Source organism: Thunnus thynnus, chromosome 10 (genome assembly GCF_963924715.1).
Source record: "Thunnus thynnus chromosome 10, fThuThy2.1, whole genome shotgun sequence".
Lineage (NCBI taxonomy): Eukaryota > Metazoa > Chordata > Actinopteri > Scombriformes > Scombridae > Thunnus > Thunnus thynnus.
Window position 1 is genome coordinate 17,896,658 of NC_089526.1, and position 571,476 is coordinate 18,468,133.

Below are 571,476 nucleotides of genomic sequence, written 5' to 3' on the forward strand. Positions count from 1 at the left end.
GTGCACCTGCTGAACCACGAAACAGAGAGGTAGGAAATACACGGTGTCTAACAGCAAGTGCAACATCATAAAGTGTTGAAAAGTTACCTAAACTTTCTCTCCTTTGCTGTCCTTTTGTGGTTTCAACATTCAACAGTGTAAATGTTCCTTCTTTTTGCATTCCTCAGCACTAATTCTCATTTCTGAGTAGTTTTTCTCCCAATATGCAACAGTTTTCTTCGACCCACACTTTTTTTCACCCTCTGTGCGGCTTATTTAGTGCAGCTAAGCCTGTCTCAGGAAAACGTGATTATCCTCAGACCATCGATACGCTAGCTTTCATTCAAGACATGCATGAGAAAGGCTTTGCAACATAATAGATCAGTGGGAGCCTGTCTGCTTGTATAGGAGTGGGGCAAACGGAGGGGAATCTCACTTGCATGTTGATGTTGGGTGTCCATGTGAGGGAACCAGACAGCATGTTGGAGAAATATTAAATCCCAAATGTGAGACCGGCTCTCAGGTGTTTGCATGTTATTCCATTTAAATGTGGAGCAGGAAACATTTATGTAAATATAGCAGCACTGACTTTGCATCATCTCTGCAGCCTGCAGATTTTGCCAGCGGTGAGCAAAAAAAATCGTAATCGAGTGAAATGCTACTGTAAAATCCCAAGCATATCCCCCCAGAGAAACATCAAAGCGGACTCAACATGAGGCCTTTATCTGAACAATTGCTCCATTCTACCCTGCACCCCAACCCCGGCCACCCCCACTACCCCCTATTCCCAATTTCCACTTGATTAAGCCCTAAGCTGAGCAGAGTTGAATCTGGAGGGAAAATGGTTCACTAATTCTGACTCTCAAGTCTGACACAAAAGAGGAAGACTGTTCTCTCTGCTCTAATTCGAGTCAGGTTCAATACGTTGACAAAGGTTTTCTCTGCTGGGCTGAAAACCATATTGTTGGGAAAACACAGGCAGGTCCAACTTGGAGAATGTGAGCGAGGGAGAGTGACATAAGACAGAGAGCAAACTTCAGTTTTTCTGTATTTGCTGCTTATTTGTGACATGACTACATCAGTTGTGCAACAATATCAATGTACCTGATTACAAAATGTTAACGACTGAGTAACGGTGGTGTCAAAATGTGAGCATAATACTTCTTTTCTCAGAGTGTCACTGACCAAATCAGATGTTTATTATAAAGCAAACATTTTCATGCATGTGTAACAATCAATACAAATACATTGGCAGTAGTTAAAAAGGTTGTTTACTTAGAGGTGGACACTAGTTTTCAGGGATTGGTGTGAAAGCAACCAAAGCTGTTCATGACAACACTTTGCAATTCAAGAAAAAAAGCTTTTATTGCTATTAGAAACTTCCTTCTGCTACTGATATATATATATATATATTTTTTTGCAAATGCAAACAGTCCCGTTTGTGGTGTTGAAATCCATTTCTCACAATAGGTTTTCAGTATTTGTAAGCAATTATCTCAATTGGTAAGAGTAAGCAAGGGGCAGCCTCCAGACCACTGTACACATTCTCTGTCTGGTGGTGAGGTTGCCAGGCAATGAGAGCTGCTGGATGAAGGCTGCTCAGATGGCTCTTTTCCCCCCTTCAGGCTTCTGTCGCCGTCTCTTTCTGTCTTGCAACCCCCCACCTCTCCTCCCAGCTTGTCTCTCCTCTTCTGCATACTAATAGCTGGACCAAAGGCTGATGACCAACTAGGGATGTCAGACAGATTATTAATATTCTTCACTTTGGCTGTGTGTTTACAGGGGCAGAAAGTTTATGGGAGCTCACTCTTTTGTTGCATGTAAAATGTATAGTTTTACTTTTTCACACAGTAGAAAGAAAGCGTTTACAGTCATTGTTGGATGCATGATTTAATTCTGCTGTATTCTTCAGGAAAATTTTTTATATCTTTCTTTGTGTTATCCACCAGAGGAGGGCAGTGTGCTCGTTCTGTTGTAGCAGACTAGTAACTTTTAACATTTGCTTTTTCTGTTGTGTGCTCAAATAAAATGTTAGTGTTGTGTCTTTAGTGGCTACACAAGCTTTGCCCCAGATTCAGCATCATTCAAGAACCATGTAATTTCAGGGATTTACTGTATCTCTCCTATATCTTTAAACAGGAAGGAATCATTACTCTGACGGCAACTCACAAACAGATGGAGTGAGAGTTTAGTTTATATAAAAACAGGCGCTCTCAATTGCAAAAGGAGCCAAATATACGAACAGTTGGCATCACTGTGATGAGCATGGAATTGTGTTTGTTTGTACTCTTTTCTTTTCTTATTATTTTGTCAAATTGAGGATTAAAACAGTTTGTTAGTGACCCACAGAACTGGTGAAACAGTCTTTCTGAATCGCCTCCTTGTATGTATATTATTATGCATACATTCCTCATATGAATTTGCATTGGAAAGTTTTAAAAAGTAAAATTGCAATATTCTCTTGCACACATCTATGTCACCCTTCATGCATGTAGAGCTCAGTATGGATTTCGCTCATATGTAGATTCTTGATTTTGCTGTGAAGTCTTTTGTGTAGTAACTTATATGAAACATATAGGAAAGTAGAGAACTCAGCATTTTGTCATTGAGGACTTCCTCAATGACAAAATTCCTCTTACTGATGGGCCCTATCCCTGTGAGAGCGGTATAATTAGAGCAATGGAAACAGGAAACACCTCGCCCTCCCTATCGTTCTCTCCCCCATTCTGTCTCTCTCTCTCTCTCTCTCTCTCTCTCCCCCTCCTCCTTCTGTGTCTCTTTTCAGATGTGCATTTATTTGTACACATTATCAGGTGAACAGACACAGACTATGCTCTATAATGAGTCCTGTGATGGTTATCACTGTGTCTTACATCCTTAGGTTTACTGGAAATGAGGATGTGGCTGTTGACTTCGTTTTTTCTGCCAGAAAACAATTAACAAGCTGCACATTCACTGTGGACAGTTTTGCAAAACATGACCTTGTTGGTCTTCATCCATTTGTCTGTTTGTAACCTAGATACAGTTCTATTCATTGTATATTTAGTTGTAGATTTTATTTTTAAAAATATCTTACGCTCTGTATTTTGCTGAAATATTTCCATGACTAAATTGGTACTAAAACTGCTCACTTATTTTGATCAAATGAAAACCCAAACATAGAGTGACATGAAGCAAAGAAAAGCAACCAAATCTCAGATTTCAGAAGCTTTTACGACCACATTTTTGGTATTATGAGCTGATAAAAAGCTTTGAAATGCTGATCAGCTAGTTTAGCATTAGTTTTCATGCTTGAGACAATTATAACAAATGTGAAAGTAAGCAGACACGTTTATCTGTATTTATTCTCTTAGTCTTCATGATGTCTGACAGGCACAAATATTTCATTTCACACTATCTAAACCTTAATCCTCCCAAACCCTTGACTTGCATGACAATACCTCATCTTGTAAATGTCAGTGATTCATTTGTGGTGAATGTTTACACACCCTCTGTAGTTCAGTCCAATGTGAGGGATGTGGGAGAGGGGCCTCTAATTTCTGCTCCTTCCTCTAAAAGATTAAAGACCCTGTGAAGACCAGGTGTACTGTGCAAACCAAAGATTAGCCACCCATCGCAATTCCCTTCATTTTAGGCCACATAAATGAGTCACTCGTGCACCGTACTCCGCCTCTGTGAAGGTGCACAGATTTACAGGTTTCGTGACTCTTCGTGAAACGGGGTGCAACGGCACTTAACCCAATTCCACCAGTCTTTCTGTCTGCTCAGGCATGCAGAGTTCAAGAGAGAGAGAAAAGTCAGTGTTTTTTATTGATTCAGAGGAGCGGCTCCCACCTTTCCCCTTCCTGGTGTGGAATGCACACCTGGAGGTGTTTGCTGAGTGGCTCGAGTAATCCATATAACAATGCAGGCTGACATCTGGTGCCATCAGAAGTACTCGAGGCAGTTTGCACTGTGACAGGCTCTGCATTGTCTCTATAGATCATGCCATTGATCACTTTATTGAGACGTTTGTCTTTAATCCTTTAGTCTTAAGGATTAAAGACAAAATAGACAAAAAAAAGACAAAAAGTGTTCACAGGGTTTTAATATGATGATTAGGCTTAAATTAGCTCAACATGACAACAAATTATGGAGCTGATTTGTGAAAATTTAATACAAACCTCAATCAAAAATTTGCTTTGATAAAAGACACAATAAATATGACCTTAGGGAACAGAAAGCACAGGTAAAGGGCAGTTGTCTAGACTTTGTTGACATGGCAGGCCAGTTGAGCTGCGCTGCTCTCGGTTCCTCTCACAGTGTACACACGGGAGGAGATGGGTGCAGATAAAACGGCTGGGTCACGCCCCGCCGAGGAATTGGGATGCCTGGGGGGGGGCTGGGAAACTTTCTGCCTGGTTAGCCTTAATATTGTGATTCTTCTCAGTCAACAAAGCAGTGCGTTTGATGGAACATGTCAGGTTCCTCCAGGACTTGGGGGCTGGTTCTCTTCTCTGGTTAGACAGCTGTCAGCACTACAGAGCTCAGAGAGCCACCGACTCTTCCATGTGTTGTTGGAGACTTCAAAGCGGGAGAGGAGCAGAGTGAGGTGAGTGCTGATTTTCAGAACAATTGAAGAGCTTTAGCCGGATTAATTTGGATTCAGTATTGGGAGGTTGCCCTCATGAGTCTTTGGGATTCATGCGCTGTTGTCAGATCTGCGAGGCATTGTTCTCTCTTAGGAGAGATGTTATTTGTTCTCAGAGTTAAACCAGCATGTGCTTTCTTTAAGGGTGAAATTGAACAGAAGCCATTGTTAATTGCAGCAAAGCAAAGGTTAGCATCATTGTTGCAATACAGTATTTCATGTAGAGGATGGCAGTTTATACTTTTGAAATTGTTGATATTTTGAAGTGGATTTTAATTCTGGTAAACAGGAGATGTAAGTTATGGTCAACCACTGAAGAGCAGAGTATCAGTGATCCTTACTATTTATCTCAGTTTGATAACATGTCTATGACTAACAAAGATTTAATAATGCAAAATCTAGTGAAGTGTTTGTGCAAAACTGTTTGTATTGTCCAGTAGAAACTGTGCCAGCCAGTATGATATACATGATATACATCCAAGAATATGTATCCATAGTCCACAGCGGACTCATGCTTTAAATGACAGTAATAACTCAGTCTACTAGTCTACTAATTCTTGTTGAAACAGATTTATTGATGCATTGGTACCCCGACAAGTCTGTGCAAATTAAAATCTAACATTGTGTGTTTAATAGAGGAAATATTTCTTACACTGCCCTACAGCAGAGATTAGATAAGATTAGATGTAAAAGGAAGGGAAATCTTTCTCACAAGTTTGAATACTGTAGTCTTAGAATAGGGATTACTTCTTAAAACATGACTACAATATGCTGTATTCTCTATATGTATGTTAGATTCTAGTAAGTCACTCTTCACTGTATAAACAATACAAGTCTGCAGTACATGCTGTGGTACATGTATACTTGGTCAGACTGAGCATGTCCTCTCCTTGACACCTTGATTTGAACTGTGGGAGTTGCTGCTGTAACTCGACCTTGTCTCCTCCAGCCACCTGTGCTCGCGTGCTCAGAGAAAACACTGGCTTTTGTGTTGGAGTGAGACGTCCACACAGCAGGAGGCCAAGGTACATTAGGGGGCTATGACAGGTGGCATACTCCTCCTGTGCTTCCCCGCAGTAAAGCATACGGATACGGTTGGGGTTGTTTGTGGGACAGCTGCACCACACTGCCATGGAGGTGGGAGTTAAAACCCAAAACAAAGACGTCCAAAAAAACGAAGACAACTGCACCCCGGATTTGATTTAAGATGTATTTCGTTTTAGATCCGTTAATGCAGCTAACGCATTCCCGTGTGTGTCTGAATGTGAGGTCGCTCTTGCATTTCAGTGGGAGGCTGGGAGTCGGGGTGCTATGTGGGTGTCTGTGTTTGTGTAGCTGTGTGCATTTGTGTAACGAGGTAATCAATCTGGATCCTGGAGCCTGAAATGTGCAGCTGAAACACTGAGTCTGAGAGGAAGGACAGTTCAGCTCCCCAAGTAACTGTTTTTACCCGCCAGCTGCTGCTGGTTGGGGAAGGGGCAGAGGGGGCGGTAGCTGGAGCCTGGATAGTGATGTGATGTGAGTTCTCATGGCTGTGTGAGGCGGACGGGGGCGAGAGTGATGACTTGTTCGCTCTGTCGTCTGTATTAATGCAGCTTCTCTGTCATAGAGCTACTTGTAAGTACCACATTTCTTACACTGATTAATGCAGTTCCTTTCAGTTTGGTTTGTGCGTGTGTCAGTGTTTTCTAGGTTAAACAGTGATCTTGTCGTTTGCTTTTAGGAGAGTGAAATATGGGAATCGTTGACTTAAATTGCTACATGTGCTAAGAGTTGTTCGACAGACCGTTGTGAGCAGGAACATTATCTCAAGCTGTATCTTAAATATCAAGACGGAGTAATGGTGTGGATTTCCTCAGCTGCTGCAAAGTGGATATAACAGACAATATGTCATTGTGAAGATGCATGTAACTTGATATGACTCTAAGATGTTGCGATTATTGACATTACTGACATTAGGATAGAGTTTGAAGTGAACTATAGTTGGAGTTTAAGCTGCACTGAGCCCAGCTCAGAGCTCAGTTCAGGCTCCTGGGAAGAAGAAATGGGGTGAAGTTTAAAGTTTTCATAACAACTGTTGTTGGGTGGCCTGTGTGGCACTATGAGGTTGGTACGAAGTGAGGTAGGACTATGGTGTCACATTCCACAGTTTGGTGTGTGTGTGTGTGTGTGTGTGTGTGTGTGTGTGTGTGTGTGTGTGTGTCAGTTAACGGCCACCCATCTATTTACACCAGAACAATTTTCTTGATCTAGATTCGCTAAAATTTGCTAAAGTAATACTTGTTGAAGCATTGTATTGATGATATTAGGTCACTAATTTGTAATAACCTGCTCAGGGACTACAGATAACATTGATGTGGAAACTGAAATGTTGATTAATGTGCGCTGTCCCTGTTCCTTTGCTTGAACATGTGCATTGATGTGTGTATGTGTTGATGTGCATCTGAAACAAACAGCACAAATCTATCAATCTTATTACAAACAACTACTGCATACATCCTCCCCCCTAAATCTGTCTTATTTATATTTTTATCTGTAGAGTTACGGTAAGATATGACGATGAAAAATGATGAAGCTGCAGCTCTCATGTCATCTGACTAATTTGTTCCCTTGGTAGTTTTTATCAGATGGTGTGCCACCCGTGGGACTGCCTTATCTGCTTTTTCAAATCACATAAATACTGTATTGTTTACCAGATGTCTACGTAAATGAGGTTATTTTAAACCTTATGGTTCTTCATGGAAAAACAACAGGAAAAGTTTAATTTTTGTAGTTGTACAAACATATAAGAACTGATGTTCTACTGTCCAGTAGCCTTGATTTGAATCAAAACCTACTGTAGATAAGGCCATGTGCCTACAGATTGGTTTATTTTTTTTGTCTTTAGTACAGGAACATCAGCACTGAGGAATAAATCACCCTGAATTTAAACTTAACTCTTGGCTCCAGGAGGGATTTGTTTACTGTTTATCCCAGAGCAGCGGGGCTTGCTCCTACATAAATCAAAAAAAGCCTCCTCTAGTGGCCACAGAGGAGCCATGTATGTTCACATTCCCAAAGGGGACATATGTGGACGGGAAAAATGTGATGGAAGGAAGGAGTTTTCTATATGACCAGAAATCCTCTCTGAGGGAAATCAGATTTTAAAGTCTCCCAAATGTAATTTTAATTGCCTGACAACCACATTTTGTATTTGTACCGGGGGTTATGAAGATGAAGATTTTTTCACATGTACTTCATGTCCTTTAATTGATTTAATCAATTTAATCCCTCTATATACCACACAGTGTTGCATTATATATTGTGCGATCAAGTTGTTATTGGGGGAATTAGTAGAGGCTTTAACAGGTTAAAATAAGCGATAATAGAAGGGAGGGATGAATTTACAATATGTGAGGTAGAAAATAGCAGACATAACATATTGAATCAGACGCTACACTGAATAGTAATTCTTTGGCAACTGGGAAACAAAAGAAACACTACTTAGACATGTCAACAGTCAGAACCTCAACCACAAAGTGCAGCTATAGTCAAGTCAAATTTATTTATACAGCCCAGTATAACAAATCAGAACTTTGCCTCAGGGGGCTTTACAATCTGTACAACATATGACAGTGTCTATTCTTAGACCTTAGATTCAGATCAGGAAGAACTCCCTAAAACAGAGAAAAAATGGAAGAAACTTCAGGAAAAGAGGAGGGATCCCTCTTCTGGATGGACAAACATGCAGTAGATGACAAAATGGCCAAAATGACAATGGAAAATAAGGATGATAATATTATAGATAGATTGTAAACATGAATAAAATGTCTTTTTTTGGGAGAGTATAATCACTCTCACATATTTAGTTGGTAATTTCATAAACATCTGAATGTTTTGTTTTCAGCCTTTTCTACTGTTTTTGTATATGGCTACTCTCTAAATATAGCTCCTTCACAATCATGAACAGCTGATTTGATCATGTTCTTTTTTCTTGCCAGAAATTAAATTATACAGTAAATCCATTATGTCAGTATTGAAAAAAAAACTGCATTTTCAAGAGTAACTGATTTTGTACTGAAAGTGATTAAGTAACCACTCTTATGATACGATAAAAATAAGATACTTTGCTTCAAAAATGAAAAGATTGTTTGCTAATGTAATCTCTAAAAACCACACACAGTTAATACAGCTTTAATTATAAGATTTAGGATCACATTTACTTCTAACTCTTAAAAACATAACTACTCCCCATGTGGCCAATGACAGGCAGGGCTTCAGCCTCACTTCCTCAGCCAAAATTACACATGACAGACTAAAATCTACTTGTGCATCTTGGATTTGGGCCTGACCCAGGACCTTTGTTGACTTCAGCTTGAACCATTTTTGTTGCTCACGTGCAGTCATTTCGACCTAATTAGATAAGTAAGAATTAAAAAGAAGGAAAAAGAGAAAAAAATGGAGGAGACATGAAAGAAAAAAACTGCCCTCACTGACAGTGAAGCCAGCTCTGTGGAATAAAAGGCAGCAGAAATTACAGGGTCAGTCATGGCACAAACAGTGTGTGAGTTGGAGAAGGAGGAGTGTATATTTGCATAGTGCGTATGCGAGGTATGTCTGCTTCTGTTTATATAGCAGATTATACAGTAGATATATACATAAGACTAAATGTAGATCTACTGTATATAAAACAAAACAATTCTGCTAGTAATTTATATTGTCACTACTCGGTTTATATTGATTCTTCTGTCATGCCGAGCGCTTCCCAAAAGGGCACTACATCCAAATCTAAATTTCTGTGGTTACTTAAGTCAACACGACAGTAACGACAGTGTGTTTGTGTGATCCCACATGTGCTGTGTGTGTGACTGCAGCCAGTGATAGTGTGTCTTCTCGTCTCTGTCGGGCCATTGTGATGTCTGGCTCTAATGACGTCCAGTGAGAATCTAGTGCCTCTCTCTAAATATAAACCAACCTAATTACCTATCCTCACTACCTTCTCTGTTTACACAGCCCGGCTTAATATGATCTTCACATTTTCACACAAAGTGCGCATTCTCACGGATCATGTTTTCCCGAACAAGGATTTCCTGTGTTTAGGTTCGGGATTAATTTGAAGAGATGGGAAGGAGCTACTGTTGACCGCTAACGAACTGTCACTTCGCTGCATTCCAGAGGTCAAAAACATGCTCACCTTTTAGTGATGCCTGTCAAGTTTCCAGATGTCATTGTCGAGGAATGTTAACTAAATAGTTTATTTTTTAATGTCTTTTAACTCATAGCTCATAGATTTTTTTTTGAGAGTCAATCTGTTTTAAAGATGTCATATCTATCTTCTGTAACAGGAGGATGTCCCGCATATGTCAGTGGTTTGTAAGGGCCAGTTAAAGGATTGGGTGTTCCCCTGACAATATTTAAGGGGAGCACCATTGTAGTGAGTGACCTGAACCACCAATCCTATGCTGATGTCTTCCTTTCTTTTTCCTTTTGAAAAGCAGCAGAATAAGCTGAAACCCTAGTCCATTTGTATTGTCAGGACAAAGAGAGACCATTGTGGCAGGAGCGGTGGAGGGAGGGGAGCTGCCGGTGGAGGTAGGGGTGCAAGGGGTCAGAGTGGGGGGTGCAGAGAGGAGTTAGTCAGAGTCCCGACCCCTGCTGGGTGGAGTGTTGAGGCTCTGAGGTGGTGGGGGGGGGGGTGTGCAGTTCAGGTAGTGTGTTGTTTTGTTTTGTTTTTTTTCTAAATGATGAGCCTGAAGTTGCAGCAGTATGCATTTATCCAGCTGGAAGAGGCTTCAGTAGCAGAGCAGCAGGGCGGGGGAGGTTAATGTTGGAGGGAGCGGCGGGTGAAGGGAGGTAGGGAGGGAGGGTGAGTGAGTGACGGGGAAGCCAGTGCACTGCCTCTCTCACGCTCTAGCAGGAGATCAGTCTGCTCCAGCTGCCTGTACCACAGCACACAGAGAGCTGGAGAGTTGGAGAGAAATGGCACTGGACCTGTTGATATCACAGCGATGACTTACAGCACTTACAGAGTGGATTGTACTCTGGATTCCAGCACTTGGAGTTGATGACACATTTATTTATTGAAGATCGTGGATTTTGTCTGGTGCCTAAATGCTGTCACTGGGCAAAATGCACTCCAGAGCCAAGTCCCGGAGTTGTGACAACTACCTGAGTATTAAGGTACAAGCTTGAAATATGCTTTGAATTTCCCTCCATTATAGTTTTAATGTGACTTTTTGAGAGGTACTGTCTTATGTTTCTTTCAAATGTGATTTAGCTTTGTGTGTTTGTGTGTGTTTTAACTGAAGACATGTTTCCGTTTTCTTCTGTATTGGGTATAAACCCAGTTTCTGAGGAACTTTCAGCATTTTTAGGAGTTGTAACGGTATTATGCACATTCACAAGGGATGTATATCTTCAATGTCACCACTTTAAGACAGCTGATATTTTGACTTCTTGCTCTGTAGCCAAAACATAGCTGGTAGCTTTCTGTACCTGCAAAAAAAAATGAGGGAGTTCAATGTGTCTGCTGATTATTGCTTGGCATATATTTCTTAATTTTAATTCAGTTTAAACCTTTTAATGCCTTTACTTTCTCTTTTTATTCATTGGGAAAACAGAATATGTCATAGTTCGTAAATATTTTCAGCAAAGTTTTTGTCTGTTGCTATCAGATACTGGCCTGTTTGTAGTACTCTGTGTTCAATTTGAAGGGCACTGATTCTTCATGGATTGCCCCTCAACATGTTCTCCATCTGTTGAATGCACAATTACAACTGAATGTAGTGAAGCTCCACAACAATCGGAAGACAAATAAAGTGTGTAGTCTTGATACGTAAGCTAACTGAATTTGGAGAGTGTTTAGTTACAAGCCTATTTCAGCTCATCAGTGATGGTGGGCCCGTATCTACCCAAACAATAAAAACAAGATATGAAGCGCACACTCTTTATCATTTCTGGGGTCAGTGAAGTACACAACTTTGTATCCTTTCTGATAAGTGAGGCTCCTTTATCAACCCTCCACTTGTTTTGGTATGCAGCCATTATGCACCCATTCTATATTTACCCTGCAGAGGTATCAACAGACTTTTGTTAGTCTCCTTTGTCTCTGCTGTCACCGCTCATCACTGCTCTGATTGGTTGAAGGACCTCCATTCACTTTTTGCTTTCTTCTTGTTGAGCTAATATGCAAAGGCATAATCAAATACAATCGAGTGTGTGTGTGTGTGTGTGTTTGTGTGTGTTACTGTGTGTTGAATACAGTACAACACCAATCCATAGGGTCAACAAAGTTTGTCAGGGCTGTTCAGGAACAGTATCCTGTCAATGTTGTTTACATCCTGTAGGACAAAGTCATTAGTTGCCTACTGGCGACATGAATCAAGTCTTTCTGATAACCAGTGTGGGAATCTGTAAAAAAAAATCCACTCCAATCCATTACTATATTAGGGTACAGTAGTCTTATTGGAAAATAAACTTTACAGCTTTACAGCTTAGCTTGCATCCTTTGTTTTGTTATTCATGACCCTTGTACAAACATATATATTGAAAAAATGTGTTGCACATGAACTGAACAACATATACTGTAGCCTGATGATTAGCAGAGATGTTTATTTTAGTTATCACATTACTTGTCAAGTCATAGGAATGTAAATGCAAATAAAAGAAACAAGAGGTTGGCCATTATTGTTGATCTTGGTGTGTGTGTCGCACAGTCAGTGTGGCCTCTAAGGTTAAATGTTATCTGCTGAGATAACCTTTACTAGAGTGTCTTTTTGCAGTGCAAATACAATATTGTGTTGTAGACACTGAGGAGTGTGCTCTGTAGTGAGATGGAGTTTGTATTTGATATATAATGTTGTGTGCGTTTTGAAGTACAGTTTAATTCAAGTTACAACGTTACATAGGATGCAGTGATTTTGAATAGACAAAGGTGTTACATGTTCACTTAATTGAGACTTTTTTAAGTGCATGTAACGTCATATTCCTTTTTAGCCATAAAGCAAAAGTTTGACTGAGGCATATTCTCCCAGCCCCTCTCCTCTCCTCGCCTCTTCTCCTCTCATGAGATAGGATTTCTAATAGTTGAGATCAAAAGCTGAATCAAACTGCCGGTTCAATGGTGAGGTCTCACTAGGCTCTTTTGTTGGCATCCTGGCACCTGGCAGTGGGGCAGGTCTGAGCAACCTGTGGCCTTTGTCAGCCTGCTGCCTTTAAGGCTGTTAGCAGGTTGGTTAGTGAGCAGCCTGTATGGGGGCTCCAGGGCTCTCCTGTTACACTCCCCTGGTGGCTTCATGCTCCACTGGAGGCCTGGTAGGCAGCGCCTTTTGTGTCCCTGACCCACTAAATGTGTCAGTGACCACCTCTCGTTCACTCTCTCTGTCTCTGTGTGTCTTTCTTTCTCTGTGATGCACCACTTTTTTCCACTTGTCTTTCTATTCCTTTTTTTGTTTTCCTTTTTCCACTTTGCTTTCTGACACATGTTTTAAAAACTGCTGCATGTTTGGAATTACCAGCTAATAAAATGTTTGCTCATGGTATATTTGATGTCTCTTATAGTTTATTTGTAAAATATTATACTCAACTCAAACTCGGTCATACCTGAATATGAAAGAGAATCTTAGTTTTTTTGTTTCATAAAGAGACAAAAAATCTTGTCTTTTATCCCACTCACTCGCTGTGTGCACCTCTTGAACAGCTGGTTTACTGACGGCACTGACAAAAGTGTCCCACCTGGAGCTTGAAGCCATTAATTACCACAACAGTCCTCCATCACACAGGCAGTCAGCTTACAAAGACCTGGCATCAGAAAGGGTGGGACTTCCCAATCTGCTCCTGTCCTGGCTGAGGGTCTGAGGCTAGACATACACAACACATACACACTGCATTCCTCTGTGCCTCAGAGCGGATGGGAAGCTCAGCTCTGGTGGCTAAGCTTAGTCGTTCTGCTGAGACATGCAGATATGTCTCCCACAAGCCAGGTGACACTTTTTGAAACGCTTCAAATGCTTCCTGACAATGTAAGATAATTAGCTACAGGGTGATGCATGTATGGCAACTATTCTAAATGTAAACATTGTGTCATGCAGCCATTGTGTTCATATTGTCGGATCGCCTGTGCAGCCGGTTGAATAGCATTTGATTCGTCATTCAGCTCAAGTCTCTACTACACTGTGTAATTGTTCCTAAAAACCACTCCTCATGTCACTACCACTGTTTTTTTTCTGCCTTGGGAACCTGAAGAGAAACTTGCTGGTGTGTCCTAACTATGTAGTGAGGGCTTTCCTCCCATTGTTAGCTTTCCTCCAATAAAACACCATGTTATTCTTCTCCTCCCGGGAGCAACAGTGACTAATGCCCAGAGACATTTTTGTTTCACTAAAAGCAGGCTGACTGCTAATGGAGGTGGGCGTTTTGTTTCAGGGCACCAACAGTGTACAGCACATACCACTTAGAGAGGCGGAGTTCACAATGAGCGCCTTGTAGTAGAGTCGTGGCATGTGTACCAATGCACTGAACTGTACTCACTCTCCTCTAATTGATGGTGCTGAGCTGCTTAGATCAACAGGACAGATCCTACAAAGGGTGAAACATGGGCTGTCTGACAGGCAAAATTCACCGGAGCACAGGCAATGCCTTGATTTCCAGCCGTCCTTTTTTTACACACTTATATTGTAATGTAAATGCAGCACGGACACTCAAGTGAAAGTAATGAAGTAGTTGTGAGGAACTGGATCCTTAACCCCCTGCATTCTTCAACATAGTACACAGTTGTAATAGTTTGGGACTTTCCCTGGCATCGTTATCTATCTGTATGGTTATCACTGGAGGCAGATGTCTCTATTCCACTGTTGTGTTCCACGCGGTAACAACAGATAGCAGAGGGATGTTTGGCCTTGGCTCCGACCGCTGAGAGGAAGGTCATAGCCTGAGTTGTGAACATGACAATCACTCCAGGTCAACCTCATCCAGGACTGCTGTAGTCCCAAATGTCCTGTCTCGTTCCTGTTGTAATTAACGTGTCGAACATGTCAGCTGTTCAACTTGGGGACAAGTGTGGCGGTCTAGGTCACGTAGGGGTCAGATAATAGTCAGTGATGACGAAGTTGTTATTAGAGGGTAGCGTTCCACAACTGGAGTCCAGTCTGGACTTTCCAGTTCTGCTGTTTGTGTCCGCTCACAATGACGTCACTCCCTCCAGGTGTTTCCCCTCGCTCTGATGGAAAGACCATCATGGCTGACATTTCCTGTCATGTTCAAACTTCCTGACTGTCTGACTAAGTGGGATCATGCTCAGTAAATAAGTGTTTCTCTATAGTTAGGCAACATTTATCTGATATTTCGGAAATTTAACTTGTTTGCATTTCAAAATATCTAGAGGTTACAAGCCGAATAAGGTTGGAACTACGGGTCTAGACTTGCATGTCCATGTAGTATCATGTTTTGCTATATCTTGGGGAAAATATAGCAATAAATGTACCATACATAGCACAGGCATAAAAAAAATTAAAGATGTCAAACCTAATTCAACTCTCTTTCCCTCAGGACGCCGAGTCTTTGGACAACTGCATCCAGAGCACCTTGTCGGCCCTGTACCGCCCCTTCAGTGCCACCGCTGCCACCGTCCTGTGGCAGCTTTTCAGTGTGGTGGAGAGGCAGTACCGCGGAGACGGCCTTCGCTGCCTCATTGACTTCCTCCTTCCTGCCAAGAGGATTCTGCAGATCATCCAACAAGAAACCTGCGTGAGTGGCTGACAGACGTATCACCTGAGGTTAAAATCAAGAAATCCAAGAATGCCTTCTGTGATTTATTACAGAATTCCTTTCAAGAGATTTATAACCTTAGTGATTTCCTGCAAGACTGTTGGCGATGCTTGACTCACATCTCTTTTTTGGCTTCTATCTGTTAAGAAAAGGGGCAGTGAGGACACAACAAGGGGAAAAAAAATGCTTCCTCATTTGTTTTTCTAAATGTGTCAAACACAGAATAATACATATCTTGAAAGATAAGCGACTGAAGTGATAAGACAAAATGTTTGTGACAAAAGAATGTGAGAACTGTGCTGCTGAGTGTGAATATCTTTGCTGAGTGGGAAGGGAGAGCATCAGACTGATACAGAGTTGATTATTGTTCAGAAAACAAGCTGAAAACCAGCCATCCTCTGAATAGGGAAACTGTGGTGTACTTCAGAGGCTGCCATGGACACTTGGGTCCAAAGTGAAACTCAATATTCTCTCTCACAAGCTTTGATTGCTGTTGGTTAGGGCTCTATGACCAAAGCACTGAAACGTTATTCCTCTGTATTCATCTCTCTGGTGATTACACTGTGACGATAGCCATAGAGCAATAGTTTCACCTAAGCCTAGCCCCTGAGAACAGCCCAATGTGAGAGTCTTTGTATTGCAGGTAATATGAGGGGCTTCAGAGGAAGATCACATCCTCAGTCTTTGCTTTCACATTCAAAAAAGATGAAAAAAGCCAACCCTCGAGCACTATGTGACTTTGCTGCTAGGATCTATTTTTTTTTATTCTGCTGCAGCAAAGATTTGTGTTGCGGTTGCTGTGAAACCAGGCCTGATCAGACAGGTTTTCCTCTTCAGTCAAATGATCGCTGACAGTGATTCATCCAGTGCGTCCCATGAAAACATGTTGCTTCTCCATTAAAGTTAAACATGTGTTTGAACACAGTCTTGCAGATGTCAGTTGAAATGATGCAAGTCGTACCACAGCTGAACCACGACATACACATGATAATCATGTTTCATGGCAGTGGGTATTGACTGACTTCTCTGTTTTCTCTCAGGTAAGGTTCAGAGGATTGCTGCTCTATCATGAAGGGTGGCCTCTCTGCATCCACGAGAAAGTTGTCCTGCAGCTTGCCCCTTTGCACAAAGTGCGACTAAAGCAAGGAGACTTCTACTTGCAAGTAGTTCCTTTAGGCCGCAAGACTGCCAAGCTTGTGATAAAATGCCTGTCGGCCAGCGGGCAGGCCATTGCAGAAATCCCCATCGCAGAGAGCATGTATGGCAGCGTCTTCACAGCTGAGTTCTTGCAGAATGTAACACGCGACAGAAACCTGCACCCACTACAGAACTGTCTGCTCACGACTGGTACGGCTGTGTACAGGACGCCGTGGAAGAACGTGGTCAACCCTCTGTTTGTCAGCAGCACGGCGGACGCCATCATGCAAGCACGCTGCAGCAGAGGTGGCTTCCGCGGCCATCTCAGTACCTGCAGCACCAGTGGATCCACTGGCACCCTGGACAGCCACCGCAGCTCCAGAGAGTCCCTGCACTCTCAGGGAGCTGACTCTATCTTCTCGGAGCCCACCTCGCCAAACAGAAACCACAGGGACCCCCGAAGTGACAGCCATAAAATCAGTACAGCAGACACTACTACACCCATCATTAAAATTGAAAGACCCACTGAAGAATGTGGGGTAGGACAGGGAGGTGAGGGCAGTGGTGGGAGAGAAAGAGGACCAGCATCCAAGATGCCCTCTTTTAGTACAGACCTCAGTAACCCAAGCCCTCGCCGACGTCTCCCAAGGGACTCTGTGGCCTTTGAGAGCAGGAGATTTTTCAGGAAATCCTACATGGAGGCCTTGCAGAACCCCATGAGCCTTGGGTCCAGCTCTGAGTCCATCCTGGAGGAAAGTCCGGAGCACAATGCTGGCTTAAGAGAGAGTACAGTGACACCAGGCAGCAGCCCAGACACCCGGACCTCCTCCAGAGAACAATTAGCTCGCAGGTTTGGTAGCCGGGGCTGGCTCAGCGGTGATGACTCTAGGCCCAGCACACCTTTGCTCTACCTACAGAGAGGGTTGCGGAGTGCAGAGAGACGGGCAGAACGACGTTCCAAGTCACTGGAGAGGACTAACAAGGCAGGCCAGGTTAAAGGCCACCGGGAACGGTCCTCTTCTGGAGGTTCAGCTAGCATCTCCCCCAAAAAGCTGATGAATGGCTACTCACTTCGCTTTGGAAAGCTGGATGTGGAGGCAGCTTTTCCTGGTTCAGAAAGGAGAAGCAGCAAAGAGGAGCCAGGTATGTGATGTTGTTACTGCTGTTCAACCTCATGCAGTCACAGTAAACAAACTTACGTAAATCACTGTCAGTCATATTACAGGCTTTACCAGTAGACAAAGGTAGAGATACAGGTTTACAGGTAGAAAAAGTACTGATGTACAGTTTTGAAGTACATGTACTTCTACTCCACTACATTTCATAGGTAAAAAAAACAAACTTTTTTATCCAGTACATATATTTTATACACTTAAGATTAAGAATCTACATACAAAACCTGACTTTTTACTACCCAATAGTATATTGTATACAAAATAAAGCAAATAAAATCAGCTCCACCTCAACTGCTAAATATTACAATACTGCTCACATTTCAGTGCATCCTTCATAATGATCCATAATAAAATATGTATATAATTTAATACAGTATTAAGACCACCTGAAATAGGTTGTTCTGCTTAATGGTTGTAAGTACATTTTGCTAATAATACTGTAGTTTTACTAAAGTGAAATTCTGAATGCTAGACTATTGAAAGTTTCACAATGACTGGCAATATTCAAAAGATTTGTATTGTACAGAAAACCAGATGAAAACGCTAAATCCAAAAATTAATTGGTCCTACGAACAAGTGTGGTCTGTGTATTGTCAGTATTATGACAAGTATGTCTTTCTCATGAATCATAATGACGGTCCATGGCTCATCATTTCTAACTTATTAAAAAAAAAATACAACCTGGGGTTGTGAAAACCAAATTTCACTCTGGATAATGGTGGTTCCTCAGCAGGGTGTGTAATCATACCCTGCAGCAAGACTAGCTACAACACCTCATCAGGTGGCTGCAAATGGAGTCTGAGTTGAGACAGCTCATACCTGTGATGCATTAATGCTGTCATTGGTGACAGATTGCCTTTCAATGCCAACACTTGTGTTCTTTGGCACATTCAGGGGACAGGTACTACCCTACCCTGGAAACAGAACTATGTTTTCTTTACCACTGTCAGTCTGTTTTGCTTTGTGTTGGTTCATACAGAGTAGCTCAGGAAAGCAACAATGTGAGAGTAACATCTAGGGAATCACGCTGTTTTTAGAAAATACAGCTTCTTCCGTGAATTGAAATGTGAGGTGAAAACTAACTGAGTTTATTTAAATCTTTGCACTGCAGCCTTGCACTATGCCAGACCCTAGCCAAGGTTTTGTGCGCTGATTTTTAAATAAAGACGGTCATATATGTGTTCATTTTAATGTATTAAAAGGTTACTCCACCATCCACTCAGCAAAACTACACTAGTTAAATCACATCACTGTTGCGTTCCTGAGATTACCTCAGAGGGGATTGTATTTCAGCTGTTGCAAAGCAGGTTTCCCACAACGACGTTTCAAAGGCAACAAAAGATCCTGTAAACCCTGTAAACCAACCAGAGGGACCCCAGCATCCCACAATGAGATGGTCCTACACTGTCATTGGGGCTGGGGGGCTGCACTGATCCCAGATGGGTTGCCTCATTTACAAAAGTGTCCTTTGTGAACCAATCAGCCACTGGGGATTCACAAGAGAAAAAAAAGCCTTTCAAACTGTGCCTGTGTCTTTGGAGAGTCCTTTCACTCCAGAAACACGAGACCCAACTTGCACTGACTCACACTGCTCTGAAAAACTACTCCAGAAGGATTGTAATTACTTCTTATACGAGCCAGCAAACTGTGCAATATCAGAACACATTCTCTGTGACTATCAGTAAGTCAAAGCCCCAGCAACCAGTGCAGGTTTAGCCTCTTTGATGGCTTATGTGTTCAGCACACACAAAAAAACAGACTTTCACACAGGAGGCTTTACCCCACGTTTGTCACTTCCTCTGAAAACAAAGCAATTTAGGAAACATGCAGCAAACACAAGCCTGGCCACACAGTCGCACAGGAAATGCACTGACTGTTTGAAGACAATAGAGGCTGAGCTGGGAGGGTTTACTGTCACAGAACACAGCAGGACAATACAAGAGGCCTCAAACTGTTTAAAAACACAACACACAACAGGTGTCCATCAGACACAGATCCACAATCATGGATCTATCAGCAGAGTTGGTTGAACATGGTGATCTCGGTTTTATGTTCATTTTTAAGCTTATTAAGTCTTGAATGTTTTTAAAAATGAAAGGACCTGGTTTGCAATAGTGCCGTCCTCTCTTTTTATAGCCATGCTAGTGAGGAGCTCTAGGGATGTCAGTCACTGTTGGTCCACCACGGACTGAACTATCTCAACAACTATTGGATGGATTGCAATGACATTTTGTACAGATATTCATGATCCCCAGAGGATGAGTCATACTGACATTGGTGATCCTATGACTTTTCCTCTGGCACCAGCCCAGTGTAGTCCCTTGGGCTTCCCCTTCTGTTGAATCCCAGACCTTCAGGCCATGTTGCGTTTTGGTCGTACTTGTGGAAAAAAGATAGAGGAAAAGACGTGTATGTCTCTTTACTGTCAAGAAGGTTAAGTCTGTGATATCGCTTGCGTAGGGGAGCTTTGCTACATGAGTGTTGTCTTGACAAAATAAACCCAACAAAAAGCCCCAACTCAGAGGTGTGTGGATAGAGATCTCACTTGACGAACTGCTGTACTTTTGGCCTTATATCTAGGGGGGACACCAAGCTCATGTATGTCTAATACCTGGAGCTGCATATTTTGCTGTCCATACTACCTGGGCCATGGCACACTGAAGTTTCCAGTCAAGTATTCAGTGGGGCATACAGAGATACTGCACTCAGTATAAAGAATTTGCATGCAGTTTCACTGCCTCAGGAACTGGATCAAGTCTGTAAACCGTGGTACCACTTGGGAATGTCAGGCGCAGCATTCCTATAAACAGAGCCTTGAGGGCTAGAGTACTGAAGAAGTGGAGGAGGCAAAGATATGAGAGTCTGATAACGGCAGAGTTACCCATGACTCAGTCTGACTAAACACCTGGTCTACATGATGAGCCAGTGTGAACTCACTACTACAGCGCACCACTAATTAACACTTGTTCCATGAGGTATTATGATCAGATGTTAAGTACTGAGGTGAAAGGAAGCTTCTATTTTTGATGGATTGTGCTTTATTCTTGTATAATAGTTGCTCTGTAAATATAACTTAGCCACTAAGTCGGATTTGTGCTCACTCTTTATTATCATCTCTACAGGACAGCATGATGACAACATCAGCAGTGAGAGCAGGCGGCACAGATACGGGGGAGAAGAGTCACACAGTCCTAAAGCTGCCAACGGGACAGCCATCAGGCTGGCCTCAACATCAAGCTCTTCCCATTACAGCAACTCATCTCTCCCCAAACTGGTGTCAGAGGTCAATCAAGAGCTGCTCACATCGGGTGCTGTGATCTTGCCAGGTAGCGATGAGTGATTCGGACATATTTTTCATTTGCTGCTTTCATTTTCACCCCAGAGCTTTTCTTGTAGGTATCTTACTCATATTAGAACTGCCAAAGTCATTCAGTAGTCTTGTATGTCTGTTGCATTACAGACAATTGTAACAAAATCTTATTTCACTCAATTCTTGTGCTTAATGCTCACATGGAAAATAGAAATGAGCTTTCATTTGTGAGTTTTCAAATAGATTCCTAATTTTTAATACTTTTTCTCCCACACAACTCCCACACAGAAATAGCAACAGACCTTAAAAGAAGAAACAATCTCATTATCCTCAAGTCAGATCTTGTTCTTCCTTGTGATTGTCGAGTTTTTACAACATTAGCTTTTTATTTCTTGTTAATACTTGTGTTTGGTCTGTGGAAAATGCAAAACGGGGTATTACTTTATCAGGTGATAGTTTTTTGCCCCCTTGTTCTAAAACGAATCGGCATTAAAAAAAAAACTTCTTGGTCTATGCTCCCAGTCGTTCTTTATTCCACTTAGAGGGTAACATTCACATGATATCACTGTAAAGTTTAACAGTCTCATTCTTGGTGGAGAAAGTGATAGTACACCTGTATGTGAGAGTGGTAAGCGTTGACCCCCTGCTGGCCCTCTCTCTTCCAGGAAACAGAGATCGCAGTGGGAGGGCGGTGTTACAGGTGTGCACGAGAGCTCAGGTGTGGGCAGGTGAGAGTTGCACGGTGGATGACCTCACCTGTTTACTGGGCTACTACCACTCTACACTGCGGTAAGTTACACTCAGGGTTTATTTTTCTGTGTTACGTAAAACCAACAGTAATTTTCATACCCTCCCTTATCCCTAAGGTGAACTTCAGTCTGTTCAAAGTGTATTAATACATTTTACATTTTGCCAATATTCATTAACTATGCATTTATAGTGTATTATGTGTATTTACTAAGGTTTTATGTTTTATATCAATGTCTTTCACATGTAATTGGAGTTTTCCTCATTAATCAGACAGTACCAGTCTCTTTGCTTTCAAAATGCTATTACATGTAACCAACTGTCTGTCATAGAAAGTACACTGACTGTAATACTTTGGTTTTAGGAAAGAAAGGCATGATCAAGGTCTAACTGTTGTAGTAGACAGCAGGAGGCAGCAGCCTGTTCCAGCTCTGTTGTCATCTCTGTCTGAATTGCAGGTGAGCCACAGTGGAAAATATGTAATTACCTTCCGACACGCCCAAAGGGTTTTTTAAGGCCTTGCTGAGTCTCTGTTCTCTGTGCTGTAATGCTATGTCTCTCTCTAAAGTTATTACACTATGTGGTATTCCTTACACATTTCCTATTGTTCTACCTCTCAGTCTCAGACTTTGTTTGGTGTTTTAAAGAGGTGCACCTTAAATTTGTAGTGACTGCACTTCTAAGACATTTTTCTGAGTGAGGCTTGCCTCAGGACTCTTGTGGAGAAGCCTGTGCTTACTTGTCTGTTTTTAACCACATGCTGGGAGCTTGTTGGCTGCAGCTGACTTGCAAGAGCCATATCATCATGTTATGATGATGAGTTACTTACTGATGTAAGGATGATAATTCTGTAAACCACAACACATACATTATAAGTCACTTTAAATACCTGTTTTCACATTGTTCAGCTGTTCATGTCAAATATACAGTATGCATGTGTTGTAATTTCTTCATTTTAACTTAAGATAAAAATTACTGGATGTGTGTGTTTTCAGGCATTAGTACCAAATGCACTTTACTCAGTTCTCTTTCTGGTGGACAAAGAGGCAGCAGCCAAGCCTGAGAGAGACATCAATGTACAGGTAAGTTAAGACTCTTATTATCAGGTGGATATGCGCTATTTCAAATGCAAAGTGATGATTCAATGCTTTTGAATGCTTGAGTATGTTTGATAAGGGATTGTCATGCATTCATGTCCGATAAGCACATTTGTTACTAGATTGAGATTTGATACATTTCCCTTTAAACCCATCGCTACAGGCTTTGATGATGACAGAGATTGGAGGTGAGCAGGAATTGGCCTGTGGGTAGTTAATGTCACCGTAGCTTTGAAGTGAGACAGGAGGCACACTCTGACTGAGGCCTGATTATGTGTGTTTATTTACTTTTTTCGTTGTTTTTCCTGCCACAGACTGAGATGCTGTCATCTCTGAAGGCCCTGCTGAAGCACATCGACCAAACCCAGCTCACACGAGACCTGGAGGGCACCTTCCATTACGACCACAACCACTGGATCCACTTCAGACAGGTGGGTGTGACAGAGATGCTGGACTGCGGCCAGCGTTATAACATATTTGTGAAGTTGCATAAGAACAAGGGTGGTGGTACATTTCAAAATAGATAATGATTTTTATTTTGAGTTCATGCTCTTTATTCATAATAAAAGAAAGAAAATTATACTAATTGCTGTGTTGCCAAAGTTGCATGTAGTTACAAGAAATGGCTCCTCTGATTTCAGAGCATGATTAGTTATGGAAATGTGACCTTTCTTGAATCTAATCTTTACATCTGAGACACTTTTTCCTGCAGACATTGAGAATGGCAAGGCCTTTAGCAAATATAATGACCCTTTAATATACAACCTTCTTTGTTGAATAATGCTGTTTCCCTATGTTCTTGGAAAATATTTGTTTGTCTTCAGTATACTGGTGATGTTTTGACACTAATCGTCTCCCTTCTCTTCCTTTGTCTTTTTTTTCTTCGTCTCTCACAGAAAATCGAACCTTTTGCCAGCAGTTGTAGCGCCGCCATCTCCTCCCTTCAGGAGTCTATCAGCACACTGAGCAACAGCGGCAACCTGAAGACCTCTAAGGTCAGACCCACCCCCCGGCAGGCAGTCTGGCCTTCTGATTTATGTGTCTCCACTGACACACAATGCCTCTCTGTTGGCCTCTTTCCTATAAACCGGTGTAAAAAGTTGAGGAGTTTGTTTTACAATTAACTTCCATGATCCTTGTGCTTCGGGGTCAATGTCCTCACCCAGGTTTTTTTTTTGTTTCGGGCTGAAAAGAAAGACTGCACTTAATCGTTAAGTTCACTTTTAAAATGTATTGTCTTTATTTTAATGCCGCTGTCCATGTTTATTTCAGGAGGTTTCTGAGATGATGGAGCAACAGAAGCATCTCATGAAGTGTATACTAGATGACACCCGTCTGAACAGGCTGCGTCTAGAGGGAGGCACCGTCCTCGCTCGCATCAGGAAGGAAGAGGCCTGTGAGAATGAGAACTACAGGTACAGCTGGAGGAGTGGGCTGTCAGGATGAGGGATACATACAGAGATGAAAAATCTGTTTCTAATAACTTGTTTTGCTCATTCAGGGATGCTGTAGACATGTTGAATGCACTGTATAACCAAGTAGATGAAGAGGTCCATAAGCTCGTGATCCTATCCAACAAGTCTCAGAAACAGTTAGAGAGTCTTCTGGAGGTACACAAGTTTGAGGAGCAAACACAACAAGTGAGTTCAAATTATTGTTGCAGATCTACCCCACCCTCTCTACATAATACAGTCCTCAGTCCATTAATAATATTTTCTTTTTTCAGATCAAACTGTGGTTCAGTGTTGAGGGAGAGAAGCATCTCACACCTTTGGAATCACTAACTTTGTCTGCAGCCAAAATAAAGGAGATGAGAAAGAGTTTGGACCAGTTCCTGGAGGAGTCAGTGGTAAATGCTTTGACAATAACTGAGAACATAAAACACTTAATCATCCCTATATCAGCTTTTTCAGAAGGCGCTAAATTGATCAGTCTTGCCCTTGTTTTGACAGCACCAGCAAAGGCATGGCCTGCAGCTAGTGAAAGAGTCTCCGGAGTCTCTTCCAGGATCTGTTTTCATTGACTTTAAGCAGCATCTGGGCTCCACTTTGAGCAGAGTGGAGCGGAGGAAGACCCAGCTAGACATCCTAACCAACCTGTATGAGTTCTATGACTCTGTAAGTATTGAAGTCTGTATTCTGTCAAAAGTGATGTTACGTTTTACTTGAGCATTTTAGGATTAAGCATATACTTTAATCCAGATTGCTTTACAATGAGTTTCAAAGAAGACAAATTCAAAACCTTTATGAATGTTGGAAAATGTAGGAGGAATATACTAAAAGATGGATTCTGATGCTAAAGTACCTCAACACTCTTTCAACATCTATAGGCAAATCAGTGGATGGAGCACTGCCAGGACTACTTCTGTCAGCTGAGCCTGGACAGTTCAGGTGTTGGACTTTCACCTGCCGTAGTGCAGATCCTGCAGGATTACTGCTCCGAGGCATCCAAGTTCTCCATGGACAACTTCAGCACACTGAATGACATGGTGCTCTCCCTGGAGAGTCCTCAGCAGCTGCAGCAGTGGAACACTGTGTGGCATAAATGTCAGCAGACGAAGCAGCAGCTGGAAGAGACTTTGGCCACAGCCATGGCAGCAACCTCGAACTCCACAGATGTTGATACGGCGGCTTGTTTAAAAACTGTGGAAAGCCAGATTGCTACACCAGAACAGGCTGAAGCTAACGGGTGTGTGCTCTTACCTGAAGTGCCCGCTTTCTCCAGCAGGGTAGTTACACCACTGACTTTTGAGGACGCTAAGCCTCATTCTGCTGGACCTTTCTCCAAGAGCCCCTCCAGTTCAATCTCTTCCTCCTCACACTTTACTTTTCCCCCTGATAGCAAACTGAGGCAGAGTCCATCCATGTTTGACGACACGGACAGCGACTGCACCATAGACTCGACCGTCTCCTGCCACTCTGAGCCCACCTACTCCGGGGCGGCCCGCCTCCGTAAACAGCCGATGAAGAAGATCATGAAGAAGACCATGAGCTATGAGTTGACCCAAAGGGACAGTGGCCACTCAGATGCCAGCCACATTCATGGCTATACGGGTGTGTACATCAAGGGTCTGGAGGTGGCCAATAATGTGTCTGCGGAGAAGAAGCTGCAGAGACCTGATGTGATGAGCCCTGCGTTAGGGCGCAGCCGCAGCATGTCAACGCCCTCCAGGATCCATAACAGACATAGTGAAGGAGACGGCAAGAAACGGAGCAGGTGAGGAAGTTAATTGTTGATTCTAAGTATTAATTATAATATTATGGTATGTATAGGGCATCAACAAAATAATACCACAAAAAAACACTCTATACCATGATTTTAATGACCAACTAAGGAGTACGATCCTTCTCTACAGAATCATCTTATGGTGTTTCTGTTATTTTGTCTACCCTGCAGTCTAATATGTCATAGTTATAGTTACATTAGTCATGGACATAATTATACTGTATTAATATAGTGATAATATGGTCTTAATACTAATTAGAGCTACAATTAAAAATATTTCGATCATTGATTAATCTGCTCATTATATATTATATAATATATAATTTATCTATTAAACATTTAAACTATAAAATGTGAAAATTGTGAAAAATGGCCATCACAGTTTCACATAGCCCGAGATGACATCTTCAAATTGATAACTCTGTATAACAAAGCCTTAAACCATGAAATCTTGAATTTCTATTCATAATAAACAAATAAAATACTTATTTATAAAGAGTGTTTGGCATTTTTTTGCTTGATAAATTATTTTAACAATTCATTAATCATAAAATTTGTGTTTTTTTATTTTTTTTGTTAGTTACCTAAAGTCGTCTGGTATCATATTAACCATTATCACCGTATATATGTGTACTGTTTATAATAATGTATTGTAAAATCTCATCATGTATACCTTATCATGTCTTTCTGTTCTCCAGTAAAGTGCAGCACATCATGGATGAGATGATTTCGACAGAGAGGGAATACGTTCGCTCTCTGAGCTACATCATTGAGCACTATTTCCCCGAGATGGAGCGCCTAGACTTGCCGCAGGATCTGCGGGGGAAGCGCAGCATCATTTTCGGGAATGTGGAGAAACTGTGGGACTTCCACAGCCAGTACTTCCTGAAAGACCTGGAGTCGTGCGCCCACTCCCCTTTATCCATCAGTAGCTGTTTTCTCAGACACGTGAGTTCAGACACACACAGTCAGCATGACCTGAGGCTGCACGCTGACAACTTAAAAACAGTCTCCCGTCTATAGTGACTGTAATGATGTGTTGACCTCACTTTTCTCAGAACAACTTTGTGCAATATTTCCAGTGCAGTGTCATGGTTTCACTATCTCACTGTTTCATTACAGTTTGCATGCCTACTTAATGTCAGTGTCAAAATGAATATAATGGATCGCAGAATCCATACAAATACATTTACAGTCTCTTGTAAGCTGAATCATTCACAGTGTTTTGTAGCGCACGCTTTTTACTGTAGTCGGTGTTGTAACTTGCTAATCTTGTGTGCAGGAGGATCAGTTTGGAATGTATGCTCTGTACAGCAAGAATAAGCCCCAGTCCGACGCTCTGCTCAGCAGCCATGGGAACGAATTCTTTAAGGTGCGTCTGGAAACTCTGGCTCTGGTTACATTCATCACAGAGTGACAGGTCCCAGGGTCAACACTGAACCACCTTACTGCGTCCAAAAAACAAGGAAGGGTGCAACTTTGATTGCTAAAACAAATGGTTCACAAACAATACATACACACTGGAGCCAGAACAACACATCAACTTGGTCGATATTATCACGAAAATGTGATATTATAAGGCTTGTATGACAAAATAAAGTATTACAGTACAGAAACACCAGAAATGTTTTTGAAATATATAGAAACTGTGTTGCCATTACATAATTTGTCCACCAGAGAGCACTGAGAAGTTAAAAATGTACCACAATTTATGAGATTCTTAAAAAAAACTTTTGTTTATTAAAAAACAAATAATGGCTGATATATCATTTTTCATAAATATCAATATTTTCCTCAAAAACCCTGGTCAGGCTCTAACACACACTTCAAACACTCAACACAGATGCACAGGTTCAACATTAATTAACCAATAACCTCCAAGGCTCAACATTAACCAGCTTATCACTCAGTTGTAAACAATATATAAGTAAACAGAAGTACCTACAGTATGATTGTTCAGTATTAATCCTGTCAGTGTCTGTGTCCAGAATAAGCAGATGGAGCTCGGGGACAAGATGGACCTGGCGTCTTACTTGCTGAAGCCGATCCAGAGGATGAGTAAATATGCCCTGCTGCTGAAAGACTTGATCAAGGAGTGCAGCCATTCCCAGGAGCAGGAGCTGAGTGACCTGCGGACCGCTGAGGAAATGGTCAAATTTCAGCTTCGCCATGGCAACGACCTGCTGGCTATGGATGCCATTCGGGGCTGTGATGTAAGTACACAGGCACAGAGCCATGTGCTCCCATGATTATTATTTTGATGTCAGTGACAAGGACAAATACCACATATGGTTATTATAAGACAACGTGACAAGACAGAAGTCATTAAAACCATTAACTATTTTTGAACTGGAGGTCATTTTGTCATGTATGCAGAAGAGTGAGGTCAGTGTCCCACCAGGATTTGTATTGTTCTCTGTGACGCACGTGAACGCCCGTGTTTCCTCTCCAGGTGAACCTAAAAGAGCAGAGTCAACTCCGCTGCCAGGATGAGTTCATAGTCTGGTGTGGACGGAGGAAATACCTCCGCCACGTCTTCTTGTTTGAAGACCTCATCCTCTTCAGCAAGACCAAAAAGATCGAAGGAGGATATGACATTTACATCTATAAACAATCCTTCAAAGTAAGAATCTGTTGTTTGAGGATTGGCAGAATTTTTGCGGGCAGTTTATAGACTGCTTGTATAAATACAATAAATGTTATGGTTTGGTTTTTGTTCTTTTCTATTTAGACAGCAGAGATAGGTATGACTGAAAACGTCGGAGACAGCGGGCTGCGCTTTGAGATCTGGTTCCGTCGGAGGAAGTCGCAGGACACATTTATACTCCAAGCCAGCTCCGTGGAGGTCAAGGCTGTGTGGACCGCCATCATAGGCAAGATCCTGTGGAGGCAGGCGCTCAGAAACAGAGGTGTGTTTCTTTGTCAGATTTTATAGTTTTACACAAATGATTCCTTTTACCATTTAATATGAATATTGATCTGAATTTCAAAGTGATGTTCATATCCTTTGTTGTCCTTTATTTATCATAAAAGATGTCCATATTTTTGGATTGCAGAGTTGCGTATGCAGGAGATGGTTTCCATGGGGATTGGAAGTAAACCTTTCATGGACATTAAGCCCAGTGACGCAGCCATCAGTGACAGAGCCATTGACTATATAATGAAGGGGTCAGGTGAGCTGCTCTTGTGCGCTTTTATTTCAGCCTGAAAATGTGTTTATTCTTGTATATTTATTTATTTATTTACCTCATATTCTTTGCTGAATCAACAAAAACTTGCTTACAGATGTTCTGTTGCAAAAAGTATTTTAAGGGTTTGTTAAGTAAATACCCCACATGTAATCTAAGTGTCATTACAACTGCAGTAAACTATTTTGCATAAATTCTCTTTCATGGTTTCATGGTACCTAAGATGCTGCAAAACAAAAAGATTTATGTCTTGCCATTAACAACCACAGGACTTTTCATACAACCCAGTTAGTTTCCTTTTCATCCCTCTCATACTCTTTTTGTCTCTACTAACAGAGTCTAGGACGAGAGCATCCATCGCAGTGTCCTCATTTGAGCACGCCACCTCATTCAAGAGACCCCACTCCACCATCTCCAACAGCAGCACCTCCTCCTCCAGCAGCCAGTCATCCTCCTCTCTGCTGGGATCACTCAATCTCCACCTGTACTCCTCACCCTCTCACCCACTCACACATCCGTACCCAATGGCCAGTGTTCCCTCCTTTGGCCAGTGGCCCTACGACTGCATAGAAGAAGATGAGCTGGAGCAGGACACTGGCAGCCAGCCCTCTATGTGTAAGCCTCTATTTTTCTTACTGTAGTAAAAAAGTTACAAAAAAAGTCAGGGAATGTACATGTGTTTATCCTGAATTTTATGATGCATCTGATACAGGAAAATTCTATGAAAATAAGATTTTATAATTACCTTTTTTAGTGTAAGCACACTGTAGTTTAACTGTTTATTGTCACTTCTTTACTTTTTCTTACTGAATGTATTTTCTCAAGAGTCAGTGTTATACAAGACCCTAATTTGATTTAAACTGCTCTAATCAGTGTCCTCATGTAACAGGAAAAAACAATAATCTAACGCGATCTGCTCCTTTTAAGAAATCTTCATATTTTTCTGTGAAAATCTGTTAAAACAATGAGTCACACAGTCCTTGTCTGTATCATTTCTATGAGAATTGATTGCTTTGCATTGAATCTGCCACAGTGTTGTTTTTGCTTGTTGTTGCCACTAGGAGTCGCCAAAGTCTGAAATTTTCTATTTTCATACATAAAGCCCTTGACAGACTTGGCAACCGCCCAAGCACTGAGTAAACTTCTTTGAACACTTGCCTTAATAGGGAATAAATGGATTTCTATGTTGCATGTGGTGTTAACTGATGTCTCACAGTATCCAGCATTAAAGAACTGTACTTTTGTCTATATATTCTGTGACAGTAACTGAGAGCTCAGAGACATCCTCCCAGTGCACCTCCAGTGACAGTGTAACAGGGCTAAGTACCCTCACCATACCAGGGCACCCCGCCATTGTCATGGACTCCTACAACAACAATGAGCCCTCCTCCTTCCTGTGCTCCTCCACACCTCCCTCCTCCATGGCATCTCCTTCGATATTCCAGAAAGATGAAGACCTCGAACCCCAAGGCACCAAGTTCATCACAGCAGTGAGTGTTTGATCCTTATCTTCCTCTTATACTTTAAATGATATGATGTTGTTTCATGAGAGAGTATTTTAAGAATTATCAGAGGAAGTTTAGCTGCAGTGACACACATTTATATTTTGTGGCTTTATACCACACAGAAGCAAGAACATTTGACCTTAGAACATGCTGTGTTCAAAGGTTAACCATGTGTTTCTCTTTCTAACCCAGATGTTATTAAGAGTCATGGGTAATTAACCACATGATGCACTACAACTGTTTTTTCTTTTAACACTATTAATATCTGTTGTCCTTTTACCCTCTTTTTATTATTTCTCTGATTTTTTTGGTGTAATTGTTGAACTGAATAACATCACCTCTTCATTGCTCTTGTAAACATTTTTATAGTTAGGTTTTTATGAAAAGGTTGAAATTTACCCAATAATGCACTGAATGTTTTCCTATTGATTTTACATGTCTCTTTAAGCCTGATTTACTTCTAGTAGTGTGGTAAATTAACCCCAGAGTGTACCATATACTCACTGGTAATATATGGCAGTAATGTAATAATACATACATTTTTCATATGTTTATTCATTTTGCTTGTTTATTCTGTTTGGATAATTTTGTTCTTGAGGATAATAGAAAGATAATTATACTCCTTTAAGTTCTGAAGAGAAGATAAGTGGTTGTCAAAACATCAACTTAGAGAGTAACATCGGTGCCGCATATCATCATATCGCTCATAAGTGCTCCTGCTTTTTTAATGTGGTTTTTGCATTTGCAGTCATACACAAACAAAGACAATAGAGGTTAAAGGACAGTGATTAGAAAAATTTTAACACTTTCAAAAACATTAGTGATTATATATCTAAAGAAGCCTGACGCCAGGAGCATGTTATGTAATTTTAAAGCATAATTATAACCACAATTTGGCTATGATGATTGATTTTTAAAATTGTGTTTGAGTCTTCACTGTCTGTGTGAAGAAGTTCACTGTGGACAGCAAATGTAATCTGTCATAGAAAGAGATTTAAGATTTGTATTTCTAATCTGTTGATTAAGCCAAAGACTAGTCAAAGCTGTCATAGTCACTGTTCATTGAACATGAACCCATGCTTCAGGAAGACAAGACAGTCATCTGCAAAAGTCTTTAGACACCTAATTTTTCTTTTCATTCACACATTGATTTAAATGTGGCGCTTTCATTCTCAACAGCATACAGAAAACTACACAAGCTGATTAGACTGACTGGCAAATTGTGACCAGCGTAGAAGAACTAATTATTGATACCATCTGGTATGTTATAAGTTGGATTAAGCCTGCGGACTCTGAGGCCTCGAAGGCAAGTGGAAGAGAACAGTTGCAACTTCAGTTTCACTCACTACCTTTCTGCTGTTCTGTTTTTGCCAGAGCAAGACCTCTCATATAGCAGTAGGCCTCTCTACAGTGGTCTGACTCAAAGCTGAGGGGTTTTTAGCTCAGTAAGTAATCGGTGTCACCAGAGTGGACATCTTTGTTGTTCCCTTCACAGCCTCATTAACAACTGTGAGGAACTACCCGTGGCCTGAATACTAATCTGTGTGGACATGTGATTTGGTGCCTGTGTTGTGTTCTGCATGGCAGTGTGTCCTGATGGGTGTAGAGGTTTTCTCCTCCTGATGGGTGGCTTGTTTTGTAAACTTCTGACTGTTCTCCTTTGTGTTTCCCTCTTGGTTCTCTTCTTGTCTCATTTTCCTCTGTGCATCCGTTTGACATAAGGGTGAAATTTCTGAAAACACCACACAAGCTCTATGTGTTAACACATGCATGCTGTTACAGCTTTTGTTTTTGGTGTTTTGGAATGCATTTAGGGTTAAAACAATTTTCTGTAGATGCCTGTGTTCTTTGTTTGTTCATATTCACCCAATAGGGAACAATTATCTGTATTTCAGAAAGATAACACTGCATAACAAAATTATACTAAAATATTAAATGCACAAACTAATAAAGTGCATACAGCAGTATTAAATTGGATGACCTGGAGAACTTAAGTGTTGTACTTTATTGTAAAAGCCTAAACAGCAATAAAAAACTTAAGATTGCTCTGTTTTTGTATTTCCCACCTGTAGATACATAAACCAATAATTAACCGGTAGGACCAACAGGAGGAAAAAAATACAAAATATTGTTGAATACAAAAAAATTTGTCAGTTGAAGTACTATTCAAAGAGAGTAAAGAAATACATAAAAACTTAAACCTCACTGTGTGTTCAAAGACTCCTACAAGAGTAAAGAAATATGCATGTGTTTTACTCCTTTTGGCAGATAGATAAAAAGTATTTCCTCTTTTTTTGCATTTTTAACTACTAAAAACAGTTTCTCAGTAAAACAGCTTCCCCCAAACCTCAACTGCTGCCTGCTTGTGTTACTTTAAGTAAAAACGACATTCTTTATTTATTCTTCAAGCTCCAGTCAGTGATAAAAGTAAAGTTCAGTGTCTTGTCATTTGTAAATACCACAGTGATACAGTTATTTAGTATAAAGTTATAGAAGTCTTACGGACTTAAACTTTTAAATATATTTCAAGGATTCTGTACGTGCACCTGCTTTGACAAAAGTAGCACATCGGTAAAATACATTACGTGCTCCACTGCCAGAGTAGAGCATCTAGAATAACCCCACCCGAAAATAGAGTCAATCTGATACTTTCTATGTCCTCCATACAACATTTTAGCTCAGAAAGACAGCTGGAGCCACATTTTATTCACTTTGTTGATGTTGTATTCAACATTGGTGCCTGGTCATTACTGAAATGTAACCCTAACCATGGAATTTACTGATGTGACAGAACCTTTAATCATTAAAATTTTCAGTTGTTTAATGCCGTTTTACATCCTAAAAAGGTGTTTAATTGGCCCCTTTAATTTAATGACATTCTTAATATTGAATGCTGTCTCAAGTAACATATTTTGAGTGCATAATGTGTAGAAAAGTTTTATTTTTTCTAAAACCCTTTGTTTTCCTTTTTTCTTTCTTTCATCATAGCTGTGAAGTCCTCAACCTGAATGCTACTTGATGCCACAGCAGTAAAGAGATGAGAACGAGAGTCCAGCTTCCGAGCACTAAGATTTTAATGGATGAAGCTCAAGCATGACATGACATTTCATTATGATCCTGTAAATTGGAAATTGACATATAATACACACTGTCACGATGGTACGCCTCTGGTCTGTAAAGTTTGTTTTAATGAATAGGTATGAATCAGTGTTTATATTGTAGATGAGTTTTTTTTATTATGTATTTTACAAAACAAAAACAATAGCAGGCACATCGATCCAGACAATGTTGTGCTGTCACATTTCTTTTGTCTCCAGTCTGTGTTATGACACATTTGTACAGATGATTAAAATGTTTCAAAGATGTTGTTGCATTCTTTTATTCGCCACAGTTTACTTGAAATAAAGTATTTCCACCAGTGGCCAGCGTTCTGTATGTGAAACCGGCTGAAGATTTGAATGCAGCTGAAAAAAAAAAAATTTTTTTTCACAAAAATTTCCACTGATAAAAAAGCACTCATGTGAAGCCACTCTCACAAACCTTTGCAAATAGAGAGACTGAGCAGCACTGACACCCGCTACTATCATTACACAAAGAGATGTAGAGGGTAAAGAGGATAAAGAATGTTTTTTTTTCTTCACATTAGAGAAGCTGACATGTTTACCACAAGTCTCACATGTTCTCATTGTCAGTCAAACAACAGACCACAGCCCAGGCTTTTCAGCAGGCGTTATAACTGCAATATAGACTGACAACGAACAGAAAGTCACACTTGATGTACAAAAAAACTTGTGCTAATACAGTATCTTAACTTATATACAGCCCTTTGTTCACTCTAAATGCAAACACTTTATTTAAAGAATAAATTCTCAAACCGCTGTGCAAATGAAACAAGTCATTTTTAACCGATCATGGTGATTCGGCATGTTTCTCTTTAGAGAACCAGAAGCAGAGGATTGCAGAGAGTACGACTTCCAGTAACAACACACAAAGTTCCATCACCTCCATCTGGTAGAAACACAAAAATAACCAAGAATACATTATATTAGCGAATTTATGTAAATACAGTTTTCTAAATAATCACCCAAAAGTAGTAGTGTATCATGTTTATATGCTTGACATGGTCTTACCTTCAAATGATGTTCATTGTCTGGATTCCAATCAGCCAGGTCAACAGTGATCATATAAGCTGCAATTGCAGCTACAATAATGCAGCCATAGTTAATGTTGAGGGACAACTGGAACAAGAGTCACACATTAATTTTGAAATAATGAATCTAATTAATTGATTACACTAAAAATCATCTTCACTAGCTGTAATGTATTATTCGTCAGGTGTCTATCGAGTTTTACTTACACGTAGTAATCCTGGATATTTGAACAACAGGTTGGACACAACTCCAGCGATGATGAACTGAGGAGGAAGAGAACACAGCTTAGAGTCGGCTGTACACACTGACTAAAAGTATCAGCACATTGTCACACTTTGTTAAGAGTTCTTTTATAGTTTCATCTGCTTTACTTGGTGCATGATTTTTGCAATTTAGTTCTTGTTTGAGCAAAGACTTACAAAGTATTCCGGTGAGGTGGGAAACTCTGACTAGAGTGAAAAGAGACTGTTGATCTCCTGCAAAAGAAATTCCCACTCCAACACTGAAAACACCGCTCATCATCTGCAGGGACTGACAGGGGCACAGAGACTAATAAATGATACACTCACATGTCAGTAAAATTTGATGATTCTATTATTTACATAAGACTGTACAGTTCGCCATGTAAACTTAATATATGCAGTAAACATAAGATTCACCTATAACCTCAGCTGCAGAGTATACAAAAAGGGTGCACGTACTGACATGTATTAATGCATAAATTACTTCATGCGGTATAAATGCAGGAGAGTTCAAAATGTACATGAAGAAGTATCTTCATCTTGTACATACCTAAATGCAACAACAATAGTTCATTATGAGTATTATTTTCATGCATGAATTCATGACAATGTGCATGTTGGTATCGGAAGGGCAAAACCACATAAACACATTAAGATAAAATCAGTAACACAAAGAAATAAAATAAACTTAAACTATCAGTATAAAATGTGAATACATGATGTATAAAACACTAAATGAACAAATGTATATTGTGCACATGTTGTACATGTGAAACTTCAGCTTTTATGACTTTTTAAGAAGTAGAATCATGTTACCACAAAAACCCCTTGACCAAGCATTTTCTGTTGTTACTGCCCATACTATCAGCACGGTTATTTTGAATACCCTTCTTTACTTCACCTCTAGTCTCTCTGTGACATCTTGCATGCACTGTATTGTAAATATATTTTTTAGACATTCAATCACAAAGTCATACAAAAGAATGAGTAAAATATTGTGTATCAGTAATGCCTTGATTTAAGTCTTTGCAAGGTTGCACAGCTAAGGCAGATATTTTCTTGACCATTGTCGAAAAGCAAGAGGTAATTCTAAAATTATCTGGAACCAGTAAAAAAAACTAACAGGACATCACAATAAAGAAAGGAAACTGCTTGAAGTTAAAGTAAATTGAAAGCTTACACAATCCAGGGGAAGTAGTGGAAGTTCTTAACCACTACTTTATTGATTCTGTAGCTACCCTTGCACAATGTTTTTCATCTGAGTACACAAATGCTTGTCCAGTTAATACAATGGAACCAGCTTTCAGCATAAGGAATGTCACTGAATCAGAGGTTACCAGAATGATTAGATCTCTTAAGCTAACTAATCCTATTGTAAGGTTTAAAAGTGAAGTTAATTTATACATTCAAGTTAATTCACAAAATATATATTTACAATGTTTACACAGTTAATTATTTATATATCTGTGCTGTATTATTTACACATTTACAGGTTCAAATATTTACATCAGCATCCTGTGAAGGTTGAAACAGTATTGAATCTGCTTCTGTGGTTTTACCTCATTACAGTTGGATCTGCCTCAGTCTAGCCTATGATTGGTTGGTTTAGTCACATGTGCCTTAGAGATGAGGAAGTGTTGTTGTTATGACTCTGATGCCGGGAGCTAGAGTAAAAGTGCTGCTTAAGAAGTCACCTGTCTCCATCCTGCTATTTTCTCTTATGAAGAGTGTCAGATTACCACCTATCGAATCCTCATGTTACACTATTACCAAAATTATTAACCTCTTAATTTCTCAGGGAATGTTTCCAAGTGTGTGGAAGTCCACTGTTGTTGTTCCAATATTCAAAAGTGGAGATCCCCTTTCTACCTGCAATTACAGGCCTATCAGCATCCTACCTACAGTATCAAAGATTGCAGAGAAAGTACTACCTGAACAAACCATTTGCCATCTGAACACTAGCCCTTTCGCCCTGCACCTAATGCAATTTGGCTTCAGAGCCAATTATTCAACTGAGACAACCAACTTTTTTTTCACAGAAAAATCAAATCTCTAGTGGATAAAGGTGGCATTATCAGATCTGTGTTTCTTGACCTCAAGAAGGCATTTGATACTATTAATCATAGAATTCACATGTCTAAGTTATCTAGTTTCATTTATTCTTCAGATACACTTAAATGGAAAGAATCATATTTGTTAAATTGATCTCAGTATGTCCGAGTACAGAATCATCAATCAGCTGCCCTTTGTCTGTCCACAGGTGTCCCACAAGGATAAATCCTAGGCCCACTGCTATTTACATTATATATCAATGACTTCCCATCTGTATGTCCTGACACCAATATCCAAATGTATGCGGATGACACTGTAATTTATGTATATGGTGGCAGCATGACACAAGTTGCGAATGAACTCACAAACTCCATGGCTCATTTAACAGCATGATTAAAGCAATGCTGTTTGCAACTAAATGTGTCTAAAACAGTATGCATGTTTTTCACCAGAGACAAACAGTTCTAGTGTAAAGCCAGATATCTTTGTGTCAGGGGAGAGGCTGCAGGTCGTATCTGAATACAATTACCTTGGAGTTCTGATTGATTCCAAACTTTCTTTCAAGGCTCAGGTGAAAAAGGTCTGTAACCGGGTCAAATTCAATCTTTCAAATTTCAGGTTCATTCGCAATTACATGTCAACCGAAGCAGCTAAGATTTACATGCATTCCATGGTCATTTCCCATATAATTTACTGTTTAACAACCTGGTCACAGGCTAGCAACACTACTCTAAAACCAATGGAGTCTTTGTATAATTGAACACTTAAAATCCTATGATTTCTGTAGCTTGGTAATTTTGTATCGGTGGCAGCGTTCTCTCACCTGGACTGAGTGGCTCATTGTAATCTCCTTGGATATCCATGTCAACATCGGCACAAGCCATGGTGCTTCTCTGATCTGGAAGGATGATGGTGTTCCTCACGACTTATAATCACAACTCATCAAGTTTTACTGCAAATAATTTCTCCTTTAGCCTTGCACACTGCAGTAGCCTTAAAGGATCGGTTCACAATTTTTGAAGTCTGTCTTAAATCAGTAGCCAGGTGCCAATATACAATGAAACAGGTTTTGCTCGCTGTAATCATTCCTCCTGTTCATAGTGACCATTAGAAGATCCCCTCCAAATGCGCTTACTATGTAAGTGGCGGGGGACAAAATCCACAGTCCTTGTTTTGAGTGAAAATGTATTTAAAAGTTTATCTAAAGATTATACGAGGCTTCAACCATCTGAGTTAGTCAAATAAAGTGAATATCTTCCACAGTTACAGTCTTCTTATTAAAAAATTCCCTCTTTATGTGTCGATGGACAGTGTTTTGCTGTTCAGCGGCAGTGGAAGGACTGTAACAAAAGAAGGAATTTGCTACTAAAAATAGTAACTTTGAAAGATATTGAATTGACTAATTGAACTAATTTGGACGGCTGAAGCCACATAGTTTGCACAGAAGTAGGGCTGTGAATTTTGTCCCCAATCATTTACATTAAAAGTGCATTATGAAGGGATCCTTTAATGGTCAGTGTGAACAGGAGGAATGATTACGGCAAGAAAAACATGTGTATGTGTTCATTTGGACACCTGACTATTGTTTTAGGACAGACTTTAAAAATTTTGGGCCTATTTAAAATGATTTATTTACCATTTAAAATGTTTAACTTCATGATAATGTTTGAGGCTGTAGTTGTAGTGTCATTGTATGGGGTTGAATTTTATTGCGAGGTGTAATATTTTTCTACCCCATATATGTAATTAAGGTGCACAAGATATTAGAAATACATTTCAATATAATATAAAGCAAGGTCACTGTTGGCCTGAAAGATTTTTCACTGTGTTGTCAAATGAGAGATTTAAATATTTGTAGGTGTTCACAGATCAAAACATTTACAGTTCAGTATAAGATCATATTTCCTGAATCCACTGATGCAATTGTGCATCAGTGGAGTCAGAAATTATGATCTTATACTGTGAAGCCAGTTTCATGATGGCTAAATATACGAAACAAGTTTAGTCTTCATCGGACAAACTGGATCATCATTAATGATATTTAAACTTCACATTTTAATCTACAAATCAAATGAGTACACTATAATTCTACATGAGTTTTTCAAACACAAAAAGTTGCCTTGAATCTTGGTAACTTATAAATATTTTAGTGATTCTTAGATGACACATTTAACATACATGCAGAGAAACACACAGACACTGTATGCAAACTTTGAGATGCTTGCAAATGTATAGTCCCTATTGCAAATATGCAAATATAACATTTATTAAAGGTCTTAGATTGGGATTCTTACCATGTTCAACTTGATCCAATTCTATTTCTTACTCTGCATCTGTCTCAAACAAGTGCCTCGCTCTTTAGGCATGATTTTCGCTTCCCTGCGAACACTTTGAAAGATGACGTCACTTTATGCCTTGACTTCCTCAACCTGCCCAGGGTATCTACAATATCATTATGTTCAACCCTCTGTGCCTTATTGTCAGAGGTTGTGGGTTTTATTATTTATGATTTAACCAAAAAACACTTTTATTAACATTTATGAGCATTAAGAAGACTAAGTATTTGGTCTTATGTGTCCTTACAAGAGAAAGAGTTAGAGACATAGCAGAGAATTGGTGTGCCAGGTTATTTCCTTTTATTTGACCATTCACCACAGTTTGTCTGAACTTGGTTTGTGCTGTAAGAAAAGAAATTAGAGAACTTTAATGTTTCTTGCCCAGGAGAATGAAGAACACATTTGCATGTGATGATTCAATGATCATCACCATACCACTTGGGAGTCTTAGGGACGCTCAAGATGGTCAACTGATGCCGGAGAAATTTCACTGTGTGTTCAAAGACTCCTACAAGGTTTTTGTTATAAGGGGAAAACCTAAGCCTTTTGGGGTAAGTTGAATTGTTCTCATGCAGGTAGAGCTATGACTAAAGGCTGATGCTTATATATTCTGACTTCATTTTGACTGCATTGTAATCCAGTATTCTTCTCTTTTTTTATAAGGCAGCCCAGGCCATCGCTGGTGTGTTTGTTATCACACTCGGTCTGATTTTTACCCAGGCAGATGACCCCATTAAGGTCTACACTTTACCCAGCCTCCTGGTAAATACAGTTTCAAAGCTAAAAACTGAATTCACTCTTGAATTCTGGATGATTCTGTGAAAAACTCTTATGATTAATGAAAAACATAAGTACAAATCAATTGTTTTTATATCTCTATTGGTCTTTAATTTTATTGCATAATATCTTTATTTCACCATGCTATGCTCTTGTACTTCCTTTTGCTTCTGTGAATGAATAAAGCTTATCTTAACTTGCTTCCCTCAATATGTGTGCTAAGTCTTATATTTCTGTGTAAAATCATTTATATGTTTTTATCAATATGTTAGTTTGTGCTCTCTGGTTTCCTGACCTATGCTGCTGGACAATCTCCAAACATGCACGTGGTAAGTAAACTGAAAATTAACATTTTGTTTGCAACTGAAAAGTTCACAAAGTGGCAAAAGTTGAACAGACTCCTTCTTAAGGAAAAAAAGTTAATTATTTAACTACAATAGATGAATTAACCCCTTAATTTGAGAATGATTGCTTGTGCTGACTAGAGTATTATTCTGCGTACAGTAATTTAATGTTTCTAATCAGATTTTCTTTAGGATGTTTCTGACAGGATTTTTTTTTCTAAATTTCTTTAAAACAACTCTTTCATTTCATTTAGATTAAGATTTACATATCCGAACCCATTTTTCTGTATCTTTTATCTTCCTCATGCAAAATATGGTGTTAATGGGTTTGCAAAATAAGTAAAACATAGCGACACAGTCATATTATAGTATAGTATTTAAAGTTTATGTATTATTTGTTGTGAGCAGTAGAAGTACATATTAAAGAGCGATTAAAAGAACTTCCAGACATAAATCAAGTTTTAATTACATTTGCCATTAAATTAGAGTTTGAATTGTGTCTAAATGATTTCTCGTGGTAAACTTGTATCGATAAATGAAGGATTGTAACCAACAAACATATTTTTAGGTTATTTTCAAACAGATGATGTAGGAGAGATGTGTCAAAAAAAAAAAAAAACTGCACATCTGGATTTGCATGTGAATCCTTTTATTTGATCATTTAATCACAGTTTGTGTGAACTTGGTTTGTAATGTAGTAAAAGAAATTAGAGAATGTTTATATATATATATATATATATATATATATATTTATTTATTTATTTATTTTTTTTAATTTGCGTCCTCATGACTTTTCAGTGACATCTGCATCATTACTGTTTCCCTTCCAGACAAAACTGTCATTTTCTCACATTTCACACATTGATTTAAATGTAGGGCTTTCATTCTCAACAGCATACTTATAATGCAGAAAACTACACAAGCTGATTAGACTGACTGGCAATTTGTGACCAGCGTAGAAGAACTAATTAATGATACCATCTGGTATGTTATAAATTGGATTAAGCCTGTGGACACTGAGGCCTCGAAGGCAAGTGGAAGAGAACAGTTGCAACTTCAGTTTCACTCACTACCTTTCTGCTGTTCTGTTTTTACCAGAGCAAGACCTCTCATATAGCAGTAGGCCTCTCTACAGTGGTCTGACTCAAAGCTGAGGGGTTTTTAGCTCAGTAAGTAATCGGTGTCACCAGAGTGGACATCTTTGTCGTTCCCTTCACAGCCTCGTTAATAACTGTGAGGAACTACACGTGGCAACATGTGATTGTGAACTGGTGGCTGTGTTGTGTTCTGCATGGCAGTGTGTCCTGATGGGTGTAGAGGTTTTCTCCTCCTGGGTGGCTTGTTTTGTAAACTTCTGACTGTTCTCCTTTGTGTTTCCCTCTGGGATCTCTTCTTGTCTCATTTTCCTCTGTGCATCCGTTTGACATAAGGGTGAAATTTCTGAAAACACCACACAAGCTCTATGTGTGAACACATGCATGCTGTGTTACAGCTTTTGTTTTTGGTGTTTTGGAATGCATTTAGGGTTAAAACAATTTTCTGTAGATGCCTGTGTTCTTTGTTTGTTCATATTCACCCAATAGGGAACAATTATCTGTATTTCAGAAAGATAACACTGCATAACAAAATTAAACCAAAAGATTAAATGCACAAACTAATAAAGTGCATACAGCAATATTAAATTGGATGACCTGGAGAACTTAAGTGTTGTACTTTATTGTAAAAGCCTAAACGGCAATAAAAAACTTAAAATCGCTCTGTTTTCATATTTCCCACCTACCAATAATTAACCGGTAGGACCAACAGAAGGAAAAAATACAAAATATTGTTGAATACAAAAAAATCTGTCAGTTGAAGTACTATTCAAAGAGTGTAAAGAAATACATAAAAACTTAAACCTCACTGTGTGTTCAAAGACTCCTACAAGAGTTAAGAAATATGCATGTGTTTTACTCCTTTTGGCAGATAGATAAAAAGTATTTCCTCTTTTTTTGCATTTTTAACTACTAAAAACAGTTTCTCATTAAACAGCTTCCCCCAAACCTCAACTGCTGCCTGCTTGTGTTACTTTAAGTAAAAACGACATTCTTTATTTATTCTTCAAGCTCCAGTCAGTGATAAAAGTAAAGTTCAGTGTCTTGTCATTTGTAAATACCACAGTGATACAGTTATTTAGTATAAAGTTATAGAAGTCTTACAGACTTAAACTTTTAAATATATTTCAAGGATTCTGTACGTGCACCTGCTTTGACAAAAGTAGCGTATCGGTAAAATACATTACGTGCTCCACTGCCAGAGTAGAGCATCTAGAATAACCCCACCCGAAAATAGAGTCAATCTGATACTTTCTATGTCCTCCATACAACATTTTAGCTCAGAAAGACAGTTGGAGCCACATTTTACTCACTTTGTTGATGTTGTATTCAACATTGGTGCCTGGTCATTACTGAAATATAACCCTAACCATGGAATTTACTGATGTGACAGAACCTTTAATCATTAAAATTTTCAGTTGTTTAATGCCGTTTTACATCCTAAAAAGGTGTTTAATTGGCCCCTTTAATTTAATGACATTCTTAATATTGAATGCTGTCTCAAGTAAAATATTTTGAGTGCATAATGTGTAGAAAAGTTTTATTTTTTCTAAAACCCTTTATTTCCTTTTTTCTTTCTTTCATCATAGCTGTGAAGTCCTCAACCTGAATGCTACTTGATGCCACAGCAGTAAAGAGATGAGAACGAGAGTCCAGCTTCCGAGCACTAAGATTTTAATGGATGAAGCTCAAGCATGACATGATATTTCATTATGATCCTGTAAATTGGAAATTGACATATAATACACACTGTCACGATGGTACGCCTCTGGTCTGTAAAGTTTGTTTTAATGAATAGGTATGAATCAGTGTTTATATTGTAGATGAGTTTTTTTTATTATGTATTTTACAAAACAAAAACAATAGCAGGCACATCGATCCAGACAATGTTGTGCTGTCACATTTCTTTTGTCTCCAGTCTGTGTTATGACACATTTGTACAGATGATTAAAATGTTTCAAAGATGTTGTTGCATTCTTTTATTCGCCACAGTTTACTTTGAGATGAAATGAAGTATTTCCACCAGTGGCCAGTGTTCTGTATGTGAAACCAGCTGAAGGTGTGAATGCAGCTGAAAAAAAAGTTGCAGATATTTCCACTGATAAAAAAGCACATATGTGAAACCACACACACAAACCTTTGCAAATGGAGAGACTGAGCAGCTCACACCCACCACTACCGTTAAAAAAAGAGATGTAGAGGGTGAAGAGGATAAAGAATGTTTTTTTTCTTCACATTAGAGAAGCTGACATGTTTACCACAAGTCTCATGTTCTCATTGTCAGTCAAACAACAGACCACAGCCCAGGCTTTTCAGCAGGCGTTATAACTGCAATATAGACTGACAACGAACAGAAAGTCACACTTGATGTACAAAAAAACTTGTGCTAATACAGTATCTTAACTTATATACAGCCCATTGTTCACTCTAAATGCAAACACTTTATTTAAAGAATAAATTCTCAAACCGCTGTGCAAATGAAACAAGTCATTTTTAACCGATCATGGTGATTTGGCACGTTTCTCTTTAGAGAACCAGAAGCAGAGGATTGCAGAGAGTACGACTTCCAGTAACAACACACAAAGTTCCATCACCTCCATCTGGTAGAAACACAAAAATCACCAAGAATACATTATATTAATAAATATATGTAAATATAGTTTGCTAAATAATGGCCTTAAAGTAGTAGTGTATCATATTTATATGCTTGACATGGTCTTACCTTCAAATGATGGTGATGTTCTGATTTCCAACGAACCAGGTCAACAGTGATCAGACAAGCTGCAATTGTAGCTACAATAATGCAGCCACAGTTAATGTTGAGGGACAACTGAAACAAGAGTCACACATTAATTTTGAAATAATGAATCTAATTAATTGATTACACTAAAAATCATCTTCACTAGCTGTAATGTATTATTCGTCAGGTGTCTATTGAGTTTTACTTACACGTAGTAATCCTGGATATTTGAACAACAGGTTGGACACAACTCCAGCGACGATGAACTGAGGAGGAAGAGAACACAGCTTAGAGTCGGCTGTACACACTGACTAAAAGTATCAGCACATTGTCACACTTTGTTAAGAGTTCTTTTATAAATTCATCTGCTTTACTCAGTGCATGAGTTTTACAATTTAGTTCTTGTTTGAGCAAAGACTTACAAGTATTCCAGTCAGGTGGGAAACTCTGAATAGAGTGAAAAGAGATTGGTCCATCCCCTGCGTTGCAGCAAAAAGAATTCCCACTCCAACACTGAAAACACCGCTCATCATCTGCAGGGACTGACAGGGGCACAGAGACTAATAAATGATACACTCACATGTCAGTAAAAGTAGTATGATTTGATTATGTACATAAGATTATACAGTCCACTCTGTAAACAAAAAGGGTGCACGCACTGACATGTATTAATGCATGAATTACTTCATGCAGTATAAATACAGGAGAGTTTAAAATGTACATGAAGAAGTATCTTCATCTTGTACATACCTAAATGCAACAACAATAGTTCATTATGAGTATTATTTTCATGCATGAATTCATGACAATGTGTGTGTCCGTACTGGAAGGGCAAAACCACATAAACACATTAAGATAAAATCAGTAACACAAAAAAATAAAATATACTTAAACTATCGGTATAAAATGTGAATACATGATGTAATCAATTTGTGATTATTGTTGGATTCAGAAAATGAGATATATTTTCATCCAAATCATACTAATAAACACTGTCTAAATGAACAAACACCACCCAGTGATTTTACCTTTGTGTATACTGTGCACACGCTGTAACTTGCACACGTTGTAACTGTGAAACTTCAGCTTTTACGACCTTTTAAGAAGTAGAATCATGTTACCACAGAAACCCCTCGACCAAGCATTTCCTGTTGTTACTGCCCATACTATCTGCACGGTTATTTTGAATACCCTTCTTTACTTCATTTCTAGTCTTTCTGTGACATCTTCCATGAACTGTATTGTAAATATATTTTTTAGACATTCAATCACAAAGTCACACAAAGGAATGAGTCAAATATTAGGTATCAGTATGCTTGGACTTAAGTCTTTGCAAGGTAAACCATGTATGATACTGAGTAGCAATGTATGTGAGGGGGAAAGAAAACCTTACTTCCCTTTTCCTTTGACTAACTGTAAGTTACAAACTAATTTGTAAGTTGCATGTTACTCTCACATCTACTACAATCAAATTAATACTCATAAAATATCATATGATATAATGCAAGATCCCTGAAATTAATCCTTACATGATAATATTCAATATTTGTTCTGGGGTGAGAAACCTTTTGAGACAGTAGTTTGTAGTGTTGTATTTTAAAACAGAGCAGTAGCTCAGGTAGAGTATGTTGTCCAGTAATTGCAGGGTCGGTGGTTCGATAGCTCTTCCTCACTACATGCTGAAGTGTCCTTGAGCAACCTCCCCCTGATGAGAAGTGTACACCATCAGGTTGTGTGTGTGTAAGAGGGTAAATGTGAGCTTTTGTAAAGTGTTAAGCATTGCTCTTGTGCTATGTACTGCAAATCCATATACAGATCAGATTTGTAAGACTTTGTGGGACCCTTTTGGAGCTCACTCTGTCCAAATAAATTTGTGAGACTGTCAAAAGCCTTCATAACCACTTTGACACCATATTTCATGGCTGCTGCATGGCATTGCATCACAAGTGTTGATGTTGTATTTGTCGTTCTTACCCCCAACACAGCAGGTTGTTTCTGCAGCAGGTTATGCAGCGGTCCCTGCTTATCTGGTATGATTTCTGTAGCTTGGTAATATTGTATCAGCGACATTGCCTCGCCTGGCTCATCGTAATCTCCTTGGATGTCCATGTCAACATCGGCACAAGCCATGGTGCTTCTCTGATCTGGAAGGATGATGGTGTTCCTCATGACTTATAATCACAACTCATCAAGTTTTACTGCAATCAATTTCTCCTTTAGCCTTGTACGCTGCCGTAGTCTTTAAAGGATCGGTTCACAATTTTTGAAGTCTGTCTTAAAACAGTGACCAGGTGTCAATATACAATGAAACATGTTTTGCTCGCTGTAATCATTCCTCCTGTTCATAGTGACCATTAGAAGATCCCCTCCAAATGCGCTTACTATGTAAGTGGCAGGGGACAAAATCCACAGTCCTTGTTTTGAGTGAAAATGTATTTAAAAGTTTATTTTAGATTATACGAGGCTTCAACCATCTGAGTTAGTCAAATAAAGTGAATATCTTCCACAGGTACAGTATTCTTATTAAAAAATTCCCTCTTTATGTGTCGACGGACAGTGTTTTGCTGTTCAGCGGCAGTGGAAGGATTGTAACAAAATTAAGGAATTTGGCACTAAAAAAAGGAACTTATTGGAAGGAAAGATATTGAATTGACTAATTGGACTAATTTGGACGGCTGAAGCTTCATATTAGTTTGCAAGGAAGTAGGGCTGTGAATTTTGTCCCCAATCATTTACATTAAAAGTGTATTATGAAGGGATCCTTCAATGGTCAGTGTGAAGAGGAGGAATGATTACGGCAAGAAAAACATGTGTCAGTGTTCATTTGGACACCTGACTATTGTTTTAGGACAGACTTGAAAAATTTTGGGCCTATTTAAAATTATTTATTTACCATTTAAAATGTTTAACTTCATGATAATGTTTGAGGCTGCAGTTGTAGTGTCATTGTATTGGGTTGAATTTTACTGCGAGGTGTAATATTTTTCTACCCCATATATGTAATTAAGGTGCACAAGATATTAGAAATACATTTTGATATAATGCGATCCAATACATCATCACCACAAAGTAACACTTCAAAAGGGATCATAGAACTGAGTAAATGCCTAAACAATTAAAGGAGCAATGTCAATAATAACTAACCATTTTAAGTGAGGTAGCATTGCAGGGCTATTGTATTACTTTGCAGTAACCAGTAACACACTGTACAAGTCTTTCTATGTTTTTGTCCATATATGGTTGACAACCCTGTATGATATGGTTTTATTCTAGTCGTTCCTGAGCACAGTCTGTTTCTGCAGCTGGAAAAATTGGAAAGAAATAATACAGTAAATAAAAAAATAGTGAAGATTAAATTGAAGTTAAAGCAAGGTCGCTATTGGCCTGAAAGACTTTTCACTGTGTTGTCAAATGAGAGATTTAAATATTTGTAGGTGTTCACAGATCAAAACATTTACAGTTGCAATTGTGCATCAGTGGATTCAGGAATTATGATCTTATACTGTGAAGCCAGTTTCATGATGGCTAAATATACGAAACAAGTTTAGTCTTCATCAGACAAACTGGATCATCATTAATGATATTTAAACTTCACATTTTAATCTACAAATCAAATGAGTACACTATAATTCTACATGAGTTTCACAGTCCCTTAACAGCTTGCAAGAGAACCACAAACACAAAAAAGTTGCCTTGACTCTTAGTTACTTATAAGACTTCTATGACACATTTAACATACATGCAAACACATACAGTTCTTTATAAAAACACATGAACACTATTCAAACTTTGAGATGCTTGCAAATTCATGGTTTGTATTGCAAATATGCAAAGGTCTTAGATTGAGGTTCTTACCACGTTCGGCTTGATCCAATTCTATTTCTTACTCTGTATCTGTCTCGACCAAGTGCCTCGCTCTTTAGACATCATTTTCACTTCCCTGATAATACTTTGAAAGATGAGGTCACCTCACGCCTTAACTTCCTCAACCTGCCCAGGGTGTCTACAATATCATCATGTTCAACCCTCTGTGCCTCATTGTCAGAGGTTGCATGTTTTAGTATTTAGAATTGAACAAAAAAACACTTTTATTAACATCTATAAGCATTAATAAGTCAAAGAATTTGGTTTTATGTGTCTTTGCAACAATTTTTAAGTCTTGCTGAATTAGGCCGCATGCATACATTTTGTGGGTTTGTGTGTACTTGTGTGTAGGTGTGTGTGTGAGAGAGGGGAAGGGGGGGGGGGGGGGGTTAGCGACAGAGCAGAGAATTGGTGTGAGTGTGGTGTGTCAGGTCATTTCCTTGTCGAACCTATTTGACAAAGCACACAATTTGAAGTCCGAATCAAGAGAATAAAAAACAAAAGGTATGTCTCAAAAAGTCTCCACAACAGAGCGTCGGTGAGTTGAATGGCTTTAACATTATCTTTAATGTTTCTTGCCCAGGAGAATGAAGAACACATTTGCATGTGATGATTCAATGATCATCACCATACCACTTGGGAGTCTCAGAGACGCTCGAGATGGTCAACTGATGCCGGAGAAATTTCACTGTGTGTTCAAAGACTCCTACAAGGTTTTTGTTATAAGGGGAAAACCTAAGCCTTTTGGGGTAAGTTGAATTGTTCTCATGCAGGTAGAGCTATGACTAAAGGCTGATGCTTATATATTCTGGCTTCATTTTGGCTGCATTGTAATCCAGTATTCTTCTCTTTTTTTATAAGGCAGCCCAGGCCATCGCTGGTGTGTTTGTTATCACACTCGGTCTGATTTTTACCCAAACAGATGGCTTCATTAAGTACTACACTTTACCCAGCCTCCTGGTAAATACAGTTTCAAAGCTAAAAACTGAATTCACTCTTGAATTCTGGATGATTCTGTGAAAAACTCTTATGATTAATGAAAAACATAAGTACAAATCAATTGTTTTTATATTTCTATTGGTCTTTAATTTTATTGCATAATATCTTTTCTTCACCATGCTATGCTCTTGTACTTCCTTTTGCTTCTGTGAATTAATAAAGCTTATCTTAACTTACTTCCCTCAATATGTGTGCTAAGTATTATATTTCTGTGTAAAATCATTTATATGTTTTTATCAATATGTTAGTATGTGGTCTCTGGTTTCCTGACCTATGCTGCTGGACAATCTCCAAACATGCACGTGGTAAGTAAACTGAAAATTAACATTTTGTTTGCAACTGAAAAGTTCACAAAGTGGCAAAAGTTGAACAGACTCCTTCTCAAGGAAAAAAAGTTAATTATTTAACTACAATAGATGAGTATTATTCTGCGTACAGTAATTTAATGTTTCTAATCAGATTTTCTGTAGGATGTTTCTGACAGGATTTTTTTTCTAAATTTCTTTAAAACAACTCTTTCATTTCATTTAGATTAAGATTTACATATCCGAACCCATTTTTCTGTATCTTTTATCTTCCTCATGCAAAATATGGTGTTAATGGGTTTGCAAAATAAGTAAAACATAACGACACAGTCATATTATAGTATAGTATTTAAAGTTGATGTATTATTTGTTGTGAGCAGTAGAAGTACATATTAAAGAGCGATTAAAAGAACTTCCAGACATAAATCAAGTTTTAATTACATTTGCCATGAAATTAGGCTTTGAATTGTGTCTAAATGATTTCTCTTTGTAAACTTGCATTGATAAGCGAAGGATTGTAACCAACAAACATATTTTTAGGTTATTTTCAAACAGAAGACGAAGGAGATGTGTTAAAAAAACTGCACATCTGGATTTGCATGTGAATCCTTTTATTTGATCATTTAATCACAGTTTGTGTGAACTTGGTTTGTAATGTAGTAAAAGAAATTACAGAATGTTTTTGTAATTTTTAAGTAAAATGTTGGTTCCTTGTGACTTTTCAGTGACACCCGCATTATTACCGTTCTCTTCCCCTTCCAGACAAAACTGTCATTCTCTCTGAACATCATCAGCTTCTTCTGGTCAATTGCAGCTGTTTTTCTCTGCGCGCTCTGGTTCAACCAACCACAGGATGCCAAGGTAAAGTAAAATATCATTTACAGTTGACTGAGTGATTGAGTGCAGCTCTCTGAAACAGAAAATAAATGTGTATTCACTTCCACCATTCTCTCAGCTTCCTTCACAGGTTCATGACGCTCCTCATGGAGGAGTCAAGGGGCTGATTATGACTCTTCTGCTTGTTGAAAAGATAATAGCCTTATTCTTGATCTACTGGCTGAGTAAAGCTATTTGCAGACAACATTTCAACACTTTGGTATGCAACTTCCTTTATACTGCAGCTACATATATCACAAGAGGAATAAAGTATTTTGTGACTAATGGTGGCCGTTCTTCTTCTGCAGCCCATTATTCTGCTGAAACAAGGAGACTGAATATACTGAACTGATGGAGGTCAACAAACGAAAGACCAAACAACGATATTTGTGGTACTTTTGACTTCCTGAATGTATCTAAGTGTATAACAGTCTGTCAGTGTCACATATTCCTCAACATACTGCACAACAAAGAATGAACGTGAAAGTTATTTTTTTTGTTTCAGAAAAAGTGGAAAAAAACAACAGATTGCATGTGAATATAGTGCACCACTTCTTAGATGTAAATTACCTATTATTTTTGTTTTTGTACAGCTCATCTACCTACTTATATTGTGTTGTTTCATAATTTTACAACAGTATGTCGTATCAAATCAGAAATAGAAGCGTTGCTGCCGCTGCACTTCACATACGCTTTGTTTTCTAAAGTGCTGTATCGTCTCAACTCCTGGATGTTTAGATCATACTTGAAAACTTTTTGTATCTTTCTCAACCAGGACAACATCATTCAAAGTGTAATTTTTAAGGTTGTAAAGGATGATGTCGGTAAATGTCGATGCAGGTGAGGGTTCGTGCTGCTTACAGAGCTGTATTTTGTAACTGTAGCCAACGATATGTTGACTCTGAATTTCATGAATCTTTTTGGATTGATTATTACTTGTTGTGATATCCAGCTGCTTAACAGATATCAAACTATCATGAGTCCTTTGTGACCCGAGGATTCATTTTGAGAGAAAAAATAAATCTTGATGTGTCATTATTTTACTAATCTCGGAATCATTGCAAACATTTTTATTTGTCTTAAAATTTCAATTAAATTCAAATTTCATTAAATCTCTCTTTGACTACTGCAGTGAGCGACTTCTTGTCTGCGTGAATTTTCTGATTTCCATTGTGATTTCGCTGTCTAAACTTGAACTTAACTGAACTGTACTCACGCTGACAGTCATATACATTCTTATTGTAAGACTTAATCCATTTTAAATGTTTATCAATGAGGCCTTTTGCTTTTCTATACTTATGTTTATATTTTGTATAATTGGTTGTTTTACTCTCTTGTTCGTTCATCACTTTGGAACTTTGTTTTGGACGTATAAATAAAGATCAATACTTTGTCTGTTTATGATTGTCTTCTTATGGACCTACAACACATTTTTCTACTGTGGATAATGCCAGATAACAGATAATTAATAGCAATGAAACGTGTTTGTAGCAAATATAATTATTTAGGTGGAAAAAATAATCCGAGCATACAAAAGAAAAAAATCACCTTTTGCATTTGTGTTACTACCAAAAAATAAATCATTGTCAAGCTAATTTAAAGCTTAAATCCAAACACATGCGTAATTTACTGAACCCTTACATACTGTTTATATTCTGATCCTTAACAATATCCCGTCATAATTAGTCTAATAACACACCATAATAGTCTCAATACCAAACCTCGTAACCACAAATCTATTTTTCATTCATTAATACCTTATCAGTCATTAATAAATGTGTGATTTATCCTTAATTAAACTTTCAGGGAGCAGAGAGAGTATATTCTTCAGGTTTTACACTAATTGTTTATGGAGAAAAACATTCATAATCTCACTATATTATGGTCTTATGTTATCTGAAACAGGAGAACATAACATCCATCATGATTTCAATGAAATTTATTGAATGTGAAGAATGTAACTAAATTTTTGAATGTACAAAAATGTGTATCAGCTGCACAAAAACCTTTTTAAAAGTTGAAATATTTCCATTTTTGTATATTCTGGGTCACTTTGGGGAATGTCATACAATTTGAGACTAAAACAATAGTGTTCAGGGTGTTTTTACTGCTCTCTCTTCTTCTGATCTCTCTGCTCTTGTTCCCCAACTACTAGAAATAAAATAAACAATACATCTTGATAAAATTGGTGTCTAGGGCCCCCTGCTGTGAATTGTTGATGTGTTTTTGCTTTTAGTGTCATGTGAAGCCATGAGCAGCCACAAGAGGGAGATAAACACACACAAGATGACAAGTAAATTTACCTTTCTGTGAAGGATGGATTCTTGGAAACATTCATTTGACTTTCAAATGACTGTTGTATAAATGTTGTAGTTCCCAAAGCTCACACATTTACTGTCATTTTAATATTAGGTCACAGCTGTAGATAGTTCAGATAATTAATTAGGTGGATTCAGAAGTCAGGCTGTGTTTATTTGTCATGGTTTTAAAATCCTTGCATGGAGGTCACGCTATAAACAATCATAGCAGCACATGATGAAGGATCCATGTGAAGGAAGGGGAGAGAGAGAGCACATGGACTCTTCCGCCTTGGGAAACCAATCAAAATCAATAGTGAACAACTTCTCTTTAAACTGTCTTCTTCCCCTCTTGTTTAGCACTCTCCCTCTCTCTCTGCTCGGGTGTCACCTTTCAATCGTGTACGCCTGCTCGCCCGCTATGTAACTCACACATTTATCACAACTATTTCCGTTGCGTTTTAGGAGTTTGTGTTGGCTGCTGTGGGGGTGGAGGAGCACTTTCCCCCGGCTGCCGCCTGCTGCCTGCCGCCTGCTCCTGCTGCTCCTCCTGCTCCTCCTGCTCCTGCTGCTGTTGCTGCTGCTGCTGCGGCTCTCCTCGGCTGCGTCCCGGCTATGGCGTCCGTGTATAGCGGGTCCCATACCTTGAGTAAGGATGATGTGAATTACAGGATGCATTTCCGAATGATAAACGAGCAGCAGGTTGAAGATATCACCATAGAGTTTTTCTACAGGCCACACACGATAACGCTGCTGACATGCACGGTGCTCAGCTTGATGTATTTCGCGTTCACAAGGTAAGTCGGACATCGCTAACGTTAGCTCGGAGGAGTTAGCTTAGCTAGCAGTGATGCTCTTGACAGCGTCAGGTACAACAGGGGAGGTTAGCTAGCTTGTAGCTACTCTTCAATGGATTTGATAGCTGACAGTAATTTAACGCCCGCATGAAGGCAATGTGATAACTTCCTCGGTGATGACTACCTGCTCTTTACTGTCATTAAACATTAACTAAAGCTAATAAAAGGAAGTGTTGTGTTATGTAACGGTTGTCCAGTGATGAACAACTGTTTGGTCCTGTGTTGACATTAGCTACAACAGTGTAACTAGCATGGAAAACGGTCATAACGATCAAATTAAAGTGCGTATCTCCTTTTAAAAGCCCCTACACATCTAATATAATGTAATGTTTATCAGTTGCTGTGTGAAACTTGAACATATGTGAGCTTCATTCACATCAATACAGCTGTGGAGGGGGTAGAAAGGACTGAATGGTTATAAATGTGGATGTTTGGGACAAACCACAACATCACTGATGATATTAACTGTTGGTTGCAAAAAAATTTCTGTTCGCTGTGTCTGCAGAGATGATGGAAATCCTGACAGCAATCTCTGGGTGGGGCTCATCCTGGTCATCTCCTTCTTCCTTGTCATCAGTGTTTTGGCATTTCCCAATGGTGAGCAAAAATGCACACTGAAGCAATTCTTTTGTTTAATCAAGAGTATTTGTACTGCTTTTAAGAACTGTGAGTCTGAGGGTGGTTATGTTTTAGCACAGTAAGTAATGCTCAACATTAGACCTTCAGGACAAGAACGATCCTCAATAAGTACCACAATATCAGAATATCAAGCTAAATGTATCTAACTATGTGAATGAAGAAGCTAATTTGGATTGTGGGGTCAATAATCCCATCCAGCATGGCGTCATCTGTCATTTTTGGACACTATTGTTAGGACCGGCGATCTCACCAGAAGCATGTCAACCCCTCTCAAAAGCAATAAATCACATTTGCCAGCAGGCATGAAAAAGGGGAAGTGCCACTCTGGCACTTGTTGTAGTCTGTATAATTCACATACTATTGTAATGTCATTTTAGGTCCATTCACCAGACCACATCCAGCAATATGGCGAATAGTTTTTGGTGAGTATTGGAAAAGGGTGGCGGGGGAGGGGCCGACTGTTTATGTTTGGATCTTCCCTTCTTAATGTCCTGTCCTCTTGCTGTTAAGGTCTGAGTGTCCTCTACTTCCTCTTCCTGGTCTTCATCATCTTCCTGAACTGGCAGCAGGTAAAGCAGCTAATGTATTGGTTGGACTCGAATCTGCGCTACGCCAAGAGAGAGGCAGACATAATGGTGAGTGATGTAGGCTTACACCAAAATATATATATATATGTTCAGATTGATGTAAGCCGGGCTCAGAATAAAGGAATTTTTGGCCGTTGTATTCCCGATTCACCCTGCCCGACAATCAGTGGAGAAATCTGGTCTAGGACCTTGGTTGGTACTGATGTTTGGCCCAGATTTTCTGGTAATGTGAGGGGTTTACAGATCCAATCTTAAACCTCCAGAACTGCTCGCAGACTCATCAGGGCTGCCCTCATCATTTCAAAGATGTTTGATAATTAAAATCTGGATGATTACATCACTACTTTCCAAGCGGGACCACAATAGCCAATGAGAGAGACAAGTCTCAGCAGCAGACGGTGTTGCAAAGCAAACATTCTAGCCCTTGAGGCTAACGTTAACAAGCATACTACTGTTGACAGATATTAAAACTGACAGTTAAAATCTCACCTCCAGTTCTCCCTTTAGAACAGGCAACTTGTGCTGACTGTGTCTCCTCAACCATTTTTTCATCCAGCCTCATTTAGACTTCCACTTCTGTTTTTTTTTCTCACTGCAAAGCATTTCTAAAGCAAGTTGTTGCACCATGTCACTCTCCATTTTATTTACACCTGCTTTCCCATGAGATCACTTAGATGGTGCAACGCTCCCTCTGGCACGATAAACTTTATAATATCCTGTAGTGTGTGATGTGCCATTATTTTCAAATCTTGTAGCGTATGCATGTTTGAGATAGAGAGAAGAACATCTGTGAAGTTTCTCCTTATGTGCATGATGCAACCTGATTTCAAAATTGATGAGGATTTTAAAACTCCTGTAGTCTGAGCCCAGCTTTACATGCACCAGTTGTGTTCACTATCAGGGGATTATCAATCATTGTAATGAGGGCATCTGTGCTGCTCTATGCAGGATTATGCTGTGAACTGCCATGTCATCACCTGGGAGAGAATCCTGAGCCATTTCGACATTTTCGCATTCAGCCATTTTTGGGGCTGGGGTATGAAAGCCCTGCTCATTCGAAGCTACGGCCTCTGCTGGACCATCAGTATTACCTGGGAGCTGACAGAGGTACAGCAGTACACACCAGACAGCAGATAACAGCATCCAGTGACCTGTCACTTTCCGTCTGTCTGCCTGCCTGCATATCCCTCTGTCTCTTTCTCTTTATAATGGATATGGGTTTCTTCCATCCTCAAGAATATAAGATGATATATTAACTGTATTGACATATTAACTGTATTAACACATTAACTAGACTAGGCTGAAAAGTTCACAGTTTTCCAGGTATGGGTCAATTCTCAAAGCCTCTTTGTATCCTCCTCCCACAGCTATTCTTCATGCATCTGCTGCCTAACTTTGCTGAGTGCTGGTGGGACCAGGTGATCCTGGACATTCTGCTGTGTAATGGAGGGGGCATCTGGCTTGGCATGACTGTCTGCCGCTTTTTGGAGATGAGGACTTACCACTGGGCCAGTATTAAGTATGACCTTGTACTTTGGAAATTACAGATGATGGTGTTCACATTTTATCCGGTTTTGTGTTGATCTTTAGGCTGTGTGAACATTACCAACAGAGACATACCTAGCTTTTTCAAGTTATTTAGTGTGTGAAAATGGAAGTAGGGTTTACATTGTGGATCAGCCCTGATTTAGTTATATTACACCTAGTATGTAGACAGTAATGTATTGTCAGCCCATATAAGTTGCCTTAATTTAAATCCACTCATAAAAACTAGTTTTTGAGGATGATATCACATCTTCAAGATTTTTTTTGTATAGCTCTTTATTTAAGTAATGAGAATTTGGGCCTTTGGTAGAAGTGAGAACTTTATACTTTATTATGTTATTTCAACCTTTTTATTATTTGTGGCTATATTCATCTTTGTTAGTGTTTTTTAACATTTCGTCGATAACTTCCATGTCCTTCCATCCATGTTATAAGTGTCTAACTTGTTTGTAATATTTAAGGAAATCACAAGATGTAGTTTCAGTCCAAATAAGTAAGACAGCATTCAGTTGACTAAGCAATATCTAATATATTTAATTTGTTTTACTGTTTTGTTGCATCAACTTAATAAATTGTACTCAAGGGATTTCCAATAGAGGCATAGATTGTTTTGAAATCTAATCTACATGCTCATCAGTGGGGAGTGGACTTGAATGATTAATGTGATAGCATTACTTTCATCTGACTTTGCCCACTGCACTAACATAATACTTATTGTAAATCTATCTGCAAGTCTTTGTAATCCTTCTCCTGTGCTTCCCATCCAGGGACATCCACACCACCACAGGGAAGATCAAAAGAGCTGCGTTACAGTTCACCCCAGCTAGTTGGACATATGTACGCTGGCTTGACCCCAAGTCTTCCCTTCAGCGAGTGACGGGCGTCTATCTGTTCATGATCATCTGGCAGGTGGGTCGGTGAGAAATCCTCTCTCGCCATCTCATGGTGACTAAGCACTTACTAGTCGGGGATCATCTGGTGTGTTGTGCGTGCTTAGTCCAGGCTAATCTAATTGCCTCCTCTGTTGTTGAAATCTAAAACCTAGTCTCATGTGGATCCATATAATGAACTAGTGTCCTGCTGTCTACACATTAACAGCTAATCCCATAAGAGTGAAAGACAGGCTGGATTGCTTGGGAGCAATTAATGGTAATGAGAAAACCATGGATGGAGAACTTGAGTAAGCGCCATTGCTCTGTGATGGAGAGTCAACTATGGCTGCCAAAGTTTTAGCCTTTGGCTGCCATGGCGATGAAATCTGCCATTTCCCTCATTTTTGTGTGGTGATGAAACAAAATTACCATCCTCTCGCCCTCACTCAGGCAGTTCCCAACTCTCTTGAGGCTTTAATAGTAATTACTAGTCTTTGAGAATTAGTTGAAGAGACGGGGGACGGCTCCGCTCTGCTCAGTGTGGTGACAGTTGAGCTGCTTTCCACCGGGTTCAACCACGCAGGCTCCAGGCCAAATGAATGAATAACACTGCAGCAGGCCTCCCTCTCATTATCTTTCAGTGCAGATGAGAGGGACTTGAACAAAGTGTCCCTCAAAATGCACTGTTATTATTGCTGCCAGTGTGTTAATCCAAGTGCGACTTGCTTTGTAAAGGGAGTCTATTTGTCAGTGTCCTAATTTCCATTATTTTCAATAAGAGTTAAAGCTTTGTGAAAGGGGACATAACATGCTTTTTGTGATTATTTTTTTATACTGTTATAATGTCAGATGTCTCATGTTAAACATGGTCAAAATTCCCAAACTTGAAATGAACATATGTAAAAATGCTACCTTGAAGTCAATAGCCCAGGCTTCAGCATACTCCTATTGAATCTACTACTCTATACTGAATGCTCCGTTGGCAATGTTGTCTCTACTTCCTAATCAAACTGATGTTACATTGTTTGCGCACGCCCACAAACGGCCGTCCGTTCTGTAGCCTTTGCTGCTAAAGTTGCTCCATGGGTTGTTGGCATTGTCCACTCACATATTTATCTCTTACTTATGCCTGGTGGAGATCATGTGTCTGTGTGCGTGTGTGTATCTGTCCGCAGCTAATCTCGCATACAACTGGACCTATTAGCCTAATATTTTTTGTGCACATTTATGACTGTATGTACAAGGACCTCGCTTGATTGCAGTGACTCAAAATTGTTGAAAAACCTATTTTATAACGTGTTTTATACTGCCACTGACTGCTGACTTCTCACCCCTGCTAACCGGCCAGTAGGGGCTACAATCGGCTCGGCTAAAAACAAGTGACATGTTTAAATTGAGAAGTTTTGACTTATCATCCCATTTATTGTTACCTTATTAAGTTTATACAGTAAGGCGAACCCAGGGCCTTAAAGAGACAGGAGCTAAAACAGCCTGTTTCAGACAGAGGCTGAACTGAAGGGCTGCATAAAGAGCCAGAATAAGATAAATAAAGAGGTGTTTGAACTGTAAATCGTGCAAAGATATTCCAGCAAAGCCCCAGAATATAAAAATAGACCTGGAAATGTGCATGTTATGTCCCCTTTAAATAATGAATATACATTGCCAATGAAAATGTTTTGAACATCCTTCAAGCAATTCACACATTATAAACACCCTAAAATTAAAAAAATATATATTGTATTGTTATTCTATTGGAAATTATCTACATATAGAGAAAGGCTCAAACTCTTATTACTTAAAACGGGAAGTTGCAGCAGACAACATATTGTATATTTCTTTTACAAATGTTAGCATTGCCTACATGTTTTAACTATGGGCTGAACTGGTTGCCCTTTCCAGTGCATCTGCCTGTAATAAAGCACTAATTCAGTGAGTCTCATTTCCAGCAAACCTTACTTACAGGAAACAGTTTGAATTGTTGAACACAGATGTAACTAATAACATTAATAATGGCTGCTTTCCTTTTAGGTAGGCCAGTTCCAGGACCCAGCTTTTGTGCACACAGTCTCACTGACGTGGCTTGCCGGCACATGTTAATTGAACAGAGCTGTCATTAAATGCTATTTGTTGCACCTGTTCTTTTCCTGCCACGACACTAACATGTCTTGGCGGCCCCTAAAAACAAATATTGGTGCATAGTGGAACACTCTAAGCAGTCTGCAGTCATCATGGGAGACAAAAGTCAGCTCATGATAGAAAAAAGTACCAAAATATCATAGCAGTATGAGAAATGAAAGATTGTTTTGCTGAGAAATTGGCAGAAAAGTTGTTTGGCCCTAATTAGATTAGGGCTTATCAACATCAAGGTAAATTCCACTAACATAAAGTCACAAACATTTTTCCATTCACATATTATTGTACTATTCCTCACACATATTTCCACTGTTATGTTATTTCAATGATCTTATTGTGTGAGAATTAAACGGATAAAATGAAGGCTGTTCACATTAGACTGTGAGTTGACTGTATTTTGCTTTAATCTACAAACACCCTTTACTGTTCCCCCTTAAAATAATATTTAATCCTCATGGAAAATACAGTACCAAGCACCAATTGAGAGTAGTACAGTGTTCATAAGTAGTAGGACTGTGACACATTATTCATTGTTTTGGCTCAGTACTCCAGCACATTGAATTTGTATAGAAACAATTATGAAATTAAAGTGTTGACTAATAGCTTTGAGGGTGTTTTAGCATGTTCCCACTTTTAGTGGGTGAACAGTGTTGAAATTGTAGTGATTTTTAAACACAGTCTCCCAGGTTTAGGATGATGCAGCAGGACAATGTTCATAAATGTACAGTTAAAATGATCAAGGTTTCGAGGGCCAAACAGTGGAACTTTCTTGATTGGCCAAGTCAGTCACCTGATTTCAATCCAACTGAGAATGTGTTACACTGCTGGACCAGACTAAAAGCAAACAAGGTGCTTATGGGTTTATATAAGGATTTACAATCAAATCTGAAGTATGTATGTTAATTTACTTTCAAGTATAAGTGTTATATAGCTTACAACACTTGAAAATCTTTGTCTTCTGTCTGTCTCGCTCTTTGTTTACAGCTAACAGAGTTGAACACTTTCTTCCTCAAACACATTTTCATCTTTCCCGCAAGCCACGCTCTTAGCTGGTGTCGGATCCTGTTCATTGGTATCATCACAGCTCCAACAGTGAGGTAAAAACACTATTTTACCAACAGGAAAATGATTCTTAGAAACTTCCAATGCCAGATGTTAATTTCTTTCTATGTTCATTGTTACATGCTTACATCCAGGTCCTTGTTTTGACATTTTGACAAACAGATCAGAACTGCAAGTGAAATGTGCATTATGTTTGTTTTTGCTTTAGGCAGTATTATGCGTACTTAACAGACACGCAGTGCAAGAGAGTCGGGACCCAGTGCTGGGTGTTTGGGTAAGTGAAGCCTAAATTGTCGCCCTGATTAATGTGGATTGTTGGCTGGATTGGCCATGGACCAGCCCTATAACCGTGGTTGTCCATGAGTGAGTGATGAAGTTATACCATTGGTCGGCCGGCCCAGTGTTGGGAGTTTCCTCATTGGCCGTTGCGCTTTCAAAATGAATCGGCGTGAGATGATGGAAGTGGAGGACAGCAGCATGACACAGAGCGACTGTGTTTCCTGCTTTGAGCTCTGATGCTCTCAGCTTTGGTGTTAAATACAGTGAAGTCGGCTAAACTTCTACTTAAACAGACGCATACCAGCGTCTCTACTGTCTCCTCCTCTACCGTCTGGTGTGATTTACTCTCCGGCTGACAGTGCTGTCAGCAGCTGGCAGGAGAGACGCTCCGCAGTGCATTCGGATTTTATAACTGAACTAATACCAGAACACAAGCAGTTTTTTTAGGGCCTGAGCTCAAACTCCAAACTCAATTATTCGTCTCATCAAGACCTACAAATCATACACTGACACCCCTGACCTAAATCCAACAGGAAGTCCGCAATATGCCCATCAAAGTACGACTTTGCGCCAATTTTGGACCCCCAAGAAACGCTATCTCCTCCTAGGGTGTTAATGGTATCGGCTTCAAACTTGAATACATGACTTATGACACTGTGCTGAACAAAAGTTGTTAAAAACTCGAATAATAACTCGAATGGTTTAGATATTGTAAGCCCTGAAAGTTGTAGTGCCACATCGCACCTTACAATGTAAACCAATGGGGAGGCAATCTCTAGGCATGGACTTTGTGCCAAACAAATGGTTCTGATTTCTAAACTATAAGTTTGAATAGAGCTCATTGAGTGAGGGTGACAGTTTACTGATAAAGTGCTGCAGAAAAATAAAATCAAAACTAAAATTTGTAGCTCTGTACTGCAGTTTTTCCTTTATTAGGGCCCAAGCACCTAGCGGTTTGCCCGTTCAACGCTGCTTGCAGCTTTAATTTTCTCTGATGTTTTCACAGCATTAAAACATGAGTCTCGCAGGTAAAACATGCGACTCATATGGGCTGTTTTATCAGTTTAGTGTGAGGCGGCTACTCTGCAGGTGCGCTTGATTTGACTGTAAATGCGGTAAGTGGGTGGAGATAAGCTTCCCGAATTTGCACCCAAAATGCTGTCAAAATTTTGATTTACATTTTCCACCACAGCCTCCATGATCATCGACTGAGAAAGAGGCAGAAAAAAGGAGCATAGAAGCATGAGGGAGAGTGCACAGTTAAAACACCCCAAATAACAACCACTCTGATAAAAGACTCAATACAGAGTGAAAAACAAGAGACATCTGAAGAGTGAAACAGATGAAAGAGTAGGCAGAGTTAAGAGATGGAATAATTATAATTAGAATTAAAATAAGTTCTCTTTCAAATCAAATATCCCAAGATATGAGTGGAAAGTATTGTTCTTGCATTTATTACCTTTTTGGGGGGGGTTGACTCAATCCTAGCTTAACCATATCATGTGATATGCTACTTCATTACACTTTACCAGCAAATATTACTGAGACCACTACAGAAAATTGCAGATGAACATTTAATATCCAGGAATTCACATTATAGACACAACGACTGTATCAAATTGGCCACAATTTCACACATTAACCATACACAGTCCAGCTATATACTAGGGTTTGACCTAGTCTTGTCTAAAAGTAAATTGCACTACACCACATATTTATTTACAGACTGTTGGATACCTGTGGTGTGCATATCAGTCAGCGAGGGCAGCAAGGGCAGATAAAGGATGATGATAAAATACGACAAATGCCTAACATGTGGTGTAATAGTGATATTTGTCCCTGTCTCACTCCAGGCCCAACATGTCAGGCAGTTTACCTACACCAGGAATGTTATTATCCACAAACCTTATAAATCTCACTAAGTAAATGTTCAGGTCAATGAGCATAGGGGAAAAGACACATATGGGCATACTTGTTTTGAGTTTGTTTTTCTTTTTCTTACTTAAATTTAGAATGTATCGCAGGTGGGTCAGAGGTTTCACTTGTTTGTTTTTTCTCCCCATTCACAGAGCAATAGCCTTTCTGGAGGCCTTGGCATGTATTAAGTTTGGACAGGACTTGTTCTCAAAAACACAGATCCTTTATGTGATCCTCTGGTTGGTGTGTTTGGTAAGTTTTATTACTATTCTGTGTCAAAATGAATTACTATGGTCCTCTGCACTTAGTAAAAGGCTAAATCATGCATTCAAATATGCCTTAACATTGCCGCCATAACACCATAGACATACATTTTCACACTTAGCTTTCTATTTTAACATCAAACACATTTTAACTCTAAAAAATGTTCTATGCTTTAAGTTATTGATTATGGATTATCCATGAATCATTTAACTGTTTCTGTTGCATTGGTCTATTTTTAGGCTTTCATCACATTCCTGTGCTTATATGGAATGGTTTGGTATGCCGAAAATTATGGTCCAAGAGAAAAGGTATGTTTTGTCTTGGTAAAGTCTGTCTCATTGTTCATAATAAAATGCAACTCGCTTTGAACTCAGATTAACTTCCTTTAACCTTGTTAGGGAGGCTTTATTTCCTGGAAACTCTGTTCGCTGCAGGCATTTGTCAGTATATGTTTGTACAAACCTTCAGGCAGTGTTGGTTTACACACCCGCTCAAGTGTTAGAACAGAAGCCCATTTCGGACCACTTAGGTAAATGTGATAATAAGTTTCAAGTTTATTTTATTTATATAGCACTTTAAAAGCACACAGGTTTTGCACCAAAGTGCTTCACAAAGACAGGAATATGTATACACATACAAGCATAAAGACATATGTGCATAACAGATAATTGTGAAAAATAGAACAAGAGTAAAATAGAAACATTTTTAAACACAAATTAAAACCCAAGAAATCAGATAGAAATAAAAACAGATCAAACACAATTACAAGCCAGAGAATAAAAGTGAGTCTTCAGGTGCATCTTAAAAGCATCTGCTATATGTAAAAGTCTCAACAGCAGTCTTATTGGCTCAGACCTAGTTATATTTCCTTAACACTTGTTAAAAAGAAACCTTCATACAACAGCAAATAAGACTCAGACCTGCACTCATTTTTTATATTTTCAATTTTCTTTCTGGCCAACTCCAAGATTTGTATAATGAATATCAGGTAAAACACTTTCCATACAGCAATATAAGCAAATGAAAAATTCATGTGAGTCCTAATTTATCGTCACTGCACTGTTGGACAATAGAAAGTAAGCAGCAGAAATTCCCTTTCTAATAAGTTATGAGATTGGTGAGAAAACGTATGTAGGTCATTAATCAAGGCTTCAATGACCAAATATTTTTTTAAAAACACATCACTGTTGCAACCTGTTAGACGATATCATTATTTTTCAAGTCAGTGCCACTGCTCCTACATTATGTGAGCATAGCAGCTCTTATGTCTGAAGGAGAAAAATCCATTACTGCAACAGATAATATAGGTGAATCCAGCGATGTCATGTGCTCCATGTCTGAAAAGGGCTGAAGAATCAGGTGACCCTCAGTGAATATTAACTTTGTTTTCCCTTCTAGCTGCTATATGTTCTCTTTCCAGTTAATAGTCTGTGTGTCATGTGCCTGAACGTCTTCTCCTCTCACAGAGCCTTTCAGAATGTGAGGACAGTAATTACACAGACTCTGCTGACCAAGTGTCAGAGGGATTTAAAGGTACAGTGACTTTGCTGTAATTCAACAACCTCATAAAAATGTCTCATAAAAGTATTCATTAGCCTTCAGCTGTTATACTGTAAAGGGCTGACCTCTAGTGTTTGAAATGGTGTCTTACTCATATTGTAAATGTGCAGTTCAGGTCCATTTTCTTTATGATCTCATTTGGAGGTGTTTTATCCTCATGTTTCAGGAGAGACAGAGGTGGACGGTGACAGCCCTACAACCAGACGGAGAGGAAAGGGCTCTGGAAAGACCCAATCCATCAATGGCCTAGACAGCCAGTAGGAAATGGAGCCAGAGGCTGGTGAGCGACTCCTGAACTCACTCAGAGGAGCCGGGTGTGAAGGATCACAGGTTGGGAAAAAAAGGGGGTTAAAGAAATGACAGTTCCCTGGTGTAATTGTGAAGTCTAGAAAGCCCCCCACCTACAGTAGAGGGAGTGGAGACAGGAGAAGTGGATGAACAGGTCCATGCAGTGTTATTAGCAGGGCACAGAAGGCTTGGACTATAGAGATGCACACTAAAATGTGTGGTGTAGTCATAAAAGCTCCTAAACCACTGATCGCAGGTTTGTGTGTGTGTGTGAAAGCGAGAGAGAGGAAGAGTGGTATTTTGCGTGCGTGTGTGTAAGAAAAGAAATGGCAATAAAGAACTGCCAACTCTAGATTTGACTGCATGATCATTGTAGCTGATAAACTATAATTTACAAACATTTATCCTATGATACACTATATCATTGATGGTTAATGTGCATTTGACTGGTTTATACCAGCCTTAACTCTATTACGTTGGTTCAAGACATTTCAATATAGAAAGCCATTATGTAGAATTTATCACATTACTTTGAGCCTCTACGTTTATAGCACAGAATGCTTTTTTAATTAAGTATCTGTCATCTATTGTCTGTTTACATCAAAGATAGACATTCACGCTGTTTCGTGAATGTTAGCAGGATATCAATGCAAGGCGGCTTTAGCTTGGTAGGGTAATTGACTGAGGTTTGTGTTTGACCTGGAACAAAGCGAAGCACACCATTAAAGCACTTTTCAGAATGTTTTTTTGGAAATACTGTACATTTGTAATGTTTTGAGTATTTTGTGAATCATTGTGACCTTGAGTGATTTTACTCTCCCTGTCCATCTGTGGCTGCTATCTTTTTTTTTTTTTTTTTTTTTAAACTGTACTGATAATGGAGGGCAATTATTCAGATTCCTGCATGTGTTGTAAGGCTCTACCTGTCTGTGTGCAGGTGGCTTTGTTTTACCGTCTTACCTTCTTGTTATTGCATATATTGCATCTGCATGACTGTGTCAAAATCAAGTGTTTTAGTAAGAAAATGTAGTCTAAGGATCGTTGTATTACACCACACACCAGGGCGATAGTATTGTTATTTTTGTCTTTCACTGTCATTGTAACATTTTAATTCACCCTTGTGCCTGTATGCATGTTCTTTTTTTTATTACTAACTTCTCTGTTTGTATTAAGACAAAATTTGAGCTTTTGTGTGTAATTCTTCTGCTCTGGAGTGCTTTATTAAAGGTTTATTTTCATTTGCTCTGTCAGTATCATCTCAGTACAGATATATCCCTTATAATCCTTGACAATCCAGACGTTGACCTCTGTGGAATGGACCAGGCTCCCATGATAGACACTATAAATGGTACATTGTCTCTGGATTTAAATGTCATTTGCCAAAACAATTCTGCTGAACATTTCTTGTGCTGTTCTTTTTCACTGTGAAATAATGAAACATATTAAAATGTTTTACATTTCCTCTTAAACTCTTTGTGATGTTATCATTGAAATGAACTGCTACTGCTTTCATTTACAACACAGGTGTACCAGCATTTTCACTTCAATGTTACTAGGTCTTGAGGTTGGAGATTGGTGTTACAGATTTCCCTGAATACTGATCCCTTCTTCTATTCACACATGAGCCTATGCAGGAAATGTTCCTGAACTTTTCAGGGATAGACTGCACATGTGAAAGGGGCTTTAGAGTGGCAGCAACACCAAAACATCCCACTTTCAGCAATAAACAAATATGTCTTTATTATTCATTAAATAAATCCCTGTTATACTGTTACTTTATGTAAGTAGGAGGCTATTCGTGTACTTAAAAATAGGAAATCATGAATGACCTTGCCTGACCCCTGAAGAGTTCCCCTCTGCAGCAAAGAAGCGCCGGATTGGCTGACTCGAGCACTGCCCGTCTCAGATCAGATTTCACTCAGTCTGCACACCGTGAAACTCCCAGACTGAAATAGCTGCCTTGTGCCGACCTATAACAAGAATGTATCTGAAGGAACAGTTGATGTTCCCTCGGAGAAGAACAGCAATACATGTCATATAGTCTTAAACATTAAGAGTATTAGCAGGGGTGTATGTAGGAATTCTGAGACTGCTGAAAGAAAAAAAACCATTGAGTTATCAACACCTTTCACCCCACTTGTGACGGCAGTGAGTATTTGGGCACCCTGTAATACCTCCTGGAGACCCCCAGGCTTTGAATATCTTTCTCTTTTAGTGCTTTATATGCATATGAAATAAGGAATTAAGCTTTTTTTCTGCTGCTGCCTTCTACTGTTTCTGCCTTCTACTGCAGAAATCTGCATCGTTCAAAATCTAACAGTTACCACTTCTAACCTCTCCAGCTTGTGTGTAACTTAATTTCCCAAAGAGGGCAGCAGAGAGCCTCAGTGTCATGCAAAATGTCACGTGATCTTCTGGGCCTACAGCACAGGACAGCAGTGTGTTGACAAAAATGTTACAGTGCTCTCTCTCTTTTCACCATTCCTTGACCTATCTTTCTTTCTTTTTTTTGGTTTCCTGAACCTCCCGTAGTCGGCATTTAGGTGACTGAACAGGTTTTGAGAACATACGATATTTCAGTCATGTCCAAAAGCCTTGGCTCCCCAAGTCGTGGCAGCCTGAGTCTTGAGGGGATTGTGAGAGAGATCCAGATCAACTTGCTGGAGTGTAAAGTCTGCTTCGAGAAGTTCAACACTCAGCAGAGGGATCGCAGACCACAGAACCTTTCCTGTGGCCATGTACTCTGTCTGGAATGCATCACGGCTCTGACCCACCCTCTCCTGAGGAAGCTGGAGTGCCCGTTCTGTCGACAGCTGTGCAGTGTTGACAGCACCTCCCACTGTCAGGTTCTTAGTGACCTGCAGGAGCTGCTATTGTTGCGGAGTCCCACATTGTCTCCTCCTCCTCACAGGCCAAAAGGAGGCCTTGGTTTGGCCACAGGTTTGGGATCAACAGCTCTGCACCTCTCCACAGCTTTTGGCGGATGGGGGACTCTTATCAACCCTACTGGAATAGCTGTTTTGGGGTCTTCTGGGACAATAGTGGTGGTGCATGATGCTGAGAAGAGGGTGGCAGTGTTCAGCCCACAGGGTAAGAAGCTACACAGTTTTGGGCGAAGAGGACAAGGCAATGGGGATATCTGTTACCCAGTGGATGTGGCGGTGATTCCTTGTGGTTACGTGGTGGTGACTGATGCCGGGGACAGAGCTGTGAAGGTTTTCACCTCCAGGGGGAACCATGTGTTGACGGTCAAGGATTGCTTCCAGCTGCCCTGGGGTGTGGACACAAACAGCAGCGGGCACATCCTGGTCTCTGATGTCCAAGCTGGCACACTGTCCCTAATAAAAGTGGACTACACTCATGGTGCCACTCAGCAGCACCAAACAGCCGTTTCAGACCTTCAGCATCCCAAAGCGGTGGCCTGCTGCCGGGGGACCGGGAACACAGCGGTGACGGAGCATCTAATCGATGACACAGATCCACCAGGGAAACACCAACCCACGAGGCTGAGAGTGTTTACCAAAGACTTCCACATCCTTTATCAGACAGACAGTTTCAGTTTGACCCTGAAGTCCACAGTGTGGCTCAACATGTCAGGAGTGGCGTTTGACAGAGATGGAGATCTGCTGGTGATTGACTCTAATCAGGGGATGATTTGGAGTTTGGGGAAGCTCCAGAACGAGCCAGTCTTAACTCCTCTTGTGGGAGACCCCCTTATCCGCCCAGGTGGGCTTGTGTCACTGAACAATATGCTCGTCATTCTGGACAGTGGAGACCACACAGTGAAGATTTATACTACTAAATCTAAAAGTGGACCCAAGAAATAACTAATGTAAGAACAGGGCTACAGTAGTGTACCTTATTATGAACTGATGAAGTAACATTTTAAATTGTACAAGCTACCTGGAAATAAAACTATTTATAAATTCAAAATAATTACATACATTGAAGATGATAAATGTAAATGTAATAAATTGTTACTGAATGCTTTGTTGTGCACATAATAAAATCAAAGTATAAGTAAAGATGTTTGTCTTTTTAAGAGTTTTTGTCATGCAATCATGTTGTCAAACTAATGATTTTCTTAAATTGTCATCCCAGCTTTACTGAAAAACGTTTTTTTTTTTTAAAATAAAAAAATAAAAATAAAAAAACATTTACTATACATACTATACTATACAGTGGTTTCCAATCTGGGGGTCAGGGCCTCCCATGGGGTCCAAAGAATAATCTGAGAGGTATTTTATATTTTATACAAAGTATTTTTAAAAACCTGCCCTGCAGCTAGAGTATATAATACAAGTGTTTATTGTTGTTTTGTAATATTATTATTACCCTTAAAATTATTTTTGGCTGATGATTTTTTTTTCAAATTCAGTCTCAGTACAACTGATTAACATATATATAAATAATATAATAACATGATAAATGTAAGATTAAAAAAGAAAAATGGAAATGACAAATTTCACTTTTTTTAAGTGAAGAAAAAATATTCTATTTTTGCTCTACAACTTGTTATAACTTGTGTAGTTATTTTTTTTAAATTTTATTTACCATTATTAATCTCAAACTGTTTTTTGTGTATGATTATTCTATAGATAAAACAACTCAATAAGTGTGTATGTGTGTATATGTGTGTCTGACAGGGAAAAATAGCTGATATTTGACTGCATTGACACATTTAACCTTTTCCAATCTTACCTCTAAACCGTCTCCAAATTCTGTTTATAATAAATCAACTTATCAAACCGCCTCACAGTTCCTCTCCTCTGGCTTCTCCCTCCGCCACCAATGAGCGGCGTGGTGCGTAAATCCTTTCCCCCTCTTTGGCACAGCCGTCTCCAGTCTGCCAGAGGATAGCAGTCGTGCTCCCAGTGGAAGATGGCGGTGGGGATGCTGTCTGGGGCTGGAGCAGAATGCTGGATTTGCACAAGAAGCGAACCCGGATGGATATAAAGGAAAAAAATGAACACATTCCTATCTCTTCTCCTCGAGGTCTGGACTCTTTTGGGTTCGTTTAAGTAGAGTCTGCTGCCTTTTTTTGTCGGGCAGAAATCCGGGCTTCTCGTCTAGGGGGGACTGTACATTGATAGCTCGGCGCATTAGACAGGGTGGGAGTGAAAAAGTGGACGAAAATGTCGGATACAAAGGTAAAAGTTGCAGTGAGAGTTCGGCCCATGAACCGCAGGGGTGAGTGTGACAACGATGATTTCTCTTTCCTTTAACTCGCATTTCTATCTCCTCGGATTCATGCTACATTATCACCAACTTTTTTTTTTTTTTTTTATTTCATCGCCATTGCTGCTTTCAGCCTGAATTATGAGCCTCAAGTTAAGACTTGAGTAAAGTTTTAACGCAGTCATAGCAAGGATTTTACCATTTTACACCCACGCAAAGTGCTTTACTTTCCCCAACAAACTTATTCTCTCTGCAGAAATTGAACTGAATACAAAATGTGTCGTGGATATGGAGGACAACCAGACAGTTCTACACCCACCACCCTCAAATGCAAAAGGAGAGAACAGGTAAACAAAGCTGAAACACTGCCAAATGTTAGTGTTTGCAAATAGATCTTGTCAGTATACACCCATACACCCATAGCAAGCAAAATAGTGCAGTGATCTTATTGTATCTGAGACATCTCTCCCCCTGTCTGTGGTTAGTTTGAGTGCTGCTGGAGAGTTAAAAAAAAAAAAAAAAAAAGTCTTTGCAGTGCACTCATCATGGGAGCTCTGGATGTTTTGGAAATGTCTGTTAAGGTTGTTGAGCTCAGGGAAAGAGCAGAAAAATGTAATAACTTTGTCCCACCCAGGCTGTAATACAGTAACAATAACATTCAGCTCTAATGTCTGAAAACACAGTAGAAAGCCCGCACGTATCTTACTTTTACCCTCAATTCAAACCAATTTCGTTACATAAATGCTAGTCGATAAATGCAGTGGTGTAACGGGAACACTGCACTGCTGCTGCTGAGGACACGTCTGTCACCCACCTGCTTGCAACATGATATTATGTTATGTAATTCGTGTGAACTTTCCAAAACTAATCACCTCAGCATAATAATAATAACACCCTCATAGTTTGCATATCTAACGTCGAAACTCAACAGAAAGGGAGAGGCGGTTGAGCGTGTTTGACACATGAAGACCCAACAGATTAATGTCATGGTATCACTATAAATCTCCTGAGTCAGAACTAAATTAAGTTATGTTGTGTTCAAAGTGGTGTTAGACCACACCGTTGGCTTTTTTTTTTTAATGGATAAAAAGTGCAGAAAAGTAGACGGGGCACTGCGACAAAAGGAGAGCTAAGCATCCTCTAATGTTTCACACTCTGCTGACAATACTGAAGATCAGCAAAAAAAGCTGCAGTTTCTGCTGCCTCCTGATGTGACATGCATTCACATTGTATTGAGGAGTCAACATGCAGGCTAATAATGGTTGTGAAGTCATTGAAATGTCATTCCTGTAAGCAATGCTCTATAGACGTTACAGTATATTGCACACAAGACTATTTTCTACAATTTTGCGCTCGGTTTGCTGCTGTTGGTGTCACACATGATTAGACAGCTGACCCGATTATCCACAGGCGCAAATAAATCTAAAAGGATGCTTATTTAGAAAAAAAAAACCCTTTGATTTATCACTTAAATAATGTCTACAAGTCAGATACATGCCACGGTCAAAGCGTTTATCATGGCCCACATCCAGTCTTGTTAAAGTGTAACACTTTCTTTGCTGTTCCATGTAGCCAACAGTCAGCGTTATAAATGGTAATGAGCTTGCTCCCCCAGCAGCTCGGGTCCACACATTAACCTGTATTTAAGGCAATTATCAGAACAGAAATTGCCACACAATGGCTGCGTTCCAGACAATTAAACTCAAAGCTAACATATGTGGGACAGGATACATAACAGAACAAAACGTTGTTGTGGGTGAGAGGTCAGAGGGGCAACAATAACGCCACAGAGATGCAGAATGATCACATCTGCAATATTTTATCAGCTAAGTGATTAGCAGTTGGATCTGACGCTCGATCTTTCCGCTGCTACTAGTTGCCATCTTGTTGAGACACAAACAAATTTCGCTTTTTCAGCCAGTGGAAGTTTCCATATCTGATTTAGATGTTGTATCAGCCTCACAGAGATTCCTTTCATTGGCTCAGACATTGATATAAAATGTTTTCAACTGCTGCTGCATTTACTTTCGCTCTAACTGGGTTTATCCAAGGTCATCCTTACTCTCACAAACCTATTTTCATGATTTGAACAATTTGCAGTTCTTAAGCTAATATTTTCTGTACAGTGGTCATGACCTTGGAGCATTTGGTTGTATTATGTCACTTTTCTATTCTATAGTGTAGCCCAGGGACATAATTACTTGTTAGCATTTCAGTGCTAGTGCTGTTGGTGTTTTGGGTCTCTGTGTTTAGGCTGCCAGGGTTTTCTTAAACCATATAATTTGCCTCTCTGCTGCTTGTGGAGCCGCAGAAGGGGATACCCTATTCGCTAAGACTTTGCCTTGTTTTGAAGACACCTGCTCCTGTGTGTTGGAAATGTGTCAGATTTGGTGGGTATTAGTCTGCCAAATATGGCTGCAGGGGCCGAGATCATGGGAACTTTTTCTCTCTCGTGGGAATGCTCAGCCAGTAATAGATATTTTTATGTAGACAGACACGTCTGAAGGAGATGGGCTCTTGCTTAAAATCGCAGGCTTTAGATTTTGAAATACAGGATTTGACTTTTTTTTTTTTTTTTTTTGGATTGGACTCAAGTAAATTTGCTCAATACCTAAAAATACTGCACTTGTTGGGTGAACTTTGCAGCACCAGATGTTGCATTGTTTCCATTTATATTCCATTTAGGACTATTAATTAGACACTGAAAACTATCCAGATTGTTTCTGTATCTTAAGCAGAGACCACACAGCATCAACAAAACATCTAAGTCACGTAAAGAATTTGAAGAAGTATAAGAGATTTGCTTTGATGGCTGAGCCTCATTCTTTGCACTTCAATGCATTATAGCAACACTCGTGATCTCCACCTCCCTCTCCGATTTCCTTGAGAAATAATCTCAGTGGTGGGCGAATGAAACACGGGTTGTGACTTCAGGGCGACAGGTTAAGTTTCCTTAATGTTCATAATCATATTTCTCCGTCTCGTCTTTCATCCACCCGTTAAACTGGCACGAATGGCATATTTGAAATGGGAATCTGGGAAAGAAGTTTTGCTTTCACGCGCCAGTCTGCTCTCCTTTGGGGTTTAGACACAATGAAGGTGGGGGTGGAGAGGCAGAGAAATACCTGAGGCTGCTGTCTACACAGGGGATGAGTGGTGGAGCATCATGACAGGAAAATACCCTTCGTCTAACACAATGGGGCCATATTACATCTGTCATGCCCCAGCATGTCCCTCCATGTACAACAATTGAATACAGGGCCATCAAGTCTCGGAAAATCTTTTCTGTATATTTTTGTCTAAATACACAAGCTTGTTGAAAAAGCCAAAAGCTAACCACAACTGACTTTTTAGAGAGGACAACTGTAGTCTGTCTTATGTTAGAGAAAGGTGCTGTCTTTTGTCTTTCGCTGTAGCTAACTAAAAACATGTAGCCTTAAAAAAAACTTATTTAACTAAGGATGTGTCTTTGTAGGGGTAAAATAAGATTTTTTTTTTCTCATCCCCTATGCTGCTGCACCTCTGCAGTCCAGCATTTCAAGATGATCAGTGGAAAACAGCATGTCTCTATCTGATAATGTCTGCAACTAAACTTGTAATTTCTACTCTGATCTCTTTTTTATCAGTAATGGTTACAACAGCTCAGTTGGGTTTATCACCACTTAGCTCTGTTATCTAGCTTACTTGGTTATCTGAACGCTGTGAACAGGAACTTCAATTAAAAAGTCATCCACCAGGAGGGTGCTACTTGTACTGTGCTTCAGTATCTTTGAATTATCTTAAACAAATATATATTTATAAAATATGTTCAGAGGTAGCTGAGTGGCTAGGTCCTTTCGCACAAGTTAAAAGGCAAAGAAAGTTACTTAAAAAGTTATTAAGCGCTGCTGTTTAAAGAAATAGTTTGATATTTTGGAAACTTTAAACGCATATTCACTTTCTGGCAGAGAAGATATATGAGAAGATTGATAGCACTCTTGTGTGTACGTTAAAAATGAAGCTACCGCTAGCAGCTGTTTAGCATAGCTTAGCCTGAGACATTCAGAAAGGAGACAGCACACTTAGAGTCATTTCCTGTATCGTATAACCAAATAATGCAATTTAAATAAAGATTAAACTCACCAAGGTTGATTATGTTGTGAATTTGCACCTTGTCTTAAATAACTAACCTCCACCACAGGCTTTGGTTGTAGTCTGGGTGCTGGCAGGTTGAGTTTACGAGGCTGAAAATGCAAGGCTAGCTGGGTTGTGTCTAGATGGGACCGGGGGTGGGGGTGTGGGGGCCACGTCCAGGAGACAGGAAGTATATACCATTTCATACTGTTGGCGCAGCCTGTAATGTGTCATCTTTTGTCATAGAGCATCTTTGGCTTAACCCAAAGACAAGAAACCGAGGGACATAGCTAGCTTTGCTCTGTTCAAATGTAACAAAATTCACCTACTACAACCTCTAAAGGTCACTACATCTATTTTGTTTAACAAAACCCGATGTGTAACAACAAAAATTTGCCATTTTACTGTTTCTTGGCTGGGAGAGATAAAATGAGCTTTAGAGGTGCTGGTAGGCTAATTTTGTTACCTCTGTTTCTTGTCTTTGTGCTATTCTATGCTAAGCTAACCAGCTTCTGGCTGTAGATTCATATACATTTTTAATACATTATAGATAAAATATAATAATGTCATGACATTATTATGTTTTACAGACATGAGAGCTGCATCATAGTTGTCATGTAACTCTGCCAGAAAGTAAATAAGCATATTTCCCAAAATGTTGAGCAATCAGCCACACATTTCTCTGTTCTCTGTGTAGTGTCTGCAGGTTAGGCTAACCCATTGTTGCTAACTTTGAAGCTAACCCCCTTCACTTTTCCAGCAGTTGGGGAAACAACAGATGAGACTTTTCTTGGTCTTGACAAGCTGCAGCATTTATTAACTGACACACTGTAGCCTGTACTGTAAATTTACTGCCAGACTGACAACTTACTGCTAACCTTTTCCCCTGCTCCGCTCGCATTCACCGCCACTTTTCTTGTTTTCATCCACGCACTCACCGCAGTTACACACACATATAGCGTACTGCTGTATTCCTTAAAAAGAGCTACGCTATCAAGAGTTTCCTAAGCAACGACACAGAGGTTAACTCATGTTTTGAAACAGTGCTGCACAGAGGCTCCCAAACGTTATTGATTTCTGAATGCATGGATATTTGGCGTTATTTTTGGCATTAAAACATTTTTTTTGGTCTGGCGGGGGTTCTCATTGGCCTGGTGGCCTTCCAGGCCTCTAGAATTACGGAGGAAACACTGGCTGTGTTAAATTTGGTTGCATCCCCCACTACAGTCTGACCTCTGTGACCACCTGAGGCCACCCCAATGTGGTCAACATGTGTCTTGTTAAAGCCTTTACAGATAGCCTCTAATGCTCTCTGTTTGTTTGTTAACCCTTACGATACACAGATGTAAAAGACACTAAGTTTCCCTCTGTTAAATAAAGGTGTTGACTAGAGATGACTCTGGTTTTGTTTAAGTTTTGGAGGTTGGTCACATTTTCTCTCAAGTCACACATGACCAAGTGTCATCATGCTTTCCAAAACAAGCCTTTACTAAATGACAATGCTGCCTTGTCCAATGGCTGCCCTCAGGAATGTTCCCTTTGTCTTTCCATTTTGCTCGCTATGTGCAATCATCAACCTTTCCATTCAGTAAGACATTCTCAGAGTTAGTCGGCCTAAAATACAAACTATGAGCCCAACTCTTTTCTTTGAGACTCCATTGAGGCATGCTATTAGGGGAAAGTGTTGTGTTTGCTGCTGATAAAACGACTGTAATCCCTCGAGGTCTGTTCCCTGTTTGTTTAGAGGGTGGGACATTGTTTACATCTTCATGCGGAATTGAGAAAAGATGGCGTCCTCCCTCTTTGTCAAGCCTGTGCCTCATTAATCTCAGATGTGGCTTCTTATTCTCTGAAGGACGTGTACATAAAATTTATTTTTTTTTAAAAATCCACTCTCAGTATGTTTGTGACTGACATTTCTTCCATAACAATTCTGGTTTTCCTTCTCATGTGATTCTCTCAGAAGAAGCCTTTTGAAGTTATGAAGCTGAATTGTATTTACATGAATTTAATGTCATGGTGGGGTAGGTTTATTGCGGACTCACTTTCAGTCTCATTTAGGGGAAGTGGAGCCTTGCAACCAAATCAATTCCTTTCATAATCTTCAAACATGTGATTGCTGTAAAAATACATTAGGTATATTTATCTCAGCAATCAATAACTTTTTTGATATATTTTGAACTTTGGGAGCATGCTTGCTCTGGCTTTTGGTGTCTATTGTCCTTAGCAACCACACAGCAGATCTATTCAGATAAATGACATCGAGCAAGCAGACAGGGTCAAAGGAGGTGTGTCCTGGTAGTAAATGTGTCACTTCGTTTCCCTTGGGGAGGAATCCTTACCATATTGAACAAATTGATGAACTTCACTTTCTTTTTGGCTTGTTTGTTGTCTTTGAGGCAAACCAGATTTAAGGCTTGAGAGCAGATGTGGTCAGTATCCCTCGCTGCGTTGTAACATTCACACAACTTGGCCCACAGCCTGCTGACCCAGCTTGTCACAGTTGTGTCAGAAATGCCGGAGAGGATCAAATTAGACCCTGCCTGCATCATATGTTGTGTTAACATTTGTTATGGAAACTTCCAAGTCCCACACAGAAGTCGTTGTGAGCATCATGTGCGCTGCTGATGGCGGTGCTGTTCATTAAGGCCTGTTTTTAAGATTCTGTGCTTGGCTTTCATATTGGAACTTTGACTCATGAGGCTGGTAGGTTGTCTTGCCTCCATGTTTACCACGGTTGCTTAACGACAGTAGTTGCCAAGACACAGAAATGTTCTGGAGTTATGTTGATGACCTAATGAGTGATATCCCCCAGCCACCCCAAATATTTTCGTAAGAAGCTAATTTTAGTGTGTAGAACAAAAGCTTAAAGTCCCTCTTCAGTCAAAAATGTGTTTTTCTTCTTGTTACTTCAGTTGGATGTTTGAGTTTCCCTGTGCAGAATGACGTAGGTGCAGAGTTTGACACTTGAAAGCTGTTTTCACAATCATCTGCTGAAAGTGGAGAATTTCTCTGCACTCATTGAAAATCTAAGTTTAAGGCATGTGCTTACAAGCAAGATTTGTGACATCACAACAATTTTTAAGCCAATCCTGGTCCGGTATGCAAATTAAACAAACGTGATGTGGAAACTTGAAACCTCTAGTGCACATACACTGAGAATGGACTTTACAGTGAAGTAGGAGACATCTTATAATCAACAGTTATACAAATTAGCAGATTCATAGATTCTGGGGAAGGACTAGATGTCATTTTAGGAATTTTTAAAAAGTAATTACATTTTTTTTGTGGAAAGAACATATCACACATAAATCAATAGTCAAAGGAGAGAATTTTTCTATGTTTTCAAACATGTCTGGAGGGGGTCTTTATAAACATTAATACATTAGATATGTTATAAAGCTTAAAAAGTTCAAGGAGTTGTTTGTGTTGCAGGATTCAGAGCTAGCAACTTGTTTTACTGTTGTTTTTGAAATACTATCCCGTATATAAACCTCTGACTTCAACCAACTGTCATGTTTGCTTAGGAATCACTAACCCTAATAAAACAGACAGTCTGGTCAATCTTACATTAGACTTCCTTGGAATCATCTTGAGTGTAATTGGTCAGACAAGAAACCCACCCCCTCTCCTGTAACTCTGCTTGGCATTTTCCTGCTCTCTTGTCTTTCGTGCAGCAGAGTGACCTCTGCTTTGAGTGGGTGGGGACCAGCGTGTTCTGTTCTAAACATACAGGAAGACAATTTGAAATGTTAGCTCGCAGCCTGCGAGAGCACAGTGCTCTGTAACCCAACACTTACACACACACACACAAACACACACACACGCAGAGCTCTGAGCATTGTGTTTGGCTCCAGAGCTTGTTGAATTGTAATTGTCTGAAGCATGTTGACGGCCAAAGAGGGAAAAGAAAGTCAAAGGCGGTTAAATGGAGGTTTAAAGTGGTGGCGGAGGCATAGTTTCAGTGACAGATCAAAAAGAGGCAAAACTACAGTATGTTTATGAGAATGTGTGTGTGTATGTGTGTGCACAGGAAAGATGAATGCCGTAAATGTCATCTCAATGGGGGATGAACCTCATCTATGTGATTTACATATTCCATGTGAGCAGCAGGATTATGTCATCAGAAACTGTTGCAAAGCCTGCTAAATTGAGTGATGACGAATCGGACAGTATATCCTTCATGCCATGGCGAGTGAGGAGCTGTGCCTTTCTAGATTAGGATTTATTTCTGGTGGCTAATTTGAACCAGCCTGCTCATTTGAAGAGGTGTCAGATTAAGTTAAATGATACATAAAAATTTGAAGTACATGTATTTGCCAGCTGTGTCTGAGCATGGGCACACTGTAATATTTTTAATAGTGGATAGATGCTCCACTGGGTGGATGATACAGTAGATTAATCTGGTGTGTTGCCTACTGGGCTAGAAGAGTGCAGTTTTCGGTGGCATAATAACCCAGTGGCCTTAATCCAGCCGTATAACCACAGGGGGGATTCCACTGCTGCTCTCCCACTCTTCGTACCTTCCTTTCGGGCATCAGCTCACATGGATTTTGAACTAGAGGGCAAAGAAAGATGCTGTGTTTCGTAACAGCCATGTGTGAGCTGACTCTTATCTGACCCTCAACAATGGATTTAAACATAATCGCAGCCTCCCTCAGAGGAAGTATCCTCTACTAGAAGCGATAAGAAATAAGGATTTGGCAGATAAGATCAAAATGTGCTCCTCTAAGCTGTCTGCCAGGAGTAATACAGAGGATAGAGGGAGGATAGAGTCATAGTAGTATGAGAGGCCATTTTCACCCTCAGCCAAGTTGAAATCGTTCATGGATGCCTTGGCATCAGGTAGCTGGAGGCGTGGGAGCTCGAGCGAGCCCTTGATGACCCACTCATTCAGGCACACAGAACAAGCAACCCCCCAATAGGACTTGGGGCTGCAGTGCCCGCCTGCATCTGCCTCTGAGGGGGGCAGAATCTGATGCTATCTGGCACAGCTGTGCCATACATGTGTGTTACACACTTGTTCAACCACAACATAGCTTTTAATAAGCCCTCAATCCATGACTTGACATGCATGGTGAATAATAAGCAAATGGCCTGAGGGCTTCACGCTTGAGTCATTTGCACTGTACAACATTTGCGACCACACTGCCATTGGTAGCATTTCTTAACTGGAATGACATAAACAAATGTACTGTCATTGCAGTTTAATTATCATGTGGAGTGTCAAGTCAAATTAATATCAACAGAATATCGCTACATTTACATGCATTTAATATACATAGAACATCCGCTGCATTGAACATAGTCTTGGTATTGATAGAAGATGCAGAAAGTCCAGGAGTCACTTTAATAACATGATGTTTTCAGACCTCAGACCTTCATCAGACAAAATTCATACAAACTGTATTGGAGGTGCTCATCGACCTTAATTTATATGCATTATATGGATGATGCTGTTTGTTTGTGTGAATTTTGCCTGATCTTGGTCTGAGGACTGAAATGTCATGTTTTTCATAAAGTCACTTAGTTACATTGAATGATATACACAGGAGTTGTTAGTCACAGAATGGTACACTTTCATTCACATTCACTTTTATGATTCAGGTATGAATCCCATTCAGTCCAATACTGTTCTTCTTTCTGTAATGTTGAACTGAACGTCATACGTTCCATACATTCCATCCTTGCTACAATGAGAATTTTAGTAAATATTTGTCTCTGATATCCAGTTCCTTAGATATGTTTCCTAAGTAGAAAGAGAGAAAAGTGAACTCAAAATCAAATCCTTATATACTGTAAGTGGCGGCTTGAACATCAGCCCAGAAAGGCTGTAAGATGGGACAAAAACAAAAGATGTGAGTGTGATCTACTAATAAGTGCCCACATTGTCTCCAGCATTGGTTCTGAAGTCCAGTTTGTTTTGGGGTTATGAAAAACCTCACACAGTTCTTCCAGCAGAAGCCTCTACAAGTTTATGAGTTTGTAGTAGTCATCTGGGTGTGGATTATGAGCGTCCAGTTCTCTTTCCCACTTTTGCTTTATGTAGTCTGTTGAATTGTTCTTCATCAATGATAGACTTAGATAAAGGTCCCCAATTTTCTGCTTGGTGGGTTCCAAGTTGTATGCTTTAATAAACATCTGTGTAACATCAGGGGGTTCTTCCTTTCTCAGTCCCTTCACCTCTTTTACATAATAGCGCCGCATTTGCAAGTATCTGTAAAAATCTTGTCTCTCTAGACCATATTTTTCAGATATATACGGGAAGTCTACTGATTCCCGAAATGTCATGTTATTTAAGTGAGTTTAAGTGACGGACAGTTTGTGGGATTTTGTGTTTTTTTTCTTTTCACCATAACATATTGGAAAATACTGGAATTTTTACAATAACCAGTAATAATGTAAAATTTCAAACAATCATACATCCCGCTGTTAGATAGGAATCCCTGACAGAGAGACGTAGCTTCCATTGTTTCTACAAGCAAGATATAAAATTGCTAAGAAGGACACAGATCTGTGGGAAGATTAAAAAGATTATGTGGGAAGCAGGGTGGGAGAAGTAGAGTCTAATGTACTTAAACTTATTGAGGGGAGTTCATAACATTGTGGTAAGGGGAGGAGGTAAGTATGGACTGTGTAACAATGAGTACAAGTCTGAAATGAAGTTGGTGTTTAGAATTGAATACAATTCTAATGAGACTTTTATGAGGAAAGCTTGGCGCTATGAAATCCTAAATATAGCCAGTTAGATACAATTCCCTCCATTGTCTTGTTCTGCATTCCCAGCATACCAGATTTGGTTGTGTATACTGTACCACTGCGGTGACTCTGCTATACCGTCCAGGCTGCATGTCTCTTGTCTCCATATTACCATGTGTGTGTGTGTGTGTTTGTCTCTAGCTCTCGCTCTCTTTCCGCTCTTCTGACTGTCGTCCTTTTGTTCTCCACAGGGAACATCTGTACTCCGTCTTTATATTGGTTTCCCAATGTTAACAAGGCTGTAGTTGTTGTCTGTTCATTTGTTATCATAGCTCTCCCACGTGCATCTATCATCATTGACATTTCCAATGTGTCGCAACACTGACATTTTTTTTTTACCTTTCAAGTTAACATGCATGAGGTAGTCATTGGGATGTGGTCAGCAGTCCGGGATCGGAATTCTACTGTGCCACCAGGAAGTATTTTAGACCCATTCTCCCCTGCTTGTCTGCCTCTGATCCAAGGCTCATAGTTCCTCATGGACATCCCGTCTCTGCTCTGCAGTATGATGGGACAGACCAGAGGACAGGGCCCTGCAGTCTTTGTCTGCTCTGATTAAGACCGAGTCTCAGTGGTTGTCAGTGGCCCAGATTCAGATTCAGGGTATGAACCCAGTCGAGGCCCTCTTCCTTTTACTCCCCTTCCCCTCACTCTCTTTCTGTCCCTCATTATAATGAGCTTGAGCACATTTAATGGCCTGCATGTAGTCCTCAAAGAATATCTGTTCATAAATCCTACTTGCTTGACTTTTTTTTTTTTCATCACATAAAAACCTGACCAGCAGCACACATTTGAAATGAAAATCAAAGTGTAGAAGAGTATTTTCGTGGGTATTACAGCTCTCTACAGTAGGCGTGCTATTATCGGTGACTCAGCTCAGTTTGCGTGGCACACTCTGGTGCAGTGTTTCCGTCTCACTGAAGCAGCCTGCCTGCCCTCTATTAGTTACTGTGTGAAGGTGATGCCCACCTCTGTCGCTGTGCCAGCAGATGCCTGCAGGAGGGATGTGCTGACTGTTGAAGGACAGGACTGTGGCAGATGTAGAAGCACCAGGGTGGTGGTGTTGTTTCACAGCATCATACTGCAACATGTATGTGTATCACGGTATCACCCCAAAACACTCCTAATTTCTTAGCCACATATTGTAGTGGCTGTAATATTTTTGAGGAATTATAAAATTAATATTTAAGCTTTCTGCTTTGGGGAATTCCCTCTTCAGTTTAGAGAATAATCCTACATAATTTAGGGACATATATGCGACCCTTTTGTCGTTAGTTCCGGCAGCTGGTAATGCTGAGTGCAGCTTCCCCAACCTGGCCTCTCTGTTAAGTCCACAGGCATAAGAGCTATTTACTCAACAGAGTCAGTGGGACATTGAATCCTAAATCTCTTCCCTTCCATACGCTCCACTGGCCCAATTATGAACCCAATCACAGCAGCACCTAACACCAGGAAATGCCACTGCATGGAAGTGAATGAATGAATGAGTGAATGAATGAATGAATGAAGTGAATACTTGAGAGAAGGAGTGAATGAAGAAGTCACAAGAGGAATTTAGCAGTGTAGACAGTTAAAACAAAGTCTGAAGTTTGTTTTCAATGCACATACTTCAATTCAAAAAAGATGTTTGTGTCAACACAGACAATGGTAGGTTTCCTACTGTGAGGAGCGCAGCTGCATGTTCTGACTGCTAAATTGTATCAATGCTAACCCTGTTATTTTGTCTCTGTGTCTTTCTTTCTCTGGGCTCACCCGTGGATTTCTTCTGTTTATGATGGATTGTCCGTCTCAATCAACAGGAAACAACCTAAGGTATGTAAGTTTCATCTGTCTCTATTGCTACAAATAAAAACAAACTGGCCAGCATCATCAGAGCTGATGTGCAGTGTCAGCAGAAACAGTCATTAGTTATTTTCACTGCAAGTAGCTGTCTGTAGTGACGCCTCACTGACTGTCCCTGCATCATAGATACTAAAATAATCCAGTTGCAGGACACAGCACAAGCAGCACAGTTCCCCTGAGGGGCTGAGAAGCATCCTGCGCAGATCGATGTACTGTTGTGGCGTCGTTTCTAGGGACATGATTGAGAGTGTTTTAGTAGTTTGGTTGGTCAGCAGGAGCCGGATAGATGTCCGTGTGAATGTGTCAGCGCTCTAAGATCTCGTGAACACCCACAAAGGCTCTACAATGAGAGAGGGATGAGCGCGGACACTGGGGCAGTGTGTGTGCGCATTCAAAGCTGCATTGTTGGAGTGCACCCCCACCTCCCCCCTTGACAACACGCTGGTGACTAGCTCAGAGATGTTTCACACACCAGGGACGTCCTTTGTGCTCAGTGCACTCTGCCGCTGACGGGACCAGGGAGCGTTAGTGTGGGCCATGGGCGTGCGTGGTCTCTGGGGCCTGTGAACCTGAGTTACCCTGTAATACCCTTCAGCTAGACAAGCACGTGGCTGTCTGCTAAGTTATAGTGGCACTAGTCTCCCTGCATTCTAAAGGGGGAAACGGAGGCTGCAGTCCTATCACATTCAACCAGTTTTCATCCCAGAAATGACAAAAAGCACATTGTGCTTCTCAGCTTCATCATTATTTGTACTGCTGATTAATAGTAATTGTCCAATCAAGAACAATTTGTTGCGCAGTCACACCCTCTGGCTGCAAAGAGACAGACCAGAGGAGATTGAAGCCCTAGTTACCAAACCAGCCCTAATTGAGAATGATGGCACTTTTGTTCCTTTGAATGGCACCCACTCACTTGTCTGAAGTCACAAGAGGAGGTCTTGTTTTCAAAGCATTCAGTGATCTCAGTGCTTCCCATGCTGACTGTGCAACCAGTGGTTCCCTGGCCAATAGCCCTTATTATGATTAGAGAGGAGTTCAATTATTTTGGGGTATTTGTGTTGGGGAAAGTGATTTGGCAGAGCAGCGAGGGTGCACTGAAAGCCAGGAGTAGTAACATGTGCATCAGTGCTGAGCTTTCACTGCAGGATGACAGTGTTGCAGCAGTTCTCCCAGCAGCTTGAAGGAAGTCTTCAAAAGAGAAGTGGCTATAATCTATGATAGAATACTCATTTATTTTTTATTTAGCCTTTATTTAACCAGAAAAGCCCCAGGGAGATTAAAAATCTCTTTTACAAGAATGTCCTGGCCAAGATAGACAGCAGTAACAATGCGTTGCACAAAAAACAACACAACGATAACTATAAATATGCCACAAAATTAGAATTTAATAGAAATGCGATTATAAGACCTTGAATAAAATGTGTGATATAATCACGTAAAAGATTCCACCCTAGAAACAACCTAAATGGTAAATTAAAACAAGCAAAGAGTTGTCTAATACTCTAAACTAAAACCAATCCAAAAAAAAAACTTAATGAGGCTAAAACACATCAAGAAGAGAAAGCACACAGTTTCTGCACTGATAATTTAAAATCACAAAGAGAGACAATTTCTTTCAACTTAAAATCAGTTTAGATACATAAAAGCTCTTTTACCCATTTTAGTGCAGACATTGGGACATTATAAACAGCGTTGGGCAAGTTACTGAAAATTAGTAATTAGTTACAGTTACTAGTCACTGCTCTCAAAAAGTAATTGAATTACTTTACCAAGTACGACATAAAAAAGTAATTAGTTACTAAGGAAAGTAACTTTTGTATTACTTTTAACGCAAAAGTGTAACAAAATCTCAGAGTTCAATCCACCTGGTAAAGTATCCGTTTTGTTTTCCCCACAACCAAAAATCAGTCCAGTTCAATCCAGTTTCACAAACATAAAAGAATGACATCTAAAAAATCCACTCTAGGATTTACCACTGATCCACAACTCAAACTAGGAATAGCAGCGACAGTTCAGTAACAGCTATTATTTACAATATATAACGTTCTAACTCCAGAGACAAGGCTTATGTTTTACTACAAGTTGGCTACAATGACGCGACTTTATGACACAGCTCTGAGACATGGTAAGCTCAGCTGATGTTGTGTCTTTTGTGTGTGCATTTGTCTGCTATCCTCTGCAGTTGTCCACTATTTTCACAAAAGACAAAAGTAGCACATTTAAATTGTAATTGCATTGTTTAATTTGTAAAAGTAATTCGTTACATTGGGAGTTACCCTGATTGCAAATCTCCTATATCTGACAATAAGAAGTCTAAAGTGTTAAATATTATGTTCAAATCAACTAAAATTAATTATAAGTTCTTGTCAGGACCCTGATTTACAGAGGTATCCTGGATTTGAATGTTTAAATCAACATGAGCGTAATGAACCCTCAGTAAGTGTTTGGACAAGCAAATACAAGATATGCTGCATATGACAGTGAATGAGTGAATATGCAACATATTCACTAACAGTAGCTGTTCTGTCTGTGAGGAATAGGGGTGTTTGGTGTAAACGAGGCTCTTTCCCGATAAGCATCCTCTCTGTGTCATCCATCCAGAGCTCATGCAGGTGCCTCTGGGACACAAGGCAAGGAGTCTCTGCTTGCTTGAAGTCTGTGTTGTGAAACCCAGCGCTGAGGGCTTAGAGCCAGCCCGCACCACCGGCTACGGCCCTGTTTCCTTGGAGACGAGGGTCATTGGGTGCTGGAATTTTCTTGTGGGGAGCGCTGACCCTGATTTATGAATTCATTTAATTCCAGCCACTATCACAAAACACGGGGGCAGCTAACAGCAGATTTGTGCAGACAGTCACAGCGTGGCCTTAACGAGCATTACCTCGAACAATGCTCAGTTAGACTTCATCTCCCTCGCTCAGACAAGCTCAGTCCTGCTGATTTACTGCACAGCACAATAAGTCTGCTTTGTGCCTCACAAGAAGAAGAAGAAGAAGAAGAAGAAGCGAGATCACTAGTGAGCAGGATCAGGTTGTGTTGTACTGTACATGCTCAGACAGGTGTAGAAAGTATTTACAGAGCCTTTGCTGTCTCCTCCTCATGCAGGTGTTCGCCTTTGACCACTGTTTTTGGTCCATGGATGAGTCCAACGTTCCCAAATATGCCGGTGAGTCATAAGTGTTCATGCTGAAACTGATCCTTCGCTCATCACCCAAGAACTCAAATCACTGGCCATGAAAAGAAGCTGCTTGCTAAGCTTTGTGCAGTAATAGCGCAGGGAAACTCCCCGCTTGATGGAAAGCTGTTGTGTGCATGGTGTGTGTATATATGATCATTTGCATTTTGAGCGAATAAATTAAAATATATAAACAAGTTAGTTGTCTTTGTGTTGTCTGGAAACAATAAAATCGTTGTGCAAGTTTAGTTCAATGCATACGGCACTAAAATACACTTGAATTTGTATCGTATACAACAAATAACAATGCAGGTTGCTCTAATTTGCATTTCTTACCGGTGTTATACTTTTCATACGCCCACTCACATGTTAAATTCATTTTTTTTCCAGCTACCGTTCATTTTCTCTAATGAGTCCTGCACAGAAAAGGTTACAGCTACAGTTTTTGTAACATCCATAGAAAAGACGTTATTACCTCCAGTACGAGACAGATTTCCATAATCATTATAGATATTTTTCTTGTCGTATCACTCTCATTTTGTAATGGAAATGAAATGCTTACATCTGCTTTGTGCTGAAACGACAAGGCAATCTGTTCACTGAAGGGCTCCCTCAAGGGCCCGGGCCAATGCTTTATTTAGCTCATTAAACAGCTGTCCCATTCAACTGGAGCACGACAGTGAGCAACACAAGAGATTTCTCTACACGGCCCAGCATTTTCCACACGACCAGACAGGAATCTGTCACCCTTCACAAACCTTCTCCTTCATTGTTTTTTGTTTTAATAGCCCCCGTTGATACATTTCACTGATTTCACCAATATTACCACAAACCTGACAACTAAAAGTGCTTATATAACTGAATGGTTTATGTGTTTACCATAATCTCCATGGTGACTGATTCTTTGTCTAAAAGGCCAAGAGGTGGTGTTCAAGTGCCTTGGAGAGGGAATACTTGAAAATGCATTCCAGGGATATAACGCCTGCATATTTGCCTATGGACAAACAGGTAATTGAAAATCCAGATGAAATTTTCACTAAGTCACTCATTTTTTAAGTCTTTTGGTAAATCCATTAGACCATACAGTCTGAACTATTTATCTATAACAAATGGCCTGTGTTATACTCTGTGTTAAGTCCCCTAAGTATATTTGCGGGCCAAATCGTCGTGCAGATATCTCGGTATAAAGTTTAAAGAACAAGGAGACTTGTATTTCTGATCACACTGGAGGAACTCATATCCTTCCTGGATCAAATTAGTTCCTTTATCCCGCTTCCGCTCCTAGAGGGGAGCACGTAGTTAAGAGACACACCTATTCAACACTTTGAAAAGAAGAGCACAAATATTTTAGTGGCCTGCCACTCTCCTGATGTATGAGTAAATTAGTTTTTTTGTATGCAAGCATCACTTTAATCTTGATGGGAACTAAAGGGGCTGGTTTGACACCATTAAGAAATCAACTGAGAACCCTTTTTTAAAAAAATTTCTACATTATTGCTCAAAAACAACTGAGGATACTAAATCAGGGGGAAAAAAAGAAAAGTAGAAACTCAAAAGTTAAAACTCTTTTCTCTCCACCCAGGTTCAGGCAAATCATTTTCCATGATGGGGAACGGGGAACAGCCGGGTTTGATCCCTCGACTCTGCTGCTCGCTGTTTGAGAGGGTCCACAGGGAGGAGAACGAGGCCCATACTTTTAAAGTGGAAGTGTCCTACATGGAGATCTACAATGAGAAGGTCCGTGACCTACTGGATCCCAAAGGGTGAGTCCGATGTGCGAACTTGTACTTTTCCTTTAAAATAAGCAAACACGTGACCTGTATTCTCTTGCCGAATTTAATGAGCTAATGCTTCGGTAATGCTTTGGACCTGGGGTGACAGACGCAGCTGGTTACACAAACCATGGTGTAATTTTCCTCATAGGCTCGATTCACTCCAACTCCAGCACGACCAGTGACCTCTCAGGCGGCTCCTACTTTGCGTCTCTGTTTATAGCTCTGTTGTGTCTAGTTGCTTGAATGGAGAGGGGGGGGCGATGGCGACAGAATGATGCGAGTAGGAAGCTCAACCCAGTCATTTCCTGCAGAACAGCAGCCAGGATCATCTTCTGACACTGCTGCATTCTTCGCCTCAGTGGTCTGATGTGGGTTGGCAGACAGACTGCAGGGGAGGGCGAGCTGTGAAAGAGAGTGTTTCAGGGACATCTGTTAGTGAAGCTGAGAGCAGGAGAGTGGTCAGAGCAGCCTGTGAGCCGAGTACCACAGAGGGACTACAGTGGATCGCTCTGTGTGCTGCAGATGTCTGAAGATGCAGCCAGACCCATTTCGATGGCAACTTCCTCTCACTTATATAACAAGCCTCACACTCACTTGATCTCCCCCATCTATCTGCCTCTGTGATGTGTAGGATGAAACATCGACTGGGGTATAGATATGTGGTATAGAGTCAAGTGTAAATAGGATCTCTGTTCCTGTGTCAGGGTCCCTCTGTGAGTTGGTAGCTGACCATGGTCTTTCTAGCTGTTATATCCTCTTGTTTGCTGCAGTGGGTGGTAGATTACTCGAGTGGAAGCAGGGAACCTTGTTTCTGCCAACCTCAGTAGTTCTGTAGCCACAGGGAGAGGGATTCAGATTGATTAACTGATTGATCTATAGGATTTCTCCTCAACACCTGGCAGGCAGGTGAAGAGAGGCTTCAGTTCAACCACCTTCATCATCACCCTAGGTTGTGATAAAAACACACATGTATTTCTTATTAAAGGATAAGACTGGAAATATTCTATATTTTTGTAACTGTCAACGAATCCCATGAAAAGAGTAAAACCAACAATGTGTTAGTCCATCTTTCAATAGGTTTCGACCTCCCCAGCCTGCCTGTTGCACTCAGCCCCAAGCCAATTGGTCCCCATTCAAGACCTACATTTATAAAAATGGGTCACAAATCTATAATTTATTCCTTTATGATAGCTAACTAAAAAGCTTGGCACTGTACTTTTGGGTAAGTGTTACTCAAACAGGAGTAAATGCCTTTTTTGTGGATTTTTTTCAGCGTATGGCTCATTGATGTGTTTTCAAAAGTTTTTCGAAAAACTATGGCACAGGGGTTTAATCTATATCAGATTTCGGATACACAGACAGCACCTGATGTATGATCAGTTCATTGTTGGTTTTTGTCTTTTCATTGGATGATTGGATGATTTCATTGGATGAAGAAAACTATAGAATATCACCAGATTTATCCTTTAAGAAAAATGTTATTGCTCTTATTCCAGAGCAACGTCTTGAAAACAATTTACTGGGTTAGAATTTAGAAAAGAGTTTAGGAAAGTATCCTGACATAAATCATGCAGTTTCTTAAATGACAAGTCTATTTTTCTAATTGTCAACTAATCATATGAAAAAACTACCATGTACAGTACTGTCTGTGTAGCAAAGCCATGCTATAGCTTATCCCTCTGTGACATAGAGCTCCATTGTTGTCCAAAAACGATTAATGAGCCACACTGTTGAGATGGGTGACATGTCTCTTTACTATGATGAACATGGGTACTGTAGTCTATTTTGAGTCAGTCTGACATACAGTCTTGCTGCTGGAAATACACACTAGTGCACCAAATCCATAGCTGAAAACAGTCCCCTACCAATACACTGTTTACTCCTGTTTGAGCAACCTTTGCTTAAAACTACAGTGCCCAGTTGTTCCACAAAATATTATTAAAATAAAAATTAATCAAAATATTATATACTGTATTATCGTGACCTGTGTTTAGAGTGTTTAGAGACAGGCTAACACGTTACTGGTTTGAGTCTTTTCATGCATTTTGTTGATATTAATTAAAATATGATATAGCAAATAAAAAATTCAGAAACTTTTTACATGGATATTTTTTTCATGTAATAACTTGGCATCAAACTTCTGTTAAAATGATACTGCAATTTGAATGCCTGTTGATGGAGAGGTGATTCAGCAGTGCATGCAAGGCATGAAAGTAGTACGAGATAGTAAAACTATCCAATAGAGATGCCAGAGATATTTACACTATTTAACTTTTCATGAAATATCTTTGTTACCTAATACTAAAACTAATTTTTCAGAAAAAATTGAAAGCATTTTTGAAAGAATGCCAATGCTTAAATGCCAAAGCACTCATTAAAGTTTTCTTTCATTCTGACCAGACACTCATGGTCAGAAGAGATGCTTTCAGCTTCTCCTAAGAGAGTATTTGTTGAGCTGCCATAAGAGCCATTAAGTGTTACATGAAAAGGACTTCAGAGAGAGAGGAAATTAAATGCGCACTCATGTTCAAATTTTTTCTTGGTTCTTTCTTTTTGCATATTTGTCCTTGATTGGAAATAGTTAATATTCCTCCCTTTTTCCTCTCCTTCTTTTACTTGTACTCACATGTTGCCTATTTTTTCTTTTAAGGAGCCGACAGTCCCTGAAAGTTCGGGAACACAAAGTCCTGGGTCCGTACGTGGATGGTCTGTCTCAGCTGGCTGTGACCAGCTTTGAGGTGTGTCTTTGATCCTTCTGAATCCACCCTGTATCACTGACCAAAGAGCCTCATATTTCACATACGCATAGAAATGATTTGTAGCATCTAGCAGAAACGCATGTATAACATATCCGCAGTTGTCAAGCTGCTGATTTACATTCGGAAGAACCATTTAGTTGAAAATCCTCCCAAATGTAGACTCTAATGACACATGTTCCTGATGTGGGATGTAGTCATGGGGCTTTGTGTAGTTTATATGCCAAGCCTTGGCAGGGCCTTCCTTAATTAAGTTTAAACATCTCCACCCTGTTCCTCTTAGCTCTGGTCTGCCTGATATTAGTCCGGCAGTATTCGCAGAGCCTTGGCCCACTGCCTGCTGTGACCCAGCTAAATCACATGGCACGCAGCCATATGTGAATACTGCTTCCCTTTATTGTTATCATAATGATCCATTTGTAAATTTTGCCTAAATCCAGTTAGTTTTTTTTAGTCAAACTTTAAAACATATTTTACATTTCTTTCTCTCTTGAACACCCTCTCAAAATCTTTTTAGGACATCGAGGTGCTGATGTCAGAGGGGAACAAATCTCGCACAGTTGCAGCCACCAACATGAATGAGGAGAGCAGTCGATCACACGCCGTCTTCAGTATTATTGTCACACAAACACTCTATGATCTACAGTCTGGGGTCAGTCCTTTTTTTTTTTTACTTCATTCATGTTTATCCTATCCTATAAATGTTTGTCTTAACATGGGTCTGACTGTTTGTGTGTGGTCATGATGATGAACAGAATTCAGGGGAGAAGGTGAGCAAGTTGAGTCTGGTTGACCTGGCAGGAAGTGAGAGAGTGTCCAAGACTGGAGCTGCTGGGGAGAGACTCAAAGAAGGCAGCAATATCAACAAGTGGGTATATTTTTAAAATCCTTTAATGCATGAAAATGTATAATGCCCAAGTAATCATTCGAGAAGTTGGTATTCTTCAAATTGAGTTGTTTTTTTTGTGTGGTTTTAGGTCTCTTACCACCTTAGGCTGTGTGATTTCTGCCCTGGCCGACCAGTCTGCAGGAAAGGGGAAGGCCAAATTTGTGCCTTACAGAGACTCAGTCCTCACCTGGCTACTGAAGGTTTGACCCTCAAATTGCAAATATTTATAACTGTCTTTTGTTGTATTTATTATAATATCTTGTGATAACACTAGATGTAGCCTGAAATGTTGATTCCACTGAAAGCTGACCAAAATATTGGACATCTGTCCTTTATTGTTGCAGTGTTTGCACAATACACATAGAGAAAACAGAAAACTTAACCACCTGTGTTTGGTGTTACATAAGCTCCATCTTTGCCGGCACATAACTCTTCCTTGTGATGTTTTTTCGTCTTCAGGATAACCTTGGTGGAAACAGCAAGACAGCCATGATAGCCACAGTGAGTCCAGCTGCTGATAACTACGAGGAGACTCTGTCCACTCTACGCTACGCTGACAGGGCCAAGAGAATCGTCAACCATGCCGTGGTGAACGAAGACCCCAATGCTCGGATCATCAGAGAGCTCAGGGAAGAGGTGGAGAAGCTCAAAGTTCAACTCTCTCAGGCTGAGGTGAGGAGACTTCGAGTGGACCCTGAACGCTCACAAATATATTCATGGTCAATTTGCCATCACTGACACGATGATCCAGTTTCCACTCGTGCTCATTTGCTCTCTCTGTTCTTCCCATCAGTCCATGAAGGCTCCTGAGCTGAAGGAGAAACTGCATGAGTCTGAGAAACTCATTCAGGAGATGACTGTCACCTGGGAGGAGAAACTACGAAAGACAGAGGAGATTGCCACTGTACGCACATCTGTCTTAAAAAGACGCCATAACCTCTTTTAATTCAGCAAAATTATGCTTACAGTTAAACTGTTATTATCTGTGTTTACAGGAGCGTCAGAAGCAGCTGGAGAGCATGGGCATCTCTTTGGAAACATCTGGAATTAAAGTGGGTGAAGACAAGTGTTTCCTGGTCAATCTGAATGCAGATCCTGCCCTAAACGAGCTACTGGTCTACTACCTGAAGGTAATGTGATAATCAATGTGATGCTATGTAATGCTGTTCAAGATGACTGCTTCTGGTGCTGATAGAGGTTCACTGCATTGCTCAAGGACACTTAAGCAGGATAACTGGTTGCAGATACTAGGACGTGAATCATCCTTGCTATTACGTCACCCCGCTGGCTGCAGTTCCACATAACTATTGAGACGAATTTGTGTGTAATCTAATCTAAAGGTTGAAAAACTTGAAGTCCAGTTGACATGACTGAGAAGTCATCCGGCTCAGTGTGGATAATAAATATATTATCCACACTGCAGGGCAATGTCATACATTTATTCCTGTTCCAAGGATTCATTAAAAATCAATATCATGCTTATATTGCGTTAAATATTTATCCCAAAGATGACATTTTTTATGATGTCAACATTAAATAAAATGGAAATTTTGTAGAAATCACATACTTCAGTATAAAATTCATGATCTGTACAAAATTTAAAATAGACAACTGTTGGTCTAAATAGTACTTAATCACTCAGTATTATCACAGCTAAGTGGGTACTGGAGAAATAATTTGTTGTTAGGTCTAGTGGAATGAATTACCACTGAGCTCTGCAGATAAACCAGCTACTAACAGGCCACAGCGTATACTGAATGGCATTGTCTCCTGTAGTGTTGCTTCAGTTGAGCTGTGTCCCAAGTGGCTCACGTCTCAACGATGATTTCAGATCTTTGATGAGAAGATTGTCCAATTTTATGCCAAAAATTCTTGCCACTGTGCTGAGGGCAACGTTGCTGCAAATTGACATTTTACATTTTCACACTTCCGCAACCAAAGCTCTTCCTGAGGTTTCTTCTTTTTCATCGTGTTAAAATGTTTTTTGCCGAGTTTTCCTTACCAGGATTGAGGGTCTAATAAAGGTTGCCATTGTGCAGATTTGAAAGCTCTTTGGGGCAAATTTGTAAGTTGTAGTTTTGGGCAATTGAAATAAAATTGTCTTGACTACATAGATCGGTACAATTATAGATATATTGGTCTACCTCATTACTATATATTGTTGTTGTAAAACAATTGTATGGGTGAAGGCCATGACAGATAGGAGATCTTGGTGTCAGTAGCCAGTGCTGCTAGTATAATTTGCTAATGGCAAGTTTTTTTCCCAAAGCTGCTGCCAAAGTCATAAATCCAAACACCTCGTAACGGCTAAATCCAAGCATCTCGTAATGTTTAAAGTTTTCACAGAAGCCTAAAAAAGCTCTCTTTATAACCATCTTTTTCTGAGGATTGCTACAAAAAAGTTAGATGCTCATTCACCCACTGATATTACAGTTTATTGTTAACAACACACAACCACTACCTCAGCAGTGTGCATACCATAGCGTTAATATTTACCATTGACAGGGGCCCTGAAACATACTGCAGCACATATGTTGCAGTGATCCAGATGACACCATTAGAGCAGAGAGGAGTCCAGTAAGAGCAGGTCTGGACTCTGCAAAGCAGTGAAGTAGAACAACCAACCAGCTAGCTGGACCTGTAAGAGCAGAAGCATGTGAGAAAGCAGCCAGTGCAGCGCACAGAACAACACGCCTTTGTATGGGTTCTGCAGGCCAGGCTGGCATATCAGTGTGGAATGACTATGGTAATGTTAAGTGGGTTAGTTCACTGCAGGGTAGGACATCCTCTAGAAACTGGGATGTTTGTTTAACAACGCCCACTCCACAATGAGAGCAACAGAAGTTTTTTCACTTAGCTCTGGTTTCGCTTTGGTTTTATTCTTGCTTTTTTCCCCCAAATTGAAGCATTAAATTTCATTATTTTGCAATACTCTTGTGCAAATTAGTTGAATAAGTAACTATTTGCAGCTCTTAGGGTTATGACCAAAAAACTGGAAGGAGACCATGAATGTAATTATTTTCAGGGCTTTTATTATCATTTCCTTAATCTTTCCTCCACCTGTGTGTAGGAGCACACACGTGTGGGTGCTGACACGTCTCAGGACATCCAGCTCTTCGGGATCGGTATCCAGCCGAAGCATTGCGTACTGGAGCTCTGCCCAGATGGTGATGTCACCCTTATGCCCATAGGGAATGCCAGGTGAGTTACTATACAACATACTCTCTATCTACTGTATCTCCCTCTGTTGTCTGTCCTTCATGGATGACTGGACCTTCAGTGATTCACATGACCTCACTCAGCAGGAATCTATGATCTGAGCCTCTCGCTTTGATATCAGAACCATGTCTCCCTCCCACTACAAAGGAATTGCACGTTCTCAATTAGTTTTCCATGTACAAAGCTGGACATTATAATGTGGTCTCATTAATAGATTTTGATGTCTCCGATGTTTTCTACAGGACCTGTGTGAACGGAACAATGATTGATTCCTTGATGCATCTGTGGCACGGAGACCGTATCTTATGGGGCAACAACCACTTTTTCAGGTCAGGTTCAGGTCTTGTCATAAGTTTGGCCCCAAATGTGTGAGCAGTGTGAACACATGAAGTTATACTGTAAAATCACTGACTGAAAGCCATGCTGTGTTGTAGGATCAATCTGCCTAAACGAAAGCGGCGGGACCGTTTGAAGGAACTAGAGAGAGCTTCTCCCAGAGAGAGCTTCGTCGAGATAGATGTGGAGACCGCCAGCGAGGCCTCTTCTGAGCAGGACTACAGCTATGAGTTTGCTCAGATGGAGGTCATAATGAAGACTCTGGGGAACAATGGTATGATTAGGATAATCTGCCTTCTACAATCTACATGGTCCTTAAGCCTTTCAGGCGACAGCTTTATGCAGTATGTGCTGGTACATGAATACAATTCCACTTAGGTTTCTGAACCTCCAGCTTGTTCCAGCTACTCTGACCTAACATCTTTTAAAAATTACTGTAAAACAGTCTATCCTACATAGAAAAACCCAAATGTAGTGTCAATTCTGAAATATTCTGTCAGTGTTCTGTTGCCACAAAATTTTAATTTTGATTGTGAAATGGAGCCTGGGTGGAGCTGAGGTGGGACAAACGAACTACCAACTAACTAAGCAACTACCAACATCTAAGCAGCAAATTCTCACAATTGAAACACTTGAACCTGCGTTTTTTTGCTTGATAAATGACTAAAACAAGTAACTGATTATCAAAATAGAATTGATTAATTTTCTGTAAGCATTGCACCAAAATTTTCAAGTTGCAAACTAGAAAAACTTTACAGTAAGAAAAAAAATATGAACATAATGTGGAAGAAAGTTATTTACGTAGTCATTTATAATTCAACTTAATGACAGAAACAGCAATTTATGGTTAATTTAAGTTTTTAATAATTTTAAGAATAACTTTATTTGAATTGTATTGTAATTCAAATGCAGGCTTCAACACTTAGGTTGAAGTTCCTGTTTCTTTACTGATGAAACTCAGTCCATTGCTGCTCCTGTAAGTTATAATTAAGAATTGTGTATTAGATTGTAAAACATATTATTTTTCGTGTGTGTGTGTGTGTGTAGACCCCATGCAGAATGTAGTCCAGGTTCTGGAGAAGCAGTACCTAGAGGAAAAGCGGACAGCTCTTGAGGAGCAGAGAATGATGTATGAACGAGAGCTGGAGTCGCTACGGCAACAGCTCTCTCCAGAGAAAACACCGCAGCACCACCGCAGCAGCAGTGACCGCCTGACGTTCCCTACGCACACACCACATGGCAAGCTGCGACTGTGGACAGAGGAGCGGTTAGTGGAACACGGATACACAAACGTACACATACACAGATAAGCACATACCCAGATATGTATGTACTGTATGTGCACATGAGCAGGGCCTGAAAAAATGAGGCATGCTGTCATTTTCAAACTGGTGTCAGTTCATCATGTTATCTAATACACTTTTTCTGAGTACCCTGCTTTAAACAGAGATGCATGACATACACACAATATCCACCTTACTAGATGCACCTTGTGACATGTAGAAGCAAATATTCGTCACAGAATATCCAAACATTTTTTAAGCATGGATTAAACAAGGTGCTGGAAACATTTCACTGGGATGTTGTGTGTTGCAGCTCCTGCAGTTTTATCTATAAAGCATTATTAATCCTAAAGATGTCGTGTGGAACTGAGATACAGTATGACCAAAGCAGTGAGCGGGGCAGTGAAAAATCTAAAATTACTGTCGTCTTCATGAAATAATCCTGAGATGAGACACTTACTCTTTTCTAAAAATATCCATTTGAAGGCTACAGTGAATGGATGCCCTTGGTCAGAGTCACTGTTGTGGTGCACTGTGGCATTCAAACTATGCACAATTGTGTACCCACCTCCATCACTATCCTCAAACATATAAACCAGGCAGCATACTTTATCCTGGATTAAGCCTCAACGTCTTCTTCTCTTTTACTTTGCCATTCATATTAAATTAAAGCAATTGTAGTTTGTGGAAAATACCAGAAAGAGAATAACATCTGAGATGTTGGAATCGGTTCATCTGGCAAGATCAAACATACACATTTCAACTTACTTAAATGAACTTCAACTTACTTTTTCTTTTGTTTTGTTTTTTTCTTGTGTGTATGTGTGTCAGGGATGAGCTTTTTCGTCAGAGTCTTTCTCGACTCAGGGAGCAGGTCGTGAAAGCCAACACCTTGGTGAGAGAAGCCAACTTTTTGGCAGAGGAGATGAGCAAACAGACTGACTATCAGGTCACCCTTCAGATTCCTGCAGCCAACCTCAGCGCTAACCGCAAGGTCAGACCCCTGAAAACTCAGCAGTCACACGTAACAGAAATACTGTATGGTATCTCATTGTTACTGATTTTATTGTCATTTGTTTAGGCCTTTAGGCTGGACATTTCAAGGTGTCACTATCTACTCAAACATAATTAAAAGTTTATAGTTGTAAAGAAGTATCTAAACTATTCATCCGTTTTTATATAGCGTGGAGCGATAGTGAGCGAGCCAGCCATCCAGGTGCGCCGGAAAGGGAAGGGAACTCAGGTGTGGACCATTGAGAAGCTGGAGAACAAACTGGTGGACATGAGAGACCACTACAGGGACTGGAAGGAAGGCACAGAGGAGATAGTAAGAAACAGATGACCAGAAACAGGAAAAAGAAAAATGCTAAGTAGATTTTAAGATTTTGTTAACTGGATTATTGTATCTATTCATCTGTTTTTCCAGTATAACAAGGCAAACAGTAAGCACTGTGACCCATTTTATGAGGCGCAAGAGAACCATAACCTGATAGGAGTGGCCAACATCTTTCTGGAGTGCCTTTTTCATGATGTCAAACTGCAATATGCTGTCCCCATCATCAGCCAGCAGGGAGAGGTAAGGGTACACCATAAAGACATTAATACAGAGATGAATTATTCATGGTGCAGCTTTCCACTATTCCTATTACAGGAAGTCTGTATGAAAGTATTATAGACAATATATCAAATTAAAGAAAATGAATAATGTACTACTCGAAATTTATTACCACAAAGTCCAGATGTTTATTTTAAAGAATGAGCATATGCAAACTTTTGTTTCTGTTTCTGTTTGTATATCAAGGACATTTTGGACATTTTTTTAAATTGGGGAGATGATTTCTATCTCCCCCCTGTGTGGACAGGTAGCAGGCAGGTTGCATATTGAGCTTATGCGAGTCAGTGGAGCTGTACCTGAGCGTCTTTGCGGGGGAGACGACTCGTCAGAGAACTCCAGTGAGAGTAGCTGCTACGAAGTCATGGACACCAACGGGGAGATCGTCCACATGGCCAAGAGGCTCAGCTGCAGGGTATGAGCAACATGTCCGAGACATACTGATGACTTCCACAGTATATCAACACTCAGTAACTCAGCTTCATCTTGTCTACGTGTGTCTTCGCTGCAGGTGCGGATCAGGGAGGCGACGGGGCTGCCTCACAACCTGTCCAACTTTGTCTTCTGTCAGTACACCTTCTGGGAGCATGGCGAGCCCACTGTGGCTCCTCCAATGGTCAGCCCAGACAGACCTTCCCCTCGGAGCCCGGAGGCCCAGTTCACTGTCCAGTTTGATCACTGCAAGGTGAGAAAAAGGAGCTGCTGATTGTTTCAAACTGAAGTTAATGTTAATGCTTTCGTTAGTTACTTTTATATGAAAATTAACTCCACTACAACACCCTTGTCTGTGTGCAGGACTATGTTGTACATGTGACAGATGAGTTTTTGGAGTTTATATCAGACGGAGCGTTGGCAATAGAAGTGTGGGGTCACCGCTGTGCTGGGAACGGACGTTCACTCTGGGAGTTGGATGCATTAGAGGCCAAGACCCAGACGCTTCGAGACAGGTAAATGTGTCACATGTTGCGCTGACAGACAAACACAGACTTTTACACGTCACTAACTTTGGCTGCTGCACGTTCAAGGTGGAGTGAGGTGTCTCGCAGGATCGATCTGTGGGTCTCCATCCAGGAGCTGAACGAGCAGGGAGAGTATTCGTCTGTGGAGCTGCATCCTGGAAAAGACATCAGCACAGGAGGAGTCTTCCAACTCCGCCAGGTCAGAGACAAACTATGAAGACGTTTCCGTTTGGCTAGACTGGCTGCACTACATCAAAACACACAGTTCAGAGGATCATAACTAATTATGTAATTATGAACGGCCATGTTCATGTAGAAATGTGAGCGTGCGGTGCTGGAAGCAGCGCATTGATATTGAATTATGGGGATTTGTCCAAGCAGGGTCACTCCAGGAGACTGCAGGTGTGTGTGAAGCCGGTCCAAAATTCAGGCACTCTGCCTCTGCTGGTGGAGGCAGTGCTGTCTGTCTCTATTGGCTGCGTGTCAGCTCGCTCCACCAAACTACAGAGACCCCTTGACAGCTACCAGGTCAGTGAAACACAAAAACACATTTTTTTCATACACTCACATACACACATGCTTATTTAGACTTAGACTATGAACCTGTTGTGTTAACATAAAAAAGGATGATGTATGTAATTGTTTCTGCATTAAAACAGAACAGTGTTTTGGGAACAGGATGCTCATTTCAAGCCAGTGAAATACAATATTATGCTGATTCGACCAAAGTATGTTTGGTCTGTCTTGGGTTTCGTGCCATGGCTGGTTCGTTTGGGTAGCTGGCAGTGGTTATAAAGAAGGCCAAGGAATGTACAAACTCATTAGTGTCTTGTTAGTCCTGTTAACATGGGTTGGCATGCCTAGATGTTGACAGGAAGCAACAGCGTGATGAATTGTAAATAGTCACAGAATCTTTTTTTAAAAAGTCCACTTACAGGATAATTGAAATAATACATCTTGGGGCTGACTATTGTTCTTACAGGCATTATTACTCAAAAGCATATGCTTAGCTGAACAAGTTTTTAGTTGACGAAGACCTTGAAAATGTAAGCAGACACTTCCTAGAGATTCCTGAACAGTTACATCAATGGTTTTGCTCTGAGCTGTCATGTCAGGGCTTTTTGTGGTTCCCCACATTTGACTGAGTGTCTTCTCTCCTGCCAGAGAGAGGTGGAAGACGATATGGATAGTTATCAGGTACCATCTCAGTCTCCTCCTGCTGCTACTCCCCTTGTAGTTCACGCTGCAGCATGATGGAAACCAACTGATCGTGTGTTTTTGCGACTAGGCCTGTTGCTGAGGGCATGTGAGGAGGAAGGCAGAGGGCTGTGCCTCTCCCGACTAAAGGAGTGCTTTATTAAACACTAGCTGCACATGTGGATGAATTCTGATGCTGTAATTATCAATCACACCAACCATTCTTTGGCAGCCCTGTGTGCAAAATACAGTTCCACCCATGGCTGAGCTCCCAGCCAGCAGTCTGTCTGCCAGGGATCTTGTCCCACTCTCTCTCTCTTGCCTTTCTCTCAGGTTGTGCACACTAATGCTACTGTCTGCTTATCACTACTGAAAAGCCGCAGGAACAATAAGTGTTCTCCTAATCACGTGGGCATTGCATGGCTGCATGATTTACAGAACTTTGCATGGTGGGAGTGTGCTGATGTCAGAAGCATGATATGGTTGGCTTTGAGGTCTGTTGGTTATTCTGGAAGTTGCAGAGGGGAATCTGCTCTCTGAGTGATCTGCTGTGCATCCAGGTAGGACTCTGGGTGGCTGTGTCTGCATGTGAGGACATGCATGCAAGTGTGTATGTGTGAATGGATGTGTGTGAATTGCAAAGGGGTTAAAAGGGAGGTATTATACTGTATGCGGGTGTGTTTTCATAATCTGACCATAATCGTTTTCAGCCAAAAATACAGATCTGGAGGCTTTTTAACACCTTTGATGTGGGAACTCTTATCAGGATTAGCTTTCTCTTGGCTTTCCTAAAATATTAGCGGCAGATGTGGAACTCCCTCAGACAGGTCAGCCCTGTGCACCCTTGCCGTTCCCTGTGCACCCTTAGCTGTGCCTTGCAGCCAGTCCTCCGCCTCACTAAGCCAGTTGGCTTTGATTCTGGTCTCTGTCTGGTTCCAGGAGGAGGATCTCAACTGTGTTAGAGAGCGCTGGTCAGAGGCCCTGATCAAACGGCGAGAGTACCTTGATGAACAAATCAAGAAAATCATCAATAAGCATGGTGAGTACGGAGCCATATGTTACAGCTACCACTCTCTCACTGAAGGGCTTTTTGTGTTTTCTGCCACCAATTGCATTCTCTTTTTTTGTCTTTTCTTTCTCTGCTGTGATGACAACCTTCTCTTCCTCACTTTGTGTATCTAGAAAAGTCAGAAGAGGATATTGAGCGTGAAGCTCGGCTGGTGGAGCAGTGGGTTGGCTTGACTGAAGAGAGAAACACTGTGCTGGTACCTGCACCTGGTAGCGGCATCCCTGGAGCTCCTGCAGACTGGTAAAAAAAAAACAAAAAAAAAACACCACATTCCCAGACTCCCATACAAATGTCAGATTCACTTCATTTGCAGCTCTTTGCTTTTTTTCCCCACCATTAACCTTGTTTTCAACTGCTTGTAGGACTCCACCTGCAGGAATGGAAGCTCACATCCCTGTTCTCTTCCTGGATTTGAATGGTGAGGCAGCTTTTACATCAAATGATATTACACACACGCAGTTTCCTTCAAGCTTTACATGCGCTAAATATCTTTTGTCCCATCAGCGGATAATCTGACAGTAAATGAGCAGCTGACCGGCCCACATGCTGCAGGCGTTAACTCTATCCTGCCCAAGGAGCATGGAAGCCAGTTCTTCTATCTGCCCATCATCAGGCACAGTGATGAGGAGGTGAGAAATGGCTTTGAATGTACTGCCCTCCTGTGGCCGAAAAGGTAACGCCACACACGTTGAAATGGGGTTTTTTTGAACTCCTGCTTCAATAGGCATGGCAGAAGACTCTTAAGAAAGGCACATGGTTGGGTAACTGTGTAAGGAGTTGCTTTAAGACAGCGTGCTCCTTCAGCTGTAGATTCAGAGATGTATTCAAGTATTGGCTTTTACATAGCTTCTTCTTCTACTAGTTGTATAAAGTGTATTTTTGTAAAAAATCAATTGATGTTTTGTTGTCTGTAGTTTTAAAAAGGCCCCATACCTACTTCTGTTGATTTTACCACTTGAATTGTTGCTACAGTAGAAGTTATCTTCCACAGATAATCACAAACAGACAAAAGCACTCTAGGGCAACATCTTTTTTCCTACAATTATGTGCATAATTGAACAATTACATGTAATTTCATGGGCAGCAGTATTCATGTAAGCAAGCATTTAAACTTAAAGTCATCTTAATTCCTTTTTCTTTGATGTCGAGCAACAGTGGTAACCAAACACTAATCACTGCCCCATTTACTGCGCTAAAGTGTCATGAGATGGAGATTTTTCTGCTCATTAGCCAACTGCTACAAACCCAAAGTTACAGTGCACTGAAATGACTGTATTCCACGACTGCTTGTGCAGTTAAAGCCTCACGATTATGGAGCAACACCAATGAAACACAAGTCTTCTTATTCACCAGGTGTCTGCAGTGTGCTCCTGGGACTCATCCATCCATGATTCTGTGCACCTCAACCGGGTCACGTCCCCTAACGAGCGCATCTACCTGATCATCAAAGCCACGGTGCAGCTCAGCCACCCTGCCTCCATGGAGCTGGTGCTTCGCAAGAGGATCGCTGTCAATATCTACAACAAGCAGGTTAATACAAGAGGGATCAGATTTTATCAGGAGGAGGGTGGTCCACAGTGGAGATGAGGTTTACGGCAAGGTTAATATGATCAAAATGATTTTGATATTTTTTTCTACAGAGTTTCACACAGAGTCTCAAGAGAAGAATGTCCCTAAAGAACACGCTTTACTCCTGTGGTGTAACCTATGAGATTGTTTCCAACATACCAAAGGTACAAGGCTCTCTGCTAAAATTATTCATTCTATTGGTATATCTAACATAACCTGCTTTCCATATTTGGAGTATAATCTCATCAGATATCTCTGTTTGGTCACCCGCCTTGTCAGGCCTCAGAAGAGCCAGAGGAGAGGGAGACCTTGGCCCTCATGGCTGCTCGCGGGGACAGTGAGGAAACTCAGGATGGAGAAACCTACATAGAGAAATACACACGGGGAGTTCTGGAAGTAGAGAACATCCTCAGTCTAGAGAGGCTACGACAGGTATAATTGCTGAATTGTGAGGTGCTGATGTTTTAAAAAAAAAGTAGCTATGACTTGGTGCACAGTAAATAATTTATCCATATAAAGATGCACCTTGTGTTGTTTATTATCTACAGGCTGTGACAGTGAAGGAAGCACTCGCTGCCAAGGGGAGACACTTAAGAAGGAGTCTCAGCACACCAAATGTACAGCATGTAATGAACACATCACTCACTGCACTACTTCATGAACCACAGGGAAATCATTGTTTCACATTAAAATAATACAGCTTGTATCACTGATAACATGTTTTTTTTCTTGCTCTCCAGTCTTCATGTAGTAAAACAGATCTGATGGCTTGTGAGGATGAGGACTGTAAGGTATGCTTTTACAACATATGAATCACATTTTTTAAAAACTACAATGTAAAACTGTGGTTAACTTTTCTTGGAGAGAATAAATCAAGTTGCTTGTTTGAGTTGGCAAATTAATATAATATATTATTATGATATTTGTTGAAATGCATTGCTTCTTTGTTGGCCACAAGTGCTTCTTTGATAATAAAAATCACTTATTTTTTCTCCCATTTTACACGAGGGAGCCTCTTAGCTGCAACTTTACTTTAACATCATGACACTGGCCAATATAACCTGTATGTTACTGTCTAGGACCACTGCGATCATGTCGACAGCTCCAACCTCAATCCCCAGGACGGCTCCCTTTGCGGCACACCAATCAAAAGCAAGGAGAACCCAGGTAAACAACAACAGATGCACCACATGTGGAACAGCTGCATTGTGTTTATGTTGCTACGTTATAACTCTGAATGTTTCCATACAGGCTTAGTTCCAGAGAGTCCAACCTTTTTCAACTCAAGCCCCTTCAAGGTCCTCTCCCCTCAGCCGCCTAAGTTCCTCAAGTCTCTGCTGCCTGTTAAAGAGGAGAACAAGGCGAAGAAAGCCTTGGAGGCCCAGCCGCTGCTGGGACAAGAGGTAAGGAAGGAGTTTAACTCTCCCTCAAGAGGGAAGTATTTGCGTCTTTTATCATGTTCCCCATTCAACTTTTTCCTCAATCCCATGTATCATCTGTCAAACACCATTTTTACATTTTCCCATGTCACTCATCATATCAAATTACATTTCCACATGTTAACAATATTGACAGTGACAAAAAAAATACTAATTGTCTAAAGCTGTGGCTTTGCTGTTGTGTGACTGGTTGAAAAAAAAACTAAATGATGGCATCATCCACAGTGTCTATGTCACTGTATTGAAATGAAAGAGCATGACGTCAACTAGGGATAGCCACAACACTAAACAGGACAAAGCTGTGCTGTAAAGTCTTATGTCTAATTTTGTTTGTGATGATTAGATTTTCCAAATAGTTTGTGGCTGTTCCAACTATTTAAACTAACCTTGCATATTTGTTTTCATCTGTGCTTGAAGTGGACTAAGACAGGCGCTTTACAGATCAGATAAGTTCGTGGCAGGGAAGCTGTGGTTGGCAGGTGTGGTTAGCCTCCAGCTACCAGCAAAATGCTTCAGCAAGGTAGTGTGAAAGCAGCAGCAATGAAGTGAAAGTGAGGGGGGATGTTATGAGTCAGGACACTTCAAGCACTGTTTTTTTTTTAAATATTAAACTGCATGGCACTAACTGTGTAACTGGCCTGCCCAGCTCCATGCATGCTGTGTGTGTGTGTGTGTGTTTGAAGTGTGTGTTATTGTTCCAACCCATCCGCAGAGCATGCGCTCATGTGTGGACAGCCCTGCACTGCTCCCCCCTCCCTGCCCCTGGCGCAGACCCAGGGCAGGCAGCGAGGGCCACTGCAAGCCTTCCACCTCCACCTCCACCTCCACCTCCACCCCTACCTCCACTCCCACCAGCAGACAGCTCAGCCACACACTGCCACGCACTGCTGTAAGTGCTACACACACCAGCACACACTGCTCTTGAGGTTTACTGTAAGAGTTTTACACCTGTCACTCACTGACATGCTGCACGCTCACACTGCTGTACAGTAAGTATCACCCTTACACGTGTACACACTCCCACACTTTGCTTTAAGGATTCAGCTAGTCTGTGTGCTGGTGCCGGTGAGTTTCTCTATGCAGCATTGAGAGTCAAAAACTCTAGCAACGATGTGTCACACCAGCTATTGCGGTCATGTACTTGTGTAAGCAAACGAGCCAAATTTAGAATGGAAAACTTAAGATCATTGCTTGTTAATTGAACATTGCATGAAACTTTGAGGTTGGTGTCCTAGCACAGAATCCAGTAAGTCAAAATCTCTCTATATAAAGCAAGGAATCACTGTATGTATGTTTGTCCTTCGCATATCTCGAGAACCGTTCATCTGATCTACTTCATACCTGGCAGGTGTATTGCTGGGGAATAAAGGAAGTGCAATGGTAATGTGTGAAGTTGTTTGGATGAGTGGTTCTCGAGATATGCCAAGGACAGACATACATGCAGACAGAGATTCCTTGCTTTATATAGAGAGATTTTAACTATTTAAACTAACCTTGCATGTTTGTGCCATCCGATGCCGCTTTGTGATTGTAGTTTTTATAGTCTGTGCAGGTGTGAAACTTTTGTTCAGTTTATTGATAATAAGAACAAGGGATACAGTTACGGCAACCTATTTATATGTGTGTGTATATATATATATATATATATTGAGATTAAAATTGCATATGGTTATTGCAGAGTTTTAGTTTCTATTGCAATTGAAAACTCAAGATGAAGTGGACTGGACAGATAAAAATACATTCCTAACACTGGACAAAACATTAAAAATAATGTCTGATAGAAAATGAAGCACTTGAACTTTTTCCTTCATCAAAGAGGACATTGTCCAACATCTTATACATAATATTTAGATTTCAAAAAAGTTGCAGACAGGACTATTATTATTATTAAGATAATATTATATACTGAGACATTTATAGACATAATAGAAATGTTGGCACAAGTCTAATCTATTCTTTTATTTTAGAGCCCTTCTGTTTTTCACATTCCCCATGTTACGACGTTTTCCTCTCTCAAAGCCCAACATCACAAGTAGACCGATAGATTTATATTGCCAATTTTCCAAGCCAATGTTTTTCAGCAGTTTAAGTAGGAACTATTTCAAATTTGATGAAGTGGCTAACATTGTGGATATAGTGCTGTACAGCCTCACACTATTTCACTCTTATCTGTTAATTTGGCTCAACAATATTTAAGCGCATGTCTGTGACTACAATGGCACAGATGTAAACACCTTAAAGCAAATTGTGCCACATCATCAGTGAAAGCCAAAAAATCATACACTTTTTTAATGTTCCATTATCACATTCTACACCATTGTTCATTGTCTTCATTCTCTGTTAAAATTGTGTTTATATATAAGCTAAAGCTCCATACAGGCTACAGCTGACATTGTATCCGGTGGGATTTGTCTTTTGTCCTGCTGCTGTTGTTTTTATCAGCAGGACTCTGAAGATGAGGAGACGGTAGACATGAGTCTGAATATGGAACGGGGCCCTCAGGACCACAGCAGCTTCCAGCCGTACATCCCAGAGGACTTTGCAAACTTTGAGATCTACAACGCCACTCTGGAAAGCCAGGAGGGCTTTCTACCCTCCCGTTCTGATTTGAAGGGAAGCCGATGTGGAGTTGGAAGCGGAGAGAGAGAGGTGTCTCGAAGCCCTACCGCCAGCAGCTGCACTAGTGGTTACTTTTCACACAGTGCCTCCAACGCCACGCTGTCTGACATGCCTTTCAGTTCCAGCGAGAGCTCTGACCACCTCAGCTGCACCTCCAGAGATTCCCATGACCCCCTCGGCTGCCCTGCCGTAAGAGGCTGCACCCAAACCAAAAGTGTTTCTGCAGGGAGTGACGCCCAGCAACCTCCTCACTCAGCGGGTGGGGCTCAGGATCCGCTCGTCCGCTCCTCGCCTGTCAGTATTTCTAATTGCACAGACAAGCAGAAAACATTCCATCTGCCTCAAAACTGTGTTCTCAGTGCCAGCCAGGAGTTCACAGACTTTAAAGGGGCTGATGATACTGTAGGAGAGGGCGATTTGGCACATTTTACAGAGGAATGGGAGCAGGAGGGTTTGGAACTCTCTACAAACCAGATGAAGAAACCAGATAATACAGAAACGTGTGACACTGGTGATCAACATGCTTCTGATGTTTCTGGTATTAGCAACACGTCTAATCCTGAAAACGCTTCAACTGCTACATGCAAATGTCCTAATAGTAACGTCTCCGTTAGTGCAGCTGTGCCCTGCCCTAACACAACTGTTTGCACTTCAGTCAGAGACTCTGACAACATCCCAGCTGCATCGCCAACCCTAATAACTCCTGCATCAGTCCCACCTCCAGCATCACCATCGCCGGTCACAACTTTGCCCACAGCCCCATCATCTGCCCCAGCTCTGGGAGGAGGAGGAGAACCTCCGATCCGGGAACCAGCACAGGGGGATCTCCCCCACGGAAGTCCCTGTCCCAGTCCAAACCCCAGCAGTGCTGAGCCCTCGGGGGACTCCAGCGGGGATGAGAGCACCCCCGTGGCTCAGCTTCCTGACTGGATGGCCCCCGGGGAGCAGGTGTGGGTGGGGAAGAGGAGAGGAACAGTCCATTATGTTGGAGGGGTGGAGTTTGCCAAGGGGATCTGGGTGGGTGTGAAGCTGGACCTGGCAGTGGGTGAGTTATTAAAGGACCAATGCATCCACATGGCAGATATTTTCAAGTGATAAAGTAACAAGAAACTTACGTAGTTGGTCTACTAGAGAGCACTGACAAGTTTATTTTTCAACTGTTTCAACTCTCCCACACTGTCTCTTACTGATTATTTATTAGTTTACCTTCATCAGGTATAAACTTTGTAATGAGTATTTCTCATTTTTATTCAAGTTATGCTTTCATTCAACACACCCCGGGTCACATATTCAGGTGTGCAGAGACTTCTAAACTTTTAAATGTCCCACCCAGTACATATCATATATTGAATTCTGTAACAACAAAATTTAAGGGATCCTCATCAAAAATATCTATACAGCATTCACGACAGGTAATACAGTAGTATCCGCCTTAAAGCCCATTTCAGATGACATTGTGCTTTAGTGTTGACTATTTTCAAACAAGTAGATACAAGTTAATTTAGCACAGACACCAAAAGATGTAAAAGTTAATATAGGAGATTTATGCAAGAAAGAATCGTTTAACCATTATAGGTTTCTGGTTCGATAGTCATCAACAGACTGACTTGTGGTTGTTTTGTTAAGGTATTACACACAGATAGCAAGTGGCTTTTTCTTTTGTGTATAAATATGTGTGACATAGTATGAAGTTTCAGAAGTCAAACTCAAATCAATTATGCTTGACCCTCCCGCAGGTAAGCACAACGGGACTGTCCAGGGAAGAGTGTACTTCCGCTGTCCCCCAGGCCACGGCGTGTTCGTGAAACCATCTCGTCTCACCAGAGGACCGCCCTCCATGGACACAGAACCCCAGACTCTGATCAGATAGGACCCAAAGAAGGACCATCTTTCTGAGGTTCTCAGATCCAGTGCCTATGGGTTAACTGCAAGCTGACTTCATAACGCCTCCTCTTTTCCATCCCTGTTACCACCTCTCAAGCTCTGAGCTGACGTATTCTTTAGGCGTGTCTGCTTTCCCTAAAGCATATCTGACCTGTGCATTTAATGAAGGTATATCCTAATTACTGTTCACTGAAAATTCACTATGCACATATCTGAGTTTTCTATATGGTGATATTTTTGATAGAGAACCTAACTTTTAACTGGGAGTCCACATGGAAATATTACCCACATACATTTTCTTACATTGGTTTCTGAACATTATATATAATATTTTTATAAGACAATGCATCCTCCCCTGAGGCTCATAGTGGAATAATCTGGGATATGAAGATTAAGAATGTACTACTGTTAATAAACATTGATATTTACATCAATATGATATGTCAGGGGTAACCAAAGAACTACGGTTCCGTATCTGCTGTTATGAGTAATGTGTTATTTTTCTAATGTACGGTATGTGGAGGCATAAACTATATATCGATGTGCCCAAGTAAAGCTTAGTGCCATATCTCTAGGAGTGATGCCACGTACCCTGAACAGTGAACAAATCTGCAAAACCTGAAACGCTTTCAGTGTTTGACTGCAGTTATGTTAAATTATCCTGTTGAAGTACTGTAACACTGTGGATGAAATAATCCCCATTCAGCATGAGACTGTTGCTGTTTTGAACGCTTGCACTGGAAAGGATTCTTGGAGAGTTCACCGACTGTCTTCCATAACTGGACTGATGAAACGATCCCTGCGTGCTTCTAACCGAAGGGACTGAAGAACCGTGTATCATCACTTTAATATGCCGAACGAAGCAGCTAGGCTTTGTCCGAGGCTTGGATATACTGATGCCTTATTGCCCTGTTTCCATAAAGGCAGGCACATAAACCCCCAGACTACTCAATGAACAACTTGCCATAACAAGTTCACTGAGTTTAAAAAAAAGTAACAAACTGTATGGACCTGAAACCTGTGTATGTATATCATGAAGCCCATAGGCATTCAAAATGCCACCCAGCCTCACTGACTGACTGATTGAATACCTTTTGAATGGATTGTCCATCTGCATTTTATATGTTAACAGACTTGTGTATGTAACACCACATGTTTAAAAGGTACTTGATAATGCATTTTTTTTCACATGGAGGATTGGATGAATGGGTGAAGGACTGTATCAGGTTACAGAAGATGAAAGTAGTGTAGTTAACGGAGAAAAGTTGTCCTATGAACATATATTTTTATGGAAAGTGGTGAACTGTGGAACTGACTAGAAATAGTTGAATATTCAAGCTGTAATTTCACGTAAATGAAAGAAACCCAACCTTACTTTAAAGAAGAGATCAAAGCTGCTCTCCCTCATAAGGAGTTGTAAATAGAAATGTATTTGAAAATAGTATTTACACTATTATAATGTACAGAATTGTATTTATATTGTATCTCAAACTGTTTTAATTGGTACAAAATGTTCTAGAATAGAACATTTACAATCAACCTGTTGTGTCGCCTCTTCATTTGGCTCAAGCCGACCATGTTTGCAGTTAAATATCTTAGTATATTTTAGCAGTATATCACAATATATGATAATATTTTAGTATAGCAGACACTGGGTATTAATTATATTAACCCATTATTATTATGAACATTTTATTGTGCTTCAAAATGATTTGTGATGGAAACAATTTTTGCAAAGTGAAAACGAAATGGAAACTTTATTAGAAAGATGAACATGAGGATCTACTGTGCAACAAAAACATCACATTATACTGCTTGCTGGTAGAGTCTTATTTTTCATGTGTATGAAATTTGTCATTTTGAATGTAAAATATTTTCAACATGAGGCTAATGTTGCCTGTCCTGTTGGGAGATTATATTCCCAGGTTCCTTACATTAACATTTATTCATTTGGCAGATGATATTGTCCAAAGTGATGTACAGATGAGGTACAGTTCAAGCTGAACGCTAAATTGTAGAACTTCAAAGTTTGGAGTGACATTGCAGGAGCAGTGTAGCATTTGTCAGTTGTCAGTTGTTCAGTTTTATGTTGTCCCCTGTGATTTCTTATGGTTCAGGAGATGTCTCCAAAATCCCAAATCAGAAGGACACTGGGATAATAAGTTGATACCTTAAGTGTATAAAAAGAGTGAATAGATCTGCAAAATAGATTTTGCTGTGACTGGAATTTGATTATGTGCATATATTGTTGAAAAACAACTATTTTGCATATTTAGCCAAAGATAGCATAACTTAATTTGTTATAATAGATTGCATGTAACATGAACATGTGCAAGAGTCACATACGGTGTAATACTTTAGCTAAGTACTGTAGACATTACAAACATGCCTTCTGTAAGAGCAGTACTGTTTCCTTTACAATGTCTCCTGGGTGAGATTTCAGTGTACGACTAAAATGTTTCCTGTCACTGGCAGATTTATGGTCCCCTGGAACTTCACCCGTCTGTGGCTGATGTGAAGATAAACAACACAAACATACAAACATGTTGTCCCCGACAACTAATCCAGGCACCTGTAGGCCAGTCATTTGCCCTAGTGCCCCATGGCCTTATATTCTTTCAAATCTCGACCAATGATTGGTGGTAAACATTGTCAAAATGCATAATCCTACCAAGTTATCTCATAATTGGTGCCAGAGATGTAACATTTGAGTCAACTGATATTTATTATAGTGCCCCCACTGGATCAGTTTGTGTAATTTTCAAATGTTGTAGTAAATTACCAAATGTTTTTCTTTCTTTCTTTTTTTTTTGGTGCAATTGACAGACACAAATAGATCCATAGCAACAACTACAGATACTACTGTAGATTTACAATGCATTGATTAATTTGCAGGATTGGGAGTTTGTTAAAATATTTTTTTATTAGTCTTGTCAATTCATGCAGTTTTTAAGAAAAAAAGCAAATTAATTCATTAATCAGCAATGTCATACAGTATGCTGTTGGGCTAATAAGAGACCTGTGATCAAGGCCACTGAGGCCATGTCTTTGGTCATTTTTCTGGGAATTTGTGGGTTTAAGTAACCTCTTGAAAGTTTCACCTTTTCCACAACAGACAATTTAACTTGTGACAGAAGGAAAACACAGGTGTACCTAATAACATTAACGAGGGCTCAGTTCTATTTAAGTGTCACAGTAAGCTTAGACTCTATGACAGCAATCATTAATTTTGTTATTTACACCTGTGTTTTTCCTACTTTGACATTATGTCTTAAGTGAAAAAGACCTGTTGAAAAGCTATAACATGATGGGTGTTTTATTGATTTAAGTAGCATATATATATATATATATGTTTAAATTCAACTTAACCAACTTCAATTTAATTATTATTAAGGTTAAAGCTTTATAGCAAATAAAATATGACAAATCCAAATAATTATTACTGTATTTGTTCAGTACTTACTCAGTATATTTACATTTGACTACTATTAAGGATTTTTCCCCACCAACATTTGGTGGTATGTAGGCTTTAAAACAGCATTTAGAAGAAATGAATACTTAAGTGGAGAAACAAAATATGACAAATCCAAATAATTTAGAGACTGTATTTTTACCATCTGGTAGAGGGGATGGTGGTTTGCATCAGTACTTTAAAAATCCTAGATATGAGCCTGGTAGTGTTACTTGTCTTAACCCACGTGACATCTCCTCTTGTGTGACTGATATCAACTTTAATTTTTTTTTAATCCATGCCACTGTTTCGGCAGCTGTGTGACAGAGCTGAGACTGAACACAGTGAGTGTGGTGGTCTGGATCATAGGGTGGAGTTAAAGTATCTGTGTCTCACTCACACACACACTGGGAAACCTCCCACAACCAACTAACAGGTGTCCCCCTCCTCCTCCTCCTCCTCCTCCTCCTGCTGCTGCTCCTGCTTCAGAGCCACAGACACATTACAGAGGGGCTGCCTGTCCGCGTCACACACTCTCTCCTTAAACTCGCTTTTCTTGACTTTATCTGACCTTAAAACTTGCAGGAAATCACTTTTTTTTTTTAAAAAATTTATATATCCACACAAATTATGCACTCGGCACAGAAAGACACCACCTTCACCAAGATCTTTGTGGGAGGTCTTCCTTATCACACAACGGACTCGAGTCTCAGGAAATATTTCGAGGTATTTGGAGACATCGAGGAGGCTGTGGTCATCACTGATCGGCAGACGGGGAAATCCAGAGGTTATGGATTTGTAAGTAACAGCCTGTTACCGGTTTTGAGTTGTCATCTCAAAGTTGCACGCACACGTGCACAGTCGGCGATAAAGTCCATTGATCCTGTATCGGCACCTGTAGAAAACAGATGTGCGTTGTTTCCTGCTGTGTGTGACGGTCAGGTTAGAAATGGTTCATCTGTAGCTGTCAGAGTGGGAAAAGACTTATTGGTAACACTTGAGCAGGATAATGAAATGTGCTCAGACATTATCAAGTGTTGAAGTTTACCGCTCGTAAATAGTGTTTAAAAAGAAAAAAGAAAAAAAAAACATTTGTGGATGCCATCTGATCATTATTATGACCAAATACTGTAGTAAGGCATCTCCATGAGGTCAACGGAAAATGTTTTGCTTCTTCCAGGTGACCATGGCAGACCGGGCCTCTGCTGACCGAGCCTGCAAGGACCCCAACCCCATAATAGACGGCAGGAAAGCCAATGTGAACCTGGCCTACCTGGGGGCCAAGCCCAGGGTCATACAGCCAGGTGAGGGACTGGACCACAGTATTTTCTTGATTAATTGGTTTGTCTATTAACGATATCCAAAGAAATTTAGTTTACTATCCTGTACAACACAGAAAAGCTTCAAATTCAGACATTTGAGAAGCTAGAGCCAGCAAATGATTGGCAAGGACTAAAACTAAAAGTTGCTGATTCATTTTCTGTCGATTTACCAATCGATTTTAATCAACTAATCGTTGCACCTTTAGACTGCAGGTTTATTTCATGGCTTAGATAATCAAGATGGCATTCAGAAATAGGATCTAAATACCTTTTTATACACTAACATGCCGGGACTGACACTGTGACATTGAGTTAAGAAAGTATTTAGGTGAAAGATAAACAAGCAAATATTCTTCTTAATATTTGGAGGATAAAATATCAGACATAAAAATGCCACTGAGGACTGACCTGCCCTTGGTTGTAGTTTTTCAATTTTCTTGGAAAGGCCAGGCAATCTTGTGAAAGTCTGAAGTTTAACAATGATCTGTTTTCATTCTAGGGTTTGCATTCGGCGTGCCTCAGATCCACCCAGCATTCATCCAAAGACCTTACGGGTATGTTGCGCTGCAGAACTTATTTTCACAAAATCTGTCGGCACAAAATAAGACAAATTTTCCTTTATGATGTTATAATCAGTTTTTTTTTGTATTATTGTATATATGTTATTTATCATTGCCTCCACCTACTGTATTAAATCCTGAGGACATGTGAGTGTTGATGTGTGCTCCTCTGCTTGGCGTTGATTGTGAAGGAAAGTGAACATTTGTCCCCCAGCTATACTGCAGGATTGACTTCATGTTGTCTATCTCTTCTCTGATCTGACAGGATCGGTAACGGTTAAAATAGCTGATGAAGGGACATGATGGTTTGAGGAATAGCTGAGTCTGCATTGGGCAGAGCGCTAAAGTGTTACCTGTATACTCTGACATACACAAACGAACTGAAATGGTGACTAGATGCATGGAAGTCTTTTTTTTTTTATTTTCCAGTTTTCCATAGTACATAGATTGGTGTGTGCCTTGTTTTCAGTATGATGTGGTGTTCAGCTTAACTGTGTGCTTTATTTCTACTTGCAGTGGGGGAGGTGGTGGTGGGGGAGGGGGTGCAGGAGGTTTTTGTGCAGACTTTGTGAGTTTTGATAGGGAGTTGTAACTCTGCAATGGAGTGTTGATTCTTTTTTCCCATTTAATGATTGATTTGTGCTTTAGCCTGCCGTTTATTCTGTTTTGTTTTTTTTTATCCCCACCAGTTTTTAGTTAACATTAAGTCGATCGTGTTTTGTTGCAAAAAAAAGGGGGCTGATGATTACTCACTTGATTTTCAAAATCGATCCCCTGCAACAAAACAAACACTGGCTTGCATGTGGGAGTTTCTTTTCTGTTTCTTACCCATGATGCTGTGTTTTTTTTTTTTTTGTTTTCTTTTTTTGTATTAACCCATTGCTTTCACTTGTATCTTACATCTACAGGTACAAAATCCTGAGCACATTTCCTCTGATAAACCTAAAATATTCTCTATTTTGCATTTTTCTCATCGCTCCAGCTGCTGTCAGTTAACAATCACAGTTCAGGGATAATGAAAAGACACACAAACAGTGTTATCGCCACAGAAAAGAACTGGTGGTGTCAACTTACTATGGCGCTCACCATTTTTAAAACAATTTTTAGATGTTACATAACTAAAGGTGTGAGTATGGATTTTTATTTGTTATCCTTGCAGTAAAGTAAATCTTTTTTATATGTACGGTCAATATGTTTAGACTCAAATGTTCACTGCGATGTAGGTTGGAGACAGAGATCTTAGCCGGTCTCTCAGGCAGCAGCTGTCGGCTACAGTGATCTCCACGGCCTCTCAAATTCAGATGGAAAATAGGAGTCAGTCAGCAGTGCTGTTAATAATGTATGGCACAGACAGGGCCGCTCGGCTGTGGACAACAGGTGGGCCGAGCCATGTGCCCATGAAGCCTTTTGGTTACGTGCTGCAGATTACCCATGTGTCCTGGTGATTTACAAAGCACCTTTATTTAGCTCTCGGCTCGCAGGACCACAAAATGTTCACCCCCATCTCTTTCAATAGAGACGGCTTAAGTCAGCTGCTCCCTTTTAACGCTTGAACTGTTAATATTCAAAATAAGCTCATGTCACAAATAAATAATACCAGCGAGATGGTTCCTGTCTCGTCAAGTTTGAAAATTATACATCTAATTAGATGTGCTGTAACTTTTCTGTGATCTAGCATCCAGCTTTGCGACAAGAGCACCACTTTTTAATCAGCCATGACACCTCCGGACTGATGATAAAGACAAGGGAGATAAATTCAAGGGAGGTCATCGAGACAGTAGAGTGGCGTAGGCAGCCATTACAGTTGACGAGTGCTCTGCCATGTGTTACTGAAGGAGAAGATCAGCTTGTCCTTTGGAGATGACAAGGGGAGCAAAAAATAGCATGCTCCCAGCCTCCCTTGTCAGTCAAGTTGGCGTGTGTATGTTTGTGTGGGGGTGTATGTCTAAAAGAGGGGGAGGGGGAACTTGTCTATGGAGAGATATAACAGTTTCACACCTGCTCCGCAGTATATTTACTGAGGGTGACTTTAACACGACTTTAAAGTGGAGCCAAATTTTACCCAGTTACCCCGGCTTGTCTTCATCCATTTATACTCTGGTCTATAAACAGAAGTTTGCTCTTCCAATGTAGATCTACTTTCACGCCACTATTTTTTTCTTTAAAATAGCTAAATGCATTTGTTTTTCTAACAAATAAACACAATGGGGCCTTTTGCAGAACCTAACACAACCAAGCAACCACTTTATAAGATACTATACAGTTAGTGCAGCAGCTACATGGACTGCATTGCAGTTGATTGGAATTTCCCATTTTTATAGACACTTAAAGCCTCATCAATGTTTGTGTTTAAGGACCTAACATGTGTGGGCATGTCTGTACATGTGGTGTTGGTGTGACAGTATGTGGACAGAATAATGTCCACTTCTTTTCTTGATATGTTGTGGTGTTGTGCGATCAGCTCGCATTTTGTCAAACACAGTTTCCAGTGAGACATTGGGGTGCAGCGCTGGGCTGTGTCTTCTTTTAATGCCGTACTGTGTTTCAGATTTCAGGTGCTTTTTGAAATTAAAAGCTGCGCTTGTGTTTCCTTGTGGTTTTGCTGCTTCCTTAACTTTTCATTTCTAGGTAGGGTTTTTCAGTTGTTAATGAATGGATTTGCTGTGTTCTGAGGACTGGATTGACGTATTTGTGGCGCCTGCTTTTCAGTTTTCCAGAATTTAGTGTCAGCGTTGGACAGATAATTGGCTGCGGCTCTCCTTTGACCCTGTGTGTCTTTGTGTCCTACAGGATCCCTGCCCACTATGTCTACCCTCAGGCCTTTGTCCAACCCAGTGTGGTGATCCCTCATGTACAACCCTCTGCTGCTACGACAACAGCTGCTGCAGCAGCCACTTCCCCATACCTTGACTATACTGGAGCAGCATATGCCCAGTACTCTGCGGCTGCTGCCACTGCTGCTGCTGCTGCGGCTGCCTATGAGCAGTATCCGTATGCAGCCTCACCAGCACCGACAGGCTACATGACTACAGCAGGGTATGGGTACGCTGTTCAGCAGCCACTCGCCACTGCTGCCACCCCAGGAGCTGCCGCCGCCGCTGCGGCCTTTAGCCAGTACCAACCTCAACAGCTCCAGACAGATCGTATGCAGTAAAACATGAGAACTACCTTAGAGGAGAGAAGCAGTTGAGATCACGCGCTCCCATGAGGAGGGCAAAGTTATGAGGGAGAAGAATCTAGAGGCTGAATGACAGTTGTCACTCTCAGGTCCAAAGAACCTGAAGAAAATCACCAAAAATGTTGAGACAAATGAGGAGTTACTGTATATTTTATTCAGATGAGATCAGTATTGTCACTATTAAATATTTAATGTTAATTGAAATAGACTCACTTGACCTCATTGCTGAATTTTGTATATATATATATTGCAGTGGAAAAATTCCCAAGTGCATTCATGTCTTATGATCAGGTTTCTTCCCCACTACTTTGAAAACCAAAACATGTTCATTCATATGAGTACAGTATGTTATGTCATCATGCAGTTTTCAGTATTTCATAGTTTTGGACCAGTATTTTGTTTGGTAAAGCTATGCAGATAACAATAGAAAAGTAAGTGTTTTGTTAGGATTGTTCTTTTCATAACTGTTTGGATTGAGATAGAATAGACAACCTCATCTAGTTCCCCTTTAAAATGTATTTTTTTTGATAGTAGATGAGACAAAAGGCTGAGGTGACAGCTGAAGCTGGAAAAAGCACTCACTATTCTCCCCTTTTTAAATTGCACCTCAAGTGAGCTTAAGGGGGAGAAACATTGTTGAATGTGAATCTTTCATTTTGAGAAAAATGTTTCCTAATGTGCCTTTTTAAATTATGCTATTTATGTATTTATTATGGAGCCTTACAGTAATAAACCCTTTATTTTTGTGTTTATGTGTTAGTATGAAGCCTACTATAAAACATGTCCACGTGTGCTGCTGCATTTCTAATGATCAAGAGCATATGATGGATGTTTAAACTTGGTTTAATAAAGCGCTACACTGTGTATAAAGAACAAAATATGGAGTGGAAAAGTAGCAATAAGTCCAAAGCTTTTTTTCTGTTTTCTGTAGATTTACTGTTGTTGTCTCAAATAGATTCTTAATTCTTTAATGTCGCTTTTTATACTTGACCAGTTTGATAAAGGAGAGTGTAAGAACTGTTAACTTTTTAAGTTTTTGTTTTACATTTGATGTCATTTGACATTGAATGTTTTCAAATGCAAGGGCATCACCTATTTCACCTTGCATTTTGTAATGCATGACTCAAAATAATGCAAACATTTAATATGTGAAATAAAAGGAAATTTACCTCTCAATTTTTTTAATGTCTGTTTTTCTCTCAGCTTTTTACTTGTTTGAAATCATGTCACACAATGGTCATAGTTGTCAATAAAGAATAGAAATTTGTACCTGATAGCAAAATAATGCATTTATTCATCAAAACATCTACAAAAACTGCTTTTAGTGTTCTGTTATGTGCTGCCTGTGTGCAGCGGGGCAGAACACGAGTTGGCATGTTTTTAGTAGCACTACAATACAATATAAACCATCTATTATTTGATAGTGATATAATCTGTCTGACTTTTTTTAACCTCTCATGTTTCCATAACGCATATCAAAACAGAGATAGAATCCCAACTGGCAAAGATACACATCTCAGAGAAACTGAGTCACTAACTAATATTGGATTGCACGTGTTTGCAATTGATCTACACTCGAAATACTGCAGAGAGTTTGATGTTCGCCTCTGTTTACATTATAAATCAACGCAGATGTTTGTGTGTAACATGAATCCGCTCTGCTGTGACTCTTTATTAGTAAGTAGGTGAAGTCCTTCTTCCTAGATTACACAACCATTAGTTGAAAGAAACATTACTGTTTACCGGACTCCCTCATGCTGACCAAATTAAATATATCAGAAGCCTCAAATTCAATCATAGACAATTTTGCAATATATAATTCCAGATAAACTTACATTTTAAGTGCTGAAATTAAATATAATACAGCGATATCTTGGCTCTCGTGTGGCTTAGCAGACATAACAAGCAGCTGAAATGCAGACTCCTCTGTGACCTAATAGACCTAGTTCATTCCCTGTTTTGTCCACCTGTTTACAATCCTTCACTGCAGTTCCAGTCACATATGCTTCAAGCCGGGAAGAAACTCTGTGATGTGACCTGTTGGGGGAACAATAGAAAAGCAGGCAGGCAGGCAGGCAGCTGCAAGGTCTGGTAGGCTATATCAGGACTTTGGTTCATTGGAATGAATGCTGTGTTATGACTCTCTGGCTGTCCTCCCTGTTTTTCTCACCAAAGCTGTAGCCTCCTCTCACCTGCTGGTTCATGTGGGTCACTCAAGTATTTTGTAGCTGTTAATGTAGACATAGCGTATGAATTTTTAATTATTTTTGGTCCATTGGGTCTGCATCTCCTACTATAGCTGTGTGTCACTTGGGGTTTGTGTGTTTGTCATGGAACTACGTATGTGTGCGTGCGCGCGCACGCGGGTAAAACCTTTTCCAACTGACAAACAGGTAGGCGGCATCAACTGAAACTTCCTGTTAAACTTTATATTAAACTTTATTTTATTTTATGCATTAGATGTGATTCTAACGTGTACTAATGATTGTAACTAGTCATCTGCCATATCAGTTCTGTTTTGTGTAAATCCTGCCAATATTTGAGATCGCTAACCACAGTTTTTAATTAAATTACATTTAGAGAAATTGAGCGAGAAATCGAGCTGACTTCGTTGTAAAGCTAGCTTAATTGTCAATTCTATCCGTTTTCTTCTTTCTGTCAGCTAAGCAGACACACACACACACACACACCGTCAGCTGACGTTTTTGTTATATTTGTATATATTTTACCGGATATGGAGATGTTTTTGAGTCAATTTTGAGCTGATAGTTCAATTCATACCAGTCTAGCTATATTAAACTAGTCTAGATGATGTTGTTGCTATGGTAACACTCTGGCGCTGCATGTTATGTAAGTTATTTATATCGTAATTAGACTTCAATGTGGCTCAACATTGATCATGTTCTATGTTTATAATTGTTACAGTAAGGAAATATGGGTCCTTGATTACTATTCTGTATGTGTTTAATTATAATGGATTATTTATTGACAGTATCGTTCAGAATAGCAACATGACTGTAGCTTATGTCATGATGCTATTCATAGTCATGGTTACTATGTGATTTATGCTGCTGTGTCTATATGTATATGAAACTGAACTTCACTGTGTCCAATAGCTGTTATTTATCTTGTAACTGTAACTTGCCAAGTAAAAAAAGAAGAAAAAAACGATTTCCAACTGACAGAGAGGGGAGCCAAACACACACACACACACATCGCCAGCTGATGTTTTTGTGACATTGTATATATTTTATCAGATCAACACAAAGACCGCAGACGCGGTGCTGTCCCCTGCCTCTTAATTGAAAAGAGAACAACACTGCATGTAGGCGTGACTCTGTCTGGTTATACACATGCTGATGTTGCTGGTACACTCCACTTGAGGTTTCCCACACTTTACTTTCGATTGTACTGACGCATTTCGGACAGACTCTCGGGTCACCGGGTACAGTACATTCCGCAGCCAAAGGGGCGGTGGGTGGGACAACAGTTTCCTGGCAGTCGAGGAACAAGCATCAAAAAACTACCACGATTAATTTTAGAGGAACTGCGTTTGTTAACGGAGAACGTGAGTAACTTTGGCTATCTTAACTTTGTTGCCCTTCAAGTTGTGCCGTTTTCTATTATTTGGTGCACGAACATGGACCTGAACGTGTTTAACGACTGAACCCGAATGAAACTCGACCATTATCAAAGTGTTAGTAATTCCGGGTTTTTTAATTGCCGAATAGTCTATTGGATGTAGTTTTGCGGGTTAAATGGATGTTTCTTGGCTGAAAGTGAACATGTGGCCTGAATCTAGCTAACTAACATTAGCTAAACATCGGTATTCTCGGACAAACTCGTTGAAATGTACGTGCTTTTGAATTGTTATCAAAGCCGTAGCCAAATGCTTCTTTTAACCCTTGCACTAGTGGTAGTTTCAGTGGAGGAAACGTATAAAATATGGACAATGAATATAAGATATTGTTTTAATTAAGTTTGTCCGCTGTTATCAATTATGATATCTACCGGAAGTCAGCATCATCACGTGAGCCCCCTTGACGTCAGAGCACATCGCACAGTGGGCTTCTCCCTCGGCGTCTCGATCATACCAACCATCATAATCATCTAGATAGTGCTTATTTTAATTTTCCCTTCATATCCGTTCTTATGACTTCTTTTCACTCTTTACTCTGCAGAGCTGTGCCTATAACTCAACACTTCAGTCGGGCCCAGCTTCTCATTTAAACCAGAGATGAACACCGAGAAGACAAACACTCCCATGCAGGAGGGACCCTCTCCACCCTTTCTCCCTGGGCAAGCAGCGTTTCCTCCCTCATTTGATATGAACATGCCAGGCTCAAACATGTTCGGTGGCCAAGCAGCGTTTCCTCCCTCATATGATATGAACATGCCAGGCTCAAACATGCTCGGTGGCCCTGCTGGGGGTCTCCCCTTCCCTCCACCGACTGCATTTGGACCAGGTGCAGCTGGAGCTTTTGGAATGGGCATGAACCCTCAGGGCGGCTCTGGATACTGCACCAACCCTTCCTCTTCGCCTTATTCACCACCTGGCCAGGGCTTTAATGTTAACGTCAACGGTTAGTATTTCTAACAGTGTGGAATTTCATGTGGAATTAGATTGGTTGTGTTACGTAACCCATTTGATGTTTCTGATTGACATGATTGTTACCCACTGCACCTGCCAACTATACATATTTATTTTAGTCTAAAACAAAATGTGCAATATATTGCATTTATTACTACATAGTTGAACAGGCCGTATATACTGTGCATAATCACCTACTATATGTTTATAAAGTAACATGTTTACTGTTTACAGTTCACAGAAGCGGTTTCACCTGTACATAGACATTTCTTGTATTTCTTTCTGAAGAGTGTTGTGTTGTGTGTGTGAATACATTGAGAGCCATTAAACCTGAGTCAAATTCCTTGTATGCGTAAACAAACCTGGCCAATAAAGATAATTCTAAATGTGATTGTTGCCACTTCAGATGATGGTTACCACCACAGCGAGGAGGATCCGCCAGCCTTTAACGACAATCAAGACTTTGGGTATGGATTAGACGACAAGAGCATAAGAAGAGCCTTTATTCGAAAGGTAAGGGGACAGTGTGGTTGAAGAAAAGTTCAAATTAATGTCTGGGTGTATGAGACCATTTTAGCCTCTAGTGCAAATCAATGAACAGTACTGCTTTTTGGCATAATTTGATTTTAATTATTTTTTTCATCAATGCAAGAAGGCTCCTTTACCTTAAGTATTTAATATGTTGGATTTGTCAATAAAGACATATCAGACAATTTAATGTATTGATATTGCATTATGTGATAGAGGACTCTATCCATATTGCCCACATTGACACAGACCACTGTATATGTATATATATATATATATACACACACACAATTTAATAATAATAATAGGTATAAAACAAAATATTTAGATTTTTAAAATGAGCATCTGGATGCATGTTTGCAATCAAAAACACATGTAGTGATAAACCATCATGAGATAGATGTGGAACCTTGTTTTAATTGAAATATAGGCACAAGAGCAAAAATGTTAAAAAATATATAGTTAATGTGTAAGTTTTGAAATATCCCTTAAAATTTCTGCCATTAACACCAAATTGCTTGGCTCATTTCCTACCTTTCCATTGAAGTTAATTGAAATCAGGTTTTTAATACAACCCACTGACTAATAAGTAAGATCTCAAACCTCTTTTGTGTTGGTTATCAACATGTAAAAAATAGTAGACATTCCTTGTCAGAAATAGCATCTGTACCTGCTGTCTAACAATTTGCTGTTCCCTCCAGGTGTTCTTGGTGCTGACTGCTCAGCTGTTGGTGACATTCGCTTTTGTGGCTGTTTTCACCTTCGTGGAAGAAATCAAGGCATTTGTCCTTGTGAACACCTGGACCTACTTTGTGTCCTACGGTGTCTTCATTGTGTCCGTTTGTGTGATCAGCTGCTGTGGAAGTGTTCGCCGAAGACATCCTTGGAACCTGATTGCATTAGTAAGCCTGCTCTCAGACTTTGTTTTTGTTATTTTTTCTAAATGGAAAATAAAGAGGGGAGGAGTTACTGATTAAGAAGAACTGTGTTATTTGATCTGGACTATTGAATCATCATTGTGTAAGCCTTCTAATCAATGTTGTCTTTGAAAAAATTCAAACTTTTCACTTTTGTTATTCTTTGTCTTATGTGTAAAGGCTTAGGTATTAACTTGGATAAACAAAAATATATTGTTACATGGTCAAGTTAGAAAAGACTTGTTACTTGCTGAAAAGCTGTCATTTTTGATTTATGTCATTTTCAGCCTAAAATGATGATACTAGACTTAAGTATTCTTAAAGGTTTAGACAAAATTTAGATTTATAAATTATTGTTTTCATTTTTGATTTATTCTACACAGCTGCTCTCCACTCAAACATGTGCTGCAGTGTTGATGTATTTTGTGTTTCTTGTTTTCAGTCCATCCTGACACTCAGTATGTCCTACATGGTGGGGATGATCGCCAGCTACCATGAAACTGAAACAGTAGTCATGGCAGTGGGCATCACAGCTGTTGTGTGCTTCACAGTGGTCATCTTCTCCCTCCAGGTTTGTAGTTTTCAATCCCTGCTATCATGTACGTATGTCATGTACATCAATCATACTCTGATACCTTAATGTCCTCCTCCCACAGACCAAGTACGACTTCACCTCCTGCTATGGTGTGCTTTTTGTCTGTTTAATTGTCCTGATCATCTTTGGCATCCTCTGCATCTTCATCCGCAACCAGATTCTGCACATTGTGTATTCTGCACTGGGAGCGTTGCTCTTCACCGGTGTAAGTCTTTAGACAAACAGTTTTCTTCCAGCTTTACTCTATTTGATGATGATGCAGTAGTCATTAGTGTTGTCATTGTTAAAAGTAATTCAGTCCCCTGTGCATGAAAATAGGTGGAGGGTGAAGTTTCCAGTCAGGTCTGATTTGACATAACTTACTGGGATGATGTATTTTGGCAACATTTTCACCTTTTGAAAATTATACTAATGGGTTTGGTTTTAATTAAAGGCAAAGATTTCTGATTGAAAACGCAATTTATGAAATGATGATGACTGTTGGCACTGTGTTGTAGCATTAATGCTAACTCAAGGTCAAAGTTTAAAACTGAAAAGCCAAAAAGTTGTACACCAGTAAAACCTGCAACATAACTCCAGCTACTAATTGCATTAACTGGCCTGTAAATTTCAGTTAAAAAAAAAAAAAAATTCATAGCAACTTTGGAAGTATTATGATGCTTTGGTAATTTGTATTTCAAAATTGTGCCTTAAAGGTACTCTGTGGTGTTTTTAATTTTTTTTTTTAAATCCAAGTTAAAGTTTATTTGCACTTAAAGTACTTTACAGATTTAAAAAAAAGGAACATAGAGAAGAGCCGAGGTTAGCATTGTCCTAATTTTTGTTGTAACGTTGTGGTGATTTGTTTTTATATACATTTCAGATTAGAACTGTAAATATACTCTATATTTGTTTTCACACACATACCCGAAACATACTTTGGGAAGCAATATTGATACCAAATTTTATTAAAATCACAATTTTAGATATTTCCTAAACAGAGTTGCCAGTTGCTACAGCACAACTCACAGCATTAAAAAAGTACTTTTAAAACATACAGCAGCAATGTGTTTTTGAGGAAACAGTGTCAGATAATGAAACCTGGACAAACAAAACCAGAATTTGGGTGAACCAGCCCTTTAAGCCAAGAACACAACATATGATTAATAGCCTGATTGTGACTTTTTCTACATCTTTTGTGAGGAAAATGTTTCACATGTTTAAAAAAAAAAAGAAAGAAAAATGTTTGATCAGTTCTGAATTTCTATGTTACAGTTCTTGGCGGTGGACACGCAGCTGCTGCTTGGCAACAAGGAACTGGCCCTGAGTCCAGAAGAATACATCTTTGCCGCTCTTAATCTGTACACAGATATTATCAACATCTTCCTCTACATTCTTGCTATTGTTGGAAAAGCAAGGGGGAGCTGAGCAGGAGGAGCTACTTATAAAAATAATGACAGAAAATTGCTTTTGAAGTTTATATATGGAATTGAGATTTTCCACAATTATCTTCTACATAGTCAAGTAGTTGCAGTGATCATGTAGTTGTTTTCTTTATTCCTCACCCAGTGTATATGTTCTTTTTTATGATAATTTCAATAGAGTGTCTATGTTGTAATTTTTGGGTTTATTATTAAACTTTAATAAGGTATACATTATGACCTGTAGTATAAAACTTTATTTATACTTTATGCCACACAGAGTTACTAAACAGTATAAACATTTGACAAAACAATCCCAACTCAAGGTCCACCTGATATAATTTTATGGGTCTTTAATCAGTTTCACATAGTCTTCATCAGCAGGAGTTTGCTCAGTTCCCATGGAGATGGATCTGTTGACATCAAAGCACAGTAGCTGAAAACCCCCGGAAAAAAGCTAGTAAGTGGACTTTGAGTTTTGATTGTCTTGTCAAGATACCAAAAATAACCTTTCATGCCTATTTTCTAAACATGATCTCAATTTTTTGTATGGAGAGAGAATCCTGACATGGTCACATGATCCCATCAGAGAATTCTGTTCTACTGGTGATTTGATATGATATGATTCTGTCCGTGTCCAAAAAGTTTTGGGTGTTTGTGGCTCAGCTGTGAAGCTGGGAGCTGCAGAATGGACCTGGAGAAAACTGTTGATGCCTTGCTGTCAAAAAATGAACAACTGGAGCAGGAAAATGATCAGTTGAAGTCAATGCTAAGCGTAGTCAAGGAAAACATAGACCTGAGAGCCAAGGTGCTGCGCCTCAACAATGATTCTCTGGAGGACTTAACAGGTATTGTAAGAGTTTATCTCTGCCACTAGATGGCAGCCAGGATGCAGTTCATGTCCGTGTTGTGGCAAAGAAAGAGGATATAACTTAAAACAGGAACTAGAATTGGATGTAAAAACATAATTGTTTGAGTTACATTTCTGAGCCAGAGTTAGTGTTGAAGAAATAAGTTTTGCTTTACCTTTTAAATCGGAGTAAAACTATACATTTCGTGCATCTTTGGTCTTGTGATGACCTGTTTCTGTTGCACACAGTAAACATGTAAGCATGTACAAGCATAGGCAATTTCATGGTTTCAAATATAAACATCTTGTATCTAATGGATGCAAGTTTATTATCAGCTGCTGACAACACTGACCTAAGCTGTTTCCTAGCAACAGAATTACAAAGAAATTGTCTTTACAGTATGTTATTACCACTACTTTTCATGTATGTTAGTAATAGTAACCCTTATTTATAAAGCACTTTTCAAAAGTTAGAGTGCTTCACACAAAGTAGCAAATTAAAATCAGATTATAAAATATATCTACTCAAATATTTATTATATTTGATATATATATACATATATATATACACATATATATCTGTTTGCTCAGTCCCAGGAAGAAAACCATCCAGTCTCTGGCAAAACACCATTGATGAGAGACAGTTCAGAAAAGACCTGCAACAAACCAAATCTAACCATGAACACCGAACCTCATCCCCCATCGACTTCAAGTCCTTTATTCAAAGCTCAGTGCACACAGATGCAAGTGAGAAAGCAGAGTTTCATAGTTGTAAGACTGAAGTTCCTGTTGTGGTCAAGGGTGAGTCACGATTGACATGCAAAATTTGAGAGCAGTAACAGTGCTGTTAACAAAAAATACATTTATTTTTTATTTGTTTTAATGGTTTCTTTCAGGTCCAGAAAGGCTGCTGGGAGAGATTTCCTATCAATTAGATAGGAGAATTCTGTCCTATGTCTTCCAGGGCCATAGGAGGCTTTATGGGTTCACTCTGCTCAATATACCAGCCAAAATTATAGAGGTTAGAAATCTCTCATTGATGGGAAGATTTATATTTATTTATCAAAAACCTGTTTGTGGAAAGTCAATGAAAAACATGTTCCCTTTTGGCCTTACAGTCCAAAGATAAGAGTGCAAATTTGAACAAAGTTTCAATCACATCTTATCCCATTCTCAGTAAATTTAGAAAAACTGCAACATTCCACTTATATGACTCAGAAGGAAATCTCAAGCCTTTCGTTCTCTCTTCCAGGTAAGCACACACCCACTGACGGGGAAAGTGGATGAAGGCTATCAGCTTCATCTAACTCAGAGGCACTCTGACCTTATGGAGTGGCTGAACCAGTTTGGGTATAAAACAGCACTTCACCCTTCATTCACTGAGTTTGTTGTCAACAACTATGGGATCCTGAAAGAGAGGCCTGGTGAATACAGTAACCAGGGAGTGGACTGCAATAATCCAGACTTTCTGAGGAGTGTGATCATAAAGACAGCACCGGGAAAACTCCAGAAGGATCTGCTGCTTGTGCTCATCTGCCTCTGCAAAATGGCTGAGAGGGATAAAAAGCCTCTTCTTCTCTGGTAGACATGACTGTATCCAAACACACACCAAATCTGGCAAGATTACACCATACACAAATTGGAAATAAACACTAATAGATGATACGATGTGATATATTTTGTGTGGGTTTGATATTGTGCATACAGAAAAAAGCCTGCATATATTTGCTTATTCATATACAAGTATGCAAAGTGGAACTTTATTGGAGTCATAAAGCATTTAAGGTCATACAAACTGATTTCATATGCAAACAGAAAGGGCCTGTTACTGTTGTAGCTGCTGGAGGCGTATTGTATTGTATTTGTATTTGTTTTTAACATAAATGATGCACTGCACCAGATTTAGCTTCAAGCTAATTTTCATCTGCAGTCCCGTACGATTAAAACATATAACAGCACAACTACAAATAGTACAAAGCAAAAAACACACAGAACACATTATACAAAATACAAAGCTACACACAATAGCACATCACATACACCCACAATGTCAACTAGAAATTAATAGTGTAAACTTGTCAAATTAAAAGAAAGATTATTTGCGTTAATGAGAAGACCATAGATGAAATTTAGATTCAGTGGTTACAGAGCTCAGTGGTTTTTAGTAGATTTGGTTTTGAATTCATAGAGCTAGTTTGAACTACTTTATATACAGTTTGCTAGTTTAGTCCAGTGGTTCCCAACTTAGGGGTCAGGCCCCTCCAAAGGGTCACCAGATAAATCTGAGAGGATGTGAGATGATTAATGGGAGAAAAAAGAAAAAACATTCTGATACACAAATCTGTTTTCAGTTCTTGTACTTCTCTAATCTTAGATTTTTGGTGAAATATTGTATCATTTGAACATTTATTGAAATGAAACCATGTGAGAAGTTTAGAGGGAAAAATCACTATTTGGTTGAGCTGTTAATAACTCATAATCTGAAATGTGACCTGACTACACACTGCTTTTTGTAAGATAACAGAGGCCGAAAAGGCTGGAAACCACTGGTTTCATCGTTAATAATGTGTTGTATTTTGAAAGCTTGTTATATTATCCATTATGTCAAATCTGCATCTGAAAAGTAACTAAAGCTGTTAAATAAATGTAGTGGTAGAAAGAAAGTAGAAAGTACAGTATTGATACATTACATTACAATACAGTATTATGGAATAGAAGTATAAAGTAGCATCAAATGGAAATACTCAAGTAAAGTACAAGTACCTCAAAACTGTACTTAAGTACAGTACTTGAGTAAATGTACTTAGTTACTTTCCACCACTGGAAACTAGGCTATTATGGACCTTTATTTAGAAAAAATGCAGTTAAAGTTGAGTTATAATTAAGGTTGGAGTAATATCAATTTAAAACTTAAAGTAATATCATTTGCAGGACTAAAGCTATAATCAGGAGTTTATTATGGGCATTCCCATTCTCTCACTACAATATTTAAACTGAAATTATTCTAAACTCATTAATTCATTCTGAAGGAACATTGTTAAGTTCAGGCTAAACATGCTGGACTATTGCCTGCTCCACAGTGTACTTTCTGCAGTTTCTGTAAGGGATTTCTTAATATCAGAAAATGCCTTTAGGTTAATACTTGTCATGTGGGATAAAATGTTCTTGGCAAGCACGCAGAAGATAATAATTACAAAACAGAAACAAAAAAATATGTACGTCATTTGCAACTATGGTAATGTAGTATAGGTTAGCCGCACAATAAATTGTCCAGTAATTTTAATTAATCAATCAATCAATACCAAAAGTATAGGAATGGGTATAACACGTGTCTTTTTAAATAATGTGGCTCGATTTTTATGCATATTGCCCTCTTGTGTTAATTTGGTAAAAAGGTTCCTATAAGTAATATTCAGGTGGGAAATTATGAATCATCATCTTACTAGCCAACAGCCTCAGGTAAGGTCACATGACAGGAGGACTCGAAACCATGACAACGCCATTAGGGCGTGGCTTAATAATACCACTAAGATATATCTATGAGAACAGCGTGGGTTAATGTTAATTGAAGTATTTCACTTATCCGGCTACAGGAAACTGTGGGTTTGAACATGTGACAGCCTTAAAGATAAGAGCAACGGTTGGAAATGCTTTAGTAGGGAGTTGCTGCATAGGTTCATGAGTCCGTCTGCTCCCGGTCTCCTGCCAAGGTAAGAACCAGCTGGGCTGCCACTTTAGCTGAGTGTTAAGCTAGCTGACGAAAACGGACAGGTGACAGTTTTGACTTCTGATAACTGAAATGTACGTAGAATATGTAAGGCATGTATAAAGTATGAGAACTTAATAATTGGTGTGTGCATCGTACAGCAACGTAATGTCGTCGTGTACATCAGACTTCCTTACGATTTCCAAGTCTGTCTTGAGTCGTTTATGGAGTGAAAATTGTTAGCTTAGCATACCTGCATACGGGCGGTGACAGTGTCGTTGGTGAAACTCACTCAACTTACCTGTATGAGTATCAGCTTAGCAAACAGAAACTCACAAAAAGCTCGCATCGCAAGACTATTCTAAGACTACTTGACGGTTGAAGTGACGTTATTTAGTTTTGAATGAGGCGCATGCATGTATAATCGGGGTGGTGGGGTTTGCACCTTCCTTATATTGAGTCAGAGACCAAAGTCTACAGTAGAGTAAACCTTTGTGTGCAACATGTTAACGTTAAAGGGCAAATCCACCCAAAATCAACAAGAGTTTACATTATGAATAGTGATTTAGGACTGTAAAATCCATCCAGACAAACACTGACAGCAGTCTCAGTGCTGAAAATCAATATATCAGGTCTACAATTTATGTCATCGTGTGATACATTTTGTATATATAATATTTTAGAAATGTTTAAATGAAAATTCAGCTGTATAACAGTGTGAAGATTGTTTATGGAATAATCTGGGGTGGGTTTTTAGATGATTGATGGAGAGGAAAGAAGAAAAAACAAAGTTCTGATACACAAATCTGTTTTCAGTTTTTGGACTTTTTCTCTGATCTTTAATTTTCAGTGTAATATTGGATCATTTGAACATTTATTGAAATTAAACCATGTGAGAAGTTTAAAGGGAAAATTTGCTATTTGGTGGAGCTATTAATAACTCATAGGCATCTGAAATGTGACCCTGACTACACACTGCTTTTTGTAAGTTGTCAAAAAGCGTTGTGTAGTACTTTTGTAAATGTACTTAGTTACTTTCCACCACTAGAAACTAGGCTATAATGGACCTTCATTTAGAAAAAATGCTGTTCTAATTGATTAGTAATGAGTCTAAAGTTGGAGTAATATCAATTTAAAACTTAAAGTAATATCACTCGAGGGACTAAAGCTATAATCAGGAGTTTGTTATGGGCCTTCCCATTCTCTCACTACAATATTTAAACTGAAATTATTGTAAACTCATTCATTAATTCTGAAGGAACATTGTTAAGTTCAGGCTACACATGCTGGACTATTGCCTGCTCCACAATGTACTTTTTGCAGTATTATTATCATGTAAGGGATTTCTTAATATCAGAAAATGCCTGTAGGTTAATACTTGTCATCTGGAATTAAATGTTCTTTGCAAGCATGCAGAAGATGACACTTATTTACAAAACAGAAACAAAAAACACGAACGTCATTTGCAGCTATGGTAATGTAGTATAGGTTACCCGCACAATAAATTGTCTAGTAACTTTAATTAATCAAGCAATCGATACAAAAAGTATAGGGATGGGTTGTTTTTTTTTTTTTTTTTTGGATGATATTGCTCAATCTTCATCCATATTGCCTTAATTTCATAAAAAGGATCCCATGAGTAATATTCAGGTGGGAAATTATGAGTCAGAGTACATCTTACTAGCCAACAGCCTCAGGTAAGGTCAGGTGTCAAACGAGCTCGAAATCATGACAATGCCATTAGGGTGCAGCTTAATAATGCCACTAAGATGGGTCAGAAACTCATAGAAAGCTCGCATCGCAAGACTGTTGTAAGACTACTTGACGGTTGAAGTGATATTATCTTGTTTTGAATTGGGTGTATTCATGTATGATTGGGGTGGTGGGGTTTGTACCTTCCCTATGTTGATTTAAATAAACAAAAACAAAAAACATCCCTGTTTTGAAAAAAAACAAAAAAACCTCCCTATTTTTTTAAAACAAACAAACAAACAAACAAAAAAGACTTCACAATTTTGAAAAAAACAACACTTCCCTATTTTGAAAAACAAACAAATCTTCCCTATTTTGATAAGCAAACAAACAATCAAATAAACAAACAAATAAAAACATCCCTATTTTGAGTAAGTGTGCAAAGTCTGCAGTGGGCATGAACCTTTGAATGTGAGACGTTAACGTTAAAGGGCAAATCCACATTAAATCAACAAGAGTTTACATTATGAAAAGTGATATAGGAGTGTAAAATCCATCCGGACAAACACTGACAGCACTCTCTGTGCTGAAAATCAAAATATCAGGTCTACAATTTATGTCATTGTGTGATTATATTTGAGAAATGTATGTATGGAATAATTTGGGGTGGGTTTTTACTTAATCCCCCCCTTTGACATTAGACTGTATATCTGTAAATACATATAAAGGTGTGGCGATCTTGTTCATTGTAGTCTCACATTGCCAGTGGTTAGCAACACTGTGCAGATGGTGACAGCTGGATTAGGCTGTTTACACCATGTTTTTCTCTTTGCGTCTTCTAAAAGTGATCGTGATGCATTGCATAAGAGTGCAGTAAGCTATTCTGATCTCATCTGACTGCATCTGACTCTATTCCAGTCATGTCAGTACATCTTTCAGTTGCCTCGTGTCTTCCAATAAATGAATAACAATTCAGTAAATTTTTATCCGGGTCAATGACAAATAAGCCTTTTTAAAAAAATTTTTTTTTTTAATAAAACGTTAAAAATGTACAGAATACATTTATTTGATGTTGGAAGAGTGTGTTTAAACAAGTCTTAATGGTTGCACAACATTTACAGGGTTTTAGTTCAGTTTTAGACTATATTTGCAATTTCACCAGACGAAAAATGTCAGGTGGTGCAACCAAAAGTTTTTTGAAGAAAAAAAAAACACACTTCCTTCTTTTTTTTTTTAAGTAATTTTTTTTTAGCAAGTATACCTGAGAGTGTCTACTCTGCCTAAAACATTACTATTTTGTAGTTGAGCTGGGCATTAAAAGTAATTTATGGATTCTTTATTGTAAGGGGCGGGTATTTTGGTTTTCCAACATCCAACTTTAGATTTAAATGTATTACCTTTCTTTCCTTTTTTTATATTACATTACATTTTTCATTTAGCAGACGCTTTTATCCAAAGCGACATACATATGAGACTGATACAACACAAGCAAGGATCTAGTCAGGAGACAACAACACCAGTAAGTGCCATAAAGCTTAAGTTTGGGCCCAATAGGACGTAGATGCCAACAGGCAGTGCAACAAGGCAATGATTAGAGTACATAGAGTGCATAGAAGCATGTTTTTTTTGTTTTTGTTTTTTGTCTCCCTACAGTTCATCAAGTGCAGAGGTGTTCGTGAAAAAGCTTGGTCTTTAGTCTTTTCTTAAAGATTGAGAGGGACTCTGCAGATCCACCACCGGGGAACCACTGAGGAGAAGAGTCTAGCTTGTGACTTAGGGCCCTGTTGTGGTACCAGGCGCCTTTTGTTGGTAGAGCATGGTGGGTGGGAGGAGCGTAGACCTGAATGAGGGAGTTCACGTAGGCAGGAGCTATTTTATCTGCCACGTTCTGGATATGGTTTAAGTGTACATGCAGGGAGGCCTGCCAGTAAGGAGTTGCAGTAGTCGTGATATTACGAGAGCCTATACCAGGAGTTACCAGGAGTTGTGCTGCATGCTCAGGCAGGTGGGGTCTGATCTTCCTGATGATATACAGGGCGAATCAACACGATCAAGCGACTGAGGCCACATGAATCTTGAAAGGTTAGTTGGTCATCAATCATGACTACCAAGTTTCAGGCAGACTTTGTGGGCATGAGTTGGGTTGATTTGAGCTGGATGCTGATGTTTTGTTGTATGGAAGGACTGGCTGGCATGAAAAGAAGCTCGGTCTTAGAGAGGCTAAGCTGAAGGTGGCGTTCTTTCATCCATACTGATATATCGGCAAGGCATGAAGAGATACTAGCGGGGACTGTGTGGTCTTCCAGTGGGAATGACAGGAAGAGCTGTATGAATGCAGTTGCGCCACCCTGACATTTCAGATATGCAGATTTCCGGACAAAGTTGTTTTTAATATTCCAAACAATTTAAGAACAATTAAACTATTAAACTTTATTTATTTGAAATATATGTTATATTAATTCATATTTTAAATTACATATTTAATACATTTCATATAGTGTTAACTTGCTCGGACGGTTGTGCCACCTGACATTTTGAGGGTTTGAGATTGAAAAACGTAAAATATATATAATTTATATGATAAACTGGAAATATGTTCAAATTAAATAGGTTTCATAGAATAAAATGATGCTTATTATGAATCATTTAAAATTATTTAAAACCAAAGTAGTGCCCTCGGACACAAAAATCTGCATGTCATGTCATTGACCCATCTATGTATTTATTTGTTACATTTTTTTTATGAAGTCAGGAAAGCAACATTTAGTAAGTCAAGCCTGATTTAGCCATATACATAAAAGGCTCTTCTCAGTCCCAGTCTCTTCCACACAGTGAGGCAAGCAGCTTATTAATTAAACAATTAACTGTTATGGGATCGGTACTTGGTATCGGCCAATAACCAAAGCCCAGGTATCAGTATTGGGACTGAAAAAGTTGGACCGGTGCAGCCCTAACTACTATCACTGTTAAAATATGATGTAATTATTTTTTTATATTTCAGGTGCTAATTGGGCAGAATCAGAAACAGAAGAGTGTGGTTGGATCATAAAGACAGCACAAAGAAAACTCCAGAAGGACCTGCTGCTTGTGCTCATCTGCCTCTACAACATGGCTGAGAAAGATAGAAAGCCTCTTCTTCTCTGGTAGACATGACCGTATCCAAACACACATCAAATCTGGCAAGATTACGCCATACACAAATTGGAAATAAACACTAATAAAAGATATGATGTGATATATTTTGTGTGGGTATGATTTTATGCATACAGGAAAAAGCCTGCATACATTTGCTTATTCATATACAAGTATGTTAACTGGACAGCCAACTTTATTGAAGTCATAAAGCATTCAAGGTCACTCAAACTGATTTTATATGCAAACAGAAAGGGTCTGGAATAAGACATCTAACATGACATGTTATTTTAACCAATATTTAGTCCAAACTGGGGCATTATAGCTTCAGTCAGTACAAGAAATAATCAATTATGGTAAGCCCACTGATGTCTGCTTGTTAAGCATATGGGATGTACTGTATGGCCCACATCATGGATCATAAGATACAGCATCATGAGTGAGTTTGTTATGGACCTAGCCAGATTGAATTGTTATTTAGTATCGCTAGACTATTAAAAGACAAGGTTACTTAATGGTTTAAGTGACGTTATCTTCTTTTGAATGGGGCACATGCATATATAATCAGGGTGGTGGGGTTTGCAACCTCCCTATTTTGAGTCAGAGCCCAGTGTCTGCAATCAGGGTGAATCTTTGAATGTGACATGTTAACATTAAAGGGCAAATCCACGTTAAATCAACAAGAGTTTACATTATGAAAAGTGATTTAGGACTGTAAAATTCATCCAGACAAACACTGACAGCACTCTCAGTGCTGAAAATCAATATATCAGGTCTAGAATTTATGTCATCGTGTGACATATTTTGTAGGTATTATATTTGAGAAATGTTTCAATAAAAATTCAGCTGTATGACAGTTTGAAGATTATTTATGGATTAATTTGGGGTGGGTTTTTACTTAATCCAGTTCTTTTAAACCAAGACTTTTCTGTTTGCTGCTGCCTTTTTTAAATCAAATTTGAGGCTTTTGATTAATATCTTATGCTGCACAATAACTTAACTCTCCTGTTTCATGTCTTATTCTATTTTAGCCTATTTTTATTTCCAAATTACACTTTTTAATTGCGTTAAAATGTCTTTTTATATTGGCTTGTGTTGCTTTTACATTCTGTCTTGATGCCTTTATGTTTTAGGCTATGTAAAGCAAATTGCCTTGTTGAAATGTGCTATACAAATAAACTGGCCTTGCCTTAAAACGCCCATTGACATTAGACTATACAGCTAATCTCTAAATACACATAAAGGTGTGGTGATCTTGTTCATTGTAGTCTCACATCACCAGAGGTTAGCAACACTGTGCAGATGGTGACAGCTGGATTAGGGTGTTTACGTCATGTTTTTCTCTTTGCCTCTTTTAAAAGTGATCATGATGCATTGCATAAGCGTGCAGTAAGCTAGTCTGATCTCCCCTCTGTATCTGACTGTATTCCAGTTATGTCAGTACATCTTTCAATTGCTTCATATTTTCCACAACTGCATGTGTGGTCATGAAGAAAAAGGGGAGCAAGTTACTCTTGAGAGCCCAGATTGTAAATGTATATATGGATTGTAAGAAGTGAGCCACATCATAACACTGATTTCCTTCTCCTGTCTTAGTGTCCAGTGGAGCCTATGATGGAGCGCACAGGAATGCGGCTAGAACGGAAAGTCCTGCATTTTGTTTAGATAAGGGGAAGAGCATGGCCCTGCGCGAGTCTCCATTTCCTAATTGCTTTGTCGCAGGCATCCATGCTGTGGGATGGGCATTGATTCTGCCTTGTTTCTTGTTTCTTGATCGTCTTATTGCGGTGTGCAAGTCCACCACCCTGGAGCAAACCCAGCGACTGGAGCAGGAATGCTACCTCTACCCCCTACAAGTCTTCTTTGGCTCCATCATCTTCTTCATTCTTTTTCTTGCTACAGCCCCCTTGGCCTTCCTAGGCTTTCTGCTCTGGGCACCGCTTCAGGCCTGCCGCAGACCCTTCTGCTACCACCGAGAGACACTATCCCCACCAGAGAGGGAGATGCACAGGGGCTTTGAGCTGGAAGGAAAGGCATCATTTGGCTTTGCATCAGCCAACCTATGTCTTTTGCCCGACAGCCTGGCTCGCTTCAATAACCTTGGACAGACACAGCACAGGGCGACTGCTATTGGCCAGTGCATTGTGCAAGGTGTGGTTCGACCCCATATTCGCATATTTGTTGACTCCCCCAGCAGCTGTGGTACTCTCAGTCCCTCTAACAGCATACTCCCGACAGGTAACTCATCTACATATGGGGCCACAGATAGACAGGCGCAGCCCCTAAGTCACCATTCAGAGAGAGACTCAGCTGAAGGACATGGTCCAATCCCAAGTACCAATAGTCATGTGGTTTGTGTGCCCTGTGATGATACAAAAGAGCCCTCTACAGAATCACCGTCCACCCTCAACTCCAATCCGAACCAGCAGGGCCAAATGAGCCACCGAAGTGCTCCCCGAGCTTTGCTCTCCCAGGGTCTCCGCCAGCAAGACGACATACCCTGGGAAGTGTCGTCGTTGTTTCCAGCCAATGTTGACATACTGTGCCTAGAGGAGGTGTTTGATAAGAGGGCTGCACAGAAACTCGTCAATGCACTAAGACCTGTGTATGGACACATACTTTATGATGTTGGTGTGTATGCCTGCCAGCCACCATGCAGCTGTTCCTCTTTCAAGTTCTTCAACAGTGGCCTGTTCCTTGCTAGCCGATTCCCAGTGCTGGAAGCCCAGTACCACTGCTTTCCAAATGGCCGAGGGGAAGACGCACTGGCTGCCAAGGGCCTCCTTTCTGTTAAGGTGCCTTGTTTTATATCATGTATAAAGCACTTGTCCTTTTTGTGTTGCAGAAATCATATAATTAGTCATTGTTACGTAATACTATTAACACTTATAATATAATATAATATAATATAATTATTTTTTTTTATATTTCAGGTGCTAATTGGGCAGAATCAGAAACAGAAGAATGTGGTTGGCTACTTTAACTGTACACACCTTCATGCACCAGAGGGCAAGTTATAATCCTTTTCTGATATCTTCTGTTTAGATTAACTCAAAATTTGGCAGTTTCCTTTAAGGAATCAAACATAAGCCAGGTCTGTGATAGCTAGTCTGTGTCGTCTTAAAACAGGTGAAGGGGAAATTCGCTGTGAGCAGTTGAACATGGTAACCAAGTGGATGGGCGATTTTCAAGCTGCCAACAGACTACCTGATGAGGATGTTGTTTTTGATGTGCTCTGTGGAGATTTCAACTTTGACAACTGCTCACCTGGTGTGTGTTTATCTCATATAATTTTCTTTTTTTCCCCTGTTAATATTTTCATGAAAGCAATTTCACTAAAAGTTTCTATAGTGTGTATATAAACACCGGTTTTCTTGTTTTTTCCAGATGACTCTCTAGAACAGAATCACTGTCTGTTTCAGGAGTACAGAGACCCTTGCAGGGCAGGGCCTGGAAAAGAGAAACCCTGGGTCACTGGTGCGTACCATTTCAACCCATTAAACTACAGTACATACTACATACTTTTCTGACAAAACATCATGTTTTTCTTAATGCCTCTTCTAAAAGGTACTCTGCTGGAGCAGCCTACATTGTATGAAGATGATGTAAACAGACCAGAACATCTCCAAAGGTACACGCACTTCCGATTTTGTTAAGCCATTTTCCCTCTGAAAACAACTAAAGTGATATAAAAGGAACTCCTCAGTTTGCTCACTAACACTGATTTTTCTTTTCTATGTGTCTGTGTAGAACTTTGGAGAGAGAGGAGCTGAGAAAGCATTATATCTCCCCTCCTGTTCGCAAAGACGGCTCCCCATTTGTTTACCCTGATGCTGGCCAGCCATGGATTGGACGACGGATTGACTATATCTTGTTCCGTGAAAGCTCCATTTCAAAACACTGTCGAACAGTACGTGGCTCCACTTGTGTTTACTTTTTCCTCTCCCCAATTCTCTCCTGTCTTCTCCAATGCCACTTGTCTGCTTGAAGTAATAGGTGCTTTGTGATGCCACAAATAATTCAAGTGCCATTAATTTCATGTATGTCATTTGCATGATAGAGCAATTTCTCACATTAAGTTATTCCCTGTTAAAAAGGCATAAAGCATCATGAAAACCACACTCTCTCTCCTTGTCTCCTCATAGGAAATTGAAGAGGTGTCGTTCATAACCCAGCTGGCTTGCCTTACGGACCATGTCCCTGTGGGCTTGAAACTGAATGTAATGATGGAAAGTGGCCATACTGATGAATGAGGACTAATGTGAACAAGGTGTTGTGTTCAGACAAAGGGAACAAAATGTACAAAGATGCACATTGCTCTACAGGCACAACAATGATTTGTTTACATGTTTTAATTTGTGATTTCAATGACAATGCACAGACCAGAATAACTCAGGTAGCATTAATATGGACTTATTGATATTTCATAATGTAAACAATTTTATACATTGAGGCTTTTTAAGGCCAGGGGTAGTGATTTTGTATGACAATATATTTTTGGAATTTTTCATTCTGAATTTTTCCTATAGAAATAAACAGAATGAGTTCTGTATAATGTCTCTTGTTTAATTTGCCATAAATTATAAGGCTGCCTGCTGATACAGTGATACACACTTGGCATGCAGAAAATGTATACATATTATATGTATTATATGTATACATACATATAATGTATATGTATAAATTGTATATAATTATACTTCAAGGACAAGAAAGACAGTTCACAAAGCAGAATGAACAAGCATAACTAGAAAACTTTAGCCTTGTTTCAGACCCCTAACTTTTGGCCCATATCTATTTTTTCAGCAATTCAAAGAAATGAATAATGAGGTGCAGTGAAACAGTAGGAGAGTCATGTTATCAGGTTAAGAAAACTTGAGGTATATGAAATATCCTGAGGTTTTATTATTACCTGTTATAAAACATGCAAGACTGAATATTCCTAAAACTGATTGAGGTTTTGTTTTACAGATTTAAAACAACATCACCAGGCAAAAGAAAACATCTGAATCACAATTAAGCAATGTTATAACCCAAGATGGGGAAATATACAGTTTATTGAATAATATCTAGAATATCCACCTGTCAAAGCTTGAGGCATACAGATCGTGTATAAAGGCTTGAGATCAATACCCCTTTTTCGGTCAGTAGAGGGTGCACTTCAAGTATTTCAGGTAAGGCCCAACAACCAACGAAGAAGTCGTACGAACTAATCAAAATGCAGGGACTGGAGTCGCTTCCTGTTTTTAGCCCTTCATACACTCGTGGATGGCATTGACTGGGATATTGTGGTATTGTTTAGGTTACAATCATGAGTATTCTTAATCGCTTTAAACCACTAGTATCACCGGTATGTAAAAGAGTATTAGTGGAACAAACGGGTGTTTTCAGAAGAGTCTGTTCGGTCCCTAAAGCTGAGCGTCACAGCTTGTGTTTGTCTCGGTATTATAGAGCAGATTTAGCCTCATGTCAAGTATCTACTTATTACCTTGACAGTAAGAGATGGTATTCAGAACTGCATAGTGAAAGTAGCAATTCAAAGAAGAGAAGTGGCGTCAATGAAGAGGAAACACCTGAAAATGAGAGTGACGTCAGTGCCCACCTGAACCAAAGTGAGTAGGTATTCATGTTCAAAGCTGAAATGATTAGTCGATTAATAGATTGACTCACTCATTGATTAGTCAATGCCAAAGAATTGATGGTTCCAACTTGTTTTTTGTGAGGATACGTACCTTTTCCCTGTCTTACATCATAGGAAATTAAAATAGGGGTGAAAAAATAAACTAATTGATTAGTCAATTGACAGGAAATTGATCTACTACCGACTTTGTTAATTGATGAAGTAATTTTTTAAAGAAAAAAAGTACATTTTCTGACATCAGCTTTGCTGTTTTTCCTCATCATTTATGCAAATAAACTGAACATCTTTAGGATTAGGACTGTTGGTCAGATGAAACCAGATATCTGAAGGAAAGGCAAGTTTATTTGTATGGCATCTGTCAACAACAAGGCAATTCAAAGTGCTTTACATAGAACATAAAGGGCATTAAGACAGAATATAAAAGCAACACAAGTAAAGACATTTAAAAACAATTTTTAAAAAGTGCTAAAAAGGAATAAGACAGATAAAACAGGAGAATAAAAGTTACAGTGCAGTGTAAAATAATAACCAATCATCTTTGGCTTTGAGATACTGATGGACATTTTCACTGTTTTCTGACATTATATTTACAAAGCAAACTGAGAAATATTCAGCAGATTAATTGATAATGAAAATAATTGTTGGTTGCAGCCCTAAATTTGAGTTTTTGACTATTTGGAAGACAAAACTACCAATTTGAAGACATCTGCTTGGGCTCTGGAAAATTGTTAGAGCTACAACTGACAATTGTTTTCATTAATGATTAATTCAGCAGTTTGTTGCTTTGAATAGTGCAAGGCCAAATGTTTCTGCTTCCTTCTTTTCTGCAGGATCCTCTGAGACTTTCACTCTGGATGTGCTGGTGTCTCTGCTGCATCAGGAAAATGCAGTGGACATCTGTGTGATTAAAGTACCAGAGCAGATCAAATATACAGAGTACTTTGTTGTTGTCAGCGGTGTATCGCCAAGACATCTCCGTGCAATGGCTCTTTATGCCATCAAAGTGGTAATTGATCTTCATTTTCTCTGTGTCAGACTGATGTTTACAGCTGCAACATGTGTTGTTGTTTTTAAAACTTATACAAAGGATGCTTTTCTTCCAGTACAAATTTCTGAAGACGAATCATGATCCACATGTCAAGATTGAAGGAAAGGATGCAGAGGACTGGATGTGCATTGACTTTGGTATGTAAAGTCTTTAGATCCTGTCCAATTTAGACAGCTGGTGATGTAAACAGGTGTTTATTTTTTGTGATGAATTATTTATTGAAATAAAACAAAACTAGATCACCAAGCATATAGGGAACTCCACTTAGGGAACAGGAATGAAAAAAGGGGCAGTTATTTCTGGGCTGATAGTGACTCAAACAAATATAGTACAGATTCACATACAGAGAGGTACTGATAAACATGGGCATTCAGCTACAATATACTGTATAGTAAGTTAATTTTATATTATTCAATATCAATATATCAAAAACTCCCTGTACATTAGGAATCAAATCTATCTATCCCACAGATATGACCCATTACTTCCCTTGAGGTGTAACATCTACACACAAAAAGCCCCAAATAAAATAAAAACAATGAGTCAATGTAAACGTACAAATAAACAAAACACCCCGACACAAGCAGAAGACAACCACAAAAACGAGATAACACACAATATATGCTAATTAAAGATATACACATATAAAAATACACATACATGTACGTGGCCCATAGTACTAAATAGACTAAATAGAAAGGGTTACGTAAGACGAAATGAGATCAAGGCAAGGCTAATGGTTAGGTTTAGTTAATCTCCTGGATTATTTCAATAGCTTTAGAGCAGTTGATCACAGTATCAACTGTGGCTCCATTGATTCTGGCAGTGGACCTTTCAAGCAGACAAACATTGGTAAAAATGGTAAGCCAGGTTCTCTTTATAATAATAGTGGGTTCAAACCAATTTTGTTATAATGGTTTTCTTAGCAGCTGTTGAGGCAGCTAATATTATTCGTTTCTCCTGAAAAGATAACAAAATGTTTGGGTTATACCCAGTAAGATAAAGAGCAGGACAGCTGGGACTTTATCAATGACAGTTCCAGCAATCTTACTGATATATTCCCAAAAAGGTTTAAAAGTAGAGCAATACCAGAACATATGTAAGTAGTCTCCTCTATGAGAGCCAGAACATTTGGTACACAAGTCACTGTCAACCAGTTTTAATCTAAATCTGCACTCCAGCGTAAAGTAAAATTTGTGCACAAACTTTGAGTGAATTATCTGATGAGTGAGATTTTTACATGAGGAAAAAACTGTGTTCCAGACTATTGGCCAATTCTAATCAAGGTTTAAACTGAACTTTTGCTTAACTTTTTCTTACTGGGAGTGGTATGGTGTCACAAAAGGAATGTTTGTTATAAACTGAAGCTACCAGTTTAGTACCAGTTTAAGGGTGTTGGGGTAGGAGCGCATCCCAAGGTACTCCATGTGTTTTAAGTGCTGTCTGAAGCTGAAATTAGTGTTTATAATTACAGTTAGGAGTGTCTCTCTGTCTTTGTCTCAGGGAATATGGTGGTTCACTTCATGCTGCCAGAGACCAGAGAACTGTATGAACTGGAGAAACTGTGGACTCTCCGCTCCTTTGATGAACAGCTGAAGAGCATCCCTGCCGAGATGCTACCAGAAGACTTCATATATGATCGTGAAGTCACAAAAGACTAGTCATCTAAGTAGTACTTCACCACCAGACTTGTAACTATGGAGGCTTGTCATTTTTGGAAGCATCCCTTTTATGTCCTTGTGCGTAGAACCACAGCCACCTTCAGTTACCTTTGGTAAAACCCAACAACACATTTTTGTTGGGGATTGAATGACTTAATTGGATCGGGGAAATAAAAAATCCAGATTTCATTACTTGGATTTCTTTTCATGTCTTATATAAAAGCTACACTCTCAGGATCACAGACCCATCATATAAATAATAAATCATAAGTCATTCTTTTTCATTTATATTGGCCATTTGAGGGCATAACAAGTTACCTGTAAAATATAGTTATAGTTTTTTTGTTTGAGTGATTTTTGAGTCTACTGAAGAAAATGTGTGTATGTGTGAATTTTTTTCATGGTTTAAAATAAAATGATATTTTAACAAAAATGATAGCTGTCTTAAAATTAATTTTCAATTTTTTTGTTGGTATTGTTACTTAACCACGTTATCTGTGAGTAAAATAAATATTTGCTTTGGCAGGATTAAGTTTAGCTGTGTAAGGACATGTTAATATGTTAATTATGTTAACAACTGGTTCACAAAGCATTGTGAGCACAATTTCTATCTGTAATACAAATTTTATTAGAACCTATTTAAGTATTACAGTATTTAATTTTCTTTTGAATTAATTTTTGCCTTTAAATAAGTGACCAGTGTTGCTTATGGACATGCACACTTGGCAGCTGTAAAGACGTTTAGAACAAATTCTGTTGTAGATTTATGAGAATCTATAATTAGGATTGCTGTTGTCTCTTCAAGCTGCTAGTCACAGATTGCTGAGTTAGATACTTTTTTAACACTTGAACCAACCAGTAGGTGAAAAGTATTCAAATCCTAAAGTAGTTAGAAATACCCCACTGTAAAACGACCTTTTAAGAAGTAGAAGTCTTGCCTTCAGTTCAGTTCAGCAGTAAAATGTAAATAAGCATCAGTAGTACTCATTGTGAAGAATAATCCCTTTCAGAGTGTTAAAATGACCGATATCTTCCTGTGTATTTTAAGGTAGATAGTTTGGGTTGTATAAGTCTGACTAATACTGTTGGGTTATGTAATTATTTTTTATATTATTTTGCATGTAAAATCTCATTCTGCAAAGTAAGTAGTAACGAGAGCTGTCAGATACTGTAAATGTAAAACACAATATTTACCTCTAAATCTGTTTTGGAGCTATAGAAATATTCAAGAAAAGTACCAGAACCTCAAAATTGTACTAAAAGAAATTACTACAGGAGGTGAACTTTGTCACTTACCTATGGACCCCAATTCACTGAGCAGTTGTCTGCAATGAGCAAGTTTCAGGAGCATTTTTCCCAAAGAAGTATTATGTGGAGTTACCAAAACAAGCTATTCCGGCTGATGTTTTAAACCAAATAAAAGCACGCAGATTGCTTCCTCCAGGTAAAGAGAAGTTGTTGGCCAAACTATTAAATTTGACATGCATTCACTTGGCACTTACATGCACCAAAGATTGCTTCGTGAATTGGCAAAATAAAGGTCGGTTGGTCAGGACTTGTTGAACAGAACTTCTACAGTCTGCACCTCTGAAGGCTCATTTAAGTAACTAGCATTTAGAATAGTAAGCTTCTCTAAAAAGCTAGTGTATGTTTCAATAACACCGTGAAAGTGGTGGGTGAACTTTATGATTATCTTCAATCACTGATTTCTACAAATAATTGAAATACACTAATAAATTATCATTTTAGAATTGAGTCATTTTTAACGAGCACCAGTCCTTGAAATTTTCTTGAAGATTAAAACTGCAGTTTTTTTCGTAACCTGCAGACAAAAGTATTTTTCTCAGAGCCTGAAGGCAGATCCAAACAGAGAAACAGATACTATGACTGCACGCACAGACATAGACACATTATATTTTATCCTCCACGACACTTGCTTAGCAAGTGACCATTCCGTTTCATTTACTTGCTGTAAGTCATGCTGGATTAGAACATTAACTAAATGTAGAAATGTAATGAGGCAGTAGATGCCTGCACAGAGCCAGACAGGACCTGGTGTGTGAATGTTTTTGTGCCATGTGGTCGTGTTGTTTATTCTCACTCAGTTTGAAAATGAATGATGACTCACACTAATGTTCAGCAACACTGATGGAAACACTGAGAGTCTCAACAGCTTCACATACAAAGTTTAGCCTGAATAAACAAAGTTCTAAATAAAGAATGAATTTAACTAAAGACAGACTGTTACATAAATATTTTAATTTCACTATTTACACGCTATTTAGAGATAATGGTGACATGCATGAGATTGTACAATACCAAATAATGCAATCCTTAAGTCTCAGACCTTTTCTGTCCCAATTATCAAAATGACTCTAAAGGGAAAATTGAAATAAGTGAAAGAAAAAGTTCTGTGCTTGACTCAAAAGTGGTCACTGTGGCTAATGTTCTCATTAACTGCACAGTCATTTTAACCAACTGTCGTGCAGCCGTTAATGGCTATCGTGTTAATGTACGCTATGATGGAGGAGACAGTGAAGAAAGACGATATTAGTTCGCTTATGGAAACAGCAGTAACAGGGTCTTGCAAAATTGATTTATAATTGGAAATAAGGTGCACAAAGTGGCACAAAATTGATAATTTCATTACTCTAGTTTGGACTGACGTTATTAAAAATAAGAGTACATAGGCCACAGTATAAACTTATGTTTGTGCATGACAAACATACTATACTTTATGTTGCACAGAGAAAGGAGCAAATTAATCGGTAGCTGTTCATGACTCCCTGGTAAGCAAGTGACTGAGAATAAATCACTTATCACCCACAACTTCAGCTTCAATCATCTACTTAACGCCGACTGTCTTCTTTTAGTGTTCTAGTTTTGTATTTGCGTATGAAAACAAGCCTAAAGTAAAATAAGTGAGCATTTAAGTTCCTTGATATAAATCTGTGTCCTGCAGCCAGGCTGGTACTTTGCTGCAGCCGTTGAGGGTATTTATGAGACTTCCAGAAAGCACAAACTGTATCAGACATGACTGCTAAAGGACTCTGAAATTTATCACCTGACCCTCATCTGAGAGCAATGCTCTGTTCTGGCTGATGTGACTGAGTCATTTACTGAATATTTTAATCAGGCATTTAAGATTGGCCATTTTCCATACAGCACATCCATCATTTCAGAAATGTAAATAATGGAGAGTTCTTTATCAAGTAAAACACCAGTGACTCTAACAGTTTAGTATATTTCCATTTTTATTACATTGCTCTTCAAATTTGTATCAACCTGTTCTGTTATAATTTAACAGGAAAGTTTGGGAATTACACTTTCTGCAAGTTAAAACAAGTCACTCTGGCATACAACAAACATCCAGATATTGTGTATAGGCTATAACATGAGGCTGAAGGTTTTAAGTTCATACATTTCCTGCAGAAAGACTTTGCCATAGCTCTGGAATAGACTTCTCATATGACTGTCATAGGAAACAAGAGCACCGATCAACTGTCAAATTTCAGTAGAGTGCTCTTCAAAGAAAATAGTTGCCATTAAAGTCGTCTTACCATTTAAGGGCTGAAAGCTTTTTGTGCCCTCTATCAACTGGAATTGAAAATGTATGGGTTTGTGCGATTTACTGCCCTTCCTTGAATGATTTGGTGTAATTTGGAACTACAGCATGTGCACTGGTTTTGGCCAAAATGGTTTAGTTGTCTTGAGACTTCATGTTAGTCAGTAGTGTTACACATGTAGCTCTAATGCCACTGTGCCACATACATGTGGATTAGACACATGATGTAGATGAAATACATTATAAATCTTAAAGTAAGGCAAAGCTAAAGGGGTTACATTCAAACATTTATTCATGAGTTTGAATATGAGATGTTTGAAGACCTTTTTATTGCATTATATAAGGTACTAATACACTAAAAAAAAAACCTCTTTACCATTCTATATAACTAACAGTTGGATTATACACTTCAGATTCTGTATACATTATTAATGAATGTTTTTCTGTTTCTTGATGCAAAGTCCCTCTGAATTACTCTATAAACCAAAACATAATTTTTCCAAACATCTGGGGCATCCTGTCATATTTCATCTTAATGTGAGAACAAACAGGCCATCATCAGCCATTTCAAGTTACGCATCGTCTGTTTTATTGAGACTTGTCATGCTGTCGTGTCTCTTCAGTGGACTCATTAAATTAGTAAAAGTTTTTGACTATCTGAAACGTGCTGTGATCAAATATACTCTTTTCTACCCTTCAAACTTTTAAGACTACCTTCCTGTATTAAGGAGAAAATAACTGCACTGCAAATTGACATGAATCAATTATGTGGGTCTGTGTGAGTTCATGTTAATTAAACTCAACACTTGCTGCTAAGGAACCAATAATGTTGTAAAAACACAAATTGTGGTGATGTAATTCAAGAATATTTCAATCTTTAAAGCACATGAATCTAATGCTATGAAATAACATAACCTGTGACACTTTTACCTGGTATTTAATGGTAATCAGCATGGTATCAGTTTCATTTGATACCTTCCTTGTTTTGTTACATTTTCAATAATATCTCCATTTGTTTCACTGCCTTGTGCTCAGGGATTATCAAACTAATGAAGCAGTAGATATTTCTCAGGAGAACTCTGAAAGTGAATGAAATGACCCTCCCTCCCCACCAGACACACACTGTATAAAACTCAGGCAATGTTGGGAATCTGACAGAGGTGCTTTGAACAACGTGGAAATCCAACTACAGCAAGGTGTTATATTAAGTAAGCAATATTTTATTTCTCACTTTTTAAATGAAAGTCAATGAGTAATGTTGAATCTGATAGCTTTTATGATCTATGGGAGTATCGGTCAAATATGATGCTTGTATTTCATTTTTTTTGCATAACACATTGTTGGATAATTACTTTTTATTATGCAGTTTTGCTATTAATTTTCCTTGTGATCCAGGATTCACTCCAGCGCTGTGATGTCGCTGAGTATTCTGGCGCTCTGCCTGCTGGCTTGTGTTCACTCTGGCATGAATGCATACCCAGCCAAGCCTGCCAGTCCCCGGGAAGGCGCGCCACCTGAGGAGCTTGCCAAATACTATTCTGCACTAAGACACTACATCAACCTCATTACAAGACAGAGGTTTGTTCTTGATTTTCTACAAAATTGGGTTGAAGAATTTTTGTAAGTTCATGCAAAGAGGTACTGACATATTACTTGACTCTTTTTCAATGTGCAGGTATGGGAAAAGAGCCAGTCCAGATACTGTATTTTCAGACGTGTTGGTGAGGGAGAGCACAGAGAGTATTCCAGGATCCAACTATGTCAGGTATGTGCTGCAATATTACAATTTTAAGCTGCTTTTAATACATTTTCTGGAGCTCTTTTCTACATTGATGTCCCCTAGATATTTTGTAGTCTATGCCAATGGTATACAATATACTGTACAGCATGATAAAATATGTACACTGAGATAACAGAAACGTATAAACACCTGTAGAATCTAACACAATCTGAAAAAGACATTAATGTCCAGATTTTGATCACAAAAATGATGATGTGTTGATTCGAGTTTGTAGACAGAAGTGGTATAATTGATTGGACTGCATTATAGTGAGATAAAATAATATTCAGTCTTCCTCGTGTATGTATATTTGGGCAGGCAAACATTCGAAACACCTTATACACTCCAACTTTCTTATGTTGTAGGTATGATGAGCTGCCGATGTGGTGATGCCGCTGGAGCTGTCATTACCAGGCTGACTTTACCACAAAGCTGCTGCCATGTGTGTTACTACTGACTTGAAATGAACCTGTGTTGCATGGAATAAAATATTGTGCCATTCAAGTGCTTTTGTTCTGTTATGTTAAACAGTGGTACACTGAAACATTGTTTTTGATGTGTACCTCTCTGGCTGACTTTGCATGGTGACCACCAAGTAGTGCTACCTAGTGTGGATACTACAGTCTAGTAATGTACTGTGTCGTTAACTAAACAGCACTCTCTACTGGCGAACAGACATCTAATCATGAAAGGCTGTTTCAAGTGGAGCAAATACCATATAGTTCATGTGTACTGCTATGTTTGGGTTGGGGGAGTAAAACAGAAATTAATTGTAAGTTGACTAAACCAGTTACATTAATTTCTCTTGTTATATCAAGCCTGCTGAGATGAACCTGCACTCTGCCTGAAAACAGATTAACAGTAATCCTATCAAGTGACCTGGATACATCAAAAGTGAATCACGTAACACTGATAATTTGGTTAACTAACTGATAATTTGCTTAATCCTGTAACTGTGCAAGCTGGCAACTCTTATTCTCTATAAAGCAGCTTCAGTGTGGCTGAATGACCAGTTTTGGTGAATGGGATACTGCTTGATGCTTTATGGTGACCTGCTGATGGGTGGCATAAATGATATTATGTATAGCCAGATGTGGGTACAGTATATTACAGGCAACATTAATGGTACAAAGATCTAGAGTATATCTTTCTCATGGGGTAAGTGTATCCTTAAAGCTGAATTCTTGAATATTTTGCTGCTGATATCAAACATGAATTTTGCCAGAAGAAGTCAAAGTTATTACAGGTACACTACACTCAAATAGCTGTTGTAAATTTTAATTTGTGGTGGATTTCAGTGGACAATTTGTACAATTACCTGGCCAAATAACTGTCAGTGTGTATAGTATAAAATAAAAAACAGCATCACAGAGTTTATGTTTAGGGGTAATTAAATTTGATGGGTAAACAAACAGGTGAATCACCTGTGCACACACACACAAACACACATACCTTTTCTCAACTAACAGCTCATTTATTCTAATGTAAACTTTAATGGTGGGTTGTGCAACATTCAATGGGCTAGATATAACTTGAACGGCATTGGATGTCATTAGCACAGCACTGGCTGTCTGGACGGAGAACTGAGGGAAGGGGCGCAGGCAGGCACACTGGAAATGCACTAACAACTAACTATTGCGCAAGTAACCTGCGAATTGCGAAATTCTGCAATGAAGGGCAGCATGACAGTGTGACTGGATCGTACATAGAACAATCAGGTAAAGTATCTGTCATTCATTTGATCAGACACTGAAGCAACGGTCTCGCCACGGGACCTTCTGACTGTTAGCTACCTAGTTTGAGCCACATGATATCACTGTTAGCCACTAAGTTAGCTACTGTATGACTGGGTTTACAGCCAACTGTAAGTCGCTACTACTACAACACATCGCGAGAGAACATTAACAAGCAAAGACATTTTTTTACTTTAATTTCGCTTGTTTGTTGCCAATCTGAAACATATATTTTTACTACACGTGTAGCCGCACGCTAGTGTTTGCTAGCAATCATTAGCGGTGCTTAACGTGCTTACACACGAGAAACAACTAGCAACGGCTAGCACCAAGTTGGCACAGGGCGGCCATTAGTGGAATTAACGCTAATAAGATACCTGAAATCATATCTGGTTGTTGTGGATTAACGCTAAACAATATGTGGTTACCGCTGCTAATTAGCAACCAACGGGTATCCATTATTTTAGCTTAGTTGCTTCACATTGGAAATGGTTAACGGTTACACGTGCCCAGTGCGTGTACCTACAAAGCAAATTTTAACCACATCAAGCCACATGTTTCTGGAAGAGGCTGGTTTTGACTTAGCTCTATTGTAAGTTATTTTATTCCTTCCTTGACATAAGAACTACTAGTTAGTTGTGAACTTATCTGCCACCATGAGCACCTAGCGTTAGCGTTCAGCTCCCCCGGCTGCTCTTCATGTGTCGAGTAGAAGCGGTGTAACGTTACCTCAACAAGCTGTTAGTCTCAGCTGCGCCCCGTTCATCAAGACTGGCCTCTCATTTATGAGCAACGGGGGAATTAGCTCAAAGTGGGTGCTTATTATGCAGTATTGAAAGACATATAGTTTATTATGGTTTCTGGCTTCTATATTATAAAAACTTCCTCATTTCTACTTTGAAACCTGGAAGCCTAGTTCCACATTCTAAAGCTGTGGTTCTCAAAGAGGGGTCCGGGGACCCTCAGGGGTCCTTGAGGGTGTTCCAAGGGGTCTCCAGCAAAAAGAGAAATAGCTTATTTTCACTATAATTCCGTCTATAAGTAACACAATGACAGAATTTATGACTATTTTGGTTATGGGTTTCATACATTTTCTGAAATTAAACATCCAAAAGCAAAAGTCTTATCAGATGGAGGATGCTGGGACAAAATCTTATCGAATCAGGGTCTATGGGCTAATTTGTGTCAGTTTAAGGGTTCTTGATGTGAAAGAGTTTGAGAACCACTGTTCTAAAGGCCCCTCTGTTCACTTCTCCATACTATAACATAATGTTCGCCTTTATTTTATTTACTTTGTTGTAGGGGTTTGCCATATCGTATTGTTCAGGATAATATCAGTATAATTTTAATATGATATTTAAAAATTCATATCGTGATAATGGCAATATTCCGCCTTTTTGACATAATGACATTATACTGTTACGCAGAGCAACAGCGGGCATGACTGAAAGCGAAAGTCACATTGCTACTGGCGCCATAGTGGAGGAGTTAGTTCCAAAAGTAGTGTGGAAGTGATTTTGTTTATAAAAGATCAACAAACCACGATAATATGTAAGAAGTGCAAGAAGACTGTAACAATAAAAGGGGGCAATACAACATTCTCATTTCACGACCTCAAGCAGAAACACCTGGTTGAGTCAAAAATCTCACGAGCAGTATTTTGTCATATTGTCAAGAATATCATTATCTCAGAAATACCCTGAAATATTGCGATGTTATTTCAGGGCCATATCGCCCACCCCTACTTTGTTGTTGTGTTTTTTTTTTAATATACTTTTATATTTTATTTTCTTTTTCTATTTGCAGCCAAGGGGTATAGGTGGGGCTGGGCAATATGAGAGACTAGATATCGTCTTAGATTTTGTGTAAATATTTTGTGAAAGCACCAATAGTCATTTCTACAATATTGTCGCAATATCGATATCAAGGTATTTGGTCAAAAATATTGTGATATTTGATTTTGTCCATATCACCCAGCCTTAGGTATAGGGTATAAGGGGTGGGAGAGTACAGGCTGCTTTTTCTTGTTCAGTTGTTTTAGTGAAGTAAAAACCCTGGTCAGAGATGTTGATACATCTTGTAGCCTTGCAGTTAGCTCTACCAAAGAGCATCTCTTTAGACTGGAGCCACATTTACATTTTTTTCTCAAATATAAGACAAACGATTCAGTCCAAATTACAGCCAGATGCTTTTTTTCAATGGCGTGTCCATCCTGCTCAGTTTTTAATTCACTTAAAAGGACAACTCCATTCACTATTTAGTGCATTTTAACACTTCAAAAAACAAAGAAATAGCTCGCACACTGCAGGGCTCCAATGTCCACCAGAATTTATTGCAGAGCAGCACACCTGCTCTTCATGTGCTCAAGGTCACCTTGGTGCAATAAATCCTGGTGGACATTGGAGCCCTGCAGTGTGCGAGCTATTTCTTTGTGTTTTTGACTTGTTGCTCACATTCGGCTCAGCACCTGCCCGCTTCGGTTTGGATGTGTGTGCAGACTCTTAATGTGCATTTTAACACTATTGTAAGTTTAGCATCTATAAATCTTTATTTTTGGTCTTGTTTGAGGTTTTAAAGTGAGAATTGTAACCTACTCTAAAACGTGTTATGGTTGTAAAGGTGTTTTTATGGTTTTGAAAGGAGTTTTTAGAATATACTTGCTACAGTGGTAACGTTTAACAACAACAATTACTCTTAGCAGGGACATTGTACTGAAAATGATAGCACTTCAGTGATCTAGAAGCCATGTAGCTTATTTAAAAGTGAAGAATATGGACACACAATGCACAAATAGCTGAAAACCATGCAAATGCATGTTTTTACACATGTACGACGCTGTGTATAGTGCAACACAAGACCATTTTGGGCAGCTGCAAAACAGTAAGAACCACAGATGATAACCACTACAACAATCTTCATGTTAATTCAGCCACAAAATTTGTCTTATACAAATTAAAGGCATCTTGAAGTCACTAATACGACAAAGTCCGCATAATACAATTATTACTCCGCAGTCGACTCTCGCTGAGCTTTATCTGACTGACTAATCAGCCTTTTGAAACGGACACTGGTCATGTGATTGACCTGGCCAATCAGAATGGCTGCATTACAATACTACTGAATGAACAGAAGAAATCTGGGCATTGAAGGCACCCTTAGGGTCAGAGAAAGCTACTTACCAGCATGAGCTGCTTTTATCAATTCTCAGGAGAGGTTTTAGGCTGTACTGTGCATGAGTGATTGTCTGGGACAAATTCACCAAATAATTAGAATAATGTGATCCCCCCCCCCTCCCCAATTCTCTCTGTAGGTCAGAGTTACCAGATGAGTGTTTTGTAGAAAAAGTGGGGCTCCGTGTCGGAGTGCTGCACAGATGATTTGAAAACAGCTTGTAGGTGAGTTTTTTCATGTTTCCTTCAGCTCTGCATCATTACCTGCCTTTTTGATTTCTTTGTTGACAGTATGTGGATGGAGTACAATGTTGCATTTATGATGTTTAAACAGTTCACAATTTAGAGTTAAATGGGGCAGCCCCTGCTCAAAAAACCCTTACTTATGTTTGTCCAACTACCTACGAAGGCATAGGCAGGGCTGTTTTTGCCTCACTCTGTTTGGAGAGTATGTTTGTACAAAGAGTCCCCTGGGGCCTCTCTGTGTGTGACTGGCACAACCTTTAGCCAGAAGGATGGGAAGACTCATCCTTTGTCGTTCAATAGCCCTCTTTGTGATTCCCTTAATTCATAAGTGCTCTCTGTGCTAACATGTGCATAAAACACAGAGACAAACAAATGTTGTCTGTGCTGTCTTTATCTCAATCTCTGAATCATTTCATGACCTGGCTTGTCTGGTGAACTTAGTAGACAGTATACTGACTTAAGTGGGTTTCCTACCTTCTCCAGCCATCCAGTTGCTCTGGTGTCTGTAAGCGGGCAGTTGGGCGGCTTTTGACCGTGTTTAGAGAGTTTCACCATCCTGAGCTGAGGACAAAAAAAACATGACTGTGGCCAATGCAAAGTCTGGCTCAGGTAAGCTGTCGAAGTCCTAACTAGTCCTCTGCACAGGGACTGTCCCAATGTTGTGTGCGAAATTTGACATTTTATTATCACTTGATTGATACTGTGCCCGCTGCCCAGAAACAGTTGTGTGGGTTTGTCTGCTGCCTCTGAAGTTTGTCTCTCATGTCATAAGTTTGAACCTTGTAAAATCTGATAACCACATACAGGGAAAAAAAAAAACAAAAAAAATGTAAAATGTGATGCATGTGCACAATAGCTGGTACTGTATCTGCTGTCCACTTCTATTTTTGAACGTTCTGAAAAAAGGCAAAGACAAATGCACTGCTCATTCTTTTAAAAATCTAAGAGTAAGAATGGATGTATTTATTTAAGTTACCTGACTAAATAAATGGCCACATAGTTACAGTAAACATTTAATTTTGCTTTTGTATTTAGTTGGCTGCTTAATCAACCTACTAGCTGTATGTTTCAGCCTTTTCATGCAAAACTCGTCATTTTGGCTTCAGTTTCTTGCTGTGTGCTCTCAGCCAGTACAAGGCAGATCTGTTAGTAGAACAGTTCCTTTGTGATTCTGCTTGCTTGTTGCTGCTGCAATGGAAATTAGGGATGTTCTCTGTGAATTGGTCCATTGATTGACTGTCCACTCGTTGTTCTTGCCTTGTAAGCTCTTATTATAGTCACATTGTTTTGTTTTCAGCGTTTTCATTGGCTTTTGAATTTTAATGATTCTCTTTATTACTGGCAATGAGCTTTGTTTGACGCAAACATGTCTGCCCGCAGAAGAAAAGACAGCAGTGGTTGGCATTTTACATTTCTTGGTGTGTATTTTCTTCTTTTCAGCCATGCAGCAGGTACTGGACAACCTTAAAGACCTGCCATCAGGCACAGGAGCCAAAGATATTGACCTCATCTTCCTCAGAGGCATCATGGAGAGTCCTATCGTCCGCTCCCTCGCCAAGGTAACGCACACACTCACTCCTACGACTGCTGTTTACTTCAGGGCTCTGTGGCACACACACACACACACTTAGCATAATCTCATTAGCTGCTCATCAAGCTCTAGCTATAATTGAGAAGAGGAGCCAATGTCACAGTGTGCCAGAGGAAATATAGGTGTTATAGACGCCACCACACTTCCAAGATGACCATTAACGCTTCCTGTCAGTACATCATACTTGCTGGTGGTTAAATGCTTATTTTATGTGGGTCTGAGGGAGAAATAATGAGAGATCGGCCTAAAACAGGACAAACAAGCAGTGTGCCCACTGTTCAGGAGTCAAGGTTAAATTACTTGCAGGAAATATCCTGTTGCCAGTGGGAGGTATGATGAATCTGCTTGTCATTAGAAGAGAGAAACAAGCATTAGATTTTCTGTCTGCAGAGTGGCACAGCAGGTCTCCTGTGGTTTTCATATACTCACTTAAAAAAGAACAGAAGTCTTTGCTCAAGCTTGAGCCGACAGAAAACATCCCTTTTGACACCAGTTAAATCCATTTCTCACATAGCTAATAAAAGTTGACACTGTGATGAACAAATGTCTTACATAACATTATCCAGAAAAAAAAATCTCCAACGCAGATTGAGGTCATCACATTTAAATACCATATCTATAAATAGAATGATTTCTATAGAAAACCTGTCACAAAGGCAAGCTCTTGTCCTCATTTCTAACAAACGGAGCACTGCTTGCCTAAGATATTACATTTTCTTCTAGGTAGATTGGCCTGTATGTAGTTTCTGGTGCAGCATTTTATCAAACAGAACCTCTTGTATGTTGTCTTACTACTGAATTTGACACACAATGTTTGGACACAACAACATTTGTTCCATGTAATGTTACTACACGGAGCAAATGTTGAGTCAAGTATGAATTGAGGAATGCAGTAGGCTCTTCAGCTCCTCTAATATAGCACAATAGTTCCTCAATTCTCTAGAAATGTACTTTATCATGAAAATCAACATAAAATTACTTTCGGATGTCCATCCTGTTTAACTACCTCTCTGTAATCTGTCTGCCACTTGCAATCTGCACCCATCAGTGATTTTTGTGGAATGCAGTGCAGAGGAGGGTTAATAAGATTTTTTTTTTCCTCTCCGCCTAGCACAAGTGGGTGGTGGGTTAATAGCCTTTTCTATGCTCATATAAAAATACTATAATCCAGTGGAGGTCAAAACAAGCAATCTCAAATTTTCAAGGTATGAGAAACTAAACTAATCCATGTAAACTCTGCATGAACACCACAGGAACACGTCTGACAATGAGGTGTTGTGTTTTTTTTTAATTAATGTGGGGGTGGGTCATAATCCGAAAAAATAACTTTTCAGAAGTCCACCCTGTGCTCAGTGTAGCCTGTGAAGGCCATTCGAGCTGTCAAACAATTTCCGGATTCACCAAAATGAATAAATTCCAGCCAAACGGACAGCAAGGAAACTGGGTGGGACAAAAACAGTTTGATTTATCAATTTTTATGAATACTTACTGGTGCAACTTGAAGTAGCCAGAAAAAGATATGCCCACAACAGATTGTGCTGTGAGAATGAAAAAAAAAAACCCATGAATATTGACTTTGTCATTGTGATTTATCATACACATGCTCATAAACAAAGTTAGTGAATGTGTTGTATCTGCCCTGCACTTTCATTGTTGTTTTATCCACTTTGAACACAGTAAAAAATCAACAGTTACATGCTCAAAGATAAAAAAAAAAAGGAAAAAAAAGGATCCAGGGTTTGTAATCACCATTAAATGTTATTTGTAACTTAATTTTTCCCCATTGTTAAGTTGAAAAAACAAAAAAAGATTTTCATCTTACTGGGGCTGTGCAAATATCTTTCAACAAACAGCCTGATGTAATATATATTTTATATAATATTTTTTGTATGTGTGTGTGTAGGCCCATGAGCGTCTTGAGGAAGTGAAGTTACAAGCCGTGCGAGACGATAATGTTCAGCTGGTCACAGAGATCCTGGATTCCCTCAACAACCTGCCAGAAAAAGATGCTGCCGCTGCCGAGCTTGCCAAAATCCTCCAGGAGCCTCACTTTAAGGTAGATTAGGCTTTATTCCTCTTTTATACTTGCACACCACGGTTACTAAGTTTAATAGGGATGAATGGACATGCAGAATGAAAGGTCTAGCTTGTGTTCTGCTCTTGTAGGAATGGACGTCAGAGCTTTTTACACCAACCACTGTCTAATTTTCTCTGAAGCGCCCGTCAGGCAGCTTATATTCTCGACCACTTACAAGCTCCGGCATGGGAGGGTGGGGGTGTATTTCCTTGAGCCAATGGCAGGCTTAGTTGTGTGGGTAAAGTGAGGGGGAGAAGACTGTGACACCCTCAGTTTCAGTAAATCTTCAGATTTGCTGATGCAGTTTTAGTCTCTGACCAATGCTAACTGTTTATTCTGGCTGCTGGGGTAAGAACAAGATTGATTTATCTTCTCTGTTTATCCAATTTGTCTTCTGTCAGTGGCATAAAAGTACCTTTTTGTTTGTGGTTGGAGGCTTGGAGCAAAGTGATTTATGTCTTCATTCTTTCATGTTAATACACTAAATGCTTTTGGCAGTGCAGGTCACTACTAGTGTTTTTTTTATTGTAAGCCAGACTTTGCCTTATTTCTGTCTGCATTTCTCTCTCTCTCACCCTCTCAGTCTTTGATAGAGGCTCATGACAAAGTGGCTGCAAAGTGCTATGAAATGCCCCACACTGCTGAGAACAGCAATGCCATGTTGACGAGTCCGCTCATGCCAGCTGATGCTGTCAGGATGATTGGCATCCAGAAGAAAGCCTGGGAACCACTGGTAAGTTTAGCCAGGCATTTATATCAACCACAGCTGTGTAGAGGAAACATGCGGCACTCCTGTTTGACTATAAAGTGCCTTCCATGTGTCCTCCTTTTTATTGACCGTCTGTATGAACAGGTCGACTCAGTTTTACATAGCAACTCCGCGTGAGTGTGTTCCTTCACAGCAACCAGACAGACAGACCATAGGCCTTCCCTGTGATTTATGAAGTGCGGATGTTTGATACTGAATGACTCTTACTCTCTTTCAGGGAGTGACGTTCCGTGTGGAGCGGGGAGAGATGGTGATCGCTCGGATCCTGCACGGCAGCTCGATTGACAGGCAGGGCATGCTGCACACGGGAGACATAATCCGTGAGGTGAACGGTCGCGAGGTCGGTAGCGACCCCAATGAACTCCAGGAGCTGCTGAGGGACTGTAGTGGAAGCATCACACTCAAGGTCCTGCCCAGCTACAGAGACACACCAGCACCTCCACAGGTGAGGAAGAGGCTTCATTTTCTGTTTTCCCATCAAACTTTTTCACCTGTAGGAAACGTTTCTTGATGAACCCTTTTGATTGAAATCTTAACATCAGTGCTTTAAGTGCACAGGAATAGAGTTATGTTGATGGTTATGTGCTGGTGGGCTATGCGTTGTAAGGCTGTCATGGAGCCATACTGTACCTGTCAGGGATTGGGTGTGAGCTGCCTGGCCTGTGTGATCTTAGAATGCCAAGCTTCTGAAAATTGAGACCAGGGAGGGTTTATTAATAACACCCCTCACGCTATCTGGGACATACACCACTCTGTTCACTGGAGCACCCCCTCTCCTTCTTACTGTAACAGGCACACACACAGCAGCTGACACCGAGGAGCAGTATGCAGGGTTATGTCAGACACTGACCTTTGTGCCGGGGAAGGATCGAATGATCTCATTCTACTGTTTGGTTATCTTTGTGTTTAACTTGCGAATGAGGGGCCGGGGTGGTAAAAAGTCATACCTACATGATGAATCTGTCAGTAGGATTACTTTAAACATGAGACATTTTTTAAGTTACATCTGGTCTATGTTCATCCACCTCATTCAGCCTGCTGTCTAAGAGTACACAGGGAGTGGACAAATTGTAGTTATGTAACATCATAAAAATTTAAGAGCTGTAAAACACATTATTAGTTTATACTGGTGATAAACGCAGTATTTGCAAACCAGGATAAAAAATACAATAGAAATTGTTACATTTGATACTAACATTATCAAGTCAATGTGACAATACTATATACACCTTAATTGGGATTAAAGGCATTTCTCACTCCTGTTTTATATGCTCTGATATCTTGTTCACACCCTATAGGTTTATCTGAAGCCACACTTCAACTATAACCCGGCCACAGACAACTTGATCCCCTGTAAAGAGGCAGGCCTGGCCTTCCACAAGGGAGACATCCTTCATGTTGTTAACAAGGAGGACCCCAACTGGTGGCAGGTGAGTAACACAGGAGCTGCTTTGACTTCAGCTACACAGCTAATTGAGGAGAGGGAGGGGTGGAAATATTGACTGGTGAAAACTGGAAGAGGCTGCCAGAGACGAGGGGGAAGTTATTCTCGCTACGTGTGAAATATTCAAACCAATCATTTCTCAGCTACACCTACTCTAATTTCCTTCTAGGCATGTCATGTTGTTGGTGGAGCCACCGGGCTCATCCCCAGTCAGTTCTTGGAGGAAAAGAGGAAAGCTTTTGTGAGAAGAGACGGGGATACTTCTGGTACAGGTCAGTACAAATCATGTTCACACAAGTTAAGGAATCAAAATAGTCAGAAAACCTTGCCCTTAGCACCACCGTGTGGTGAACTGACGCTTCTTGTATATGGCTCAGGAATGCTCTGTGGTACTCGAACTACAAAGAAAAAGAAGAAAAAAATGATGTACCTCACTGCAAAGAATGCAGGTACGTACCACCACTGGCTCTAATTTCCCTTCATACAAGAGATTTTGTGAAAAGTTTGCAGTCTGGAAGCATAAATGCATACATATCATGGTACTCATCCAGCCTGTGTATCTCCTTGAACAGAATTTGACCGTTACGAGCTGCAGATCTATGAGGAGGTAGCCAAGATGCCGCCGTTCCAGAGGAAAACGCTCATTCTGATTGGAGCCCAGGGAGTTGGGAGGCGAAGCCTGAAGAACAGACTTATCGTCATTAACCCTCTGCAATACGGAACCACTGTACCCTGTGAGTGTGCGAGACAGGCAGATGAGGAAATCTCGTTGTCGTAACTTAAAGGTTTCCTGCCAGGGTACATTTAACACGTTCTCTTTCCTCCAGTTACGTCACGCAGTCCCAGGGAAGAGGAAAGAGATGGCCAGAACTACTGTTTTGTGACACGGGCGGAGATGGAGAAGGACATCAAGGAGAGCCGTTACTTGGAGCACGGCGAGTATGACGGCAACCTTTATGGCACCAAGATCGACTCTATCCATGAAGTGGTGGATACAGGCCGTACCTGCATCCTAGACGTCAACCCTCAGGTCAGTTTAAGGCACACACTCTCACACTATTAAATAGATTTCCTTACAGCTTTGGTGATGTTTGTGGCATTGATGTGTTTCTATCCAGGCCCTGAAAGTGTTAAAGACTGCTGAGTTCATGCCATTTGTGGTGTTTATTGCTGCTCCTGAACTGGACACATTAAGAGCTATGCACAAAGCTGTGGTAGATGCTGGACTTACTACCAAACTACTCACAGTAAGTTTTTATTCAAGGTTCTTACATTCTTGTAAATAATGATACTCATACATAGGTATAACAATGTCCTTCGTAACAGGAGAACGATTTGAAGAAGACTGTGGATGAGAGCGCAAGGATCCGTCGGGCGTACAGCCACTACTTTGACCTGACTATTGTCAATGACAATCTGGACAAGGCCTTTGACAAGCTGCAGGAGGCGGTAGAGCGATTACTCATAGAGCCACAGTGGGTTCCAGTCAGCTGGGTCTACTGATGTCCTACTTCCCACCCCCCCTCCAACTGGACAGACATGGCTGACCAAGCTGCTAGGCCTGGGATGAAAGGGGACACCTGAAGGGACGGAGGATTCAACACTGCACTGCACACACGGACAAAGTGTTGGACATCAAGCCCTGTGTGAATTCGCACAAAGCTGCATCAGAGTCACCTTGATCTGAATTGCCAGATGCCCTTTAGCACACTATGCAACTCACAACACACAGGAAGTGTACTTATTTATTGGCAAAATATTTTTTAAATAACTTCTTATTCAAATGGATTGGAAGAAATGACATTGGCATTTGTGTCAGGATGTTTTAATAAAAGCAAAAACAATTTTTGCCATCTCCTGTTATGTTAATTTTACATCTGTATGTAAGATAGGTAAAGCGTATTTATTCTACAAAGATGAGGGCTTTCTCATTGATAAGGATGATACCTCAGTGTTACGGTTTACAGTGCACATGCCTCCAGTATGTCATCTCATTTTCTTTCACTACAAATAGGTGATCATTCATGTAGAATAGTGTCATATGTTTTCCAAGTCCTTTTTCCTCCTCAAGGCTACGTTCATGGCCTGGCGTCTTTAGAGTTCAACCTCATGAATGGAAAATGTCATGCCAGTCAGTGTGATGTTGAACAGGAAGAAAAATAATACTGTAGTGTTTATCCATTATTTGTCTTTTAAGCACAAGAGACATTACATTAATTATGTTGATTTGTTGTCAGACATTTGGATCATGTAAGTATATCTGACTGTTAGAGCAGTTGATATGGTGCTGTGTTTTTTTTTTTTTGGAAGACAGAAAAAAAACTTTCCACAGGACTCTTAAAACAGGGTACTGCATCTCAGTGAACCATCCCTTTTGATGTGATATTACTAAAACGTAACTGTTTTAAATAAAGTTCATATTTACTTATAAAAAGGTATATTTTACAATATTTCAGAAAAGATGTATTTTCAGATGTCAAATAAATAACTGGTGTTTTCTAATGATCTGCTTTGGTTTTGCCGTTTTCTTTTGGCTGAGTTACTTTGCAAAGCTGCAAACTGGGAGGGAAAAATGTTAATTCCTTTGCAAAAAAAAAAGAAAAAACATACACAGAAGATACAGATAAAATATAGCAAGTCAAAACAGTTTAAACCAGACAAGTTTATAATATAATTGAAATAACGCTCCACAATTAAAGGCACATTCATAACAGTTGCATGAAAAGTTTGAAAATAAAAACCAGTTAGCTCAAGTTGTTCAGAATGAGGTCTGTAGTTGGAACATAAAAAACAAGTTTACAAATGAGGTTATTGCTATGGTTTGTGTGTGAGTGTTCCACATAAGATATAACAGTAGTTAACAGGCAGTGAGCTGAACAGCTGTTACAGATGAAGAATGTAAAGCAAGAAGGAGTAAATGGGCCTCTAGAGCTGCAAGCCTAAATAAAAGAAATGATTAGTGTTTGTTTTCAAAGGCTTCTTTAAGGCAGGGCACATACAATAAATTAAAGTCTGTGATACAATTATTCAAGATGGTAAGTTCTTAACTTGTTGGCAGCCTGTCATGGAATCTTTTTCATTTATTTTCATCCGGACACAAATATTTTAATATAATATTCAAATTAGTGTGTTTATTGATGCCACCAACAGGAGCCAAGCTACATACATAATACATTCTATTTAAAAAGTTAAAGATTGTGCACATTAATCTGTATTCAGTGTGACCATAAAACTATATTTCAGGGCTGTAGCAAATAATATGTTTTATTATCAAATAGTCTCTAGGTCAATGATAAAAAAGCTGATATCTTCAAAATGATTGTTTTGTTCAGCCAACAGTACAAACAGACCTTGAGCTATAAATTGATTGTTCAAATTATCGATGATGTTGTCAGTTGCATGACTAAAGCATTAATTGACTAGTGCATTTATATGATTACCCCCCACCAACATGCAGTAGTGTTTAAGAGTTTGGTCAACCGCATCAAATAAGAGTAAAAACACTGATAAATAACACTTCAACTGTGTGATCCCATTTAGCTCATCCCAGTGTGGTATTTCAAGTTTCTGGTGGATATAAAGGTGTCTTCAGTGGGCCAATGAGGCGAGGCCTCTGACAGCGATGCACACCACCAGAGGAAGGTGTCCTGGCTGGTGGTTTATTTTTGTCTTCACTGTGTCCCTGTCTCTCTTAAGGGACACATTCGAGGAGGCGAAAAGATGTTCGGCCTTTACGTAGACGTCCTCTGTCAGTGCTGCCAGACCCGCGCTGCTCACTGGCAGCTCTCCGCTTCCAGCTAGACACTGCACCTGGAAAAGGTGTGAAGGAAAGGGAACAGGCAGTTAAATACTGCAATGCATAATTTGAAAAATACTCAAATTAAATTCTGTAAAAACTGTCTTTACTAACCAGTAGCTCCAGAGCCTTTAACACTGTAGGACTGCAGCACATTGCCAAGACGGCAAGGCAATCATATGTCATTTCTGAAAGACAAAGAAAGACGAAAACACCTTAAATAGAGGATTTTTTTTCACATATTGAGGACTTGAAGCGAGGCGATATTATTGGTAATAAAGGCTGCACAGAGCAATGCATTCTCACCATCCAAGGCACTGGTAATGAGGTGAAGAGCGCTGAGGACAGATGTGGACTGCTTGGTCTGAGCTGAATCCACCTTCTGCTCCAAAAGACCCAGGATGGCCTGGATGTTCTGTTTTTGAGACTCTGTCATCACAACATCGCCAAGGGTAGGACTCTTATCCAGGCACATCTGGTCCAGCTGAGACAGAGGAATAGGCCCAGATTTAAAGCTGACGTAGCACAAGAGAAGTTTATAATGCTAACTCCACATTATAATAGTGCCTCTGCCTTGACATTACGTCTCTGTCCCACTCACCAAATTCTGAAGTGCAGAGACAGCCGTTTGGTCCTCCATTACTTTTGTGATTTGCTGCAGTAAGGAGGACCTTGTGGAGGCAGGAAGAGCTGAAAGCAGCTGGAAATGATCACTCAGTTGCTCCAGTTCTGCAGATAGAAAAATAAAATGCACACTTTATCATTCAGCTCCAAAGACAAAAATGTTGGTGGAATGATAATCACGTCTCCTTTAGCCATATCATTTGGTCAGGCCCAGTTAAGTATTCATAAAGAAATTGAGTATGTCATTCATTTTTCATTTTTTTTTAAATCAACTGTAATTTTGTACTTAAGGGGAGACTACCAAGAGCAATTGTACTAAAAAAAGTATCTGTTGAGAATATTAAGATGAACTACTCTGAAATTTAATACTAAGAAGTGGCTGCAACAAGTATGTCCATAATTTCATAATGGAGAAAAATGATGTATGAAACAAATAATGTAATATAAGAAATAACATTTTTTTGTATGAAAGAAAATGGATGAAATGGTTGGACTATATTAAATTAATGCAAAAGGATGAATTATCATCATTATTAGTAACTCAGAAACCTGAGCTTGCTCTACAGTATTTATGTATTTATTTATCTTATTTCTCTCTCTTCTTTGTCAACTTAATTTTTCATCTAATGGGTCTACACTGTATGTGGAAAAATGTGTGAAAAACTGTTGTGATATTTGCCAAATGAAAACCTAATCAATAAACTGATGCCTGCTGGGGCCAACGAATGATCCTTTTTTGTCCAAGTGTGCAGGAACAGGCTAAGTCATGACTAAAATTCAATAAAAATGAATATGAATTTGAACTGAACACAATACTTAAACTGCTTACTATGAACTGATTACGGTGACTGTAAAGAGACCTTATAATATAGGTCAAAGCACATGTTTATAGTTACCACACCGTCCTGATAAGACATGGCCTCAAATCTCTAATGGCCCCTTGTGACTTGAAAACAACATGCATGTCTGAACACATCATCAACTGCAACAACCAACATGTTTTACAACAGCAGAGAGGAAAAACCCGAGGAGAAAACAATAATTTACCTTGTCTAATGCAGCTATTTTCTGAAGCTCCGGACACACCCAACAGTGGCTTCATTCCAGGGCCGTCTACTTCAAAGCCCCCAGTGGTGTCTGACATCAGACACAGCTCTGTGGAAAATAGCCAAATATGAAATGTTACTGAAAGACTTGCTCCTGTTCATTTATGATTTTTAATGACTTCATTTCTTACCATAGTGTCCATCGTGCTTGACCTCTAGCTCTATGAGGGCATAGGCAAGGGTAGTATGAGTGGGGATCTCCATGGTAACATCAGTGTCTTTGCTCAGGCTCCCGTTCTCCTTGAGTGCAACCTGCAGAAGAGGTAACATTTCAACAGACAGGTGAGACACACAGACGATAAAACTTTGTCTCCTTTAAAGGAAACAATTTTTTACTGGATGGATTTTGGATGGATTTTGCTGGATGACAACAAACGGATACATTATATACTCGAAAAACCCATTTACTGGTGTATTTGATTCCAAGGGATGTGAGAATGAGCAGAACTGCAACAATTGATGAATCGATTAGTCGATCAACCTTATAATTATTTACACTGTATATTTGAGGTATCTAGGACATGAACAGTAGCTGACAACTTTTGATTTGCAAAGAAAACAACACAGAGGGCAACCAAATTATAGAAGATGGAAGATGGAGGAGGAAGAGAAACCTAATTTTCCACCAACAGTTGCCTCAGTGGGCAGGAATTTGCAGTATAAAAGATGGCATAAATTTCACCTCTTCTTCTTGACATGAAAACACGTTGCTCTGCTTTCACCTCAGCCCTCTCCATCTACTCGTATAACTCACAGTTGCATGCAGAATTTAGTTCAACTAATCTTAGAAAAGCAGGATATGACTAAGAGGAGAGAGGAAATACCAAAACATATTGAGGGAAGGAAGGCACACCAAAAAAGTAAATTATATAATTTCATCACTAAGTTACTCCTGGAATGCACATGTTGAAGTTCTAAAGGCTGCCTTACACTACATTTACCTTTGGGTTCTTGGGCCTGCAGATGCTCAGTCTTCCTCCACACTGTCCGCCCTGCTGCACCTCCTCTATGACCGAACAGGGCTGAGTGGTCATAACACGCTCCTTTACGATCCCAAATATCCGTCTGTGTTTCTCCTTTGTCTGCTGGACCAGCGAATGGGACATGTCCAGGACCCTGGGACATTTAATTAAAACAAAAAAAGCACAAAACACTGGTGTTGTGTTTCACTGGTAACATTCTTGGAAAGTTTGATTACGACTCTAAAAGTACACTGCAGGTATGAAATTAAAACCAACTGGGAATTCAGTAAAGTAATTGTTTCTTGAACTGATATCGATTTTGAAATTATAAGGCATGAATAAAAAAAGTTCATCCTAAATCAAAACTGAAACTTTCTTGTGAGTGTTAATGTTCAACCAAGCTTCCGGTTTTGTGTCGGACATCTTTATGGTCGGACAAAGATCACTCCAATTGTTTTCAGATCTTTAATACACTGAGTGTCAGATAATATTTGTGTAGATAATAATGTTTTTTTTTCATTGAAACCATTTTAATCCAAACTCTATCAGACAGGACAGTGGACTTGTTTGGGGAACTGACCTTCCTTTAGAGTCTCTCAGCAGCTTCTGTACATCCACTTCCTCTTTCTTCAAACTGCCGAAGGATGACTGGAGTTTGGAAGAGTCTTTTCCCTCTATGGTCACATTGGAGAGGACGAAACTTGCATCCATCGTTCCCTGAATGTTGTCACCATATGTCCCGTCATACTTGATGAAGTCTGTCTCTATGACAACTGTGGACGGGGGAAACATTCAAGTTTTCTGTGGTCTTAAAAGGATAAATCAACACAACCTTTAATACTGTAGATACTTAACAAATAACATTAAAGTAAACGCATTTACTATTAGAGAGAGGTTTGATGTTTACCTGGTTTTATAGGTGTGTCTCCTGTCAGTATATCATTAAGGCTAAAATCAGTGCGAAGATGCTTGGGCTTCTGCCAGAACCAGAACCGCTTTTGCGTCACCACCACTGTCAGAAGATCAATGCTGTCATTCAGGCTGGACACTGGGATCAATAAACCTCCATGATCCACCTCCTCCACAAAGTTCCTCGTGGCTGTGGCAAACATCTCCCTGCAGGATGAAAGCAGTGAGCGTGAAAATGAAGCCAGGAGGTAAATTAGTGAGGTCTTGTTTTTCATCAGTCTTTAGAGGAATATATGCGAACCCCTCATGTTGAAAACTGACTTCAAAACTTGTGTAGCTCAGTTGCTGATTCAGCAATCTTTGCATCATGCCTTTCTTTCTCTTTCTTTCTTTCTTTCTTTCTTTAAATAGTCCTTGCACTGCTACAATTCACACGTCTGTCACTTACTATACTTTTGCAGCATGTAAAAACAAGTTTAAAGGAGTGGTTTCTTGTATATATATTATCTGCACATGGTGATCCCACATAGTGACATCAGCAACCTGTCTGTCTTATGTTGTTGTTGTTGTGATCGCAATCGGAAGTTCGCTTGATTTTAGAGGAAGATCACAATGTATTATGTGAAAAAACGCAGATGTTGCATAATGTTACCGTTTTTCTGAAGTCCTTTAGTGGCGAACCAGACGAGAAACTTTCTTTGGCGGCGATACTCTCAGGGAAGACAATGAATTCACAAACCAGTCTCGACTACACAGCGCAGATTTGCTTTAGACAAAAAACGCGCAGACGCTCCGCCCTCTGAAGGAAGCTGTGGGTGTGTTACTGAAGGGACAGTCAGAACATCCCACAATGATAATAATACAACACAATAATAATTAATTATGATTATTAATATTAATATCATTATCAACAATAATCATAACAATAATAATGATGATGATGGTGATAATAATAATAATAATAAACATTTATATATTTTTAATATCCCTTTCGCTTTTCTTTGTCCTCAGCACAATTGGGGCTCCGGCGCTCTTGCAGTAAGTAATAAGCTGCAAAATAAAGACAGACATGGTTTGCAGATGGAGCTCTTTGGTTTTACAGTAATATCATGTATGCATTTAATGCTTTTGTTATCTTAAAGGATGCACAAGTTACAACTAAATTACACACCTGGCTGAAATTCAAGATCAGTGAATGTCTTGTCCACATTACTAATGATTTCTCCCTCAGACATATCACCCCCTCTATGATTAAATGTTGTTTGAAAGAAATCTGTGACAGCAAACCGGAAGTTTTTATCAACCGTCAAGATATCAAGTTGGACAGCATTCTTGGTTCAAAGACCTACTGTAGGTCAAGCAAAAAAATAAAAACACTTGTTCACTGATTACTTTGTACTTTGTACCATTGATGGCTATTTGTTGCCATCTAGCGGCTGGTTCAGATTTACCAAAAATACCTTATGTAACATATATTCTCTACACATGCTGGATACACTTTCATCAGCACTACTTTATTCTGAGATTATATGTAACACTGTACAGACTCTTTTCTTTTTAATGACCCCTTATCTTTTTGCTTTAATATACCCCTTGTTTTTGCTGACCTCCAATGCTTGCTCCAACACCTTGCTGCAGTGACGTACAGGTGCACCCCTGGATCCAGTGACATCACTGCTGAGTGTAGTTACAGGTGCAACAAAGCACACCTCTGACCAGTGCAAACCACTCTGATCAGTCATGATTAATGATGCTGGATGTGGTCAGAGGTGAAACAGGCTTGAAACCTTCACCCAGAGACAGCAGTGAAACACCACTTTCAGCCTGATGTTATTCTTTAACATACATTTTTACCCAGTAACCTCCAGGTCCTGATGATTATTAATTTGTAACCACTGACAGTTTTGTTAAGTGAAATGTAAAGAACATACAAGCTCTGGGGGCCACAAGTGGTGCCCTACTTTTAATATTGCATCATCAATGATGGCTTATCATCACTTCATTCATTAGTTTCATTATCCTTGGACTTTGGTTAGTGTGCAGCAAAGCATACAGCACCATAGATAAGAAGTCAGAAATAGAACACATCATAAATAATAATATCATATAATAATAATAAGTGAAGTGGCTAAATGGTATTTGAATAAGTAAAATGTTAAATACTTTGCTACCTTTTAAGGAATTTAATGAAGTGACATGAAGCAGTAAGAAGTTAAACCATTACCTGTGTTACAGTACACCGCTACAATAAAAACTGTACAATGTGAGATAAGCAGGACAGCTTCCTACATATTTATGGAAAACACTAACTGAAGCCAACCCATAAAATGACCATGATGGGAGGAGTCTGAAAAGCTGCGGCCCTTAACAAAAATTATATAATTTAACGAGTGAACTTTCACCCTCACAGTGCAATTCACCATGCAGAATTATTCTATCAGATAATGAATGTGCACAGTTGTGGAACAAGCGAGGAATTTGCAAGGACTGTTCCAAGATGATGAAGATTATCATACCCACGGTTTAACAAATTTGTGTTTTTTTCTTTTTAACACCAATACTAGAGTCAAACACCTTTCATGACCTACTCAGATAGACATCTTCCAGCTTTTATGGGATATTACAAAATCCAACGGTTCTGGTTGCAGAGTAGAGGTTTCTGGCACAACTTAACCTACTTCCAAGGTGCACGGAGAAGGGAAAGAAGTCTAAAGAGGTCAAAACTCCAGCAACACTTGCAGTATATAGAACAACAGCTTGTGGCCTCCATCAGGTCCATCCAGGCTCAGGAAAAAGAGAGAAGCGTTTTGGATTTTTTATTTCCAAAGTTTATCTACAGGGGGCATGAATGAGGATTTCTCAATGATTCTGGTTCACATATTCTACAGTAAACAGAATGACAGTGCTGACAAGAAGAATGGAGCTGCTCTGGTGTCATAACTTCCTCCTCTTTAGACATTTGAAACTTAAAACTGCTGACTTAGTTTTTTTCTTTTTTCCTGTTGGTACATTAGACCAACATTTACAACACAGCTGTCAGTCTGACAAGTCAGCATTTAGGGTAAGCGGAAATCACTATCAGTGTTTTGAACATACAGCCACAAATGACTCCATACGAAGAAAGCATCAGAGTTTTTATTTGAGCTCATGGAGCATAGTTTGGACACTCAGGTCCCAAAGCCCATGACCAAGGTAGACAATGGTGCATTGGATAAAGTGAAAAATGGATGGATTTGACATTTGCTACTGCTGCTCATAGTTACACAGTCGTTCACGTAGTCATAGCAAAAAGCAGTAATTACCATTATGAGACACAAAGAAAGGTTCAGTAAGGATCATGTGAACAATTCTCATTTGTTCTTAAGAATTCCTTACAAAACATACCTTTTTTTTTTAAAACAGATGCAACAAAAAATAAATTAATTAATATGAGTACAACCAGTAAGGCATCAGGCAGGTGCAGAATAAATATCGGATGTGTACACTTAATCAATGGCATATCAAGGCTAGTTTATCTCAGAGGTAGAGAATGTCCATGATAAGACGGCAGCTAAAGTGACCAGTTCTTCAGTTCTTTTTAAACTAGCATAGACTAGTTATGAAAAGGATTTTTCATCCTTTATACCATGTAGTTTCCCATTTCTCAGTTTAAGTTGTACAGTGTAACATAAACAGGTGAAAATATGGACAAAAATTGCCTAAATTGAAACATTCTCATAATATGCTTGCATAAACATGTTTACACAACTTAGATAAGCACTTGCTATTAAGGCAATAACTTTGATGAGCTATAATAAAGAAGACCAGTATTGAATGTGGATGGTAAGACTGGAATACAGGCATCACCAGAACCAGCCTGGATCACAGTAGGAGGCTGTGCAGGTCGAAATGTGTGTGTGATCCGCAATTCAGGTCACCACAGTGTTGGAAAATCTATGTGGCCAAAGCCAACGTCCTTCCTCAGCTCCCAGTATGTGTTGTTGCTCACCCACGTATCATCCTTTGACTTCCTGTGGAGACAGAGGAAATACCAGAGGTGAGTGTGTTGATGAAATTACACTCGTGACAAAATCTGCTGTTACAGTGATAGCTGCATATAAAGCTATTAAAGGATGAGACACGCTCACTTTCCCTTAAATGACTTTTTTCACAGGAAACTGATAAATCTGGATATTTAGGCTACCTGAAGAATTTAGGTTGATGTGTTACGTTGCTCTCCTCCAGGACTCTCCGTCTCTCTCTCTGCAGCTGCTCAATCCTCTGCTTCTGCTCCTCTGCAGCCTCCAAGTTCCCCTCCTCCAGCAGTCTGCCAGTGTGACCCAGACATATCCATTATGCAAACATGGTAAAACATTAATCTTCAGCATTCAAATTTAATCCTCACTCATGTTTCTTGGTTTTGCTCGTTGTTGCAAGATAATTCAACAATAGATAAATAGAATGTGAAGCAGTGTCATTTTTTTTTACTTTGTTGGCAAAGTTGCAAATGCCTTATCATTCTGTGGTGCCTTACAGCAGCAGTGTGCAGGTTACAAACCTTAATAAATCTGAGCTAAAATTAGCTTTGAGATATCTAAACGTGTGTGGAAAGGAGAATATAGTAACTAGTGCAGTTGCTATTCTTAACAAGAGTATTGATGTTTCTATTTTTGTGCTCCTTTGATCGTAGAGTGTGTCGAGACAGCGTGTCAGGGCACATAGTTGAGGTGCACAGTGTCAGATTATCAAAGGTGTGTTGTTTTTGAAATCAGACATCTAATCTGCCAGACAATCTTCTGACAGAAATCTAACAGTTTTAACCTTGTCTCTCTCTTTTCTCTTTTACCCTGATTTAAAAATAGTGTTTCTCGTTTATGAAATCAGGTTATTGCAGAAAGCAGATAATAACATTATACATACATTAACATACATTATTAAAGTGCATGTAAATACATACAGTACAGATGTTTTTTTCTCTCACCTTTGGTCCACACGCAGTCTGGTATCTGTGGGTGGTAGCAGCAGTTTCAGGGATGGCTCTACCTCGTTCAGCTCAATAGCAAATTTAGTGAAACCGTAATACTGCTCATGGTCTACAGGCATTGCATCTGCATTGCACACAAACAACATCCACTGCATCAGATACTGTAATAAGAAGGCATAAATTGTAAAAGGGCTTTCAGTGCATTCTCATAAAATAAACTTGTCATACTGGCTCTCCAGACGCACGTGGCTGAAGGTGGGTCTCCACAGAAAACTGCTTCGTGCCACTTTCCAAAGAGTTTATGGATGACCTTCCCTTTCTGATCTGTGATGGTTCCCTCCACCTCATTCACACTTGAATTCCAGTATTTGGCCTGAGAAAAGAATTGACAATTAGAGAAGAGTATCCTTCAAAATGAGCAGCAGTATCTGCCTGTTAACAGACAATGAAGAGATCATGATAATTCTCTGGCAATCAGCAGATGTTGCTGTTGCATACACCGTCCTCAGCCTTGTGTTTGTTGCTTAGTTGGTGTGTTTAATGAGCGCTGAGGATGCATAATGAGTTCTGACATGTCTCGACTTGCCATCCTGCACAGCTTCAGGAGGTCTTTCAAATGGGCACACGCTACAGCAATTAACCTTCTCCTCTCAGTAAGGCCTTACGTACATCAAACACTGAAAACAGCAAGGGGTCCTTGTTGGCATGCAGGTGAAGAGCTCCATCCGTGTGGAAGGCTTATGGTCTAATGAATGAACTACAGCATTTACTACGGGTGTTGGTGACTTACATATATATGGAAAAATGCATTTTTTTCTGCTTAGAGGTTATTTTGTTCAAGCCCCCTGGGCTTCACAGGGGGATGTCTACCAACACAAACATATGGCGATCGACAGAGAGAAGAAAGATAGAGAGAGATATGGTCAATGTACAGTATACACTATTTATATACAAGACTGCAGGTAGTGTGCAGGTGTGATATCAAATCTAATAGCTGAATACTTCTGCAGTGAGGTGCTCTGGTATCTTTGTGCTGAAGTTTTGCTTTGTAGCTACGTAGTGGGTCTCACAATAGTGCAATTCTCCAGAAATGTGACTGTGATTGGTCTATTTGAGCTGCCATATGTCTTCTCATTATGTCCAGTGTCAGCAGTGTTTGTTGATGAAAGAAAAAGAGAAAGTTAGATTTATATTCTGCATTTCAGTAAATAATACATGAATTTTTATTTTGTGTTTACAGCGCAAACCTTCTGTTTACACCTTCTGTTCCTCTCTATATCCCAAAGTGAATTTAAATATCATTATTTGAATGCAAGATACTCCCTGATATTTCACATTGGTGTTGTGGAAATGTTATAACAGTCAAAGGTCAAATCATGCAGTGCTCTACCACTCACTTGAAGGCATCTACTGCAACTACACTTTGAGTTGTCTCTGTGTTTGAAAGGTGCTATACAAATAACTGAGTCTTTTCTTGCCTTGCAGCATTTTGCAGAAAAATATAGTTCAACCTTAAGTGTAACATTTACAAAATAAAGAATTAATTTGTCATGAGAAATGGAAATGGATATCTGTGTAGCTCAGGCATACAGTCCTTCATTTCTCTATATATGGGTGAATGAAAATCAGTTGTTGTTGGTGGTGATGGGTATGGGTACAACATCGCCCACAGCTACTCAACCTGAGCAGCTTTTGCACTGAAAAGCATTTTTGCACACTTGCCTCACCTTAATGAAAGTGATCTTGCACTGACAGACGTCACTGCTGGAGTTTCTGATGGAGATCTCCCCATAGTGCTCTATCCAGCGCTGTCCACTGAGAATGTTGTGGATGCATGATGTCACCTTGTTCCACTCATAGTGGTCTCCAAACCTGCCGAGAGAAATCAAAACACCATTCCTTGTCATGTGAAACCAGTAGATAGTCACATGGTCACTGGTTTGAATGGGTGTCCAGTCAAAAGAGTGAATGAGGCTAATAAGACTCACCCCGGCAGAGTTACATGTGTGGTGCCAACAGGAACAATCTCCATCGACTTCCCCCAGAACTTGTTCTTACAACGCACGTCTGTAAAATAAATCAAAGACAAGTAATTGAAGAAATTAGCATTCATCCTTATCTTCATCCTAAATCTTTACATAAACATTGAGCATGAGTCCAACTGATCTTTTTATTCCACTACCTTGCCAGAAGATGAAGTTTTTAGACTCTGCATGGCAAGCTGAGATGGGAGGGTGATGGCTGACCTGATGATGTAAAGGGCAATAAATGTAAGGTTAGTAAACGAAATTGATTCAGCGTTTGCTTTCAGTGTAATATCATTAGAATACTGGGAATAATGACTTGTTGATAGCACAGGAACTGGGATTCATTCATACCTGCTCTGCAATAAATCGAAAGCCTTTATCTGGCCGGTCACATTCGTATGTCTCTCCCAGGACAGGGTTGAAAGGCTTTCCCCCAGTGCGGTAGTAGCTGGATGCATAACCTGATACTACAAACGTAGCTATGTATACCTACACAGACAGAAACCGATGATGTTACTAGTGCTTTGTGATTGTGATTTTTTATGACAAAATAATGTGTCATATTAGGATATATTGGTTCATGTGTGTCAAATCCCATTTTGATTCTCAGCAGCTCTAGTTTCCTCTCCATTTTATTGTAATGATCAGAGTAACTTTCTGTCTCAATGTCCCTTCAGAAGTTGCTGTGAGCTGAATAAGCCCAGATAATTACTGTGCTTCTACAGCATAATGAGAGGCCACAGACTGGGGCTGACACAGACTTCAACAGCTTTTCATTTCACATTTATGTACTGTATGTGGCACATTTGTCATTTATAATTAGGCGACTCCACAGGCTGTATTTCTGCACCTCCTACACAAAAATGAACAAATTTCACTCAACAAACTCCATCACTCCAAAATCAATGCAAAAGTGAGGAAAAGTAAAATATACAGAATGATGCCATTTTTCTGCTTAAAATGTACAGACACAGACTGAAGAAGTCTGCTGGTCCCAGAGTTCACAGGAACAACAGCCAGCACCAGGTGATCATGCTTGGTATCACTTAAATCTGTCTAGGCCTGCTGTAGTAGTAAGGTTAGGCTTGTAATACATAGCCTACTGTATGCTTTTTTTGTATTGATGGACTTTACTGGCTTTAACATTGCAGTTAAAGAAATTGTTCAACAATTTGGGAAATACACCTATTTGCTTTCTTGCTGAGAATTAGATGATCAATACCTTAACTTGCAAACAGCTAGCCTGGTTCTGTGTGTGTACAGATTAAATATAATGTGTTAGTGAGCTTTAGACGTGCTGTAATATCGCAACTAGTTTGGAGCCTATTGTGGTCCTGTTTGAAGCTTACACAAGTGTGATGTGAAAACTTAACACTTCTAGTAAACATACACTAAAATGGACTTTTCTGTGAGGTAGGAGACATCTTGCATCCAGCAGTTAAACTTTTGAAATGAACAATATTTGCATATTTATAGATTCTGGATTTTTCAATGAGGGAGAAGGAGGAGATGTTAACAAGATCATTTAACTTTTTTTGATTAAAAAAACCCATATCAGACACAAAGTATGTTTCCAAGAAGAGTATCTTTATATATCATAAAACATGTCTGGAGGGGATCTTTAACAGACAGATAAGACAGTGAATAAGTGTGTTTCCCAAAGTTGAACTATTCATTTTAATATCAGAAGGAAACCAAGCCAATATTTTTTCTCCTTATTTATAGCACTCCTGAAAAAACACATTTCTCTCTTATTTGGACAAATAACGAGCAGACAGCATGGACTCTCCACTTCAAACCAGGCTCCTGCTGTCAAGAATGGTTTGCTTTCATCATTTCTAGCTGCAAAAATTCCACTTATACATTTGGACAAACATGGCCTCTGTTTTAGAAAATCTTAAAACTTTTGCATATGTCGTCTCACCAACAGCAACTGCTTCTGTAAGAGGAGGCCCATTGAGTGCTATAAGTGAACATGTGACTTGAGTAAAAAAAAAAAACTCTGCCCACACACTTAAACAACACAAACAAACACTCACCATACGTTCGAAAGGGTCCTGTGTGTTAGCAGCCCTGTCTAGCAGCTCGCTGTATTCCAGCTCCTCGCACAGTCTCTGCAGGGTGTTAAGTGGCTCATTAAGCTGTACTGGCATGGCCACTTTGGACAGGTCTTTGCCTATATTGTTCCTGAGGATGTTCCACAGGCTGATGGTGCTGTTATTGGGGCTGGGTGAGGACAGACAGGATCTACGCTGACAAAGGACAGTGCCTTCTTCAGCAGAGCCTGTATGAAGACAGATTGTATATAAGAGGTCAGGTAGGACACTCATGGGCCCTTTGTATGGTCAATGCAACCAGCAAATATGAAAATTACTGTAATACTGGTATGTCGACATGATAGAAGTGTTGAGTTGTTTTTCCAATAGTTTACCTGAGTTTGGTCTCTCACTTTCTGTCTCGTTACTGAAGTTGTCCATGGAAATGTTGTCGCTAATGTCGCTAATGTATGAGTCATCCTCTGATATCTAAAAAAAACCAAAACATCCAAACTTTAGCTAATAGATAACAAATAAAAAATTTAACACTACCTGCAGCAAGGGACTGGGCAGGTCTCTTTCAACATCCTGTCACGTCAGCAAAGGATCTAATGCTGAGGAGATGAATGTCCCTTTGGACCACAGTGACAAATTTGCACCTCAGCTTGCTGTATTTTTAGATTAAAGTAATTAACTTCCATTTTCACATTGCTTCCGCTCCAGCTGCTATCTGATCAGGCATGCCACATGAACACTAAAGGAAGAAGAGAATGAACTAAGGGAGGGCAGACTTGTTTTACGACATGCCCCATAAACGCATCTAATCTTCCACCAGTCATGTTGAGTTAAAAGGCATGTTTTTCTCTCTGCAAGACACTGAATTGTCAAAATAGTTTTAAAAGTTACAAAGATTGTGCAGAGACAGAATTGATGATATCCCAGGTGGTAGGTGATAAATAAATTTAGAACCTCAAGAGATAATTTTGTTTTAGACCCAACTGTCTGGATTCATTTTTCTCTCTTTTTTTATCAGCTCTTATCAAATAATAACTATAGCGGAGACACTAAGGTTTTGGTCGTAAACAAGACAAATTAACAGTAATGATTCTTGTGCAGCTTGTTCGAAATTTGTGTCACTGTCTGATTCTGAGTAAAAGACAGATCACTAAGATAGATCACTTCATCTGCCGATGAATACGGTTTAGGTCTCATACGTACCTCATTTTCAGAGGAACTAGCAGACAACAGAACTTCCTGCGCGTCAAAGAACTCGGACAATGACTCTGCGAGTGAAGCTCTGCTCTCATTGGATACTTGATGCACTAGAGGACGGGATTCATCCACAGAGTCCTGTTTCTAGGAGACACAATGTCCACAACTATAATTAAGAGCAAGAAAAGGGCATCATCATCACAGCCAGGAGAGGTGGGAATCACAGGGTAACTCACAACACGATGCAATCACAATATATTGGTAATGACAGTACCATGGCATACAAAAATTTGATACGCAATATATTGAAAGACAGTCATCTATAATACAGTACATCACAGTATAATTGTTACAGAAGATGATAGCCATAAATAACCCTAAAATCAGTCCTACAGTACACTCTATTTCTTCACTGCATTATGAAATGGTTTCATTTTCATAGATATTTGTAGGCAGATGAGATGAAACATTATGCACCAAATGAATGTTAAACAGCCAGAAACTGGCCAAATGATGAACTACCACAAATCTAGTTCAGCATTCAAATTTGTGTAAAGTAAGACTACTGCTACAAGTGTTCCCCAGTTTCACAGGAGAATATATTGTATGAATCAAACCTATTGCAAGAGACTGTATCCAATATATTACTGTATCAATTATTAGGAGCCAGTCAGAAGGGCAAGGCTGTAACAAGTGTGCACACCCACTCTTGTGCAATATTGCCAATTCAGATTGATGTTGACAATAAAACAAGATACACCCACAACATTCATATATTTTCTTAAAGCAAAAAAAAAACAAACATGCAACCAATTTTCCACAGAAACACAAATGGAAGTGTGCAGGCCCGCCTATCCTTTGTTACTGCTGAGGCTGATTAATTAGCCAGAAGACAATCTCAGAGGAGGCGCATTAGTCTTGCACTGTGTATTCAACAAATTTCCAGGGACATGATTAAGTAGATCAGCTCACACTCTGTGGTCAGCAAATATGATTAAGTGAGCAGTATCATCTCCTTTATGAGACGATACTGTGGCAGGTAGTTAGAGGTCTTCCTCTCAGCCGTGTGACAGTGGACAGGACTAAGAGGAAGCACTTTCTCATAGATGAGAAGACAAATGCAACTTATTTCAGGGGGTAGTGTTCCCTCAAAGTGTGTATTGAAGGAAATTCTGTAGTTATTATCATTATAAAACCAAGTGCGTGGAGTGAGGGGGTGAGAGGAGAGAAACATTTGTTGAATTTGGATGAGAGGGGAAGGACAGCTCATTCATTCTGCAGCAAATTCAAGACTGTGTGGGATGAAAATAAAGATAGGAATAATAATAATCATCATGATGGGGGGGGTGTGGGGGGGGGGTACAGTCACTGCATTCCCACACCCACCTGCACAGGGGCAGTGACATTTATTAGTGTGGGCTCTACGATGTGGGACTCAGCATGAATCTTGCACAGGCGCTCTCTCAGCTCAGAGTTCTGGGCTAAAGCCTGAAAAAATACCAGTGTAAACATTGTTTATAGCACACAGCCAACAAATTGTGTCCTGAAGACTGAAAACTGAACTGAAGTCCTTGTTCTAAATCAACACTGTCCCAATTTCTATCTATCTATGAAAACAGTTTTCTCTCAGCTATATGATCTTAAAATCAAGTGGCAAATATTCTACTTTAGGGATATGTGTATGTGTTAACGGTTATCACTGTAGACCTCAAACAGGAAGCCATCGTAGCCAAAAATATATCAATGATCCATTACTGACTCTCCGTGAGGTAGAGTAGGTAGATGCTGAGTAATCGGGGTGGAAAGCTAGCACCCAGCAGGGTATTTAAAGTCAAAGAAATGTGTTGGCGTAGAGAGCACACAAATTCTAAAGTGTCAAAAGAGAAGCCAGCATGACAATGAACGTGCAGAATAGTAGAATAGAAAAAGCCTCTGGGTGGGCGGCAGCAGCCATAGGAAACATGACTGTTGAATGTACAGGTGGGCAGACATCACACCGACAATTTGTAATCCCTCTAAGAGGCTTGACAATGTGTCACGCCTGACAAGTGGTGTGGGAGGACATGGTATCTGAGAGGAGTGTAAAAAGAAAGAAGTGGAATACCTAACCTATCTCTAATGAATGATAACATTTCTGTGTCTATTAATGCTAATGTATCCCTCATACCGTTGCCAGCGCGTTCTTCAAACCAACAACCTGCGGTGAGGTAGGGGGACACGTTTCATGGTCCAGGCATTGTTTTAATCTCTCTTTCTCTGACATCAGTGAACTGACGGCGGACTTCATGGTGGCGTGCACTGGAGCAAAGAGAGGCGAGAGAAAGAGAGAGGGAAGCTTGTGATTACAATCCAATTAGTAGCCATTTCAGAACAATGTAGATACAGTCACGGTTGCTCTTATCATCAGTTCGATCCTGACAATCTGTCATGTCATGCTCATAATAAAAATGTACAAGTGTGAAATTTTGATCATCTCTTATCGCTCAACAGGCCACGATTATTCGTTTTATGACATTCATTTTACCACGGGCTTCATAATAGGTGCTTGGGAAGCTACATTATTGGAAAGTGTTGGCAATATCAATGTAGCACTGTATTGGATCACGGCCATCATACATCTTCAGCTTCATAATTTTGAATGGGCATGAATCTGGCAGTTTATATGCCAGCGGAATCATCAGCTGTTCCCTAGAGCAACTTTTAACCCATTTTACAGAAAAAGTTCGAATCGTGATGCCACAATGTAATGCATAATCCATTCTCATCATGCCATGTCAAGCATCAGGTATCTGAATATAAATTTCAATTAGAATCTCTTAGTAACAGCGAGTGGAAATGCTGACAGGGCACATCAGAATCCTACTGAATGAAAACTGAGACAGCTTAAAATTCCTGAATGTGTCAGACATACTTACCAAAATCTAACTGCTAATCAAAAGGAACAGCTCTTTTACTCACAGTTAGCGGCAACACGGCAGAAATCCTCCTGCAGCTTGGCCACGTCAAAAGTCGCATCCAGGCATTCAAGGTCGACTTTGTCATTGCCGAGGGCAGCGGTGGAGAGGTTGGGGTTTGAGGCGTGGAGGCGGATAGAGCTGGAGGAGATGCAGCTGGGAACCTTGAGTAAAGCAGGAGGAGTAGAGCTTGGAAGAACTTATACTAACAAAGATGAAGAATGATCACACATCATTGGCATGTTGTGTACCTGCAGAGTAGTTTTGACGTCTTTGTTGTAGTTCTTAGAGCGCCATTTCCTTGGAATTCTCTTTTCCTTTTTGGGGCTGTCAAATGTAGATGCCTAGTGAGCATAAAGGAAGTTATTGATGCACAAGAGTAGTTTTTTTGCCTTTAAGAAAGGTTTTTCATTAAAAAAACATGTTTCAAAACTGGCGGAGAAGATGCAATATGTTCTATATTTAGTTGCGAATGTCATGAGGGCAACCAAAGTACTGGTGGAGAAAAATAAAAGAAGAAGTTACAGAATTTCTGAGTCATCCAGTATTTTGATCAGATAGTGATGTGATTAGATAGACAATTCACTCCATGTTATGTCATACATTATGTTAAGTCAAGTCACAAAAGTCAAAAACATGCTGACCTGCAGGGCTTGGATAGATGGAGCAGAATAAGTCCGATGGAGGACTTCCATACTCTGAAGGAGGTGGTTGAGATCCAGCAGGTAGGCCTCACAGACTGACAAGTCTGTGGAGAGGAGAGAAAATGAGTAGAAACAAAAAGAAAGAGAGAAGGATTAAGCAAAAAATTAAATAAAATAAACAAAACTAATTTAACAGACAGCAAGTTGAAGGAAATTGGGCTCATATAAAACTGGCCACTTTCCCTCCTGGGCCCTGGCTAGGACAGTGTTTTAGAAGAGGAAGTGGGCAAAACAGATGTTTCTATGTAAGTGAATATAGATTTTAAGAGGTAGCAGACAACTAAATAAATCCTAACTATCTGGCAATCCTCTGTTTCCAAAATGTATCACCTAGCTGGTGTGTAAATTGTCCAAGCTTTCAGGTTTAGAAAATTAAACCTTCTCATTTAGCTTGGGGAAACCATCCGAATCTTGATGAATGAAAACTGAGAACAACAGTTAATCAGCAGCCTAACTGGCAGCTGCCCTGACTGCACCACTGTCACTTCCTTTCTCTATAAACAACAACACCAAGCCAGCCTTATCTATCTTGCAGATAAGACAGAAGGCAGACAGATGTTTTAAATGAACTGAGGCATCAGAAAAATGTACAAATGAAAAAGCTGAACTCACCAAGGTTAGATCTTACTGGCATCTTTAGCTGGATGGCTCTAAATACAGCATCAACCTTTACACACTTAATAATTCTTCAAGCTTCAAGCTGCAGCCACTGTGTAGTCTTAAGCTTATTCATGACTTTTCTCAGGTTTGATTTTTTAAGAAAACAGTGATAAGCATCCAACTGGAAATTTCTAGACATCTAACTTATCCACCAGCACAATAATGCAGCAGAACAGCTTTAACTAAAAGTGGAAACTTTCTCATAGTGGAAATTCCAGATTAACCAAAATTCGACCGGTGGGTGTTAAGGTTAGGTGGCCACCAAATCTAACCCAAAATCTGATTATTAACATCTTGCTAAGAAACCAACAGACAGACAGACGGGAGGAAGTGACATAAATGATATTTAACAGGCATCAGATGCTCCTGAGTTTCACAAGGGACAGCTCACCTTTGGAGCACTTGTCCATATCGTCAGATGACTGGAGCCAGGCCGCTACCTTGGCTTGACTATTACAGCTTGAAGGAAAGGCTCCTGCAGAATGCACTGTGGACTGTCGGCGTAAAGACATGCACTGCAACAGCAAACAGACCCAAAGGTCATTTCAAACACAATTTGCTCTCCTTGGTAGGGGAGCTTTGACTTAAGTAAATATTGTTGATTAAATAATAATATTTTTGAGCAGATACACGAGAGAAAGTTTCTTCAAACAGAGCAGAGCTGGCACATAGTTTCCATTAACAGTGTGCTGTGTAGTGTAAAGGTATACCTTTCTCAGAGAGGCACTGTCAGCCATGCTAGGGGAGTTGGGGGAGGGGTAGTGGGGATAGTAGAAGGACTTCTCATTAGGGTACATGGCAATTTCATTTTGCCGATAGACACGATGATGACGTAGCTTGGACACCCATTCATCAAACAGGTCCTGTGTCTTAATCTGCGGAGCAGATACCACAATCAGAAATCAACACAAGGACAAGTAAGGTGGAGGAGGTGTGTCAGTGGAAAACTACACACACAGGTGCTGTAATTCCCCCTCACCCACATACACAACACATAAGGTCATTTTAAAGTCATTTTAACGTAGGCATCTGTTTCAGGAATCAAAAGGGAATAATCTGAATGTTTCACCTCACTTCCTGTAAGTCTGTGGGGGAATGCCTTACATTCATTAGCCTTGCGGTTTACCTTCAGGTGATAGATGTTTTCCTCGGCATCAAGATCGATGCACTTGGCTTTCTTCTTAATGGCCATGACAGAGAGACCCACATCAATGCAGCCATGAAGCTTCCCCTTCTCAATCTGCAAGTCAGGGAAAAGTCAACACATAATGTTGTGAATATATTGAACCTAATACAAATGCAACAGGATGCTGTTCAGTTTTAAAATGCACTATTTTGAAGTCTGACTACCAGCAGACATGATATTGTGTGTTTAAAGCAGCAGTAATAAACCCTTATTTGTCAAGTGTTGGACAAGTGGAGTATCTGCATGGCTCATATATAATTATGTGAGAGTGACAGGTAAAATACACCCTGTGATTCCTATCGATGATAAAAAAGACTGTGAGGGAATCAGGACCTTTTGTATCTACAGGCACAGATAGATATTCTGGGAAAGACAGCCAGCTGTACAACAAGAATATTACAAAAGATACAAAATGTCTCTTGTAATATTCTGTAACTGACAAGCCCATATGTTGTGCAGACAGCAGTTTTTTGTACTCACATCAGCACTGCACTTGCCATACTTCAGGATGCCCTTGTCTAGGAAAAAGTATCTCTGTAGAAAGAAAGAAGGACAATAAGCTATGCAGGGATGCAGCTGGGATGATATGCAACATCCCTGACAGCAAGTCTGAAGTCACTCTGATGACTGTGATCATGACATAGTCGGCCTCTTGTTAATATACAGTATGTTGTTAATGTCTCTGCAGTGAGATGTTTTGTCATCCCAGGGTCTTGTCTCGTATCTGTCTGCCTTTATTATTCTTCCCCTCACCCTGTCGCAATCTGTCTCCTCCACTCCCTTCGTAAAAGCCATTCTCAGTGCTCGAGCTCTTACAGTACATCATCAGCATCAGACTCTTGAAAGCACAAAGACCAAAGAAGCTCCGACTGTAGGTCAATACTAAATGTATACAGCTCTGTTAAGCAGCAGGCCATCAGCTAATGCATCCGAGAGGTACACCAAGATATCTAGGCTGTATCATCCCGGTGAAAGCTTTCAGAAAGAGTGTGAACAGGCACCGACCCAGGTCACATGTGACTCCTCTGTGAGTGAAATCATCTACTGCATAAGCTCATTCAATTAGTTTAAAACACAAATGAGTGATGTCAGCAGATTTTTTTTTCAAAAGGAACCAGGAAGGCGTAATGGTAAAACCGGGAAATGGACATTCAATTGACACCTAAAAATACGTCATGAAGTCTATCACTTTAAGAGATGAGTAAGCGTAATGTAACCTGGGTCATTTAAGGACCTTACAGCGGTTGGATTATACCTTATGCCAGCCCTTCATGGGCCATTTTCTCCTCTTTAGCATGTAGCCCTCCTGTTTCTGTGGCTCCATAACGTTGCTGAAGCCTTTGCGCAGTCCCTCCACAATTTCCCAGCTGTCCTGTGGGCAAAGATGATTTATGAGAACTTTCAGACAATAGACGCAGATATTATCAGACACTTTTGCACACACATGCAGATCAAAATTGCAGGGAGGTTTTATAACATGAATTGAAGGAACCATCCACTCAAGAGTCAAGGTCAGACTCAAAAGAATATTACAATTTGTGCTGTTGATGCTGTTTAGATGGTCAGACTCTCTTCCATTACAGTCAGTTAGGCAGTGGGAGGCTGTATTTACCTCTGGGGAGTCTTTGTTTTGGGTAAAGGAAAATACATTCCTCTGAGGTGTGGTGTCCAGTGTGGGGTGACTGGCTACTGTTACCTCATGGTCCCATTTATAAAATTAGCTTACCTGTCTAATCTCACTCTTCACAATAATCATTTCATGACTGAGATTAGAACGCTCAAGTCCAAATCCCCTGCAAATTCAGAGATTAAGGTGATATTTCATCATAGACTAATCCAGATAGCTCTGTCATGTACTTCTGCGGGTGAGATTTCCAGGAAGGCAGCATAAACAATATCAACAGAGGATTTTGTAATATCTTTGTGGGCACAGAGAATATTGCATCATTTCTGTTTATAGCATGTTTAGTTTATATTACTGCTGAAAAATCTCAATCAATTAGTCATTCAGCAAAAAAAAGGTCAACAATTTTGATAGCAGATGCATCGTTTAAAGGGGCAGTCCACCAGTTTTATGCAGCAATGTCAGCTTACTCATCATGACGGGTAGTACGCCCTTTTTCATCATGGTTATCATTTCTTGGGTTTGGTGACTAATTTTGAACAGAAACAGGAGCATGAAGTGTGAAAATACACAGACATTTACCAGGCAGGGAAAAAACAGTGAAAGACACTACTTAGTTGCATTGTGGGAAATGTAGGATGCAGTGTTTTTGGAGCTTAAAGGCAGGACATCTCGGTCTCTGCTGCTTCTATTTGAACTTAATTGCCCATTATTAAAAATTAAGTGCAATACTAAATTGTTGAACTACCCCTTAATTAATTTATAAAGAACAAATGCCAAACATTCCCTGTTTACAGCTTCTCAAACACATGAATTTGCTGCGTTTCTATGTTTTATATTATTGAAAACTGAATATTTGGGTCTGGGACTGCTGAATGGACAAAACATGCAAATGCAAGATGTCACCTTGGGCTCTGGAAGTATGATGGGCATTTGTTACCATTTTTGTACCATATTTTTGTTGCTAATGCATTAATTAAGGATAACAACTTAATCTTCATAACTTAATGCCACCACAACAAAAACTGAGGTACAGATTATGGCCATGTTGCAGCTATCCAGAGGGACACTGGGTTCTTGGCAGAGGTTTGAGGTGACTCTGTGTTTGTTATCCCTGAGTGTCCCTGACTGTTCCGGTATATAACTGTTCTGTCTAAACAAACTGTATCAGAAACAAGGCTGACTGCTGGAGCTGAGGCCGTCTAAAATAAACTCTCATATCCACAGGGGGTGGGGGAATGGAGAGGGCTTGGCTTGTGGGTTGCTCTTTCATTCTCCCTGAGCACTCGTCACATCTCCCTCTGACACAGTCACACAGTGAGTCATTGTCACACGCTGCCTGAGGACTATTCTTCAAGGTCAAGAGACACTTTAAGAGCGAATGCAGTGGCGTAACTGACAAGAAGACATGCCTGGTTACAGCAATGGCTCTCAGCGTTAGAAAACTGTACATTGAGAATGTTTCCAAACTAGTCCAACATTATGTAAATCCTACTGCAGCTTTAAGACAGTTAAAGGAGTCTTTGAAGAATGAATGTTCTTCCAAAACCAGATCATGATACCACACACTATACAACAAATGTGTTATGACCTAGGTTTAAATGTTTAATACATACAAAAAGTGAAGTGTAAAAATCATTACTTGTGGTTGTACCAGGAATTGCTGGACTATTTCTTGGCCGGGCACAGTGACTTCCTGGAGTCTTGCCGGCATTGTGAGGTTGTCAGGCAGAGCTGAGACTTCAGGAAGTTATGGCGCTCATCCAAGAAATAGTCATAATATAACCCCCCATAGAACCACAATGTGTTACTTTTACACTTTGGTTTCTGTGTGGATTAAACAAACAACATACAACATGTTGGTTAGTGAATTGGTGTGTTAATTAGTGAGCATCAGAGGTGCTGGTAGGGGGCTTGTGTCACTTTTGGACAGAGCAGGTTTGCTGTTTCCCCCTGTTTTCAGTCTTTGTGCTAAGCTAAGCTAACTGGCTGAATGCAGACATGAGAGTGGGATCACCATCTCATCTAACTCTCAGCAAGAACGCGAATAAGTGTACTTCCCCAAATGTTGAACTATTCATTGAGAAATATTTACTTAATATTTGCTTAAATTAAATGACCACCTATTGATGAAACACTGAAAACTGAACCCCAGAAAAGTGTCCTAGCGGTGAAATAATCTTACTGATCTTCTAATTTCAGTCAAAATCCTCTCAAATCCACACATTTATGCTCTGTCAAGTATAAAACACACTGTAGTTCAGTGAGCATAAAACAAACAAAACATTAGCAACTTTTTAAGTTTAATCACAACGTCATGATATGACACATCTGACTTGGATTTTTTTTAGGAAACTATAGGTCAAAGCACATTGAGGATTAAGATGTTTGAATAATCATTTATTTATTTGTTCAGAGGTTATTTGCTTATGAAAACACCTCCTTCAGTCCCCGTATTTGTTGATGAGTTGAAGGAGAGTAATTATACGCACATCACGTAGGTGCAAGGCTATCAGAAAACAGCATCAATGAAAAAAGGGTAAAGCCCGTACACTTAATCCAAGCCACAAAAGATTAATGATGACAATTTTTCGATCCTACTTGACCACTTTTTGATCCTATCCAAGTACGATAAGAGTAAGTGTGCAGGCGTTACCCTTTTCCATTAGTCTAAGTTGATGAACCATTGATGTGTGAATATCCTATGGACCGAATGGGAGTGAAACTTTATTACTTTCAAGTTGCTGTGAGTAATGAAAAATTAATGAATCTGCTGCCTACAGATTAATGCTCAAGGCAAGTGCAACAACAGTTTGTTCATGGTGATAATATCTTCACTGATTTGTATGTGTGTGTATGAGAGAGAGAGAGAGAGAGAGAGAGAAAGAGAGACACCTTTGAGGGAATCGTTGCCAAATTGCATTTTAGCAATTCAGAGTACTCTAAAATCTCCCACATTTGGAGGAAGTGGTGGTGTGAGACTGAGGCGGTGACGGGAAGTCTATTAGAAAAAGTCTCTCTAAAGTAGGCATCATTCACCATTCAGTCCTTGTTGCCTGAGATGTACAATGCTAAGAAAGTCTCAGATGTGTTGCCTCCGGCTTGCATTTATAAAAAGCCAAATGGAGCCTCGCTAGAACATCTGAGAAAACAGCAGGATCTATTAGCAAAACTTTGAGTGGTTAAGGCATTTATTATCATGTCATTCTCCTCCCATGACTACATTTGCAACACAGACATTGTATAATGAGAAAAAAAAGGATTGGAGAAGCTTAAAGTTCAAACTTTACTCCCAAACGTAAGTGCTATACCAGGCAAATGATCTGAAAGTGTAACAGGATCACTTGGCGGTGACTTATTTCGTCAGGGTACAGCACATGGAGTGGTTGAATGTTTGTTAGTGACGTGGGACAAGTCCTACAGTGTCTTTGACTGGTGTGTGTTACCTGTCGGCTGTCATGTTTGGACGAGGAGCTGCTGTTGCTGCGTGACAGGGAGGAGATCTTCTGTGACATGGCTGAGCTGCGCTCTTCTGAGCCCATTTCGCTTCAGACTGGCCAGTGCAGGCTATGGCTGGAGTACCAGGAACATTCCTCTATACGGAGAAAAGACGGAGTGGAGATTGGGTCATGAGAAGAGAGGGGGGAGAGAAAGAGGGCTTTAATAGGCAAACCCTCTAAAAGCCTTTCAGCTCTGTCTCACTGAAAAATGCATTAGGTTATTTGTGATGAGTGATTAGTTTTTCCATCTTGATGTAGAAGAAATATGGCATGTAATGAGAACAGCTGCACAGAAAAGGTCTCAACATCTGAAAATGAAATTGACAGACAAGACAGGAGGACATAAATTGGTCTGAAAGTGAGGAGACCGCAGGTTTAAATAATTCATATCTTACCCTTACAGAGAGTGACGGACTCTCAGCATTTAAGGATCATATGCATGTAAGTACCCACCACAAGTATTATGTACAGAAGCGGTGGAAGAAGGATGTATTCAGCCCTTTAACTTGAGCAAAAATAGCAAAACTACATGTAAAAATACTCCCATACAATCAAAAATCCTTTAAAAGTTTACTTATGGGAAAGTACAGAAGAACACAGCAAAGTGTCCTTAAGTATCAAAAGTAGACATGCTAATGACACAGAAATTAAATCATTTTACAATGCCTAAATGATCAACTGATTAATCGGTTTGTCAGCAACAGAAAATGAATTGCACTTTGTATTTGAGTAAATTACACTGAGCAGTAGCTGATCTGAACCCACAGCCAGCTCAGTGGGGGAATAAAAGGCAAGTGTCACATGCAGTGAGATGTGACATCATCAGTGAAATCTACTATCATCACTTCAACAGCGTGTGAGAATAATTGGACCTCTTTATAAAATGGCAGTCCTCAGCCAACTGCCACACTTCATGCAGACTAATTAACATTATGTGCCTGGCTCACAGCATTAGCACATAAAACCACATTTTGCTAATGCATTCTGGCAGTTTGTCATGCTGTAGCATGGACAGCTGATCAACAACCAGGCATGATGTGTTTGTGTAAATCATGTTGGCCCACGTTGGAACGAGCAGCAGCTCATTGGTTTAGTTTTATTAGTGTGGCACTGAGTTCTAATTCTGAGTTTATCGCTGTGCTGTATTAAGTGACCATCTGTGAGATTCTGTCTAAGACACAAGGCTGTTAATGATTAGTTAAGTATTAAGTCTCAAGGCAAACAATTATTATTTTCATTATCATCAATTAATCTGTCAATTATTTTAACAACTAATCAATAAATATTTTGTCCATACAATGTATAAAAGAATGAAAAGTTCCCATGATGACTGTCAAATGTCTTGATTTGTCCAACAGTCCAAAACATATTTAATTTACAGAATTATAAAACAGAGAAAAGCAGCAAATCCTCACATTTGAGAAGATGGTGAATGTTTGACATTTTTGCTTGTTAAAAATGATGAATCTGTTATCAACATTATTGTGGATTATTTTTTCTGTAAATTGACTAATCAATTAATCAACAAGTAAAATTACGGGGGGCCTTAGAGCGCACGTTGTAGTGTGTCGTGTAGACACATTTTCTCAGAGCTCCTGTCCGATACATCGAGATTCAAGCAATATAACATTTCTCTGCTGCTTTCACCCGCTAAACAGTTGGGCATTACGTTCATTCTTCGTTGGAACACTTATGGCTACCAGGAGAGACCAGAAACAGCAGTCTAATGCCAAAAAAGTACCCTCTGCAAACCCAGCACGTGAGGCTAATGCTAGCGTTGGCATTGCGGGTAATGAGGATGCTCCAGAGCCAACCCCACTGGTGGCCAAGGCAAACGCAGAGACATCCATCATCCTCGCGGCTATAAACAACATGAGTAAAAAGATGGAAGATCGATTCAACAACCTGGAGGTGTCCTTACAAGCTACTCAGACCACCTTGACTGAACACGACTCTCGGATTTCTACTGTGGAGGCGGCCTGCAGTGACCATGACACCAGGCTAACCCAACTAAAGCAACAATATCTGCAGTTAGATGCGAGTCACAGATATATCATCATATCACTGTCCATATGACATCATCTTCACTTCATGACACCTAGAGGCAAGGCTGAGGGTATCAACTTGGTCAGCTGGAACGTCCGCGGCCTAGGTCATTCAATTAAGTGTGCTAAGGTTTTTGCACACCTGAACTCTCTGGCTGCTGACATGTTATTTCTTCAAGAGACTCATATTAGACCATCTGAACAGAAGCATTTGCGTTGCAGTTGGGCCGACCAAATATTTCAATCCACATTCTCAAGCAAAGCTCGTGGTGTTGCAATCATTATTTGGAGCAATATACCTTTTAAACATATCTCCACACTGTGTGACCCGAACGGTCGATACATCATTGTAACAGGACATCTTTATTCTACTCATGTAGCACTGTTGAACATCTACGGGCCAAATATTGATGATGCAGCATTTTTCAGAAGAACCTTTGAGAAGCTGCCAGACCTTCAAACACGACAGTTGGAAACATTATATAGAAGCACAGAAAACTCTCAAACATTACAGAACATTCTCAATCTTAAATATGAATATAATATGATCTTATCTCGACAGGTTTGTGACCAACTCCTACGACTTAGGAGGCAATACTTCGAACTCGGGGACAAACCTCATACACTTTTAGCTCGCCAGCTCAGGGGGCAACAGGCCAGCAGGGTTATTCACAAAATAAAATCTCGCTCTGGAGTAATCGGACCCTCAATTGATAAATTCTCGCTTCAAAGAGTATTGTGAGGAGCTTTATAGCTCTAAAGCTACAGGTGATGTGGATGATTGGTTAAGAAACCTAAATATACCGAAACTGGACGACACCTCCCATGAGGCCCTTAATGCTGAAATATCCTCGACAGAAATATTAGACACTATCAGATCAATGCAAAATGGGAAAAACCCAGGACCGGATGGTTTTGGCGTCGAATTTTATAAGAAATTTTCTAATCAGATAACTTCAATTCTACACAGGATGCTTTCCCACTCACTAGGATCTGAAAGACTCCCTCCAACCTTGTATGATGCTAATATCTTGCTCCTGTTGAAGTCGGACGGAGATGAAACTGAGCCTTCATCATATCGTCCAATTTAGACTTTAAGATATTCACTAAAATACTTGCAAAAAGGTTAAATCAATGCATAGAATCCATCATTCACACTGACCAAACAGTTTTCATTCCAAATCGATTTTCCTTCTTTAATGTTAGACGTGTTACGGACATTATGTATTATTCTTTTGACAAATCTTCTAAACAAGCCATCCTGTGTCTAGATGCAGAGAAGGCTTTCGACCAGGTGGAATGGCAATACCTCTGCAGGGTTCTGGAGAAGTTTGGTCTCGGTCCATCCTTTATTTCGTGGGTGTGCATGATTTATGCCCAACCTGTGGCATCCGTTCTCACTAACCTGGATAGGTCACCCTCCTTTCCTTTGCAGAGGGGAACGCGGCAGGTGTGTCCCCTCTTGCCGCTCCTCTTCGCATTGGCGATTGAACCCCTTGGCAATTGTGGCAAGAGCTTGAGGGAGCATGTCCTTATTAAACCTATATCATTAGGTGGAGTTGATCATAAAATGTCCTTATACGCGGACGACGTGGCCCTTTTTGTATCCGCCCCTGATACTTTTGGGGAGGTCTCTAGTTACACTATTAACTGGCAGAAGAGTGAGCTCATGACCTGGACCCACAATTTCTGTTGTCTACACACTTTAAAATAACCTCTGATTATGTGAAATACCTGGGCATTAAAATATCAAAGAAACCAAGCTCCCTTTTCAAATTGAATTTCACAGAAAAATTTAACAAACTCAAGGAGAACATAGAAAAATGGAGAACACTGCCTTTATCCTTGATTGGATGTGTAAACGTTGTCAAGATGGTCTCACTACTGAGATTTTTGATTTGTTTCAAAACATACCTGTTTTTATCCCTAAATCCTTTTTAAGCTCCTTGACTCCATTATCATACTGTTTGTTTGGGGGTACAAAGCGCATAGGATTTCTAAAAGCCACCTTCAAAAATCCAGAGACTGTGGGGGTCTGGGTCTGCCGTGTTTTTTACATTACTACTGGGCTGCCAATGTCAGGGTTATAATGTACTGGTAGTATGGCTTTGAGAGAGGGGACGGGTTCACTCCACCTCTTTGGCTGGCTATTGAAAAAAGTTTAACTCACAATACTTCTCTCCCTGCTCTCCTCTTCTCTTCCCCAAGACCACCCATAGCCTATAGGAAGGATCATTTTGTTCTGTTAAATACACAGAAGATCTGGAATCAAATCAGAAAGTGTTCTGTGCTCCCAAATACCTCGATGCATGCTCCAATTTGGCAGAACCATGCCTTTTTACCTTCCCTTACAGACACAGCCTTTAAAGAGTGGAGCTGTATGGGTGTTGTCAGCTTAAAAGACTTATATGTTGATGGACACTTAGGCTCTTTTGAACAATTGCAGTCCAAATTCTCTCTTTCAAAATCTCAGTTTTATAGATATCTGCAATTGAGACACTATGTCCTACAGGCTACTAGGTCATATCAATTACCACCTGAAAATAATGCGTTGTTCAAATCCCTTCTCGGCCCCCCAGAAATAAAACACCTGATCTCAGAGCTGGTTTGTTACTTCTCAAGTACTCTGGATTCGTCTACTACTAAAATTAAACAAGCCTGGGAAGATGAGCTTGGTATTGAGATTGAGAATGGGACAAAACATGGGATAAAATATTAACTAACATTAAGTCTTGCTCGATAAACGCTAGACTCCAACTGATCCAGTTTAAGGTAGTTCATAGATTACACTATTCGAAAATCAGATTAAACAAAATTTTCCCTAACCTCTCTCCACTATGCAATAGATGTAACGCCGCAGAAGGTACTCTTGCACATCTCTTCTGGACTTGCCCCAAACTACACAACTTTTGGTCTCTCATTTTCCAATGGCTTTCCTTTGTCTTTGACATCATTATAACACCTGACCCTGAAACTGCTCTGTTAGGACACTCCAACACTTTGAAAAATTTGGATTGTAACATACATATTGCTTTGATTCATGGTATGATGATTGCCAAGAGATGTATCCTGAAACTGTGGAAGTCTGATCTAGTTCCCACGTTTGAGACTTGGCTGAAGGAACTAAATAAACATCCTGCATGTGGAAGACTGAGATATGAACTTTCTGGTAACACTCTTCTCCAGGATATGGAGTCCAGTGCTAGAGCACATGAAGGACCAATGATACTCTCTTTACCCTCCTATTTTGCTCATGTACCTCTTTGATAATATGGACAGCTGTACAGTGGAGCATATGGCATTACTGTGACTGTTGACCACCCCCCTTTTTTAAAATATACACACACACACACACACACACATATATATATATATATATATGTGTGTGTGTGTGTGTGTGTGTGTCTGTGTCACTGGCGGTTCTTATCCTTTGTTTCCTCATTATTGTTTATTTACTTTTCAATGTCTCCTTGTCACTTACTTAATGTAACTTAATTTGAAAATCCTCACAAATAAAAGGTTAAAAAAAACCAACTAAAATTACCTCTATTCTACTGTAATGCAATATCAGGCAAAACTTAAGATATAAATCAAATACTTCAATGACATTTTTTCTGTTTTTACAATTACAATTGCCATGAAATTAAAAAAATGAATCATTTATTTGGAATAAATAAATACATTTTGTTAAAAACAATAATACGATATGATCATATGCAACTCCTCATACTGAAGTTGAAAAACAATAAATTATCACCCAGCAGCCCTATTTTTGGTCTATGCTTGAGTTAGATCAGTGAAAACTACTGGTTGACTATGTAAACAGCGTCTCCTCCCAGCTCGGACTGAATCAGATGTGCTATGTGTTGACTACCACTTTGAAGCAGCAGCAAGGTTAATCACATTACCTGCCCTGCATCTGCAAGCTTTGTGCTGCATAATGGCCAAAGCCTCTCGTGTTCGACAGACATAATTGCGGTCATGTGAAACCTCCGTCCTTCGGCCAAGACTACACCGCTTCTCTGTGTGTGTGGATCACAGGCCGCAGTCTACAGACAGAGCACAGTGCCCGAAATACGGTCGGAATAATGGATCAAAGTGGGAGGACACACAAACACAAGGCCCCTAACAGCAGCATCCATCCATCCATCTATCCATCTATCTATCTATCTATCTATCTATCTATCTATCTATCTATCTATCTAACGAAGTTCTCCCTCTGCGTTTCCTATGATTTATTCATCCACTTCTACTGATCACACCAGTTATGCACAGGTCTGTGACACTGTCACCCTTCAGGCCACCCTTTCATCAGCTGCAACAACACCACTTCTCAGGCTTTCATCAGGGTGACAGCGGTATTAGACGTCAGAGCTTCCGTAATTACCCTTTCTCGCTGAAGAGCACATGCTCAGTGATGGCGATGACAAAATGCAGTAAGTGATTTCAATAAAACTGTATTAGATTACAACAGGAGCTGTGCAGTAAGGGTTAGGGTTACAAGTTAGTATGGATTTTTACTCGACTCTATGGTTGTCGCTATCATTTACAGATTGAGAGACATGAGTGATCAGAGACGATCATGTGAGGACAAACACGAAAAGGCAGTCAGTGGAAGTCTAACGGCAGCTAATGAGCAGAGCAGTCGTGCCCGAGACCACAGCTTGGTACAGAAAAAGGGCATGCCGACAGGCAGCGAGGGCTGAGTGTGTTTGTCCAGCGTGTTGGATCAAAGAAACTGAGGGGATCACATGAACAGTGACAGTGAGGACAAAAAGATAAACACAGTCCACAAGGAAAGTTCTGCTGTCATCACCGCAGGCGCCCTTCCATGTATGAATACATGAACACACAAAGACGCACTTACAACCAAGCAAATGCAAGGTTTTGGGATTAGGAGAAATAATGTAATGTACTGTAGGCAGACATCTTTTCTCCTGTCAGGGTCTAAGTGAGATAAAACTAAAAACAGCAATCAAAAATAAAGAGCTGTTGTTTGCTGCAGACAAACTGCTGACTGCTGTTTGAATTGATTATGCTTTTTCAATAAAAATGGCACTGACCTTCACAAAGAATGACTGTGATTCATGTATTGCATTACTGTAAATAAATATCTATCAAGCAGTATAGACAAAATAAACATAGTGACAAACAGCAACATCTTAATATTAATAAGTTAAAAAAAGATACAGGAAAAAGTCAAATTAATATTCATTTCATTGAGTATGTTTAATGGACAATAACTGAATAATTTTCAAATAATTTACCATATATTCTCTACTATTCAGTACATCTCAACACATCTTCTTTACAGTGATATCTTCAAATGAGATGATTAACCATAATAACCTATTTTCTGGGCTGGATAAAGACAAAGAAAGTACAGAGAAATATCTTAGGGGGTGGCATCATTATACAACCCTTCAGATTCCCTGCATATTAATGTAATTTCTGAGTGACAAAATTAGCCAAACTGAAGTTCAGTCTATTTGTAGAGCACTTGTGTAAATGAATACTGGCAAGTTTTCAGGCCTTGCTTTATCCTCTAATCTCTTTGTTATATGTAAAGGAAAAGCTTATACATGCAGATGTTCCTTTTGAAAGTGTCTCATGCACAAAATGTTCAACGGTTTGTGTGGAGAGGTGACAGACATCCCCTGAATATTCCACTAAAATGTGGGTGGGTGGCAACCACAACTGTGCTTTAGTGAAAAAACAGTACATCACTGGAGGAGACATATGTGTAACTAGCAGGAGCTTAAAACTTTAGTATCCTGGTTTTTAGTCTTATCCTGGTTATGATCATATTCAGGACATGACGTTTACATGGACAAGCCTGTGTGATCATGTGTGTCCAGTTGTGTCTTTATTTCTCAATGCATCAACTACTCCTTTCTCTACCAACAGAGAATGTTGAGAAGATGTTTAAAGGCAATAATAGTACTCCAGGTAGCAAATTCAGGTTTCTGAAACCAGGATATGGTGTTTACATGCACAACACATAATCGGGATACTGGATACTGGATCATAACCAGAATACTGGTTCATAACATACTCACTCAGCTACATTTTCATCTTTGATCTCTCTCTGACCCCTGAACCACAGAAAGAAGTTTACATTTTGAAAAAAAGGGTTTTTTAAAAATCCCTTGGGAAGTGTTTTTTTGGACATTTTTGCATTTTATTAGATAGTATGCCGTGTGGCACAGACAGGAAATGAAGAGAGACAGATGGGGGATGACATGTAGCTAGGGCTGCACCTAATAATTATTTTCATGATCACTGAATTTCTTGATTAGTCAGTGAATCATGTGGTCTATAAAATGTCAGAAAATAGTAAAAAAATGCCCGTCAGCATTTCTTTAGGTCCATGGTGACATCTTGAAATTGCTTGTTTTGTCTGACTAACAGTCCGAAACTCAGAGAAATTTAGTTTACTATCACATAAGACTGAGAAAATCACCACAACTTCATGACTGTGGCGCTGGAACCATTGAATGTGTGACATTTTTGCTGAAATCATTTCCTGTTGGTCAACTAGTTGTTTCAGCTCTTGAAACAGTCATGCTGCAACTACATGGTCAGCATCTTAAACCACTCGGCTAGCAGGGTTTCTCATAGCAAGGACATTCTTATCAGTAATAATTATGTAATTCAAACATGTAATGAGTAAGTATTTTATTGTCCAGTTGCACAAAATAACTGGACAAATGATTTCCTGTAGCCAGCCGCAGAGATTTTTGGTCTTTCAAAGCCCAGACACATTTGTTATGGAACACAAACTCTCCTAGTTTTGTTAGTTTAAGGCAAACCAGAGAACTGACAACAATTCCTTAGTCGGCTACAGATCTCAGTTGAAGTTATCAATGGCTTAATGTCCTTTTAAAATGCGCTAACTAGATTGACAAAAGCTGAAAGCCCTCTATTACAGTTCATGTTGCAGATGATCCTCTGTTCTTCCACTGTCTCCAGACTCTGCCAAAGGGCTGACGAGCCTAACAGGCTTTCAGGCATCATTAGGATGTGACTCACCAGAATAACCCGCTCATGGCTGAACCCCCACAGTGCAGCTTTCTTAGGAAATAGAATCATGGCTTGCAAAATTGACAGCATTTAAAATCTCTCTCAGCTGATGCACCACAGTAATTCAAAGAAGTTGGGTGGTAACTGCTTGTAACACATACTCCCACCATTAAATGTGAAGTGAAAGTGGTGAGGAGTGCAGCAGCACTGTGCAGTAATAACAAGCGAGAGGAAGTGTGCCCAAAGCTGCTGTAGAGGTGGGCATGGCCCCAGGTGAAGATGAGTCATCTTAAAATATAGATACAATGTTGACTTTTACCAAGCTGATAAGATGATATTTAGATAACCTTTAAATACACAGAGGTTTGCATAATCTCTTAAATAACATTTCATATGCTAAACCCAGCTGTGAGAGGTGAATTATATTCCAATTCCAAGCCATGAAAAGCAGTTGCTCCCCATGTTTATAAGGCCTGTGTTTATGAAATAGCCCATGTTTATATATAAAGCAGGCAAAGCTACAGAAAGATTATATTTTTAAAAAAAAAGCCTTATATTATATTAAATAAAAAGAATGACTTTTCAGCTTGAACTGAATCTAAACTTATTCCCTTTGATGTGTGATGGGCTTGTTTGATGAACCAGAATGATCTATACTGAAGGATATCCATGTTGATTTAAAATCTGAGAGGAAAAACCTCTCTAAGGCTCTCTTTAGACTAAACTTGACATAATGAATGTTCTCTGCATTCACCAAACAACCTAACATGGTGTTGCGGTAACCACCTTATCTCTGCAGTCCACCGGCCATTCTCTGACAGCTCATTCCTCTCAATACAAAGCCTCTTTAGCAACAATACAAACTCTGGTAACTCTGGGGAGGAAAGTGTGAGAGTCATTTATCTTTATTCTAATGCTGTCCATCCATATATCTGTATAAACTCAAATCAGAACCTCTTGCATAATTTTGATTGACTTTGATTTTCCTCCTGCTAAACTCATCAGAAGCCAGTTTGTCTTGAGCAGACAGATTATTCTTCCCTGTTTGCTTTGGAAAACAGCGCAGTCATTTAGAACATTATCTGATAGCTTTTGCCCACCAAAGGAGAAACACTTGGCTCTAATTTGCTGCATCTAAAAGTTACCACTTTAATAACAGTAATCTTATTATAACTGCACACTACCCTGCTGGGTGATGCTTCTTAGTCTTTGTTATTACATTATTAAAATGCAGAAGAGCTCTTTCTTGGAAGGGGAAGAGAAACCCTCACATAAACAGAGATAAGGGAGGGGCAGAAAACAACATTCTCATTTTCAATCTGTTGTGATTTACATAATACTGCAATATATCTGCTTATTTTTAAATTCCATATTATTTACCAAAACAGCAGTACAACACTGATGTGATGTCTTTGAGGGGAAGAATTAAAGATTTACTGTGTAATATATCAAACTTTCAAGCACTCTTTCAACTGTCAACTAGGGCTGGGATTTTAATTGATATTTGTTTGCCTGCAAAATGCAGGGTTGGAACATCATATTTTTAGAAAGTTGTGCATGAATAATAAAAAAACCTGCACCACCTGCAGAGCTGTCATCATTACACATAAAATACAGGTTATCCCACACAGCTGTTGACTGTCAGTGCCAGATGCTTCAACTAAGTAGAGCATGGGCACCCAATTTAATAATCACTTTCAGCACAGATAGAGCAGAAAGGTCCGCTCTGTAGTTGATCTGCTGCTGTTTGTGTTTCTTTACAAGACACCAGCCTGATATCTGCAGACTGCTGCTAGTTAGCGTTAGTGACCTGGCACATAGGGACGAACTGAATCTGAAAACTGTTTAGTTGACTTCACCAGCACTTTGACTCTCATAACCAGATGATACCATGTCAACTAACAAAAACCAAGAGCGCAGAAACACTTTCAGTCTGTCCCTCTCGTAGGTGTGACTGTTAAATTCACTACGAGTTAGCCAGAGACAGCCAAACAACAAGAGTCACAACAGTCCTGTAAACACTATCATTACTCAAAATGGCTAATGTGGCAGCTATCATCAATGTTACTTTTTAAAAATAACATTTTTGTGCCTATTGTAATAACTCGATTTTCACAATTTTAATATTTTACGTCATGCGAAAACAAAAATTCAAATGACTGATATGTCGCCCACCCCTACTGTCAGCTTTAATTTTTCAGAATCTCTGTTTGAGCACTTGTATGAAGAGTAATTATTACACAGAGCAAACCTCACTGAATGAACACAATTTCTAAAGATTGATATAAATGTCCATCTAATTACATCAGCATCAAACAGAAATGATTGAGCGCACTCTTCAGTCTCTTATCTACAGTGTCTCATACTTTTTAGTATGCAAACGTCATGCAATGATAATAAAATCATTAACAACAGTAGCTTTGATAGGAGAGAGGATGGCATTAGAGAGGAAGACAAGCCATTCAAATCTGAATGCAGTAGAGTGTGTCATAAGGTATTCAAAACAGATGTGATTACAGTTTTAGATAAGGTCCTTCACGAGGTTGCAATCAGTCGGGGAGCTACAGTAACAGTGCTCTCTCAGTTTGAATCATCTTCGTATCCAAATCTGAAGAGTTATGATGGTGAGTAGAACATCAGCAATTGCACAGGAAACAGTAATGTCCTGAAAGTCTCTCTTCTCTCCCATGTGAACGACAGTCACTTTTATCAGGCACAGCAATTAATCACTTTCTTCAGCCATTACTTCAGCCCTGTATCGTTTCCCAAAAAGTCCTGAACAGTGTAGCTGGGAGTGGGGCCAAAAAAAAAAATCTCTGTTCTTACATCCATCTGAAGAATCAGGTCATCACAGAGTCTGTAAGTGTTTCTTTTTTAAAATATATTCTTCCGGCTGTAGCACAGGTCAGCATGGCAGCACCCAGTCAGCAATTAGCCCAGAGGATTGATACAGAGACAAAACTGGCTTCCTCCCAACATGAGATCTATTATTCATTAGTACATCTCTTGACCAAGCAGGGTAATGTTTGCCAGTGCCACATCTGTGTGTGTGCAGCCACACCTTTTCTATTTGGTCGTTTAATTACGAGGATGTGTTGCACAGATGGTAGTGTCTGCTCCTGATTTGCTTAAAAAAAAAAAAGATTAAAAAAGACTAGCGCTGTGTTTGCATACTTACTATTTTTTAGTACTGCAGCTGCCCTTACAAAGTATATGTGTACTGTTGCATGCAGTATGCATGCTATATGAATGCAATTGGGACATACTACTTCATCTGTCATTGCGGTTTCTGTCATTGCACTGCCAATGTGCTGTCATTGGTCTGTTCTCTCTCGGTGGCTCAGTCAATGTGACGAATCTTCTGATGCGCAGAGGATTGAGGGTCAGAATGGTCAGAAAAGCATGCTGGCTTGCATACTGCAAAATGTGACTGGATGTAGCGGAACATCCTGGTACTTTTGGCATACTGTATTTGACATACTATGTATTGGGACATACTAAATCTTTTTCTGGAATACTAAATAGTATGGTGGCATGGGTTTTAATTTGAAATGGCTACAGGAAGTGGTTGAATGTTGCCAGATTGGGCTGTTTTCTGCCCAACTGGGAGGTTTTGGGTTGCACTATTTGGGGGAAAAATGGGCTTGAGCAGGTGGACAGAATTGAGGCTTGTTTTCCATGAGTTAGGCAGGTTTTTGATTATATTACAAATTACAATACACAAAAAATATACACATTCATAAAAAATTATTTCTTTGCTCATTGTGCCCATATCTAATGCTCATGTGGAGAGAGCTCGCAAATGACGCTACTCAAAGATGATACAAGAAATCACATGGGATTACTGCTCCTTTCTGCTCTCATGGATGTGCGAACAGGTCGAACACGGAACGGACAGACATATTAGCAAGTTCACCTGTTAAATGTACATAGTTAAAGTCTTGCCTGTTCACCTGGCCCAAGTGACTGTACAAAGTTCTACACCTAGTTAGAAGTTAAAATGGTAAATGGCGTGAAGGTAAAACATTTTTTAATATGTGTTTTCATTGTAAGAGAAACCTCTATGTTTCAGTTGTGCTGCTTGCATTATCATTATTTATTTGGCTCTTTGATAGCATTCTCTCTCTGTCTCTCTTGAGAGCGTGTATGTGGGGGGTATACTTCAATTTGGCATACTGTCAAGGCTTGTGTTGCAATTTACCAGATTAGGTCAAATTTTTGGTATTTGAGTTGTCCCTTTATTTTCCTGTTTATTTTTAGAGCAGGGGGCAGAAATGGATTTATAGTTTTATCATTGCATTAGGATGTATTCTGGTGCCTTGTATCTGCATCCTAATGCACTTGTGAACACTTGTTTTATTAATATGCAATATTTAAATATTGTGGTGAGCCACAATACTGTTGTTATTGTTAATAAATTAATTTGCATTGTTTGTTTTCTATAATATTTGGGCATTTTTTTTATCAATTTGGGCAGATTTTGAGCACTTATTGGGATGGAAAGCATCAAACCAATCTGGCAACACTACTAAGTCAGTCAGTCACTCAGTCAATTGCGGTTACAGGGCTGGCTCAGCTGTTGTTGTCCAGCCAAAAACAAGCTCACTCTGGTGAGCTTAAAGAGTGCACGCCACTCTCTGCTATCTGTGATCTTACATTTTCAGCAGTATGAAGTAGAATTTGTATCTTTCTTGAGCTTCGAAAGGCTCCTCATATTCACCCTGAGAGAAAAAGCTTGAAGAGTTATGAGGGTAATAATGAGGGAGAAACAGATTAAGTCCCTCTTCAGCAACTGTCAGCTCCATAGGACGTCTTTTCATTCACGCCTACTGTTGTCTGACATATGACGGGCTCTGTATCATATACTCACTCACAAACGCCAAGCTGCATCCTGTTAATCAACCACATCCTCGACATGCTCACTCCTCTCCCACACCCAAGCACTCTCTCTCTCTCTATCTCTTTTTCTCTTGTCTGCTCTCAGTGCGGCAGAGGTCCTCCTCTTTGTTATATTTGCAGTGTGGGGGAGCCTGGCAGCCTCATAACTCAACACTGGCTCATTAGGAGGCAGAGTCACAGCTTAGCTCAACACACTCACTGACAAAGGAGTCATGAAAAAAGCAACTTGTATGACAGTCTGATCCAGCTGTTGCTTTCCAAATTAAACATTACAGCGCTTACAGTACAACTCGACCACTGCTCTGATTAGGATGCATCAGCGGTATCTCCACCTCCAATCTCACATTAATTAAGAGGTGTTGACCCATAGTATAGAGGACGATGACATTGCGAGGCTCCCTGTCATTGTTAGCATGCTGATCCTATATTATAAAAATGGATGTGGCGGCTTAAAAGAAGATATCATGAAAAGTGGAAAAAACATCTGCACTGCCACAAGCAATCTCAAAGTCCTCAGAGTGCAGATATATTTAGACATGGCATTGTCTTCCATTACCTTCCATTTAAGGACCGACAGAGATAAACTGTCTGACTGAGAAGTTGTGAGTTACCACATCTTGAGAGATTTACTTCATGCCTGAACTCTGTCAGCTACATTGGTAAAGCATTCCTACACGCAAGCTGACTCAAACTGTAGCCTCCAAAACAGAGAGGGTGGGGGGCTCACACAGAGCAACAGAAAACTTTTGTCTCTGACGAGCTTGTGTTTTTGTGGTTTGACTACAGTCATGCATCGGAAGACTTTATTCATAGTGTTTTTTGTGGTGTGCGGTCTGAATGCATCTCACCCACAGATCTTGGAAAATTGGTTTGCTTTTCTGCAGAGTTTCTTTGACCTAATTTTAACAACACTTAATTTAAAGCTAAATAAATGCGTACTCTCCTACAGTGAAAATGCCACTATCTTGCTTGATTTGACTGACTGAATCATCTAAAAAGCTGCATTGGATTTGGACATTAGACGTAACACAACATATACTGTACTGTAGAGCTGCAACTAACAATTATCTTCATTATCAATTCATCTGTAGATTATTTTCTCAATTAATTGAATAGTTGGTTGATTTATAAAATGTCAGAAAATAGTGAAAGATGTCGATCACCGTTTTCCAAAGCCAAAGATGCAACCTCAAATGTCTTGTTTTGCTAGGAATGCTATAACACACTGCGTGAAATGTACATAGTCTTTGTAATATTTGATCCATCCAGACATGCTGTGGTTGGGTGAATAGGAGACCTGAAGGCCAAGAGCCTTGAAGTTTCTGCACTAAAATGTATTAATAATATCTTTTACCATGGTCTAGGTGAATACTCTTTTCTAATTGGCTGGCAGATGTGTGTTAAAACCGTTTAATGCACACGTAGTTCGGCTCAATTTTAATCACCATTCTAAATACCCAACTTGTAACCATAGTAACATTAAAGAGCAAAGCTGTCAAAGCTTACTTGTTATGAAGTTTTGAAGAATGGGACAGAGCAGAGAAAAAAGAAATGCAGAAGAGAAGAACGAAACCAAGCGAAAAACGGCACAAGGAACTGACCTGACCTGACCTGAAGAGCTTAAAATGATAGAGGGAGAGTAGGATGAGATTTATACAAAAAAGGCAACAAAATGGGCAGTTAATATACTGAGAGACTTTCTCTACCAAAAACAAAAGAACACTGATTTGGAGACATACTATGTAGTTATTCTAAATGACACCTTATGTGAATTTTATGCCTCGGTTCAGGCTGGCAGCGAGTACAGTGTGGCAAGTTGTCATGACAATGGTAAGCTCTTGCTTCATAACCTTTCAATTTTGAGTGCAAAACTTTCACCAAAAATTTGTGAATGCTTTTATTTTATATTGTTGGCAAATGACGATGGTATAAGATAATACTTGTAGGTGTGCTTTCAACAGTGTTAAGGAACTTTGCAGAGGAGCTTCCAGTCGTGCCTTTAATGCACACCCACTTATTGATTAGTTACTCATTGAGCTGTCTGAAGAACTACATTGGTAACAATGATGTGTCTCTGGATTGGTTCATCTCCTATCTGTCGAATAGGTCCTTCTCTGTAATGTCCTTCTCTGAGCTGCCTCCTCCTCTTGTGCTCTCCCCTTTTGTGGGGTCCCCCTGGGGTCTATTTTGGGTCCCCTCTTATTCACTATATACATGCTACCCCTGGGGCAAATCATGCTTAGACAGGACATTGATTTCCATTGCTACGCGGAAGACAACCAATTGTATGTCCTGTTAAAGCCTGGTATCACTGATGTTTCCTGTATTATATTCTGCCTTGCTGAAATTAAAAACTGGCTGTCCAAAAATTTCCTGCAGTTGAATGACTCCAAATCAGAAGTGTTTATGATTACCCGCTCTGGCCTGAGACAGTTAACCAAGATCAGGTCATTCCTTTCCTCTGCAGACTTAGAAAAGGTAATCCTGTTATGGTTCTGTCCCAGTCTCACTCTATGTCCCTCCACCAGTCCACCAGATGCCCTCAGACTTTTTCCCAGTTTGTTGAACTGGACTGAGTGGGAGAAAGACAGATTAGTTCCAGATTATATTTAAGGATTGCTTGAGATACTGTTGCTCTTTGCAGTGAACATTTGTACAGTCATTTAACTGCCTGGTTTGTAATACATATGCTATTGGAAGAGCAACCAGAAGTGAAAGCTGAAATGTGTGGTTTAGTGTTAGAACATCTGTTAATTTATCAGATTGTTTTTGTGAATGTGTTTCAGCCTGGTTTCACTGAGCTGCCAGGTTTAGTGCTATCAAGCAATTCACATTTCAAGTAGTTATGTATCAGTTTTTGGATTATGGAATAGATCTATGTTTTAGACTTTGAGTTTACATGTCTCTCAGATTATCTTGCAGCCCATTTATTTGGCCTGCTGGCATTTAAGGCTTTCTTGAACCTACTTGTTTTTGGGTTTTTGGTTTTTGGTTTGCTGTGTTTCCCTTCACATCTTGTCTTGTTAGCCCTGCCCTGTTTCCTGTGTCTTCCCCAGCCAATCAGCTCCCAGTCTGCCCTTGTGTCTTGCCAACTGTTCCTTGTTGTTTCATTAGTTCAGTTTGTATTTAAGTCCTGGTTTTCAGTTCAGTTTTGTTGGATCCCCTGTTCTGTTTGTTCTGCATTGTTCTGTATTCTGTTTTGTTCTGATCTGCCAAGTTTTTCTTCAGCCTTGCTTTGCCTACGGTCTGCTGCACTTGGGTCCACCTGCTCCACACTCCACTCCATTTAACACATCCATGCTTTTATCTCCTCCAGACCTGACTATTGCAATGCACTTTATGCTGGTATCAGCAGGCGAAACATCCATTCAGTTGATACGAAACACAGCTGCCAGACTTTTAACACATACTAAGAGAAGTGACCACATTACACCAATCCTTGCTGCCCTTCACTGGTTACCTGTGAGTCTTAGAATTGATTTTAAGATTTTAATGCTTGGTTTTTGAATGGTCAGGCTCCTGCCTATATCTGTGATCTGCTAACTCCCTATGAACCTGATTGCTGCTTGAGATCCTCCGGCAGGGCCCTACTAATGGTTCCAGAAACTCGACTTGTCACTAAAGGGGACCGGGTCTTTGCTGTTCAGGCCCCTCAGCTGTCAAACTTCATGCCGGGAGATGTGAGGCCAGCAAACTCCATTTCCTCTTTTGAATCTCTTCTTAAGACTAAGTTATTTTTCTTAACTGATGGTATTTGTTGTAAATATTTCAATTATTTTATCTTGTTTATATCTTATGTTTTGGATCTTATTATCTTACTTGTATTATCTGTTTTTATTGTAAAGCACTTTGTAACTTTGTTTTTTTAAAGGTGCTATATAAATAAATGTACTATTATTATTTTATGTTGCACAACTTCCATATTTCTAACACTGTCACTGCTCTGGTTTAAACTGGTTAACTGTGAATAAATGGGACACCCTCTAAAAATGTGATACTGCTACTGCTGTGAAACGAAGCAGGGATCCTGCACAGACTAAAACAAAATTGTTCCCTCTGAAAATGTTGTTCCTCTCCAAATCACTAATTTTGTTTCTGTTCATTTCAGTCATGTTGCACAAATGTTATACAGGTTTTAGTAGAGTATTTTGTGTCTCACAATGTTATATTTTGTTGAAGGGCTTCAGTCCTGTTCTCTTTGAGAGGTGTGATGGTGGGGCAGATTGTCTGCTTAATCAGTGGTGGTGCCAAGAGTTGTGTATCATTATCTGCACTCTGTAGTGAGTCACTAGGTTCTTGCTTGAGGTAGAAAGGATAAAACTGATCTGTAGTAAATGACATTCATAGCTGCACTTAGCTGTGTGTATGTAACCATAGGAAATTGTTATTGTCAGCATTAACAGAAATTCTACATTGATGTTTTTCTTTGTGTTTTGGAAGCGTGGTATCAGTCTAGCTCACCCTGTGGTAACCTGAGATTGTACGTTCCACTTAGGTGAGACTGAGAAGGTAAAAGGCCAGTCACTGGTCTATTAAAGGGAGTAGGGAAGAGAGAGGAAAGTAGCTTGCTGTGAGGCTGCAGATTTTATTAGTTTCTTGCTATGGTTAAGTGATTTTGGTTGAATTTCCCTGGGGTTCATTTTTGCCTTTGTTTAATTCATATTTTTGTTAATAAAGCTCACTTTTTTGTGCATGTACTCCAGCCTGCCGACCTACTTTTTTGCACCATCCCTTTAAAGGTTTCTAGTGCCCAAATACCATCTTCTGCCCTTTACATGGGGTGGTGGCACTACATTCTCATTTAGAAGAATATAAACAGAGGGACCACTAGTCAAGATCTGATAATATCACCTGGTGCATTGCTATCATGACAGAGCCTGAAATCCATAATTTTGATTAGAGATATATCATGTAATTGATTAATAGACTGAGACAGAGATAAATGCTCGTCAAAGATAGAACATTTATGGAGAGAGTGTCACTTGGGTACTTTTTCAAAATAGTTTTTCACCTTACCTGATCAAGTATTTGTAATTGATTAACATCAGCAATATTCAGTAAATTAGACTGTCATCAAATTCTTCATTATAAAATTATTTTTTCAGAGACTAATAATTTTGTAAATTTGTAATTGTGACCTTTACACGCCAAGACTGACTTACCATTTGCCCAAATGGGAAAAAATGGGTAAAAATAAATTGAAAACATTACTTCTGGACTCAAAGCCGTACATTATTTAAGCACATCAGAGCTGCCATCCTCAAAGATGGTGAACATTTTGAATAATTCAGTCCTACTGTACAAACCAAGGAAATGACCAAGGCTGTATAGGAGAGTTCAGTAAAAACTCATGCAGGGCGCTATTGTTTTTAAGCTAAAAGTATGTGCTTGTTCCGCCCTTGTTAAAATTTCATGCTGATATCTGGCAGTCTCTAAGGTAGTTATGAAATCAGTTTACTTCAGCCTCTCTGGTGCCTGGAGGAGGCTGAAGACGAGCAGCAACCTGCCATTAGAAAACCATGTCACTATAATCAGATGGTCTGACAGACAAACTTAACAAGACAGTTGCTGATGATTCTATTCATTTATTACAAATAAAATCTAATTGAATTAACTCATGCTTTTTGTCCTTGCGACTATGACACAAACAGTTTCTGTTATAGACTTTTTTGCTACTTCATGCCTAAAATCACAAGAACCTGTTTCCATATTAAGACTTGTGAATTATTCATGTTGGCCTACTGTCCACGCAAAAAGAGGCAGCACCTGCAACATGCATGAGATGCTCATAGCAGCTGCTCCACTGGTCCTGTTTAGCTACTTCCTGCATTATTCACCTGTTTTTTAGTGGATATTTAAAACAGTGCGGATCCTGGAGCAATGCTACAGATGTAATACAACTGTGTAACTGTGTAGCATTTAGATGGCATTGACTGAAAGTGACACACATTCATTTCCACTACGGCCCTGTAAACCAACTCAGCTGATTAATTGGTTGGTAACTCTCAACGTATTGGACAGGCCACTTGTGCAGTATCATCTGCAGTCAGCTGTGAAAAAGAAAAAGTACACGGTGCAAAACAATGTGAAACAGATGACCTGGAAACCTGCACTGGAAATCACTCCCTCTAACATATAGAGTCAGCACAAAAATACAGGCTAGATGAATGAATTACATGAATGTGCACATTTATTCAAATATTCAGCTTGACACTGAGGGAAAACTGAAATTATTGTATAGGTGAACTCATGCAACACAACGCCCCTCTGCTGTTTTAAATTACATATCTTGCACAGACAAAGATGTTTTTCTTTCCTGCCTCTGCATTCCACAGATTCTATTGATTCCTCTCCCTCACAGTGTCCCTGTGTCAAACCGCAAACACTGATTTAGGAGTGATGGGAACAAAAAACCCTCGGTCCCAAGTGAGCACTGCTGTGACAGTGGTAAAAAAAAAAAAGTAGGAGAGAGTCTCAATGCTGTAAGTATTTTTTTAATTATTGACACATTCCAACGAGCAAATATTCCAGCAAGAAAGCCCTGAGGGTGTAAAATTCATCGTGCAGACTATCTTTCTTTTTCCACTGCAGGATGCTGCATTTGTCCTTCACATCTATATCAATCTGGGGTTTAATGTGCACACTATCCACCTTCTTTACTCAACGTCATGACAGACAGGTTTACAGATTTTCTCAGTAACCCATTTTGAGCCTCACGCATGTTCCAACACACACACACACACACACACACACACACACACACAGCCCAACAAAACAGCACCTGAAAGGCTTCTCTGTTGCACTGTTGACACAACACCCAAAAGAGCTGAGATGTAGTCACGTGTAAGTCGTGAAATTACAGCTACTCTGTATGTGAGCCAAAGTAATATTTTACCAAACAAAAAAGCTTTGACTAAACCTGGCAAGTTTTGGCCCAAGTCCTATATTCAGCATGAGAAGCACTATTATTATGCTGGATTACACAGAATTGTAATTATCAGGGAGTACAGATTTAATTACTACTCATATTTTCTAAGCACATTTGTTATCTGCATAGCAAAGAAATACAGCAAAATCATCCATACTGCTGTTTTTGCTCCAAATGTACCATACTGTGCGGTGAGCGTAACATGCTGAGCTTAAACCCAGATCAAAACCGAAAATGGATCACTATCACAAACACCTACATCCACTCAGCATGAGAGAAACAGGCCACTCATGAAGGCACATTATTCATATTTTTGGCTTGTGACTGGGTTATACTGATAGCTTTCTCCTGCTGAGACCTAATTGTGTATTAGGTTTGTATGGAAACATACTTCTGCCCCACAACTTGTCTTCACTTGTTTAGAGGAAGAGGAAGGGGCTTAAGAGTTACCATGGAGACTGAAAGGATCTATTAGTGTTTGTCCTTTGTTTTGATCAAACGTCTCACTAATATTGCAAAAGATAGACTGCTCAGAAAACCTTACAGGCAGAGTTTAATTAGGGTGTTAAAGTGGGCTGACGCCTTTATAATGTAGTTTACTGTTTCTGCTTCACTTTGAAGCTTTACAAGTGAGATTTTACATCACTCTCTGAAACGGTTGTTAAATATTTCAGTTATCCTGCCTCCAAGAGCAAGAAAACATGCACTGCAATGAACTTTTACTGTAAATGCACTCGACTTATGCAACTGTTCCTCCTGTTCATTTCCCAGAAGGGCTGACAAGTCTTGCTTGTGTCATTATAGCAGAAATAATGAACTAATATCAACTGAATTTGACTTGTCAAAGAAATAGCGCACTCACCTTGACAGAGTTGCAGATGTTATTTCCAGGTGATGAAGGTGGAGATCTCAGAAACACTCGGTCGGCGGACAAATGATAGTTTATGTAGCCCAAAGGGGAGAGAACTGCCACTGAAGAAAAAATGATGATAGTCTGAACCACTCCAGTCTGACATGCACACACATGCAGCCGCTGTGAAAAGCATCAGTTTGTCCCCGGCTGTATGGAGGAGGGACGTGCTGACTGACACATGAGACAAGCTCCAATGAAAATGCAGAACGCCGCACAACGTCGCCTGAGAGGGGCGGGGTTTGCATCATTGACAGCATCTTTTCCGTGACGCGCTTTGGAGGACCCCCAAAGCAAGGACAAAGTATGTGGAAACACCCTCATCACTTTAGCGTCGTTTAATTAGGTTCTGTAATTGTTAGGGTGCATTTGAATCTTACATACTTGTGTCTGTTTGTAGATAAGGACTGGCATTGTTATTTTTTATTTTTAAAAAGATAATGTTAAAAATGTTGTTGAGTCTCAAAAATTAAGTCGACATCACCAAAATGACAAGATATACGCTGTCAGAAGTAGGAAATGAAGGTGGAATGATAATTGGCTGAATTTGGTGCCTAATATGAGGATCTACTGCCCCCTACTGGACAAAGAGCTGAATCACAGCTCTTCAGTCTTCCTCATTGCACAATGAGAGAAATTGAGCATCTCATGCAACCAATTTTTGATAAGCATAAACCTGAATAAATGAATAAGGTTTGAAAAATGTACAAGACCTTGAATGTGGCAGTGACAGCTTTTCAGAAGTGCAGGTTTGTTGCACATGCATACTAGCTAAAAACAAACAAACGAATCAACAACAAAATCTCATCTTGGCAGCCTTTAGGGAATTGTCTCCTTAGAAATAGCCTCAAAACTTGAGTTTGTGTACAATATCCGGCATGGAAATTGCACTGGTCCATTTCGCTGTGGTTTTTATCTCCCTGAAAGACTGAAAATGAGGCTGTTATATCACTCAAGGCTGCAGACTTGGTCCTCAAGGACTTATTGTCATAGAAAAAAATCTTTCATAGCAAGTCAGCCTGACTGCAACAGATTACGTGTGAAAAGGCGTTTTTTCCTTTCACACTGGCGAGGTAGAAGGTTACTGCAGCACCTACAATGCAGGGAGGCGGATTCCATAACACAGGCAACACATTTCTCTGAGGTGAACTCTGTGTCACATTTGGGGGGGACAAAAATCTTCAGCCTCATACAAATGTCCTCCTCTGCAAAATTAGTAGAGAGGTTACAGTAAAGAACTAAGTATTTGTCTGTGCAGAATTATGAATTTAATGCTGCTGTGTGGACTGCGCATGCAGCCTGAACTGAACAGCTTTGAGGGGCTTTCTCTTTTCTTTTCTTTTCTTTTCTAGCCTTACAATCAGCTACAGCTTAAGGGAACCTTATATAAGACCATTATTGTATAACACATCCTGAGCTCTAATGAATATTGCAAATGAAATGTGTAGAAGCAAAGACCAAATTAACAATGTTTGCAAATGAACAATGTCTGCTAATTTAACTCACTTCTTGCTCAGTAAACAGTCTGCAAAGTTGTGTGGATCTGAAAGAAATAATGAGTCACTGACTTAAGAGACAACTATTTTACTGTCAACATGTGAGAAATCTTATAGATACTGCAAATAGTTTGTCGTGAGGCCTTTATGGTCAGTCTTTGTTTTTGTGCCAGCCAGTTTTTGGTGGGGATATCGTGGGAGCATGTGAATATCTTGTTGTGAAAATTAACCAATAATCTATATGTAATGTTGAAATTGAAGTGCCAGAAAATTTATAGCATTGAAATATTTTACTTATGTGGTTTCTCCCTCTGTGAATGTTTCAGTAGGTCATTTCAGGTGGGGAAAAATCAAAAGAAATTCAAAGCTTTTTTTGCACTCCACACATTCAGATATATAATTAAGTATCCAATATTTAGAAACTGCATTCAAAATCCTGAAAGTCTGATCTAAAAGTGAAAAAAACACATATCAAATGACTGAACATAAAGCGATAGGACAGAGGTGATCAGTTTCATTCAGGCTCGACTGCTTATTCTTGGTAGCATTATTAAATATTCAAGAGTGATTCATATGTAGTTGCTTACAAGATTTATTTGGGCTTTATTTGCTTGAAATGTGCATGCTCATAAGGTTATCCATGGAGGTAGAAGCAGTTGATCCCATAGAAGTCATGTTTTTTCCCCGTGACTACGTTGTCCCTCAGGTTGACAGCAGCACGTGTGCTGGAGCTGTTGAAGTTGCGATGGGCCTCCGACTTACTGAATGAATCTTGAAGGTCCAGAAGGCTGAGAGCTGCGCCTCCTCTACCCACAGTCCCAGCTCTTCCCACAGGGCGAATGCCAGGCAGGACAGGAGGCCTCGGCAGGATGCAGGGGTTAGAGATACTGCGTGGCAGCTCTTTGCCCTCTGGCAGTTTCTTCTCTTCTGAAGCTGCCCTTGATAATAACTCAGCATGTGATTCGATATCTTCCTGGTATTTGGCTACAGCTGCCTGACTAAGGCTAGATGTATTTTTCCCAACTTTGAAATACTTATTTTTGTTGCTTGCTTCATCACACAGCTCAATTGAGCTTTTCTCTCTGTTAACCTCTATCTCTCCCTGGGAAAGTGGGCGGTTGTGCAGGTCCACGGGTTTCTCTGTGTCTGCGATCTGAGCAGCGTTAGCCTCTTGGCTTCTCTGTGACACAGATTCTTGCATGAGACTTTCATCAAACTTGACTTTGCAGTTTTCTTTCTCCCTGCCCTGATATGCAGAGCTTTTGCTCTTAGCTTTTTGTTTGCGTAAGACCTCCTGGGAAAGCTCAGTGCTCATTGCTTCTATGGAGCCACTGCTGTACTCTGACTGACTATGACCCATTTGGTTTGGATCTGGTGCTTCATTATGCTTAGCTGTGATCTCTTGTGGCCTTTGTTGGTGTATAGTTGCTGAAGCAGTGCCTTGGTTCAGAGCTAGAGATGGACTTTGGAGAATAGCAACAGCCGGGCTGCAGGTGCTCCTCCCAACATGACTCCCCTGTCTTCTTCTCCATCCTTCTCTTGGTTTAGAGGGAACAAACACAGGATAGGATCTTTCTCTCTGGAAGAACAGGAACTCATTAGTGTAGTTTCATGCACCACATGGCTCACTGTAAATATCATTGTACATTATTCTTGATTCAATTTACTAGTAGTGCAGCATGTGAAGTCATCCCAGTTAGATCACTCATTTTTTCTTTGAAGTCATCTATCTTCAGAGGATTAGCTGGCCCTGATCCTTAAAGAAATAAAACTTAGAATATCAGATACCCAGCTTATTGATTATTGACTCTAACATCATGCACACACACTATTCTTCTAAACACTGTCTTCTGTTATTTCCAATACCAAATTGTACTCTCTGTCCTTGTGCTCTTTCAGCTTTCTGCAGACATATTAAAACACTTACCTGTGTAGTGCATTTGATAAGAGGTGACCCAGTGTGTCCTCTCCATATTTTTCAGCATGTTGCTTGTCCGCTCAGATAATGTGAAATTCCAGTCACGAAGTTTAGGGTTGGGCAGCACTATATTTGGAGGAGTGGGGTAGAATACTTGGCCGTCTCCTTTCAGTGGCTTTGCATGCTGAGGACATTGGTGAATTTAGAAAATTATCAAAACAGGTGTTTGATGTATTGGTTAACTTCAGTGACAATGAGAGTCACATCCAACTCACATTCAAGAAACCATGTTCTCCTGTCCATACAGCAGCCTTCCTCCTGATTCTGTTGGGTGTCTCCAAGATCTCATGCCAGTACGGACCACCTGTACATAGAGATAAAGGACCTTGAAGACTTTTCTGAACACATTTATTCTACTCTATCCTTTTTTTACTTTTTACTACAATATGTTACCCTCTCACCTATAGTTTTGCTCAACAGAGTGACATCTGGTGCACCAGTCGGGATGAGGGGGTTGAGGAAAGGTTGGGAGGCAGCTCTGACTCCTGTGTCAGGGTCATCTGGAGAGTGAAAGGATGGGAACATTGCAAACCGGGAGATGTGGGATGCATAAGGATGTTCTTTTGGAGTTGCAATCTTAATCATTTTCTCCCTGTTTAGAGGTTATTAAATAAAGAAGTTTAAGTTTCAGGCAGTAGGGAGCTTTGAAAAAAATAAATCAGTCTGTTCATGCATCTACTGGAAAGGTTAAAACATAAAGTACTCACGTCATATTTATATCACTTGGTTTTGGTATGCTGAGAAAAGAAACAAAAACATTTTATCATTCTGCATCACCACTGAGGAATATTTTTTATAAGATTTTAGTGATTTTGTTACAATAAATCTACCCACAGTTGGTCATTGAGGCGAACTTTACTTCTCTTCCTGGCAGTATTGGTGAAATGTTGTTGACTGACAACATGCCTGTGAAGTTAAAATAGCAATCTATAATTAGGCTACATTTAATGTTTTCATTTTTTAAAATTACGCAACTATCTTTTGCTTTCTGTGCAGGATGTCTCTACACTCACTCAGGCATGATGGATCCTAAATAACCACAGTGATAATGGCCATTTAAATCAGCCGGGATGCTGGGTTTTAGTGAAGAGAGCTCCATCTGGCTGCTGGAGCACTGAGTCAGAATGCAGGAGGGTGAAGGAAGGCTGAAACTCTGGACAGAGAATAGTAAATGAAGGCAAAAATACAGAGAATTAAACCAAATCTGTGATTAGACCTTGTCTGCTTTAATGAAGTTTGTTCTTTTCTCTCACTGTTTTATCAGTGTAAATGTTGCTAAGTCACACCAATTCATCATGAATGTGAATGAATTTGATAAAACCAAGCAGTAGAATAGATATTTACACCTATCTGTCTGTAAATGTCTTATAACCATTTCAGTTCATGATGAAGAGCGATACTTTTTCACACAAGCACATGGCATGAATACTCTTAAGATATAGCATTTCAGCATGAGTCATAGCTAAGATTGAACTGTAAAAAAGGGTTAGGGTTAGGGTTAGTGTTTCCTTTAATGAAATGTTTACAATATATAGTTTTTAATCTGTCACCACAAAATTAGATAAACTGATCATTTCTCCTGTGTACATTAACCATCAATAAACATGAAATTCTGAAAATATTGCAAAAGCAATTGCACAACAACTAAAAGAAGAAATCATAAAAACGTACTGACATGTGACACCTACCTGGGCTGTGGTATAGAGGAAACTTGTATTGTGTATTTTCCAGAACTGCACCATTAAGTTAGAGAAAGTTTTCTGGAGCAGGCAGGTCTCTTGGTCCAGATAGATGAGAGGTGAGACGTTGAAGGTTTTGTTGGCTCCCTCCTCTTAGCTTGCGACCAGTGAGGTGCATTTGGATTCCTGGGATAGCCAGAGTGATGGTGTTACACTAAACAATAGGATCTGCTTGAGTGACACCCAGTCCAGCTCACCAGATACATGGTGTGTGAGCACAGGTGTGGTTTAATAGGGCTGATAAACTAGAAACAATAGCACACATTTAATGTGCTAAGACCAGAAAAATATCAACTGTTTGAGAGTCATTTTTTCCTTGTTATGTAGTCTTCCAGAGGTAACAATGATGTTCTGATAATTCATATTATATAAATATTTTCTCTGATGATATCCGCTGAGTAATCACTGCACAGGATGCCCATCATCCAGTCATCAGAGTGTGGATCTGATAATATTACACGTTCACAGTTTGATGAACTCACATAACTAATCATGGGGTGGAATGAAAATCAAGCCGGCTCTGGCCAGTGCATGCTGACACCAGATACAAGTTGTGTGCAGGTGGTGTTTGGTTGCAGGACTCATGTTTCATTGTCTCCATTCCTATGCAACATAGAAAGAGTTATACATTCAAACCGTATACCTTAAACAATACCATAAAACTTGCTCAAAGAAAGTCTCAGGGACGACCTAGAAGATGATTTCCATCTGAGAACCATTTTGTTCTCATATTGATTTGGAAATTGTGTGCTCATTTTGAAGAACATTTTCATCTGGGATTTAGCAGATGGTTAGATATGCGCTGTCCATGGTGCTGTGCACTCTGCCATTACTCATAACTATCTGACTCGGATGAAAGTTGAAATGACTAAAAGTAACCATAATGCAAAATGATTCCCCCCCTTTTTTGGGGGGAGAAAGGCTGTGTGTCAGGTCTGTTCCTAAACCTTTTTATTTCAAAGGGTCTGATTTGTACTAATCCTCAGATCCCATTTGATAAGATTTTGTCCCAATTAAGAACCCCCATCTGAGAGGGCATTTATAGTTAGCTTGGAATTATTTATAGCATATTTATACATTCCCCATTGTGTCAGCCATTAGTGAGTGAATAGCAAATGAAAATAATCCTTTATTTTACTGAGAGACCCCAGAAAGCCTGAGGGTCCCCAATCCACATTTTGGCATCAATATGAAAACAACATTTCTGACATTAAAGCCCCTGAAACTTCAAATTAATTACTATAATGTATTTCACCATAACATAAAGTATTCATGACTAAATAAGCAACAAAAAAACATATTCAGGCATTATTTATCAAGAGTTTACACTTAAAAACTCAGCTAATCTGCTTCATCGGGATTGTGTGTGTGTGTGTGTGTGTGTGATTTGATCAGATGTGAATGACAAGACCAAAAACAACCCATTCAAATGTCTCAAATGATTCAAATGTCCTTAAATTTGGATTGGTGCACAGATGTATGTGACATCATCTTTTTCCAAGTGAACCCTGTCCTGCTTCAAACCAGTGAGAAGAGCAAAGACAAAACAAGTCTCAACTTTGTCAGAAAACAGTGTGTTCTTGTAGGATCCCATTAGAGTGAAATTGAGGCGAAAAGTGCATTAAAATAGATATATTTTATGATATGCTCCACAACCATCAGAAACCTGAAAACTGCGTCTAAGTACCAGTTTTCAATCAGTGCACAGCCAAGACTTACAATCAATGCAGCTTGCTCTCCTTGGCCATGACATGGAGTGCTTTCCAAGCAGCAAATCTTGCCTTGTTTGTTGGCCCTTATAAGACCCATATTCTGCATTCTGCTTTTTAATTGGGATTCCCAAGAGACCTTGTCCAAAGTCTCAGCAAAACACCCAAGTCCTTTCAAGCAGCCTAAGCTAAGTCCACTAACCAATTACCCTGCTCTGCCCCAGCGGAACAGCCGCTCTCCGGATTACATTTCCTGCTACTGCATTATAAATGTGCCACAGCCCGCAGTGATTTCCCTAATATTAAGTTATTGTGCGGATGCAGGTTGAGGCTTAACCCCTACAGGGTTGCACACACGCAATAGGAATTCTACTTAATCTGTAGTTCCCATAGTTACCCCATCAATAAACTCCTGGAAGACTCAGAGAAATTAATTCACCTCTGTCCAAATGGAAGTATGTGATATGGGTTATTTTCTCCATACATACTGAAAATTGCCAGCTTTGTCCAATGGCTGAATTAACTTCCATAGAGGCCCCCAGGAGCAAAAATGAGTTTTAAGGCCCCATTGCCCCCAGAAAACCAACCAGTACTCCCCCAAACTATCTTAGATTTGCCATGTGTCAATTAGTTTATGGTAATTTGATTTATTACACATTAATTAGGAATGTTCACCATGTAAAAACAATGTACACTGGAATGATAAAGGTCTTCAAACTAAATTTTGACAAAATGTGTCCAAAATGACCTGTATGACCACAAAAATGATTCATTCAAGAGTTTCCTAATCTGCCACCTCTAAGTTAAGGTTTGGTTAGGTGTCAGAGGCAAAAACCAGAATGCAGAAACCAGTGTTGCCTCCGGTGTCAAAGTCAAACACATCCACCTCCCTCCCTTGGGGGGAGGGGGGGGTTACAGGCCCCAGGGCACTTGCCTACAGTAATGAATTGGTAATCCAGCCTTACTTTACTGGTAGACTGTGAGCTTCCTGACTGTTTACGGAGACATTCATGCTGTTTCTTTCATGTGTGAGCTGAGAATGAAAGAATAAAAGATGAACCTGTGAAACTGTACCTCAAAGCACACAGCCCTGGAAAAAATATTTAATTCATCTCATGTGTCAGAAAAACACATTTCACAACTACAGAGGTGCAGTCAGCGTGTGGGCGTTTGTACTGTGCATGTGTGTGCAGATGTGTGAGGAGGTGTGTATTAGGGGCTTGGGTGGGAGGAAAAAAAGGAACAATATTGTACTTTTGTCATCACAAGGCCACTGAGGTAACACACATGTGAATAGAGTGAATCAGTGTGTAGTTATGATGGGAAATATCTCAATGCAAATAGATTCTATTGACATCTGAAAACACAGGAAGTGTGTAGTTGCAAGAAAACAAAAGTGATGGTAAAATAACACATGTCTTCGGAGTGCTTTTACATTCTCTCTCCATCTATTCAACCACAGTCTGTTTGCTCGGAGCCAAGTGCCCTTGAGTTATTCAGAGTTATTCACAAGGCAAAACAGTCAAAGCTGTTTTCATACCTTTACAGGCACCAATGCTTTTCACAATATCTATCTATCTATCTATCTATCTATCTATCTATCTATCTATCTATCTATCTATCTATCTTATCTATCTATCATCTGTTTTTTTGTTGGATTAAACTGTCCCCTTTGCAACAAGTTATTGTTATAGCTCTCCGTAGGAAAAAAAAAATGTAATTGTATGATGTAAATGTAAATGAAACATAATATCATATATAATATATATATAATATTCGCCTTCAATTGGAGCCTTGCACAGAGTGACTCTGGATGTATAGAATAAGGAGAGCGAGTGAGCAGCCTGCCCTGCAGTTTTTTTTTCTCTCTCCAGTTTCCTGGGATAATATATAGGCGCCGTGTTTTTCTACACCTCTGCATAGTATTCCACAGAAATCCCCAGAGACGCAGCTCAATCTCGCTTGACTGACAGCTGTAGCTCGTCTCTGAAGCGTCATCAATCCGGTCTCAAATAAACTGGGTCCACTGTATTTGACCACTTCTGCTCCGAGTGTTTCAGGGAGCAATGCGATGGACTGGCTCACATGTGGGATGAATGAATAAATGTTTTGAGGACATCACTCTGAGAAGCTCGGCTGCAGCCGCCTCACCTCGTCATCTGCTCGTCTAACTCTTGTTCTCACACTTGAGTGCCTCATTTGGTCCTGGCAGCAGCTTTCACCATGACAACCTTTGACTTCTCTGATGTAGAGGCGTTTTTGGACTGCCACCCAGATCTCTTCGAGGAGTATCTCGTTCGAAAGGCGAAATGTGATCAGGTTAGCAGGTGGTTGAAGGAGCATCAGCCGCCGAAAGTGTCAACAGCGGAGGAGAGGCGCGGCGCTGCGAGGGACCAGCTCTGGCCGACCACCCCGGACGGGCTCCGACGCAGATCGTCCCACATGGAGCTGCGACGCAACTTCGCCCGGTCCAAAGCCACGACTGCACACCGGACCTACGACGAGCATGTGAGCCTCAGCGAACAAGAGTCCCAGTCCAGCATGAGGCGCCGTGCGCTCCTGCGTAAAGCCAGCTCCCTGCCTCCGACCACCGCGCACATCCTGAGCGCCCTGTTGGAGTCCAGGGTCAACGTGCCCCAGTACGCGTCCAGTGCCATCGAATACAAATACAGACTAAAAGAAACCAACGAGAGAGAGTTTTTCTTGGAGTTAGTGAAGGATATCTCCAATGATTTGGACCTGACAAATCTGAGTTATAAGATCTTGATCAACGTGTGTATCCTGGTGGACGCAGACAGGTGCTCGCTTTTCCTTGTTGAGGGACCCGCGCATAAGAGGACACTGGTGTCCAAATTCTTTGATGTCCACTCAGGTACCACAGTCAGACCGTCCTCCAGCACTCTAAACTACAATGAAGTGCAGGTGCCATGGGGAAAGGGTATCATTGGATATGTGGCAGAACATGGAGAGACTGTAAACATCCCAAACGCATATGAGGTAAATATGAGCCCACGCAGTCAACATTTCTATACTTAGACGAAAAGTTTATTAAGATCTATATAAAGTGGGTGAAACTTTTGATTATTGACTGGAGCAGGAATGTTTTTCAGCTTTGGGAGAAAACATCAATATGACCACCTTGTTGGATGTGGCCCTTTAGTTTGGCCACATTCCTACAAGAAAAATAATGAATAAATGTTAAAATAGAGTAAGAATATTTTTATCAGTTATATTTGAAGTCAATTAACTGCCATAAAAAAAAAGGACAATATTGAGCTGAGTGAAAACTTTTGCGCATGACGGGTCGTTCAACTCGAAGAAAATAAAAGACTCTGTCCGGGTTATTACATCAATTATGTCAAGATAAAAGCAACTCTACCTTTGTACTCACAAAAAAAGGAAAACATATATAAAAGCGTTCATTCTTGCAGCTTCCCACAAGCCAGATTTCCTTGTATACGCTTCCACTTGCGCTCTACATCATTATATCATGGCCCTGGGCTGCTGATGCGCATCCCCCTGAGGTCTATTACTGCAATGGAGCCGATGTGTGTCAACGAGGGGAATTATGGTTTTTCTGCTAATAGTAAAAAAAACTGGGCGCCTCCTGCAGAGTCGTGAATCCAAATAACCACAAATCAAACCTAACAATTTCGCATTTAGGGCACACGAGTGCATAAAACCCCGATGTTGTTGGATTGTGGTCCCATAAGGCTTTAAGTCTAAGTGCTTTGGCAGTTGCCGAGCATTTCGACGTTATACTGTATGTGATTATGTGGGATTATGTATGTGTGATATATGTGTTTATGTGCCCCCTACTCCAGGACCACCGCTTCAGTGATGAGATAGACAAGTTAACAGGCTACAAGACTCAGTCCATCCTGTGTATGGCCATCTGCAACAGTGATGGAGAAGTCATAGGTGTTGTGCAAGCAATCAACAAAAATCCCATGGGCACTCCCTTCACTGAGGATGATGAGAAGGTGAAGTTCTGTTATGTGTCTCTGTTGAAAAAAAGTAATTTACCAGATCTATGTGGCAGGAGGGACTCATATTCACACACACTGTACTGACTATTTATCATCTTCAGTGTGATATTGTGGTTGGTTTGACCATTACGAGCATTTTAGAGATGGAGTTAAAATTGGATTCACACACACACACACACACACACACACACACACACACACACACACACACACACACACACACACACGCAGCTGAAAACACTGTTTGTACTTTGAATCTTCTTGATGGCTGTGGAGAGGGGCAAAGCGTTCCCTCTGAATAAAAATACCAGAAAAATGAAGAGAAGAGGTCAACCACTTACTCAAGTGTGGAACATTAAATATGCCTGGCTGTGCAATATATATGCACACTTAGGCAACACATTTTGAGTGAATACACTTTCAACTGCTCCCTGGGCAATCCACTTGAAATGGGTTTACTAGAATCTGCATGTATTAGAGCTTCATTTACAGCTCAACAGCTTATACGAATACAATTTCATTCTCCAAGTTTGTTGATGAGCAAATGATATATTGTGCATCTGTACAGTGTGAAAAGTAATGGCTTCTTGTTTAAGTGTGTAACCAGACATTAATAAAAGCAAAGATGCATGTTTGACTCACTCTAGGAAAATATATTAAAAGAAAAAAAATCAAGAAAACCACAAACACAGACATGCTGATGCTGGTAAATCTTTGTAGTCGGTATAAAAACTATTCTGTGTTTATGTGCCTTCAGTCCAACTGCACTGAGAGGAGTTTGTCCACAAGGTGGCAGAATAAAGTTGTGGAAAATCGTTTATTCTCAATATGTGTGTCCTCTGGCTTCAACTTCAAATAAACTTTAGATCAAGTTTTGTGTTTAAATAATTTAAGGCATTAAAAAAAGATTTTACTGTATAGCTAATATAGCTAAAGCACAGCAACTCCAATAATTACTTTTTAGCAACAAAGAAAAAACACATCTTCATCTGCCAGTCTTCATCTAGACATTTTAGAGCTCTTGATGTCTTACTAAATGCCTTCTTTCTCTAAATCAATACTTCATTAACAGGGAATCTATCTGAGACAAATTTGTGCAGAGAAGCAGCCTTTCTACCTCCATCTCCACACACTCTGTCATTTCTCTCTTACCCTGTTTTCTCTCCTTTTGTTTAGAATACAAATAGCTAATATTTACATATTATGCATGCCTTTCACCACTTTTTTGTATTTTTTTTTCTTTTACCCAGGTGCTGCAGATGTATCTACCATTCTGTGGAATATCGATTTCCAATGCCAAGTTGTTTTCTGAGTCTCGCAAGGAGTATGAAAGGAGTAGGGTGAGAGAATATAAACTGCACTCAGTTCTCACACATACATGCCCTTAGTTTAGTTATTTGTAGTCAGTAGTTTAAGTTAACACATAAAGTATCCTTTAACAGAATGACATAATATCACAAATATATAAACAGTGTGTTTGTGTTATGAACGTGAGTCATAATGTCCTTTCATGCTGCCACAGGCTCTTCTGGAGGTGGTCAATGACCTGTTTGAGGAGCAGACTGACCTGGAGAAGATTGTCAGGAAGATCATGCAGCGAGCGCTGACCCTGCTGCAGTGTGAACGCTGCTCTGTGCTTCTCCTTGAGGACATTGACTCACCGGTGAGACCTTTGGCTCTTTATCAGCTTTTCCTGCCTCACATGTAATTGTTTTTGCTTGACCCACAGTTATCCAAATTGATTTTTTTTTGCATGCAACCATATAGCCTTTCTTGTGCTAATCGCTTATACCTCTGTTACGAAATGTAGTTGCTGCTGTTTGTGATGATACATGTGTTTTCTATAGGTTGTGAAGTTCTCCAAGACATTTGAGCTGATGTCTCCATTGTGCAACATGGACCATGACAACAGGTGAAATTCTTTAGCAGACATAAAATGATATGAAAAAAGCTTACAGCTAAATGCTCAGATGATCTCAGTAATAATGCTATCATGTTGATGTTTAGCAGGCAAAATGTTTACCTTGTATGTTCACCATCTTAGTTTTAGCATATTTATTAATTAGCACTAAACACAAAGTACAATTGTGGCTGATGAAAATGTCTTTGGATTTTTAAAAGTATTTGGTCATAAACCAGGTATTTTTGGCCTGATTATAAGATGAAAGGTTAAGTCCATCATATGGGGACCATGAATGTCTGTACTAAATTTTATGGCAATCCTGCGGGTGGCACTCGAGGAAATCAGATGATCATCAAAGTTATTAGAATTTATCCTCTAGTAAATTTGAATTTCTGTATCAAATTTTATGGCAATCCTTCAGATAGTTGTAAAGATATTTCACTCTGAACAACAAATGTCAACCTGATGGTGGTGCTACAGGAAAAGTTAGTGGCTCCCCGAAGTCGGTGGGCTTTGTCCTCTGGGGACCATGGATGCCTGTGGGTCTGTACCATATTTCATGACAATCCATCACATAGTTGTCAAGATATTTTAGTGGCAGACTGACATCACCATCCCTAGAGCCTTGCTGTGAGCACTGGCTAAAAATGAACTCACTCACCATTTACTGCTGTTGTGTTGGATGTATAAGTTTATATTGTTAGGTGACCAATGTGTCCTGTTTGTGTTATTGGTTACATCAGCATGGAGAAGCTTTCGTGTTCTGATTGGCTGATCAATAATAGCATTGCTGAGCTGGTGGCCTCCACAGGACTGCCTGTTAACATCAGCGATGTGTGTCAGGACCCGCGCTTTGATGCTGAGGTGTGGACCTATTAGTCTCCACATTACACCTATAAGACCTTGTACAAATGTATGGACACACACACATGACTCCAAACAGCACAACAAAAGTGTCGGAATTACTGTTTTACACTGATTCTTTAAAGTTAGTTGATAGTATCTAAAGTCTGTATTAAAACATATCAGTTCATTAAGTGGACAAGTAATTTATTTCATTACTTATGAATACTGGTAAATTTGCTTGTGTATCATGAACTTGAAAACCAGCTAATGTTTCTGCAATCTTCCTAAAAGCCATAAACATATCATTATTTTCCTGTGTTCATATGCATTATTTTATCATTGATTAATTTTTTAGAATCCCATTTAAGAGATCCTGCTACATTGTCACTGTTTCCTCTCATTACAGGCGGATCAGGCTTCAGGATTTCACATCAGATCAGTGTTATGTGTCCCTATCTGGAATCGAACTCATCAGATTATCGGTATGTTTGACCAAAATAATCCATTTCATTTGCTCTCACTGGAAACCAATTTTTATGTTAGAGTCAACAACATATGGGTGTTTCTTACAGGGGTCGCACAAATTCTGAATCGTCTGGACAGGAAGACGTTCAGTGATGCAGATCAGAGACTGTTTGAGGTCAGAACTCGATGAAAACTGTGCCACCAAAACCTGTGTTGCATTGAATTTACACTATACTACATCTCTGGATTCTTTATGTTTTTTTTCTTCTCAGGCATTTGTGATATTCTGCGGACTTGGAATCAACAACACTATGATGTACAATCAAGTTAAGAAGACGTGGGCCAAACAGTCTGTCGCTCTGGATGTGAGCATAGAAACACATTGGTCTTTTTTTAAACCCATCACCTCACCACTTTGAGGACGCAAGATATATAAGATATATATATTTGTTTGTATTTGTTGACATCTCTTTCCCATCATTTCTGTCTAAATATGACATGTAATAATAATAATGATAATAATAATATAGAGGTAAATAACTGAATACATTTAATACATTCTGTTTTATGACAAATTACATTACAAAAATACATCATCTGCTTGTAGCAATCTCTGTAAAACCCATGAGAGTATTTTATGCCAGTATTTACCCTAAACTGCAGTATTAATTAATGCATACCAGTATGTTGTAAAATACGGTCTTATGCAGTAGAAAAGCTTAATGAAACTATTTTATTTAACAATCAGTGACTCTGATGAGCTTTATACAATCTGTGATTCTACCAAAAAGAAAGACATTTTATACACTGATTTATGGGAAAAATTAAAAGTATCCTTTCTGTGCAACCAAAAACAAATTAAAACTAAAATGTGTCACTTCCACTAATTAAAGCTAATCTTCACTGAGGCTCTTCACATTCATTAACGTCTCCATCTATGTTCTGCTCCACTGCCCGGTATCTAACCTGAGCAGTCACATTATCCTCAGCAAACATGGTTGTGCTTCTCAACCATAAATATTTCAGCTGCTCTCAATAATTCATAATAAAAACATGTGCCAGTCTGCTCGCCTCTCATCAAAGGCAACAAACACTCCTGTATCTCTGTCACATAATCTTTGCTGTTTCTTTAAACACTTGACGGATTTTTGTTTTTAATCTGTCAAGAGACCCAAAATGTAGCAACAAATTGGTTTTAAAAACAGAGATGTACTTTCTTTGATCCTGATTGTGTACCAAGAGAAGTTAGAAAGAGACTGCATCAAAATTCTTGGAACATATTGATTTTTCACTGCAGCAGTGTGAATCTTTTTGAGAGTTTGCCTATCTAATTTAGGATTTTCACCTAATTAGCATTACATCAGCATAATAGTATGTTTTTTGCATGATTTCTGCTTTTTCAGATGTTGTCCTACCACGCTACCTGCTCGAAGGTAGAAGTTGACAGACTCAAGGTAATCCTCAGTGGGAGCGAATGAGAAAACATTATCATTAAACTGACTTTCAGTGTATGAAATCTGACACCTGTCAGCGGTTGTAGGTGAAGTGTAATCTCTGCAAATGTTTGCTGATTGTTTCGCTGCCTCCTTTGCCGGCACTATGTGATTGACAGCTCTGTCCTTTCCCCTGAAGGCAGCTAAAATCCCCCTGAGCAGTGAGTTAGGCATCATTGAGTTTCACTTCAATGACTTTTCTTTGGACAATGACGCCATGATCACTGCATCACTCCGGATGTTTCTGGAACTTGGTGTCGTCCAAAAGTTTAAAATCGACTATGAGGTGAGGTCCTGTAAAATGTACTTGTGCTGCTGGAGTCCAGAGTGTGTGTGCATATACTGTTTGTCACCTTTGTGTGTGTATATCTTCTCTTAGGTGTTGTGTCGCTGGCTTCTGACTGTGAGGAAGAACTATCGAACTGTGGCGTATCATAACTGGAGGCATGCCTTCAATGTGTCCCAGTGCATGTTTGTTATGATCACAGTAAGTCAACTCAGATTTATTTGTGTTGCCCTCAATGAGCATCTAAACTCCACTGTTCAACCTGTGGGTCGGTCATCACAAACTCACGCTTTCAAGCCATACTTTGCTCAGACCCTCACAGCTTTATTTTAAATTTTAGTGGAGGACCCAAAGTTTCCAGAGATACCATATATGTCAGGCTTAATTTTGGAGAAATGTGTTTCAAAATGATGAATGACTCATCTTTTTGATGGAATGGTGCAGCCATGGAGTCTTGGGTTTGAATATTTCACTCAGTGGAAACATCAATGAAGAGTTGGGACAAGTCGATACAGAATATATCTGATACAGTCAGACAGCGTGGAATAAGATGACTTTTTCAACTTTAAAAGAGAAACTAAATATAAAAAGCTCCAACTTTTTTCAGTGGAAAAATGGCTAGGTTTAAAGAAATTTAGAAATAGGTTTACATGCCCACAAAATTGGCTGAAATATTACTTTAAAATGACTCATCTTTCTAAAATGCATGCATTATGTGCAACATCTCCAATTTCTGTTGTCTACCTATATCTCTCTTCATGTTTGCTCTTACTCTATACAGTTTAACTGTCTGATAAAAGGAAAAAATACCCTCCAAAACTTAGACCCCTAATGAGGATAACAAGTTGTCAAGGTTATTTATAAAGCCTGTCGTGGGGAAAGTGTGTCTCAATGGACTTATGGTTAAACTAATCAGCAATCAGTTACTAACATAAACATAATTAGATGGAAACATCACAAGAGAAACATCATTAAGAGATAATTCAAGGGAGGAACATTTGGGAAAAGCCTTAGAGAGAGTGTTCAAACTTCCAGGGTGATCAGGTATGTAATCATTACACTAATGAGACAAAGGACATAGGACTAAAACATTTTTTTCTTTTGCTTTCTGCAGACAGCCAGCTTTCAGGATGTTTTATCGGATGCAGAGATTCTGGCACTGATGGTTGGCTGTCTGTGCCATGACTTGGACCATCGAGGCACCAACAACGCATTTCAAGCAAAGTAAGTTACTCATGCAGGCCTGAGGTTCAATGAGGAACAGATGAATGACTGCTGTATTCTTCCTGTAGGACGGGTTCTGCTCTGGCTTTGCTCTACGGGACGTCAGCCACTCTGGAACATCATCACTTCAATCATGCAGTCATGATCCTACAAAGTGAGGTGAGACCCATATCTCTCATGTGATTATAATACATTATAATAATATATGTAATACAAACCTCAGTCATTCTGAGGTTTATGAGTTTCTCTTTAGTAGGAGCTGCAAGTGTTTAAAGTGTGACAACAAAATTGTGTATAATTTCAACTGCTATTTCGAATAGCATTTGATGCATCAAATACAATGTTGGTTAAAGCTTTCTATGTCACATGGTGTCAGAGGGTTTTCTAAGATTTTTGTCCTTTGCACATTATTACTTTATTGGGCAGCAACAAACCAGGAACATTGTGGTAATGTTTCATTTATTGATGTACCTTTTTTTTTTTTATAAATGACAAGCACACAGCATGGATCAATGCCACATAAGATGGCAATTATAACTAAAATTAATGTGCAAAGCCTGCCCTTAAATGGGGAAAAAACATACAGTACAAAACAACACAAAAATATAAAATAAAAAAATACTACAAACATGCAATGAAAAATCTAATTATATGTCGGATCCCTCGACTAATTTAATATCGAGCTGAAAAGCAGTGTCTCATTTCCCTGTGGTTGAGAGTTTCATGTCTATTCCATCTCTGACTACACCCAGCATCACTGATGTGCATTAGGTCAGAAGTGTGCTCTTGGCCTTGCTATGGTGTACTGATAAGCCCTGGGGTACGAGTTTGACCACTGGAGGACAGCAAAAACAAGATTTCCAAGGGGTGTTAAATTAATCTTTAAAAGCTATTTTAAAGTACTATGTGTCTTAGAGCACTGAGCTGGCAGAAAGCTGCACAAACTGGCTGCTGGTAGGTGGCGGCAGTGACGGCAAGAGACATGAAGAGGCTGCTTTGTCTCAGGTGTAGATCAGTTTGATTAACTGTGGTCTCTATTGATCTCTTTTAACATAGGACAGAGAAAGTCTATACACCTTGCTAATTAACATTGCTAATGGGAGCTTCATTTGATAGTGAACAATGACTTTACCAATGCGTTGGCTTTAAGGAGACATTTTAGCCAATATCCTCGCCTGCTTTTGTGTATTGCCTACTGTATGCTATTGTTTTTTTTTCACAGGGTCACAATATCTTTGCAAACCTCTGCTCTAAAGAGTATAGCAACATGATGCACTTATTGAAGCAGGCTATTCTCTCCACAGACCTTACTTTGCACTTTGAGTAAGTGGTCTTTTTACTGCATTAGGTAAAAAGTAAAAATTAAGTTTATTATTAAAGATTATTAGATGCATTTCTACAAATGAACTATTTATATAAATAACTATTTTTGTTTTATTACAAAATGTTCTGTGGTAAAAGCTGTCTTGCATTGTAGAATTTTTGCCTCTTAACATTTTTGCATCCTTGACTGTCTCTCTGCATTGAAAGGCGCAGAGCCAAGTTCTTTGAGTGTGTTCTTTCCGGAGAATTCAGCTGGACAGATGAAGGACACAGAGAAGTTCTCAGGTTTCTTCCTTTGTGCTAAATAAAAATGTCCTGTGCCAAAATCACTTTGTGAATAGCATAACAAGTAGCTAGAACTGAGCTTTGATGCCCTCAACAGGTCTATGCTGATGACAGCATGCGATCTGGGTGCCGTCACTCGTCCTTGGAAGATATCCAAACAGGTTTGAGTCCCTGTCACAAAGTTTCTCACATGTGTGCTTTCATATTTGACAGCTACAGCTATTTGACACCTTTTCATACTGACATGTTTAGTAGCTGGAGGTTTGCATTTTGTCCCTGGATGTTTTCTTGCTTTCTGCACAATGCATGCTGGGATATGCTCCTGTTTCCCTGTGGCTTTGAACCATGGATGTATTAAGAGTTTTTATTATAGATGCTTGACCATTTTTCAACATTAAAATGCTGCATCACATTTAAGTAAAATAATGAAATAATTATGGTTATGTCCAAAGGTTGCAGAGCTGGTGACGAGTGAATTCTTTGAACAAGGTGACAGGGAGAGGTCTGAGCTTAAGTTGACCCCAGCGGTAAGCACACACATATTTCAATGGGATTTTTTTAACAATCATCAAACCTAAAGTCAGCCTTGACCATTTTGGCTACAGATTTCTATAGTTGCTACATGTTAGCGTATAGTCAAAGCATGTTTGTAATGTGACCAGGCTTTTGTGATCTCTCTGTAGGCCATATTTGACCGCAATCGCAAAGATGAATTACCTGCCTTACAGTTGGAGTGGATAGATGGGATCTGTAAACCCCTTTACCAGGTACTGTAGATAATGCTTGCTGTCAAAACAATGGATTTGGCTATCATTTTAACAAAATTCATTTAAAAAAATCATGATTTTGGAGTTTGGAGATCAACGTTACTCTCCTGTGTCTCTCCCAGGCACTGCTGAAGCTAAACAGGAAGTTGCAGCCAATGATCGATGAGATCGATGCCAATCGCAAGAAGTGGCAGGAGCTCTGCTCGTCTTATCAGCAGACATGCAGAGCCTCAGTGCCCAATCAGAGTATCGAAACAAGTCAGAATCCTGAGTCCCATGAAAACCCAGAGTCCAGAGTGAACAAAGATTCCTGTGATGATAAAGCAGCATCAGCTGGCAACCTAACATCTGGACTAAGGAAGTAAAGCAAATTAAATGTTAAGAAAACATTTATGTGTCAAATGACTCACATGGGATTCTTCTTCCCATACCCTGTGATTTTCTAACACATGCTTTACCCTAAAATGATTTTAAAAAATCTGGGTAAATGAAATGCAGTTTTCATCTGCTGAGCTGCTTCTCCCAAGTGTCACTGTGTGAAACTCAGGAGTGGGACTAAACTCTATTTAAAGGGCAGTTTCCGCTTTCTTTCTTTCTTTCTTTCTTTCTTTCTTTCTTTCTTTCTCTTTCTGAAATCTATGGAAATGATACTGTTGAAACCAAAGAGGGCCGCTTATTATTAATGTTTTGTGACGGGAACTGCCTCAAAAACACAAACCCATTGGAATGCCTTCACATAACAAAAAGGACTCACTGTGATTTCTCTCTGTCACTTAAATTGCTATCCTGAATGTAGACTGGAGCATGATCTTGTTCCTGAATGTTACTTTCTGATAGGCTGTCTTACCTCATGTGCAAATCCTGACTGCATGGCATTATCTTCAGTGGTTGTAGGTTAATTGAGCCTTTGGCTGTCAACTTGTTCTGTTCTGTGAATCGCATGTATGTATCATATCAGCGATGTACATTGCTATGTTTGGATTTATGTAAGGAATGAGGCAGATAAGTGTAAAAGGAAGTAAAAAGAAAAAAAAAACTCCTCTCAGGTGGATTTCGTTTGTGTGAGCATGTGCCTAATTCCTGATGGCACAGAGGAATACAAATTGTCTTATGTATTTTAACGTTATTGAAAGTAACTGACTGTAAAGGGATAGTTTTGGTATATATATTGTTTTTACAACATTCAGTAATTCTTTACCTGAGTGAGACAAACTCATGTCATCTCTGTGTGTATTTCTTCACATGCAGTTGAAATTGTTATTGCTAGGCTAATGAGTACAATGTATTATGATTTCATACATATGCATTCGTGGAGCAAAGTTAGGCTAATTTGTTATTTATCTTTATACTGCACACAGATGCATAAAAAACTTTCATGAATTTTTTTCACTCTGGGTAGGAATGACAAATTTCTCACAAATTCAACAGTACCTTTAAACAACTTCAGAAATGTACATTATGTAAAAACACCAAAATAGAAGATTTAATGTTCTCATAAAGCAAAATGTGTATATATGTATCCATTTGTTTGTATTGTTTGAGATTTATTGTTGCAGTGTTTTGTAATTTAGACTGGACAGCATGCTGATTATGTTAATCACTGTAAGAAATTGCATGTATCATGTTTGATGTTTATGCTGGACATTATCTTGATGCCTTTGACTGCCATATGAGATTTGCTTTGCATGAAATTACTGTCGAGGAAGTGTTGTTGAGAATATTGTTAAACAGATAAAGATTTCTATTTTCGGTCACAGACAATACCAAAATTATACATTCATTATTTTTCATACACTGGACTCTATTTATGCAAGATGTACAAATGGCATTTTCTCCTGCTATTTATACACTGTCCACTAAAAACACATGATTGGAGAAGACAAGAAAGTATTAAATCTCAGATTGAAGAGCAAATCTTTCTCCAGCTGGTTTTGTGAATAAAATGCTCTGACATGGGAACTGATACTTTGTTGTAATTTCTGGTTACCAAAGTCAGTATTACTTCCATGGCTAGTGGTCATAATTACTGTAGATTATAGGAAAGTTTACTGACAAAACTAATGATCATACTGACACAGAAGGAGACAGACTGAACGGATGTGTCATGAGCTGTTCCAGAGTCAGCGACAAAAGAGGGAATCACATGAATAAAGCTTCTAAAAATGACATTTATGGTCATCTTAAGATAAAACATGATAACGTTACTCAGCTAAGTCAGTAATGAATGCAATGTGTGGATGAGTGAAATATGTGATGCGTGCAAACAAAACAAAACCCTAACCCATCTGGCATCTGTAGGCCTGGGAGAGATAGAAGAGAGAGAGGTTAACAAAGAAGCCACGTAAATAGGCTGAGGCCTAAACTACCCAGTGGAGGGTAGTTCCTGAGCCAGGAAGCCAAACATCCTCTTAAGCAAAAGGCAGAGAGAGGGACGTCACACCCTCCCCCTTAAAACACTTCTAGGTCCATCATCCAACTGACAATTTAAGAAAAATACACATATCATTAATTATGTTGACCATTTAAATCCTCCATTTACAAAGTTATGTCACCATTAATTAATGTTTTCTTTGACTTACATTTGCCAAACTGCATATCCATAGTCAATATATGTGCAACAATAACAATGTAAAGAAACCATCTCAGCCAAATACTTTTGACATCCTCCACGCTTCAACCTGTCACCCAGTCCCACCTCAGCAGCCTTGGATCCTTAGGAGCAAATGAAAAGGCAGACTGAATGGGAAAAGCAGATGTAACAGAAGGAAAGCAAACACACACAAGGACATCAGCAAGAACATCTCTTCAAATATCAGTGATAAAATTAACCTCCTGACCCCAAGAATGGTTGAGTGTCTAACAAGGTTGTCTGCAACTAGACAAAACAACAATGCCTTGCCCTTACAAAATCCCAGCTATCAAAACTACAAAACTGGAGTTGAAGACACTAAACCAAAGTAGCAATAAAAAAAGGTTCCTCTAACCAAAAGCACCAAGGCGTACATGCCACCAAAACGTCCTGAGACACACATGCCAACACAAAGAGGACCTTGCTACACGAACAAAGCTCATATACAACCAAACCAAACAAAAGCATGAGCTGTAACATCCTCTCACCCTCCTCCCATCATTTTCATGAGGGGGCACACAATGCATTTAATATTCGTCTATCCTGTTATCAAACAAGTTGAACACAGCTTTGGACAGAGGGTTCACAGACCCCCAGTCCCTCACTGCTTTAAAACAAGAGTTTGGTCTTTGCAAACAGAAATGATGTACGTGTTTATTTGCATGTAGAGCAAGGAAGTGAGATCCGATCACAAGTGGTCACCCAAGACGCATGTTAATACCAGGTATGAACAGACGTACTTAGAGCTGTCCACTTGTGATCGGATCACCCAAGACACATGTTAGTGCCAGATGTGAACAGGGCCCATGGGTCAACAAAAACGGCTACCCCAACCAAGGCGTTGTAATTCAAATGGCCCAACACTTACTTGATTTAAAGCACTTCAACTAAAACAGGCAACACAAAGTTAGGTTAATAAAACCAAAACAGGGGACAATTGCTTCTCCTCTACTCCGAACCCCACCAGACAACTATTCCAAAACCTGAATCCAGGAAAAAAAAAAATACAATGTCATGTGTGACATTGGCACCAAAAACCAAAGCCATTACATACCCAAGTTTTTAAACAAGACAGGCCAACAAATAATCCTACAAAAAGCCAAATTGACTCAAGTTTACTAAGGATTAAGTTTACTGAAGAAATAGCCCTCATTTGTCACACTCAGGCTTTGCTTTAACCTTACCAAAAAGTTTGGACGAGCCCAGAGTCACGAATTGGTTCAGAGTCAGCGACAAAAAAGGGAATCACACATGAATAAAGCTTTCAAAATGACATTTATTGTCAACGTAAGATAAAAGATAATAATGTTATTCAGCTAAGTAAGTAATGAATGAAATGTGTGGATGAATGGAATATGTGATGCGTGCAAATGAAACAAAACCCTAACACATCTGGCTGGTGGAGGCCTGGGAGGAAGAGAAGAGAGAGAGGTTAACAAAGAACCCACCTAAATAGGCTGAGGCCTAAACTACCTAGTGCAGGGTAGTTCCTGAGCCAGGAAGCCAAAGCAACCTCTTAGGCAAAAGGCAGAGAGAGGGACATTATAAGAACATTGTTAGCATGTTGAAAACAGCACACTTTAAGTACATTTATCATGAGTGCACATGGAAGTATACTAAGTATACTTCAATTAAATGCACTTCAGAGTACTTTTTTTTTACCGGGGTGTGACTGACATTGACTGACTGATCCTTCCTGACTCTCCCTTTATTTTTGTTGCACCTGCTAGATCAGGACAGTTTACATCAGACCTCATGTAATTCCCACGATAGCTCTGCCCACCTTCAACCTGAGCAGAGGTTTAATCAGCCAGAAAAACAGAAAACATCTGTGGGGGTGTGCAGGGCCTTTCATGTCAGTCCCTTATTTCATGACCATGACCATGGATGAAGCTCATGGGGAGGTTTTGCTGTGCAAACTTTGACATGGCAAAGGCTCTTCACATGCATTTGAGAGAGACATGCAGATATTTTACAATAATGGATACCATCAGATTTAAAGATGTGATTTTGGATAGATATCATTTACCGACCATCACAAGTTGAAGTTCAAAAACCTGTTTCTACTAGTTAAAGCAGAGGCAGTTCTAAGTCTCAAAGCTGACATGTCATACTTGATCCTCTGTTGATATGAATATTTACACTGTAGCTTTTCCTGCTTGACATACATGAAGTATTTCCATTTCTACATTCCCTGATTTGCACCATCTGCTTGGAATGGCTGCATAACAAAGCAGAGCAAAAACTCTTTTCATCCTTTTTATGAGACAATACCCATAAAAATGTTAACTAGCACTTTGCAAATCATCTCATCATAGAGATAAAAGAACAAAGCTCCTCTGAATAAAAGATTACCAACGAGAAAAACACTTGTGACCTGAAGAGTGATACTAAAGGTTAATTCATCCACGAGGCAGAGTCCAACAAACTACAGCCTCACAGAGAGCATATTGTAGAGAGAGTATTTACATATTCATACAGTCTCTTTTAAATCCTGTTATTCATCTGTGGAGAGTGTTTGATGTTGATTTTAATAAGGCATTGAGGTGAGGCAACAGTAGCAGCAGCAGCAGCAGCAGCAGAAGTGTGTAAAACTCAGTGCAGCTTGACGCGCATGCTGCCGCCAGCTGCCGAGCCATAGCCAGAGCTGGGCCTTAATCTATAATTTAACATGGATTGAGTTTATTCTCCTCAGTGTCGATGATCAGGGGAGAGCTGGATGGAAAGAGGAGGCAGAGCCTTCCAACCTAATTTTTGATACAGGGCCTGACTCTGCCATAGTCTTTGATCTCTCTCCCTCTCTCTTTCTCTTCTCTCCTGCTTTTTCTCCCTCACACACAGACACAATGTCTTTCACTCTTATCCATACCGGCATACTGTACTATACGTACACACTGACAAACAGATGCAGAGCACTAAATGACATGGTGAAAAACAAACACCCTGTAACCTCATAGCTTTTCGTACACCTAGTTTGTATCCTAAGAGATTTCTTGTGAGAGGGAGGCTGAGAAGACCAACCTGCAATAACCTCTGAGAATGAGTTATATTGAAGGTATTAAACACTGAGTGTGTAAACATCATCACAGTAATGAAATCACCCTTTACTGCCGCTTTGTAAATCTAGAGGAAATGTCCTATATCCATTTTTAGAAACTAGATTGTGGCGAGCAAAGCCATGCAAATATAATAGTGTGAAGTAGACTATAAATATTAATACACACTCTCAATACTAATGGCTTCATGTACCAGGAATAGCTTTGTTCGCCTTGTGATTATTTATTTTATTATGTGCATATATTTTTTATGATACAACATTGGAACTCTGTTATGAGTTTTAAAAAAACGATAGCACACGCATACATCAGTGTGATGGCTTCAATATTCACATCGTTAGAACTTGAACACAGTCCACTGGAAACTTTAGAGCAGATAATAGGTAACATGTGACTTTTCCTTGATTACTTCTATAGCAGGAAACTGAATAGATAATAATGTATTTAATTGGCTTTCATTTCATAATGACCCGCTTCACCACTTTAAACATCTTACATTGGTTAGTTCAGTTTTATTTATTCAGGAAGTTTCACTGAGATCAAGATCTCTTTTATGAGAGACAAGTATTATTGAAGTGGTTATAATAAATATTTTAATAATTTAAAATATTGTGATGATATATTTCTGGTGCCCTCAAGTGGCCAGTAATGAGGTGCGTACTGGTTTGCGGTAGAGTTGGTGGCATGTATTATGGTATCGTCAGCATAAAAATTGACATTGTGATGCTCAGTTGGAAAATAAATACTATGTATGTATGGATAAATAGCAGGGCCATAATATTGACCTTATGGGAAACCTTTCTGAACCATCAACCAACCAGCTGTGTGACCATTGAGTGTATGTGATGTGCTGTGTGTAGCTTTGTATTTGTATTTTGTATGGTGTGTTCTGTGTGGGGTTTTTTTTCAAGCTAACTCTGGTGCAGTGCATCTTTAATGTTTCAAACTGCACACTGTCCCATTCAATAAATAAATCAATCAATATTGAAGCCATTGGCAACAATAAAGATTTTGCTTTGACCGACCTTTAAGCAAAATCATCAAAACCCATAGAAAGCAGATGTCTTGGCAAATTGTTGTGATTAATATTTCTTATCAAAATTCTTCACCAGATCTACAAAGAGTGCAGTCCAAAGTCCACAACAGCAGTTAAAGCAGTTATTGCTCGATTTAACCCTGACTGCTGTAGCTAAAGGAGATTAAATAATCATTCAAACTATACTTTGTTTACTGTGTACTTTATTACTGTATTTGTTTATGTTCTGTTCATGTCAACAACCACCAACAGACTCCAGGTTTTTTCTTTATAAATGGGTGGCCTAATGACCTCCCGAGTATTCACCATAGATCAAAATGTCTGTTTTCTGCAATAAAACATGTACATTAAGAGATAAAATGTGTAGAGGCTTTACTGTCAGAAACAAACCAGAACCAGCAGGAGCTTTTATTATGTGACAGGGGATTTAACCATCTACCCTCACTGGGCCCAGATGGTTTTCTGCATAACTGAGCCTTGAAAGAAAATGTACAAAAGAAGTGAAGAACACAGCATCACTATGAAGTATGGTGGGTTTTAACCTCATGATTTAGTGTGGACATAAATAGAGCTGTTATTCATGTCTTTAAAATAAGCCTTTGAACCTTTACAGCTCGTCATTATTTCATTCTCTCTCTGACTTTGGGTCACTAGATAAGTTGTTTTGACTCTTCAGAACAGATGCTTGAGGCTGATTATCCTGACAGATAAATCAAGATGTACTGTACTGTTTAACCTCTGAACCAACCTATGTAGTCAGTCAACACCACCTGCATTGATGGGGCCTTTATAGTAAAAGATGGAACACCCCTGAAACACTTTTTGACAAAGAGGAAAATATGGCTGCTCCATCTCTGTCTGCACTGGACTGACAGTTTGTTGTGAATCCCATGCGGAAGGACTTACAGACGAGCTCTTGTGTTGATTCCCCAATTGCTGGGGGCTGTTTTTAAAATGAAGCATTCATGCGGTCTTCGAGAGCAACGGAGAGAATAAGTCTTATTTGAAGGTGCTCTCCCTCAGCAGTCACGTGACGAAGCCAGAGACTCAGTGGAGATTGGTGCGTGTTTTCCCCTCACCATTTACTGCACTGCCTTGTCTGGATGTCTGTCATAATCAAAGCATCCTCAGTGTTATGACATGGAGATGAATAATTGATTCATGCAGGCGGCTCACTGGTTATGTAATAGTATACCCAGTGAAGCATCAGACAGTGCTGGAGTCTGACACTGTGCTGCAAGTAAAGACAGAAATGTTACAACAGCTTTTTGATATTTGTTGTGTGTGAATTTAAATTATCTTAGTTTATCAGATTGGTGTGATTACAATGAGCATTTAATGAAGAAAGAAACCTATGGTTTTCCTTTTGTGAGTGTGGCACCCATGTTACATCACATCACATCACATCAGATCACATCACATCATATCACATCACATCACATCACATCACATCACACCACATCACATCACAATATCTTTCTCCTAAAAGGTGCAGATTTAGGGCGAGGAGCTCACACTGGATTTGTTTTGAGCAAGCAGAGATTTTACTCAAACATATAATTGGAACAGATTTAGGATTTTTTAAAATGATCTACTTTCAGAGAAATTAGTATTTAACAGACTTGGGATTTTTTTTCTACTCTTTAAGAAGAGTATTGAAGCTTCCCTGGCTGAATTTGTTTAGGCTAATTCAAGGGAAGGGAGATGCAAGAGTAAGAAAGCCATCTGATCCATTTGAAATTAGGAAGAGTCATGTTTCTGGACAAAGATTTCCATTTGGACAAAAAATCATGTTAAACTTTATAGAACTTGTCGTATGAATAACTTTGAATGCATGTAAATATTTCTGGAACAGGTTTTCGGACGTGCTGCTACTTGCCATTTTCTTTAGTTGTGCTCCCTCCTGTGGTGAACAAGAGCACTGGCATCATTGAGAAGCAAGTGAACAGTATTTTTAATCAAAATGCATGTGCAAATTAAGTTGAATGAAATTTTACCTATTAAAGACTCACATACATGTAATGTAATTTATGTACTGTAATAATCTATGCAACACCACACAACACAACTGAATCACATAGTTTGACAACAGTTTAGATGAAAAAATGATAAACTGACTTTTACGGAGAGAGAAAGAGAGACAGACAGAGAGAGAGAGATGGGGCGGAGGGGGAGGCGGAGCATGTGCTCTTGACCAATGCCATGGATCTGACCACAGACTTTGGAAAAAAAAAAAAAAAATACCAGAGTATCCCCTGTCCTGCTGACAGCTGGGAACGTCCCTCCCTGATGACAGGCCAGTGCTGGATTCCTTCAATGAAAAGCCCTTTGATTGTTGGCAGGAACTCCTCTGGTTTGGCTGAATGGCTGTCAGCTCTGTCAGGGTGATGGACGGGCGGGTGTTTCACCCCTGATAGAAACAAGCCCCCTCCAGCGAGCCGCTAACTCACAGAGAGCAGGACCTCTGCCAGTCAACTTCTAACCTTTTTTCCAAACAGATGGAAACAACCACAACTGAGCTGGAGGAGTGTAAAACTGATGCAAAGCCAACCGATAATTAGTAGTTACAGAATGAATCATTTGAGAGTTATAACGAGGAGGGTGATAATTCCTGGAGATTACTAACTTTAAAATTTGTGTAGACATCTCTAGAAGGAGATCAATATGGAATATAAACCGGAATAACTTAATTATAATAGCTCAAGCTACAGAGATAAAACTCTTTGGTTTTTATTTGCAAGCAGAGGTTGTTACTGGTGTCTACTCTCCGACAGACATCTCTCCATTATTCAACACGGCCAGAGAGACTTTTCTTTTTGCCTCTCTACCTTTATGTAGCTAAAACAGGTTTTTATTTATATGACTGATTTCTCTAGATATGTAAAATTCTACTAAAAGGATGTGAAGCTGTTCTCTGGTATCACTACTCTCCCCCTCTCTGAAAGTCCCGTTGCTACCGCAATGTTTATCTTGAACAACAGCCCATTAATGCACCATTATTAGTATTTGTTCCATGACCGACCACACATAAGCGCCAAAAGCAAAGCAGCACAGCTTCTTCCAACACTGAATCTTGACTGTTTGCCTGTGAGAAGAAATGATAAACACTACAAACATATACACCAAGCTCAAATCCCAGCTCAGGCAGCAGCAGTATTTCTGTCTCACTCTCTTCATCCCTCTCCAGCCTCACATACACATGCTCAGAATACATCAACTGTAATTGTTTACATTAACTTCAACTTCGCCCAGAGCTCCACACCATGAATCACTATCATCGTGGCAGACCTTCCCACTGAGGTGGTCCTTTACATTTGAGAGAGGCAGCACTGGGTTTGTGTGGGAATCCAGCCAGCTCTGACCTTCGAACATGTGAATGCAAACAGTAAATCTCTGTCCACACGAGTCTCAGTCACCTGTCATCCTGTCTTTTTCTGAAAGAGAAAACGCCCTTAAATGATTTCGGTAGAAAGACTATATTTTATCTCTGCAACAGCTAAGCAGCTCCATCTTTTTAAAATTGATTGAAGGACATTTCAAAGCTGAAATTCAATGGTATAAATCTCAAACAAAGGATTTCTTTGGTTGTCCACATGATAGGCCTATAATAAATAATAATTCTAATCCAAATCTTTTTTAGTTGCAGCCTTGATTTGAAGGTAATTGAGTTATCTACAAACTTAAGACTACTGACTTCTCACTATGTCAGACTCAGAATTCATGCTCAGCCTTGACTTGTCCAAAAATTGTGTTTTTGCTTTCTTTTCTGGCAGCTGTGGCACTTAATTCATCGCTCTGAGTCAAGGTGACTTTTAAACAAACCATCAAGGTCCCGAGGTAACATGAGCCTTGATCCTGGAGGTCTTTATAAAGTACACACATTATTATCTGTTTATTTTGTTCTGTTGGCCCTTCATACAAGTAATTTATGTGTTGTGAACACTGTGTGAGACTAGCAATAAGAGTTTTCTGAGCAATCCAAAAATATAAAGACATGGCACTTCTGGTTAACCTTTTGTATATTCAGTATATTGATTTTAATGTTCTTTCAGTTCTTGAAACAGGTCAAAAATAGATTTGTTATCTTTCTATCTGGTTATCATGAATAAACAAACTCTATGTTTCTCCTTTATGAGTTTAAGGAAAGATCGTCATTCATCCTCCGATTTCAGTCAATAATGGAGAGTAAAGAACCCATATAGGGACAAAAATTCTAATCTGTACCAAAGCTAAAACACAGCCACAGATTTCATCAGTAAAACATAAGTTAGAGCAGTCTGTTTCCTCACTTGCACATAAATTTGTCTCAGCTCTTTCACATCCTGACCATTGACTCAGCTCCCCCCTCAGAGACAGAGGGGGGGATGGGGAATCTGGAGGTCTGAGAAACTCAAGACCTCATGGCAACATACCACTCAGCCATCACAGGCACTTAATGTCTTTCAAAAACGCTGCAGCGTTGTTTACTATTGGCTCTGTGTGAACAAAAGCTGGAGCCCTGGTGTCTCTGCTCTAACAAGGCCCATCTGAGAGCAGGAGGGGAAATATAAGCCGGCCTGTGCTTGCCACTTCATTTCCTGGCTGGTAAGAGCCTGTTTCCTGTGCATCAGCCTAAACATGGCATTTCAGCGGATGGACTTTGCCACTTGTTCCCCCCTGAGTTTCCCCTCCTCCACTTCTGACTTTCCCCCTCTCAGCTGCAAACAATTTATTTCCAAGACACACTGAATAACCATTTCCAGATTAGGTACTGATAGGATTCAAATTGAAAGTGACATTTTGGAGGATGGACGATGTAAATCAGCTTCATGTTCAGTCAGGTCCAGGCAGTGGTTCAAACCAAGAGAGCGGTTGTGGTTTTTCAACGCTCTATACCAACATGTAGAAAGCCAGCTATGGAAACAAATTTTCACTCCCAGCAACTGTATCATGGTAAGTAGAAAGTTGTCTGTTTGAGGAAGAGCCATCTTTCCTGGAAGGTATTGTTGCACTCAGTTCTATATGATAAATGAAATAAACAGTTGTGTGAAGAGTGGCCATTGCTGCATAAATTCAGATTCAGATTCAGACAATCTGAATCTGTTAAAAAATAAAGTCGGTGTTATTGTCAGATTCTCAGTTTTGGAAAGTTACAGATAGTTGGGCACAGCCCCTCGACTCCCAATGTCTGAAAGGTGTGAAGGGGAGTTGGTTTCAGATGTTCTTTGACCTTCACACACAACCCGTGTGTTGGAGCCTTTAGCTTAGCTTAGCACAAAGACTGGAAGCAGGGGGGAAAGCTAGCCTGGCTTTGTAGAAAGGTAACAAAATCCACTTAGCAGCACCTCTAAAGCTCACTTATTACCATTTGTCCAATTATAATTATTGTCACCAAAAGGTTACCAGGCAGCCAGCAGAGACTCCAGGAAGTCACTGCAATTAGCCAAGAAATAGTCCAGCACATAACCTCCCATACAACCACAACTTGACATTTTTACACTTTGGTTTTTGTACGGATAAACACACAAGATATATCATGTTAATTAGTGAGCTTTCTTATCTTGAACTTGAAGACCTCTTACCTTTTAGATAGAGCCAGGCTAGCTGCTCCCAGTCTTTCCAGTCTTTGTGCTGAGCTAAGCTAACTGTCTGCTGACTATAGCCTCATACAGTATTTACTGTACAAACATGAGAGCAGTATCAATCTTCACATAATAAAAAGCACACATTCTGTACATGTTACTGTACTTATAACACATGTCATTAGAAGTGTCAGAGTTTAGGTGCAGCCATATGGCCAGGTATTGTTTTCAAGCACACAACAACAAACAAAGACACATTGTATCTTCATTTTCTACTGTTCAAATTCTATAATTCAAATTTCAAACAAATTCTCAAACCAGGGTTGAGTGTTTTTAAGCCAAAACTAGACTTTTCACTGCTTGGAATAGACTATCAGTTGCTGAGGCCTGTCTCCATCAATTATCCAGATCTCACCACACTGTGTGCTGTGCCTTTGTTCAGAGTTTGCAGGGTAATTACTGGCAGGACCTGCTTAAAGCTGTTATTTTCCAGATGGTAGGCAGGCAAGGCCAAAGAGCTGGTTAGTCCCACCATGTGCTCATGCTGGAGCCTACAGTGAGCACTTAGCCCTCAGCTGCTACAGGCCTCGCTGATCTGAAATGGGTCATGGTCAGAGTACTTTTGACTGAGGAGGAAAAGCTTCAGATTCCCAGGACCCAGAGTGCAAACACTCTCTATTTGAGGGAGAAGCTTGCATCCAGACCCGTGCAGACCATTCGTGGGTTTTGACTGCAGATGGGCCAGTTTCCTGAAGCCAGAGGGGGGAAATGTGGGGTTTAAGGAGCTGAATCCTGATTGAATGTGGAGCAGATCTAAAGTTCAAAGCGTACAGCTGCGAGAGAGAGAGAAAGAGTGAAAGGTCAACAGACTGGATTCGGTGGTTTGTGGATCTGTACTCAATGAGAGTAGACAGTCAGCAGCTGCACAGTGACAAGGAGATTTACCAAGGCAAAGGTCTTCTCAACACTCAAGGATGAGATACTATTCAGCTGTCTACTTGCTGAAAAGTGCATTACGAGTGTGAACATTTCATATGCAATAAATACATAGAAGAGATTCTGCTTATATGTTCAGATTCAGATACATAAGCTTTTGTCAAGGTTTGAAATCGAAAAAAGCAGCAAATACATGTTATTAAAACACACTCATGATGAATCTGTCATCTCTGGATTTAAGGCGGCCTCCATGACTTTGTGAGGATTCAAATGAAGTGTCATATGTGTTGACTTCATCCCTCGAGCGAATCCATTGTCCTTTCTTCTTCTCGTGTGTCTTCATCGTTCAGAGGCAAGTCAAGGGACTGTGCTCCCTGTTTGGGTTTCACTAGACGGTGATGGGCAGCTCTGAAAGGGAACACTTAACACTGGGAGAAACTGAGATGGAAGGGGATGTGTGACAAAAGGCAGGCCACAAGAAAGCAAACAATGTCCTCGCAGACAGAAGTGATAATCGCTCTGTGAAGAACCAGCGGAGAGCGATCCATCAAAAGTCCCAAAAGTTCCACACAAACCAGGCATGTGAGCTGACTGACACTTTAAGAGGACTTCATTTTACTTTACTCACATTTTCCTCTGCGTAATGCTTAAAGTCAACTAGCTGCATCAGCCACAAAATTCACAAGAACAAAACACCCGCTGTGAGAAAACACAGAAAAGTGAGGAGAATGGCACAGAGAGAGACTGGGACAGAAGGAGAAGTATAGAGGAAGGGGGAAAAGTTGTTTTTTAGGTTCAAAGGCAATCTTTCTCCCTTCCACTCTTACCCATTCACTTTGTGCCACATTGGCCCCTGAAGGAATGGGAGTTGCTTGTCATTGGTACCATTCACCTGTCAATCAGGCTGTTACAGGATCCGATGGGTTCCATGTTGTGAAATGGAAACCCCTAGCCAAGAGGCACATGGGATGAAGTCACCACCTGTTTATGTTAGCAACAAAACCACCTCCACCGTCTGACTAACTATGAAACTTCTTCTTCAGCCCCACTGATTCAGATACTATATTGTTCTTTGCAAACTTTGTTAACAAAGGGGGAATTCATTTTTAATTCTTCCATGTTTATCCAAAAACTCTTCTTGACACCCGAATCTAAATTTTAAATGGTTTCAAGAGTTAGAGCTGCTGTGATTTGTAGTTCATGTTTGACATATGTCATAAATTAAAAATTTGTTCTGTTGCATTTGGACTGATGGTGCTACAAAGTCAAAAATATAGGACTATATTGTAATGGGGACTTTTCTTCACAAAGACCCTACATAAAAACACAGTGGAAGGGATGGACTAAGAAGCATTTGGGGATTGAGCCTGAGATGGCACCTTGGTTCTTAAACATGAAAATTTCAGGTGGTGTATAATGGGAAGACATTTTAACTTTAGTGATGACCAATAATCATTAGGTCATTAGTGTTTCCTTGGTGCACTGCAAATAGCCGATGTAATGAAAACAGAAACACAGAAGTGGAACTATCAGGTATATAGTAGTACTACTATATATTTGGTCATTCATCCCATTAGTCAAAGCTTTTTAAATAACGTGCTGTGATTGTGAGGGGTTTTGTCCCCAGGTTTTCATTTTTCTTGTTGCTTTACTTTAGATGAATGGAGGACCACAGAAGTCTAATGAATGACTATAAAGCATTCTATTAATTTATATGTAATTGAAAAAAAGTAACTACAACTATTTTCAAGTGAATTTTTTATAAAGTTGTTTTTTAAATGTTTTTAATCAATATATTGGTGCTTAATTTATTCATTTGTAAAAGCTTTTATTATTTTTTGTTTTTGTTTTCCAATTAGATATCAATAAATTGAAATCTTTACAAACATTTACATACCTGCTGTGGTCTTCCATATACAAGAGATGGTTTTGGTGATCAGTGACAATGACAACACTGGCAATTGTGTCAAATGTGTATTACATGTAATTTTAGTATTTACTGCTTTATTTTTTTTAAATTAATTGTTCATTTGATGGCTGCCAACATTACAGGTCTGCTATCTGTTAACTCCACAGGGCCACTTACTGGCTGTTTGGGGGGCTTTCAAACATACAACATGGTCCTCGTCAACAGATAGTTTGCTTAGTAGCTGTTCTGACTTCATCCTTAGAAGTTTTAAGAGTGTTCACTCTTCTTGACTTAAAGCATAAGTGTAAAAATTCATTCTTGACCTTAGAAATAGTAGTTTGACAAAACAATCCCAACTCAAAGTCCAAGAAAATATATTACTTCAGTGCTCTTAACATGAACATTTAGCCTTTGGTAAGTAATATCTTTGAAATAATCTAATTGAAACCTGTAATGAAATGAATACTCAGATACTAAGATGCATTCCTACTGTATTTCTTAGTAACTCTATAGACACAAAGCAATAACTACCTCCCTCAGGCCCTCCATACCAGGGCAAAGTATAGAATAACAGAAAGGAGAGTATCTGGGGGCACTAGAAGTGCTCTGAAACAGGAGACAGATTTCCGCAAGCATGTCCAGGTGGTCTTCTGTCCCACGTCCTCTGTTACTCAGGAAAAGTCACTTTTCTCTCTGCCACTGCTGCATTGGAGCCCGTCTCACCAGACCCAGATTGATTCAGTATGTGACTCTGAATATGATCTGAAGATAAGAGTGGGGAGTTGATGGAGGTGCTGAGGGCTCCTGCAGTGGTGGCAGGGTTGGGGATAATAAAGTATCTCAGCTCTTATACTGCTGCTCTCACTCCAAATGTGGTGTTGGGTGCATGTCTGCATTATATGTGGGAACAAGCTCCAAGAAAGCACTTTGTAAATATTCAGCCAATCAATCAATCAATTGGTCAGTAATGAGCTCATGTAAATCACTTCCCTACCAGACCAGCCATCAATATTACTGTTTCACTGTGAAAGAACTCAACACTGCTCTTTATTCATCCAGATTAATGCTTGGTAAGAATAACAGGACCAACGTGAATGTCCTCACCCTGGCAGTAACCCGAGACCCTCGGGGTGGTACTGAGCGAACACCAGGGGCCCTCTGTGTTAAAAAGGTCCAGTCAGGCTTGATCTGAGCCACACAGACCACTACTCACTCCATCCACAGTCCCTCACAGCAGGGTCCAGCCATCTGGATTCATTTCTGCTCTGACAGGGTGGCTCTCAAGGCCCATCTGTATGAGGGCTACACTCACAGTGGGCCCCAGGAATGTGCTTGTCTGGGAGGGACTGAGCAGATTTAAGGGATGACGGCACAACGCAATATATCTTTTCACCCTGCACACTGGAGCATGTCATTTCATCAACATCTGTATTTCATTTTTAGTGCCCTGGTCAATCTTGGGTTCACTCAGTTTGGCTTTAGGCAAAAAAAGCCTCAAATCATTTCATTATTGCCTGTTGTTGAATCATGTAGGTTACAAAAGACATAAAATATGCTTATAAAGCATCTAAAACTTTCTCTAATCCCTAGAGATCCGAGATCAAGGCTTTTATGTAATGGGTTTCACTGAGTGCAATAGGTGAAAAACTATTATTAAATACTTTTTTATACTCAGTTGGTGTAAATATATAAATAATTGTCCTGTGTTTATGCATATTATCAGTTTGTGTTTCCAGGCTGAAATCTGGCCCTCCAGAGTTCAGATTTGGTTAAGAGAACCCAAAGCGATCCATACTGTAGCAGAGCAGTAAATCTAGACCGGACCTCTCTGCATGCATTACTGCCATTCCCGCGCCTACAGTGACAGCTCAACCCTATAGCTAGTCAGTTACTATGGCAACTAGTACTAAAACCCCAAAAGAGCCAACAGGAAGGGGTCAAAGGGCAACAACCGGTCATACAGCAGATAACCAACACATGTCTTGCCTGGGAGTCTGGGTAAACTCATGGGAAAGTTCGATGTGGTTCCACACTAAGGTACTACATTTTAGTAATGAAGCCCTTATAAAGGATTTATACATTTTAAATAATTACTTGTTAAGCTTGTCAATTTATCAGAGAACCCCTCAGAGTGTTCAACAACTTACCCTTTGGAAGAAAGTGGCAGAATATATGGACCACAATCCATTTATTAACAACTTAATAACATTTACACTGCAGACTTGATTGACTGTGGTAAAAAAAAAAAAAAAACCTGATTAATGACTTACTTACATTTGTCCCCGCAGACTTTAAAAGATAAACGTCAGCCAAACATTGCAACCCAAAATCTATAAAACATTTGTAAATAACTTATTACCCATTGATAAAGGCATTTGTCTTTAGGGTGCCTTATTGGAAACAGCTATGGTACCAAAAGTGTACCTAAAAATTTGTGGAAATGTAAAAGATACAATTGAAAAAATACACAACTTTCAAGGTTTTAATGAAACTGGTGAAGGTCATCACAGTTCAGAAGACAGTGAAAGAAAGTTTCTCTACAGACTTTTAAGTTGGTTTGGAAAGAGGCGCCCATTTGTTTGCGAGAGCTGCTGTGAGCAAAGATAGAAAATGGTGTTTGGATGTTGAGAACATCTTCAGTACAGTATTAATAATTAATCACAGAGGAAAAACAATGAAACACAGAAGAGATCCTGTGATTCCTGAGGATCATATCTCTACCTCCTACTAAAGTTTCCCCTGCACTGGGAGAGGAACTGGGCATACAGTATGTAGCAGATCCAAATGACCAAACATTGATTTGTAACCTGCATGAAACATGTGTCCTATTCCCTCTGAGACTAGGATCAATATGCTCCTTTTCTGAGGACGATACACACCACATTCATCTTCCATGCAGGCGTATGTCAGCTTTTTCATTGAAACCACTTTTAATCACATCCCTTGGGCTTCTCCCAGTATCTTCTCATTGAAAATGGCTGGAAATGAAACCGAAGTATTAATTCTCAGGACTGTGACAGATCAACATGTGATGTTTTTACTGTAGGCTTTCCTATATGTGCTGTTCTGTAGTGCTCGCTTGAGTACACATTATTTATACAAATGCACCCAGTGTTTCATAATCTTAGCTTGAGGATGAAATGATATCAGATACAACAGTACATCAGAGGCGGTTCCAATGTGAATCCATCTCCAAGTAAAACCTTTTGTTCTGCTGTCTTTTGCTATGAGCTTTCTAGCATAAATCCATTCTCATTATTTAAGGCTCAGGAGCATTGAGCCTCTGGCCCACTGAACCTGACAGTCCAGTGCAGGCAGGTAGCGTCCCCCAGTGGTGAGTAACAAAACTGGTAGAAAAAAAAAAGGTAGGAAGGCCAGTTGGTGGTGCTTATTTGGCCAATCAGCAGCTGTGCGGGTTACCATTGGCTAAAAGGGAGCTGTCAATCAAATCCTCCAGAGGCTATTTTTCGGAGGTTCCGTCAGTGCGGTTCAAGTGGTGGTGGAGTACAGATCACCTCCGTGAAATACACAGTTGCGCTTATAGGCAGTGGTGGAAGAAGTATTGAGACCTCAATTTTATTTATAAAGCCCAATATCACAAACATACCTCAAAGGACTTTTCTATAAGATGATATGTTTTATATGTAAAACACTTAGTTACTTTTAAATATAGTAAAATAAACGTATTGGAGTAAAAAGTATAACATTTTTCTTTGGAAGTAAAAAGCAGCGTAAAAAGGAAATCATTAAGTACCTCAAAATTGTATTTAAGAAGAGGATTTGAGTAGCTAAATGTACTTATATTTCACTTCACTCACTTCATTGGTGAAGCATCTAATTATTATTTGGCAACTTATCGATGATGTTTATAATTACAGGTTACTGACTAGGTTGAGTTTTTTTTTTTTAATTACTGGACATACATGAATCTGTCTTCATATCATTTTTGCTTTTATGTTGTTCCGAAATAAATGCTGCATATGTGTTTCCCATTACATGATTAATAAAAAAAAAAGATGAAAGATCTGGTGCCAGTCTACTCTCAGTGTGATATGCCAAGTGCAGTCATTCCCTTGCCATACCCAGCTGACGCCCATGGGTGGCAGGGCTGTTCCGGACCACTGGACGGGGACGGACGAGCGGACTGCTCTCTGATTGGTCGGGCGTTGTGCGCGTCCACGTCGTCTCCTCCCGGTTTTCCTGGCATGACCTTTTCCCTTGGCAACCACTTCCTCCGAGCATCCACGGCCATCTTTAATTTTAACTCATTCATGAAAAGTTGTTTCGCTCATGTAAACACGCCGAGCGACACATCTGCGCACAGAGCTGCACCGAGGACGCTGTGTGCATGTAGTTTCCTTGCGACAAGCTCCAAACAGAGCAGAGCAGCACCGCAGCAGGCTGTCCGCCGAGATTAAGTAAACACCGACAGCGTACGTGCATATTGTTCATTTACACCGTCTTGTGCATCAGCCAGACACGCTTCACACTTGTTTTAAAGCTGCTGTCCGGTGAAACTAAACTGTCTGAATGCACAATACACGTGTATAGATAGTAACGTGTTGCGTTATGGACTGAAGGAGTTGTACAGTACGCTGTGCTCCTGAAAGAAACAGCAGGTGGAGCACTATAATAAGTGTATGGCTCATTGTCTGAAGGGCACACCACTGCGGTGTCGTTGTGTAAATATATCAGCAACAAGGAGATGAAAGTGTTGATTTCTGACATCATTTAGCAGGTTGAACAAAAAACATTTCATTTCCTTGTGAGTAATAACATGCCATTCATTTGCTTCTTCATCCTGGCAGGATGAGAAAGAAGCAGACCGCCAAACAGAGGAAGACTGAGGAGACTAACGTTACAGTTGTCCAGGAGTTTGTGGTGGAAAAAATAATTCGCAGGAGAGTCTCTAATGGAAGAGTTGAGTACTTCCTGAAGTGGAAAGGCTTCACTGAGTGAGTGATATGTTGCAAATCCCCCTCTGTGTCTCCCATATGTTGTATAATTCTTTTTGTATGCAGGATAGTAAGATACGTTGTTTCTTTTTTTTTTTTCTTTTTTTTTTTACAGTGCAGAAAACACTTGGGAACCGGAGGACAATCTAGACTGTCCTGAACTCATTGAAGAGTTCCTGAGGAACACCCATCTGTCTGAAGGGAATGAGGAAGAGCAAAGTGAGCAGCTAGAGCCTGAGTTCATTCCTAAAGAAGAAATGACAGAACAAGAGACAGAAATTGTGAGTATGCCGGAAAATATAATAACGGAAATGTCTGGAAGTGCATGTTCTTTCCATGTTATTCACAGAACTTCCACACCTAAATCTGTACAAAGGAGAGGAAAAAAATCCTATTATTGGGATGTTTTTTAATAGTGGATTGTTTTACGTTGATACAACACAGATTTTCTGTTAAAATAAATGAAGTTGCCTTGGAGTGAAGTAGAATCACTTTTTTAAAAATGTTTGTTTCTACATTTTAGAGGTTGAGTATGAAACTAAATGGCGTGTGAAGGTTGTTTTGCAATGCCTTTGAAAGTGAAAGCACTTAAATTTCCTTTTTTTTCTCACAGTGGGCATGTACAGTGGAAAATGCCACATGTAGACTGTCTCTTAACACACGTGTTGTCTTTGTGGTTTCTTCTAACTGCTGCATTTGTTTGTTGTTTTTTTTGTCCTTGTCATTCTGGTTGCAGTCCTGTATGCAGTCCCAGCAGCAGGCTTGCACCGTGCACAGTGACAGTGATGTCCTGGAGCCAGACACACCCACTAACCTCAGCACTTACCTCGAGCCTGAATGCATCATCGGCTCCACAGACAGACAGGGAGAGCTCATGTTTCTAGTCAAATGGTAACTCCGGTGCTTCCTCTTTTTCTGTGTCCTTGACTGAATGCCAGGGGTTGGGTGGTTAAATGTTGGCATGATGGTAAAAGCCGCAAAGCATCTAGTGTCAGTTTTGCAGTGAAAATGTAATTTACAGACTGTATAATGTGAATATATCGTTTACAAACAAGACATTGACAACCTAATAAAACATTTCTTTAGTTACAGATTATGGAGAGCACCCTCAATACCTTCGCAGTAAATCAGTGTATCATCACATTCAACCATACAGATTTATCTATCTATCTATCTATCTATCTATCTATCTATCTATCTATCTATCTATCTATCTATATATATATATATATAACCTGATGGTCGATTGCAGTTTTAAAGGTCAGTTTAGGAATCATGGAGAGTTGAATCATGTGACATTGCTTGTGTAATCTCAGTTTGGGCTTTGAGATTACAAATCTAAAAAAAATCCCAAAATTTAAGAAATACTGTCCTCTGTTCCTTTAATTTTGGCCATTATGTGTTTAATTTGTATTGTGAATCACCAACTTTATTAAAATGCAATACTAAAAAGCCCCTTGAAGTACAGAAAACAGTAACTGGATCTGTCATCACCACAGAATGAAAGATAATGTGTTTCGTTATTCTTAGCCTGTGTTTCACAATAAGCTAATGCATTAATCATGTGTTACTGTCATCCAAATGCATCGTCTCTTTTTGTGTGTTCCCCCGCAGGAAAAACTCTGATGACGTGGCCCTGCTGCCGGCCCGTGAAGCGAGCGCCAGGTGTCCCCAGGTGGTGATCGACTTCTACGAGCAGAAGTTGACCTGGCACTGCGGAGATGAGGAGCAGTGAAGTGTGTGTGTGTGTATGTGTGTGTGTGTGCGCATTACCGAGGTGAACTGATAAACAGCTGTTCTCTCACCTGAAGCTTAGTTTAACCTCAGGCGAGTGTCCTCCTCCTCCTTCAGCTGACATTAGAGGCACGCTGTGTGAAATTACGTTTCCGCTGCAGGTTGGAGTGTCAGATTGTGGCAGGTGCGAGAACCTCAGCGGGGATGGATTTTTTTTTTTTTTTTGCTCTCAGTCCTGCGGTGCTCCATGAGGTCACCGTGCCTTTGTGGAGACTGCGATTGGGGCTTAAACTAACCTTTTGTGTAGAGCGGCTGATTTTGAGGTCGGACTAACCTGTAGCAGCTTTGGTCTTGTGTCATCATGTAGCAGACACAATCACTGTGGAATGGTTTTGTTTTTAAGATTTGTTGTTATATAGTGAGTATTTATAGTCCTGTTTCCCTACAAGGATCTTCCACTGGGAGGGCCTTTTGTCATTTAGTGTGTGCTCTGCAGTAAATCTTGTATAGCGACACTATTTAGGCAGAGTGAACTAACTGCTGTCTTACCTCCAGTCCATGTAGCTTTTGGTTAGAGATTGTAGACCTGTTGTTCGGACGCAGATGTTGTGTGAGGTGTTGATAGCCGCAGCTTTTACTGTCTCACTGTGTCTCTGTATGGACCCTTGTGGTTGATTATTTAAAATTGTTGCCCAGCATAATTTTGCCCATGTTTCCAATCAGCTGCTATGTACCAAATGTTCTCTTCTCCTCTGTATTGATTTATAACAAGAACCTTTTTCAGGTTTTAAAAATAATTATTAGGTGCTTTTACCCTAAATGAAGTCTTGGCAGAATGATTCAAAAGGTCACAATATTTCTTAAGTAAATCTATTGAAAATAACTTTAGTGCACCTGCAGTATAAAATGGCTAATAAGATTGTTAAATGTAGCACTTTAGATACGAGACTGTCCAATTGTGAAGGGCATTGTCCAATTGTGAAGGGCATTGTCTTCCAGTAGTTATACAGGCCTGTGTAAAATACCTGTATCCTGATGGCTTTGTCCTGACTCGACATATCTCCCATGACTGTTATGGGACACTCAGCTGAACCTTAAACCTCCTAAAAACACACCTACTACTGAATTGCTGTAACTGTTGACCATGGATCTGTGAAGTCTGTGAATAAAGAAAAACATTTTGTGAACCTTTTCTCTTCATCTTTTTTCACATCACATTTGTCATATCCTAAATCATGAGGTAGGGACAACAATGAAAGTAATGATCTGTTCTAATCTGATGAAAGCTGTTCTAAAAACATGTACTGACAGATGATGTGTTATGATTGACTCAATATGAAAGTCAATAAGCAATAAACACAGAAGTTCAGTAGTTGATGTGATTATAGACATGTTGGCACAAGCTGTCATACCAGACCTGTTATTCAGTAATCAGCAGGTGGTTTTGTTGATTTGTTGCAGCAGAATTGGGGAGGAGCATATCTCTCTTAAAAGTCTCGTGACTTTATTTTTTGACCTTTGCTCCTGGACAATAAAAGTGGAAATAAAAAAGTGCTGGCACAGTGCTAAGCACAGCACAGCATCAGGTTAGCTTTATGTTACTGAGATTCAAATTTAAGAAATTTTGAACTATGAAAAAAGGAACAGACAACTTGGTGAATCAGGTAGGTTTGAAAATGCTGGAAATCTGATGAGCTTTAAACAGATTTGATGGTTAAGTTCAGAGGCATTGAGTTCTTGTACAGTCTTAAACAACTGAGACAACTTATTTTTTTCCTCTGAGCAATAAAGGAGGTTTGATAGGATTTTCCTTTCCTCATTCTTCTCATGCCTGTCATTGTACTTCCTCAATCTGCTAATAAAAACTTCCACTTTTTCAAAACCCACTGTGTTCAGCGTTTCAGTGTGTCTCCTGCCTTCTCCATGCAGCAGGTCATCGGTGTCTGGGTGCGGGACCCGCGGATACAAAAGAATGACTTCTGGCATGCTTACATAGACTACGAAATTTGTTTACATGTAAGTAAAACGATAAAAAGGAAGCTGTTTTAATCTTTAACATCAAATTCTCGGGCTTACTGTGAATATTTGTCATACTTGGGTCTTCTTTTAGACCAACAGTGTGTGCTTCACCAAGAAGATTTCATGTGTGAGAAGGAGGTACAGTGAGTTTGTATGGCTCAGGCAGAAACTACAAGCAAATTCAATGCTAATGTAAGTCTGTATTTCGAAATGCTAATGTGACTCAGAGCAACCGAACACATCTACTTTCAGTTCTTATGTTCATTGTAATCTTCCCAGTGGTTCATTTTTAGTGTGTATTTGTGTCTTTTGTAGGGTACGACTACCAGAGCTGCCCCCAAAGAACCCCTTCTTCAGCCTGAACAATGCCCAGCAGATCTCTGATCGCATGAAAGGGCTCCATAAGTTTTTGGACCAGTAAGAATGATCTTGCAGATCAATAAACTTATGAACTTTGACATACTGCAGCACAGACATAACAAAACTGGTGTGTCAGCGTTGAGCCACTGCTGCTGTTTTTTTTTTTAACATCAACAAGCAATAGAATAGACTGTATTCAACATCCCTTATTTGTTTTTTGTCCTAATTCACCAGGATCCTCCAAAACCCGCTGCTGTTGTCTGACAGCTGCCTGCACCTTTTCCTTCAGTCACAGCTCAGCGTGTCCAAGATGGAGGCCTGTGCTGCTGGAAGGACACATTACTCTGTGGCTCAGGCAATTCAGTGCTGTGGCCACAGGAGATTTCAATTCGATGAGGACTTGAAAAAGGACCTCAGCATGTCTTGTGACTCTGACTCAGACAGGTATCGTAATGTCAAGCTTTACACATCCTTATGAGGAAGTCACAGAAAATATTCTTTATTTTCCAGTACAGGTTGTGTAAGAACTCCTTTTGCCTTATTCACTAAATTTATAAAAATGTAATTTCCCCCTTTTCTTTTTTTTTAACAGTCTTTATTGATTTTCAACATTTAGAAGACAAAAAGACAATCAACATGACATTACTAAAATAAATAAATTATTAAATAAAATTTTAGAAAAACTGACAAAACTTTGCTGAAATAAAATAAATACAATAATGAAATGCTCATGGCAGAAGGTATACAACAGAAAACCGAAGTTAAAAGAAAAGAAAAACAGTAAATAAGTGAACAAATAAAAACGTATGTAAAAGGTTACTTTTCCTTTCTGTTCATAGCCAGCAATTCACCACTTACATTTCCCCTTTCATCAGCCTCTTGTAATGCTTCAAACATATCTTCATTTTCCATAAAGTATAAATGTACAAATATAATCAAAGGCCTCCTTTTTACCTTTAAGGATATAAATGATTTTCTCCATTGAGAGGCAGGAAGACATCTCCTAGAGCCACTCGCCAAAGCGCAGACTCCTTATATTTTTCCATGACAAAGCTATGAGACACTTAGCATGGGGGAAGCACATATTATTGTAATTAAAGCTTTCTTTCTTTTTTGGATAATAGGATTAGTTGGGTAAATTCCTAGTATAAACAGCTTAGGTAAATGTCTGCCTATCATCCTACATACCGCATGTGATACCTCACACCAAAACTCTCTTATCTCCCCAATTTCACCCCAATTCTTGTCTCTGTTTTAGCGTGTTTTTAGAGTGCAGAGATGCAGACCCCCAGATGAAAGATTTGGCAACAAACAAAGCAGAGAGTACAGCTTCACTTGACTTTGTGGGAACCAGCCAGGAGGAAACCCTCAGCTGCTCATCTGATTCCACATGAAAACATCACCATCATATCATTGTCAGAAATTTTGGAGTCTACGCAACATCCTGGACAATGTTTTGGACCTGTGAAGAAAAAAGTTGCCTGTTACCCTGTCATACTGCACTTTTCACTATGTAGTTGCTCTTAATTTTTTCAATAGTAAAAATGTAGCATATTATGTTCTAATTGAAGTATTTCAGTTTTAAACATGTACAGTAAATAGTAATACATTGCACCTATTGTAAATCCTTAATGTGTTGTTTACTTGTATGTCCTGTTTGTGCAGCTTTAAGGTGGTAGCAACGATTAGCCTGAAGATGGCAGTGTTGGTACATCCATCTGTTTTGTGTAGTCACTTATGCTATATATTATCCTATATTATAACTGTCTATATTGACTTCATACACAAACTTATCAGAAGTATCATGAATTATGATCAGTCACAAGATAGAATTTGCCAAATATGTGCAGATAACAATGTAATATCTTAGCCAGTGCCAACCTAACATCTCCCTGTGGTTGAACCCACTCTCCTAATAAAGTGTAAGGTGTGGGAAGCTTGTCATCTGGTGGCCACTGCAGTGCTTAGCAGTGTGACATGTGTAATAGGGTCTCTGCAGAGTTTTCAGACATCCCCCCCTGTCAGGTATGTGGCTGGTAGGAGGTCCTGTGGGATCCCGATGGACTCGCTCCTGTCTGAGAGGACTACCACGTAGACAGGCTACATTGCTCCCTGCTGAACAAAATGCCAGCTGCACTGACAAGCCACCTCTCTATTTCTGTCTCTCTCACTTTGTATTTGTATCAGCCTGTTCTCAACAGTCTCGCCTCTCTGTGTGTTTGAGCGTGTGTGTGTGTGTGCACGTACTGACCGTATACATATGCTCCCACAGTGAGCAGCACCATACTTATGCAGAGGTAATGACCACTAAATAGAATGATGGTAGTCTGACATATGAGCACAGCTAATTAGATCAGTTCTGTCTCTGCAGCGGTTGTGATATTCATCATGAATTCAGACAATAGGCTCGTGTTGCGGGGAACAGAGGGGTGACATCACCTCAGACCTGCTCTGCTCTGAGCAGCAGAACGTCCTGGACAGCAGGAAAACCCACAAACTCAAATTGGGTGTGGGACGTCTTCCCTTAAGATTTGTGGGTGTAAATGTGTTCATACGCAGCCACACTTTGTCATCGCTTAAATGTGTAGGGCAGTATTACCCTGCACCTCTACACACACACTCTGAAGCTTTAGCTGTATATTCTTAAAAGAGACATATGCATCCAATACATCCAGAAAACACACCAATGTGTACTGATAATGTTCTCTAATAGCAATGTGTTATTTGTCCTGCTTGACAGAACATTCTCAGAGGGTTATATTACAATATTATGAGAGTCATTTCATGAAAGATGCTATTGAAAGGTGATCTATTCAGTCCAAACTCTTTCACTTTCACTTATATTTCACTTTGCAAGACTATTGTGTGAGTCATCTGGCAGTTATTTCTCAGTGACTATCACTAGAAATATCTCATTTGCTGCCCTACTGCTGTCAGCTTGCCAGACATCTATCTATAATACATGGAAATGTCACCTACATTTTGTTTTACACTCAGCAACCTTATCTAAATTGTCTCTCACAACGTTTGCCATTATTCTTTTTATTATTCTATGTATATAATATATTACATTAGTCTTATTCTTGTTATTCTTCTGGTGGTGTGAAGAAGACCTTGAAGCATCATTGAGACCTCAATATGAGAAAGATAAAATTTACAGAAGGTATAAATTAACAATGAACTGAATTAATAAAATACGAAAAATCCAAATAATGAAAACTTTTATAGATCTTCTTTTTGGTTTCTGGTCAGAGTTTTTGAGAGTGGTGATGGGTGCTTTGGGTTCATCTGCATTAGCTAACCATGCTAGAAAATGCTCACTTTGTCATGTTACTGTCAGATGGTAATCTTGTTGGGCTTTGAGACCAGCAGTTAACAAGAAAAAGTCTGTTGTCTATAGGTTAAGTGTATGCATGTGTCTGTGACTTTCCCCCGCAAGGTTTAACACTTTGCTAACAGATCTCTGCAACATTAAAGCCTTGTTTCTTGTTCAAAGTCCTGTGGATTGAAACGTTTGCATTGCTGGTTTTAGTCTGACCTCTCCAGCAGTATTGACTCCTCTTTTAATGGTCTGTGACTCTGGTCCATTGGCTGTTAACCTTGAGCCAGTGTAGCCTAGCTTGTCAGTGTGGCTCTGCTCTGCTGCCATGACAACACTGACACATTTAAACCCATCAGATCGATTGGCTCACAGCTCCCTGCTCCATGTTGCATGACCCCAAAGAGGTCAAATGGAGTAAAAACACAGTGAGAAGGTAAAATCACTCTGTTTTTAGGGTTGTTTAGCTGGTTTTAACTTTTATACAAAAAGTACACAAGATAAAATCACATTTTTATTTCCACAAATGCCTTAGCTCTGCTTAATCTAGTTAGTATGCTTATTGTTTGACACATAAAACAGTAGAAGATGAAATAAAGGAAAATGGCCCCTTTGGGAGATGCCCATCTGCCTGAGCCCAAGTCAGCACGTCTTTCTGCCATGACAGCTCAAATAAAGCCTACCTCATGTCTGTGATCTCATGCTTGACTTACTTTTCTCTCTGTTGTGTAATTAACACAGAATCCCAAAAGCAAAAAAAAATCCATTTTAATGTTTTGGAAACAACCAAAATGTTCAAACGTCGAACATAACAAATATGAAATCCCAATCAGAGTTCCTCTACAAAAGCTGACTGCACAGAGCCAAAAACAAATGGAAGTATTGAGGGAGATATGCTCCAGTGGAGGCAAATTACAGATAAGTCAGAGGCTGCTCATGCATTTTAAGTGCCACATTATACAGAATCCATTAGTAGCAATAGGAGTTCAACACCACTCGAGATATTAAATCTCTGTGACTGCAACTCTGTGGAACCAGGATGAGTCGATATCAAAGAGGCCCAGCTGCACTGCCAATAGACAGAGGATGAGATCGAAGGAATGATGCCAGAATTATACACCAACAACAGTCATATGAAAATGGCACAGGCTGACAATACTGATGTGTAGCTTGTTATACAGCAAGATAATCACTTTCACTTGGGCCAGATGAAGGGGCCACATAGATGATCTGGAGGTCTTGGATTAATTGAATTGTTAATAACATATGTCTCATCTCTGAACATTTTTCAAGGTCTTGCACATATCATGCCAATACTGATTTACTGAGGGCCACAAAATATCCACGACCTTAGAGCCAAAAGAAAGGATTTTCAGACATTACATCTGTCCTTGTAGCTTGCCTGTTTGTCAGTGTATATCTGTGTATTTGTGTGTGTGCGTGCTCAAAGGCCAATCCTCTCCTAATACCTGCCTCAATCTGCTGGAAAAAAAACAACAACTTTCCAGTCATTTCTCAAGGCTGAAACATTTTTTCCCCATCACTCAATTGTCAGAGATGGAAATGAGCAGCATAAGAGCTATCCATCATTCATCAAACCCAACAGCCCTGGTACCTTTCCTCGGTTCTGCATGGCTATACCTGCTATTTCCCCTCCACATGCTGTCGCCTTTTTGGTGCATGGATGTAGCAATTACTGGGAACGGGCGTGATCACTGTACCAAGGCGAGCAACAGCTTCTCGTCCCCTGGAATCAGGGCTGATCAGCGTGAAAGCAGCTCCTCTGCTTTGAACACATGGCCTTAGGGGCAAAAAGGAAGCTGAATTCACTGCTTTATAATTTCCTGAAATAATATGCTGTATAAAGTCAGATATGTTCCCTTTGGAGCATGCAGCCAAAAAGAGATGGATAAGAAGAAAGGGCCTTGTGTTCAGATTCAGTCCGTACTTACTGTATATATTTGTATATATTCACAATATTCATTAATCCATACATATCGTCATGTTCATATTGTACAAACAATAAAGGCTGCTGTGAGCTCAAACAATACTGCAACTGTGCAATGAAATGTGTGCATTGTAAAATAGCTTCAGTGTCTATGATACCTTTTGCTCATCCTTATATGAATTTCTGTCTTGACACAGGGGAGCAGCCCCTATGTGTGTCACGAGATCATGTATGAATAACAACCCCTCCAGACTAATGTCTTGTTAGAGATGAGGAACGAGTAGAGGGGGAGCTCTTTGGTCAGACCCTGTTTAGCGGATGGAGCGACGCCCGGTGCATGGTGGCAGTGAGAGGACGACAGAGGGTGGAGAAACAAGGGGGGAAAAAATGGAGGGGTAGAGGGCACCGTCTCTCGAGGCCTCTGTGCTTTGCTGCCAGTGTGTGTAAATCAGCAGGCAGCTCACGGCTGCAATGAGGTAGAAAATAAAAAAAACATAAAAATGTCCGAGTGAAATAAGAGGCAAGGAGAAATCTTTTATGATGAGCCTAAATTCTCCTTACTCTGCAGTAGATCCACTGGCCAGCTCAGCTTGTCTTCTCCAGACACCGTCCATCATCCCAGTGTCTGCATATAGCCACAAATTACTCAAATTACCCCACCTGCTATTCATGTAATACATATGTAATGAGTATCCTAAATTCACATGATTATCATTCATGGTATGTTAATAGGCCTATGTCAAATTCATTAATATGCACATAAAATGATGTGGACTGCCAAACCAGAATGTCTGAACTTCTGCCAATGTAGGTTAATACACATTAAGTCCTGGATCCAACATGTTTAAACTTGGGGTTTTGAACATAACTAATACCTCAGCAGCATGTTTATCCAAGCATTTCAACCACATATCAAGCAAAATGGAGCTGGTTTAGGTGTCATCATGTGACCTACTGTAGTTGTGGAAGGTTGAAAGCTTGGTGAACTAGTGAGCAGATCTTAAAGATTTGATTATTTATGTTATGTTTATAATATTTAGCATGATTTCCTTACATTTTCTCCAATGTGAAGCTTTTAACATTTTAACATTCATATAGCACATGCACAAAGGCAATTCAAGGTGCTATATAGTGCAGTATAAGCACTCCTGCAGCTCCTCCTGATCAGATTCTTCATGTATGTATCAATCCATCTATAATTTTGTTATCCTATTTGCCCATGCTGTGTTTCTGTAATTTGCTTTCCTAGTCCATACACACGTCATCTATCGCATGTCTGTCCGTCTAAAGACAGAGGACGTATTGCTGTACAGGTTGTAAAACCCCAGAGGCAAATTTGTGATATTTGGCTATACAAATAAAATTTGACTAGCTGATGCCCTTTCTATCTACATGTGTGCTTGCTTTCAGTTTCAAAAAGCTGAATATCAGTTAGCAACAACCATTTACAATATAACAAGTCTGGCTATCAGCACTTACAGTTGCTGAGTTCTTTAAGCAACATGAGGCAACTTCCAGGATGCCAAAGAGGCCAAATTCCCTGTGACTAAACTGTAAGCGCATCAGTCAAAACTGCAAAAACATTTCATACGTGAAGAGAAACAGTCGCCAGCTGCACTGATAAAAAAGGAGCAGTGGTAACAAGTTGAAACTAACAATAGAGAAATTAAATGTAAATACAGTTTACAATATATAAGTCATCTGGCATTTATCTTAAAATATCAGCTACTTTAATGTTTGTGGTGATGATTTAGGCTCTAAGTTTAAATCTTTTTTTATGAGGTGTCTATGTTACTCTGTTTACCGTGTGCATGTGCACTCTGTACAGCTCCATGTGTTCCTTTGGCACTAAATTAGCACAGGTTAGCTTGGCAGGACCTGTGCTTGGATACATACCAAAGCTGACATTAAATGGGAGTGATGGCAGCAATCTGCTATCCAGTGGCTCAGTTAGCTCCCTGTAACTCAATCTTCATACCTTTACTTCCTATGTCAGGGGCCATCTTACAGAAAAAGCTTCTATATATAAGAGCTGACACCGAGATGGGACCTCACCTAGAATGTGAGGTCATTACAACGAGGGGCATCTAACTCTGTGGGGGGTCAGAGAGGAGTGATCAGCTTGCAAAGGACTGGCAGGCAGTCAACTGCAGTGAGGTGTAAGGTGTTCAGTGAGGAGAGGGCTGTAATTACAGTTAGAGCATCAGTCGCATCTCTGACCTCCCCTGATTGCAAACTACCCTCCCTGACCATCCGGGGTCATTACTCACCTCACTAACTAGTAGAGTAAATCAGTGGAGGAGCACTGACCTGATATTAGAGCCCCCGAACCAGAGAGTAAACAGGGCCAGAGTACGGAGGCTGGAACCTTGTAAATAATCTGCAAGGAGATGGAGCAGGAGTGAGGCGTGGGTGATGTTTATAGCAGGTAGACAAACACCTGTCACTTTAATAAGTCTGATTTATCTTGAGTGACATGTCAGCACATAGCTCTGCCTGGCATGACAGCCCCGGACCACCAAACCCACGCCCAGGAACATGAGACCTGTTTGTAACAGTGAAGTATACAGTAAGCAAGAGAGATGACAAGCCCCTCTACAGCAATAACAGCTTCATCAGCGTAAAATATCGCCGTAGATGCAATGGTGTCCAAGGCTTAACTTAGCATCCTCCGGCTGGTTGATGGTGAGGTTTTAGAGTTTTTTTATTTAATCTTTTTCTTCAGACAGTGGAGCCACTTGTGTCTCCCCATGCCTTTCTGAGATATACAGATCTTCACAAGACATAACTGTCTGCAGCTCCCAGAAGGCAATTAAACAAGAAGTAAGAACAGACACTGACAACATGTGAGAGAGGTGGGTGTGGCGGTTGTAATAAATGACCCGTCTAGACCTATATTTACTAGCCTGCCACTAACCTTGGTCTGGAGCTCATAATATTACACATTAGATATTGGAAAACCACTAAAATAAAGTGAAAATCTTGCAAAGCCTAAAATTCCGAAAATATGAATTTCCAGAGCAGCCTGTCATGATCTTCGTTAGTGTTCACTTTAAACACACCGTGTCTTCTCGTAATGTCATAAGCCAGCTGAGGAAACCTTAATTTGTCAGCTGCCATGAGTTATGTTAACAGAAACTGACCTCAATTAAGAGTGACTTGCATTTAAAAAGTGTCTATTTCAGATTTAAGGATTTAGACCAGGGGAGAGGCCTTAATGGAATGCTGACAGAGGGCCAGTTGGAGAGGTAATACATTTCCTGCAAAATGCCAGGGGATACCACATAAATAAGGCTGTGTTATTCCTGACAGAAACTCTCTATGAAGCTGTGCGGTGATCTATGACTGAGTGACCTGGTTAAAGAGCAGCAGAAACAGCTGACAGCTTGATCAAGATTACCTCTCTCTAAAGTGGTATAGATCAAGTCTTTAGCTTTCTCGCCAATCCCAGGGGTGATGGTATGAAATGGGGATGGTATTGCTCAACAAAGACGAGCAGATGAGCATCAGCGACATTAGTGTACTGATATTGTCCTGGGGCATAGATGAAAAGTTGACAGACATCAAAGTGCTGATAAAATCAAACACATGTATGTTATAGTTGATGGGATGTATCAGAATTAATATACATTAGCTTTGAACCATCATTATAAAATGACTATGAATGTATTCAGTCCTGAAGGGAAATTTGTTTTATATTTCCATCATCTTTCTCAGCAAATCTAATGTTATTTATTGTTACTCAGTAGGTCAATCTATATATATTTGGCTGGTAAAAGTGTATCTTTATGGTTGCAGGTATTAATTAGTGATATTCTAGTATCATTAGTGTAATTTAGTGCTCGATAGATTAATGGCACAGTGGCATTTATCTATGAAACATTATATCTTTATGTTAAATTGCAATAAAAGAACCTGTATATTCTGAGGATATGGCTGTCCAAATCTAAAGGGGGGATGGGGGTGTAGTTGACATCCATTAAGGAAATCCTTTATTGGCACATAAAAATGAGAGGCAATATTTAGCCTTACTTGCCTTTGGCAACCTAACCCCATAGCCAAACATTAAAAGGAGGACTCTTAGGGGAAATACCAAACCATGTCAGCAATGAAGAAATATTTTTTCAGGAATTAAATCCACAATTCAACATCACCATCAAAACATGTCAAAGTGTTTCATAATCTGCCTAAATTATTTAATTATGCAGACTGAGATCATTGTCGGGAACGTTGCAGAGATGTTATTGTTCCACTACATCCATTTCCTGGCCTAAAACAAAGCATTTCCTCTCTACATCCAATGTAGTATATTCAATAACTAATTATGGTAATTCATTACGTCTCCAATTAGCAGAGAGGGTTTATTGCTGCACTATACTGTAAAGAGCAGGATTTATGTCGGCTTTGAATGTCACCCAGAGGACAGAGGACTGGCTCATCACTCAAGAGGAACAAAACAGAGAGACAGGAGCAAGGAAAAAATAGAGGGAAGAGGGAGAGAAAGATACAGTGAGTTATTGGTTAATGAACGCATTTTCTTCCCCATTTTCAACGCAACCTTGAGAAAACCTTGACAAGGTCCCTTTGTCTGCAGCACACCAAAAAGGAGTCTGTTACCCCCCAATAGATAAAACTGTGGGGTAACTTTGGCATTTTAGTGAGGAGACTGTAAAAAGATATGTACAGTATGTACTGTATGTAACCTCGGTGGGATATGGCCAGAAAACACCACATCGCCTGCTGTCAAACGGCCCCTCAGAGGGCGATAAGCATCCCCGCTATCCGTGTGGGTGGCTGTCTTATTAGTGCACCTCAGCCGTTTCACTCAGGCACGCAGCACAGCCAACCATCTGCCATGCTGTGATCTTCTGCCCAGCAAAGTCTCTCAGGTGCCATAAAAAGAAACCCAGTGTCCCTTTGAAGCTCAGCACAAAAGTGCTGACCAGATGAATAAACTCATTTTTAAAAATAAATACATTTTCATTCATGCAGGAGGCTGTGCACACGTAATTACTGTGTTGGCTGTTTTTAATATTGACAATCACCTGATTTGAGCTACACAGCACATTACAGGAGGCATGTAATGTTAATTTAGTCATCAACATCATTTCAAGATTGTTCCCCAAGGCGAAAAAAAAACTGGCACTTGGTATTTCTGCCTTGAGCATCTCCGTAGCAAAGATCTATGACCTTTAAAGAGACTCTATTGCCACCTTGTGGCTTAATTAGCAGGTTATATAATAAAAAATGCTCTGGTACAACAGATTTGTTTGAATTTTTATTCATAACGCCAGTTGCAAATACCAAATTTCCCAAAACCAGAACATGAAATGGTGGGAAAAAAATGTAATTTGCATAGAAAATAAATACAAAGAAGCAGTGCAAAGTGTGGATATATTAAAAAAAATCCTCTTAAACATGTTTTTAGTCATATGAAAATATTTGTATCCATCAGTCTCAGACAGTGGATATGGGAGGAAATGTTCCTGAAAAATGAAACAAAAAAATAAGAGTTAAAATATAGTGGATTTATTCCAGGTGTGTATTTTGACATGGTAGTTTTGAACTCAGCAACCAAGTGTAACAAAATAAAACAGCTACTTACGTGGGTGCATTTATAAAGCATACAGCTCCATCAGGTAGTCTTTGGGGACGATTCCTATATTTCCATCCCTCTCTCCGATCCACCAGCCAAAGTTCTGGTACTCCTGGAAACAAGAGAAGCAAAGCCATGAAGAGAGATGAGAGTGGGTTCAAAAAAACAAAACAAAACAAAACACAAAAGACACAACTGACAGAATAATAATCAACTATTTTATTGTTATATTATTGTTAAAGTATTTTTCCTTCCCTGTTTTATATCATTGTATCTATTTTTGAACTTTTGGTCAGACAAAAGAAGCAATATAAAGATGTCACCTTAAATTTTGGGGAATTTTGTTGGGCATTTTTCATTATTTTTCATGTTTCATGCACAAACTGAATCTTTTCTGGAATTTTTTGAGTGTTTTCTGACAAAACAGGTAATTTGATGACATCACCTTTGGCTTTGGTAAATTGTGATGGGAAGTTTTGTCATTTTAAAAATTAAGTCCTTGGACAGGACATCTAAGAAAGACATCTAAGAAAGACCACCAGAACAAATGACATGTTTCTTGCCGCCATTATCTGTTATCTATTCACAAAAAACTCCACTGTTTTCCTTTCACTCCAAAACAACGCCTACGTCCCATCAACAACTTTACATTTTCTGTTCTCTGTCCTGTTTGTCGGTTTTGAGACTGCACACACTTTCCTCCAGTCCACACAAAACCCTCAGTGTGTGCAGAGCACATCACATATAAATCTGTCACAGCGTGACAAGTAATAGCTCCAAATGGCTGTCAGCATGCTGAGATGTGAGGAGGACACTGCGAGGAGAGATCTGAGACAAGAGGAGAATACCCCTCTCTCTCTCTTTGACCAAGAGCCCGACCTCACATCAAAGTCTTCCCGGGACATGAATCAACACTGGAGAGTACGCTTTGCCAAGGCTGAAGCAAGCGGAACCTGCACAATGTTTCAAACCAAAAATCAGGGACAAGGAGAGACCACATCTGTGTCCAGTTATTCCCAGGAGAGAGTAATGGATGTGATCACATGGTAGTACTAGAAACAGGAAGATCACAATAACAATAGTAATAGCTAACATTGACAGTCATCTGCTGATGGGTCATTTATCATGTCAGGCAAAAATGGTCAAAGAAAAGTTAACTTGGCCTATTTTCCCCATCACAACTCTATAGTCAGATGATGTTATGAATACAGTAAAAAGTAATTAGTGTGGCTGAGTTATTACCAGCAAATTAAACTTTATATGCACATCACTGCAAGAAACAAACAGAAAATGTCATATCCATTTCATTAATGTATCACATAATGAAAATGACATTTCGTCACAAGCCCCTGGGGGATAATGTAGCAGACTGACATGAGGTGTGTGTAAGAGGGTGCGAGACCGAGTGTGTGCACACATTATGACTTCCTGCAGCTAGTCTTTGAAAACAGCAACACCTCATTGTGCAGTTCTGGCTGACAAATAAGTCAAGCTTGAGTGAGTGCGGGACACAACATGAGAACACGCATACGGACCTGCAGAAGACTAATGACGCCACACACTGTGACCACACACACATTAACGCACAATAGTCTAAGCTGGCTAATACCACTGCCCCGTAATTTTACTACATGTAGTTCTACAAACTGAAACGCTCCACAGCTGATACATCAGTTTACGAGCACAAATCGCAACACAAGTGATAAGGTGAAAAGATCTGCGGGCTCAATAACGACAGTGACAGCAGCGGCATTATGTTTAGACAGTGTTTACACTTTATCAACCCATCAAGCCACTTAAGTTAAGTGAGATGATACATTTCTCGATTAGTTTTATGTGCTGTTACTGTGGGGGGGGGGGGGGGACAACACACTCCCTCGCCCTCACTCAGGCCCCTATAATCTACACCCAGGCCTGACTGGGGGGTCTTGCAGCTGTAACACTACAGCTATTTCTGGGCTGTGGAATGGGGGAGGGATGCAAGGAAGATGGAGAAAGGAGAATGGGGGAGGAAGGAGTCGGCTGTCCCTTAAGCTGCAGCTGGCTGCTGCAGTCCAGACAGGTTTTATGGTCATTGCCCTCGCAGCAGGCCACAACCCCCAACACCAAGGTTTCAGCTAATGGCACTCCTAGTCTGAGTGAAAGGGCAACTTGATTCTTGGTCCTTTTCCACGCACGAAGAGAGAGTAATAAACAGGCATTTGGCCAATGAGCATTGATAGGTCTGTCTGCTTTGTGCATTTGCTTCTTAACACTAGTGCTGATTCATTTAATCAGTTGGTTAATTAACAGAAAATTGACAATTTTGATGAGTCTTCATTCAAGTCATTTATCTAACAAAAATGCCAAACATTTACAGGTTCCAGCTCTGAAAATTTAAGGATTTGCTGCTTTTCTCTGTTTTATATCATTGTAAACTGAATATCTTTGTATTTTGGACACACTGGGAAATTTGGCCATTTTTCACATTTTAAAAGGCAAAACAATTAATCAATCAATTGGAAAAATAATCCACTTTAATTAATCATTTAACAAAAATAATCATTAGTTGCATATAATATATCAACATATATATAATCATAAAGTGTCAAGATAATTAATAATAATAAATGAGAACCAAATGTTTCTCGGTGTATCTTAATTAATAAATGGAATATTTTTATTTTAAACATTTTCTTTGTGTAATTTTGGATAATGGACTGCACATACAGCATCTGACTGTCAGAGTATGTTTTTAAATCTTCATGGCTTTTGGGCACCACTAGATGGCAGGCTTGAATTTAAAAAAGGACCTGGCCAGTTGACAACAGTATGCCTCAATTGACTGCATGCTCCATAGAAACTAAAGGAAATATAGCCAACCTAGATGGTGCACATTTCACAAGTTTTTTTAAACAGAAACCACAGGGCCGACACGCATCTGTAAAAGTATTAAATTCCTTGACTTATTTGCTGTGCGATGTTCAAAAACAAGCTTGTTAAACGTATCACAACAAAATCCAATTCTGTGTTCATATGATCCAGTTGAGCACAAAAGGGCTCCTGTGTGGTTACATAATTAAGGTAAAGAACGGCCTCTCAGTTCTCCACACCTGGCACCCACGCCTAGCCGACAAGCCTCGGAAATTGTGCGTCCACTACACGTCCTCACCTGCTCTGAATAGAGTGGCAGACTGAGCTTTGGGTTTCCTGAGAACACACATTCCTATTTGGCGAGGTGAGAGAGACGTCTGAGAGGTGTGTGGGCTGAGGGCTGCTTGCTGCCTGGCATGGCAGCGGCGGCAGCGTGCTGAAACAGTCCAGATGGAAGTGATGGAATGGTGCTGTGCGCCAGCTAAGTCCAGCCTCCGCCAACAGCACTAAAACAGTTTCCGTTGTGACACAACTAATCCCCATCACAGTGCCAGAGCTATCGAGCCCAGTCGGCCTCTTACCATCAGCCGTCCACCTCCAGGCGGTGGGCCAGGCGCTGCCAGTAAAGGATGTGAACAGCCAGTTCCTCTAAGGGCCTAACTCACTTTAGGTGGTCTAGGACCAGCAGAACCTCTATCAAATTCTTGCACTGCAGCTGAGTTTGTGCTAAATCTGGCTTTAACATGCATCATGAAAACATTCCGCTTGGGACAAATCAATATTTTACATCTGACCAGGAGGGTTTCCCCAACCATACCTTGCTCAGGATGTAGATGGCGTCTCCACGTTTGAAGGACAGTTCGTCCGGGTGGTCTCCTGAACAGTCCCATAAGCCCTGGTAGAAGTTCTGGTAGTCTGTGCTCTTGTCAACTGGATGGAAAAAAGGGGAACATACTGTATGTGATGACAGATTAGGTGCTCTATTTTCTACTGGCAGTAACTGCTTTAAAGTTCCCCTCCACTCAAAAATGTGTTTGCTTAATGTCACTTTACTTGAATGTTGCTTCACCCTGCACAACGATGTATGTCCAGAGTCTGACACTAGAACACTGTTTTCACATCCATCTGCTGAAAAAGAGAGTTTCTCTGTGCTCACCTTAAATCTGAGTTTAATCCTGGTCCAGTACACAATATACACAAGTGTGAAGTGGAAACCTGAAGCCTCCAGTGCACATACACTGAGAATGGACTTTTCAGTGAACATCTTGTGTCTTGTAGTTAAACTTATGAAAATAAAAATATTTGCATAGTCATGGATTCTTGATTTTTCAAAAAAGTAAAAGGAGTAGATGCAATTTTAAGAATTGTTAACTGAACTTTTTTGTTGAAAAACCATATCAGACACAGATTATTAGTCCAAGCAGAGTATTTTTACACGTCTTAAAACATGTCTGGAGGAGATCTTAAAGTCTTGGGTACACTGCAGTAATTGTTAGTATGCAGCAGAACCAACAGGAGGCAGTGGAGAGCCTAAAGCAGAATAGGCAGCACCATGTGCAGAGGCAGAAGAGGCAGCACAATAACTAACTCCACATCCAACAAGTCAATACTACATCATAATTCAGAGCAGGTTTTCAGTATGTAGTATGTTCACACTGGAAAAAGTGACAAAATGAAGTATACTCAAAAGACACTAAAAATCACAACTTTTGTGAGTGTGTGTGTATTTTTTTAGTTTCAGATGGTCACTCTTCCTCTACAATGCAGTGTGCAAAGGAGATGGACGAGCTAGCTGGAAAATAATAAAACAAATTGTGTAGATGGAGGTGAAGCAGCTCCAGGAACACAACAGAAAACAATGAAATAACTATTTTTAAAAAACATTTTACTATTTCTTTGTTAAGTTTAATTTGCAGTGCCATGGTAAAGTCACAGTTTGAGTGCTTTTGCACTAATGTTTCCACCCCTCAGCCAAGTTATTGATCTGAAGTTGGCGCACACAAGCTCATGAAGCTTGTTGTTTTGTTCCACCCTCAATGGAATGGCTTGTTAATGTTTCAGGTATTTTCAGACAGATACACTAGAGAGATAAATCATTTCTAGCATAGTATTTTTGCACCACAGCAAGAACCACAACACGTCACGTATTGTAAAAAGGAAGTTGGCTAACCAGCTGAAGTATTTCCAGCATTGTGTTAACTTTCAGTTGTGCATGCTCACAGAAACTTCCTCTGTAAATATCACTTCTTCTTCCCTGTGGCTTATATGGTTGAGTCTGCTCAAAAGCAACCATAAAAACATGTGACAGAAGAGCCATTTGTTGATTACAGCACCCTGTCATCTGTATCTGTGTTAAGTTAGTACACACAAACTAAATATACTGTTCACATCAATACAGGCTTGATATAGAGATCTACAGTAAACTTCAGGGCTCTGTACCTGCAACAGGAGGAGCAGGTTTGCTCATTGGCTCCACCTTTGGAGGAGGCTTCACTGGAGTGGGAATGTCGTCCTCTGCAGAAACAAGACAATATTGACAAATGAGTGTATGAATTAAAGATTATGGTTCTTCTGTCCAGTAAGTGGACAGCGAGAAATGCAATGACTGAAAACAAACTCTTTGAATTAACGAAACAAAGAGATACATGCAATTTGTGACAGTAGAGATTGTCAAAGTAATAAAATGTGTTTGGATCAGACCTGGGAGCTCTTCATAGATGTCTTCGTCGATCGCCTCAGGCTCAGCTGTGTCAGCCATCGGTCCAACATCATCATACATTTCCTGGTCCTCCTCTTCTTCTTCTGGGATGTTGCCTGTCATATCTACAAACAGGGAAACATGTTAACACACAATAAATGTTGATTTGTGCAGCCACACGCAGAGTATTCAGTGATGATATTTAGACAATCTCGTTTTTATTCAGATTTTCGTTCATCAAGAAACAAATGCGGGTGTGACTGACACTATAGAGCATAATAATGTGTTCTTATGATTGAAACAGTCCAAACCTCTCAAAACAAAGTCTATCTCTTTCACCCATTCCTCCGCCTCTCTCACTGATGACGCACAAAACTGTGATGAAAGAGGAGAGAAATGAAAACTGCAGTCAGTGCAACATGCAGTTATTCATATATTAATTAACATAAACAAATAATACTGCATTTATGCATAGCAAAATGTTCCGCATGGAGGAGTCTGGATGTTAGAAACACTCATTTAGACTCCTTAAATATGCGTGTCAGGTTGAGCCATTGCAAAGGCAGTAGTGTAAAGGCAGCAGTGTCAAATGAATGAATGGGTTTTAAAAATAAAGATTTAATGAAGTGCATGTACACATGCCTTGCCAAGTTTTAAACACAGCACATCTCAAGTCCACATTTGTTTTTCAATTTTGGAGGTACATTTAGAACAGCGATGACTCTTGAACCATCGCAGAGTCGAGCATACCTGATACACTCGCTTGTCTGGAGCCGAAATTTCAAAGCAGCAGTCCTTCTTCGAGTCTTTCCGTAAGGTGTTGTTCATTTTGACATTGTACCCAGCGACACTGAACTCGCCCTTCTGCTGCTTGTCTGTTTACAGGAAATGAAAACACCATCATTAGTGGTTCAGACACAACAACAGCAGCAGCAGCAGCAGCAGCGTCACTGTCAAAATCCTGAGGAGCAAAAAGCAAAATCCCATGTAAAGTTTTCCTCTAGCAGCATGTAATTCATTCAGGCTGCAAACATGGGACAAAAAAAAAGAAAAGGGGAATTATAAGAGTACCTCTCTCACTGCCGTAATAGTAGAAGATATGATGGCTCAGAGCGCACCATCTCTTCTGCCACTCTGTGCCAAAAAAGCTGTGATCTGTGGAGGGAAAACCAACAGGAATCTTAGCAATGATTTATGGAAAGACATTAAAATGTGTATCACATGTCTTGTGTGGGCTACAGCCTTTTTAGGACTTTATGTGCTTTAATGTACATAGTAAAATGTTTGGGTTATAATGAGGGTTGTTTTGTATCATTTGATGCACAAATAGCCTTTGAAGGTGAAAAATTTGCATCCATTCATTTTTTGGGAAGTAGTTCTGTTGTGTATTTTACTAGCAGAGCACGCACCCTTTCTGCGTTTCTCCAAGTATCCCGCCTTAAAGACAGATGTCAGGTCCTGAGCTGCCACAGGTGGAGACTGCTGGGCACCTGGAAAAAGAGTTAAGGGAATCCAACAGAGTGAGCTCTAGTAATCTATATGAACCCATCTTCATTCAAACTACAGTTGAGTCCTTTAAAAGTGTTTTTAATATATCAAAGTTATATTTGTTTTTAAAATGTTAAACATAAGCAGATGGCTTTCTGACTATGGGGTTGATGGATGTTAAAATAAATAGTAAAAGCCATGAACTGAGCACTGTTTTGCCTCCCAATAGGGGAGATTCCCCCTCGCACTGTGCAACTTCAATGCAAATGTTCAACTACTGTGTCAAAGTTGCTTTGTGTGAAAGAGCCGCCATAAAACTGGCAGCTGCTTTCAGCCCATAAACCCCAGACCCCTAATCACCATTTCACAAGGATTTCCCTGATACTCTATTTTAAAAAAGTAAATACAAAATCTCGCATACGTTGCCATGGAGGAGCATCAGGGTTAAAGCTACTGTATATTGGGGGATGTGTTTTCTCAAATCTAAAGCCATGGCAGTAATTTTCAGTCCCCAGACTGTGGCTGAGAGCAATAAAACATGCTCTTGCTGTCAAACGGGTGGGGTGAAAGAGGTGGTGGGAGTAGCAGTTATGCCCCCAAATTGCTTCCCAAGTATGTTGCCAAGTTACAGTTGGAATGTCTCCCTCATTGTGCCACTCAAAGTCACTTTCTCCACAGAGCAGACTCCAAGATTTGTGTATTTTCATGCCAAGAGGCAATTTTCAATACTTCACATCCACAGCTTGTTAGCTTGTTAGTAAGTCAATTTGGACATCAAAACTAAGTGCTTGTGGCTTACCTTCAAAAGCCTCTTCATCCTTGTCTGTGCGCTCCGAAAGCAGCGACCCACTGTCATTGTTGCTGTCAACCTCTTCCTCATCATCTGAGTCATCTCCACCTACTGGAGTAAACAGACGGTGCTGTGTAGTAATGGTGACCTACATGTTATTGTGTAATACAGTGGTTCCCAACTTGCTGCGCTTGTGATAAAGTTCTTGTGATTACAGAACGCATGTCTAAGTCGTGCCATTTGAAGTGATTTCGCTTTCTTGTACTTTTTGGACACATTTTGAAAGGCCGAAGAGTTAAAATTATACAGTATTTCACAACAAAGAGCAAAGATTAGAAAAACAAGCAACATTATGAGAAAAATCTGAACGCTTTAAAAGTTTGTGTAGCAGAATTTGTTTTTTAACTGATAATCATCTTTTGACCACATAGATTCTTCTAGGGACCCCTTGTGTGAGTCCCGACCCCTAGGTAGGGAACCACTGTTGTAACCCATTTAAACTCAGTATTATTAAACAACAAGTAGGACTAACTCACTTTTGTCCTTGAAATCGTGCGGGAAACTGTTGTGGAGAGAGTAAATGGATGTTAACAACGTTCACATTTCTGCACCAACAGCAAACAACATTAAGAGACATTTCTGTAACAGTGTTCTGCATAACGTAGGCCTACAGTACATGCTGACATACCCCAACTTGACCTCTTTAATCCGTTTGATGAAGACTTCCCTCCTCTCTTTTGCCTTCTTGCTCAAATTTTCCCCTTTCAAGCCATCGTTGAGGAAAGTTTCTAGATCTAAACAAAAAAACAGCAGGTAAAACACTCATATAACCTGATATCACAGTAGTTTTGGGTGTGTTGTTTGGCAGTCATTCGGCCCAGAACTGCTGCTGGAGATCAACTTGCATTTCAAAGTACAACAACACGGACAAAATTACACTTTTTACTTTAAAACTGCGCATTGTTTGATTAGCTTTCTAAGCAGCTTTTTTGTATGGAATACCAGCACCAGGGTGTGTACAGGTGAGATAAGACGGAGTTAAGGTGCATCTAACAAAAGCAAAGCTCTGTCATCCATATTGAGTCTGCGCTTCCTCTTTCTCAAAGCGGTCTTTTAAAAACTGGACTTTGTCATACAAGCCGTAAAGGACCACGGGAAAGAAGCCCACGCGGACATATAAACAATGCATGTATATTTTACCTGAAATGAGCGTCGTTATCTCCTCAGGAATGGCGCGCATTGTACGCTTGTGTTTTGTGACAGCGATGGACCGTCCGGCTGGGGAAACTTCTCATGACACGGAAGCAGCAGTGGGCTCACTCTCTCTCTTTCTCACACACACACTCACACACTCACACACACGGAAGTTATTTATTACTGACCACACAGTTCCGCTGCACAAACATTCAAATCGGCTTGTTGTTTAACATCCACACCGACGTTTATTGGTCTATCAGCGATATTTTTTGACTGACTGGTTGATGCTTTAATGGAGCAACGGCTCGTTACAGACTAATAAAGTCACAGCATAATGCCATCATCATATTTTTTTGATTGATTCCAGGTAATATTTCTCTGGCACGTATAAGTTTACAAGCTGTGAGTGACTTCTTGGACACATTGTCTTTTTTTTAACAATGCTGCAAGCACTTCCACTTTATGAATATGTCAAGATTGTAAATCAATATAGAGATTATTAATAGCTCAAGAGGGCAATTGTGTAAAACTGTTATGTAGGTTTCTGGAGCCTGTGTGCATGTGTGTAGGCTGCTTCTGCTGAACTGGTTTATCTTCAAGTCACGTATAATTTATTTCCAGCATCATGTGTATCTCATTTGTGAGACTGTGCCAATAGAAAACACATTTATCCACACACTAACACACCAACAGGCAAGAGTGAGGGGATAGAAGAAGAAAAAAACCTGACTTAAAGTCACTACAGCAGCTTGTGGTCATATTGTTTATAAAGGTGTCAGTCATTCATTACTCATCTTTTGACAAGCAGTATCACCCAATCCAGGTTAAAAGACTATGCCTTTGAACTGTAAAGCCTGTTGTTGTGAAGAAATGAGACAGAGGTGTCAGTGCAGCTGTAGAGGTGCTGCAAAGAGCTTCAGCTTCAGCTGCAGGTGGTAAACTGTGTGCTGCCAGGCACACAAACTCTCTCCAGAAAGGCTTTATTCACTTAAGTTTGAGTCCAGCAGCTTTGTAAAGAAAGTAACATCCATACAATAGCTATTCTGGTCTTTCTCATTTAACCTAAGAAGAGAGAAAATGATATTTGATACAATATGACAGAATTTGCAGCCTGCAGTGAAGCATTTTTCATTTAACTTTGCTTTGTATCTTTAATCATACTGAGAAAAGAAGCTCCGAGCCACCTAAATCTTGAGGTCGTTGTCATGTGACATGCAATTTCAGTCTTCTCTTCTTAATGCGAACTCAAACCTCAGATCATGTTCTCCACAGGTTGCATTTTCTGATGTCACATCCTGTTCAGAGTTATCTGAGTAGCCAATAAATTCTTGAGCCGCAAACCCTCTGTGGTCATTCAAAACCTGACCCCCTCCTGACCTGGCAGTAGTTCCTCCCAGTTTGGAGAGGAGAGGAGAGCCAGCTTGACCTTCGACCCGTGCGTCTCTCTCACTCTCTCTCTCTCTCTCCCTCTGTGTGTGTGTGTGTGCATGAAGGGAGGCATCTACTGGCACACTGTTGTATCCAGTTTCCAATAAAGCTTCACCTACTTTCTTGTCATCTCACAAACTCCTCCCTTCCCCTTTTATCACCCTCATTACAGGTTTGTAATCCAACCATCGCATGTTGTCCAAACTGCTCAAACTCACCAAAGTCATTTAAATAACCAAACATTATGCATAGCATTTATAATCAAATGAATACCAGAGTTGAGATGTTTTTGGAGATGCCTGTGAAAGTAGGAAATGAGGTGAGGAGCTTTATTTTGTGCTCATAAAGTGAAATAAAGTGCACTTGTGTATGGAAACTCAAATGTTTATTTTGTTTTTTTACATAATAAACATGTGTTTGTTGTTGTTCTGGCCTGTAGACATTGGACATATTGACACTGTGAGATTTTAACATTTAGCTGAGCTCAGTGGCCTCAGCACCAAACCAAAGCTAAATGCCTCCCAGAGCTTTCTGGAAACTTCGTTCTTCTTTTCAAACTACACACAATTAACCATCACTTTATGACATATCTCAGCAGGAATGGCAGTTCACCAACTCACCTCACTCTTTATTATTACCACGCGGGTCTGATAAAAACCACTAAGTCCTGAGAGCAGCACGATGATCACAGAGATGCAGAGCCTATAAATAAATCCTTTCACCTTTGTTCAGAATAATTGATCAGTGTGACTGTTAATCTTGTAAGTCGTGGAATAATGTATGGCTGTAGCTATTCATCAAACCCTTTCCCTAACAGTATTGTGGAAAAAAATATATTGTGGCAAACGCATCCAGCCGAGTTTCAACTGGTCCGTGAGAGAAAATTCCTTTAGCAATAAATGAGATAGAGAGCAGGGGCAAACTCACTTTGGTCCAAATTAAAATAATTTTACACAGTTGCCAATTACTATAAAAAGGGAATGAATAAAAAATCCATATTTGGCTACATCTGAGTAATGTATTTTTATTATTAGAATAAACCAATTAGATTATAATTTATGCCAATTTGGAAAAAAACAAATCTTACGTCGACTCCTTTGAGCTAATTCTAAAATAAATTGTAAATCATAAAAAAAAAGTTTGGAAAACCACAATGGCGCAATAAGGCGCGAGTCTTAATTCAAAGAGATTGTATTACATTGCGGATCAGGCTATAAACCAGCACCCTCAGTGCTGGGAGCTTTATAGGCAATAAAATTTAATTAGAGAGCCAAGAAAAGTCATAGCTTTTGGCCTGGACTCCTACAGGCAAATCTCACTGCGAATTTTCTTTTTCTGGGTTTAAACATTGGGAATGATGAATATCCGGAATCCCTCCTGTTCTGATAAGAAAGTGATAGTCTATGTCAGCAACATCTTCACTTTAAATCTCGTGTATTTGCTTTGCGTTCAATGCATCCATTTGGCGCTTTATTCCAGGGAAGTTTTCGGTATAATTAACAGTAGCTAATGTCTTTCTTAATCCTATAAGAACATGTCAACCTTCATTTTCTAAATAGGCTATCCTGTGGCTTTTATATTGAACAGCTTATATTTCCCAATTTTAAATACTGGGACTATTCAGCTTCATACATAATTCATTATTTTTCTTATGGTCAGAGTTCTAAAAACATATTTTATGTTTTAAAGTGCAATCACTACGCTCTCCAAACTTTCTTATTATGAAATAAGACAACAGTGCAGCTGATTCCAATCAATGTAAAGTTTTATTTCAAGAAAAATATTCTGCTCAGTAATAGTCGAAATTCATATAAAAATAAAATGTCCTCTGCAGCCTAATGGATTACACAGTCCATGTAGGCTAAATAGTAGCTTTTTTTTTCTTTAACTTACCTTATTTGTGAGATTTTTTTTAAAAACTGAGTACAAAGACTGATCACAAGTGTCTGAATTAAAATAAAACATGGTGAAATATTTCAGTAGCTCAAGTTTTGCAGGTCGATTGTTGTGAGTGTTTCTGAGAAAAGGTCAAACGTTTCAGAAGACAGAGGCAGGGGACTTTGTGCTGAATCTGACAAACTTGGTGAGAAAGAGGGAGAGGAGGAAAAAACTTGGAAATCCTGCAAAGAGACGTCCAGGCCCGGGGAATTATCATTGTCCGGGCCTATTGTTGACACGCAGATAGGAACAGTGGGTGCCGGGTTTGTAAAATGTTTCAGATTTTTCTCATTGCTGTTCAAAGGCGTGACAGTCGGGCTTTGGTTGTCCCCATTGTGCCCGTTCTGACACTGCTGTGAATTCAAGGTATTTTGGTGGAAATACCTCTCCCTCTCCAGGAGAGTCCCGGACAGGCTGCTGTCAACCGCCTGCTCAAACTCGTCCTCCGGCCCGTCGTCCAGACACGCGTACTTCCCCTCACTGTCCCGGTTCTCCTTGCAGTGGGTCTGCCTCTTGTGCTTCATCCTTCTGTTCTGAAACCACACTTTCACCTGTTTCTCCGTTAAATCCAACAAAGCAGCTATTTCCACCCGCCTCGGTCTGCACAGGTATTTGTTAAAATGAAACTCCTTCTCCAGCTCCAACAGTTGGGTGTTGGTGTACGCAGTCCTCAGCCTCCGGGATGCCCCTCCACCGCCAGCACCACTCTCTGGTATCTCTGGTGAACCTAAAAAAAAAAAAATAAACAAAAGATTTTTTTTTAAATCACAGAAAAATAGAGGCGATCAAAAATAAAACAGCTGCACAGTTGTGTGTAGGCAAAACATGCGCCATGGGGTGAAACTTGTGGCAAGCAAGCACCGGGTCTGGGAAGATTTATGGGCCCCAGGCAGAATATGATGGGTCTGCGTGGACAGGACAGGACGGAGGGTGAAGATTAATGAACATGCCAGCTGTTGGCCCTTATCACTCTCCATTACTGTCAAACATTAACACTCTTACACTGCATCACAAGTCAGTGCGTTACTTGATGAGATTAAGCATGCTTAAATCAAAATCCTATACTGGCTTAAAGGGACGCCCATGTTGCACAAGGCCCGGGATGCAGCTCTTTGCAGAGGGGGGATCCTCAGACAATGAGGAGCCTTTACATGGAGGTTATTAATCATCATGTCTTGCCTTGGGGGGAGAAGTAGAGTGGTGAGGAGTCAGTCGTTGTCGCAGCAGCAGCAGCAGCATTAGTAGTAGAAGAGGAAGAAGCAGATGCAGCAGTCTGATTTCTCTTGATGCTTTTCTTTTCCTTCATCCACGGGTACTCCGGGGGCAGGGATGCAGCCTGCAGCGGGCTGCAGCCTTTCAGAGCCTGCTTTGAGCGGCTGTGGCGTGGGTGGATGCCCGGGTTCAGGCCGGGGATGGTCTGCTCAAAAGGAGGAGGAATCAGTGTCGAGTGTGAAAGCGCCGAGCTCTTGATTGATGAACTTTGAAATGCATCACCGACAGGGTTAGTGAGAGATGTCAGGCACTCAGCGAGCGACGGCTGGCTGTTGATAAAACCACTTTCTCGCCCAAATTCGTAATTCATCTCCTCCTTCTTGTCTTGAAAACTCGATGATTTTAAGGTGATTCAGAGGGGGGGCAGAAATTAAAAAAAATAATGAGCAGTTTATTTTCATAAACTACTAAACTGGATATAGTCGTATGGAGACCTCTATGCCATAAACTATTGCTTTCATGAGGACATGGTTGGAATTAGACCGTGCTGCTTGTCACATGATTGCATCTGCCCAATGACAATTTGGGTTTTTTATCAAAAGAAGCCACTGTCCCCTGTGATTGATCGAGAAAGTCGGAGTGGTAACGCCTCATTCCGAGGGTAGGGGTTGCTTTATTTACACATTTTTTGGGTCAGTTTGTTCACCACTGCCCCCCCTCACCCCCACCTCCCCCCCACCCAAAAGCCGTGCCTTCTTTGCGCGCCCACGCAACCGTACGGGTACGCGCGCTTGTGGTGCATGCGTGCGTGTGTGTGTGTGTGTGTGTGTGTGTGTGTGTGTGTGTGTGTGTGTGTGTGTGTGTGTGTGTTATATGCATTTATTCACAACATTGCACTACACAAATCATTCCAGCAGCCGCATTTGTGTTTCCTAATGCAACGACGCCCACAGTCGTTATCAGTGGCGACGCGTTAATCTTCAGACTTTCTTGAAGGTTCTCTTGGAGAGGAAAGCTGCACCAGACATCCAACATGTCCACCCCTCCCCCAACACACACACACACACACACACACACACACACACACACAGACAAACACACACCACCACCACCACAACACAGGAGAGACAGGAGAGGGAGAGAGAGGGAGAGAGAAATTCGTTCTTAATACTGTAGATTTCAATGTGATTTCGCGTCCATCAGATTTTTGGCACAATTCAGTGTCCAAGCTGCTCAATAGGACATGTTTTTATAGCCTAGGTAACTTTATTACATCTATACCTGTTATAATGGGAAATATATTCATAACAAAACAACATTTTGTGCCCATAGACGAAATCTGTTGAGTTATTTAACGGGCATTTGTCATCCTTTTGCAGTTTATAGCTCCCCATCCGAGATCCCATTTCATTTATTTTATTTCACCTATAGGGATAATTGACCTAAGTCATCATCCATACACGTCAGCATTATTGGTTATAACATAGCGTAGAGTAGAGATGATTTACCACTGTAGTGTGATGCAGAGGAAAGGTGGGGATCTGACGGCTGTTTATTGCTTAGGCTCTAAACAAAGAGCCCTGGTAGCCTGTGTGTGATCAATCTTTCTCGCCAAAAGGTCTGACAGCTCCTTGCCCTAAGAACACATTTAAACCATCTAACACTCCCTTAGATCATATATGGCCAGGAAGAGGACAACCACTCTCTAGGTATAGGCTGTAGAAGACGTTTTCAATTTAGAAATGTATGGATTTCTTAAAGGCACGGATGAGACGCGCGGCCATTACGCACAAAGGTTGTTTTTTTTTCCTCACTCGCTTAATAAAGCAGAAATCCATCTAAAAACGAAACTCTGTGGCTTTTTTTCGTCGTTTTTTTTTTAAAAAAAACCTCCAAAACAAAACAGAAAAAGGACTACCCCGACACAGAAAAAGAGAGAAGAGAGGAATGGACTTGGTTAGTCGTGTAGAGAAACGAACGGAGCAGCTTTAGGAGCAATTGTTTGCTGAGGTGAGTGGGTGTTGGCATTCAGCTGAAATCCCATTCACTCCCACACCTTTCTCTCTGTGGACACAATCTTTCTCTGGTCTGGTTGGTTTCTAAAATAATTCTGAGTTACCACATATGTTTGAAATGTTTGACTACATAAAACTGTGTATTTTGTGTTTTTATTGGTTTTAGGAATGCGTTCTGAATTTTTAAGCAGATCTTGAGAGGGAATAATAATCTAACCTGAACAATATAACTGAAAATAAATAATATCAGTTGTTCTATAATCATGAGAGCTTACAAATTAATTGAAAGATTATACTTGAATTTAACCGAATTTGTAGTAATTTGTGTGACACATTTTCAAACATTCATGGTTATTTCTGCAAATTACACTTTAGAATAACCACGCGAGTTTGCTTTTTCCTCTCATAGCAACTTGCAAATAAATATTAGTTTATATGGCGAGTTTTTACCTACCTTTCACACAGGTGTAGAAGCAGAACAACGATACAAAGAGAACAAAGAGCCTTCTGAAAAATGAATAAACCTCTACAATATTTTATCTAGCAGAGCATAAACACTTGATAATTCCACTTGAACATATTGAATATTTGATATTGCAACGACAACAACAACAACAAAAAGATTGATTTCTGCTTCTTGTTCAGATGTGTATGGAGATAAAGCCACTTTTTGCTGGTTGTTTTCGAACGAATGCAGACAGGGAAGAGCGTCTGTGAACATGAGCGGTGCGTTTCCCGTCTGTTCAGAAACAACAGGAGACATCTGGGAAGCAAGCAGGCCAACTGCGACCACTGACCAGTTGTTTTGTACAGAAAATGCATGAACTTCTGTATTTATTTTACTACGTTACTCTATAATGTCTTGTGGAGTGACTGTCATTTATGATGAGTTTGATACTGTCCTAAAGAAATAAACAACTGGAAAAATGACGGAGTGTGCATCTGTTGTCTGTGTTTACACTGTAATGTTATTTAGTCACAATTGCACGTTTATTACAAATAAGTTGATGTTGATGATATAATATACAGATTTTTCATAATCACGGTATGTAATATTTTGAAATGATATTAGATGACATAATTGAACGTGTTTATCAAAGAGTTTGTTGCATTTTTTTTTACCGCCATTGACACTGCATATGTGGGGTGGAAATGAAAAATGAAATATATATATCTATATATAGGTTCATTGAAGCTGACTCCTTCTGGAAAACAGATTTCGATATTCTAGCCGTGTGTGTGTGTGTGTGTGTGTGTGTGTGTGTGTGTGTGTGTGTGTCCGTCCTGGAAACAAAGCAATGTTCACGTCAGGATTTTCACATTACAGTTTTATTTATTGAGCCCCCCGGATTCAGGAGAAGATTTGACAGACACTTCAGGAGAATTATAGGCCTGCAAATCAAGTTTTACACATCGACATGCGCACAAATATCGTGAAAACTGGACAATTCAATGATTTGGTCACTCTGGGCCTCTTTTTGCTTCACAGAAAATCAAAGTAGACAAATTAATAACATAAATATTTCTCGGATCAAAGAAAATGAAATATGAGAGTAGTGTAAGCACTTCATATTGGTAGCAAATGCTGTGAATTCATATTCAAACAATATGATCTACTTCTAACCTACACAGGCCCTCCTTTAGGAGAGAAACCATCTTTCAGTCAGTCCTTCAGCCTCTTTGACTCATGTGCCTTGCTCAGATTTCAAAGGCAAACTTGGGTATGACGGTTTTGGGGAAACAATTTGAAACAAATAAGTAGTAGCAGACTTGGAAATAAAGAGAAATCGACAATGTGTGAAAATGCACTGGGAGTGTGGCTGAAGAAAAGTGTGGCAAAGATAAAAGAAGCTCAATAGAAAGCAAACTCCCAACTCAAAAAGCTGTATTTCTCTTGAAAAACGGATTATCTGAGATCATGTTTTCCAAGAAAGTCTGTAAATTTAGACCTATTTTATGACATGCAAATCATAAAAGTAACCTCACTGTCTTCATGCACTTTGGCATTCCATCACTAGACTATTTGCAGTGTGGATGACGGTGAATAGACCCCATGTGCTCATGACTTTACTCCCCTGAACTTCTCCCCCCAGAGTTCAGTTTTAGCCTCTCTCTCTCTCTCTCTCTCACCGGTTGTGTCATGAGGTTTGATGTATAGGGGTCGTGAGAGGTCACCGCAAACAACATCCAAGCAACTTTCTGTTTTTGTGCAGCATGGCCTGTTCGCACGGAAGATATCCGTCCTAACATTCACGGGGATTAGACAGGAAATGCCATCAAGCAAAGTGCTGACAGCAGACGTTGCTGAAGATGTGAACGGTATCGCATCACTGTTTTGAAAAGTGAGAATTTGAAAATGATGTTAACATCCCCCCCCCCCAAAAAAGGAATAAGAGTAATGATCTGCATGTGGATGACATTTGGTAGGTGAGGGAGGGTGAGAGGGCTGAGGTCAACGGGAAGGGAGGGACGGTTTAGGGGTATCTCTCACTTTTTAGGACCTCAAGTTCATCGCTCAGTTGAAATCCAGTCTAGTTCCTGGAAAAAACGTGGTGTTGACGTGGTTCTGTACATTCTGTTTGTGATCTATATGTGTGTATGTATGGAAATGCTCACATGGTTGCAGCTACTGATTGATAACAAACAAATTAAATGATGTTTTTTAGCCTCTCTTGTGTTGTGTGAGTATGTATTGCAACACGCACACATTTGCAGCCACGTGTGATAACCATAGCAGCAGATATTCCTCTAAACTATTCAAAAGCACCAGGTGGAGTGAGTCATTTGGTAAAGTATTTTGTGCCTCCTGGAGCCCCTGACCAAAGAGAATACCACTTTAATTCAATGAGGATGTTTAAAGAGCAATCTAAGACACGAATGACCATAAAATGTAACATAACACGTACCAGGATTAGATGTTTTTATGATGAAAACGACCCAACTAGGGGGGAGGTCCGTAATAAATGGGGGAGTAATCTTGGTGTGCCGTGAACGCATCATCCAGCTCCAACATTGCTCCTCAGATGAGCTGTTGCCTCCACCTGCTGGCGGTCAGAGCACAGCAGCACTCAGCTCAGCACAACGCACCAACGCCACTATCAAAACTGCCCGGAATGCTCCTTTAATTCTCTTTTAACTTTTTTTTGTTTTTTTCAGATTTTGAAATTTGTATTTTTCTTGATTTTCTTTTTTTTTTTTTTTTAATTCTGGGTATTAACCAAATAAAGTGACGTATGTTGATGTGTTGTTTACTTGGTAACTGTGTGTGTGAAACATTATAAAACATTAAGTGTGTGTGTGTGTGTGTGTGTGTGTGTGTGTGTGTGTGTGTGTGTGTGTGTGTGTGTGTGTGCTGAGTCTGGTAGAGGACTGTTGTCCTCTGCTGCGACAAAACAACAAACGGATGTCTCTGCACCGAGACAGTCTAATTGTTGGTAGACGGTTGTAAAGTAATTAGATGTTTTAAAACAGACTCATCTGCATTCAATCCTCCTGGCACCCCCACACCATCTCTCTCTCTCTTTCTGTGTATGTGTGTGTGTGTGTGTGTGTGTGTGTGTGTGTGTGTGTGTGTGTGTGTGTTGATCCAGTGCTTAAGACCTATCTTACAACACCATTACATATTTGACTGTTTGCCCGAGCCTCACTGCAAATGCTGCTTTACTACTGTCGCGGAGCCTCTACATGCTTTGCTGTTTTCGCACCTTATAAACAGTTGAAGCTGTGATTGCGGTTTATTGCAGAGGGGCATCTAGTTTAGTTTGTAGAGCGTTCAAAGGCCTAGACTGTCCTACAAAGAACTGCAGATACACATGCTGTGAATCAGACAACAACAAAGAGTAAAATAAGCTAAAAATACATATAATTTTTTACATAGTTGTGTGTTGTTGGTTTGCAATCAATATTTAATTCATTGTATTTCTAGAAAAAAAATCTAGAAAACGAGGATAATTCAACTATTTGCGAGCATATTTTTCATCTTTATGTCCAATATATGGTTAAGCCTATAATACATATATGTATATATTTTAAAAGTTATTAGTCACGTTTCAGTTAAAGATTCCTACGTAATTTCTAAAATTACATAATTGTAATATTTTTAAAAGGCCTCTTTAAGAGAGAGAGAGAAGAAAAAAAAAAATCTAGACAGGCCTTGTGAAGTTTTTTGTGGCTTGTTTGGTTTGTTTTGCGCCATAAAGCTCAGTGGTTACAAACCAGAGGATGTAGTAAAAGTCTTATTTTTAAATCCTTTTCCTGTAATACAAACAGCTTTTCAGTTCAATCCATTTCATTGCAAGAATTAAAAATGATTTAGAAAATGTTTTGAGTGAACAAAGCAATAAATTAAATCAAGTCAAAGTTGCACCGTTTTATTAATTGCATATATTATATATATATATTGTTAAAATATGTTAGAAATGCACTAGATATATTAATATTAAGTAATGATAGCCACAGTAATAAGACATAATAATTTTCTCATGTGCTGTACAAACTACTCTTTATTTTGGATGAAACCAGGAACGACGAGGTATTTTAAGTGTGCACAGTGTTTTCACAAATGGCATCAAAACCAAATGGTTAAAAAAAAAAAAAACAACATATAAAATGCAAAAAACAATAACTTAAATATTGCAAATAGGTAGCTGAAAGACATTCAGGTAGTCACTGATCATTTCATGCAAACAAACGGCCTATAGCTCACTATCTCTGTGCGCCAAATACAACACATCTAAATTCTGACAGGACACTTCGTCCTCTCATAAACATGAACCGCAGGATATCATAAGAACAAAAAAAACAAACAAACATTGTTTTAACAACACAAACTATACAACAACATGTGGAACAGGTCAGGAATATTACGGTCAGACCCCCTTCCTCCCCCCTTCAGGCTCTAATCCAGCGTCAGTCTAACACCAGTTAACTGTCTCTCCGCCGGTCTTTGTTGTCTTTCTTCATCTTCATCCTGCGGTTTTGAAACCAGATTTTCACCTGTCTTTCGGTCAAATTCAGGACTCTCGCTACTTCGTATCTACGGTCCCGGGGGAGGTACATGTTAAACAGAAACTCCTTTTCCAGTTCGAGGATCTGATGCTTTGTGTACGGACAACGCTTTTTTCTTGTGGGCTTTGCGTGAAGCCAGTTGGATGACGGGTTATCTGGAGACAGGGGGGTCAAAATCATGAGACAAGAGAGTTAATGCTCTCAGAATGAGATTTGAAAACAAGACTAGTCTTTTTTTTTTTTTTTAAATGTGCTTTAGAGTTTGGGAAGGACATGCCACCTCTGACGAGATCATATATTTTTTTAAGAAATTATGCAACAAACATTTTTTGTTTTATTTCTTTTCTGAAAGCTGAAAAACTAGAACAATTTGAGGACTGAGAATTACAAAATCCGTACCAAACCCTCATAAAAATGTTAGAAAATGATACATGTAAACGTGTCAATCACCTTATCATCTCATTTTCTTTACATAAGGCCGTGTTATTACCTATAAGACTTCACGTCGAGCCTAAACAAATAACTTTATGCGCATTCTCGCCTAAATCCGGCCTGTCACATCCAAAACAATTCCTCCACATCCTCAAACCATTCTTCTAATCCAAATTAAGCCATATGGCGACCAGAATAGAATGAAAACAACGCTTACTTGCATCTATCTCCCTCTTTTCCTCAGCTGACGGACTTTCGTCAGCGGGTTTAGACGTAGATGTGGTTTCGCTGGGAATCTCCGCAACTGACGCTCCGTTTTCAATGTCAGACAAAAGAAGCGTGTGCGTCTCCAAAGTTGTACATTCACCACTCCCAATCAGAGGCTCAGGTTTTATCTCATAATGCATGGCTGTCGATGGTAATCCCGTCAAACACAGAGACGCAGAGACCGGATCCAACGCCCAGGAGCGCGTAAACATGCCATCGCTGTCACCGCCTGTGTAATGGTGATGAATATAGGTCGGAGTGGCCGTGTTTGGAGGGTGGGCCGAGATGGGACTCCAAGATCCACCAAAAATAGAAGATTTCGCCTGCAAAGGGCAAGACTCCTGTCCGCCATATTCGGTGAGCATCGCCTGCTCCACCCCTGCAGCTGATGAGTACCTCGGTGCCATATCTTCCTGCTCGGGAAGAACACGCGAGTCGACATAATAACTTGTCCCCAGCGTCGACATTGCAAAAATGCAAAAAGCGAGAAAACTAAAAAAAAATAAAAAAAAATAACGCGTTTACAGTCCTGCAGTGTTGAGAAAAAACAGATTCATTGTATGATAATGTTCTGCTTTCCTGCACCAGCTAGGAGCTCAATGCGTCCAGCAAGTTGAACCTTGTCCAAGACTGGATAGGGCGCCCCAAACACGTGACCGTGGGACAGAACAATAAATAATAAATCAGCCTGCTGCTCAACTAAATGGCCACCATTTTCCCCACCATATTTTAATAGCAAATCCCCGCGCCTTTATTGGGAAATATTTCGTTTTATAAGCAATAAACGTTATGATTTTTGTCAAGAGATCTTATGTTAGTGTAATCTTGTGATAGGGGGAGCAGAGAGGTGATGCTACTTTAAAGCCTCCGTTTATGAAATCACCAAACACCTTCCTTTAAAAATGTGTATATTCATAAAAACCTAATGGGATTATTTATCCTCCGAAATAAAAAAGCGTGTAATTATTTAATGACGTCCATCTATAAAACTTCTACTTTGGGGGAAAAAAACCTGGTTCTTGTTAGTGACTGGTGTGAAAAACATTGTCTAGTTTCTTTTTTTTTAATTAAATAAGATAAAACAATCAAATGTGCGTTAAAAGGATCGTTTGAGTTTACAATATCAACACATATTAAGGGACAGTTTCCAAGATGCACATTGCTGTGTCTGCAGGGTTGTAGGTCTACTTTGAAGGCAATCTAAAACGGAAAGTGGGGTGAGGTTATTTGGGTGCTATATCACAGTCCTTTTTATCACGGGCAATTGGGTTGTTTTTCTTAAGGTTACAACCTGGCTGTCTAAGCTAAATATCACCAATAAAGCTCAGCCTTTGTGTCCATTCTCTGGCTCAAGCAGACGCATCCGGCATTTCCTACGGCGAGGCAACTGGCAGACTGCAATGATCATAACCGAGGCCTTGTCTGTCCTTTTCTCCTCTCCTGGACATATAATCCTTTCACATTTCCTAGCCTGGATCGCTACTTCCTGCTGTTTAGATCACGTATAGTCGTGTATAATCATTTGCAGAGGTAGTCTTAAATTATAGACATGGTGAAAAATAAAGTATGTGTCTATCTATAAATATAATAATGTCCAGTTACATAAATTATGTCGCCTTATAGTAAAAAAAAAAAAACTCACATAGAGATAAATTTAATATCAAGGATTCTTTTTACGCACAGAAATAAAACACATTATTGCACTTTTGCGGTTGAAGCAGATTGCGCCAAATTATGAATAATTACAATTAGTAACTGATAGTGATTCACTTTTCACGATGCGACGAGTTTTACTGAGGTAATCAAGGCAGTTTCGTGTTGTGGGAGAGATAATATAGCCCAACAACATGAGACTACCTAAACCACTCAACAGCCCGCTCTCCTCTTGAGGAATATCTGCTTTAACATGTTTTTTTGGTGATTTAAAAGTGTGAAAATATAAGAAGTCTGCCTGTGATAATTCCAGAAATCCGCAAAAGCACAACACTTATTTAATTCATCATCTAGCTATAAACGAAAGTCACAAATAGTCTTATCATGGACATTTACGCACGGCGATACTGGCAGCTTTTTGCAAAATTTTGGACTTCTTTTAGTCCAGATTACTTCGACATTAAAATTAAGTAATTAAAATACTAATTAGTATTTCTTCTTTTTTTTCAAACAAGGGTCCACTTATTCATAATCAAAACGTATTTATAATATGTTAATAATGAAAAATCACTGCTCCTCCAGTCATAGTGTGGTTTACATTTAAGTCTGGTGTCAAGGACAAAAAGCATCGAAGTGTGCACAGCCGCCAGACATCTATTACAGGCCTGTTAAACTCTATATGAAGAGCATCATCTTACTGTAATAATATTTGCTGCGCACAAAGCGGTCCCAGTACAAAATGTAAAGGCAATGGCGCCACGCGCTACCTGTGCCAGCTTTCACCAGAATATTTAAACAGCGCGCAGTTTCTGAATGAAATAAGAAGTCTGCAGTTGCAGTGATGGCTTTATTAATTTGACCAGCAAAATGTGCAAATATTCATCAAATCTCTTGGGCTCTTTAGCCGTCACATAAAGGCCTACGTGTAACTGTAACACAAGTATCCCAAGGGTTGGTCCAGCATGCAAATTCCAATGGTTCACTCAGGTTGAATATACAATATGTACAAGCCTGAAGCTCTGAAACATTGTGGTCACATTCTGAACACTTAAAACACAACGGATTAACGTTACAAATGTAGCCATTTATAAATACATATCCACGACAAAATCAAACAGACGTGAAAATAACATTTTTTCAAATAACAACAATCAATAAGTTAGCAGTAGGGTCCTGTTTTTCCATGGACATTCTCACAGTTGGGTGGGTGGGGGGGCTCTGCACAGGCGCCCTTGCCATGGATGGAGGAGGGCGCCAAAGACCCAGACAGTCTCATGAGAAACTGAAGTTGCTGGAGAGCTCTCGGATCCTATTCTCCCGGCTCATTTTTTTCAGTTTCATCCTCCTGTTTTGGAACCAGATTTTGACTTGCCTGTCAGTGAGGTGCACACTGCGGCTGATCTCCAGACGACGCTCTCTAGTCAAGTACATGTTGAAGAGAAACTCCTTCTCCAGCTCCAGAGTCTGGTGCTTGGTGTAGGGGCAGCGCTTCTTTCGGCCACTCTTCGCTGTGAGCCAGTTAGCTGTACTTTCCATTTTCCCATCTCCTACAATGAAAGTGATACAGGATGTTAGGCAACAGGTGTGGCAAACACCATCATACCTGGAGGGAAGCATCAAATCTTTGTTAGAAATTAAAGACTAATACGATTCAAAAACCAAAATAGTAAAACTGTCAAACAAATAAAATTCTATTTTTACTGCAAGCTACTGAAGATAGTGTTCGGTATATATACGACTAATGAATGCTTTCTGTGCTCTGTGTGATTTTTACTACAGTGTTACGCACAAAGAAATATTTCCGTGAATACCCCATAGACTTGCAATTCAGCATTTTACCAGAAACTGCCATTTGCCCCGTTAAGCAGCTTTAACCACAGGAGCCTGTAGCCCACTGCACCTTTATTAAGACATAAAACATAGCCTGCTGAAATTATGGCAAGGCCTGTGCCTTTGATGAGGGGACAACTGACATCAGAATCCAGCACAGGACAAAATGAACTACACTGGATTGGCCTTGCTTTCCCTTGTCATAACAGAGTAATACAAGCCTCGTAATATTTAAAACACACGTGTGGAATTCCTGTATTTTCAATTATAAAAACTTCATATCGTTGCTTGTAAAAATAAATCCACGAGGCCCGTTTTAAAATAGCTTTGCAGTAGCAATAGCAGCCTAATAGCTATCTTTTTTAAAAAAAGCAGCTATGGAGCACAATAGCTCTGATCTTCGGCTCTGATTGGTTAAAGTCAGCTATTTCGCTTCATGCCTGGCAAACCGGTAAATATTCGATAAACGCACACCTGTGAGTGGCTGGCTGTTAACCTAAATATTAATCCTGCAATAGCGAATCAGCGCGCATACACTCAAGCATCCGTCTGTTGTTAGAAATCATTGGTTGGACAAAAAAAAAGAATGGAAACCTAAAAGCTATTATTTCCTTTTTCTGAAGCCTATTTTTACAATGCATGACTCTTCACCTTTTACGGGCTTTTCTGGACACTCAGCACTGCATGTCTCAGCGGGCTCAGGGGAGGATGAGCCCTCCGAGGAGAGGCGGCTGTCCTCCTCTCCGGCCGGGACGCAGGGCTCAGGGACAGGCGCCTCCTCGTGGCTCTCCCTCCGCTCCGGCTCCGCAGAAGCAGCCGGTGGCTGAGAGGTCTGGGTGTCCAAACGGGCAGATCGCTGCAGAGCAAAGTGATTCATGTTTGGCTGGACATCATGGTAAAGCCTGGAGGACGTGTATGTCTGAGACAAGCGGAAGTAGCCGGGGACGGGCACGGTGTTGCCGGTAACCGGGCATGATGCAGCCGAGTAGGAAATGTCATCTACTGTTGCTCCTTTAGGACATTTGTCAGACTCATAAAGGCAATACGCGCTCTCCTCTTTTATACTCGATGAGAACGAACACTGAGGCATATGCTGGCCGCTCGGTTGATCCACCCGGCATGATCTCGACGTTTCCAGCCACGTTTCCATCCCTTGAACATACGGCGTAGAAGACGGGATCACGCTTTGGGTACTTGGCTCGCTGCGCTTACCGATCCCCGGGAAACAGGAGCCACCCGAGAGTCCATATGAATATTCCGCCGCCGGTGGCAAATACACGCCGTTACTTTGGTAATATGAACCACTGTCGGTTCTCACGTTGATTAAAGAGTCCACGAAAAACGAATTTCCAGCTTGGTTGTTGGGGCATGTCATCGTTGTGGTATAATTTGACGGAGGATGAAGATAGCCCTTTCTGGCTGACATTTCTTGTGCAAAACATTGCTGAATAATTACTGATACTCACGCTTCTCACTGTAGCCTGCAGCCAATTAAAACACCAGGAGACTACAGACTCCTCCCAGTCCGACCAGGCTGCTCCACTGTGTCATATATTTTGTTTTAGGCTAAGTAAAGAAAACTGTGGGGGGAACGTCGTGCATCCGAGGGTATAGGTAAAATCTTTAAATCTCCTTTGAATCTCGGATTTTGAGCTTCAGTCACCACCTATAAGCCCGGAGCTGCCTATGTAAATTTAACAACAACCCCTATTTGACAACTCAGTAGTTGAAAGCTGTCCCTAACAATTATGTACAATGCATAGCTTTATGGCCAGTTTTACAGCACTGTAAAAATGAAGGGTTCTAGAGGTGCCTCTGAGAAGCTCAGGGTGCATCAAAGATCCAAAAAGGTCCTGTGTGACTCTTTGGTCGAGGGACTCTTAACCCTGTTTTTGCTGCTCTGGTTATTTCTATTGCAGTATCTTTTTAAAAAAAAAAAAATGTACCTCCTCATGGACTGTCCAGCAGCAGCAGTAGGTTTCATCTTACCATATTATGCTGCTCAGACTTTTACAAAGCCACTTCTTTGAGCCCTCGAGCTTATCTGATTGTGGTGTGAATATTGAGGGTGAAAATGTCACGATTGCATCCAGACACCTTTTTTGTTTTTTACTGCTCAGGCACTGTTGAGCATTTATAAAGGTGACACGCAGGCTCACTTAACTAAGTGGCACAGTTGTAGAGCTGCATGTTTCTTAATGGTCACCTACCTAATACTGACAGGATGGCGTTCTGTTGGTTTGTTTTCTTGCTTCTTTTTTTTACTGAATAGATTAAAATTCCCATATAAATGTTGTTATTATCTCCTTAATACACACACACACACACACACACACACACACACACACACACACACACACACACACACACACACACACACACACACACACTATTATCTTAAGAACAGGCCCATATAAAGCCCATTCTACTAAATTCACTTTACCCCTCCTACCAGCCATTTTACGAGTAAAATACGCAAAATTTCATTGTTGTTGTTTTTTTTACGTTTCAAGACTTTCACTATTTCGTTCTTCATAGAAAGTAGTTGGATACAATATATGTCCTTAGAGATGAAATGGGAAAAAAACATATTAATAAACGACTAGACAGAAAATAAAAATAGAAAATACAATACAACATCATACAAAACTACAATTTGTTAGCATAGAATTTCGGCTGTAACACGTGCGAAAGTATCACACACAAACTAAAGGAAGGCTGGTGATATATAACAGCTATTTAGTCCTAATTGAAAATAATCGAGACCAGTAATTCGATCTGGATCCATCATTTCTTGAAAACCTACAATTCCCTTCTTGCCATTAAATGAAATGTGGATATTTTGGTTCTAATCATTTCAGGCAACAATTAGTAAACACAAATCGTTCGCCTGCGCTGCTACAATATGTGAAATTTCGTCAAATTACGTCAAAGATTGCCTCCTTAAAAGACCGTCAATAGGGTCAGCAGTTTAGCGCACAGGCCTAAAAGCTAGTCTAACAAAAAGTCTCCAGATTACGCTGGAATACAACAGCCGGCCACCTCCATTTTCCTTAAGTCCAGAAATCTGAGCTACAGTTTATGTACAGCTATTTAATATGGCGTCAAACGTGCAGCAGTCTGGCTGCAATGAATGATAATAATCATTAACCCTGTTGGATTATTTCCTGTGATGTGCGCTGTGGGCTGTTCTTATATTATTATTCCCATAAAGTTTGAGTGTTATATATGATTATACGTTTTATTAAGAAAATCTTCTTCTTTTTTTAAAAGTAATTTAATTCTTTTTCAAATAAATGTTAAGTACTTAATGAAAATCCCATTGTGGCTGTTTTGTGTCAAAATGTCTCTCTGTGTCTTTCTGTGCCAGCGCGCAGGCACAAGCACTCACAACGAAACACACACACACACACACACGGATGCAACAAGCTGCATCAAAATATTTACAGTGAACAAATGATCTAAAGGAGAATCCAAGTTTGTTTGGTTTTTCATTTTTTCCAAGTCCTCCAAATGAAACGACAATGTAAACACAACAATTAAACATCATAAATCCAATACAGTGTTTATAAAATGAAGTCTGTTGTACATTTTAAACCGTATAGAGATTATAAAAGTTAGTGGGCCACAAAATGCTTGTAGTATAGGCCCTACTCCTTTATTGCGCACTCCAAGCCTATAGCGTTTGCAAAATTGCAACCTGAGAACCCGCATTAAATTTGATGTTCAAACATCTTTTCTTGCACTATTTATTTCTCCACATGTTGCCAGGAACGCTTATACATTTCAACATCTGCACCTACGATGAAAAACTGCGTCTTCGTGGTGTTTTTCAGGTGGAGATGAACCAGACATACTTCCTTAAATCACATTAAGAACCCAGTCATAAAAAGCACACCGTAATATTTCTGTGCCTACCTTTACAATGAAATCCTGAGGTGGTGACATATCTTAAAGCAGCTGAGCGATGAGTCAAACTTCTTTTATATCTCAATTCACGGCAATGACATTGATCTGAGGAGCGCCACCTAGTGGGCGAAGGACGGCAAACCTACACACGCTGCAACGCAACACACTAGCAAATGCAGAATATTCCTACCCCGGTAAGATGCTGAAACAAATGACGCCGGAAAGGTCCGTGAACACAAGCTTTCAGTGCTCCCAGCCGTTGTTTTTCAGCCCCTTAGTCACAGTTAATAACCTTGGTCTCAGACGCTTTATTGCACTACACTCCAAATGCTCCAGACGAATCTGCGTTTTATGGCCAAGTTACTGGAGCAACTGGGAGGATGTGCAGCAATCAAAGCGGAATTCCTGGGAGCCTCACAGGATGCACGGTGTAAGGAAGGGCATCAGGGCCCTTATTAGCTTATGGCAGGCCATTCAAGCTGTTTTCAGAGGCCTGGTGGTGGATAAAGCCACCTGAACCCAATTTCTACCCATCTTTTTATGTGCGCGGCCTTCAATTTGCCCTCCTTTTCAAGTGGACATAAATCGTCTTGTCCTAAATTTACTCCCTGATTATTTAGTATCAAACTGATACAGGCTGTTAGGATGAATCAACTCCAGATAAATGATCAAACAGCTAGGGATAATTGGAGCAGTGATCTGGAGTTTGTCCATCTTTTTTTATTCCATCTAAATATGACTGATGGATGACTTTTTTTTAGTGGATAAACCGAACATGGTCTTATACCGCCTTCTTTTGGAAAGAGACGGTGTGTCAGATATGCATTCAAACAAGTGTCAAGATTGTTTCAGTAAGCCCTAACAGGCATGTTAGGTCAGAAATCAGCCTTTCCACATCGCCCCAGAAAGGAATGAACCCTTTGTAATGGATATCAAATTATAACTGCAGCAGATCCTATTTCTTAGCCATGAGGTAATAAAAAAAGCATCAGACATCATGCATCTGATACGATCCACGTGCTGGCATATAAAACAAAATATGGGATTATGTTTCATTTGAGGTTTTTACTCTTTTTATCACCAGTTTGCCCTTTAGATAAACTTAGAGAATAATCCAACTTTACGGGCAAAAGCTCAACAAAGCACTTGTACTGTGAGGTCAAACGCAGATGTTAAATATCACTGAATATCCGACTGAAAATGCATGAGACGAATGAAGTGGGATGATTCAACTCATCCTTTGGCAATATGCAAGATTGACCAAGAATTTTGGAAGAGCTGATCATCGCCAAACAATGTCAGATGAAAGCTGTTAGTAATTCCAAAACACATAAAATGATTTCCAGTCACCGGAGTTGTATTTGTACAATAAAATTAAAAGATTAAGAGGAGAAAAAAAGGAAAAAATACGAACAGTAGTTTGCTGTGAATATTTCTGGTCACAAAAGTTGCGTGTGCGTGCGTAAATTTGGGGAACAAATAACATTTTTCATTTAAAGGAAAATTAAGACTTTTTTGGTAAATGCAGTACAGTAATCTCTGTGTGAGTACAGTAATTATTTTATTATCAATGACACAAATAACATGAAGAGAATTTAGGCTTAACTGGTTTTCCGCGTAAGCACACTATACACGCAACCATGTAACTTTAAAATTTGGAAAATTGTCGCTTGGTTTGGACAAGCAAAAAAAATAGGCCAAATAATCTTATCAATAATAATAATAATAATAATAATAATAATAATAATAATAATAATAATAATAATAATAATAATAATAATAATAATAGAGCCAGAGTGTTTAATGACAAAATAGTGTATAAATAGTAGAATTCTCTATGGAGTCTGGCACATTAAAAAAATCGTCATCCTGTCCAGGTGAGATGTGGGTATTGTCTAGATGAGGGGTGCATGGCTGCACGCCATGCAGTCACAGTCTTTGTTCAGTTTTATAGCAGGGGGTTCGTGGTGTAGTACTGTAAACGGTCTCTGTTCAGTTTCTTCTCCTTCATCCTCCTGTTCTGAAACCAGATTTTGACCTGGCGATCTGTCAGGTTGAGCATCCGCGAGAGCTGCAGACGCTTCTCTTTGTTGATGTAAACGCTGAAAAAGAATTCCCTCTCCAGTTCCCTGATCTGATACTTTGAATATGGACATCTCTTCTTGCGCGTCCTTTGGCCACCTGAAACACAACAACAACAACAACAACAAAAAAAAAGGCAAAGGTCACCTCATCAGATATGGCAACATGAAATCATGCATCTATTTCTTGCTTTGACACAGCAGTGGTGGTCTACAAGTGCTCAAGAGTTCAAGTGTTTCCCTCCTCGCAGGCCTACAGGACCGAGAATTGTAAACAGAGACTGCACTTGATAGTGGCACATGTTGGGCATGAAAGACTGCATGTCGGAAGTTATGAAAACTCACTGAAATCAGTGAAACCACACTGGCTGGTTTTCAAGAGTGAGGGCATGGGCCTAAACCAAACAGTCAGGAGTATCAAGTATCTGATATGCTTATACTGTCCGCTCTTGATTTCACTGTGCGTAAAGAGCTGTTATTTCAGTGTTAGTGAGGCATGTTCCTTCATGGAAACTGTTGAATTAAATCCTTGCAAATCCGGCGAATTTGTCAATGTTTATCTTTAAATAGAGAGCAAGTCTTAAACCTAAAGTCTTGTCCAAAGTCAGATTAAAGTGCCCCAGTTGCCCCATTTTGTCAACACAGAGTAAATCAAATGTAAAGTAAATATATATACATCATAAACATAAATATAATGATCTAATGTGTCATAAATACATAGACAAAACAGGGGGTGTGTGTGTATATATACTTTTAAATATTTACATTATTATTTTTCATGGTGTTCATTGTTATCTAGTATATAAATGTAGTTTACGGACTAAATAGTCTATGCCTATTTAAACTCACATCTGAGGGGAAAAGTGGAGATCTTGTGTGAACTACAAATTAAACGCCAAATTCTTCACGGCCAATTTCAATCCCAAGCACGTGATCTTGTCGTTTATAACATAGTTTTGTTATAGGGTAAATCTGCAGGCCCTCCATAAACCTTACGTGCTTATAAAACAGCATATAAAAAGCTTTAAGAGCAACGCGTTAGATTTTGCTCCTTCTTGCATTAAGCGGCGCTACTCACTGCTGTTTTTGCGCTGCTTCTCCTCGCTGTGGCCGGGGGACGACTTGGGGCTGCAGCTCTCTGCCGTGTCCGAGCCCGGGTGAGCCGGAGCGGGGCTTGTTTTGGCGGCGTGTCTGTCCGTGTCTGCTGCCTGTGTGCCTGTCGGTGTTGTGCTGTTTTCTGCGCTCCCGTAGGCAGTGTCGAAAAACTGGTCAAACGCCTGCGGCAGGACGCCGTTCCTGCCAACGCTGCCATAGAAGCCAGGCGTCGGGTGCGAGCTGGAGTGGCTGGCGCCGGAGCCGCTTTTCACCAGGATCTCTCCCCCCCTTGAGGTCGGGCTCGTCCAGCCGTCCCTGTGCACGATGTCCTCAGTATAGCAGTGGGATAGGCTCCCCCTGCTGTGGTGCCATTTACTGGGAGTATCAATGCCATAGTCTCTGAAAGCCACATCTCTCACGGACGGGACCTGTGGCAGAGCTGAGGACTGGTAGGAGTATGCCATGGGGCAAGAGGACTGGCTCTGGGTTAAATAATGAGGGAGACCCGAGAAGTCTGCTCCGGAGACGTAATAAGTGCAGCTCGGTAAATACATATTAGACCCAGAGACCCGCTCATCAAAATCCATATTCTGCTGTTGGAAACGTCCTACAATAATCCTCTCATAGTTCCTCCGCGGCGCTGCGCTCCAGTCACTTTGAGGCAGATTGGTGGAGCAGAAATCCTTAGACGTACAAGCTGACGTGGGGATCCATCTCTATCCATTCCTGAGGGCCAAAGCCATGTGACCACTGGCACAAAATGACAGATAGCCTACGCCTCAACGTAGGCTATATGAGTCAATGAGTTTATAAAGTGGACCTTTGGCTGTATGGGAAAGGAAAAATACTGAGAGGGGAATTTTGCATCGATTCGTTTTGGGCAATTTTGAAAGAGCTTCATATCTTACACACTGGTTCATTCTTTTTGCAGATCAGCAGAGCTACTTCCAACTGCCTGTAGACTGATACTATTTAATAACCAAACTACAAGGAAGGAAAAAGAAAGGAATTATATCCGATTCCAAGCGAAGATGCTTAACCTGCCAAATTTTTACCTTTAAGTTCGTTTTTAAACATAACCCTCACCTTAACCCTAACCTTAACCTCTGAGGAGACGTCTGAAACCTTTCAAAGACAAGGATCACATTTTTCCACCAGAAGGCAACAAGATAGACTTTGCTACGGATGTAAGGCTTATTTCTTGTGGCACAAAATGCGTTTAATGCAAGTTCTGTTGAGAAACTTTGGGCCTGTACCACACATGCGCTTTTTTGGAAGCTATTTTCATATATATAATCTATTTTTAAACGATTTTATCATTGAGTACATGGTAGGAATTAATTCCTCGTCTGTCAGTTGTGTTCAATATAGCTCCTCTGGCTATATATAGACCAATCTGGTCCACAAGTGGCGGAGTAATGTGAGTCATGCTGCACTTTTGTCAGGCATCAGTCCAGTTTGGCACCCAGGGACAAAAAAGACAATAGCCTTTAAAGATAGGCTTGGTTATCAATCTTATGTGGTTGCTATGTGTTTGTCTGGAACATAATTTTCAGGAGCATTACCGCATGCCATCTCGACTCAGGTGAAAACGTCATTATGCCCAAAAAATGTTTAATTGCGCGCCGGTTTGTCTGTTTTACGCGTAAAAGTTGATCAATGTCCATATGGTTCATTGTCACGTGTGCTTGAACTGAACCATCACATTCATGCAAATTTTACTTTTAAGACTAAACGCATGGAGGATTCATCTTGTGCAATTCTAAAATGTTGGGATAAAAGCTAGAAAAATGGCCACATGCATAGCTTGAATGAGGGTAATCGGCTGACATGTACGCAGTCACGACAAAACATGCGTTTAACATTTATTGTAAACATACAGGTGTTGTTTATAGGCTATGAATAATAAAAGTATTTGCCGAAGGGGCTGCAGCCTTTACATCGCCCGCTCTCTCTATGCAGTGCCCAATATAAACCTTTGGACACGGGCTATTTCCCACTCTACAATTCATTTTCATTTGTCATCGCTGCTGAGTAAGTGGGTGCATGTGTCACATATCACTAATCCTGTTATGCAGCCAATTTTTAAATTTAGTCCAAATCTACTTTTCATACTTCAAAGACTGCATTTGTCATCTGCCGGGAAGCATTAAGAGGCTGCGTAATATTTCATTCCGCCCAGGTGGTTTGCTGTTTGACTTCAGCGGGCAGGGTGTTGTTATATAACTGCTGTTTATTTGGCGATCAAATTTGTCTTACATAATATACTTTTCTTTTTGATTCCTATTTTTATTCCTTTGTGATTTTTTTTTCAGTCATATAAGCTCAGCTCAGCCTTTAGGCCGAGGCTGCAGGAGTGGCCTAGTTTGTCACATTAAGCCTCCTTCGTCCAGGACGCTTCTCAAACAGCTTCATCCACAAACATTTGGATGTGTATTGTACACAAATGTGTATTAATACATTCATCTAAGTGAGGCAGCTTCATTGGGATCATGTTGATAATAAACATGTAGGCTGTAAACAAAAAGCCTTGACCTCCAGCCAGTTATCATAATAAGGAAAACTAATGCGCAAAAATATATTTCCATTAGCCCTTTAATTTCGTTTTCTTCTATGGATCAATCTTAGCCTTTAAGCTTAAAATTATAATTTAGCCGAATAAAATGTGTCGTGGATTAATGTCACTTTAAAAGGTGGGTTAATACTTTGTATAAAAAGTTAATTGTACTGACTTTACATTACCAAAACATTAAAAGACACGCATGTACATTACACTGACACAAGCACATGGAAGAGCTTCAGTTGAAATAAAGATAGAAATTCAAAAAAAAAGTCCTCTGGCTCTGTGCCACAGTACCACCCTCTGGAGAAATACATGATATTTATTCAGTTTGTGCGGGGAAAAAAAGTCAAAAGCTCAACACATTGAAATATATTTATCCCAGTGGCGACTGATATGGGTGTCAGGAGGCAGCTAAAGGGGATGTGAAAATAAAAACAGTCTTCTTGCTTTCACAGAATTTTTTTGTCGATACTTGAGGAGGAATGTGCTTCAACTTAACTGCCTGAGAAGCTGTGCGCCTTCTTCCTTTCCTGCTCCCTGAGTTGATTTCACAAGGAGACACTTTCTAATATTTTAGGCAAACGGTGCCACTTAATATGTCCAATTAAAGAGGAATGGGTAATATTTTACTGAATTAATTACACATGTATTCATATAACTAAATCATTTGAGTAATAATTGAAAAAGAAGCTATTTTTGTGTTACTCATCTAGTGTAAAAGGGGGGAGGGGGGGGCTGTTTATTTACAAGGATTGCTGGTGTAAACAACGCCTTTACCAGCAGCAGAAAGCATTATCAACTCAAATATAGTTTGTCTGTGAATTTAAACAGCTGTTAATCAATAAAGCATTGTCAGCAGGTTTCAGTCCGGTGTTTTAAATGTGTTAATATTCCTATCATGGACAGTGCCTTTGAAGAAAAAAAAAGTTCCAGAGGAAACCAAACTGTGTGGCAAGAAAACAAGTTTGATATGTCTTCAATTTTCTGGATTTTCTGATGACTTGAGAGAAAAAAACAAATTGATTTACTACTTATATTAACGCTTATTTGTCTCGTGATTCTTTCAACACAATTTGTAAATGTTTATGTGAGGTTGGGATGAAGAAAAGCGCATTTATTTATAAATGACTGAGAAATAGTGACCTGATTGGCTTCATTAATGGAGGTAATATGTCTTTAATTTTCCCTACACGTGTATGAGCCTCTATGTGGACTCTATGAAAGGTACACAAACAATCTGCTTACCAATGAGGTGAAGTGGATGAGGGGGAGTTTGTGTGTGTGTGTGTGTGTGTGTGTGTGTGTGTGTGTGTGTGTGTGTGTGTGGAGGAGAAGGAGGAAGAGGAAGGGGGCGAGGGGGGGTTGCTTTTCCGGAAGCAGTGTGCTGTTGGGGGTGTTTACAGTTGAAGCTGTGGTTGTAAAATACAACCACTTAAAAACCTTAATTAAACTTTGATTCACAAATTCAATCTCGCATATGAATCTCAGGCTGTCGAACATTATGTAACCGAATCGTGAGAGGCAGCAGTTGTAATAGCTTGAAATGAATCACACATTAATCACAATACCTGTCTGTCTTCACTTTGACCTGCTCTGCTGTTATTTTCCATGCTATAATTGGCTAATTCAGTTCTGCGTGATCTTATAAAGCGGTGACAGCTCGGCTATATTAAGAATAACAATCGACAATCGTGTTTGGCTTCAACAAATGTGAAAAAAGTAATTTAAAGAAAGGGGAAAAAATCATTTAAAAAAGCTTTATTTGTATAGATAAAGGGGAAATTATTTTGCTGACATCATGTGAATGCCTACTCCGACCGATGGGGGGAGAGGGGGGGGGGCACTTTGCCTTTAAGTTTATTTGATTCATCAATTAAGATTTGCGTCTTTGTCTGAAGTTCAATGAACAACGTTAAACACACACACACACACTCACACACACACACACACACACACACACGCACACACAAAATACACACACACACACACACACACACACACACACACACACACACACACACACGCACACAAAACACAAAAGCTACCAGATATTTCATGATATAATTTTCAGTTTTGTGAAGCTTTAATTTCCTCAGACTGAGCCATTCTTCGTTAAGTTGTGTCATATATTGGCGCTTTCTTTGCATAATGTCAGTTTAAATTCAGCAAGAGTACAAATTTTCACTTATTATGATTATTAAATAATCATTTTATATGCTGTTAGAACTATTATGGTGATCCACTCAGGCCTGCATGGGACATTTTTATAATGAGATGCATTAACTTGTTCGGCTGTTTGAGGGACCAGTTACACAGAATACCAGAAGGGTGAAAAGTGATCAACAGTTATTTCTAACGGGACTCTTTCTCAGTAAGGTGGAAGAATATTAACACCAACATGATCGCTATCATTCCCACCAAAAAAGTGGAAGAGTGAAAGCGATCAAAGTGCTTAGGAAACATTAAGAATGTCTTAAATGATGAAATTATCTGTCAGAGGCCCAACTTGGCCTCTCCAAGTGCTCTTGAGCAATAAACTTGTCTGCTCGTTTGCGAAACTATCCTGCCAGCAGCTACATGTATGACAGAGTTGAAGGGTTGCTGCCTCTTACTGAGACAATTGTTCCCTTTTGAACGGTACAAACCCATCCTTCAGATCCAGCCAGACAGAGGAATTGAACTCGCAACCTGCCGGTTATTGTTTGGTTCTGGTATTCTGATATTTTTTGTTTGAAACAATTCTGTGAATGAATCCAATACGTTGATATCGCATGTGTCGATATTAATGTGCTCAATTGGATGCTGTTAACACCATGATACAATTATGATACAGTATTTCATAAATTATTAGGCGGAATATCATTACAGAAAACTAATGAGAAGAATTATGTGTAATAGTCGAGGGATTGTTGGAAGTGCGGCCTCTTAACCCAAAAAGTTATTTTTGTTTTAAAAAAGCTCTTTTTGGGGGCCTGTTTATATCTAACTGATCTAAGCAGATTTTCTTTGTAAAATTCGAGTTTTTGGTTTCAAAATGTGACATCGTTTATTTTCAAAAATCCATTAGGCACTTTTTGTCTTGAAGGACAAGTCACGTGTGGACTTGACGAATTTATGCAAATAGATGCACCTTTTACATGTTACAGACTTCGATTGAATTGGGATGAATTAATATCAGTATGAATAACAAAACAAGCATAAAAAAACAAACAAAATCTTACATTGCACTGTACAAAATACTCCCAGGGTGCATTTTCATCAACCTAACTGTACCGCCCACCAGTCTAATGTTATCTTTTTGAGGAAATAAGCATCAATGGAACATTAATTAAAATGAATGATCTGTCAGCTGACTTTCGATTCACGTTATGAACAAATAAAACGTAAATGCTGAATGAGATGCATTAAAGTAATAATAACAATAATGCCAATGGTGTTTAGCCTATGACGAAATAAATATAATCATCATCACCGTCATACTCACAACGTTTCTGTTGTGCCATTATTTCAATAAAGTCTATTCAATTTAAATATCTTAATACTATAATACAAGCTATCCCTTTATTTTTGTTATAGTATCCTAAAGAACAGATAGAACTATAGAGATAAGGCTTTGAGTTCTGACCTTGATTGTATAAGTTGACATAATTGACACAAAAAAAGTAGGCTGGTAGATATAAATTAATAGGTATTTCTCTCTCTCTCTCTCTCTCTCACACACACACACACACACACACACACACACACACACACACACACACACACACACACACACACACACACACACACGCACACTCCACCCACACATTTTGAGCTTTTTTGAGAGGAGGGGCGGATACACAGGAAGATGCAGAGACAACAGTCTACGCTGTGCTGGCGGCGTTTCGCCACTAGATGGCGACATAAACTCTTAATGGTGGAAACACAGTGAGGTTTTGAGTTGGTTCCCTCCTACAGGCCTGTTGGCCTAAAAGCCTCCTGTGTCATCAGTTGAGGGAACATTTTGTAACCATTTGTAAATCACATTTACCATTAGAGGGACTGACAAAGACTATCCCCGTTCGATAAAGCATCCATGTCCAAATTGGACTAAAAAAAAGGTGAAATTAAAAAACTCCACAAGCTTACAACGCGTCTCTCAAACATTTATTGACAAGAAACTTCGGCTATTGCAGTCAAAAAAGGGAGAATATATAGAGTTGCAGTCTGATAGTATTTACACGTTTAAATATGTCTATGATTTCAGTATTTTTCTGCAAAATCCTGAATGACTGACAGACAGAAATTGCATAGGTGAGCCCTCTGACAGGCGAGTTACTCTGAGAAAAAACGCAGTGTTCAAAAAAAAAAAAAAAAAAAAAAAAAAACAGTAATATGGACAAAGTGTGAGCCAACGAAATTGGCCCACAAAATTCAGACCAGTCTCATGTTTGATAACGTTTCATATGACACTTACAGGGCTGATTAAACAACTCTAAAAGCTTATTTTAAACGGATTGATTACATTTCTATAGGCAGGGATGTAGTGTAAACTTCCAAATTGTGGGATAGAGTTTATCTAACAATAAAAATCAATTGTGTAGCTCTTTGCACCAAAGACATGCGACGTAAACACAGATTTTTAGATTTTCTTTGCTGAAAACATAATTCTCGATATACATTTTTTGGTTATTTCGTAATTATGTTTCACTCAGTCTGTTTGCTTTGTAATAATCACTAGCTGAAGGTGACAGTTTGGCCACCTTTCTGTTTCCCACTACATCACTGTCTAAAGATGAAAGCTGTCGTAACTGATTCCAGGAGCCTTGATTTCTGTTCTGGATTAAGTGGAATAAAAAAAAAAAAAACGCAGGGCTGCAAACAGTGCACAGGCCTCCGAGGCAGTATGTCTTATCTTTCGGTGAATATTATATGGAGATCATGCATCCCACGTAGAATCACCTTGGTCAACATGTTGCAAACCATTTCCGATCCTCTGTCAACAGGCCGCATCGACTGTTTCCAATTAAAATGTGAGGAAGGAGGAAATGTGTAGGTCAAATCAGAGCCACTCTGGCGACACAGAAACCGTTCATAATGTAATAAATTATAGCACAGTTTATATATGGATTTGAGGCGCATCCATGTCCGCCTTTTCTAAAACAGGAGTTTGTTTTAGCATCGCCAGTGCAGAGCTAACTGGAGCTCTTGAATTTATTGACGACTTTCTTCTCCTTAACGCGCCTGTTCTGAAACCAGATTGTCACTTGTCTCTCTGTCAGATTTGTCTGAGCGGATATTCTCCTCCTTTTGTCCTTGGTGATGAATTTATTGGTGGCGTACTCCCTTTCCAGTTCTTTGAGCTGCACCTTGGTGTATGGCACACGCTTCTTTCTCCCACGGCGGATAGAGTTGTCTCCACCAGATATAGTGTCTGTGGGGTGGGAAAAAAAAAAATAAAGCAACATCTTATCTTAATCAGCCTGTTTGCAATAGATTGAAAAATAAATTTATTTAATTCTGTATTTTTTCCTTTTCATCTTTCACACGCTTTATTTCAAATACAGCTGGAAAAGCAAAAATGATGACTTAGATTACGCAACACATGCACATATTATTGCGAGTTATTGCACCTCTCAATAAGCATCGCGTTTATATATGTTAATAAAACATATAAAATACCTTGTAACGAGGATTTCCACAGAGGATTCGACTGTGACTGCTCCTTGGTGCAGTAAACTTGGCCACTCCAACCATTGGTGATGGCCCATGGCTGGTAAGGCTCCATGGGCAACAGAGAGTCGTGTCTTGGCTCAGATGGAGCACTCAGGGCAGGGACGACAGGGACGTCTAAGTAGCTGGGCTGATAAGGTCCCGAGGAATAGCCTTGATAAAACGCAAATTCTTTCGCACGAGTCGAGAACTCCTCACCAGAGACCGATGAGTCCATGTATTTATCGCCATAACCAGAGGGCTGCGCGCAAGCCTTGACGCTGCCGTGTGACATCCTGCATGGGTAATAACTGCTGCCAAAATATCCATAGGGCAAAGATGCATTGGGTGAGCTCTGAGTGGCAGAACAGGGGCTGCATTGTTTGCCAGGCTCCCCCATGCCAGAGACTGGCACCTCACTAGCAGTGTAGGTGGTGCTCGGAGCCAGCGAGGTTGGATGCGCTAACAAATTCCTGCACTGGTTTGCAGCAAAATTGCCTCCAGTAAATCCCTCCATGTTCTTGCTTCTTTCATCCAAGTGGTTGTCGTAGAGAAACATCACCGGGTCAATCCAGTGCGAATGGAGGAGTAATGAAGCGGTCATAGCATGCCCTATACATCGAGACGACCAACTCTTTTTCAAAATCCCCTCGACTGAACAGAGACAGGGACTCCGGCAGAGTAACGATACCAACACGCCTGAGTACATAAAGATCGCAAGGTTATTGGCCGGGGCCAAACACGTGATATGCAAAGGAGATGATAAACGTCTGGACATCAGATAATGCAGATCAGGGCTGTATATTTGTGCAGATGCAATATACATCAGCATATCTATGTTTTTATACAAAGAACTCTTATGGGTATTTTTTCCCTAAACTCAGTGATATTGGAATCTCTAGCTGGGTGAAACTGTGATGTGGAGACATATTTGACTATCATGTTTTGCTATCAGAACAGACTTGTTTGATGAAGTCTTTGATACATGTCGTGACAAAAACTAAAAGTGAATTATATGCATATTTTTACAGCGGAATGAATGCGTAATTACGCGTGCCATTTCAGTTGCATATGCTCTCACTTTAAGGGTAAGGCAAAAAGGATTTCGGATATCTGGATTCAAAATAATTTGGGTTATATATTTTAAGAATGGACTTCTTTACGCGCTTTCAGTCAAAGGTGCAGACTTTAACTAAATGTATTATCGTGTGCTTAAATGATCTGGACTTATTGATTGGTTTTGGAATGAGGGTTTAAGCATTGTGGTTATGCGGGCAGGTTTAACAGAAAAATAAATACAGATACATCTATAATGGATGTTTTAAAAATAGATATTAGAACAACATTAATAAATTACATCATCTTAATTTGGCACTGCAACGTGTCAATGTAAATACAGGTTCACTGTCCGCAAAATACCAAAAAACATGACATATTTGGCTGCACTCTTCAACATACTGGTTAGACGCGGCTGGAGGCCAAGGTCAAGTTGAAAGTTGCAGTCTGGCCAAATAGGCACTTCACGCCAGGAAGCCCGAAGAGAAAACACCGCTAAATGGCAAGGAGGAAATTTCATCGCCAGACTGGTTGTTTTTTCAAGACAAACTAACCCTCAATTTGTTTTCTACATTTCTTTAATTCTTCCTCTCAGACTTCTGAGAATAAAACATGTTCAATCGACATTAAATGGACAAAATCAAAGACGAAGATGAATTATTGTATCTTGCTAATCGACTTAAAAAGTTAATTATAGGAAAATAAATCATTACACATCCTTTTATGTTTCTTCATTCTGCGTAAAATATCTCCATAGGTGGGCTCTTTGCAAGAGCGCAGATTAAACACAGTCCAAAACTGGGACACATTAAATGTATAAAAATAATCCTTTATGTGCGTGAGTCTGCGGTGCAAGAATGGAAATACAAACTGTTTACGGTTTAGCCTAAAAACTCTCTGTTGGCTGTGTTGCGATAGACTTGGTGGAATGAGGGTCCAATTTTGTATCAGACAAAATAGAGTTTTAACTTTCAGGATTTATTTTTGTTTTATATTTTAAGATGAGACCACAGACGCAGAGGAATGCATACCCACCAAAATCTGAGCACCTTTTTATTTTTAATAGAGTTTTCCCACCTTTTGAGGCTGTAAATCTTTATGGCCTTAGTTCATAGCTCGTAGGCAAGAGTGAGTAGTTGTCTACATTTCAGGAAAATAATGTTTTATGTTACTGAGGAGGTTTAGTGTCGGATTTTTGTTTTTAATGCATTGTCAGAATAACTGCCTTTTAGATAGACACATTTATTTTATCCAGAATATACTAAAGTGCATTTTCGATTAAATAAAAGTCTATACTTTCTTAAATGTTGCATGAACAGGAGCCACCTTGTTGCCACATTAGAAGGCGACTGCCTTTCTAAACTCTACATTAGCAGCTGAAAAGTCTTATAAGCAAGTTTAGAAGAAAATGCAAATAGAGAAAGTAATGAGGTGCTGATAAAGAAGAATTTCAATTAGGGCTGCAGAATATCTAGTCAAAACACACACACACACACACACACACACACACACGCAGTTGTCAGGCTCTTATCTGCATACACACAAATGACAATATTAAACTTTATGTCCTTGTTAACTTCGTGTCGATTTGTTTAAGAGTTACAGAGATTTTGTTGTGTGCAGTTACGGTGAATAACAACAATGTGGTGCATTTAACAATTGTGATTCAATTAATTATGATACTCAAGTTGCCTAATTTTCAAGACAGACGAAACGCACCTGACGTGAAATACAACCAAAAACACGATTACTTGTGCGTAAAAATATCCCACATTACCATATAAATAAAACTGTATTGTTGTTGTAATTAACTTCATCCTTTGAAGTTAAAGCGCTAAACAGACCAGGGTGAAATAAATATAAATAAACACAATTACTGAGTCAGTTTTCAATATTGTATTTTGACGATGTATTGATTATTATATACTGCGAGACTTACAGATTACAAGAGTGTCTGCTATGAGTAAAATTGCAACTATTTCACAGTTTTTTGTTTTGTTGGGAAAACTGGATTTCCACACACAAACTTGGCTTTAAAACGGTGAATATCGAAGCACCATCAAAACCACAAGCACAGGATAAATTACGACAGAGCATCAGCAGCCAACAAAAAGTTGATGTGACCCAATATGTTACATAAAAGTGCACATAAAACATAAAATAGATTTCATTACCATTAACGATGAATGTCGTTGAATGCAGTTTTATCTGAAGTGTTGAAGAGTGACGTGCGCGCTGCAGCAGATGATGTCAGGATGTGTGTATGTGTGTGTGTGTGTGTGTGTCATAGTCTGCTGGAGGCCTGAGACCAAAGTGCTGCTCTGTTTGCAGTACCTATCAACTAGATGACAACACAGCTCTTAGCCTATAGTGCTTAATGGACTTTTTATGTGTTTGTCTTGTGATCGCATGACCTATGGCACCTTGGCCCCTCAGTGGCTCTTGGTAAACCAGATCAGAAACATGCCGCCCTCTTGGTCTAGCCTAAGTGGGGATAGAAAGTAAGTCCAGATCCCAAAACTTACTAAATAGGGCGGGGGCAGAAAAATGCGACTTCGTTTCATAGTTGTGAAATAGGCATAAATTGAAAACTTTGTGGAGAAATTTCAAGCATCCGTTCCCGTCAAGAGGAGAAAAAGCTGATGCAGTTTTAAGATTAGCGACTCATTTGGAACAACGTGTGCAGTTTTTGGCCCTCATTTTTCTGCCCCGGCGCTTCGCATCCCGCCACTGCATCTGCTCTACAGTCAAGCTCCTCAGGGCAGATGTTTTTTTCAACGTTTTACCGAGACTACTGCATCAGTGGGGCACACCGTGCAAACTAGAACATTTGGGAGCTATTTAACTAACAGTATTAGTGCTCAGAGTCGTGGAAGAAAACTTGTGCAGTGTGCGTCCAGGCACAAGGCGTTTAGAATTTAAATTGCCATTTTCATCATGAGAGTCTGCATCTTTCTGCCTCTGTGTCTGAGGTTTGACTACAATTTAATGCAAATTTGTGGACTGCATAAATTGAGTTGAATCCACACAAAACTAATAACAAATACAAAATGTACTGCTACGAATGAGCTGTAATCATTGAATAAATATGCTGCTATTGTTTTCTTTTAAATTTCTGTTAATATTTCAGCCGAGCCAAATCCAGGGTGTGAATAGATGGTACATTCATTGTTAACCAAGTTTAAGACATCACAATTTGTCTTTATTTCCTAACAGGATATGATATGACACTCTTATCCCAAAGTAACATTTCTGATGTCAAGAGAAAAAACCCCAATGAACAGAAAAAAAAAACAGAAACATACAAAAAATGATCACAAACAATAGATAAATATGTGGAGACTAAACTGTTATTTGCAGCTGTTTAGCTTTGACAAACAGAGCTAATGAGTTGTCTGCTTAAAACCAACAATTCCCACCACATTCTTTGCATTTTATGTAGTAAGATCTGCAGAGCTGTCATTTCTCGACAGCCTGCTGATCTGTTGAACCCTCTTCGTAACTGACAAATCATTTTGCTTCTAAAACTGACCGGAGTGTTGTATTTTTAAAAGGCTACGTCACACAGGAAACATGATTTTCAAACAGGAGAGAAGTGCTCACATGATCTGTCACGCTGTGTTGGAGCTCTTGTGGCTTCATGTCTTTCACAACCTTGAAAAAAAAGACTGTCCTTGGGGCGAAAATGCACCCTAACTACACTATGTTAGTCCTGTGCAGGGCCAGGCCTGGCAAGGCTTTGGACGGGGTGGAGGCTGATATTACTGGCCCTCCTCCTCACGCAAGAACTGGAATACAGAGGAGAAATCTTTATTGGCATAACCGCGTGCACACATCATACGGTAGATCTGATGGGCCAAGGAGCCGAGAGGGACAGGAGTCTTTGTGTTGGTGGCTGTGTTCTGTGCGAGGCCTAGATCCTGAAAAAGAAAAGCAAACAAACATTAGAGAAACCAACAAAACTGAAAATTTTACTGTAAAACCAAAACCACAAGTCCACACACACCGCAGAGAATTTTTCTTTATGTTGTAAGAACATCAGCTTTATTTCCTTTTAAGAGGGATGTAAACTACTTCTGGCGTGTCACCAAAGAGGTGTGACCTAACAGAGAAATTCATTTTTTTTTCTCCCCCCAACCAACGTAACTGAAGTCTATGTTAGTGATGCATATATGACACACAAATTCGTCCCTCGTACATATAGCATATGAACGACTACTCGCTTTAAGCAAAACATGACTGCATTTAAAAGATATATTTTTGGTCTAGAAAATTTGGGTCTAATACCAATATTTTATTTCTCTACATCAATAAAATTAAAATTAACTATTCTGGGAGTGAAATGTCTTTTTTTTTTTTTTTGTTCCTATCCATGACGACATGGATCACAAGTACAAGCCTAAATGTCACATTATTGCGGAAACACTAATGCTCAAACTGAAATGTAGGCCCAGGAAATTAAGTCCTTTAAAGTGTAACGGGACATTAAACTGACCTTTGCCATCAGCTGAGTGCCAAAGCCTCCCTGGTAGTTATTTCCAGAGGGGACTCCCTCCATGACTCCAGGCACGGGGTTGTAGGTGTCACTAGACCAGCAACGGCCTGAACTCATGTTCAGGATCTGAGCCAACAGTTTTGGATCAAGACCGAGTCTGGGAGTGAAGACAAAGTTTGTATTACTTACAGAAAGTGTACTGCTGCTGTATCTACTGACATGATTTATAATCAGTTTCTTGTTATTTCTAACTACTGCAATAGAAAGTTTACCTAATTCCCAAGTTCATTGTCTCTGATGTTCCAATCATTCCGATGGCTAGGAGCATGTTGTTACAGATTTTAGCAGCCTGTTAAGAGAAAAATAACATTCAATAGCCTGAGCATCAGATGAAGTATGCATATTTTAGAAATATTAAAATCTTCACTTAGCATACAGTTAACTAATAAGAACACACACTCACACAACAACTACCTTTATACATGTAACTTATGAGTGAAAAAAACAAAACAAAAAGAAATATTTTTATCTGAATCTTCACATTTCATGGCCAATATGAAATATCTGCTCATACCTGTCCAGTTCCAACTTGACCACAGTACACCACATTAGCTCCCATGCAGCTGAGAAGTTCTTTGGCTGCAGTAAATTCTTCCTCTGCTCCTCCTACCATAAAAGTTAGCTTACCCGAACTGGCAGCACCCACACCTGGGAACGGGAAAATCATGGTTACATACAATGTATCCATGTCTGTACGCAGACACTTATGGTGGGTAAACAGTGAAAGAATGTCTCAAAGTTTAATCAAATGAAATTAAGTGAACAAAAGGCAAATTGAGGGCAATCAGATGAATTAGTGTTTTGTACCCAGACAACTGCCGTGTGGGTCCATATTGTCTCTCTCATTGTCCACACAGACAAAGCTTTCTTTGGGACACTGAAGTGCATTACGACCAGAATACTGTCAGTGAAATACAATGCCGGAGATAATGAAATAAATATCAGTTTTATGTCAAAGAGTAGTCAGTTGGCTATGAAACATCTGTTAGTTAATACTGCCCAAGCAAAATCCAACAAATTTATTTTGAATTATTTTCGGACAAGTCTAATGGATGTTTAATACTTCAGAAATTGAAAAATGGGTCTGGGACCAACTCAGTGAATTTAAGGGACCTTTGAAGCTATTATCGTTACTAAGCACTTTTACAATGTGCTTCACATAAAAAGTAATACAAGTTAGAAAATGGAAATGCACACAAGGTCAAAAATAAATAAAAGCTTTAAAACAAATGATTCTAAAAGCTGTAATAAAACCCTCCAGAAAAACTAAGGTAATATATGATAAACGATCAAATGTATTAAAAGCAGGTCTGTCTTTAAAAACGCATTTGAATCAGCACAATGAGCTAAATCGCCTGTTCTTGTGAGCCAGCGTTTAGTACTAACTGAAATGTAGAAAGACTGTGCTGGTGGAGACAGGTGGGAGTAGCAATTGTCAAGCTGAGAAATAACAGCCTGACTAAGGGCTTCAAAATTCATATAGAATAGCCGTAATTTAAAAAAAAAAAAAAAAAAAAAAAAAAAAAATCAATTGAGATGTAAAAAAGCAAAATTTAAGAACTGAGTTAAGGGATAGGTTTACATTTTTTCAAGTCTGTCTTAAAACAATACTCATATGCCCATACAAACATTAAAATAGTTTTTAGTTGCTGAAATAGTTCCTCCTCAACATACTAGCTATGAAGAAACCCCTTTATAAGTCTAACTGAAATTAAATTGCATTTTTTTTGTCTACTACAGCATATACATCTGCTTTGTGAATAACTTGTCCTGTGTCCTCCTTTGAGAAAGAAAAAATAAAAATAAAATCAGAAACCAAAAGTTCTTTGGTTCCATGATGGTCCCTAGTTTTGCATTAATTCAATGAAATACTGTTCCGTTATGTGTCTAAGACCGTGCACCACGAAGACCATGAAGACCTAATACCCATACAGAAATCAAATCTTGCGTAAAGCAGTAACGTGGCACTCGTGGATGGTCGCACTGAGCCTGATAGCATCTGGCTACAAAACAAAAGAGACACAGACTCTGAACACACTGTCTGCCCATGACTTGTAGCTACAACAGTTTGTTCACTTTGTCTCCTTTCCGGCAGCCTGCCAGCTACTGTCAATCAAACAACACATCCACACACCCCTCCAGCTGGCTGAGACAAAAAATTCTGATATTTCCACAAAGACCATTTCCCTTCAATTAAATAAAACAAAACTATTAGAAATATATTTAAAAAAAACATGTTGACATTATTTTTGACTGCAAGGGTCTGGGAGGCAGACATCCTCTCTACATTTAAGGGTAGGTTAAAACTTTCCTTTTTTGATAAAGCTTATAATTAGGGCCGGCCCAGGCTTGCCTTGAACCAGCCCCTAGTTATGCTGCTGTAGACCTAGACTGCCGGGGGACTTCCCATGATGCACTGAGCTCCTCTCTCCTCCTTTCCCTCTCCATCTGTATGCATTCATGTACCATTAATGCCTGTTACTAACTTGGCATCTGCCCCAGAGTTTTGTGCCTTCTCATCTCACAGGTGACCTTCAGTTGCGGACCGCTTGCTGTCCCCTTGGTCTAGCTTGACCCCCATTGTACTACTATTATTATTAGTCACATTTTTATTATTATTGTTATTGTCGTTGCTGTGCTTCTCTGTGTCTCTCTCCCCTTTCCCCCTTCCTGTTTCTCTCTCAACCCACCCGGTCAAGGCAGATGGCCGCCCACCTGGAGCCTGGTTCTGCTCGAGGTTTCTTCCTGTTAAAAAGGGGAGTTTTTCCTTGCTGCTGTCGCCAAGTGCTTGCTCATGGGGGAATGTTGGGTCTCTGTAAATTAAAGAGTGCGGTCTAGACGTGCTCTATGTGAAAAGTGCCCTGAGATAACCTCTGCTGTGATTTGGCACTATATAAATAAAGTTGACTTGACTTGAAAGAAGGATGATTAAAGATGATTCCAATGGAAGAGTTGGGAGACAAAATTGATAGTCTCCGTTCTGTGTAAAACTACATTCTTAAGTTTTTCTAATTTATTCTAATATAAGGCTTCAAGTGGATAATCATCCAAATGTTGGCTTTTAGTTCCAATATCCCCCTTTTTATTCTTGTCCCTGCACTGTAGTTCAACAAGGAAACAGTTCTAGCTAGTTCCCAATACCTGCATTAGTTGAATCAAAGAGCTCCATTATTTCCAGAAGAAAATCAATACATCAGGTGCATATGATCACAAGGATGCAAGTGTTAGATGGAGTGCAAAGAGCAGGGAGAGGGAGGAGTGGTTCTAGAGTCTCATGCTAGTGCTAACTAGCTAACTGCAATTTCTTAGCTTTAAAGTAGCTGGTGAGTACAGTGAATATGTCATAAGAGTTCATTCCCTGCATTGTATACATAAAATACACATCAGTACTTTAGGTAACACAAGGTTAATTGTTCAATCCAGCGTCTCAATACTGTAAAATTGGAGGGATGCTAGATTTGCTAGAACAACAATTTGCTGACCAGTAAATTAATGTTTTAATAGATATATACTTTTCAGGAAGGTTCAAAGTATAAATACAATTGCTATTTAATTGAATCTCAGTTCTGGTCACCCAATTCATATCAATGAGGTTTGACTAAATATTTTTAACACTTCCCTGTATGAGGCAATACAGATCACAGCACCTAAACCAAAACCTCAAAAATGTCCATAAAGTTGAATCAACACCCTTCTACGCAGTTTAAACAAAAATTGAACATTGTATACTTCATTAAGGGGGATTTATTGCCCGGATGTTGCATTAGACTGCATTAGTTTTAGCTAGGCATACCTGAAAAAGGTAACAGAGTATGTACCTCTGGATTAGACAGTAAATTGTATATATAAACTATATTATAATCAAAAATATAAAATTCACCTCCTGACACAGGTGCATCCATAAAAACTGCTCCCATCTTCTCAGCAGCCGCAGCCATCTCTTTTGAAACAGCAGGGTCAATTGTGCTGGAGTCAATAAGTAGGGAGCCTTTCTTCACTTTTCTGTTAGGAAACATTTTTAATGGTTAGTAGATTCTGTGATAACCATGTGAGTTTATTGTGCATATATTGAGAGAAACCAAAGTATACTTGAGAATGCCATTGGATCCAGTGTATGCTTCTATGACATTGGGACTAGAGGGAAGCATGGTGATAATGCGGTCTGCCTTGTCTGCTACCTCAGCAGGATTATCCACGATCTGAGAAAACACACAAAATCACAGGGTAAGAGGAGAACAAACAGGTAGAAACTGTTTAAAATTTTTAAAAAGTTTGTGTACATTTTACTGTCCCACCTGGGCACCCAGCTCTTGCACTTCCTTGCAGGACTCCGGGAATACATCAGTAGCAATGACTGGGTATCCGTGCTTCAACAAGTTCTTTGCCATTGGGTTTCCCATATTGCCCAGACCAATAAACCCCACCTGGGTCTTCGAGGCCATGGACCTTGTGGAGACTACAACATAATGGCCAAATGGACATTCATACACAGTTTTTTTTATTTAGTATATAATCAAAATCAAACATTATCATCTGGTCCTATTAATGAAAAGCCTTGTTAAGATGCAATATCTTACCATGGCGAAGAGTGCTGTTCAAATTTCACGTAAATTAAGTGTGATCGCCCTTCAGTGACAAAGTCACCTGAGGTTATGGTACCAAGTCTTTTCTATGTTTACTTAAGTATGCCTTGATAACAGACCATTCTTTCATAACACAAGCAACCTTATTTTAATATAGATTCAAATAAATAAGTCATAGAAATAACTTTCATTCCTGGAGTTTATCTTCAAAGTAATAATAAAAAGACAAGATAATATATTTCATTCCTCTCAGAAGCTCCCTCAGAAACTTCTGTTTAAGTGGCTACAAAGAGCCACCTCCCATCTTTCTACAAAGTGCATGGTGACTATTACATAATGTGCCTTGATAGAGTGGCACACAAGAGTATATGCTATCAGTTTTCACCCTTCAGCGTGTAGTACGAAGCTCTGACGAAAGACCCCCGACACGCATACAAGACAGACTTTTAAAAGAAAAAACTATTTAACTATTTGTTAACCGAACAGAAGCCCCTGCTGTAGCGGCTAAACCCAGTCTGGCGAAAAATTAACTCAAACTTCTCTTCCAACATTTCCAGCAAAACTTGATGTTCGTGTAATAAAGAGCCTTCCAGCAACAAGTTGAATTTTTGAAGTAAAGTGCAGCGGAGTGCACAATGCGTACACGGTCTCAGTTTGTTCTCCTTACCAAATGCAAAGTCAACATTCTTGTAAAAGCTTCCAACTAGGTACCGAGACCCTCTTAACACAGCGGCCATGCTTCTTTCCTCTTGACCTTACGTATGACGTAGGAGTACGTAAATTAATGACAGCCCTTTCCTCCAATCAAATAATATTCCTGCGCAGTACGGCCTCCCAAATTCAGCCAATGAGCTGTGGGGGAGGGCCTAACATATTTCGTATCAGAAAATTTGTGAAATTTCCAGTGTGGATATTCAGGACTTTACTTTCTTAACAGTGATATGAATGTCTAAAGCTTACTGAACGATGATTTCTTTGTTTCTAGCAGGTTTTCTAAAAGCTTATCTTATCTTATCTGTCTTATTAACAGTGGTGGAAGAACTATTCAGATTACTTACCAAATCATAAGAAGCAATACTACGGTGTAAAAATTTTCGTTGCAAAGTCCTGAATTCAAAATGTAAAAGAACATACGTATGATCACCAAAATGTAGCCTACTTTAAGAATAGAAAGCAAAAGTACTCGTTATGCATCAGTGTCATATTATTATATAGCCAGTTTTATCATTAAGTACTGAAGTTTATGTTTAAATGACATTTTACTGTTGTAGTTTGTCGTGATTGAGCCGATTTGAACTAATTTATGTAGCTGAATCTACAGTATAAATTGAAATTAAGTTAAGCTTTGTATGTAAAGTAACTAACTGAAGCTGTGATAAAAAATATATATAAAATAGAGTCAATTATATAATAAAAGAGTAAAAGTAAAATATTTCTCTCTAAAGTATATACTCAAATAAAGGATAATTACCTAAAAATTACAGTTTTTAATAAATTGCACCATTAGTTTTCCAATAGAAGTTAATAATAAGATCTTTTTAATGTAAGTTGCATTGAAATTCTAATTGTAGTTCTATTCTAACACGTTTCATCGTCGAGTCTGTATTTGTTTTATATGTATAATTGTTTTATTCTTTGTTAAATTGTCTCGCCGTCAGACTTCAGATTGTTACATTGTTGCGTTTTTCGGACTGGTGGGATTCCCAGGCAGCAAGTCCCCTTTCCGGAAATGACGCAATGTTGTGATTATTCCAGGAAGACGGGAAAGCACTGAACTGCGTCAACAATTGTTTTCATGACACATTTGGATTCCAGCCGCTGTTGAACATGGCAATCGGGTATGTTTAAAGCTTATTATACAACTATGGCGAATAAAACAACTGTTGATGAAATTTCTATGTTTGACGTGTGTTTTAAAGGGTATCTCGAGAGACAGCGTTGCTAACTGTTTACGTTAGCTAACCTTGTCCTGCTCTGTTTTTCGTCGAGGACGTTGTATCAGTACTAATATAGCGTTCTATATTCAAGTATTTACACCTAAATATGTTTTGTTCAGTAGTTTTATACATTTCTTAGAAACTAACATCTCTTAATCTTATGGTTAAAGTGTAATTGTATATTTTAAAGTATGTAGCTAACGTTAGCCGGCTAGCTGCATAGCTAGATATGATCTCTGTTATCACACAAGGCCTCGCCTCGTAGTTTGTACTTGCCAGCTGACAATTTCAGCCACTAGCGTTAAGTTTAGCCTAATGTATATGCAGCGTTAAATATCAGTTTGACGACTTTTGATATTGCTAAGAATGGCAACCATATTCAGTGAGTTACGGATCATCACCGAAGGAAATATTTTGACTGTCACAGGCCCAGTGATGTCGGGGAATTTTTCTATCAGCTCAGTCCCTAATGGAAAAGGAAAGTCCAACCTGAAGCAGAGCTCATATCAATCATGTGGTCCTCTTTTTAAGCAAAAGTCGGTCATGTCGAAACGAGTCTGTCTCTGATGTCAAATAAATTTGTGAATAAGGTGGAGCTGTGACAGTATTCAGCATTAATAGACAGGGATATAAAGTGGTCTAAAAATAAATTCAAATGTATTCTTATGCTATTTAAGTTAAAGCAAAGATATCATGCGGAACGATGTTTAAAATAATAGTGATTTTCATTCATTACAAGTTAAATTCCTAAAGTATCAGGTGTAAAGTGTGCTCACTGATGATGTTAGCTTCATCCTTGTTTACAAATTCATTTTTTATTACCTTGAAAGGTAATAAGGTGTGTAAGTAATGGAAAAAGTTTTATCTTTGTTTACAAATGTGTTTTCTTATTTCCTTAAAGGTAGCCTATATGGTAAAACTGGAAGAAGCCAGCATCAGAGATAAAAATAAATACAAATAAAAAATTGGCATGGGAACACCAAACCAAAATTAACAGTTATTGTTGAAATTAAGCCACGTATTTGCCTAGAGAAAAACAAATTTTCCATGTTTGGGGAAATTTAATGAGTCAGAAAAGATTCCTACTTTCACCCAAATTTGAAGGATCCATCCAGTAGCCCCCAGTAGCACACTATCCAGTTCATCCAATGCATATGTATCAGTGTTTAACTCGGTTTTCAGGGGTCCCCGTCAACTTGTAAACTAGGAAAATATTGCATAACCATGTATGACTTCTGCAAACTCATCAGGTGGTCATTACTTCTTTGTTAATTCACCTGGAACATTGAAAATGTCACTGCAATGTGAAGAAAAATGATATGGGGTGTTACAGATAATTGGATGTAATTACCTTCAATTTGTTGCGTAGTTTGGCTTGTGTTTGCAGTGACAAACTCTGACTTATACTGTAAACTTGGGTATTATAGTACCTTGCCTAGGTTTATCACTGACAAAGAACCATTTTGTTCATCATCTGAAAGCAGCTTCCTGGTTGCAAACTTGGACATTTTTTGACTGTACGTCATGACAAGGACTGACAGACACCATGAGTCAGTTTTCCCTTTGTAGACAACTTCTTTCAAAGCATTGCCTGTATTTTAGATATGTCATCTGCTCTTGTTGATTGATCAAAGAACCTTGGACCACAAAAAAACTGCCCGTTAGATATAAAATTGCTACTCATTTCCTGAACAAATTTATCTACACTAATCAAATTAACGGTGGTGTTACAGCATTTTGTCCATGAAGTTGTACTGTCATTGCAAGTTATGCAAGTTTAAACAAAGGGAAACATATCTCATATGCAAACACCATATGGCACTGTTGATGTTTTCTTTCAATTTAACATAGAAATGTCCATTCACTGGTTCAGGCTGAAATGATTGACTCATAGGCCTGAGTTTCGGTTTAGTGAGAAACCATGACAGATGGTAAAGGAACGGACTTCGTAATATGGGTGTGAATTGAACATTAGTCAACCTTTGTCCTTTAATAACAACCATATGTGCCATCTGAAAATCTAAACTTGGATATATATTTGAATATCAAATATTGTTAGCCTAAAACTGAGGACAAGCTTTTCATATTAAAATGTATTTTATCAGCAAAGTATAGAAGTATGGTTTAAATATACAGTTAATTAATAGGATAACTAATAACTATGTAGTTGAAGTCTCACTTGTCTATTGAAATAGCAAGTTTCGCTGAAGCATTAAACATTGGGTTGCTGCTTCAGTCACTCTAATTTATTGTAAAGAGTGGTATTTTAGATTTTTCTGTGGTTAAAGTTGTCTCTAATAGTATATCCTGTTGCTTTTCTTTTCCTGTATAGCCAGTGCTGAGTGATTTATGGCACTGTTCCTGGACGGGACTTTATTAGGCAACAACATGGACACATCAAACTTTGCCCACGTCATCTTCCAGAATGTAGGGAAGAGTTACCTGCCCCATGCTGCACTGGAGTGTCATTATACCCTGACGCAGTTCATTAAACCACATCCAAAGGACTGGGTTGGCATATTCAAGGTAAATAACCCTATTCAATGTATTATAAAAGCCTTTGAGCTAGGTATAAATTAATGTCGGTAGTCGTAGTATAAGTAGTAGTAAGTCTGTATTATCTAATGACTAGAGAATATTGTGTATGATGTATTACAAAATAAATCTCTAACATAATATATGATAGCTGCAGCCCCTCCCCCAACCTCCCCTCTGCCAAGAGCTTGGCAGAGGGGAATGGAGCTGCTTTTTGACCCCACCACACCACACACTTGAGTGTCCCACATGGATCTGGTTATAGGAGGACATTAAATCCAATACAGTGGCAGTAATTTATTTTAGCTTCATCTGTAGTGAAAGATAGATGTAGGCAGCGGCATATGGCTCCAGGCTTCTCTAGACCAACATGCTTTTTACTTCCCAGGAATGAATCAGGAGCCGGGATTAAATCAGACTGGATCAAGAAAATCAAACTAATGGCTTTCTATTTGTTGTGTTCTGCTTGAATGTGCTTCTAGTATTAAGTGATTCTCTGTTGTTGTCATTACAGAATATGGCTATGTTAAACATTTGAGAGAAATTAATTGGCTGGCTGTTTTTGTTGCAACAATGTATTTCTACATTTGTTATAGCAAAAGCATACATGAAATTACTGAGGTTACCAGTTAAACCTGTACAGTTGAGAAAGAGGCTTTTCTAATATTCTGACCCCTTATTTATGTATAGTATATATGATATTATATATATAGATAGATAGATATAGTGCAGTCCAGTACAACACCACCTCTAACTAAGGTCTCAAAATTTACCATATCGTTTAATGCAGGGTTAATAACTGTTCTTGTTTTTAAATGAATATTCAAATAATATTTTATAACTATTGGACAGAGTAAGACACGTATAAAATGCAAGCACACACTTCATGACTGCACATTTTTTCATTGAGTGCAAGTCAGAAATAGACTTGTATCACTTCTTCTGCAGGCATAATGTAATGCCACTAAGTTAGCTCAGACAAAATGTAGCAATTTTGCCTAAAATGCCTAAGATTTAAACTGCTGATGTCCTTGTGACATTAATGAAATCCTTACATTCATTTAGTGTCTGGAAAAATTAGTATCCAGGAAACAGTGTTCGTGCTATTTCTAAAATGGATGTACACAGAGTTTTTTGGCTGAGCCTCGCTGAGAAATGAGGTCATGTTAGGCTACTGGAGGTGGATCAGGTAATGTCTGGAGGCTGTTGAAATACTGCATTCAGCACTCTTGTTGTAGCTGGATACCACCCCACATTGTGTTTAGCCTTAAGGAAGGCACCAACTGGCAGTATAGATCTTAAAATGACTAATTTCTCGAGCCTCTAAAACACATAGTTGAGATGGAAAAGGCTGAGTACAGGGTCATAAATTGTGTAAATGTTCCTGGCAGCGCTGACAGATGAGACGATCGGTGCCAAGTTCTCGTGTTTGCATGTGATACCTGGACACCCTGTGTATCAGTGTTAGCTTCTTTACTCACATTTAGTTGCTACTGGCTCCCAGTCAAAGAGAGTGGATTCCTCTACTGCTACTTCTGATCTGAATATAGTGCATGTTTCAGATATGCTTAGTTAAATGACACAGGTCAGACTATAAAATATCATACGGTTCAGTCAGCTGAAATGTGACTTGTCAGCGCAAATGTCAGTAAGTTGGTTCAACGAATTATAAGTTTGAAGAATCCTTACTAGATTGAAAAGGAATTAAATTTAATGAATGCTTTAACATGTCAGCCTAACATAATTTACAAATGTTTAAATTACACACTTTTACTTGGCACGTCAAACCTAAACCAAATATGCCACTGATGATAAATAGATGGGCGACAGATTCTTGCTCTTGTCACGTGGACAAAAGCAGCATTTGGTCCTTTGAAGTTGGAACATTTACCATACTGCGTGATGCGAGCTGTTCTAGGGTTCAAGGAGGAATGTTGTTGGCACAGGTTGTTAGAGTGGCCTAGGAGAAAGCAAACACAGCTTTATAATTAACCTGTCTCCGAGCACAGCCTCACTGTGTGATTCATGAACAACTCGCCCCTGAATTTATTCAGTCTGACTGGCACATGGACAATACATTACCTCCTGCCGCAACATTGCCACCGGCTTCTGTCAGCTTTCTGTAAAGTATGACTTGGTTGGAATGCTGTTGAAATTTCATGTTTAAACTAAATACATGTTGCTCTATGATCATCTTGTAACTGCTTGTATGCTTTCTGAGATTTTAGTCTCGCAGTGTGGCCTGTGTTACGGTTTAAGTCACCGCTCCTGTTTTTATTATGGTGGCTCTACAACGTCTCTCTCCTCCTTTTTATACACATTGTAGGCCAGTCGGCTGTAAGTGAAAGAGTTCCTCAGAGTTTTCACCCACCACCACCTCTGCAGCTCTAATGAGTGGACTGGTGAAGGCTAGCCTTCAGTAATGACACTCACTAACTAGGTGCATGTTTTAATTGCTTCCTGTTCTTTACTGCTGGAGGCTGGAACTGCACTGGTAACAATTGGGGGTTTTGGAGCACCAGGGCCTTCTATCTCTGGCTCTGATGAACACTCGCAGTATTGTAGCTGTAGGCTGTTTGTACACGGGTGAGAAAGTAAACTGCCCAGATAGTGAAAAAACACCTGCCTACATCAAAAGCAACATGTGTTGCAACAGTATATTTAAACATTATCAGTCTGCATGAATATTTAAAAGAGAATTTGCAAGTTTTCTAAGTTGCATCACAGTTTTAACTATGATTTGTGGCAGATTGCTCTTGATTTAGTCGGTTATGACTTGTTGTGGATGCATTCGTGTGCCTGAGTGTGCACACCGAAAGCCAGCCAGCTCGATGTGACTCTGATTTTGTTTGACAGTTTTATGGCAGCAGGCTGAAGTCATGGATGTATTTTCTGTTCTCCCCCCTCATCAGTCATCAGTTAACAACACATAAAATACGTATAATTACATTTTGGTTTTCATTTTCAAGTCGCCTATGTGTAAAATTTTCACCTATTTCCCTCTTCCTGTTAGAAGTGAGTTGTAGCTACATTTCCACGGTTAGGCTTGTTCATGACATGGGCCGGGCGACATGCAGATGGTGACCAGGAGTTGGAGTTGTTCACAGAAATTAATCCTCCTCTTAGAAAAAAAAGAAAATCACATTTGGCATGTTCTTACGCTATCATACCAACATATATTGAAAACTCTGTGATTACTGTAATAAACAAGTTTGAGATATTTTGGAAGTGGCACTGTGTGGATTCTAGGAAGTCTCCCTGTTAATCCTCCATTGTTATTATCTTACACTGATGTGGTGAGAACGTCTGGTTGAATGGATTCCCCACAATGTCTCATAGGTTGGTTGGAGCACAGCGAGGGACTATTACACATTCTTGTGGTCGCCTCTCCCCGAGAGCTATGTGGAAGGCACCGCAGTCAACAGAACAGTGGTCTTTCAGGGTAAGATCATACCATAGTTTTATATAACTTTGACACCTTTTAATAACCGCATGCCACAGGGCCATTCAGAGGATTGTTAAAATCCATGAATAGAGTTAAATGAGAAACTTTCCGCACACATCTCTGTTCAGGTGTTAATGACATTTCAGTTTATGTATTTTTTTTTAATATTGTTTTTTTAGTACTTTATTATAAAGTAATGGAAAGTGACACAAAGGGGAGAGATACATGTCTTAATTGCTTTTTTTAAATTTAAAACCCACAATATCACAAATTCTTAGTGTTCACCTAGCTCACTTAGACACTACAGCACAACTTTTGTGTACTTAGTTCACAATCTTAGTACAAAGGTCTGTGTTTATCATCATGGATGAATATCTTTACCCTCACTCTTCTGTGCTACTATACTGAGTTCACTGGTTGTCATTCTTCCCCAGGATATTATGTACCCAATGACGACGGTGAGTTCTACCAGTTCTGTTATGTGACCCACAAAGGGGAGATCCGGGGAGCCAGCACTCCATTCCTGTTTCGTGCCAACAGCCCTTCAGAGGACGAGCTGCTGACAGTGGAGGATGAATGCAACTCTGACATCCTGGTGGTCACCACCAAAGCTGGCTTTCTTGAGGTACAGCATTCCTCAGCAGCTAATTTAATCTCTAAGCTCATACACTTTGACATGGACACAATGCACAGCTGTGAAGAATATATATTATTTGAGCTCAATGGTGTACTTTGTTAGTAGATTATTAAGTGATTGGCCTAAACAGCTTGAACTATTTTTCTGCACAGCAAAAGATGGAAGAAGCCCAGAGAGAGAAAGACGAGCTGGTCACAAACATGGCTCTCCTGCAGCAAGAGAAAGAGCAGCTGGAAACAGAGAAGGAGAGCCTGCAGAAGGAGTGTGAGCAGGAAAAGGAGACTTGTGCCCAGCTGAGAAGGGAGAACCAAGTAAGCTGTGAATGAACTGAGTCAGCTTTTGAAGACAGTAGTGCCAGCAGTAAGGAGGGGAAAGTCATGTTTGTTGCTGCTTTACTGAATGAAACAAAAGAGCCTGTTCCTTTTTGTTTAGTTGTACTTAGTTCTTAATTGAACAACACATAGTGGCTAGTAATAAGTCATATTATTGTTTCTCTTTTCTAGAGCTTGTAGTTCTTCCAAGGCCAATTTTACATTTGGCCAAATAGTCTCTTAGCACCCCCTAGCGAAGGACTGCGAATATGCAAAGCTATCCAAACTCGTGATCCACTAAGGGAATAAATCAGACTCTGACAGATATGAATGTCTGTATTATCAAAGTTGTAATTCAGTTTTTTATGGCATAACATTAAGTCTTAAAAGCAGTGTCAGTAATAATTCATTTTGCTGTCCTTTGCCATAAATCTGCTGGTTTTAAAACAGCTTTCAGATGAAAACATGATTACAGATTTTGTGGCTGTTAATTTTATGGTTATACTTTTATATGTTTTTTTTATGTGGTGTGAATATAAAGATTCCAAAATTCTGCCTATAAACAAACTGTAAAAAAATCATTTCCCTTTGCTTTTTTGATGTCATCTTTAACTCTCAAATCCTACCAACATATTTAAAATACAAGGACTACCGACCAGAGTAAACAAGAATAAACTACTATAAGAAACAACAGTCATAGCAAAATGTTAACTTATTTCTTCTCAAAACATTATTAGTTATGTAATTGTCACCTGAAAAGGAAAAAAAAGATTTCTTATTTAAGGAAAGTTAGTTAATTTACACATTGTGTAAAATGAAAATATTTACTTTTCTTTAATACAAATTGCAGCTTCTATCCGGAGTACAATCTCTCCACAAAGTCTTCAAAATGACTGACAGAGTGCGTCCACCCGCCCTGATGGTGTGTGATACTTAAAATGGGGACCCATGGCAAACATGAACTCAATAAATAGTTCCGTCTATTAAAACTGCAAAGGGGGAATTGGTCGCTTTTGAATGGCGTCCCCCAGGACCACAATACATTGGTATTTTTAAAAAGCATTAATTAAAACAGAAAAAGAAAATGATATGGAGCCATTAAGAACAAATTGATTGATGGAATAAAGCACCTGTGAGATATGACAAGTATAGCAAGCATGACAGTAAACCTCTGGGGTCTGCGGGTACCCCAGCCGGTAGGATTAAGGTTCAAGTTTTAAAACCTTGCATAATGTTCATTTTTATTCAGACTATAACTTTTCTGCACACATTTTCTGCAAGCTTCAAAACAGACAGAATTTAAGAAGCTAGTATTTTTTGCCATTTCAGACATTAAACTCATCCAGACCTCTGTAGGTCTTGGTGCACTCTGATGTAATAATGCATATCAGATTTGAAAAAGTAAAAATAAAATAGCACCTGCAATACTAATGTGCACCATTCATACTTGAGTTAGATTGATGCACATCACCAAACAGAATCATTCCTCTTCAGTTTTTCACCTCTTTAGCATCTTGATAAGTCTATTTTTTTACTCCTCTGGTTCCCAACAGTATATTTTATTGTCTTCCAGGAGTTGCAGAATTCTGCCCAGGCCTTGCAAGAGGAGAAAGAGGAGGTTAAGATGAGGCTTGAGGAGGCCACAGCCAGGGTGTTACAGCTGGAAGAAGACTTGATTGGGGTCACCCAGAAGGGTCTACAAAAGGAAACTGAGCTGGACAGGTAAGTTCAGGATTTGAAGAGTGGTTGCAGATTCATTAAGTTGCTCGTCATGTTTTCATGCACATTTATGATTTATGTTTTAACCTGGTTGCTTGAGACTTTGGGGTCATAACCAGGGTGAACTAATCAATTATTCCAAACATTGAATGTTAACGTAGATATTGTAAAGGCTGATACAGTGATGACTAACAATTTTTATGACCTGTTCCTTAGTCTGAAGGATAGAGTGAAGAAAGTTATGGCGGAGAAGGAGGCACTTGAATCTCATCTCAAGAATGAGAAAGATGAGAAGGAACTATACAAGGTAATGTACTAGTAGTATTAACACATTTCTTGAATTTATTTCCTTAAAAGAGTTACATTCTGATAATGTGACTCCTTTTAATCTTAAAAAGTCTTGTGTCATCACTCAAAGATTAATAACAGCGTAGGAATGGCTAGGTTCAGGTTTGTAGCAATAAGGAACTCTCATGTGACTCACATTTTCTCAACGGGGTTGGTTGTCAGCTTGGGGGGTAATGGGGTTAGCAGTGGTTCAGTTACAGCATTTTTATAATATTAAATTCCCCAAAATTGGATGTCCAGTTCCTTGATGTTTCCTGTTTTTTTGTTTTTAACTTTTTACTCCTGTGATTACTTTGCATACTTTTGCCCAAACATGTAGTCTAAACAGGGCATGCCTTTTTCTGTCTTCCTTTGGTCCATCTGGTGTTTCTGTCTCTTTGTTGTGGTGGCACTGCACAGGAACTGGGAGTGCCACATATTTTACTGTCGCCACGGAAATTGCGTCAAACACCAATACCTAATTTAACTTTCACCATAACACTGGGGCTGTTGCGCCAGGAAAACTTTATGGGCCTATCTCAATCTCTGTTTTGTAAAGGGGGTCATGCAACATTTATTTTAATAGTCATATGCCCTTTGGTACATGATCGTGACTGGTGTTGTATAAATAATATATTTATTTTTATAACTTCTTCTGCGTGTGTGTGGCCATGTGTTTGCATCTGTGGGTGTGTGTACGCTAGATTCACCTGAAAAACCGGGAGCTGGAGAACACTAAGTTGAGTGCGGAGCTGCAGATGCTTAAGTCTGTGGATGTGAACAAGGAAAACACCATCGCTCAGTTTAAAGAGGAGGTGGGACGCTTGCAGGCGTGCCTCACTGAGAAGGAGAAACAGTACAGAGAGATCCTTGCCAAAGTTTCTCCCTTGGTACAAATATTTCATTTTAAAGCTTAAGAGTCACAACACCTAGATACTTTTGTCATATACAGTGTTGAATGTGATTAATCCATAGAATATGAAATTATAACAATAGGGGAAAATCCTTGCCAGGCGGAAATGGAAACTTCATCTAAAACATGTTTATTTCATGCAGGGAGATATGAAGGCTCTGAAGGAACAGCTGCGGCAGAAGGAGGAGCAGCTCCAGGCCAACCAGCAGCAGTCCTCTTTGTTGGCTGCTGAGTTGAGGGATGCCTCTAGCACCCGCGACCGCACCATGTCTGAACTGTACCACATGAAGCTGGAGGCCGATGCCCTCCGACAGGCCAAAACTGAAGCTCATGCCCAGTGTGTCCGCCTGGAACGCCTGGTAGAGCAGATGAAGGCAGATGCCAAGCAAGAAGCTGTAAGGATGATAACAAATCTGCATACCAAGCTTTATTAATATAATTAATTTTATATGAAACATTACATCACTATTGGACATATTTAATGTCACGGTAGGCAGAAGTAGGTCATGTGTGAGTGTAGAAAAACTATCCTATGAACCAGAGAAGTAATGCACAAGTAGATAAAACAGCTGAATTCAAAGTTTTGATACTTGGTTACATGTACAAAATCACTTCTTGAATGATCAAATAGAAATGTTTGGCCATAAGTACAATGAAAGCGTGTATAATGAAATGATATCTCAAATAATAATAATAATTATATCCCAAATAACACATCCAGAAGAGCCTTTTACTGATGGCAGACATATGCCAAGTTAAGCAAGCTTTTACTGAGGAATCATTTGGTGGCACCCCTTTTGAAAACTGACACTTACAATAAAAGACTTTATCGATTAATCACTCACAATCACATGGGAACTTACTGGTGATAACGATTATATTTCTATCTTTACAATTTAAAGGGGTCTTTGCATTTGGCCTGATACTGTGTTTGGTGTCTGAACTTTTCTGATGTGATGTTACCAGGCCAAAGCAGAAGAAGAAGCTGCTGCAGACCCAGCTGTTTTAGCAGAGCTGCAGAGGGAAGTGGAGGACCTGAAGCTGCGTCTGCACATGGCTGCAGAACACTACAAGGAGAAATACAAAGAATGTCAGCGACTGCAAAAACAAGTGCTTAAACTCTCCGAACAGCAAGGGGTAGGTCCCACCAGATACCGGCCGACGTGCTACAGTACATACACGCCCCCAACAAGTGAAAGACCAGAACTTGCGATAGATTAATACACCAGAGTACGGATGTTTTGATAAGAATTAACTGCGAAGCACACATACAAATTCATCTTTATCAACTTTCGATGTAACATTTACACGTGCACTTTTTAATATCTCTTTGTAAAATGAATACACTTTTAATTTAATTCGCAAAATCTCAGTCGCTTACTTTTGTTATGTCATTTTTTTCTGCACTAATTCACAATTTCTTTCACTGTTTTTCTTATTATTACATTTACAACTAATTATCAATACTCAAATGAATTTTATTTCTTCCTTTCTATAGGATCAGAAGAGAAGCTCAGCACAAGAGGCCACCACAGTACCTGCATCTGTGAGTCCAGACACATCTGTACCAGGTACCCATGTTAAATTATACCAAATTTTAATATTTGACTTTATAATGGACTCTGAACTTTTGATATATTGGAGTGGAGTTGGATTGTAAAGACATGATACATAAAAATCTGTATCCATATATTTTCAGTATTGTTTTTTCATGCTGTTTATACTGTAAACAAGTCATTTAGATTAATTTCTTAAACAGTTCTGCTTATCAAAAGATGAACTGAGAACAAAAAAACTTAGGTATACATTTTGTTGCTTTGCCTCAGCAAACTGTCTGACTTGCCTTCATGTCTTCATAGGGAGTCCAGGTTCTGCTGATCCCATGCTGGAAGCCATCATCCAGGAGAAGCTCAAAGGCATCAGCAGAGAGGCGTCCGACAGGAACGATAAATACAGGAAATGCAAGCAGATGCTGATGGTAAGAACTGTATTTTTTTGCATCCTGTTACTGGTTCATGTGTCCCCAGATGAGATCTTGACAGCCTGTTATGAAGGACTCATGTAGTACAAAGGTATGATATGTGTGCTCTCTGCATTGCAAGATAGAGGAATCTGATGAAAAGTGGTTTGGTTGATTTCCATTTAGGAGGAGAAGGAGCGTAGCTGCATGTTTGCTGATGAGCTGGCCAAGACGGAGGTGAAATTTAAGGAGCAACTGAAGACCAATGAGAACCTGAAGCTGCAGTTGGCGTCAGAGGAAGACCGTTACAAGGTTGGTTCATCCTAAAGACCGTTGAGTGTTCGGACACTTAGCACAGCACTCAGGCTGCCTTTGGACACTTCCATGTTTTTAACCGCTTTGTATGGCTGGTCTAGCTCAAGGATCAAGCCTTTGATGATATCTCTCCCCTTGAACAGAGTCCTCTCTGACAGTGTTGTTTATGAGCAGGCCTATCTGTGAGACGACATTTTACTGCTGTTTATGTCAGGCTCTAGAGACGAGCTAAGCCCGGCTCGGTGGAGTCTTCTCCAGTTGCCTGGCTAATGCTGTGCTTGGCTCAGGTCAGGCGGATATTTGCTTAGTGTCTCAGAGGAATTCAAACAGGTTGTTTTGCTTTGAGCGGTATTGTACATAAATCAGTCCTCAGCAAAGGGAAGCATTTTATGGCTGAGATCAATTAATGTCATGCACTGAAGTCTGCGAGTATTTCAACAATGCATTTTTCAAGTCAGCAGCACATGTCAGATGATTGAGAATAGAAAACATGTCTTCATTCCTTTCTTGTTTGTTCTTTTTTTTTTTTTTTTTTTACACCAGAGCCAGGTAGCAGAGAAGGGACGGGAGCTGAAGGAACTGAAGGACACACTAGCACTTGTTGTGAAAGAGAAGGAAAAACTGGAGGGGGTTAGTGACAGCTTTCATTTTCTCTTTTATAGACTTCTTCCACCCAGAAAATTCCCAGAAAAGTGCCATTCCCCTGCCATTTTCCTTCTCCCAATCTGGTCTGTGTTTAATATGCCTCTCTAATTGTAGAAGCAAAGTAAATGAGTTCTTGTTTTCCATTCCATTACTTTGGACCACAGCAAGGTCCTCTCTGACCTAAAATATTGCTTCGAGGTAATGCTGTTACAGCTAAGAGGAGCAGAATGACCCAATTTGAGGTTTAGACTGTAAATTAAATTGGCGTCTGCAACTAACATCAATAAAACACCCGAGTCCCGTTCCTTTTGAAAATGAGAAGAGTTTCTTTTTTAATGAAGGCGCTAATTAAACTGTGTGAGCAAGAGAAAAAGCAAGGAGTCACAGCTCAGGAGCTGCTGTGTGATTATGAGCAGTGATGCATTACTGGGATGCATAGAGATGTGGAGCTCCTTACTAAATACATTGATGCCCATGGTGGCATTTATTTTTTGCCTCTGGTCTTTGTTGTAAAAATAGTTTGAATTCTGCCATTGCTTCCCCAGGAGCTTCAGAAGGGCAGCAGCAGTAAGAAGGGGGATCAGGGGGGCAGTGAGAAAACCAGCATGGAGAATATCCAATCCAGTGTGCCTTTATTCCTGCAGTACCCTGTCCCTTACACCCCTGATGCCCCCACCCCTCTGCTGGTCTCTCAGAGCCCCAGCAAGCTGCATTTTGGGAACCCTTACTCCATCTCAGACTCAAAAGGTTGGTTTCCTTTTTCAGAAAATAACATATTCTGTTCTGTGTTTTTCAGAGGGTGTTTCAGAATCTGTCTATCCATTAACAATTGCAGAAATTATTGACTTTTGTTTATAATAACTATGTCTCCCCATGCAGATGAGGCAGATGAGGAGTTCTCAGATGACCAGCTGCTTAGACTCCCCCCTGTGGGCCCGCCTTCTTGGGACAGCAATGTGGTGTGTATCCAACCCACCCGCAATCACAGCCGGCCAGAGGGCCCCGAGGAGTCCGAGGAAAAGCAAAACAACAATGTAAGCCTCACTCCCATGCTCAGTGTGCAGTTAAATACTTATGAACTGACTTCTTTTTTCTGAGTGTTTGTGGATTTTTAAAAAAAAAAATGCTGTTCACCTTTCTTTTCAAGGGTAATACCAATGAACAGCCCACAGCAACTGAAACTCACAGCCCATTTGTGAACGATGGACAAACTGCCTTTTGCTTTGATCCCAGGTAACACACCCTCACTTGTTCCAACTCTCATAAATGCAGTCCAAGTTTGCTGCACCCTACAGTTTCTAAACCTGTGCATTGTAACATGTGTAAAGTGTTTGTTCTGCTGCACAGCCCCCTTTTGTCAGTATTAGTTGAGCAGCAGGCCACCCACGTCGCACTAGACAGATGCTCTTTATTAGCTTGCGCTCCTGGTTTGCCCACATCATCACTTGACTGCTTATTAACATTTGCTTTCTCTCCCTCTCTCTACCTTGTTTATCCTCTGTCTTCCCTATCCCGTGGGCAGCATGGACATGAAACGATGTCCACTGTGTGAGGTCATCTTCCCACCCAACTACGACCAGAGCAAGTTCGAGGAGCACGTGGAGAGCCACTGGAAAATCTGCCCCATGTGCAGTGAGCAGTTCCCGCTGGACTGCGACCAGAAGGTGTTCGAGAATCACGTGCTCACCCACTTCGACGGCCACCCGCTCAACTTCGACTAGAGAAACGGAGAAATTAGCACATCCAGTCTGCCTACTTCCTGTCGCCACCGAAATAAATCACTCTGCACTCTTTTCTGCATGTAATGGTGTGAAGATCTTTAGGACTATAATGACTTTCGCTTTGTTACTTCAACTTAGAGAAACACTTTGAAGTGATGTGACATTTTAAAATGGCATTCTAATTCTGTGTATATCGCAGGGCTACGGGATCTGTTTGCAAATCAGAAGTTGGTTTTTTTTATAGGTGAAAGATTCATTTGGATTTGAACAAGTTATTTAGGGGGATAAGACTGTTGTACGTACATATGCTGACTTAAAATTGACTCGGCTATCACAGATCTGTTAGACTACAGGACGTAACGAATCAGGGAAAGAGATAAGTGTTTACCAAACTCACATTTGACCCCTACAACCAAATGCTTCCCCCTTAAACATCACTGTATAAGTCATTCTTGCTCATTCTTTATAGACAGCAGCGTTGGTGCACTATATGCAGTCAGGGAGAAATCTTGTGTGATTACATCAAGACATGATTATACAGAATATCATCAGATCATCTATTTTAGAATAATTAAAGCCAATGATATTGTGAAAACCTTGATACTTTGTGTATGATATAGATTCGTTTTCTGTTAGGTTTCCATTGTTTTGACTTTGATTATTTAGTTGGGGTATTGTGTCAGAAACCTTAAAATCTTCATATCATGGACTAATCAGTGCATGCTGAGCTTCTGTTCAATTTCCCTCTTTTTGTTCTTTGCTTTTACAGTTCGTAAGTTATTTTATTCATAGATATGTTTCATTTGTTAAGTGAGTTTCATGTATCTAATATTAACTAATAAAGTCTGTTTGAAACTGAATTGTGTCCAAACACAGTTAATAAGACAGGAATCTTTAGGCACACATCAGAGGAACTTTTATTCTAAATGTAACAAAAGTTTACATGAAGCAGCTTTTTTGAAGAAATACAGTACATCACCATGAGTTTCTCCAAACAACCTCTGGTTTTGCCTCTACCTCATACACATTAAAGTATTGTTTGATTCTTTTTTTATTTCCAGAAACATATGAAAATATAATTTAATGCACTTAACACATAACAATACATTCACTGTACACTATATCAAAGACTTCACCTCCATACTGGCAGTACAATACTGTCACAATTCTCAATTGGTTTGTAGTTCCTTAACACTAACATCCATGCAGTGAAGATGTTATTTAATGGCTCACTGTTGATAAATCAGCTGTCTGGTGGCAACTTGAGATTCTGCGGTTCATTATTAATGATTCAACGTTTGCTCAACTGACATTACATTGTTATGGCACAGCAGGAGCCGAAGTGTGTCTCTTACAGCCTAACAGCACGACTGTGAGAATGCTTACAAGCCCCCTTTTTTCTTTTATCCATGACAAGGACAACCACATAGATTCACATGACCCGGGGAATAATGTCTGTATTCGGCTGACTTTGTCTGCACTTGTCAAAATAAAGCCATAGAAAGATCTGTACTGATTGGAATGGTTTACAATTCAAGGCAACTACATACAGAAATATAACAATACTGGAAACACTGGAGGTTTGGTGTACATCTTCCCTTGGTGCAATGTAGAACTTGCAAACTTTCTGCTCTGAAGGCCTTTTGCCTCGTTTCGGCAGCTACTGTACATACACCGGAAACGAGATATTGACTAAAATGTTTATTTGTTGGCAACTTGTTACAAAAAGTGCTTCAATTCCTCACTTGTAAAGTAGCAAGGAGAACTGCTTAAGTCTTCAGGAAAGTGACCGGGAGCATTAGGAACCCTGAGTTCCCATGATCCTTGGGTCAGAACACTTGGGCAGGATTGTGGTGCTGAAAATGCTTGCAAACATCACCTGAGATCATCCTTTGGTGCTCACACACACGTGTTTGCAGTAAAACAAATGAGAAAAAAAAAGGTTTGGAATATTTGTGATATGAAAGGAAAATTCCAAAAACTGATTATTAACATTAAATCTGATTAAGAATCAAACATGTACATATTGTTTCAGGTTGGATTTCTGATGTAACACACTTTTTTTTTGTTTGTTTGTTTGCCTCTGTCGCATTTAAGCACTTAAATGAGACATTGTATTACAGCCATGGTAACGGTGCCTCCATCCTCAAATAAAACATCCAAATCTTTCCTCAGTTTCGTCTGACTTCACACTGCCTTTAAAGCAGGACGTCCTACATGCTAGGCTACCTTGGTGTGGACCATTCTCTACTCTACGACATGCTGTCATCACCAACGAGCACCATGTGTCAAAAAATAAATTCAAATAGATATGATAGCTTGAATGTGCAAAATACAAAACTGTGAACTACATAATAAAGATTTAAAATTCTGAATAAAAATTAAGCACGAATAATAAAACATTTATAACATGCAAAATATGAAAAAATAGTGTCATAGCATAGTGGGATAAGAGAAAGAGAAAGAGAAGGACAGGGGTTGGAAGATGAAAGGAACAATGTGGGAGAAGAAACAGCCTTTGCTGGTGACGGTGGAGTTCAGATGATTGGGGAATGTCCTAAAGGAGAGTGCTGGTTGCTCACTCCATCTCTACTGCTGCATCTTGCGGATGATGTCAGTAGAGATGGGTGGGTGGAAGTTGATGGTGTGGTGGCGGAGACCCTGAGATGTTTTGTAGCTCTTCCCACACCGGCACTTGAAGGGTTTGCGCACCCTTATTTGGGTTCGGTGGCCATTCTTGGCATGATACTTGATCCCGTTCACATTCTGTAATGAAGCAGAAAGTTTGAATAAGTGTGCAGTACTCTGGGCAGGTTTTCAGTTGTTTTTATCGTAGTAGCATTGGCTGAATTTCCCACAACTAAGATAAGATCTGGCTCACAGCTGGTGTTCCAATTCATCCTACAAGTGTTTGATGCGGTTGAGTCATACACTGTATATGGGTCAAGTCAAGTTCTTCCACACCAAACTCAACAGACCTTGCTTTGTGCCCAGGGGCATTGTCTTGTTGTTTCATGAATTCCCTGAGATCTCAACAAAGGATTTGAAAGCACACTATCCAGTGTACTGCTTGCTGTAGCTTTAAAGGATTTTCAAGTCTGTCCTAAAACAACAGTCAGGTGCCTAAATGAACATCAAAACATGTTTTGCTCACTGTAATAATTCCTCCTGTTTATACTGGCCATTAGAAGATCCCCTCCTAATATGTTTATAATGTAAGTAATGGGAGACAAAATCCACAGTTCTTGTTTTGAGCGAAAATGTATTCTGAAGATAATATGAGGCTTCAGCTGTCTGAATTAGTCAAATAAAGTGAATATCTTCCACAGTTACAGTCTTTTTAGTAAAAAAAAAATCCCTGTTTTCCAGTTTAGCTGCAGTGGAAGGATTGTAACAAAAGAGAGCACTAAAATGACTGTAACTGAAAGAGTTGACTTGATTTGACTCATTTGACTGCATATTAGCTTCAAATAAACTTTTAAATACACTTTTTCATTTTGTCCCCCATCACTTACATTCAAAGTTCATTATGAAGGGATCTCTTAATGGTGTGTATGAACAGGAGGATTACAGCAAGAATTACATGTGTCAATGTTGATTTGGTCACCTGACTCATGTTTTAGGACAGACTTGAAAAACTGTGAACTTTCATTTTAAGATAGAGTATGTTGATTGGGGTGTCCATATACTGTACATTTGGCCATGTAGTGTATCTCGTACATAACTTCAGAATAAAAAGAGGACCTCATTCAACATAATTCTGAGGAAAGGAGAAATAAAATGTGCTCTAGTTACAATCTAGTTCTGCCACTGAACAGATGCCTAGTGCTGCTGCTGCCTCAGACTAAGTCATCGCCTATAACCCTGTCATTCACGTCAGCAATGCAATTTTCTCAGGCTGCACATAATTTATCCCAAACCACACACACCAGATGTGAATGGAAAATCCAGTAAAACCCCGCATTATTGAAGTGGACTAGATGTATGCATTTATGTTGACATGCTGTAATGCTCAACTAAGAACCAATTTTCCATTGTCAACCACAGGATATCTTCTACTATTTTGATTTTACATCCTTATTTCTGTGAGCAGATAAAATTACATGTCTCACTTTGTTCATTGCAAATGTATCAAGTATTCATTCTGTCTCGGTGGACATGGTGAAAGTATCTCACAGTTACATTATGTTTAAACAAAGTGATTCTCAAACTTGGGGACTCCCTAAAACCCCTTTAAGGGCCCCTGGGGGTCCCTGGACCCCATTTTGAGAACCACTGCAGTAATTAATCTAATAGGAAATGTCGAGTTAAACTAACCTTGTATCTCTTTTTACAGCCTGGGACGGGACAGGCAAATGGCTTCTCGTCTCCTCCGTTCATGCACATGGAGCTGAGGATGGACTCAGAGCTGATGGCGCTCTCTGTGGTCCACGACTCATCACTGTCTGACTCCTCAAAGTCTACCTCCTCTTCATCACACTCACTACCTGTGGGAGGTTGAAAGACAGACAAATGGTAAATGACTCAGTCTCAGGGCATGACCACCAGGGATGCAATCCTACCCACCAGTCTCCAAGAAGCTCTGATTTACGCACATTTCATGACTAATCTTTGGCAAGGAGATCCTGTCCTTTGGGTTTTGAGGATGACAAGCGTGAACCTTTCTCAACATGTGTTTCGGGGCAGTGTTCCCATGAACTCCATTTTACGTATGTTATGGTGCCCAAGTTTTGGGAAAAACTGAAATATGCCAATCCTGGGAAAGAATTTATTCATTTTATTGAGGTCTTGGGGTCAATCAGCTGCTGCTGTGTCATCACTTAATTAAAGATGTTATGCCGGAAGAGTAGCTACAAAACCACAAGAGCTAAAACATGACAGAACATTAAAAAACTGCATACTTTACAAAACAAGGGCATGACATTAAAATATTCCAAGGAAGCAACAAAAAAAACTTATTATATAATGTAGACAAATTAGCTGGACTATGAGAACAGACCCTGATTCCCTGTAGCTTGGATTTGAGCTGTGTTAGAAATATGTTTCCTCAAGCCCAGCATTCATTTGCAGTTCCTCATAGTAGCAAACATTAAGACATGTATTGACTTTCACATCAACAAAGAAATGCACAATATCTGTGAAATGTTACCTACAATTTAACAATGAAATATCACACAATTCGGTACAAGGATCAGTATCAGGAAGATGAAGAGCTGTTTACAGACAATACACAATAATATCATTTCATTTCAGTCAGTAAAATACATGGATTTTAAGCCCTTAGATCTGAAAATATAATGAGTAAAGGGGTGAAAATTTGCCAAATGCAACATTCATTTCAGCTGTTACAGCTAAGACCAGTGCTTTTTTCACCATCTACAGTGAATGAGCCACCTGTTTCATGCTATATACGCTTTTTCAGTACATTCAGGACATTTTTATGTGATTCTTACTTGATCCCTGAAGAGGACAATCACTCTTTGCTTCTGCCTTCATACTTTAAGACAGTCAGGACACTAGATGAGCTGTCTGGGATTCATATTTCCTTCAGCAGTGTGGATGTTTGCTCTTATGGTGTCTTGGAAATGAACCTCCAGACTGGAAAGTCAGTCTCCTTACACTCTCAGAGTGACACCACTCTGTTGCTGACCTTTGCTGAGTGTGTATTCCACTGCCACGAAATGCGTGGTGAGTGTGTCGAGAATGGTTACCTGTGGGCGTGCTGCTACGGAAGGAAGAGGAAGGGGTGATGGGTGGGGTAACTGGAGGGGTGAGGTTTCCACTGGTATGGCGAGGCGGAGTGGAAACACTGCTGCGAGACAGATTGCCTGTCAGAGACAGAGACAATTTGGGCTGCACCTTCTTCTTCAGAGTCTCGTGCTCTCGCCGTGCAGCATCTGTCATGAACCTGCAGTGTGGGATATGAAGCTGGTCAGGATTTGAAAACTTTAAATGAAAAGCGGGGTCTGTCATAGATTTGACACATCACACTGTCTTGATGTTGCAAAAATTCTCCTATTGAAAATTTACTATTAAAAAACACATGCTTGAAAAAAAAACAATCATTCCATTCCCATCAAAAAAAACTTACACGAGGGTTTATGATGGATAGCAAAGTCTTTGGTAAATGCATATCATAAAAATTAAATGTTAACATAGACATTGTTAAAGCAGAAGTGGAATTAACAAATTAAGCGATAACCACATCAAGACGTGTTTATGAAGGCAGGGAGACAGCGGCAGACCTTCTTGTATACTGGCTTGTTGCATAAGGCTTTTAAAACTACTAGTCAAATCACCATATCAAAGACGACTGGGATGCACCCAGTGCAATAAAAAAAACCCAACTACCAAATACAGAGGCAATTCATCTAAGCAATCCACCAGATGACATCTAAAATCGCTGGTGGAGCCTCATACAAGCAAACACATTATAGGGCACAGTGGTTATACTCACTGATGTAGAGCACTTTTGTATAAATCTTTACAGGCCCAAAGACTAATAACGTTAATGCCATAATTATTTAAATGAATTTATGACATAGATTTAAATAAGAGCGAAATGTGCTGTTTTCTTGCTTTGATGATATGTTACAGTACATTTCTTTACCTGTTGATGTAGCTGAGGGCAACATATGTAGGCTGCTGCTGCTCCTGCTTCTCCAGCAGACGGGGGTCTGTGTCTGAGCAGATGAGGGAGACAAAGGAGTGGAAGAGTTAGACACATACTATGCGTATAAACAGTTGTACAATGCTCTACCATTAGAACAGAATAAAGACATTACTAAATATCGAGAACATCAGTGTGCTCAGTTTTCTTTTTCTAGCATTCTTTGTCCCAGATCCCATCTTTCTCCGACAAACCAGAAGTTAGTAATGCAGTGACAAAGACATGTCAGACCCTTGAGCTCCTTGAGGCACATTTGTGATTTGTGATATTGGGATATATAAATAAAAATTTGACATGATCCCTCACCAGCTTCCCACCCACAAACTCTACTCTTCTTGTTTTCAAAGAAACACCTGCACTGGTGTTGGCAGCTTTCCCAGGACCCCTCAGGCACAGAGGAAAGGAACGGTGGTGCTTCCTCAGGAGGGTTTATTCATTTTGATGGGAATTTTATTATTTAAATATTAAAACTGGGTTAGAGACAATGAAACACACTGATCAATACAAACTTTTCAGGTAGGTTTTCAGTAAACAGACACCAGTAATACTCCTTACTTTAAACTTGAGAAAAAATAATTCAAACCTCTTGCACTGGATTATGATATGCTTCAGTTGAAGATTGCCACTGTACCTTTAATTTTTGCTGAATTGATACAAATTTGTGCCTTATACTATCAGAGGCTACTTTTGCACCTTTATGTACCTTAGTGGTAGATAAAACAGGTCCACATCTGGTTGTCAGTACAAAAATGGTATCGTTTCTTGTACTTCTATTTTTAAGTCTTGATGAAGAAGGCTGGACACATTATAATGACATTTCGCACTCTCCTACTTTAAAAACTTACATCAGTATGTCCCTGAGCAGTGCACTTATCCCCCATCTGCTTCAGCTGAGCTGCTTGGTGGCAAACAGTAGCAGACTGTAGTAAAACTGGGTGAGTCCCAGGTATGAATGTTCATGAATGTGATGAGTTGTGCTGTGAAACAGCATGCATGCCAAATAGTTGAATAAAGGCTAATAAAAATTACTTGGTGAAAGTAATCAAAAAGGCAGGATATTGTGCAATATGCACTTCAATTAGTTCAAACATGATGTCATGCACCACTGTCTAGACTGAAGTCACTGTGGAGTAAAGGGCTGCTGGAGAACCTCCGCAATCTTCACACTGACACTGGTTACTGAACTTAAGTAAGGTTAAAGATGCAGTGTGTAGGATTTAGTGGCATCTAACAGTGAGGTTGCAGATTGCAACAAACTGAATCATTTCCCCCTTCCAAGCATGCAGGAGAATCTACAGTGGCCGCGAAACTCACGGAAATGTGAAAGGCCCTCTCTAGAGCCAGTGTTTGGTTTGTCCGTTCTGGGCTACTGTAGATACATGGCCGTGTAACATGGTGGGCTCCATGGAAGAGGACCTGCTCCCTATGTAGATATAAAGGGCTCATTCTAAGGTAACGAAAACACAACGATTCTTATTTTCAGGTGATTATACACTAATTAAAACATACTTATGAATATTATATTCCATTTCTGCCAAGTCCGTTCTGCCACCAAATTCTACACACTGCACCTTTAAGTTGAATTCATTGCCTTTGCACTCTTTGCTGTATGATTAGGCTACTTCCCTGTTTGTAACACTTGTTTTTAAAATAATAAATATAATAAATAAATAACAAGAAAGTAACACATTGCATTTTTGAAAAACTGCTCTGCAAACACCACATTTCTCATACATGACACATACTGTGTTTTTTCATGCTGCGCTCCAGACATTCATCTTGTTCAGTGGTGCTAAATGTACAACAATCGCCAATCCCCACACCCTGAGGTGAGGCGGGCCTGACTTCAAACGCTCTTCCCACTGCCATCCATGTGGGAGAAGAGAGATGCCCCATAAAACAACATTGTCTACCACTTACCAGCTGAGCCTCCCTGTCTGCCTCTGACAGAGCTGTGAAAGACGGCTACCCCCATGTGGTTAAAAATATTGCTAGTTTCCATCCACAAGCTCATTTATAGACAGCCATTACACCTAAGGCTGTTTGTGGCATTAGATTATAAATTATGCAACGACCAATAACTAAAGTGCAGCCAAAACAAAACCTGTATATTCGGTGAGCAGTGAACATGAGTCCACTCCTGGTTGATGCAATATAAAAACTACTAAGGCAATGACAAAACACATGGAAAAAGTGCATGCAACACCTTTGTGAGCTTGTAATAAAACCCTGAGTCATACACAATTATTACTTCCACAAGCGGTGTTGGGCTTTTACTCCTGTTGGTTTGTTTGTCTGGAACAAAAAAACCTAAAAATAGACTTGTTGGACAAAGACAATGTACCAACAACTAATTAGATTATGGTGTTGATCAAGATGAATACAGTGGAAACAGAAACTTGACTTCAAATCACCTAGTTATGTCTGCAGGGACATGACTAGGGTTGGTTATCAAACATCAATACTTTCTGAGCACCAAATGAAATTTGTCTGTACCGTCGATTATCAATAACTGTCAAGTATTGAAAGTTGGCATAAAATACCTTGTCATAGTCATGTTTACTTATGTTTTGATGCTTTGATCAGAGATTTCTGAGCTAAATCAGGAAACAGCTCATTTTAAACTTTTTTTTTGTTGAGTAAAGTTCTTGAATTGAGAAGTAAAAATGAAAATGAAATGGAAAGAAAAAAGATTTAGTAGAAAAACATGCTAATATTTTTGTAAAATAAGGTGTCCAAAAAAGTAGTAGTTTGCTCAGGTACCGGCACCAATATTGAAGAAATTCATATGGGTGTAATCAAGACATAAGTTACACATTGGATATTTGAGGATATATTGTGTATTCTTACAATTCAGTCTGTTATCACACAAAATTGGTCTCTCTAAGCTGTTTTTCATTCATTTAACTTCTCTTTGGGTGGAGCAAATCACTTTTTAACTGTTTGAAAGATACCAACGTGGTGTAGATTGAAAGTACAAACTCACACGTACACACATAACCATCCATAAAGGAAACACACAGCAGACTGCACTCTGTACACTACTGGCTTAATTCTGTCATGACGGAGGCGAAAGGTGATGTTGACCAGTTAAACTCAAAGCAAGCCACATTGAAGTGTACATGAGAAAGCACACATTTTAAAGGTCTAACAGTAATCTATGACAACAAACCAATGTCAGCCTTCCTTTAAGTAGACATGGGTTTGACAAGACACAGGGCATCATCCACTCAGTGCCTGAAGCCAAGCCGCTTGGTTGACGCTAAAAAAGTGGCAAAGTTTTATGACACTGGCAGGTAAGCTCTAAGAACAGCTCAAATCTCAGCGCCTAGAGACTCAGAAGGTTTCTCTTAAGGCCTCAATCGTAAGCAAGTGTTTCATTAACAGTGGATTTATCCCCTGTGAGAAGGATAGCACACCTCTCTCTATTCTCCAGCCAAAGTCATGGAAACAGAGTAGGAAAGACACGTTCATAGCGGCAATATTCCCCTGCCAAAAGCCAGAGGTAGTGCAGAGACTATTTTGAGTGCTGTGTGTTGGTATGTGTGTGCGTGAGTGCATAAGAAAATCCCTCCTAAGATCCCTAATGAGCCTCCAGGAGTGGAATGGCAGCCTGCTCATGGACCGCTTAAACAGCAGTGGATCAATCTGTTCCAACACACTGTAAATCACACACACCTCAGGTGGGGACTAGGGAGAAGGAGGCCTGCAGGGGCCGGTTCCCCGCAGCCTCTGCTATTCTTTTGGGGCCACCAGCAGTCAAGGATCAGGGTGAAGGCGCCCCAAGTAGAGATGGGAACCCCTCTAATCAAACTTCACAGGTGGTCTACCTTGGTGGCCAAATATCAGAAACCTTCTGGGGAAAAAAAAGGGTCTTTATTTACTGTCCCTTGTTTCAGAGGCAAACAGTCACTTCCTATACGCCTAGGTGATTGTTTACATACATGGTGCAAAGTCAGGTGTGGACAAGCAGAACAGATGTAGTGTAATACATCTAATATGTTCTGTATATAACAATGCTACTAATTTTCTGATTTTCAGTGATGTCTTAAGCACATATGAAGCAATGACTATCATTAGTGTCTATGTGTGAAACGTGTCTACGGGAGCTTATGCTGGCTGAGTGAGTGGCTGTAGTGTGCGAGTGTAACAGGGGACTATTTTAGCCTCACAGTTTATAATGGAGGCATATGTTACACAAGCACAGAAAACATACATGATGCAATAACATGTTCTCATTAGGGCCCCTATGACGACCTGCAACAGGAAACCAAGGGACGATCACACAACAAACCTTCCTAAGGCAACGGGGGAAGTGACGCCTCCTGCCCTCTCATAACGCCCTCCACGACCCTCACACACACACACACACACACACACACGCCCCAGACGCACAGCTCCCTCTCTCATTTCCACCATAGTCTGGCTCTCCCATCCACCCTCACGGCCAAATGCGCTGTGGGGTAGAGCAGAGTGGCGAGCATTATGGTGACATGTTTATGGTGGCTCTGAGCCGCAGGGGACATTACCAGGAGTGGTGGCACAGGTAATTCATTACGATGTGACCTCTAAGGAGGAAATGAAAAGGAGTCAAGCTCCATGTGTAAGCTGTCTTTGCAGGTTGATAAAAAACAAAACAAAACATGATCCATCAAAAAATATGTTTAGTACAGGCAGCGATTTAAACATATACACATGCATTAATTCATACACACGTTTGTACAAACACACAGATAAACACATGGGAACATGTATAAAACACACACATTCATAGCTGCTCATTGTATACATATGGTGCTAAGGTTTAAGTGATTTTTAAACAAGTCTGCCATTCTTTTTAAGCTGACATTGGTGATATCCAGCACTTTGTGCCAGAATTCAACATCTTTAAATTTGGCCAATATTAGTATTTGTACAATACCAATACAGTATTTGGTTTATGTTTAAATTACAGGTACTCAGTGTGAATTTCTGGAAGGCTGGAAAAGCCCAGTGACACAAACAATTATTATTAGAAGTAGTTATATGATCAGATCTGTAAGTCAGGGCCACACTTATTCACAAATAGAATTGGACCAATAAATAGGCAATAAATCAGCTAATTATATTGAAAGACAATAGCTTATTGCAGAAATATTGGTATCTGTGTTTATTTCGGCCGATAAATAACAGTACAGAAATGCCAAAGATATATTTGAGGTAATTTAGGAACAGCATCACTATCCAATAGTTTGTCCAGCAAAGAGCACTGGCAAGTTCATTAACTGTACAATGTAAATATTTTAGTCACAATACTTAAAAAAAATACATTTAAGTTATCTTTATTAAAAATGTTTTTGTAAAAAAAAAAAAAAGACTATTTTTTAAAATTTCAAAAATCAAATATCTAAAGGTGGGGGTGTTTAATACATTAGGCTTTTAAATGAAGATATAATATGTGAAACAATTCAAAAAGAAAAAATACTACTTTATATGTGCAGCTGTAGTAAGAGAGGAAACCTCAAACCAGCAGAATTGGAAATGACTGGAAAATATCTGATGATTAGCAACATCATCCTTTAAAGGACAGGTATGTAAGATTTAGTGGCATCTAGTGGTGAAGTTGTAGATTGCAACCAAATGAATACACTTCCCTTCCCTTCCCCCTCCAAACGTGCAGGAGAACCTACAGTAGCTGCGAAACTTGCGAAAAACGCAAAAAGTCCTCTCTAGAGCCAGTGGGATCCACTCCCCATGTACATATAAAGGGCTCATTCTAAGGTAATGAAAGCACGATTCTTATTTTCATGGGATTATATACTGATTAAAACATACTTATGAATATTATATTCCATTTCTGCCAAGTCCGTTCCGCTAGATGCCACTAAATCTTACATACTGGTCCTATAAAGTAATAACTAAACTCTTAAAAGAACTTTTTTAAAAGAGGACAAAACTGGCACATTTGATCTGCATCAAACTACACCCCAATGATGTGTAATGTCAACATTGGTAGTACATTATTATCTCCTATGAGGAATGTTTTATCGAGTACAGCAGCCCCTCATCTCGCAGTCACTGCACAGGAACAGGAGCAGCGGTGTCGGGGGATGGGGAAATGTAATTAGGCCCACCAGGTGCACAGATCAGGGAACTAGTTACTGCTTTTCAAATTTATTACTTCCGCGCAGTTTTTGGGGGTGCATACCAAAATCTCCTAAATGAGCCTCCAGTGAGGATTGGCAACAAACAGACCCATTGTTACCGAGTCTGGACACTTCAGGCCATCGTTATGCCAGGCCCCGGTAGTACACACATGCACAGGTCTAAATAACACAGTCGCTATTTGCTTCTGGTCTATGGAGGCCTGGTCGCTCAGTGACAAAGTAAACATTTCATTGGCTTAGTGTGTGCAGTTTTTCATACCACACAAGAACACCAGACCATTGAGGAGATCTTTCAATCTTTACAACACAACTTAGGCTCAGTGTTAAAATTTTCCTCTGGTTCCGCTGTTGTTTTCTGGGGCTCATTAGCATGTGCTCTCTTAAACTTTGCTGAATTTGTTGACAAAGGTCTAAGTGGACCACCCAACACTCATATCATCACCTTAAGTTGGCTGTCACGATGCTGGGATGTAAGAGGATGAAAAATAGCTGATTCATTATAAAATTTTTGAATCATAAATGTTAAGGGTTGGAAATTGATCTGTAACCGGATTTTATTTGATATCAGGTTCAATCTTAGCTTTCAGAAAAACAAATAACTGTTACTACACATTGCTGTCTGTGTTAATGAGCATTTTAAATGAAAGATGAAGCTGGTCATCATGAACTGCAACCAATAAAATCTTGGAGTTTCTTCCAATACCCTCCTAAAAGTACAGTAATGTTTAAAAATACAATATACCGTATTCAAGTATAAGAACTAACTATGAAACACTACAATACACTGTGCTGTTAAATGTGACTGGGAAGTGAGCTTTGGTCTTATAGTGCAGGCCGGCTCCCTTTACCAACAGCAGAGCAGCGCCACCTCTTGTTCACAGACCTGACCAGCAGGCCGGCTGGGGAAAACAGGCACAAGAATGTTTGCTTGTTTTCCAGGCGCCTAATTATAAAGGAGAACGTGCTTTAAGCAGCAGGCCACCAGATGAGGAGGAAGACAGGCCAAATCAAGCACTCTGTCTGTAATTATGCTTCACAGGCACTTGGCACAACGCGCAAGATTTCGCACTTCTCAGAGTGGGCACAGGCCAGCGGACAAAGGAGGGGGGCAGCAAAGTTTTTCCACTCTCAGCCAACTAATTGCCTCATTATACCCCAATAAGTCATTTGGAAGCATTTTTTTCTACAGCTAACACCTCGGACACATGCACAGCACACAATCAGAGGGCAGAGGATATTAAAGCCAGTCAAGCAACAAACAAGAACAACAGAGACAGCTGGGCCTTGTCAGCTTCAATAATAAGTGTCTGAAATATTAGATTGGGTAACAGATGCAGGAACTAACTCAGTGTCAAACTGTGAGGAGGGGAATTCACTTTCTAGACTATAAGCTTAGTTAAAAGACATAAAAACTTCAAGCACTTGGAGCTAAACATCTCTGCAAGACTAAAGTTGTAGTTTCTGACTGACTTTTTGTTAAGCTTTATTAAATACAGGGATAAAGCAATATAGTATGGAGGATTGAAACAGACAATACAATGATAATAAATATATTTCTGTATATTGATTTTCTGTTTTAATTATGTGTCTATTTTATAACAAGTGATTCTAGGGAGCTAAATACATTGGCAATGTGGCACTAGACACACAAACACGAAGTTCTTATATAAACTCAATACTATTTAATTTTCATGTATCACTGAAGTAAATAAAAACATGATACATTATTTTCCAGATATAGCTAGAAATACTTTTCCACTTTTCACTTTCACACAGAGGTGGATTATTAGATCAGCATAAACCTTTTACACACACCCGTTCACAGCTTCTCAGAAAGTTTTATGATAAAACAACTCAGACAAAGTTTTTATGTCCATCCATCATGACTGCCTAGTCATCACCCACTGGTAGTTAATGTTCTTGTTTAGCCTAACAAAAACAAGGGGTGGCACTGTTTGTTGTCAAGAAGACTGTTAGTGTCTTGCTTTAGCATATGAACTAGTGAAGGAAGACCAACTTTCATGTGGGATTTAATACCATATAAATACATTTAGATATAAATATAATACATTTTAATCATTTGTATGACCATGTTGCACCTGCACCATGTTGTCATATGAGAGTCACCAGTTACACCATTGAGCAACACAGTCTACAGTGACCTGCTCCAGAGGTATTTATTCCAACTAGTAACACATGTCTGTCTTTACAGGTTGTACTTTTTTCCAGATTTTCAGATATATTTTGGGATGGCCTACCAGTGAACAAGAACTTCTTTTTAAGTGTTGCAACAATTTTAAATTGTGCATTATAGAAGCAATTGTTTCAATGAAGTTATAAAATAATGGCACACGTATATAGTAGATTGGTGATCAACACTGATGACATCATAAGTCTGGCCTATAACACAAGAGTGCATATTTAATTGACACACCAAAGAGCCCACTGCTGCTGAACAACCCATGCTTGCAAACAATTAGGGATGAATCAATGTGTTTTTTAAAGCCAACACCAATATCTGATATTTTTCCATAACAGCTGTGAAACAGACACCGTGGATTTTGTAAGTCTTATGACAACTGCAGCTGTAACAAGTTTGTCAGACACGCCTGTAATAATGCAATTACATGTGTAACTATTGTGTTGCAATTTCACACTTGTGTTGGGTAACATACTCTTACTTTCAAATGATTATAAAAATGCAAATTCAACAACTGGCTACTAAATAATTGCACGCATATAGTACACTGTTTATGCAGATACCACTATGTAACTATCAACATAATGGACAACACTACACACCCCCTACACAACCTTCTGGTCAGACAACAATGTCTTCAATCGGAGGTTCCTTCAGCTCCACTGCAATAAGAACCAACACAGGAGGTCATTCCTGCCCAACGCAACAGTTATCTACAGTGGTTCCCCTCTGTGCCGGGAGGGAGACTCCTCCACTGAGTGGCAATGCACAATGTACATTTTACATTTAATTTGCACCTTAAAGTTCTATTCTTAAAAGAGTACTTTTATGCTACTTATTCTCTTGCTTATTCAGTATAGAACTTTTACCTGTGTTTTTGTAAGCTACATGGATTTTTTGTCATCTATATGATAGCTGCTGTAACACTGACATTTCCCTTTGGGGATAAATAAAGTAGTCTATCTATCTATCTTTCCATCTACTACCAAAACAAAATAGTCTGTTCTACCATTAAAAAGTTGCAATAGCTGAACAGGATAAACTACATCATGCAAGTAGAGTGTTTGGTTGCATCCAAGCAGTGTCAGATCCCTGGTGGAAACTAACACTTCTTAAGTGATAAATAAAACATAACATAACAGTTATTTGCTTTTAAAAGTGAATACTTGCTTCCAGTAAGTAGTATAATCTAACTAGTCTACAGTATGTTGTCAAGTGGATGGAAGCAAGCACATAATAATCAGTGTATCTTCACTGGCTCATGTTGACCACAAGTTAACTCGCGACGCTTCAGGGCAGCTCAGCGCGCGGGCCTCGCGCTGCAATAATGTTGCACGGGCGACCCGACGGGGCGTAAAGAAACAGTCTTCCTGTCGGGTGTTTCAGGGCTGGTGTTGCAGCGACCTAAACAGAGATACACCGTTTATACAGATCCACGGGTGTTGAACAGGAACTGCAGTGTCTACACAGAAACATGAACAGCCACCACACCTAGCAACAGGGTTGTCAGGACGCAGGAAGTAACTTGCTAGCTCGCTAACTTAGCCACTTCTGCTAGCTGCAAACCTCGGCCATTGCAGCCTGCGGCGCTCACTACTTGTCGGCTCTTACCGATGTGGTTATCCTCGATATGCACGATGAGCTCGGCCAGAGTGTCGAAGTGAAGTCCGCAGCCCCCGAACCTGCAAGCGTTGGAAAAGAAAGAAGCAGCGGCGATGCCTGTCATGGTCGCTGCTGCATTGGAAATGAGGGCAGGCGGCGGCAGCGGCAGCAGCAGCAGCGAGCAGCGGGGAAACAGCAGGCGGACAGCGGTGCGAACAGCTGGAGCGGCAGGGGCGGTGCGCGGTGACTTTTTCCGAGCTGCGTCAAAACAGCAGCTGGAGAGACACGACGAGATCGGAAGTAAAGAGGCATCGCCTTCATACGAAAAGTGTAAAGTGTTTTTGATAAGATTGTATATAAGTATACACAGATTTGATCTAATAATTGTGAGTTGTATACACATAATCTTACATTTGCAATCAACAACTATTTTCATTATTGATTAATCCCAAAATCTCTTTAATATACTATTTTTTTTAGCTAAACATATACAAAATTCTACTTATACTAGGTTTAATTATAATAATGATTTTATTATTAAATAATGATTTTCTAGAGCCCAAAGTGGATTCTTACAATTGTTTTTTAAGGCAATTGTGGCCACGTACCTGCCTAAAAATCCATTTAAATTACCTCTGAACACTGCAACCACAACATATGACTAATCAATTGCCATCATTTAACTCAATGAAGTTTCACATTAATCTAATAACTAATCAATTAAAATGGTAAACCAATCAATCAATTGACTATTTCAGCACAAGTTACCTAAATATCACCACTCCAACTAATACTCATTAATTTTGTAACTTAGCAACCACTCTGTTAAGCTGCTTTTTGTATCACTCTGATTATAAAATATAGTTAATTAAATAATGTACATTAAAAAAAAAACATTTTTAAGTGATTGTATTGTCTCTCAATGTATATTCTCAATCAAAATAGTTGAGATTGATAAGTGGATAGAAACCATAAAATGTGCTCCATTATGCTCCATGGTATTGAAAAGTAGAGCATTCATTAAAATCTCAGCCATTGCACAGTTTCCCTAAAGGCCACAGAGAAGGAAATCCAGTGCCTGATGCCAAAGTGAAGACAAAAAAAAAACAACAACAACAACAAATTTCTACATCTAAATCTGTTTCCAGAATAAGATTGTTACTGATTTTAATTTGTAAAATTTTGAGGGGAAGTTGTTTTTTTATGTTGTTTTTTTTTTAGATTTTGTCTCACTTGACACATGTACTGTGCAGTTTAGTACAGTGTTGACAGGATGGAGGAGAGAGAGGGAGGATCAGGAACTGATTGGCATCATCACTGCAAACTACCTGCTGAATCCTCTTATCTTTTTTGTTTCCTCTGTCATTCACACAACAGTCTAACAAACTCTAAAACTGGTGTTATTCTCAGTTCTGTCTAAATCTGGATTTGTGTCCACTTTTAGGCTACATTCACATTGAAATGATCTATTAATTATTTAGCTGATTATATGCAATCATCAGTAATTATTTTTTGCAGTTTTTTAAATGTTACTGATGTAGTTGTGGCATGAACTTGGAGACACGTGTCCATCAACAAGTAGATTAGAAAAATGTTGTGGCCACAGTGTGGCAGTGTTGGTCAGTAGATAAATGTGAATCATGCTTGTTTCGTGTGTTCAGTTCAGGTTCAGTATCACTAAAATCTGTTAATCCATCATAAATTGATGAAAGGTTAAATTTATCATTCAATTTATCATCCGGCTGGAAATATTGATATTATGATATGATTATGATAGTCATCAAAAGTGGCCAATTTCTTTCATTTCTATTATACATGTGATGTATTTTTGATTTTCAAGGGTCACAGAAAATAAACAACCACATGTTGTGAGCGCAGATTCCTCTCAAACTATGACTCAGAGCAGCAGATGTAAAATATTTAGTGTCACGTTAATTACAAAACTTTAACTTGTTCTGGTTTTTTTCATCTGCTTTCAGTGGAAAGGAGGGAGTGGGAGTGATGCACAACATATATGTATACGAATGGATATCACCGGTATGTAGGAGGTGAGTAATAATCTTTTGTACATCTATAAATATAGAATGCCTTTCTAGAGGTGCAGATCTGCTGCAAATGGGCCAGAACTCCATTATAAAAATACAAAATTACAGTAAGAAGATTTACGAACTTAAACTTTCTCCAGTTACTTTCTTTTTTGCATTTGTTGGCGTGGCTGTAACCTTGAGTCTGTGCCTGGTTATGCTGTAATGGGTCATCACTGGGCCCAGCCCATTTTAAGATCAGGCACCACAGTGAGGATAAAACTATTTTTCCAGTTATGCTTGACAACTCTGTGGGATATTACTTTGAAAGCATTACATCACACACAGCCCCTTGTTTGAGGAAGTTGATGGGTCTGTTTTAAATGCTGGCATCGCTATCAATTATTTATCAATGCTAGTTCTTGACGAGAGTAGCTGCAACTGATCATTACTCTTCAATTTGTTATAGCCCATAAACATAGATGAGGTAATAGATGCATTTGTGATTTCCAGCGCTAGAGATTTACTGAATAGACTGTTCAGTGTGGACACACACGCAGGCAAACTCACATTTCACAGCTGCTGGTAAGTGACTAAACCCCGTTGCCCTCTTTGAACTACCCAACAAGTTTGAGCTATCCAACAACCGAAATTCTCACTGTTAAATAGTTATAGGCACTCCCACATGCTACAGTAAAGAGAAGCAGCTGAATCCTTCTTTTATAATTTCTCTGATCCAATGTTTCCCTGGGCTTGTATTCAAATTCAAGCTGTCATTATGTTTATTTATACATTTTTAACACAGACATTAATAGAACAGAAGAATTAGTAGCTATAAAGCTGTTCTTACTATCCATGTATATAGTATGTTTCAAATCACAGTCACAGAACATTTTCTATTTTGCACATCAGTATTATAAATATCCCTCTGCAATAATCTAGACAGATCACATACAGCAGCCTAGTTCAGATGTCAAAAGAGCGATGTATCTACCCACAAATAGTGAGCACACAACACATTATCCTGCACTGTTATAAATCTACAGAACCGTCACACAGGCAGCTCCATTCACCAGCCACCTAATGTAAATGTTACAGGGTTGAGTGTTTGAGTGCGGCAATGTCACTGAGGTTATCTACTGGGAACCTCCCAGCATGTTTTGTTGAATTAGGCTCACAGTCCCACTAGAAGGCTCAACAGCAATGTTTTGGTGTTCCAGGATCCAAATCTCCTGCACTAGTGTTTTTTCAAACTTTGGACAGTTTTTACAAAGCTTTTTTTCTGGAGAATTAAAGTTATAAAGATATTAGGGGGTAACAAAAATATTAAACTGTTAAAGTACAAAAGCTAATTTTTATTGTTTAAACAAAGCATATACACAGTTCTCTGAGTTTATGTCAAAGTTAAATTCCAAATGATTTCTACAACCTCAAACAGAATATTTATGACTGTACCACTGTTTTGCAGTATAGCAATCAGAGCATGAAGAATTACTGAAACATCTCCAAGAACTAAAGACAAGTCCTTAGTTCTGACTCATGACGCAGTGTTTCCTGATCTCTAACTCAGTTAACACTTCCTACTCAGTACAGCCTCTTCAGCAATTCAGAAACCAAATTACATCAACTATAAGCTACAAGTCTTGGGGATTTCTGTGACTTGATAAATACTAGTCTAAGTCTATGTCAGACATTTTCTCAGCCACCCTACTCCACTGATAAGAGATGTTATAATAACAGTGACACCCCCGCAGGTAAGTGGCTTGAAATTGCAGGATGATCAGTTCTTAAATTTGCAAAGAATCTTAATTAATTACCCAGAAAGTGCAGCACTTTTTTTTTTTTGCTTAATTAACAAAGTCATTGAAGAACTAGATAACTTTATGCAACCAATGGATTTACATGTCTATTTGAAGTCAGACTATCTTTGTGAGACCATATTGTTTCCCTTCTGCCACTAGCAAACACCAAATCAGGTTGCAAATCAGTTTTGATAAGATGTGTTGCCTCTGCTGAGTGAAACTTTTAATGAAATATAGAAGAAAGGATCGTGGCATATATCTTTTAGGAAAAACAAACTTGATGCCACTGTGAGTAATATTTGCTCTGAACTAGAATTGGATTCAAATTTATTAAAGTCACTTACCTTAAATTCAGAATTTCAGAATTTAGTTTTTATGTCTGTGTCTCTCTACTCCATCTGGAATGTAACTTTGCACTTTATACACATAAATAAAATTATTTGAAGTGACGATGGCAGAAAACAGAATGTACAGTCATATATGTAAATCTTACTAGCCTTGTCGAGGCACTGTAATGAGAAATGGCACGCAGCGTTACTGAAAGTCCAACACTAACATTTCCATCTGTGTAGGTGCAGTCATCTCTGCTCAAGGTATGGAAAAAGGAAACAAGACAGCTACTTTCAATTTCGGATGGTTGTACAAGTATTTTTGTAGATGTTTTTTTCATTTTTATTTTGTTTGTATGTTGTACTGTATGAAACTACAACATTTTTTTTCGGCATTTTGTTTAGCCTCCTGTCCCTTTTGTACCTGCTGCAACAAAGCATTCTCAGAGGTGCAAATCCTCCCAAGGTGATCTTACTCAAAAGCATTGCACAAAGGCATAATAATAAAAGGTTTAGTATAATATAGATCAAATCTGCTTTAGTGTGGGTCACTGACCCAAACTGTATCGGCTCTCTCCAACCTTAATAGTCTGCTCCTCTGGGAGCATAATGTTTGGATTGGTTGGGTAATATATTGGCAATAAAGAGACAAAAGGATGTCATAAACGTTGATTAAAGCTCTGGTTAAAAGACAGAGGCGGAGAAGCTCTGAGTTATGAGGGCTTTTCAGACTGCGTTATTGTTTCAGTGACAGAGCTCTTAGTGCGTCTAGTGGAGTGGTCGCAGGCGAGTGGTAAACATCCCTCAATGTGTGAGGAGTCATTAATCCCTGGAGCCAAAGATGGCTTCACTACCAGTGTCTGTGGCCCAAGAAATCACAGCCAGTTGGCACCAGCAGGTCACACAGAGTGTCAACATAAATGGTTTGTACTCCAAAGCCGTTTAAATCTCTTCTAATGTGCTGTAGTTAAGGCTCACATTTCAGAAAAGACTGTGTGGAGCAACTGTATGTTTCACACGTCTAATTTATTTGCATGTGCAGCTGTTAATGATGCATGGAAGGTGTCTGTTGGGTTATGGCCTTTTATGAAAGATTATTTTTGATAAGAGAGAGAGAACAAATAAGTACAAGTTAACTATCAGAAAAGAGGCAGATAGTAAAATTAACAAAGAAAACAAGCTGTTCAGGCCATGACAATAAAGTCTAATAGTACAGCTTTGATACTTTGAGATATGAAAACTGTCACCAAGGCTGGATTACCAACATGGAAAAGGGGACAGCTGCTCCAAACTATCCAGGCTTAATGTGTACCCAGTGGTTTGTGCTGCTTTAAATTTAACTAAAGCATAATATCGGGTGATATGATGAGGACTATACTGCTGTATTTTCAAATCAATCGTAAAAGAGGGTGCCATGTATCAAAATCTACTTTTAAGACCTCCATTATCTTCAGTTTTGTGCTGACAAATTTAATTTTTTTCAATTAATGTGTTTGATCAAATTACCACACAGGAAATCTGGGGCCAGCTAATATCCCAGCGTAGAGAAAGTGCACACATTTGACAGAGAAAGGGATGATGGCTGTCCAGCTGTGGAGATACATTCATCATAGCTTACCATTGCTTGAAACTCCCTCATGACATGAGCACCTTGGAGAGCAAGAGAAAAGGCAAATACTTTTTTTCCCTTGTATCTAATTAATCCAATAGACCTTTTTTTAACAGAAGACATTTGGACATGTCACAATAGGAAAAGCACAGGTATAAATGATAAAACTTAATGATGGTTGAATTCCATTTAACTTAAGTTTCACATACCTGGTGTTGTGCGTGCTGGACACACTGTCATGCTCTTACTAAGACACTTGATTAGAAAGGAGCCATCATTAATTTTATGAGTAACACATGTGCTTTTCCCCAAAGTGTCTGCTGTGAAAATTACTATTTTACAGGGAAGTTAGGTAAGAGTGGCTCATTTGTTTATTATCAAGCGGGGAGTATAAATAAAAAAGGTGCATTTTCTCATTAGCATGACTCAAAATTGGCGACTGACATTTCCAGTACGGTGCTCGAGGATTGTTTAAATGTTGAAAGTGATGACATGTGTGATTGAACTTTTCTCATTTCACACCCACACACAGTCTACTGATGTCGCTTTGCATATATAGGAGACAGTTTTCAGTCAGATTAGTCGGCACAGTGCAGTGCAGTTATTTGCATGGCTAATTGGTCAGATCTGCAGATCCAGTTTTTGCACCACACCCACTCCCGGGTCCGGCAGTGTCCGTCCATGCCTCGTGTGCGTGTATATGTGTTTGTGTGTGCGTGTGCGTGTGTGTGTGTGTGTGTGTGTCTGTGCATTTGCAAACTCCGCCCCGCTCGCGCCGCCTCCAAGCGGACCGCAATGATTTAGAAGTTCAGGAATCCCACGTGACGTCACCCGGGGGTGACGTTATGCTTCTCTAAATAGATCGTATTGTAATCTTTTCTCAGTCCAACGTGGTTTCTTCTGAGAGACTGCTTCACATTTTCTACACTTGTTTGGTAAGTTGAAAACCTTCTACGATCATTGCAGAGGACGGGTGCACGCGCCTTTGCAGGTTTGCTGGGTTTATTAAAAAAGCGATCCTTGTTACTTTTCTCCTCCTTTTTTTTTCTCCCTCATGCAACAGCTTGTTTTGTTGTTCGCTCCAGTCTCGGGACAAGATGTTTTTTTTTCTCCTCTCTCTCTCTCTCTCATTTTTAACTTATTGATGCATGCAGCTACAAGAGTAAAAAGTGTCATGGTACTTTTGTTAGAGTGGCTGCATTGTCATGTCACTTTGCTGTCGTTTGGCCTAATCTGTTGACTGTTGTTGAAGTTGAACGCGGAGTCAAGTGGCCGCTGCTGCTCGGTCTGTCAGGTAGCAGCGGAGGCAAGTCTGCAGGAATTCATCTATCTCAAGCTCCGACTGAACAACCACAGAAGCGGTTATTGCAAAGGATTTTCATTGCACTCCACAGCACTTGTTTATTTCCTCCAGTTTTTCTAACTTTCCTAAAGCTCCAAAGCTGGCTCTCCGCATCATTGTCATGCCTGTCCCATGTCGGGATACGCAGAGCCGGTGTGTGTGTGTGTTTATGTGTGTGTGTGTGTGTGTGTGTGTGTGTGTGTGTGTGTTTGTCCCGGCTGTGTTGCGGTTCACCAGTGATCGTCTGGAAAATGATAGCCCGGTGGTTTTTGCTGTCATGCCAGTTTAAAAGAAGGGACTGATGCCCCTGTTCACAAGAAATTTAAGGTCCCTTTTCTCTTGAACAGCAGTGTGACCAACATTACGTCATTCTGCAGGCCAGTCGATATCTGATTAACCGCTGAGATGTTGAGGGTTACTTTCAGGAGGGTTGTGCTGACGAGGCGCGCTTTGTGGCCGCGGCTTGAAACAAACACAACAAAGATGTTTTAATCATTTGATTAGTCTCCGCTGTCATTATGTTTATGTGGCACACTATCAATAACCACTTGTTTCCCCTGAACGCTGCTTTAGTGCTGATGAATTATTGTGTAGGCTTCCAGTTTTATTCCTTGTGTCCCTTTTAATTTGTCGCAATATTAATAGCCTGAGACATAATAATAATAATAAGAGCTTTCAGTTTGATGATAATATTGTGGTTACTTAAAACAGACTTAAAAGGAGTTTTTTGGGGGAAAAAAGATAAAATTAGCAACTGTACTTCATTAGAATCAGGTGAATCTTTATAAAAGTAACAGTTTGAGGAAAAAGCTGAAAATAGACGGAGCCTTGGCAAAAGTTTTTTTTTAAATGATCTTTTCCTATAAGAAGTTAACAAATGCAACTTAAAATTTCCCTTAGAAATAAATAACTAATTATAATAAACCAGTGCTTCATTCGTTGACATCTTAAACAAATAAAGAAAAATAAGTAACAAATAATTAGATAAGATAAATAAATACAAAATAGAGAATTCTATAAAGTTACTGGTGCTACATCAAAGTTACTGGATAACTAGTATTATACGGTAACCTTGATGCAGATCTAATTCTTCCCATATTTCCCACAAGCATTCAGTTTGAATACGATCCAACTGCTCATTGCAGCAATGAAATGTGACCTGCAGAGAGTTTATTTGTTGATGGTTGTTGCATGTGCCCAAGGTGAAACATTCCTCTGGTAATGATTGCACTAATGTAAGGAGGAGGAAGAGGGGGGGGGGTGGGGGTGGGGGGAGTTCAAATGACAGTAATCATAACACCAATCACACAGGTCAATCAACAGTTCGGCTCATTTCATTGTAAACAAACATGTTGCATTCATGTTATGGTTTTGCAGTGAACATTTTGAATGCAAATACAAATTTAGACATCTCTCTTTTCAAGAAATTCTAAGACTAGAGCAACAGTAGCCCTGTGAGGTGACATTCTTGTATTTCTTATGAGTTTACATGTTGTGGAAGAGAGCAGTAATTGATAGCTATCGAGGTTTACGTTTCGACAGTCTCTCTGTCACGCATTCGGTTCAAGAGCAGGAGTTCAGGGCAGACACAGTCTAAGAGAGCCATGTTCCCTGCCTCAGGGATCGCTGTGATCCTACCTTGAACTTGTGCTGTCAAAGGCCCAGGCTATGGGGAGCTGGAGATTCGAATTGCTGCGCATGTTTGCGCTTGCTTTAACCCCATATGCCTTTGCACCCCAACCCCTCTTTTACTTACCATATTGTTTAAATTCTAATATGCGGTCTACCTGGAGAATTACTCCCCAGTTCCTCTTGAAATCGAACTCCGGAGCCCTAATCCTTCCCCTCGCTCACATCAGGATATAGTTAATGTAAAGTGTAACCAAATTTCCTCTGCTAAACTAAAACATCTATATCAAATGAGAACCAAGTGCCCCTTCCAAGGAAAGGGCGTTGAGTACTGATAATTGGAAGTGTGAAAGCTATTGGATATTTCACAGAAGGCGTTCACAGAATTAATGGTTAAAAGTTTTATGCCTCATATGGTTTGAATTTCCTAGTAAATGTGATGAAATGATCAAGTCCGATTTGAGAAACAGGACGGTAAAAGTTTAATTTCTGCATCTGTCCTAATAGTCATGGAAACACTTTGGCTCTTTTTTCAATGCTTTTTAGTGTTATCAGGGCTGGAGATTTATTGTAAAGTTTTAGATGAAGTGACTTATTTTACATGCGTTGAAGGAGAATGCAAGAAAATGACTGTGGCAACAAAAAATGTACAAAAAGCAAACTGCATTTGAGATGTGAATGGAGCTTAAAATGTTGATTCAAGGTGAAAAAGTTTATAGACTTTTGAAGCACGGTTCTAAATACTTTACATCATTGTCGGTCTAGTTTGGGCTCAGAGTAAGGACCAGCAATGTTAGCCATGTTTGTTGTGTCAAAGGAGACCAGGTGAGTTTTTAGGGGCCCTTTAGAGGAGACGGAGTGAACTGGTGACAGAAAGAGAGACCAGGGCTCATTTGCTCTCTGACAGAGAGACCCTGTCCAGACCCTGTTCTGCAGGCTCAGTCATGAAGTACAGCTTGTTAGGAAAACAGCACTGCTTAGCATAACACAATATTTGAGTGTTTTGACTGTGCTTGAGGAAATAGTCTGTACCCATGAAAAAGACACACATGTACATAGTGTATGAAGGTATTCATGTTCAACACGTGACACGCGGCGCTGACTTGAATTTCTGTTGTGTCTCAGTATTCGTGAATCGGTAGGTAAAGCAGTAATAAACGTTGTGTTGTGTGGAATTAATGAGAAATGTTGAACGTAATATAATTTCTGTAAATACTGTAGATGTTTCAGTCATCACCAAGAGCCCACATGATAAATAACCGTTCACCTTTGCATCACATAATGCTGATGAATAAATTATTAGTCTATTATGATTAGTTATAATTAGCAGTATTGTTGTTGCATTCTCTACTAGCTACTTTATCTCCATTATCTTCTTTTCAACTTAACTTTGAGGTGTCAAAATAGAGATTCACAGTGCTTTTACATCAACTTTTCTAATGAATCCAGGCACCTTTTGAATTGACTGTAAAGGCTTAATTTATTTATTGGAATACAAAATGAGTATTTAGAATAACTAATTTACTTCTCTAATTGGTCCTTGGCCAACTAGGGCCCTCCCGTTTGGTGTTTGAATGTTCTTTACTTTTTTGCACGTCTCACACCAAAAGACATGTTCATATTTAAGAATATGCTTGTTACTATCGCTGGTTTGGAGCTGCTGTTGGTTCATAGCTGCTGTGCTGTAGCTGCTCTTAGAGGGGGATTAATAGAGACTACCCTAACTCTTCTCGTACTTAACATCCGTTAGGACATCTGTCAGAATGTAGTACTGGCATGAGGTGACTGCTTGCTTAGAGGTTGTTTGTCAGTGATAGTACAGTATACAGTACACGTCATTATACTAGACAATCAACAAGTCAAAATATACGACACACACTGAGGCACAACAGCCAGCAGTAACCAAATATGATGTTAGAGACAAAACCAAGGGATTCAGTTAAAAGAATACTCAAATATATTTTATTTCCCTGTACTTTACTTTGCTGAGTATAATCAATATTTTCAACAAAACCCATTTTTAAAAAGTAATTTACTAAAATAAGCCAAACTCCTTAAATGCATCAGTGTTTAATGTTGTTTTAAAATGAACATCTTAATAAGAATTTTGCTTAAATTAAATGCAGTATTCAATTATTATAATAATCATTATTCAATTATTCAAAATATAATGGAATGATTTAATTTAGGAAATCAAGGATTAAGGAATAAGTAATTTAAGAATCTGACCAAGCTTTACCAGCATTCAGTACTGGACAGCTTTATGTATTCTCAGTATTCAAAAAGTACACGGGGTCCCTACCAGGAAACATCTAATAATACTTTTTCCTCTTTAAAATTATGTAAATATATGTCTACTTTTTGTCTAAAGGTTTGAACACCAGTTGCTTTGGCTATCAGGAACAGAAACAATTATGCTAGCTGTAAAACTTTATGATTAATATATTTAAATGTGAGTGAAGCATCATGCATGCATACATTAAATGCAGTGACTGATTAAAATGCACATCAAAGCCTTTAAATGGCACATCGTTGGCCTTGGTTTGATCTTGGGAAGCTGTTAAAATGCACCTGTCATTTCTGTTGTTTTTCTCACTGATGTCATGCCATAAATATAATCAGGGTGTTTTTTTGAATATTTTTAAGGTGAATGCAGAATGCATCCTTTGTGTGTATGTTTTGCTTTCTGTAAGAGAACGGACAGACAGGATAGTTTTCACAGAATTTGTAGGTTTGTCTTTTGGTTTCTGGATTTTACATTTTTTCAACAAATCACAGATACGAGACACCCCTCTCCTCTGGGGAAGTTTGTCCTCTCTTTCACTTTGAATCATCAGAGCATTTAAAATAATAAACGAAGCTATTGCATATTTGACATGATGCATGGCTATGGCTGAAGTGTAGTGAGCAATTATTTATAAAGCACACATTTGGCAGCAGTAGCAGGTAAACAAATATATTGTCCTTTTTATTTGTGGGTTTTAAAACTGTCTCTTGTGTTTAAAGCTATTTTTCAGAAAATAAAACTGCACCTCCTACCTATCCCTCATGCAGTGCTGCTCTACCACTGCTTCATTTTCTTGTTCTCAGTATGAGATGTTCTCCAAATTCAGAACAGAATAACTGAGTTAAATCTTTAAATGATTGCTTTATGATTGAAACTTGAAAATATCACGTCAACTTTTAAAAACAGTTTTAGATGAGACTTTAATTCAACATTTAATTAATCTCACTATATAGGCAACTTAGAGAAATTGGGTGTTTTCACATGTAGTAGGCAGACCAGTGGTGACAATTAACATTTGATGACAGGTCTTTGATTAAGAATTTCAACCATTCTTATTGTTCCAACCCAAATTTAAGCTAAAATCCATCACAGTTGCCTCGGAGGTATATATGTACTTCTGTTGGCCAGGCAGAAATTAATGTTGAATGAGTTTAACAACATTGCTACAGTATAACAGTACATTGTTGTTGTTGTTGTTGTTAATATATGAATGGCTTTAGAGCAAGTTATAGTCTATTTGTGTAATAAAGTAAATAATAAAGTAAGTAATAAAAAGTGAAACTATTTAAGTATGTTGGAATGTTTAAATGCTTTACTAGTGCATGAAAGAAGTGTTTGTTTGTTTTTTTTGCTGAAGCGTTTGAATCCAGTGTCACTGAAAACACAAAACTTTAGTCGTTTCAGTGAATCCCAGAATACTGTAGTGTGAGAAAACTGAAACTGAAAATAATAACCGTGCAGCTGTTTCAGGTGCAATGGTAATTTTGGTCATGGGGGAAACAAAGAGTGTATTTTTCCTCTTGGATGCTGGTGGGGAAACTCAAGTCATTCACTTCCTCTCTTCACTTTCTGCTTTTTTGTTTGTTTGTTTGGTTTTTTTTGTAGTTTTATGAGAAGTTGACCAGAGTGATGAACTCAGACCAGGAAAGGCCGTTTGTGTGCAACGCTCCTGGCTGTTCTCAGGTGAGTGTGTCAAGAAGACAAAGCAATACCACTCAGTACATGCATTTCTGTGTGTGTGTGTGTGTGTGTGTGTGTGTGTGTGTGTGTGTGTGTGTGTGTGTGTGTATGTCTGTAATATGAAGAGGAGTACATTGGGGTGGCCTGAGGAGTAGGTTACTGCCTCACGCATCAGCAAGAAACAGAAGAGCATCGAACTGAGTGAAACACAAACTGTAAATAACGCTGCAGGTGTAAAAATAACTATAGAACAAAGTGCTCTTTGAAGTCAACACCAAAGCTGATGCTTTTCTAGAATGCAGTGTTTAAATGGATGCAATGTTTATATTGGACTAAGTGTATAGGTTCATTTTTAAGTTTCATAATGGATTAATAGAACATTTATTTTCCTTTGTACATATAATTGTTACAATGCTACTTTAAAAAAATCTCAACAGCGATTCCCCACCGAGGACCATCTGATGATACATCGACACAAACATGAGATGACCCTTAAGTTCCCCTCCATAAAGAATGACAACATGTTATCAGGTGAGTTGCGGCTACATCAATACAGATTCACCACTCACTACCTCAGCAGGGCTCATGGGGCGCTTGTAGTTCATTTGCAGGTGTGTGCCTCTGTGACTCATACTCAAGAGTACTTGTCTGTCATCAGAAAACCTTATGGCGTGTCTATACTAGTTGTTTACAGTAATGTAAATCATGTGACACACCTTTACCTTGCAGCTCAGCTATAATCAGTGCAAACCACTTAACGCACACTTCTGCAGGAAGAAAAGACGCTGACGTATGACTGAGGAAATTAGCATGTTAAGCTAAACATCTTGACATTTCTCCCCCTGTGATTTGCATTTCCCCATCGTCAGAGGTGTCTTTAGTTAGTTTTATCTTATTACAGAATGAGTGGGAGATGGTTTACAACAGTTTTATGGATGATGGCATGTATAAGTCATAGATGACATGCTGATCTGCATGTTAATCTACTGTTCAAAGCAACATCAATTTCTTAGACTGCGAGCTGCATATTCAAGTGTCAACCCAAGGCCAATCCATAAGTCTAGATATCCATCCCTAGAAATGGCCCTGTCACACTAGACAACAGTATGAACCTCTCTAGCCACACGGCTGAGATTGTGTCTTCTTTATTATTTACACTCACTGGACAGCAGGATCGGATTTTCTAGGCCGGGTGTCCTTATTGCCTGTTGTCTGAGTTACAGCTCTGACCATTTCTCTTATTTGAGACCTTGAAGTCAAGATAAAACTGTCAGTAGTTATACTGTAAGTCAGTGAGGTCAGGACCCCCAAAAGGGCTCATGGGATGTATCAGGGTAGGACAAAATACTATGACATAAAGCTATATTTATTTTTCAGGCTTTCTCTAATCATTACTTTTTTTGTTGTGAATTACTATAAATTATTTTTATGAAAAAATCTGACAAGGGAAAATCATTCTTTGGTTAAGACCTACATCCTTTGATAAGGGGTTTCAAGTAGTCACTGCTTTTATTACATGATTAAAAAAGTTCAGGAAACACTGCTGTAAGTCATATTACTGTCAGCCACAGATGGTAAAATTCCCCTAGCTGTTACCAAAGTCACCAAATTTAAAACATTTAGCACAGTAATTGCCGGCCTCATCTTTATCTGTTGTTGCTAATTTTTTCATTGACTCATAGGTGTTAGCCCCAACCAAAAAGTGACATTACTCGTGTTTTTATTTATAGAGCTTGAGTTACATTCTCAGCAAAATGGAAAAAAAACCCTTAAACTGTATTTTGGGTACATAGGTCATCATGAAAGTTTGAGTCAATCCCCAGTCTAGCCAGAATGGATAAACACACCATGAAGTATGCTTTTAGCCTTTGAAACAAGCCTGATCCCAAAATCACCTTCAACTGTCTGAAACCTGATCTGTGTGCACCCCCCACAAAGTCAAGTTGAATACCACGGCTTGACGGAGCTCAACAAATGAGACCCCCACTCGGTAGGTGGGATCTGTACTTTATCAGCTGAAATGGGGCTGTCAAGAATAGTATCTTTCTCTCCCTAACTGTGTGGAAGTAATGCTTTCTTAAAATCATTGCAAATACATTATATTTATGTATATTCTGTGTTCTTAAGTCTTTATTTGGATCTCCATTAGCTTCCATAAAGTATTAGTTTTCATATAAACAAATAAAAATAAACAGCAAATTAAAATCACGCAAAATCAATGTAACAAGAAATGCGAAACAAACTAACATAAATATCTTAAAAGAAGTGAAGAGATTTAGAAAATTCAAGGATAAACAAAACAATTTGAAAAATAAAAAGAAGCTCAAAAAGAAAATAGAAAAGAATGAAAAAAGTCCCAGTCATCATGCAGTGTCATTTGTCCTTTATTTTATACGCTGCTCTATTCTTTTCTGCACAATCGTGGTGTACGTACAGCCTAACAAACAAGCAATAGTCTATATTCAAACTGGACTTGTTTGTTTTCCCTGATTTCCAGACCAGACGCCAACACCAACACGCTTCTTGAAGAACTGTGAGGAGGTGGGCTTGTTCAGTGAGCTGGACTGCTCCATTGAGCAAGAGTTTTGCAAGGCCCAGGAGGAAGAGGACAGTAAACAGGTACTGCAGGAATAGATATAACAAAGCCTCAGGCTGAAAAAACAAAAAAAAACAAAAACTGGAGGCAAACCTAAGCCACAGCCAGCCACAGGGGTTAGGTCAGGCGGTTAGGAGCTGCTCTCTGCTGCGATCATCAGTCATGTCACCAACAACATCCCACATGCAATGAGCTGATACGCACTCTTTAAATAGATTCAAAACACCTAGACCTCATGTAACCACACAATTCTCACTTGATAAAAAGCGGATAACCACAGGTATGTATACACCTCTAATTATTTTGTCATATTTTCACCTTTTCACTATGTGTTGTATGTCCCACCCTTCTTTTGCCACAAAGCACACTGCACGCTCCCCAGTTCTCATTAGTCTTGTTGACAGTGACAGTCAGAGCTAGCAGGTGGAGCTTTGTCACCCACCACAGGTGAGGAGAAGAGAGATCAAGTTCTCCACCTGAAACTTCAAACAGCTCTCCAGCCATACACTCCGTGAGGGAGTCCTATTTCTTCCCAGACGTAAAAACAGACCCCTGAGACAACTTTTGTGGCAACAATAAAAGACCTGGCCAGACATTCACGCATGCAAAGAGAGTTGCAAAGCTTTGACATTTGACAAAAGACATGATCATTTATGCATTATAGATCTGCCCTGAGGCACCTTCACCTGAAACATGGGTACTAGTCAAATCACCACAAGACAGACTGCTTATCTAATGTCTGGAAAGATGTGCATGCATGCTGTAGCTAAGCTTGTCATCTTGGTGGTTTGGCTCTGGAGCTCGTCTGTGCTCAGGTCAGCCACGTCTAGCCTCCCCAGTCTGTGTGGTTTACGATGGGAGGCTCTGCTAAGTCAGCAGGAGGCGAGTCAGAGCAAGACTCTCGGGGAGTGAAGAGCACAACAGTAAGAGATAAGGAGGGAAATCATCGAAACTTCAGGAAAACAGCAATTGTCCCATTTTAACAAAACACATACACTATATCCACATGCAGACACTAATACAAATATGGAGGATTGATTGCTTTAGTTGTATAGATGATCGATGAATTTCCTCAAATATGTGTATTTTGCGGTCAGTACCTGATCTTGAATCCAGCGTCTGTCTGTATTCTTTTCTTTATATTTGCTCATTTCCTGTGGCTGTTTCACATTTGACTCATGCAAATCACTTCAAGTTGCTGTTTGTTTTATGCCAAGACATGTGAGTGAGGTTTGGAAATATGTTGTTCCTTGCGGCACTGGGTTATTTTTAAATGTACTGTATATGCCATTACATGTAACAGGAGGTAAAACAAACAAACTGTCCTGCTGGGTAAATAACAATAAGAAACCTGGTCTTCATTACCCTCCACTCAGGAGAAAATAGTTCCTCATTACTCATTCAAGATGGGTGTATGGAGCCCAAGGGCAAACAGTTATCTTGCTAGAGTTGTGCTGAAAATACAACTTCTTTGCAAGAACGTAACACTCTTGACAGATACCTAACTTTGTATACTCTGCTTTCTTTTCTCTTCCCCTTCCACTCTGCAGAACATCTCACTGCACGGCCAGGCAGGCCAAGGCCAGCACCAGCAGTCCCACTCACGAATGGGCAACCATGATACCAGCATAGTGATCCAGCAGGCCCTGCCTTCTCCTCAGTCCAGCTCCGTCATCACTCAGGCTCCATCCACTAACAGGCAGATAGGGTGAGTGGGCCACACAGCTGGAGATTTAAGTAGAGCACTGGCAAGATTTAGTTAATTAACAGTTGCAGAGAATGTAGGTTTTATGAGAAAGGCAACACAAAGAGGGAAGAATACATTTTATATTTGCACCTCTTGCATTAAGTGAGTTTTTATTCTGTTACGAAGGCGTACAAACACTGTTAAGAACTGCTGACAGACTGAAAATTATCTACGAAGTGCAATGATTAGAGTGTATCCTCTCACCTCAAGTGCGACCCTGTTGTAGCGACAGCCTCAGGCTTGGCCTGGTCCCTTTGTGTCTGTGCCGATTGTCATCCCTCTGTAGTCTCTGAGGTAATGTCAGAGTTTTGTTACATTTGGACCAGTGTGTGTTGGGCTTGAGATTCATGTTTTGCTGTTCATTCAGTATTGTCCCACAGTAGAGCATGTAAAAGATGGTCCCAGAGGACAAGATGAGATCATTGTCAGCCGTGACTGCTTTTACAACGGTTTAGCATTTCATGCTCTAAAATAGTTCCTTTCAATGTATGGGAATGGCAGCCACAACCTTAGAGCTCTGTTTCTCTGATACATTTGCACTGCCATGCCACAGGTGTATAATAACAGCAGTCTGTATGGTGTGCTGCTTCATCATTTACCTGCAGTATTTAGTGGTCAAGGAATAGTTCATCAAGTTTAAAGCATTTTAAGTCATAATCAGTCTGCTGTCCTCAAGGTTTGTATGTTCATACTATATGTAGTGAGGCTGTGTGGGGCATTGATTGTATAAACTCTACCAACCTATCAGCATTTTGAAGGTATTGCCTTTCTTGAGATCGCCTCCCTCTACTGACATTTTGTCTTTATATATCAGTAACACAATCATTACCACATACAAACATATGTACAGACTTTTCTGCTCTTATCCTCATGAGGACCCTCCACTGACCTCTTTCACTCCTTGTCCCTTAACCCCAACCACCTTCAACCTCGTGCCAGGTCTTTGTCACTGTAAACCAGGCCTGTGGCGAGCAAGTGAGACACTGAGATGGCTCAGTGTTAGGCCTGCGTTGTGTCGAGGTTGTCTTGTGTAGATTTACAGCTAGAGGAGCTAGTGAATATTGGATGGGAGGCCCATCACTAAGCCTGACTGACACCCCGTCAGGCTCTTTGTCGAGGACAGGGATGAAATTTCATCCCCTTGGAGGAGCAGCAATCACTGCCAGTAACAGAGACTTTGCTGGGCCTGCTTCACCTCAGTTTACCTGTCATTAAAAACTCCTCACCTCGCTCAAGCACAGACTCACTAATTCACTTCCATTCACAGTCGTTTATGATCACAAATCCTTCACTGATTTGTTGAGAGACTGGTGGTTTTACAGCTTTCACAAACAGAAAAACACATCACTTGAAAATCAGACTTGGTATGCTATGTAGTGGTGGTTGACAGCCACAAAATGGCACTTGAACATAAAAAATGGTAATTATGACACATCATTTGAGGCATTCCCCCAGCAGAGGCCTGTATGTACTGAAACTGTAGAGGCGTCATTTGTTTATTAGGGTGGTGAGGTCCTAACACATGAATAGGAAGAGTAGATTCACACAAGAGAAAACTAATCTGGAAATGTTCACATCAGCAGGAAAATGGGTTGAGGAAACCCCTCCACAGAGGAGCAGGGCTTCCACAGGAAACCATTAGGGCTTACCAAAGGCTCCATGCACAGGGTCTCTCCACAGGAACTTCCTACACACAGAACAAGCCGGACACTTTACAGGCTAACTGTGCTCTGTCCAGCCTACTGAAGGTCAGATCAGTGGCTGTGATAACTCGCCTCTTGTACTATTAAGGTCCTATAATTGTAGCTGATATATTTTGGATTTTCCATGTCTTTGTGAAGACAAGCCAATCATGTAAAAGTAGTTGTTTTGAATCCATAGTGACATATTTATTGTGCAAATGTTTATACCTAATTTTATCCAAAATAACTTGACATGTTAGTGAGACAATAAAGAAACTGTTATACTCACCAACAATGGAAAGGTTTGTGTATGTAATCATTGCAAGCCTATGCTGTACAGCTTTTAATCTTTACACACTTTATGGAGCTCTGTGGAGAATATATCTCTGAATGAGAAGAAATCACCAAACAAAATCAGTTTAATCTCAGTTCCATCTGCTTCCTTGGTCTGTTCCTCAGCTCTGCTGAACGCACAGCGTGAGCATCCAATGAATTAGGATAACAAGTCATTTTCATTGCTCCACAATGTTTACTAAAGAGCTTTGAGGCTTGGAATCAATTAGGATTGGCTTTCCTCAAGTCCATTTACTTTAGGGTTGAGCTGGGCCTGCAGCTGTGAAACCTGAGGACCTCTCTCTCTCTCTCTTTTTCTCTCTTTCCTTCTGCTCTGAGTCCCTAAACAAGGTCTTTGGGGAACTACACTGACACAAACCAGTGTTAAAACCAGGCATATGAAACCAGCCAGCAGATCTTAATGTCACGGCTATCATTATCATACAAAGGGAAGCGGCGTCCAACAGATTTGAATGCTCTCTGCTTTTCAATTATAAACATCTGGCACTGAGTTATGTCAGAGTTAAATGTGTTGGACGTTACTAGTCAACCATGTGAGATACAACATTCTGTGGAAACCTCAACCTTTTGACTCGTAAGAGGAGATGTACGGGAATATGGGTGTGGGCACAAGGAACTAAAAATGACATTCCTCTATTCTGGCTCTTTAGAGAATTCCAGTCCAGTCGTTTCCATTACATAGCACAATCAACCTGAATGCAGCTGGGTTAAGTGAGGAGTGATTACAGTACAGATGTGGTATCTGATCATCAATTTATAATCATGCGGTATTTAAATACTTCTCTAAAATTTGGCTGTGTATAAAAACAGGTGCTTTTATTAAATTGAGGCACGTTCTTTAACAACTTCAATGCGTAACTCCTAAGAATGTTGAGGACTGTGTTAACCTAAAAGGTGTGATCCTCAAAACCACTTATGTGAGACGGTTCAGTTTGTCACCATCTATCCTTGATCGTTTTGCTCAGTTATTCCCGGAGAGCGATTTCAAAATAGAACTACGTATCATTTTATTCTTGTACAAATGTGTCACAAACAGTTTCTCTTCAAAGTCGTCGGTCAGTAGTAGACTGTTGTCTTTTTTCTTTCTAAATGGAGGATTTATCTCTAAACTTACTCTAAATTCAGCTTATGTTCCACCCAAACCTGTGGGCAAGCGTGCAGCTTGATGCGTGGCTGTCACATCACCCTGCACAGCTCTGAAGGAAGTCAATTTGTGGTTTTGTTTCCCATGCTGCTTAAAATGCACATTATTTTTCACACCTTAGAGCCACCAGCAACTTGTGGTCCTTGTTTTTGCCTTAAAAGGAAGTAGCACAAATAGATGTTGATGCCTTCTTAACAGCAAGGTTTCGTGCAAAACCCAAATGTAGAGCGACACGTTATCTGTGAAATTACTGTTTTCTCAAAAGGATTGGAGAAGACATGCTGATTGATCTGTGGACCACTAGGTACAAGATTTCACGTGTCATATTGATACCTACCACTCTTTGTCTTTCAAAGAATCGGTTTGACCAAGCACATTTACATGTCTTGTATCCTAATAGAGACAGTGATCAACATAGAAGTCCATGATCTTTGCTTTCTCTCTCTCAGTTTACATATAGTACTTCAGATGTTACAGTGATACAGATAGATTTGATGATTTAATTCCAGGATGCAATTAATATTACATTTTCATAGATTGCATAACACATTTTCCCATGCTTGTAATGAAACAAGTGTGCTCATAGTATTTCTCCACCCGTTGCGCCAGTGCCAGAACAAAGAAATTCTCTTCAACGGAGAGAGTTATGCACTTTTCATGTTTCCACGGACAAACTTTGACCTCATGAACTTCACAATTTAAACAAAACTTCCTTTATTATTGTTTATGATTAGATTGCATTCAGACAGCGGTGATAAGGAGAGAGGTCCGCCCTGAGTGCAGGAGCGCAGGACCTCTGCAAAATGCCTGAGGTGCCCTCATGCTCCAACTTGACAAATGCCCTTTTCCATAGACAAATATGGGCAACAGTCAACCATGTATAAATTGTAGGGGTAGTGCAGATAGAGCAGTACCAGGCAGAGAGAGCAGAAGAATAAATAAACAAAGCTACAGAAAAACAAAGGTATACAGTGCAATCAATTACAAAAAAGGAAAGAGAGAAAAAGAAAGACAAAATGCAGGATGTACATCTGACCTGAATTAAGATGAGCTCATTGTGTACTGCAGTGGGTTTAATAGTGCGTTTGTAGAGGAACGCCCAGACTCTGTTCCCTCTCATTCCAGCGGGGCTGTGTCATCCCTGCCCCGGGGCCACCACACATGCAGGCTCCTGCACAAGCAACTCACACACAGGGACATGCCTCACAGCTCTGGGGAGCGCAGGGATCACAGCGCAGGGAAGTGTGGAAAAGGGGGATCAGAGGTGGACAGAGGAGAGGAAGAAAGGGATCAGAGGTGGATGGAGGAGAGGAAGAGGGGGATAGAAGGTAGATGGAGGAGAGGAAATGAAGGATTGCGGAGGGTGGAGAAGAGAGGCATCAGATGTGGAGGACATGGCTTGATGGCTAGTCGGGTGCAGGAGAGGATAAGAGACTTGTCTGCACAAGAAAAGGAAAAGATAGATCATGTTTGGATGGGAGTATGGACAAATGGGATCAGAAGAATGAAGGTGTGGGGAAAAATGCGCTGAGATTATGAAAGGAAAGTGAAAACGGAAAACTGAATGAAAGACAGAGAGATGAGACTGACAGTTGAAGACAGGAATGAGGTGGCAGGATAAGAGGAAGAGAAGTTGGTTACGGAGGAGATGGACAAAAATGCTAATAAACAGTCAGGTTTTAGTGGGTGAAAGATGAAGTATCATTGAATGTGAAAGGGGCAGTACATGCCAAATGTTACAACGCTAGTCAGGTGCTGCAGATAGATGGCAGGTTAAGTTGTAGTAAGATGACACAGTTGTTGCTTATGAGTTTTTCTGATCCAGCAGTGATAGGAATGTACTGACATACTTTTTGCTTTCGTTGAAAATAAAAGACAACCCATCCTCATTGTCCTTAGCCAATGGCATATCATATTTAGTGAACAAATCCTGCAACACTAATTGGCATCAGACAAACATTCACCACCATTCCTCAACTGTGCCTTGGCATGGCTTTACTCAGCTTGAGGCTCCCTAATGAGAGGACACCCCATCCCAGATCCATCCCACCAACCCTTGGAGTGTAGCACCCTCCCAGCATCCATCCCTCCCCTGGCCCGCTAATAAAAGTCAGCCTGTGTCGTAACCCATTAGGGCTGATTTATTTGATCAGATTCGTATTATTTCCTCAGTCCAAACCCCATGGCACTCTCCTCCCACCAGTGATTAAAGGCAGTAAATCAGGGGCAGGTCCTGTGTAGTGTTTACTCAGAGAGCCAGGCAGCTGCAAGCTGTTTGAGGCCCTTGTTTCTCCCTCTGTTTACCTCCGTTCCCATGGCGACTGCACCACCGTCTCCCGAACGTCTGGAACTTGGCCCTGGGCTGTTTTGGTTACGTTCGAAAGTTTTTAGCTGCTGTGTCTACCCAGGGCTCGCAGTGACTTCACCCAGCAAGGAGTGAGCGCAGCGATGTTGGACGAGTCAAGGAGGGAAAGAGAGGGAAAAAGCAAGAGGAGGAGAGGAGGGAGGGACGAAATCTGAGGGTAGGCAGGCACAGGGTGGGGGGAGGGCGAAAAGCCAAGAGCATTACATCATTGCTGGAGCAGAGTCAGAAAGGGAAGGATATGAGTCAGTGGACTGACTGCACCCTGCACCTCTCTCTCTCGCTCTCTCTCTCTCCCTCTCTCCCTCTCTCTCTCTCTCTCTCTGTCTCCTCTTGGATGGCAGCCAAGCCCCTTGTGTTAAAGTCCCCCAGTACTCGAGCTGGAGTTGGGACTGTGGGGATTGGGACAGCAAAGCTTTGTGTATGTGCAGACTGCAGGATTTGTAGGTTAGAGCAAGCAAGTGTAGAGGGGCTTGAGTTGATGTGTGGGCACCCTGCGGGGTACAGAAGAGAGTTATAGAGGATTAGCAGGACAATGAACAGTTGTCAAATCTGCTCCATTGGGGAGAAAAATAGCAGTGTGAGGGGGGGATAACTCTGAGAAATATACTATGGAGCAAGAGATAAAAAGCAGAAGGAGGACTCAGGGATGGAAGAAGGTCTAGCAGTGATGTCATGGTGGAGTGAAGGTGGGCGGGGGTTGGAGGGATGGTGGTTCTGGGGCGGGGATTGTGGAGGAGAGCTGGGCTGAGAGCAAGGCACTCAGTAATGTGAGAGTGCAGGGTCAGGACTGCAGAGTGTCTACCTGCTCTCCCCCGGGGCCCACAGCCCAGGCTATTATCAATCCCCTCAGTGGAGCCACAGCCTGTCATTATTCACTCACATGCATACACACACACATGTTCACACACAACTCCAGCACATTCACACACTGGCACAGAAAGTGGAAGAGTAAAGAAAAAAAAAAAAAAAAGAAGAAACATGTTTTGTGAGACGTCAACGAAGAATGCTTTTATCGTATATATGGAAATTAGAAATCCTGCATCACAAGCTAAAGCTGAAATGATGCATTACAATGTATAAAGTATGTTGATACTTAGGACTGCAGCTAACAATTATTTTGATTATTTGGTCTTAACTTAACTTAACTTAAAGGTTGGTTTATTCTTTTATGCATATGCATATACAAATTATAAAATATCTTTTCATGTACACAATGAAAATGTACATATTCAGAATGCGTAAGAAAAACCTCCACCCTGGAAGTGGCATTACGCCAGTTATTTCTTGTCTTTATCAGTACAGTCTGAGTTAATCCCCAGAGGAAGTGCTGTCAGATCTTACTTTGTTTTTTTACCTCCTGCTGGACAAGCAGGTTGTGTTTTTGGTGTGTGGGGTGGTGACGGATAGTGTTTGTCCTCCCCCTGCCTTGCTGCAAGTGAGCTTTGCTAACAGACAGACACAGCAGCACAACCTGTAGAGGCTTCAAAGGAGCCTTTCTTCTCTAGAAAGCAAGAGCCTGACCTGCCACAACCAGCGACCTGCTGTGTACTCACTTCTGCCGGGTTGACTTCCACAAGTGGCTCTGTGTTAGTGAATTTCATCGTCTTATCGTGAATGAGGACAAGCATAATGAAAAAGAGAGAGTTTATCTTTGTCCAGAGTTGCTAGTCATTCGGCTGCAGACTGATTTGACTTTTCTAGTGAGAATATCAGCATCTTTGGAGCTTTTAATTTGTCTGTTACCGTTAATCTTCAGGAAAGCTTCATGCACATGTTCTCGCTGTTTTCTGCAACACGTGACTTTATATGGTTACTTACAGTCACTTCCACTAACCATCTTTTTAGTTGGTCTGGCAATCTGCACCTAAAACCAAGTACATTCCCATAACTCTTCTTCTATGGCTCAAGTGTGAATTAAATCAGCATCATTAATCTACTACAGTTTATAGCGTGCACAAGGTTAGGATTGTCTTGGACATATAAATGTATGAATATATGCATGTATAACATACTGTATGTATAAATACACACAACAGCATTGTAATGCATTTAGTTGTATGCAAAATTAAGTGAAATATGCTAAATAAGCCACTTTTGAAACACTGTGAATGAGCCAATTTCAAGAGTTGTAGGCATAGATTTTACAGCATAGTGTTACGTTCAGTGAAAATGTATTACCCTGTGGTTTGAGGTAAAAAAAAAGCATCAGAAAATCTCATTCTACATCTACACTGCGAAAAAAAAGAGCAGCTATGCAGGCAGTCATCATACTGAACTGATCCAGCAAAACAGTTTTTATCTACAAAATCAACAGCATGTCACAGCCACTGCCTTGTGACTGTTATTTCATCATCTTGAACGCTGGCAGAGGGAAACGGTGTTGATGTAGAGCACAGCTACACTGCATACCTCATTGTACTTTCATGACTTTTCCCATGTGGAAATGTTTGGATTCGCCGTGTTGCTCAGATGTCATATGTGCAGTTAAATGAGTGTGATTGTGATAAATTGGGATGTTAGACAGAAATGACACACAGTCAGGATGGTAATGGTTCTGTGTGTGCGGAGCAATCTAAAATGTCTGGAGCGTAAATGCACATATTTAAGGTCTGGACAAATACAGGTATTTATTCAGGTGGGGGAACATTTGCTCTGGTACACCCCCATTTGGCCATCACTCCTTCACCACTCACCATTACCGTAATCCAGGCTATGATGTGGTCAATTGATTACATTAACCCGTTGAACACAGCTAACCTTAATGCTTCTAGTTTGCACTAATTTCTAAATGCTCAAGGAAATGGAGCTTTATTGACTGATGAGAGGCAGCATTCATCCTGATGATACTGATAACTGGAGAATTATTGATTCTCCTGATACAAGGTTATTGAAGAATCATGTAGTGAACGCTGGTGATTTTTTTAGGCTGCGGGAACTGTATAGTTAATGTATGCTGTATGTTTGGGTGTTGCAGCACCCGCACAGCTGGGAGTCTGTGTTCTTACAAGCAGGGATTTGGTGGCAGTTGTATAAATGATGTCACCGTGCGCAGATGGAGCAGTCTGGGTGTTTGGATGGCTGTAGTCCTGAGCCAGTGATGGAGGCAGGACTGCTGTCAATAGTTTAAGCACAGCCTGGGCCTCATCTGTACATGTGATTTATTGATGTGGCCGTGAGTGTGGATAGGTCTGTCGGTCCGCACACACTTTTGTGGTCACCGAGGGAGATTTTCCCTACAGGGCTTCCACCGCTGTAGCGATTTCTAAATGCAATTCTCATCATGCACATCTCATGTGGTTGTTATGACAAATATTATTCATTCATCACCACAATCATCATTACTCATCCATTGTACTACATGAAGTGTACGCGTTTAAAGTGCATCCAAAAACTCCCAAGATGCCTCAACTTTCAACTGCGGCATAGATGCAGCAACCACATACTCTGTTTTCCATTGTGACTCTGTTGCAGCAGCAACATGTATAAACAAAAAAACAAAGTTGGGGAAAACATAAACTAAGCTAAATAGCACAAATGTGAAATTAATTGATGCATGAAATTACTTAAGATGCTAGAGTGATTTTCTTTTGCAACCTCACACAGAAAGAATTGTGATAGTCCACCAGTTCTCCTCCATTAGAGTAGCCTCTCCCACAGTCAGGGTGATAGAGCCTCTCCAGAGGTTTGTGAAGAATCACATTTTTCATTAGAAATGTTAAAAATGCTTTGGGTGCATTGTGTTCATAAATATAATGACTTTGGGGTATGTTCATTATATTTATGAACAAAGCAATAATTATAATTGTTATATTTATTGATCAAGTTTATTTATGTACTACTTATTCTTCACTCTCATGACAACTGGGCAGACTATCTGCTGATGAATGCCATAAGATGAAAGCACCAGAAGAAATTGGTAGAAATTGGACTTTGAGTTTAAGACTTTTCTGTCAAGAATCAACTTTCAAGCATCAGTTTTGAACACATTTTATAAACAGTTTTAAATTTGCCTGTCAAATAGATTTTTGACATGTGTAACCACATACCATTAAATATGATTACAGCTATGTTATCCTGCATTATCAAGCAGTCATTATCTGTTATACACCAGTTATGGATGCATCATAGGAGAAATTATATGTAATTAGCGCCATAGAGGTGATAGTGGTAGTTTGGTTTGATGTTATATGACAAAACAAAGAAAATGACTCTTATATTATCTATAACACAGTGTGTGTTTGTGTGTGTGTGTGTGTCTCAGGCCTGTCCCCGGCTCGCTGTCCTCGCTGCTGCACCTACGAAACAGACAGAGACAGCCTCTGCCAGCCTCCATGCCTGGAACTCTGCCAGACCCAACCATGCCTGGCTCCTCCGCTGTGCTGATGCCCGTGAGTACACAACGAAGCACAGAGCACACTCAATCACTGGTGCACTCGCACATGCATGAGCAAAGCCACTCGCTCACACTCTCACATACAGTAAGTGACAACAGTGTAACATGTAGTCTGCACATAAACTATGTAGGGTTGCAGTTTAGGATGTGTTCTTTCACCATTAAAATGACTTACTACATTTTATGAAGGAAATCATCTCTTGTAGAAGTGAAAGATTTTACCTCTGGGTTGAGAATACAGACTTTATTGTAATTAAGCTAAAAAGATTTAGAGGACCCACATGAAACAGGGAATGATAACAACTCAGAGAAAGCTGCTCATATCAAGATTCTAATGATACAACATATGTTCTCATTGTAACACAAGACAGCCCGTGTTTATGGTATAAAAAAAGCCCTCCCATGTTTATTAAATTAAGAGCTAAGCCATTTTGGGGAAGATTGACGGCTCAGGAAAGGGGTGCAGGTTTGGGTGATATTTTTACACAAAACACACTTAGTGCAATTAAGGCTGTGTGTCAGGTTCTAGGCCTGATTCTCTGTGGACGGGGGAGGGGGGTGGAAAGGGGCCATTCCCCATGGAGATCCCCACACCACCCAGAGTTCAGCAGCTGGGAGGCCACAGCAGCTCACATACACACGTGTATGCATGCAGACGCTCACACAAAGGTTTCTTCTTTCCTGCATATACTGCTCAGCAAACACCGCTCACATCATCACCCCACGCAAGTGACCTCTCACCCCTGTCGGCTTACCCAGCTGATTTCCTCACCTTCAGCCAGGGGCACTTGAGGGACAAATGAGGACAGATTCTAATGAATTCATAGTACTTACACCTCCTCACAACTCATATAACTTATTAAGACATCCTGCGTCAAGAGCGGCCGGGGTTTGGTGTTTTAGTCTGACTGACACTCATCACACTATCATCAAAAACTCACATACCCCTGTTGCACTGGCTTCCTGTGTTAAGTCCCCCCCGTGCTGGCTTCCTGTTTTGGGTCAGCTCCAGTTATCATCACACAGAGCTGTGCACAGGGCAGCCTGTCATGTGAAATCAGGCTCTCATGCTCTCTCATCTCATCTCCCATAGCTCACTGTGCAGGAGGATGAGTCTCACGCTTTTGTGCTAAATCTGTTTTTTTGTAAAAGCAGTGATAGTTTCACATCAAGACATGAAAATCCCCGTAAATAACATATGTCTAAAGAGTCAGTGTGTATTGACTCATCTTGTATGAAAAAGCTCTGTGGTATAGGAATAGTATGTCTATACATATGAATATCACTGTTCCCATTGTGTTGTAATCTTCAGATGGAGAGACAGATGTCCATGGGCTCCAATATGATGGGTATGCAAGGTCCCGCCCACAGCAGCTCCTGTTCTTCCACTCACATTCCCTCCATGCACTCAGAGGCCAAACTGGTGAGTATATATATGCATGTATTCACATGGATGCATACACATTTATGCACATGCATACACAAGTGTGCACGCACACACCAGCTCAAAGTGTTGCAACTCTCTTTTCCACTGGACTGTGCCAGCAAAGCTATACTCTTAGGTCTGTGTGGATTTCATCATTTGGTGTGTAATCAAAGCTGTGTCTGAACCTGCCAGTGCAGCACTGGAGACTCTGGCTAGAATAAAGGGCCCTTTATGTGGTTGTGGCTCGGCTGCCCACCGACTGCCTGATGTATATCTTAATGTACAGAACATGTTCTGTAGGTCCTACAACTTGTTAGCACTAGTTTAACACAGCAGGGAAAAAATCAAATGACCTCATCCTTCACAAAGCAGGCAGTTAGAGCAGTGGGAATGAGCCGAAGCTGAAAGTGGAGAGAGACAGAATGGAGACGGATTTTGAGAGTTAAGGAAGTGTAGAGGATTATTGAAAAAACAAAAAAACTGAAGAGAAAGAGACCTTCCACTCACTCCGACTTTGCATACTTGTACTGCTGTAATACTAATGCCAACGACCGACAGCATTCCTCTGATTAATGACAAATGCACAAACAGTTACACGCTTGGTGATATGAATTGATTAATACTGTAGCAACATGACCATCATCCAACCATTGTTTTCAAAATAAATAACTCTGAAAATGGAAAAAAATGCTCCGCAGAAATAAGAGCAAACTGTGTCATGACTTGGAAATCAAAAAAATCACAAACCATAATGAAAAGCATTTGCTGCTCTTCGTGTTTGGAAAGGTTCACTGATAGCTGAGTTTGCTGGAGAGAAACATCTTGTGGAGGGAGCGAGAGAGAGAGAGAGAGAGAGAGAGAGAGGAGGCAGCAGAGGTCATTAGAAGAGTTATTGCTCTGATAGAGGAGAGCGGGAGCATTCCCAGGGCATTTAATTCTCTCTCTTCCTCCTGCTCTCTCAAGATTGATCGTCTTTGTAGTCTTTTGAATCTCTTCAACTGTTCCTATGGTAACACGCTGGGGTAACACAATATTAGTGTATTAGGCTTATCTCTCCTCTGGCTGTTGTCCAGACACATCTTACCCTTTTTTTTTCTTCTCCTATCTATGTAATTGAATTGTAAATGCTCTGTTAGGCCTCCCATAAACATATGCAGTCATTAAATGGCTACAGGCCCCTCGACCATGCAACTTTCTGGTTAGTTGGCCATTCAGACACGAGGCACGGCAACCAAATGTGGATCAATTGAGATTCTGCTCCCTGATGTCTGAACGCGACTGATGGAATTTCACGATTGTGGACAGAAAGTGAGAGACTAATTGTGTTATCAGGGTGCGATCTCCAGCGTGGGTTTCATAAGCATAGACGTGGTCTCTAATGTCTGTAATATCCGCGCCCGGGCCGGGTCGATAAATACGGCCTCGCTATCGGATAACTGAGCCATGATCAGGCCCATGTGTCCCCTGCGACGTTCTCAATCCGGCTCTAATCTCATTACCCCAACCATGTTGACTTTCCGCCAATGGGAAATCTCCGCACTGTAACCCCACACCCCCGAGGCACGGACCTGGATGCACTCTTTCTGCTCAACGTTTACATTGTGAGAGCAGAGAAGGGAATTGAGTGGGACTTTGATAGACATAAAGGAAATAGATAGACAGACAGAGTGAGCGGGGAGTTGAAAAGTGAGATACGGTATTGATATTCTCAGACACCAAACAGCGGACGAGAGCATTGTTTGTGAGTGACTTGAAAGGGCTTTAGCTCATCCTAGTTTCCTGTGTCTCTCTACATGTGTGCATGTCTACATGTTTGCGCTTGCGATTGTTTGATATTTTGTAGTAACTAGAGGCCATAGTAGCAGGATTAACCCTCCCCTGCCAGAGAGAGTATACTGTGGGTCCAGAGCCTGGGCTAATGAAGGCTAATTGATTTTGTGGTGGGCCAGAGCAGCATGGAGGCCTGTCTCTGGTGTAAATAGTTAATGAGCCAAAGGACTGCTGTGGCCCCTTGGGGACTCATATCTCGCTCTAAGCTCTCTGTTTGTGCTCTGTGGGCCGAAGACTGTATCTCTGCATCAGTGCCCATCTTTGTTCTCTTTTATCTCCTGATTTCTACTTAAGTGCCATCGTTTAAGTGGTACAGCAAAGCCCAGTGGTGTAATAACTGACTTGTATTTTTTCCCTTACTGCTTTTAGTTGGTTGTCTGGGAGTGTTGCTGAGATTGGAGTGTTTTATTAGTTTTGTTTTGTTTTTTTCTTGTGAAGCACTGGGTGCTCATGGTGCCGGGTGTGGTTGTGTTCTGTTCTGTTGTGGTCTGGGGAATAGAATGGTGCGTGTTGTGCGCTGGAGGTTGTGGGATAGTTGACCCTCGCAGCGTGGAGGAAACGCTGCAGAGAGGAGGCCAAGTTCCACAGCGTGCCGGCCAAAGCATTACGTCACTGCTCAGAGCCAGTTCTCCACAGGGCCTCGCGAACAGTCGCGCGCGCACACACACACACACACACACCCACACACCCACACACTCACACACTCACACACTCACACTCACACTCACACACACACCCCGTCTGCTCCAACTCTGTGTCATTCTCTTTGCACGGTGTCACATAGTTAAACAGACACACACATACTCATAGAGAGAGTCAGGTACTTCCAAACATGTGACAAGTAAGTATGCATATTTGGAGATGCACATATTGTATAAACACACTCACGTGTGTGTACATACGCCGTATTCTTCTCAATAAACTCTCCTGCTGAGATGGTTTGATATATTTGTTTGTATGATGAAAGATATGCACTATCATTTCTCTTCTGTTACAAGCTCTTATCAAGCTGGCTCTAAATAACATCTGTGAGTGCCAACTATGGGACATGACTCAGCTCATGTCACTGGGACCCTTTTCAAAGCGGTGGACTTCGGCATTGTTTTTGTGTTCCTTTTAAATGAGCTCCATGCTTTCCACATCCCGCTTGCCTGCTAATTTCAGACAGCGGGGTCTTGAAATGGTTTTGTGCTGGTGCATGAAAATGTGTTATTTATTATCTCCCCATTATCTATTGTTTACATTGTAACTAAGGACAATAAATTTGTCACTAAGCATTGGTCTAGGTGCTGAGTTTTTTATGAGGTAAACAATACTATATGTTCCTTCATTGCAGCTCTCTTGGCTGTGGAGCTGGCACTAGATGGGTGGATGACATAATTCCTGGCATGTTCTAAATGTACTCCTTTTTACTTGAGGAGGGAAAAAAAAGCGGTGCGTCTCTTAAAGAAACATTTCATAGTACACAGGAGGGCCAATAATCAAAATGTTTCTAGCACACTAATGTATTTTTTTTACATTTCATTTACACAACCCTTACAGTTCTAATGTTACAGTATAGTCACAGAATTGCCGCAGGCATTTGGGTTAATAGGTTTAAAGATTGCTAAGTTTTACCCTAAATAGTTAATAGTGAAAAACTTACATACATATTCTGTTCAGAAATGCCAAGAAAAGAGAACTTGTGAAGCAGCCACAGATGTGTCACTTTTCAACTCTGCTACGAGATGATTGATTGAACAGTTAGCTCAGTATGAAGTCATTTGTAAGCAGTTTAACCATTAGAGTACACGGCAACCCTATTACGTGTTCCATTCATTTTCTACCATCATAGTAGGGGAGCACCTCTGGCTAAACCTCTTGTTGTGAGGAGGAGCAGCAACACACACAATAGGAGTCTAACTCCAGGTTTTGTAAGCAACATCTGTATGAATGGTGGCATTGTCAGGGTATGATGTCATCGGAGAAGGACGGTGAGCTAAGAGCACAGCTGAATCTGTAGGCTGCTTCACTGAGCTCTAGATAATGTGTATGTGTACTCTATATGTTGGTGTGTGTGTGTGTGTGCTTATGGTTGTGTGTGCAAATAGCTCACTTTCATTGGCATCGCATTGGCACCCTTACTGGTAATCATTGTCCTCAGAGTCAATCACATTTGTGGACTAAGTGGCCTTAAACAAACCATGAAGTTAGAATTTGCACATAGTTTTTGATACAGATCTGTTATGTACATATGTGTGGTTAGTTAAGTAAACATGTGGATGTGGAAGTGTGATAAATAACAGTCAAATAGGGACACAGGACACAAGACACATGGCAAGATATACTGTAATACGGTGTTACTGAGAGAGAGTGGTCAATGTCTGTGACTTGGACTGCAAAGAAAGTTTTTCAGATGGCCAACATATGATTCTCCCCTTTGCCATAGAGGTGAGTGGATTTCAGCAGAGTGGAGCGCAGGACTGAGGAGCTGCTGGATCAATGTGTGTCTGCCAGTTTATCAGTGTTGGACACAGACCAGCGAGGGGCCCCTCTCTCACTGCCTCCTCTCTCACTGTGTTTGGTTTGTCTGAGCTAGAGACATATTGTTTAAAGTAATAGTCAAATGTAAATAGACATGTTGTGTTGTCTTCAAGATGATGCACCACTCGTTTGACAGGCTTTTTTGTTGCAATGATGAACAATGTGTTCAACCACAATTGCCTGTTACAGCTTAGTTGCTGTTCATACAAAACTGGGGTCTGCACCTGCTCAACCATGGGTTTATATGAGACGTTGTATAGATATTGAAGTATATACAGTTGGTGAGATTGCTGCATTTTTCAGAGTTGAGAGTGAACCTGACAAAAGGTGCAATTTATAAGATTTATTTTCTATATTATTTAGCTGCTACTTAATACAACAGCTTACACCCTGTGATCATGCTTAAGTAACTCTGAGACTGGGATGAACAGAAGTTATGTTTGAGAAGTTATAACTAACCTGTAAGAATTCTGAAGTAACCGGATAATAATCATGTTGTTAATATAGAAAGCCATGTTCACTATTTTTAGATTAGCCAGTTCTTTGACACACTGTGTATACTGGTACATTTATATTTGAGTAGTTGCATGTGTGTGTGCACGTATGCATAAGCCTGTGTGTGTGACTGTGTGGATGGGGTTATGTACGAGGGTGGCAGTTGTGGCACAGAGTGTCGCATCTGTTTGTCTTTGGATGACTGCTTGTTGTTTTAGCTGTGCTGATGGGAGGTGTATGTGAAGGCCATTTGGTCATGGTTCAGGGCCTGTGAATGGGACGGGGCTCCGGCAGAGCCAAGCTTGGGTAAACCAGCTGCCATCACCACACGGGCCAGACTGGGTTGGTCCAGTGACCATGAGCCCCCCTGGAGCCTGAGCATTGAATGAGATACTCACCAGACTCCAAAATAACCACTCACACACTGGAGGGGTGATTGGATAAAGATCGTTGGGTCAGAGATTTTCAGTCTGATAAAGTTCAGTCAATATTGACCAGTTAGGTCACTATCAGATCTCTCAAACCATTTCATGCTTACAAGTAGGACCCACTTCTGTTTTCTTTTCTTCCTTTTTTCCCCCCAGCATGGTGATCAAAGTTGATAACTTCTTCTTTTTATACTTCTCCTTCTCTTTTAAAGGAGAATGGATTGCTTCTCAGTCATTTTGACATGTTGAAGCACAATGTGCTAGCTTAATCCAAATGTACATAAGCATGGCTTAAATATTTTTGTTACTACAAATGTAAGTATGTATGATATGACATACTCCTAATGAAGACTCCAAACAAAAGAGCTTTTTTATTATAAGTACACAGGCTACAATTTCCATATTTGCAGTAAGAAGCATGAAAGTTAAGAGTCCAGTGTCAGCCAAGAAATACACGAGCATTAGACACATGTTATTTTAACAATCTTTTAAATTATTTTTGATTCAAGTCGTCGCACTTCAAGTTACTTTTATTAACATCATGATGTATAACTTGCCTGTTGCCTATTGTCGTTTTTTAATGCCGCAAAAAGATATACAATATGTCAGTGTCTATTATTATGCACTCTGTTTTGGTCTGTCTCTCTCTGCCTTTGTTATTCTTAGGCATTCTCTGTATTCAGGATTGTGGCAGTGGGTGTAGTGATAACCATGTAGGCTGCACTGGAGCAGGGCTTTACAAGAGAGGGAACAGTGGGGATATACAGACTGGAGTCAGAGGCCCATCCATTAACTTGACAGGGTGGAGAAGCTGCCAAGAGTATGAGCGCATGCTTTGGAGCATGCTCTCTCAGTGGGCGTGTGTCTCGCTGCGCCCATACCGCCGGTTCCTCCGAGCACCACCAGAGCGCCTGGCCCTGGCAGAACAGCCAGTCTATGTCCATCTCCCCGTCTGCGTCTGGAACCACAGGGAGTCTCTGTTCGGGCCCAGCTCTGATCAGCTTGGCCCAGAACCCAAATGAGGAGAGAGGGGGCGACATTACAGCCCAGCTCCCATCAGACTGTCTGCCTTGCCGTTCCCTGAGGAAATCAGTTTAACAGTCCCCAGCTCTTGGCAAGCAGAGGGAGAGGGGGTGGAGGAACAGGGAAGAGGTGTGTGTGAGAGAGAGAGGAGGGGGGTGGATGTTACTGCCTCTCTGGGCGAGAGGGAAATCTAATAAAATTGAACTAATGGGGGTTTGGAGTTTTAGGGGACAGAGAGTGGGTTTTGCAGGCAGGCACTGGTGGGTAGTGGTGGAGATGAGGAGGATGGAATTAGATCCTCTGAGTGCTTGGCAAAGCACTCAGCAGAGCCAAACTCCTGCTTTCAACTGCAGATGGTGAACCCATGTCGGGTTTAGAGTGTGAGTTAGAGGGCCGAGGCCCACAAAAAATATTGCCAGGAAAGTTACAGCTATGATATATTATGCAATTAGAAATACTGCTCACATACACATGATCCTGAACTTGCTGCCATGCTGGTATAGTGTTAACAAAGGGCTGACAGAGACAGACGGAAGCTTTAATGCTTCACTTTGGACTTTAATGTGAAGTGTAAGATCTCCATTTGAAACTGTGATCTTTTTGCACTTAAACTATGACTCCACAGACTGGTTAAATCTTTCTAACCTGCTTTAAGGCGCCAGAGGGCCACAGGTCCCCTGATAGTACACTGCTCCACTTTTAAGGGGAATAAAAGTGCTCACCCTGACCTCACAGGGTTTGATTTACCCATCCTGAGGCAGGCGTGGTCTCTTCCCTTTGTACCTGCTCCGTGCTCTTGCTTTCTCCTCCCAGGGTTAATAGATATGAAGTCATCTGGCGAGGAGAAACCTGAGTGTGTTCTCAGGATGTGCCCAGAGCACTCACAGGGACATCACTCAAAGCCCCCCTGTTGCAGAGAGGAACCAGCCATTAATAAATATCATTAATGGGTGATCACCTGGTCTCCCTGAAACCACATAAATGGCCTTAAAAAAGGAGTGGAAGTCGAGAGGTCAGGGGGCAAAGGTCTGTGAGGAGATAGCTCCCCTCTGGGCAAAAGATGGCTGAATCAGGGATGGTGTTTTAACAATGGAAAATCAATAGGCTTACTGCTTTCAGTACACTGTCAGAATGTATGAAATGTAGTGTCAAATGCATGTGATTACAGAAATACAGGCTGCTAGTTTATAGATTTATCCAGGGTGAATCTGACCATGTCTTTATTATGTCATGGACTACTCATCTTCTTGTTTCTTTGCTATTTTTTCCCCATTTTTCAACAACAGCAGGGCAGACAGTGGCAGGACAGACTCTGTGCCATCCCATCTGTAAGCGCCCTGTACCGCCACAGGCTAACACCTGCACTGATTTAATGACTGTTTTCTGCGGCAGCCATGTTGCTGCAGGAGAAATGTATATGTATGTGTGTGTAATTAGAGATAAAAATGCACGTGGTGGTTAAGTTCTTGTGCTTAGCACAGTCTGGGGAAATACAACCATGTGTTAAAGAGGCATTAGGGAGCCTGATGAAGGTGTTTGAGAATCACAGCCTGCTCATCATCGCTCTGCTAACGTCCCTTAGTTGCGTCACTGTGGTTCTGGATACAAAGACTTAAGTTTTGGCCGAGGTGGCTTTAACTGAGCTGTGTCTCAACTCCAGACGGAGCAGTAGCAAGCACTTGCTTGCAGAGATAGCTGTGGGAATAAGCTTGTATCACGGTAAGCGCTTTCTCTTTTAAAAAAGTCTTTACTGCAGATAATTCTTAAAATTCTATTTGTGTGTGCTGATTTACCTACCACTTATTTGGGTTGTCTGTTTCTTTTCTCGCTGGATGTTCCTTTATCTTTTTTATCTGTTTGTTATGTGGGATAGGTTTTGCTAGAGATATGCTTTCTTAGTTGGAAAGCACATATCTAGCTTGATATTAATATTATACAATATTGTGTCGCATCACATTTTGTTGGGTGAGAATAATGGTGTAACTGTGTGCGTTGTGTTGGTCTTCTTATCTTATCGTGCGTGGTCCTTTTACTTTTCTTTTCAAGCCCCTGTCCCGTTCATAACCACCACCAGTGAGCTTCCCCGCAGCTCTTTGACCTGCCTCTGTACTCTGACACTCTTGGGCCTCTTCGGATGCGGGCTAATTCAATTAATAAACAGATAGCACTGCACTGCCAGCTGGACGGCTCTCAGAGACACTGATAAATGAGCACTCGCTGTCTTGGGCTGATGGTGTGTGGGGAGGAGACACTAGAAGCCATCTAATCTCCCCCCACCCCTGGTCCCTCTTTCTCTCACTGCCCCACTTCACCTCCCTTTACCCTCTCTGTCCTTCTCCCTTGGCGCCTGGTTGGCAGGCAGCTCCAGCAACCCCAGATGAGCATCTTAACCGCACACAGACAGCGTCAGTAGGGCCACAGAAACACAGAGGTAGACAGGCAGCCAGCAGATTCCTCTGGCTTCTGTTCGTTCAGGTGATTGCCTGCTGTGTGACTGAGTGGCAGGAGATTGTCAAACTCTGATTGGTTTTCTCTTTCACAAGAAGGGTGGGCCTCACCTCTCTTCTTCAGCTGAAGGGAAGGTGTTTTGTGAGGGTTGTCAGCCTCAGAATTCATGCTGTGAATCATGGAAGATGTCCCTGTCAACACCGGTGACTATGATTGATATCTGTAAGCTCATTTAAATCCATTTTCTGTTTTAGTTGCATGTCAATTAGCTGTTTGTTATTTCTGCATTTTAATACTATGTCCAGATAGACATCCAGTACAAAAATGTTGTAAATACTGATAATTTATATTGTAGATAGTAACAGTATATTACAGCATAGTACACTTGTTACCCTCAGTAAGTCTCTTATGATTGTGATGCTGTGGACAGCTGCAAGCCTGAGGCCGCCCGCTGTGTGTTAGTGTAGACTGTAGTGGTATTTTAACCCCTGTCTGGCCACAAAGAGGAAGGGCTGTGGCCCCTGGGAGTTGTGCTGCCGAGGCAGTGGTCAAGGCGGTTTCCAGGGGGTTGACTGTGATCAGACAGAGATAAAGATTAAAAGAGTAAATTTAAAATAACATTGTTAATGAGGGACACCAGAAAAAAACAAAATCATGTAGCTCTAGTAGTGTAGTATTCTGTCACTATGTCAGGCATCCCTTGGAATGACAAACAGAAACTTTACTCAGCCAAAACAGGCTTAGCAAGGTCATAATTTCACTGTGCCGGTTTCATGTGCAGCTCTCTGTATCACAGACACACGCTGTATAGTGAAACCGTAGAAAAGACACCTAGACTCTTGAATATGCAGTAAATTCTTTGACATACATATACATAATTTGTAACGCAAACCAGTAAAGCATGGTCTTTTTTCACAGTCCCATTTCTGAAATGATTTAGTGGTCTGTGTCTCCACCCTCCTGATAAAAAGCTTTCCACTCATGGACAGTGTGAGAGAGGACTGGAGGGCTGATGTTGTGCTCTGGTCATGTCTACGCATTGTGATCCAGACCAGCTGGATGCCATTCCCTATGGGAATCATGAATGTGAAGGTTGTTAAAAGATATGGAGCCCTGGACACAGCGTGGACTTACTGACAGCAGCTGGAAGAAGGGGGAAGGGAGCGCAGCGAGGAAAAAGAACACTGGGAAAGAGAATAGAAAACTTTGTGGAATTCACAACAGTAGCTTTGAGATGAATGCCTTCGCTTTCAGTTTTGTTGCAAATGTTTTGCTCAAAGTAACCTAACCTAAAGAATTATAGACAGGATTTAAGTATTTCCTGAAAGCGTTCATGCACATTAGCAATGCTCTTTTTTACTAAAAAAAAAGTGCATTAATCAAAGTTTAACAGACTCAACACTCTCTCAACCTGTTATTCCTAAAAGCTGTTAACATGTAAATAAGTCATGAAAGGGTGCAAATATATATTTTTTTAGTATGTCTATGTTTGTTTGTGTACACCAGATGCAGCCTGAATACATATTTTGGCACTTGTATGTTTGGATTATGATTTTTTTACGATCTTGAGAGAGCCTCTCTCTGGTCTCGGTCCCAGGCCGCTCAGAGACACGGGCTCAGTCAGAGCTAAGTAGACCACACGGTTAAAGCAACAAACCTCATGCTGGGTCAACAGTGAGGGAGCAGTCTGAGGCTCACACCTTGTCAGAGAGCTCATCCTGTGGGCAGACATCCAAACACACACACACACACACACACACACACATGCACAGAAAAGAGAGAGGCTATTAAGAATATGAAGAGGAAGGACTAGTGGGATGGGCAATCATGGAAGGTAAAGAGGGGGAATGACAGGACTGAAGGAGAGACAGAGGACAGCCTAAGTGGCTTTGATTTGTTCTCCTGACATATGGATTTATGAAGCCATTCATCATCTCATAGTCAGCATATGTAGCCACTCTGTAACTGTTGATAATCAGCACACTGACAGATGAGAACATGCACAAATTTGTTAATATATATTAACAGAGAATGATGTTAAACGTCATATTTCGTGACCATTTTGTCCACCCAGAGGCTGAAGGCTGCACTTTCACATCACCCGGGTGCCATCGCCAACGGAAACATGAACTCCATGGGCCACATGATGGAGATGATGTCATCGCGGCAGGAGCAAAGCGCCCACCATCACATGCACTCACACCCGCACCAGCACCTGCAAGCCCCTCCCCACGCGTACCAGCACCACGGCCATCATCACCACAACCAGGGCCACGGCCAGGGTGGACACCACCACCCGCAGGGACACAATCCCCATCACAACTCCCACAATCCCCACCTCCATCCTGGTCACCCACACCAGAGTTCACCGCACCCTCCAATGCACTCTGCTTCACAGGTAAGCAATGCATTTTCCCCTGAGAGTAGAAGCTTTTAGACAGCTTGAAGGCAAAGCCACAAGTTCAATAACACATTAACTACACTGCACATTAAAACCTCTCATATAGGTAGCTAGAAGCCATTGTGTATGTACCATGACTAAAATAAAGTGCTTTAGTAGCACTTTAGTTAGTTTTGACTTCAGCTATTAGCTATTAGTGGTTTGGTGCACAAGTAAAGCTGAAATGATGCTTCAAATTCACAGTAAGTTACTGGACAAACACATTTTCCCTCGTCGCAGCCATAATGCCAAGTAGTTTCCTGGCAACCGTCTCAAAGGTAATTTTTTCCTTTGAGGTTGGTCAGCTGCAGGTCAGTGTCGGAGGCCTGCCATGGAGGGAAAAGGTCGTGAGGAGGCCATAAAGTGGCCATTATAAAAGATGCCCAGGACTGTCTTTTGGAAACTGCTCCACGCCCTCCTTCACTGCCATTATGTGGCCACAACATGCTCCAGGTGCTGATGTTGAGTGGACAACCTTGGCTAATAGTCCTGGAACATCTTAGCTGTGAATATATTTGGTTTAATATTATGTAAAGGGGTGAAAGTATTGCTCACAGCATTGAAAATAACATGATGTGAGACACTTTGTCCTTGCATTATCTAAGGCTGAGCATTTTGGATGAAAAACTGTCCAACATCTTACTTGAAAGAAATGCAAGTCACTGTATGTTCCAAATGTGCCATTAAGGCATTAAGACAACACACACTGTATGCACAGCGGCCATTAAAGCAGCTTGTATTTTCCGTGGTTCTCATAAAAATGGTAATGATCTGAAGACTGAAAACATTTGGCCTTGCCAAGTATATGTCAAGATCTGTCAGTGCACGTACAGTTTTAGAAACGGGCCTTTTGACTGCGTCTGATGGTGTTAGTCTGAGTGGAAGTGGGCGGTGGAAAACTGCCTCCTGACACCTCTTTAACAAGGTGGGCAGGCTGGTGAATCAGCCCAGTCACTCACTCACTCAGTCACTCCTGACGCCCACTGCCCGGCACACAAGGCACGTGGCACGACCAGATGTTGTTTTTGGGGAAGTTGCCAGACATGCAATGGCTGCAGGTGGTAATGTATAGATGCTTGTTTAGAGGCAGAAGGCTTTGAGGGCAGTGAGGTGGTGACGGCAGACAGGTGGCTGGCTGTTTTCCAAGTGTTTCAGAATGGATACATGTCTGATTGGAGGGTGTCAGACAGACACTGTCTCATCAGAGAGCTCAGTGATGCTGATACCTTTTCCTCCGTGTTTCAGATGTCACCTGCAACCCAGCAGATGCAGCCCACGCAGACAATGCAGTCTCCACCCCCGAGCGGAGGACGACGCAGGCGAGTAGTGGACGAAGATCCGGACGAACGTCGGCGGAAGTTTCTGGAACGGAACAGAGCAGCAGCAACGAGATGCAGGCAGAAGAGAAAAGTATGGGTGATGTCATTAGAGAAGAAAGCTGAAGAGCTCACTCAGACCAACATGCAGCTTCAGGTACAAAATAACTTCAGGTGTGAAAAACAGTGATAAACATCCAAGCTTGAAATCTATGCACAATCCTCATTGCCACCTACAACAGTCAGCATGATTTTTTGTTTCAGTTCTTCATTTAGAGCTTCTTGATATTATATGATTTTGCAAGTCCAACACTGATGAAAAGCGTGTTTCTGTGTTTTCTTTTATTTCAGAATGAAGTGACCATGCTAAAGAACGAGGTGACCCAACTCAAGCAGCTTCTCCTCACACACAAGGACTGTCCCATCACCACTATGCAGAAAGAGTCCCAAGGTTACCTCAGTGAGTAGCTCAAACATAAACACAGACACACACACTTGGAAGTTTGACCAAACACACCCCATCATCCGTGTGCCTTAGTCCTGCAGCGCAGATAGCACTGCTGTGGAAATGCTTGCTAATTGTCTTGCCAGAGGAAAGATATAAACTGTACTGACTGAAGTGTGACGGACACACAGTTCCTGCCAAGACTCTTCGCTCCTACGTGCTGGTATCCAGCTCCCACGCTCGCTACAGGACTCTTCCTTTGACATATGGGTGTTGCACACCCTGGTAGCAGGTCTGGGCTGGGAGTTGGTAGTCTGAATCCCATATGAGACCTATTTTTCCATCCAACAGCACCTCGGCACTCAGAGGCTGCTGAGACTCAATGTGAGAAATATGTCACAGGCACAAACTCTCATGGATGTCCCAGGATCGCGCTGATTATTGGACTGCAGCACGGCTCAGCCACGCATGACATCAGAGCCCCACCCTTTGATACGGATACGAGTGACATTTCCATGTAATTAGGATAAGGCACCTCCCTGTGCGGCTTTAGCACAGGAAAATAAGGCTCACATCCCTGCTGGCTGAATGGTTCTTTTATAAAGAGGAGAGCCAACTCCCAGACTGGGCTGGGAGAGACTTTCATCGATGGGTCTAGCTTGTGTACAGATGTCACCTTCAATGTGTCCAGTGCTCATCAGGCGTGTTTACGGAGTTGAGTGATTCACTTTTCCATTTTTGTGTTATCCATTTATTTTGGGATGACAGGTGAGACGTCAGGTGTAAATTTAGTGTTTGGTTTGTTTGAAATTTATCTCTTTCTGCTAATAAAGCCACCTTTTTACAATAATGACATTTGGTCTGTGTTTATTTTGATATTTTAACTATCACACTGTATTTTGAAGCCAGTTTGAAGGTCGTAGCATTTACACTTACACATACACACACACACATACAAAGTCAAACATGTTGTCCATCCTCAGTGATGTCTCTTCTGTCTCCGCAGGTCCAGAGAGCAGTCCGGCGGGCAGTCCAGCGCCAGCATGCTCCCAGCAGCAGGTCATTCAGCACAACACCATCACCACCTCCACCACGACTGTAGGGGGCAGCAGTGTGCACGGGCAAGCCAACCACCGCACAGACATTAACCCCATCCACTAGGGACAAGAGAGACTATAACCCCAGTTGTAGCCCCAGCCACCCCTTCACTCCCCTGCTTTTCGAGGGTAACCAGCTGCACATGCTGCCCCCCCCTCCCTCCCCCCACTCCATCAAGAAAAACCTCAAAGGCCTGCGAGGCTGTTCTTTATACAGTAGCTACAGTATGTATTTTTATAGACCAACCCTATTAACGCATAAATGTTTTACGTTTTTTTTTTTTTTTTTTTTTATCTGCTTTTTTGTGCTTTTAGCAGAGAGGGAGTTTTGCTAATCTCATGCTGCATTTGAGTGACTTTTTCTGTTGTGTAGTGGTACAAAAATGGACCACAGTGGTCATGGAACCAGAGGAAAGAGACATAAACCTCAGACTGTCATCTCTATAAGCAACTCTTACATCTCTGTATGCCCAATGGACTGAATAATGAGTCGAATCATTCTCTGTGTGTCACTGTGGACAGTATGTCGAGTGTCATACAAGGATTTTGTCATAGAAAACTCTGAGCGGGATGTTGCTGCCTTTAAGTTGTCTTCTGGAACCAAGTCAAACTGTCGCCATGATGTCTTGAAGACAAGAATATGCAAGCAGGTGTAATGATCCCTTTCTTTCCTGTATGACTGTTATCCCTGTCAGTGGTGTTCTTAAATAGTGTTATGAAATACAGCATGATGGTGAAAATCTGATCAAATGAAAGCAATACATCCCAGTATTGATCATCTACTGTATGCCCATGAAATGATCAGCATGGCCAAGCCGATCTGATCCTGAGGACATACGATGCTGTTACAGCTACAGAACTGTACACTGTGATACCAGTGAGGCAGCTGAGGAGTTGAAACAAACTCCTGCGCTCTCCAGGACCAACTGAAGCTTTAATTATTGAGGCCTCTTTTTGTGTGTTTGTGCGTCTGGATCCATGGTTTTTGGATTCAAATTCCAAATGAGTATAACATTTGATTGCGTGCATCTGCACAGTTTTGAGTGCGCATGTGCATATGTATAGTATGTGTTTTGCCTTCTTTCCTCTGCAGAACAAAGTTCGGCGGGTGCGTAAAGAAAGAAGAACAAAAAGAAAAATGTGTGAGACAGTGAGAAAAACCGACTTTTTTGACTGTAATTTCGCGACTGGCATAGTGTTTTAGGATTTCTAAAGAGGAGCGGTTTATGCCTGTGCTTTCCAAAATGTCACAATGTGCCTGAAGTTTTCTTAAAATGTTTTGTTGGCTTACTTTAAGCAACAGAATGCCACTTCTTTTGATCTCCTTAATCATCATCATCGCTATTACTTCAAACAATCAAATCCAGTTGATTCTCAAAGATTCGGGATACTATTGATAGTAGCTGTTATTGGTTTTGTCATTGTTGCATGTTAGGGCAAAACCAGCTGACCAAGGAGAAAAATCCCCTTTTTCCATTTGACCTCTTGACCTCTTGATCAATCTATCTTTCTCTCTTTCTCAGGCCTCCTCTGTATTTCAGATGGGTGATGGATGTACTTCCATCTCCCTTCCAGCCTTTGAAACTTCAGCCTTCATTGTTGACCAGAAATCCTCTTTCTTTCCTCTTTCTGACTAGGAATGTCAAAATTCATTAGCATGATGACCACAATGCACTGTGTTTTACAGTAGGATGGATGAAATACATCGCAGCGATCGCAGAGCTGTCTATGCACTTTTGTCCTCTGCTGTGCCAGAGGGTGGAATAGCCATATTAAGGTCCGAGTAATTCTCAGCGATCCCCCCCCTCCCTTTTCACACACCAGCGAGAGACGTGTCTGTGTTTGGCTATATGGAGAGACTGTGCCTGGCATGCATCACATGTCTTTCGATAGAAGAAGCTCGTATTGTAGGATGAGGACCCAGCATCATTTAGTTTGTGCCCTTTTTATTCTGGGAAAAAAAAAACAAATCCAGCTCAACTTCTGTCAAAGATGAAGAAAGCTTATACGTGAATTGAAAATGCTCTTTACTCATAATAGGTTATATCAAAGTTTTGTAGAGGCTTTCAGACTGTTTATGTCACATGTTAACCTTTGCGTCTGCGTGTGCAGGATAGTATGTGTGTTGATGATGATGTCTGTCTTGAAAAGGGCTTTGTTATACCAACCCTATGGAATAAAGCTTGCCTTATTTTTGGTTGTTTTTTTTAAAGCCACATCTTGACTATTAGACCATTCCAAATTAACCTCTTGCATGTGAAAATGTGGTTATGACCTCAAAATACTTTCAACTGGAATCATTCGGAGGATGTTGCTATTTTAGAGTTAGATATGAGAGTCTCTAGTTTAATGTTTGACAGTGGATCCAGGTTGTGCTTTCAGAAAAAAAGACATTTGTTACTGTAATGGCAGACAAAGATGGAAGGACAGTGTGAGTGTGTCTGTGTGGATTTGTGTGAGAGAAGAACAATTCCTACACATTAATGATGTTATAATTGTATTATTTTAAATCTAAAACTATAAATATTGTACATAATGTCATTAATTTCTATAATCCTGTACATGTAATGCAACCACCTTTCTTTTTGAAGGGAGTCAATGTGTGGTACATGTGTAAATAATGTTTGCATAGCACTTGTTGCCTTTCGTTGTATGTCGAGGCTCATTTCAGCGCTTAAATACATTGTTTATATGTAATGAACTGATGAATCCATTCTTGCCTGCATAACTTTGTACATTTGTGTCTGTAATGACATTGTCTCCATTTTTTTGTTTTGTTTTGCATTTGTACAGATGTTAAAGTTATCACTGCAGTTACATTACGGTATGAAAATAAAGCACTTGTTCTGTAACATACAAACCAATAAGGTGATTTTAAATTTGAAATCTGGTGACGTCACAACAGTTATTTTTATGTGCAGATAATCTGAGTCCAAATAAAAATAAGGCAAGAGACATCAAGTATTTGCATAATTTGATACAAGAAAGAAAACTAATGTTCAAATCAAATGATCCACATTATTTCCCGACGCTCGTCCTTCAGACATTACTGCTCATTAAATAGTTAGATGCTTTAAAGGTTTAGAATACTCATTAATTATTGATCCGTCTAGACATCTTGATAGTTGTCTGATGACACAACTTGGCAGTTAACTTCAGTACACAAACATCTTTCTGGAAATCAGTCAAAATGCCAAATAACTGTACAAGACACTGCAGTGTGTTCAATTAACTTCAGCCACAACATTAAAATAAAGAACAAGCACTGTATTGTTGCAAGTTTTGAACATTTAATGTCGCAACATGTGAAGTTGAATCTATTTTTTCTTTGAAAATAGTGAAGTGGAAGAGTTTAATATTTAATAATATCCTGAGTTGTGATTAAACCTGACGGTATAACACTTTTAAAAGGCGCTAAATGACCGCAGCAGTTTTATGAAATGATGATCTTACAGTATTTTTGAGTTTGACATTGAGAAAGACATTTCTTTGGAGCACAGTGACCCCTGGTGTGCATTTAGTGGATTTACCAAATTTCACAATGGATATCCCACTAAAAGGACAGAAGCTGCCATATCTGTAAAACACACTGCAACAAAGGTCAAGTAGAAAAGGTTGTCAGACTGCAGTCTGCTCCAGACAGTAAGACACTTGTATTTAGAAAAAGGGTTTTATTTCAACTCAATTCTCTGGTTTCAAGGTATTTTCTTTACAGATCATCATCAAGCATTTATTTATTGAATCAAATATACATTTCCCCCCTCATACAATCCCAACTGAAACATGAAACGAATCAAAACATATCACAAGAACTTAAGGCCTGATAATCAGACTGTTTTCACTCCATTACTACCATATGAATTGCTGAAATGATCAGAGATGTGAGCAGCGATTGAGAGGTCTTGAGGCAGGCCAAGACAACTTGTCATTTCATTTGCAGTGCATCAGAGAGAAATCCAAAGTCCTAAACCAAATGCCACTTCTGTTAAAAATGCTAAAAAAATAATCAATCAGCAGCAAAGATGTGTACCAAATGCAACAATGTGCTGATTTACATGTGCTGAGACAATCAACGGTCAATGATTGACAATATGCTCTTCAAAGTGGAGTTGGTATTTCAGTTAAAACATCATTTCATATCCAGCCCTTTGTTGAGAGAAATCTGTCGATCATATCAAAGGACCTCGCTGGTTGGTCGTAAGGCAGAATGTGTCCCCCTCCTCGGATGATGACCTGCGTGATGAGAGGACAGTTTTTAAAGCAGCTGTTTGAGGATTATCCTCACATTGTTTTAGCTGTACTGAATATCTGCTCACCTGGTAAAACTCCTGCACTTGTCTTACATATCCTGCCACCTCTGTGTCGCTGGGCTGAACCTTCCAGTGGAAGCGAGGGGCTTGTTTGTAATCAGCAGCCCCGCTCCAGTTGACAGTAGGCAGGAACCTCTCAGTCAAAGGAGCAGCTACAATTACATCCAGCTGACCACTGTAGATTAAGACCTGGACATACATAGGAGCAGCCCAAGCAAAGATAGATGGTTAGAGGGGGACATGCTACATGAGTCTCTTTATATGTATGCAAGAGAAATTTGCCATTCCTCTCCCATCAGGCATAGTTTTCAACCAGATATCTCAATGTCAATAATGTTCCTAATAGGGATTTCAAAAACATATTTACACACAAACTTTTGAGACAAGATCATTCACAATGGTGGATAGTTCAGCAGCCCTCACCCTATAGTTGTCCATCAGCACACCCAGCCAAGGTTTGATGCTCTTCATGACATCCTGCAGGAGGTGCTTCTCCACCTCCGAGCCGTCATGGAACGTCAGGTTGCCCACATGGATGGCGCGTCGCACCGCCGGCAGAGTCACAAACTGGGAGAAGTACTCCTGGTCTTCAGGCTCCTGTGATGCACACACAAACAATAAGTAGCGGGTTGGTCACAGACTGTTTTAAGTAATAACTAGTTTATTTGTATATAATGTTAAGCACAATTGTTTCAGAGATGTCTAAAAAGCATGGATGGACAGGCATTTCTGTGAGTGTTTTCAAAGTACCTGGCATGTCATGTAGTTGAAGTAGTTGGTACAACCTGTAGCATTTTGGAAGAAGGAGGGATATGGTGCCACATCACCATTCAGCAAGCTATCGAAAACCTGAAGAGACATGAATAAATGTCAAAAAAAATCAATAAAGTAGCCAGCGAACACTGATTTGGTGCTTTGCAGGTCAAAAGACAACTGGACTAAATGTGGTTACATATAACTGTTGTTTCATCAGAATCTGGTGGATTACTGTATTGTAACATTGCAACCCTTGAATCTCCTAACAATTATATTACAGTGTGTTCTAAACCATTTATTAAATGTTTGCATACTGCTTATGAATGCTAAATAGGGGGATTTAAAGTGAAGTGTTACCCTCTCCAACTTTGCTCCCATTCAAAGTTATGAGCTGCAAGAAGTAGTACAATAGTTAAGCTCAGCTACATGTGCTCTTGACCTATTGCCCACCAAGTTGTTTAAAAGTGTTCTCAACTGTTTGGTAAATGATGTACTTGAAATTGTTATATCTCTACTCTCTGGAATCTTCCCCATAGCTCTCAAACATGCTATTGTTACACCACTGTTAAAGAAGAGCAATCTTGATCCATTTGTCCTAGAGAACTATAGACCAATCTCAAACCTACCATTCCTGAGGAAAATTCTTGAAAAGGTTGTATATCAACAATTACACATGTATCTGTCATATAACAATTTCTTTGATGTTTACCAGTCTGGTTTTAGAGTTAACCACAGTACAGAAACTGCCTTGGTTGGAGTTGTGAATGATCTTAAAATTAGCTCTGACAACTACAAAGTTACTGTCTTAGTACTTCTCGACCTCAGTGCAGCCTTTGATACGGTTGACCACGTGATACTTCTTAAGCGCCTTGAACACCGTTTAGGCCTTAGAGGCACTGTTCTTAACTGGCTTTCCTCTTACCTTACTGGTAGGTCTTTTTCTGTTGCTGTTGGTAACTCTGAATTAGATGTAGTCAGGGTTCCATATGGAGTCCCTCATGGGTCAATTATTGGCCCTCACTGTTTATTTTGAATATGCTCCCACTTGGGTCCATCATTCAACAATACAACATATCATATCAGTCCTATGCTGACGACACACAGTTATACATATCTGTTTCTGCCAACCACCTAAACCCAGTGAATGATCTCATCCAGTGCATTACTGAAGTTAAACATTGGATGGCCAAAAATTTCTTGCAGTTAGATGAAGACAAAACAGAGATTTTTTTAGCAGGTCCAAAGGCTTTGAGGCACCAGATAAACTCTTTGTTAAATCCCCTATCAGTAAAACCCTGTGATAATGTCATAAACGTGGGTGTGATCTTGGACGCTGATCTTAACTTTCAGAAGCACATTTCCAGTATCTCTAAGACTGCTTTTTATCATCTTAGAAACATATCCAAAGTTAGATCTTTCCTGTCACAGTCTGATTCTGAAAAGTTGGTTCACGCATTCATTTCCAGTCAACTAGACTAGTGTAATGGACTCTTTGCTGGACTGGCAAAGCAAACACTTAATAAACTCCAGCTTATCCAGAATGCTGCAGCCAGAGTATTAACCAAAACCAGAAGGTGTGAACACATCACTCCTGTTTTAATCTCTCTTCACTGGCTCCCAGTAAAGCAAAGAATTGATTTTAAAATACTTCTTATTGTTTTTAAAGTTATGAACGGCCTAGCTCCCACCTATGTTGTTGACATGCTCTCCGAATACACACCAGATAGACCCTTGAGATCATCAAATAAAGGTCTCCTCACCATACCTAGAATAAATACTAAATCAGCTCATGGTGCCTTCAACCATTATGGTCCTACTCTTTGGAATTCTCTACCACATGAACTCAGGTCTGTTACAACAGTGTCTTCCTTTAAAAGCAGACTAAAAACAGATCTTTTTTCACAAGCTTTTAGTTAGGTTAATGGGTGAAACCTTCTTTTTTTAAAAAAAATTTATACTGTCTTATATGTTTTTATTTATGTAACATCTTATTTGATGTTTTATCTTATTTGTTTTATATATGTAATGTTAATGTAATATATTTGTTATGTATGATCTTTACTTGTTTTTAAGCACATTGAGTTTACGCTTGCCATATGAAATGTGCTATATAAATAAATTTGACTTGACTAATAACAAGAACAACTTCATTCAAAACTTTTGTTTGTTCCAGAAAAATATAACATGGAGATATAAGTGAAAATGGCAACAATTAGAAACTAGTGTACTTTGATAAATGGTGATAAATAACCCAACTTAGATTTTTTTTATAACTCTTGGTGGCATCCAGCATCTCTTACCTGAAAAGCCTCCACCCACTTCTCCTGCTGGATGAGCTTCACCCCATAGTCTGTCTGCTGGACAACATACTCTCTTTGGAGTTCATCTATCATGCCTGTTTGGTACATGAACTCACCGTAACCACCCAGCATCTGAGAAGGAGAAAAGACCATAAAATATTGCATTTATCTCACATCTACACTGACATGATACTGTAAACTACTATACCAGTAGTAGTTAAGCGTTCAAACAAATGAACAAAAGAGAGCAAGAGACTTATTAACTGACATGATGGTTAATACAAGACTTAACATAACAGTAACCAGTTTAAATAATTGAAATGTCAGATTGTTTGGATGAGATGCAATGAAATGAAAGATGAGAAATTACATGATTTCTTTAGGGTCACATCCCACAAAACAACAAGTATAATCTGGGGAGCTGGGACATTCCTGTTCTAATAGATACGCACCAATTCTGGATCACAGAGCCCATCGCCTATGGCCATTCCCTTAAAGTTGATTTTCACCTTAGCAGTGGGGTTGTTTTTGTGGATGTAGTAAGAAATGGCAGGAACATATTTCCCTGCATAAGACTACAAACAGACAGACAGACAGACAGAAAGGTTCACATGGATGAGGACTTCATCTTAACAAGGCTGTTATAGTGTTGTATGTGAATCTTAGCATTTCTGTATAAAACTAGTATATGAGAATAAAACAGTTATTAAATACATCTAAGGGTCTTACGAGACACAAACTTCCTCCTTCCTGTTATTACGTGTACAAGTTAAAAAAGCCACGTGTGTAATGCTGCTTCTTACATTTTTAAGACAATATCAATTTGCAAAGATTACAAAGAAAACAAAAACTTGCCTCTCCAGTTGCATAGAACTCATTGGACTGATACTCAGGGAAGATTTGGAAGAATTGTGTTAAAGCACTTAAAAGAAAGATAGAAATAATAAAAGAGTTAGTATACAATCAAACATCACACTTAAGTGACTCAATTACGCTTGAGTTGGACAGCAGTGTTTTACCTGTACAGATCTCTGCCAACGTCATCCTGGTTCTGAGCAAAACCTTTGTCATCATCAGTGAAGCTGAAACCTGTTCCAACCTGGAAAAATAAATATTCTCCCTCAAAGTCTTGTCTTGTAAATCATCATGCGTGTATGACAAGATGTCAGATAGGCTGAGAAACCTTATATGTGTCTCATGTAATTTGATGTAAACAACACTTACCGGATTGTCAATGTACAAAACGGAATATCTGGTTGTCCAAGCGTAATCCCTCAAACCGACTGCAAAGACAAAAAAGTTGAGCACACAATGCTCCAACACAAACTATATAAAGGCACACTTTTATTAAACAGGGATTACAGTCCATCAGTTTCTACCTGTCATGTTCTTATAAACCACATACGGTCCATGTTCCACAAAGAGGCCGAACATGGAGGTGCCACCAGGCCCGCCTTGCAGCCACAGCAGGACTGGAGCTTTCTGTTGGGCTGGCTGTCGGTCAGAGAACACAAAGTTAAGATCTCAGCACCACCTTGTGGTGGTTTTGCTTTCTCGAAAAAGGTGAAAAAAAGAAAATGATGACACATTATTTGGGTACACCTGTGTTGGATACCATCTCACTATCCAGTGATATTGTACATAAGCCTAGTGAAGTGTTTATAGCTGAATATTAACATAACAATAAGGGAGTTTCCTTGCTTTAATACGATATGAAAACAAACTGGAGACACTCAGCGCTGCCAATTGTTTGTATATTGGCTGCTTTAACACAGCAATTTCCCATATGGGATTAATTAAGTACTCTACTGATCAGGGCAAACATATTTGTTAAAAAAAATCCTTTGCTGTTGGCTCTGCACAGAAAATTATTCACATCACATCCTGCATATTACAGTTTTTTCTGAATGCTTAAACACTAACAGTGATTCTTGAAGCACCATTAACACTTGTAGCCAATACATTTACCAAGTGTGCCAAACTGAATGCACATTCTCTGCTTCACACTCAGTTTGTAATTTATTACAGTAACACACTCTACATTGTTGCACTATTTAGCCAATTGCCTTTCTAACATTGACACATGTGAAAACACTTTTAGATAATGAGTTCACTTACAAATCAGAGCTTCAGCATATAAATAGGCCAAAGGTAAACATCTGGTTTGGACAACAATGGAGGCCAATATTGGACAGAGAGAAAGAGGAGCGAGAACTAGAGGAGGATGAGGAGGTTAAGAAGTAAGAGGAGGAGGAGGAGGAGGAGAAGGTAGAGAGGTGAAGTAGGAAGGAAGAGAAGAGAGGAAGGAAGTCAGTCAAACTGCTATGACATAAAAAGAAAATGTGTTTCATTAACACTATCAGTTGCGTAGTTGGTGCTTCATGTGCTTGTTCAAATGATGGATCGTGTGTACTGTCTTGATGCAAAAACACTTTTTTTTAAAAATGTATAATGTTTTGCTGGTTTGAAGTAGGATTTTGTGGTTATTGTGTGGAGTTTTGCAAGAATAGCCTATAGTTTCAAAGATAGTGCCTAAGCAATCAGAAAAAAACTGTATTAAAACATTAACTCCTCTTTTTGTAGCTATCACAGAAAAGCACCTTCACACAAGATGAACTGGAAGAATGAAATAAAGTGACTTGGACTGAATGAAGAATTATCATTGAGGGAGATAAAAGGTACAATTTCTACAAAATGTCCTGCACTATAATGTGAAGCTAGATGGAATTTAAAAAAAAAAATCTTAAGGCTTCAAGATTAATCTTTCGTTTAATGTCATGGAAGTGTTGTGTGTCTTTACTACACTTCAGAATGAAATCCAGATATGAGACTTAGCTACTGATAGATTTAACAAAAAAAATGCCAAAAATAGCTTGGAAAGTATTTAATCTTCTTGTCAGACCTGGGTCAAAAACACCTCCTGTCATAGCTGACATTCCTGTAACTGCAGCTGACTAAATACACACGGTACAATTTCTTATCACATGTTGACTGAGGGACTAAAGAGCTGAGTTCCACATAAAAATGTCCATTTATTTCACAATGACTGTCTGCTGACTGTGACCTTCTCCCAAACTGCAGAACTGACAATTATGTGATTCTGTCTGGCAAACCCCTGATTTAGAGAAGTTAAAGCCTACCATCACTGCAGGGAAGAACCAAAAGAAGAGGTTGCTGTTGTATTTCTTGTTGACAGTGAGATACCCAGAATAACTCTTGACATTGGCACCTGGCAGATCTCCTACCAAACTGAGTTTCCTGGCTGGAACAAAAGACACAAACTGTAAACATACTACAAAATCCCGCAGACTTCTAAACGTGATCATTATGAAACTGAAGTATTATGGCGGTGTTCTGTATTGTGGTGTACTCATGCCTTCGTCTACGGCGCCCTTCTCCACGTAAGGAGTGAGAAAGAGAGGAGACCCGGGGTCGACTCCATTGAGGCCGCTGACACGGTGAGATTTTCGGCAGAAAAACGACGAGCAGCTCCTCGAGTGTGCAGAGTTCAGACAGGCCCACAGTAACAGGAGACCCAGTGTTTCCCTCCACAGCCTGTTAGTATTTACACAATACATATTAAACTACAGGTCCCGGTCAGTGGTGTGTGTGAACCTCAAACACCGCATGACACTCAGATTTCATCACAGCCCGATCACAAGCACCACTGATCTGACAGCAGCCGGAAGAAGCGAAAAAAAACAAACACATTTTAATTCTGTTAAAAACTCACCTCGTGTTCACCGCCGTCTCCATGGTAACATAAGAAATGTCAGCTTTCAGACAGCGAGATGTGTTTGCAAGTTGGTTGGGACTGTGTAGACTGAGTAGATAGTATGAACCATGGGGGGGGAAAGGCTAAGTCACATGATCAACTCAGTGCAGATCATATGATACACAATGGATCACGTGATCGTTGTTGTGGCGATTTGGATTAACTTTCCCCTGAGCGAGGTCTTGCAGGAAACGAGTTGCCTGACACAGAAAGAAAGATGCTCTAGATAATTTGGGCATAAATTACAAACTGCAAGACAACTAAATGGGAGTTTGGAAGCAGTTTTCAGACTAGTGAGCCATTTGGTATTAAACATATGCCTGCTTAGCATTTTGTGCATGGAATTTGATGTCACCTTTGATGTCTTGTAGGGATTTTGTAGGGATATTTGCTTTATTTGCTTTATGCCTCCCTTAGATCATGCTATTAGCAAATTTGGAGATATATCCTATCACTGTTACGCTGATGATATTCAGCTCTATCTCTCTTTTAAGCCTGATAACCCCGACAGACTGTCTGTGTTGCACAACTGTCTGACTGCCATGACGGACTGGATGTCTACCAACTTTTTACAGCTTAATACAGACAAGACAGAGGTTCTTATCATAGCCTCAGACAGCTATAACTCCCAAGGTTGCTCAGAGTATTGGATCCCTTTCCTCAGCTGTTTGGTCTAATTTAAGAAATCTCAGTGTTATATGAGATCAGGCTATGCTATTCGATCAGTATATTGAATCATTGACAGGTATTTGTTTTTTCCGACTAAGAAATATCTCACTATTATTATTTTAATTCCCTTTTCACCTGCTCCAGCAAGTTATCTCTGAATCATCTACAAATGGTCCACAATGCTGCTTCAAGGCTATTAGCCAGGTCCAGCAGGACAACTCACATCACACCCAGTTTAAGTTCTTTACATTGGCTTTCCATCTGGTTTAGGATTCATTTTAAGGTTCTTGTTTTCATGTATAGGGCCCTGCATGAACAGGCACCTTAGTGAGTCTGTGACCTCTCTTAGGTCACTTAGATCTTCTGACCAGGGCCTACTGGCTGTCCCTTGCTCTGGACTAAAAACAAAAGGCGATCATGCCTTTGAAGTAGTGGCTCCAACACTATGGAACTCTCTCCCTTTAGACATATAGTCTGCGGCCTCTGTAGAAGCTTTTTAAAAGCAACTGAAGACCTATCTTTTCAAATTAGCCTTTGTCTCACCTTAAAATGTCTAGTGAAGCCTATAAGTATGTTGAAAAGTAAGAGAAAATCATAATAGACAGAAGGTAAAAAAGTGTTTAAGATGGTTTTATTGGTAACAGAGAGGGAAATGTCTAAAAATATATGACCAAAACTATAAATAATAATAATAAAAAATATGAACAAAGGACATGAGAACTCATGCTCCTGTTTTCGCTTTTGGTAAAAGCGCCAACAGAACCAGAGCAGGGCTGCTGCCCCTCCTAAAGCCAGGACAATGGCCAGCCTCTTCCACCAGCTTTGCTTTCCAGCTCATCTCGGACTCTGTCAAATTTCTGGGATGCTCAAAAAGTACTTTGATCCATTAGAAGGTGGTTTAAGTTTGAGTGTGCCATCTATGTCCAGAACCAGCCAACCAATACCAGTAAGATTTGTACCACCCTGGAAAAAGAGGGATTGGGATCAGTTTATGTTCATATTTGCCCTAGTGATTTGCAAAAAAATGCTTATGTTTCGTCAACTGAATATGAATTAATTATTATGTTATAAAATTTAGCAGAGTTAGTATTTCATCTAAAAACTGGCTTTGAGCATTTCCTCAGTCTCCAGTCGCCCTATATAGTTCTGCCAACTGAAGAATTGTAAGAACCTTTCATGAGTTGTCTCCAACAACACTCCGGGCACCTGCAGAGGGTATATGACTTGTATGGTCTCATCAGATCCAACTAAAAAAAGGGCACTGTATTCACTCATTGGTGTATTAGGTACTAAGTGTCCGTCCTGCAATAGGAAGATAGAGGAATAATAGGTCTTTTTAGTTTACACATATGATGATACAGTAACAAATATCAAATAAACTGGAACTTTGGGGTTACCTCATTGTGACACATGCATGTATAACCTCAGATTAGGCTACTATAAAGTTTGCATCACAAATTGGGGCTGTATATTTAAAAAGGCACAGGCATTTACCGGTCAATAAAGGATTTAATGCTACATTCATGTTGTAAGGGAGTTATTGTAATTAGTAGTTTCTGACTTGTAACTCCAAATCATATCAAGTCGTAATTACAACTGAGAAACTTCTACATTTCAAAGTTCCAATATGTCCGAGGTTGCCTTCTGAAGCACTTTTATTACAGCCAAAGTGCTTCATTCAAGGTAATTCGACCCAAATTTAATGGATTTAGTGTTATATTATAAATATAGTAAAAAATAGTGGCGCGCACAGCTCTAAGTTTTGAACAGAGTATCGGGTGCACGGTTGTAGCAAGAATGAAACAAACAAAACACCAGCACTCACAGATCTATCTTCTTATTATTTATTGTGGACAGAAACGGACACATTCCAGCCAGAAGCCATCATCAGCGGCACGTGGAGTGGAAAAATCTGTCTCTTGCGAGTCCCTGAATTTTACAGAAGTATTTATGCACAACAGGCTTTCAGTAATACTAACAGTGTTACTGTGCCATTTTATTGCCATTTAAATGTGAAATTTAGTAAATGACAATATAATCCAGGATATTTGATTTGAATAGTAAAGCTAGAAGGAAAACATTTTTGAACTGCAGCATAACAACTGGTCTTTAAAAATGGATCTCTTCAATGGCATGTCTGAAAAATGGCTCATCTCCACTGGTACAAAAGGATCACTATGCAAGGACTGTACTGATGAGATCTAAGTTACATCCAAAAAATGTATTTTTGTGTTTTTGATAATAAAAAGATTAAAAATAAATAAATAAAATAAGTCTACCCTTCTGGAAGATCTCCTTCTCTAATCTTGTAACAGCTGGTGGATGATGGCAACTATTGCCATTCCCAACCATTGACTGTGTATAAAGGTTTATTATAAGTATATAAATATTTATATAGACACAATGCTCCCGACAGATGCTGATTGGAAACCAGGATGACAAAAAGTTGAGACACTTCCTGTTACCGCCGAAGAGAGTGCAGTTTGTGCCAAAGCTTGCCGCTGTATTTATACCCGGCTACTTTCAAGTAAAATTATACATTGGACAGAAATACAATTTGCCCATGACATATAGAAAAAGGACACCCATCAACACTTGCTCATAACAGTTACTTTTTCTTTAGCAGTAGCAGCACATCTGTGTCGTTAGCTGGAGGCTAAAGGCTGCTTGTACTGAAGGCCGCAGCCCAGCAATAAGTTTCATATGCTCACTTCTTCTTGTAAAATACACATAACGTGCACATATATATGCACATATACGCACATAATCCAACTGCAAACCCCACTTACCATTAACCCCCTCTCAGTGAAATCCCAAATATCTCCCAGAGAGTTCTCCCCCGTTGTAATGGTACTCAAAATTGCCAAGATGGCGCCAGCTGCCTTCTTTCTCCCGCTCTTTAACTTACCTGGTCTGGCTCCTGCTGCTTCTGCTATTGCTCCTGCTCCTGTGCTGGTGTTTTTTGGTGAAACTTTCTGTCCATTTTGGCAAAAATACTCAAGTAAATACGTGACAGCGTTTGTTCTGTCACACTGTACAGTGATAATTTGAGTATTACATGACAGGTTGTGACAGGCTGTCAGAGGTCAAAAATTACGTCAATCACAAAATAGGTTTATATGTGAGGACAGGGCCACCATCAGTGGCTCAGTTTTTTCAAAGTAACAGTGGGGGTTGTTTTTAGGAAGGTGTTGCTGAGCATAAGTTACAAACTGGAAGACAATCAAATGGGAATTTTGAAGCAGTTTTCAGACAAGTGAGCAATTTGGTATTTAACATATGTCCGTTCAGGATTTTGTGCATAAAATTTGATGTTACCTTTGATGTCTTGTAGAGATTTTGAACAAACTTACTTCACAATGTTATTAAAATTACCAGCCATCACATGTGCAATACACTTATTTATCTATTCACCACTTATGTGCAATACCACACCTGTGCATCAATGTGCAGTATAATGTATATTTGTATATTTCTTTTGCATTTTATTATATTTCTCTCTTATTTTATTACTCTAATTGAAACTAGAGCTCGAAGAAGTCAATTTTCCCAGCCTTCAATGTTGCCGTCTTCTGTGCTCCTGTGCATGTGACAATAAAACCTCCTCAGTCTCTTGAATGGAAAATTACAATATGAAGTTTTATCCCACATTGCAAAATGACAGTTACGCAACTTGAAATAAGTGAAGTGTAAGTGACAGCTCTCAAAACAAATAAATGATCTTTTTTCAAATTTAATTCACAGTTGTGTTTGTAGTTTAAGTTATATACACACTTTACATTATTTCCTGATAGTACAATGTTTTCTTACTTTAAACTAACTGCATAAAAAGGTCTACATACCACTATTATTAGGTAGTATGAAAACTGGGACACTACACAAGGGATTGCTGCCAGTAAAAAGCCAGTAAATACTGGAATTACATTCATCACAACTTCAGATGACAGTGGTATTTGCTGGATGTGAAAGAAGCTTTGTTAGCTTCAATAACTTCAGAGTTAATCTGCCCCCTGGTGGTCACAAATTCAGAACTGCAGCTTTAAAAATGCCAGCATGACCACTAAAATCTCTCCAAGCAGAGTGTAATCATTATAGGCTGTTTTTATTATTTAAGACGTTTTTCACTGCAGACATTTTGATTGTAATGGCAGAAAGGAGCACAGGTGTAACTTATTACATTAACGATGGCTCCGTCCCATAAAGCCAATACAGGAACTGCAGACATAAATGGATTCATGTTCATTCATATTCATGTCATTAATCATACTTGTGTGTTTCCTGCTTTGACGTGTCAAGAGGTTGGCAGCAGTGTGAAAGCTCAGGTGAGGAGGTAAAGGACTGCGACACCACTCATCCACTGCTTACAAAACCGGGTGAAAAATTAAAATAAGTGGAAGTTGATTTCACGAAGTGCTTCTTGGTGTGCATTTTAGATATCATATATATATCCTAGTTGTATGTTTTGAGACATTTTTGCCTTGATCTTGATGAGCCTCAGGTTTTCAAACTCTGCCTTGGTGCTGGCTCAACTCTTTTTGTTTTGTTCTATTTCTCAACATTTTATTTGCTTATAGGTTTAGTTGTGCACACTCCTGGAAACTGGCCAGTACAAACACACAGTCTTATTTGTTGGCCACCTGATCGAGCAGCTCCCTTGGAGCAGTTGGGGATTAACAACATTGCACAAGCAAACCGAGGTATTAGTTAGGGAGAAGGGAGTGTAGGTGTTTGACTGCCCTGCCCAGAATTAACCTATGACTCCAGGCATTAAACCTGAGACCATTTTTGGCACAAGCAAACTATTGGCTGAATGGCAGTTTTTCCTTGACTCTTCTACCTTGTTGCATTTCTTCCTTGGAGGGGAGAAATAGTTACAGCTCAGAGAAGTGCTCTGAAACCTGAGCATGTTGATAAACTGTTGTTTCTGCAGGAAAATCTGAAAACATGTTAAGCCTTAGCTGCCGATACAAGGCCTCTTTGTTTGTTATGTATTGTTATTAATATTATTTTTATTATATTATTGTGATATTATTTTATAATTAATATTATTATATAATTATTTCATAATATTATTTTTTATAAAAGAATTGATATGTCAGGTGGACATTCTTACAGCAAGTAGAAGTGCACTTAAAGTCAAGTCAAATCAGAATATTGTTGCATCAAAAAACTAAAAGCATAAGAGACAACAGAAAAGGCCATTTTATTGTTGCATTTATTAATAACTCTGGTATTAAAAACAGAATATTTTATTTTACTTTTAAGATCTCTGTGGGCCTGAATTTTAAGTGTTTTAAGTTGTGTGTTCCTTAAGACTTTGCCTTAACAGAATAATAAAGAAGAGCTGTTGTAGTAAATTCTGTGTAGGACATGGTGTAGTGACCCCGTTGCCTATCAAAAAAGGCCACAACGGTTGCGGATTTTGTTTTGACACATGCAAAAATGATGAAATGTCCACTGTTTCCAACACAAAGGCAATTTATTACTTTTCCAAAACAGAGTACATCCAATTTTCTCTGTAATAAGTTAATTCCCCAAATATAGACAAAAGAAAATGTAATATTCATTCACAAACATTACCGCACGGTCAAAAAACTGTTCACTTCTCCTAAGTCAGCAACACCTGTTCAAGTAACCCTTTGATTATATTAACCTCTGCCTAATTGACAGCAGCCCTGCTCTCCCAAGTGACAGGAGGTTTACCAAACAAAACAACAACAATGGCTCTTACACATGGTCATTTATTCAAAATCAACGTATATTACAATACATATCGTATCGTGGCCTCTGTATCGTGATATGTTATGTATCGTGAGGTTGTAGGCAATACCCAGCCCTATAGTGATGAGTAAGACATACACTGGAGAAAGAAAGAGGCAGAAACTGGGAATAGGGTTTAAAACCCCTCTTCAAATTCTGTAGACATCCATCTTCTGTCTGTACTCTGTGAACCCTTTGAAAGGTGAGGTGAGAGAGCAGCCCCACCAGATGGCGCAATACACATCTTCTGATTCATTCTGGATCATATCACTTAACATGACTTAACATGACATCTGATGAAAGATGCCATAGCTGGAACGGTGTGGTTCAGCCGGTTTGGCCTTTGTATGAATCTAATGTGTCCGTGCGTTTCAAGGGGGAAAAAAAAGTAACGCCTGTTTTGGATTTCGCACAGAACCTATAAGTCGTTTGTTTTGGGGCTGCTTTTGCCAGTCGAGATTGCTTTCATCTGGCAACCCTGCTCCAAACTTTCACTTTAAGAAGGCGCGTCTCTGCAGTGTAGTGTGTTTATTACAAGCCTTAAAGTGGCACATGGAAACCATAACTGATTTCTACATGGTACTATAGAATATCGACCTATATAGTCTGTCCGACGTGAGGAAACGCTTTGGAGAAACTGATCCACGGAGCATATGTCCCTGTTGGTTGCCTTGACTATTTTTATCTGTGGCGGCGGCACCTCCAGCTCCTCAAGCCGAGGCGCACGGCAAAGCGAGGATCGACGGATTCAGACAGACTCGGGACGAAGCGAGACATGAAATAGTCACACCGGTGCAGCCGTCAGAGGTGAAGCACATTGGGACGTGAGTGAAATGGAGGCACCGCCGCCAGGGACGAGCTGCTGTGAGCGCACCTTGGCCAAACGGGAATAACCGCGAGCCGTGAAACGGGCTGGGATGGCAGCATCCAGTAACTCAAGCCTCTCAGGTTCATCTGTGTCCTCTGGTAAGAGTTCACATAACCCAGACTCAAACTAGACACCGAGACTAGTACTGAATAATGATAATAATTCAAATAATATTAATAATGAAAAGGCTTTATAATTTCATGTGTCTGTGTATTTGCTTGTATTTGACTTAAATCAAACTTTTTTAAAAGCCCTCCCTAACATACGCTCATCATATATACATCAGAAAATGTGACATCTGTTTATTTCTTTATCCGCACTTGCAAATTGAACATTAAACAAACATATTGTTAAAGTAGCCACCAGTGACTGCTGTGGTTCAGGATTAACGATAAGTGGAAAGCATCCCCATCTGTTAACAGCTGCATGCAGCGGTGGAAAACATCAAGAGGGGGAAGGATGCCTTGTTTCGTGTGCAGAGGGATTGTAAGGTTGTGAGACGCAGCCAGTGTGACGTTGGGTTTTGGATGTTATCATTAGATTGCCAATCATCTCCATAATTTCCTCGTTGACTTTCCACTTGGCCGGCTTCAAGGATTATCTTTGGCATGTGTAGTCTACCATTTTCCAAAAAAACGCAGCACCAGGCTCTTTAGTGAAATTCCTTAATATGTTATAGCCCAGTGACATAATACAGTTGTATATACTGCTATAGTGTGCACAAAACTCCTACAGTTCAGCAATTAGCACCAATATATTTCAATTTCAGGGTTCAATTTTCCCCCGAAGAGAACAGAAAAATATGTCAGCAGCTGTTTAAACAAACCCAGAGTGATACAGTATAGCAGCTCCATGCTTGTTTCAATTCTGTGTTGATAAAGCGTGTCATTCATGTTTGCTAGGGTATAAAGTACAAACTCCACTATCACAGCGCTGTTTGATCTGGAAGCCCCATCAACAACCAGACGCTTGTGTGTGTGTGTGTGTGTGTAGCCTATGTGTGTGTGAGAAAGAGAGAGACAGTGTGTGGGACGAGTAGGGAGAGGCTGTTTATAATACCAGGCTCAGCACTTTGGTTTTATGTTTGCTGTTTCCACCAATATTAGTCACATGTAGAAAATGTGCAGAGCTAGAGTACGTTTTCCCACCTTCCAGCATATTCAAACTTAGCACTTCATGGTTAAACTATAGGTTGATTACAGAGTAAGAACATAGTATATACAGTGTTTGTTGTACTTTCTTTCTCTCTCTGCTTCCCAACCACACCACACCACACCACACAGCGGAGTCACATTTCCCAAGGTACTGCCCAACGGGACGGACAGACAAGTTGTTCCAAGCTGATATAGCCTGCGGTAACCACATGTTTCACGAAGCATTATCTCATGTGTGCGTCTCAGAAAGCAGCAGATTGTACTGTTTGACCACTGCTGCTTTAAGAGGAAAGTCTTTTCTCTCTGTGGCAGTGGAGGGTTGTCATTACTGTTGGGCTCTCAATATAATTATCAGAGGTTACAAGCTGTGCTGCTGCCAGGGATGAAGTGGTTGTCACAAGGGTATTATTATTTTCATGCAGAGCTCTTTGGCAGTCAGACACAACATTTGAATAATCTTGTCTATGAGGCGCGCTGTATGACTCGAAAATGAATCTCGCTGCAAAATTTCTGCTCCATATTTGGTCGTCTATTCTGGCTGCAAAGAAAGTGCTGTTTCTGTAGTTATTTCAGCTGCTGCTAATGATTAGTCTTGTTTTGAGGCTGTTTTTGGGGGGAGAGTGTGTAATAAAGTTCATCCAACTTATCTGGGGGGACTAACGAAAGGCACTGAAGGCAGGTTTTTGTGCTGATTATGATGGTGATGATGGTAATAATATTGATGTATCTCCGCAAATAATTAAAACAACAAGGGCAGGAATGTGTAGACAGCAGTATATGCGCACAATCTTTAGCTACAGCCTTAAAACACAGGTGACAAATAATACATGTAACCTGTATTTTTGAGGGCAGTTCTAAATGCCCAAACTGAAGGGATTGCAACATGTTTGCAACATACCTCTTCCTTTCCCTGGAAAGAATAATTTCTGGCTACTCGTCTAGATCAGGGAGATCCCTACACATTCTTGGCATGGGTGGGCATAGAAGCATGTACTGTACCAGCAGCGCACCATTTGCCAGACGGCTCCAGGAAATAAAGCTTTGAAATTAAATTGAGGGATAGAGCATGAAAGTATGCCTTCTGCGCGAGGCCTTAAATGACAAAATTGGTCAGGGCGGCAGAATTACAGCCATGTATTACAGAGAGGCTGTCTGCTCAACACGATCCTGCGCATGTTTCTTGCAAACGCTGCTGTTCACCTCAAAGTCTTTCCACTACCTTCATTTCCCATCCTTCCCACCGTGAATCATGTAGGATTAGTGACAGGACTACTGAGTGACTTGATGAAATTATTGCATAATGATGAAATTGCATGTTTTGCAGCATCAGTGAGGGGGCAAGTTTGTCCCTCAGTGATTTAGATCTGGTTGTGGGTAGTATACGCCACTAATCAGTCCACTATTAATTACAAGAGTAGACTCTCTCAGTGGGAGACTAAAGGCAAGGCCAGAATCAAATTACAGAATTACACTCTCCCTAATGTAAACTCACCTACAGTTTATGTAAACAGCACACAGTTTGACTAAGGGCGTCCAGTAGTAGCACACAAACACACTCCAGAGAGGCACCCTCATACCTGTCACATACTATCTGGTCAACACAAACACAGTGTTGAAATGCTTGTCTTGGACCAGGGTGAGACACAGATGGTTTCCCTGCTGCAGCTCTGCTGCATCCCACTGACAGGACAGTCAAGTATGTGTGTGTGTGTGTGTGTGTGTGTGTCTTTGCGTGAGGGTCTGCATGTGATGCTCAGATGTACTCCAGAATGTGTTTGTGTCTGTGTGTCATTTTGTGACCAAACCTAACATCTAGGTTAAATTGAGCCTTTAAGATATACATTAAATTATAATTAATTAAATTATAATTTTGTGTTCATCAAATGGCCAACTCAAATCAGCCATGTTTAATCACATTTGTAACTTCACATGAAAATACTGAAGATGTAGGAAGGACTTTGGAGGAAAGGAATCCTCCTCCCAGGACAACCAAGTATTGGAAATTGGCAAATAAAAACGCATTGGCACATAAGTCTGTGTAGAGTCATCTAAATCATCCAAGTAGCATGATAGCATGATAGTAGCATAATCGATCTAACAGGAGTAACAGGACTTTTTTGTGAAGATGAAGGTATTTCACCCATTCCAAATAGCTTCTTTAGTTCTAGTAGAGCAGAAAAAAAAACACATAATAGAAACAGTAAAAATTCTGGGGTGAAATATTTGGTGGTCTTGCAGCACATCAATGCCAACATGGTTTTTATCATCATCATAGCTTCATCAAGGTCATGTTAAGAATGATGCCTAGGGTCAGTGTCAGTATTCAGCAGCGCCTTCACGGTCACTCTGGACAGCAGAGAAGAGTAACAAAAGATGTTATTGCCTAGCACACTCATAACCTGAAATGAAAAAAATAAGTTTGGAGACGCACCAATACAAATAAAAGACCATAAACTCATTCACCCTCTGCCACTCAAACAGCCCCCCACAGATGAATGGTGCTGGTCTTACTTTATTCTACACGAAGAAGACTCAAGTGTGTGAAGCTTTGAGGCTGACAAGGTGATCAGGTTTTCAGTTTGGATTTGAAGACGTCTGTTTTATACGTTTTTTCCTTTCAGCTGCTAGAGTAGATGCACGTCTTGCCAGCATCTCGCAAAGTACACAAGATATATGGTGCAGTGACAGCTGCGCAACTTGCAAGACTGCACTTCATGTGTTTGCAGACTCACACTGACATCTAGAATGAATTAGTAGCAAGTACTGGGAACACAGGATAGATGCTGTCACTTAAGTCCAGAATAAATTTTGCATTTCAACATATTGGCAGACGTTTTAAGTGAGCTTTGTGTGATTTTCATTGTTAAAACAACAGAAAACAACTCAAATGCACAAACAGCGATGAGGTTTCTGTGTCTGTGTTGTTAAAAGAAATGTAACCACTAATTACCTCCAGTCTATCCTGTTGATGTAGTCTATCAAAAAAATAGTGTAAACACCTTTCCCTTTGGCACCATTCAAGTTGTTAGAGAGAGAAATCTCCGGGCTCACACTCAGAGAGCCTGTCTCACCGCAAATAAATATGCATTATGACATTTCCAGCCATGTAACGTTACTCTCACAAATACCAGATGCTCTTGTTTCTGCTGGTGTTTGTTGTTTTTGTGATTATTTGGATGTAGGGCCACAGCCGAATAGTAGCTTTTTAAGTCTAAATAAAACTGTTTTACTTATTTTGTCACCTTTAAATAGAGCAGTTTTATGTACATCACACATCATACTATCTGGATAAATTAGATATATCTACACAGACACCTGCTTCTCTGGTGGCAGCTGCCTTTTTTCACTACAATGAGCCAAAATGATCCTGCATAAAATGTTCTATATATGTGTTGTCAGCCATCTACCTATTACCATCTCTACACAGTTAAGTGTTTTATGTGCTGAAGTTGAGTTTTTTTTTTTGCATGTGCACAGACTCTAGAGCAGACGTTATCTCAGGGGATAAAAGTCGGGGCAAGCTTGATCTTTATTCATCACATATTCTCTTTGTCACATGAGCAAACACCCGCCGGTAATTATTTTATTGAATTCCTCTGACTGGTGAGTAATGGAGGGCACCACAATTAATAGCTGTTTCTACAGGGGGGAAGAGCCCGCTGGCTGCGCTAGAATTATAAATTTTCCCTGATCATAAGACAAACTCTGAGCTACTTAGAAATTCTTTTTGATGTTCTTTGGATTTCTGTGTGTGCTTATGTGCCTGTGCGTGCTCGCGGACGTATGTGTGTGTGTGTGTTGGTGTGTGTGTGTGTGTGTGTGTGTGAAGGTATAGTGTAGCCTAATGTATTTGCTCGTGCGTGAATGTTTGTACAAGTGTGTGCCAGTGTTTTCATCAGAATCAACCCTTAAGAGCTCCCTTTTTCTCAGCTGAAGCTGCTGCAGAATTCCAGACCGAAATACTATTCGTCATTAAAAAGAATCAGATCGAAAAGAGAATATTTGGCAGCCAACCAGATGAAATCACATTCTTTATACAAGCCGCAGTGGAATAAATCTTTCAGACTGTTGCCCGTGCAATGCACAGCGACAAAGCCTCAATGTTAAAACAATACATTTTCCAAGGCAGTTTGGCCACACGTCTGCAAACGGAGCCTGAAGGCTGTTCAGTTGTATGTGAAGGCAAATATTCTGTGGAGGGTTTTAGCAAACAACATTTACCCTTAAAACATCCACCTCTCAGTTGAGCTGCCTCTTCATCATCCAGTTAATTAGTCAGTATCTGATCATATGCACCTATGTTTTGTTTCCCTTGCGATAAAGTCATTTCTTTCCAAAAGGAATCATTTTATAATGAGGAGCAATAATGAGCGTTTTTAGTATGTTTGATAATGTTGCAACCAACTTCCAATCAAGCTCCTGTTGTGGCAAGCAGAGAATAGAGAACAGCAACATCAATAGAGAGAACAGCATGAAGCAAATACAATAATTGCCAACTCTTAAAGTGTCATCAGTTAGATAGCCCAAAATAGCACAAGAATATATACAGAGACTTTAAGAGACGTTTAATGATACGGTTTTAACACTGATGCTATACATGAGTCACTTTTTTTGCTGTCTGTACCTCAGTATACACAACCAACAAGTGCTCACTGGTTTGCATCAAACAGATTCAGGTATGTTTCATTTCTTCCCCTCTGGCCAGAGGGGTGTGGTGCAGGTTTGCTGATGAGTGCAAAGGAATGTTTTAGATGAACAACATGTATCTTTTGGACCGATGTGATTCATTGTTCACACAGTCAGTTGAGGCTTTCAGCGGCGGGGCTGGCACTTTAATGAGAGATATTACACTAAACTTCTGAGAGCCCAAAGAATAATTTACTCTCATAGCAGCTGTTGTGTGCATTTGGCATAAAGCATCATCAGTTTATCTGATAGCTACACGCCACCATGACTGATGTGATCGGGTTCACCCAGCCCATCTCACAGTGTGAGGCATACTGAACGTGCAGTAGATGTAGTGACTTTTAGATAAGCAGTTAAATCTTTCTGTATAAACCTGTTATGAAATCTCTGAATACTTTTAATAGCATTAAATTATTACTAGTAAGTTTCATTAATCAGGTATTTATAGAGCAAAAGGTTATTACTTCATCTATATCCAGTGTAGGATTTTTTAATAAACGACAAAACAACTGCAATGCAAAAGCTGATGTTCTCTTCAAACTCATATGAATATAATATTTGTAAGAAAAACAGAATCATGAGTTTGAAGGTTTATTCTTGACCTCGGAAACAACAGCTTGACAAATACTTTTCAACACAAGCTCCTACTTATTTGCTGTTCATGAAACTTTCAACCACATCACGTGGCCTTCCTCGGCAGATGGAGTTGATCAGTGAGATGTGGTTTTTAAAAAAAAACAAAACTTCGGAAACAACAAGTAAGTTGGACCTGGAGTAGAGAAAGTTTTTGTCAACATCATTATTATATTATGCATAAAAATGTTTTACACCCTTTGTGTCATGACGAGTGCCAGGCATTTTATTACGTTACTGACAATTTAGTACAGCAGAAGTCCTAAAGTCTTTAGTTCACCCAGTGGGCACTACAGTAAATTATCAGCTGCTGCAGGGCATTCTGCGTCATCACCTCTCCTCTCATATCAAGCTAATATAACATCCATCAAATATTTCAGGAATGTTTTCATAATCATAAATCAGCCACCACATCCACTGCCTGTAATTTTGATCAGTGTGTTTGTAATCTTACCTCAGAGCAGAGATATGTTTTCGGGACCCCGCCGGTGGGCAATATAGATCAGGTGTGAGCCGACACAATGTTTAGCAAAACAAGCAGACATCTGTATTGATTGTCCTTGAAGCAGAGACACTGATTAGAAGTGTATTTACTGGAGCATCTCCAGCGGCAGCTGCACATTGTGAATCCATATTCATAATTATAACAGAGAGATAAACAATAGTGACATAACCATAGTGAAGGGCTCACAGTCAGTCCACTGGGAAAAGGATAGAAATGCAGATTTTAAATGAGAGAAAACAGGGCACAGTCTATTAACACCACAGTGAGTTCATTACAGAAACCTGCTTTGTTTTTGTGTTTTACAGACCCTGAGGATTACCAGCCGCCCATATGGAAGTCCTACTGTGAGTAATTAATCAATTTTCTATGTTGATTAGCAATGTTTAAACCTGACTTTGGCCTTTAGTGTGCGAAATGACAGCACGGTTATATTTGTGATCTATAAATAAGAAGGAGACATTTTTCCATACATGGAAAAATTGGGTTTTGGTGTTCATAGTACAATTAGATACGCTGCAGTTTCCAAAAAGCTCCACACACAAGCACAAAAGGCAGACAGAGACCCACTCGCCCACACAACACATTCACATACCCACAAACGCAAAGCGTCTCTCTCAGTAAAATAGGTTAATATCACCCAGGAAAATAAGATTTTTTACCTGTAAAGAGGTTCAGCTAAAATGGAGTCCTCAAAACACCCACCTCATTATACAATGTTTTTGCCATGTGGGAGGAAATGGGTTGACTCCTCAGAATATATTTGATGGGTGTGTTAAAGCAGAGCACAAATCGTTTCTGCTGAAGAGCTAGACGAGTGAAAATGGAAACTGTGGCGGTCCTTAGAGTGATAACATTTTATTTAACCAATTACAGTTTATGGCTTTCATGTTTTCCAGTAATTAAATGTCTCCTCTGTATAATTTTCCAATAACGCTGTTTTTATGAAGTCTCCCATCTTCTCCTGAATTCTCTGGTTCTCTACTGAGGTATTTTTAGAGCTCACTGTGTCATAGGAATGGATGATGTCCAGATCTTGCTGGTTGGCTTAAGTCAGCCTGACAAAACATGAAAATTCACAGTCAGGAGTCTTCCTTCCCCTGCCTGTAGAAGCTGCTGCGGCGAGGACTTAGCTCAACCCCACACAGCAATTTCTTCGCTGTTGTACCGGCTGTTAGTAATGAGGACACACTGTCGTAGTCATCCATCCTCATCCACATCTTACAAGGTTATGCACTGCCAAGCTGGTATCCAAGATGAGTGCAGTATAGCACAAAACAGTAAAGACTGCTATTCTATTATTATTGCAGGGTTTTTATATAGGAAGTGGAAAGGAATTGTGGCATTATGTCAAAATAGAGATAAATGACTCCAGTTGCAGACACATGAAGGATTAAAAAATTGATTTGAAGAAAAAAAAAACACACACAAACACAGTCACGTATTCTTCTTCTGTGGCAATATTTTCTTCTAGTTCTGGAAAGCAGCAGCAGTATTTTCCCTCTCTCACTTTTTAATCAGTAATTGTAAATGCGCTAATTCTGTGAGGCTGCTGGGGTGTTTGTGGTGATTACTCTGCCTCCTGCAAATCCCTCAATTCCATTTTCACTTTGCTTCACTGATTTCCTTCCATTTCTCCTAATACGTGCAGTGCGTCTAACAGAGAGGTAGAGTAGAGGGCTTTGATTTGCTGCACGTGTGTATTTCTGAGTGTAAGTATATGGGTTTTGCAGTCAAAAGGAACAGTGTGCACTTGTAAGTGCACATTAGGTACACACACAACAGGTCTTAATTCGCACAAATGGATTGCAGATATATGGCTCTCGTCGTGTAAAACACTGACTGCTTAGCCTTGCACACACAAGCTAATGGCTACTTTTGTACCTTGTTACCTTTGCACTGAGTCAGAGCAGTATTTTCAGTACAGGCCAGTGAATCAAAGCTGTTCTGCATCATTTAGTTAACTTCCTCTTAAGTGTGCATTGAGGGTGTTATTTTTGGACAGAAATCCATTATGTGTACGTAATTACAACTTACACTGAGCTGTGTGCAGAGCTCAAAAGGGCAGCAGGCCTTAATTAACATCCATGTGTTTCTCTAACAGTGTACCAGCTACAGCAGGAAGCCCCGAGACCAAAGAGGATCACATGTCCTCAGGAGGTCAGTATATCTGTAAATCTGTATAAAATAGGCTACTGTAACCGGCTGAATGATTAATGATTAGTTTCATATTTTCGATTTACCATTCTGTCTTTAAAATGTCAAATATAATATCAAATGTCAGTTCATCTTTGCTGTTTCCAAGGTTCAAACAGAGAAAATCTCTAATACTTCATATCAGAGAGCTTTATGCAGTTGAAATTAAATACACGAACCGCAGACACAAAAAGTCACATGAGAATCAACTATAAAGGTTCTGGTGGAACATGAAGCTGGAATATTCTCGTAACATACATGTAATGAGTGAGCACCATCCTGTGATGGTGTTCATTATGTTTTTATGATTGTCAAATGTCAAAAATAACTATTGGATATGTGGGAACCTCCTGCTGGCCCCATTTATATCTTCTTAAAAGCAAGAGGGTTTTTTCCAGCCTTAAAACCAGTTTACCAGACTATTGCCCCACTATATCTGTCAAACTCATTTTTCACTCTCAGGTTTAAGCCTGGAAAACTGAGAAATGATTGAGCCTGGCAGCTGGAAGTCGGACCAATCAGTTCAATCAGTGAGCCGCTGCTTACTGAAACTTCCAAATGTCATGAACAACTACTGTAGGTGGTACTTATTTCAGTTTAACAGATCACCATGTCCAACACTCACCATGTCTTTTTAGTCTACTATGACACCAATAAACTAATTGCAACATTTGTTTAGCAGCAACTGGTCAATTTGTTCATCAGTCATATGTAGGAAGGGTCTGTGCTGATGGATAGAACGGTCAATCATCTGATGTGTTCATAGCACCAAGTATAGCAACTGGATGCAAGAAGCAAGGGCACTTAAGAATTGCAGACAGTGTAGACTTCCCTCAGCTGAAGTTTCATCTGCTAATGGAACAAAGTTACTGCCCTAACTGAGAAAACTGTCAATCTCCAACTGTACAGCCTACCAGAAATGATGCATGTCCCATCCTATTTTGAGTCTTGCCACACTATGGGGAGCAAAGTGAATGTCTGGGACTGGCTATGTGAGGTTAATGGTGTTTTACATTTTACCAAAGTGTTCTCATAAATCAAATGTGATCATAACTGAATTTTACTGCACACACTATCATCTGCGATGACGTTTTTCACTGTCTTTGTATTGACAGAGGGTCTAAATGATGAACTTGTCCATTATTCAGTATTTTTCTTTCAAGTGAATATGTTAGTAGTGTTAAACATTGATAGTGCTCTAAAACATTAACGGAACAAAGCCAGAAAAAGTACTTTCATATGTACTTTATATGTTCATATGGAGTACAAGATGCAAAATCATTTTTTTAGCCATATATCCTGTACAACATTTGTAATGCAGACACATAACACACTCTGTTGTGACACAGTAAAATACTAAATATTAACACTTTACAGCTGGCAATCTGTCACCAGCTGTTTTCTTGCACTGCCTCTAATTCGTCTCCACACTCTGTGATTTGGCTTTATGGTTTGGTAGCCGTGAATATACGTGGGAGCACAGATGGAGATCATCTGTCCTGTGGTGGCGAGGCCTTTATCTTTCACACAGTAATTGCAAGAACAATTTGCAAAGCCGTTTAATTGAGCTTTCATATCATATCGCTCCAGCAAATATGTCTTCTCTGGTTTGCAGATGGAGAGCAGACCCAAATACTATGGCAGAGAGTGAGTGTAACTTAATTACTGTCCTCATTTTTATGCCTTTTCTCAAATATTACTGTGCAGAGAATGGTTTTATTTATCATTATTGCCTTGTATCAGATGTGGTTAGGGTTTAAGTGGGTGTATTTTATGTGTGTCTCTTTGCCCTGGTAGGATGTTGAGATTAAGAGCCTAAGTTTAACATCTAAAATGTAAATCTCTGTGTGTTTGAGGACAGACTATAACGGGAGGGTGAGTTATATCCCACTGTGTCGTTTTTCACAGATTTCATGGCGTGATCTCTCGAGAATATGCAGATGAGCTGCTTGGGGGAGCAGAGGGTTCATACCTCATCAGGGAGAGCCAAAGACAGCCAGGGTCTCACACCTTGGCCTTAAGGTACCAGCACTATCAGTATGCAGCACAGGATCTCTGAAAGGTCGGCCCGGTGCTCGCCTAGTCTCCTGCTTCTTCACTTTTACTCAGCCACTCAACCGATTCAACCTCTGCTTATCTCTCCTCCTCACTGTATTCACCTACATCCTTGTCTATGTGTCTCAATCTAGATTTGGACACCAGACCCTCAACTACAGACTGTTCTATGATGGGAAGCACTTTGTCGGGGAGAAGAGGTTCGAGTCGGTCCATGACCTCGTAACAGACGCCCTCATCACTCTCTACATCGAGACCAAGGCTGCAGAGTACATCGCCAAAATGACCACAAACCCTATCTACGAACACCTCGGCTACACCTCACTGCTCAAGGACAAGATGGTGCACAGGTTGAGCCGCGGACGCACAGAACCGCGCAGGGTCACCTTCCAGAGGGATGAAAGGGTGAGGTTAATGCCTGCACATGTCACAAGTTCTAATAAGTGTACTTTTTTGGTGCACTGAAGGTGGTGTAATGAATAGGGAACCTGTTTGTCAACTGGAGGACCGGAGTTCAAGCGTCTACACTCACTCTTTGAGCAAGACACTACGTCATAGATGCTGTTGTGAAGCTGGCCTGCTCTTCATCCAGAGCTGAAATGATAAGAAAACGAATTGGTTAGGCAGAAATTTTTCAACAATTTTGATAATCATTTACTTGTTTTAATGATTTAACAAGCTAAAACGCCAAACATTTGCTGGTTACAGGTTATTAATTTGCCTTTCTCTCATTATTCAAAGTCTTCAGTAACCTACAATTCTTTAAAAAGCTAGTCATAATAGGCCAGAATCATTTTATGATTAGGTGTTTTTATGTTTCTAAAGCAAGACATTTTATTTAGAAAAAAAAAAATCTCAGTACATGCACACTGTGCTTTGGTACATGTCCTTGGGCACTTTAATAGACCCTGTATAATACCATGATTGTGATCTACTTCCATGCTGCTGAACATTTTTAGTACATTTCCAGTAGGATGAGAGTGTTTCTGAGAGGACACTTTGTCCTGTGAGTGAGATATACATTATCCCTCTGTAGCCCCTGGGTGTGTTCACCGCTGCCATGCTTCGTTGCCTCCTCTGAAAGGTAATGATGACCAAGGGGACTGGGACTTTGCTCTGCGTGCCACGCATATCAGACACGCTGATCTTGGGTGAGACAAATTGCACATTGTATTCATCGGCACTCGTGATGTTGTTGTCAGATAATAGTCTGCAAATAATTTACCAGTAAAGAACGAGGAAAGTCTGTTTTCTTTCTGGTGGAAGAATCTCAACTATCCCTCCACTAGGTGGCAATCTTAACTTGTATCCTCCTCCTTTTTGGGTTTGATGATGGTACTTAAATTCACACCAAGCCCCTCTTATTAACAGATGTGTTCTCTCAGCCTTCAAAGACATTTTATTTCATGAGCTGTATCCTTTATTTGTCTCTCAACATAAAGACAACAGTCATTGCTTTAGGGGTACTTTGTCTTCAAAATGTCAGCCCACAGTTTGTCATCTTGACAGTCAGTGCTTGACAGACACACGACAGCCCTGTCAGCAGGAGCATCAGTTGCAGTATTATTAACAACATTCTTCAGTTTTGTCTCTGTAACTTGAGACACAGGCCATTAATGCAGCCATTTTTGACCTAATGGCCATCAATCAGTCAGTAGTCCATTGACTTACAGTGGTTTCTCAGTGCTACACATGCCACTATTAACCTCTAGGGAGCCTGTGAAACAGAGAAGTGCCCTCACAGACATGTAAACTAACTTACGTCTGCTTAACATACAATGCTTTATTTAAAAATACCAACCAGTGTTGCTCTCTGTTTGATTTGCAGCTATAATGTTTGAAATTTTATGGACTGCAAACTACATTAACCTGCCTTTGGCAAGTAAATCTGGAGCATGTCTCTAGCTAAATGTCAGACAGTCAGTTATCTAGGCGCTTTTGAATTTGTGACTTCATATTCCTTCTGCCAAGTTTTGTACACAAGGATCTGAGTCAGAGACAGCTGTGATGATGGTAAGCTTTGTCAGGCAGCATTTGAAAACCACCTGCCAATCACTTCCAAAAGAGCGAGAGAAGGAAGAAAAAAGTTTTCTGTCTGCTTGAATATTATGCATCTGAGGAGCAGAGGCCTGGTCTGATGGCTCGAATCTGTAGTGGCCTTTTGAATTTCGTGTTTACCAATTACACCAGCCACGCCCTGAGGCATTAGCGGCACAGTGGCTTCACTGTAGAGTCAACATATGCATGTATTTACTCAGTGTCAGGTTGATACCTCCATATTGCCATGACTGCAACTACTTGTCTAATTAAAATGCTCAGAAGGTGAGAGGAGTACTTGACTTGACCCGTAGATCAAACTCCTGAGTGTTCTTCTCTTTGCATGTGTAGGAATTTGCTCAGTTGCCAGACCTCTTGCCACATTCCTCCTAACACTCACCACTCTGGTTGAATCGCAGCGGGGCGATCGACAGGCTGGTCAGATTGCATGCATTGGAAAGATTTCCGAAGAAATTGTTGTGTTTTTTGTTGGGATAATTACCTGTTCTACCCGGAAATAGCTGTTTTTGCATTTTTTCATAGCATGAAATTGTATAACAATGCAAAAACAGTTACTTACATCTTTCAGTTGTAAAATGTTAAACATCTCCACATGCAGTTTTGTAAGTTTGCTTTTTTTCCAGCCCCAAATACATGAAAATACTACAAATACAATTCTAGTGTTCCTATTGAGGACAAAAGTGTCAGTTTCTTCCACTTTTGAATAATGGGATATCTTCTGCCTGCTATACCCTTCACAGTGTGTCTATTTTTCTGCTTGTTAGAGATGTTGTTAGGGCTGTTTTGTTTAGGATGTGAGTATTTGCGTCCTGCTGTCTTACTGTGTCAATGCCCACTGTGCTTTTTTTCCCATGATTCCAATAGTCACTCATAACAGAGTCCAATCAGCTGTGCCCTCACAAAGGCTCGCGGGAATAAAAGAGCCAAGCCAATGAAAAGAAAGCGGAGCTTGTTGTGTGACCACCTTTTGTGTCCTTTCTTCCACACTCTTCTTTAAGAGACAAGAAGCCATCTGCCTGCAGACAAAGAGCGCTGAACTCCCATCACCCTCCCTCCTACCTCGCAAGGCTAAAATATCTCTGAGTGGTCCATTCCTCATCTGTCCCCTCTGACTTAGCTGCAGAGCTGAATTGTATGGAATGGGATGGTATGTGTAGGTCTTTTCAAAGAATGTCAACCACAACGACAAATATCTTCACCTGTCCTGTCACTCATGCAGCTATCAGCCAGTTTACTGTTGCCCAGGACATTTGAGACAAAAAACACATAGCTGGTACACAAAAGGCCCACAGCAGTATTTTTACTTTGCTTCTGTGTCTGTCAGTCTGTAAGCTGCCAATCCTTTCATTTTATCTCAGCTTTGCAGTTGCCCTTTGGGGCTTTTCCTCTCCCCACCACTCTGCTTTCACTCCAGCTCTGTATCAACACAAATCCAATACTTACTGGCTTCCTGACCTTTATTCACTGTTTTATAAATCAGTTCAACCCTTGTGTGTGTGTTTGTGTGGAGTTTGCACTGCTGTCAGTGTCATGTTACTCTGTTCAGAGCTTGTTAATTAATTAGAAGACTGCCATGTGGTCCTGTTTACTGTTTGTGTGCAAAGTAGAGCTAATAGGGACAAATAAAGCATGAACATAGCAACAGCCCCCCACTGACAAAATACTTCATGGCTGCAGACGTGCAAATGAGCTTCCTATAGGATTTTACTTGGATTTGGGCACTTTGGGATTATTCCCTGTGTTAAGGATTATGGCAGTAATCCCTCCCAATCCAAGTCGATGGTCTGGCTCTGCTGGTCTTCTGAGACAACTGATTGTGATTGGCGGGAGTAGTCTGCAGTCAGAGTGTCTGGAGGAGCCCGTCTGGACATCAGTGTGGGGAATTCCACCAGCCGACTGACATAGCTGGAGGTCAAGATCTGTTTTTGAATTAGGAGGACATAGCTTCGGCTCTGTCAGGCCAAAGAATCTTGAGTTTGTCTCTGAGCAGGCCAGTGACCCGTTTAGGAGACCCAGTGCTGACTGAGAGAATTATCTCCAGTTAAGTGGAGTGTGTCCGGAAGGCAGTGTGCTAATGGGAGTGTGCTCTCCGTTGTAAAGAGGGCGTATGCACTATTGATCCTGCTTTACAGAGCTGTTGAGCTGTGTGAAGTGGTCCTGACAGCACCCGACCGCCCTCACTCTCAACCTTCTGGCCCCTCCCCATCAGGGACCCTGTTCTCTCTCGCTTTCCTTACTGGGCGTGTGAAAGAGGGCCATTGTGTGAGGCACACTCCTGCCGTCAGGCCGCCCACTACCGGTCCTGTTCCCCCTGCTCTTCTTGCTTACTGCTGCCACTGAATTCAGAGCAGATGCAGAGCCAACCCCGTGCAGGCTGTCATCAGTCGCCCTCCTGGGTCAGAGGGGAGTGGAGTGTAGCTGCTGCCTCTGCCCTGGGCTGTTGCCGGCAGCGTCTGCTGCACAGCGCCCACGTCTCCCCACCACACCTTTCACAAGAGGAGATGGAGAGTCTGTGGGAACCCGAGCAGTCGAGCATGGAAGCTGAAGAAAACCGAGGAGGTTTAGGAGGGGAGCTGATAACCCACAAGACTAAAAGACAAGAGAGGAAGCGACAGGAGCTGCTGGCTTTGGCTCTGGGAGTCAAACTGGGTAGCAAGGGAACACTTTTGTGGAAGCCTATTAAACTGTTGGCCTCCTGTCCACAGATTTCCTCACCTCTGGTGCGGCGGAGTGCCTTGAAAGACACACAGGAGAAGCAGTGCTCCTATGAGAAGATCCACAACTTTAAGGTGAGTTGCTTTTTTTAAAGTTTGGTCGCTTCAGCGCTGCTGTCCATAATTTATTACATCTTTGTTTGCATTTCTCCCTGAAAAATGAATACATTGTCAGCAGTTTTCTATTAGCTCTCACAGTTTTCTGCAATGACAAAACAATCCCTACTGATGTGGTTTTGCCTGCCTCAAACATTTGCTGTGTTGTTTTGATGAGAACACATACAGCTGACACCCATATGCACTGAGGGCAGCTAATGGATACACTGTACCACAACCCATTAACAGCCGAGCACATTGATTATCATTGATTTTAAAGCCCTTAGAGTCTTTTTTTTAGGCTGCTGAATTTTTAAAGCAGTTTTAGAGTTGAAACATGTTATACAATTGCCATTGCAAGTGCATAGTTCATTGTAGGAAGCAAGAGAGAGTTATGTCACAGAAAAAAAGAATTTAATATACAGGGATAGCTTGCCCCCAGGAACCTAAACATTCTTGCAATTGTATCTTGGGTTTCAGTTAACAGGCAGGTTATAAAGACCCCCAGCTTTTTGTATGCTACCCCTTTGAAAAAGAACAAAAACCTTTCTACTCACCACCTGCCATATGCCCACTTCACTCATCAGTCTCCTACTACCTATTGAAAGTGTGTGTGTGTGTGTGTGTGTGTGTGCTCACGTTCACTGCACACAGGTGTGTCTCCATTTGTCATCTTATCAGTGTTTTTAGGGTACACAGTGGGTGTACATCTGTTATTTTGACTTGCAGGCTTGCCTCTTTGCTGGGCAGCATGTATCCGATTGCCCAGGAGCAGATGCCAGACACATTATAGTAAATCCCTTAATCTGCCTTGTATATACAAATGCTCTCATTTGGCGAGGGGGTCCCATCCACTGTAGCTTGGGATCACAAAGTAATCTCTGTCCAAACCATCAAAAGGGAAGTTCTCCTGTTTGGATTGGACATAGCAATGTCTTGCAATACTTGCTGTGTGTTTGTGTGTGTGTGTGTGTGTGTAACCGTGTCGTCTCTATTCCCAGGTACATACCTTTCGAGGGCCGCACTGGTGCGAGTACTGTGCCAACTTCATGTGGGGCCTCATCGCCCAGGGTGTCCGCTGCTCAGGTAACTATATGCTCTGACCTCAAAATTGCATGTTTGATTACACAAAGAATGTCATGTAAGTCATGGATTACACAAGTAATGAACGATCTGATGTTTGAGTTGCATAATTTCTCTGAAAACGTTTTTTTTTTTTTTTCTCCATTTGAATTGGTGGTTTGATTATGTCCCTTTTCATGGTTATTTAACATTTTCCTGTTATATCTGTGACAAACAAGTTGAGATGAGTCAGTGACTCATCAAAGCACATTCTTGAGAGAGAGACAGTGAGGCACAGATGCATTTATATAATCGAACTGCTGTCACTTGTTTTGCATCTTCTTCCTCTTGAGAATATTTAATTGCAGTCACACCAAAATCAAAGGGAACTTGTTGTTTTTACATGCTTTTTTCTAATTCCTTAACGCACTATGCAAGGGCCAGTATGCTGACATCATTTATATCAAAATTTAAGTTATGTTTCTCTATCAACAGAAATCACTACAAATAAAACATGTAAATGTCTTAGCTATGATGAATGCAGGCCAAACACAGGTCAGATGTAGTTGTTGACCAAATATAGCAGCAGAACTAAGTGATTGATTGCGTATTAGTGTTCAGTGGGGTTTTCAAGACCTCCTTGGTCACAAGATTTGTTCACTGCACAGAAACAGTCCTGAAACTGATGCGCACATTGGTGGACTTTCTTGCTTTCTCCCTAAACAGAGTGTTTGTTGTTGAGACATTTGCCATGCTGATAAGCCAGAGGCAAACACTGGTATCATCAGACACCTCATGTGCTATGGGAAGCAGGAGAGACTTCTTTGTCCTCTTTCACTCTCTGTTTAGCCTCTATTTTTTTTTCTTATCTCCTTGTACACTCTCTCTGCGAGCTCTGACTGAGAGCGAGGACCCCAATCAACCGACCAGCGTTAACGTCGCTCAGGCAGTAAAAATGTCTTTGTGATGAACGATTTACCTCAGATACCCCCATCTTAAAGGGTAATTTCAGTATCTATCAACCTGGACCCTATTTTCCCACCATTTGGGGTCTTAGCGACTAATGGGGAATTGGTCCAGAATTGAGCGAGATCGCTTCAGCTGGCAGCTGCAAAACGGGCTGCAATGTAATCCTCGGGGGCAAGTGCGGCCGTCAGAGTACATCCACTGGACGAATTCCAAAGATTTTTGTCCCCATTAAAAGTACGGCTCCTTCTAAACCTTCACTTCAAGCTGTGCTGCCACACAAGCAGGCGTACTTCTCACACACACCCTGCTCTCACCTGCTGTCCAGCACACTCCATGTGACTAAAACAACAAGACACCCGCCCATGCTGCCATGTTTGCTGTTATCTACCTTTGGCGCAGAACACTAGACTGCTGTCTGACAGTGCAGTTTATCACTGACTCTTGGAAACCTTTTCAAACTGCTGTCTTAAGCCTGCTGTGATGGTTGTGTTATCAGTCTGAAGCTAATCTCTCTCTCTCTCTCTCACTGTTTATCTCACTTTTGCTCCTCTAGATTGTGGGCTGAATGTACACAAACAGTGCTCCAAACTGGTTCCCAGTGACTGCCAGCCGGACCTGCGCAGGATAAAGAAAGTGTTTAGCTGTGACCTCACCACGCTTGTCAAGGCTCATAACACGACTAGACCCATGGTGGTGGACATGTGTATTCGAGAGATAGAGCTCAGAGGTAAAATGCAAATAATCAGTGACCACATTCAACCCCATCGGTCACTTCAGAGAAAAAAAGTACAATATGAAGTTTGTCCAAGCCAAACATTCAAATGTTCTGTCATTACTAATGATAAGGAATGTCATTGCACCATTTGTTAGACTCATTTTCTATGTCTACACAGCAGGGTGGGACCATTAGAGAAAAATGAGACAAGCTTCCGATGTTTTTGTTTCAGGTATGAAATCTGAAGGTCTCTACCGGGTGTCTGGCTTCTCAGAGCACATAGAGGACGTGAGGCTTGCCTTTGACCGAGGTTTGTTGACGTCAGATTTCTTTGCTCCGGGATCTATGTCTCTGAGGTTTTAGTTCACGGGTTCATCATTTGAAATAAGAAGCTTGTTTCAGCTGCAGGACAGCCTGAAATAGTACTTGCTATTACTATGTGACGTCCACAGTCACAATAAGCTCTTATTTATTTTCGAATCAGAGTATAAATGTACATGTTAGTCATGCATTTTCTACTTTTATCAACAGATGGTGAAAAGGCTGACATCAGTGCCAGTGCCTATGCAGACATCAACATCATCGCTGGTGCTTTGAAGCTCTACTTAAGAGACCTTCCCATTCCAGTCATTACGTTTGACTTGTACTCCAAATTTATTCAAGCCGCAAGTAAGAGCTCCTCCTCTCTGAGCTATTCCATGCCATTACTGTGTTACTGGTACTCTGCAGTGCTCTTATACTAATCATATTACTAACATAATGCAGAACTTCCAAATGCTGAATCCAGACTTGAGGGCATCCACGAGGGTTTGCTGCAGCTTCCCCCAGCTCACTATGAGACATTACGTTACCTGATGGCTCACCTCAAGAGGTTAGTTCCTACACACATATGTCATCAATATAAGAAATTGCAATTTTTTTGTTTGTTTCATTGAAAGGGTAAGGCTGACAATATTGTATATTTTTTGTATTATCCAAATGAATATGTAAAGACCAAAATCAACCATGAATTGATCTTAATAACCAGTATTCTGTTATTCCATCGTCCCATAGAGGTCCATTGTTGTCCAAAAACTAATACAATGAACATGTTATTTATTTTAAACCGTCCTACTGCTGTACATATTAACAGCATGAAATATATTTAGAGATAGACTAACACATTGTTGGTTTTGGTCTTTTCATGGGTTTTTCATGGGAAATTATAGAATAATGATGGGAAATGATCCCAAAAGAAAAGCACATTCATTTATTCTAAAACATTTCACTGTTGTGTCACTTGTATTTTGCCTGATTCTATTCCCCTCACATACAAGTTATCTTCTTCTTATGTTTTTTTACAGGGTGACAATGTTCGAAAAGGACAATTTAATGAATGCTGAGAACCTGGGGATCGTCTTTGGTCCAACACTTATGCAGCCACCAGAGCAGAATGCCTTGGCAACCCTGAATGACATGAGGCAGCAGAAACTAGTGGTGCAGCTTATGATAGAGCATGAAGATGTCTTATTCTAAGGACTGAGGCATGCAGACCTTACAGCAGAAACAAAGGACAATTATTTATTCTGTCAAAGAGGAAATTCAAGCCACCTTGATGAAGTTTCAGAGTAGTTTGTAATCAAATTCAACTTGAAAAGCTTGTTTCTCGCATGACTGTTTTGGTTGAAGTTGGTTTAGTGTTGACATTGTCTTGTTACTGTAAGTTTTGGGGTTTTCATACTCAGCCAAGACCATCATTTTTATATAAGGAAAGTATGTTTAACTACCTACAGTGCTGTTTCCTCCTGTCTTTAATTTGAGGACTGTCACTACCTGGTGTAGACTCAGTCATGATGACAGCGCTGTGTATCGTCAATCGGTGAAGGTCTGGTGCTGTGTAAACCGAACCTCATAGCAGCAGCCAAGTTAACGTTCCCACATGACATGTGCATATTGTGGTTTCCGTGGGAACACTGGTTAAAATTTGAAATGTAACAATGTGGATCCTTTTCATTGTAGATAAAATCAGATCATGTGATGATCAGTATTTTCACTGTGTGTACTAAAAATGAAAGACGAGACAATTGGTCGCTCATGAAGCACTTTTTTGCAACATGTGTAAAGATTTATTTTGTATAGATGTTTATTTTTGTCTTTTATTCTGCATCATGTTCCTTTGTCACAATAATATATACTGTTGAGAATGATGTTTGTTAAATTGAAAAATGTCTAAATGCAAAACAGCTCACAATAGAAAAGAAAAGTCAGGAGAGCTGCAGTTTGTTGATCTACCATTTTCATTTTATGGTGAGGAATACACAGGTGGATTAAATTCTGGTCATTTTAATTCACATGTCATTTTGCCGCCTCTGCACGATATGAGAAAAGCTCTTCCATACACATGTTGGTTGCTAGTTTGGCAGCATTTCAGTTTACATGCTGTAATTTGGGATATTTTCAAGTAAAAACAATAGGATTTTGGCCCATTTTTTTCCTTCATGTATGCCAGTAACATCGCTTGGTGCAGCAGTAGTTGCCATCCACTTCACAGCGCCATAGAAGTTAAAGGTCATACTACAACTGTACCAAGCATGTTTCTTTCTCAGTTGGTTTTAATGTGATTAAGTTAATCCTTTTTACAAATCCATTTTATCAAAATGTATTTTTGTGATGGTTGCAATTAAAAAGTGTAATTTATCAAATGATGATTGATTAAAGGATGTAAGACTTCCATTTAAAATAGTGTGAACTATTGCAGTTTTTCAAAATGTTGCTCCACAGTTTACTCAGCGATTTAACATGATCTTACCACACCTTGATGGATGTGTGAGTGGTTCAAGCAGAAGAAATGCCCTGTGCAAGTGATGATTGCTAGTAGCCTGAAGCACGGTGAATCACAAGTACATGATTAAAAACTTTTTTTCTTGTGACAGCTGTTGCCATATCCTTGCCAAAGATTTTTTTTTTTTACCAAGAATGTCTTATCTGTTATCTCTATCTCTGTTTTAGCATATAACCTTCCCACTCGTCCAGTTTCACCTGTAGGTGTGGTCAGTAGTGTGGAATTTTGGCAGATACTTAATGAACTGCAGTCGTGAGAAAAACAGAGACGTTCTTTGTGAGAGGACACATAGTTGCACCAGTGTTTGGATTCTATCTTCCTGCTTCAATGGTTAGTATTAAATGTGTCAGAAGTTTATGAGCTGGAGCTTATCAGCCTACATAAAAATGTAATTTGAGCAGGAAAAGATTGCAACACAATGATGCTATCCCTATTCACCTCCAATATTTCTCTAGTAAGAAAACTGTCATGGGATTAGTTACAGTTTAAGTAAGTGACTGAAAATAAACAAGCAACCAATACAATTTGAGCACACCTATTGCTCATTTATCGTTGTGCAATTTTGACAATTTCCATGCTCTTTCAGTGGAACTGCTGTGATATTATCTGTCTTAAAGTGGGTTTAAATCTCACCTGCATCCTGGTTGTACTGATGCTTGTTGACAGCCTTTTCTGTCAGGGGGAACATAACATTCGGGTGGCAAGATTTCATCTTCCTGTATCTCAATTGCATCATCTAACAACCTCTTTTTTGAGTCAACTGAAATTGAGAAGCTTATATCTTCTGTCAAGATTCACTCAACCAATGTTCAGCCAAAATCTTGCAATGCTTTAATTCGCATGGTTTAAAGAAAAGAGAAGACTGTGGAGAGCACTGACAGCTAACCCACATTTCAGTGACATCTTGGATCCATAAAACATTGTGCTTGCTGCATAGCTGATTCCTGATGGATCATTGAGTCATGAGTTACTTTTGCACTGCATGTTATATACTTATACTCAATCTGACATATATAGCCTGTGATTGCCCATATTATCAGTACTTTGCTGTTGTTTTATGTCTATTTATTACCACCAACATGTCTAGCAAGTCTTTATTTTTACAAAAAGTACAATCCTGAGAACCAATTTAGTAATACATGATTTCATCTGGAGTCACTTCTCGTTACTTAATGGAAAAAAAAAACAAAACAACAGGAGGTAGATGTTTGTTTGGACTCACATGATGTTTGACATACAGTGAGTGTAACTTGAGAGTCAAAGGGTCATGATGATGTCATGATGATGAGGGTTTTTCCCCTTCTGTTAAATAACTCGAGTTTCAACTCTAACACTTTGTTGCCTGTTCACGATTCATGTGGATTCTGTTTTAGATAGTATTTCTCCACTGCAAAATGGATATTTAGGATATCACTAAGGGAAAATTATTGTTGCTGAAAGCAATTATGGGTGAACTGCAAAATATGAAGATAGAATTTAAATGTAATTCAATCAAGGCACAACATGCCTGTTTTAATATTTCTCATATTTTGAAAGTCATCATTGCAAGTGATTAAACCCCTATCACGCATACTGTATAGCAACTTCCTCATAATTCCAAAAAATGGTATGTGACTGTACTCTCATTTTAATCATTTGAGATGCCAGTGGAAACAGAAAGAGGGAGATAGGGAGATGACACAAATACAGTATCAAGGACAAGAGTGCCCTCTAGTGATTAATGAAGACATGCACAGAAAAAAATCCACACCCACATTAATTGTTTAGATAACTAACAAGTTCTATTTGTTTAAAAAAAACATTTATTTCATGAAATCGACTGACCAAATATTCCAATACTGTAGTCTAAATACATCTGTGGTGACATTATCAGTGCATGTAGAATGGAGACATGAATATATTAGGGATCTTACAAAACGGAGGTAATATATCCAAGTTAAATCATAAATAAGACAATGTTGTTGAAAAAGCAGTTTAGAAAACAAGATCCATGTAAAACTGACCAGTAACTAATTGACCTGTCATTGTCATTCACTGCTTTGGAGGAAATGAATGACACAAACTGACACAACTGACACAAATTGTAGGTAGTTGAAAACAGATGAAATCATTCCTTTAAAGTTCATCATGTTGGTAGGTGAATTCCCTGGTTGATATGAAACCATCTTCATCCTCATCCTCGTTTTTGAAGATATCATCTATCATTGCTTCATGTTCTGTGTCGTTGGGTGAGTATCCATGTTTCTCATACTCCTTCTTTAAGTACTCTTTCACCTGTGGTGCATACAGAATAATGGCATTCACAAAAAGCAATACAATATATATATATATATATATATATATGTATATATATATATATATATATATATATATATATATATATATCAGCATATATACAGCAGCTTGAAAAGACTTTCACACCTCCTGTCTGGAGAGCTTCCAGTCATCATTGAGATCCATCTCCCGGAAAGTTTCATGTGACCTGGGACCATTTCGGATCTCCATGAGCTCAATGTCGAAAATTAGGGTACTGCCTGGAGGGATCTGGCCTGTAAACAAAGAAAAAATGTAAATCATCAAAGAGACACAGGTATGTGATGATGGAAGAGAGACAGAGACATTACCCTCCCCTTTCTGGAATACAAATTTTACCTTTTCCTTCCTTGCCATATGCCAGAGATGGAGGGACAGTCAGTTTTCGGTGCTCTCCTGTGCACATGTTCTGCAGACCCTTATCCCAGCCCTTGATCACCTCTCGGATCCCAAGTGTGAACCATACTGGATTTTTATCCCCATGCTTGCGGCTGCCAAGAGTCACAAAGATCCATCACAGTGTTCTTTGAGGAAAAAAAAGTCCAGTACACATAGACTTGATATCACAAATATGCACAATAATGGTCCACTATTTGCCACCTAACTCTAAGAAGAGGTGTCAAGTGTTAATGTTGAGTTCTGAATGCACAATGGCACAGACAGTGATAAAGTGTGGGCTGCAGCATGGTGTAGTCCATTAGCTATATATCGATTTTTACAACTATAACAAGCAGTGACCCTAATGTGACTTTTCATTAACAGGGAAGATTGTGACAAAATTGCACAGCCATACATGCAACATTATTAGTTTCTTGCTGCACATTACCTGGAATGAAACATGGTGCCATTACTCTCCAAGTATCCCTCGTAATGTACAAGAAGCATATCTCCATATTTTGCCTTACGGTAACACATAAAAGGTTTTTGTATAACTTCAATTTTGACTTCTGGCTCAGGTAGTTTCCCCCCGGTTGCAAACGCAAACAGCGATGGCAGTATCGAACAAATAGAAAAAAAGATCATTTTGATAAACAATAGTTCTCGTATTCACAAAATTTGCTTATAAAAGCCAATTTAAACCATCCTCTAAAAAAAGCAGTGGCCAAAATAAATGCAACAGGATTGGCAACTACGTGGCAGCCAACTTCTGCAATGAACGCAACCACTGTTCAGCTATGTGCCCTCCTCCCTCTATAATTGGATAGATTCATTTAAGCCCCGCCTCCTATTGGTGTTCTCTTATTTCATTGGTTTATCTATCAGTCAATCACCGCAATCCACACCCACAATACTTAATTCCTCCTGACGTAAGTGGGCGGGACCTCGTTAGCTGCTCTCGCGATTCACGAAAAACTTTACACACTTTTATCTACGTAGCTGGAATGTAAACGGTAGACGTTACTCTACACATCACACTCGGGGCCCGATGGAGTCGCTGGAATCAGCTGTGCATCATATCTGGCTATGATAAACGAGTAATGAACGGCAAAAACACTTAATTAAACAATGGAGGGAATGCTGTATAAGTGGACCAATTACATAAGCGGTACGTTATTCCCACAATCGTTAAATGATTTCGGTTATAGCTCTCGTTTTTGAGGCAGCTAGCTAGCATGACAACGTCATAGATAGCACACTTGTGTTGAGCTAACAGCAGCTTTCGTCTATTGGAGTTTATGCACCGCTACAAATGAACTAACATCTCATTTACTCTCCTAGCTAAATAACGAATTGAAAATTAACCTTATTCATGAAGTATTAATACGTAGCGCTAGCTAAATCTGCTAGTTCCCACCATCTGTCATTATAATCTGATTTAACGACTGATTAGTTGTTGCTAATATAGCGTAAGTCTCTCCAAGTTCATGAAGCTGACTAACTTGTAAACAAATTTACAGTATTGAGAAACAAAGTCATGTATTAAAGGTTATAGCGATTATCTACATTTTTAAATATCCTTTTCAGGTTGGCAACCTCGTTGGTTTGTGCTAGATGGAGGAACTTTGTCTTACTATGACTCTCAAGAAGATGCCTGGAAAGGTTGCAAGGGCAGCATTAAAATTTCAGTTTGTGAAATACAAGGTCGGTATAACCCACTTTATTCTTTGTGCTATGTTTCGTGGTGCAAATCTTTAATATTCTAGTACCTTTTGGAAAAAAACACATGTAGTCCTGACAAGCATCTCTCCTTGTCTGCTGCTGTGTTTTAGTTCATTCCTCTGACTCGACACGAGTGGACCTGACCATACCTGGAGAGCAGTACTTTTACCTCAGAGCCATTAATGCAGCAGAGAGGCAAAAATGGCTGGTGGCACTGGGAACAGCCAAAGCTTGCCTTACAGACAACCGAACTAAGAGAGAAAAAGGTAAATGGATGCCATTACATCCAAATCTGACATAGTAGAGAGTTCACTTATATAGCTACTATTTTCTATAAAGTAATCTTTGCAGAGCTTTCCAAACTTTGTCTAATTGGTTGTTTGTATGTATTTCTATTACAGAACTCCAGGAGAACACAGAGGCGCTGAAAACTAAGATGTCAGAACTCAGATTGTACTGTGACCTTCTTCTCCAACAAGTAAACAAGATCAAGGAGAATGATGAGCTAGGAGACACAGCGGAGGTAAGGTTAAGGTTCGGATGAGCTGATGAAATAAGAGAAGCTGCTGTTGGTGTGAAACTGCAGTACAGGGTAGCCTATTTGCAACTACAGAGACATCAAATTGCTGTGTGCTTACCCTGGCAAATAGACCAGACATTTACTGTCAGGCAGCAAATGTTAACACAAGTACGTTTTTAAAAAAGCTTGACTTTGTAGATTTTAGCACACTATTCAACTACACTCTGATCTTTCTCTTTGCTTTTGCACAACAGTGGTTTCAGCTGTCAGACCAATTGGGATATGTGTCAGTGTTAGCAAATGTGTATGTTTGTGTGCCCTTTTCAGACAGGCATAGACACTGGAAACATGGTGAAATCTACATGCACCACTTTCCTTAAGACTCTAGAGGAATGCATGCAGATAGCGAATCGTACTTTCAGTACGGATATGGCAACACAGAGTCCACCAGGATCTCCCCCAGTAGCAGCCATTAAACCTCAGAAGGTACATTTCTCTCAACTCCTCTGTTTCTGATTAGATAATGCAATAACAATTTATAATATAACAAGTCTTGGATTGTTCTAATCCTCTGATGTCTTTTTTTCTTCAACAGATTAAACCTGTCAATCAGTTAAATCAGAACCTTGGAGAAAAGTAGGTATTTTGTGCTGTTATATAATTATGTTGTCTTACTGCCTCTGTATTGATCATTAATTGTCAAAGTAGCACTTTGCAAAGTGAGACACAAATTAAATACCCTTGCAGAAGTTTACTGCTGATATGATGACACTCTGTAATTAATGTGTTCTTAATTTATGTTACATTTCTGTGGCATTAGGCGAAGTTCCCTATAAGATTTGCCCAAAACATGTGTATCCAAAGTTTTAGAATTAACATTGTACACTCAAATGTATTCTAGATGGAGAGATTTGTCTGAAACCACAGGAGAAGCAATTGCACATGACAACCAGAGCCTAGACTCTGGAGCAGAGGGGCCAGATGAACCAGACAGACCGGAACACCATCCCTCCCCATCAGGTAAGTCAGGTGTCCCAACCACTTACTTTACATGCTACACAGTTCCCTGAACTGAAAACCATTACTGCGTTCCATAAAGGGACGACCACACCGCACAAATGGGGCCTGGTTGTTGTGTGTGTATCATCTGAACTGATGTGGATAGATTATTTCCTTTTAGTGAGTGGACAGTGATGGATGTCCAGTTACGTTATTGCATTTCCCTTAGCAGTACCAAAGCCGTTATACAGGGGCAGCTGCTGCTGGCGATGGGAAATAAGTCCAGTCTTTTCCAACCTGTTATGGATTATATACTATACCATTATAAATACAGTATTTAAATGACTACACATTGAAAAACATAGTTTAAGGGAAACTTGCTACAGTAAATGTTTTTTTTTAGTTGAAATATGCCCCAAAGCATAATATGGAGAGGTGTCATAAATGTTGTCATGACCCAGACTCATTGAACAGACCGGCAGCAGTACAGAGATATTACCTTTTCAATTTTTAAGCGAGCCTCACTTTCTAACCAATCAAAGGAGGCCAAAGTGAGGGGTGGAAACTCACGACTGTCAATCAATTTGTGAACGCACTTCTGGCATACTACTCCTCTCATACCAACCCTCCAACCTAACATTAGCTGTTGGAAGGTGTCGCTATCATTTCCTGAACTGTGCTAATGAGGTAGATTCAGGTAAACGCTATTATCCTGTATTGATTTGCCTTATTAAATCTACAGGAATAACAAATTGGGAGAAGACAATTAAAATGCAGATTATTCCAAAGGGACTCTTAACTCAATATTTTTACAGTACTTTCAAGGAAAAGGCAATATCAACTCAAAATAATAAGCTCAGAGTTGTAGGACATTTTTAATGACACTTTGTCTGTTTGTGATTAAAATGTTATCCACTGTTTTCTGTATGTGTCAATAAAACCCCAGAAATAGTCCTGAAAAATATGACAACATTATGTCAACATTTCACAATGCAGTGTTGTACAACATTAAATCACTGCTGGGTGTGGTCACAAGTGAAACCAATCACATTTTGCCACACCCAACTATGACCCAGAGGTCAGAGCAGAGGTCAGTTTGTCGTACAATTTCACTGAACCACAAAATAAAGGATGAGCTTGAGGTTTGAGTCAGTGTATCCTGCCAGCAATTAAAGACAATGAGTCTACATTGATAGTTGTGTAGTCACCAAAGTGCTGCTTTCACAATTTGCTACACCCAGTCTGATGAAAAGTGACACTGGCTCAACCTGGGCCATTTATCTGTTAACTTGTATTGTACATGTCTCTGTCTGCTGTATCATACAGACATTGATGCAGCCAATGGCAACAGCTCAATCCAGGAGGAGCAGGTTGATCCTTCCCTACACACTACCCAGAATACCTCTGAGACTAAACACTACGACCAACCGGCAGAGGGGGATGAGGAGAACGACACTGATGATCAAAAGGACACAAAACAAGAGCAGAAGCACAAAGTGGACCAAAGTGAAGAGCACGGCAACAATAGCGAAGAAGAGAACGCTGTCCAGCCCCAGCAGCAACAGGAAGCTGTTCCAGACCAAGACGAGCAAGATGAGCAAGATGAGCAATATGAGCAAGACGAGGTTCAGCATGAAGGAGAGACGTCCAGAGATTCAACAGAGCCAGAAGACACAGAGCAGGTGGAAACTTTCTTCAGCACAATGAGTCACAGGTATGAAAATGCTACTCAGGAAGGCCACATCCTTTAGGATACATTAGTTCCTGAATGATCAGCTGTGATATTTCACCAGTAAAGTATTAGGACAAACCAATCTAAGCTATATGTAGTAATTGTGTCCTTGAGGCACTGCACTTCTGCTGCATCTTTTTGACTATACTGCACAGTTACTTACGTTGTGAAAATTTATATGAACTGTACCCATGTTGCACAGAATAAATGACTAATAGTAGGTTTTAAACATTTTAACTGAATCCATTTCAAGATGTCATGATAAGTGTTTTATATTAGTGTGTTCTCTCTTGATCACATGACACAGAGAGGCCCTCATCTGATATTTTGGGTTTGTAAAACTTTCTTGTTAACATTTCACTCTGTATGTTAAAAGTGTACTTTCTGTTTGAGAGTGTTACTGAACAAACGACTAGCGTGCGAATGATCAGTACTGTAATATTCAGTTTTGAGGAAAATAGTATTATTATAATGGAGGAAATTATTGTCTCTTTTAACCAGTATTCAACTGCAAGATGAGGACTAATTTTTGCAGCTGTTTTTTTAAAAATTGACGGGACAGTTTTAGAACGTTAACAGCAGTCTGTTAAGTTGTACACTAAAGTAGCAGAATAGTCTCAGGTATTGTCAGGCATAGAAGTGCATGACACTCTGTGTGAATCATTTCTCTGGCTTGGTTTTGATGTTTGTACCCTTTTCTTTTTTCTGTTTGATTTGATCAAATAAAAGTTGAAATGGTGTACATCCCTCTAATACACAGTATTCTTCTGTTTGAATCTGTTTCACTTTTTTTTAGATTTAGTGATTTAAGACTGGACGACGACAATGGTATCCCCACACAAGAGTTTTTGGACTCATGCTATGCAATAGTGCCTGTATTAGGTAGGCCAGTCACTTTCAGTCTCTCCTCATCTCAATCTGCCACTCTGTTCGTTTTTCTCATGATACCTGTCCTCATCAACTTTAATAAGGAAACCTGAAACTATTCTGAAACTTTCTTTCCTTTTTCTGTCATTTCTGCATGTTCTGTTACTCACGTGGTCTGCCATTGATGAGGTGATAGCTTTCTATCTTGGCTTCATAAACTTGTTTTCTTTTTCTTCCTTTTCCTTCTGCACTTGTATTTTTTCAGTGCTTTTGTTTATTCTTTATGGCTCAATTGTATGACGAAATTTTGAATTTCGATTTCAATCATTGTGACTGTGGCTTGTGTGTGTGTGTGTGTGTGTCTGTGTGTCTGTCTGTCTGTCTGTCTGTCTGTCCATCTGTACTGCACATTTACAGAGTACTACATGTCCATGCAGATGGTAACTCAATCAGTTCAGTCAGTGTAATGTCATGCCTTTTGTTACCAATTTTTGCAGGAATTGTCAGTCCATTCACAAAAAAAGTAATGATAGACAAGTGATGCAAACCAATGACACGCTAGAGCTTAAGCAGAGCAGTTTAAATGGAATCCATTATGCTTTTCCTTATTTTCAGTCATATGTATAATGTTACTATATCAGATGTTCATATTAAAGGTGGCCAAAGTGTCAAATAATGAGGTAAACCTATGTAAAAGTAATCCTTGTGAGCAAAAAGCACCAGCTTCGGACTGCTCTGAACGCTCGGTTTCTAACAGTTTTTTCTACTTTCAGCCCAAGCCGATGTTTGCTCATGACAGATTTCTTTATATGGTCATCTGCTCCATGCACAGCGCGCAAGTTCACTGTTCCACGCCACTAACATAATGGCGTTTTTCCATTGTTTTGGGGGTAATGACGCTGAGGCTTGACTCTATGACACAGCAGGGCAAAGTAAAATAAGTAGTTAACCTGTTGGAGGTGTGCTGGTCGTCTGCAGCTCGTCATCAAACATCATTATCGCTTGTACTATTCCTCCCTGCGTTATTTCTAACTGATCTGCTGAACAAAGAGCTAAATATCTCCATATGTTGTTGTGACGAATGGTTTTTAGCGCCGCTAACGAAGCTCTGCTAATTCAGTGAGGAACATGTTTCATTTCCTATAAATTCTTCATAATGAAAGTTATTTAATGATTTAAAAGCTTTTAATTTGAAGCAGTAAAGCAGGAAATGTTGGGTTTGCATCGCTGGTAACTTAACACGACTCTGATACGGCTGCCCCTTGGGAGGTTTCCGGAAAGCTGACTGATCAGAACAGAGTGGACTCATAGAGAGGGGGGCCTTAAAGAGACAGGAGCTAAGACTGCCTGTTAGAGACAGAGGCTGAACTGAGGAGCTGCATAAAGGGCCAGTATAAGATAAATAAGGAGTATTTTGAACTGTGAATCATGTTCACAGTTTTCTCGTTGTGTCCAAAAATAAAAATATAGAACTGGAAATGAGCATAATAGGTCTCCTTTAAGCCAAGTCAGCTGGGAAGGTTTTTTATTTTATGCCTGCAGTATGGAACTTTAACATATAAATGAACGTTTGTTACATTAATGTCCTTGCCAAACGAGTTCACACAATGCTTAGTCAGCATTGTGTGAACTCTCTGAATTTCACAGTATACCAGAGTTTTTAATCTGGTGGCAGGTTTGACATTCCTGCGCTGGCTGGATGAATGCATACTGCACGTGCTCTATGGACAGAGCACGCACACAAGGGACTTCTGCTGGCTGAGCTGGCTAACTTCTGGTTAGCTCTCTGCTAACTTTAATGGGGAATAATTTAATCGTGCGGCTCTTGTAGACTTTCCAAATGTTATCAGACCGAATGGATCAAATTCTGATAGTGAAACAAGTCATTTCGCAGGGGTTGTGTGACGCACAAAACAATTTCTCCACTGTTTTACAGCCGCGGCAGTAGCGACGGAGAAGGCTACGGCAGAGCCTGTGACATAAGCATGTGTGGACAGTGTTTTTTAATTACTCTTCTTGCCAGAAGGGGGAGACAAAAGTCTCATACTCCAGCTTTAAGGGTTTATTTTCACACATATAAACTGGCCAGGTATTAGCCTATTTCTCTACATGGGTCCTGAACATATTGAGAGTAAGTGTTCTGTCAAAAAGTTAAATTAATCAAAAAAGAATTTAGGAATATCTACAATATAAAAGATTAAGCCTGCTCACCTTGCTTTGTGTTCAAAACTTTGCAGCCCATGTTGATGACAGTCTTTCCCATCATATCTTGACACAGATCCAGATACCTGTGATAACTGTGTGCGATATGTTTTACTTATGTAAACATGTAGTGTGAGCTTTTGATGGCTGCAATGCAAAACCAATCTTTGAAATCTTTAATCTTTGTCAGGCATCATACTTTCAGAATTACTTAGGATTTTAGGTAATCTAGTGTGTCATAAGCCTATATTATTTCCCCATCATTGTTAAATCTACAGTGAGGAGATTAAATTCTCCTCTTAACTTGTTACACAGTGTTTTGTTATTTCCTTCATCATTGCTTAAAAACCTCATGGGCAGCTGCATTTTTCATCATCGACTATTAATAGTCACAACATTGCAGTCTTTTAAAATAAGACACAAAACTGAAAATCTGCTCTTCATAAAGAACAAAGAAATGATCATAGATTTTTTTCTTCTCAGACAAGCTGGGGTCCACAGTGTTTGCACCAGTTAAAATGGATTTTGTTGGAAATATCAAGGTAAGTGGACCTGTTAGAATACTTACTTTTCAACAAATTATCATTTGATTTAGAGCCAAAGTTGTTTGACAGAAGTGGCTATGAATCTTGTGTTGAACATGTCACAATGTGACAAATTCGCTGATGTGTCATGTCATTTAAGCTCTTCAAAACTATCCTGCAATTTTTTAAGAAAAGAACTGGCCCTATTAGAATATACTGAGCTGTGAAAATGTATAATTCCCCTTTTTTGTCATTAGTTGTTAAAAATTAGAAAATAATAGGTGGAAGAGTAGGATCTGAATGTTTTTTAAGATATGTGTTACTATATCAACTCGTCCCTTATCCCTGTAGAAAATTCAGCAGAAGCTGATGTCAGACCCCGACAGTTTTCCCACACTACAGTCCATCGTGCTGCATGAAGTGCAGGCAGACGTCACCCAGGTGCGCAACTCTGCCACTGAGGCCCTGCTGTGGCTCAGGCGAGGCCTGAAGTTCCTCAAGGAGTTTTTGTCAGAAATCAACGCAGGAGAACAAGACATCCAGGGTGCCCTCAGTGAGTTTGATCTTGACAATGCAAAGTCGGACACGCACAAATCAATTTACTTGTCATCTGATGAACTATCTGATCTGTCTTTTCTTTCACTCAGACAATGCCTATGGAAAGACTCTTCGACAGTACCATGGATGGGTTGTGCGAGGTGTATTTGCTGTGGGTATTTGCTGTGTGTGTATTTTTATCTTAGGATTAGGGTTAGTTTCATACATGCTTAGTGTGACCACTTTTTTTTTCTCCTACAGTTGGCACTGAGAGCTGCCCCATCTTATCAAAGTTTCGCTGCTGCTTTAGTGTCCAGAGAAGGTGACGAGCTGAAGAGCGGCTTCAAAAGCGGCATGCACAGGGACCTGGATGTGTACCTGCCTGCTATGCAGAAGCAGCTGGCCATCCTTGATGCCCTGTATGAAGAATACAACCTGGAGTCTGACGAGGTGGTGTGAAACTTGCACAAAGAGATGATTGGCAGTCATGGAAGGACAAAAAAGAAAAACCTGAATGAAGGGATAGAGTAACGGCGAGCTGCTGAAGGAAGGTGCCAGATGCCGGGTGCATCTTGTGTACAAAATAGTGTGAGCATGTCATGTGTCGGTGTGACGTGTTTCCAGTGGTTCTTAAACTCTACGACAGTAGAGGGTCTAGGTTTGAACAAGTTATGAATGTCTGTATTTAGGAGCCCAAAAAGGGCAAAGCAAACATTAACAATTAATACATTATGGTTTAATGAAATGTAGTTTCTGGGTTTTGTTAAAAAGACCATTGACATTTTAGGGGTATGAAGCCCTGTTATGCAGACTCCAACCATAATGACTCATGGTAACATTTGTTTCTGGTGCACATTTTGTCGCTGTCTTGTGGATTTTTATGTATTGTATGTGTTTTAAGGTAACCACAGAGTATTTGGCTCTAGTAATTTCCCTGAGAGATGATTTGTTGTCCCTCTTGAACTGATTAGAATGCAAAGTAATTTTTAATCAGAACTGTCCCGTTTCTTCTGATTCATTAAATAGGGACACACTTGCAACTGACACAAAGCACTATTTTGACAAAAACAATGTCAGATTGTTACATGGCCTAGTCTCTTGCCCTAAGCAGGTGATGGATTTGCATACCAGGCTAACTTTTAGTATAACAAGCAAACCCTTTATCTTGCACTGACTGTTAAAGTTAAGTGAAGATTATGATCAATGTCGCTTATTTTGTTTTGTTTGTTTCATTCCTTGAAATTTGAATCTCAATTCTGCAGTTTGACAATGTATTGTTTTGTTTTACATCATTGACTTTCAATGGGACCAAAAAGGAAGTGTCATATGAATGGCTTTAGCCTATGCTGCCTACAGTACCACAACACAGGAAAATTGAACAATACAGTGTGGCTGTTAAAGTACTGACAACTGCTGAATATTTATGTGGACATCTTCTGCACAAACCTATGCATAGTATGCATTTTCACAATGTCTATTTATTATGTCTTAAGTTATAAAGTTCTCATTAATGTCATTGGGGTCATTTCAGTCCAACTTTCATGTGTGTGTATGTTTGGGTATTTGTATCCATAGAGCATGTTTGATTGCATGGTTAAGTAACATGGGCCAAGGCCTTGAATTAACCGACTTAATTATTAATCCTAAAGAGGATTGATTCTGAAAGTTATAACCCATTGCTTCTCCTTCATCTGTGTACTGATAATGAACAGCAAGTGTAACTGTCTCCTCTACAGATCTCAGCATTTTTCACCATCTCATCCATGCACTGTTCTACATATACTTGAGTGTTGTTACCAGCCGTACTTAATATTTTATGATGTCTCTTCAAAAATTTAAAAATGAGTGGTAGGACTCCACTTCCCAGGCCAGGTTAAAGTTTGGCCATAGATTTCACTGAGCCATTCGAACAAAGCAGGAACATCCTCATAGGGCTTTTTTACCAAGACATACCACGTAGTATTTTTTACCTTTTATTCCAAGTATTGTTTTGAGTTTTCAGGAATGCTTACAGCACATTCTTGTACAATAAATAAGTCATTTGCAGCAGCTTTACATCAGCGATGTGCAATAGGCTGATTTCCTGTTGCAGATGAATTTCAATATTAATCCTGAGAATATGCTATTGTAATATTGAAAACATTTGATTTGATTTTTTTCTATGAATGTATATAAGATGCTATCTGATTTTTACTTAATAAATATAATTAAGTTGTCTTAGTTTGTGTCCAATCTTTCTTGTGTTGTGTGCATGTTATGTCATGAGTATATAGAGGCAGACTGAATATGTATTTGTATGTATTTACTACTTAACTCAGGTGACTAAACTGATTCTGTTTAGTGTCTAATCAGCCCCCCTTTCAATGACCCTCACTTTTTATTTCATTTTTTAACCAAAGAAATCAATGAGTATGCAAAAATAGTAATTTTGTACAGGTGTTCCACAGTAGTTTGTCTAAACAACAGTGGCACAAAGCACTTTTGCATACCCTATTTGTGTGTGTTAAATGATTGTTTTGCATGTGCAGTAGTGTGTGTGTCCCCTGCCATGAGCACAGTACCCTGCGTGCCAACCATTCCTGCCTATAGGTCAGGGATTTTCACTTGGCTTGGGCCAACAGCTGGGTCCCTGCCTGCTTCCTGTCCTTGTGGCCTCCTTTACATTGCCCCTTGTGCCACAGCTGTAATGCTACACCGCCTTTTGTTGGAAAAAGTGTTTGATTTCAGTTCGCTGTGTTATTGGTTGGGAGAGCTCAAAATAGATCCTGCTTCCTACAGCCGTGTGAGTAGTGTCATCAAGAGTGGGAAAATCACTTATAAAATGTTGAGGACAAATAGCGTAGTAGCTCATAAATTAATTTGTTTGAGGTTCCTAAACTCCATAAATAATAAACTTTACATGGGGGACTCTTCTCTGTGCAGAGCCGATCTTTTTATTTTGGACTCTGGAGATTCAGGCTGAGCACTGCATCTCCAGTGACATTTAGTGCTGAACAGAGACATCTGTGGTACAAATCTGATTGGCCTGGTTGGGGGAATGCACATGATGGGATAAATATGCCAAGGTAAGCTTTTACTCGGGCATCTTAGCAGACAGATTGTCCTGATGTGATTTAGACAAGAAATAGGGCATGCTAATAGAGTTATACGGTCGCATCCAGCCTCAAACATCTCTGCTGTGACACTGGCCGGCTGCCCAAATCTGTATCTCTGTGCCTCATCTCCGGGGCACAGACTGAACTCTGAGGGGCCTCATCGAGACAGAATGAAAAGCTGAAAAGCCATTGCCATGTCTGAGCAAACAGCGAGAGTTCACTGTGTGGTCTGTTTACTATGTAGTCTAACACAGCACTTTGCAAGGGGTTGCTGACAGCATCTCCCCCCCCCAACCCCCCCCTTGATGGATATCTTTTTTTTTTTACAGTGAAAGCCTTGCTCTGAAAGAACATCAATAGCATCTCTATCACTGCCTATTGGCTTTTTGCACAGCCTCCAATCACTGTCACCGCTTGCTTACTGACAGACCAGAAGCAAAGCTGCTGACAAACCCCTGAGCAAAGTTTAAAGCTGCATGCGTAAGATAGAAAATACAGCTTTGAATGATTTAAATTCCCATTTTTATTTTCACTTCCTTTTTTAAAATTGTCCACAACTACTGTATAAATCATATCAGAATAATCAAACAGAATGATCTTTCACTATCCCAGTCACAGTGCATACTATGTTTTATAAAGCCTTACAGTACGTTACCACATGCATGGTATGTTTCAGCATTGTTGTGCATACACAGTACAAGATATAGCACAGCAGCACAGGCCACAGACAAGAACATTCAACATGGTTTTTCCAAAAAGTATTTCAGCTTTGTGCATGGCACAGTTCATCACTATCATATAAGGTGTGTCACACATACTGTACAGTACTACAACTCTGAGCAGAGCAAGGCTGACATTTCTTAAGACACCTGCTATGCTGATGAATGCAATGATGATTTACAAAACAATGTTTGACAGAGTGGAAGCATCTCACACTCAATGGCACATTATCACAAGCATGCGGACACAATATAGTAACAGTCTTTATCTTTCAATTCCTTGTTTGTACATCTGCAATCAAAGAAGAATCACTTTATAACACTTGACTATGTCTAAGTATGGCTAAGAAAAGGTCTCCCTTGGCACTGCGACTCATACAGTAGCTTATGGAAAATGTCAGCTTATAATCGGCACATTCATTTTCACCATTGGTGCCCAAGACAGAGCGGACTACATCTACACTGTTAAGTTTACTGTTGAGTTTCTCTGTTGCTGTTTACTGTAAGACAGAAAGACTGGATAAAGAGGTATTATAGTAAATACAGTAATGACCATAGAACAGACTGGAATTGAATTCCTCCCCCCCATTTAGCAGCTACAGACTATTCCAGCCTTTCCTGTGCAGTGAGAAAATTAAGAACATAACAGTTTCAAGCCTTCACATACAGTATATTTAGTTTCTCATTGAAGCACAGGGAAGGAACGCGATGGTGCCTAAAGGAACTGCACATTGTTGATGCGGTTAAAGCTTTTGTTTGAGTTACCTGTGTGCTCTTGGCGTACAGTCGCTGTCATTTAAATTTGCAAAGAGAGTAGTCGGAGGATGCCTGTGAAACGTGCCGTGTGGAGCAACATTACCTGTTGGTTCCTGAGAGGTTTTCGGATAGATGAAGTTGACTCTGAATGTCCCTGTCAAGTACAGTACCACCACAAGCCAAGTCAGACACTGAAGTTTCACAGGACCTGTGAGAAGTGTGGCCTCCTGAAATATTAGCGGTGCATAATTCATGCATTATATCCACCTCTATCTCCATCCCTTGCTTTAATATTGATCATACTACATCCCTGGTTTTACAACTGAAATCGTTGATGTGAGATTGGGAGTACACAGTACGGACTTTGTCGTGGCAATAATGAGTAAAGTGATAGGTTACATGCTTGGATAGTGACAGCTGCTTTCATGGTCTTAGTAATCCCAGCCTCATGCAAATGCTGTGCACTGTCACTCACGCTGCAGTAGAATACCTGGGACCATGGCTCTGCATGTCCTACTGGCTCTTTTTCTCAACAGTAACTGGGTCAAGATTAATAAGCCTCTGGCCCGGCTACTGCTCCTCTGCAACATCTCCAACTGGCACTTAATTAAGTCTCTGCATGGCTGTCAAACAACCGTTGCGTCCAGAAGCTGATTCCAGTCCAATCGGGCATGGTGAGGAGGCCAGTCTTAAGTCCAGCTTTGTTAAGACAGAGTGCAGTTGTCCTGTGTATTTCCTAAGTGTAGGTGAAGGTTTTCCCCTTCAACTGACCGACTCTTGCTATAACTCCGGGGATCTACGTGGCATCTTAGCAGCAGTACAGAGGAGTTATATATATGTTTTGGTTTTCTTTCATCATAGAATCATTGGCTGCCTCTTCCTCCAGAGTCTCTTGCTTGTGGCATTATTATTATTTTTTTTTGCATGAAAGTATTCCCATTATGTGTATAGCAAATAACACACAAAGGATCCCGCTGCACTGTCCAGGTTCCTCCTCAAGTGAAGTACTTGCAGTTTGTGGAGTCAATAACACAGTATGGTGTGCACTTGAGGTGACCATATGACCTGCAAATAATACGAGAAAAACCCGTAGGTCAGTATAACATGCCAACAAAACACCTATGTTTTCATGCAGCAAAGTGTTTTGACCACATGTAGTTGTGTACTGTGCTTACCCTGGAAGATATGAATTACATGTCTGGTATCCAAAGTCTTTTCCATCACACTCCTCAGCCCCCTCATAGCGATATCCGTCTCCACAGTAGGCGTGTTTACACTCTGTGGTAAGAAGGAGACAGGAGGGGCAGAGGGGTCATGTTATATGTGCACAGCAAAGTACAACTGAGGAGGCTATTATAGATCACATGAGCACATGACTTACTGACACAGCCGTCGGTGACGACTCTGTTTCTGTCATCACACTCCTCTCCATTAGTAATCTGCACTATCCCATCTCCACAGTAACCTTCCTCGTCTGGTGCGTTTTCCATGGACTGGAACGGAGTCAGCTGGAATGGAAAAGTCTTTTACAGAGTTTAATAAACTTTAGCAAAAAGGAAAAAGTGCTTGAAATGTCAACAAGTGTAAAAAAAAAAGATAAAAAATTTAATTTTGCTGCTTTCAATGATACCTGAATTGGCAGCCAGCCATCAATGTCTTTGAAATAGAGAGATCTCTGGTCTTTGCGGAATGCAAGAGCGTTATCTGTGTGAAGGCGCTCCAGTTCTTCCTCATTACTCACCACGAATATCTGAATGACAGGGTGAAGTGAAAATGCTATGTCAAAAGGGACATTTACTGTCATGTTTTCAATATTTTAGTGCATTTGAAAGGATAAGGTTCAGTCCTAGTGGGTGCAATTTTGAAATATTGAGCATCAAAATTTAATATCCCAGCCGGCAACATGTGACTCCAAGCAATATTCATCTCCCCAGTTGGCGTACTTCTTTTATCTTTCAATATTTTCTTTCTTTAAATATTTAACTAAAAGGTTACTTAAAATTCCCAAGTGGAAATAATATCTAGTTGCATATCAAAGTTCATTCATACATTTTGATAAAAAGTCATAACAATTAAAATGTGATGTAGATTCATGTTTTCAGGGATGTGTCAAATCATTCAGTTTTTGAACGTATGGACCCCCTGATTAAATTAAAGATAATGGAAAATGTTGTATGTAAGTTTTCAGTTTTGGCTGTACTCATCCCTCACCGCTGGTACTTTAGGATAGCTTCCTCTGGAGGGATGATCTTCAAATTGAGAATTACTGAAAGTGCCGCAGCTACACTTTCCAGGCGGCCCAGGTGGACCACGTGCACCCTTTGTTCCAACCATGTAAAGTCCTAAATTTACAAAGAGAGAAAAGTGATTGTTGTATAAAAAAGACTCCAAATGATAAACCAGAAGCTACATGGTAAGAGTATTGCAGGCTTAATGAGCTAAAGGAAAGTGTTGCTGAGTGTCAGGCTACAGTAGCTGATATAAATACCATATGCCGTCTTTGATTCGTCTATCAAGAGGCTAACACAATCAACTTAATTCATGCAGAAACTTGATCAAGATAACAAAGGTCACTTTAATTAAGTGGTGACATAATATTTGTAAAACTGTAGGGAGCCTCGCCATCTGTAAATCCATTTTAGCCGCATGGTGTCATGATGGGAGCATCTCGTCTCATGTTAGGAGATTAGATTTCTCTGGTGCTAAATAAGACAACCGGTGTTACCTCTTACACCGCTCTTAAGTGTGCCTCCTTTTGCTGACAGGGGTGTTTGCTACTCCTCACACTGGCAGCACAGCATTGCACACACTCTCCAAGAACACAGAATGTGCAGAGCCACACACAAACCAATCCCCCACAAAGTGGATATAAATTTAGTCAGCGTTTGATTCAGTAAGAGTTTTAAATCTAATCTGTTGGGGTTTCTGCTTTGTTGGAGGAGGTAGAAGTTTGCACCTGTGGCAGGTGAACCAGGAGGACCAGGATGGCCAGGAGGTCCCTGTGGGCCTGCAGGTCCCATAGGACCTAGACTGCCCGGGTCTCCTTTCATTCCCTGAGACACAAATAAAAAAATACACCAGGTGGTTACACATGTAATACATTTCTTTACAACAATAAAGTCTCAGAGATCAATGCACAGCACAGAAAATGATTTTTTGCATGCATATAAATTATATTTTGAAGAGAGTAATATTACAGTATTAACACACAAATAATAATCAAATTTGAGCAAACAAATCTATCAAACCACTGGACACTTGCTCACAGTGTCTCTTTTGCTCTCTGTGCACTCTCAAGTTTCCCCTGCACGCTTGCAGTTATTTCTCTACAAAATGTCTTCAAAAAATCTTTTTCTGTGCACAAAATGTCCCATCGCACACTCTTGAGGTACATATGTAATTCCATACATTATTTCCACATAGTAATGCAGCCAGAGTGTCACATGCCCACAAATACCTGTTTGCCTCTCTTCCCTGGTCGGCCAGTGGGTCCTCTGTTTCCTGAGATCCCAGGTTCTCCTTTTGGACCCATTTCACCCTGCACAAAACACATCAAATCAACTGAACATTCAACAGCACTGCATTCATCTGTAAGATTTTAAAAGTTGTAATTCTAGGGAATTCAAAACTGTGTTGCTCACTTTCTGTCCAAGCATTCCTGGGAAACCCATTGCGCCCTGTGGATAAAGGACATTATATGTAAGTATATTAAAGCATATGTATGACGTGTGCTGCTACTTAAATGTTTGCAACTATGCATACTGATAAAATCTGCTCACCTTGTCTCCTTTCATGCCACCCTCACCACGAACACCTTGTGAACCCTGACGGAGCAAATTACAGTTTAGATTCAACAGAAAAGATGTTAGTCAGCAAATTTCAATGTATTTTGCACTTTATAATCATTACTAAACTGGTCACATACCTTTTCACCTTTATATCCAGATAAACCCTGTAATCAAAGATGAAAAATAAAACATCCATGGTGAAACAAGCTACTGTGAAGTTGAGATAATCCAAGATGAATTCATATGCGGATCATACCCGTGGCCCAATTGGTCCTCTGGCTCCAGGCAAGCCCATCAGCCCTGAGTCACCTTTCTCACCCTGACACAGAAGAAAACATTAATAAGACAAAAATAGTGTTTCAACATATTCTCCCATCTAAAATAAGAATTTATGACTTTCAGTTTGACCATACGCAGGATCTGATGGAATATTCTCCTGTGATATTTCAATCGAGCATCTATATAGAAAAGCTTGGTTGCATGTTACATAACACAGTATTTAATTGAACAAAGTGAAGTAATATATACACTCATCTATGCTACTTCTCATTGGCACTTACATCTCTCATGTTATATATCATAACATCTACATGATGAGATCTGACTTACTCACTTTGGGCCCACTTGGTCCTGGCCATCCAGCTGGTCCCTGCTTCCCAGGAAGTCCAGGAGGACCTGTGCGACCCTATAACAGGAGACATAAATTTTATGACACACAGAAACACCTTATAAAACTCAATAAAGCCTAAAGTAGCAGTTAATTATTTATAAAATCAGGGCATTATAAAAAGTGCTGCAAGAAGAGATGTGCAAATGCAACTCAATAACAGCGCTTGTTATGCCTGCGAGGTAAAAAAGAGAAACCTAAGTGCAGGATTTGCTGCATAAGCTGACAGACTGCTTGCTACAGTATTTATCAGACACTAGTACCACTGCACATGTAGGGGAAGAATGACTTTAACGAGCACTGTCACTTTGCTCTATTTAATTAAATGATGGGCTGTATATAGAACAGGAGACCGTGCTTGTGGGAAATAAAATGATTTATGACCTGGCTGAACCACTAAGCTAAATTGCACTGCAGTGCTGCGAAGCTGCTCAGTCAGGCCACCAGCAAGTGAAACTCTCCCACTGGGCCACTTTCACTGCTCGACCACAGCAACTGATCATTTGGGAGATCACTTCTCTTCCGCCAGACCTGATCAAACACTGTGTGCTGTCTGCTTTCAATAAAGTTACCGTTCTAATAGAGAAGAGAGGCATGATGCTGGATGTCTTTGAGGGATCGATGGGAAGGCAGACGCTCCCCCCCTCTGTGAGAGAAGACCAACAGTATGTCAACTCCCTCTGCCATCAAAATAACCCATCTCAGCAGCTCTGCATCCCTTGCATCCTGTCAGTGTGTCTGTGCTGTCTCCTGTCAAGGTTGTACTTGCTCACACAACCAGGCACTGGCAGTGCTCTGAGTTACAGCTAGCGAGCAGGCGGAGGCATTGTATCTCATTTTTGAGTAAATCCACTTAGTGGCAATATGGAGTGATTAATGGAGACTCTCACCTTTTGCCCAGGTCTTCCGATTTCTCCCTGACAACAGGATGTGAAGGAGGGACAAGGACATTGGGCATTTAATACATTTCCAGCAAGCATCTTTCAGTCTTGAGCAACAGGTCAATTAAACTTAAGCTTACAAAAATAATGAACACATTAATTAAATAGGACACTGCTTACCTTTTCTCCCTTAGGTCCTTCTATACCAGGCAATCCAGGTGGACCCTGGTAAACATAAAAAACAATAAGTATGCTCATAAATCACAGATATATCAGTCTAAATTGGTTTTATTGTCCACAGTATCCCACCAGAATGTCATGTCTGCTTCTGGAAGTACACAGCTGCAGTTTCAATTAGCTAAGGGCTGAGTGGCCACTATTGATTTACAAAGTACCTTGTGGGTCTCTCTTGATAAACTGAAACACTGCTGCAGCCCGGCTGGTGCTGTAACAGCCCAAGATGGGCAAACACAACAATCGCTTGATCATGACAAGTAAATCTGCTTGTCACTCATGAAATTTTGGGCAAACAGCAGAGGAGGTTGGGTTTAAAACCATCTATTAAACCAAAATGTCTTTATACCTTTCATTGCCACACAAACACAGGGACACATGGTTGTGTTGGTAATCCCTGGAATTTACGCGACCCAGTGCGCCTTTCCAGGCAGACAACTCTTCGGACAGTTTCTGAGAATGACGTGTGGCGCACTGGCAGGCAGTGGAAAAAGGCTATTTGTGTCTCAGCTAAATGTAGAGCGTTAATGGGCTGCTGTGTTGCATGGGCCAGAGAAATCCCCATCTCCTGCTCAGAAGGAACTCTCAAGTTGGAGAGGAGATGGAAGTAGTGTGTTGCTGGAGCACTAATTCTTAACACCTTAAAACTATGCAAACACCAACATGAATTAGAGACAGCCATACTGACAGTGAATCCTATTTAAGTCAACTTGTGGCAAGGGCTTTGAATAATGACAATGCCATGGTGCTGGATTTATAATATATGATTAATGCTGGGATAAAAGTGGATCACATACCTGAGGTCCAATGGGACCAGCAGGCCCAGGGGGGCCTTGGACACAGGCACCTTTGTCCTCATGGCCCGGCTCTGATCGACCTCCATAAATGTCTTCATTCTGTAAAATGAAATTAAAAATAAAATAATATTTTTTTACACCATTGATAAATGCTCATTAGATAGAAGAAGAATGACACGTATCCTATAAGAAGATAATGGGACACTGACTTTTTACTTTGTGGATAAAGTTTTGAAGTTAATATCAGAATTTCATCCCAACCTCATCATAAAAAAAACGCAAAGCAAAAGGACTTGTTAAGCCATTTCTTCCTGCAAACATACTCCACCCTCTGGAGTATTTTAACGGTCTCATTCAGGGGTTAAAAGACAGTAAGTGAGGGGCCGCTTGGATATCACCCAAGGACATATCAACAGTCAGTCAGATATTCCACAATAGAAAGTCACATGACTTTAACTCACATGAGTGTGGCGGCGCCAAAGTGAAGGGGGTGGAGGAAACAGCGGGGGTGGAGGCAGACTCAGTAAACAGCATGGGTTGAATCTCCTCTGCTGCTCCTGGGATCTGAGAGCTGTGCAAAGTGTGCAGGCGGCCAGTCGCACAGGAAGTGATGCCAAGTGTCAAAATTAGAAGAGTCGGAAGAGGTCATGATTATGAGTTGTCTTAACTTCTGCAAAAACATATCTGAATCCTCACCTCTTCAGCAAAATGATAAGAGGAGTGCTTGACTCATGACACATGAGCATGCATGTGCAACTTGGGTACAACATCTCATACATACAGTACAAATGGGACAAGTGAAAAAGGTTAGAACATGCAGGAGCAGCATAAGCGACAGGGAAACAGGTGCAAACTATCAAATCATGACACCCGTCCGGCAGAGTTCCTAGAGCTGGACACAGATATGAAGTGCCTGTGCCTCTCACTGTAGGACTGGAGCTGGTCTCTCTATTTATAGTGGCATTTCCAGTCTACCTCATGGGCGACAAGAAGATAAAAACAGGTGTAATTTACAAGGATAGTGGCCTCATTATAAAGCCTAAAACTATCTTTTAATCCATGCTTTTGCACCCCAACTCCTTCAACACATATGCATGCATAGTAATGTATGTACAGCTGGCACATAGACACACCTACATATACACACAGACACACAGACACAAAAAGACTCAGGATTACAATATCCTTACCTGCTGGGAATGGAATAAAGCTGTCCGGAATAGAAGACTGAGCCAGGCCATAATGAAACCACAGTGGCAGATACAGTCCAAGTGTTAGAAGAGTCATGCTGCTCCAGATAGTTGCCTGACTTTATTTTTGAGCCACAGCAGTCCTCACACGCTGCCTTTCTCTCTCCCTCTCTCCTCACTGTCCTCTTCCTCTGCTCCCCTCCCTCTCTGCTCGCTCCGCTCTGTCTCCTTTACGCCCTCAGAAGAGGGTATGCCGACCAATGCCCATTAAATCTTTCCTCCGCATCAGTGTGCGCTAAAATTACAGGAGACAGCCCGCCAGCTGCTTCGGGTGCCAATATTAGATTTCTACTACTGCAGGGGGTGCCTTTGTTGTTTCCACTCCTCTCAAAGGGAGACTTATCACTGGCTAACCCACAGTGGGCTTTTCTGCAAAAGCTTTAAATGGGATTTTGCATGAAGGTGTCAGTGCATTTGCACATCCTGACACAACTGTGTGTCTGTATTGATTAGTACATCTTTTTTATGCTATGCATCCCTCTGTGCATTGTGGTATCCATTTACTCCAGGTCAAATTGGTTTTATTGCCCAGACTGTCCCACTAAATTAATTGTCTGCTTTTCCAAGGAGGATCTTTAAGGGATGCGAGAGCTGTAAATATGTCTGGAAATACAGACTATATCATTTCTCAACAGCGCTTCAACTGTAGTGATATGAAAAATTCTATATTTTGTATAGACTATAGATACACAAGTTAAAAAAAACACACACACACCATTTTACTCTGCAAGCGTTTACACTGTGAGAAAATCATGCAACTCAATGGGAAGTAATACACTCACTAATTTATGTGGATATTACGTAAGGTTATTATTTCTGCTAGAAATCCTTTACCCATGTGTTTTAAGACAATCCTGAGAGGGTTTAATTTTAAAGATGGTGTTTTACGCAAATAAAAAAAACATCTGAGCAAAACTGGATTTCAACACCAAATTGGCCATTAGTCAACATTTATACTGTCCCAGTATTTTAATAATTTGCACTGGATCCTTCAGCATGATGGATGGTTTAATTAGCCATATTGTGTGTTAATCATGCTGCCTATTAGATTTATCATGTGGCAGAAAAAAAACCCACTACTGGACATAAAGCAATAATCTTCATTGTATGATGTGTAAAAATGTTTTATTGCAGAATTATTTTGTTGATTATAATACTACTGTGCAGTAAGAATCATTGAAAAATAGTTATTTCATAAAAACAATCACAAAACGAAAGCAGCTTTTATATTTCTGAGTTTGAGTTTCCTGTGGAAAACCATCGCTGCGGTTTTGATAATGTGGCAAACGAAGGAGGAAGCGGATCTCTCTCTTTCAATCTAAAGGTTGGAGCGGGTCAGCCATGGAAATTCCTAGAAATACAGATAAAACATCATTATATTGGACCTCCTTTGATGATGGACCCATTTCCTGACAGCTATGAATGACAGTCAGAGACAAACAATAAGAGCGGCACGCCTCCAATGAACAAGCCGTTCTGCTGGCCACAGAGTGCACAGCCATTGGAGCCCAGCACCATGGATACTGTACTCAATACAACCTTCAAACATGTCTGCGAAGGGTTGCGTGGATACATTCAACATAAACACAGGGGGCCATGCTTTCTAATTATGGGGACCCTGAAATAGAAAGGTCAGGTTGGTGTGAGGTGGAGGGATTGTGAGTGGAATACAACAGTTCTGCGGTGCACCTGGAGTGTATGGATTACTGTGCAGTAAGGCATGTCAGTCACGTAGCCCTATAAGGATGAGATGAGAGTCAAGTAAACACCAAGCTGTTTGCTGCTCTACACTTCATCGCGAACCGAAATGCTGCTCCTTTTAACTACGCCTGGTTTTACTGCTGTGACTGTCAAAGTCATTCACTTGTCCATCTCCTTTTTGTTTTACTTCCATTGTTTTACTTCCAGGTAAAATCCGCAGACTTGCCAACTTTTGTTTTATGTACTGCCGTTTGTCTGTGGTGCTCGCTGCAGTCTGCAGGGATTGTAAATTGCGAGGGAGTAAAATGCACAAAGATCTCAATCACCACTAATGATATGACCAATGCCAAGTTCTTGACCCTATAATCTCGACTCTCTGGAAGTCTGCAATAAGTGTGCTTTGGGCCCAGAGTGGATGTGATGAGTTGTGGATTTGGGCAGCCTTAGGCCCTGATGATTTCTCCTGTACGTGGCCATAAAGTTTGCAAATCTGTAAGTGCACAGAGATCTGGAAGTCTGAAGGTGAAGCTGTCTTTCCATTAGTCCACTTGGCTTTTTTGTGGCCATGAAAGACAGAAAACCCACAATATTTATCCTTTGGAGACGCAATGGCTCCTAACCAATAAGAACTTAATTAGGAGCATTTGTTCAGATTACATTTACATTAATGTGCCTTCTCCAAGTAAAGTCCCAGCCACAAAGACAGCATCCACTAGGGAGTGTTTCTACAAGATAATTTCCTGTAGAAGCAATCTAGATCAATAACTGAACAATTACAACAATAGTACTACAACAGTTACTGTACCTGCTGTTTTCTGTCTGAGGAAGGGTCGATAAGCACGTTCAGGAGACTGGGTCTCTTCCAGTCACTCAAGCTAAGCTGTAAGGCACTACGCAGCTCCTCCACCGTCCTCACCAGAAACCCTTGACCTCCAAACGCAGACATGATCTCATCATAGCGTGCCTCGGGTAGGAGGGTCACAGGTGGAGCTCTGACAAGCAATACAATGACATAAGATAAGTTTTATGAAATCATATCACAACTGATAAAGTGGAAGAAATCATGACAGTCATCATGACGTTTTGATCATTGACTCACATAGTGGCCAGATCTCCCATTTTTGCCATTTCTTTCCATGTCTCAGGATCCACTCCGCTGTATATACCATTATTATTGACCACAATGATGACTACAGGTAGATTATACCTGTTAAAAAAACAGACAGAATGTAATGAAGTTGTACTAGAGGGTTAAAGTACATATATTATATAGAAAAAGAGGAATCAAACCTACCTGCACATGGTTTCAACCTCCATGCCAGAAAACCCAAATGCACTGTCTCCTTCCACGCAGACTATCCTTCTGCCTTTATTCTCGCTCCTCTCCACAGCGGCTGCTGCTATAGCAAAACCAAGGCCTACTCCCATTGTTCCAAATGTGCCTGCATCCAACCTGCATATAATCAGGATTAGCTAACCACAGTCTACTAAAAATGTACAAAGACTTACAGTCTTACCACTTAAAGTCAAATACCAGTCTAATGCAGTTAAACAATTGTCAACACTGGCTTTATATGATAGGATTGTAGTGAGAAAATGCACATTTGCTGTGTTTTGAAGAAAGTGTTCCTGATCATGTGAGAAAGATCACCAGTTTGGGTAGCAAGCCTGGCTTGAAGTTGAGTACCTGCTTGAATTCACTCATCTCTCTGCAGACTAAAAGTCTGCATTTTTACAGAAAGCATTTCTATTTTTGCAGGAAATGGCACAATTGCTTGCTATTGGATGAGCCTGAATTTAGTTCCCAGCCTTGTTCATATTTCTGCTGGTCATTTCACCAAAGGTAATTTTGCAAAGTGGGCACAAATATTGCAGTACAAGCTCAGCCTTTTCATTTAAAGCAGAGCTTCTTTCAGTTTATGTGTGATATGTAGTGATACCATATCTGTCTGATATTGCCAAATTCAGGAGAGCATTTGGGGAGAGGCATGAACACATACACAAGGCTCATTTGTCATTCACAGTGATGACAACCCAGCAGGGTGTTGGAATGTGGTAAAGGGACACTCCTCAATTTGTATCCAAAAACATTTTGGTTTGGTTTGAAACTCATATGCGTTACTCCAGCCCCCAACATTATCACTGTATGAGGCTCCTGAGTTTGTGCTCTTTTCTTCTACTAATCGCCCTACAGCACACGCAGTCGTTTGTGTTCTCAGGAGTGCATCTTTAATCTCTGCTTCAATGAGACTTTGCCTTGCCTGTGTCGAGGTAGGTAGTTGTTCAACATAGTGCGTCCTATGTCCATAGTATTTGCCCCCTCGCTGACAATGATGCAGTCACGTGGCAGCAACTGGGAGATGTGGTGAAACACTGTGTAGTAGTTCATAGGCAGTGTTGACTGAAGAGCGAGCGCCTGTGGAGAGAAAAAAGGCAAAAATCTTGTGAATACTTGAATAAAAAAAAAAAAAGATACATATAAATGCTTCAAATACATTATGTTACAATTTCATTTGGTAGACGCTTTTATCCAAAGCAACTTACATGTGAGAGTAAAAGGTGCAGTGTGTAGGATTTAGTGGCATCTAGCGGTGAGGTTGCAGATTGCAACAAACTGAATATCCCCCCCTCCACCATCCCCTTCCAAGCGGGTAGGAGAACCTATGGTGGCCATGAAACTAACGAAAATCGTAAAAGGCCCTCTCTAGAACCAGTGTTTGGTTTATCTGTTCTGGGTCACTGTAGAAACATGGAGGTGCAACATGGTGGGCTCCGTGGAAGAGGACCCACTATGTAGATATAAAGGGCTCATTCTAAGGTAATGAAAACACGATTCTTATTCTCAGGCAATTATATACTAAGTAAAACATACTTATGAATATTATATTCAATTTCTGCCAAGTCTGTTCTGCTAGATGCCACTAAATTCTACACACACCTCTAATACAACACAAGCAAGGATGTAGTCAGGAGACAACAACACGAGTAAGTGCCATAAAGCTAAGTTCAGGTCTGATAGGACGTAGGTGCTAACAAGCAGTGTAGAGGCAATGTATAGAAGCAGATATATATATACATTTTTCCATCAGGTGTGGAGGTGTTTGCGAAAGAGCTGGGTGTTTAGCTTTTTCTTAAATTATCACATTGTTATCATCAGTTCGAGTAACCACATACAATATCAAACTGGAGGCTTTTCATAAAGGAGTCCAAACGCACCCTTGATATTTTCGCATTGGCAGCAGCTTTCTCCTTCAATGTGCTCCACCACTCTGTCTCAGAGGGATACTTCCAGCCATCTTTACAGACACACTCCAGGAGCTGAAGGACAAAGAAAAAAAAAACAATCACCAATTTTCACAAACATGAGCTTTTCTTTAAAAGTACATCTTAAAATCACATCAGGATCTTATAACACATACCACATGGAGAGAGATTAATCAAATATGTGAGATTTTGTGAGCAAACTGAGTTGCTGTTATTGTACCTGAGTGACAATAGCACTGATGTCTCCCAGAAGAGCAACAGCAGGCCTCACATTGTTCCCCATCTCCTCAGCACAAAGGTCAACCTGCACACAGTGTGTTGTGTTATTAGAGCACAGTAGTAGCAACAGTGAATCACAGTGCAGGAAAAACTGCACCACAATGACAAGATTAAGGTTTTCCCACAGCACTAAAAATAGATATGATACACACGATAAGCTTTATGGCAATGAGGTGGCATTCATATAATTTTAGAGAGCCCTTAAGACTGACTCTCCACAAGTCAAACTTGGCTTGGCCATTTCCATACCTGGATGACCTTGACATCAGGATCAAATCTAGGTGGCAGACCAAAATGCAGGATCCAGTTCAGCCGGGCTCCAAGAAGAAGCACAACGTCAGCCTGGAGAAGAGCTCTTCATATCAGGAACAACACAGGAGCAGGTGGGTCGCATTGGAATGAGAGAGAGGGTGAAAAACAAACAAACAAAAAAAATTAATAATCTACATAATGTTGTCAAACAAAACGTAACTCCATACATACATCAAGTGTATGTAAACACTGGGAAATTATTTAGTACACCTACTGTACATATCTAGATAAAATCAACAGTTAAAATATAGAAATACTATTTTTATAAGTAATACAGAATATTTTATTCACCTTTTAAGATTATTTAACTGTAGATAGTACTGTATATTATGACAATTTTGGCGAAGAGATAAATGAAGAGATAAATGTTCTGCAAATGTTTTGCTTCTGACTCATGTTTAAATTGAAAGAGAGGCCGACCGTGAGCGGGCAGCAGCCACACAGTTGGGGTGATCATCAGGCAAAACTCCTTTGCCCATGGGGGTGGGCAGAAACGGCAGGCGGCTCATTTCCACAAACTCCTTCAGAGCAGTTTCTGCTTGGCCATAGGCTGCTCCTGTTGGGCGCAACACCATGCATATCATCATAACTTACCCACAGCACCGCTCTGATTCACCAGTGATGGAGGAAGTTTAAGGTTTATTTCACAAGGTAATTCAAAGACACCTGATATTACCTTTGCCAATGATGACAAGAGGTCTTTTAGCTGCTTTTAAGACAGCGATGGCTTCTGTGATTGCACTGTGGTCAGCCAAACTGATAGGAGGAGGTGAACAACCGGACACAACTCTGCAGGAGAAACACAATTCTTTGAATCTGTAACCAGAGGAGTGATACCACACAAGGAAAAAAAAATCTACCCACTCTGGTAGCGTAAGTGACAACAAACCTGACTTTGCTTCTGTCCACTTTTGCATTGACCATGTCCCCTGCAATGTCCACATAACAAGCACCTGGACGTCCATAAATGCTTGTGCGAACAGCCTGTGAGCAACGAAACACTATCGTCACAACACAGTCAGTCAAACTAATAATATCAAACTGTGATAAAGGAAGAGAGACTAATAAAAGGCCAGACAGACAATGTAATATCAGGTTGATATGTTACCTTCTCTATCACTGAAGGGATGGCTTCCAGACTGCTCGGTCTAGCAGAGAATTTGCTATACAGGCGACATGCTTCCACCTAGAAAAAAAAAAAAAGATAACAGTGTCACTTTAATGAAGCATCTTCAGGCAAAAATCCATATGAATGCATGCATTACCTGAGGAAACTCCTGAAAGGCTCCTGCTGTTTCTTGGTTTTGATCTGAGGATCCCCCAATAACAACCACTGGCCTGTGCAAAGGCAACACACACTTCATAAACCACATGACAACAGGTGCCATGTTAAAACTATATAGACTGTAAAAAGCCATCAACATCAGTCTGTTTTAGAGTCATACCAGCAGTTCATGTTAGCATTGGCCATTCCACCCAGAGCATGAATGAGTCCAGGTCCAGACACCACCAAGCAGGCACCTGGTCTGGATACAGATAACCACAGGAGACAGCAACATGTAAGATACAAGCTGACACACCGGCTGCTCTGAATATTCGGATCACTAACTCAGTCTTACCTCCCAGTGAGGTATCCGATGGCAGATGCTGCATAACATGCCTGTTGTGTGACAGGTTTTATTTTAACACATTAAATCAATGCAATACAAGTGCAGGTAAACAGCAGTTTAACAGAATATCTGAGTTTTTTACCGCTTGTTCGTTGCGCATTCCCACATATTTGATCCCTGCAGCCTGAGCAGCCATGGCCACCTCAATGATAGGAACACCAACGATCCCAAACATGTACTCCACTCTCTGCAGGGACAGAAATGTACCCTTTAACACAGTGGTTCTCACACCTTTTCATATCAAAGACCCTCAAACTGATACGTAATAGGCCATGAACCTGCAACTGATAAGATTTTGTGCCAGGGAAGATATTTGATGTTAGGTATGATTAAGTCCAGAGTTGTCAACAGGGGAGATAACAGGAGGAGAGAGTGAAAACCACGATTAGTCATTCTTATACATTCTCTCATCGTTCTAACTGCTGAATAAAATATTAGTGAAATAAATCTGTCCCCCATTTCGCTAGGGACCCCTTGGAACCCCCTCAAGGACCCTTGGGGGTCCCCAGACCCCACTTTGAGAAGCACTGATTTAACAAACCCACACATAGCTATCAGGGTCCTTTGAATAAATTTTTAAATAACTTTGAAGAATAGCAACTGTTAATATCATGCATTGTAAAACAGTACTAAACTTCACAGAGCAGCAGATGAACTTTGACACACTTTTGAAAGCAACTGCGTGGTTACAGTTATTTGTTAATAATATAGCATAATACAGCTGCTGAGTTAACTTATATTTCATAAAACTTCGCTGTCTTTGTTTTTAAACGGACTTAACTTACCTGAGTTTTAAGAGACTCAGCAATTAGCTGAGCTCCTGTCACTTCGTCCATGTTTGTCCAGAGACAGCGAACTGTTACACTGCTTAGTGTTTACAGAGCAACAAGGACACACTGTCATAAAATGCTGCAACTATTGACCACATGAACTAGTTCTTGGCTGTTGTTTGCAACAATCCTCTGTCTTCCTCTGAACCCGCCCCGTTCCTATTACTTCCGGGTTCTAAACCAATAACGGGAGGCATTTTTTCTTCTTAGGATTGCGATGAAAAGACCCGCCCTGCTCTGCCTCTGATTGGCTAATATTCGTAGGTGTAAGACTGTCAGGGTCAGAGCCAATCAGAGGCAGTGTAGGGGCGCTGTGATTGGATGAACGACGTTTCAGGTTCATTAAATATTCCTGACTTGCCTTTGCCATCTTCATATGAAGGCTAACTTGATGCTGGAATGCCCATACTTTACTTAATGCAGATACAATTGTGCTCATTAAATGGTAATTGCACATCAATGTTAAGTAAAAATGAGTTGCTCATGTAATTCTATCCATAATAATCATAAACACAAACGTTCAAATGTTAGTATGATCTCACATTTAAAACATCCTATACACCCCTTGTCCACCCACACTGGTATTTTCACTCATTCTGCCTGATTACACTTGCATGATTTATCACACATCCAAAGAAAAACTTTTTATAGTCCAATATCATATACTTGCAAAAAGACTTTAAAAAACTTTTCTCTAATTATTTTTAACCAACAATCCCCCTGGCTGTTTATTCAGTTTGTCCACATTACCTTTTAAAAATAATTGCCATGGACATACCTTTATTTAGTTTAACTCACATTTATTTTTCTCTATTATTGTCATGTTTTCTTCAGTGTGGGTGCAGACTGTGCTTTATTGAATTCGATCTAGCCTCCTATTAATTTTATTCTGCATGGAAAAGTTTACACTTTGATCATTCTTATTGGTTCATATAGTTTTGGTGATCTCATGTTTATTACTTATTTGGATCCCCATTAGTTGTTACCAAGGCAATAGCTACTCTTGGGGTCCACTAATTACAACTTCGACCTGAGCAGGAGTCTTATTAGCCAAAATAAGTGAAAACACCTGTGTGTGTGTGAGCACGGCCTTTAATCATATTTGTTTCATCTTGTGCAATCCTGAGCTTTATTGTGCGATTTTAGAAATAGTGAGGTCATAGTTGGTGTTTCAAGGCGTTCTCCCCACTGCCAGGAACAACATTCTGGTGGATTAATTTATTTATTAGTTTAGTAGGCCTAAAACAAAAATAAAAAGTACTGAGGACATGACCTCAGTGTCATCAGTGGTAACTGTGATCCTGTCTGTTACCACACTTAATATTTCATCCTTTATAAGTTATTATTTATTACTTATATGGGTTTTCAAATATTGAAATATAAGTTTTATTTAATATATACATAACCAAGTAAATAAATAAAAACAAATTTTACAAATAGGTTTTGGAGTTACTGGGCTTTTGTTATAATCATCAGTTTTGGAAGAGAGCACATCAGTGCATCACAACTCAAAGATTGACAGTAACTCAGAAATTCATAAGTATGAAAAAAAGTGTCATATTGTTGGCCCCATATCACTCTACAGACTGTACTATACTGACTTAACAATGATGATTACTTTAATTTTTGGGAAAATGCCTTGCTGAGGTTAAAATAATTTTCTTTACAGAACTGCCCTGGCCAAGGCTGCACCTAGAACTTAAAAAACATTAAAAGCACACTTATAAATTAATAAATCAAGGATCAAAAGGAAAATATAAAATTGCTAAATATTAGAAGGTACTATTAAAAAGTTAAATAAAAATTATCTATTTTATTATTTACATCTGTGCTTTTCTGCAAAAAAGGCTTCAAGTGTGTGATATATTTAACAGATTGAAAGGCAATACTCCATAAAAGGACTCGTGTTCATTATTAAATAACTCATTTCTTTATTACTCATAAAATATACAGCAATCTCAGTACTGAAAGAATTCATTGGAGATTTGAATTCACAGTCATAATTTCTATATACATGGTAGTTTCATTCCTCTTCAAGAAAAAGCAAGGAAAAGAAGGAAAAACCTTTTCCATTCTACTGAATCTAGCAAATGTATTGTACATATTTCCAGTTAAAAGGATTTTTTCAACAGAGAAAACTGGGTAATTTTGACTCTATGGTGATATTAAGTGGTTTCTTTTTTTAAGTTAAAGCAAGCAAAACCTGTCAACAAACACTGACTAATAAAAGCAAAAAAAATATATCATTCAAACAAAGAAAATCAAACGCTGTCCTATCATTGGTTTACAGTGTTTCTCCTCACAAAGCTGAGCCTCGGATACCTCAGTATTGGATCAGTGCTTCTTACAAATGTTTCATTACTTACCTAGTACGCATCACTGTACTTTCACAGCTGCCTCTACAAACCCATATCTTCTCAGTAACTAATGAAGGCACAAAATGAACACATAAATAGGAACCGAAAGTACACAAATAATTTATTCTTGAAAGACTAAACCGCAATGGACAGGTCAATACACAAAGGTAAGGGTGATCAACTTAAAAATAACCCAGTACACATATCAAATATTTTTAAATTATCCAGGTAAGTAAATCTGATTTTTTTTTCTAGAGGATAAGTTGACATGAACATGGATATTTTAAAATTTTGATCTCAAAAAAATAAATGATTCTCCACCTGTATGACGTACAGACTTGAAGGACAAGTGCATTCTGATGGATGTAGTGTGCGGATATCAACCTTCTCTAAGTTCTCACAAAAATGTCAAAAATTGGAAACTGACTGCTCCCCCAAAAACTGAAAATTCTCAATCTCATTCACACAGTTAAAACTGGGTTAAAATGCATCCACGTCTTTTGGTCCCTGTCGGTTTAGCTTTCTGTGAAGTGCTACCATTCCTCTTCAGCATGTTATTGCCGTACAAAGGTTGCTGTCCACCCAACAAGTACAGTTTTTAGCACTCAAGAAGTCAGTGTTGGTAAAACAACGGTTACTGAGGTCCAGTATCAGCTGCAAGGACACCTGGGATCGGGATGGGTATGGGCCAGCCTGCTGCACCTCCTCCCTCTCTTACTCTCCGGTGGTGGGGTTGGGGGTGGTAGGGGTGTGGGGTGGGGGACTCTTAAGGCTCGTCTCTTCTTCTGCCCTCCCAAGCTGACAGTGGGTGATTTTTAAGACACAGGGTGTGTGTTTTAACGCATTTCTCGCTTCCTCCTGTCCTTCAGTACGTCTCTGAATCCGAGTCGTTGAGCTCCTCGTCTTTGTAAAAGCCGTCGTGATGGCTGATGTTGTTGAAGCTGCAGTAGGAGCTGTGCTCGCCGCGCAGCGCGGGCAGGCTATCGAAGGTGACGCTCTTGGAGGGGCTGGTGGTGTAGTGGTTAATGGCACTGAAAGGGAGGGTGGGTGCCGGGGTGCAGGGGGACACAGGCATCATGGTGGCCAGGATCAGGGCTAGGCAGTCTGCCACATCTTTGTTGGGGGCACAAGCCAAGGCCGGTGTGTAACCTGAAGCAATGACAATACACCACTGTTTATTCTGAAAAGTGATACACGCTTCATGTTTCTAGCATCAGTTCTTTAAGTGATTTACTATTAATTAACAATCCTGCAATGTGCCTGCACATTGAGAGCTGAGTGACTGAATTTGTCTGAATTTTGACTGAATTTTGTCACTTTGTTATTGATGTTTGTGAAAGAGTTAAAGTAGTAACAGCTAGTGACAGTTATCTACTAAGTAACAGAGTAAGAATGAGACTTTTGGGGCACACACTTCAAATTTAGTTTTTCGCTCTATCTTAAACATACTCACTGTAGATTCTCTTTAATCCAATGAGCCTGAGAGTTTCTCAAAGATCAGTATTAGACCTAACCAAGGCATATTTTAAATAACGACTATTACCTAATCAAATTCTAATCTGTTGTTTTTTCTCATAGTGTGGCTGTCATGTTTCCCAAATAAACTTTAGTACCCATTAATTTTAGATCCTATAGTATCCATTAAATTAATATTTTGCACTTCCCAAGATTTGGCAAAAGCCCAAAACACATGAAAAAGTTATAGTATATAGTAAAAAAAAAAAATTATCATGAATTTACCGTTTTCATCGACTGCAAGTACACTGGCTCCTTTTGCAAGCAGCTCTTGCACCACCACAGTCAGACCATTTCTTGCAGCCACGTGTAGAGGCCTTAAAAGAAAGAATCAAACATGGATGTGCTGACAGGCAAATCAATATTTGTATCTCTGCATTAATAATTCAAATCCCCACAGTAAACACAATACACTCTATTCAATCACACCAACGCAGCAAGAGACAAGAAACAATGTAATACAAGTGATACATACGTCTGTAAGGCGGCGTTAGTGGCATTAATGAGATTTCTGTCTGCAATCTTCTCCAATATCAACAAGGCACTGGTTTCATGTCCCTGTAGAATACAAGTCCAGTATGATAGGTATCAATAACAAGCAAATAGCCTTAAAACGTACGATAAATACACACTGTTCATAATATTTCAACCTATACTTGCAGAGTATACTGTATATTAGCTGCTGTAATGAAACAGTGCCACCTAATGGTCATACACACCTTACTGCAGGCGAGATGAAGTGCAGTGTTCTTCACTGCATCCTGCAGAGTGAGATCTGCTTTTGCACTGCTCACCAGCAGCTCTAATAATGAGAATGATAAGGTAGAATGCAGAAAAAAAGAAAGAAGTTAATTCAATCCCACACTGATTATTGCATCCTTCAGTGATATTTTCTAGCTTGATTTAAGTAGAGAGGTATTCATACCGACAGCGTTGGTCTGGCCATTCTCAGCAGCCATCATGAGTGGGGTCTTCCCCGCGGCATCGACACTGTTGACCTGAGCATTGTGGCTGAGTAGCAGCTGGAGACACTCCACATGGTCAGTGAAGGCTGCTGCATGCAGGGGGGTCCTGCACAAATGACATGAGAACAAGGCTTGTTTTTAATCATTCAGTAATTCACTCATGATACGAACCTCATTTGCCCAGTATCAGGTGTGCTACAAAACTCAAGGCTGACATTAATGTTGCACTTGCTTTAATATGACTGCGTATACCTGTTTTTACTGTCTTTGGTATTGACAATGGCAGGGCCTAGAGTGTCTATCAGCATCTCGGCAGCACCTTCGTTGTCATGAATCCTTGAGAACGGAAAAGAGCACAATTAATTAATATGTTACAGGTTCTGTCCTCACATGCAGTGATCTAAACAGAAAACAACACAATGTCTTACACAGCACAGTGGAGAGGGCTGAATGAATTGCCTTCGGCCTTGTGAAAAACCTCTTGTTCCAGCAAAACCTCCACACATGTATCGTGACCTGCAGGAGAGAAGCATCAGCCAGTGCTCACAATCAGGGCTTAACAAGCATTTTTCCTTATCAGCATGTGGCAAAATTTAAACAATGGGTGAATAAAGAAATGTACAAGCATGAAATATGAAATATAAAGTTGTGCATGCCTTTTTTTAAAAAAAAATCTATACTTGCACAAGTGCTCCTTTTACTTTCTTGGCAGCATGCCTGTATTTACTATAAAAGCATTCATTACTAAACATCAGATGTACATTTCCATAACTATAACGATTGTTTCTTTAAGAGGTTTCCAAACTCTCATCTCTGTACCATTGTAGCAGGCCCAGTGCAGTGGGGTGTAGCCTTGGTTGTCTGTTAAGACAGGGAGTGTTTCCACAGATTGGGCAGCATGCAGCAGGCCTCCCAGTACCCCAATGTGTCCACATGCTGCTGCCAGGTGGACCGGCGTGCGCCCTTTACAGTCCCGCACCAGGAAGTTGGCGCTGTGCTGAAGCAAGGCCTCCACACATTCCTCGTGACCAGTCACAGCCTGAGACCAGACGAGAACAGATATGAGCGTTATGACTGATGACTGATCACACCCTGACAAATGACGGATTTTAAATGCTTTGATGACAGCTGACCAATGTAATGGATTTTCATTCACTCCACAGGAAGAGAGGGAAGGTTTGTGTTTATGGTTAGGAGTAGGGCTGCAAAAATAAAAATACAAAAACTATATTTATAACATTCATAGAAACTACTCTAATCTAAGTACAATTGTAGAAGTACATGTAAAGGGGGAAGTGAAAAAATACTAATAAAAAAACCCAAATCCAAACATTTACGCTATTACATTACACAAAACTATGCAAGGTAGTTTGAACAAGTTTGGTACTGGTAGTGAAATCTGTGCATATGGTAGGGTACCAATATAGAAAATGTAATACCAAATTACATATATATAGTATATGTCAGTGTATGCAACAGTGGTGCACTCACTCCTCTATGCAGGGCCGTCCTGCCCCACTTGTCTTTGGCTTCTACATTGGCTCCCTTATTAAGCAGAGAATACACACAATCTGTGTGTCCACTCAGGACCGACAGCATCAGAGGGGTTCTGAGAGGGAACAGACATGATCAATTCACAACATCTTATGATTACAAAACAAAATAATTAAAAAAAAAAAAAAAATCACAACATATACTTACTGTCCATTCCCATCTTGAATGTCTACTGCACTTTGAAGATCAGCATTTCCAATCAGCAAACGCAAACATTCTGAATGACCGTTAGTAGCTACAAGGAATTAATGAACATCGTTAATTTCAGCGTCATTCGGTGAGTTTACAAATCCAAATGCACAAAAGCAAGTCCAGGTCCATACCTGCAGCGTGGATGGGGGTTCGCTTCAAGGTGAAGTCTTTGACCAGGATAGAGGCTCCCTGGTTGATTAGGACGTCCACACACTCCACGTGGCCCTTAAATGCAGCCAGGTCCAGAGGTGTGCGCCCTTGGCTGTTTCTCACATCTAGATCCAGCAGAGACTGCACCAGAACCTCCATAGCTTGGTGGTGACCATGGTATGCCTGAAAAATGAATTCACCATGAATAAATGACCATAAGATAAAGCTAAGAATAATAACATGTATTCCTCTCATGCCAGCAAGTGTTACTTACAGCAAGGTGCAGGGGGCTGACGGGGGCTCTGACATCAGAGTCATTCAGGATGTCTGTCCCTGAGGTTTCCATTAGCTGAAGAAACCAGGTAAACAAGTTAGAACCTACTTCAGATATAAGCTCAGTACGACATATATACAAGACACTGTGGCTTACACTATGCACATGAAAAACTACAAATTCCACTCACCACATCTAGAGGGGTTTCACTTGCAATCTAAAAAAAAAAAATTGGGGAAAATCAGCTATGGATTTAACCTCATTACAATAAAGCAATACAGAAATACAAAGATGATGGAAGCCATATGGCATGCACTCTGGCAAGTGAAGTTCTCACCAGCTCCAGGCAGAGGCGATGTCCATATGCGGAGGCGTAGTGCACAGCATTGTAGCCCTGATTGTCCCGGATCCCTGGATTTGCATCATTTCGCAGTAAATATTCCAGGCACCTGTAGACACAACAAAGAGGCTGTAGTCAAGCAAACAACATCTTCTTTCAAGTCTTCAGTTGTTACTCAGCATAACCAATAAGTGAGCTTTTATATCATGAAAACCCTCAAGCATCACCCGCTTTCCACAAAGCAACCACCTCTTTTCTGAAACTGAATGTTTAAAGTATTACTGACTTTCCGTCTGTGTCAGAGGCAGCAGCGTAGTGGAGAGGAGTGCATCCCCGTTCGTCTAGGTCATTGACACTGGCTCCAGAGCCCACCAGAGCAAACAGGCACTGGTAGTTACAGTTGGCAGCAGCGTAGTGCAGAGGGGTCCTGGAAAAGCACACATAGTTCAGTTCACTGTTCAAACTGGACTGACAGACTCTTAGAGCACAGTCTTGATCCACATGGGCCATTAAATGCTACAAACCTGCCAAAGCTGTCCTTTCTATTAAAGTCTGCCCCCGTGTTGAGAAGGAGATTGAGACATTCCAGGTTTCTGAGAAGATTTAAAAGAAGATAAAGTGATCAATATGATGATATTCTTACTGTTATCAGTCATGAACTCTCTTGTAATTAAATATAATATTCAGCTGTCCTCAACTCACCCTCCAGCAGCTGCAGCATGTAAACAGGTCCTTCCAAAGTCATCAGGAGTATCTATATCAAAGCCTGCATCACAATAAAGGATTATGAGCATGATCCATCACCAGTGTTTCCCTTTTAATTGTATAGGCCTGGCAGGCTGCCAGGCTAACAAGAATCCCCGCCAGGCCAAAAAAAAAGTCTTTTTTTAATGCCAAAAATAACACCAAGTATCCATTCATTTGGAAATCAATAGTGTTTGGGGACCTCTCAGTGCAGCGCTGTTCTGTAATGTGAGTCAACCTCTGTGTTGTTGCCTGGGAAACTCTTTAAGGAACAGGGCAGCGCATAATGTGTGCGCATACCGAATGTGTGGTTGAGTGGGTGCGAGCGGCAGAAAAGTGACAGTGAATGCGAGCGGAGCAGAGGAAAAGGTTAGCAGTAAGTTGTCAGTCTGGCAGTAAATGTACAGTACAGGCTACAGTGTGTCAGTTAATAAATGCTCTCAAGACCAAGAAAAGTAACGTCTGTCGTTTCCCCAACTGCGGGAAAAGTGAAGAGGGTTAGCTCCAAAGTTAGCAACAATGGGTTAGCCTAACCTGAAGATGCTCAGAGAGACAGAGAATATTTACATACTGTAAATGAGCTTGTGCAGTTAAGTGACAAACATTGTAAAGAACCGAGCTGCTCACCCGAAGACAGGAGCTTTCTGCAACAGTCTGAGAATCCACTGAGAGCAGCCAAATGCAGTGGGAACATACCGTGGACCCCTCGTCTGAAAAAGACACATCATGTTAATTTGGCCAATATCACCCAACTACTGACACCTCTGTATATTGAAACTCATACTGGTGCTAATCAGAGGCTAGGCCCGCCTTTTTTACATAGAGTTGCATCAATTAGTCGGTAGTCAGAAAATTAATCAGCAACTATTCTGATAATCGAATAAGCGTTTTAGTCAATTTATAAGCAAGAAAGACAAATATTTACTGATTGCAGTTTCTCAAATATGATGATTTGATGGTTTTCTGGATCATACATGATGATAAACTGAAAACCCTGGATTTTGGACTATTGATTTGACAAAACAGGACATTTGAAGATGTCACACTATGTGCTCTTTGAAAAAAACAAACAAACAAAAAAAAGGCATTTATCATTATTTTCTGAAATGTTATAGACAAAATGATAAATTGAAAAAATAATGGTCAGATCAATATTGAAAATAGTCCTTAGTTGCAGACCTATTTTCATGTCAAAGGTTTCTTTGGGAGTGTTTTTCCTTATCTCAATCATCAAAAGAAAGAGGGCGCTGCACACTGTACTAATTGTAAAGCCCTTTGAGGCAAACTTGTGATTTGGGGCTACATAAATAAAACTGACTTGACTTAACCACAGAATCTTCTGTATCAGTTACATGACAGTCAATACTTGTCTGCTCTTGATAGATTTAAACATGCAGCTCAACCATAATTTGTTGAATGTGTTGAAACGACAATCAAGCTCACTCACTTAGCTGTGTCAGCTCTGTTAGTAATGAGGGTGTTGATGAGGAGCTCGTGTCCGTATCGAGCTGCAATGTGCAGTGGTGTATTTCCGTTCTTATCTTCACAGTCAATCTCAGCACCTTCAGGAAAAAAAAAAAAAAAAACACAAAACAAAACAAAGCAAGCACTTAGTCTGATTAACACTGAGAAGCGGTTTTAGCTTTACTGTCTGGTGTGAGACATCAATGAGGCCACGTCTTTAAAGGAGCTCACCGTTCTCAATGATTGCTTGAGACCTTGAAAACCTCCCGTGGATCGCTGTCATGTGGAGGGGCGTCTTACCATCTTTACTCTGGAGAGAAACAGAGACACACTGGTATCGTTTTGGAGGTTATTACTATGGCTTCAGCTATAAAACATTAATAAACAGGCTAAGGATTTGAATGAAACAACCAAATGCTATAAAACACCGTTTGACATTCTGACATCTTTTTTACTGTAAGAAAAAAAGCACACTAAGTATGAATCACATGCTAGCAACAAGTTTGACTGTTTAAACAGATGACTAAAAGAATTTCTCTCTACACGTAGTCTTTGTGACTCTTGTAGTACCATCAACACTAGTGTGATTATTTTTCAATAATGTACCTGTGTCTGGAAAAGGAGTGCCAATTATTGAGTAACAGCTTTCCCATATCAAGGGGCGCAATCTTTTTCTAAGTAATCAGCGTTGAGAGGCGACATTCTGGTTTTTACTCACCTTGATGTTGACATCTGCCCCGTTGCAGACTAGCAGCTCCAGACAGAGCGCCCCGTGGCGAGAGGCGGCGGTAAAATGGAGAGGTGCGAAGCCCTTCTCGTTCACCTGGTTCACGTTAGCCCCGCACTCTATGAGCTCGTTCACCACCACGTCCTGTCCGTTGTAGCAGGCCACATGGAGGGGTGTGTTGCCGTACGCGTTGGGCTCATTGATCTGGACAGCAAGATGAACAGCGTGTAGTTATGTACTTTTCATGCGCTACTAAAAGAAATGTTTCTAAACTCTTCAAATCCTAAATCAGGATACACAGTTGGGATGTTGTTGCATTTCATGGTCAGAGGAAAGGATCTAGTAGTGTCTGCAGTGTAATGACAGTACAACTGTGGGTGGAACTCACATCCACCCCCAAGTCCAGGAGGTATTTGACAACACTGATCATTCCACTGGAGGCTGCTGCATGTAGCGGTGTATACGATTTCTTATCTTTGCAGGCCACCTCGGCTCCATGAGAGGCCAGCAGCTTCACCACTTCTATGTGCCCTGAAGACGAAAAGAGAACGATTTAAATTACATGAACATGCCATCAAGATATCATCTAGTATTTCATTTCATCATATATGAATGCACTGGGCAGTATTCCTTCAACAGACTGGATTTTAAAGCTTATCAGTACATGTTACATGATCACAGTGATATCTTCAATGTTGGCTCATGTTTTTAATGTTTTCTAAATGCTGATGATACTTTCTGGAATATTTTGCTGAATGAAATATTTATCTCCCTCCAAAATAACCACTGATACCTTAAAAATAATTTAAATGGGCAGTATTGCTTTTTCAACCCAGTCCTGGAAACTTTCACTGACCACAAGATGACAGGAGCTCTCAAAGTGACAAGGAAAAATGAATAATATTACATAAAATTGCTGTGGTTGATTTATTACCCATGTAGGCTGCCCAGTGGATTGCACGGCGGTCCTTCTTGTCAAAGGCATTGATGTTGGCTCCTCTAGAGAGTAAGAGCCTCACCATCTAATAGCAGCAACAGACGGGGGAAAAAAAACAATAAGAGATGATGTGGAGGGCAGTTGTAAACCCAAGTATCAAGGCATGACGGTTTTGTCATGCCTTGATACTTGGGTTAATGTACTGATCCTCTGCTCTACACCACAAACAGGGATACAGATTATTTCGATTTGATCTAATCTCATGAATTAGTTGAGCTTTCATGAAGCCCAAAGTAAATTCTCTTTTAAATTACGGACCAAATGTGGTTTGAAAAACAGTTTGGCATATATTTTGCATACAGTTCAACACAGGTAAACAAGACACAAAGACACTAAGCATTAAACTGTCCAGTTCCACAGTGTGCCGTTACTGTATATGTCATGTTATCAAGGCTACAAAAATGTGCCCCCACCTCAGTATTTAGTGCGGATCTTACTAGAAAATTCCTGCTTTACCACAAGTTTGCATGAACAGTTTCGTTGCTCTTGGTTTGCATTCATGCTTGATTAGACAAGGCAGTTCCACCCATAACATATCTAACACATGTGAGTTTATGATATACGCACCGGACATAAAGGGTAATTTGCATGCAAGCATGTGATTGGACAAGCACTGAAACCTAGTGTCCTTGAGTGTGTGGCCACAATTTATGACTGACAGCCTCCAGTGTTATCTGGAAAAAGTGTTATTTTTTATAAACAAGCCCTGACTAGTTCATTGGAAGGCAGCTTTATTGTTTGTTGAGGTGCAGCTTTTTCAGCTTAGGGTTGGATTTGTGCAACTGACTCTCAGATCAAAATAGCTGATTATTTTCACCCACCAAAAATTTACTTTACAGTAATACAACAGCACTAAAAAAAAAAAACCTTTGCCAAAAATAAACAAAGAGAGACAACCAATACTATGAGGAAGGAACAGCACTATGTGGTAATACTTGATGCTGTGGTTATTGTGGCTGCCACATATGGGGATGTTGACAGTTTCACCTCACACTTCTTTAACCGGCAAAAAACATAACCATTGTTCAGTTCCTTATTGAAATGTTACATACAATGCCCATTGTGTTTACACATTTATGAGGCAAGCAGAGACACTTCCTGTTAGCAAGTGGAGAAGATCAGGAGCTTATACTTATAGCCTTGTAAACACAACCAACATTAAGCCTGGCTAGTCTGATGGCTTGCCAATAAAAACTTTGTGCATGTGGCACATGCTCTCTGGAGAGGAGAATAAAACTCCCCCGTCAATATGATATGAGTGATACTGAAGCGGTTAAAGTTTTAAAACACAAGACACCACAGACTTTACAGCCACTCACCCTTAAAAGTTAGAACACGTTTTGTTTCTTAAGCAATTAATATTTAAATGCGCTGCCATTTCTATCCATTAAGCTACAACAATATCAATACAAAAGGGATTAAAGTGCTTCTTGGACTACAGCTAACAGCCGAATCAAACAATACTATAAACCTGATATTACCTCCAGGTGACCGCTGAAGGCTGCATGGTGCAGCGCGGTCCGGCCAGCTCTGTCTGACACATTCACATTACTGAGCAGTGGGACGAGCGCTTCAGCGCAGCGGACAGCCTTATTGGCTGCGGCAATGTGAAGCGGCGTCTGCCAGTTCTTATCTCGGGCATTTACGTCTGCAGAGTGTTTCAGCAATACTTGAACAGCCTCCTGTAAGAAGACATGACACATGTTGGTTTTTAATTTTACACTGTTTCCATTTTTAAAAAAAAAAACAAAACAGTGCACATCAGTGTGTGTGTGATAGAGAATCGTAGAGACGTTCACATACCTCACTGCAGGAGGCCACAGCCCGGTGCAGAGGAGTGAGCCACTTGTTATCTTTGGCATTTACTCTGGCACCTACAAATTAGAGGACAATGGCTGTCAGACTATTTAAGGTCATACATTTTCTTGACGTCTGGTACAACATTTGTAACACAATAAATTCAGCCTTTTGGACAGCTATGGGGAAACTGTTCTCCAATTCTATATCTATATCTGTTAAAGCATAAATCAGAAACAGACTGGAAAGGAAGCCTGTAGAGGTTTATGCCAATATTGAATGCAGATGCTCCATCTGGCGACAGAAACATAAAAACATTCCACTGAGTTTCACATTTGAGAAATGTCATTGTTGTCGAGAACGGGTTAACACTGGTAATGATTCTCTGTTTTCAAAAAGCAGAAATGAGAAACCAGTATGTCAAGATATCAGAAGAAAGGTGTTGCCTAAAGTGATTATAAGTTAAGTAGATTCAAAAGACATGAAGACTTGCGGAACTTGCCACATCAGTCATAGAATAAACATCTCACTTACTTAAACAAACCATAATGGTGACACCAGTTACATAGTTACATAATTTCCGCTCTTTCCTGTGAAATTAACAACTAACAAAACATTTTTAAGATTCTCTCCTGACGCTTGAAACACTCATCATCATTTCTATACTGTTACATTACAGCAACATTTGTTTTTCTAAACCATTCGGCTTTCAAGTTGAGCTAAATAGATTGTTAGATGTCTGAACATTTAATGTTTAGGGATGAATACTAAGTTGTAAGCTCTCTACACTACATTCATTTGGTTGTGTTTACCTTCAACAGCTTCTTTACATAAATTCTCTTCTGGAGGAAAAAAACATACCTGAAAGAATCAGCAGCTCTATAATTTCTGCATCTCCGAGATAGGCAGCAGCATGCAATGGAGTTCGCTTCTCATTGTCCTGTAATGAGCAAACAGAAGGACACAACTGTGATTAAAAGCAAACAAAAGACTTTGTACTTCCGTTTTAACCTTGTATTCCTTCTCTGCTTTATAGAGGCTAATATAATCCTGACCTGTAGTGACATTAAACACTTTTATCTTTACTATTTGTGACAGTATATTAGTAGAAGGGAAAAATAACCAGTGAACATTAACAGCCCCACAGTCATAATCCATGGCAAAAAGTGGGTTAAACACAAATTCAGTTACTTGAAAAGCTTTCCGGGGAAACACAAGCAAGTACAAACCAGCCTTATTTTGAAGCAAACACCCCCACCAAAGCAGTAATGGTGAGGAATGCAATAAAACAAGCAGTGCCAGAGCACGCAGTGGGAACTGTAAAAACCAAACCATGTGCTGTTTTGTACTCAGCAACTGTTGAGAGAGTTGTATGACGCTTTTGAAGGACATTTATACATCTGAGGTTTTTAAATTCTGTGTTGTTGTTGTTGTAATTTTAAAATAGAATAATATGAGGAAACAGATGTGGAGATTGGTTGCAGTCTTTTGGGAATTACCTGTGCATTCACATCCTCTTTTTTGAATATGAGTGCGCGTACTTCATCAGGATCCACATTGAAAATAGCTTTCAGCAAAGCAGGCTGTAAAAGAGAGAAGAGAGCGTGTCAACATCGACTGACATGCAAACACTTGTGCAGAAGTGCATAATAATTACAGAGAGAGTATTTGATTTCAGAGAACAGCGACCCATGAGTGAAAACTTTTGATTGTAAAACTTGAAAGGCCGAGTTTGAGAATACAATACTCATTCAGACCTTGGAGGTTTGAGTGACTTCGGGATCCTCGTCCTCAAGAACCACAATACACACAAGACTCATTTGCTCAACGATCACACTGTCAACCCAATCATGTTTTGGCTTCTAAAAAATCCCCAAATATTCTGCTCCCTGGAGAATAACAGGGAGCAGGCTGCTATACATATTCAAATGTACATTGTAAAAAAAAAAACGGTGACACATATCAGACGATGTTGGAGGCTGACGGTCTGGATTGATACTGCTGAGCAGCCAATTTTGTTTACAGTCAGTTGACAGGCCAGAAAAGTGTATCCATCCCATGGCACTGAGAGAAATATCACAATCCTTAGATGAATACGAGTCCGGTTACGTGCTCCAGAGGAGAGATGCCAACGTTGCTGATGTTTTAACAATACTGTCCATCTTTTCTTTTTTTATCCAGATAGAATTTATGCTTCAGCGAGACCAGCTCTCTGCTGTGACTGTCTATATCTTCAACAGAGGCAGACAAAAAGAAAAAAGAACAATGTCCAGAGCTGATTCCCCGTTAAAAAACATCCAACGTGACAGGTTGGATAAGAGGTGAAGCAAGGTTTTAAAAGTTAAACTGAAGTAAATTAGACAATGGTTGAAATTCTTCACAAAGACTGACTCAAGGATCTTGCCTCCTGCCCTGGCTTCTTAAAAAGTAGTGAAAGTTGGCTCCACCCTTCTTAGGGGTGTATACACAGAGAAGGAACAATGTTACTGTGCGTTCTACATGTGCATGATTACCAGATATGCGGAAAAGACTAAATAAATCGTAACACGTTTCTTCATTTCTAGGATATAATGGTATTTACAGTAATGATATTTGGCTTTTGTAAAAGAAAAAACAAAAAAGGGGGGGTTTTGGGGGATCAGAGCAACAACCACGTTTTTAAGACATGTAACTGAAACCACATTAAAGATTTAATATAAGTATTTAACCATGTGCCGGTAGCTGAAGTTATTCATTGTGACACTGTTGCAGAATCTTGGCAACACTTCCTGTAAGATAAGACTCTCTGACAACACGTGCAATGTCTCTGAATAGTGTGTTGGAACTGGAAACCAAAAAATGCTCCAGCACAGCAGACTTAAAACTTGACCAAACGCCTACAACATCAGGTCCATCTAGCTCTCTACATGAGTCATTTGTTGGTAAAGTGTAATTTTTCCATAAAAAAAACAACACACAAAAGGTTTGAATCCCTAAGCGAGTCGATTCGAAATTACTATTTTATCTTTCATGCAGGACAGCGTTCTTCTCACTAAGTACAGAGCTGCAGATCGTCACCACTTATGGTTGGTTACGCTGGTTTCATTCTATAACACATACGGTCAACTTCATAGTCACATTTGTGTCATCAACCTCTGTTACATCCCTATGACTCATCAAATTTTTTTGGGAAACCACTGAATGCCACGATCATCAGTCACAGACAGTAAAATGTAAGCGTGTGCTCATGAACCCTCGTGTGTCATGTTAAGCCAGATCAACACTGCAGCTCTCCTCTATCTGATCCACCATAACACCAGCAGAGAGTCTTTGATCAGGCCGTTTTCCACCGCCTGTGGGAGGAGGCTGGCATGGATGGGGAGAACAGTGAGGGCAGGGGATCCCATCCAGAGGCTGCAACTGGTTACCCATGAAAGACCCAGATGGAACATTCCTGGCTTCCACAAAAACTTAACTCTTCCCTGACTTTAGACAAGTTTCCTAAAAAAAACCAAACAAATTAAGCCACAAATAAAGCCGTTTCCACTAATGATATCTGAGAAATTTGATGATACTTAAATGTTGTGTGTCAGGTCAGATAGCCTATATCTTGCACTTTAAATACACATGAACTATCATAACCTTTGAATGAGCAATGTGCACCCCTGTATCCAAAACAAAACGTAAGATGAAGAAGCAGGAGGGTCGAGACTGTCGAGAGCCTGCAGGTTTTAAAATCACCTGCTGTAATGTTGAGCTGGGATGAAAGCCTGCATTATCTTGGCACTTTGTGCAACACAGTTACCTTTATAGATCTTCTAAGGAAAAAGCAGCAAAGAGTAAAAAGACAAATCCTGAATGCGCCTCATGTTTGAGCGGAAACAACAGCACTGACCAACTATTTAACTGCAACAGCCCATCTCTCTGCATGCAATCATTTCCAGGAGCTGGAGTTTTTCTTGCTTACAGTCATGATGATGTATGTAGAGCAGAGACATTTGTTCATTAAGACTTCATCCCTCATTGAACCCACCAGGCTGCCCAGCTAGCTAATTAGCTAATGAGCCATGCAGATTATATGACCTCATGTACAAAAGACATCTAGATTATATGGCATAATTTGAGCCTCATACTTTACCGTATGAAACAGCATCAGCTAGCCTATGTTTGGATCCTTCTTGTCTCTGTGCTGCTTCCAAATAGGTTTCAATGGCTAACAACCACATTATTATCCATTATCATTCACAAGGGACTTAAGACTGTTAAGCTTTATGAGAGTTTACTGAGGAGCCAAGTACTTTCAATTTAAGCTGACAGAAATCATTTTTACTATACGTCCTATATGCATTAAACTCAACTTTTCTGCCACAAGGTCTAAAACAAACTGTCAAACATTGTAAGCACTTGAAATAAAAATATATTGTAATCAATTTGCCACAGAGAATAATACTGCAGTTTCAATACCATTCAAGGTGCACATGGTGGCATGGGTAAGATTATTACCCTTTGAAGCATGCTTGAAACCAACAGGACATGATAAGCTATGGCCTTGTACAAATTTGAGCCGCATGACGCATTTCAGCGGATGGATTGATGCTCAGTAAGTATTCAGGCTAAGCAAGAATTACCAGACTACCATTACCAGCTAGTATCTTAAGAGTCTTTTTTCAAAAACAAGAGACCATTATCTCATTCTGTAATGCCCATGAATATCTGCAGGGCACAATGGAGGTTAGAATGACTGGGGGTAAATTCAGGGTAACAAGTAGGGCACTTGTGCGTCTTACACGGTCTCATTTTGACGATTTCTGAAAAGGAAGGACAAATCTGCATTTTGTTTTCAGTTCTGCAGCCCTGCACGACTGATGTAGGAGATTTTCTATGCTTCTCTAGCTGCACGACTGTGCACCTCCTCTCTCCTCATACAAGCCAGCCTAGTTAATACCATCACCATGGAGACGGCTCTTTGGCAACTCCACCGGCTCACAGGAGCCCAGGCACACGATCATTCAAGCACACACACAATGAAAGACACATGCAAATATGTTACAAGAATAGCAGGCATGTGCAAAACACGCAGTCCTTAAATGATAACAGAAAGCTATTTTTGTTTTCACAAGTAGATGACAAGTGTTTAATACAGTTAGATGACACACGTCTAATCCTGTCACACTGCCAGTCACCTCATACATTTATTATAACCATTACACAGCTGTTAAACTGCATGTATTCCATTCATATAATAGATATAAATAACATTAGGTAAACAACTTTGTAGACTGTGTCTGACAGGCACGGTTGAATTATTGGGGATTATATATATTGGGGCAATACTAAAAGATTATGATCGAGGACACAACTTATCTATACAGCTGTTATAAACCTGCTGTGAAAAATAAACGTGGAAAATTACTAAAAATCAACAGGGCTTCTGGTAGATCCTCACTGTCACAACACAGTGGTGCTATTCACACAAGGTTAACCATGTAGTTAGGTGAATTGGCGCATACAAACTACATCATTACTAATGTGTTTACATGTTATCCATCACAAAACCTCCCCAGCTGAGCAAGCTAACATCATGCATGTCACAAACGTCCAGTTGTCAGAGTAACGTCACAGTCAACAGATCGCATGGGTTGTTATGGTAATCACCTCACATTACATTGCAGAGATTTAGTGGCTATTATTAAATCATACGATCACTTGGAAGCGACAACTCAAACCAAGTTTTGTACTATTTTGTCACAATACGCTAAACAGTCACTTACCCAACTGATCTGATCTGTCTGAACTGCATTTCTCGCAGGCTCTGGCTAATTGCTGGCAGATAAACAGTAACATTAGCTGGTTACAACTCAACAACCCGCTTGAGCATGTGTCTCAATGTAAATGTGAAGCCCTATAAAAAACTGACTCCAAATGTGATTCAGCCGACAAGTACACTGTATCTAACTTGCACTTCATATGCGACAATTAAATATCTAGATTCACGCTTCAGGGAAATGCTTCCGTTTCAGAGAATAACGTTAGCTGGAGAGACGTTCCGCTGGCAAATGTTGAAACTGGGGATGCTAGCTCACGTTAGCCAGCCAACATTAGCTTGGACCTGGATCCGCTTTTGACACAATGATCACTTACCTGGTCTCGAATTTTGAGAACCACCATATTTCTGGGAGTTTAGCTGTTCTCATGCAGATTCATGAAAGGGATATTTGTCTTTCTCCTCCCGAACAGCTCTCCCGTTGGTCTGATGGAGGCCTAGCGTGTTCGCTAGCTTAGCAATCTTGCTAGCTTCCTAACCTGATGGCATGAAAGTAGAAGAGTAGCGGAAACTCCATAACATTGCCGCCACCATACGCCACCTCGCAAAAAGAAGCGATTCAATTGGCCAAACGCGCTCTACGTGTCAGTAAGGAAGCTATTGGTTGGTTGTTGCTAACAGCGCTCTGTGAGACGCACTGTGTTGAATATTGCATTGCTCACTACGCTCCTCATAATATATGACGACATTTTTTTGAATAATCTTAAATTATTTATCCAGCATGGAATTACTTATATTTTGTAGTTTGAATAAATGTGTCCGTTTGGTCGGCTTTTCTGTTGTTTTATTTTTAAACTTAAGCTTTTACTAAATCCAGATAAGACTAATTGCATGCTCTTCACCAGATCTCAAATTTAAAAAATCCACTTAAGTATTACTATTAGTACATTAAAAAAGTTCCATGTTATAAGTACATGGGTACCTGGTTAGATTAAAAATGATCATTTAAAACTCATGTTGAGGAACTGAATAAAAAGCTTAAGTTAAAATTAGGTTTCTTTCACAGAAACAAGCATTGCCTCTCTTTTAGCAGTAGGTTGCAGATTGTACAGGCATCATTTTCATCAGTGCTTGACTATGCAGATGCAGTTTACATGCATGAAGCTGCCCATACCTGCAAACCCCTTGATGCTGTGTATTACTTAAAATTTATTTCAGGTGACAGTTTTAGAACCCATCATTGTATCCCCCATGAGAAGGTAGGGTGGCCATCACTTACCATTCGAAGGGAACAACACTGTCTTGTTTTTATTTATAAAGCCATCCTAAGTAAACTACCATTTTATTTATCATCACTTTTAAGACCCAGAAATGTGGGATACCATACCCGTTCACAAGAATGTATTACCTTGGATATCCCTTATCTGAATACAAAACCAGGAAAAACTGCATTCACCTGTTATGTTCCTCATAGGTGGAATAAGTGTTATACAATAAATGCTCCTGTTTTTTTTAATATGTCTGTTTTATCCCTGTGTAATGTACTTATATTACTGTCATTTTCTTTTTGTTCTTTTGTAAGTAATTTGTCTTGTGTTTGTGTTGTATTTATGATTGTTGGTTTTACACTTTTTTACACTTTTTGTTATATGACTTGTTTGGTTGTGTACTTGCAGAACACCACTGTAAATGAGTGATGCTCTCAACTGGTTTCCTCTGAGTAACTAAATGTATCTATCTATTCATTTACACCATCTTGAAGTTGTGAAAAGTGTTATCGATGCTACCATCTGCCGCTGAGCAACTAATGCAGCCTTGTAGAGGGTTAAATGTTAATCAGGAACAATATTCTCTCAGGAATAGTTTCTCCAGACAGACGGTCATCTGCTCTGCTGACACAAACAATAAACATGCTACATAATTAATAGGCCTCATAGAAGCTGTGCTGTAAATCAGTTTTGTGCAAACAGAAATTACAAGCTGAAAAAGTAATACCTTGAATAAATACAATATTTGCCACAGAACACCCCCCCGACCCCCACCCCACCCTCATCATGTCTAGAAAAGGGGAGCTGATGAGGTAAATAATGGACTTCTGCACCCACAGTGATTGTGCTGCACAAGCAATTCTGTGAAAAGTGATGCACATGCACAGCCTATAAACTCTGCACCTTTTAAATACTCTTCTGTCTGCTGACTTATATGCTCTTAGACATATCCTTTGGGCATATTCATTGCAAGATAACATGAAAGTATATAGTATATACGTGTCCTGGAGCTGAATGATTATCTCTGTAATTGTTATTGGGTTTTAAAAGCTAACTGTGTTTTGGTCCTGCAACCTAACAACAAAATGTGGTGGAATATGGCCCTCTAGTGACTTACCCTTCAACTACAAGCAGACTTTGAAAGTAGCTGATGTAATTTAATTTGAATGGACGCTTAAATACAATATGTAAATGCTTATTAACTTAAAGCCCAAGTGTCAGTATCAGAGCTTATTTTTATGTCGAGACAAGAAGAATTTGAGAGGATTTTTGACTTCAGTGAATAATGCAACTTCTGTAATCCCTGTGATAAAATAAAAAAAACAATTGCATTAACTTACACCAACTTGTTAGTGATTTCACTTCGGTGTAATATAATAAACTTGTTCCCTCTTAACAAGAATCTGTTGCATTAATAAGGATCCAAATAAGGGTGTCCTTCAATGTTTGAATTTCTCATGGGATGTTATGGCCACAACAGCTGATGACGTGGGACAGTAATTTCCTCTGTACAGTGAAAATACCACAGACAGGTCTGGCGGGGATGATTTCATGGAAGATAGCCAAAAGGATTGGACACAAACCCTTCTGTTGATGGTGCACTCAATGACTCAATGGTTGTGTCATGGACACAGACCCAGTACATTTAGATCCCAAAGTCCACAGAGCAGCAATTCAGGACTGGAAGAGCTGCTGTTATACATTACTAGTGGAAGAAATGTGTATAAACTACTGTAGTTAGTTATTTGTTTTTTGTTTTACAGCTATTCCATTATAACACTTTAGTGTAGATATGAAACAAAAACAATGTTAGTGTAGAATAATAAGTGTAGAATGTGAATGTGAATGTGACAGTATTAATAAACTAAGAGCACTGACATTGGTGCAGATTCTCTTTCTGATGAATATTTGATGTTTATTATAAACCTTTATGCCACTTACCTATGTAAACAAGTTAGCCCTAAATGACTACTGTAACTCATTCATCAGCCTGGCTGCTGTCTGTCTCAAGTTGTCAAGGCAAAGAGATGATTACTTGCCACCGAGTGGCATCTGTCTTATTCCAAAATAAAAAAAAGCAGTACAGGAAAGTAGTACATTTTTTGTGAGTGAGGGAGGTAGCAGGGGTCCTGTGAAAGAATGTGGGTTTATGCTCACCAGGCAACTTTCCAGGGTAGTCTCACATTTCAAGGCGTTGGACACAAAGAGAGGGGAGAGGGAAAAGGTTGTAGCAGCTATGCTGATGATTTTGGGTGTAGGTTGGTCGCTTGCTGGGGGTAATCCTCCTGGATCTGTCCCTAAGCCTCCTGAAGGCCGCAGTAACCCCAGCAGGAATACTTTCTCACTGGGGAGGCTGTGGTGGAGGAGGGTTCCCACAAATTGAATTAAGAAGAGGAGAAACTGCGGACAAAGGAGTAAATCCATAAATGAAGAAAACAGATGCCTGCACACATACCCCCACCCGTCTCTCTAAAACTGCACCCTGACCCTGTGTTTACACCCTTCTTGTTTACAGGACCCTGTGTGTGTGAGAGAAACAGGGAGAGAAAATGAGTGAGAGAAAGACAAATAACACGTACAGTAAAGCACCCTCTGCTCTTTCTGTAGGAGCTTTTTGAAGGTTTCGTTCAAATCTTAAAAATTTTTTCATGTAAACAACATTTTTAGTTCTTTGCAGGACAAAAAATTCAAAGCTCCAATTTTCAGGTCCTCCCATCTCCTACTGAAACAGAATAATGTAGCAAGATTAATAGAAATAATGAAAATTGCCAGACAGAGGAGCACACATTAAAATATGCGCCTATGGCATTTATGCGCTCTTCATGAAAAAGTCACATGTTGGAAAGTCACATGCTTTTACATACATTCATTATTGGGGTTGACAGTGTTATTTTTATCCAAACTGTCAAAAAATTGACCCCAGAATTTGTAAAAATCTACACTAGAGCCAGTTTTCTCTTATTGTAGTGAGGAAGCACACAAATCCACTTCTTTAAGATTAATCTTTTCTCTGAAACCATACCCAGCATAAGGGTTTCTTGTATAGCATAAGTCAACATGAACAGCATGTATTCTCCAACATGTGTCTCAGTTCTAGATATGAGAGAACCATGGGAAGATGTCTTCCCAACACTCAGCCAAGTTGGAACAAGCTTTAAAAAATGAGTGTGATTACTCTTCCTTACATTTACATCTGTCACAGAGATATGAAATTGAAAGTTTAAAAAAAAAAGGTTTGGGGCCAGTTGTTTAACTGCAATAGTTGATAAAGTGCCACCACAGCAAATACGATACAGTATGCTGACAGTAAGACGTCTACATATCTATGGAGACTGCAAATTCTTTTGGGTGGATGAACCAACACCTCATGCTGAGAAATGACACGGTCCTTAGCATTCAGGTGCCAGCTGTGAGGGTCCTGCTTAGGGAAGAGACGACGACAGTGACACGCATTCAGGATCATGCCTCAGATACGCTGATGTTCGGATGTGCCCCTGTCTCAGCCGTCACAATGAAGAATGGCAAACAGCTGGACAGTCGAGGTCCCAGGATGAAAGTGGTGTCATCGACTGGGTCAATCCCAGCTGCTGTGGGACAGTGGCAGTGGGAAGAGTGAGAATAGAATACCAGCTCACCATTTTACACCACTGCTCCTGGAGTGCTGATGTAGAGCCAGGCCACTTGATTAGCAGATCCAAATCCCTATCCAATATGGTCCTTTAAGCCTATAAAAATGCATAAATAAAAATAAGACACGGCTGATTTCAAGCAGTATGAGTGAACAAGGCCAAACTGGATGGAGACACATCCAAACATCTAAACACATTGTGATGTTTGATGAGCAGTGATGTATGAAACAGGTGTAAAGAGAGGAGAGAGGTGCTTTGTTCCACTCCTAAAGGGAAGACATTTGTCCACTGGGCCAAACAGTAAACCAAAAAGAGGTAGCAAAGAATGCTTTGAAGTGACAAATAAAAATGTGAGACTGCGGACAGCTGTAGATTTATGACGATGACAAATCTGCATATAATCTGTGCTAATCACATAGGCCTTGCTTCTGGTTGAGATAAAAGCATCTCCCCTTTTCACCAAAATTCCTGCCAGTGGGTTGTTATGTAGCCAAAACAGTGGGAAAGGGCTCAGTTGGTAGGTTCACAGCTTACTGTTGCCTCTTGGCTTTGAAATGAGTGACCAAGTGCAATGACAAGCAGTTGCAGTTTCTTTCCCAACTCTTGATAACTGGCATTACAAACTATCTGTGCACATGTTGAAACACAGGACATCTAAGATTACATTTACTGGTCAATTGACATTTCATAGATTATTGTTGTTGCACAGCAGCAACTGATGTGACATGGCTGTGCCTGTCCCGGTCCAAGTCCCAGGTGAGTTTAGAGACAATTATAAACAGTCATATGAATTAGAGTAATGTGGGACAATTTTTGCAATTGGCACTTCAGCAGTATATTTCAATATGATCCCAATACATTATATCCACAATATCATCCAATACCATTCTGAAAGGTGTTTTCTAATCATATTAGAAAAGAGAATGCAGATATCACATTTGGAGAAGGAATGGCAAATATAAAAATGTTCCTTGTGCAAAATTTTCTCAGGTTATGAGCCTTTCCTAATGTGGGACAGTTTAGGCTGAAATGTAAGAATGGTCTAAATCACCTTAATTCATAAAATGCATGTATACTAATAATAATCCTTAACATTAAATGATTTGATGAGGCTACTAGTTATGGTTATATCTGTAGTCTCAATTCAATTTTCAGTTATTCCATTTATTTATTTTTTCTATCTATCTATCTATCTATCTAGCCATCTATCTATCTATCTATGGCATTACATGTGTGAAGACATGTGATTTCAATTACATGACACCCCAGGTTTAATTTGACAGCAGTCTGATTCATGAGCATTTGTTAGAAGAAGAGATGGATTTGCATTTGAGCTCAGGTGTCCCACGTTACACTACTGCACCCTAGATGGCACTGTTTCCATTTTAATGACCTTTTTGTGGACTAGTAGACGCTACAGGTGCTATTTTTAGGAGATGAGTCACTGCAAACTGTAGTCTGTACATGCAGCTGTCATAGCATTCACATTTTGGAATTTTATTTGATGCAAAACATATAATAGCCTTTTCACAAACAGTAAGCTACACTGGAGCTATTTAAAAATAATAATAAAAAATGTAAGAATAGAGTTTAAGACACATTATAAACCTATTTCTTTGTAACACGTTTGTTTTGTCTCAGATCTAGAGGTTCAGGAATTTACGAAAAAGATAGTAGGCTACCAGTGCAAGTTAGTTTACGACAGCTCTTTCTTGCAATGAGAGGTGATTGATCATGCTGCAGACTTGTGCACCTGTTGCAGACAAGCAGTGGTCGGAACTGCCCTCGTCACCATCTCAGAGATTATCAGAGGGCAGTTGAGCAGACACAGTGCTCTGTCTGCCACTGCCTTGGCGGGGATTTTATATCGTCCCTTCTGTCGACCAAGTGAGGCTATTTATAGTTCAGACGTCATACAGCCACAGACACCGATCACATCCAACACGTCCTCCAATCTAAACATAGCAGTACACCCCCAGACCCTCAACCCTGTACTCAAGGTAGAAAATTAAAGCTGGAGTGCGGGACTTTTGTCTCCCCCTTCTGGCAGAGAGAGTAATTACAAAAACACTGTCGACATGTCGTATTCTCGTATTCTACTCCGTCACTACTTTTGGCAAAAACAAACAAAAACAAAAAAAAAGCTGCTGAAAAAGGTAGATAAATTGTTTTGAGCGTCACACAACGCCGCAAAATGACTCGTTTCACTATCAGAGTTTGGTCCATTCGATCTCATGACATTTGGAAAGTCTAGAAGGGCCGCACGATTAAACTATTTTATCCCCATTCAAGTTAACGGAGGGCTAACCGGAAGTTAGCCACTCGGTCTCTGGTGCTCAAGCTCCGCCCGTAGAGCGTGCACAGTATGCATCCATCCGGCTAGCGCGGGAATGTCGCCACTAACTCAGTATACTGAGAAATACTGGGGAGAGATTTACGTGAACAGCGTTAAGTGAAGTCGTGTGGCAAAGGCCCGAATGTAAAGGACGTTCAGTTAGTCAAGTTCCGCACTGCAGGTTTAACATTTCCACTTCGGTCTTAAGTGTTGAAGTATGTGAGTTGAACAAATTCGATATGATATGACTGCAAAACTAAATCCAAAGGTTAAAAATTGTATTGTTAATGCTATGCTGCTTAAGTTAGGAATGAATTCTGTCAGCATAACTTCCGTTTTAAAAAAAAAAAACAACAAAAAACGGCAGTTATCACCTATATAGGTATATACGGGTAAAAAGCCCAAAGTTGGACTGTAATTAATAGTTATACAAGAATAATTACATGTTTTTCCCTCCAAGCTTTGCACTACCTAAGCTATATGTTTTGAACAGAAGCTAGAGACAAAACACTTTGCTAACGCCTAGCTTAATTAAGTGTAAGGCCTGCCTATTAATATTTTAACTGACGGTTGGCTCAGCAGTCACAGGTGGTCGTTGTGTAATCGATTCACATTGTGACTCTGCCAACTGTCCGTTTTATAACAAGCATGACATTCTCCACTCAACCACAGAGCTGGAAAAGGGTTTATTGCTAAAGTACTGACAGACCTTATCATCACTGCTTTCGCAGACTGTTCCAATATGTAGGCTATTGTAGTGCAGACTGACATCTAGTTATAAATAGACTGTTGCTTACGAATGTATGATCTCACCAAACGTGGTGAAAATGAAGGATTTGACTCAGGAACTCATCAATTTGCTGGGCTGCATCGTACAGTATACACATTGAGTTTTTTCTTTCTATTATTTAATTTAAAAAATTAAAGTCAGAAATTGAATAGGATGTCAAAATCTCTTGAGACTGTTAGTGTCTGATGTATAAAAATAATTATGCTACATAGACTAATATAAATACCTGTACAAACACCTTTTTTACCTGATCATGTTTATTATTATTAATAAATGTCTCTCGTATATTTACACAATTGTAGGGGCTACTGTTACAAAGTGGTGGAAGAATAGAAGTCTTAACAGCGAAGTGGAGCCTACTGAGTATCAAAAGTAAATGCACTCATAATGCAGAATAGCACTGTCAGTGTTATATTATTGGATTATTGGATCATTATTATTGATGCATTAACATGTAATCAGTACTTTAATGTAGTTGTTCAAGGTGGAGCTAATGTTAACTGCATTATATGTTGTTGTGTTGTTTATAAAGTGCATCATATTTTGTAAACAGAACCCATGTTTTGTAAAAACTAAGAAGTAAGTACAAAAAATTATAGCTCTTTTAATAAAAAAAATCCCCAGAAATGTTGTGGATGACAAGTGTAAAGAAGCATGAAATGGAAATATTATAGTAAAGTATTCTAAAGTTGTACCTAAACTCTGCACTTAAGTAAATGTACTCAGTTATTTTCCACCACGGATAACATCTTAAACTTTATTTTGTCCACACCATATTTGTTCTGCACTATTTCATATCCTATGTACCATATTCATTATTAATTAGTACTTACATTCTACTACTTACTGCACTGCACATACTTTTTACTTTCCGTTTCTACTCCTGTTTTTCTTTTTTTTTTTCTTTTTTTTTTTTTTTTTTACAAATACTGAAGAATCAAAATTGCAAACACAAACAGAGCAAAACATGAACATGCTGGAGTAGAGCTGAGTCAGAAGTAAGTTGCTTGTTTGTCCTTTTTAGATGCCAGTAAATTAAAGTTAATTGACAGTGCAGCTGTTGCAATGAGGGTTATTTTTTATGTTAGTTTGGTTCTCGGTTGTTTTGCTGGACACTCTGTCACTCCAACAAAAACTTTTTACAGATGTGTTGCATTTGAAATGGCTCATGTTTGATGGCTTTCGTGACTGGTGCTCTTTCCACAGGTGTCGTATTGTGACAGCATTTCAATCTTCTTCGAGCAAGGTAATAGGAAAACACAAGAACCACAGACCCTCCAGTGTACACATGACATTTTCACTTAGACAGTGACACAAGAAAAACACAACTCATACTTGACATAAAAGCCTTCCACAGCCACTCCAAATGACCCTTCAGTCATCTTTCCATTTCAGAATATTTATGATATTTTTACATTAGACTTGTTCTTGGCAGGTTAATGCTCACAGATGTCTGCACTGCTCAGATGGCTTGAGGGGGCAGGTACCATCTGAGCTGTGTCAGGGAGAGAGTCATTTTAACAGCACCTTACACTTAGCCTAACACATAATTTGATAGTACCAATGAATGTGTTAATGAGACAAAATGTTTTTGATAGAACAAATCTTGGCAGGCATCTGTGAATTATTCACTGGACCTGATACTGTAAGTTAGCATGTTCAGCTATACAATTGCCAAGCAGAATTCACATAAGCAGCATGTTGCATGACATCCCTGCTGGGTACTGCATGTTAACTATAGTGACTTCCATGGTCTTAAACTTGGCATCTGGCAGATACTATTAGTAAAAAATATTCTATAAACACTGCAGAATAATCATTTAGCTACTAGCAGAGATGACATAAGAAGTGAGACTGAGCTTGTTTATCAAAGTGGAGAGAATACAATGCCCTTTTCTTTTTTTTTTTCGCAACTAAAGTGATGAAAGCGATGAATTACGCTTTGTCATTGTGGATTTATTTCCTGTGTTTGTGAGCCATCCTTGACTGACTGTGACTGTGTGAAGGCAGTCTTTATGTCACGCAGCAGGAATTGAAGTTCCAATAGAGACAAAGAATGCTGTGATGTTTTGTGCCGGGTGACAGAAACTATGACATGAAACGATGATTGAGCCAATCTTCTGCCTCAAGTGGGCTAAAAGAAAAAACTGGAATTGCAGGGAATTCACAATTGTAAACTTGTGTGTATATTTGTGTGAGAGTGTATGGGTGTTTGTACAGGTGTGCCAGTGTTACAATATGTTAAAACATAGGTAGATGTCAGTCTGTAGTATAGAGAAAGGATAATTACTTTGTGAGAGATACGCTATATCTAAATAATAATATTATCAGTACATAGTTGTTTTAGGATATTAGTTCATACTAGATTCTCCTTTCTTTTTAGATGTGTAGACATGATTTCCTTTCTAGTGTAAAGCTACAGCCTCAAGGTTCTCTCACTTATTCATTTCTTTATAGCGCATGAAAAGTGCTTAACAGCACGGCAGAGATAGAATGTACTGGCCTCAAAATATGTCATAACTCAACAAGGCAATTATTTTATGAAGAGTTTGCATTTGTTGAACACACCAGTCCTTTACAGCTCACACTAAAAACATGTTATGACTCTTGACATTTATATTTTATATAACACATCATCTGATGTGGCTTTATAATTTCCTTGAGCTTATAGAACTCTTAAAGGTTACACTGAGAGACAATATGGGACATTAATAAGAGTCCAAAAGCTCATAATAGGCTACATGTGATGACATACAGTGTACAAACAGAGCAATTACAAGTAAGTCATCATGCTCAAAAGACTCATAAAGCCAAAGTCATTATGGATTATAGCCTATTATGACATTTTTTGAAACATTTAGGATGTCCATCTAACGTCTAATTGCAATGTTTTCATGTTGCTTGCATGAAACTCTTATTACAGTAAAACCAGCAATGAACATGGAGCACTGGGAGGTACTTAGATTGAAGTTGTAGGTCAGTGCGTTTCCATGATAGGTAAAAATCTGTTTGCTTTTGTGTTTCTGTCATGATCCACATATTTTTGGGAAGGGGGGAATTTGTGTTATCCTTTATGATCCAAAAGACTTTAAAAAACAGCTTTGGTAATTAGTACCAAGGACCCAGTGCCAGTCAGCATAATGTGTTCTTTAGCTGGATTTCACACTTGGAAATAAGCTCTCATTCTATCCATCATCTGGCTTGTAAAATGACAGATGAATAATCATTATATAATTCCACCAGTGGTTTCTGTTACAGAAACACCAAGATCTTAGTCTTAAACATTCATCTCTCAGCTTTATGTTAGCCATGCTCGTTGATATCCTTAAACTATTTTTTGTGTGGTCCAGGGTCTATTATTGGCTCTTGCTGTAAGTGTTTTCTGTTCCATAACAAGATGAATCCCCAAAGTGGCATTAGGTTACCAGGCAACAGTGTACACTGCACTGCTTGATTATAATTTTCTTTGTATAGTTATGAAGTTTAATTGTAAGTGACTACATGGCAGTCGGCCAAAATTAACCACTGTTAACAGAGCCTGCAGAGCCTGATGTATGTCAGGAGGCGTAGAGGCTAGCAGACTATATTTGGCTGCTATGTTCCCTTCAAAGAGACGAGTTCTAGGTCTGGACTTGACATTTCCCTTAGACTGGAAAAAATGGGTTTGGGTCAGTGAGTTTTTGAGGGAGGAGGGGTGTTGTTGATGCCCAGAGGACGGTGCTGGTCTCTGTTCTGCAGTGGCTCATTGTTATGTTCTCTTCATCTGTACAGTACAGGAAGCTTAAATGACAAGATGAAACTAGCAATTATATGTGTTGAGATACAACGTGGTCTTTATAACAATGGGCATCATTGCTGTAATATTCACAAGATACCCATACGAACAGTACAGCTTGTCATCATCAGGTAAAAACTTTGTGCACATCCCTCTAAGTTTGGTGATTTTTAGGTCCGTACATTTTCTCAGCTTTGAGAAAATTCTCTACCTTCTTAGGCTCATATAACCCCTGTAAAACTAGCAATTCAAAAAGCAAAGTATATTATAGTCAATAACTTAAAATAAGGCTGTTATTCTTAGTTACTGAGTAGGTAACATGTTAGAGGTAAATGATTATGACAAATTACGACATGACAGGAAGGTGCAGCAGCAGCACACTGTCAGTCTATGAAAGGAGAGGTTTGCTGATTTGGCAATGACACAACATATTCATGTGACTGTTAGAAATCCGTTAACAGCTCAGCTAAGATCAATTAATCTGTCTAGGAGTCAATACAACTTTTTACTTTAGGTTGTCCCAAAGTTCTGTTTGATTAGTCTCTTCTGTGTGTGCTGAGGTTAAGCAGAAGCATGTGGATTGAAGTTCTGGGTTTTATCTCAGCATGTTGTCATAAAAAAGAAATGGAGAGCCATGTTCACAGCTTTATTTGTTTTGCTGTTTTTGGCTGCTGCCGCAGTGGAAGTAAGAGAGTGACTTGTATAGCAGACATTGTGCAGACAATCTGAATATAATCTGAATGTAATCCAGGTGCCACAGAACTATTCTGACTTAAATCAGTTTTTCCTCATTCACACTGTTGTTTTATTTTAGAGTTACAACAGCAACTTTATTAAATGCAGTTGCATACACAGAAAACATTTTAACCAGTCCTCAAACCAGCACGATGTATCTGACAAATACAATTCGACTTCTTTTTCAATGTCATCTCTCTACAAAACATTCAGCTCTCCCGCAGGGTGAAAAAGTCAGAGGGGTTCCCACAGTGTAGAGTTGTGGCTGAGGCTGTTGGTGCATAAAATAGTAGGTTGTGGTGAATGTGTGAGGAATATTTTTATCTCTATATAGATAGCAGTCAGAGGAGAGCCGTGGCCCAGAGGAGGAATCTGGCTCCTGTTGCAGAGTTGGTGGGTTTAGTCTGGTGTTCTCAGTGTTGTTCATCTGGCCCCACTGTAGACCCCTGGGCTCTCTGGGGGGATGTACTTCCATTTGTTTTTACTTCCTGTCCAAATGGAGTTGGAGAGATGAATCATTCATGTCTTTGAGAGGCCTTTTGTGTGGATGAATAATGGGCAGATTTAAGGCTCCTGCCTCAAGTGTTTAAGATTAATATGCGCTGCTTTTTGTCAGTGTACTGTTTTTTTTCTATAATGCATATGCTTTGTTTATTTCTTCTTTTTTTCTTCTTTAGTTTAAGTGAACACTGAGATTTTTTAAGGCTTGCTCTTTTTCACAATTTATGTTTTTTTTATCTTGCCTATCTACTTATACTTATCTGCTTAACTGTCTGTCAGTGCGCCGATTGACAGGCGCCGCGGTGAGCGCCGCCGCCCTAACTTGATCCTGGTCTGTCAAACCTGCATGGTGAAATCAGTGAAGGTGATAAATGAGCTGTGCTTTGGAGTTCTTGGTATGCCCAACATGACGGCCAGATTGTCACTAAACTGTCACAGGGTGGGGCCGTTTTCCTTGATGGCAGAAACAGACAAACCTCAGACTTCACAGGCCCATTAGTTGTCACTCCGTGCCATCCCATCATCCTCTGGGGGATGGACCGGACTGCACTACCATGCGTCATGCTAAACATCTCTTTGTTGTTACCTTTCATCTGTGGGTACCTGCCACCTCTCCCAGCCCATCCTGTGAGTTATGGGACTGCAGGAGGTCATGGCCGCAACCCCTCCCCACTTGGCGTGAAATGTGCAGAACAAACTGATCCAGGAATTACACAGAGATTGGACACACTGGCTGGGTATCTAAGAGCAGAGTCCTCATAAAGGTCTCTGTGGCCAGATAGGTGTGAAAGGGTTACCAGCCCATCTGTTACCAAAACAGAAAATTTTGGCCCCTTTGAGGTGAGAACCTTAGAGCATTCTCTAAATTCTCCCTTTTAGCTTTGAGTAGCATTATCTCAGTAAAGCTGCTGACAAATGGAGGCATGAAAGGGAAAGCCACATCATGTTCTCTTTAAAACAGAAAAATGACAGTCATCTGGAAAAGGGAGTTTTAGTCATGGCCTTCAGTTGTTTTTGAGAGCGCATACTGTAATAACATCACTAAATGACATCTTTTATCAACGAGCAGACCAAAAAAAGAATGACGATGTGGATATTTGAAGGCTTTTTTTCCCTCTGGCTTATTAGCTCTATTTTGTGATTTTAAAGGTAGGAATCTCCATCCTTTGTAGTAACCATTCAAGTTCTCAACTTCATGACATCTTTTGATATTTTGTGATAACTGCAGCTGCAACGATGAGTCATCTAATTGATAGGTTGATTGGCAGGCAGTTCATCTGCATCTATTTTGATAATTGATTAATCATTCATTTTTCAATCAAATATGCTTTATATAACTTTTGATAGTTCCAGCTTTTCAAATGTGAAGATTTGATGCTTGTCTTTGTCATTTATTATAGTTTTGGATTGTTGGTCAAATACAACAAGAACTTAAAATGCATCTCTTTGGGCTGTGGGAAATTATAACAGACATTTTTCACTTTTTTCTGACATTTTATAGACAAAAATGATAATGAGTGAAAAATAATGAATTTTTGTTCTGCTAATTTCTACATGTTTTATAAAAGAGACAGCCAAAGCTTGTTAGACCCTTTGTTATTGAAGGGACTGGGTCGAAAAGTCAGTTTGGTTACTGGATCTGAGATGAAAGGAAGAGGTCAGGAACGCTGCTGCCACTCCCAAACACAGCATGGTGGCATTGCTATGTGAATATGTGTGTGCATATCTATGCATGGGTGTGTGTGTTTATCTGTGCGTGTATATTTGTTTGCAGATTTTTATGTTTTTATTTGTATTCCTACAGTATCTACGCTCTTAGTCAACCTCTTTGCTGTCAGTGTACGTGCAGCCTTTCCTCCTATTTGTCCAGTACGCTGGCACAGTGTTTGTTGTGCATCAGAGTATTTGTCTTCCTGGTCCTTGGCAGTTTAGTGCACTACATTTTTGTTCCTGTTCTTAATCAACCTGCAGGGTGCACTGTTGCAGAAGGATCCACCAGGGGTTTTACCCCGCTTGGACAGTGTCCCACAATTACAAGTCCTGTAACTAATTACATCTACTCTTTCCAGTCTCAATCAAGCTGATGAAATTCACAAATAACAGAATAAACTGTCAGACAAATAGACAGTAAGGGAAATTTGTAATATCTTTGTTATTACAACCCATGCAATGACACAAACCACACCACAACATATATAAGTGTGATACAAAAGTGACAATAAAAGTGATTTGACAAATCTAAAAGACAGACAGAAAGAGACACAAAGATTTATCGGAAAAACAGACTTTCATCAGTGGTGGAAGCAACTGTAGCACTACTATTGTTTTCCCACCAAACAAGTGAGGCGACCCCCTGAACCATGCCTTTGCCTCTCAAGGGAGAGAGGAGCTGTTCAACATGTTTAGTCACTCTCATAGGAATTGCAAAAGTAGAACATTGTCTTTACAATTTACTTGGGAGTTTGTGTAACCTAAGCAAGTAACTTCCACTGCAAAAAAAACCCCAAACCCAAAAAACCCATTAGGGAGAATTTTTAACTATGGTGGAAAAATGTATATGAATATGATTCTGTAATAAGATACAGAATCTCAAGGTCACCTAAAGCGTTTAAAAATACCTCTGGAACCCCTCCAGGTTTATGCATATAGAGCACAGACATTAACATTGTAACAGAGATGGCGGGTGCACTAGTGGGACATTTCCCGGTATGTATAGTGCTACCTTAATAATCAGAGGAAGAGCTATTTTTCTGAGGTATTGTTGCATCCAAGACCTTTGAGACGCTGCAGGAGGAGAGAATTGTGACTGTACAGTGGTCAAGCAGAGAAGTGGTGGCGTAGGTGGAAGTGGCTTGGACAATAAGCGTCAGCCCACCCTTCCCATAGTAAACTTGATTTCCTGCTGTATTTTTTTTTTTAAGACAGACCTTTAAAATCTATGAATGGAGTTTTGTTTGTCTCTTTAAAGGTCATTGACAAATCCAGAATAGCAGTCAAGTGGTAAGCGTAGCCAATTATTTAAAAACTGTCGCATTCATATTTTTATGTTTTTGGGTTTTTTCCTTGATAAGTGTGCTTAACAAATATAGGTCACTGAAGTGAGATTCATTCTCTTAAAAGGAAATCTGGAACCTGGGTGAAAACTTCCTGTACTTTTTCAGTGACTGAAATAACAAAGCTGGTATTTTGCCAAAAGACAAACAAGACTGATAAAATGTGTTTTCTCAAAGGCTGTGGTGATAACAAAAATATATATTTTGTTATCATATTAAGATAATAGCTCCAAGGCACTTGGGAGGGATGATGCTATGATAATCCCCTCATAAACGGGCTAGACTAGCAGGATGTGGATTGGAAGAATGCTTCTGAACAGGGAACCTTTGTTTTTATTAATCCCTCAGGGAATTTTTAAGGTCAGCTAAGCTTGGCTGGATTCCATCAGAGTCACATGTGTCTGTTTGGGCCTGTGTGTTTGTATGATACAGATGAGTCGTTTGACGTCTGCAGGCATTTCAGTGATGCAATGATTCTGCATGCTGTGGCTTCAGGCAGCAAACTTTTCTCCAAAATCTTGCTCCCTGGCTAATCGCTTGCTAAAATGACAGCTGACATTAAGAATGATCTTTCGAAGGCTCTAATCGATACTAAGCCGTTCAGCGTTAGAATATCATTAGAGAATCAATAGTTTGTGCTGTTTTTAAGAAGGTGCTGGGCAAGGAGACAAAGTGGAACATAAAGTGGGCTTGTCATGATTGAATGTAGGGTGGAAGTTGTACAACAACAACATGGTCAATTTGATACAAACAGTGGATCAATGGTTTCCAGCAGTGATGAGCACATTGATCAGTAAAATTACGGAGCGCTGCCCTATGTTTCCAGTGTGCCTTTGTGCTCCACATCTATTTTTAGAGAGCCTATGGCAGCAGATGAAGGCACGGCATCAGGGACCTATTCAAAGTTAGAAAGTAAACTGACCTCAAGGTCAGTACACAATAAGTGGATGCTTTGAAATTGCTTCGAAATAGAGTTTTTCTCTTGTTGGGATTGTGTTATGGTTCAGTCAGTCTTTCACATCGCAAGATGGAGATTTCACAGCAGATGAATGAAGATTTTTCCTGAAAGCCTTTTTGCTTTTGAGAATATACATTGATTCATCTCTCTCTTTGAATAGTACCATCTCTGTGTTTTTTATGTTTGATGTCTCTCAAAAATGAGGAACTGGGCTGGGCTCCATTTAACTGTGTTATTCTTAGCGGCATTGCCAAACTTTGCTGGCAATGTTTCAAGATTAAGCACCAAACATGACTGCCTTTAAATGCTTTTTCATGTTATTTGATCCAACCTGTTAAGTGCATTCTATATCACCCTGAAAGTACCACAGGAAATACCACAGGACGCCAGACAGAGTAACCCAATAAAAGCAAGAGCGCCCAAATCATTAGTGGGGAAACACGCTCACATAACACATCCAGATGTACAGGCTAATTGGATTTTACCATCAAATCAACAGTTGTAGTGCCTTTGTGCTTTTATGAGACTGACCGCAAGGTAAAGGGAAAATGGGCTGTTTGAAGTGACAAAACTTTACCCATGGCTTTTAGCAGGTAGGATTGCTGAGCTTGGTAGCTAACGGAGCATGCTGTGACTAGGGCAGAGAGAGCCATGGCTTCACTCATCCAAAATGGTCTAGGAACTCTTCCACACTTAGCAATGGTGACTCATGAAGGGCTGATGTAAGTAAGATGGCGGGCATTGAGGTAATTGGTGTGGAGAGTTAATTTCCCTCCTGTGTCAGGGCTGCCCTCAGAGCTGTGGGGTGTCCACTAGAGAGAAGAAGCTCAGGGGATGGAGGAGGGGGGCGGCATGGTTACGTCAGAAGTTGCTGTTAGTATACAGACCCTCTCTTGGGAGGGACATCCCCTCTGACGGGAGAAATCAGCACCTGACAATGATTACATCCGCTGCAGTCCTCCCAAGGTGGCATGATGAAACTCTGCATCCACACAGGTAGGCAGGAAGACGAGCAATAAGCAGGAAGTCAGAGAAATTATTATTTTTTAAATCAAAACAGATTCTACTAAACGTATTGATTACGGTAATACAAGATTCACTCTGTGATCCATTTATTTTACAATAGACAACTCCCCCCTGGGATACACGGGGGCTTTGAAGTTCAGAGAACACGGAACAACAAAACATGGTTGACTCATTCCCTCCCACACGGGGATCATCCGCTATTAAGGGGAACAAACGTTTTCTAACCGGATCAAATTAGTTATAAGGAGCAGTGTTTGTCCACCCATTATATCTGTTGCAACACTTAAGTTCAGCTCCCTTCCTTCTCCAGTCTGCTTCCCTGCTGGGTTTCATCATGCACACTGTGTCACAAGGCAGCAGCGCTATGGTGATTAAGCCACAGAACTTGGGAGTTGATTTGGAACTGGTACAGTAATTGTGGTAATGTGAGTAGGCTTATTTGGTTGAAAAATACAAGTCCCCAGGTTATGACCAGGTTCTCTAAATAGAACAGAAAGACTGAGGTATCGTAGCGGGAAGTAGCTCTTTGTTTTTATTTCTGGTACCAATAGGTAATTTAAATGGACTTAGTTGGAGAAAACAACATAATGTTGACGTGTGTATGGATGCGTGTGTATGTGTGTATGTATATTGACATCCCTTGCTCTTTGAAACAGGCTATAATGGCCTTTCATTTAAATTTGGAAAGTGCTGGGGGCACTTCACTGGTTTGACCCACTTGTTCCCTCATCTCTAATATTCCCCCACTCCATGTCGGTGCTCTAATGTCAAAACACACACACACACACACACACACAAAATGACACACGCACACATGAAGTTTGTGTTTGATAATGAGGGAGGTGACAGACAGTCAAGCCTCGGCCCCGGAGAGCAGAGCAGAGCGGCTCTCCAGCAGGGACGCTGACGTTCACACTTAAATGCTTTAATAGGACTAAAGTAGACAAAGGCCGCCAGTGACGCAGTAGGAGCTATAATGGGCTTGCCACATTGCAGGTTTACTGGACCCTGCCTATTGGACAGAGCTATTTCCAATCCCACAATCCCTCATCAGCCTCAGGAAGCTAGTTATAAATAAAAAGTGTAGGTTAATCGCTGCTAACATGTCCCACTGAAATGTCTTTATTTTTAGGAGCAGTAGGGCAGGTTGACCGATGTTTTCCAACATGATACTGAGAACTGATTATTCACCTCTATTCCTTGTAAAGGCGCAAAGAAATTAGTGTCATTCCTTGTCCTTACGTTACCCACATTTAACCAAAAAATCAATGTATACAGTGCAGAACATTCTCTAAACAGTCAAGTGAACAAGTGAAAAAAAACCCCAATAAATAACTCTATTATAATAATATAATTAATATAATAATAACTGATATGAATGATCAGAACTGAATGGCAAAAATAGTCCCTATGTTTGCAGCATTTTATTGGGCAATAGTGGAAAATCACAGTAACAGGAACATTGCAAAATGTGTTTTGACCTACTCATTCAAGGATTTCACGGCATGATGACATATAAATAGGGATTCCTTTGTCACGATAATTGTCATTCATGTGACAGCCTTACTTCCCCTTTTGATCAATTATGCTTCGGCCTATGTTGAGGTCAGCCTACAGGGTCAGAGCTTTCCTGGTCTGACAGATACTGTGACAGATGGAGTTCTAGGTTTTTACGTTGGACTTGAAGGCTTGTTATCTCTCACACCATCCTTATCCAGCTTGAATGCCAAACTACCTCACGAAAACCAGGAGTTTGCTAAATCTCTTAACACTAAAATGTGTCACCAAAGGGAGATTCGAGTAACCACTTTTAAAATAGATTTTCCACGATGTTCTATGACTATTTTATAAAGTAAACAAAGATGACAAAAAAGATTAAGATGTTTAATTTGAGTTTTGAGATAACCAAGAAGTGGGAAGGAATTAAAAATAAATATACGCATAATCCCCTAGTTGCCTCCTTTTCTAAATAATCAAGCTACTCAACATATATCATGCATTAGCCTGAGAGTTGTTTTATGTCTGGGGCGAGCCTGCAAGCTGTGCATTTCCTTCTTGGCTTCTTCGCTGTGCTGTGATAAAAGGATTGAGGGGTTAAATGTTTGTCCAGCTGAAACAACACAGTAAAACTCCTTCTCTGTGTCTCTGTAGCCGAGTCGTCAGAGCTCAGGACCTAAAAATAGCTGCGCTGGCTCCACGCCCCTGGCTGGGGGACAGGTCAAATTATGAAGGAAGATGAAAAATTTAAAGGCACAGGCTGCTTGGCCACAAACCCAGCCCTGCATCAGTGGTCAGATAGAACATTTGACTTGACTTTTATGGGATGGAGTCAGATTATATTAACTACGGATCTTGACTGGTTTGGGATGTAATATTAATTGAAAAAATCCTACTGTATAGCTACTTGATGCTCAAAATTCTGTCATTTTTTTTTTAAACTCATGTATTCATGTTTTTAAGACATAGATGCGTACTGCAGTGTTTTGTTTGTATTTTTCTCATATCCCCCATCATACAGTAGCAAGTCTATTTCAATGAAGTGAGGTGTGTAATCCTCTTCTTGTCCGGTCTGGTGTTCTTGACACAGTTTGGGAGGTTTATGTAATTGTGATCATACTGTTACGGCATCTTACAGTTGGCTTCCTTGGCTTGCTGAAAGCATGCTTCCTGAGTAGCAGCACTGCCCTGGATACACACTGAACCCCACACATACACTGAGCTAATGCTGTGAGGTTACACTCGGAGTCTTAAATGAACACAGTGTTCATTTGGCGTCCCGCTTGACCTAACACATCTTGTTGGGTATTTGTCGCACATACAGATTTGAACCAAATGCTATTGCATTTGTGTTTGGTTGTGCACAGTTTCCCCAAATACATATATTTTTATGTGTTGTGAATCACATGAAAGACAAGTCGCGGTTTTACAAAACCTTTAACAAAGACTGCACAGAGGGGAGGTTTACATGTACCTCTTTTAGATACATCAAGGTAAAAATGGATCTTTCTGCTCGTGTACCTGAGAGAACAAAATGAAGACATAAATAGAGAGACTGAGAGAGACTGGTTCAACAAATCAGAAAAGAGAGAGAGAGAGAGAGGAATCAAGCCTCCATCTGCAGAGAGGGAGTCAGGAGACATGCCTTCTGGCAGGAGCTGAAGAAGACAGCTGTGTTTGGTGTGGTATTTTTAAACGCATCAATGCTGCTCCAATCCCCGCGCCTCGCCTGACCTATTTTTAGCCAGGGCTGGCCATTGTTCTATTTCTGTCACCTGTGGGCCACGCAGTTGTTGATTCACATGCAAATGAAGCTTGCTCCCTCCCTGGCTGGCATTACTGCCTCAGCGAGGTGCTCAGTACACAGTGCACGGCTTTCCTAGCAACTCAGCTTACATTTTTCTCTGCTCAGACGCTTTTCCGAGAAGAGAAAAAGCTACAGACTGGAGAGAAATAGGGAGAGAGGCAGATAAGAAAAAAAAAAAAAAGAAGCTAGGTTTGCCATCTTCTCCTAACACTGTGTTAGTGTTTGGACTAGACTGAAGCAGGGCACCGGGAGAGTGTGGCAGCCCTGCAGACAGAGTGTGCAGTTTGTGTTATTGCTCTACAGTGAGAGTGGTTTCTCAGAGGAGGAGGCAGAGGAAGGGAGAGAGTTGCCTGTTGTCGTGGTCTCTCCCCTGAGTGGCTGAGGGGTGGCTCTTGGTGACAGGAAACGCAAGGCTTGCGATGAGACCTGAGCGCTGAGTGGAGTATGCTGCAGACGATTTACGAGGGCGAGTCAAGTTTCTCCACAACAGAAGGGCGCGTTGGACACCAGCAGTTCCCCAACCAGAGCAAGATGCACAACGTGAACAACTCAGGTGATCACACAGCCCGGTGTTTCTACTCCTCTTGAGGAATCTCAGCTTTCAACCTTCTTTTTTTCCCCCTTTTTGCATTCCAGTCTCTGTCTTTCTCTCTATCGCTGAAGCTTTTCCTATTTCTCCCACTCTCTTCTCATCCTCTCTGCCTGTCTCTCACACGTTCACTCTCTCCCTCTCTCACATACTCTCAACTCTTTGCGCTCCCCCGGTCTCTCATTCTGTGTGAAAAGAGAACTCAAAGCTTCTCAGCACAGCAACGTGGTAGGATCAGGCACTTCTTCCTGAATCAAGGTAATTACTCTTGTGATGACATATGCTGCTTTATAATTTGTGTTTCTCAGTGGGATTGTTACCTTAATCTATGTTTAAGTAAAAAGGCTTCTAATGGGTAAAAAGTGCTGCTGATCATGACATACTGTATTTTCAACACTGTTAACACGTTTCCTCATTTTAGTGTTCAGTAGAAAAACGTTAACACTATGCTCTAGTTGCCTGAAATGAGTCACTGTGAACATGAAAGGGATGTTGTGTTTTGCTAGCTTCCATGTCAGCGTGCACTTTTCAGGGAACAGGAAAAACTGTGACAGAAATACTGAGGGGACAACTGAAAGGTTTCTCTCAGGATATTTACCACAGACATTGACTGTTCTATTTTTGACCTGTGAATTGAATTTAGGAGTACATGGCTGACATCAGTATGAGTAACGTCTATTCACTGTATTGACTCAAGATGAGTCACCTTATTTGCTTTGATTTTTTTTTTAGCATGTGGCTATTGATAAAATGTGAAAATTGTCGTAGGAAATTAGTTGGAAGGAAGAGTACTGGGCAACACTTGGTTCTGTGAAAACATTGTCATGTGAGTTGCTTGGAAGCATGTATAATGGCAAAGTGCAGATTGATGCATCTGAGGTCTTCGTTTACTCAGAAATGTGTTATGACCTGTAAGTTGTTAGATAATCTAGAATCAGCAAACAGCAAGGAGCAACAACATGCTGTCGACTAATTGAATCTGATTGTTTAATGTAAATTTAGATTATTTTTTTTACATTCAGTCAACTCAGTATTTGTGGTGTAAAAGATGAGTAAAAAAAAAACAAAAAAACACAGCCATAAGTCTGACTTCAGGCAAGCAAAACTGGTGAGTGAAAACACGCAGAGGCAGTGGGCTAAACGTGAGGAGATTTAAAAATAAGACAGCAGGATGACAGGGGGATGACACATTCCATCTCTGTCAATAGAGCAGGTTATTTGACTATTAGGCTACAAGAGCTCCGTCTTAGAGGCCTGTGAGCCAAACAACAGATATACCGAGCGCCTGAATTCAGGCTCCTTGCTTATTCTGTGGGTCAGCTATTCTTAGGTGAGTTATTTTCAGCTTATGGCATTAGCCTGCTAAGATTAGGCGTCTGTGCGTTATCATTCCATCTTGGCATGCTCCTGATATAACAGTGGTTTGGAACAGATATTTATAGAGAATTCTGTCATTTGCCTGTTTAATTTGTTCTTTCCACTTTATTGTAAATCACTTGACAGTGACTAACATTATCTGTCTAAAAATGCAACTCTGGGATGCTTTTGTACAAGTTCACTGTGTGTCACGTTTGTGTTGTTGGTAGAGCAGACACGTTCGCTTTAATAGAGACTTGAGGATGTTTTAGGATTATGAATACACTGTCATGATTATTGTTTGAGAAGGGATCCTTGTGTCAGCTGAATTAGTGGTTAGTGAATAGGTTGCTAAAACAAACTTTGTGACATTTTATATGATATTCTCTGCTGTTACATTTCAAGTGGCTCATGAAAATAAAGGGCATAATCCTGTTTTTATTTTGATTAGTGTCCGTAACATCAAAGTTCTGATAAAAAACAGTACTCAGATGGGCTCTCTACCCAGGGAAAACTAATTAGTTCCCCCTGAGTGCATGATATCATGTAAAATATCATGCAAGCTCTCTTCAATAGGAACCTTTCAGACAATAACAATGCTCCACCTTTCAAGTCCTCTTGTCTGTATCCTGTATCTATTCAGGTTGTCTCATGTTTGAAGTGCTCACAGCTAAAGAGCATGCAATAATAATTTTGATTCAGTAATGATAAACAATTACTCATATAAGAATGATGTAACGTATTATTTAAAACCATTGGTAATGGTAATTTTTTAGTTGCTTTTTATATTTTGTCCCTTTGTCTTAATGTGCATCATATAGAAAGCACAGTTTAAAGCTTGTTTTTTTCAGGATCTTGGATGCTTTTCTTCTAGCTGGAAGGGTTGCTATGGCTCAAGGCATTTAGACTATTGACTCTTGGTGATTGATTTATTAGGCATTTCATTGACTGTAGCGTCTACAGTCCGTAGAGAGTAGGATAATGATAGTCTTTACAGAGGGACTTGCTAATTATCACCTACAATATCCTGCATTTTCTGCTTTATTTTTGCTCGAATGAAGATTTAGTAGATGTCGTTTTGTGTGTTGCTGTTTGTGTGAGACGGTTTGGCATGACGGCAGGACAGGAGACGACTGGACTCCTGGCTCCCCTCAGCGAAAGGGCCCTTGGTGGCTCAGCTCAGCTCTCTTTGTTAGCAGATAGCCTGCAAGCCACAGCCCTGGCTCAGCTGCAAGGACGAGCCTGAGTCTTAAAAATAAAGACCTGTTTCCTGCTTTAGACATGCCAGCTGCTCAAAATAACAAGGCACTTAATGAGAGATCCAGCACCACATTGCAGTCCCAAGCATCAGCTTATTTTTGCCCTCAAACATCTTCTGTATCTCTGGTTCTATTTATACTCTCAGACAGGGAATTTAGATCAGTAACCATCTCTACTAAATGCATCCAGCATACAATATGTTTAAAGTGTAAACACAAAGTGTGCCATTACATATATAGCCAAAACGGGTATTTCAGTAATAAAATATACACTAAAGATGATCTATGGTCAGTATCACATTGGGTTAAGATGCTCTAAACATTTTTTATACACACTAATGTGATTCGCTGGAGCACCAGTGGAGCAGCGGGTGCTCCAGTACTAAACACCCACAACACTTCAAATTGTGGTGATGTTTTTGGGGTTGTACAAATCTTAATTTGCCAAAAAGAAGTTATAAATGAAAACTGGTGAAAAGCAACAACCTGTAAACATATGTAACATCATATTTATATAGTAATTACACACATTATTATAACATTTGTTTGAGGCAAAAGATTTGAGATTAGTGAGAAGATAAATGTATTTGATTTTTAACATTCATAATCCAAGTGTTGCTTTTAAACTTCTTGCAAAGCTGTAACAACTATATTTGCATCTTGTAATGAATTAATTCAGAATTTTTCAGGAGAAACTTTTCTTCTCATAGTACATGTGCACTATGTGATATTGTAATTACTTAAAAAGTAATTCTACTGAGCTTAAATGTGTAGATAGATATTTATGTCAATAATTTTTAATAACAAGTGAAATTTTTTCATCAGCACTTACCTATCAACACGAAAAACAACGTGTTTGGTGTATTAAAGAATATTATTCATTTGCATATAACTCTGTGATAATGTGTCTGTGAAGCAAATTTTTTCCCCATTAAATCTGAATATTATTAGCCTTATTCAGTGATGCCAAAGGGCACCTGTAGGTGCAAGCTAATTTGTTAAAGTGTAAGAATAGCTGCACCCTTTATATTCATGTTTACAATATTAATAACTCTGTTCTCGTGGTAGTTGTCAGTTTAAGTGCTAGCATGATTAAAAAGGGGTAAATTCAGAATTCAAGGTGTAAAGTCCAACATTAGTCTTAGCGTAACTAAGTAGTGACTAATGTTGATAAAGTTTTACTCTATGTGTCTATATGTTTTAGACTTTACATATAATAGTAACGTCACTGATGATGTGTGTCTGGTCTCTCTCCGGGGTGGGAAGCCTGGTAATGTGGCCTGTGGCAAAAAAGACAGTCATCCAACATCTCAAATTAAGGCTGTGATTGTCACTCTAACCACCACCAAAGCTAATGAGAGGCAGATCGGTTATAGAAATAAACACTTTGGGGACACTGGCTGTGCTCGCTGCAGTGGGAGTGTGGTCACAGGCCATAAGTCACCCTATCCCCTCTTGGCAGGCCCTCCACAGGGAGGAATTTGGGCATGGGGCAGGGTGCTTGTCGCTCCCTTGTGCTAAAAACAAATTTGGGACCTGTCATTCATAAATCTCTTGTTTACCAGTGCCTAGAGACACTTCTGTGCACTTCCACCAATCAGGAGGCACCTCACTTTCACCCGAAAAAAGAGCATTCATATCAAGGGTCATGATCGCTGATGGCACTATTGGACCACTGAACCTAAAAGTGGCAGGCTCTTCTATGTGAGTGATCATTTTCAAAAGTGACCCGAAAGTTACATAAATGCAACACTGCGCTTTTATTTTTGCCTGTGTTAAATTGAGCAGGCGGCCTCACAACTGTGACAGTCTTTCACACATTGTCTATATTAAGACCCTGCTCAGAAAAGCATTTTTATTTAGCCCTAGTTACTGGTGGTTCCGTATTCTCCTCTGCCGAAGGAGTATTTTTGTATTACAGAAACAGCAGATTTCAGCTTCGAGTAGTTTCAGGGTGCATTTCACTTAAATATATTAACTGTAAAATTGTAGCAGTGAATATATAGTTCTAATGTATTCTGTGGTTGGGTAAAGTACATAAACAGATGCACATTTTGACATTTTTTCTGTTCTACAATCAGCACAGAGATTAATGTTAATTATGAGGAAGGAACGTTGTAAATTATACATTAGGTAGAGGCTTCTGCTGAGCTGGAACCATGCCTACCTACCTTTAGGACTTCATTATGTTCCCTCAACATTGTCATTCCATCCAGCGTTAGTCTTGCCAACACAGTGGACGGTGAGTGGACAAGAATAGAACAGGCACATGAGGCTGTTGTGGTTTCCTCAAGGGCCATTTCATACAGCCTCGGTTATCAAAGGTGGCTTAAGCTTTCACACCCCCCCCCCCTCCCCCACCTCCTGTTAAACCACTATCTGAGATTTTTTTGATTGAGGCTCAGCTTGATGTGCTGATCAAAGTGGAGATCCTTAATGCCAGTCAGAGTGAGGGTACAGAATGAAATATGAGATTAATTAGATATCACAGTGGTGAATTCTCCCAGGCAGCAGGTGTTTTTTTGTTGCTATATTTAGGTCCATTAGGCAAAAGTAGCACTAAGGCTGTTTGACTCTCTGAGCCCTTCAATGGTTCACAGGTTCACGGCTGCCCCTGGAACAGTGCCTGCTACAAAAGAGTCCTTTGTCAAGTACTTACAAGCTAAGATTAATATTCCCTGTCAGTAGAGAAGGGTCTGTGCTACAGGTGCCTGTTCTCTGTGCTTGCCCTCCTCCGTCATTTGATTGGAGCTGTTTTTAGAACACAGAGAGAAAAATTATAGCACAGGAGTCCCCTCTAGCTGTCTTCACTCTTTGAATGTGTTTTAAGACAAGTTATCACTTAGCCACTGAATCTCTACAGACTGTGTGTGAGTGTTTGTGTGTGTGTTGTGTATGTGTGTGTTGGAGGGTTCTGTAATGCTTTCTCTCCGTCTCTCTCTGCTGGGGACTCCATTCTTATATAAGAGCTGAAAAGCTGATATAATAGTCAACATGTCACATTGCCACTGTAGGCAGGAGATGACATGCAGTGAGACTCGATATCTGCAGGATGGGGAGACATAATTACGTCGCCAGCGTTGCCATGACAGCGGCAAGTTAGGGTGGTGGATACTAGGGTGTGGGGGTTGTCACAGACCAGGATTGCGCCACTTGCTTTTATGTTTCTATTTATAATCATCACCGCCGCATACACATGGAATGGTGGCAATGAAAAACAGGCTACATGACAAAACAAATGGGCTCCAGTGTGCTTCACAGCATCAGTGAACAGGAGGGCATTGCTTCTTAATTGATGGCTACTGTAGACTGACACTGCTTCTTTTTGGCAGGTTTAAACTCTTTTTTTTATTGGTATGTTATTGTAGTTTATGAGGATAAATGTATGACAATGCAACACAAGATTATTTATGTGAATGTAAAAAGTGTAGTGTGTCAGTTTTCTCGCATGCTTCCACTGAACAGGTGGCGTAATAACATTGCCTGTATTTGTTCCCTCAAATGTGACCCTTGAGAAGATTAAGGCAATGAATGCACTCAATAAATCTCCCTCCAGCCACTGGAATTTTAAGTAGGTTTGAATATTTCTCTGGTCTCAAAATGGAAGAGACATTATACAGTCTGGACAATGTGCACCCTTCCTTGAATGTCACATCATGATCAGCATAACTAACAGGCAATTTTTTCTAAGAACTGGACATTTTTATTAAATCACTGGTCAAATATAGGCCTAAATGTCCATTCTTTATTTAATATATAAAATTGGTTCAAAGGTGTGATTCTGTTTACAATTACTGCTTACTGTAGCTAGCTTATACAGCAGTTTGAGTGAAACAACACAGGGATAAAAATGATAAAGAAAAACATTGTACAATCACTGATCATCCTCTATGGAATAGAGAGACGAAGTAGCACTGTCTTCTATGTTCTTAACTGGCAATCGATTTTCTCTGTGGAACAGGCTATTTATAGAGCTTGGAGACCAAAGGGATGCCCTCTCACTTTGTATCTGGCAATTACTCTAGTTGTCAAAGACAAATGCATTTCTTACCGATGCACATATTGCAGTGTCTGCACTCAGTAACAAAGATGGAAAGACTTCTGGTGGACTTCCGGTAATGATGGCAGCGTGAAAGCTGTGTGTCTCTCCAACCCCACAAGATAATAATAATAAAAAAGAAATGGTGTTTTGACTTATCTCCATTTGCCTTCACGTCTTAACCTGTGTCGGGGTATGAATTTATGTTCAGGTGCAATGATGTAAAAGACAACTCTAACAAGTAAGAAGTGCACAAACAATCAATTGGTTGCACCCATCTCCCCAATGGTTTAAGTGGGAGAAATAAAACACCTGATGGTCGAAATGAAGGACTCGCTCGAAAGAGATCCAGGATTTCAGGATGGATTTCCAAGCATTTGGAGCCAAGACTGAAAAAGACATTAAGACAATTATGCAACAGATGACAGAATTACACCTTGATGTAGAAAAAATGAGCGACAGACTGGAACAGGTTGAGCGCCGGGTCACTGAGATACATGATACTGAAATACTGCACCATAAATCGATTAAAAATCTGGTGAACAAAGTTTTGGAGATGGAAGTACGCACTGAATACCAGGAAAACAAGTCCAGGCAAAACAACTTGCATTTATTCAACATACCAGAGAAAAGTGAAGGCAACAATATGACAGCCTTCCTCAAAAAACTGGAGACTTTATCATCATCAGAGCGCACCGCATGTACAGAGAAGGCAAAGATCATACCAGACTGATAATTGTTGCCTTTTTGAACTTTGAAACAAAGAAGCAAATACTTCATGCTGCATGGGGGAAGAAGGAATTAACCTATAATGGTATGCATATTTTCTTTGATCATGACTTCACCTTTAAAGTGAAACAACAGAGAGCCTTGTACAGACCTATGAGAGAACAACTCAAGGCCAAGAATATAAAATCTCACATCTTGGCCTCGGCCAAATTGAAGGTTTTCAGCGAAGATGGGACCTCGCAGGCATATAGAACTCCACAAGCTGCGGTAAAGGCTCTCGAGGAGCTGGGACTGCTACACGTCAAGACACACAGATCGTGGAACGGGACACCAACCAGCAACAACAATGGGAAGTGGACAAGGACCAACAGATCAGTCAAAACATTATTAAACTGGTGCAAGAGGCAGAGAAGAATGAATGTGAATGAAAGCAGTTTTGCAAATGTTTACATGTTATTGCAATTAAAATTGTATTGGCTCAGGATGAAACACCTTTCATATTTTCTCCCTGTTTTGTTGCTGTTTGTATGAGCTGAATGGCTGTTACATTTTTTGTTTTCTTCCTCTTAATTTTTAGCTTTAACTCATGTTTGTCTGCTTCTTGTTCCCAAGATATCAAAATGTACTATTGGTGACTGCTTAAGATCTGATCATGCTATTGTAACAATTCATTACAGCTGAACATCGTTGGGGCTGTGGCTACTGGAAATTCAACCCATCACTTTTAAATGATACTATGTTTATAAAAAAAAAAATAAAGGCTTTAATTTATAAGAATTCTTTGAAAATCATGAAAATTCATCCGACCCACACAACGTCTGGGAGTCCTTTAAGTGTGCATTTAGAGCACATGCCATCAAGATGTGATCACGGAAACCAAAAAAAAAAAAAAGAAATTGATAAAGGAGAGGAGTTTAATGGACGATATAAATGAACTGAAAAAAATGCTGGATGAAATGCAACTGCCCTCTTTAGAAACGGCTTATTTAATGAAAAAATAAACAACTGGAACTGGAGAATTTGTACTCTGGGCGTATAAATGGTATCATCAATAGATCTTGTGCCACTTGGATGGAAAAAGGGGAGAAGTGCACTGCTCATTTTATAAGATTAAATCGAAGCAATTTGGGCAAGCAAAACATGAACTTGTGTACAACAAATGGTGTTATACTTACATCTCCACAGGAAATATTGTGTGAGGAGGTGGATTATTTCAAAGCTTTATTTTCTTTTGAGAAGGAGCCAGAGTCTCTCGCCAGCTCTGATATTGAATTATTTTTTCCGCTAAACTATGATCAGTCACTTTCAGCACTTCAGCAATTAAGTTGTGAAGGTGAAATTTTGGAAAGAGAGTTACTGGATGCAATTAATTCTTTCTCTGGTAAATCACCTGGGATTGATGGCATTCTTATTGAGGTTTATAAGACTTTTTCACAGAAATTAAAAAAAACCTCTGATGGCATTTTTAACTACTCTCACTCAGGTAATATCATCAGACACACAGAAAAAGGACATCATCACATTACTCCTAAAGCAAGATCCACAGGAGCCTTACAAAGATCCTGTATGTATGAAACATTGGAGAGCACTGACACTGCTCTGCTGTGATACTTGTATCCTCTCTAAATATATTGCATTGAGAATAAAAAGAATTATTGGTGATATAATAAAATATGATCAAACAGGTTTCATTCAGTGCGCTTTATTGGTGATAACATGCAGCATCTTCTTGATACTATAGACTATTACGAAAATTGACAGAAATCTGGACTTTTATTTATTGCTGACTTTGAAAAGGCATTTGATAAACTAATATGGGATTTCATCCAAAAAGCTCTTCAGTTTTTTAATTTTGAGGAAACCCTCATAAAATGGTGGTATAACCAACCGACCAGCAAAATAGTAAATAATAATATTTATCTAATAGTTTCACCATGTCTAGAGGTGTATGTCAGGGGTGTCTGCTGTCTCCGTAGTTGTTTTTATGATGCATTGAAATTTTTGCTATTAGAATTAGAAATAATTCATGCATCACAGGTTTAAAACCAAATGGGATAGAGACAAAAACATTATATGCAGATGATGCAAATTTTTTTCTGCAGCCTGAGAAATCTTCACTATGAGATGCCCTCATACTTGATATTCATTTGGAATATCTGGATCAAAGCCAGGCTTTGGTAAATGCACCATTATGAGAATAGGACCATTGAGAGGTACAGATTTCGACCTACAGTGCCCAGCTACAATCAAGTGGAGTAACGGCTCGGTATATGTTTTGGGAATTCATACTCCAGATAATCCAAAAGATCTATTTAAGATACATTACGAACAAAAAATTGAGAAAATTGAAAAAGTTTCACAATCTTTGAGAGGGAAAATACTGGTTTAATAAGGAAAGATCACATTGATTAATACTCTTGTAATTCCTCAGTTCATTTTGGCCTATCTCTTAATAGCACTTTCAGAGGCATCCTTCTTTAAATGTTTTGAACAAAAAATGTTTAAGTTCCTTTGGAATAATAAGCCTGACAAGATTAAAAGGCAATAAATATATAATTCATATGAAAAAATATTGCAAAATATTGGATTATCTTCTGTGTACTTATTCTTTGACATCAAATTGTTCCCCTTTTTTATCTTAAAATCTCACCATTTTTAAGGGATCCTTTTAAAATTCATTTTATTTTGTCTTTTATTTTTATTTACTTTTTTCCTTTTTTCCAATTGCTTTTTTGTGAGGTTATATTGTCATGTTATCATATCATCACATGTGTTATGTGTATCATTTGCCTGTATTAAATAATAATAATAAAAAGATGGAAATATCACAGAACTATGAATTCACAAACACATGCTGGTTCCAGGCTTGCAAACTACTTTGCTTTAAATCATTTATGGTTAGAAGGAATATCTGCATGATGTTCTGGTAGCGACAAGGAGAAGAACTCCTTTTATTTATTTATCAAACAGTGGGAAGATAGGATTTATGTAAATACTTTAAATGACCACTTCCAACATTTCGTGCCAAATGTCCATTGAGTCTGCTATACAGCTGCTCCCAGTAGACTCTACGCTGACGGATGTGATCCAGTGTTTGTTTATAGAAACTATTATAATTGTAGGTTTCTGAGGATCGCTGGAGAGAAAGCTGTACTCCTCATTTCTGACCCTTCTCCTTCCCTCCCTCTCGTTCTTTCCCTCTAATTCTTAAAACGTGTCCCTTTTTTAAAAGCCTAATTTTCCTCTCCTGCTCTCTTGACAGTATGTGATAATAATATGTTATATACATTCACCTGTGGTTGCATTATTGGAATTGATAAAATTATAGGTGCTTTTTGGATTTGACTAATCTCTTTCTCTCTTTTATTCTCTCTGCTTCTCCTCTGCGGCCCACAGTGGACATTAAACCAGACGTGCCATTGGCTGTGGAGCCCTTATCTCCGCTGGACCTGCGCACAGATCTGAGGATGGTGGGGCCAGGCTCGGACCCAGGACTGTGGGAGAGGCAGCTGCAGCAGGAGCTGCTCCTCATTCAGAAGCAGCAGCAGATCCAGAAGCAGCTACTAATCAGCGAGTTCCAGAAGCAGCATGAGAAGTTGACCCGTCAGCACCAGGCTCAGCTCCAGGAGCACCTCAAGGTCAGTATTGCACCGCACAGTTGTATGGAGGACAGCAGTGGCACAGCACAGTACCACAGTGAACAAAACAGCAGAGCACAACACAGCATGGCATAGTGCAGATCAGTAGAAAACATTATAACTCTGAACAAGAGTGCAGAGTGCAGAAAGTAAGAAACAACTCAGCAAGACAGGGTGTTGAGCAATACATCACAGCACAGTGTGAGTTTTCTTTCCACAGATGAGTACTGAATAGTCCATCACAGCAAAACAGAAACTGCAGAAGTACACAGACACCAGTCATTTTAAAAATATATTTATCAGTGTGTTCTCTTCATGCTGACTTGAGGCCCGCATGTTTCTCAGCTCCAGCAGGAGCTCCAGGCCATGAAACAGCAGCAGGAACTCGCAGAGAAGGAGCGCCGTCTGGAGCAGCAGCAGCAGCAGCAGCAGCAGAACCAGCAGGAGAAGGAGCAGGAGAGGCATCGGCGAGAGCAGCATGTTTCCAGCCTGAGCCTCAGGGGCAAGGAGCGCTCCCGAGAGAGTAAGAGCTCGACACCGCCATCATCACCATTACCATCAGGGGTGGAATTTGTGATTTTGAGGGCCCCAGGCAAAAGCACGCATGGGGCCCCCAGATCATAACCCTCAACCTTTTCAATCATTTTTTAATGCATTACCTTAGAGTGAGGCCTGAGCAAAATATGCATATAACAGCAGGATAGGAATGGTTTACTGTAGCTGAATGGCTACTGGCTGAGAAAATACTCAGTCACTCAATATATTCACACTGGGTCATGTACATGTTTTGCTATCATCATTATTACTATTTATAATGTTCAGATGTCCTGGCTCTAAAGATTAGTTGGCACAACAGTTGCTAAACTTGAGCTTTTTGAGCTTCACAACAGTGGAAATAATGCTAAGACCAAAGAACTGCATGGAAAGTTTTCTACTCATGTGGCAGCCTATATTAGTAAAGTAGTTATTTGGTTTCTGGTTGCAAGGGCTCAGACAGACACCCACCTTGGCCTGTTGTTAAGTTGTTTGTCTCAGTTAGCTGTTGTGACAATAATAGCCCTAGGTCTCTTCCTGGGCTCTAACAACAAAACACAGAGACAAAAACAAAGTAAAAGTGTTTATGAGATATAAACTAAAACTATTAGCCTGGCTAGATACCACTTGGGGTACATGGTGAATTATGTTATTTTATCCAGTGTGGGTGTCATCCCTTGTTACGAAATCTAATGTTCCTTTTAGATAACATTGCACAATACAGTGGTGAAGAAATCAGATTAAAAAGTTCATGTACTTACTCCAAAGGACAATTTAATTTTGTATTTCTGGCAATTAGAAACAAGGTTTTTTTAAGTATTAGATTTATAGTAACTGTGCTAGAGGTTTCCTAGTCTAGAAAGTGGAAATTACTTAATTCATCATATAAAATAGAAGATGCCAATGATTTGAATATGATTGTGTTGCTGATGATGAAACGGTACTTAACCAGTATATATAAGTGATGACATAAGGTTGGCCGGTGCCATTTAAGCTTAAAATTTAGGAGAAAATGTCTTTCAACAGCATGATGAAAATAGCTTCAGATATAGTATATCATTTCTGTTTTTACCTTATAGCTAATAATAGACAAGATTTATGACTTTGTCAGGTCAGGTAATTTGAAACTGTGCCCTGCAACTGTAACCCTCCAATAGGAAAGAACATCCCTCTGCAGTATCACTTCAACAGCTTGAAACTAATATTGTGCTCTTAGACCACTAGGGGGAGATCTTCCTACATAAGTTGTGGCTGCTCTGGAAGATAAAGTAAACTCTATCAGCAAAAATAAAAGAGAAAAAACTCAATTTATGTACTTTAGGGGTAGCTTTAGGTAAATGTGATACAGCAAAATCAGTAAAGAGGCTGGAAGTTTCAAGAGTGTAACATTTAGATTTGTAATAATTCTTATGCCATAATAGTGTATATCATGAGTCATAGCCCTAGGGTAACCCCAATTCTTGTGATTCCGTCTTTTGGTCTCACAGGTGCAGTGGCCAGTACTGAGGTGAAGCAGAAACTCCAAGAGTTTCTGTTAAGCAAATCAGCAAAGGACCCTGCCAGCAACGGAGTCAATCACTCTTTCATCCACCACCCAAAACTCTGGTACACGTAAGTACAATCTATTGTTTTAACCTGCCAGAGGGGCATACAAATACTATATTTAAATCACATAATCTATATCATGATATCATATTGCACTCTCTTAAATTTAATGGCTTCTTGTGTAATCAGGTCCTCTCACCATACATCTCTGGACCAAAGCTCTCCACCTCTGGGCGGCACATCCCCCACCTGCCAGTATACTCTGCCATCACCCATAGAGAGCAAGGACGACTTCCCCTTGAGGAAGACAGGTTTGCTAATTTGCACGCACACACACAACGCAGACATAAAAATGCAAACACACATACATGCATACATAAATCTACATCAACACGCAGCTAGTTAAATAGATTTCACTGTGAGTGTTGAGATGTTGCCTTCAATAAGTAATTTTCTATTTGCTATGCTGGCTTATTAATACAGTGACTCTTGTTGACCCACGTCAATCAAGAGGTCGGTGTACCCACAGAGTATTTCCTGAGGTTGCTGATGACCTGCTAATAACATGAGTTAGGCTCATTATGACCCCTACACCCCCTCCTCATTCCTTCAGGGCTCACCACAAAACTTTCATAAGGGTTGACGCATGCCAGAAAAGTAACTTAAACCTTCCTCACTTTTATTTGGATTATTCTAAAACGTATAGCAGCACAGAGCACAGTTTAATTGTATGTTTTCACTTCACCTTTAAATTTGAATTACTGTTATTTGTACTGAAATTACCTTGCCATTATTTAAAAGGAACCATATTTGTCCCTATGTTACAATAATAAACCACGTTCCAAGGCCTCTTTGAACTGTTTAGTAGTAAATGGGAGAATTAAAGCGGATTAATTTCTCCTGAGTTATGGGCTTTAAAAACTGTTTTGAAAGGACACAGGTTCCCACCAAAAAGCAGCTCAGGTTTGTTGGTTTAAAGTTAGAGGAACCCTTTGGGGATGGCTGTATAAATAAGAATAACTCCTGGTCTCTTGGTTTGCACGAGCACAAGAGCTCGCCAGGGTAAAAACTTCATAATTCCGCAATGAGGTCACCAAATTATGTTCTTTTCCCCTTTGTGTCTCTTTTAATTACACTGGAAAACAATTATACTTGTTGAGTTATTTAACTTAAAACCTGTCATGTTGTGTATATATACAATTTAGAGATCCAAGATCAAAGAATTATATCCTCAAAAATAATGTTGCTACATGGCAAGAATAAATATTAGAAATACAAGAAAGCTTTAAGAGCTTTTATTTATTGTAATTCTAGTTGAATCATACCAACCTCAGAACAGAGAAATACCTCCTATAAATATATATTTACATGCCTTTAGATCCACAAAATAAGGGATTGCCTCACAAGTGCAATAATGAGTTGAAGACAGTTTTCTAAAACAATATGAGAGACTGTTTATGGCAGCATTGTTTGCCTTTCAACGTGAATGCAAAAAGGCAAGTTGAAACAAATAACTGGAAGATAAAATTTCAGTCTCTCTGCTGCTCAAACATGACAGTTTTATTCTTTCATTCATGGTTAAATCATCCCCTCATTTATGTGCCCGACTCTTGCACTGATAAAACTACTTCGTGCTCTTTGGATTCCTGAATCTATATGTGGTCATTTCCTGCTCAGGCCTTCCTCCCCCACTTCCTGTCTGTCTTCATTAAAGTCCTCTGAGAGCTTGGCACGCGAAGGGGATACACAAAGGTAGTGTTGTTCCCTCAAGCCACCGGCTGTCACTGATAGCTGATTGGCAGGTGTTGCCGAGTTAGGACTGGCACAGGCAGGATGAACCTCAACAAGACTGTTTGTTTAAGCAAAGATAGCTCTCTCAAAACAAAGTGGAGATGACTCCAATGCTCCATGTTGACTCCCCACTGCTTCATTTTACACTATCTTTTTTTCTGGTTTAGGTTCACAATGAGGTTTATGAGTGATCTACATTTTGTATGGTCCATTTTAAAACTTATATATGACATTTATGTTTCAATGGACAGCCCATGAAATATGAATTTTGTTCAAATAAGCTTAATGTATGTGCATTTCTCGCCCTGGGAACCCAGTAAAAGCTTGTTTTTTCTCATTACAAGCACAGGTTTTTCAAAAACCTGAGACAAATTTTTAATTCAAATTCAGCTTTCATCATGTTAAGCACACTATTTATTACGTATAAGTAGAGGACATAATAGTAGAACCTGCCTATCTACAACAACTATGAACTAGTAGGTACTGAAACCTTTAAAGAAAGAATCTGTACTTTGATCTCTATCATTAGGTGTCCTATTAATAGTTACATGATCCTTAAAAACAGGATAGCCGTGATGCCCTCTGCTTTATTTCACTCATCCAAAAAAAATAGTTTAAAGAATTTCACGTGATTAACTTGTTTACTTGGGTGTATATCCTCTTTGTTTCACTTCCAGGGACTAGAATAGACCAGACTGAGGGCACGCGATAGTCTGTAGCAAGAATAGTTGCAGCTTAGCAGTAAGAGGTGCAACACCCTCTCAGGTCTTGACCCAGTTACCAAATGTGTGAATTCAGCAGGTGCAAGAAAGATTTTCAAAAATAATCCTACAAAGGTAAATCTGTAAAGCCCAAAGCATATTAAAGTTTGTGTGTAAATTCCCCATGATAGAAATGTTTTATATCAGAAGCATTAATTTAACTTGCTGATTTTACAACATGGAATATGTGAAATCTCTAACATTAGCAAAGTTTATTGGTACTGTTGCAATGCTAACGGAGCAGCAAGTCAAGTCAGTTTTATTTATATAGCACCAAATCACAACAAAAGTTATCTCATGACACTTTTCATATAGAGCAGTTACTCTTTAAACCACTGATACTGATACAACCAAGGATAATATTCATTTCAGCATCAATTTACACAGGAATGTCAGGCAAAATGTATAGTAGACCTCTTTTTGTACATAACCACACAGCCATCTGTCCACGTCCAGGCTGTAATGGATGCAGACACTCACAGTGACAGCGGAGTTAAAATTCTGATTAAGTGGAGATAGTATAACACATTCACCTGCAAAGCCACTAGCTCTGCGCCACCACTTTCAAATGTAATAAGGTGATTGATTTATGACTCAGGTGTATTACAGGCATCCTGTATGTTTTCTGAGAAGCAGAAGTGACCCAGGTGTTTTGAGTTTATATGCTTTATATACGGCTGCCATCATTGCCTCCTGTTGCACTGTGCACCAGGGCATTTTTTTTTCCACGGAGACCAGGGAGAAAGTGTTTGTTCCCGTGCTGCTGTCTGGCGTTCCCGTGGCGACCAATTGGGATGCGTTGCTTGGTGGCAGCAGTGTGTAAAAATAGAAAGCAATCAAGGCAGCAGGGCGTGAAGCAGATTCATACGACTCCCAACAGCGTTTTCTCTCCATTTATCTCTCCTACCTCTTTTCTTCCTCCCTCGCTCGCTTTCATTCTACCTCACACCCACAGGATTAGAGGTCTGTGCCACGTATTAGGGAAGAAGGTTTTGCTGCTTTTGACAAAAGCCAGAAATAGCAGCATCTGGCCCTCTCTCCTAGCTATGCCCTCATCACCGCTCCCTCTCCTCCTCCCTGCAGCGCTCCCACGTCATAGCCCCACTTCCCTATGTATAGCTGTATGTTGTACACATTTTTAATTATTGATCAGAGCTAAATAATTGAAACAGGTTGGTTATTGTGTAACAGAAGGTTTACATAACTTCAATGCCGCTTTGTGCCCTGGCTTTCAGTCAGAAGACCAGCTTATCTGTTCTGCTTGCTTATTTGAGTGTGTAAAGCTAAAGGGTTGATGGGAAGTCCATATGAGTTCGTGTTGACCCAGTGAGCCACTGTCACTGGGACGAGACGGGAGCACGACTCAACAGTCAGACACAAAAGTGTTTACTTGCATTCACATAACTGATGCTCACATTATTCAAAATTAATTCCTCACCCAGATTCAACTTCCAGTATTTTTTTCTGTATTATATAATTTTTCCATCTTCACTTCTGTGCCACGCACTTTTTTTTCAGACTAGTTTTAGTGATACTGTCTTTTTATCAGAGGTTGGCAGGGCTCTAACTACTATTTAAGACTCAAAGGTCATGTCCTCATTATTAATTGAAAAGGCCTTTTTTTTTTTTCATTTTAAAGTGACAATTTAGCAGGGAATAAATGATCTGTAATATTTCCTTTAGCCATTTTGTAGCATTATCATAATACAGTACGTTCTCAGTTAAATTACCAAGTTAAAGATAAATAGCACAAAATCTCCATATCCCGCTTCACCCTACTGTACCTCTGTGGAGTCATTTGACCTCATTATTTTGTAAGTTCCTTGTCATGCCCCCTGATTTGTAGTTTAGAAACAATGGCATAAGCAAATAAACAAGGGTCAAATAGGACTTTATTGCACAATGACTGTATTTCTCAATTTGTTCTACTTTCAAATTCAATTTTTATCAAACTTGGCTTTGTTTTGGCACCATTGTTAAAATACTTTCGGAATGGCAGTCATCAGTTGTGTGTAACAGTGTCAGTGTGGAGCAGGGCGTTCCTGCACACAGCGTCCATGCTCAGTAAATCCACCCCGGTTAAGTAGAGGTTTAAAAATAATTCAATAATCTAAAGTGAAACAAAAGGCCATTTTTTGACAAATGCCTTTAAATCCATCATTAATACCAGTTGAAAAGTTTGAAAGCAATATGTCTATTGTGAAAAATATTACATCAGCGTTTCTGTCAACACTGATGGACTGGATTTGTAAGTCTGGATCAGTTCAGGCCAAGCTGTGTGTGAGTATGTGTGACTTAGGAGTGTGTTCAGACTGTGTATTTGGGTATCTCTGTTTTGCATTAGGAGGAGGGGGCGGTGGGAGAGCCTGAAACATCTGCCATGTTTTTGTGTTAGTTTAACTGTTGCTACTGTATCAGACTGTGGTCACCAGGGCGGCAGGTAGCGGACTATTTCACTTAGAGCCTGTGTGTTGCTCAACCTAATTTAGTCCAGATGAGGTGGAAATGGGCCCAATCCTGACTCATTTAATTTATCTGAAACCTGCTCTGAATTTCACTGGGACTGAAATTGTTACATGTTGAAGTGTGACAATATTTCATATTTTTTACACTGATTTATAGTCTCTCTTTATTTCTTCTAGTTTTCTTCTTTCTCTTATTTTATGAATCGTACTAATTTCTTTGATAATGTTCATCATTACACTCAGGCTGTAAAAAATCATATTCTTTGACTCTTTAAAAATAGTCATAGTACATTCACATGATCATATAATGTATATAAATGATGGGCCTTCCTTATCATCCTGAGACTTACAGAAAAAAAAAAAATCTGTTCCTTATGTTTTAGCCTCTGAGCCAAACCTGAAGGTACGATCCAGACTGAAACAGAAAGTAGCAGAGAGGAGAAGCAGCCCAATGCTCAAGAGAAGAGAGGGCAACATCATGACTCCTTACAAGAAGAGGGCCCTGGAGCTAATGGGTATGTACAGTCGGCTATGGGTTGAAAAATATCTTTTTCTGAGAAGCATTATTCCTGTTACAACATGTGATGCAGACTGTCTACGTCTTATCGTCTGGTGTTTAAAATGTTCTCAGAAAACCATTCACGTCTATATCTTGGGGTTATTATCACATAGCAGCATAATAATCAGCAATTTTGCATCACAGTAGCATATAATGATCGTTCCTTTTATGTATTGTATTCAGGTAGCCATGACCAAACACATTAAACAGTTGACAGGCTGCAGGAGTTATTCCAAGCCTCTGTGTATGCGTGTTGCGTATAGAGTGTGAGCATACATACTGTGTCTAACTCCTTGATGTTCCGTAGACTCGACGCCCACTAACAGTGCCCCTGGCTCTGGCCCCAGCTCTCCCATAGGGGCCTCCAGTGCCTTGGGGGCTGAAAATGGACCCTCCTCTCTGCCTACTACCACAAAAACTGAGGTATGTGTGTAAATCGTCAGCACTGCTATTGATTTGCCAAAAAAATATGAAAAAAGCTTACTGCTGATGTTGCTTTCCATGCAAATCATGTGAATATTAAAAAATATAATTTCATGTTAGGGCACAAAAAGCCTGCTTGCCTTTCTGCTTGCAGCTATAAAAACAGCCAGTTGTCTTTTGTCTGTTACACTCCAGTGAAAATGGCTGTCCGCACTTAGATTAAAGAGGCACAGCTTGACCCACATGTCTGATTCTCCCAAGTTTGCTTGCCTAAAGATGACATATTATGCAGAACAATAGAAGCACTGTATAAGTGTTAAAGTGCTGAACACAAACAATACCGCAACAACAACAGACATTTAAACACTGTGCATTTTTCTGTCCAGCGTTTTTCTTCCAGATGTTCTGTACAATCAGTTTTGTGTTTGAAGAAAAAAGTAAGGTTGCCGTTGGCCTGTCATTGTATTTCTGTCATTGACCTGGCTGCACGCCTGTTCTGAGTTGTTCTGAGGCGTTTCCCAATAGATTCATGGCTGAGTTACTATCCAGAGCTCCCCTTGGACCGAACTCACAAAGCAGACCATTATAGCGGGTGGCAGATATGACACATCTCTGAACAATCTTAGCAGAACAGCTGTGTTTTCCTTAACCATCGCTGTTTACTCTCCCAGGGACCTCCAGTGACACAGAGAAGGGAGAGACGCCCTGACATCAGGCTGAAGGTTGGGGCTTAGGGAGACAGACAAACTGTGGAGTTTAATTGATATCCCAGGCACTGGTAGCCAAAGACACCCACATGCTAACAACATAAACACACAGGATTGCTATTGTATCGGCCCAAGCCGAGGCTCTCATAAAAGTCATTGGTGGACTCTGGGGCTGCCCGTAGACCTCATGCCTGTTGCAAAAGCAAGGCGTGTTTGTGCAACGTTACATTAGGTATCCTTTTTCAGAGGGAACGGGTCCCTCGGGTCAAATATGGGCCGGATATCCACATACAGGTCACTGAGTACTGGTAGGGGTTGGAAGGATAAACATGGCTGTTCCAAAACCACATGCTGGTCCGCTGCTCTGCTGGGTACAGGAAGTATGCCCCAGTGCTGATGTTCTCTGAGAGAGTAGCCTGAGGGTGGGGACCGGAGGAGTAGGAACAGACATTGGGGCTGACTGGGGACTTAAGTACTGAGGGTGGAGCGGTAGATTTAGAGGTTTGCAATGTTTTATAACAGCTGAGCGTATCATTCTCACCGGTGCCATTCTGTGAAGCTGCAGGAGACATTTTCTGCCTGCCACTCCTTCATATCATCATCATAAAAACCCTTCCGTTTTAGCAAGGAGGGCTGTTGATTGTCATAGTGCATTAATGTTTATGCCACTGTTCTTGTTGCCTTTTTAAATTGTCCATGGTAGGATTTTGAAATCTATCACCTCCTCCTAAATCTCTTTTGCTTCATTCCTGTGTGTTTGATGTAGAGATGGCCTTCACAGCCGAGATTATTCCGTCCTGAGGGCTCCGTGTCGATGCTGAGTTTATACACATCTCCCTCCTTACCTAACATCTCCTTGGGGCTTTCAACTGCATCCTCACCCATCAGTGTAAGTAAAAATGTTTCTGAGATCTTTAGATAACCAGTTCACTGGTTCAGTGATGGTAAGTCTTGCAACTCAGTCTATAAGCATCAGTGGCTGTCTGGGCTCTCTGTATGGACCACAGGTCATTGACCTGTGGCCCCAAATGATTTTATCGCCCTTAGATAAATATTGTTCTGCAGTGTCTTGTGTCAAGCATGCTGTTATCTTCCTCTATTACCTCATTTATCACAGCTTTTAAAAAGTCCAAGTCCACTCAAGTACAGCTCCTGATAACACAGCACATGATATATCATCTTTTAGCTCTCTGGCACATTCCAAAGAGGCCTGTTCATCAGCTGCTTAGACCAACCATTGATGGTCTCTGATATAGAGTATAATCATTGATTTGTAACTACAAGAACTATTTTCATTCACAAAAAACAGCTGGTATTATTTAATTTGGTTGTGATTATGACAAATGTTTATACATGACTACAAATCCCAGTCCACAGCATGTGTAGTTTGAATTGAAGAGTAACCATTAGTTCATGATTTATGTCTTCAGGCCGCCATGGGGTTGAAGGACAGATCAACAGAAATCAAGCATGGGCTGCCTGGGCACCTCCTGGGTCCTGTGCCCCTGCAGACGGGCTTGGAGTCTAAAGTGAGCCCCAGTCACCAGGCTCTCCTTCAACACCTCCTCCAGAAGGAGCAGATGAGGCAGCAGAAGATGCTCTCCTCTGGTAAGACTGTGTTACTTGATGTCAAATATTACATTATGTTATGTTGCACTGCATTATATATCGGTATACTTTAAATTGAACTCACTGATTATATGACTTTACAGGAAACCTAACATGAGTTTTGATTTTTTTTTTTGTCAAGGCCCGAGCTCCATGTCATCCCACCCTCAGTCCCCTCTGGCCATGAAGGATCGCCCCTCCAGCAGTCGCCCTAAACTACCAAAACACCGGCCCTTGAACAGGACCCAGTCGGCGCCGCTGCCTCAGAACACACTGGCCCAACTTGTCATCCAGCAGCAACACCAGCACTTCCTGGAGAAACAGAAACAGTACCAGCAGCAGATCCATATAAATAAGGTATTGTGCTGTTCATCAATATTCAAATCACAAGGGAGGATTTTGACTTTCACATTGCTTTTTGCTGCATTTTGCATTCCTTTTTAGGTCTCGTGAGGTCTTATTTTACTGCGGGGAGTCTGATTTAATCATTGTAAGCACACAAATGCAAATCTATTTTTAACCTTTTGTAAAAGCATTTGTGGAAGCTCAAGTTTACAGACCTGGGCCGTAGTCTGTTCTTCCCTGGAATCCTGGTGTTATTTCTGCAAAGAAAAGAACTTCTGCCTGACTTCAAATGGGGAAGAAATGCTTCCCCTGCACTAATTCTGTTATCATAGCTTAAGGCATCAGTGCTGTTCACATGCTAACTCTGTGAAATTCAATTCAGCTAAGTTCAAATGAAGGAAGAGTGCCCAGAATACATTTTGTTCCTCTGTGGCAATATTTGTGTTTCTGTAAGCTGGCCGAGGTGACCTCGCTATACACAGAGTGTAATTATTCTGGTGAGGGACGTGTGTGAGGTGGCAGACACTGTGAAAGGCAGCATTGTGTAAGCTCACATACTGATGTGTCCCAATGCTGGGCCCTCAAAAGAGCCATGGGAACCATAGAGCAACCTTTACCTAGAAGTAATAAAAAGCACCATAAGCAGTTATGGAGCTGTACAGTACAGATGTACAGCTTTTAACAGTTTGAGTCCCTTTGCAACACTAAAAATAACTATCGTTTCACTGCCATTCAGCTGATATTAGTATTAATATCAGTTATAAGTAGTCTGTGAAGTAGGTTTGATTTGAAAAGAGCTTTGGAATAATAGCGACATCTTGTCTACCGACACGTGCCTGATCACTCAGGCCAATGAGATCGCAAGTAAAGCCTCTTTAAGTGGAGGTTATAAATGGCCACTAATCAGGGATGAGCCCTCAGTGTTTATTGAGAGGGATCTCCGAAACATTGCCCTAATTAATTTCCTAGCAGAGGCTTGTCTGTGGTTGTTTTTGTAAATGTCCTTCAGTGCCTGCAACAGTAGGGGGCACTAACGGAAATTTACAAGAGCTTAGGGATTTTAGGAAGAGGTATGAACAGTGTTTACTAATGTCGAGCTAAAGAGTCTTATTCCAATAGCTGAAGGGATATTTATATAAGGGCCTACATTCTGTAGACAATAATGTTGTTGGTTACCAGCTGTCAAGGGAAGGCGCTTTCAGGTGCTGGTCTTGGAGCCCTCTTGTGGTGGAGTAATAATATCATGGCATCATTACAGTAGCTCTGATTTAGCAAAGCTGCAAGACAGTGAAACAGCCTTTTGCTTAGAGTTTCCTCATCAGGCACGAGTCTGTTTTTGGTAAACAACAAATATTTAAACAACCAATTTTCACCATCACCTCCATGAAAATCTAGTTTTTATTGTTTCCTGACTTGTTTCTAATGAGGCAAAACTGTTTTGGTGTTTCACTGTCATTGACATTCAATTTCAGGTGCACCTGTTAATCAGTGTGGAAAATCAATACTGTATTTGTATAACATGTTTGACGGAAGTAGTGACAAACATATATATGGTTAAAATCAGTGTGTGCATTGTCCAGCTTCAGGGTGAAGTTTGACATGTTTTTGGTACAGTTTGTTGCTTGTAGAGAACCTTCTGGTGTAGTTGGATGCAGCAGAGTGATGTATCCTCTCAATGTCTTCTTTAGGTAGCCTATAGAATAACAGGCTCTCTACACTGCATACCCTGGCTCCAGTGTTTGCATAAAATAACCACAATTTATAAAATTTGCAGGAAAAAAAAACACGATTTACCACAGACAAGTCCATGTATATTTTGAACAGTGTTTTCTAAAAATAAACCATGAGTGACACTATTCCACTTACCAAGGGCAGCCACCATAGTGAATGTTTATGAACTCACATAAATCTTACTTATATTACCACATAAAGGCGGAACAATGACTAATCTGCTTCCACTCCAAAACCTCCAAAAAATGTAGTTAACCACAGCCAATAGCCAGACACTTCAGTTCAGTTTGACATTTGCCTTTGTCACATTATTAAAACTATAATAACTACATTAGATACAGCTGTTTGCAATTGCCAATATAACAGTTGCATTTAATAAACTAATATCCTGCATAATATAAATGTCAGTTTACTAACCAACTCCACAGGAAGAAGTTTATTTTTAAACACAGTGTCAGACTGGATTTGTCAACATGCAAATGCTTATGACTTGTGAAGCCTGAATGTTCCATCACACAATATAGTGTGTCTGTTTTCCACCTATTTAATAGTTATTGCTGATTTTGATGTTCTAAAATTAGGGTTTATGCATAAGACAGCCTGATAATGTACCCAAGATTGATAACATGCTTGTGAGGAGTTAAAAAGCACTGATATATTAGATATTTAGGTGATATTATCTAATATTTTAGAGCTCAGGTGGTATGCTTATTACTCAAGTTACAGAGCTGATTAAAATTCTTATATGGGTAGCTGAATTTAAGGGTGGCAGTATTTTCTTTATTCTTTTTTTATTGTTTGACATCCTAATAGTTTGAACAGGCACAGGAGAGCTGAAACATTGTTTTTTTTAAGTAAAATACATTTTTCCTCTGTTCTTTGAATGTATTTACATACTTGTCGCTTCCAGTGTACAAGTTAGAAAGCACAACTATTTATTTTATGTTTTTGCACTGCTAGAAGTGTGATGTGATTGTTACAGTAAAGATCACTGGCGCAGGATATCATCATTAATATGGAGCATTAAAATGTGTTTTGCAGCTGTTATCCAAGTCCATTGAGCAGTTACGTCAGCCCAACGCACACCTGCAGGAATCAGAGGAAGAGCAGGAGGAGCAACACAGAGAGCTGATGGAGAGCATGCAGGAGGACAGGCTGCCCCCTGGAGGAGTCATCCGGAAGCACACGCTCAGCAGTAGCAGCAGCAGCGGCTCGAACGGCGAGCTGCCCGACGCTCACTACGGGGTCATCAAGGTCAAGGAGGAGCCGGCTGATAGTGAGGATGAGGCTCTGACCAATCAGAGCCTAGAGTCAGAGCAGAGCAGCTATCTTCACCAGGTCAAAGGGAGGCTGGTGATAAGAGCCATGATCTGAGAAAGGGAAGAGGATGAGATCACACACTCCAACATTCGCAGATAAACTAATCTCTACAAACATGTGCATCTACATCAGTTTACACACACACAAACACACACACACACACACACGCACACACACAGCAGCTATTGCACAGTAGGCCGACTCTCCCTGTCACAGCATTTGACCCCTTTTCACTCAGCTGCAGCCTCACTCATCCCACACTCTAAGACTCTCTGTTTGTGATCTTTGTGTAGTGATCTCTGTAAATTATGTATGTTACACTTTTGTGTATATAATATGAAGACAATTTAGACCGTTCTTTTTAAGAGCTGCTTTGGTCGTCGCAAGTCTGCTCAACTGACAAAAACTTATATGTACATATACTGTGGATTTAGCAACAAAGATGATTTCTAGAGGAAAGGTTGAACAGGTGTACAGCTTTGAAGAGCCAACTTATGTTCCCCGTATGTACATTCTTGCCACAGAAATATTTGAATGCCCTTCTATCCACTGAAAATGATCATGAAGTCTTTACAGTGTGTTAAAGAATTAAAAAAAAACACTACATACTCCGTTGCTCTGGAAAATCTGTGATGATGTTCCATGTTAAGTGGACTGAAATAATGAACATCTGTCTTAGAGAGAATGTATACTTAAATCCTAACAGAGGACGCTCCCATAGGGCGGACTTTTGCGAAGGGAGTGATATTGCCATTGGAATATGGTCCGCTGCTCATATTGCAATTTAAAGGATAAAGCACTAAATCCCTGCTTGGGTGTGCAGGCATCTCCCAACATATCCCGAGTCTCCATGTCTCTTTCTCTCTCTCTCTCTCTCTCTCTCTCTCTCTCCTCTCTCTCTCTCTCTCTCTCTCTCTCTCTCTTGCTCTCTCTCTCTCTCAGAGCAGTCCCAGAGCCAGGACCCTGTGTTAAGCCGAGCTCTCCTCCCTCTCTCCCTCTGGGTCCAAATCAAAGCTCGGCCGGGTTCCTGCCCAGCTTTCAGCAGAGGAGTCAGACAGAGGGAAAGAGAGAGAGAGAGAGAGGGCCGGGCAGGAAATGCCTTCTAGAAGCCAGGAGTTGGAGTGATTCATGTGTGTAGGAATGTTGAGAGAGGAGGACCTAGGGTTGGAGGAGTCCAAGGGGCCAGGCTTGAGAATTGATTTACTGTCAAGGCGAATTACAAAGTGAGTGGGGATATGGTTAAGGGAGTCCTTTATAAAGGGAATCGCTTCCTTCGTATTCCCTAGTGGCATGCTTACCTCAACATGCAGGTTTGATGTAACTTCAATAAAAAACCCTGGACGGGACCTTGCTTCTTCTTCTTTCTTTTTTTTTTTTTTTTTGTTTTTTTTTGTTTTTTTGAGCCTGTTTTCCCCTGAAAGTGCCCATTGCGACATGTATAGTCTGTCTTAAAGTGATCAATCAAATGTATTGCATAGCCGTAAACCTTCCTGTTTCATTTGTACCGTCGACTAAATGTAAAAATGCTAGTACGAGATTCTGTGTTTGGATTCATGTGAAAATCAAAGCTGTCTGTCTTATACTGTACATTCAGATTGTCCGGTTTTAATGTTTTAGTGTAAGTAAACACAATCAGAACAATGTGAGTCTTGTTCTCTTGCTCCTTTGATTTGGTTGTAACGAGAACCCCTTTGCTGCCAGTGGGGGGGTGGGGGTTGGGGGTGGAGTGGGGGTCCTGTGGTCTGTTCATAGCAGTTTGCATTTCTTCTCTTTTTTTGCCTTGTGTGATAAACCTTTCTTTTTTAAAATAAAGTTAATTTACCTCTGAAGTTCTTTGCATTTTGGAGATCATTTATACACATTTCCATCTCATTATGAGGTTGTGTGCGCAGGAAAGAAAGAAAGCAAAGCACACCGTACATCATTTCAAAACTTTCTGTCATATATTTTAATTCACAAATTACATTCTTGATCATTTTCATCTTTCCAAATGGACTGCCTAAATCATTAGCCCGGCCTGCTTTTCCCACACTATGCCCTATAACCGAGCTCTTTATTTTCAGGGGATCTATGTAACCCTTTAAAGGGAGCTTAAGAGGCTTTCAAAACATTTCTTTGATGTGAGCAAGCAAGGCTTCTTGTGGCAGTATTAGAGCAGTCAAGATAAGGTGAGCTGTGAGCGAGTGATATATGACTTGTGCGGATATTTTCAAACCAAGCTTAAGCAATTTCACAGCAAGCTTAGTTCATGGGACTGGCTTGATATGCTATACACGCAATGATGAGCCTGAAAAAGTTCACTCGCAGTCTAATGTTCTCTCTGCAAAACACCACTCTGAGAACTCTTTAAAATGACAATAGTGCTATGATTATTTGAGTTATGATTATAGAAAGTTAAGTTAAATAAGTTATATTATGCAGAACAATACATTTTATTCAAACAGGCACACTCTTTCATTAAACTTTCATGAGAGCTCCTAAAGTATTTTCACAAAGGTGTCGAATTACTTCACATTAGGAAGTATTTGAGTTAAATTAGACACTGACTCTTTCTTAAGTAGATTCCATCCGTCTTGGGCTTCAGGCTCTTGTGATTTTAAATGAGCTGTTACAAAAAGCAGAAAAAATAATGAAGCCCAAATCCATCCGCACTGGACCTCACCAGCTGCCCACAGAACCAGTTGTAAAAGCAAACAAGCATTTTAAAGGTGTAAGGAAGTAAGGAAGACATAAGCTTACCTGTTTCCTTTAAATGGATTAGACACTCAGTGAGGTCTGAATTTTTATAACCCGCAGTGCTATAAAAATTAGGCATTTGGATGCAGTGTGTGCACGTACAGACGTGCATAAAAATGTGTGATTGATGATGGTAATGATGAGTTTGCAAAGGAATTGAAATTGCTTTATTTCTAATGCATGAGGATCGACAAGAAAACACATTCCTACACTCAAAAAGCCAGCCAAATCATGAAATAATGTCTCAATGATCAGAAATACTTGAGTGAAAATAGCACAATCAGAGTAAAATGCCCCTAAGCCTCATATTGCTGACACTTAAACCCTCAAGTTTATGTATTCATACCACATGGACTAGACCTAATAGATCAAACCACTCGCATTAAGATTTATTTCTAGTGCCATGACTTTATTTATGATTCATCGTCACCTTTGCAAGAAAGTCTTCATAGTTGAGAATGATGCAGCTCCCAGTAAATAAATAACGTTTTATGCAAGAGAATTCAAGTACATGGCCCTTTACTAATTTCAGTTAGGTCTCCAACTAATGAACCTCTACTACAACAAGGTCCTTTTGTGTACATCATTCCAGCCATCTGATTTATATTAAAGACTCAAAGTCAATCTAATTAATTGCTACTGATGGCTGGTAACTAAAAAGAAAAAGATGAAATGGATATCTGGGTCCCCAGGACCATGAGGCTGTAGATCCCCAGACTGGTCAAATAACATACCTGCGAAACGTAGGCTGTCACTTCTGCATTACTCATTATGACCTAAACTAAGGAGAGTAAATAGCACAAAATGAGAGTTGTCTATTTTGCAAATGAAAATCTTTTACATTTCTGTTGCTGTTCAGTATTGGCATCATCTCTTATTGTTTCCTCTTGCTGTATTTATTGTCTCTTCTGTTACTACATCGTTGATCACATGCTTTCCGATATAGAATGACCTGAAATGGCACTTATTTTGGGTTAGGATTTAAACTATTACCTTGTCTTATTGTCTTTTGAGGTAGAAATTCACAATTACTACAGCCTCAAACACTCTACATTCAGACATGATGAAGCAGCATACATAAAGATAGTCTGTTTGCATCATCTGAGCTGCTAGAAACATCATACCAAATGAGTGAAGGCCTAGACCAGTATACCTCTGTTAAACCAGGTACAGGGCACTGCTGGACAGACACCTTTATGCTCAGAGGGCTCATCACTTCCTTTCCAGTATATATACCTGTAGACAGGAACATTCAGTTATCATCTGATGTGCTTGGAAGGTCAGATATTTGAAGATTTAGCCCTAGCAGAGATGACATAACCTTTGTCCCCTTTTGCACATATCCCTCATCAGGGTCCACATTAGCCTGAAAAGATAGTGGCAGTTGCAGAGGATAAATTGTGGTCAGCTATTCATTGTGATGAGATTAATTTGATCACCGACAGGCTTATTAAGATAAAAGAATTCTCTGCTCATTATTAATTATCAACATCATCATCAGGTCACCTGATGACTACCACCAGCAGTGATCTAGAGAGATATGGCCAAGAGGTGATCAATCAACAGCTTCCAAAAGGCCAAATCAGAAAGCAGCACACTCATTTAGCTGTTTTTATCTCCCAAACTATCTAGAATCAGATCCGATTTCCGCAGCTCTGGGACAAGACACAAGAAAAAAAAAAGCTTCTAACTGTTGCTTAAAATTGCCACCTGCAATGACATGCACCTTTTAGAGAAGCAGAACCATCCTGCAAACACCAGGGATCCTGAAAATCCAGCTTTCTCTGGAGATCCATAATTACTGGATGGACTCTTGTACTGTCTTTTTCTGGCTGCATTTGCATTCCTATATGTTCAAGGTATTCATGAAGTTATGGCAGGATGTACAGGACATACATAAATTGCGTAGAGTTTGGTGAGGGGTTGCTGTGGTGCACAAAAAGACAATTGTACCGATGATAATTGCTAGTCAGGTGCCGTGTGAAGCACATACCTAAATGAAACCTCAATGAAAAGAACAGATTTAACCTGCTGCCCATAAGTCTGTACTTAGTTCACCCCATACCCTGGAGTCACTTGTTTCTTCTTCTGGAGATGCACTCAAATTTGTTCTCATTATAGAATCATGCTAAAGATACCACCCATACAGGGTTGATATGTAGGTGATGATGTGAGGCTAAGGTAGTTAGGCAGCCTAGTTAGACTGTAATCTTCTGTAGACTAGTAGTAATAGTTTGAAGTGCTGCCACCAGACATAAAGGGCAGAAGATGTTATTTGGCACTGGAAACTTTTTAAGTGATGTTAATGAAGCAGGTCAGCAGGCAGTATGTGCAAGAAAGGTGATGTTTATTAACAAAAATATTAATGAAATACAGTTAAAAATGAACCCTGGGAAATTCAACAAAAATAACCTGCTTAGCTGAAGCAAAGAACAAACAAATAAAATCTGCAGCCTGACAGCATGCTGCCACCTACTCTCTTCCCTGCTCCATCTCAACAAACCAGTGAGCCTTTTACCTTCTCAGCCTCACCTAACTGGAACGTACCATCTACTCAGGTTACCACAGGGTGAGTAAGTAGCTTTATTTATATAACACATTTCGAGAGCAGAGATGTCACAAAGTGCTTCACAGAGGAAATAAAGCATAGACATACATACAGACATAAAAAACAATAAAACACAGAAATAGATAGAAAAATACACAAAGGCAAGTTTAAACAAATGTGTCTTGAGCTGCTGGTGTCCACAGATCTTAAGTCCTAAGGGAGAGAGTTCCAAAGTTTAGGAGCCACAATCTCAAACACACAGTCTCCATTAGTTTTAAGCCTAGATCATGGAACAACCAGCAAACCCTGATCAGAGGACCTCAGAGACCTGCTGGTGACATAGCGCTGCAGTAGATTTCTAATGTAGGCAGGTGCCTGGCCATGCAGAGCTCTTAAGGTGATCATAAGAACTTTTAGTTGGATTCTAAATTTGATGGGGAGCCAGTGAAGAGCAATCAGAATCGGTGTCACATGAGACCTTTTGGAGGACCTGCTCAAGAGTTTAGCAGCGGCATTTTGGACCACTTGTAAACGATCAAGGGATGTTTTGCTGAGGCAGGTGAAAAGGGAGTTACAGCAGTCACAACGGGATGATATAAAAGCATGAGTTAACTTTTCCACCTCTGCTTGAGACATAATGGGGCCTGAGCTTTGCAATGTTTCTCAGTTGGAAAAAACAAGAGTGAATCAGAAACTTGACATGTCGGTTGAGACTCAGAGATTGTTTAATAGTGACACCTAGATTTCTTATGGAGGATTTAACCAACAAGGTAAGAAGACCCAAGACCATCCCCTATATTAAAGATAAGACTAGGAGGGACAGGAATAAGAATTTCTGTTTTGTCTGCATTTAGCTGCAAGAAATTGTCTGCATCCAGTTTTTTTTATTTTAAACTGACAATTTAGCTATGTTTTGAGGTTTAAATAAGACATTGTGGGTGAGCTACAACACTGACGTAGAATTTCTCTCCTACTGCTGACAATCACAATTTCCTATGGTTACACACACACAGCCATGAGTGCACCAAATTACAAAGAATGACATTTACTACAGAACAGTTTTATCCTTCCCACCTCAAATTGACAGAGCCTAGTGACTCACTGCTTAGTGCAGCCAATGATGCACACCTGTTGTCACTATCACTGACTAAGCAGATGATCTGCCCACAATCACAAAACTAAAAAAAACCCATCACAGCAGGACTGAAGCCCTTTAACGAAATATTCACATTATGAAACAGACACCACCCAAATGAAACCTGTATTCCATCATTTGTGTACCATGACTATAAATTTACAGAAACATCGGACTGAAATTAGTGATTTAACACAAAAAACATTACTAATAGTATTGTTTGGTGCCAGGGCCTAGTGAAAAGTCTGAGGAGCAACCTTTTCACATAAGAGAACAACTTAAGGGTGTGGAGGCTTCATGTCCACCTGGCATCCCTGGTCATCCTGACCAAGCAAAGCCAAACTAGGCTTCGCCAGATAACACAGAACCTATGTGGAAACTTTCCGCTTTGTGGCCTTTGTGGCCTGATTCTCACACTGTTGGCCAATTGAGTACATGCCACTAAATACATAGAGTTCCCCTCTAGATTTGGATACCTTTCAGTTGGTGAGAGAAACACACACACACACACACACACACACACACACACACATACACCTTTGCTGATGACCTTGCTCAGCTGGAGCAAAGAAAAAAGACTGGGATTGCCTGTTATGTATTTTTTGATCCCAATGTTCTCAACCCAACTCATCAGATCACAAACCGGAAAATCAATTCCCTCAACGACGAGTCCACAGCATGATTCTGGGAAACTCCCCTGATGTTTCTGTAAGCTAACAGGCTCTGTTACCATGATTGCACAATTTCATGACTGACATGGACTATACAATCCTAAAACCCTCCTAAATCCCACTCTATTGAAGTGGCCTGTTTTAGTTCTTTTTTAGTGTCAGCAGATCAAAAAAACACTTGGTGATTTGCTGCAGCCTTTGAGATATGTTAGCACTCATTTCATGAGTATATCAGAGTCTAAAACAAATTAGTCTGTGGTGAAAATCTAATGGATCAGTGTATGAACACTATGTTGAAGATACCAAGATTATTTTGCACCATTAAACAATTGAATTTATTTGCAACAGGTTGATTAATTTGTCAGTGTTTCCATCGTTAAAGCATGGACGCTGAATGAGAATAAAACAGGTACAGATGATGGATGGGTGGATGGATGGACCTTTACTCATCTACAGTAGCTTGCTAACATAGTTTTCAGGTTGTGAGTTACAGTTGGTACATTTTGAAGGAATCCAGGAAATCTCTCTTCTGATTCTATTTCTATAACAGTTTTTATATTAACAGTTTTATATTGATTATATGATTACCTAAAAAAATATAACACCCTGGCCTATCCTCTCTACACCTCGTGTATAATTTCTATCAACCATGTGTATTGGTGGGGGTCCAAATCTACTAGGAAGGATTTGTTTGATGTTATGCTATCACTGCAGCGCCTAATGATAGGTCAAAACATCATTAAACATGAATACTGGGTTTCATGCTCAACCACTGAGAGTTTGACATATATGTGTTTACCTCATAAGTTGAACTAAATGAGGAACCCATTTGCTCGATGAACCTCTACTATTTCAAATCCTGCCCACCAAAGTTGAAGATGACAGAGGGCTAGAACAGCACATAAAGGAAATTTTCCAGCTTTCTCGTGTGCATGTCAAGATTTGTATGAATCTGGCATCTAGTAGTACAACGTGGTGTTTTTCTTTCCATGTGCTGTTAACCATGCTCGAGGTGTAGGACAGCGCAGTGCTGGCGGCAAAAGGAGGAGAGTGTTTTGCGCCCTGGTGTGAAAAAGTGCACCTCAAAAAAGAAAGGAGAAAAAAAAGGACTGATGTCAGATGGGTGTGCAGTCGACTCATTTCTGTTGGATTCTTTTGCGGCCTGTGATGTCTGCGAGGCCAAATTTTTTTTCTTTGATGGCTTGTGTGCCTGTCGTTTCACATTAAATCATAGATAATTACATTTAAAACTGCTTTTAAAATATATAAACTGAATCTATTCAGTCAACACTTTACAGCATTTTATATTTATCAATGTAATATATGTTGTCTCATTTAATACCACCTGTAATCTCCTCACAAGAAACAAACTGACCCAGGGGAGACAACATTTTTTTTTAAAACAGCATCCTTTCAAGAGCAGTGGAAGAATTCCACTTCTTCTCCTGTTGTCTCTTGAGATGAAACATTGATGACCCAACATAGATAGTGTTTATATTATTGTCAGTCTCCCTGACTGGTGTCATCCATACTGTTATCTTAGCCTTTCAAAGATTAATATACCTTTTCAAGTTTAATGAGATAAGAGACCTGGGGGAGTTCTCCCCCTGCTGTGTTCAAAGACCATCCGGCCTTAGGAGCTGCTTTATCTCAGCCACTGATTGACCTGGCTGATAGGTGATACTGAGGAACCACAGTGACCCAGGGAAGTGGCCTCTCCACTCAGGGAAAAGGACTGGCAAACTTGGCCTCTCCTGTCTGCGAGAATCCCATCAGTGGGGCTCCGGCGTCCCTGGGATGCCGTCTCCTCTCTTTGATTCTTGTGACCAGGCACTTTTACGTGCCTGCCTCCACCCTCACACCAGCCAGTCCATAGCCCATAAAGCAAGTCTGCGACTCTCCAAATAGTTGGACAGGACGTGTTTGTAAGTGTTGCCTGAATGCACCGCCGGCAGAATGACACCCCGAGGGCTCGTAAGACTTGTGATTTTTTTCTCCAAGCCCATGCCAAGAGACCATTTTGAATTCCAGCTCAGTTCTTCTAAAATTTTGCCATTTGTGGCTTGTGACCACGGACCACTGGGGTTTGTCTTGTGATCTACACGGCATGGCAAATGATATGTGATAACTGAGGACATAATCATAAGGGAAATGCAAAAAGCCAATAATAATAGCCTGAGTGAAACTCCACATAATAACCTCTCTCTTCAAAGAAAAGTTGTTCTTGAAAAATATTCAGGTCAACATCAAAATCTAACCTCCAAAGTACATTATCATTCAACAAATAAATTATCATTGAATGCATGTTCAAGACTTGCACATATTATGAAAGGCATGGCAAATCTTTTGCCATGCTTTATGTGCTTCATTTCTAATATTTTACGATATTCAAACAGATATAAGACAAAAAATACAGTGTGGTATATGGAATGCAGCCTGAGGGAGAATTGCTCCAGGGAAGTATTTTTCAAGGGGGGGGTTTAAGGGTTCTCTCATTATCACTATATATTGAGAGAATAAAATAAGGGCCCCTGGAAAGGTCTCTGAGGCATGTGCATGCAAGGGAGTTGATTGTCCTTCCCGCTACACACTATATCACAGGCTAATCTCTGAGGGAAACATCTGTGTGTGCATACATGAGGCATGTGTTGGTGCAACTAAGTAGCAGGCTGGAGACAGTGGGAAAAGTAGGGCTCCAAGCTCCATTAATGTTGCTGCTGCCATATTTGCTCATCTGTGCAATTTCCAAATAACGTCATCACTCAAATACACCACAAAGAGGATATTCCTGATGTGTGCTAAGGGTGGCCTTGTGTTAAATGTACTGCTACTATGTGAAATTCATACTCTAAGACATTCATAAAATTAATCTTGAAGCACTGAAATGATATAGGCTCTGTGAGACTGCAGAATAGTGCTTTGATTGAAGTGCTAACATTAGCATGCTAACGCTAATATTCAGCAGGTTCGGTGTTTGCCATATTTACCATCTTGGTTTGGCATGTTAGCATTTTAGCATTTGCTAATTAATAACAAACACAAAGTACAGACACTGATTAGTGTTGCAGATATTTGGTCATAAATGACGAGAATTCATCCTCTAGGGACCATGATATCTGTACCAAATTTCATTGCAATCCATCCACTGGTTGTCGAGATATTTCACTCTGGATCGAAGCTGTGGATCGACTGGCCAGTTGAAATACAGACTGCCATCCTTAGAGCCACAATGCTTTAAAAAATGTTATCCAAAGATAATTGTAGAACTAGTTTCATAATTTTCTCCCATGGAATTAGCTATAATGTCATTGTAGTGTCATGAATCCCTTCATCGCTATGTTATCATCATTCTGTATTATTTTTTTTTACAAATTGTGAATATCCAATTTAAAAAAGAAAATGTATCTGTAAATGCTTTACAGATATCTATGCTTTACAGATTTATTAACAGAGATTCAAGATGTAGGCGATTGACCAATTCATTTAGTCTTCAGTAAAATAGATAATAACCAGTTTTAAGTTCAAAGTTTGTAAAAGAAAGCATATGGCCTGATATGTGGATCTAGTTAGTTCTGTTCTTCTAGCAGACAAATCAAATTAAGGCAGCCGTGTATTTAAATTATGCTTCAGTTTGGCAAATGTTGTTTATCTTCACTGTGTGAAACCACTGTGGGATCCTGAGGGACCATGAACAGTTTGAAGCAAATGTTTCTGGACAATATATGGGCTCTGAAAAAGTTTTAGAAGCCAGCACAGTCTTGATGTGCTCTGGAGAGTCACTGTATAATTCACATAATTCATAATGAGGAATGAACTACACAATTTCATGTTGTGTGACTGGTTTGGGTAGAGGCCAGACTGTGAAACAGCACTGTGACAGATCCACAGTGCTATATCACAGTTTTTAACAGAACAGCACAGTGTAGGCATGTTGCTGACTGAACATAACGCACTACTAATGTAATGTAAGAATGTGTTATCCGACCAGATGGGAATGCATGCCCACGCTGGTGCTAAGAGTCGTGACAGAGCATTTCTTTTGACAAAGTGGGAAAATCGCCATCTACATGAGGGGATCATGTGATTTAAATGCATAGGATGCCACAAATTGTGGTACACTGAAGTTAATGGCAGTTCCCCTCATGTTTTGAAGTTCAGCTGGCACTGCCACCTCATATGGCCTGGTGTTAATCTGCCATGAACAAGCCTGCATTATGCCAAGAGTGTAGTAGAAGTGAGTGGGAAACAGGTGGCCTCAACTTTCTCTCATTCCTGGTCTGAGCACTGGCTTCACAACACAAAGTTGGACAGCTTGCATTCTTTTGGGGAATTTCCTCCCAAGCCACTTTATTAGTAAGTGAAAATAAACCTTAAATATTACTCAAGTGTGCATTTGCATTGTAGGACTTTCAATATGATTACTGGGCTTAAAGGAATAGTCCAAGATTTTGGGAAATATGTTTTCTTGCTGAAAGCTAGACGAGAAGATTGATATTACACTCGCTTCTGTGGAGCAAGATTATTTTTTTGTCATTTTGTGGTTAATATGAAGCTTTAAGCTTGATAGTTTGAACAAATTTCTCCAGTGGGCTTGTTGCTATTCTCATATCTTGCATTTTATGTCTGCTTCTACTCCAATAGTGTTCAAGACATGCTGCAGAAAAAAAAAAAAAAATTACATTCTCTTGAGAGCACTCTTGGTTTATAGCACAGATAACCACATATGAAGGAGTCAGAATACACAGTCTGTTTATGACGCTGAGCAATACCACACTTTATGAGACAAGGACACTTGATTGCACATTTATTCGTCATCTGAGCGCATCTTCAACGGCTCTTTAAATCAAACTTCTATTGTTATACCCGAGATAAAATGAGAACATAAATATTCATGTATATAGGCTAAATAACTCCATCTATACATGAAAGACACCAGATTGTCTCCTTTGAAAGGATGTCCACATCACATGGTATATTCAAAAGATCTTGTCCACTGTTATCACTTACATCTTGGCGGCAGCACAGAGTGTGATTCCACAGATTTGAAGAAATTGAGAGCAGATTGTCTGCAAGGCTCCTTCTGACACAGAGGAGATGGGTAGTAGCACATCACAACTGTCTGTTTTCTCTATAAAGGGGTATAAGATCAGAAATCTCATTTACTTTGTGATTAGAAGACAACAAAGGACTCTTGCTGTATGGGGTTTTGAAAGTGGAAACTTAATGTAAAACAGGAAACTATTTTTGGTGAAACCCACTGTGAGTTACAGGTTTAGGTTATGCCTTATTTGATTGGCTGCTATATGAGGAAAATCTCCTTCTTCACTTGGCAACACAAAAAAAGTCAAACCAAGCAGATCTCAAGCTATTATTGCCATGCACACTTCACCTTCAGTATCATTTTTGCGAAGGTAGTGTGTTGTAACTCCAGTTTTTTTACACTAATAGACACAGTCAGGTGTCAGTCAACAATACCCAGACAGCCTGGGGAGTCATGGCAGCTCCAGTCCTCTGGTGCTGCGCTTGGACAGAGATGAGAGAGCGCGGGGAGAAAGACAGAGGTCTGCTTTCCATAAAGTTTTGGTATCCTGTGAGGCAGCTCCACTTCATAATCATAAATCGTCTAGATGGAAATTGGGGGTTCGTCATATCCCAACATAACAGGGAGGTTTCAAAATCAAAGATGGACTGGCGGTTATCATGACAGTTTAATATCAAAGGAACATTTTTGAAATTTCCCAACTTTTCTGTTCTGTTTTATTTGAAGTTTTGCAATAAGAGAAGGCAGCTACAGAATGTTTGGAGTTCAACGCAAGTTCTGTTTGCCAAAAAACTTTTTTTTTTTCTTATGATGGACATACAGCTCATTTCTTCTTCCCTGCGAACTAATGGATGCATGTGATTCTGGGTTTTGTGTCTCCATATGATGGACCCAGCTCCATCATCTCTCTCCTGGAGGCTGTGGAGGACTAAGGTCCCCGGCCTCTCCCTGGCTTGTGCTCCGGCCAGCTCCAGCCCATGCGTGTAATGCTGTTTGTAATGAGAAATCTAAACAGGGAACAGCAGTGAGGCATGACAGGAATGTGTTTCCATTGGAGGGAGCTCCATGCAAGAAAAAGAGAAGAAAGAAAAAAGAAAAGAATAAGAAGAAACGTTGGGGCAGAGTTGTGTCCAGAAGGAGTGCTCACTTGGGCCAAAGCGGAAGACTAATGTTATTGTACATTGGCTGTCACTCTGCCAGACCTCCCTTACCAATTGGTTCCTGGTCTCCCTACCAGTTTCTCCCCCGCCCTTCTTTCTCTCTCTCTCTCTCTCTGCTTCCCCGAGACTCTGTTTGCTCAGGTGGACAGTGACACAGTTCTGAATGAGCCCCAGTCGTCCCCCCTTTCTGCACGCATGGCTGTAGACTGTGTCATCGAGTCAGAGTCCGGAGGGCCCTGCAGAGAGCTGGAAGTTGAAGCTCCAACCCGGGTTCACTCTGGATGGGAGGGAGCAGGAAGCTGAGGGACAAACACTTGGAGGGACAGAAAAAAAAATGGAGGTATAAACACAAAGAAGTAAGGAGAATGAGTGGCATAAACAGAGGGAGAACAAACAAGGGGAGAGAAGAAGTTGGGGTGAAAAAGAAAGACAAAGAATGAGCGAGAGCGAGAAGAAGAAAAAATACGACCACCCATTTTGAAAATTAGAGAGGGGTGGTTGTAGTCTGTGGAGCCTGTCTTGGTTTATGGCCCATGGAGTGTGTCTTGAAACAGTGCTGTTTAGAGTTTATTTTATCATGCCACGCCGTCTCCGTCCCCTCTGTCAAGAATCTCATTCTGCAAAGACTAATTACAGTGTAAACACTACATTAAAGTCTGTAGGCCACTCCACTTCACTATTTACCTTTTCTTCCAAACAATCCTGACATCCCTCCACAGATTGATTTTGACCATAGAAACCTCCGTTGCTGGTGTTTATTTGTTTTGAAACTGGCATGCAATTCATGCTGAAATGGATGGATACAGGTTTCAGTGAGAACATGAATAACACAGCTCAGTTTGAAGGACAGCAGAGTTGTTCCCACCTGCAAATGCAACTTCGTTTCACTCTAAATCTGAGCAGAACCAGGTTTTCCACCAAAAAAAAAAAAAAATAGAGTAGAAAATAACAACGTTCAAGTCGCCAAAACATTCAGCAGATACAGTACATTGTATCGCTGGTGACTGTCAAAATGTCAAAATGGTCAAAGGGAGGCAACTGAACACAAAACCACATATCTCTCTTTTTATTAAAAAAAGACAACCAGGAAACTCTGCTTCATTAGCACATGCATGGGTGCTGAGGAGTGGTCACACAGTGTCAGTCACCTGCATGGCCGAGCCAAAGAACTTAATTACTACCACATGGGCCCAAAGGGCCGGAAGAGAATGCTTTTAAGGCAGCCAGAGAGTTATGGCCTCCCAGATCTTTTAGCATATAAAATAAACAAGGGAACTGCTACTGCGTGCTAGTGTATGTGCGTGTGTCACTGTCTGTATGTTTTATGTTATATTTTTTTTATTTTATCATAACTGCGTAGCATATCTGACCATGCCGCCTTGTCTAAAATCCACATTACACTTTTTGGGATAATGCTGATAATGAAAGTTAGTAGTGAGATCTATGAGTAAAAGCAATACCACGCTATAAAAATACAGGTAAAAGTCCTGCATTTAGATTTTTACACAAGTAGAAGTACAAAAGTAGTAGCAGCAAATGTTCTTTAAATATCAAAAGTGAAAGCACTCATTAGGCTCCCATCTGAGTGTCATATATTATTGATTTAAAATTACTTATGTATTAAGGTGTATGCAGCATTTTAATATTCTAGCTGGCTGAGACAGCTTATTTTAACTGCTCTGTACAATATTGCATAGTTGAATATGTTGCAATACATTACATTTTATCAGCTAATCATATCTTTTGTATGTAAAATCTTCAAAATGACAAGTAATTATAGCTGTCAGATAAATGTAGTGAAGTAAAAAGTACGATATTTGCCTCTGAAATGTAGTAAAGTACTCAAAGTAAAGTACAAGTACCTCAAAATTCTGCTTAAGTACAGTACTTTAGTACATGTTGCATTCCACCATTGTTAATCTGGGTTAATATGTGTTAACGGATGTCTGACTTTAATTAGAAAATAATAAAATAGGACGCACAGTTAGACAAAATGCAGTATAATCCCTCAGTATATAACAGTGATGGAGTGTACAGCTTAAAAATAGGAGACCAGCATTTGTGTGTGTTGTGTGATTCTTGCCCTGACACCTGAGGAGTGTTGATATTCAGGCTGGGCCAGTATACCCGGCAGCTGCCTGGGAGGTGTAATAGGTTGTCTTACAAAGCACAGACAGGAAATGAACCCTGGTATCTAGCTTGAATCAGCTACATCTGGACTCAATTATTCATCCTGGTTGTTTTTGGCTCGTGATAAATGATTTAGTCACACCACTGACACCATTTCTCAAGTGCAAATATAACTATGATATAGCCCAATGAAAAAAAAAGTAGAAAAGAAAATGAGTTTTGGTCTTTAGATGAGGAGAATTTTCACCTGCAGCAGGAATCTTATCATCATCATTATTTCTGGGAATATCAGTAATTAAATATTTGCGGGGTTGTATCATCACTAGATGTTCTTTGTTACTTGATTTGTCTCCTAAGTTTGTTTTTTTTGTTGTGATTAACTGTATCCTTAGACAATAAATCCACACTATGCTTTCCATAATTTCAAAACAAATTGAACACATTATTATCCTTATCTTGACATGATGATCTGATGTTGAAGCTGATTTGAGTATTTTGTTGCACTTGCACACAGGGTGGAGAAGAGCATAAACATTTAAATATATTCCCAGTCCAAATGAAACACTGGCATTTCTTGTCTGACCACAGGAGAAAGTTTAATAGCTCCTCAGAGGTTATGAACTGTTGACAGTTAATAAGTCATAAAATTTTCCCTTAAAGAGGATGCAAGATTCCATCTGCAGGGCACCCAGTACAAAGAGCCGGAAAGAAAATATCTCGCAGTGGAAGTGGACTGGAATCTCTCAGTGGCTGCTCATGTGCAGTCTCTAGAGCATGTCCCTCAAGGTTTCCTGATTTCTAGAGGCATGAAGGAAAAATGACCACATTACTGAGTAATTTTCCCTTAAAGTACAGACTTTTTTTTTTCACTTTTTGAGAGTATGGGGCCTTAAGAGTGGAGGCAGAGCATTGCAGGCAACTGACCTTTGTGATTACACCATATTATTGTACTTGTCATCTATTTTCTTTGGCCCTTGGGATGTTTGCCATGGCAACGGCACACAGCGGGCTGTCTGGACTGACCCCTGCTGTCCTCTGCATTTCCCAGCTTGGCTGTGATGAAGGGAAGTCTCTGCCCATGATCCCTAACCCCTGATGAGGAGGGTTCTCAATTTCAGCCCCAGGTCCTGGGCCTCATATTCCTCTCTACTCCTTTGCCACCACCATCCCACCCCCATTCAACCACAAAGGGCATCCCTTCCTTCAATAAGCAGCTGTATATTCTGAGCCAAATTGTACCAGTGCCAGATTACCTAAACTGTCCCTTCTGCCCATACATCTCACAAAGAGAACAAGTGCTGGGCCTGAGCCACTCTAGAAAAAGGTTTAAAGGTTTAAAAGTTTGACATTTTGGGGAAATACTCTTATTCACCTTTCTACCAAGAATTAGAGGAGAAGATTAATACCACACTCTTATTTGTCCGCAAAGTGTAAAGCTACAGCCAGCAGCTGGTTAGCTTATCTTAGCTTAGTTTAGCTTAGCACAAAGACAGGGAACAGCTAGCCTGGCTCTGGCAAAAGATAACAAAATACACATAACAAACACTAACTTCAATTATGCTTCAGTTAACAGATATGGTATCACAATAGCAGATATGGTAGGAAAATAAATGATGTACCTTGTCAATAAAAGAATTGCACTTACATTCAGCAAAAACAATTGGACTTGCCAGGAATCAATGTTTCCTAATTATGTTGATAGAAAAAGATGTAATTCAGGTGGGATTCCTATCAAAATGTATTTTCTGTCTCAAATTAGTAGTATATAAATGTAATGTATAGGGTTAGCTATAGAGGTGATGATGGATTTTGTTACCTTTAAACAGAGCCAAGCTAACTGTTTTTCCCCCTGCTTCCAGCCTTTATGCTAAGCTAAGCTAGCTGGCTGCTTGCTGTAGCTTCATATTAAACATACAAAAATTATATTGGTATCAATCATCTAAATCTTTGCAAGAAATGTCAAAATATTCCTTTAATAGTGTTCTCTAGAGGGCATAACTACCTGATATTATTTTTGGAGTGGAATCTTTTAGTAAAGAGTAGCGCAGTTCAGACTATAATTGTACTCTACATGCTGCTTTGACAGGTGTCCGTGCCATATGCTGTGGCACTGGCATCACCAAGCTGACTGGGCACCGGAGCAACCAGGCTCCATGTTGCTGATGATGACGAACAGCTAACAAGTCGGAAAGACAGAATCAGCAGAAGTAGGGACACGCTCATGCAGCTTCACCTGAGAGCAAAACTAACAATGTTTTGGCTGACTCCTCTAAAAAATTTAGGACATCCTTATCCTGGGATATCCAGAGAAGAAAAGTTGTGTTTTTTATATCCTGTGGGGTTGAAAGAAGAAAATCTATTTACAAAAGCATGAAAATATTTTATCTCTAGCAGCAGGGGCAGGAGTGTTTTAATGACCTGATCCACAGGCCTCCGGCTGGCTGCAGGCTTTCTCAAACTGCAAAGAGCCCACTGGTGCGCCTGCCAACCCTTGGGGCAGCATTGAGATGAAACAGATAAGATAATTGTCTCTAATGAAATCCAGATCGCTAGGTCTGTCTGGACCAGGACTAGCTGGGCCCTTTTCTCCCTTTTCTCCCTTTTTGAAGGGGGTGTTTCATATTGATCATGAATTTGAAGAGAGACTGTAGAAGTCGGTCCCTAATTCAAACCAGAGCTCGGGTACCAGCCCTGGTTGCAGCTTTGATACCGTTTGAAGTTCTGTGAGCGATCATGGCACCGACAGCCTGACGGACCCCGTTGTCATGACAACCCTAATTATCTGCCTTTACGGCCTAGTTTTTACACAGGAAGGGAGCCATTATGTTCTTTGGGTATTTGCATCTCTCTGGGGCAAGTGTTAAAGGTCAGAGAAATGAACCAAAATAACACATAATATGAATACAACAGAACAAACGTGTGCATGTGAGAAAAGGTGACTTCCTGCAACACATAAATCTAATACGAACTCTTTTTGTTAAACATTTCTGAACTGCTTACTCACAGTAAACATATGTCCCCAAGGACAGTCGACACTCCAACTTTCTGCAGAGTTTCACTGTGTTTTTGCCAAGGTTAGAGAAAAGAGCCTCTGTGATGTATTTTCTCTGTGATGTTGTTACTTTGCATTGTCTCGCTAACTTTACAGCACTTTTAATAGTCTGTTACTGTACTTTTTTCCATCTGAGCACTAAATATAAAGACTCTGCATATTCTTTGCCCAATAAAAAGCACAGGGGAGTTCATGTATTGTGAAATAATCAGCCTTTCTCCTGCTTCAGAGTATTATTTTATTAATACTTTGAGTTTTGTCCTAAAAAAACAGCAATCTAATCACAATACATTATTCACTCTCCTAATGTGATAATACACTTGTAATACAAAATAAACACAGTGCTGTTTTCCCTGATGGGTTTCCAGTTGTGTTCAGATGAAGCCCGTGGAAAGTTAATGTGCCGCATGTATTTCTTTGCTCTTGGATAATGTACGCTGGTACCAGACTATTTGGTTCAAAAACAGCAGAACATGTCTCAGAATAAACTACCGCTTTCACACGATATGCTGTGGCTCCGACATCTTGTTCGTATATTTTAAAAAGGGAAAAACTGCCAATCAACTGCATCAAAGTGGGTCCTATGAATGATGAACAAGGATTTGATTTGTTTAAGTTTTATTTCCTTTTTAATATACTTCGGGTTAAAAAAAAAAAAAAGAAACACATGCCAACCACTGAAGTCATGCACAAGACAATTTTACACAATCCTGCAGTAGTAGCATTTTAGGTATAAATGAAATAAAATAACTCCCAATATAACTCAGACATGTTTTTCCTCAGAAAAAAAGTAAAATGAGTCAATATCTGTCTATGATCACTATGAGCTCAATAATGGCCTGGATGAAAGTGTTTTTCAGTAACAGAGTGGACTTATGTGGGCTCATTGCTCAGGAATCCAACTACTCATAGTCCATATAGCATTTAGCTAATCAAATTTCTGTTTTATACCAGAGTGCGGGCTGCTCTATGTGATGTTGAAGACTTTCTTAATCGTATGTAAAAAGGGGGGTAACCTTTGTGTGAAAAAGCCAAAGTCGTCAAAATAATTATGTTAACTGAACAGAGACTGAAAGTCCAGTCATTAAGCACCCAGATCTTATCAGACTGACCAGCGTGGCTGAATGAAGAGCCTTAAGTGGTGTCGCTCTGCCAGGGGTCACAGAGAGCTGCGAATCAAAGGGGGAGCCAGAGGTTGACCAAACACGCTGTTCTCCCACTGCCCTCATGTAAAACTATCTGCCAAACACCAGTGGTCCTCTTTGAACTTGATTTAGCACTAAGGTCACAAACAGCCGGTCCTCTGTTGTGGAGGACGAAACCAGTACCCTGATGACATGGAGATAGAGGAGATAAGATGAGGTTTATGTTGTTTTACACCAAGATTATCTGCTAGTTCTTATTGGGGTCTTTTGCAGGGACCAGAATACAAACAGGGACACTCCACTATTGTAATGGTTTCTCTCTAATAACAGCCCAGGCTGTTAAACAGGGCTGCAAAAAAAGTTTTCACTTTTATGACCAGGGACATATTCATTGTATTTATATTTTATGTAATTTATCAGCTAAATCTACATCAAGATTGGCTAAAAAGCAATATTAAAACTCTTAATTTAACTATTTTTGTGCCTTACAATAACATTTAATAAAAATGCATAATGATTAGATCAGTAAAATACATCAGTAAAATAAATCCCAATCTGACAAAATGTTTTTCAGTAATCATAAAAACTTATTATTATCAACTAAACAACCATAAAGCTAATCATACAGTAGCTAATCATACAGCGAACATGTTTTTCATAGTGTTACTGTTGCTGGCCATGACGTCATTTTCTTGGTAACCAGGTGGCTCCTCTGTCGGTGGAGTGAGGTATCCCGACGCCATGTGTGAAGAGTCAACGTCCTGCACCAACGCCACTGCTTGGATGTGAGGAAACACATGATAAGTCATAAGTTCCAGACCATCAAAGCCAGGTGAGAATTTGCCCTAAAGCAACACATATGACATACTTTCACCTCTTGAGTCATCATTTTTAAATTAGAAAGTATTTCACTCAAATAAATTCATTCTATATGACAGAATACAGATTTCATTCACACCATCATCCATCAGCAGTTCAACCACATTATTTTCTTTTCTGCAAATTAAAGAAGTGTAAAGTTGGACTTACAATATTTGGGAATTAGCAGTAGATTTTATCACAGTTTCTGAGCCATTATACTTTTTTTTTTGTGTGTGTGTGAGCAATTTAAGACCAAACACACAAATGCCCTCTTCAGTTCCACTGAGAAGCATTTGAGGGGAAACTTTGACTTGGCATAATACTCTCTTGATGAATAACATGACTCAGCGATCAGTTTTCATTTAAATACAGTTTAGTTTTTTAGTGCATTTGTGTGCATCACTTAATATTGTAGCTGTTGCAAACAGTGAAGAGCTTCTCTTTATTTCACTGAAATAACTGACCACCACTGTCTGTATTAGAACAAGGGTTTGCTGTGATGGTCAATTTGATTTTCTGCTTCCACCTAAAGCTGCTGCCGGCTAAGACTTCACTTAAGTGGATAAGAATAAAGTATTTGAGGTGGTGCGGGGGGAATAAGGAGATCATTGTAACTCTAGGTAACAACACATCAATTATCAGCGTGACTTTAGAGTCCCGGTGTTCAGTGTTGGTGCAACTGGTGGGCCACCAGGTTAATGAAGGCAATGGGATTAATACCCGGGGAGTGGAGCGCCCTCAGGAACAGAAGCAGGGGACGCTGCATCATTAGAGCTCAATTCAGCCCCGGGCAATACAACAGGACTGCATGTTTTACTCTGTGCCTCAGTAAAAGGACAAATTGTGTTCTGCCTTTATTCACATCCAGGAGGAGGCTACTTCAGTAGAGCTTTTTCAAAACTTTTATATCAAGTTACACTCATGTTCATGCTAGTATATATGAATTTGTAATATTTGTAATAGAGTTTTATTTTACAGTGTGTTAGGACTGTACTCAGAGCTTTATGAGCTTTACTAGATGTGTGGTTCAGTTTCCAAAATGAGTGAAACACTCATCAAACAGTTTACATTCTACAGTGAGGGATTCTTTTCCTCTCTTCTCTCAGAAAATAATCCTTTGTATTTCATGCTCAAACCGGGGTTACAGTCATACTCCATCTTGATTGAACATAAACAGGAATGTTTGAAATCACTGCGTTGGACTACAACTGCCCTCCACTTCATCTGTATGTTTATACTTCCTGTGAGAGGCCCTCTATTTATGGACAACTGAAGAACACAAATAATCATCCCCCTCGAGTGAAAAATCTGCTTTTATTATCTGCAAAGTTTTGCAATGTCTTTGTGTACGCTCACGCTGCCTTCTGATTGCCTGTTTATTATTACAGCTTTTCTGCTGAGCTAATGGGGATCCGGCCAATTCCAAAAGGTACCAAGCCTTTTCCAGCCTTTTCCTGTCTGTGACATCATTGTGTATTCCCCTAAAACACACTGATCCGTGTCTTGTCTGCAGCCTGGGTGGCACACATCACACGCAACAAAGGTTAAACACAAGGTGCACACGTTTTGACTGTGCCCTTTGGATATGTATCAAAGGACACTTCTAGTCCTGGATGTAATCATGATTGCATGCCTAAATCATGGCGTCATTCTTCATGACCAGTGTGCCTTTCACTGTGATGAAACGCTGACGTGTTATGGCTTCACATTTTGAGTTGAAATCTGTAATTTGCCAACTTAAACATGGTGTGTGTCCACAAGCCTTCAACCAGATTTAAACAAGCATTCATTTAACGTTTTCTAAAACAGCCAGAGGCCTGCAAGTCCACTTTTATCTAAATAGCTCAAAAAATAATGTTTCAACTCTGACATAGATCATTTACCTCTAAAGCTGCACAGACTTGCAAACAAAAACTTTATATTGTTATGTGATCTCTGTGTAAAAATCGATGTCTGACAAAGAAATTCAAGACTAAAGTTTTTGGTCTTCTTTCTAACTGATTCTTTACAAGATCACATTCATTCTTCAAATACAAAAGTACAAGATCTAAACAAGGTAGGAAACTAGGAAATAAATAATGCAGTTTGATTTTGCTTGAGAGCAGGAGCAGTAATCAGTAAATCAACAAAAAAGAACTTTCAGTCAATACTTTTGCCAAATACTTTTGCAGCCAAATCATCAACCCTGTCATTCCTCCGACTGTTTTGTTCTCATATGTTTACATAAATCAAGTACATGTACTGCAGGTGTCTGCATTATTTAAACACCAAAAGCTGCTGAACTTGCACAGAAATGTTTTTTGGCACGAACCTCCTCAAACTCTCGTGCCAGGTTAGTTAGCTGTTAAGGATCAACCTGATTTAAGACACAGTTCTGTCTTCAAAGTCACATGTATTGCTACAGTGATTCTGATCAGCTTGATTAATGTGTTAACAAATCTCTTAAAACAAGAAAGCACAGTAGATTATCAAGACTGTAATCCGCAGTTTTGTAAGAGATATGGATTTTGATACTGCCTGATATTGGTATTGATATAGATATTGATATTGATTGAGACTTGAAAAACTTTTTGAACTTTGTTCAGAATTTTATTGCCAAATGAGTTTCCCTCATAGCAGATATAGGTTACAAGCTGTAAGTTGTCTCTGCAACTCTGTGCAATGAATACTCAGAGACACACCTGCGTTTATACATAAAAAGAAATACAGCTGTCCATGGTTGCATTAGTTTGATTTAAGTGAGGATTCTCATCCTGGGCTTGAAGTAAACTTTTACATCTACAGCTAAACTTTCGCTTTAATTCACAGGGAAACAAATTCATCTTGTTCTGGCAGCACACTTTAAGCTCCAGGTCTAGACATCTGCAACTCAAACAATACAAAAGTGTACAGTTCTTTTCCTAAATCGGCTGCTTTTTTTTTTTTTTTTTGATGAGTTTAAAATGTTTAAATCAAATCAGGTTAAGACTATAAGACAACCACAACCTACAGTGAGCAGATGTAACCTTGTGGAAATATGTAATTCCATCCTTTATTATTTGCAACACAATTATTCATAATTTGATGCCTGATCTCTACTGTCAACTGAAAAAGCTGCAGGTATAGCTTCTCATTTTCAACAGCTGTAAAAGGTCAGTGGACCCAAGAGGTTCTTACAGCTGCATCTGCTCACAGGGATGAACTAAAACCATGGATTATAATCTATTTCTTAATATTAATATCCCACTTCCAACCAAATATTATTATTTTTTTGATTATCATTACAGGCAATGAGAGCAGTTGCTGTAATAAAGACAATCACACATGAAACACACAACAGAATGTTTCATATTGCAGCAAAAGTTCAGATTTTAAGACATATTTTATCAATCACATATATGCATTTGAAGTTGCTGGTGTACAGTATGGCTGCTTTCAATTTAATTCAAGTATTTTTTTGAGGACAGCGACTGATCTGACTTCTCACATGTGTATTAAATAAAAATGCCCTCTCAACAAAGAGCTGCATTATAGATGTTAATATATTCAAACAATCAGCAGACTCCAGATGTAGGAGGTATGCACTGTATGCAGTCTGTTTCTGTTTAGCCTCTCCTCTCAAGTACAGTCCTGGACTCTGATCTTGTCTCCATGCAGCTCAACTGCTCCTGCACTTAATAATGTTCACTTTCTGTGACCATTGTTAAAGGCGTGGATGAAACTGTGTGTTGGCCTGAAAAAGTTTAATTTCACACCAGAAGACTTTTCGTTTTTTTTATTGAGACTCAAACTGGAAAAAATTGTTTCCACTTAAAATCAGCTGGCGGCAAAGTCTGCACCTGCTCTTTCCTGATGAACAGATTTACACTACAAAACAGAACGAACTGTCTCGACTATAAATTGTGTAATTTATAATATATTCTAATTGGCTCAGTTGACATAAATTATCAGTTGCACCACTTTTGTTTTGTTAAGTGAGTTTGACTTGGGGGGAAAAAACGGATAAAATAAAGATTTTATAAATGCAAATAAACTTGTACAATACTATTTTTCAATCAGGACGAAACTTATTTTTAAAAAAAAGAGTTTAATTAGGAGGCAAAAATAATAAATCTGTCATTGTTGTCTATTTCATGAATAACCTGTGTGACGTAATATATCACCTGCAACTCTTTGAAAACAAATAGAGACAATAATTGTAATTTTAGCGCAGGGCGACCATGTCTGCAGCAAGGTCTAATATTATATTAAAATATAAGTATTATTTGCATTAACATAATAATAATAATAATAATAATAATAATAATAATAATAATAATAATAATAATAATAATAAATGTATATTAATTATGTTGCTTTTAATTAAAATCTCAGATCATGAAAGTTATATAATAATCAAAGTTATATAATAAGTTAAGTTGCAGGTTTAAGACGCACGAGGATATTAGAGTGAATTTGCTCATATGGAAACATGTTATCAGACAATAAAGAAATTGAGAATAAAGTGAACTGTGTATTGATAGTGTAGACAGATCATTTTTTATTTAACTTGTCGTTCATGTCTGACACAACAGTCCTGAGCTCAGTCGGAGGGTTTAGATCTGTCATGCATTTCTTTTTTTCTCTCCAAATAGCTGGATGATAAATTCTCGTCAGTTACTGGCCTCTTTTTTGAGCCTCCTCCTTCTCCCACAAAACACACGCACGCACGCACGCACACACACACACACACACACACACACACACACACACACACACACACACACACACACACACATACACATACACATACACATACACACACACACACACACACACACCACTGTCCGAAACTTTGACTGCAGTAGGCCGGTTAGTGTTGGGACCGTTTAAAAAAAACAAAAAAAAAACATCCTGATCTTCACACATCGTCACACAGCCAAATAATCCAGTTTTCCATCAGCAGCTTTCACACAGTTGTAAATACATTCAGGCAGACTGTCTTAACTTTCCTCATAGCCTACCTTTTTCCTTTCTTTCTCTCCGCAGTCAGTCAAGATCCTCCAACAGCAGAACTGCAGGTGCCCTCTTTTTAAAAAAAAAAAAAAAAAAAAAAAAATCCATTTTTTAATCAAACCTACCGGATGATCTGGATACAGACAGACAGACTCACACAGTTAGTTCGGGTCTGTGTGAGAAGCAAAGCTGCTCGGAGCTCTCTCTCTCTGCAGAGCAATGCACTGCACGGCGAGCCTCTGCACAGTCTGAACATCTGCTCATTTCACGTGACTTTTTAAAAAATACTAACATCTGTTCTAAATAGGTTTCATTCTGTGCCTCTGCATCGTGTCAATTGCCAACTCCTCTCGTCTGAAAAAAAGGGGAGAGGAAACTTATTTAAGGCTATTGCATTGCGTAAGAGTTGGAAATTGTTTTAAAAACCTGAGCTTTTGTGATATAACCTATATGTCATGAAAACACTACAACTTTGCAACTAGTAGGCCTCTGTCTATTTAACTGCGTTAAGTGAAAACCCTGAAATGTAAAAGTTTATTGATCTTTAGGCATTTCCACCCCCCCCCAACCCCCCCACCCAAAAAAAAAAAAACTCTGAGTGAGAAAAGCCTCCATGTGGACCTACAGCTTATACCTGCGGCCTCCTTAAATTTCATAGACATCTGGGAATTCCATACATGCCTCGGAAGCCAATTATACACCTTCAAACGGGCACACGCTTTGATTTGGACAGTGAGAAACACTTTCCCAGATCACTGAGATCAATCACACACCGATAACAGTATGAAAGATTTATTTAGTGACAATAATCGGGAACATCTCTCAAGGCTTCAGGGCATTGAAAACATTATCTGTTATTTTATTATAAGGGTTTATGTTTAGTGGGAAAGCTGCAAAATCACAAGGGATTATTGGTGATATAACAGGTAAAATCACCCCCATTTGTGTTTTGGTTGTTGTTTTGTTTTTCTTTATCATAAATTCACATTGCAGTCGTGTTTTTACTGCAATAAAAACGCCTTAAAAAGTAGAGAGACTGTAGCATGAGTCTAATAGCAGGTTGACATGACCTCAGTATAACTTATTTACTTATACTGGTGGGTTCAGTCCTTAATCCAACTGTAAACAAATCCAGGAAAAGAGAAAGTGAGAGAGAGACTGGAGGGTAAGATTCTGTTATTTTAATTAAAATTGAATTTTAACTCTACACGTGATTTTTTTTTTTTTTTTTGATTTTTTTTTTTTCTCACGTTTAAATGATGTGTGAACACTGGCTTTCTGCTGGAATAGTTTTACTTTTTAAATGGCGTGAGGGATTTATCAAATGCTGAACTTTTCTTACTTTTTTGGATGTGTGATTTAAAAAAACAAAGCAGCATTTTCTCTAACACTTACACTGGAGCCAACAATAACTTCGTCTGTTTTCCCAAGTGACTGAAGCGATAGTGGAAGCTTTTGTCATTAAATCTGATGTGAAGTATAGCGCACTTGATACATGCATGCAACTGTTTATTGTCATTCCAGTACATAATTTACATTTTTTTCTAGCCAATTACAGTGTTTTAATACTCAGATGAAGTTGACATTTGTAGAAATTTCTTTAACAACTTTTTTTTTTTTTTTAAAGGAAAGTCAAAGGCAAAATGTTTCAATGTCATTTTCTTTAATGCAAAAAAATATACAAACATTTACAAAAAAAATGATAATAAAAAATAGGAATGTATTTGTATTTCAGACACAGGATCTATTCCTCAATGTAACACGTTTCACCAATAAATAAATAAATGTATTCTGAAAATATTTTTTTTTTTTTTTGCACAGGTTCGATCCACAAAGTCAGCCTGCAGTATAATGTGAGCTTCACCACCAGTTGAGTCTCACACACACACACACACACACACAAAAACTAAAACTGACACTTCCATGCACTTTGACCTCCACTGAAATAAGTCCAAAGGCATGCATTTAAAAAAAAAACTTTTAAAAGAAAACATGATATTTTCAACATTCGTCGTCAACAACATGAAACCACATCAGAATGGGGTGTGTGTGTGTGTGTGTATGTGTGTGTGTGTGTGTATAGAGCTAACACACGGATACAAGTCCCCATCGGGCCTCTGCATAAAAGCAAAAAAAAAAAAAAAAAAAAAAAAAAAAAAAAAGATCCCCAGAGCCTCTGTCGTCTTTGGTTTAAATAGAGTGATCCCATGTATCCAGCATTGGACTCCAGATTTGTCCCGTCAGAATGTGATAAGTAGAAATCAGCAGTCACCTGTAGGTCAGACAAGGAGTTCATTATCGCTAAAAGTGTGCAGAAATGTACACAAGCAGAAAAGAAATAACACAGGTTTAGTGTTTTGGGACTGTTTGGTTGCATTAGAGATCAGTGCAACCATTTAAAAAAAAACATTTTCTGTTGTGTTGTTCCCCCCCTCCACACACACACTTTTAAGTCTTGGATCATGCATTTTCGTTGAAAAACTAAGCGTACCATTTTGGGCATTAATTTCTCCAGATGTTAGTGAGATGTTGACATGGACCAAGCGCCTTCCATCCTCCATACAGAGAAGGCGTAGCTCAGCCTCTCATGCGCCACATAACTACAACTTGACATTTTGGAGTCCAGCTCGTCGCTCTGCAGCACCTGGTAGAGGAAGTCGATGTATCTGGCTGCAAGTTTTAGGGTCTGTATTTTGCTGAGTTTGTCCGAAGGCAAAGTGGGGATAATTTTCCGCAAACTTGCGAACGCCTCGTTGAGAGACTGGGTCCTCTGACGCTCCCGGACGTTGGCCATGACCCGCTGCGTCTGGAGCTCCTCGAAAGACTGGGGGCTGCTGCTGCTGGACTTCTTCCCTCTTTTCCCAGGGGTCGGGCTATCTGAGTCCTCCCCGTTTTTCCTGCTCGATCTCCTCTTCCTCCCACATCTCTTCGGCTGTCTGTCCAGCTCCCCCTCGCTGTTGCTCAGGCTGTCCACAGGAGAGACAGGGGGGCTGCTCGACTCTTCCCCCATATTTTCCTCAGACATCTCCACTTGGGTAGATGGCAGCCAGTAAGTGTCCAAAAAAAATTATTTCCCTCTCATGAAGTCAACGGATAAGTCCACCTGTAGGTCTATCTGGCTCTGAAGACACCAAAGTATCCATAGATGGGTCTCTGGGAGGACAAGACTTTTCTGATACTTGAGAAACTTAGGCAGTTCTTATAGGCTGCATGGCGCAAACTTTTTGGGGAGGGACAGGATTGGCCAAGAAGATGAATTACGTGAGGCGAGGGGTGGGCGCATAAAAGGAACTATCACAAAAACTCTTCATAGAAAGTCAGTGTTGGAGAAGAGAAGTGCTGCTATTTCACGTCACTATTATTACAAAAGCAGTCTAGTTATAAAGTTAATATGATATATTTTTTAGATTAAATAATCTTTTCATTTTCATCTAACTAGGTTCATTTAAGCGGGGGAAAAAACTATAAGTAAATTACCTCATTATGCATATGCAAAACGACGGAATCACATTGAAATAACAAGCAAATATATTTTAAATGAACATATTGTAACAACTGTTTCCCTGCAGGGCTGAGCGCAAACAGTGCGTCTTTTTACGTATTTATCCATCCATCGGCATACACATGAAATACTTTGTCACTTCATATAACTGCTGTTATGTGTTTTCTATAATCTCCAGTAATTGTATAGGCTTGAAAAAAAAAGTATTATGCAACCCTGGCACATCTTTGTAGCTCTAACCCACATGGATCTGGGATTTATGTTTCCATTCAGTCTTACTTAAACCAAGTGAGATCAAAGGACTTTCATATAGGCAGCAGATGATCCCAATCTGACATTTTTGACATGCATCCAGCACTGCAAATTTTCAGACTTTTCCCTGAAGGACTGCTTGCATGCTCTAATTATATTCCCCACAAGAGGGCATGTGTTTTTTGTACACTATAATATACTGCAAATATATGTATATACTACTTTAAATATCTTTGTTCATCCATAAAACAATAGCAGAAGTGATTAAACTTGATTGATTGGTCAGAACCCCTGTTGAATCCAGTCCTGGATGAGGAAAAGCCAGTTCTGCGTGGAAGGCCCTCTGGTATTTACAAGGACGGTGATACAATATCCATCTTGTTTAGTGGAGGATTACTTTGTTTAGGTTGAGAAGGCTGTGGTCCACAGGAGCAGCATCTGGTTCAGGAAACGGTTGGGGGGGGGGGGCGTCAGGGTCAGAGGTCACAACACCAGCAAACATCCATTTACATCTTTGTGGAGGCCTGAGAGTGAAGTATTGTTCCAGGGGAAACCTCGGGGTATCAACAATACACAGGGCTGTTTAAGTGAGACTTCTATTTCAATCAAATGTTTCAGATTTAACTGAAGAGATGGTCAAATTTATTATATTTTCTGGCTCAAAAGTCAGCCTACAAAGTAAATATGAAAGTTTGGAACTTGCATATATCTGAAGATGATGATATTCATTGACAAAATGTCATCAGAGAGAGCAGCTGGAGCCTTTTCAAGGTGAGTGTACCTGTCTGGTGGCCCTGTCCATGGTACTGATCTCAGCATATACACTTTCCACCTGCTGCAACTCACAGGTAAAAACAGGATAATGTGTTGTAAATAAAGCAATTAAAGGAAAGATAAATAAAGGATTAACTTTCCATATAAATGTTTCATTCCATATGATTTTAGAGTATTTTTTGGTGTATTCTTGCCTATAAAAGTGAGAGGAAATGTGGGGAAATGACATGCAACAAATGTCCCTTTTTCTTTTACCTACTCTGTTAGTGTTGTTAGTTTTTCTTTAGTTAGGCTAGATTTTCATCATGATGTTTTAATTGTGCAAATAAAAACTTGTAAAAAAAGTCTCTAATCCAGCCAGATTTGAAGCAGGAAGGATGTGATTACATGGCCTGCATCTTAGACTCTTAATCCACCAGAACACCTCATCATGATATCCTAAAAGTATATAGATAGATAGAATTTAGACCCACTCTACATTTACATTTGTTGGCAGATTACTTTGCAGAGTTCAGCTCTTTGCTTCTGAAGTGACTCTGAGAAAACACAGCTGCTTCTCGGGAATATGATGTCATCGCAGGACAACTCCTCCAGTGTTGATTTTTAATAAAGACAAAACCTTCATCAGTCAGTTACAGACTGTCAGGACCGGACAATTACCAGCGCATGAAGAAGAGATAAACAGATTGTTTTTGGGCCGTGATTCACCGCACGGTTCTGTCCACCCTGCCTGCAGCAGTGGCAAATACAGATGAAGAAAGCCTTTGTCCTTATCAATGAGCAGTGAGTGGGTGTTTTGATAAAGTCAAGTGTATATTACTTACTCATGCAACTTGACACACCGGTCATGAGTGACCCCAGAGTGTCATTAAGCACCCCTCCCAGAGGTCACATCAAGGCAGACACAACTCAGGCTCTCACTCACTAAGTCTGAGCCAGAGCCAGATCCACAGAGACCTGTCTATTTTCTCTGCTCAAGCCTTGGAAGGCAGTGTTTCTCTATCAGCCTACTCATATCTATTGAAATAACAAACCACAGTCCTCCACATGTACGAGGCTCCCACAATTGACAGTGATATTCATGTTCACTCCATTAAAGCTGCGACCGCAAAGAGTCCAGTGCCAGCTCCGCCAAGATGGATCAACTGCACGAGATGAGAAAAGACAGGAATGAGTTCTTCAAAGAGCAGATAGCCTCTAATCAACCCTCGGGACTAACAAGGTCAAACAGCACGGTTGGATGACAGCATTTTTCCTCAGCAATAGTCTCAAAATGTCCCATTCTGGAGAAAAATCCAGACATCATATCAAGGGAGGGGGGAGGGGGGGGGGGGGTTCTGATAACGGCGGTCCAGTGGTGGTGAGAGAGGATTTGGGGTGTTGAATTGGGAGGTGAGGATGAAAACAGCCCTTTAGAAACTGTCTGGAAACATAGGAGCCAGGACTCCTGAACTGTGCTGTAAAAGAAAGCCTTTGAGAGCAGAGGGCTTTGATGTTGCAGGTTTTTAATCGTGGTTCAAGTCAAGTATTCTTGTAGCAGAGCAGAATCTTTGTCTGAAAAAACTGACTTGCCCATTCCTATAGTCTTACCTCACGAAATGCATTGATTTTTTATAAAATGAAATATGCTGGTATTGTCCATAAATAGATGCACATGTGTATAAACGTGTATGAATGTGTATGTGTGTGTGTGTGTGTGTGTGTGTAATAGATGTTCTGTTAAATCTATTCATGTCATCCTAATGACTCTGTGGGATGTCAGACAGCTCTACCGCACAATGACACCTTATTAGCCACTAAGAACCAACAAACCTCCAGTATGTTTTCACAGCTTGGAAGCTCGGGGTGATGTGGGGTCTGTGGAAGAACTGGCATCCCAGCAGTATAATCTGTATTTAAAACACACACACACACACACACACACACACACACACACACACACACAAAATAAACATAGGCCTTCCTCCAAGGCTTTGAGAAAGAGTTTCACTGGTCTGACTTTGCTCACAAAACAACACCACATATATATTGATGAAAAACAAGAGCACGGGGTATCACTGATTTCTGCATTTAACCAGACTCACTTGTCTGTTGCTGTGACAACCATAAGATCAGTGTCAGCTCATGTATTTTGTTCCCTTGCTGCTGCTAAAACTTAAACCTCAAGACCACTCAGCCATGCACTTCTGCTGCCTATAAAGCACTCTACCATCCAGCAGACCACACACACGTTCACCCAGGCTGCTGCTGCATGGAGACCAGTGCAGTGACCCCTGCAATGAAAATGTCTGTTCAGAGAGTTACAGTAGCTTTATCATATTTTGGCCGGACAGGTGCTATTGAGGTTAGAGAGTACTGTGTTTATGTATAGCTTATAAGGAAATGTGTGAGAGACAAACTAAAACTGACGCAGTTAAGAAAACAATCCTGCAACATGCTCCATGAAGGTGATCTCTACCAACACTCTCAATAAGATGGAATATTGTTTGTGTTGCTCATAACACTGATAAATAACATTCATGAAACTCAACAGCAGCGTCTTTCCAAAAACAATCTCCCAGTTACTCTTGACAACCCACATACTTTGCTGTCAACAGATTTTATTGGAATGGAATTTTTTTGCTGATGAAATAGTCCCAATGAAAATTGCCCAAAGATGTAAAAAGGGTTACAGATCCTTCATAGTTCAACTAATGTGGATGTACAGTAACAAAACAGAGAAAAATCCCTCATTGTGTTTCCCTGGACAGTGTTTTCCTGTTCAGCTGCAGAGGAATGATCGTAAGAAAAAGAAGGAATTTGGTAATAAAAAGACAGTAACTTTGAGAGATATCCACTAGATTTGACTAATTTGGAGGACTGAAGCTTCAAATAAACTTTTAAATACTTTTTTGCACAGAATGAGGGCTTTGGATTTTGTCCCCCATCATTTACACTGAGAGCACATTAAGACGGGATCTTCTAATTATTCAGTATGAACAGGAGGAATGTTTACATTGAGTGAAACCTCTTTCAATGTTTATTTGGGCACCTGACTATTGTTCTAAGATGAACTTGAATGATTGTGAACCTATTCTTTAAAGCTGAAAATCAGCACTTTGGCCTCAGAGTTGTTGTCTTATTTCAAACCCAGCGTGCTGTATTTTATCTTTGTATAGTAGATAAATGTGTCCTTTAATCGAATATTTCAAGGATTTCAAGGTTCAAGAATACCTGTTAATAATAGTATAAACATCATGACAAACAAACTCTTCACACAGCAACACAGGCAACTCATGTTGCTACTAACAGTAAATGATGGTATCTTTGTGCACTCACATCCATAAGTGTTTTGCAGGTGCATGCTGGGTATCAATCACAAACACAGGAAACAATAAATTATTCTCATACACTGCTGTCATGTTCCGAAGAGCTAGTCCTTCTTTTATTTATTGTTTCATATATAGAGCACAACTGACAGGATGACTTGGTGAAGACCACCATTTGGTTTGAATGTCATGCTCACACCATGAAATAATAAAAGAAGAACAAACTTTTAGGAATATGACAGCAGTGTCTTGATCTTTATCTGTGGTTTAAAGCTCAGCAAAATAACCCGGGGGGAGGGTTGGAGGTTGGAGAGCAGTGTAACATGCCATGTCACATAGACTTATGTGAGTGATGAGCATAATGTCAGTGGCCCGGTGTGGTTCTTCTTTCTAACCACAAGTGCAGTGAGGAGTCCCACCACAGTCCCTGTTAATAAGGACTCTGTGAGGAGGGAGGAGGTCAAACAGAGTGCTCCAGCTGCACACGAGGATGAATAGCGTACAGAGGGATGATGGGCAGAGGTGTGGGGGCGGGGTGCGAGGACCTGGGGAGAGATCAGGACAGAGGAGGGTCTCCGATCCATCGCCAAAAACAACACAGGAGCAGCGTGGAGGATCATGCCAGCTGCTTATATTAGCTTATAGACAGATATATATTAAGACATTTCATAACTTTGCCATTCCACTTTACTCCTATCAAACTTTATTCAGGTAGCTTTTAACCCAACAAACACGTCCCGCAATAAATTCAAAGACACTCAAACAACCTTTGCAGGCAGTCAATTTTAAATTATGTGAGGTAGTAACGACACTAACTCTCCTCTGAACTGCAGCTGTGTTCCCATCTCCCCCAGATTTCTGCTCACCTTTGCTCCTCCCTGTGTGTCAGTTAGAGGCGACCTCCTCCTCCTCAGTCAGACCAATCTGTCAGGACACAATAGGCTACCTCTCCAGCTATGTTGTTTTTGGAATGGGAACCCTTCAGCCCCGCTTGTTCTCCCTCTTGGTCGACAGAAATTAGCCAAGAAGTCTTTCTTTGACGGATTTATCTCCCCTCCTCGAACTCAGCTGACTGTAGATTTTTGCGCTAGTGCTCTCGGGGTAGGCCTATTGTTTACTTTTACTCATCATTGAGGAAGTCGTGTGACCATGGTGACCCAGTTGGGGATCTCCTCAACATGTGAAGTCATTCAGCTTGATTATCACCTTTCAAGTTGGAAGAACATAAGCATAAACAAGAACAAGTATATGGTTAGAGTTCATTTTTCGCTTCAATTTTCACAAATAGGATTTTTCATCAATATTTAATAAGCTCTCTCTCTCTCAGAGCAGTCATGACAGAGTGAAGGTGAAGGTGAATGTCTGTCAAAGACATTAGTTGCTGTTGTGAAGTGTGGACACCTGCAGCTTACGGCTGTTCTCACCATCTGCTGGCCACTCTTAAAGTAATGGCAGTTAACAGGAATGTGTCTGTATTTTAAGAATAAAGCTGCAGTGGTTGTGGTGCAAACTATTATTAGAGTATTATACTAAATGTTTCCCTTATGTTTGGTACTCTAAAGGCATTCAGATTCATATTTTATCCAGAAGACCTACAGTAAAAAGGCTTGAGAGTCAGACATGAATGCAGTTTTTTATGACAGCTTATGATGTAAGAACTGTGCAAACACCTCTCAAGAATGAAAGTGGTTACTAGATGCCCAATAGTGAAGTGCTCATTATCAAAATGTTGCAATCCTCAACATTCCCATGTCTCATTCCCAGCCCTCCTCCTCCTGGTTTTTAGATTATTGACTGTCACGGCTGGTACATCAGATATGTCAGCAGACAGGTTCTCTGCAACTCCCACACACCATCGTGGTACACCTGACAAAACCTTTTACGCCAACATAGGATATGATCACATCAACGAAAATAAACATCTACTAACAGCAGGCAATTGGAGAAAGATTTTGTCATCATTCCTCTGACAGCAAAGTAACCTCAGTAAATCAGGGGCTTTGTTGTGGTCTGAGGTGCAGATGCGGATGTTTATCAAAAAGTTATTTGTGTGCTCCAATCTTGCTTAATTTTTATCACAGTGCTCCGCCATGACGAAACTCAGTTTCTCTAAAGTTCGTCAATGGAAAAAGTGACAGTGAGAGCAAAGTGAGGTGTCAAGGATGTGGATGGTGATTACTCACAAAGGCGGTCCAAGCACTGCCAAACATTTCAGGTTGTTTTTTTTTCCCTGTGAGTCATTTGGTAACAGAGCTTCCTCCTTCCCAGCGGTGGTCATGAGAAGAGGCTCCAAGCAGGCTGTTAGTCAGAAGAAAGGTATTGAACTCTGGGCAACAATCAACACCTTGTTGTAACATACACCATGAACACTTTCTGCTAAAACTGGAAAAATACAAACCATTACTGGTTTACAAAACTACTACAACAATATCTGTATTTTTTGTCATGTGAATTTGCAGACGGGGAGAGAAGTAACATCCAGACTTCCAACAAGTTTATTGTCAGATTTTATTGATGATGATGTAAAACATACTTTATTTTTATCTACATCATGCATTAGCATATGCTGTAAATGCAATTGATTAAAAAACCTGCTTCAGTGGAAGAAGGCATTTGATTTATTGTAGCTGTTGGACCTAAATCGAGTAAAGAAATATCTGACTTTCAGCAAGTATTTTGCTGTAGGTGTGCTCTTGTGGTTTACTTTTCTTAACATATATGGAATCCAACCTTATTGCAGGTTGCCGTGCTTTCAGCATTTAATCCTTTACTGAGTGACTAAAACACCAGTGATAAATGAAGTGCAGCCGTAGAAACTGTAAACCCATGTTCTTTTTTTCCACGTGACTTTTCTAATTGCTTAACCTTCTCTGCTTTCACATCATCTATTACGAAATTATTAGGGTGCAATCTGAAAGGGAGGGGGACGGTGGAGGGTTGGAGGGTGGAGGGTGGTAGGAGTCACCACCACTACCTTTGCAGCATGCATAAATCACCAAGCTAATAAATTGAAAGCTAAATGACTTCTTGCCCTCAACATATATCATGGAGGCAAACCAAATGAAGCCTTATATACCCTAGAGGACAGAGGAATGCTTCTGTTCATAACAATGATTTGTGGATGGCTCTCATGGCTGTTGGCTTCAGAAATCAGAGTCAAACTGTTTGGACTCCAAGCATGCTGACCTAGGGCATTATGTTTATGTATCAGACTTATATTAGCATGTTTAAATTGTTTTATTAGGAAAAAATACTAAAAATAAAAACATCAAAAACATCACAGTTATCTTCATTTACTCCTCTAATTTTAAAAGAGACAACTATACTCTAAGTATATACCAAAATGTTCCTGAAAAATCTAACAATGGGGTAATTAACTTAATTTTCTTCACCAGTATTTATAACATGTGATGCTCAGAAGTTCAAGAAAATCACTCTTTGTATTTATGTTCTATTCAATCATTTACTTATGTAAAATACATCAAAAGAAACCACTTTTATGTTGTTATTTATTCACTGAGTAGGTGCTCTTTGGCAAAAACACACCAGCGTTAACATAATTGGCAACTATGGGCAAGCACTCAACACCAATGCAATGGCGCCACCCACTGGATTGAAGGTGTCATAATGTCTGTGATGCTTTATGGTCTGCAATTAAATATACTTTGTATAATATTACAGATTCACCTTGTAAGGTTTTGTATAGTAAGGATTAGTGCTGATATTTACTAAAATAGCAGTGTACAGATCAAAGAACCATGAATTCAGCCAAACTGAGAACACAGACTCATGCATTAAAAATTCTAATATTGTGTTATTAAAGTGTGACTATCTTAACGATAAGATTTGAAAAAGCTTACCAGAACAGAGCAGCTATGTGTAGCACATAAATCATTTAATCAGTTCATGTCAGTTGTGTTACTGGGAAAACATCACTGCAAGCCATTTTTAGGAGGACGGGAAGCATATGCATCACTGTAATATGAAGGATGGTCAACATCATCCAAATTTCTGTGAAAAACAATGCAGTAATGGACAGTTTTCTTTGGCAGGATGGGAGCCAAATGAAACAGCAATTTCAGCATTTTTTTTCCCTTGTAAAGAAAATAAAATCCTGCCAACCTCTCCTTAATCCCACCTGGATCACCGCAGCAGACTGAGCGGCTGAGCTTTGTTTGTGAGGTCTCACCTTGTCCATCGTCCTGATGAAGACGAGGACAAATATAGTTCACCTTACAGAAAGTTCTGTGCACTTTTGAAATGAAATCTGCAGTGAGCAATTTCTGTGGAAGGAGCAGCCGGATAATATACATGAAATATGTTGAACAAACATGGCCTATCTCTGTAAGGAGCAGAACAAACCGCAGCATGTTGGATGAGTGCCTACTTCAGTTATTGGAATTTTAATGCTGGAGTCAAGGGACGCTCTTACAGTGAGAGCATACAGGTCTGAGAATATTTTCAGTGTCGCATTTTATTCCACAAAGAATCCACAAGAGACAGAGGGCACTTCAACATGTATTTTCCCTTAATACAGTAAAATATTCACTAACCAAGAGGCAGAGCTCAGTGTTGATGCAGCATCAGTGACAAGGACTAATGTGTCAATGTGTTATGAGGAGCAGCAGTGGCTCATGTTGGCATGGAGCTTTGAGTGAATCTGGAGAAACTGTGGACATAAACACATACTCTGAGATGACTGATGTTTATGGTTTGATCGCATAGTTTCAATCTGTCAAGAGCTGCAATGAGAGACGCCACAGTCAGGCCTTCTTATAACTGCAATCCACTTTGTGAGGAAAGGTGGGGAAAAGGTGTTGTGGTGTTTCTGTTGTGGTATAAGGTTAATTTTCTGGTGTATATTTCCTGGTCCACAGACAGGATAAAGACCAGTAAACTCCATGAAAGCAAAATAATCCTCTCCTCATGTGCAACTGAATCTTTCAAAACAATGTCCACAATTGTAAAACAATAATAAAATAAAAACACAACCCTAATGTGTAAAAGCACTTTATACCAGCAACATCACAACACCTGTTAGAATAGTTTTACAGTACAAATATGATGTTTTTTGTAGCTGACAATAGTTTTATGCAGATCAGAAATACTTTATAATAATGATGCCAAAAGCTATGTAATGCAACATTTGCAAACTATCCTTTGAATTTGGATGCCTAATTTTGCATTTAAAATGCATGTGCGACATGACTACTTCCTTCTCAAAGCCTTTGAGTTTTCAGGTTTTCTGTGCAGAAAATACTGTGCAGATGGTGTGTTTCTGTCAAGCAAGACAATATAAAAATTACACTTGTAAGAGTATCCAGATAAAATCAGATCTGAGAAAGCTGGACAATTTTGAGTTTTTCATTTTGCTCATTTTGTGGTTGAATACAGTACATCCCCTGCTCTTCAGTAAAGGGTAATTGACAGGTGAAGCAGATGAAGAAAGAGCAGCATTCAACATTTATCCTGCATATTTTAATTAAATGCTCAAACTAAAACAAGTTCACTTCAATTTGATCCTACCTTTGTCTTTGATTGAGCTGTGTCAAAGAGGTATTTCTGTGATTATGTTACAGACAATAAAATTTCTTGTATCTTGAATCTCCAATCAATACAATACAACTTTATTTATTCCTGTAAGAGCAATTGTATGCAGCAGCTCACCACCCAGATCAGATGCACACACAGTTGAAAGGAAAGAAAGAAAAAAAAAACTTAAATCACAAAGCTAAAAACAATGAAAGGCTATAAACTACTATGTGAAACTGTAAAAATATATCAATAAATAACTATAAATACCTAAATAACAATCTAAAAGGATACAATCAAAAAAGATACACAGAGTAATGAGGCCTGTGAGGAAGATTATCACTTGGTGATAGGTGATAGGATGCAGACTCAGACTTGTTCAGTGAATAAAAAGGTGATTTATTCTGACCAGTGTAACCAAAACAAGTGTCTCAAAAAGAAAATCAAACTTATCGTAACTGGCTCAACTCAGGAAAACACAAACTTAGGCATGATCACATGCACACAGCTACATAGACATCCTTTCTTTTCTGCTCTCCTCAAACCAACAACTCTCCCTTTAAATAGGTCCTCCAATCTATCTATAGGCAGAACCAGGTTTCCCTTCCCTTACACCAACAACTGGTATGTGACAGTGTCACTTTTATCAGTTAACATTTACATTACATTGCACATTTTATCAGAAGACTCTTTACCATAAGAGAAAAAAAAGTTAAAATCACAAAAATGTTAAACCAAACATTTGACTTAATAAAATAAATCCTCCCATACTTGGTCCACTGGTGATGTCAGCAAGAGCTTAAAAGCAGGAAGAGGTTTGGTGCCTCCTTCTGTCTTCTGAAAGCATGGTGGGTATGGAAAGTAACAAAGCAAGCTAATATATAACTCAATAAACTCAGAACTTAAATCACTAAACAATAAGTGAACTTAAATATTTGTCTGTCTTGATTAAACCAGAAATGCAGATGTAAATATAACAAAGAAAACAGACAAACAATTAAAGCTGCAAGCAGCGTTGAACAGGCCTTCGCGTCCTTGCGCACGTCGGGCCACGGCACAGTCGAAGGGCTTCTGTCATGGGCATGTAGATGTCTTCTGACCCGGGCTGTTTTCAGACAGTGCAAGACAGAGATAAACATCACTTCCTTTGCCCACTATTTTGCCTGCTGCTGGGGCTGCTTTGCTGAAATTTCATAGGGGTCGCTATTCAGCCAGTTTGCATCACTGATAAAATATTGTCATGTACACGTGTTCAGGCCGGGAGTCTTATCAAACATGTAAAGTTTGGTGCAGACTGGAGTATTTACAATAAAGTTATAGCAACTTCCTCTATCATGTCGAAACATCAAATCTCAACAGTGTGAGGATGAGAATTTTCTGCAGGGTGAGACATGTCTGTCTTGCTCACACCTGTGTCATCAAAATCATGCAAGTTTTGGGCCCATTCACTTCAATTTCAATTAGTACATTGAAAACTCTTGATGAGTTTGTGTGTAAAACAAATTAATTTCCTAATTTTCATCAAGTCTATCTTTAGAAAAGTAAAGACTTTTAACCCACATGACCTGGTCAAAGTTTGATTGAAATGTGTACTGTCAGGTGTGTAGAGACAATAAGTAACTGCAGCTGGACACAGAAAAATACTCATATATTTGAATGGAGAGTGAGAGCGAACCGCTAGGTGCTTGGGCCCTAACAAAGGAAAAACTGCAGTACAGAGCTACAAATTTTAGTTTTGATTTTATTTTTCTGCAACACTTTATCACTAAACTATCACTCTCACTCAATGAGCCTCCATTCAACCCCCCCGAAATTTCGTCGCGAATCCATTGATACAGGTTTCAAAGTGGTCAGACTTATATTTTAGACATCAGAACCATTTGTTTGACACAAAGTCCATGCCTAGAGATTGCGTCCCCATTGGTTTACATTGTAAGGTGTGATGTGGCACTACAACTTTCAGGGCTTATAATATGTAAACCGTTCCAGTTATTACAAAGTTTTTAACAGCTTTAGTTCAGCACAGTGTCATAAGTCATGTATTCAAGTTTGAAGCTGATACCATTAACACCCTAGGAGGAAATAATGTTTCTTGGGGGTCCAAAATTGGCACAAAGTCGTACTTTGATGGGCATATTGTGGACTTCCTGTTGGATTTAGGTCAGGGGTGTCAGCATATGATTTATAGGTCTTGATGAGAAGAATAATTGAGTTTTGGTTCGATCTCTCTACGACATTCCTATGGGACGTGGCAGCCATTTTAGATACATAGGTGGCACTATAGAGCACATTTTGGCACTTTGGGGGATATTTTTTACATTTTATCAAATATTTCACCAGACCTGATGTGTGTGCCAAATTTGGTGAGTTTTTGAGCATGTTTAGGGGGTCAAATTAAGGGTTGAAGTGGCGTAATAATAAAGAAAGAAGAAGAAGAAGAAAAAACAAACAAACAAACACACAAAACACAATAGGGTCTTCGCCCCTTTGCGGCTCAGGCCCTTAAAAAAAGTTAAACACAAACAAATCTGGGATAGTTTGTGAGTACAGTGCTACAGAAAGAGATGTTCTACTGGCTAAACAAACAAATGACAAGTATGGCAAGAAATATATCAAAGTGTAACAGGGACAAATGGTTTGGTCTCACCCACTTTGCCACAAGGCTGCACAAGCATAAAAAGCAAAACACCCCTATGAGATCAGTGTAAAATATATAATGTCATCACACAACACAGATATTCACAGTATGGCTTAAAATGATGATCTATAGACAACATAAGTGGCAGGAGGTGGAATATTTTCTAGCTTACAAAAATGTAGAGCCTCTGACAGGCAGCAATATTCATAATGATAAACTGCTATCTGCGCTCATACACTGCCGCTATAAAAGGCTCCCAAAACAAAAGTGGTCACATTTCATTAGTCACACAGTTTAACGCCTCGCTGCATCTGAAAAAAGGGGGACCTAATAAGGCAGTGTCTGTTTTTAAATGGGGTGCCTCAGTCAGACTCATTTGTTTCTCCCATTTCACTGTAATCCTTCTGCTTCAGCCCTTTTCCTGTTACAGCAAAAGCAAAGTTTACATATAGTTTTTATTAATATATACAGTAATATACACACAGAGGAAGTTTATTTGTACATTTTGTGAGTCTAACAGTGCACTCTGTAAAGGAAATGAATTGCTAATTTGTACATACTGTACAGTATATGTGCATATACATACACATAATTTTATAATGAATCTTTATTATTTAGTAACTTTTGAGTTTTCATCCCAAAACGAAGTACATGACACTGTGGTCGTACCGTAATCCTGCATTTTGGAAGCTACAGTGACAATGTTCAGTATTTAATCAGTAATGTTTGGTTCTCCAACTCATTGCTCATCTATGTTAATGTATGTTTGTCAATGATGAGTCATAAATCTGAGTCAGAGCATCAGGTAGACAGTGACTAACGTTAAACAGAGAATACTTCCTCTGAGCTAATGTTACCCATTTTTAACCCTCACCTTTGTCCTATTTGTCATGAAGGATGGAGTGAGCACAGAGCAATTCACTTCATGTCAGAGGGAGTTCAGTACTCTGGCTCTCTGATGTGCTGGATCTCTGCTCTATTAAAGGCTTAAGACTCAAGATATATTACTGCAATTTGTTTCTAGTTCAGCAGCTGGACTTCCTTTACATTTCAGGAGAAATGAGAAAATCAAATTAATCTTAAAAGTTTTTGCTGTAATCTGAAAATTGTTGTTTGTTTTCCACTAAGTACTGTGCATTGCACCAAATAATAATCTACTACTCCCTGATTTTTCTTTACTTACTGCCAAAGAAATTACATTATTCTGGCTGACTGGGAGGTGAAAGAGATATTAATGAGTAATAAAAGAATGAAGGATGTGACCACTCTGTCTCATGGATGTTTACACAAAATTAGTTATTTCAGTGAGAAAAAATATAACAACTCTGAAGTTATGTGCAAATAACTTTATCTTCTCACTATACTACAGATATCTGGCTTCTGAAAGGATACTTAGTCACCATATTTACAACCACAATGTTCATTATCGCATTTTGACCTTGACATTCCTTCTAATGTCTTTCATGCAAAAAGAAAAACCTACACCGTTTATTATTGGCCCTCAGAAAAGTGTTGGGCTCTTAAATATGACTTTACACAATCATACTCAGGTTCGAGATTGAATCAGCTCACTCTGTTGCCTGATAACCGTTTTCCTGACTTGATTTACTTTTCCCAGGGTGCATTCAGTCAGCCAAAGCAAAGTCAGCTCAGCAGTCTGCGCTCTCTGTTTGATAGGGAACCAGCACACAATGCTCTCAGCTGAAACTGGCTTAAATAAACAGAGTAGGGAAAAGCAAACAGTCAGAGAAAATCAATGGGAAAACACCTCTGGGAAAAGTAGCTTGTTTCAATGGTCTGATTTAATTCTACCAAAATGGAAAAACTTCGAAACACAAACTGATGATATTAATGTAACAGAGGACATTAAGTATAAAATACACTTTGAATTACAGATAGCTGTTTCTGTCATTGGCTGCTCTTGAATCAGCTCTTAGTTATTTGCCATTTTACTAAAAGGTAAACAGGTCAGATAGTTTACTGCAGCTAATATTTATTCATATCTCATGCAACACATCTCCACTCAAAGATATCAATCATAAAATTTCAGTGAAAGAAGACACTGAGCGCTGTACATGGCACCACTCTAAACACTGAAGTTTCCATTTGGCAAATAAAAACATGATCATATGACACACCAGTGAATATGCAATGATTAAAACTGTATACATCATGAAAGTATCTACTTTGTACACACCTAAAATATCACAGTATAAAAATATCAAATACACTAATAATTAAGGCAACAATAGTTTATGACATGTGTAGTAGAATATCTATAGTTTGTTGGCATCAAGAAACTTAAAAACCTTGTTTCACTTTGGTAGAGCATTCTCATTTTCAGCACACAAATCTAAACATAAGTTAATCTATCGCAACACTTGAGGTTGTTAGTCAGCAACAGTGTTCACATTGGTTTCCTGACACACCACTCACCTGCTTACAGCTACAGAAAACTTGAAACTCCCACTGATACAACCATAATATGATCTATAATGGTGATGAACAGCTGAAGTATTAAAAATCTACTTGGATACATGAAAAATCAGATAGAGAGAGAAAACATTAGATGCAATATAATGCATTAATAATTAATTAATTAGCCTACTTTTACAAGGTAAAGCAATAAAAAAAATAACACAATAGTTG

At 39.9% G+C, this 571,476-nt stretch overlaps 39 protein-coding genes across 76 annotated transcripts in view; 20 read left to right on the forward strand and 19 right to left on the reverse strand.

Annotated features, from left to right (window-relative positions):
* Positions 1-4,493: 4,493 nt before the first annotated feature.
* zgc:158766 (uncharacterized protein LOC100009641 homolog) lies at positions 4,494-34,099 on the forward strand. 3 transcript variants are annotated; one of them, XM_067601689.1, is made up of 24 exons: positions 4,494-4,570; positions 15,134-15,331; positions 16,393-17,632; positions 20,787-20,990; positions 21,640-21,763; positions 22,086-22,179; positions 22,717-22,803; positions 23,133-23,249; positions 23,715-23,813; positions 24,091-24,233; positions 24,320-24,458; positions 24,545-24,667; positions 24,771-24,935; positions 25,148-26,034; positions 26,742-26,991; positions 27,326-27,415; positions 28,032-28,256; positions 28,496-28,666; positions 28,775-28,952; positions 29,100-29,216; positions 29,568-29,846; positions 30,495-30,721; positions 32,111-32,181; positions 33,725-34,099. In XM_067601689.1, exons 3-23 carry the CDS (start codon positions 16,609-16,611, stop codon positions 32,153-32,155), a joined length of 4,788 nt encoding a protein of 1,595 aa, XP_067457790.1. In that variant the 5' UTR covers positions 4,494-4,570; positions 15,134-15,331; positions 16,393-16,608; the 3' UTR covers positions 32,156-32,181; positions 33,725-34,099. The 3 variants fall into 3 exon arrangements, with proteins under 3 accessions (XP_067457790.1, XP_067457788.1, XP_067457789.1); XM_067601687.1 differs by lacking the exon at positions 4,494-4,570 and adding an exon at positions 10,494-10,768; XM_067601688.1 differs by lacking the exons at positions 4,494-4,570; positions 32,111-32,181 and adding an exon at positions 10,495-10,768.
* si:ch211-269k10.4 (uncharacterized protein LOC100150242 homolog) lies at positions 33,793-48,472 on the reverse strand. 3 transcript variants are annotated; one of them, XM_067601695.1, is made up of 6 exons: positions 48,328-48,472; positions 46,447-46,616; positions 44,895-45,014; positions 35,094-35,150; positions 34,867-34,974; positions 33,793-34,744 (listed from the first exon to the last, which is right to left on the reverse strand). In XM_067601695.1, exons 2-6 carry the CDS (start codon positions 46,600-46,602, stop codon positions 34,646-34,648), a joined length of 540 nt encoding a protein of 179 aa, XP_067457796.1. In that variant the 5' UTR covers positions 46,603-46,616; positions 48,328-48,472; the 3' UTR covers positions 33,793-34,645. The 3 variants fall into 3 exon arrangements, with proteins under 3 accessions (XP_067457796.1, XP_067457795.1, XP_067457794.1); XM_067601694.1 differs by lacking the exon at positions 35,094-35,150 and adding an exon at positions 44,682-44,738; XM_067601693.1 differs by lacking the exons at positions 33,793-34,744; positions 34,867-34,974; positions 35,094-35,150 and adding exons at positions 43,697-44,332; positions 44,455-44,562; positions 44,682-44,738 and having other exon boundaries at positions 48,328-48,463.
* A 253-nt stretch (positions 48,473-48,725) lies between these two features.
* LOC137191530 (uncharacterized) lies at positions 48,726-51,915 on the forward strand. 2 transcript variants are annotated; one of them, XM_067601690.1, is made up of 7 exons: positions 48,726-48,840; positions 48,920-49,085; positions 49,198-49,296; positions 49,584-49,640; positions 50,403-50,501; positions 50,596-50,736; positions 50,825-51,915. In XM_067601690.1, the coding sequence occupies exons 2-7, from the start codon at positions 48,924-48,926 to the stop codon at positions 50,852-50,854; spliced, it is 588 nt and encodes a 195-aa protein (XP_067457791.1). In that variant the 5' UTR covers positions 48,726-48,840; positions 48,920-48,923; the 3' UTR covers positions 50,855-51,915. The 2 variants fall into 2 exon arrangements, with proteins under 2 accessions (XP_067457791.1, XP_067457793.1); XM_067601692.1 differs by having other exon boundaries at positions 50,608-50,736.
* A 1,160-nt stretch (positions 51,916-53,075) lies between these two features.
* Positions 53,076-66,285, forward strand: ptdss1a (phosphatidylserine synthase 1a). The gene is made up of 13 exons (XM_067601696.1): positions 53,076-53,610; positions 54,176-54,267; positions 54,687-54,731; positions 54,820-54,944; positions 55,845-56,003; positions 56,264-56,415; positions 57,209-57,350; positions 60,431-60,543; positions 60,717-60,782; positions 62,857-62,956; positions 63,208-63,276; positions 64,435-64,501; positions 64,695-66,285. Exons 1-13 carry the CDS (start codon positions 53,429-53,431, stop codon positions 64,787-64,789), a joined length of 1,407 nt encoding a protein of 468 aa, XP_067457797.1. The 5' UTR covers positions 53,076-53,428; the 3' UTR covers positions 64,790-66,285.
* A 152-nt stretch (positions 66,286-66,437) lies between these two features.
* Positions 66,438-68,937, forward strand: LOC137191533 (E3 ubiquitin-protein ligase NHLRC1-like). Its single transcript, XM_067601697.1, has 2 exons — positions 66,438-66,964; positions 67,349-68,937. Exon 2 carries the CDS (start codon positions 67,399-67,401, stop codon positions 68,641-68,643), a length of 1,245 nt encoding a protein of 414 aa, XP_067457798.1. The 5' UTR covers positions 66,438-66,964; positions 67,349-67,398; the 3' UTR covers positions 68,644-68,937.
* Positions 68,938-69,463: 526 nt separating this feature from the next.
* kif13a (kinesin family member 13A) lies at positions 69,464-110,025 on the forward strand. 7 transcript variants are annotated; one of them, XM_067601698.1, is made up of 40 exons: positions 69,464-70,006; positions 70,251-70,341; positions 82,666-82,678; positions 85,811-85,871; positions 86,796-86,888; positions 87,463-87,643; positions 90,306-90,393; positions 90,929-91,063; positions 91,167-91,279; positions 91,389-91,500; positions 91,760-91,972; positions 92,094-92,204; positions 92,296-92,430; positions 94,371-94,501; positions 94,762-94,848; positions 94,954-95,129; positions 95,903-96,122; positions 96,970-97,132; positions 97,322-97,465; positions 97,565-97,714; positions 98,001-98,165; positions 98,262-98,435; positions 98,546-98,697; positions 98,776-98,908; positions 99,091-99,237; positions 99,874-99,906; positions 100,846-100,945; positions 101,089-101,215; positions 101,338-101,393; positions 101,480-101,604; positions 102,329-102,505; positions 102,616-102,708; positions 102,824-102,976; positions 103,093-103,170; positions 103,285-103,335; positions 103,624-103,711; positions 103,796-103,947; positions 104,696-104,872; positions 106,426-107,647; positions 108,339-110,025. In XM_067601698.1, exons 1-40 carry the CDS (start codon positions 69,952-69,954, stop codon positions 108,470-108,472), a joined length of 6,009 nt encoding a protein of 2,002 aa, XP_067457799.1. In that variant the 5' UTR covers positions 69,464-69,951; the 3' UTR covers positions 108,473-110,025. The 7 variants fall into 7 exon arrangements, with proteins under 7 accessions (XP_067457799.1, XP_067457800.1, XP_067457801.1 ...); XM_067601699.1 differs by having other exon boundaries at positions 106,429-107,647; XM_067601700.1 differs by having other exon boundaries at positions 103,093-103,161.
* A 2,326-nt stretch (positions 110,026-112,351) lies between these two features.
* On the forward strand, positions 112,352-118,173 carry rbm24b (RNA binding motif protein 24b). The gene is made up of 4 exons (XM_067601706.1): positions 112,352-112,735; positions 113,118-113,241; positions 113,759-113,813; positions 116,610-118,173. The coding sequence occupies exons 1-4, from the start codon at positions 112,568-112,570 to the stop codon at positions 116,971-116,973; spliced, it is 711 nt and encodes a 236-aa protein (XP_067457807.1). The 5' UTR covers positions 112,352-112,567; the 3' UTR covers positions 116,974-118,173.
* Positions 118,174-119,064: 891 nt separating this feature from the next.
* On the forward strand, positions 119,065-125,265 carry grinab (glutamate receptor, ionotropic, N-methyl D-aspartate-associated protein 1b (glutamate binding)). Of its 3 annotated transcripts, none has more exons than XM_067601720.1 (7): positions 119,065-119,083; positions 121,179-121,580; positions 121,995-122,101; positions 122,818-123,018; positions 123,476-123,604; positions 123,690-123,833; positions 124,883-125,265. In XM_067601720.1, the coding sequence occupies exons 2-7, from the start codon at positions 121,235-121,237 to the stop codon at positions 125,033-125,035; spliced, it is 1,080 nt and encodes a 359-aa protein (XP_067457821.1). In that variant the 5' UTR covers positions 119,065-119,083; positions 121,179-121,234; the 3' UTR covers positions 125,036-125,265. The 3 variants fall into 3 exon arrangements, with proteins under 3 accessions (XP_067457821.1, XP_067457820.1, XP_067457819.1); XM_067601719.1 differs by lacking the exon at positions 119,065-119,083 and adding an exon at positions 119,212-119,390; XM_067601718.1 differs by lacking the exon at positions 119,065-119,083 and adding an exon at positions 120,343-120,565.
* A 65-nt stretch (positions 125,266-125,330) lies between these two features.
* Positions 125,331-127,543, forward strand: LOC137191542 (speriolin-like protein). The gene is made up of 5 exons (XM_067601721.1): positions 125,331-125,488; positions 125,674-125,876; positions 126,470-126,679; positions 126,775-126,899; positions 127,131-127,543. Exons 2-5 carry the CDS (start codon positions 125,717-125,719, stop codon positions 127,461-127,463), a joined length of 828 nt encoding a protein of 275 aa, XP_067457822.1. The 5' UTR covers positions 125,331-125,488; positions 125,674-125,716; the 3' UTR covers positions 127,464-127,543.
* Positions 127,544-129,343: 1,800 nt separating this feature from the next.
* smpd5 (sphingomyelin phosphodiesterase 5) lies at positions 129,344-138,924 on the forward strand. 3 transcript variants are annotated; one of them, XM_067601715.1, is made up of 10 exons: positions 129,344-129,588; positions 134,278-134,419; positions 136,005-136,559; positions 136,647-137,203; positions 137,342-137,417; positions 137,538-137,678; positions 137,796-137,885; positions 137,976-138,039; positions 138,159-138,318; positions 138,554-138,924. In XM_067601715.1, exons 3-10 carry the CDS (start codon positions 136,088-136,090, stop codon positions 138,659-138,661), a joined length of 1,668 nt encoding a protein of 555 aa, XP_067457816.1. In that variant the 5' UTR covers positions 129,344-129,588; positions 134,278-134,419; positions 136,005-136,087; the 3' UTR covers positions 138,662-138,924. The 3 variants fall into 3 exon arrangements, with proteins under 3 accessions (XP_067457816.1, XP_067457814.1, XP_067457815.1); XM_067601713.1 differs by having other exon boundaries at positions 129,346-129,588; positions 136,005-137,203; XM_067601714.1 differs by lacking the exon at positions 129,344-129,588 and adding an exon at positions 129,600-129,679 and having other exon boundaries at positions 136,005-137,203.
* Positions 138,925-139,630: 706 nt separating this feature from the next.
* malsu1 (mitochondrial assembly of ribosomal large subunit 1) lies at positions 139,631-142,947 on the forward strand. Its single transcript, XM_067601722.1, has 4 exons — positions 139,631-140,020; positions 140,880-141,055; positions 141,153-141,234; positions 142,601-142,947. Exons 1-4 carry the CDS (start codon positions 139,720-139,722, stop codon positions 142,756-142,758), a joined length of 717 nt encoding a protein of 238 aa, XP_067457823.1. The 5' UTR covers positions 139,631-139,719; the 3' UTR covers positions 142,759-142,947.
* Positions 142,948-143,689: 742 nt separating this feature from the next.
* On the forward strand, positions 143,690-148,607 carry LOC137191544 (peptide YY-like). Of its 2 annotated transcripts, none has more exons than XM_067601724.1 (3): positions 143,690-147,901; positions 147,999-148,088; positions 148,469-148,607. In XM_067601724.1, the coding sequence occupies exons 1-3, from the start codon at positions 147,738-147,740 to the stop codon at positions 148,491-148,493; spliced, it is 279 nt and encodes a 92-aa protein (XP_067457825.1). In that variant the 5' UTR covers positions 143,690-147,737; the 3' UTR covers positions 148,494-148,607. The 2 variants fall into 2 exon arrangements, with proteins under 2 accessions (XP_067457825.1, XP_067457824.1); XM_067601723.1 differs by having other exon boundaries at positions 143,690-147,531; positions 147,719-147,901; positions 147,999-148,607.
* A 124-nt stretch (positions 148,608-148,731) lies between these two features.
* pals2a (protein associated with LIN7 2, MAGUK p55 family member a) lies at positions 148,732-161,638 on the forward strand. 6 transcript variants are annotated; one of them, XM_067601708.1, is made up of 14 exons: positions 149,682-149,821; positions 153,147-153,231; positions 153,736-153,861; positions 154,693-154,811; positions 156,747-156,899; positions 157,504-157,653; positions 157,907-158,134; positions 158,988-159,119; positions 159,303-159,405; positions 159,511-159,582; positions 159,706-159,867; positions 159,961-160,163; positions 160,252-160,380; positions 160,460-161,638. In XM_067601708.1, exons 3-14 carry the CDS (start codon positions 153,831-153,833, stop codon positions 160,634-160,636), a joined length of 1,659 nt encoding a protein of 552 aa, XP_067457809.1. In that variant the 5' UTR covers positions 149,682-149,821; positions 153,147-153,231; positions 153,736-153,830; the 3' UTR covers positions 160,637-161,638. The 6 variants fall into 6 exon arrangements, with proteins under 6 accessions (XP_067457808.1, XP_067457809.1, XP_067457812.1 ...); XM_067601709.1 differs by lacking the exon at positions 149,682-149,821 and adding an exon at positions 149,849-149,967; XM_067601710.1 differs by lacking the exon at positions 149,682-149,821 and adding an exon at positions 149,993-150,428.
* On the reverse strand, positions 161,382-167,337 carry gsdmeb (gasdermin Eb). Its single transcript, XM_067601716.1, has 10 exons — positions 167,183-167,337; positions 166,529-166,737; positions 166,202-166,394; positions 165,601-165,775; positions 164,791-164,911; positions 164,601-164,708; positions 163,531-163,658; positions 163,236-163,413; positions 163,044-163,117; positions 161,382-162,943 (listed from the first exon to the last, which is right to left on the reverse strand). Exons 2-10 carry the CDS (start codon positions 166,731-166,733, stop codon positions 162,722-162,724), a joined length of 1,404 nt encoding a protein of 467 aa, XP_067457817.1. The 5' UTR covers positions 166,734-166,737; positions 167,183-167,337; the 3' UTR covers positions 161,382-162,721.
* A 2,309-nt stretch (positions 167,338-169,646) lies between these two features.
* Positions 169,647-209,361, reverse strand: osbpl3b (oxysterol binding protein-like 3b). Of its 3 annotated transcripts, XM_067601727.1 has the most exons (23): positions 209,154-209,361; positions 187,343-187,491; positions 183,528-183,644; positions 182,753-182,806; positions 182,213-182,326; positions 181,797-181,961; positions 181,478-181,601; positions 180,367-180,470; positions 179,974-180,066; positions 179,727-179,886; positions 178,936-179,066; positions 178,155-178,256; positions 176,775-176,912; positions 175,952-176,045; positions 175,560-175,804; positions 173,872-174,009; positions 173,676-173,739; positions 173,482-173,560; positions 173,221-173,365; positions 171,722-171,866; positions 171,491-171,617; positions 170,714-170,836; positions 169,647-170,540 (listed from the first exon to the last, which is right to left on the reverse strand). In XM_067601727.1, the coding sequence occupies exons 2-23, from the start codon at positions 187,436-187,438 to the stop codon at positions 170,444-170,446; spliced, it is 2,655 nt and encodes an 884-aa protein (XP_067457828.1). In that variant the 5' UTR covers positions 187,439-187,491; positions 209,154-209,361; the 3' UTR covers positions 169,647-170,443. The 3 variants fall into 3 exon arrangements, with proteins under 3 accessions (XP_067457828.1, XP_067457827.1, XP_067457826.1); XM_067601726.1 differs by lacking the exon at positions 178,155-178,256 and having other exon boundaries at positions 176,775-176,906; positions 209,154-209,360; XM_067601725.1 differs by lacking the exon at positions 178,155-178,256 and having other exon boundaries at positions 209,154-209,360.
* Positions 209,362-211,331: 1,970 nt separating this feature from the next.
* On the reverse strand, positions 211,332-213,696 carry LOC137190673 (sperm-associated microtubule inner protein 4). Its single transcript, XM_067600197.1, has 9 exons — positions 213,689-213,696; positions 213,510-213,581; positions 213,383-213,412; positions 213,077-213,267; positions 212,891-212,979; positions 212,625-212,799; positions 212,365-212,453; positions 211,813-212,276; positions 211,332-211,662 (listed from the first exon to the last, which is right to left on the reverse strand). Exons 1-9 carry the CDS (start codon positions 213,694-213,696, stop codon positions 211,332-211,334), a joined length of 1,449 nt encoding a protein of 482 aa, XP_067456298.1.
* A 4,564-nt stretch (positions 213,697-218,260) lies between these two features.
* On the forward strand, positions 218,261-230,622 carry pde11al (phosphodiesterase 11a, like). The gene is made up of 20 exons (XM_067601728.1): positions 218,261-219,120; positions 219,948-220,106; positions 221,363-221,452; positions 221,635-221,775; positions 221,960-222,024; positions 222,759-222,879; positions 223,268-223,343; positions 223,434-223,501; positions 223,599-223,691; positions 224,730-224,780; positions 224,959-225,105; positions 225,199-225,306; positions 226,220-226,329; positions 226,398-226,488; positions 227,552-227,652; positions 227,860-227,937; positions 228,035-228,098; positions 228,390-228,464; positions 228,621-228,704; positions 228,827-230,622. Exons 1-20 carry the CDS (start codon positions 218,347-218,349, stop codon positions 229,067-229,069), a joined length of 2,739 nt encoding a protein of 912 aa, XP_067457829.1. The 5' UTR covers positions 218,261-218,346; the 3' UTR covers positions 229,070-230,622.
* Positions 230,623-248,034: 17,412 nt separating this feature from the next.
* On the forward strand, positions 248,035-251,707 carry cbx3b (chromobox homolog 3b). The gene is made up of 5 exons (XM_067601731.1): positions 248,035-248,264; positions 248,640-248,786; positions 248,902-249,067; positions 249,523-249,677; positions 250,401-251,707. The coding sequence occupies exons 2-5, from the start codon at positions 248,641-248,643 to the stop codon at positions 250,519-250,521; spliced, it is 588 nt and encodes a 195-aa protein (XP_067457832.1). The 5' UTR covers positions 248,035-248,264; position 248,640; the 3' UTR covers positions 250,522-251,707.
* A 114-nt stretch (positions 251,708-251,821) lies between these two features.
* snx10b (sorting nexin 10b) lies at positions 251,822-254,531 on the forward strand. The gene is made up of 6 exons (XM_067601729.1): positions 251,822-252,184; positions 252,450-252,536; positions 252,631-252,731; positions 252,855-252,956; positions 253,134-253,343; positions 254,158-254,531. Exons 1-6 carry the CDS (start codon positions 252,152-252,154, stop codon positions 254,291-254,293), a joined length of 669 nt encoding a protein of 222 aa, XP_067457830.1. The 5' UTR covers positions 251,822-252,151; the 3' UTR covers positions 254,294-254,531.
* Positions 254,532-263,431: 8,900 nt separating this feature from the next.
* Positions 263,432-272,948, reverse strand: skap2 (src kinase associated phosphoprotein 2). 2 transcript variants are annotated; one of them, XM_067601733.1, is made up of 13 exons: positions 272,792-272,948; positions 272,280-272,385; positions 272,128-272,153; positions 271,601-271,699; positions 270,723-270,803; positions 270,385-270,468; positions 270,064-270,188; positions 269,625-269,688; positions 269,316-269,438; positions 269,055-269,129; positions 267,433-267,545; positions 263,772-263,874; positions 263,432-263,652 (listed from the first exon to the last, which is right to left on the reverse strand). In XM_067601733.1, the coding sequence occupies exons 1-12, from the start codon at positions 272,829-272,831 to the stop codon at positions 263,782-263,784; spliced, it is 1,029 nt and encodes a 342-aa protein (XP_067457834.1). In that variant the 5' UTR covers positions 272,832-272,948; the 3' UTR covers positions 263,432-263,652; positions 263,772-263,781. The 2 variants fall into 2 exon arrangements, with proteins under 2 accessions (XP_067457834.1, XP_067457833.1); XM_067601732.1 differs by having other exon boundaries at positions 271,601-271,702.
* A 3,056-nt stretch (positions 272,949-276,004) lies between these two features.
* On the reverse strand, positions 276,005-278,052 carry hoxa2b (homeobox A2b). Its single transcript, XM_067601734.1, has 2 exons — positions 277,334-278,052; positions 276,005-276,881 (listed from the first exon to the last, which is right to left on the reverse strand). Exons 1-2 carry the CDS (start codon positions 277,734-277,736, stop codon positions 276,193-276,195), a joined length of 1,092 nt encoding a protein of 363 aa, XP_067457835.1. The 5' UTR covers positions 277,737-278,052; the 3' UTR covers positions 276,005-276,192.
* Positions 278,053-283,865: 5,813 nt separating this feature from the next.
* Positions 283,866-287,197, reverse strand: hoxa9b (homeobox A9b). The gene is made up of 2 exons (XM_067601737.1): positions 285,038-287,197; positions 283,866-284,543 (listed from the first exon to the last, which is right to left on the reverse strand). Exons 1-2 carry the CDS (start codon positions 285,552-285,554, stop codon positions 284,305-284,307), a joined length of 756 nt encoding a protein of 251 aa, XP_067457838.1. The 5' UTR covers positions 285,555-287,197; the 3' UTR covers positions 283,866-284,304.
* Positions 287,198-287,573: 376 nt separating this feature from the next.
* Positions 287,574-290,845, reverse strand: hoxa10b (homeobox A10b). The gene is made up of 2 exons (XM_067601735.1): positions 289,222-290,845; positions 287,574-288,287 (listed from the first exon to the last, which is right to left on the reverse strand). The coding sequence occupies exons 1-2, from the start codon at positions 289,994-289,996 to the stop codon at positions 288,013-288,015; spliced, it is 1,050 nt and encodes a 349-aa protein (XP_067457836.1). The 5' UTR covers positions 289,997-290,845; the 3' UTR covers positions 287,574-288,012.
* Positions 290,846-293,815: 2,970 nt separating this feature from the next.
* hoxa11b (homeobox A11b) lies at positions 293,816-296,339 on the reverse strand. Its single transcript, XM_067601736.1, has 2 exons — positions 295,639-296,339; positions 293,816-294,660 (listed from the first exon to the last, which is right to left on the reverse strand). Exons 1-2 carry the CDS (start codon positions 296,240-296,242, stop codon positions 294,428-294,430), a joined length of 837 nt encoding a protein of 278 aa, XP_067457837.1. The 5' UTR covers positions 296,243-296,339; the 3' UTR covers positions 293,816-294,427.
* Positions 296,340-301,917: 5,578 nt separating this feature from the next.
* On the reverse strand, positions 301,918-304,572 carry hoxa13b (homeobox A13b). The gene is made up of 2 exons (XM_067600134.1): positions 303,880-304,572; positions 301,918-303,631 (listed from the first exon to the last, which is right to left on the reverse strand). Exons 1-2 carry the CDS (start codon positions 304,511-304,513, stop codon positions 303,393-303,395), a joined length of 873 nt encoding a protein of 290 aa, XP_067456235.1. The 5' UTR covers positions 304,514-304,572; the 3' UTR covers positions 301,918-303,392.
* Positions 304,573-306,850: 2,278 nt separating this feature from the next.
* hibadhb (3-hydroxyisobutyrate dehydrogenase b) lies at positions 306,851-314,891 on the reverse strand. Its single transcript, XM_067601746.1, has 8 exons — positions 314,771-314,891; positions 313,816-313,976; positions 313,610-313,719; positions 313,401-313,522; positions 310,035-310,168; positions 309,733-309,809; positions 309,461-309,617; positions 306,851-308,885 (listed from the first exon to the last, which is right to left on the reverse strand). The coding sequence occupies exons 1-8, from the start codon at positions 314,838-314,840 to the stop codon at positions 308,727-308,729; spliced, it is 990 nt and encodes a 329-aa protein (XP_067457847.1). The 5' UTR covers positions 314,841-314,891; the 3' UTR covers positions 306,851-308,726.
* An 896-nt stretch (positions 314,892-315,787) lies between these two features.
* On the forward strand, positions 315,788-331,428 carry tax1bp1b (Tax1 (human T-cell leukemia virus type I) binding protein 1b). 3 transcript variants are annotated; one of them, XM_067601738.1, is made up of 18 exons: positions 315,789-315,941; positions 318,373-318,566; positions 321,915-322,017; positions 322,455-322,645; positions 322,810-322,968; positions 324,542-324,690; positions 324,904-324,994; positions 325,719-325,904; positions 326,071-326,322; positions 326,894-327,064; positions 327,426-327,498; positions 327,787-327,905; positions 328,074-328,199; positions 328,746-328,832; positions 329,393-329,594; positions 329,727-329,881; positions 329,995-330,080; positions 330,370-331,428. In XM_067601738.1, the coding sequence occupies exons 2-18, from the start codon at positions 318,390-318,392 to the stop codon at positions 330,566-330,568; spliced, it is 2,526 nt and encodes an 841-aa protein (XP_067457839.1). In that variant the 5' UTR covers positions 315,789-315,941; positions 318,373-318,389; the 3' UTR covers positions 330,569-331,428. The 3 variants fall into 3 exon arrangements, with proteins under 3 accessions (XP_067457840.1, XP_067457839.1, XP_067457841.1); XM_067601739.1 differs by lacking the exon at positions 328,746-328,832 and having other exon boundaries at positions 315,788-315,941; XM_067601740.1 differs by lacking the exon at positions 325,719-325,904.
* A 39-nt stretch (positions 331,429-331,467) lies between these two features.
* Positions 331,468-347,442, reverse strand: jazf1b (JAZF zinc finger 1b). The gene is made up of 5 exons (XM_067601747.1): positions 347,196-347,442; positions 337,179-337,251; positions 336,280-336,476; positions 334,886-335,055; positions 331,468-333,334 (listed from the first exon to the last, which is right to left on the reverse strand). The coding sequence occupies exons 1-5, from the start codon at positions 347,308-347,310 to the stop codon at positions 333,158-333,160; spliced, it is 732 nt and encodes a 243-aa protein (XP_067457848.1). The 5' UTR covers positions 347,311-347,442; the 3' UTR covers positions 331,468-333,157.
* creb5b (cAMP responsive element binding protein 5b) lies at positions 347,386-392,610 on the forward strand. 4 transcript variants are annotated; one of them, XM_067601743.1, is made up of 12 exons: positions 347,386-347,516; positions 349,166-349,234; positions 359,814-359,891; positions 360,326-360,419; positions 362,386-362,507; positions 364,035-364,192; positions 374,038-374,164; positions 375,482-375,592; positions 386,417-386,740; positions 388,028-388,255; positions 388,450-388,558; positions 389,550-392,610. In XM_067601743.1, the coding sequence occupies exons 3-12, from the start codon at positions 359,838-359,840 to the stop codon at positions 389,702-389,704; spliced, it is 1,482 nt and encodes a 493-aa protein (XP_067457844.1). In that variant the 5' UTR covers positions 347,386-347,516; positions 349,166-349,234; positions 359,814-359,837; the 3' UTR covers positions 389,705-392,610. The 4 variants fall into 4 exon arrangements, with proteins under 4 accessions (XP_067457844.1, XP_067457845.1, XP_067457846.1 ...); XM_067601744.1 differs by having other exon boundaries at positions 347,397-347,486; XM_067601745.1 differs by lacking the exons at positions 347,386-347,516; positions 349,166-349,234 and adding an exon at positions 350,831-350,964.
* Positions 392,611-393,291: 681 nt separating this feature from the next.
* On the reverse strand, positions 393,292-400,887 carry cpvl (carboxypeptidase vitellogenic like). Its single transcript, XM_067601748.1, has 13 exons — positions 400,740-400,887; positions 400,383-400,561; positions 400,147-400,268; positions 398,386-398,500; positions 398,231-398,289; positions 398,026-398,105; positions 397,862-397,928; positions 397,459-397,581; positions 397,007-397,138; positions 394,701-394,799; positions 394,374-394,547; positions 393,957-394,139; positions 393,292-393,873 (listed from the first exon to the last, which is right to left on the reverse strand). Exons 1-13 carry the CDS (start codon positions 400,760-400,762, stop codon positions 393,775-393,777), a joined length of 1,455 nt encoding a protein of 484 aa, XP_067457849.1. The 5' UTR covers positions 400,763-400,887; the 3' UTR covers positions 393,292-393,774.
* A 6,603-nt stretch (positions 400,888-407,490) lies between these two features.
* chn2 (chimerin 2) lies at positions 407,491-429,827 on the forward strand. Its single transcript, XM_067601749.1, has 13 exons — positions 407,491-408,176; positions 415,362-415,400; positions 417,158-417,213; positions 418,865-418,896; positions 419,158-419,271; positions 419,439-419,709; positions 424,068-424,151; positions 425,174-425,258; positions 426,757-426,930; positions 427,151-427,228; positions 427,450-427,587; positions 427,684-427,789; positions 428,262-429,827. Exons 1-13 carry the CDS (start codon positions 408,128-408,130, stop codon positions 428,431-428,433), a joined length of 1,398 nt encoding a protein of 465 aa, XP_067457850.1. The 5' UTR covers positions 407,491-408,127; the 3' UTR covers positions 428,434-429,827.
* A 1,666-nt stretch (positions 429,828-431,493) lies between these two features.
* On the reverse strand, positions 431,494-433,218 carry fkbp14 (FKBP prolyl isomerase 14). The gene is made up of 4 exons (XM_067601755.1): positions 432,879-433,218; positions 432,392-432,543; positions 432,161-432,288; positions 431,494-432,013 (listed from the first exon to the last, which is right to left on the reverse strand). Exons 1-4 carry the CDS (start codon positions 433,073-433,075, stop codon positions 431,855-431,857), a joined length of 636 nt encoding a protein of 211 aa, XP_067457856.1. The 5' UTR covers positions 433,076-433,218; the 3' UTR covers positions 431,494-431,854.
* A 197-nt stretch (positions 433,219-433,415) lies between these two features.
* plekha8 (pleckstrin homology domain containing, family A (phosphoinositide binding specific) member 8) lies at positions 433,416-443,753 on the forward strand. The gene is made up of 13 exons (XM_067601751.1): positions 433,416-433,598; positions 434,018-434,134; positions 434,263-434,418; positions 434,554-434,675; positions 435,000-435,158; positions 435,268-435,308; positions 435,574-435,692; positions 436,998-437,385; positions 438,200-438,285; positions 440,956-441,014; positions 441,348-441,549; positions 441,644-441,705; positions 441,795-443,753. The coding sequence occupies exons 1-13, from the start codon at positions 433,559-433,561 to the stop codon at positions 441,990-441,992; spliced, it is 1,749 nt and encodes a 582-aa protein (XP_067457852.1). The 5' UTR covers positions 433,416-433,558; the 3' UTR covers positions 441,993-443,753.
* Positions 443,754-445,133: 1,380 nt separating this feature from the next.
* On the reverse strand, positions 445,134-454,697 carry colq (collagen-like tail subunit (single strand of homotrimer) of asymmetric acetylcholinesterase). 2 transcript variants are annotated; one of them, XM_067601754.1, is made up of 17 exons: positions 453,661-454,697; positions 452,932-453,041; positions 452,471-452,569; positions 451,620-451,664; positions 451,449-451,475; positions 450,505-450,576; positions 450,148-450,210; positions 450,029-450,055; positions 449,883-449,927; positions 449,745-449,780; positions 449,561-449,641; positions 449,060-449,156; positions 448,315-448,445; positions 447,734-447,853; positions 447,485-447,611; positions 447,279-447,381; positions 445,134-447,168 (listed from the first exon to the last, which is right to left on the reverse strand). In XM_067601754.1, exons 1-17 carry the CDS (start codon positions 453,755-453,757, stop codon positions 447,099-447,101), a joined length of 1,350 nt encoding a protein of 449 aa, XP_067457855.1. In that variant the 5' UTR covers positions 453,758-454,697; the 3' UTR covers positions 445,134-447,098. The 2 variants fall into 2 exon arrangements, with proteins under 2 accessions (XP_067457855.1, XP_067457854.1); XM_067601753.1 differs by having other exon boundaries at positions 447,485-447,626.
* Positions 454,698-454,837: 140 nt separating this feature from the next.
* Positions 454,838-461,935, reverse strand: hacl1 (2-hydroxyacyl-CoA lyase 1). Its single transcript, XM_067601752.1, has 17 exons — positions 461,732-461,935; positions 461,029-461,133; positions 460,896-460,936; positions 460,722-460,802; positions 460,542-460,614; positions 460,385-460,462; positions 460,166-460,260; positions 459,953-460,065; positions 459,697-459,832; positions 459,214-459,319; positions 458,906-458,989; positions 458,638-458,739; positions 457,683-457,837; positions 456,716-456,874; positions 456,521-456,628; positions 456,227-456,413; positions 454,838-455,071 (listed from the first exon to the last, which is right to left on the reverse strand). The coding sequence occupies exons 1-17, from the start codon at positions 461,780-461,782 to the stop codon at positions 455,039-455,041; spliced, it is 1,707 nt and encodes a 568-aa protein (XP_067457853.1). The 5' UTR covers positions 461,783-461,935; the 3' UTR covers positions 454,838-455,038.
* A 2,294-nt stretch (positions 461,936-464,229) lies between these two features.
* Positions 464,230-481,187, reverse strand: ankrd28b (ankyrin repeat domain 28b). Of its 3 annotated transcripts, none has more exons than XM_067601757.1 (28): positions 480,973-481,187; positions 476,352-476,435; positions 475,714-475,792; positions 474,859-474,929; positions 474,537-474,737; positions 472,993-473,080; positions 472,447-472,589; positions 472,050-472,262; positions 471,563-471,641; positions 471,315-471,429; positions 470,495-470,577; positions 469,826-469,889; positions 469,648-469,716; positions 469,410-469,550; positions 469,121-469,232; positions 468,974-469,000; positions 468,784-468,858; positions 468,491-468,692; positions 468,315-468,402; positions 468,105-468,222; positions 467,433-467,652; positions 467,042-467,129; positions 466,866-466,949; positions 466,574-466,719; positions 466,368-466,450; positions 466,124-466,206; positions 465,874-465,965; positions 464,230-465,282 (listed from the first exon to the last, which is right to left on the reverse strand). In XM_067601757.1, the coding sequence occupies exons 1-28, from the start codon at positions 480,997-480,999 to the stop codon at positions 464,999-465,001; spliced, it is 3,159 nt and encodes a 1,052-aa protein (XP_067457858.1). In that variant the 5' UTR covers positions 481,000-481,187; the 3' UTR covers positions 464,230-464,998. The 3 variants fall into 3 exon arrangements, with proteins under 3 accessions (XP_067457858.1, XP_067457857.1, XP_067457859.1); XM_067601756.1 differs by lacking the exon at positions 480,973-481,187 and adding an exon at positions 476,610-477,211; XM_067601758.1 differs by lacking the exons at positions 476,352-476,435; positions 480,973-481,187 and adding an exon at positions 476,082-476,178.
* Positions 481,188-489,530: 8,343 nt separating this feature from the next.
* On the forward strand, positions 489,531-528,714 carry hdac9b (histone deacetylase 9b). 6 transcript variants are annotated; one of them, XM_067601760.1, is made up of 13 exons: positions 489,531-489,615; positions 489,824-489,863; positions 502,273-502,522; positions 513,338-513,579; positions 513,925-514,102; positions 515,601-515,724; positions 515,848-515,969; positions 521,059-521,190; positions 521,542-521,657; positions 523,131-523,253; positions 523,795-523,972; positions 524,115-524,329; positions 527,090-528,714. In XM_067601760.1, the coding sequence occupies exons 3-13, from the start codon at positions 502,414-502,416 to the stop codon at positions 527,420-527,422; spliced, it is 1,872 nt and encodes a 623-aa protein (XP_067457861.1). In that variant the 5' UTR covers positions 489,531-489,615; positions 489,824-489,863; positions 502,273-502,413; the 3' UTR covers positions 527,423-528,714. The 6 variants fall into 6 exon arrangements, with proteins under 6 accessions (XP_067457861.1, XP_067457864.1, XP_067457860.1 ...); XM_067601763.1 differs by lacking the exon at positions 502,273-502,522; XM_067601762.1 differs by lacking the exons at positions 489,531-489,615; positions 489,824-489,863 and adding an exon at positions 502,756-502,816 and having other exon boundaries at positions 501,866-502,522.
* Positions 528,715-552,902: 24,188 nt separating this feature from the next.
* On the reverse strand, positions 552,903-556,033 carry twist1b (twist family bHLH transcription factor 1b). Its single transcript, XM_067601766.1, has 2 exons — positions 555,313-556,033; positions 552,903-555,093 (listed from the first exon to the last, which is right to left on the reverse strand). Exon 1 carries the CDS (start codon positions 555,844-555,846, stop codon positions 555,340-555,342), a length of 507 nt encoding a protein of 168 aa, XP_067457867.1. The 5' UTR covers positions 555,847-556,033; the 3' UTR covers positions 552,903-555,093; positions 555,313-555,339.
* A 14,125-nt stretch (positions 556,034-570,158) lies between these two features.
* macc1 (MET transcriptional regulator MACC1) overlaps positions 570,159-571,476 on the reverse strand; it is a 7,740-nt gene continuing 6,422 nt past the window's right edge. The window contains exon 5 of the mRNA XM_067601767.1: positions 570,159-571,476. This exon is cut by the window's right edge and continues 2,285 nt beyond it. The gene's annotated coding sequence lies outside the window, so the exon portion shown is untranslated.

Coding starts and splice junctions, on each gene's coding strand:
- LOC137191544 (XM_067601723.1), top strand. CDS start 147,738: ATGTCGCTGAGTATTCTGGCGCTCTGCCTGCTGGCTTGTGTTCACTCT. Junction 147,902..147,998: donor AACCTCATTACAAGACAGAG/GTTTGTTCTTGA, acceptor TTCAATGTGCAG/GTATGGGAAAAGAGCCAGTC.
- pde11al (XM_067601728.1), top strand. CDS start 218,347: ATGACAACCTTTGACTTCTCTGATGTAGAGGCGTTTTTGGACTGCCAC. Junction 223,344..223,433: donor TCGAACTCATCAGATTATCG/GTATGTTTGACC, acceptor TGTTTCTTACAG/GGGTCGCACAAATTCTGAAT. Junction 223,692..224,729: donor AACAGTCTGTCGCTCTGGAT/GTGAGCATAGAA, acceptor CTGCTTTTTCAG/ATGTTGTCCTACCACGCTAC.
- LOC137191542 (XM_067601721.1), top strand. CDS start 125,717: ATGGACCTGGAGAAAACTGTTGATGCCTTGCTGTCAAAAAATGAACAA. Junction 126,680..126,774: donor AGTTCCTGTTGTGGTCAAGG/GTGAGTCACGAT, acceptor GGTTTCTTTCAG/GTCCAGAAAGGCTGCTGGGA. Junction 126,900..127,130: donor TACCAGCCAAAATTATAGAG/GTTAGAAATCTC, acceptor TCTCTCTTCCAG/GTAAGCACACACCCACTGAC.
- kif13a (XM_067601698.1), top strand. CDS start 69,952: ATGTCGGATACAAAGGTAAAAGTTGCAGTGAGAGTTCGGCCCATGAAC. Junction 101,216..101,337: donor CCTGGAGCTCCTGCAGACTG/GTAAAAAAAAAA, acceptor AACTGCTTGTAG/GACTCCACCTGCAGGAATGG. Junction 101,605..102,328: donor TCAGGCACAGTGATGAGGAG/GTGAGAAATGGC, acceptor CTTATTCACCAG/GTGTCTGCAGTGTGCTCCTG.
- smpd5 (XM_067601713.1), top strand. CDS start 136,088: ATGGCCCTGCGCGAGTCTCCATTTCCTAATTGCTTTGTCGCAGGCATC. Junction 137,418..137,537: donor ACACCTTCATGCACCAGAGG/GCAAGTTATAAT, acceptor GTCTTAAAACAG/GTGAAGGGGAAATTCGCTGT. Junction 137,679..137,795: donor CTTTGACAACTGCTCACCTG/GTGTGTGTTTAT, acceptor TGTTTTTTCCAG/ATGACTCTCTAGAACAGAAT.
- rbm24b (XM_067601706.1), top strand. CDS start 112,568: ATGCACTCGGCACAGAAAGACACCACCTTCACCAAGATCTTTGTGGGA. Junction 112,736..113,117: donor AATCCAGAGGTTATGGATTT/GTAAGTAACAGC, acceptor TGCTTCTTCCAG/GTGACCATGGCAGACCGGGC. Junction 113,242..113,758: donor GCCCAGGGTCATACAGCCAG/GTGAGGGACTGG, acceptor TTTTCATTCTAG/GGTTTGCATTCGGCGTGCCT.
- hoxa11b (XM_067601736.1), bottom strand. CDS start 296,242: ATGGATTTTGATGAGCGGGTCTCTGGGTCTAATATGTATTTACCGAGC. Junction 294,661..295,638: donor GAAGCAGCGCAAAAACAGCA/GTGAGTAGCGCC, acceptor GTTGTGTTTCAG/GTGGCCAAAGGACGCGCAAG.
- osbpl3b (XM_067601727.1), bottom strand. CDS start 187,438: ATGGGCTCAGAAGAGCGCAGCTCAGCCATGTCACAGAAGATCTCCTCC. Junction 180,471..181,477: donor TATGGACAAGTGCTCCAAAG/GTGAGCTGTCCC, acceptor TCCTCTCCACAG/ACTTGTCAGTCTGTGAGGCC. Junction 173,366..173,481: donor ACACATGTAACTCTGCCGGG/GTGAGTCTTATT, acceptor TTCTCTCGGCAG/GTTTGGAGACCACTATGAGT.
- grinab (XM_067601720.1), top strand. CDS start 121,235: ATGAACACCGAGAAGACAAACACTCCCATGCAGGAGGGACCCTCTCCA. Junction 122,102..122,817: donor GAAGAGCCTTTATTCGAAAG/GTAAGGGGACAG, acceptor TGTTCCCTCCAG/GTGTTCTTGGTGCTGACTGC. Junction 123,019..123,475: donor CTTGGAACCTGATTGCATTA/GTAAGCCTGCTC, acceptor TCTTGTTTTCAG/TCCATCCTGACACTCAGTAT.
- gsdmeb (XM_067601716.1), bottom strand. CDS start 166,733: ATGTTTGCCACAGCCACGAGGAACTTTGTGGAGGAGGTGGATCATGGA. Junction 166,395..166,528: donor AGACACACCTATAAAACCAG/GTAAACATCAAA, acceptor CCCCGTCCACAG/TTGTCATAGAGACAGACTTC. Junction 164,709..164,790: donor CAAGCACGATGGACACTATG/GTAAGAAATGAA, acceptor TATTTTCCACAG/AGCTGTGTCTGATGTCAGAC.
- snx10b (XM_067601729.1), top strand. CDS start 252,152: ATGAAAAAAGGAACAGACAACTTGGTGAATCAG. Junction 252,732..252,854: donor CAAGCAAATTCAATGCTAAT/GTAAGTCTGTAT, acceptor TGTCTTTTGTAG/GGTACGACTACCAGAGCTGC. Junction 253,344..254,157: donor TGTGACTCTGACTCAGACAG/GTATCGTAATGT, acceptor TCTCTGTTTTAG/CGTGTTTTTAGAGTGCAGAG.
- LOC137191533 (XM_067601697.1), top strand. CDS start 67,399: ATGTCCAAAAGCCTTGGCTCCCCAAGTCGTGGCAGCCTGAGTCTTGAG.
- creb5b (XM_067601743.1), top strand. CDS start 359,838: ATGAACTCAGACCAGGAAAGGCCGTTTGTGTGCAACGCTCCTGGCTGT. Junction 360,420..362,385: donor GAATGACAACATGTTATCAG/GTGAGTTGCGGC, acceptor CCTGATTTCCAG/ACCAGACGCCAACACCAACA. Junction 388,559..389,549: donor AGAGTCCCAAGGTTACCTCA/GTGAGTAGCTCA, acceptor CTGTCTCCGCAG/GTCCAGAGAGCAGTCCGGCG.
- hoxa2b (XM_067601734.1), bottom strand. CDS start 277,736: ATGAATTACGAATTTGGGCGAGAAAGTGGTTTTATCAACAGCCAGCCG. Junction 276,882..277,333: donor ACTCTACTTCTCCCCCCAAG/GCAAGACATGAT, acceptor TTTTTTTTTTAG/GTTCACCAGAGATACCAGAG.
- skap2 (XM_067601732.1), bottom strand. CDS start 272,831: ATGCGCGCCATTCCTGAGGAGATAACGACGCTCATTTCAG. Junction 272,386..272,791: donor GATAACGACGCTCATTTCAG/GTAAAATATACA, acceptor TTTTTTGTTTAG/ATCTAGAAACTTTCCTCAAC. Junction 267,546..269,054: donor ACCTGCTCCTCCTGTTGCAG/GTACAGAGCCCT, acceptor TTTTCCATCCAG/TTGACAAGAGCACAGACTAC.
- malsu1 (XM_067601722.1), top strand. CDS start 139,720: ATGAGTATTCTTAATCGCTTTAAACCACTAGTATCACCGGTATGTAAA. Junction 140,021..140,879: donor CAGTGCCCACCTGAACCAAA/GTGAGTAGGTAT, acceptor TCTTTTCTGCAG/GATCCTCTGAGACTTTCACT. Junction 141,235..142,600: donor CTGGATGTGCATTGACTTTG/GTATGTAAAGTC, acceptor TCTTTGTCTCAG/GGAATATGGTGGTTCACTTC.
- fkbp14 (XM_067601755.1), bottom strand. CDS start 433,075: ATGATCTTTTTTTCTATTTGTTCGATACTGCCATCGCTGTTTGCGTTT. Junction 432,289..432,391: donor ATATGGCAAGGAAGGAAAAG/GTAAAATTTGTA, acceptor CTTTGTTTACAG/GCCAGATCCCTCCAGGCAGT. Junction 432,014..432,160: donor GGAAGCTCTCCAGACAGGAG/GTGTGAAAGTCT, acceptor TATGCACCACAG/GTGAAAGAGTACTTAAAGAA.
- colq (XM_067601753.1), bottom strand. CDS start 453,757: ATGACTCTTCTAACACTTGGACTGTATCTGCCACTGTGGTTTCATTAT. Junction 450,211..450,504: donor CAGGACCAAGTGGGCCCAAA/GTGAGTAAGTCA, acceptor CTTCTGTGTCAG/GGTGAGAAAGGTGACTCAGG. Junction 449,157..449,560: donor CAGGGAAGAGAGGCAAACAG/GTATTTGTGGGC, acceptor TTTGTGTCTCAG/GGAATGAAAGGAGACCCGGG.
- hibadhb (XM_067601746.1), bottom strand. CDS start 314,840: ATGGCCGCTGTGTTAAGAGGGTCTCGGTACCTAGTTGGAAGCTTTTAC. Junction 313,977..314,770: donor GAATGTTGACTTTGCATTTG/GTAAGGAGAACA, acceptor ATTATGTTGTAG/TCTCCACAAGGTCCATGGCC. Junction 309,810..310,034: donor GTCAAGTTGGAACTGGACAG/GTATGAGCAGAT, acceptor TTCTCTTAACAG/GCTGCTAAAATCTGTAACAA.
- hoxa13b (XM_067600134.1), bottom strand. CDS start 304,513: ATGACCGCTTCATTACTCCTCCATTCGCACTGGATTGACCCGGTGATG. Junction 303,632..303,879: donor GTGGAAATCCTCGTTACAAG/GTATTTTATATG, acceptor CCCACCCCACAG/ACACTATATCTGGTGGAGAC.
- chn2 (XM_067601749.1), top strand. CDS start 408,128: ATGGCAGCATCCAGTAACTCAAGCCTCTCAGGTTCATCTGTGTCCTCT. Junction 415,401..417,157: donor GCCCATATGGAAGTCCTACT/GTGAGTAATTAA, acceptor TTTCTCTAACAG/TGTACCAGCTACAGCAGGAA. Junction 419,710..424,067: donor CCTTCCAGAGGGATGAAAGG/GTGAGGTTAATG, acceptor TCCTGTCCACAG/ATTTCCTCACCTCTGGTGCG.
- si:ch211-269k10.4 (XM_067601695.1), bottom strand. CDS start 46,602: ATGGCTTGTGCCGATGTTGACATGGACATCCAAGGAGATTACGATGAG. Junction 34,975..35,093: donor AATATCCAGGATTACTACGT/GTAAGTAAAACT, acceptor CTCTTGTTCCAG/TTGTCCCTCAACATTAACTA. Junction 34,745..34,866: donor ACAATGAACATCATTTGAAG/GTAAGACCATGT, acceptor TGTTTCTACCAG/ATGGAGGTGATGGAACTTTG.
- pals2a (XM_067601707.1), top strand. CDS start 149,650: ATGTCATTAGCACAGCACTGGCTGTCTGGACGGAGAACTGAGGGAAGG. Junction 158,135..158,987: donor ACACACCAGCACCTCCACAG/GTGAGGAAGAGG, acceptor CACACCCTATAG/GTTTATCTGAAGCCACACTT. Junction 159,868..159,960: donor ATACGGAACCACTGTACCCT/GTGAGTGTGCGA, acceptor TCTTTCCTCCAG/TTACGTCACGCAGTCCCAGG.
- cpvl (XM_067601748.1), bottom strand. CDS start 400,762: ATGGAGACGGCGGTGAACACGAG. Junction 398,106..398,230: donor TTTTGTACATTGACAATCCG/GTAAGTGTTGTT, acceptor TTATTTTTCCAG/GTTGGAACAGGTTTCAGCTT. Junction 397,582..397,861: donor AGTTCTATGCAACTGGAGAG/GCAAGTTTTTGT, acceptor GTCTGTTTGTAG/TCTTATGCAGGGAAATATGT.
- hoxa9b (XM_067601737.1), bottom strand. CDS start 285,554: ATGTCGACGCTGGGGACAAGTTATTATGTCGACTCGCGTGTTCTTCCC. Junction 284,544..285,037: donor AAAGAGGGAGATAGATGCAA/GTAAGCGTTGTT, acceptor CCCTGTCTCCAG/ATAACCCGTCATCCAACTGG.
- twist1b (XM_067601766.1), bottom strand. CDS start 555,846: ATGTCTGAGGAAAATATGGGGGAAGAGTCGAGCAGCCCCCCTGTCTCT.
- tax1bp1b (XM_067601738.1), top strand. CDS start 318,390: ATGGCACTGTTCCTGGACGGGACTTTATTAGGCAACAACATGGACACA. Junction 324,691..324,903: donor AAGGAAACTGAGCTGGACAG/GTAAGTTCAGGA, acceptor CCTGTTCCTTAG/TCTGAAGGATAGAGTGAAGA. Junction 328,200..328,745: donor CAGAGGAAGACCGTTACAAG/GTTGGTTCATCC, acceptor TTTTTACACCAG/AGCCAGGTAGCAGAGAAGGG.
- LOC137190673 (XM_067600197.1), bottom strand. Junction 213,413..213,509: donor GTTCGCCTCAATGACCAACT/GTGGGTAGATTT, acceptor TTCTTTTCTCAG/CATACCAAAACCAAGTGATA. Junction 211,663..211,812: donor CCCGTGGACCTGCACAACCG/CCCACTTTCCCA, acceptor CCAGGAAGATAT/CGAATCACATGCTGAGTTAT.
- hoxa10b (XM_067601735.1), bottom strand. CDS start 289,996: ATGTCAGCCAGAAAGGGCTATCTTCATCCTCCGTCAAATTATACCACA. Junction 288,288..289,221: donor TCCAGAAAAGCCCGTAAAAG/GTGAAGAGTCAT, acceptor CTTTCATTGTAG/GAGATGGGAAAATGGAAAGT.
- plekha8 (XM_067601751.1), top strand. CDS start 433,559: ATGGAGGGAATGCTGTATAAGTGGACCAATTACATAAGCG. Junction 437,386..438,199: donor TTCAGCACAATGAGTCACAG/GTATGAAAATGC, acceptor ACTTTTTTTTAG/ATTTAGTGATTTAAGACTGG. Junction 441,550..441,643: donor AGACATCCAGGGTGCCCTCA/GTGAGTTTGATC, acceptor TCTTTCACTCAG/ACAATGCCTATGGAAAGACT.
- zgc:158766 (XM_067601687.1), top strand. CDS start 10,700: ATGCTGTCACTGGGCAAAATGCACTCCAGAGCCAAGTCCCGGAGTTGT. Junction 22,804..23,132: donor AGAGAGACATCAATGTACAG/GTAAGTTAAGAC, acceptor TTCCTGCCACAG/ACTGAGATGCTGTCATCTCT. Junction 24,459..24,544: donor TTGAGGAGCAAACACAACAA/GTGAGTTCAAAT, acceptor TTCTTTTTTCAG/ATCAAACTGTGGTTCAGTGT.
- jazf1b (XM_067601747.1), bottom strand. CDS start 347,310: ATGACAGGCATCGCCGCTGCTTCTTTCTTTTCCAACGCTTGCAGGTTC. Junction 337,252..347,195: donor TATCGAGGATAACCACATCG/GTAAGAGCCGAC, acceptor TCATCTGCTCAG/ACACAGACCCCCGTCTGCTG. Junction 336,477..337,178: donor GCCCTCAGCTACATCAACAG/GTAAAGAAATGT, acceptor CCCACACTGCAG/GTTCATGACAGATGCTGCAC.
- LOC137191530 (XM_067601690.1), top strand. CDS start 48,924: ATGAAGAACACATTTGCATGTGATGATTCAATGATCATCACCATACCA. Junction 49,641..50,402: donor AATCTCCAAACATGCACGTG/GTAAGTAAACTG, acceptor TTCCCCTTCCAG/ACAAAACTGTCATTCTCTCT. Junction 50,502..50,595: donor ACCAACCACAGGATGCCAAG/GTAAAGTAAAAT, acceptor CCATTCTCTCAG/CTTCCTTCACAGGTTCATGA.
- ankrd28b (XM_067601756.1), bottom strand. CDS start 476,672: ATGAGTCTTGTGTGTATTGTGGTTCTTGAGGACGAGGATCCCGAAGTC. Junction 469,001..469,120: donor ATCGCCTCTGCCTGGAGCTG/GTGAGAACTTCA, acceptor TTTTTTTTTTAG/ATTGCAAGTGAAACCCCTCT. Junction 466,950..467,041: donor AGCCCTCTCCACTGTGCTGT/GTAAGACATTGT, acceptor TCCGTTCTCAAG/GATTCATGACAACGAAGGTG.
- ptdss1a (XM_067601696.1), top strand. CDS start 53,429: ATGGCGTCCGTGTATAGCGGGTCCCATACCTTGAGTAAGGATGATGTG. Junction 53,611..54,175: donor ATGTATTTCGCGTTCACAAG/GTAAGTCGGACA, acceptor CTGTGTCTGCAG/AGATGATGGAAATCCTGACA. Junction 63,277..64,434: donor ATTATGGTCCAAGAGAAAAG/GTATGTTTTGTC, acceptor CTCCTCTCACAG/AGCCTTTCAGAATGTGAGGA.
- hacl1 (XM_067601752.1), bottom strand. CDS start 461,782: ATGGACGAAGTGACAGGAGCTCAGCTAATTGCTGAGTCTCTTAAAACT. Junction 460,615..460,721: donor AATGCTAACATGAACTGCTG/GTATGACTCTAA, acceptor GCCTTTGCACAG/GCCAGTGGTTGTTATTGGGG. Junction 459,320..459,696: donor GTGGCTGCTGCCCGCTCACG/GTCGGCCTCTCT, acceptor CCTGATATGAAG/AGCTCTTCTCCAGGCTGACG.
- hdac9b (XM_067601760.1), top strand. CDS start 502,414: ATGCTGCAGACGATTTACGAGGGCGAGTCAAGTTTCTCCACAACAGAA. Junction 514,103..515,600: donor CAAGGAGCGCTCCCGAGAGA/GTAAGAGCTCGA, acceptor TTGGTCTCACAG/GTGCAGTGGCCAGTACTGAG. Junction 521,658..523,130: donor CTACTACCACAAAAACTGAG/GTATGTGTGTAA, acceptor TGTTTGATGTAG/AGATGGCCTTCACAGCCGAG.
- cbx3b (XM_067601731.1), top strand. CDS start 248,641: ATGAGAAAGAAGCAGACCGCCAAACAGAGGAAGACTGAGGAGACTAAC. Junction 248,787..248,901: donor AAGTGGAAAGGCTTCACTGA/GTGAGTGATATG, acceptor TTTTTTTTACAG/TGCAGAAAACACTTGGGAAC. Junction 249,678..250,400: donor CTCATGTTTCTAGTCAAATG/GTAACTCCGGTG, acceptor GTTCCCCCGCAG/GAAAAACTCTGATGACGTGG.